General features: G+C 46.3%; 5 protein-coding genes and 2 long non-coding RNA genes across 15 annotated transcripts in view; 5 read left to right on the top strand and 2 right to left on the bottom strand.

The window, feature by feature from the left end:
* The first annotated feature begins 71410 nt into the window (after positions 1 to 71410).
* Positions 71411 to 175754, top strand: MPPED1 (metallophosphoesterase domain containing 1). 2 transcript variants are annotated; one of them, XM_072596362.1, is made up of 7 exons: positions 71411 to 71487; positions 100357 to 100650; positions 112310 to 112491; positions 134417 to 134642; positions 166930 to 167045; positions 174626 to 174739; positions 175364 to 175754. In XM_072596362.1, the coding sequence occupies exons 2-7, from the start codon at positions 100430 to 100432 to the stop codon at positions 175480 to 175482; spliced, it is 978 nt and encodes a 325-aa protein (XP_072452463.1). In that variant the 5' UTR covers positions 71411 to 71487; positions 100357 to 100429; the 3' UTR covers positions 175483 to 175754. The 2 variants fall into 2 exon arrangements, with proteins under 2 accessions (XP_072452463.1, XP_072452462.1); XM_072596361.1 differs by lacking the exon at positions 71411 to 71487 and adding an exon at positions 71991 to 72525.
* Positions 175755 to 194465: 18711 nt separating this feature from the next.
* Positions 194466 to 423683, bottom strand: EFCAB6 (EF-hand calcium binding domain 6). Of its 6 annotated transcripts, none has more exons than XM_072596357.1 (33): positions 423514 to 423683; positions 406243 to 406304; positions 371462 to 371610; positions 366909 to 367120; positions 361889 to 361977; positions 356586 to 356649; positions 331392 to 331528; positions 320116 to 320228; positions 314505 to 314591; positions 313366 to 313481; positions 308938 to 309086; positions 306126 to 306236; positions 304379 to 304487; positions 301633 to 301803; positions 299007 to 299072; positions 298194 to 298354; positions 296389 to 296547; positions 293549 to 293717; positions 283530 to 283644; positions 280560 to 280708; positions 276970 to 277202; positions 272736 to 272832; positions 264705 to 264823; positions 253783 to 253977; positions 242911 to 243066; positions 233208 to 233403; positions 225812 to 226003; positions 210361 to 210588; positions 203018 to 203254; positions 200755 to 200932; positions 199546 to 199730; positions 195864 to 196013; positions 194466 to 194693 (listed from the first exon to the last, which is right to left on the bottom strand). In XM_072596357.1, the coding sequence occupies exons 2-33, from the start codon at positions 406266 to 406268 to the stop codon at positions 194571 to 194573; spliced, it is 4641 nt and encodes a 1546-aa protein (XP_072452458.1). In that variant the 5' UTR covers positions 406269 to 406304; positions 423514 to 423683; the 3' UTR covers positions 194466 to 194570. The 6 variants fall into 6 exon arrangements, with proteins under 6 accessions (XP_072452458.1, XP_072452456.1, XP_072452455.1 ...); XM_072596355.1 differs by lacking the exon at positions 423514 to 423683 and adding an exon at positions 412683 to 412773; XM_072596354.1 differs by lacking the exon at positions 423514 to 423683 and adding an exon at positions 411710 to 411876.
* On the top strand, positions 284452 to 288952 carry LOC140496527 (uncharacterized). Of its 2 annotated transcripts, none has more exons than XR_011964288.1 (3): positions 284452 to 284666; positions 285241 to 285726; positions 287592 to 288952. It is a non-coding gene; the product is annotated as an uncharacterized lncRNA (long non-coding RNA). The 2 variants fall into 2 exon arrangements; XR_011964287.1 differs by having other exon boundaries at positions 284452 to 284611; positions 287592 to 288951.
* Positions 411709 to 430680, top strand: LOC140496526 (uncharacterized). Its single transcript, XR_011964286.1, has 3 exons — positions 411709 to 412111; positions 414739 to 414895; positions 425517 to 430680. It is a non-coding gene; the product is annotated as an uncharacterized lncRNA (long non-coding RNA).
* An 18288-nt stretch (positions 430681 to 448968) lies between these two features.
* TTLL12 (tubulin tyrosine ligase like 12) lies at positions 448969 to 488760 on the top strand. The gene is made up of 14 exons (XM_072596353.1): positions 448969 to 449239; positions 458769 to 458944; positions 462713 to 462911; positions 465370 to 465529; positions 468425 to 468558; positions 471899 to 471975; positions 478378 to 478494; positions 479112 to 479306; positions 481973 to 482084; positions 483091 to 483242; positions 483555 to 483636; positions 484608 to 484676; positions 485298 to 485442; positions 487254 to 488760. The coding sequence occupies exons 1-14, from the start codon at positions 449114 to 449116 to the stop codon at positions 487403 to 487405; spliced, it is 1896 nt and encodes a 631-aa protein (XP_072452454.1). The 5' UTR covers positions 448969 to 449113; the 3' UTR covers positions 487406 to 488760.
* Positions 488761 to 492422: 3662 nt separating this feature from the next.
* On the bottom strand, positions 492423 to 506895 carry TSPO (translocator protein). Of its 2 annotated transcripts, none has more exons than XM_072596352.1 (4): positions 506260 to 506895; positions 498755 to 498950; positions 494028 to 494166; positions 492423 to 492963 (listed from the first exon to the last, which is right to left on the bottom strand). In XM_072596352.1, the coding sequence occupies exons 2-4, from the start codon at positions 498934 to 498936 to the stop codon at positions 492778 to 492780; spliced, it is 507 nt and encodes a 168-aa protein (XP_072452453.1). In that variant the 5' UTR covers positions 498937 to 498950; positions 506260 to 506895; the 3' UTR covers positions 492423 to 492777. The 2 variants fall into 2 exon arrangements, with proteins under 2 accessions (XP_072452453.1, XP_072452452.1); XM_072596351.1 differs by having other exon boundaries at positions 505365 to 506333.
* A 2847-nt stretch (positions 506896 to 509742) lies between these two features.
* Positions 509743 to 512790, top strand: part of MCAT (malonyl-CoA-acyl carrier protein transacylase) — an 8462-nt gene continuing 5414 nt past the window's right edge. The window contains exons 1-2 of the mRNA XM_072596350.1: positions 509743 to 510227; positions 511818 to 511905. Coding sequence (XP_072452451.1) covers positions 509796 to 510227; positions 511818 to 511905 — 520 coding nt within the window. The 5' untranslated portion in view covers positions 509743 to 509795. The remainder of the gene's footprint in view (positions 510228 to 511817; positions 511906 to 512790) is intronic.

Genomic DNA, 512790 nt, shown 5'->3' with positions numbered 1-512790 from the left:
CCTTTTCTTTCACTATTCTGAGACAGGTGACCTCCCAAAGGAAATTTGGCCCCTTTCAGAAAGCCAACAGAGGGGAAAGAGAAAAGAGCAGGAGGAGGAGAGGAGGAGGAAAGAAGGAAAGTAGGAGGTAGAGAAGCAGCATAGGATTTATTTAGATCCCTGAAATCCTCGTTTGGATGGGCCCCTTCTACACCCAGGAACTTGAGAATGTTTCCTGGCTGGTGGCTTAACTAGCTCTAGAGATTCCTTCTAGCTCTGAGATTCAGGGACCCCTTGATTGAAATCAATGGCTTCTCTCAAAGAAAAAGCAGGAGGCTTTGAAGGGAGAAAGTTCAGTAAGCCCAAGATCTCCTTGGCAACCAGCATTGAGTCTTCCCCCACCCCACCCCCTTCTTCCTCCCAACCTCAGACTAAAGGAGGACTTTTCTCTTCAGCCTGCTCCAGACTCCCTGTTCTTCTGAGGACCCTCAGAGGGGCATTTTCCATTCCCACTAGTCCCCCTCCCCCTTCTGCCCCTCCTAAGCTTGGGAAGATGGTTCTTTACAAGAAAGGAGAGGCAAGTCGAGAATGCACGTAGGGCATTAAGTGAACCCCTGCTCGTGTCTGACTTGGTAAATTAACTTTATCTCACTCCCTGGGGTGGTGGGAAAGCAGGGGGTGCAGAGCTGGTGGAAGACAGAGCAATGGCTTGGAGTCAGGAGACCTGGGTTCAGAACAGTATTGGCAGGGGGACAAATTCCTTTCTCTGGGGGACTCTCCTCTTTGAGCCTTTATTTGTCCATAAAGAGGAGGGCAATAACATTTGCAATCCCTGCCTCACAGAGTGCTTGGGACATTGACTGGCTGTGCAGCCCTAAACAAGTCACAACCTCTGTGAACCTCGGTTTCTTCTGGGTCGTGGGGGGAGCAATAGCATCAGTCTCACAGAGCTGAGATTCAAATGAGATGATACTCATAAAATGCTTTGCATTCCTTAGTAGATTTTATAAATATCAACTCTCATCGTCATTAATAAAAACTCCATGGGAAAGAGAATGGGAGCCGGAGTGCTACAATGTCAGAGAAAACTCGAACAAAGGCTTCCGAGCCCCAGAGGTCAGAGCTCCCGCTCAATATTTCCCCTCCACACCCAGGATGCCCCGTGGACAACACCACCTGGGGTATTAAGGGAAGCTATCAGCTTTCATTTCATTGTCCCCACCAAGATCTCTTGACTGTGTTTCCAGGGCAAAAGACCTCGAATGCCCAGGAGAAAACAAATTGTCTCGTGATTCAGGTTACTGAGGAAAACCCATGCACTGGATGGAGACCCTTTCTAGATGCTGGGACTTACTTAAACAATGTCCTTTGATCCAATTGATTTCCTTCCTCAGGATCATTCATCATTGACCTTCTGCTGACATACGTTGCAGATGGCTCCCTCCTCCAGGGCCTTGGGAAGCTTGGTCACTAGGGCAGGCCTAGGGCATGGAGTCCAGATCCACACTGCATAAAATGAAGTGGGGGAGGGGCAGTGTTGACATCTACCCTTCATCTAAAGCCCTGTAGAAGGTCCACACTTAATGATAGTGTCCCCCCTCAAGGCTCCTTAAAATTTGAATAATCCAGCTTGGCAGTCCTCAGAACTAAAACAATCCTTTCTCTTCCCCCCTCACCCCCCAAGTACAGGAAGACTTGAATTCAAATTCTGCCCCCAGATACTTACTGTCTGTGCTACCTGGGCTAGTCACAACCTCTCAGAGCTTCTTTCCCCTCAAACTTAAAAGAAAGAGGGAGATAATGATACCCATCTTTACTGTCTCACTGGGCGGATGTCAAGTGCTTTGCCAACTTAAAAGTGCTGTAGAAATGCGAATTATGATTTTTGTAAGCATAGATTATAGTGGTAGAAGCCATACACAGACTGTGCCATCTCAGAACTGAAGCCTTCTCAGGATGGTGGGGCCCACCGATCTATCCCTCCTGCCTAAGTGTTTTGGGGAAGGACCATGTCCAACATTCTGTATCTCTAGCACCTAGCCTATGGATTGCACATACCAGACGTTCAGCCAAGCTTTGTTATTGCCACTGATAATGATTATGACAGGTATCAGACACATCTTCATAGGTGTTTCCATTGGAGTTTGGGATCCTGGCCAGAGGCATAAAAGGATGGCAGCCCGTGCCAAGCAGTCTATGGTTCCCCATTCATGTACAGGGGAACAGGAGGATAGATCATTGTGGACTCCCAGGTCACCAGGAGCTTATACTCTATCTGTAGGGCTGATAGATGGTGGAACGGGAAAGAGCCAAGAATGAATGGAAGGACCTGAGTTAGAGTCCCAGCTCTGTCACAAGCTGGAACCTGGAACAAATGGCCTCACCTCCAGCTTAGTTCCTTGTCTATAAATGAGGAATGAGAGGACAGTAATAGCATTTACCTCCTCAGGTTTTTGGTGGATCAAATGAAATAAAGAACCCAAAACTTTCAAGTGCTCTGAAAACAGAAAGGCATTAAAGGTTTTTATGGAGGGGAGCAACATGATATTGAGACTGTATAAGGAAGATGAACATAGCTGGGGAGGGTTGAGAGGAGGAGCCCAGAAGCAGGAGGCCCCTTGTTCTCCACATCTACGCCTTCTCAGGCACAGACAGTAAGGCTCTGGACTCTGGCAGTGTGTACCACAGGGAGGAGATAAAATTCTGGGCTGTAGGCCTAGATGAGACAAAGCTCTTGACTACCCAGGAACTCCCAGGCTAGTGGGGGCCCAAGACACTGACACAGTAGTGTTAGGTCAGACCATAGGGAAGGCTTGGGCAGAGTGGCTCAAGAACTGCCATGCCCACAGGATTGGTGAGGAAGGAGGGAAGAGGAGAAAGATGAGAAGAAGTATGACTGGGCAGAAATTCTTCCTAAGACAAGTCTTAATAAGGGTCTGCAAAGCAATTTACATCCACAATTACAACTAAACCTCCCAGAAACCTGGTAAAGTGGATGTTGTATTATTCTCATTTCATTTGTGAGGAAACTCAGTTCTTTTCCCCACCCAGCTATACTCCTTTGGATTTCTCCACCACCACCACCCCCTACACTCACCAACCTGCAAGATCTCATCAGGCCTGATGTTCACACCTCATCAATGCCCTCTGCCCCCTGATCACAGGCCAGAGCCAAGAGGCCAGAAGTTTCTTCCAGAACCTCCATTTAAAGAGGACACTGAGGACAGCAATTATTCATTTCTCATCTGGCTGCATTCCTTTGGAGTTCTTCCTCTGCCCCTGTGATGGTTACCTCCCCTCCCCACACCTTCCTTGTGTGTTTCCCCATTAGGTGGTAATCATCACTACCACCACCATTTATATAGTGCTTATTCTGTGCCAGATGCTGTGGGCTTTACAACCATCATCTCCTTTGGTCTTCAGAACAACCCTAAGAGAGAGGTGCTATTAGCCCCATTTTACAGATGAGGAAATGGAGACAAATAGAAATCACATAGCTAGTAAGTGTTTAAGGATATATTTGAACTCAGGTCTTCCTGACTACTGATCCTGTGCTCTATTCAGTGTACTGTCTAGCTCCCCAATTGTAAGCTCCTTTGTGGCTTTAAGTAAAGGAAAGTAAGGAAAGTAAATCCTTTATAGGGATTGCCTTTCTCTTTTTTTGTATTGTATCCCCAGGACTTAACAGTGTTTGGCACCTGATGGACATTTCATAAATCCTAACTGCCTGACTAGAGAATGGAAATGCTTGCTTAGGGTCACTCAGCTCTTAGGCCTAGAGCTATGATTTGAACCCAGGTTTTTCCAGACTCCAAATCCAACTCATCTCAGTATCACAGAATCATAGACTTAGAGCTGAGAGAGATTGACCTCAGGGGCCCTATAGTCCAACACCCCCATATTTCAAGTAGGACATTGAGGTCCAGGGAGGTCGTGCCTTGACCAAAGCAATACAGGTAGTAAATAGCAGAGAGGTGGGATTTGAACCCAGGACTTCTGACTCAAGAGCTGTTTTCAACAAGAATTATCCAGGTATCCTGTGCCCTGAACCCCCAGTTAGGTTCACAACACCAGCCTGGGGAAGAGCCTCCCTTCTCCCTCCAATTTCCATTTCCCCCCAGACCCCATTCTCTCTACGTTTTTTCCCAGGAGGAAGGGAGGAGACCTGACTAGTTTTGCTCTTCCTTCCTCTGGTGTGTGCCTTACCTGGAGACTTAGGGCTCCACCTAGTGAGTAGTTCTTTTCTCTGGAGGAGAAGAAGGAACTCCATGGAGAGATAGCTACTTAAGCCTGGCTTCTGCAGTATCTCATTCAACTCTTCTGACTCTAGCCCTGGCTTTATCTCTTGGTTTGGGGAGGAGGTGGGGAATGAAGGCCCTTTTAACTGTGTACTTAGAGGAGGGAAATGAAAATGTTTCAGAGAGAGAACATTAATTCTTCTCTTGCCATCTTCCTGAGGTTGGGGACAGGTGCCTTGAGCTTAGAGTCAGAAGGCCTGGAGACACTAAACCAGCTCTGGGACTTGCCTGAGATCACAATGTCCTCAGTCTTACCCATTATGTCCATTGAAACCCTCAGAAGAAGGCAGTTTCTCTCTCAGTGCTCTAGAGTAGGGGGTATCCAATTCAAAGAGGAATGGAGCCCACTAAATCATAGATAAGGATCTCTACAAGGTGCATATTGACTTAAAAAACTACATGTGTTTATATGTTTCTTTTAAAATCTTATAAGAATGACATTTTAATGGGGTTCATGTTTCACTGGTGGGGAGAGCATGGTGGGCTGCATGAAGCCATGAGCTGCCCCCCACTTTGGGCCCCTCAATCTATGTGAGTAGAGGGGCTGCCTCCCTGGTAGTTGCTTACACCATGGAAATCACAACTCTGGGACAGATAGTCAGTGATGTACCAGAGCTGTTGGAGGAGAGTACTTGCCAGAAGTGAGCTCTGATTTTAATCAGGTGGTCATCTTTAGTCTCTTCCAAAACTCTCCTCTGCTGCCTCATCATGGGGTCAGGGTTCCACTGGTCTCTAGAAGAGTCTGCTACTAGATCTCAAACCCTGGCAGGGCCCTCTTCGGTAGCAAGGGCCAGTTCTGCAGCCAGACTGTATCTGCCCTCAGGTCTGGCAGGCCCTTTCCTACTTCTGGAGGCAACCAGAGTTGGAGAAGACCTACAAATATTCTCTTACCTCTTAACACTCTAAACACAATATCCTTGTCCAGCAGCCACCAAATTATTGCTGAGGAAGCTAAACCACACTAGACTGGACACAGGAAGAGTTGCATTTTTGTCTTGGGTTCTTCAATACCTAGCACAGTTCCTGTACACAATAGGTACTTAATAAATGCTTGCGAGGGAAAGAGCACTAGATTGGTAATCTGATGACCTGGGTTCAGATATAGTCTCAGCTACTTACAAAGGCAAGTCATTTCCTTTTTCTGAAACTTTTTCTATCTATATAAAATGAGGAGTTGGATTAGGTAGCCCCTGAGCCCCCTTCCTGCTCTAAATCTAGGGTCCCTTGGGTCTTGTAGCCCTAGGACATTTTCATGATAAATGAAACTCATAACTGAGGTACAAAGAAGTACAGCTTGTAGGGTCTCCTTCAACAGGTGGCTACAGGAGTTGGTGGAGTTGGCTTCATCCCGAGCCCAAGAGCAATGCTCCTAATTTCATGGGATGTCCATTCATCTCACCTTGAAGTGTTCATAATAAGTGTGATCAAAGAGATCTCCATGAAGATGATTCCAACTTAGATGCCAACATTTGTCACAGAAGATGAAGTAGAGATATTATATGAAGAACTCAGTAACATCATCTAAACCAAGTTGATATCAGTCAACCAGCATGCATTTATGAGATGCCTTCCATGGGCCAGGCACCGTCCTAGGTGCTAGGGATAGAAAGACAAAAGGAAGACAGCCCCTGCCTCAAAGAGCTTACATTCTGAGGGAGACAACCTGGACACACAAATAGGTACAGACTCTATACAAACTACATACCTGGTCATTTCTGGAGGAGAAGCATTAATGGCCAGAAGAATCAGAGAAGTGCTCATGTAAGATGTGATGCTGGAGCTGAGCTTTGAAGGGAGGCTGTAATTCTAAGAGATGGAGGTCAAGAGAAGTTCCTTTTAGGTCCAAGGCACAGCTTGTGCAAAGGCATGAAGTTGGAAGATAGATTGTTGTGTGTGCAGACCAGCAAGAAGGCAATTCATCTAGATCATAGCATGAAGTATTGTCGTTGTTTGTCTTTCATTCTCAGAGAGGACAAATGGCATCAATGACTTGCAAGTGAATTGAATTTGAGTGAGTTTGGGCTGTGCAAAGTCATCAGTTTCACTCTCTCTTTCAGAGTCATCTGAGTCCAGTGGCAAGACGTGGGTCAGGACAACTGGTGATGGCCCCAGATGCATTGGGAGGCCCTAACCTTTGGAAGCTAAGGTCTTTCCTAGGTCCCACTTTGTCTGTGGCAAAACCAGTTCAATTGTGGAGGGTTTAAAATGCCAAACAGGAGTTCCTAGAGGTAATAGGAGCTTTCTGACTTTATTATTTATTCTTCAGTAGTCATATAGTCACTGGTGTCTTGAAGTGTGGAACCAGTTTACAGTTTCCTCTCTTACCCCCAACCCCTGCTCCTTGTGCCCAGGAGGGAGAAAGACTCCTTGAGCCCATGATGAAGTAAGTTTCTTGTGAAGGCTAAAAAGGGCCAGATTCTTAACCTCGTCTCAGAAAAAACTAGAAGATATTTTCCCACCAAGAGCAAAGGAGATGTTGGCCTTCTCTCATTACAGAGACCAAGCAGGAGGCTGACCCCTGTTGGGTTGAGGAGCAGGGTCACACAGAAATCTAGAGCTGCAAGGGTGTTTCGCTGAGCTAATCCCAGCTTAACAGAAGCCCAGAGAGCTCAAACCACTTGCCTAAGGTCACACAGGTGGTCAGTGTCCAAAGGATGACTTGAAGTCAGGTCCTGGGCTCCAAATCCAGCATTCTCTGGAGAACAGTATGGAGACAGACCAATGAGGAGCCAAGGCAGGGTGCAAACAGAGGCAGAAGAGCCCAGACCCACACTCAGCCCTTCACTGACATCCTTGGTGCTGGAACCTTCCAGGTGTTCCTTCCAGCTACAGAGGTCCATCTCTTTTTCTACTGGGATTGGAATTCTGGAGGAACTCCAAGTCCCAGGCTTCTTGAGGGTCAGAAAAAGTAGAAGGATGCTGTGTTCCTTTGGGAATGGAGCTTGAGACTGTTTTCATTGCTTCAATATTTATTCCTGTCTCTATGAAAGCTTTGCTGTGTAGGCGCTGTTCTTTGCCTCCTGGGTCTGTTAGCAAAGGGGACAGCTGGACGTGTAGGTCTGAGTTAACTTTGGAAGTTCTCGGTACTCAGACTGAGCATCCTGGGTGAGCAAGATAAGATGGAGAAGTTATAGTTCAAGGTCCCGTGGGTCTCTGTCCTACTCTGTACTGTTTCACAGAGGAGGGACCTATGAACTATACCTGGAGACTACAGTGAAGAGATGAGCACAGGAGAGCTTGGCAAAAAAAAAAAAAAAACCAAAACAACCCACAACCAATGTTGAGAAAAAATAGCTTGGGATTAAGAAATGAAAGAGGCAAAGGCTTGAAGATGACTCAGCAACCTCATGTTGGCATATTGTAAATATTTTCTACAAGAAGAGAGTGAGAGACACTGGACATTGTGAGCTTACAACAACAGCATTAAAAGATAAAAGTGTTGCTGTCTTTACTAGATGAGAAATGACTGGTCAGTGATGTGAGTCATTACAGAATCTTCTCTTTGTGTATAAGAATTGGTAAGCAAACCTTTAACTGCCCGCCATGTGCTGGATGCTGTAAAGGGTGTGTAGTAATCTCATGGGATAGTTAGAACATAGGCCAAAATGCATCTAAAATTAGATGGCATGAGATGAAAAAACACCACGTGCAATTACAATGCTCTGTTTCAACGAGCTATCGATGGCCCAAAGTAGGCAACAGACAAAAGGACAAACATGGATTTTACCACCATTTCTTAGAGAAATTCAACCAGCCCAGAGTAACCACAACAGCAAATCTGAAGAAGTTTAGAAATGACTTTCCTTCAGTAAAAACTTGATCTCTTTTCTAGAGTCATATAAAGAAACATGGCAGTCAAAGGCCGAGTCCAAGTCCCTGGCAGAACGTGCCAGAAAAGTTGATGAAAGATTAGCCTAGAGAACAGAAGATTTAGAAGGGACATGATGGTGTCTCTAGGTATTTGCAACCCTTCCGACAGAGGGTTCTTTTTAGCCCTAGAGCAGAACAAGGGACAATTGGGAATACTTAAAAAGAGGCAAAATTAGGCTACAATTTAAGGAGAAATCTCCCAATAGTTCAGGCAGGCCCAGTGTGGCATGGGCTGCCTCAGAGGGCTGTAGCTCCCCTTACTGGAGGTCCCCAGCCCACAGCCAGAGGACCACCAGACAGAACCGAATCTTGGTAGGTATGGTTATATGGCTTTCTATGGTCCCTTCCAACTTGGAGATTCTGGATGGTGATACCTAACTGAATCCTACCAAAAAGTGATAAAGCTTGAAAAAACAAGCCTGAAGAATGCTTCTCAAAATATAGACTTTCACCAGATGGTCCAGAGGGTGTTTGTAGATGAAAGGGGAAGAACAAACGGATAAGAAATGGACCAGATTGATCGACCTTTCTATAGTGGACTCTTCTCATCGTAACAATGGAACCACGCCATTTGTAGTCTTAATAGCTCAGTGCCTCTGCTCAGATGAGCACAAGTGGGAAGGACACTTGAGAAAATGAAGTCAGGAAGAGCAGCTGGACCTGAATATTTATAAACACAGGCAAGCACACGCACACGCACATACACATACACCATCTGTGTTGTGGCAACAAAATATTGAAGGCACTGAGGGATTGATTTTCAAGAATCTCATAAGGAAAGATTACTCAAGAATGATAACCCTTTCCCTAAGGTGACTGAGAAGACACCAGCACCTACCATATGTCTATTTTCTTATTTCAACAACAAAAAAAGTTCTACAAGAACTGCCCTGGAAGTCAGAGCATCCTTAATGAGCTCCATGGCCATTCCAAAGAGATTGGCCTCATAATGTCCATGAGAAAAGCCAAGTGGATGAGAAATTCACATTGCCCAGCATGTTATCATACACATTTGGATGGCCACTCCTTCAAACTGGTCTATCAGTTAACACAAATGGACAATGAACTGAACAGTAACAGAACAGAAGTTTGAATTGCCTTTGGGAAATCCCATGGGATTTTCAATAGTCCCCACCTACTTCCTGTAGTGACTGGGCATCATGAAGTACCAGTGACTGCCAAAGAGCCAGCATGCTCAGTTACCCAAAAGAAGATGGAAGATTGTACACTTAAGGGGTGAGAGAGAGGCTTATATTCTCCAAGGATGGCTTATGTGCAAGGTATCTTCCAGGACATAAATGATTGGACAATGGGGTCAGCTGGTCACACTGGATACCAGATTAAGTACTATCCTGGCATCCATGAAATGGGAGGAGATACTAAGGAAGGGGTCCAGTATGTTAGGTAAATCCTCTATGGAAGATTTGTGCAAAAACATGGATAAGCATCACATTGGATTATACATCTTTCCATTTTTTCCGTGTTGTATCTCCACTGCAGAAGTCTAGCACTTGAGTGGGTGCATAATAAATGTGTGTTAATTGATTAAGACAGTTGACAGGGCCCACCAGTGCTGACACTCTAGGTCCATCCAAGCAACATAGCATAGCTGTCTGGGTTAGAGTCTTTGTGCCCTTCCAGGACACAGGCCCAGGACGTTGTCCAAGCACTGCATCGCTGCAGGGCTCTGCTCCTGGTCTGCTCTTCATTATTTTTTTGTAGCAGAGCCGTAGTGACCTTTTCTAGCCCTTGTCCCTCCTCCTACAGTGTGTTCCCTCTGACACCACGTGGGCATCTGAGTGGCTCACAGCAGAGAGGATGGAGATCAAGCACCTGGAAAAGAGAGGCAGGTCAAGTCAATGTCAGGTGCCATTATCAAATATGATCCGGGAAGGATTGTGGGCCTTCTTATCTTTGAGATAAGACGTTCTGTATACATTGCCATTATCTAAGCAGAATAGGAATTCATCTGTCACTAAGGGCTTAGAAGTGACTTGTCTGCAGGTCCTGCAGCCCAAATGGGTCAGAAGTGATTCCCTTAGGCTCCACTGTGCCATTCAGTCTCTCACTCTGGGGGATATAAGTAAAAAATATGAGGCAAATGTCTAGTGCTCTAGAAATCCTCATCATAGATATCATTACAGCTTAATGGGCCTTAGAATGTGGGATGTCAGGGCTGGGAGGGGCCTTAGAACAGGGGATGTCAATTAGAATTAGAAAACAGAACATCAGAGCTGGGAAGAACTTCAGAGCTCATCTAGGCCAGTGGCTTCAAACTCAAATAGAAATGGGGGTCATGAATTTGTACATAAGGATCTTTGTGGTAGCATATAACTCTGATTTTTAAAAACAATGTTACCTCTTTTGTTAAATATTTTCCAATTAGAGTTTAATCTGGTCTAAACTGCACTGGCGGCAGCTCCCAAGTCTGTGTTTGATGCCTCTCACCTGGTCCAGCTCCATCATTTTTACATATTAGGAAACTAAGACCTGCCGAATACAAGGGAATGGCACCAGTGCCCCTGGTTAGCAACTGAGTTAGAGACAGAGTCATGGTCCAAGCCCCACCTCCTGCCTCCTGCCTCCTAGTTTAGGCTTCTCCCAAAGTGGCCTTGATGAATCCCCTACCACCACCCCCCTACTTTAATCCCACCTCTGGTAGATTAATGTGTCAACACAACTTGTATGTTTAACAGAAATCCCATGGTCTCTGCCATAGGCCTCTGTGGGTCTCTCAGGGTACCCAAAGATGTTACCAGCTCAGGTATTTTCAGAGGCATCAATCTTTCCATAATGTGACTTTGTCCTCCTTTGGCCTTTGGAGAATACATGGGGGGACACATTCTCTAAAAAATCACAGTTCCCAGTTATGTCTCCAGGGTTGCCACAGAGCCTTAGATTACCCAGGCAGTGCAGCATCCCTGGGCTGTGTCTGAGGAGGGAAGAGATGTGGTATGGAGGGGTGGGGATGGGGGAGCTGTGGGGAGGAGAGATTTAAAAGGCAGTCTGGGGAGGTAAAAGTCCCATCCATTGGGCCTGTGACCAATCTTACCCCTCAACAGGGTAGAATTTCTAGTTCAGCTATAAGAGAATTTCAAAATCCCCCTTGAGCACTTGGTCTGGGTTTCTCCTTTGCTCCCTCACACCTTACCCTGGATCATCTATCCATATGCCTATAGGGGTGTGTGTGTGTGTGTGTGTGTGTGTGTGTGTGTGTATGTGTATGTGTGTGTGTATACATAGACATACATATATACTTTTATAGAGAGAGATTTTAGATTATATATCATTTATATTACTTAAAGTTTATATATTATATGTAGATTATACATGTAACATGTGTGATATGTATTGCATTGCATACATATATGTATACCCATATATACACATCCATACATATATTTGAACATCTGCATACATGTATGTGTATGTGTGTATGCAATATCCTCCCTCTCTCCAGTAATCTTGTGCAATGTAAACTCCTTAAGGCCAGCACATTTCATTTTTGCCTTGTACCAAAGCACCTAGAGACCAGCAGCTCACCAGTACAAAGAAAGAGCCAGGCCTGAAGTCTGCAGGCCAGACTGATCCCTGCTGGCAGAGCAAGTCTGCGCATATCCCTTTAGTTCTCAGGAACTGAGGCTGATCTCTGAGGATCAGGGGGCAGTGATATGCACTGGAAGAGGTAATAACTGAGAATTCCCTCTATCCATGTGTTCTCAGCCCTAGCCCTATGTCCAACCTCTATCACAGTGTCTGGCTCATAGTAGTCATCTCATAAATGTTTGGTTGGTCTGCACAAAGTGTTTTCCCTACAACAACCTTGTGCCAGTGCCATTATCCTATTTCACAAGAGAGGAAACTGAGGCACCAAGAAGTTAGAAGACTGTGTCATGTAGGTAGTACATGCCCAAGTCCAACCATAAGCTCAGGTCTTAAGAAACCCTCCAGACACAGGCCAATATGAAGAAAATAACATGCCTTGAGCCACCTTAGAAATGAGCCAAAAACTGACCAAATGCATGCTTCACTGGTCTCCACGTTTACCATTTTCTGCAGGACACAGGGATGCACCTGAGACCAGAAGCTTCCCCAGGGGCATTTCCTCGGCCATGAGCAAGGGTTCACTTTTCTTGGGGAGCCTGCCAAGCACCATTTTCAGTTCTGAAATGTCAGTGTAGGAAATGGGACTAAGCAGACGGGGAATTGGGAGCTGCCTCCTGCTTACCAGGACTGAGCCTGGGAGGCAGGAGAACCAGGTTCAGTCCTAGTCCAGGAACTCTCTCCTTGATGGGTGACCTTGGACAGTTTCATCACTTGCTTAAGCCTCAGCTCCCTTGTCAGTTGAAGGGGATCAAAATTGGCCAAATTCCAACAATGCTTTCCATGACCAAAGAATCAGGTTCACAGAATTCAGCAAAAAAGACATGAATTTCAATGAATGGGGTTCTTTTCATCGAATATCAGAGCTGGAAGGCAGCTCATGGGGCACCTGAGCCTTTAGGTCTTGGGAGGACTGACCCGTGGAAGAAGAATCAGCCGTATTCTGCTTGGTCCCAGAGGACCAGGAGCCAGCAGGGAAAGGTGCAGAGACGGATTAGGGCTTGTGGTCAAGGGGGAGCCCTGGCCACAAGAGCTGCCCCCAAGTGACCTGGGCTCCCCTTCTTTGGAGGTCATCAGGCAGAAGCTGAACAGCCCCTTATGGGATGGTATGTAGAAGGGCTCCCGGGTCAGGTATGAGGAACACTAGAAGCCCTTGCAACTATGGAATTCTGAAAACTGTCCAGCATGCATCTGATCAATAGTACCTTCAGTGACAATACCAGATGGGTGAGCATCCAACCCCTGCTTCAAGACTTCCAGACTCATCACTGAGCCAAATCTGCCTCTCTTCAAGGAGCCCCCACTGCTGCTGGTTCTGCTTGCTGGGGCCAAGTGGAACAAGAATCCCTCTTCCCTGAGATAGCCCTTCAAAGACAACCATCTAGCCTTCTCTTCTCCAGATAAACACCCCCAGGTCCTTCAGTTGATCCCTTATCCATCCCCATCACCCTCACTTGGACATTCTTGGACACTTTGCCCTTTAGGGAAAAGATAACAGGCCAGTCCCCTCCCCTTCTTTGGCTGCCAGTCCTCTCTCAGTGTGGCCCAAGGTCCCTTCAACTTGTTCAGCTCTGTCATCACACTGCTGTTTCCCACTGAGACCCCCAGATTTTATTGGGTGAACTGTCATCCAATCACACTCTTCCATCCTGGACCTCAGCCCAAGCAGAGCACTTGGTGTTTTATCAACAAGTTCATATTCATTATCAGTCCCTTATCCAGGTGTTTCACAGACATCTCACTTGAGCCTCATTAAAACACCCTGCTCAGCTCATGCAGGTATTCTGAGCCCCATACTGTAAATGAGAAAAACGAGACTCTGAGAGATGAGTTGCCTTGGAAGGTCCCCCAACAGTTAAGGAGTAGCCCTTCCACTTAAACCTCAGGCATCCCTTCCATTTTCTCTTCCAATAACTGGCCTTTCTACTACATGCATGATGCCCCTACCCTGGTAGGACTAAGGCTAACTTTCCAACAACTCACTGGTACAGGAAGAAATTATTCCCTTTTTTACTTTATTAGAGCTGCCTGTGATTTCATCAATGTAGGACACTACCAGTGAGAAATCCCCTCTGCTAAGAGGGTCCTGGGGCAAAGAAAGGGTCAGTCTCACAGCCAAGATGAGTCAGAGGCAGGAGACTTGAACCCCGGTCTTCCAAAGTCAGCCTCTTATTCTTGGCACACTACAGCCTCTAATAACTCCACTTTTACACAGTGTTTTCCCATGAGATGAGTAGTGCAGGGATTATTTCCATTCCTCATTCTTTTCAGAAGTGGAAACTGAGACACAGAGGATGGTAGTTTCTCACCCAAGGCCAGACAAGTAGGAATCAGAGGAACCAACTCAAATCCTCTTCTCTTGATTCCTCTAGCTCTTTGGCCATTTGATTGCACTTTCTGGTCAGCAGAGACAGCATATGTTCTTTCCTTCCCGATTCTATTAGCAGGATGGGCTTCCTGAAGAGAGAATGGATGCTCCATCACTGAAGGTCTTTCTTCATGGCTAAACTGGCTATTTGCTTGTTGAGAATCCCAGAGGGGGAGTTTCTTTTCAGGTGGGTTGGATGAGAGGACCTCAGGAGCACTGGATTCAGAGACTGTGGGGACCTAGTGAGGTCTGTAGTAGAGCCTGCCCATGTAGAGAATGATCTTCCTAGGATCAGAGTCTGCTTTCTTTTATCTTTGAAATGTCTGACTGGACATGCACTTGCTCTCTCCTAGAAATCTCAGTTCTCTGAAGGCTCAGTGGTTGTCTTTGGATGCCCATCCTGACCACCCTTCTATCACTGTGCCTAACATAGTGCCTGGCATACAGGGCAAGTGGACTTATCCTTGTGAAATTGAATCACAGAGGGCTAGAATTCCTCTGAGCCAGCCCAACTCGAAAAGAAATCCACCTTGGAAGATACCATGGAGACGGCAGACCCCCAAGCGCAAAGCTGACTGGCACCTTGCTCTCCCGGCCTACAGAGGGAGAGCCCAGCTTCTATAAATACCCATCTTCCCTCGTGCCGAAGTACAACCCAACTGTTTGTTCTAGTTTTTCCTGAAACTAGGCCAAGCAATCGCCCGTACCAGCATCCCCAGCATGAATAGCAACGTTCCTATCATTACAGATGCCTGACAGGGCTCAGCTACTCAGAAGGAAATAAAAACAGGGTGGGAGGTAGGGAGAAGGAAAGAGAAGCAAGGAGGAGAAGAGAGGAGCTATTTACATATATCAGCACCCAGATTGGTACCCACTGAATTGGGCATACAGAGGAAAAATCAAGACCCTGAGATAACAAAGGGCTGAGGATCTCAGATTTAGGGTTCAAAGGGATCTCAGCAATCAGTCTCTGACCAGGAGTGGGGGCCCTGCAGCCTCAAGGACATATTTGGCCCTCTAGGTTCTCAAGTGTGGTCTTTTGAATGAATCCAATCCTAAAAGGATTTGTTCTGTTTGAAGTCTGGATTCAGTCAAAGGCAGCATCCAAGGACCTAGAATCTAGGCCAATCACTTGATCCTATTTTAAAGATGAGGAAACTGAGTCTTATAGGTTAAAGACTTGCCTAGTATCACAGAGATAGAAAGAAGAATCATGGGATCATGTGGAAAGAACTGGAGGGGACCCATTTAGTCTAAGCCTCTTCAGAGGAGGCATCCCAGACTCAGAGGCTTGGCTGAGGACAAATGGGCAGGAATTGACTGAGCTAAGATTTGAACCCAGGGTGTCTGAGAAGTTTTGGGCAGCACAGTAGAAAAAGCATCTCATTGGGAAGCAGAAGACCTTTGTTCTGGCCTCCCTTGGGCATGTGCCTTCACTTTGATGAGCATCCTCACCCTTATCTGTAAGATGGAAGGACTGGAATAAATGATCGATAAGGTCCCATCCAGCTTCCTATGGGCCAGAGCATTCACCCTTTGCCTCTCTGATCAAAGTTAATCAGTCAAAAGTGGAGCTTATTCCACCTCCACTTGGAATTTCCCCAAAGGGTCTGGCAGGCATTCTGAGAAAGGGTGGGGAAGAGTATTCCAGGGATAGACTGTGGGGACCGAGAAGGAAAATGGAGTTCAGGTCAATGAAATACTGCAGAGGGGCTGAAAGGATGCATGTGACACACCAGGCTTGAGGCTGGGGGATGGCTGGAGGGTGGAAAGGCTGAAGCTCTGGCATTTCTCCAGTCCAAGGTACATTCTGCAAGTCCTAGGGACAAGATGTGAATAATGTGCTTAGGACCCAGATCCCCAGGGCTGCGGATGACACCCTCACTGGTCAGTCCCTGGCTCCTTGGTGAAAATGGTAGTGTATTTGTTCCCAGAAGGAAAAGCAGCCCCCATGCAGTCAGCAATCCAATCCCTTGGTACTGTTACCCTTATTGGGAGTACTTGAACTCAGAGCCCAAATCCTTTCAGAGATGAGGACTTGGTGGGTCTCAGATCTTCCTGGAATGCCCTGGTGCTGAGTACAGGACCTGACTGGCACATAGCAGGCACTTTAGAAGTGCACCATATGTAATGAGAGCTATCTTGGTCTAGTAGTGCATTAGGCATCAGTGCACTGTCTTATCCACCTTGAAGAAAAGGAGCACTTTAAGGAAAACAACATCTTTAGCCTCCAGCACAGCGTTGGCTAGAGGTGCTTGATAGTGAGAACATGTTTGCTGCAGGGGGAGCAACATAGGACTGAGTGCGGACCTGGGGTCCAGTCCTTGATGTGGGCATGGGCAACTCCTTTCCCCTCCCAGGGTCTCCAGAGTGGACCCCATTTCTTTTTTTGGGAGGGATTTACAATACATTCTTATTAAGCACATTTTCACTTTAGTCATGTTGCACAGAAGAATTAAAATGAATGGGAGAAACCATGAGAAAAAAAAAACAAACCCAAAGAAAATGTAACACAGGAGAAAAGAGTCTGCTTCCTTCTGCATTCTGATTCCATAGATCTTGCTCTGAGTGTGGATAGTATTTTGCCTCAAGAGTCCTTTGAGGATGCTTTAGGTGCCTGCTTTGCTGTGAAGAGCTAAGTCTGTCCAAAACAGTCCTCGCACATTGTGGCTGTTACTGCGTATAATGTTCTTCTGGTGCTGCTCATTTCACTCAGCATCAGTCCATATAAGTCTTTATATGAGGTTTTTCTGAAGTCCAACTGTGCGTCATTTCTTATAACACAATAGCATTCCATTATATTCATATACCACAACTTATTCAGCTTTTCCCCAACTGAGGCATCCCCTTGATTTCCAGTTCTTAGCCACCATTTTTATGATCTCTTTGGGATACAGTCCTAGAAGCAATGTGTGTTCGTCCTTTGTTACTGAAAAAGACCATATCATCAGACAAATAATGACATGACTTGTACTTGACTTTGTTTTGAGTGAGGGAGGGCTATGCAGGTCACCAGCCTCACTTCTCCTCCAGAGCCATCTGAATCCAGTGACCAGATATTCATCAGGATGACTGGAGATGACCCAGGATGAGGCAGCAATTGGGGTTAAGTGACTTGCCCAAGGTCACACAGCTAGTGTGTCAAGTGTCTGAGGTGAGATTTGAACTCAGGTCCTCCTGACTCCTGCACTGGTGCTTTATCCACTGTACCACCGAACTGACCCCTAGAAGCAATATTGCTGAGTCAAAGAGTATGCACATGTTATAGCCCTTTGGGCATAGTTCCAAATTGCTCTCCAGAATGGTTGGATCAGCTCACAGCTCCACCAACTCTCCTGCATCTTCTCCAGCATTAATCATCTTCCTGTTTTGTCATGTTAGCCAATCTGGTATGTGTGATGTTGTACCTCAGAGTTGTATTGATTTGCATCTCTGATCAATAGTGGTTTGGAGCTTTAATTTCTTCCTCTGAAAACTGCCTGTTCATATCCTTTGACCATATATCAGTTGAGGAATGACTTGTATTCTTGTACATTTGACTCAGTTCTCCATACATTTTAGAAATGAGGCCCTCTTGCATTGACTTTGCATTGACTTTGTGCAAAAACTTTTTAATTTAATGTAATCAAAATGATCCATTTTGCATTTCATATTTTCTCTATCTCTTGTTTAGTGAGGACTCTATTTGTTAAAAGTTCAGGGATGATCCCAGTTTGGTGCCTGGCCTTGCTACTCACTGCTCTGGGCACCAAGTCCATTACTAAATCACTTGTTTCCTCCTCTGTAAAATGGGGATAATAATCCTCATGTTCCTTTCTTCTTGTGTGGTGCTCATGTTTCTTTTCCTCCATTTCTCTTTTCCTTCTTTGCATGATTGTTAGTGTTGCTATTAATACCAACATTTGTGTCATTGAATAAGTTGAAATGAACTCAATTCATTTCCTAAAAGGACCAAACAGAATAGCCCAAAGGGCCCTTGTTCACTGGCCACTGACTCAGCACCCATCACTGGGGCTCTGGACCAGTCTTTCCCCAACCCCCACCAGCCTTTCTCCCCAGTTCCCTTGTAAGAGTCACTTTTGAAGTTGATCAATGAAATATGTTTTACGTAAGAACTGGATTCCCTAAGGGGCTGCATCTTCCGAGGCCTGGGGCCTATCAAGCACCTCATTAGTCCCACATAATGAAAGAGTGGCAGGATTGGAGAGGTCTCACCGGGAAAATGGTGTGAAAATTAGGGTTGTCTGCTCACTGCTAAACAGAGGTCTACGGAGGCCTGGGGGGAGATTGTAGATCTCCCTCAGAAAACACTGAAGACAGAGCCTGCCTCCCTTTGTTGGGGGCTGGAGGCCCAAGGCCACTGGCCTGCCCAAGAGGCTTCTCTCCACCACCACTTTGTCAGGGCTCTGCCCAATGTCACAGCTCCTGAAGATACTAAACAGAAAATAGCCCTTCTCCCACTGCCTCCAGAAAACCATGACTGTGGCAGACTGCCTATGCCGGGCCCTGAGGCTTGACTCTTACCCAGGGCCCTATCAGCTTTGGCCTGAGAAAGCCAGCTTTGCACCCTGGCCTGCTCACAAGCACTCACCCTCATTATTGGCTTATGTATTCCCTCTCTCTCTCTCTCTCTCTCTCTCTCTCTCTCTCTCTCTCTCTCTCTCTCTCTCTCTCTCTCTCTCTCTCTCTCTCTCTCTCTCCCTCTTTCTCTCCCATTGTTTATTTAGTTGTGGTTTACTATTCTGTTTTTGGAGCCCCCAGGGCTCTAGATTCCATAAGGGCCTGGTGTCTGTGGTCTCAGCTTCTTCCAAGGAGTCCAACTCATCCAGAAAATAGCTTGGGGACTCTGGACGAGAGTAGCTTCCTGAAGTGTTATAGACCAAGTGTTATAGCCAGTGAAAAGCTGAATGGGAAATGGAGTCCAGTGCTGCACACAATAAGAGACTGCTGCAACTAAGAGAACACGGCGTGACAAATCTGGGAGAGAGCTTGGAACAGGGAAAGTCAGTGTGGAAGGACCTTAAAACAAGGCCATGTGAGATCTGAGAGGGGCCTTAGAACAGGGCCATGTGAGATCTGAGAGGGGCCTTAGAACAGGGCCATGTGAGATCTGAGAGGGGCATTAGAACAGGGGATGGCAGAACTGGAAAGCAGCCTTAGAACAGAGAAGTTCAATGTTGGGAAGGGCCTTAGAACAGGGCATGTGAGATCTGGAAGGGAACTTAGATTAGGGGATGGCAGAGCTTCAAGAGACTTTTAAAAAGCACACTGAATTGAAAGGCATGTTAAGAAACCATCTAGTCTCATCTTTTCATCTTGTAGATGTGCAATTTGAGGCCCAGAGAAACTCATCTAGACCTCATCTAGTCTAAGGGCAGATTTGACAGATGGGGAAACAAGGCCAAGATGGTTTGAATGCCTTGGAGTCAGTAGAAGCAGCGTTTGAAACCATTTCTCTGCCACCTGACTCACTGCTTCCCCCCTGCACCCTCTGAAACGATTTGCTGTCACTCACAGAGCCAGGATGGGGCAGAAGCAGGGCCTGAACCCAAGAGTCTTGACCCCCAGGCTAGCTGCCAGTCCCTTCTGTGCTGTCTCGGGACTTCAGGCTTTGTCATCTCCAGTGGGATGTGGGCTTTCTGAGGCCAGGATCACTGTCTACAGACTCAGAGCCTCTCAGCTTTCATTTCTTCCACGCACACACCGCCCCCCCACCCCCAGCACTGGCACAGTACCTGGCACATAGCAGGAACCTGAGGAATGTTTGTTGAATCATAGCGGACTGACTCTGAGGAGTGTAAAATCACGGGCTTATGGAAATTAATCTAAGAACTGCAGAGCCTAAAGGAAGGAATCTTTGAGACCACTCATGGCAACTTCTGCCTTTGACAGAAGAACTGAGGCTGGAATGGGGAAGTGACTAGCCCAGGGTCACATAGTCTAGCACCTTGGTGGCTCCTGCTAGGGGTCTGCTCTCCTGAAGGAAAATATTTGCCATCCAACTCTCTCCAATTAACTTGAATGCTTTTAGAGCTAAAACAAGGAAGAAAAGCCCTGACAAGATCAAAGCTCCAGACTTTTTTTCCCCTCATAAGTTCACGCTCACTGTGGAGTCCCCTGGGATCAGATCTCTGAGACCCTTTGTTCCTAGGAAAGAGCAAACAGTGAAACCTGGAACTTCACAGCGCCTTGGTCAGACTTCCAAGGTAAACAGCACCCACTGGACCCAAGGAAGGTGACCTGTTGGGGCTCTGGGTTTGGCGGGGATCAAAGGCCAAGCTGAAATGAGGGTGGGGCAAGCAAGACTCCCTCCAACAGTCCACATCCAGAGGGCACGAACAGCAATTACATTCTTTTAGCAATGCCAGAACCAAGCAACTGCTTAGAAAGAAGGAGTGGAACTAGGAACCTGCCACAGGATGAGGCTGGCTGGACCTCCTCCCAGCCCACCCACCTCATACAATGGAGAGCAAGGTTGTCCTATGTGGATCAGGCCCCCAGATTCCCAGGCCCAGCTGTTCAGAGGACCAAGCTCTTCTTCTTGTGACCTTGGGTAAATGACTTCCCCTTCAGGGCCTCAGTTTCCTCCTTTGCAGGGAGTTTGATTTATTTGATTAGCCTTAAATTCCCTTTCAGTCACACAGTGGAAAGAATGTTGGATTGGGAGTCAGAGGACCTGGGTTCTAATCCCAGCTTTGTTCTTTATTCCCCATTTGACCTTGCAACAAGTCTCTTCACCTCCCTGAGTCTCAGTTTTCTCACCAGACAATCTCACTGGTCCTTTCCAGCTCCACACTGATGCCCTCCTATGACCTTGGGAAAGAAAGTCACTCATCATGTCTTCATTAGTCTGACACTCCCCTAAGCTCTGGGCTCCCTCTCTCAGCCTGCATTTGCCCTGGCTGGTGGAATCCCCAAATCAAAGCCAGGCCACTGCTGCCCTTGGGACTCCAGGAGACTCCGAGGAGAAAGGGTGGTTATAGGTGTCTTCTTGTCCCTCTGATGATGCGCCCCCATGTACCAAATTCCCAATGCCAATGGACCAATCAGTTTTAGGGACGGATACTTCAATATCAACTTGCCCATTGATACCCTTTCAATATCATGGATAACCAATACACATCTCTTAGATTTTATAAAGGGATATTTACTGACAAGAGTCTGAAAGCCCCTTAAACTTGGAGCACAGTGTCTTCTACTCTTTCAATCTATGGGGATCCTGAGCTCAAGCTTCACATAATAAAACCTCCTTCACCAAGTTCACATCTAGGCATAGAAGCCTTAGGAGGAATAGGAATTGGAAATGTAGCCAGAGAGGCAACAGCGGCCCTGATAATGCCGGCAACCCCACTCTTGCTCAGGATGTCTTTCCCATTCTTTTCAGGGGCTCTGACCTCGTGCTCCTCTGACACAACCCAGGTGCACAGACCCAGCATCCTTTCTCCTTCCTAGACACTCCCCTGAGCCCTGCCTGCAGTGAGCACTGTAGGTCTGAAGATTAGTTCCCAGGGGATGAGCCGTTTGTGCTGAAGGAAAGGAATTCAGGGGACTCAGTTCCTCCCAGTGGATTCAGAGGTGGCCATGGGACAACCCCTGGGTCATAAAGAAACTCCTCTGGCCAGCTGCCCTGCTGAGGCCTGCCTCCCACCTCTCGAATATTGCCTGGCTCCTGTCTCCCAGCTCCCAGCCAAAGATAGGGGAGCACAGTCACTGATCAACCACTGATGGGACTCATTTCATCTTGAACTCTCCTCCTTCCTTATCTTTTCTCGAAGCTTGCATGCTTTTTATGCCCAGGGATCCATGTCGAAGGAAAGAAAGTGACCTTTCTCAGCTCACACAGTCATAAAGTCATGGAACAAAACTGGTGGTGTTTTCCTCCCCCTCTTCCTTAAGCTAACCAGGCAAGGAGTGAGCAGGAGTGGAGTCACCCTGCTCCATCCTTCCTAGATATCCACAGTGCTCTTGCTCAGAATCCACCAGGGGCCAGTTCAGTTCAGACTAGTTCAGTTTAAGAAGCATTTATGAAGTGGCTGGTACGGGTGGAGGAGGGGTGAGGGTAAGTACGTGTTAAGCCGTTGGTGCTGTGCTGGGTTCTGGTTAGAACATTAAAATTCCCTGTAAGCATCCAGCACACTTTAAGAGCTCCTCTTTCTTTTCCATTGAGGGCAACAATCAGTCAATCAATCAACTTTTGCTAAGTACCTGCTTTGTGTTAGGCACTATGCCAGCCTCTAGGGATTGAAAGTGAAATAGTGTCACTGGGGAAAAATAAAATACTAAATAAATACCCAAAAAAGTGAAATAGAGAGTTTGCATTCTACTTAGGAAGAGAACATGTACATATATAAGTGTAATCTTTCGTTTGGACTATTCCTTTAATGTGCAGTACCATACACAGGTGGAATTTCTTGTGGGTAGCTGCTACCTCAAGCAGATACTTACTTCTAGCACTATAGTCCATGAGCCCTCATCAGTGTCCTTGCCACTAAAGTTAACCAGCCAGGAAAATCAATTAGTTCTTAGGGAAGACACTTACTCAAATGGAACAGAAAAAACATTCTCCACATAAGGCTTCTCACAAGGGCTTATACCAGCTAACTGTTCACACTGGTCCAGTAACTCTGCTTCAAGACTACATAGCTAATGTGGGAGTGAGAAGGAGAGAAAAATTACTTCCCCTCCTTCTCTGCAAGAGTCTCTTTCACAAGGAACTAAGCATGCAATTTTTCTCATAGCAGAACTGCTGAAATTCACCCAAGGCTTAGCTGTCTATAGTCCCCAAGGATGATTATTTGTTCACATGTCTAGTCACCTTATTTCTCTTCTTGACTAGATCAAGGGTTTGCCCCTTGTGAGTGTGTCAGGACACAGAAACTTCTTTACACTTAAGTTTAATGCCTCATTATCACTTTTGGTCCAAGATCAACACTCCTACATACATAGATACATACAAAATAAATATGAGGTGATATTTTGAGGGAAAGCATTTGGAGTGACTAGGATCAGAAAAGTGCATGTGTACAATGGAATGGACCAGGCAGGATAGAAAGGGAGAGAAGGAAAAAACAACAAAATTGTTGGTTTGCCCCCCACTCCTGTTCCAAATTATCATGCCAAAATGTCATGTTTATTGTTCTTCCAAGAGTGCTTTCTGCTGAAGAGTCCATAGCATCATAGAGTTTTAGACTTTGAGATCTGTGTGGGAAATTGAAGCTTCCTGGGTTTCAGTTCCCTCTTCTATAAAGGAAGAGGGTTGGACTAAATAATACCTCCTAGGTCTCTACTCAAACATTCCAAGTTCTAAGGTCCCTCATAAATCTTGATTTCTAAACTTTAAGATCATTCACGACTCTGACATTTTCCATTCCAAAGTCCCTTTCAGCTCTGAAATTCCTAGCCCTACAATGTTATGTTCTGTGTTCTAAATGTCCTCCTAGCCCTAAGGATCTAAGGTTCTTTCTAGCTCTGACAATCCATATTCTAAGGTCCCTCCAAGCTCTGGCATTCTGGGCCCTAGAATGTCTTCCAGTTCTATGATCTGCATTCTCCCTGTTCCATTATTACCATCCTCTCCAACTCTATGGCTTTCTATTTGGTGTCCTAAGGGCATGTCTAACCTTAGCATAATCCTAATTATTACCATTCTCTGTGGCCCTAGAGTAGAATGAGACAGCAAATGCTTCTCTGCTCATGGACCAGTCGGGGTTTCCACGATACATGCCATTTTTAATGATTTTACATCTTGGTTGTTTTCATCTTTTTTTCAAAGGCAAAAAATCTGAAAAGAAATTTTCACAAGGGTTGCCAGTCCAGATGTGCATTCTTAAAACTTGTTTTGCTTGGCAAAACCTACCAACTTCTCATGGTCACTTGAGCTATATATTTCTTTTTGCCAGAATCGAGGTCAAAACAGAGCTCAGTTATGAAAAAAAATATATAATTTTACCAGTGGTCCTTAAAAAAGATTTACTGCTAGGGAGATTTCTCCTTAGGTCAGAAGTGGTCAAGGGAAGCATTAGCAGAGAAATATTTTGAAAGGGTTCCTGCAGTTTTCAGTGCAGAAATTAGCTATCCTGAAAAATCCAAAGAAGTCTGATCCCATGCACCCCTGAACTATCAAACACACCTGTATTGATCATACAGATTATTGGTTTTTATTGATCATGGCTTCTTGTTGCAGCTGCTAGATCCAGCAAATCTAAGATTTTGGTTGGAATGACTTCAGTTTGCATGAAATATTTTACCTTGGCACCAGAGAGGTGTTCATCTCATGCTATTTGGGTCCATGTGCTGGGGAAAAACATCACCCTGACTGCAGAGGTGAAGCTGTTATTAGAACTTGTGCAGAATCAAAACATTTCCAGCCTTACTACTGACCTTCATATGTCCCTAAATGCAGAGAGAATATAACATTACTGGAGAGGCTGTTTCATACTTCCACTTTGATTGTGCTTCAGGGTTTCTAAAGCACCTTCCTCACAATAGCCCTCCAGAAGAGGAGATTGAGGTTTGCCCCAGAAAAGTGATTTGCCCAGAGTCAGTGTTGAAACCAGAATCAGTCATTGAGTCTCTTCTCACTGAAATGCTAGGACTTCCCCCTGGAATGGATAACTCAGTGTCTGAGAATTTCCAGCTTTTAAAGATGAATTGGGGGCCATTCCTTTCATCAAAGGATTTCACCAAAGGATTCTTCCTTCTTCCCAAATGATTCCTGTAAATATCCAGGATTCTGAGTTCATTTGGAGGTCATTTGAGCTAGTTAATAGAATAGCTGGACAAGTGGAGATAGGGACTGAAGGAAAAGAGTCCCTGAGAGTTGAAGATCAGCTAGGACAAAAGCAAAGCTACAAAGAGAACAAAGAATATTGATGAGAATATAGGATTCAACTTTTCAGGACTGCCTCGATCCACCCTCCCCTCCATCTATCTGGTTCCCACCAGTTCCTCTGTTCATTCATTCATCCAACAATCCATCAGTCCACCCAGGCATCCATCCATCCTGCTACTATGCTTCTGTCCATCCATCCATCCATTCACTCATTCGCCTCTTCTATACAAATGTCTGTTCATCCAACCATCATAGAGAAGCAGTTACAAGGACCAAGGGAAAAGACTCACTTCCAGATGAAAACCAGCTAGATAAGAAAGTAAAGCTCTAACATAGGCAAAAGCTATCAGTTGAAAAATAGGGAAGTACAGGAATCAAAGCTGTGATTTCATTGACATTGAGGAAACACCATCTAAAAATGCGGATCAATGTAGTCTTGACAATTTAGGAACTTACAGAATTGCTTGGAACGTCAAGAGGTCAGGTGACTTGTCTAAGGTCACAAAGACTGCTTGTGTCAGAGGTGAGATCTTCCCAGATTTTCCTGGCTCTGAGGCCAGTCCTTTCTCCACTGTACCACCCTGCATCTGGACAACAACAACAAAAGATTCAGATTTTCAAGAATGCCTCCATCTATAAATCTGTTGATCCACTTCTCTATCTGTCCAACCAGCCATCCTCCAATCCATTTATCCATCCGTTGATTTTATCTACCTATCACTCTGTCTATGCATGCATACATTCATGCATGCATTCATTCATACACTCACCCTTCTATCCAAACATCCATCCATCATTAGTTCATAGTTTGTCCATTTTCTAAGCTGACAGCTTTTGTTTTTATATCACTAATATTTCTCAATGTATCCTCCCCCCTTGCCACCCAGAGAGTCAGTCAAAGAAAAAGAAAGATGGGGAAAAGCAGTTTAGCAAAACTTGCTAACTCTAACAATGTATGTCATGTTCTACATACACTGGAGGGGTGTTCTAGATCTTCCTTGGAATCTGGCTTGGTTGTTTCAATTGCACAGCATTCAGTTCTGACTTTTTGGCTGCATTTACCTTCATTTAGATTATTATAGCCACTGTGTATATTATTTGCTTATTTTATTTTGCATCAGTTTTTACGAATCTTTCCATTCTTCTCTAGAGTCTTCATATTTATCGTTTCTTATAGAGAAACATTTTATTGTATATATGTGTCGCAATTTATTTAGACCCTAAATGGATACCTACTTTATTTTCAGGCCTTTCCCACTACAAAAATTCTGCCATAAATATTTTACTAAACATTTATTTTTTATCTCTTTGCGGTGTATATCAGTTGTGGGATCTCTGGGTTCAAAGGGTGTGGATATTTTGGCCATTTTCTTAGCATGGTTCCAAATGGCTTTCCAGAATACTTGGATGAAGTCACAGCCCTATCAACAGGGGATTGTCCTCCAACACTGGCCATGCCCATCTTTTGTCATCTTTGTCACTCGGCTAAGTGCAAGGTGAAACCTTAGGCTTATTTTCACTAACTTTTCTCTTGCTACTAGTGATTTGGAGCGATTGTTCATGTGGTTGCTAATAGTCTGAAATTCTGATTTTGAGATCTGTTCATCTAGTCTTTTATTTTCGTACATCCTTTCATTTACGTAATAAACATTTACTGAACAATTGCTACATCTAGCATTGGGATAGGCCAAAGCAGTGCAAATGGGCTAGGCTGGGCTAGGTTAGTTGAGGCCAGTGCCCAGCACATAGTAGGTACTTCAAAATGCTTCATGATGAGTAGGACAGGATGGTAGAGTATAGAGTAGTATAGGGTAAGATAGGAGAGGACATGATATGAAAATGTAATAGCTCTAACAGTTTTCTCTAACAGTTAATAAGAGCTCTCCACATAAGAACCCTGTGAGGTCAGTCGTACAAGGATCGTTCTCATTTTACAGAAGAGAAAATTAAGACTCCAAAAGGTGACATGATTTGCTTAAGGTAGCATAACTTGTGTTAGGGACAACATTTGGATTGACTCTGGCCTCTAGGCTCACCTCTTTGAGCATCAGTTAATGGTCCTGCCAGTATTCATGGGCTGTGTCCCAGGTACCCAGGCCTGGACATCAGGGGCTCTTGGCATAAAGGTCCCAGCAGAGCAGCCTTTGAGGAGACTGGTTCACTTCTCTTGGATCTGCTTCCCTCCCACTACCCCTGCGCCCCCCCTCCCCCACAGAAGAATTTGCCTGAGCAGCCTACCATATCATCTCCTCTACACACCTCACATCAGCTCTGCTTAGCACAAATGGGAGGGATAGGAGATGTCCAGGACATCATATGCTGGACAGAAGACAAAGTTGGATATGTCCCTGGTGCCCAGAAAGTGTTTTATCCCCCCTTTGCCCCCGTGCCAGTGTGCCCCAGCATCAGGGGATGTCTACGTGTGCCTGTGTGTGTGTGTGTGCGTGTGTGTGTGTGTGCTCAGTTGTAGTACCCCCAGTGGGAGGAGGAGTATGCTTCTCTTTCAGTCTGAAAACCTGAACTCTCCAGCTCTGACTCTGATCCTAGGCAAGTCAATACCCTAAACTTCAGTTTTCTCATCTACAAAATGGGGATCCTAATACTTAAACCTAGTAGCTATTGTAGAATCATGGGTTTCAAAGCAGAGAGAAGCCTTGGAAGTGATCCAGTCCAAGGGCTCATTTTAACACCTTCATTCAGTGCCTCCACTCAGCAGAGCCAGACTCCTCCCCCATGCCCACCTCATGCTTTGCTCATTTGATTCTCTCTGCCAATGGCCCTTTCTGGCTTCATGGTACAGCCTATCTGCCACCTCCTCCAGGAAGACTAGGAACCACTTGAGGATAGGTACTATGTCTTTGGCATTCTTGTATCCTCAGCACCACGCAGGGCCCCTGAATGTTGCAGGAGCTAATTTATGTTTGTTGGACAAAATGTTACCTTCTCAAACTCTGACTCTCAGAAGGGACCATGATGTTCATCTTGTCCAATGCCCCACCCCCCCTCCAACTCCTGCAGTATTCCTGATAGGGACCACTCTCATCTGCTTGCATACATCCAGTGATGGAGAGAGCATTAGCTGACAAGGTCCCCTCTCTGTCATCAGGCAGTTCTAACTTTGAATGTTTTTTCTTCTATTAGTCTAAGGACCCAAAGTTCTGCCAAAAGTTGCTATCCCCTCACTTTCTCAAGGTCTCTCCTTTCCCCCCTGGCAGCGGCAGGCAGGAAGGAGGGGCTATGCTGGGTGAGTGTAAAGCTCCAGGACTCAGTGCCTACGAGTAAGGCCATTGGGGCTGGCGTTGTTTTTGGCAAGGGGGCAGGCCTCCTGCTCTGGGGATTGGGACGGAGTCCAGACAAAAGAAAAAAACGAAGGCCTCTGCCTCAGGGAGAGTCTGGCGGCAAAGCCAGCAAGGGCTCCTTGAGCCAGATGGCTTCCCAGGCCTGACCAAAGTCTGGGCCTCAGCTTCCTGTGGCCTCGTCCTTGATGGTTAACGAGCCCCAGCTGTGCCAACTGCAGCCCACTCGGAGGCCTAACCCTCCCCCCCAACACCCGGCCTGTCTGCTTGCCCTCACCTCCCCCTGCCCCTCACAGGGAAGCAAGAGGCCAGAGGAACCTCTGGCCTCCCCTCCCCCAGGATGCCATGCCCTGTGTCCTCCCCAGCCTGACTGGAGTGAGAATCAGGATCAGACTGATCCCAGACAGCAAGGCTAACTCCCTCATATTGCAGGTAGGGAAACTGAGGTCCACAAAGGACAGTGACCTGTCCAAGGTCACACAGGTAGAGAAGTTCCCATCCAGGTTGTGGGTTGAAGAATAGGTGTTGATTAGGAAAAGCTCTAGGTTTGGAGTCACAGACATCTAGGGTTCAGCTTCAGCTTTGAAGCTGACTTATTGTGTGAACATGGAAATCCTCCTCTCTAAACCTCATTTCTGCCATGTGTAAAATGGGGCCAATGTGATGCTCACCTCCTTCCCCCAAAAGATTCTATCACTGTGAGGATAAAAATATGATGAGTGAACAGGGAGGGAGGAGTCATAGGGAGGGGAGGGGTGGAAGGGAGAAAGAGGAAGAAAGCTATGGACCAGCAGCCACTGCAGCAGGCCTGACCATGAGCTTAGAAGAGGGACCTGGACACCCTTTGTGCGTTGCTGTTTAGGAGTAGGTGGTGCTAGTATGGCTCTACCTCCTTGGGTCTTGGTTTACCATTGGTCTAGATGGCCTCTGGGGTCCCTTCCAGCCTAGATCCCAGAGCCTATGACTGAACGTGGGAGTGAGGGAGATAGAGCCAAAGTTTAGAACTCAGAGTCTAGAGAGATGGAGGAGCTCTCAAGAAAGAAGGGATGGGTTTGGGAAGAAAGTGATCAGTTCCATCCTTTGAGGTGTTGATGGACCTTGAGAGGGAGATGTTAGATGAGCAGGTAGAAACATGAGCCTGGATCTCCAAAGAGATGCCCATGAAAGCCATAGGTAAGATCACCCCAATGGAGATGGGGAAAAGGGAGGGGGGAGAGAGGGAAAAGAAAAAGAGAGAGAGAAGAAAGAGAGTAAAGGAGAGGGAGAGAGAGAGAGAGGAGGGGAGACAGAGAGAGAAAGAGAAGAGAGAGAGAAGGAGATGGAGAAAGGGGGGGGAGGGAGAGAGGGAGGAGAGGAAGGACACTTCAGCTAAGAGCAGCAAAGCAAAGGAGAAAAGAGAAGCAGAGAGAGAAGGAAAGAGAAGGAGAGGGTGGTAGAGAAATGAAACCAGGAAAAAATCATTCCTTTGGAACCAAGAGAAGAGAGAGCAGCCAACAGTCTCAGATGCCAAAGAGAGGCCAAGGAGGAGGACTTAGAAGAGGTCACCAGGTGAGTGTCCTGGGTGGCCCTTGATGACCCCAGAGGGAGCTTTTTTGGGGGGATGGGGAAATGTGGGAACAAGCAATGAGGTGAGCTTGGGGGCCAGGGAACAGCAGGTGCTTACATGTGTCTAGTTAAGTCCATGCTCAGGGCTCTCTCAATCAAAATAAATAAATGAGTCCAGCCCTTTGTGCTAATTGCATTAACAGGCTCCAGCTCAACTGAACACAGCTCTCTTCCTTCAGCCCCTCCCTCCTCCCGCAGACTCCTCCCCCTGTGTCTGTGGACCCCTTGCTTGTCCTGTCTCCTCTGACCCGCTGGCCCATTGCTGGCCCTGTTGGTCCATTCTTCTCTTGTCTCCCATGTATCTCTTCCTCTCTCTTCCCAAGGCCACCTTCCAAGGCCCTGATTGCCACTCACCTGGACTATCAGAGTGGCCTCCTGAGGCTTCCTGCCTCTACTCTCCTCCCTCCCAGCCATTGCTCACATGCTGCTCGTGTTTTCTGATGCAGTGATTAGGTCATATCACTCCTCTACTCCAAAATCCATCTTTGGCTCTCTACTGCTTACTAAGCATGGCATTGAAGACCCTCCACAATTCAGCTGCTCCCTACTTTCCAGCTTGATCTCATATGACTCTCCCCCATACACCTTGCATCTAGCCAAACTGTCTCACCCTGTTCTCCCAGATCCCCCCATTCCTCCCGTTCCCCCTGATAAGATTCTCAGAGCATTCCCTCCAGGTGCTCAGGGACCTGAATTTGAACACCTCTGACTCAGACTCCCTCAGCTAATAAACTCTTCATCCCCTGCATATCATACACAGGTGTATACTTCATCACCAACCCTTAAAGGGCCACCTTCCAACCACTCACTCTACTGATTACCAGCATCAGGAGAACACCCTGATAAACCCACTTGGCCTGTGTGGGAATTCACTATTATGGGCAGCTCAAGGAAGCCATCTCTCTCTCAAATCAGAGATCCCAAGGTCTGATAATTGACCCACAGGATTGACCCCCTAAGGAAGGCAATCAGCATGGTGGAGCATCTGGGAACCATACAATGGGAAAACCAGTTGAAGGAACTGGAGAAGAAAAGACTCAGGGGAAGGGCCGCCATGTTGAAGAGGCCACACAAGGAGAGGCAGATTTGGGCTCTGAATAAGGAAATGCTTCCTAGCAGGGAAAGCTGGTCAAAAGTGAAGTAGGCTGCCATGGAGGTGGTGAGCTCCCTGCCACCTGGCTTTTCAAGTGGAGCCTGTGGGACCCTTTCTCCTGTAAAGGGATCATTTCTACTCTGCTATTCTGTGAGTCCATGAAAATATGAGGCTGTGAATCTCTGCTGAGAATAGAGGCCAGGTGCAGACGGATGGGACAGGTGACAGCAATGGCCCTAAATACATGTCCCAAGGGTCTTCATGTTGCTGGGGGTGGGGCTTCACTCAAGGGAGTGAGGCAGAGCCAACCACAACCAGGGAAGAGGGCCTCCTCATCAGAGCTGTCCCTTCGCAAGGCCTGAGTGACCCTGGGCAAGAACAGCCATACAGAGTGGGCAGGGGAGGGAGGCCAGGAGCCCTTTCATCCCTGAGCAATCCCACCGGTTCTTGTTTCTCAGACAACACTGAGGAGAAGGAGCCTCTGGAGAAAGAAATATTTAGGCGGCTGTGCCTTGGTAGGGCCAGTGTCCAGGGTGTTCCTGGGAAGGGATCTCAGAGGCCACACTCAATATTTCATCAGCTCCCTTGGGTGGTCAGATACACGGGCTCTGTGCCACAGCCAAAACTGGCACAGAGGCCTGTAGGCAGAGGAAAGCCAAGAACCCCAGAGGTCACCCAGTCCAGCCTCCTGCCTGGGCATGGATGCCATCCACAGCATCTCCAGGTGCTCATGGGAGCTGGGAGGGACTTAGAGGCAACTAAGTTCAAGTCGCCGCTGTTTTACAGATGAAGTCACTGAGGACCAGAGTAGTGACTTGCCCATGGTCAGCCAGGTAGTAAGCAGCAGAGCCATGATTCGAACCCAAATCCAGCACTCTTTTCATGATGCCCCTCTAGTGATGGGGAGCTCATTACTTCTCAAAGCAGACCATGTAGTTCTGGGATGGCTCTAACTGTGACCTGGGTCTTCCCTATAAGGAGCTGAAATCGGCCTCCTGGGGTCTACCAAGATTCTGGGGCATATGTAGAACAGAGATCAGCCTGGTTCTGTGTGCTCCCAGAGGGAAGAGCAGGGAGAAAAGGGGGACTGGAACTTCCCCAGTTTCTACTACTTCTTGGTGTCCCACTGGCCCTGAGGACCCACCCTCTTGGACTCTTCCTCAGTGAAAAGATCCATTTGAGCAAAATCATTTCTGAGATAGCCCCTGACTGATTATGTTAATAGTCCTGGTAGAAGGAAATGCCAAAACTGGGAGGGAGTTTAGAACAAGGAATAGTAGTGCTGGAAGGGAGCTTAGACTAGGGAATGACAGAGCTGGGAGGGAGCTTAGAACAGGGCTGGGAGGGGCTTTAGAACAAGGAATGGAAGGGCTAGGGTGGGGATTAGCAATCATTTAGTTCAGCCTCCTAATTTTACAGAGAAGGCAGGTACAGCTTAGTGAAGGGCAGTGACTTGTCCAAGGTCACACAATAATTTGGGGGTATATCCCACAAGTGAGCGGATCCCTGGACACCACAAACAGCACCCCCTTCCATTCACATTGCCTCTAACAGCTCTAGAGGGTTTCCCATGCCTTGCCTAATGCTACCCATGTATCAGATCCTCAGTCAATGCTGCTGATGGACAGTTTGCCCAGCTCCCAGCCCCCACTGGGTTTGAGCTCCCAGACACTGAAGAGGGTCTTGGGTCTGGTCTGTCCAGCGTCCCTCAGTCTTCCCCAGCTGGTGTCCTAGTGTTATAGCTGGACTGGCTCTTTGTGGATCTAGGAAATCAAAGACAAGGATCGCAGCCTCACAACACACCTGAGCTACAGGTGTCACTCTCTCCATTTCACAGATGAAGAAACTGAGACCCAGAGAGGCCCTCTACATGTCAGAGGCCCTGCACCAACATGCTTCTTTTACATTTCTAGATGGGCATTCACAATGAGATGTCATCTGGAGTCACCTTGGGCTGTCAAGCACTTTCCTCCAAAGTCATTCAATAACCAAGTCACCACCAGCTGGGCGACCTGGGTCAAGGCACCCACCTGCTGTGGCCTCAGTCTTCACCTCTGTAAAATGGGGGGTTGTGAGGGGTTGAACCAGACTTCTTCAAATCTCTTCCAGCGCTAATCCCTAGGACCTGAACTCTTATCTGATACTGCTCTTGTCTGGGCTAAAACGTGGGATAGGATCCTCTGACTAGAATGCTTGAGTTTTCAGGAGAATACTGCCCCCTCGTGGGGACCGCAGTCATGCACCTGGCGTCCTCTCCATTGCTGGACTCCCTATTTATCGGGTATTGTGTCAGGGCTTTGGACTGGGGGCTGGAGATCAAGAGACAGAAGCGAAGCCCCGCAGGAGTCAGATATACTTCCCACCCTCAATGAGCCTTGAGGTCGCCAGTGCAGACCCATAATTTTACATGGAAGGAACTTGGAGCTCAGCAACCATGGGGAAGAGGGGAAGGGACTTGGACAAGGTCACAGAGCTTCTGCTAATAGTAACTTGCACTTCAACAGCCCCTCAAAATTGTCCACGTAGTACTGCTAAGTGAGAAATATAAGTCTTAGCACCCCTAATCACTGAGGCTTAGACCGGTCATGACCCTCCTTGAACTTGGGTCTTCTGCCTCCAAATCTCCCTTGAAACAGAAAGGTGGAAATGAGCTCCCTGACCCACACTCTCATTTGATTCTTGGTGGTAAGCAGGTCAGGGATTATTATCCCCACTTTACACAGTGGAAAAACTGAGACCCAGCCTAGAAAAGTGAAGCCTCTATGGGTTGGGAGAGTAGGGAAGATGATTACTTTCTTCAAGGATCTGAAGCTGGTGTGTGTGTGATCAAGGTTTATTCTGCTCTGCCCCAAGCTATCCTAGGAACACAGAGAAGCAGATGTTGAGCTCCCTGGAAGAAAAACATTTCTTCACAATGAAAGGTGTACCAAGGTGAAATGACTGCCCTGAGAGATGGTGAGCTACCCGTCCCGGGAGGGGACTCTGCTTTGAGCAGAGGTTGGATGTCCTCTTGTCATGGGGGGAGTAGGGAATTCCTGGTCTCCAGTTGGGGCTGCACTCTAGACCTTTGAAGTCCCTTCATTCTGACATATTGTAACTGGGTTAGAATTGTAGGAACAGATCAAAGGCTGGAAACGACTCAGAAGCATCCAAGTCCAACTCCAGATGAGACTTAGAGGTCAGAGATCCGTAGATCTAGAGCTTGAAGGAACTCTTCCTTCCCTCCCTTCCCATCCTACAGATGGGGAAACTGAGGTCCAGAGAGGGGAAGGGATTTGCTGTAGATCATGAAGGGAGTAAGGGGCTGAGCTGGGATTCCAACCCAACCCCTCTGGTTTCACATGCCCTTCAGTGTGGTCGTAGGATCACACATCCAGAGCTTGAAGGGATTTCAGAGGCCTCATTTTACTGAGGAGGAAACTGAGGCCAGGGAAATTAAGGGGCCTATCCAAGGTCACAGAATTAGGAAACTTTGGAAATTAGGAAGCATTCAAAAGATGGCAAATGCAGATTAAACTTTCCCTCTGGGCCTGGGGTCTTCTCTCTTTGTTATCCCCAGGGATGTCCTCCCTGCCAGGAAGTCTCAGGAAGACCTGCCCTCTCCTCATGGCCTTTGCTTACACAAAGCACATCTTGCCAGGAAGAGCCCACAGCAAACACCACATCAATCTACCCAATGGAGTAACAGTTTTGGTGGCATTGCCCGCTTGGGCTCAGGAGCCCAACTGTCAGGTAAACACCCGCCTGGCGGCCAAGGCCTTTGGGAAGGGGCAAGCTACCAACTCTCCCACCTTGCACTTGTCTAGTGCTGTGAAGTCCTATACCACAGCCCTGAGAGAGGACTGGGGATGGAGGAGACGGGCCTGGGCTCAGCCAGGAGGACCTAGATTTCCACATGAAAACTGGGCAAACCTCTTCTTTGTGGGCCTCAGTTGCTTTCCTGTATGTTGAGGCAGGTCTCCTGACTCCCAGTCTGGAGTTCTTGCCACAGTACCCACCTGATACCTTGGAGTAAAATTGTCTTGTTCTTGTTAATTCTATGCTTTTGTATGTGATCCAGCAACAAAGCAAATATTCTTACCTGGATTTAAAATGCTGCTTGCTTTATTATTACAGACTTAGGCTGAGGGCAGAACCCTGTTGTGGGCATCAGGAGACCTGGATCCTGATCCTGTTCTGCCCTTGCTTCAATGACCTTCCCTTTCTGGGACTCCTATGTGCAAAGAAGGGGCTAGAGCAGGCTACCCTGGACCCTCTTAGCTCTGCAGTTCCTAAGATTCTGCTACCCCCAGCTCTGCCATGACATCCCCTGTTCTAAGGCCTCCTCTGGTCAGACATCCCCTATTCTAAGCTCTCTCCTACCTCTAAGATTCCCTGTTCTAAAGCCCCTTTCAGCTCTGATAATCCCTGTTCTAAACTCCCTCCCAGCTTTGCCATCCCCTGTTCTAAGGCCCTCCCAGTTCTGACATTCCATGTTCCAAGGCCCCTCCCAGCTCTGCCATTCCCTATTCCAAGGCCCTTCTCAATTCTGACATCCCCTATTCTAAGATCCCTCCTGGTCAGACATTTCCTATTCTAAGCTCCCTCTCAGCTCTGCCATCCCCTGTTCCAAGGGCCCTTAAAGACCTGTCTCCACACTGGGAAAGGTCTTTTGCCCTTTGTGTCTTGGGCCTTAGGCTGAGGCTAGTGGCAGTGGACGAGCAGGCCTGGCCTCTTTCCCTGTCAGGTTTTTGTCCTAATGTCTCTGGTTCTCTTCCTCCTGGACAAGCCCCAACCCACAATTCTGACATCCTCTGTTCTAAGCTCCCTCCAAACTTGACATTTTATGGTTCTTGGTTCAGGAGATAGTTTCCCCAGGTCTTAACCTTGTTTTCTGCCTGTTTTCCTGGTCAGCATATATGTGGTGCGCACCCCTCACACACTCACCTTTCAAAGCAGACAGAGACCAAGGAGGCCCAAGGAGATTTCCTCCGAAGACTTGCTGGGTCAGGATACTGGCCATCGGGCCATTCAGCCTAGCTGGATGGCTGCGCCTGGGGTAAGCTGTGCTTGTGTCCAACCGTCAGCAGGTGGCGGCCTTCCCCAGCACATGAAGCCAGGAGACCTCTCTATGGGGTGCTTGGTGAGGGGTGGGACGGGGAAGACTCAATTTTCCCTTCAGGAGAAGTGGGCAGCTAAGAAAGGTCTTTCCAGGGTCTTTAAGGAACTTTGAGGACTGTGCCTTGTCTGACTGGAGCAGGCACCCAGCTGTACCCCTTGTGCTCAGGGGGGAGTAAGCTTCTTTCCCCTGGTCCTGAGACCTGGGTGAGGGGCTACTTGGATGTGGCATCACACACACACACACACACACACACACACACACACTTCCCTTGCCTAATGCCATGATAGTCGCATTGTGGGTCATCTTAGTGATGACGTATGAGAGCATTACCCGTATAGTGCATGTAGCAGGGAGCTGTTGTGTGAGCATGTTGTATTGGGAATCTGTGTGAGGCATGGGGCTCTGCTGTTCTCCATGCTTGGAGAGTTCTCCTTCCCTCTTCCCTCTTCCCCACGGGATCTGCTTTCCTCCAAGACTCAGGTCACTCGACACCATCTTCTTGGGCTTTCCTTGTTCTCCTGCGCTGGTGCCTGCTGGTCCAAGGTAACTGTGGCTCTGATTTTTATGTTGAGCACTTCCACGCTGTCTCCCTCCTTGGATTGTAATCTTTGGTTGGGCAGAGACTATTCAGCTTGTCTTTGTAACCCCACTTGTGCAGTGCCTGATACAAAGTAAGAACTTGACAAGCGCTTGTTGAGGAGTGTTGTTGGCCCAGTGACTTAAGCGCTGGGTCCAGCGTCAGGAAGACCTGACTCATATGCTGCTTCAGATGCACTAGCTTTGTGACCCCAGGCAAGTCACTTGACTTCCCTCTGCCTCCATTTCCTCACCAGTAAAATAAAGATGGGGATAGCACATACCTCACAGAGGTGCAGTGAGGCTCAAATGAGATATTAACCGATGGACCCTTGCTCTCTCTGAGCCTTGGTTTCCTCCAAGAGCCTCTGACCTGATCTGTCTGCATTCCCACCAAATCCTCCTCAGCCAGCCTCCCTTTCCCTCCCTTACTCCCTGAGCTCCACCTGTGGATAAGAAAAAAGGCGTCTCAAGTACTAGCAACCACCCAGTCCTCCAAACAGCAGGGGACTCTGGGAAACTCCAGCTCAGGCAACCAGGAATCAGCAGAAATCCTGGCTGGGGAGCCAGCAGGCCCAGATCAGCCCACATATTGTCACTGAAGGCTATTATTATTATCACTAATATTAGCTGGGATGCCAAACAGCGTGGGAGGAGGCTGGGACTCAGCCAGACAGCCTCCGAGCCCAAGCAGTCTGTGCAGACGGGCACATGGAGGAAGGGAGCCGTGGCAATGCTGGAGTCCAGCTGCCTGGGCCCCAGAGTCCCTTAGTCCAATCTTCTCTGGTTCCCAGGCATCCAGAGGGAATCAAACACTCTCAAGTAGGGACAGAGACCTCCTGCGAGGAGGCCCTTCTAAATAGGGATCCTGGCTTTGAATCCATCAGCCTAAGAAGACCCTGCAAGCCTCAGGAGCCCAAGAACTAAAGGACACCCACTGAATAGCCAGGAAGGTGACAGTTTGGGGGTGCTGTTTCTAGAAGGGGCTTTGCTTGACCCCTCCACCAAGAGCTAGTGCTTTCTCTCCCCAACTCCCTGACCTTTATGGAGTAGACATTTATTTAGGAGAGGCCACATGCTGTTTTTGACACAACCTTGCTTAATGAACCTGGGCAAGTCACTTACTTAACTTCTCAGTGCTTTGGACTGCAGGAGTGCAGAAAAGGTGGCTCACTCTATCTGTAAGAGTGTTCTCACCTGGCTGTTCCTGGCATCCCTGGAATCATAGGTTCAGTCCCTGATGTCTTAGGCATCTATATCTGCATAGAACTAGATCTAGACCTAGCTAGAGACCTAAACAGATGTAAATGTCTACATATTTGTAAAGCTAGAGGCTATTTTTCTATCTCTAGATGGATAGATAGACCAAGGCCATCTTTTCTGTCTGAATGCCAGCTGCCTCATTCTTTGTCCTGAGTCCTCAAGGCTGCCTGACTTGGGAGACTCAGAATAGGGGCTTCTTTACTGATTAACTCGATGCCTAGAACTGAGGAGATCTGGGTTCCTCACCTTCCCTTGTCACTGACCTACAGTGTGAATTTAGGCAATTAGATTCACTCCTCAAGTCTTGAGATTTTTTCATCCTTGAAACAAGGGATATAGATGAGATTTCCTTCCTCAAAGTCCGAGCCTAGGTGAAAAAGGTGAAGTCAGTCAACTAAACCCTCCTGACAATGTCTGAAGGTCAGAAATGTCATCAGGCTGAGGGTTCTTGGTTCAGGAAAATGCTGAAGGCAGGAGATAGGATGAAGCACACTCCCACTGGACCCTCCCCAAGCCCCTAAATCCCTCAGAGACTTAGGAAGCGAAGCCACTAAGCCATAAGGCAAAGCTGTCTGGGAGCTGCTGTTCCTTCCCCAAAGGATCCTCACAGATATGGAGGAACCATCATCTCTGACATCCCCTGTTCCAGGTTTCCCTCCCAGCTGTGACATCCCCTGTTCTAAGGCCCCTTGGACACTCTTTGTGCTGAACTCCGTCAAGTTCTTATGTTCTTGTGCTCTCTGGTACTTTCTTTGAAGTCATAGGTTCATAGCATCTTAGATCCAACGTTGGGAGACACAGAGATCTGTGTTCCTGGGTCACAGAGCAAGTTTCTGACAAAGCCAGACTAGAAGCCAATCTTCCATCTCATGAGCCAGGGGTCTGTCCTCTACTAGTCCAATTCTTGATGATCAGGGTTGGGATCCTGGAGTTTCAGAGTTGTGAGTGACTTTGCTTATCACCTAATTTAGTGCCCCACCCCATCCCCATCCAAGGCATGGATAATTACTCACTCCCTGCTTCTACACCCTCAATTACAGGGAAATCCCTGTCTTGGGCGGGTTGTGGTCAGAGCCTGGAAGCCTGGACTGAGTAGCTTGTGTGCTTGGGGGGCCAGCAAAGGTCTGGAGGGGGTCTTGCCAAGTCTGCATTTGCTCTAGGACCAATCTATCATCTATGGACTGCTTCTTTCTGGGAGCTGATCTCCTTTTATCTTGTAATAAAAATATTGTGGAGACCGAAATGGACCAAGAATATCACTCTGCAGATGGACTTCCCATAAACATGATTTTAACTTTGCCTTCACTTTTCATAAGCACCAAGGGCATTTTTCCCTGTCTGGCTATCCATTTGCTGGTGAAGCTTGACTCCCTGATAACTGTCTACTTCACTCTCCATACAGGAAAGAGATTCAATCCGAAAAACCTATCGCTAATTTTAATGTTCGGATTCTGTAATTTCCTAGAGGGAAGTCGTGCAAATTGCATGTTATTTAACCCCCTATCAGTGGCAGGTGAGCTCCATGGTGGGCAATTAGAATGCTAACCTCATTCTTCTTTCAGTCCCTGACAGGGGCGTTAGGAAGAGAGAAGAAAGAAAAGAAAGAGAAAAAGAGTATGAGGAATGGAGGAAAGTGAGGGAGGGAAGGACAGAGGAAGGAGGAGAGAGAAAGAAAGAAAGGAGAGAAGAAAGAAAAAATAAAAAATGAGAAAAGAGAAGGAAGGGAGGAAGACAGGAGAAAGAGAAAGGAAGGAAGCAAGAAAGGAAAGAAACAGGAAAAGAAGAAAAAAGGGGAAAGGGAAAGGAGAGAAAGAAGGAAAGAAAAGGAGGAAGAAAGAAGGAACCTTATTAAGCAGTTCCTGGACCTCTAGAATTGGAAGATGCCATTTGCTTCAGGCCCCTGGCTTCAGCCAGTCAGGAGGAATGATCATCTTGCCTCTTTAAAAATGTTGTGTCTGCTTAACAAAACAAGGAAGAGAAATGAATAGGCTTCAGACTCTACTCCTTTCAGCGATTTTGGTTCCTGGAACATTTCTGGGACTTATCACTAAAGGGATGCTTTGGGCAATTAGAAAGGGAAACAGTGATCATAGCCAACTACCACACTTGGCCACATCAATTTCATTTCATTTCCTTTTTCAATGGGGGTTTCTGGCCTGGTAGATTGGGGGTCTGGCCTCCAATTGCAGGCAAAGGGCAGAAGAGGAACCAAGTAGGGGAAGTGCCTTGCTAATTCAACCCTGTTAAGTGATGGCAAACTTTGTGATATCCATTAACTATTTGTGGGAGGGACTGGACTGGAAACTCCTCGAGAAAAAGACAGTCTTAGAATTGTGCATAGATACTTAAAATGTTAGGGCTAGAAGGGCCCTTAGAAATCATCCTGGCATGCCTCACAGATCTGAACATGAGCCTGGGTATATATACTAAAAGCTCAATTTATCAATTATCGATCCGTTGATGAATGGATCCCTGCAGCAAGAGATATAGCCTCTTCCTCTGAGATGAACCCAGAGGAGAGTCGGTAATTCTCCTAGAAGTCTTAGAAAGTCTTCCTCTTTCTCAGGACTGAGGTCAGTCATCAGCTATTTGAAGTTTTGGATGCCTACCCTCGTAGCCGGGCCAGGGAAAGCATGCCACCCTGGGCTCTGCAAATCTTTTCCTATCAGGGATGGGTATGAATGCTGTCATCTGGAACACTAGCAGTCAGGGATGGAGGGTCATTGTCAGGTCTAAAAATTACTAGAGAAAGAGAATGAATAAAGAGAAAGAGGTAAAGAGAGGGCAGAGAGACAAGGATGAGGAGATGATAATAAATTCTGCCTCTTTGTTGGCAGAACTGGAATCAGAATACAGAATGGCAGAACTGAGAGGGAGCTTAGAACAGGAAATGTTTGAGACTGAGAGGAAGCTTAGAACATAGACAGAGTTATAAAGGGCCTTAGCACATTGCAATGTGGAATATAGAATGTGACACCCAAATAGAGCAAAGTCAGTCCAACTCATCATTTTTCAGATGGGAAAATGGAGGCTCTCAGGGGAGTCCCCCAACTCCTCTGAGGGGGGAGAACTCAAACTCAGGCCTCTCACCTCCCTATCCAAGGTTCTTTCTCACCCCTGTCCTCCTTTGATGTTTCTCAGTCTGGCTTCATCAGTCTACCCAGTGATCAGGCCATACTTACTGATTGATTAATTCCGTTTTCTCCCCTTTAATGAAAAGCTGGGCTTTGGTTATGGAAATTGTTTTTCTTCATGGAAGGGATTCAGAGTCCAGCTTCTCAGCTCCCCTTTGTCCTGAGAGTCCGTTATATCCCAACCTGGGCCCCTGGCTTTGAAATCCCCGTGTCTCCCACCCTCTCTCATTCTCACCCTCTCCCATCCTCTTTCTCTCTGTGTGTCTTAAAAGGGCCCAAGCTCCTTTCTCCTCCCCAGTCCCTTTCCAGGGGGGCCTCTTCTCTCAAGCCACCAGGCCCCTCCATGGGGTGAGGTCATTTGTGTGTCAACATGGTTGAGAATAATAAGAAATCTTTCTTTTTTGCCTGAGAAAGATTTGGGGAGGAGGGGAACAGCTCAGAGAGAAAAGAGGAGTGGGAGGGTAATTACCAAGGACCTTAGAGACTTGTTCAATGCTATCTCCTATGTACAAATTGCAGCCAATTAGAGAAGGCCCCTCCGGAAAGCCCACAAAAGTCCAGCGCTCGCACACCAGGTGGAAGCCAGAATGAGCCTGAATGTGCCTGGGATTGTGATAATCCCTTGTGTTCCTAAAGAGCCCTTTTAACTGGCCTCAGCTCCTTCCCTTCTCTTCCCTTGCTTAATCCTCATGTCAGCCCTGGGAAGTGGTTAGGGCAGGGGTGATTAACCAAGTGAGCCCACCAGAGACCCTCTTGCCCAGAGTCACCCAGTGAATTCCAGTGATTTGGGGGCAAAGCCCAGAACTAGAGCCCAGGTCAGGGCTGGCCCTAAGGCCATGGATCTGGTTCTAGGGCCAGAATTGACCTCTGACATCATCTAGTCTATTCCCTTCATTTTACAGAGGAAGATACTCATGTCAGTTAAGTGACTAGCCCAAAGTCACCCAGGGACCCACCCTCAGAGTTGGGATTTGGCATATACTCTTCCCATGATGCTACTTCTAAGCAGAAGCCTTGGATTCTAGGGCCAGGATTTGCTGCTAACTCTCTGTGTTTCACTGTGTGACCTTGAGCAAGTCACTTCCAGGGCCCCAGTTTCCACAATTGCAAAAAAAGAGGCTGTTGGACTGGACATTTTCTGAAGGCTCTTCCAGTCCCATGTCTATGATCCCATCATCCTGGCTTTGAAATTTACTTTGGACAAGTCACTCTGCAGACCTCAATTTCCTCATCTATAAAATAAACAGAATATCTTAGCTGTGTTTTCTAGCTATGAATAACAGAAGGCCTAGCCCTTTCTCTCCAGGCCCTTGTGGAGCCAGGCTTTGTACCTTTCAGGGACCCCAACTTATCCTTTTTTAAAAATGCATCTATTCTCTTCCCTCCCTCTCCCCTCTCTCTGGCCCCCTCCTCATTATAGGAGTGGTGCCCTGGTCCTTAATGACTTGCCTGCTGCTGAGCTGGAGTCTGCTGATCACAGAGCTGCCCACTGGGTTTGGGAGCCCACCCCAGGCCCAGCCTAATTGACAGCTTCATCAATTAAAGACTCAACTTGTCTGAGTTCTCAAGAGTTAAGACTCCCAATGAGTGTCTTGCTGCCATTAGCCAGGAAATGGGCTTTTGAAGTTTACCTGCCCTCAAAGAAAGCTACCCTTCCATCATCAGGGGTGGGGTGGAGAGGGTCAGGAATAATGAGAGACACAGAGAAAGGGGGAAACAAACCAAAAGATGAAGACGCACAGAGAAACAGAGACAGAGAGATAGAGAGACAGAAAGACTGACACATACATACCAAGAGAGAAAAAGAAATAAGAGTAGAGAAACGCAGATTGAGAGACAGAAATAGACACAGAGACAAAAAAATAACAAAATAAAAACAGAGAGGGACAAAGATAGGTGGAAATGCAGAGAAGGACTGAGACAGAGATCCAAAGATATAAAAGCAAATAGAGACAACGATAGGGGAGAGATGTGAGAGGTATCAAAGGGGTGAATTCAACAAGCCGCAGACATTGTACGGATTGCAACGGGAGACGAGAGACAGAAGATGAATCCAAGCTTGGCAGAGAGTCTGGCCCCACTCGCCTCTTTCTTTGAATCTCTCCACCTCAGTGTCTCCATCTTTCTCTATCTCTTTCCATCTCTGGGCTGCGTAGTGGAGAGAAAATTAGTAGTCAGGAACACCTGCATCTTACTAGCTGGATGACCGTCCACTAAGTCCCTCGGCCTTTCCCAGCCTCAGTTTCCTTCTCCATAAAATAGAGATAATTGTAGCATCTCCTTCACAGGCTTGTTGTGATTATCCACTGGGATAATGTACGTAAGGTTCTCTGAAAACCTGAAAGTGCTGTATGTCTTAGCTATTATTGGCATCATCTTCATTATTATCACCCCACAGTATGGCGATGCCTCCAGTGGAAATACGGAAGTTGGGACGAGGGATCTGCTGGGCATGGACCAATGAACCAAGTTGATGTGTTTGATGTGTGTTAGGGAGAGGCAAGGGTGACAAGGAGGTAGAAATGGTGATGTGTTCAGGTGCTGGTGCTCAGGGGAGAGACCAGGGCTGGAGATACGTGAGACATCTGAATAGATCTGTTCTCCCCACCCCTCCCCCCAGAGAAAACATAGAAAGGGAAGAGGAGCAGAAAGCAATCCCTGAGGAGGTGGAGGGGATACCAGCTTAGGGGGAAACAGACGGAGGAAGACTCAGCAGAGGATCCCCAGGGATACCAGAGAGGGAGGAGAAGCAGGAGAGAGTAACGGGGAGAAGGAAAGAAGATTTGAGAGGAGGGAGTAGCCAATAGGACTGGCTTGGGCACAGAGGAAGAAGAAGAGGAGGCCTGAGGAAGGTTGAGAGATCATGGACAACTCCAGGGAGAACAGCTTCAGTGGGGTGGGATTGAGGCCTGAGTGGGTGGGGAAGGAGTGGAAGAAGGAAGAAGCAATTTTTTTTTTTTCTGTGGGTTTAGATTTAAAAGAGAGATAGGAGATGATAGATGGAGGCGTTTTAGGATAAGGAAACCTGAGAACATCTGTAGGCAGCAGAGGAGTCCTGCTGCCGATAGAGGGGCAGAAAAGAGGCAAGTTCCCACCCCGGGGGGAAGGGAGTGGACTCGAGTGGATCTGTGGAGGGCTTAGTCTGAGCAAGGACACAGACCACCTAAGCAGCCCAGCAGATAGAATGCTGAGCCCAGAGTCAGCAAGACCTGAGTTCAAATCTGACATCGGATGCTTACTAGCTGTGTGACCTTGGGAAGTCATTCAGCCTCTGTTTGCCTCAATTTTCCCATTTGCAAAGTGGGAATCATGATAGCACTCAGACAGCTCTCATGGTTAGGAAGTATGTCCTGACATCAAGCCTAAATCTGTGTCTTTACATGTCCACCCCCTTTTCCCCCCAGTGTCATAGCTCCTGGTTTCACCCTCAGGGGCCAAGCAGAACCAGCCCAGGTGTCAGGCGTTGGGAGGGAGGTAAGATCTGGAAGAGAGCAGCCAGGCATCCTGGGGGCCCAGGGGAGATTAGATAACAAGGGTCTCCAATACATTCAGCTAGCATGAATGATTTAGAAGGTGTGACCAAGCAAATGAGACCACCAAATGTAAATAGGGGAATTGTAGGGTCTGGCAGGATATGAAAGTAGGGACAAGAGGGCAGGATGGAATCAGACAATGAAAGTTGTGGAGGGAGGAAACTGAGGCAGCAAGAGACAGGGTAGAGGGGAGGACTAGACCAAGGCAGACAGAAAGGGTGGCACCAAGGCTTAGGAGGGCTTAGAGGGACAAATGGAAGGACAAGAGACAGTGACCATGGAATTTCAAGGTGTGGAGGTAGAGCAGTTAGGAGATTGGTGTCTAAGACGTCATGGGGAACGTGAAGGCACTAGGCCTTCCTGAGGAAGGCCGGCAGAGAACCTCAGGCTATGGACCCGAGAGGCCTCTGTGTTTAAAGACTCAGCAATGGGCCTGTCTTTTTTCACTTTTGCTTCTGTATTTCCAGGGCCTGGCACAGAGCAGATGCTTAATGATGCTTGGTCGATACTTGGGTTGATTGATTAAATATGACTGTCCCTGAGTAGAAGAAATGCAATAGGGCTGGACAAGATGGCGGACCAAGTGCTGAGCTCATTGAGGAAAGAAGACGAGCGAGCTGAGGGTTAGTGGGTACTACCCACTCCCCCAGGATCTGTGCTAGGCAATAGAGTTAGATACAGTCTGAATGGGTGGCCTCTCAGGACCCTCCTAGCTAATAGATTCCGCTCTGCTTCCTGAGGCTTGCTTGGCCACCTCCCTCCCAGCCCCCATCCCTACTGTCACTGTCTTCCAATTTGGCAGCATCCCTTCCTACTTCTCCCCTTGGCCCCTGATCCTTTCTGCTCAGCTGTGAGCCACATGGCTCCTTGCTCCTCCCTGCTCCCCTCTCTTGCTCTGGCCAGTCCTTCCAAGGTCCTCAATCTGATCATGATAATAATGTGAATGGCAAGTCACATTTCTTCAGCTCTCTTGGGTTTCCAGGAAATTTTTCTCACTCTAGCCTCATGGGATGGGAGTGCCCCCATTTGGCAAATGAGGAAACTGAGGCTGGGAGAGAGAAACAGCAGGGTTCAGCCATGATTCCAGATCTTCTGACTCTACCAGCTCAGGCTTCCTGGGCAATCTCAGGAGAGTCCACTCTGGTTCTAGGATTTTTAGAGCTGGAAGAGACTTTAAAGCTTCTCCAAACCAAACTCCTCATTTTTTACACATGAGGAAACTGAGTCCTGGAAAGGCAAGGCCAGGCTTAGGGTGGAGTGGCCCAAAATAATTAGGAAGTAGCAGAATTGGGTTCAGACTGAAGACCCTTGATCTACATCCAGGGTTCTTCCCTGGAATGGAAGGAAAAACAATGGAAGGGAAAGATTGGGAGGCTCATGTGGGAGCCAAAGACTGGGATCCCATTGTATAGAACTCAATTCAGACCCCCTGAGGAAAAGGCCACATGCCTAATGGCCAGAATTCAAGGCCAAGGACCTTAGGGGCCACTGTCACCCCACTGGTCACTTAGCAGGGTGACACTCGGACCCTTGAAGACTCAGCCTCATGTCCTCCCCTGACTTGTGGAGTGACTTGACTTGGCAGTTTCCTCCTCTGGGTACCAGGATCCCTCAGACCCCTTCGGACGGACGCCAACACTCTATTATTACGTCTTCCTGTGTCTAAGTGGAGCCTGGATAATGGGTGTTGGTTAAATATTACATGTGAGAAGCAGTGGGGGTTCCTGTGGGGAGGGTGACGTAGTCATCGAGTGCCCACATGGCACATTTTATCCTGTAATAACACACAGATAAAGCAAGTCCTATGGCCCACACGCAACACGTGGCGGGAACAAATTGAGTCAATAAATCCTCCAGTTGGGAGAAAAGAGTGAGAAAGACAGACCTCTGACAGGCGAACAATGTCAGATCGGAGCGGGGATGCATCGGCCTCTTTGATGCATTGTTTCAGCAGTTCGGCCTCTGAGTAGAAGCCAACGTTCATCCCCTGTTTGCAACATAAACACTCCATCTCCTGGTGGGCGCCTGCTTGGGCAGGCCTGGCACTCATCACTCAAAGGAACCAAGGGGGGAGTTTCTTTTCATGCTCATGGCGGCAGGCTTGGGGGGGGGGGAGGATAATGGGTTTGACTGGTTTTTAAAGTGTGTGTCAGAGGAAGCCAAGTCATAGGTCATAGGGCTGAGATCAGGAGGAGCCTCACAGACCCAGAGCTGGGCAGGGACCAAGTCTGACCAGACCGAGGCCCAGATAGGGGCAATGACTTGGCCAACATCACAAAGGGGGCAAGTGGCGAAGATGGGGTTTTAATTCAGGTCCAGCCTGGAGAGTGATGAGCCTGAGCTCTTTCCAGCTTCCACCTTACCCTATACACCCATCCTCCCTGTCACCCTGGCTCGTTGCCAAGGACTGTTGCTTCTACCCTCCCCTCCCACCTGCACAATGGCAATAGAAATTCATTCTCCACTCAGCTCTCTCTGTGGTCACCTCCATCCCCAAGAACTTCCAGTGGCACCCTATCACCTGTGGGACCAAATATGAAGTCCTGTGTATGGCATTCCTGCCTCTCCAGACATCCTGGACTTCACTGCCCTTTGTGAATTCTATAACCTAGCTCCTTCCTAACCACTCCTTACGCAGGGGGAACCAGCAGTGGCTTTGGCCTGAGGGGCAGCATGGGGGCAGGGGACAGACTGGCTGAAGGAGTAGATGGACGCAGGGATCCCTTGATGGGAAGGAAGCGGGGCAATGCCACAGGAGGTGCAGCTGAGGAGATTCTGTCCCCCAAAGCTGAACCAAGATCTGGGGACAGCTCTGCCAATGGTCTGGGCACACCCAGCTAGGCTGCTGGGATCCAGGTACAGGCTTCAGTGCTCGGTGATGCTCCAGGTGTGATTTTGTCCTTTGCCTCTGGGTAGGCCCACAAGGCCACAACTAGCCTGCCAAGGAGGGAGTCCTTTCTCTTTCATCCTTCTGCTTCTGTTCCTCCTCTCTCACTTGGGACATGGTAGGTCCTCAAAAATAGAGGATGAAGCAGTTATAGCGAAGACCCCTGAACTGTAAGTGACACCATCTTGGCTTAGAGAATCCCAGCTCTGCAGCCTGGTGGCTGTATCACCTTGGACAAGTCACTTTAGCTCTCTGGGCCACAGCACCATCTTTAAATATCCCTATGTGAGCTGTTCTTTCCAACTCTGTGATCTTGGGTTTGTTGAGAGAGTTAATCTGGTGAAAGACTGAAGTCAGCAGCACAGAGTATTGATGAGCAGATGCACAGTCCAGGACCACTAATGGGAATGAAGGACAACTATTGACTGTTCTCTTGGGTTTGGGGTCCTGGGCTGTCCCATTGGGCTCTGAGAAGAGATGGCGGTCAAGGCAGCAGAGCTGGTTGGAGCTGCCTGTCTCTCCCTCAGGGGCCCCACTGCTTGCCTGCCCTGTGAGGGGCAGCTGGGACCCTGCCAAGAAATGCAAGAGATGAGGAATTAAGGAATACCTGGGGAGATTCCAACATAGTTTCATTTACATACAAGGTTCAGATGGTTTTGGTTCTTCCCAGTCTAACTCTCTGACCCTACGATTCCATGAGAGGCAGCAGAGGAACCTTGGAGCCAGTGAGATCTGAGTCCTGCCTCTAACACATACTGGCAGGGGGCCTGTGGGCTAGAGGCATCTCCCATTGTTCTTGGTCACTCTCTGAGGCTCTGAGCTGAAAGTGTTGATCTGTATTGGTAGAGGGCCTCTCTCCACTGGGAGTTTTCTAGACCAATAAAATCACCAGTCCTGCCAGTCCTTGGCCCTTTCCTCAAGAACCAAGGGGAAAGCATCACACTTGAAATGAATCAATGTTGTTTAACAATAAAAGTGCCAACAAGATCCTAAGTAATGAATCTGCTCATCGTGGGGTCAGCAATTAACCTGCATTCTAGGCAGAGGCAAAAACCTGCTGAACCATTGAGTCAGAAGACCAGACTTCATGGCTCAGCTTCATTGTTTATGAACTAGGACATTTTGGAAAAACTTCTGACCCTCCCTGAGTCTCAGTCTTCCTTAGTTTCCTAGAAGATGGGGAGGAGGGGGAACAATCCTTTCCTTGCCTATCCCAAGTGAGATTATTACCTCCTTGGGAAGTAAATGTTCTTATTATCCCCATTTTTAGAGTTGAGGAAACTGAGCAAATGGAGTTTAAATGATTTTCCCAGGGTTACATAACTAGTCAGGGTCTAAGATCAGGTTTGAACCAAGTTCTCCTGGCTCTAGGCACAGATTTCTATCCCGTAGATTATTGGCAGTTGCCTTAGTACTAGAGATCCAACTACTAGACTCTTTAAGCTTGATGGAGTAAGTGGGCTTGAGTCAGGAAGACCTAAATTCTAATCCAGCTTCAGACACTTACTGGCTAGGTAACACTGATCGAGTCACTCAACGCCTCAGCCTCAGTTTCCTGATCTGTAACTTGAGAACAGTAATACTAGCTACTTCACAGGGATGTTGTGATGATCAAGTGTAATAGAACAAGTTAAAACCATTGGAAACCTTCAGTCACAGTAAACACTGGGTTATTATTATCTGTGTTGCTGCAGGAGACCGTAGTTGTTTGGATGGAAGTTGACTCCCAGGACCTCTGAGGTACCTTCCCGATCCCCCATTCAGTGTTTCTAACTCATCAGTGTGTATGTGTGTGAGTGTGTGTGAGAGGATGTGTTCAAGCCTCTTTCTTCTAGTCAATCATAATTTTGCCAGAATAGCTCAGCTCCACTTTTCAGCAGCTCTCTCTGTGCTAGCCCCTTTGGCTTCTTTGTCTATAAGCCCTTCCTCATCCATTTGGATGAAGGCAGCCAATGAGGCTTACTGGGAGCTGTGTTATTATTAGCTGAGGACTGCTTATTCTGACACCGATTATTATCTTCAATTCTTATAAGAGAGAGCCTGCCTTATCCAGGGCCATGGGCAGTATGGGAGGTGCAGAGTGATGCCAAGCAGTGACTTCCCAGTGTGAGTCATACCCTCCTCTTTGGAAATGGATCCAGTGCAACTGACAAGGGAGCCATGTGACAGTTGCCCCCCAAGCAGTATGGGTCTTACTCCATCACAGACTTGGTCCAGAGCCCAGTAGATCAACTCAGGAACTATGAGCTTATGGGAAATTTGTCCTGCTGTCCCCCACCCCCACCCATGTGTCAAGGAGTGAGAGAAAAGAAGCATTCAGCATTGGAGGGGTGGTGTGGGTCGAGAAATCCTAGCCAGATGTTGGTGAATCAGTCACTCAATCATTTTTAAATTGCCTGCTACATGCCATGTATTGTACCAGGACAGAGAGAGTGTGAAAGAAGAGACTTGGAAGGAAGCTTTCGTAGTTGTTGTTCAGTCATTTCAGTGCATCTGACTCTTCATGGAAGTAGAGCTTGTTCACTGTAAAGACCCCAAAAGAAGAATGGAGAAGGAGGGCAGAAGAGTACCAGAATGATCACATGCTGGAGCAGGGATGATCTTGGGTAGGTCAAGGGGAATCTGGTAGTGACTCAGACTCGTTCCTAGAAGCCCAGTGTCCAAAACATGAATGATCTCAGTCCCAGGCTCCTCTGTAATGGTGGGGTCAGGCACAGGCGCCATATTTAATACATTAGAGAGCATCTGTGGGGGCAGACATGAGGGGAGGGACACTTAGGAACTGGGGGTATTTAGGCTAAAGAAAAGAAGGGAGCATGATGGCTGTCTTCAAGTGCCTAGAGTGTTCACGTGTGGAAAAGGAACCAGGATTATTATTCTTGGCCCAGAGAAAATCTCAAGCAACGGATTTAGGCTGGTTGTAAGGGAAAACTTCCTGCCAGTCAGACCCATCGGCAGTCTCCTGCTCCCAAACACACATGTACCAGCCTGAGACCAGCCTGCCCACCAGGGCAGCCATGGATGTGAAGGAGCAATGGGACCACAGCCAAGGGGAGACAGGGAGGAATGGGAGAAGGACTAGAAGCCATGCCCTGTGAAGAGAAGGTGAGGAGATGGGAGGCATGACAGATGGTACAGGGAAGTCCATTATGTTTGAGGCCTTTCTAACAATTACAGAGGCTCAATTATGGGATGGGCAGTTTTGATAGATAAGGGAGCTCCCCATCAGCAGCAGGGCACAAGCAGAGGTTTAGGGATCGATCACCTGTTGAAAATTTTGTCATGAAGATTCAATGCTGCAGTTAGAACAGGCGATCTCTAAGGATTCTTCTAAATGTAGCAACTAGGATTCTTTGAGTCAAAGCAAGATCTTAAGTTTCTGTGATTCTGCAAACCCAAGATCTTAAGATTTTGTAATTCTAAAGGTCCACAATTCAGTCTCTGAGACAGTGTTAGTTTTTGGTGTTATTAAAAATAATCATGAGAACTCACAGAGGATCATAGAGTTTCAGAGCTGAACTGGGAGGGACCTTAGATCCTCTCTTCTGCCTTCATTTTATGAATGTGGAAACAAACTCATGCCCAGAGAGGGAAGACCATGCAGAGGATGATAATAAGAAAGAGGAAGACAGCAGGTAGCATTTCTATGTCTCTTCAAAGTTTGCAAAGCTCATAACAAAGATACAACCCACAAGTGATAGGAGCATAGTGAGCACCCAGGTGATCCAGTCCTAGGCCTGTGTTCCTGCCCCTCAGCTCCACAGGGCCTTCCAGCCTCTTGGTAGACCATGTAGAGCTGTAACTGGCACCCCGCTAACAGTCTGGTCATGTAGAGAATCAGCAATAATTGGTATTTGGCTCTTCTGTTCCTTCAGAGCTGGGCAACAGGGACCTGTTTGGTGGTTGGTGAACAGCCAAGGTCAATGAACAATTACATGACATGGGACTCACCTGACACTGAACCATCCGTAATTGAATGTAGATTACCACCACTCTTGGCTGGCCTCCAGAGCCTGTTTGTTTATCTGCAGCAACGAGCAAGAGGGTCTGGAAACCCTTAAGGTTTGGACCCAAAGCATCCTGCTACCGAGGAGTTCCTCAGGTGGCAGAGCTGGTGACTGATCATAGAGAACTACAGAATATCAGGGCTGGGAGGGGCCTGAGAACATGGAACATCAGACCTGGGAGGGGCCTTAAAACTGGGAATGTCAGAGCTAGGAGGATCCTTACAACGTAGGGTTCAAAGTTTGGAGGTGGTCCAAACTGCAAGGATCTTAAAACAAAGAACCTAGAATACAGAATTTCCTAGAATGCAGGATGTCCACATTGGAAGGGCACTTGTTTCATGGATAGCCACAACTGTAAAAACTATCCCATCATCTCCTGGCTGATTTACTGGCAATGAACTGCTTTGTTCTTAGCTAGATTGATTTTTAGATGACAAACTTGGTATGTTGCCTGCATCATATTAGAGGAGATTTTTTCCCTTTTCTTGTCTTTAAAATATTTTTTTTACAAAATGCCTTTGGTTTTTGCACCAGTCATGTATCCCTCTTCTAGACTGAATACTCACTTATGAGAAATAAAATGATGTCTAATACAGTCATATGTCTAAGATGCAAGGACCTTTGATCTCACAGAGATATGGGAAATTTCTGTCCTAGTGGTACCCTACCTCTCTGCCATGGGGCAGGAGGGGAATTTCATTAGCCCTTTTCAGGAGACATTTTTTTGCCCCATTTCTTCAAGTTTCTCTCTCGTTTGGTACATGGATGCAAACATCACTTCATTTCTATTCAAATGGCTGCCATATCTACATACTCTCCCCAACCCCCCCCCCCCCATTGGAGCTGAGAGAGATAATAAAAGCATGAATGGACCAGGAAGGTAGAGGATGATGCCATTGCCCTTGGTACTTAGCTTCCATTGAAAACAACAACTGTTCCTTATCAACGAACACCTGGCAATCATTGCAGTTTCCCTTGAAAACATATGACTGGTAATAATGGTAATAAAAATGAACAAAAACAATCGAATAAACTCACAAAACAAGTGGCAAAATTTCCTTGTAATCCCTTAACCTTTAACAGGGCAAAACCCTAACGAATCAGCAAACTAACAAGCAGGCAGAATGGAAGGTCCTTGAGGGCGGAGACAGTTCCATTTTTGGTCTTTGTAGCCCACAGTTTGGTACAGAATAGGTTTTTGATGGATTCTTGTTGGTTGATTGAAATAAGATATTTTTGGTCTGAAATTCCTCTTCTTTGGACCCTGTATTCTTTTTTCCTTTCTTTTCTTCACACACAAGTTTGTCTGCACATGCATATATCGGCATGCATACAGGTCTTTCTGGTTCTGCCAATCTCCCTGTGCTTTACCTTCCATCTAGGTCTTTCCTTATTTCTTTTTGTGTTTCTTGGCGCCGTAATGTTCCATTATACTCATATACCAAAATTTATTCAGTCATTTTCCAATTGTTGAACTTAGAGGGTATTTCCAATTCTTATTATTATAAACAGAAGATCTGTGAATATTTCTATGATTTATTTCTTACCAGAAATAAGAAAATAATTTTCTCCAATGATTTGTTGCTATATTAGCTTTCATTTTTTAAAATGAATTTTTATTAATGCCTTTTGTCACAGTCATTTCCCAGATTGCACCCTCCCATATGACAAAGAAAAACAATTGAGCAAAAACATCTGATAGGAGACTTTGTCTGACAATGTGGACAGTATTTTGTGCCCTAATGATTATCTACTTCTCTGCCATGAGGGAGGAAGGATATTTCACTATCCCTTCTCTAGGAATTTTAATGTTTTTCCCCATTACTCCGTTCATGATCAGTCCATTTACATTCTTCGATCAGGGTGTGAATTGTTCTGCATCAGTTAATACAAACCTTGCTGTTTCTCTGAATTCCTCATATTCATATTTTCTTACGCCACAATAATATCCCATTACATTTATGTTACCAGAGTTTTTTTTCAGCCATCCTCAGGCTAAGGGCATCACTTAGTTTCTGGTTCATTGCTATGACAAGAAAGTTTAGGTATATATTGGGCCTGTTTCTTGGGACTTATGTCTAGCAGTGAGCTCGCTGGGCCAACGGATATGATTAATTTACACGCTTCTCTTGCATAACTTGAAACTGAAATCTAGAATGAGTTAAGGCCTTGACAGCACTACCAAGAACGTATCAGTGTTCCCATTTTTCCACAGTCTCCCAGCTATGACCATTCCTATGTTTTTCATCTTTGCCACTTTGCATGTTGTGAGGTGAAGTTTCAGAGTTGTTTTCATTTGTATTTCCCTTACTGTTCATGATTCAGAGCATGCTTTCGTATCATCATTTTTAGTTTACACTTCTTCTTTTGAAAACTCTTCACATCTTTTGACCATCTCTCTATTGGGGAATGATTCTTGGTATTGTATAACAGTGGCAATTCTGGTTATATTTTGTACATCAGACTTTTATCAGTGATATTTGGTGCCAATATTTTCCTTCACTACCTTTTCTCAGACTAACTCCATTGGTTCTATTGTGTAAAGAGCTTTTAAAATTTTTGTGTAGTCAAAACTGTCTGCCTTTGTTTTAGGATTTTCCTTGTCCTTTTTTAGTTAAACGCTTTCCTTCTTCCCATAGTTGTGAATGGTTCCTGATCTTGTTCTCTTGGTTCTTTACGTGTGACTTTTTATCGAGGACATTGTGGCATATGAGATAAGATAGTGGCCAAAATCTAAATTTCCGCTAAAACCTTCCAGTTTTGCTACAGTTCTTATCAACAAAAGAAGTTCTTTCTACAAATAATTCATATTCTTGAGTATATCAGATACTGTACTACTATTTTACTGTTTTTAAAACTACTTCTACGTCCTGACTATCTAGGTTTTTTCCAATGATATTTTTTTCTGCTTCTTTTTGTAAATCAGTACCAAATACTGGACTATCACTTTGTAATACTGGCTGAAATCTTATAATGTTATGATCCTTTTATCTATACTTTTTTCTCATGATTTTCCTGGAAATTCATTATTTTTTGTTCTTCCAAATGAATTTTGTTATTATCTAGTTCTTAAAAATATCCCTTCAGTAATTTAACTAGTATAATACTAAATATGTAAATTAATTTAGAGTATTAATATTTTTGTCATATCTTCACAACCTAAATTTGAGTACCTAATATCTCTCCAATTGTCTGCCTTTATTTCTATAAAGAGTGTTTTATACTTGTTTTGATATAAAACTTGCATGTCCCTTGGTCAAATAATTCCTTATACGCACTTATTAGTTGTTTTTACTCTAGCTTTTTTCATATTATTTTTTCCTGTTGGTAATATATAAAAAAATTCTAATGGTTTTGTGAATTTATTTTGTATTCTACAAACTTACTGTATCTATTGATCATAGCAATTACTTTCTTCACTGATTCTCTGGGGGTTTCTAAGCACAGAATCACACCATCTGCCAAAAGTAATAGTTTTACATCCTCTTTGCCAATGTTTGGTTTTGTTATTTTGTTGATTGCTTTAGCTAGCATTTTTAGAACTATATCAAATAATAGTGAGAAGCAGACACACCCTTGTTTTATTCCCTGTTCATACTGGAAAAGCTTCTAATGTTTTTCCATTGTAAACAATGCTAAATTTTCATTTTTAAAATATGTTTTTGTTGATATTTGATAATAGCTCTTTCATGTCTATGCATTTTAGTTTTTAAAAATATAAATGCCTGCTGTATTTTGTCAAAAGCCTTTCTGCATCTATTGAAATAACCATGAACTTTTTGTTGTTTTTCTTTTTTACACAATTGATTATACCATTTTTTTCTGAATGCTGATCCATCTTTGAATCTCTACTATGACTCCAACCTGTTAAATCGTAGTAAATTATTTTCTGACTTTATTTCTATAGTCTGCCTGAAATTTTATGTAAATTTTTTGCATCAAAATTCAGCAGTGAGATTCATCTATCCTTCTCTTCCTCTGTTTTGTCTCTCCCTTTTTTGAGTATCAGAGTTATAGTTGTTTCATAAAAGGTAAACATCTTTAGAGAGATTTTCTATTTTTGAGAAAAAAATTTCTAACATGGGTATTAATTACTCTTTACATTTTGGTAGACAGGAGGAAACTGAGTTCAGTTGGATTTACAAGTGACTTCTATACTTGTAAATTCATCTGAACTCAGTTTTTCCTTTTCTAGCAATTCATTTATAGCTCACTTAGATTCTTTTTCTGACAGAGGGTTAATGTTACTGTTTCCTTAGTTTGGGTGGTTTATATTTTTGTAGGTTCTTGTCAATTGCCCCTAAGTCCTCAGTCTTGCTCTTATATAATTGTATCTAGTAGGCTAATTCTGGTCATTCTTTTCATTTCCTCTCTGTTTATTATGTATTCACCTGTTATATTTTTTTATATTGATAATTTGATTTTACTCTTTTTTCTTGATCAGGTTGGCTAATGATTTGTTGGTTTTTTAAAGTTCTTTGAAAAATACTTCTGTTTATTTTATCAGTTCAATAGTCTTTTTTTTTATTTGGTTTTTGTTCTTGCTCAACTTCGTTTGCATGCCAGTATGGGAGCATCTTGAGAGAGAAGTGGGTTTAACATTTTTGGCCTTCATATAGCTCCTATAGCGTGGGGTTGGGCCTAATTCCACGATAGGATCAGGAGATTCATCAGGGGCTAAACAAAAATTCCAAGAAATTTCTTATACCTAAATCAAATACCTTTCTAAAATTAGAAGCACCATGGTAAAGTGGAAAGAACACTGGATTGGAGTCAGAGAATTTCCATTCAAATTCTAGCCCTATTACTTACTAATGATCTTAGGTAAGTCATTTAAGGTCTCTCAGCCTCAGTATCCTTATTTGTAGAATAAGGACAGGGGTGAATTACATAGTCTCTGAAATTTCTACCAGCCTTGATTATATGATCCCATGATCCTATGATCTTATGGCTTTGAATCAGCACCAGGCAGAGGCAGTCAAAGAACAGACTTACTCTTTGCCTGGGGGAATGGAGAGAATGTGATTAACTTTTGTTAACCACCACCCTTGCTAGGTGAGGTGGCTTAATATCTGTGAACCTGTACTTGTCAGGGAAAGGCTTCCTACTCACTACACCTTAGCAGATAAAAATTTGAGAGCCCATAAAATGGTTTTGAAGAGCTAAAGTACAGAAAATAGTAGCCAAGAGAAGCTTGTTGACCAAAGACATCTGGAGTAAATGCAATGATCAGTACAGCTATCATCCATACAGCAGAAATAATGTGCCAACCAGAAATCTGAAACATAACTACCAGCATCAGAGACCAGTGTGGTGACGTTAGTAGAAAGTATTAGCAATACCTGGGGGTGATTTCTTCTAACCTCATATGTGTCTTGGCTATACATGTTCTCTATAAACATGCCCTCAACATATGTGTCCTGCCCAGACACGCTCTTCATGGGTAGCTCTCCATAGATTTTTCCTGGCCATAAATGTTCCCTGGTCATTTATGTTCTATATGTGAATGCACCACACACACATACATGCACATTGTAATAACCTATGAGAGAATGCGTCCCATTTGTGCATGGAGTGATCTTTTCTTGTAACTTTTTTATATTCTTTGATTAAGTGCCTTTTGTATTGAAATAATACGTCCTTTGGCTAGCTAGTAAAAGTAAAATTGACATGGGGTAGGTCCTAAGATATCATTTTGAACAGGTATTGACCCAGAGAGTACCTTGAAACTCAGATGAATTTTCTGGGGTGTTCCATATTAGACAGGGTATCCTAGTTCAATATTGAAAAATAGTTTCATAAAATTATCATATTAAATTATATTTTGCTGTAAATTTGGGTTAGAGTTAAGGTTAGATAGAGAATCAAGGTTCTTTAATTGGATAAAGAGATTTTACTCATCTTCATCATTACTGCTTTCTGGTGTAGGGATATAAGCATTGGATTTAGAGCCATGGATCTGGAGTTTGAATCATAGAACTATAGGATCACAGACTTTGAGATGGAAGGGACATCAGAGACCATCTGGTCCAATCTCTTCTTTTGCAAATGAGGATATTAAGACCCAGAGAGGTTAAGTGATGAATCCAAAGTCACACAGGTAATTGGTAGAGGGACACTCCATTCCTTGACTCTAAATTAACTGCTTGTAGCCTTAGATAAGTCATTTCCCTTGGCCGTAATTCAGTTACCTTCTCACAAAAATGAAAAGATTGTCTAGATGCCTTTGCACTCTTAAATTCTATGATCCTAAGTCTTATTTCTAGCCCAAGATCAGTCTCTTTCTCACTTCCCGCATGTGGAGTTTGACGCCTTCACCCTCAGCATTTTCTCCATCTGGGCCCAGAGCAAATCTTACATTTATTTTCATCTTAAACCCCAGACCACAGTCTTTCATCTTCCTTTTGTAGAGTTTCAGTTGACCTGGTGTCAACTTTGAAATTAAGTCATCTGCATGCCCACCCAATAAATCCACCAGGAGCATCAAATTACAACAGAGTCCCCACTTGGTCCTTGAAACAGTGAGCATGGATTGAGCACTTGCTGTTTATATAATCTGAGCCATCCTCAGTTTGGGAGGAAGCACTGGGGGGCTAAGAGACTTGAGATGGAATCTGAGCTTGCCAGGTCAGCAGATGTTCATGCTGTTCATTTTTAGTGACACCCAGAACACAAGATCTCCAGGAAGAGCTGCAGAATCTCAGAGATGGAAGGACCTGGAGGCCAAATAGTCCAACTCACACTCCAGAATGAGTCCCCTCTACCTAAATCCCACAAAGTGATCCCTCAGCTTTGGAGTGACATCCTCTCGAAAGGGAGAAGTCTTCTAGAGAAGTCCATTCATTCCCCTTTTCATATTCTAACCATTAGGGAATTTGTCTTTACTCTGAGCCAAGATCTCTCTTTCTGCACCTTCTCTTTCTTGATTCTAGGTCTGCAAAGCAGGATTGAAACAGCTCAAAGGAATCACAGGATGTGCAAATTTAGAGTATCCACCCCAAATGTTCACATAGGTTATTTGTGCCCAATCTGCCTGATCAGACACAGTCAGACACACTGAAACTTGACTTTATCATAGTGACATCATTTTGGTCCTCTTCAAGAATGAAGGACAACAACCAACCAAGATCTGCCCTCTGGGACCTTTCAAATACTTGAGAGCAGCTCCCTCCCTAGTACATCTCCAGACCAAATGTCCCCATTTTCATCAACGCATGATTGTACGGAATTGCCTTAAGCCCTCTTATCATACCCATCACCAACTTGCAGAATCTTTCTTTCCTAAGCTCTGCTCCCCGAGGCTGAATATAAGCCTCCAACGCCGTCTGACCAAGGCTGGTGCCCCAGAGCTGTCATCCCCCTCCTCTGAACTCTCCACTTTTCTCAGTGCCACCCAAGATCCTGTGAGGTTTTGTACCAGCAATTGAATTATGTTGAGCTTGTGGCTTCTTTGAGGAGGGGGAAGGTAACCTCTGTTTTCTCTTCCCAGAAGAGAAAGATGATAAGACTTTGGGTCTCATCATCCAACCACCAAGAAGCCAAGAATGGCTGAAGACATTCTGCATCAAAAGGTTATGAAACATTGTTGCTCTGTAAGAAACTGTCTATGTATGGAATTAGAAAAAACATGTGAAGACTTGTATGAACTTGTATGAATTAAGAACTTGTATGAACACAGTGCACACAAATAATGGAAACAAGTAGGGACAGAAGACAACCAAGTTCAGATGAACTGTAATCCCAATATCTGTCCCAGAGATCTAAGGATGAAACTCTCCTCCTTTTTCACAGAGAACTGGAGTTTTATGGGTGTGTAATGTGCTACCCAATGCAGGACATGGTGGCTGTGGCCATCGGTTACCATGTTGTTACAAAGAAGGATTTAAATGTGTAGAGAGTGGCTTAAGGGAGAGTGGCTTAACTCATTGTAGTCTAAAAAAGACACCAACCAAAGAATAAAAGACTAGGAATGAGATACTCTCAAGAACAAAATTCTGATGCTTCACATGCATTTGATCTGCAAATAGGTATCTAATATGTATGTGACCACATGGGAGGGTCATCAACATACTTTTTAAAAGGCTGCAAGCAAACTATGCCAGGTAGATGAGGCATACATTAAAAAATAGCACAGTTCTGTTAAAAGAAATAACCTCAGAAAGGCTAAGACTCAGTGTAAGCCGAAGATGGTTCCGATCCAAAGACAACATGAGGGCTTTCTTTGCTAACTAGGTAAGGGGAAGGAGGAAGGAAGAGGGGATTCCTGTTAAAATTCTAGGACGGTTTATTTTATTCATCTTAATGGATTGCTTTATTTTTGTCTCCTGTCCCTTTCTAAATCTATCCCTCCTCTCTCTTCACCCCCGATCCAAACCACCTTCCCTTGTAACAAAGAGAATTCAACAAAACCAAGGAACACATTGATAGTGAGTGTTTGTGAACATTTAGGAAAAGGAGAAGTGTTCAAGCCAGCACAGGACAATCCTAAGGAGTCATGCAAGGCTAACCATATCCCCTTTTTTGGATATGGTTCATTGACTGGTAGAGCAGGGAAATGCCAAAATGTGCTGGATTTTCATTTCAGGAAGGTATTTGAGGAAGGGAGGGACATGGTGGTATTATGGAAAAAGGACTGTACTTAAGTAAGGAAAGACCCAGGTCTGAATCAGACAACCTCATTGGTGTGGCTGTAGGCAAAGAACTTAAACTCTTCATATCTCAGTTTCCTCATTTGCAAAATGGGACAATGACAGATTCACAGGGTTGAGTGAAAAGCAAATAATTACTATTTGCCTTAATATAATGATTAAAATATCATATCAATGTCAGATTGTTTTTCTCATTGGCATTGGCTTGTTCTTTTCATCTTTTTCAATGGAGAGATAGAAACAGCAGCCCTAGGGTCAGTTGCTACCTTTTGTAAGGTCACTGAAAGCCTCTTTGAAGCAATTCCTGTAGCAGACAAGATGATGTAAATAACTCAGACCTCCTCTTGTCCCCACATGGTTTTGATCTCTTCAATGGGGTCTCTGTACTTTGAAAGCTTATCATTTCATGTGCTCATCATCTCATTATTCTTAAATGTTTATAGACCAATGCTGTGTTCAATTGTGGGCAGAGTTTTCAGCTGTTTGAATGCTCTCCTCCCAGTACAAGATCCTAGAATCCTAGAGTGAGAACTGAAAGGGACCTCAGAGATCATCTCATCTAACTCCCTCGCTTTACATCTGAAGGAACTGAGGCAAAATGAGATTAAGTGATTTTCCTAAGATCACACAGCTACTAAGCATCATTTAGTTTATTGAATTCTCAAGTATAGTTTTGGGCCTATAGTTGTAATGTGGACCTTTATCATCTATTAGTTTATGAAGGTCATCAAGTGTCTGGAGTGTATAATTCTGGCTATCTTTTGGGGTATTCAGTAAGTGCTAAGTGTTAGCAAAATGTCACATAATATATTGCAGTTTTAACAACTTCTTTGCAGAGGCATATTAATCCATGAGTCAGATAATCTTACAGATAATCTTCCTATAATTTCAGGTGGCCGTGTCCTGAGGCCCAACTGACATCTTGACCCTTTCTGTTTCCATGAACAAATTGGTACGATACAGCAATTTGTTTGTATTCGTAGTCATTCTCATAATTGTTGGGTGGTGGTGGCAGTAATCAATAAATTAGCAGGCATTTGTTTAATGCCTTGTATCTGTCAGGTGCAGGGGATTCAAAGAATGAAATAATCCCTCTCTCCCAGAGCTTCCACTGTAGGGGCACAATATTCTTGAGCATGACAGAAAAGTACAGCTTAGTGGTAAATCTAGTTGGGAGAGGTTGAAACTGATTGGTTGATCCGACACTAAAGGCTGTGTCAGCTTGGAAGGAGGTCTGTAGTGGGGAGCCCCATGGATCTGCTTTTGGCCATGTGTTCTTCCTCATTTTTATCAATGACTGCCTGAATGTGTAAGTGGCATGTTGACCAAATTGTCAAATGATTCTAAGGTGGAAGAGACAGAAGGATGATTTGGGTAAAAGAATTGGGATCCCCAAAGATTTTGACAGGTTAAAAGAATGGGCTGAATAGAATAGGATAAAATCTATTTGGGATCAGTCCTACAGTGGGGTTCCAAAACTCAACTAGACAGCAGTTCCCTGGTGAGACAAGATAGGGTGAGGGCACTTCTAGGAAGTTTAATGCTACTAGCTCAATGTTTTAGCTCTTTGATATAACCTCCAAAAAACCTTGTGGAATCTTAGGCTATATTTACAGAAGGTAGAACAGGGTAGGGTAAAAAGTTTGGAATTAGGAGTGAAAGGACTGGCTTTCAAAATCCACCTCATCCACTTAACTACTTGAGTGACCTTAGATCCATCCCTTTACCTTTCTGGAACTCCACTTCCTTATCTATAAAATGAGAGGGGATGGATAAAATAGCCTCTAAGGTCCCTTTCAGCTCTGGTTCTATGGTCCTATGACTTACCACCTTTGTGATCCTGAGCAAGCCAAATCACTTCTCTGACACTTAGTTTTCTTGTCTGTAAAATGGGGGAATTGGACTAGATTGTCTCTAAGCTCCAAGTCAGCTCTAGCTTGGGAATGTATGCTTCTTAAGTCAGAAAAAAAGATGTTCTTAATGTTCTCTTCTCTGCCCCAACCAAATCTAAACAACTGTGTTTAGCTCTGGAAGCCATGTTTTAGGGGGAATGTTGACAAGCTGAAGAGTGTCCCAAGGAGGATAAGCAGTATAGGAATGAGGTTTGGAAATTACTCCCTGCAGGTACTGGTTAAAGGACCCGAGAATATTTAGCCTAACGAAGAGAAGTTTTAGGGAAACGTTATAATCTAATTAAATTTAGCAAGCAATTATTAAGTGTCATTGGGGCGCTGGGTTTACAAAGACAAAGGTAAACTTCTACCTGCCCTCCAGGAGTTTCTATTCTACTGGGAGGAGATAGAGATGTGTGTAGCATCCAGAAAGAAAGAGCAACACTCAGGAATCAGCGAAGACTTCCAGCAGAGTTGGTACTTGAGTTGAGCCTTGAATAAAGTGAGAAATTCTAGGAGGCAGAAATGAGTCTGAGGTGTGGAACTCATTTTGAAAGATAAAGAATTGTTCTTTACCAGAGAGAAAAACAAGGATCAATGGTTGGAAGTCAAAGGAAGATGAGTTTTGCTGCAGTGACTTTGCTTATGACTACAGTATCTAAAAGTAAATGGGGCTGCCTTGGGTCACTAGGAGTTCTTCATCACTGCAGGCTTTCAGTGGAGGCTGAATGAACATCTGTAAAGGGTTTTCTTGAGGCGATTCCTTGTTGTAGAAGTTGGACAAAATGTCCTCTGGCGTGCTGTCCAGTTCAGAGCTCCTGTGAGTGTGTTCTGCCAGTTTTGTTAAATCTGAAGAGAGTCACCAGCCCTTCTATCTCCTTCGAAATGACTTTCAATTTGTCACATATTTCATGCTTCTAACTTACTAGGTGCAGTACAGAGAAAATTGGCCATAATCTTGTTTTTAACTGTACACTTTTTTAAAAAAGGAAGGCACAAGGGGAGGACAGTGCTGAGTTACAGAAGGGTCCAGGGAGCCGTAGGTGAGGGATTGAGAGAGAGGAAGACATTCCTGCAACAACAATGGGCTGGTTTTGCTAGTGTTATTAAATAAAAAGCTAATCTAATATGTTTATTTTGCTTGGATTATGAGGAAGAAGAGTTAGACAAGTAGTTGATTGGATGTGGGAGTTTGGCAAATGGGGCAGTATAATGGGATACTTGAATAGATGGGGTAGTTGGGTAGAAGGATGGAGTTGGTGAAAAGGAATTATTTATTGGGCTGAACAATCTGTTGAATGGTATATGAGTTTATGGAAAGTCGGTGGGAGCAAATAACGATATAGTGTAGTTCAATGTTACAGTGGACTGGGGCAATTGGTTGGATGTGAAGGTTTGACGGAGAGTTGGATGGCCAGATGCAAGATGTTTGATGGGTAGTTTTGTTTATCAGACAGGAAAGGATCAATGGGGAGTTGGTTAGATTCAGGACATTTGACAATATGTTGGTTAGATAAGAGATATTTGATGAGGTGTCAAAAGTTTGAGATCAGTCAGTTAGTCAACAAACATTTATTAAGTCCCTACCATATGCCTGGCACTCTGCTAAGTACTAGGACACAAAAAGAGGCCAAAGACAATCCCTGCCTTCAAGGAGCTAGGGAGACAATGAGAGAACACATATGTATAAACAAGCTATGTACGAGAAGAAATAACAAGAAATAAGAGGTAAAGCATTCGGACTGGGGTTGGGAAAGGCTTTCTCTAGAAAATGAGATTTTAGTTGAGACCTGAAGGAGGCCAGGGAAGGCAACAGGTGGAGATGAAAAGGGAGAGCATTCCATACATGGCAGACAGCCAGAGAAAATGCCTGGAGCCCAGAGCAGGAATTTCTTGTTTGTGAAACAGCCTGGAGGTCATTATCACTGGACTGAAGAATACATTGTAGGGAATAAAGTATAGAAGACTGGAAAGGTAAAAGGAGGCTGGTTATGAAGGGAAATTGCCTGGATGGAGAGATTTGGTTGGGGGTTGGTTAGCTGGATAGAGCTGTTTGATGGGGAGTTGGTTGGATGAGGGAGTAGACTATGTTAATTTATGGGAAGGAGACATATATTCCATCTGAGGTATCATGGAAAGCTTTCTGGAGGACAGAGCATCCTGCCTGAGCCTTGAAAGATGGGTGCAAAGTTTTGCCCTTGGGAGAAAAGGCTATATCTTCTCTTTGGCTATTCTCTCCCAGAGTCACAGAACCAATCACCAAATAGGCAATCCATTAAACCAGCATGGAGAGGGGATGAGCCCTGACCCTAGAGCCAGGTTTGACTTGTTTGGTTTGCATTAATCCCATTTCATCCACTTCCTGGCTTTGGGGCAAAGGATCATAGGGGTAGAGGAAGTCAGCCTGAAGATTGACTTGGGTGCTATGACTCTCCTTTTGCTCTGGCTACCTTCCCAACTATAACTGGGCCTCAAGCTCCCATGTGTTTTTCAGCAGCTACTTGGCATCAGCCTATGGACTCAGTTCAACTGTTCCGCAGTGCAGGCCTTGGGTCAGGTCATTTATTTAAATTCAGAGTGTCCACAGACCCTCCTTCCACCCTTAGGGTAGCTGAATGGATAGTGAGAACAGTACCTCAGGCTTCTTTGAAGCCTACAAAATGCCTTCCCTACATCAGTTCTTACAAGAGTCAGGATGTTCACTTGGTGGAGTGAAATACTGAGCACAGAGAGGTAAAGTAAGGCAGACAGAAAGTGGACAACAGCTCTAGAACTCAAAACCATCTTCTAAGAATATGTCATTCCTACAACATTTTAAAATCCCCCTTCTAAGCTCTGACATCCTCCATTCAGTTTCCAAAGTGATTTTTCTCAGGTGTAGGCCTGACTGTGTTGCCTTCCTCTTCAATAAACTCTAGATATTCCCTAGACCTCCTTTCCAATCACTTTGCAGACTGGCCCCTTCCTACTTCTCTGGTCTTTTTCCACTTTACCCGTTCCCCCATACTCAGCCTAGTTACTGCTTTCCATGCAGAAGTGATCTTATTCCATCCCATATTTTCCAAGATTGCCCCCATATCATCCCCACATTTATTTATGTTTATATTATCTCTCTTATCCAATAGCTAGGTCCCTACTACCTGCAAACATGCCCATATCTCTCCAATCCTCAAAAATCCCTCACTTGATCCATCAGTCCTGATGATCATGTCCCATCTCTCCTTCCTGTTGTGGCTCAGCCCCTTGAGGAGGTCATTTGCAATAGACCCCTCTACTTCCTCTCATTTATTCTTTTTTTTCACTTTCTATGGTTTAGCTTCTGACTTCATCGTGCAACCAAAACTGGCCTTTACAGAATTACCAGTGATCTCTTGATGGCCAAATCTAATGAACTTTTCTAAATCCTCATCCTTCGTGACCTCTCCAAAGCTTTTCACCATCTCCTAAATGCTCTCTTTTCTCTAGGTTTTCACATTACTCTCTCCTCGTTCTCCTACCAATCTGACCACTCTTCTCAGTCTTCTATCTGGATTTTCTTCTGGGTCACACTCAATGACTATGGATATTCCTCATGGCTCTGTGCTGGACTCTCTTCTCTTTTTTCTCCCTCTCTCCTTCGTCTTCCTGTGTATGTCTCTCTGACATGTTTTCTTTGATCCAGAGGCACTGACCTCCTGGATGCTTCAAGTACAAGACCCTCCATCTCTTAGCTCCAAACATTTTCTAGGACTTTCAGACATGCATCTCTCTCTCTTCCTCTCTGACTCGCTGGCTTCCTTTAAGTCCCACCTTCTGCAGGAAGCAGTACTCAACTTCTGTGAATTCCAGTACCTTTCCCCTTTATCTTGCACATAACTTCCTCTGTATATATTTGTTTGCAAGCTGTCTGCTCCATTAAACCAAAAGTTCCTTGAAGGCAGTTGTTATCTTTTGTCTCTTTTTGTATCCCCAGCACTTAGCACAGTGACTGGTACATAGTAGGTGCTTACATGGTTTTTGATCCAATTGACTGTCCACGTGTCCACAGCATGTCAGTGGCAGAACCAGAAGGCCCTCGAGCCTCTTGACTGCCAGCTGGTGCTTCCCAGAGCCCATACATGTTTATTTTGTCCATGATGCTTTGTGTGATACTTCCATCAAACTCCATTAGTAACAGCATTCATTCTGTTAATAGGTTGTTGGTTTTTTTCCTAGGAGCAGCACGTCAGCTCCATTTGCCAGCTTGGCTGCTCTTTTCTGCGGGTTCTTTCCTGACATGTCTTGCAGCATCTCTTTCTCCTTCTCCCCCCTTTGTCATCATCATCATCATCATCACCAGATGTCCCACTCTGTTTTCTGACCTGGTCCCTCTGCTTTCTCCAGATGTACCTTGGATCAAGGGCCTAAGCCCAGGGCAGGGCACACAGCAGACCCTTCCCCAAAGCCCTGGCATTGTCCCCTCTGAGAAAGATAGCTGAGTCTATGGAGAGAGTGAGTCCCCAGCCCTCCGGCAGGCCTTCTCCTAACAGATCTCTGGACCATCTGTGAGTTTTCTCTGTGAACACCCTCAGAGCTATCATGCCCAGAAAACTGGCAGCCAGAAGAGGAAACAAACAGGCAGACCTGGGCAGCTTCAAGCTGCTCCCTTATTCTCTAGAAAGAGACAGACAGAGACAGAGAGACAGATAGAGACAGAGACAGAGGAGAGGGGGAGATAGACAGATATAGGAAGATGGAGGAGGGAGGGAGAAAACAGAAGGTAAGAGGAGAGGAGAGGCGAAAAGAGGAGAGGGGAAGGGAAGGGAGGGGAACCAAGAGGAGGGGAGAAAGGAAAAGAGAGAAGTCAGACATAATGAGCTGACTATCAGAGGCAGGTTGATGTGGGTAGAATGGGGCTCCCTCTGTTGGGGAGGGGGTGATAACAGAGATTTGAGTTCAACACAAGCAGTGTTATTGTCTCTAAAGAAACATAAGAACATCTTCCCAAGGGCATGGGAAGGTGTGTGATAGGCATAGGGGGGCTGTGATGAATTAAGAAGGTGAGTCAATATTGAGTTTTTTATCATAGAAATTTATCATGCGGGAACAGAAGGAGAAGATAGACTGGATACAAAGTGAGAGTGAGGGCCAATGTATGAAGAGTCCTTTGGAAGAAAGGCTACTTTATGGTAGCCCTTTGGAAGGAAGGCCCCCAGCTCAGTGGGGAGACCTCCTCTGGCACACCTTTGGGATGAAATGGATATTGGTGCCACAGGATGGGCAGGCATGGTTGGGGGGGGTGAGGATGCCCACATGGAGGAGAGCATGGATCTATTGGTCTTTTGGAGTTAGCTCTGACTTCCTGACCAGAAGAGCTATCCAGTAAGAGAAGGGAGGAGATACCAGAAGTGGGTCTCGTGATTTTGTCATGTTCCCAGAAGTTCACAGCCTCATAGACCTAGAAGGGCCATTTTACAGAGGAGGCCCAGGCAGGGGAAGGGATTTGTCTAAGGGCACATGTAGGATCCTCCATCTAGAACTGGGAGGGCCCTCAAAGGCCATCTAATTCACAGAAACCAAACCAACAACCCCATGGCTATAGGAACAGACATGGTGAAGGCCTTCCCTACAGGTGCACTCTCCATCCTTGACACTCTCCTTCCCAGGATTCCCCTCCCTTCCAAGTGCTCTTGCTCTTTTGAATCTCATTTTTGTACCACTGTGCCCAGAATAGATTTGGTGCTTAATAAATAATCTATTGAATGCATGGAATTTGGAGGCATGGAGGGCCCTAAGGAGGGAGGAGCCCAGAAAAACCCTTGCACTGGACCCAGCACTCCAGTCAAATCTTGAAGGAAGCTGGGATTAGTAGAAGTGAAGAGGAAACCCTCATCTCAAATGTCAGGGTCTCTGAGGGCCATGGGATGGTGATCCTACACTGTCACAGGCTCCAAGAGCCAGGCACTCACACAGACCAAAGCTTAGTGAGAAGGCATCCTCTCCTCATCACCCCTGACCAGTGAGTAGAGCAGGGAGTGATTTCTCTTGACATATGCTTGGCATAGTGCCTGGCACTTAAGAACCTCTCAATAAATGTTTGTTGAAGACATCCTGTTCTAGGTCCAGGTGCCTTCTAGAAGAAGGCCTTGCCTTTGTAAACAGCCCTAATGGTCCCATCCAGGGTGGGACTTTTTCTAGAGCCAGTAATTGGAGGGAACCATCATCCTCCTTCCAACTGCTTCCCTCTGGGAACATCTCTGTCCAGCCATCCTGATTTGAACAGATTGTGTCTCTATCCTTCTAAATTGTGATCCACCCTGTTCCGAACTTTCAGCCTCTCCCTGCCCTGAGTCCTCCTCGGGAAAAAGTGGGCTTTCAAGAAGGAATCCAGGCTGTGCTAGGCCCTGCCCAGCTAGAAGGCTCTGACCACAGCCTGGGGATGATGGACTGGGAGAACCAGCCCGGCTCTGCTCACACAGGGAGTGGGGTATGACTCCTTCAACCACAGTGACTCTTGAAGCAGAAGGGTTGCTATCTACATTTGGGGAGCAAATATCTACCTCGTTGAAATCTTGGATCCCAAAGGAGCAGAAGTATCCTCCCTTCCCCCAAGTCCTCCACTCCAACCAGACTGTTTTTCACTGCCAAACAGACATGCCCACTATGGTCCCCCCACTTCCCAATCCCCACTCCATGCCTCTTCTCAAGCTTATCTCTGTCACCCTGGTCTCCCTTGCTGCCCTATTCAATTGTCCCCATTCTCTGACACCTGATTCAAGCCCTTCTTTCTTCAGGAAGCCTGCCCTCATCACCTCTCCTCAGAACCTGCCTAGCACTCGGAGTCACATTTACCTCTGGGCTGTCTCATCTTCTTATAGATCTGTTGAGTTTGAGATGCCTTTGAAACATCCATTTTGAAAAGGCCAGACTCAAGAAACTCCGGTGGCTCTCTATTACCTCCCAGAGCAAATATAAAATTCTGTTTGGTGTTCAAAGTCCTCCCTAACTGGGCTCTTCCTCCCTTTCCAGTCTTCTTCCACCTCACCCCCTACTCTTGACCCTGGTGACTCCAGCCTCTGGGCTGCTCCTCCCACAAGGTGCTCCATTCCCAGGCTCTGAGCATTTTCTCTGGTGGTCCCCCAGACCCAGAATTCCTTCCACATCACCACCTTGTGTTACCCCTGGATTCCTTCAAATTCCAGCAACAATCCCACCTTGGAAAGGAAGCCTTTCCTGGTTCTACTTCGCTCTTGAGCCTTTCCTCTGGTGGTTATAGACAACTTTTCCTATCTCTAGTTCAGCTGAGTTTTTGTTGTGCATTTTCATGTTGTCTCCCCCACTAGACTCCTTGAAAGCAGGCCCAGAACTTAACCCGGTTCCTGGCACATAGTAGGTGCTTAATAAATGTTTCCTAACTGACTGATGTAGGGCTGGAACTCAGGAAGGTGACAGGCTGGATAAATGGGCCTAGGAGTCATTGGCATAGAGATAGATGCCCACGGAGCCCTCCCCAAGTGAGAGAGAAGAAGGGGAGAGGAGGAGAAGGCCCAGGATGAAGCCCTGGCAGCACTTAGAGTCAGTGCCCAGCAGCCCAGAGGGAGGAGTAGCCACAAAGGAGGCAGGGGCAAACAAGAGAGGCCAGACTCACCGGAACCCAGGGAGGATAGAGAATGAGGAGGACAAGGCCTGGAGTGTTGAAGGCTGTAGAGACAGCAAGAAGAGGCCATTGGATGGGGCCATTACCCAGAGCAGGAAGAGACCTCAGGGTCTGTTGCCCTCAGTCCTTTCATTTTACACAGCAAGAAACTGAGTCCCAGAGTCACAACAGGTAGGAGGTAGCTGGTGAGGACACCTTTTCAAGATGTGTCATAGAAGTGGGGCCTCATGGGAGGTCTGGAGAAAAACCGTAAACTAGAACAGTGGATGTCAGATCTGAAAAGGGTCTTATAAAAGGGGATTGTCAGAACTGGAAGGGACCTTAGAACAGGGGATGTCAGAGCTGGGAGGGTCCTGAGAACAGGGGATGTCAGAGCTGGGAGGGGCCTGAGAACAGGGGATGGCAGAGCTGGGAGGGCCTTACAGATACTCTAGGACAAAAGCCTTGCCCTGCCTTGCTTCCCTTTGTCTTCCCCTCAAGTGCCCACCATGCTGCTTTCATTAAAGACAAGGAGGTGCTAAGTGACTGTTTTTCTCTATGGTGTTTTCATGCTTGTGCCCCCACAGCTGGGACTGCCCCTTGAAGTCAGCTTTGCTTACCACTGCCAGTGTCCCAGGATATGATGGTAGTTGGGGGAGGGAGCCAGGGGAAGCTGGCCTAGGAAAGTCTGCAGTGCCCCTCCTTCCACTTTACCTTCCCAGCATTCTGGGAAGCCAGTGGCCCTCCTGCATAGGATGTGCTCAGTAAATATTTGTTGAATGAAAGTCAAATTGGCTGGAAATACTTAAGAGCTGGACAAGGGCCCAAAATGCTGAGTCCTGAGTCCTGAGCCCTGACCACTTGGTCAGGATAGCCATGGTACATGGGACCCTGACCAGTCACTCTACTCTCTGGGCCTTGGTTTCCCCATGTGCAAATTGAGAGGGTCTAGACTCAGGAATGGAGAAGGTCTGTGCCAACTCTCACAGTTGATGAACCTAAAGGACCCCATATGCACTGGAAAGAAGTGAGTTAGGGATCCAAGGAGGAGAGGGCTGCCAAGTGCCAGCTTCTCCCTCCTCAACTTTCGGGTGCAGCTTTGCTGGTCACTGAGGGGCAGGAAGCGGGAGGGAGGCTTTGCTTACTGTTCTCCCTTCGCTAAATCCCAGTGATGGGCAGCCTCCCTCAAACCCCAATAGCTTTGTTTCCCCAAAGTGGCCACAGATAGGGTACCTCTCCCTATCTCCTTTCCCAGCCCAGTGCTGGGAAATTCCAAAGGAAAGCTGAGCCCTACCCTTGTCCTAGACCCTAGGAGGCTAGGGGTCTTACAGCTGGTTTTTGACCCCCCTCCAGTCACCTCATTCCTAGATAGTGTTAGGGAAGCTGAGTCCACAGAGTTATAGATTTAAAATTGGAGGGGATTGCAAAGGTCATCTCATCCAAACCCCTAGGTTTACTGACAGGAAAACTGAGGCCCAGGGAGCAGGACTGGCTCAAGGTTCAGAGGTCAGGATAATGAAAGCTGGGATTCAAATTCAGGTCCTGGATTCTCAATGCTACACTCTTTCCAAAACCCCAGGAAAGGTACCCGGAGCCCCCTAAAGAAGTCTGGACAGGAGGGAAAAGACAGAGTTCTTGGCCAGCAGGTCTCTCACAGATCTTGGACCCTCTAGGGCCAAGGCGCCCCTCTCAGACACAGGGTTAGGGGAGATTTCTAGGGTCTCCATCTCTACCAGCTCGGCCTAGGCGGGAGAAAGATGGAGAGGGGGATAATGGGGGGGGCGGAATGCCAGCTTCGACCCCCGCCCAGGTGGGAGGGGTTGGGGAAAGGAGGAAGGGTGCGTGGGCTCTGGCCCCAACCTGAGGAGGCGCGGGAGCGGGCTCGGGGCCAACCGCTGGTCCCCAGGAGGTGAGTGAGCCCCCGGAGGGGGCCTGGCCTCCTCCTCCCCGCCGGCCTCCGGGATCCTCCCCCTGCCCCTCCCCCATGGCTGCTTTCTGACTGTCTGACCGACTATCTGTGTGTCTTTCCGCCCGCCTGCCCGTCTGCCTGCCTGGCTTTTTCCCCCCTTTTTCCGCAGCCGCGTTTCCTCCCCCCACCAACCCCATCTCACGCCTTCCACCTCCCTTCTCTCTTCTTCCCCTCCCCCTTCTCTTCTCCTCCTCCTCCCTCTCCCTCCCTCCTTTCCCCCACCCCCAGTCTGGAGGAGGTGCTGCGGGTCCGATCCCTGGATCCCGGAGCCCCCCTCCCCGGAGATCTCCCCGCCCGCAGGGCTGGAGGGCAGGCGGCCGAGCCGGGAAGGCTGCCCCTCTGGGCTTCTGCCTCTCCTTTGGAGTGACCCAGAGCTGCCAGCGTTGGGGGGGTGCGAGTCTGAACCGAGTCCTGGGGACCAGGTTGGGGGCCTGAGGGGGCAGAGTGTGCGGGGGAGCAGGAGATGGAGATGAAGAGAGAGAGACTGAGGGGGTGAGAGAATGGAAGGAATATACAGAGAAGGAGGGACAAGGGAGACACACGCGCGCACACGCACACACACACACGCACACACACACAGAAGCCGAGAGACCGAGCTTTCTAAAGGGAAGTCAGTCCACTATCCCACGGGCTGGCTACCTCTGACCTTTTCCGCAAAGAGGCAGCTGCAGGAGAGCCAGCCGAGAACCCTCCTCCTCCTCCTCTTCCTCCTCCTCCGTCCTCCCTCCTCCCCCTCCTTCCCATCTTCCTCTCTCCCTCCCCCCTTTTTCCTCCCCCTTCTTCCCCCTTCTCCCTCCTCCTCCCTCCTCCTTCCCCTTTATCTCCTGCCACCCCTCCCTCCTGTCCTTCCTCCCTCCCTCCTCCCCCGTCCCCAAAGCGCCTGCATCCATCCCCTCTCCGCTCCAGACTTGTTCCTCTTCCCCTGCCCTGCCTGATGCTCCGGGTGCTGGGGGCGTGCCAGTGGATGGGGGTCTCAAGGTAGGCTGACTTCTCCGAATGAATGAGCGTGCGTGCATGCGGGTGTGGAAAGGAGGGAGCACAGGCTAAGGGTCCCGGCTCCTTTTGCATTTTTCTAAATCTGTACCTGACTGTTCAGGCCCCTGCTTGCCCAGGTCAGGGAGGACTGTTCTCTACTTTGCCAGCAAAGTTACTTTTCTTTTTCCAGAGTTCTTAAGACCTCTCACTCCTCCCACCTTATTTCCTTTGGGCTTAGCCAGTGGGGTGTGTGTGTGTGTGTGTGTGTGTGTGTGTGTGTGTGTGTGTGTGTGTGTGTGTGTGTGTGTGTGTGTGTGTGTGTGTGTTTGGGGATGGAGATGCCCCTCAGCAGATGCTTCTCCCTTATCCTCTTTGGGGACTAGACATCAATGCCCAGGGCATTTCGAGGTCTACTAGTTGGCTTCCAGTGATCTGGAAAACTTTTCCCTTCTCCCAGGAGATCTCTAGAATTCATGCATCTTGAGGACTGGTTCTTGGCTCATGAATCCCAAGTAAGCTTTAATCATTCAGACAAATAGAACACAGATTTGATTTCTATTCTATCCCTGGTAGTCATGATGGGAACCCTCTCCTGTGGCAGCCCTGCGGCATGTCTGTTAACTTGTGAGTAGGGTTAAGGGGTCCTCCTCTCATGAGAAGGCTGAAGCTGCTTTCACATTCACTCTGCCCAGCAGCAGTGCCCCGGAGTTGAGAAGGCCCAAAAAGGGGACCCCCCCCCCCAGCCCTGGAGCCTCAGCCTCTGCCAAATAGGATTTCGGTGGCAATGGATGCCTCCCGCCACCACTTGGCTGGACTTCTCAGCCAACAGAGGGGGCTCCACTCTCTGCTCATTTCTAAGGCCCCTTCTTAATTGCTCCAAGCCCCAGCTTGTTAAGTTGTAAACAATTATGAAATTAAACCAGAGGAGGAGGAGGAAGAACAAAAGTAGGCTGAAGTGAATGGGCTGCACAGGGCACAAGCAGCTTGAGGAGATGAATAGGGGGTGAGCCTTGTTAGAAGGGATCTGCTGGGGCCCACGGGGCAATGCTGCTGCTGAGGCGGACCCTTAGCAGACTTCTGGGGGGCTGGCAGTACACAATAAAAGAAACCCAAACAAGTGTGCTGAGGAAGCATCCCAAGGCCTAGCTTGGCCAATAAACCGGTCACTTGCTCCCTGGGCAGAAACTTTGAAAAGTGGTCTTGGAGCTGTGTAGCCAAGGGAATGGCAGCAGAGAACAGGAGAGGTTCCTTGTAGTAGGGATTTGGAATGGCAGGCTTTGGGCCATTGTGTGATGGATAGGGTTTTTAAGAAGGTGGTAACAACGAGCTATTCTATAAAATGGCAGGATTGGAGGGAAGGTTATGGAGGATGGTCCACGCGTTATAAATTGTGCTTCATGATGCCCGACTCCCTGCAAATAGTCTTTGAATGCAGCAGCCACATACCACTTGGAAAGTCCTCTCCCAGAGTGATTCTGGGGAAACTGTTCCATGTAGGAGAGACACTGTTTATTGGCCGTACGTTAATCGCCTGATGTCTGTTCTCCAAGCAATGGATGATTCAGCATCAGTTTGCTGGGCTGACTGATGGGTTTGTCAGAGGTTCACTGTTGTTCTCTGGGTTTTTTTCATTGTTGTCAAGAATTGCCCAGGACCTGGATGGAATGGCAGCTTTGGGATGTGGGTGTGCTCGCCTCCCACATGCTTGCTGGTGATATGCACCATGATCCTGTGGTAAAAGAGTTCCATTTGGAGTGGGAGGATCTGAGTTCAGATTCCACTCTGCCCATTTACATCCTATATGACCTTGGTCAAGATATCCTCCTTCCTGAGACCTCGGTTCCCTTATATGTAGAATGAGAAGGGTGTTTGCACCCAGTGATCCTTAAAGTCCCTTCGAGGAATAAATCTATAACATGGGCATGCACATATAAGTGTCAAATATGCCAAAGCATCCAATTTGTCTGAAGTCACGGACACACCAACATCTGAAGGTCAGGCATGTTTCTGGAAGGAGATATACATGCCAACTCAAGTTTGTAGACATGTGCTTGACCAACCACAATTGTCTGAATCTTCACCAAGCCATTTACAGGTTACATCCATGGGCTTTTGTTGGAATTGAAACTGTTTAGGATTTACAGTGCTTTGCCTAGACAGTGAATGTTAAAAAGAATGCGAGTTTTAAAATTTCCTCTAATGTCCATGGGAGGTAGCTGACCTCCTCACTTGAAATGATTTACTGTGTTCTGAACTTGAAGCCCTATTGCCGGAAATGCTTAGTGTGAACAGTACCAGCTTCTCCTTGCTCTCCCTGGGCAGAGACACACTGCGCTGCTTCTGCTAAGGAGCACCAGGGAAGGGCATCTTTGGCGGTGACAACCTGAATTTCGGTAGAGGAGAGCAGGAATTCTCTTTGCAAAAGCCACCAGGAAGCCCAGTGGCTTTTATTCTCTCTCAAAGATTTCAGGTTCCTGATTTCAGAAATGGGAAATGATCATTAAGAGCAGGCAAAGAAAATTAATCAGTTCAGCAGCCCCAGATCATCCAAGTGAATATTCTGAAAACAAAATCCTAGGCAATTAGCGTGTCTGGGGTGATTCTTTCAAACTCTGGGTGGAGAGCTTTAAAGGGTGAGATTTCAGCTTTATCCTCAGATTGTCCCTGGCTTGTTCCAATGACAATGTGACATTTTCCACCCTGCTTCTGGCAGCCAGAAAAGAATCTTCATCTTCTTTCCTTCTTCCTCTTTATGGCTTTAGGAAATCCCATCCATTTAGCTAGGGAAGCATTTCTGTTTCTCAATGAGTGACTGACTATGTGCCCCTAGAATACACTGCTCAGAGGGACAGTTGCTCCAGGACTCTTTCTTTCTACCCTTCATCAAACAGATGGCAGCCCCCAAATCACTGGAGATGTCCCCTCTAGGGTCTGAAAGCACCATCCTCCAGCTGAAATGATGCTGGGTGCATTGTGAGCAGCAAAAGCCTAGGCTCCACTCTCTGTGTAGACTTGGCCCAAATCCCCTACAGTTGGGGCAGCCAGGAGGTGGGCACGGGGCAATTGAGCCTACTAATTAGAGCATCAGATAGGCATTTTCTCTTGGCTTCAAGCCAGGCAGAAATGTGAAGGGGATGACTGGCCTCTGACTCTGGGAATGGGGTGAGTAGGTAGTTAATTTGATCAATGTGCAAATTGTCAAGTTGGTTAGAAGAGGCCAGATCCAGTCTCAGAGTGCTTTATCAGAGGCTGTTAAAAAACATCACTTTATTTTGATTTTTATCAACATGACAGAGCTCAGTTACACTGAAGTCATTTCTAAAAATCATAGCATTGTGGAATGTCAGGGTTGGGAGAGACCTTAGACTAGAGGATGTTAACATGGACGGGCCTTAGAAAATGAGATTTCAAATCAGAGAGGGAACCTTCAAATATAGAATGTTCCATCTGGGAGGGACTTTAGAAGAGAACGTATCCAAGCTAGAGTATTAGACCTTGAACAGATGTTAGAACAAGGGACATTGAGCAGGAAGGAGCTTTAGAGTTCATCTAGTCTATTTCTGTCATTCTACAGAGAAGGAAACTGAGACCAGGAGAGATGGAGTGCTTGGGGGAGCAAAGGTTAGCATGTGGCAGTGCTGGGCCTGGAACCCAGGTGTCTCTGCTATCCAACCTGAACCCTTCCCACCTGACTTCACAGCCTCTCAGGCCAATTTATAAAACAGCTTGAAAAGAAAAAAAATTAACTTTTACTTCTCTCCTTTGATCTCTAAGAAAGAGAGTGATGAACTTGCTTATTGGGCTCAAGGTGGGAGTAGTGCGATTTTTTTGAATGATCCCTTATGAGATTTTACTTGGGACTGAACCCAGCAAATATGGTTACTGGAAGCATGCCATCCATCAAAGGTTGGCATTCTTTCCAAAGTCAAAAATGCAGCAGATCCTTTTAGCCTTGGCCAGCATCTGAGAATTCCCTTACCAAGGGGGTCTCATGGGGGCCTTGTCTTTGTTGGTGTGGGGATGCTGACGGAGGCCTCTGGAGTTTCCATAACACCTCAGATTATTCCAATATTTTGTAGAGATCTCTGCTGGTCCTGGAAATTCCAAACAGGCAGACCTTCTCCTCTCCTTGGTATGTTCAAAGAGTGTTGCTGACTGTAGACAGTAAAATATATTGGCTAGGATACCCGAGAGGGGAAGTTTCTTGCTTCTTTCTTCTTCTAAAGGGGGATCTTAAATGTGCAGACAGGGAAGCGCCCCCTCGGAGGCCAGCCTGCCCAGTTGTTCAGATGAGAGCACGCTCTGCCTTTGTAGGTTTGCCACGTGGCCACCGGAGCAGATCGAACACATTTTGGGGGCCTCAATATTCACTTCCACCTTTTTTTTCTTTTTGGCAAAGGACTGGAATGGCACTGTGCAAGTAGCCAAAGGCTGGCCTCCAACTTGGGTGTGGGAGCTGCCATCCCGCTTTGGTGACAGCTGCTGACCCCATTTTCACAGCTTCTTGGTGACTTTCCCTGGTTGTATTTTGCTTTTAATGCAACACATCTGTAGGGAAATGTTTGTACTTAGAGACATTTTTCCCTGCAATATATTAAAAATTAAAATGTTTCATAGACAATTACTTTTCACCTGGGTTTTTTATTTTTTATTTTTGTTTTTTACTATGAAAAATACTATTGATTGTCTAAATCAGCCGTCAAAGTCAGCTACTCCAAAGTGTTTGTGATCTCTGCCCACCACCCCCTTACCTCCTTTATCCTAATTTTATGCTGCCCCCCAGAACACCCCCAGAGAAACCCCTCTATTCTGGGTTTCAGCAGTCTACTTAAAGCCCAAAAGGGTTCCTTGACCAATGAGCTTTTGGACAAACTGGAATATAGAATTCCTAACAGCCTATATGGCCTGCTTTGAGTATGCCCCAAACTCCCATTAATATGGCTTGTGATTTAATACATTCATGCAAAGAGAGATGTTTCTCAGGCTAGCTCTCTTTATGCGTCTCTCTAATATCTCCATGTATGCACGTGCATGAGTATGTGTTTTAATATATCTAAGCAGACTAAGTGCACCCACAATTCATTCTGGAGAGGAATGGAGTGCGAATGTCTTATTTAAAAAAAATAGGATGCCGTCTCTAGCTGAGGACAAGCCATGTGTTCAGTATTATTTGTGTAATAGGCAAATCAGGACACAGCAAGGGTAATGATAATTTGTGGCTCCCAGCCCCAGTGGCTCCCATCTCTACACTGGAATGCTGATACTTTTATGTAACTTTCTTATCAAATGACAACATATAGAAAGAGCTTCACTACAGAAATACTGTTACTCTCATCAACATTGTTATTCCTCATGGGTTCTTTGATTTGTTGGACATATTATAGAGAGGCAAAGGCTCAAAAGGGGAAGGCAGCTCAGGTTAGCCTGGGGTCCCCAAGAGGAAAATAGAGGAACAAGGGAGAAGCTGGTATGGCCCAGAGGCTGTGATCACTAAGCAGGATGTTCATCATTCTGAAAGAAATGTACAGAATTGGAGAAATAGAGAGATTGAAACTTTGTTTTTTGCTTGTCAGCTTAGGGTGAGGTGGTCAGGGAATCAGAAAGGGTAATTTTAAGTCATGTGGGAATAATTCAAAATGTGTCTTACTAAAAGGTTTTTAAGTGGTAAATGCTTTGGAGGCAGTTGGGATCTTTTTTTTTTTTTATCCTTTTCCCTTTTTTTCTTTTTTAAGGAAGAGTTATCTAATTTCCATTGGGTTTGGGAATGCTTTCCCCTCCTGAGCTTGCTGACGGGGGTTCCTGCCTTGGGCACAATTATGGGTCCGGTCTCAGCTGCCAGAGTGGTGTGACCTTAGTTGAATCACTTCCCTACTCTGATTGTGGTATCCTAATTTACAAAAGCATCCAGGTGGAATATCAGCTTGTTAAGGTTCTTTCCAGCTCTCGTGAGTCAGTAGATGACTGGAGGCAGCATTGACTTCCCTGGAAAACTGCTAGAGGATGAGGAGGAGGAGGAGGAGGAGCAGGAGGAGGAGGAGGAGGAGGATGATACAGTAGCATGTAAAAGTTTGAAAAGCACTTTACACATTTGGCCCTCATGATGACCCCAGGTAGGGGTAGGAAATAGGTGCTCTTATTATCCTCATTTTACAAGTAGGGAGAGTGAGGTCAAGAGAGTCTAAGTGACTTGTCAGGGGTCACACAGCTAGTAGAGTATCTGAGGCAGAATTTGAACTCAGACCTTCCCCATTCCAGATCGATCATCCTGAGTACTGTGTCGCCTTGCTCCCTAAGACGAGGAGGCATTTGTACGGGGCTAGAAGATTTGCAAAGTGACTTTGCAGATACTGCTGCATTTGACAGAATGTCAGAGCTGGGAACTGGCAGCTTCCCTGTCCCTTCTCTGCCGGTCTCACTGACCCAGCAGCCCTGAGAGCAAGGCTGTGCAGAGCTTACCAGCCACATTCTATAGATGAGGAAACTGAGGCTCCAAGAGGGCAGTGACTTGCTCAAGGTCCCACAGCTAACCTTAGGCTCCGGCCCTCCCCCATCCTTTGGCAGGGCTTTCTCATTCCCTCCATCCCCATGGGTGGCATTTGTCTCTTGGGATCATTTCCACTAACGCTGATGAACCACAAGCTTTGACAACAGGGATTTCAAGGAGACATTCCCTCCACCTGGCACAGACTGCACACAGTCTGCAGCAGAGAGCTGGGGAAGCTGGGAGCTGGGAAAGGGTCCTGGAAAGAGAGCCTGGGGGAACATGCTGTGTGACCTTGGGCAAGTGCCTTGTCCTCTCTGGGCCTGGGTAAGACCAGGAGGCTGCAGGCACTCCACTGCCTCTGACACAAGTGGACGTCACAGATGGTGGCCAAGACTGAGTGTGGCCCAAGAGTTTAGTCCCTGCAGCCAACTCTTCAAAATTCAGCTCAACTCTGTCCTCTAGAATGGACATTGTCCACCCCATGGTCCCCACGCAACTAAGCCAGAGAAAAACAAACAGGAATAGGTTGGAGTGATTTAATTGATTTTCATGCACTTTTTAAAGTTTTACTGACAGTTCCTTGCTGATATCCCTCCCCCTCTACTTCATCAAGCTTTTGCTGGTGACAAAGTCAAGGTTTGAATGCCTAAGCCCTCCCCATCCCACCTCTGGAGTCCCACCTCTCCATGGAGGGGGGTCACTGGGCCTGCACAGTCCAGACTGATCACTGCTCTTCATCGGAATTCTGATGCCTTCAGTTTTGTTTTCATTTACACCATTGTCCTCCCTCCCTCTCTATTGTCCTCCTCAGCTTTCTTCCCTCCAACGTTATCCAAGTCTTCTGTGACGAAAATACATTCAAGTGACTTTTGAGATCTTGCCATGAATGAAGGAAAGACAGAAATGGTGGCTGTTGGGGGGAGAGGGTGGAGAGCCAGCCCCCACCAGCCTTTTCCCCTTGTCTGTGAAATCTCTGCAATCCGTTCCTTCGGCTGGCTTCGTCACATTCCCACAGATTGCAAATAAGTCGTCTCCCATGGCAAACCCAGACCTGAGCAAACAGCGTCTCCAGATAACTGCTCTGTATGGAAATAGCTTCTGCTTTTCTCTAGAAAACAGCCCGGCTTTGCTGCTCTGCGTTATGCATATGAAGCCTGGGAGTAGACTGCCAATACATATGTTTAGCATAGGGAACAGGAAGGAAGAAAAGGAAAGGATTTGGAGCCTGGGCTCCACCATTTACTGGACTCTTTGACGTGCCTCACACTTGGGCTGGGGGGCACGATGAATGAGCTTTTAAGGATGAGTGTTTAGCCACCCAGGGGGCTGTGTTCACAACCTTCCTCTTCCCTCCCTGGCCTCACTCCTCTTCTTTCATACAGGAAAGAGTGTCAGATTTAGACAGAGGAGGAAGTCTAGGTCCTGCCCCTGACTCCCTGGGGAACCCTCCAGGGACCAGTAACTTCACTGCTTTTCTCTGAGTTCTCTCATTTGTAACATAAGGGTCCTGGAGCAATCAGGTCTAGCTCCAGGTGGCTCAGGGTCCACTTCTCATACCTGCTGGCTATGTGGCCCTGAAAAGTCCCAGCCTCCCTGAGGGTAGAAGGTGCTGCCCTGCACAGAGAAAAGCATTTTTAAAAATGAAGGGCCTAGATGGAGAACTGGACATTAGTCCATCAACAAGGACTTATTAAGCTCCTGTTTGTGCCTGGCCCCAAAGAAGCTCACATCCTAAACAGATGGAAACCTGCAAACCACTGTACCCAGGCAGCCTGACTGGAAAGGCATCCTGGAGGGGTCAGGACAGGACAGAGATGGGAGCTGAGCTGAGTCTTGTGGGAGGAAGGGAGAAAGGAGAACATTTCAGGCCTGGAGGCTGTCCATCATCACATAGACAAATTGGGCCAATATCTTCATTAAGAGATTTGCAAACCAAAGAGATTGACTGACTCACCCGAAGTCACTCAGGTCAATAACAGCGCCAAGATCTGAAATGAGGTCTCCCAACTCAAAATTCCTATCTCCAGCCCACTGTACTTCAGTTCACCTGGATGAGCTCACCTACTCTGACCCTTCCAATTAACTAAGCAATATTAAAGGACTCCCATGTGTCAGGGGAAAGAGGGCATGGCAGAATGGGTAGAGAATTGGTCTTGGATTCAAGTATGGCTTCTGACATTGCTGGCTGTGTGACCCTGATCTAGTCGCTTAACCTCTAAGGGCCCCAGGTAGCTCTCTTGGACCATAAATGGAAGAAGGAGCTGATCTTCATTGTAGTTCTCCAGCAGAAACCCCCTACTCCAATGAAATCATAAGCCCAAGGTGGAGAAGAAAAGACAGACACTGTACTATGCACAGAGTTGAGAAAGACAAAGAAGAATCTGTCCCTGCCCTCAACAGGCTGAAATCCAAGCGAAGGAATCAACATGTACCAGATAAGTTTATAACAGCAACTAGTGGGGTGGAGAAGGGAGTCTTATAAGCGATGACATGTAGGAGTTTTAGCCCGAATGGTATTGGATCTAACATCCCTCCCAGTTCTCACATCCCTTGTTCTAAGTTCCCTTCCAGCTTATTCCACATTCCACAGCTATTCAAAAAAAAAGAAAAAGAAGGATTATTCCCTGAGTGCAAGCATCCAAAAAACTGGGACATCAAACAAATTTCACCTTGGTAATTGTCGGTTCAAATCTTCCATTTTGAGCCTTATTCTTCCTGACTCCTGATTCAGTGCTCCACACTGGCCTACTGACCTCTCTGTCCCATGCTCATGGTCTTTTCTCCAACCTGAGAACCCTGAAGAGCATCCTCACTGGCTCTCGGAGCTGGAGGAGAACTGGGCACTCACCAGGTCCAACCCATCCCAGAATCAGAGGCATGGTGGAGCCATCCACAGGAAGAGCTCTGGTTCCAGAGGCAGAGTCCTTGAGCTCACATGCTGCCTCTGATTCCTGTTCCACCTTGCCCCTCTGAGCCTCAGTTTCCTTATCTGTAACATGAGAGGGCTGGACTAGCTAGAAGGCGTCTGAGGGATCTTGATCTAGGCTACTATTCAATGACCTGGTGTGTTTCCTAATTATGCTGATTCATGTCAGAGATTCATCTGGGGCCCTTTGTTTGCTCTCCCTGTTGCTCTCAGGTACCCAGCATGATCACTGAGTTGAGTTGGGCTGAGTTCAGTGGAATGGGTTTATGTCCTGACTTCTTCATGGCCTGTTAGTTCTGGGGGGTCAAGGTTTGTGATTGTTCTAAACCTTGTACTTCCCCAGCACCGAACATAGGACTCGAGTAGGTGTCTGAGGCTGGATTTGAACTCAAGAAGATGAGAATTCCAGACTCCAGGCCTGGCACTCTATCCACCGTGGCACCCCCAGCTGCCCCCACATAATCCTAGATCCAGAGGTGGAGGCACCTCAAGGCCAATGAGTCCACCCCCTCATTTTACAGATGAGAAAACAAGCCCAGATGGGGAAGAGACTTGTCCAACATGACAGTCTTGATAAGCCAGCCTCTCTCTATGATACTTCGAGGTTTGTATAGAATATTTTACATAGGTGATCTCACTGATTCTCCCAATATGGGTGGTATGGATGGTTGTGGCATCATCGAACTGAGGTTAAGAGAGTGTAAGCAGCCTGCCCAGGGCCACCCAGGCTACCAGCGTTCTCTCCACTGAGCCACACTGCCTCTCCCCGGGATGAGTTGATCCCTCAGTTCCTGCACATTTGGACACTCCTGCCGCAGGAGTTTTCTTGATGGGCTAGCACAGCTTAGTAAACACTTGTTAAGGTGAATTGAATGTGCCTGGCTGATCACATCTTTCTTGCTTCAAGAAATGGCTCCTGTTACCAACCAACGAAAATTCGTGGCGTTCAAGGCTCTCCACAATCTGTCTCTAACCTCCTTTCCCCTATTTCAGCTCCATTCAATTCACGAGGCATTTATTAAGTAGCTTCGCTATGCCAAGGACTGTGTTTCCTCCCTCCCACCCCCATCCCATTCTTACCTTTCACTGCATTTTTGTGGGCAGGGATGCTGAGGGAACAGAGCCCTGAGGCATCCGCAGGCCCTCTGCCTCTCACTCCAGGACCCTTCCCCAGCTCCCAGCTTCTCCAGCTCTCCACTTCAGACTGTGTGGAGGGTGTGGCAGCTGACAAAATCCTCCTATGTCCTTGGAGTCTCTGCTGGTCTAGCTTGTAGGGGAACAAACCGCTCATGTGATAGACCACCTCCCGTGGGGATGGAGGAGTGGGAAAGCCCTGCCCTGGGATGGGAGGGCCGGGCCTAGCCTTGGCTGTGTGACCTTGAGCAAGTCATTGTTCTCTTGGAGCTGATAAGCCCTGCAGGGCCTTGCTCTTGGGGCTGCTGGGGAGGTGCAGGGTCAGGGAAGCTCATGGAATGTTGTGCTCCTAGGCGGCCAGGTGTAGCTGTGGGGAGTGCTGGACTGAGAGTCAGGAAGTGCTGGGTTCGAATCCAGGGATTCATGTCCCTTAGCCTCAGTTTTCTCTTCTGTAAAATGGAGATGATCTCAATACTTCAAAGGGATGTTGTGAGGATCAGATGAGATAACGTGGAAAATGTTGAGCAAACTTTCAAGTGCTTAATCAGTGCTAGCTATCATTACTATTAAAACTACTCTCTGTTCTCCTCCTGTCCTCTCCTGCCTCTAGGCTTTTGTCCGCACTCTCTCCTCTTTCTCTTCCATCAGAACCCTACTTTGTGAGGCCTTCTCTGATCTCCCAGCTTCATAAATCCCTCAGCCCATGTTGGACTCTTCTCCAGACTTATCACCTTAGAATTCGATGGCGGTTATTTTTCTATGACTCTTTCCCTCACCCCCCAACCATTAAAAAAATCGTCACTGATCAAGACATCGAAAAAGTCCAAACCCTGTAGGATGTGCACGCCTTGTGGACCTCCCAGCTCCGAAGAGGCAGGGGCAGCATCCTCTTGGGAGCTTGTTCTGGGCAATTTGCAATACTCAGTTTTGATTTGGGGGTGCCCAGGGCTCTTCTTTCCTTTGACGTTGTCTCTGTCATTATGGAGACTGGTTTCTTGGCACAGCCGACTTTGCCCCACATTGGTTCATGAAGATCTGGTCACATGTCTCCATCATCATACTCATCATTTCTCACACCACTACATTCATGCACCACCATTGGTTTATTCATTCTCCCAGCGACATGCACCACGACAATGCGGGATCCTACGGCAAGGATCACAAGGGTCTCCATGGCTGTCTTGTCCAGAGAAGGAAACTGAGGTCTACCCAAAGTCACAGAAGTAAATGCATGCTTTAGTAGGATCCGAACCCAGGCTCACTCACTCTGGAGCCAGTGGTGTTCTGCCTGTGCCTTCCTTCCCTTTCTTGTCCTTAGTGAGGACTTGCCCAGGGTATCCATTTAAGAAAAGTGGATATTGAATCTGCAGTCTGAAGACCTCAGTTAGTGACCTTGGCACACACCAGACACTTCTGGGGGCTCCTTTGTCACGTGAGAGGGTTGGGCTATAGTGGCTATCCTAAGCCATTTTTATGTCCTGATCCCCTCTGGACCCTGTTCAGAGGGATGTTTTAAATATACACGATTACAAAGAAAGCTAATTGATTGAAATGCAGTTATCAGTGGGTTATTAAGTTCTTGAACTCCTGGCTAAAAACACACTTGCTATATCATCTCTAAGGTCCATCTTGCCTTAGCTTTCTAGGTCATGCACACTATGTGAATTTAACATTTGTAGAGTTTAACTAAATCCTCATCCCAGATCAAATCCTTATATCCTATGTGATTTTAGGCCAGCAGCTCACTCTCCTTTTTTGAGCTTTAATACTCTCTTCTGTAAAGTATCAATAGTCAGATTAACCAGCCTTTATTAAGTACCTAGTATGTTCCAGGCACTGTGCTAAGTAATGGGCAGATAAAGGATGGAGAGAGTCTCCAGCATGCCCTTCATCCCAGGCTCAGTGGGAGTACCAGGCTTTAGAATGTTCAAGGGCCCAGACCTCATAGGTGAACTTCCTGTGGTATTTGCAGCCCATCTACCCCCTGACCAGAGGGAAGTCCCTGTGACAGCAGCTCTCTTTCAGGAATCCCTGGCCTCAAGCCACTGCTTGGTGAATGGATGGGCAGGAAGTAGGCTGCCTGTCCCATTCCAGCCCAGGAGCATCTGCCGTCTATACTGTCCAGCCCTGGCAGGGACAGAGTGTGCAAGTGGGCCAGGGTCTTTTAGATCAGCTCAGCTCTCTCTCAAAGTGTCTCTTGAGGGTCTGCTTTGTGCCCAGAACCCACTGGGGTGAGTCATTTGTGTTTCATTGGCCCCGCAGCCATTCTCGGGAAGTCTACAGACCCTGCTCAGAATACACAAGACTACAAAGAAAATTCAATTTGTCTATGGATTCCTGAACCTCAGATTAAGAACTCCATCCTGCCTCATGAAACCTCTAACTCTCAAGAAATGTCTGCTCTGAAGAGGAGAATGCGTTGCCCAAGAAGTACCCTGGCATGGTGGACTGAAGTCCTGCCTCAGACACCTACTGACTGGTTGGCCTTGGGCACATCCCAGGCAACTCGCAAAGGCTAGGGCTTCAAATCTTGCCTCTCTCACTTGCTATTTGGGTGCCCTTGATCACCTCCCTTAGCATCCCTGGGGTCCAAGGTCCCAGGTAAAATAGGAGTCTTGATGTCCAAGACCTTTGTAGTCCCTCCTCGTTCTGAATGTATCCTCACATGGTCTGGTATTCAAAGGTCACTGAAGTCATGGCCAACATCCATTTGTGGAAGAAGCCTCCTCCCACAATTCCATTTAGCTCCAGAGGTAGAAGGACCCTCCGAGCCCCTCACAGCAGAGGAGACTTAGGCTGAAGAGATTATAAGCATCCAGGATGGAATTCGAACTCTGCTCAGCTAACTCCAGAGACCAGCTGTACTTCCAACCTCCTTCCTGAGCTCTTAAGCTAGGCATTGTGTTGGGTGCTGGGGGTAGAGACAAAAGTGAAAGTAAAAGTTCTCACCCTCAAGGCATGAATTTAGAGGGAGTTGGGTCACCTGTCCAAACCCCTCCCCCCATTTTACAGATGAAGAAACAGAGGCCCAGAGCAGGGGAAGGGACTTACCCAAAGTCACAGAGGTGGTAATAGTAGTAATGGGGGTGGGGTGAGGGGTAGTTAGCGTTTCTATAGCAGTTCAAGGTTTATAAAAGTATTTTATATATTATCGCATTTGATGCTCATGAAAGCCCTGGATATGGGGGTGTTAATATCCCCATTTTATAGATGAGGACACTGAGCCTGGGAGAGGTTAAGTAACCTCAGTGTTACATGCAGGATTAGAATTAAGTTCCCTCCCCTCCTCATTCATAGTCCAGGACCTTATCCCATGTGCCAAATCTGACCCTCTGCTAAGGATGATGCAGAAGCCCCAAGGGAAACTTCCTAATGGGCTAGGACAGCCTAATCCATTTTTTAATTGAATTGAAAGTCCTGGACTGATTTAGTTCCTTCTACAACTCCCATTGCCAACCAAACAAGATTCATGGCATTCAAGGCCCTCCTCAATCGATCTCCAAACTCCCTTTCTGTATTTCAGTTTGATTCTATCAAGAGGTATTTATTAAGCACCTACTATATACCTAGCACAGAACCTTCCCCCCAATTCCTCCCCTTGGCATCATTTTCATTCCAGCCCAATTGGTCTATAATTTTAAGCTTCTGAAGTGAAAGAGATCCCAGAGGTCATCAGACATAAGCACAGCTCACATTTATGTGGCAAATTGTGCAGCATTTCCCATGCGTTATCTCACTTGATGAAGACCACAGATAACAAATATCATAGTCAGACTTTGAACCCACATCCTCTGATTAGAGCCAAGGAATGTGTCCGCTGGACCATGATCCCTTTCACCTTGACTGCCCCATTGTACAAGTAAGACCCAGAGAGAGAAAGGTCCCCCAGGGAGTCAGTGAGAGACCTGGGCCTGGGAAGGTCATCCCCTCAATTCTTGGCCAGGCCCATGTGCCTCCCATCGCATCCCTTTGCCTTTCATTGGCTCATGGGCTTCAGAGTAAAGACCCCTTTCCTTAGCACATGAGCCTAGAGTAACAAAACCAATCCAAGCTGGGCCTCAAACACAGGTCTCAATGCTTCCTCTGCTCTGGTGTGATTTGCAGGCTTATTTCACAGGTATCTTTCCCTATTAAAGAAAAGAAATAAAAAAGATGCTCCCATTCACACCCACACAAAACGGCTCAAGGTGAGGGAGGGGGGTGTTTAGAGGTCTGCCTGCTCAGCAGCATGCACAAACACTCTGGAGAGCCCAAATCAGTGTTTGGCATTATTGGCTCTACAAAAATTGGCATTTGGAGAAAGTCCCTCAGTGTGCATTTGAGCAGCCCTTAACAATAACCCTAAGAAAGCTGTGGTTTAATAGGCCCCTGTTTACTTGTTCTGGGGCCCTCTTACTGTCCCAGTGTATCCCCAATTGATCCCCAGAACTCCTAGTTCACAGGAACCATTCTCTACTTTTTGTATATCTTGGAGACCTGAACGTGGAGCAGTTGGATACTGAGAGAGAACAGGGCAGGCTAGGTGGGTAAGATGGGGCAATGGCTAGCAGTTGGCTTTCTCTCTCTGCAGGCACACAAAAGGAAGGAGCTCAGCATGTATGTCTCCCATATCATCTCCTCCAATAAAGACAGAGAGCTCATTAGCATTCCTTCTGCTCAGGAGAACCTTTTACTCAGAATCCCCTGGGAATTTGACTTCTGAAGGTAGAATCCAGTGAAGGAGCAAACATCTGTCTCCTTTGGGATGGTCAACCAGGGCCAACTAGCAGAGTTACATCTGGAAGGGTCCCCTCAGATGATTGAGGCCAATCTGCTCATTTTCCAATGAGGGGCTTCAGAGGACAAGCCACTTATACTACAGAGGGGGAAACTGAGGCCCAGAGATGAGTAGTCCTGGTAATGAATGACCAAGTTAAGTCCTTTGAGAATTGTGCCAGATTAATTTCCAAGTAAAAATCTGTTGGGAAAGATGTATTTTTTTCCATATGCTTGAGTCCTCCTCAGATGCCTCACACCCAGGGACCCCAAGTTCTGGCAGGAAAGTCAAACAGAAAGGCTTCAAGTACAGGTCCAGAACTACCCTGACTCTCTCAGAGAGACTCATCTAAGCAGCTTTCTGAGGATCTCTTCTGCCCCAGAGTTTTTCATATTCTCTTGGGAGAGCCTCACTTTTACCTTGCTGACTCTGGGAGACTCATCCAGTCAGAGGCCTTGGGGATTCAATTGATTGATCGGCATTTATCAAGCACCTACTCTGAGTGTCAGTTCTGAGAGGGCCCCACCCACCCAACCCATCAGCCTCTCACACTAGCTGCCATCACAGACTGGAACCAGGGACATCTTTGGACATCCCAGGTATGCATGTTTTCCAGACACAGCCCCGACTGTATGTACATACTTCCATCTGTCCCCACATCATTCACCACAATGACAGTACCTTTCCTCCTAAGAATCAAGATTTGTCCTTAGCCTTGGGTGACTGTGGATGTTTTGTAAAGAATAGTGACACGGATCTCAGCAGGAACGGGGCCAGTCACCTGCTCTTTGACTTGGTGGATGTGTGACCTTAGACAAATCACCTCATCTCTTTCCACCTCTATCACATGAGCAATAATGTTTTCAGCATCATAGTTGCTGATCCTAGTTACAGATGGAAGAACTCTTAGATTATGTAATCCAACCTTCTCTTTAAAACAATTATTAGTATCTTTTTGTTTTTATATCATATGCATTTCCTGATATACTCTCCCTTCCCCCTTCCAAAGAGTTACCTCATATCAGGCACTCCCAACATGGGACATAATTACCTTCTATTGAAATTAATCTGTCTAATGTCTTCCATGTAGACACATGATAAACTCTAGAAATTATTTCCTTTAATATTGAATAGGAGGAGCAAGGTTTACTGAAAACCAAAGAGTGCAAAAAAAGGTCTTCTAACAAAAAGTATCTAAAAGTGTTCAGCAAAGTTACCCACAATATCAAAAATGTCTGACGTTGCATGCAGTATTCTATACCCATAGTCTTCCACCTCTGCAAAGAAGCTGGGAGATGGTTCTCATCTTCCTTCTTTGAAGCCCAATTGAGTCATCATTTTGTAGCATTCAGTTTCAACTGTTTTCTTTCTGTTGTTTCTAGCTACACTGTTCTAATCATTGTGAATACTGTTTTCCTGGTTCTGACTGATTCACTCTGCATCAGCTCATAGAAGTCTTCTTATGATTCTCTACAGTCTTCAAATTAATAGTTTCTTACAGCACTGTAACGCACCGTAACATTCACAGGCCACAATCTGTCTAGTCACTTCTTATTCAATGGGCATCTACTTTGTTGACTGACTTATAGCAGAGATTATCTGATTACAGACATTTAAGCTAGAAGAGATGTCAGGGGTCATCTCTTTCAGTCCTTTTCATATTACATGAGGAAATGGGCTCAGAGGGTAGAATGACTTGCCCAAAGTGAGTGGGATTGGTCTGATGGTCTATTGAGAGGAAACATATGAAATATTGTAACTAAAGCATTCTAGAAAAGTGAACTCCAGTAATTATTTTTATTGTGACCTACCTTAATAATAAAAGCAGTTCCAACTTATCCAGCGCTTTCATCACAATGATAGTAGTGCCAGTATTATTATCCCCATTTGACGGATGAAAAAACAGAGTGTCAAGTTGGGAATTAAATTTAACAAATGCTTATGAAGTGTCTACCACTATGCAAGGCAGTGTTACATAGTAGACCGAATGAGTGATGGCCTTGTAGTCAGTAGACTTAGATTCAAATTCTGCCCCAGATCCTGGCTAGCTATGTGACCTTGGACCTCAGACAACTGAGGTCCAACTAGGCTCCAACTAGAACACTCTGGGCTTCCAAGTGTGCGATAATTGCATTTTTGCCACTGGTGATGGCTGTGGTCACATGGAATGCAGGCTGGTCTTTCTGCTAGGAGAGGAGGTGAATGGGCCCGAGGAGCCCCTCTTGACTGCTCAGTTATCAAGGAGGACTCAATGTTCCTTCAGAGAACAGGAAAAGTTTTCAAGGGAGAAACCAAGGAGAAGGAACTGAAGAGGTAGAAGGGAGGCCTAACCCAAGCTCACAGGAGGGAGGGTTCAAAGGGAAGGGAGGGGAAGAGAGTTCCTCCTTGTGACTGGAGAGGTGGAACTTCTGAGAACCAAGCTGCTAATACTCTCTGAGTGAAGGTCATGTGGAGTCATAGCTAATAAAAGTAACTAGTATTTTTATGATCATTTAAGTTTTACAAAGATATTTTACAATTATTATCTCATTTGATAGTCCCAACAACCTTAGGAGGTTGGTATTCTTATTATTTCTATTTAGTGAAGAGGAAACTGAGGCTGAAAGAGGCCATACTGCTAAGGAAGTGTCTGAGGCAGGATTTAAACTCAGGTCCTCCTGATTTCAAGTCTAGCACTCTGCCCACTGCACCAGTAGGCTGTGCAGAAGAAGACATTGGAAAGGGAACTGTGTGAGACTCCTCGGTGGCTTTCATAATAATAACTGATCTTTCTATAACACTCAAAGGATTGCAAAGGGCTTTACTTGAAGAGTCTCACTTGACCCTCCCCAAGACCTGTCAGATGGATCCTCAAATACTCCCATGGGCCTCTGCTCTCTGTTTCAGAAGTCTCCTTCATTCCGTCTAACCTGTGCCACTCACTTTCATGTCTTCCCATAAGTTCTCTAAAGGGTGTCCCTCTACATGTGCTGGGTACCTTCTTTGCTTTCTCTTCCTCTTCACATTGGTAGAGAGCCAGTGAAGAACTCCAGTTGTTTTACCTGTCATTCTTCCATTTCTCTGTATGACCAGCCCATTTTCTTCTATCATACAGCTGATTTCTTGAAGGAATCATTTTCTCCTATTCTTACTTGGAGATCCTCATTGGTTATGTGATATAGTCTATTCACACCTATCATGTACTTCTCCATTGCCATCCATGTGATATTCATTTTTATCCCCAGTTTCCTTATCAGGGAGCTGAGGCTCAGACAGATGAAGTGATTGGCTCAAGGTCAAATATCTGGTCAACGTCAGAGGTTTGATTTCACCCAGGTCACTTGTGACTTGTCCATGCTCTTTCCACCATACTACTTCATACATTCCTGAGTACAAAAGCCAGCTTGACCTAACCAACAACCAAAGATGTGATAGGCATGAAATGAGCAAGCATATGTAAAGTGCTTTGCAAAACTTATGGTTATAGTTATATAACTTGTAGAGTTATAGGTATGCTAGCAATGAGGAGGGTGTGCCTCCTGTGCCAGATATTGTGTCTGTGGTAGGGCTACAAAAAGAGTAATGAAACAATGCCTGCTCCCAGGGAACCAACATGGAGTTCTATTGTATCCCTAGAGTATGTATCTGGGAAGTGCCAGAGAACCTCCTGAGATATATCAAACGTGCATGGTGACCATCTGCTTCTGGAGTTATCATTGGCACCAGAAGGATCCCTGAGAGTGATGCTCAGGGTGATGGTGCCATGGGCAAGGTCTTTGGTCACAAGCCATGTTGTTGTTGTTGTGACCAGTAGCAGTCTGGGAAGAGAAAGGCAGATTTTGAAAATGAATATCTAGTTAAGAGGATGATGGTGATAGAAAGTGGCATATGGATTTCTGGATCCTGGCTTGAGATATTGGAATGATGGGCTCTTAACTAGGGATGGCATGCATCGCATAAGGGCTGGTGAAAATAGATTGCCAGGACTTTGTGGATCTGGTCAAGCCAACTCTTACCCCCTCCAAGTGTAGGAGGCAGGTAAAAAATGTTAACGGGTGTGTATAATGAGGAAGGTCCCAGAGAAAGTAACAGGTATGACCCAGAAAGAAGAGTGTCAATGGAGACAAAGAATAATCTTTGGGATAATCTATGTAGATAACCTGCATGGAGAGGAACAGTAATAAAACTCAAGACCTCAAATGTCTGCACACAAATGGATGGATGGATGGATGAAAAATAAAGCATGGGATCTGGAGTCAGGAAGATCTGAGTTTGGATCCTGCCTCAGACATCTAATATCTGCATGAACCTGGGCAGCATCAGTTTCCTCATCTGTAAAATCACGATGTAGCACCTACCTTCCAAGGTCACTGGGAGGATTAGAAGAGTTAACATATGTTACATGCCAGCTATGATGATGATGATGACGACGACGATGATGATGAAGAAGAATACGATGTCACTCCTATATGCCAGACATTGTGCATGATGCTAGGGAAGGATACAAAAATAGTTAATGAAACAATCCCTGCTCCCATGGAATTTTAATAGAGGAGACAAGGAGAAGGGGGAAGGGAGAGAAAAAGATGGAGAGAAGGGGGAAAGAAGGGGAAGGAGGGGAAATGGAGGAAGAGTTTGGGGAGACCAGGGAGTGTTTCATGTGCTTGAGCTGAGTGTTGAAGGCAGAAAGGAATTCTGCAAGACAAAGGTGAAGAGGAAGGGCATTCCAGACATGAGGAGATAGACAGCAGAAAGGCATGAAGATGGGAAAGGAGCTGTTCTGTCTGAGTGAGTCAGTTTGAGCGGGTCACAGAGTATGTGTGTGTTCGTCCTTCGCTGAAGAAGACCATGCCATCAGAGAAGTTATGACATGACTTGCATTTGACTTTGTTTTGAGTGAGGGAGGGCTGTGCAGGTCACCAGCCTCCCTTCTCCTCCACAACCATCTGAATCTAGTGATAAGATATTCATCAGCATGACTGGAGATGACCCAGGATGAGGCAATTGGGGTTAAGTGACTTGCCCAAGATCACACAGCTAGTGAGTGTCAAGTGTCTGAGGTGAGATTTGAACTCAGGTCCTCCTGACTCCTGCTCTGATGCTCTATCCACCTCACCACCTAGCTTCCCGCAGTCACAGAGTACAGATGGAGCAAGTGTAAAATGAGGCTGGAAAGTTGAGCTGGAGCCATGTTGTGAAGGGTTTGAAAAGCTCAACAAAGGAGTTCATATGTTTAGATGCCCCTGGAGTTTATTGATTGGTGGGGAGGGGTGACAGGATCAGCTCTGTGCTTATGGAGAATCCCTTTGGCTGTAGTGTGGAGGATGAACTGTAGTCAGAGAGACTGGAACTGGGGAAAACAATTAGAGGAGAGAGATGATGATGATGATAGTGATGGTGGTGGCCTGAACAAAGGAGGATGGTGACTGGGTGAGTGGAGAGAAGGAGTTACATGAGAAAGGTGGCAAAATCAGGCAATTGATTGGATTTGTGCAATGAGAGGAAATGAGCTGAAGGTAACACCAAGTTATGAACCCAGAGACTGGCAGAATGGTCACGCCCTTGACAGAAATGGAGAATTGGGGAAAAGGGGAGGGTTTGGGGAAAAAGAGAATGAGTTTGACTCACAACATGTGGAAGTGAGGAAGAAGTGCCGGAATCTTAATCCAAGGATACAATTCCGATCCTGTAGATAATGAGACTTGGTGATCTAGCACTTGTGACTACACTTTGGCTTATTGAAAAATAGCCGAGGAGACCAAAGGCAGGTCAGGAGTATTGTACAGGGCATCCCCAAAGTCTTGGGCTTACTATGACTTTTGGAACACTGTATATCATGAGACAGACGTCAGTGAGTAAATCCAGAAGGCTAATGGGAGTCAATGCAAGGAGACACTAAATTGGTTTTGTGTTGGGACTGACCACCTGTATAGAAGGAATTAATAAATGAGGAATTCCGGAAACAGATAACATATGTGGCATAAAAACAAGATATGGTGATATTGAACAGCCTCGATTCTTCAGCTGTCCTAGAGCTCTCTGCCCAAAGCAGGACAGTGCATAAATTCAGTCCACAACAGAAATGCCCAGGGTGCCAAAACTCAGTGTTTGGGCCTCAGAGGACTCGTTGGGGCTGACCATTCAACCAATTTAAGTCCTCCTAATGATTCTATTGTGTAGTCCCTCTCTTTCTTTTTTGACAAGAACAACACAAGAGTCTTTATTAAATGCTTTGCTAAAATCCAGCAAACATTCCCCCACTCTACCAGTCTGGTGTATGTTCGTCCTTCCTTGCTGAAGAAGGCCGCGCCATCAGAGAAATAATGACATGACTTGCACTTGACTTTGTTTTGAGTGAGGGAGGGCTGTGCAGGTCTGGTAACCGAAACAAGAAGAAAATGAGATTGGTCTGACATGAACTCATCTTGATGAAGCCAGCCATGCTGACTCTTAGAGGTTATTGCTTCTTTTTCTAAATTCTCGCAAACCATCCCTTTAATGATACATTCTAGAACTGTCCAAGAACTGAAGCCTATCCCATTTGCCTACAGTCTGAGGACTCTGCTCTCATCCCTTTGTTGGAATTGGGGCATTTGCCTCTCCCCAGTCCTGCAGCAGCACCTCCAGTATCCTCCATGAATTTTCAGAGATCACTACATCCACTGATTCTATCGGTGCTATGGGTCATAGATAGGCCTGATGCCTTGAACCCACTGAGAGCAGCTAGGTCCCTTCTATTATATCTCCTCATAATGAGAGCATCAGGTCATTGGTCAGCTCTTTAAGACTTTCCCATGCTGGCTTCCACCAATCGCCACTTCCCTTTCTAAATGCAGAAAACGTTGCTTTCAAAATTTTACTAGGAATTGAAGTCAGATACTCCCACCTATGCTTTGAAGAATCCTTCTGCTATCAGGGCAGTGTCTACCTGAATCTAGCCCTGTAGCAACTCCTTCCCCACTCCTTTCTGCCTAGGCAGGTAGTGATCTCTCTCTACCATTCGGCGCCTTGGGGCGCGACTAGGTCCCTGTGGAAGTCTCTTGTGGCTCAGAGATTCTGGGATGCTGTGATCCTCAGCTCTTGTTCTCCACAAGCATTGCTAATTCCAGTCTGTTCTGAGAATGGCGCCGTCCTCCTCTCCACAGCTTCAGCTGCGGAGAACCAAGCGTGCCGCACACCTCGGCATGGTGTCTGGCCCGTTGTCGGCGCTCCATAAATATTAAACGGACATTAAAAGAAGGCTCTGTGCTCCCATCTCCTTTAGTGTAAAATCACTGATGTTCCCAGGCAAGGCCCATTTCAAACCTACTTTATGTGAAATGCAGCATTTCCCATAAAAACGTTCCCCCAGGGACTGCTTCTCGCTTCTCTCGCTCTCTTTTTGAGGCTTAAATCCTGCGCAGAGAAATGTCCAGAGGATGGAATTCTGGGAGATAATTCCCAACTCTGGCCAGATCCCATTTTCTGCAGTCTCTCCCCCTCCCCACCAAGCTTCAGACAGCATGAACACAGTGCTGGCTGACTTAATGAAGATGCCTGTGTGATCACGGGAAATCACATACTTTTCTGAGCCTCAGTTTCCCCATCTGTCAAATGAAGGGATTCAACTCAATGAACTTCCTAAAGTGTATGTCTGAACATGTCACCCTCCTCCCATCATTCAATAAACTCCAGTGGCTTCCTGTCATCTCCAGGAGACAATATAAAATGCTCTGTTTGTCATTCGGAGCCGTTCATAACCAGCCCACTGCTCCCTCTCCAGTCTTCTGTCACCTTACTCTCCCAACACGTCCTCTTTGACCCAGTGTCATTAGCTTCTTGGATGTTCCATGGACAAGACCCTCCATCTTTGGGCTCTGGGCATTCTCTCTGGCCGTCCCCAATACCCAGGATGCTCTCCCTCCTCCACTCAGCCCACTGACTTCCCAGGTTTCCTCTAATCCCAACTAAAATCCTACCTTCTGCAGGAAGCCTTCCCCACTCCCCTGCTAATTATCTATTTATCCCTTTGATAGTTTGTATACATTTGTTTGCCCATTATCTCCCCCATTAGACTGTTTTGCCTCTTTTTGTATCCCCAGCCCTTAGAACAGTGATTAATAAATGTTTATTGAATGATATTCTGTGATTGGTGGTGCCAAATCCTGTGATTCTACAGTTCTGAGGTTCTGTCATCCTAAGATTTTAACACCAGATGATTCTGTCATTCAGAGATTCTGTCATTCTAAGGTTGTGACATTCTATGGTTCCAAGATTCTGTGACCCTATAATTCTGAGATTCCTTAATTTAATGATTCTGTGAGCGATAGTCACACAAACAACCCCCAATCTGTAATTGTCACAGCAAACATCATGGAGGGAGAACAGCACATTGTTCTCTCTGATTTCCTATGCTTTCTTCTCTGTGCACCTCCCAGGGACAGACGGGGCTGCTTGATTCATAAAAAATAAATTAAAAAAACTTGCAGGGCTGGTACCATTTCCCCCCTTAATTATGGGGCTCGTCAAGACTGCTTCTTGAAAACCTCTGCTGAGAGTGATTCCCCCACCTCTGTGGGAGCTTAGTTAACCTGTCTGCCTAAAAAGCTGATGCTCAAGAGCTGACTCTGGGCTTTTGTGAGTCCCCCAGCCTTTTGAAACTTCCACACCAGGCTCCTGGGCTGTCTGTGATGCTTCCTTGGCCGGCACACCCAGCTTGCCTTTCCTGCTGCCTTCTTGGTTTAGGTCCCACTTCTGCCCATATGGTACTCTTTTTTTCATCAACTGGCCATGGATAGTAAAAGCCATTCTTGCTCAGGTCACATTTAAAGAACAGTAGTAGATTTCTGTCCTCTCCCTTTGTCTCAGCCAAGCTCTCTCTGAGTTGAGTAGTGTGGCAAAGTTTCTAGAACTGGAGTCTGAGGACCTGGATTAGAATTCCTACCTTTATGACCTTGGGAAAGTCCCTTTCTGTCTCTCAGTTTCTGTCTTCTCATCTATAAAATGAAGGCCTCAGTTGTCTCTTCTAGCTCTCTGTCTGGAAGATCTCCTAAGATCTTCCAAATCTAGAGTCCTTTGAAGGATTACATTTTTCATACTTCTTACAGCCCCTCTGCTTTTTTGAGTCCCTGTTTTCTCCCATTTAAAATGGGAGTAATAACACTTGCTATTATATATCACATTTGAAATAATAACACCTAAGGGCCAGTGTGAGGGTGGCTAAAGCCAAGCTTATGTGGCCACTTGAGAACAGTAAACCTTAGTGGAAGGGAGCTGGAGAAAGAATCAGGAGGAACCTCATTATAAGTCGTGCAGCTGTCACACTGCCTATTCACCTCCTTGTGCCTTGGTTTCCTCATCTGGAAAATGGGGGGTTTGGAATAGATGGTCTCCAAGGTCCCTTTTAGGTCTAGAGCTATCATTCCTTCCCTCTGTCTTAGTTGCCTGATCCAGTGAGTCCAACAGCCAGCATTTACTAAGTTCCTATTATATGTAGCTAGGTGGTACAATGAATAGAAAACTGGGCCCAGAGTTAGGGAGACCCGAATTCAAATTCAGCCTTAGACATTTACCAGCTGTATGACCCTGGACAAGTCACTTAACCTTGTTTGCCTCAGTTTCCCCATTTTTAAAATGATCTGGAGAAGGAAATGGCAAACCACTCCAGTATCCCTGCCAAGAAAACCCCAAATGTAGTCATGAAGACTTGATCATGACTGAAACAACTGAACAACAAAAACAAATTATACCAAGAGATACAGCAAAACATTTTTCTGTCTGCAAGGAGCTTTCATTCAGTTATTCAGCAAGCATTATTTAGTGCCTTCTCTGTGCCAGCCCTTCCAGAATCACAGAGTTTGCACATTGGAAGAGACCTCAGTGGCTCTTCACAAATGGAATCCCTTCTTTAGTACTTCCCCTACAAGTCTTCTGAAAGACATTTTGCACCTGTGGATGGGGGAAGAACTGAAGGTCAAACAAAGTTCAAAGTTTAACTCAAGGGCGAGGATCACAGGAGATAATATGTATTATTTTGATTACATTAAATTTAAAAATCTTTACATGAACAAAACTAATGCAGCTAAAATGAGAAGGGAAGTGGTTGATTGGGATAAGTGGTCTCAGCTTCTGATTGAAGACTCCAAGGAGGAGAGCCTGCCATCCCCAGAGGCAGCCCTATTCCTCTCAGAGCTGCTGTAACTGGACCCAAAAGCAAGAAACAGAAACCCTTCCCCCCATCAAAAAAACATTTATTAGAGACCACGCTGGGAGCCAGCAATACAATGACAAAACCAAAATGATCCTGCCTTCAAGGAGCTTATATTCTGTACACATTACATGTACACAGATAAGTAAATGTAAAAAAAAAATACACAAAATGTAAAAAAAAATACACGGTGAGCAAAATGAGATAGTGATTATGATGTGCTTTAGATAATCCTGAAAGTACACTAACTTTTCTCCCTGCTATGTAAATATGTTATCCTAGTACCCAGCCAGGTCTGTGGTGCTCCCCATGCTTCTGTCCCTCCCAGGCAGTCCTTTTTCTCAGAACCCTTTGGGGTGGACCTTGTTTTCCTGGAGAGGTGGAATGAGCTGAGGCTTGTTGGGCTAACTGTCCATAGCCATGACTCATCCAAAAATGAGGGACTCTGTCCTGCTGGCATCTGCAAGATCCCCAGACTTTCCTTCAAAGTGATTCTAAGGGCAAAGAGAAAGAGAATGAGAGTCCTCAGAAACGGAGATTGCACAAAGTCAGTACCAAGGCACCGTTTCCACGTGGGCAGCGGCTAAATTTTTAAAGAAAGATTTTAAAGGAGGAAAAAAAACCCACCATGAAATACATTAATAATCCAGTTCTCCTCCAGTCATAATTAAAATGTTCTGCAGCCTCTAATTCTCCCCATTTTCCTAATCTAATTTGTTTTCTGTCGCTGTCGATTTTTCTTCCAAGTGCAAAAGAAATTTCCGCCCCCCCTCTTTCGAAAGCCTGAAACATGGCTGTCCAGGAATTGCTTCAATTCTGTTCTTTTCTCTTTGGTTAAATAGGGAGAAGATGAGCTTGGTGGTAGGACCTTAATGACCAAAAAGCTGTCCCTTTGGAAGGCAGATCTGGTTTTTGCTTTTGCAAGTTGCTATGAAAAGAAGAGGGCAGACGTGGTCACATTCACTGGTTGTAAGTGGGTGTGGGTGTCTGCTCATGGTAAAAAGGAGACCAGTGAAAAGGAGGAGTGCAAGGACTTAGCTCCAGGATTTCTAGGACTTTTCTTTAAATATGATGGAGTTCTGAAAAATGTCACTTTGAAATTTAACAAAAAAATTAGGAAGTCTCAACAGAAGATTCCCATTCGGAAGAAAGCTTTAAAATATTTTTTCTGATTCCCTCACTCTAAACATGCTTTTGAGGCATAGCATGGGAGATAGGAATTAAGAAATGAGTGTCTTGGAAATTATTTTAAGATGTTCATTTCTTTGTCCTTTCACAAAACCTACTCTATGTGATGCACTGAGCTAGGAACTAGAGACACAAAGGCCGGAAATTAAAAAAAAAATAAAAAGATGGCACTTAATATGGGGGTGAGCTTCCTTGCTCAAGTAATTTCCTTTCTATAGGCCCAGATTCTTCATCTGTAAGAAAAAGAGGTCAGTCTATGTGATCTTGAAGGTCCCACCCAATTCTGTTGTGTCATATTCTAAACTCCCTTCTCAGCCCTGACATCTCATGTTCTATACTCAAAGTTCTCTTTCATCTCTGACATTCTGTATCCTGTGTTTTAGGTTCCTCCCAGTTCTGACCTTCCCTATTCTAAAGTTCCTTGAAGTTCTAATACTCTATGATTCTATAGTAAAATATTGCATCCCCTCCCCCACTTCCAGGTAATTTTCTTTCCCTGCTCTCTCTGGGGGAAAGTGTACTAGCAGCACAGCTCAATGGGAAATCCTTTTCCAGATGCCTCTGCTCCTCAAACCTCTGTCTTCGGTCTGAATTGATCCTCCTGAAGGAATTTCAGATTTCATTGTCTTGATTCCTGCTCAGACACACTGTGTTTGTGTGCGCACGTAGGTGATGTATGGGGAGGTCAGGGGGTATCCATGGCCCAAATTTCATTTCTGGAAAGTAAAACTGAGTGGTTGGGTTGATCCAACATCAGTCCCAGCCTTGCCCTTAAGCCTGTGGGTTTCGAGGGTTACGTTTTTTTTTAAAGCTATGCCTTAAGCATTTAAACATGTCAAGTCAGGCGCTCCTTCATGGGGGCGTTCCCTCCCCCTCCCCTTCTCTCTTTACTAAAGTAAATTCATCAAACTGCTGAGTTAGAAAGATTTGTAATGAGTTCTTTGAGCAGAGAGGCAGGCTGGCTGTGTGTATGCATGAGTATGAGTGTGTGTGTGTGTGTGTGTGAGTATGTGTGTGAGAGTATGTTTGAGAATGTGTATGTGAGTGTGCATGTGAGTGAGTGTCTCCCCCCTCCCTCTTTTGCTTCCCAAATCTCTCTGACATTGAATAACTCAAGTGCAAGCAGATGCCCAGTCTCCTGATCTTGCTCTCCATCATGTCTCCAATCTGCTCCTCCCTAGGTTCTGAGAAGAGGCCAGCTCTGGGAACACCATCACTGCCACCCACGGGGGATGGCCTGGGCCCTGCCTGTCCATGTGGAGTGACCGGAGGCGGGATGACGGCCTGAAGGCGGCCGAAGCCCTCTCCCCACGCTGGCCAAGCATGGCATTCTCCCAGTCCCACATCATGGCAGCTCGGAGACACCAGCACAGCCGCCTCATCATCGAGGTGGATGAGTATAGTTCAAACCCCACGCAAGCCTTCACTTTCTACAACATTAATCAGGGACGCTTCCAGCCCCCACACGTGCAAATGTGAGTAGGGGAACCCTTCCTGGGCTGGTCCAGCACCACTGTCCTAGCCTTCTTGTGTGCTGCCTTCATACCTTCCTACCTGTCCAGGGTCATCTATGGTATCCCTTTACCACCAGCTCTGTTGCAGTGAGAACGCCAGTGTCTGTCCCCCCTCCCCACCCCACACCCTCTCATCTTCCAACCCCAAACCTTTGCCCAGGCTCCTGTCTATGGTAAATGTGTCCCACCCTCCTCAAGCTGAGTAGACATGAAATCCAGGGAGACTTTGGCCTCTAGGTGACCGTGGAGAGGTGCCTAGTGTTGTATCTAGAGTGCCAAACTTGGCACCAACACCAAAGCCCACCTCCAGCACCATGTGCCCATGGGCACATCACCATCAAAGCTCCAAGTTCTTCTCAAAGGACTGTGAGGGGCCACTTTTCAAAGTGGGAAGGAAAGATGATCCCATAATGGGGATTGTAGCTTCACAGGTCAAGTGCTAGGAGGGACCTCCACGTATAACCCCTTCCTTTTACAGAGAAGGAAACCAAGGCCCACTGGGGTTTGGTGATTTGCCCAGGGTCACACAGAGAATTCATGACAAAGGGGGATTCAAACCCAGATCCTCTAATTCTTGATTCAAAGCACCTTCCTCTAGATGTTGGGGTGGGGAGAAGTGTGTTTGTCAGATCTTCACTGGGCTAGATAGAGCCTCTGAGCCCTGAGATTCTGTAAAATCACTTCCTCTCCCTATTTTCTCATGTCTAAGATGGAGATAATAATTCCCTTAGGGGAGCTCAAGTCCATCCCCTCATTTTATAGATGAGGAAACTGAGGTCCAGGTGGGTAGAACAATAACTGTACCTGCTGCCTTGAATCAACAGAGAATACATCTAGGTTTTAGGGATAAGGAAATGTTCATTTAGGGAAAGAACTATTGTCATGGTGGGGAGACTCAAGAAAATGTAATCATACACTGGCTCTATTGAAGAGTTTGTGGGAATTTCTAAAAATTGACCATAATTTACTGACAAAGAATGGGTTCATTGTAGGTCACCCTCAAATTCAGTCTTATTCAAACATGGGGCTTTGAAGTGGTGGGGGAGGAAAGGGAGAAAGCAAAAGCTGTATCCTCAACAGCTGGAAACTTTCTTCCATATGATCCCAGAATGTTAGAGCTGGGGGAGGCCTTAGAACAGGGAATATCAGAGCTGGGGGGTGGGGTAGGAGTCTTAGAACAGAGAAGGTCAGAGCTGGGAGAGGCCTGAGAACAGGGAAGGTCAGAGGTGGGACAGGTCTGAGAACAGGGGATATCAGGGTGGGAAAGGAGATTAGAAAATAAACTATTAGAGCTGGGAGGAGGAGGGGAGGGCATAGAACATATCCTACTAGGACAGAGAATATAGAATTTCCTGGACTTCTATACTGGATGGGGCCAATTGTTGGCTGTGACTGGCTAGGATAATGAAGGTCACAGGTGTGTTAAGGTAGAACTATAAGTGATAGAATCAGTGTCTCTTAAGTCATTAAAAGATCATTAAAAGACCAGTTGATATTGAGGTGCATTTTATGTCCTAGAATTTCAGAATTTGGTGACCAGGTTGTATCTTGTCCAACCCTTCAGACTCCATTTAAGGAGACCCAGAAGAGGGCAGTGATTTCCTTCAGGTCACACAGTAAATTCCAGAATGCTAGTGGATGCTCACTGGACCACACTATGCTCCCTCAGCAGCAGTCACTTGTATACCTTATCATGCTATGCAAGTTATTGCATTTATGTATTAGCCCAACCTGGGCAGATGTTATTTACAATAACCAGGAAGTCTAACTGGGGGTGGTAAGTACAGGCTAATGTGCTAATCCAAAAAAAAAAAAAATTAAATTCAACCAACACTTTTTAAGTACCTGAACTGGGAAGATACAAAGGTGAAGGAGACTTAGTGCTTGCCCTCCTAGCAGAGGAAGTGATACAGGATACAAAATGGCACTCAGGTCTATATATTCAGTCTACTAACCATTTGTTAAGCGCCTACTAAGTACAGAGCACTGTTGCCATCCTAGGAAACATCAATTTGCTTAAGACACAGTCCTCACCCTTAGGAGTTCTAAGACACGTAAAAACTTTACCCCATCACACAACCTCAGAAAGGAGGGGAGGGGCCAACAGTGGGCTCTGGGAGATCCCAGGTCTTAATGGTGGCTACTGAGCAGGGCAATCCAGGAAGGCTCCCTGAAGGAAGGGACTTTTGAGTTAGGCTTTAACAAATGGGGAGGAATTCAGCAAATGTAGATCTGTAGATCTCAGGATGTTTTTGAGAAGTTAGAAATTGTTCCAATTTGACTGAAACATAGATTGTATGAAGGAGAGTAATCGATAAGACTGGAAATATAGAGGGATGCCAGACTGTGGCCTTGAATGTCAAGATAAAGAGAGTGAATGTTAGTCAGAGGGAAACCTGATGGTTTTTGAGTATGTGGCCATAAGGGGAGAATCGCATTGTCAATACCAGTCAATCAACAAGGATTAAGCACCCAGCCCTTCCCAGTCACTCTGCTAGGTACCAGGGACACAAAAAGCATCCATTCTGCCAACCAGATCTCTGCCTGGAGTAAACTCAATCCGGAAGAGCCACAAACAAGGCGTTCTGGGAGTCCTAAGAAGGTACTTGAAGTAAGGCACCTGAAGGTTTCCCAGAAGGGGTAGAGTTTGAGCTGAGCTGGGCATCATGTCAGCAGGTCAGGGGGATGAGAGAAGGGCAGCCCAGATGGAGCCCCACAGGGATGAGTGTCTAGAGCTTGGCATCTGATTGTGGGAGCACCTTCCTGTCTTTATCCTTCACCTCTAAGAAGCTCCTTCTAAGAGCTTCAAGCAAGGATTAGAGTGACATTTTAAGAAAGTTTCTCTGGAGAGGTGTACAGGATGGATTGAGTGGAGGAAACAGGCATTTATTAAGCACCTACTATGTGTTGGGCACCATGCTAAACACTTTGCAAATATCATCTCAATTGTTCCTCATAACAACCCTAGGAGGATGGTGCTTGTATTACTCCCATTTTACAGACGAGAAAAGCGATGCAGGCAGAGGTTGAGTGACTTGCCTAGGGTCACCCAGCTAGTAAGTGTCTGAGGTCAGATTAGAACTCAGGTCTTGCTGACTCCAGGCTCTATCCTCTGTTACTTGGCTTTGTAGATTTGCAAGAATCCTGGGGATAGGTAACAATCATAGGTGACATTCAGTTCAGTTCAACTGCACATTTATTTGATTGATTTCTATAACTTCTATGTCACCCTCATCTTCTAATATATACTCCTCCTCCCCCTCCCAAAGAGCTATGCTTTATAATAAAGGAGAAAAACAAAGGAACAAAGGTTAACTGACAACACGTTTGAAAAGGCTGGTGCTGTATACTGTGTTCCATACTCATAGTCCCTCACCTCTGCAAAGACCCAGGAAGAAGCAGCTTTGGGACAGAGCAAGGCTATAATTTCTAAGCATTCAGTTTTCCTGTTTTCTTGGTACAACAATCATTTATTGAGCTCCTACTGTGTGCTTGGCAATAAGAGGCAGTTATGATACGGGCTACGTGACCCTGAGCAAGTCACCTAACCCTATTTGCCTCAGTTTCCTCATCCATAAAATAAGCTGGAGAAGGAAATGGCAAACTGCTCTAATATCTAGAAAACCCCAAATGGGGTCCCGAAGAGTTGGACCCCACTGAAATGACTGAGATTTAAGGTTTGCAAAGCACTTTGGATGGTCTTCCATCCACTCTGTCTTGTAGGTACAGTTATTTGCACGTTGTCTCCCCCATTAGAACGGGAGGTGTTTTTGTACCCCCGCTGCTGAACACAGTGGCTGGCCTGTAGTAAACGTTTGGTAAAGATTGTTGACCAATTAATTGCACTCAGTTCAGTCTTGAAGTATTCCTCCCCGGTAGCTGCTTACAGGTATTATCATCCCCATTTTACAGACGAGGAAACTGAGGCACAAAGAGATGTCCTTACTTGTCCAAAGCCCCACAGCTAGTCATTGAGAGGGAGAAGACAGGAGCCCAGGTTTTCCATTTATTTATAACTCTTCCATGACTAAGCTGGTAACGGTGGGCCTGGGCATAGGCATGGAAGGGGGTGCTGAAAGCCAGAGCTGTTGGGGAGCTAGAATTGGCAGCATTTGGTGAAGCCTGGCTACGGGGGCGGAGCCAAAGGTACCGATGGGTTTTCGGGCCTGCGGGCCTGCCAGGATGGTCAGGCACCGGGACCGGCTCTGAATCGAGGAATGCGGTAGGGAATTTTCCAGGCCGGGCCATGGAGGGTCTCCGGTGGGACGTAGCTGAGAGCAGCGGGGGCTCCGCCGGGCCCCACGTGCCCCCTTTCATCAGCTCCACGCTCGCTCGCCCTTCAATGGGGGAAGCGCGTGTATTGTGGGATGTGGGGTTGCCATGGTAAGTCAGCTGTTTGGCAGCGAGGACGACATGTAAAATGTATGCTACTTGGGCACACGTGATTTATTGCCGGCGTGAGCTTTGTCTCGGGGGCGAGGGGGAGAAGGGGCCGTGTTTAATAAATCCACAACTTATTTTTAATAATGGCAGTGACAGCCAGGATGTGGACTACTCAGTTCGAGCCATACGATTAATGTGGCTACCCCTAGAGAGCCCTGCGAATAATGAGGGACTCCATCGCGGGGTAATGAATCTTCCTAACTAGGGCTGGAGGCGGAGGAGCCGCGGCTCCTTTAAGCATCAAGGGGAGGCTGAGGCCTGTCGGGGAAGGTCCTTCTAGCGCTGGGAGTGGGGAGGGGGAGTGCCTGGGGGGAGCGGCAGAAGAGACAGAAGCACTGATCACAGGTCTGAAGCTGGAAGGACTCAGCATCACTATCCCGGCCCGCTGATTACCGTAACCGGGTTGAGCAGATCCCTGGGCATCCATGTTCTCTTCAGAAAAATAAAGGGCTTAGGCCAGCCGGCCTCTGGACCTGGAATCCTGTGGTCCTCAGTCACCTAACTGCTCCGAGGTGCCCCACATTCCCCCTGTGTAAAATGAAGGGCTTGGACCAGCTGGCCTCTGAGCACCGTTGCTCTAGTTTCCTGTGAAGTGGTCTGACCCCCTCATTATACAGAAAAGAGATCTGAAACCCCCTAAGGGTCAAGCCAAGTCTTCTGACCCGTATCCAAGGGACAGCGAATGAGCACTGGGTGAGGACTGAGAGGGGGCGAGTGCTATGGAGGGGGGGGCTTCTTAAAGGATGGGGCACTTGAGCTCCGCCTCCCCAGCCCCCACCAGGAGAACTGCCCCCCCTGAGGGCAGGACTATTATTGTTAGCACTGTAGCAACTGTCAAATCCGATTAATTAATTTTAACTGAATCATAGGACCATTGGACCTTAGCGTTCATTCACTCCAAGAGATGGGGGCTTCAGTAGGGACCGGATCTGTGATTGCAGAGTTCTAAGAAACTCCCAGGTGAAGACACCCCTATCACCACTGCAGATCAGTGCTGTTTCTAGCACTTATTGTCCTAGAGACTCGTCTAGAGCAAGGGACTTGCTAAGGATCCCCCAGCCAGGCCTTGCGGGACCTGCCCCTGGCTCTCCTCTTCCTCTTCCTTTCCAGCATGCAGGGCAGAAAGAGTCTTCAGAAGCCTCCTTGTCCAATTCCCCCATTTTACAGAGGATGCCCAGAAAGGTTCAGTGACTGGCTCAGGGTCACACAGTAAGTAACAAAACGGGAATTTGAACTCAGGGCCTTCAAAGTCTAATTTCATCATTTTTCCCAATCATGCTATAAGTGGGGGATGGGAATGGACCTAGTGTAATAAAAAGAGGTCTGACTTTTTCAGGAGACCTGCCTTTTGTACGAATGACCCTGAGCAAGTTGCTTCAACTCTCTTTGACTCAGTTTTCCCGTTAGTAAAATGGGGATCATCAAAATGAGAGGGTGTTGGGAGAAAAGAGCTCTGTGAACCTTGAGATGCTGTCGAAATGCAAAATAGTGTGATGATTGTAGGGGGGTGGGATTTGGGACAGTGGAGGGGGTCATCCTTGTCCACACTGCAGTACTGTCTGTTGGAGTTATCAAGGTGCTGGGTGGGCAGCAACTTAGAAGCAAAGGGCATGGGGGATAGTCCTGTGGCACAGATAGAAATAAAGACATTTCAAAGGAGCAGTGGGCTTGGTGGGATCTTCTCAGGTGAGGAAACTCCATCTACTCATGGAGCTCATCACCTCACAGTCAGAGAATAACAGAACCCCAGATCTGAGGCAGAGACACCTGGTAGGCTCCTGCCAGGCCCCCTACTGAGCAGGAGCAGAAACTGGGGCCCAAGTGACTTAGTCATGGTCACATAGCAGTCGAGAGACAGAGCATGATCCAACCTCCTCCTCCCAGTCCTGCCCCCCCCTTCATCACTCAACCCTTTTCCTTCATTCAGGTCTTTTGGTGGGAGGAGGACAGAGATCCCTTGTGGTCCTCCTTCCTTCTTCTTCCTCCTTCCTTCTCTCTCCTCTTTCCTTCCCTCTTCTCCTTCCTTCCCTCTCCTCCCTGTTCCTCTCTGCACCTCTACTTGTCCCTCCTCCCCTCTTCTCCTTCCTCCTTGTCTGTCTTCCCTCAATTTCTGGGCCATGGCTCTTCTCAGCTCTCTTCCTATCTGTCCGCCCACCCTGTATCCATCTCCTCCCACCTCAGCAGATGAGGGTAGTGAAGTCCACCCTGAGCCCTCTTGTCTTCTCTCTACACACTCTCCTTCTTGGTAACTATCAGCTCACATGAAGTCAGTTGTCATCTCTATGGTGATGCTTCCCAAATCGGTAAATCCAACTTTCACGGCCAACCTCCCACAGACTCCTCCACCTGCATGCCCTGCAGATATATTACATTCCCAAACAGAACCAATTTCTGGTCCCTCAAAGACTCACCTTCTCCAAACATCCTTATTTCTATAGAAGACACCGACCACTCATTCACTCTCTCAACCAATCAGTCTACAAGTCTTTTGTGAGCACCTACTGTGTTGCTGCGCTGTCCATGGTGCTTCCCACTCACCCAGACTTTTCATTCTAACGGGAACAGGGAGACAGAGGCTCAGAACAACTTGCAGAAGCTGAATCTAAAACTTCAGCAGTGTGGGGCCCACAGCTGGTCCTGAGGCATGATCATGGAAATAAGGATGTTTGGATGAGAGGTGACTTTGCTAGGAACTCCCAGGTGAGGAAATGCCTCTCCCCATGCAGATTAGTACCATCTCTACAACTTAGAGCCTCAGTTTGCCTGAGATCACATGGACAGTCCACAGAGAGAAGACACTCTCTAGCCACTGAACCACACTGCCTCTAGGAGAAAATACAAGCAGCCTAGCCTGGCATTGTGTGCCCTCATGGCCTGGCTTTCTGCCAGCCTCACATCTCCTTCCTCGGCCTCACACTCTGTTCCAGCCAAACTGGTTCCCAGCTTGTCACCCCCTCACCTTCCCCACTATGCTTCACCAAAACCAGAATGTGCCCCCTCCGTTTTGCCCCCTTCCTTTCCTTCAGTTTAGGCACCACCTCCCCCAGGCAGCCTTCCCTGACTTCTCTATTCCATAGGTTTCCCTGGACCAGCTTGCCTCGATTGCCCACAGGTTTCCATAACTTTCGATCTGAATTTGCTCATCGGCCCACAGGCTGCATAATGGCCTTACCTGTAGAGCGTAAGTTTTCCAAGGGCATTTATGACTGTCTTTGTCCACAACATCTAGGCCAGAGCCTGGAATTTTTCTCATGTCATTGTCAGCAGTTCCTGGTGTGGACAGTCCCTCCACCAGTGTCACCAGTCTAACTGGTGGCAGAGAGACTGTGAAAGGGGACAGATGCCCTTTGAGTGGGTCTTTTAAATTATCAGTTAAGTTCTGTTACAGCCCAAACATTCTGTGACTCAAAGATTCCTGAGTCCCCAACTTCAGTATATAGAAAGCTCTGGAGAAAGGAAGGCAACAAGGGGCACCCTGGGGTTCAGATCATTAAAAAACAGCACAGCATGGGAAGGAAAAGGCATCAGTAAACTGATTTTAAGGAATAAAGAAAAGTCAAGGAATAGAAAGAGATGGAAGGAAGGAAGGACAGAAGGAAAGAAGGAAGAAAGAAGGGAAGGAAGGAAGGAGACTGGGAATAATAATAACCCCTGCCTTCCAAAATTGTCTTAAGGATCAAATGAGATCATATTTGTAAAGCACTTATGTAAATGTCAGCTGTCATTATCATTACCCATCTTCTATAGGAAGCCTTTCCTACCCATTACTAGTGCCATTCCTCTGAGGTTACTTTACATTTATACTATATATACCTTGGACATACCCAATTTACAGATGAGGAAACTGAGGCTGAGAATCTAAGGGACTTGCTCAGGGTGACACAGCCAGGAAGTTGTGAGTGTCTGAGATAGGCTAACTCCAAATCTGTCGTTCCATCTGCTAGTTTACTTAGCTGAGCTGAATCTTTTAAAGGAGCCATGAACCCAAGAGAGATGCTGGCAAACCTCCCCACCAATGACTTCTTCTGGTACCTAACAGTATGGTGGCTTCAGGTCCACAAGACCCTCCATGGGATCCTCCATGTTTGCCATCCCCATCTCACTCCCAGATCATTGGAGAAAGGCTCATCACTGCATCACTGAGGGCAGAGAATTTTTTCCATTATGCCAACCCTCAAAGTCTATCTGTTCATCTTAGTGGGGTTGTGATCTATGCCAGGATAAACATCTGCCTACACCAACAACCCTTGAAATGTGAGCAATCGATAAGCAAGGATTTATTCAACAGCTACTGTGTGCCAGGCTCTGAGCTGGGTGAATCAGCCCCTGTCCTCTGTTCCATCTGATGAGGCCTTTGGACAAGGCTTCAAACTAAAGCCTAACCAGAGGACGGTAGTCGGAATAATGGGAGAGTGTCTTCGGGGGAACTGATGGCCTTCTGGTGGCCCAGGCCCCCAACTTTGGAGCCTGGGAGAACCTTCAAGGTCATCTAATCCAACCCCCTCGTTTAGGTCCACAACTGCTAATGTCACACAGACAGGAGCAGAGCCACCCACATCCCTGACTTCAAATCTAGTTACAATATCCAAGTGGCCCCTATAGCAATTCCATTTCCAATTCCCACATGATGTCCAGTAATGGTTGCATGTAACCCTTCCAGAGCTAGAATGGGAAGAGCCCAGACTTGGCCTTCAAGAGGCCTCCATCCTAAGCCCAGCTCTCAATCTCTGGCATTGAACTATGTGACCTCAGACTAGTCATCTCTCTCTCTCTCTCTCTCTCTCTCTCTCTCTCTCTCTCTCTCTCTCTCTCTCTCTCTTTCACTCACTCTCACAAAATGGGCTCACTGAAGCAAAATGTCCAGGTTCCAAAAAAGAAGGGAGGATTTTTGTTTGCGTTTTTTAATTACAAACAGCTACAGGCATGTACAATAAAAGTGTATTTATTTTCCTTTTGGGATTATTAGGTTTGCATCGGAAGCTCTGAAGCCTCAGGGTATAAGTTAAAATAAGAGTACTCTTAATTAAAGTGCTGAGAAAAGAGCGACAACAATATTCTAGTATTGAGATGTGCAAGGGTATCAAACAGAGCATCCAGGACCTGCCCATGCTCTGTGCTTCAGCACCACTATTCTGTCTCTCCCTTCCATTGCCTCCCTGATGGTATAGAGCCTGAGCCAGGTGGCACAGAGGGAAAGGTCTGGTATTTGGAGTCTGCCTTGGGTTCAAATAATAGCTTTGGACATCCTAGCTGAATGACCTTAGGCACATCACTGGGCACACACTGTGGACTTCTGTTTCCTCCCCTGGAAAGTATGAGGCTTGGACCAGCTGGTTCTTGTGGCTCCAGGGCAAATAATCCACATCTCTGGTCTCCCAAGGCCATTGTAGGGATCCTGATCTCTAGAGCTGGAAAGACAATCTGGTCCAACCCTCTCATTATTCAGAAAAGGAAACTGAGGCTCAAATAGTTGAGGGACTTAGCCAAGATCCCGCAGGTAGTAAGCATCAGAAGTAGATGTCCTCTGACTCCACATCAAGCCTCTGTGTCTTGGTAGATGGAGGACTCTGGACACAGAGTCAGGAAGACCAAGGTTTGAATCCTGCTTCAGACTCTACCTAGCTGCATGACCCTGGGCAAGTCATTTCACTTCTGTCTCATCTGGAAAAAGAGGGAGATGGCCTGTGTGGCTGTGGAGGCCTCTTTCAGCTCTGGCTTGAGGCTCCCGTGCCCACGAGGGACGGCTGACTTGTCCTATTCAGAGTGAATATGGAGAGCATTTGACTTTTCTTGGCACACTGGCAGATTCTCCTTGGTGCCTCTCAATAATTTTCCCCCTAAGCCCTAATAATAGTGACCACCAGCATTTCCATGGTGTTTTAAGGCTTGCAGAGCACCTGAGGTGGATTTTCTCATTTGATCCTCCCACGAACCCCGCTGGCTATATGCCGTTAGTATCCTCATTTTACAGGTGAGGAAACTGAGGCCAAGAGAAGCGATATAGTGATTTGTCCAGAGTCATACAACTAACAAGGTGAGGGGGAAGATAGTTTAACTAAGAGTGAGGGAAACTGAGGTAGAGTCTCTGGCTGGCCATGCATATCCTGTGGGGTCTGAAGAAGTCCCCTCTTGTTCTAGCATCTGAAGGGCCTTCCAAACCACCCTCGCTGCTGAATCTAGGAGGAGTCTCTTTCCTCTGTCTCCCATCTGATGCCTCCTAACCAAGTGCCGCCTTGCTTCTCCATGGATGTCTGAACGTGAGGAAGCAGGAGGGTTCCTAAGCGCGGCTGTGACGGCTGCTGCCGCCTGGGAGACAGAGGGTGCGCGTGTTCCCAGTACATTAGCATGCTGAACCCGTGCCTCTCATAATGTGTTAATTAAATTTCTTCGAAGTATATTGTCTGAAAAAAAGTCTAATTAGAAAGATGTCTTTAAAAGTATTTATGTAACTGATATGATACCGAGTTGGATTTGCAGTATAATTAGATTGGAACAAAACTCCTCGAGTGATGTTCTCATGGAGAGACAGAAATGTCAGTCTTGAAGTGTTGGAAGATGGTCGAACCTTGGAAAGGGGACAGTTGTGTGAGGACAGGGAAGTGGGAACTAGTAGCTGGGTCCTGGGAGGCCATGCAATCCAACTATTACATAGAGGGAAACTGAGGCCTCAAAAAGTGGAGTGACAAAGGTGACCTCAGAATCAAGGGCAGTGGCAGAGACAGAATGGAGTCAAAGAAGAAAGTGAGGCCCAAGGTCACCCAAGTGACAAGTGTCAGACAGGATGCCCTGGTCCTGCCACTCACAATGCAAAGTCAAAGGAGCTGGGCTTGAATCCAGTCTGTCACACTTACTACCTGAATCTCTCTAGACCTCAGTTTCTCCATCTATAAAATGGGGTGACTTCTGAAGGTCCTTCCAGAGTTTGATCTATGAGCCTGATCCTATGAGTCTCTAAACAACTTTGCCATGTGCCTGTCCCTGTCTCTGAGTCTTAATATGCTTCTCAGTAATCTGAGAAGGCTGGACTGGGTGACCTCTCAGGTTCCTTCCAATTCCATCAGCCTCCCATTTTCTCTGGACAAACTGGGACCACTTCCCAGCATGGAGGTGTGAAAAAACCTGCTCCCTTCCTTCCACGGGGGATCCCATTGACCCATTTTGCCTTCTTCTCCCGCAGGGTGGATCCAGTCCCCCACGATGCCCCCAAGCCTCCAGGATACACTCGCTTTGTTTGTGTCTCTGACACCCACTCCAGGACGGACCCCATTCAGATGCCCTACGGAGACGTTCTAATCCATGCCGGGGACTTCACTGAGCTGGGGCTTCCCAGTGAAGTCAAGAAGTTCAACGAGTGGCTCGGTAAGTGTCCCATGGTGGAGCTGAGTGACAGGCGCATTTCCCAGTCCAGTTTCAGCCTCCACCAAAAGGAAAGAGTCCACCATCTCGTTTGGGAAGGGTCCTAAAGGGAGGGCCAAAAGTCCAGGGTTCCAAGTCTAGCTCTGTCACCTTGCTAAGTACTGGCCTCTTCTCAGTGTCAGTTTGCTCACTTAGAACTGGAGAGAATCATGCTCAGAAGCATCAAATCATAGACCCCTGGATGATGAGTGGTCATCCTGCCTCCTTTGGAATACCTTCAGCAATTGGGAGCTCACAGCTTGATGATGCAAGCCATTCCATTGTTAGTGAGCTCTAAGTGGCAGGAAAGCTTTCCTGGTATGGAACCAAAATCAGGGCCCACTGGGGACCTCAGGCTCCTCATCAAAGAATGGAGGAGGTATCCTAGAGGGTCTCCAACATTCCTTCCAGTTCTGATCTTATGACTGTCCTGTCCTGCTGCCCTCACAAGGATCTAGGGCCCTGTGAGACCCTGGTGTGTGAACTACTTTATTACTAGAAAAGTCTGTATAGACACAAAGCTTTGAGATCTGGCCAGAGGAGTGGAGATAATTGACAGCTAACTTCCTGTGGAGGCTGAAAGGGATCAAGAAAGAAGTCCTGAAAGTGTCAGCCTTTGGAACACACAGTAAGCCCCCTCAAGGCAGGAGCCACATCCTCAGCACCAAGCATGCTGCCTGGCACACAGGAGGCACTTGTATATGAATGTGTGCTGCTTGCTTAAGCTTTGCAGAGGACAGATGATAATGATGATGATTACTGTTGTTATAACTTAGGTGTATAGAGGCAGCTTCGTGGCACAGTGGAGAGAGCACCAGCCCTGCAGTCAGGAAGCCCTGAGTTCAAATCTGGCCTCAGATACTTACTGGCTGTGTGACCCTGGGAAAGTCACTTAACCTGGTTTGCTTCAGTTTCCTCATCTGTAGAATGAGCTAGAGAAGCAAAATGACAAATCATTCCAGCATTTCTGCCAAGAAACCCCTAAATGGGGTTAACAAGGGTTAGACATGACTGGAATGACCAAACACAGGCATATAATAACTCTATAATTTATCTCACTCTGTGTCAGGCACTGCACTAAGGGCTTTCTAAGTCCCATCTCATTTGAGCCCTGTAGCAACCCTGGGAGAAAGGTGCGATAATTATCCCCATTTCCCAGATGAGGGGTTACACAGTTAGTAAGTGTCTGAGGTCAGATTTGAATTCAGGTCTTCCTGACTCCAGGCCCAGCCCTCTGTGTACTGCTCTTCCTAGCTATTTCCAACTCTGTGAAGTGTCATTATGCCCATTTTACAGATGAGGAAAAAGAGACTAGAGAGGTGAAGTGACTTAGCCTGGGTAGTGGATGTCGGAGCCCAGATTCAAACTCGTGGTCTACTTATCTTCACTCAGCCATTTTTTGCCCTACAGCTGTGCAGATCCCCAACACCATCACAAACAAACATACACATAGCAAACATACATACATAGACCCACATATGTATGCATAGACATGCGTACACTCCCAGTAAGTGAATAACATCCCTTTCATTTTCATCTATCCATCCATCTATCCATCCATCTATCCATTCATCCTTTCATTCATCCATCTATTCCTCCATCCACCCATCCATTGACCCATCTATCCATCTATCCATCCACCCATACTTCTGTCCATCTGTCCACCCACTCATCCATCCATGCATTCATCATTCACCAGCCAAAGGCTTGTTATGCTCCATTGTGAAGTGGAAGCTTAGGAACTCTGCAGAGATAAAAATGAGAGGGAGGGAAGGAGGAAAGGAGGTGATGCCATTTCAGGAGGAAAGAGCAGTGTTAGCAAAGGCAGGGAGGTGGGAGACAGCAGAGGAGCTGTTGTCTCTGCATTTTCCTCCTACATTCAGCTCAAGCCCCTTCTCCATGAAGCTCTTCCTACTCACCCAGCTGCTGGACGCACCCCCCCCCCATCCCTGTCATTCTGTGTTTATCTCTGCACATGTTGTCTCTCCACCTTCAGAGTGGGCATTCCTACTGCTTCACACAGTACCTGCCTTATTTGAATATCTGTGATTGATCAATGACTGATGAGAACAGTTAGATCAGACTAGAAGCACACATTGAGGTCAGCTGGAGAGGGCCTTCAATGCCAGGTTAAAGAATCAGGACTTCATCTTGGAGGAACTGGGTAGTCATGGGAGACTCGTGAGCTGTGGAGCGACACAGGACGATTCCTTTGATGGTTAGCATAAGATATGTTGGATGGAGAAAAAGTGAGACGGGCCCCCCAGGAGGTAATTGTCACAGCCCAGGTGGGTGGGAATTGGGCCAGAGCTTGGAAATGGAAGAGATGGCTGCAGCAGCCCTCCTCATGACCGATCTACATAAAGGCCTTTTTGCACAGCAGGGACAAGCAATAAGAGATGAGGGAAAGCTCTCTGGGCCGGCTGGAACATTGTCTCTTTCCCCGGGGGGATGATGGCTTCCCAGGCAGAGGCTCAGCTGCACCACCAGGGATGGAGGCCAAATGGAGGGAAGCAGGGTGTGGGAGCTCCAGTCGTGGCCAAGGCAGAGCCGGTATATGTACCGTCTGTGAGCCCCACATGGTGGGGAGAGCTGCACTGCTATCTCTGGGCAGGCACGAGGTGATTTATAGAGCCTCCCACCATGGTTTGTGCTGGGGTGGGGGGGCTACTTGCCTTTAAAAAAGAAAAGACCACCGTGCATTGTAGGAAAATCTATTGGCATTGTTTCTAGAGATGCTAAAGCTGGCTTACATGGGGCTGCTCTGCCCGATTTGCCTGATATGGGAGGCTGGGTTTAGGTGTAGGGGCCAAAGCAAGCAGAGGAATCATAGCTAGAAAGGAGCCTGGAGTGGAGACTGTTAGAGCTGAGAGGTAACTTAGCACAGAGGATGTCAGAGCTGGGAGGGGCCTGAAAACAGGGGATGGCAGGACTGAGAGGGTCCTCAGAACAGAGGGTATCAGGGCTAGGGGATAGGCTGGGGTGCTAGCCCATCTTTTCTTTTATGGGTGAATAAACTGAGTCCCAGGACCATAAAGTCAAGGTGGTCACACAGGGAGTGAGCTCCCCCCAACCCCTACGGGTTTAGCTGCAGTTTAACTTCCTAGGAAGGAGCTGGAGAGCAACAGCCCAAAGCCGCAAGCCAGCAGCCTAGAGATGGAGACAGAACCAGAGAAATGTTTGGCTTTTTTCAGTCTTAACAAATATTTGCAATCAAGTCCTTACCCTATTTTTGGCAGGCTCTAACTAATAAATATTGATTTTTAACTGGAAATCCTAATAATGTGCTCTGTGAACACACAGTAATTCAAAAATGTGTTAAAATGTGTGTGAGGTTGGGGCATCATTCTCCATGGCCTGCTTGGAATTCCGTTTGCAACATAGACAAAATGTGGCTACATAGTAATGAGGCTGCTTTGTGAGGTTGTGAGCCCCCTGTCACTGGAAGTATTTAAGCAGAGGCCAAGTTGCCTTTTGGGGACCTGATAGAATAAACCCGGGCTTCATTAAACTTCTTTGCTCTCGATCCTAATGTTCGCATCTAGAAAAGGAGGGCTGTAGACTAAATCACCTTTAAGGCCATATTCACATGTGATGTTCTTTGTTGTGTGTTCTAAGGCCCCCTCCCAGCCCTGACCTTCCCTGTTCTAAGGGCTCTCTCATCCTTCTTGCATAGTATAGCTAAGGTTTTTGGACTGAATTATTTCTAACTCTAGTCCTCTAAGAGTCTTGGAGCAGAGACTCAGATGGAGAGATCTCAGTGGGTGCTTTAGTTTCTCATTTCACCCTAGGATCAGGAGGAAATGAGATGACAAAGCCCCCTGAGTTGGGAGCCTCTCAAGGTCTGGAGCTGTGCCTACTTCCCCTATGTCCATGCTCCTGTCTGTTCACTGGGGCAGAGCCTGTTGAGGCAACATCAGCAGCTGAGTAAAAATATCTGTATTTTTCATAAAAATCACTGTGAGGAGATTTATCACACAGCTTGGACTCATCTGAAATAGAATGCCAGGCCCTGGTACTATCTCCATTGGACAGAGTCGGTAACTGGGACCAGTTGGGTGAAATGGTTCACCTAAAGTCACACAAACCTTTGAAAGAATTGAGGCAAAGAAATAGCTTTACCATTATAGTGTGTATGTGTGTGTGCATGTGCACATGTATGTGTGTGCATGTGCACGTGTACATGTGCATGTGTGTTCACATGCGCATGTGGGGGTGAGCTGGACTGCCCATGCCAGCGGTCTGCACCAATTGGATTTCAGGAGGTAACCAAACCAGCCTCCTCATCTATACCTGGGCAAATGCTAGCTTCACGTTCCCAGCATGGGCTGAGACTGAACTCTCCCCAGTTAGGCAAACTTCTTACGCAGAAATCAGTGTCAGCCAAATCAGGGATCCCACAGCCTGCTTGGAGGCCCCTGAAATGGGTTCAGCTGGTTTCTGGTTATTGACCAAAGGTAAAGTGGTCAGATTAAAGAAAAAGGGAAAGTGTCACCAAACTATTAGGAGCAGAGAGACAGAGAATGTCAGACATGAAAGGGAGTTGAAAAGATGAAAAGTCAGTGAGCCAGTTAGTCGATAAACACTGATTAACATCTGCCATGTGTCAGATGCTAAGTTAAATACTTGGAGCAGCTTACTCACTGTGTGACCCTGGACAAGTCATGTAACCCTGATTGCCTTGCAAAAAATAAAATCAAAAGCAAATGAATGCTTGGGGCACAAAGAAAGGGAAAAGCCAGTCCCTCCTCTCCAGGAGCTCACAGACTAATGGGGGGAGACAACATGTAACCAGCTCTGTACAAACTAGACGCAGGGTAGATTGGAGATAGTTAAAGGAGGGAAGGCCTGGCATTGAGACAGTGGGGAGGGCTTCTTCCTGGAGAAGGTGGGATTTTGGAGGCCCTGGAAGGAAGCCAGGAGGTGAGGGTGAGGAGGGAGGGTATTCCAGATGTGCCCACTGGGCACTGAACTCTCCCAGCATCAGAGGACCCAGCAGCTCTTTCCAGACATGCTGATTCTCAGGGGAAAAGAGAAATAAAGTCCATTGTTTAAAGGGTTCCTCTCTAACAAAAATACTTTTGGGGAGGAGGGAGAAGGATTAGGCTATTTTTGTGCATCCCCACAGGGCAGACCCAATGTGGGGAAGGGCAGGAGAATCTATCCTAGTCTAAGGAAGAACTAGCTAACATTCAAAATGGATTAGGCTGCCTTGTTAAGTAGTGAGCTTCCCATCCCTGGAGGTATGGAAGCAGAGGGAGAGGGCCTTTTATTAGGAATGCTATAAAAAGGTTAGGGTCTAGACAAGACACCCTCTAGGTTCAGCACTAATGTTGAGATTCCAGAAGAAAAAATCACTGTACCCAGCACAGGGTCAACTACCAGGCATGATCACATACCCCTCACTGCCTTGTCTTTGTTGACCTAGGGATTAATCAACTGTATTTAATTTCCATATTAAATTTTTTATTTATTATTAATTAAATTATTCATTATATTTTAAAGGGAATGAGCCCAAGAAAAATCTATTTTTCAGCTTTCAAGGATCCATTCTTTTGTATTTGGGTTAGCCATTAAATTTTATACTAAAGATCAGTTTCTGTATTGACTTTTTTTCCTTACCCTGGCTGTCTTACCCAGATAGCAGAGATCAGAACCAGCAGCCACGGACAGCACTGGAGAAAGGCGGTTTTAGGTTTGATAGCAGGAAAAACTTCTCAGCCATATTACTTGTTCCCAGCTGGGGCCACCTTGAGAGAAGAGTTCTCTATCCTTGGAGGCATTCAAATAGATGCTGATGAGCGAATGTCAGAGATACTAGGGTGGAAGGGTGGGATTTCTCCCCTGGTAAGGACAGGGCCAGATGCTCTCTGAGTTGCTTTAACATTACTTACATATTTTCCCAACTGACTGATTTTCCCAATCAGTCATCACAGCCCCTAGGAGGTGACCTGGGCAAGGATCATTACCCAGGTTTTGGAGACAAGAACATGAAGACCCAGAGAGGTTAAATGATTTTCCTGAGATTACACTGTTAGTAAATTCAGACTCAGGATGAACTTGTAAAAGTTTTACGTTGACCTTGAAATGGAATTGTCATTGTTCAAACCCTCAGGGGCTCTTTCTGCTCAAGATTTCAGACCATCTTTAACCTAGCCCTGCACAGCCCAGCAAAACATGGCAGGCCTTCCTAGGGAGGTACGGGGTATACCCATGGGTGCTAGTCTCATGGAGCAGCCTCCAGCCTCTTCCAGGGATCCTCTGCTCTCCCTTAGAGAGGTCTCATTTGTCACTATCTCTTCCTCCTTCCAAAGCAGAAAATTCAACTTAGGACTCTCCTAACTGCAAGCCCTGTGTTCTTTATATGACCCAAAAGTGTCAATACAAAATGAACTTCAGGCTGTTCAGAGAGACTTGGATCTCAAATTAGAAGACCTGAGGTCTAGATTTGTCTCTGTTGCCAACCACCTCTGTGATCTGGAACGGTGGGGGAGTCAAGAAGATCTGTGCACAAACCTTACCTCTGACACTGACCAGCTGTGTGACCTTGGGCAAATCACCTCACTTGTCTGAGACTCAGCTTCTTAGTTTATATAATGAGTCTAATAATACCTGCGAAACCTACTTCACAGGGTTCTTTGGAGGCTCAGATGAGACCATGTGTCTAAAGGTTTCTGGTTGTAGAGCGCAGGTGACTTGTCTTGGTGGGGGAAGTGCTATACTGGAAATCACAGGTTTGAACCAAAATGAAAATGTGGGATGTCATCATCATCATTGGCACGACTACTGTGAATTTTCCATTTATGAACCTCAGTTTCCTTCCCTGTAAAACAAGAGGGATTAGCTTGGCTGGCTCCAATTCAACCAAGATTTACAAATCCTTGCCTGTGTGCAGAACTGGAGGACATAGAAAGTGGAGGCAGAACGTAGTCCCCACCCTCAAGGAACTTACTGTACATTCAGGCTGAGACCTGACAATGGCCATCCCGGTGTGTGTCAGTAACCCCCTCTGCCCTCTCTCTAACCCACCTCACCTTCACACACAGTCAGTTCCTTACAGGGGATAGCAGGCTGGACTTTGCGTGTCATTTCCCCACCCTGCCTGATGTATGAATGTGAGTGAGTTGACTCAATCACTACCAGTCTCTTCCCTGTTCATTAATCTTATTGAAAGCCTTTACAAAAATCTAGCAATGACCACCTACAGACTTACAAGAGTAGATTAAGATAATTAACAAAGAAATGCAGCAGGAGACTCCAGTAGATCCCAGATGGGGAGAATCCATTTTGGGGGACAGATACATCTTCTGACTTTCCATCTCAAAAAAGGACGACATTGTTGGGGTTTCTCAGTGAAGCATCTTCCTGGGTTTTCCTTGTGCCCAATCCATATCTCAAATAGAATCAGGAACTGGGAAGTCTGAGGTGCTTTATTTTTGCCCTAAGAATTGAAAGAAGAGGTTTCCCATTTTCATCTCCACACCCCCTACAAAGGCTAGCATTGGAGTCTCAGGATCACTGCCTACAAGGGTCCTATTGGATTATAGGGTCTTAGCTTTAGAAGTCATCTGACCCATTTGACAGATGAGGCAGCTGAGGTTCAACATCCAGCTAGGAAGTATCACAGTTGGGATGGAAAGTCAAGTCTTGCTGTCTCCACTTCAGAAAGTCAGCCCTTCATCCACACTGACATTCGGGTGGAAGGGGCAAGGCTTACCAGGCAAGTCAAGAATGACAGTGGAGTCCAGCAGGAGACAGGAACCATAAGCCAAAATCTGATGGATAAATTGCCCATTGAAGGATGTAAGAGGAGGCACACCAGAGGCATTCAGGGTGGGGAGAGATGAGTGGGAGCAGAGGAAGGAGGAGAAGTGGGCTTTGTGGAAAGAGCCCCCCATTTGCAATCAGAAGCCCTGAGGGCCAGAGCTAGCTCTGCTTCTCCCTACTCTGACCCTCTGCTTTGGAGTAGATAGTCTCTACCAGGACCTGCCAGGCAGAGGACAGGAAGGGAACTAAACAGGGAGGTGGGTTTCCATCCATCCATAACATTTAGTCCGTGACTACTCTGTGCTAAGCACTGGTGATACGGAGAGGCAAGTGCTTACATTCTAATGGGAACAAAGCATGAGCCCACTTAAATCGATCTCTGATCTACACAAAATGGACATACCAGCCAGTCGATCAGGGAGTCTTCATGGAAAAAGTGCTTCAGCCTTGAAGAAAATCAGGGATTCCGAGGTGAGGAATGTGGGTGATGGTGACAGAGCCCCAAATGTTCAGAATCACAACAAGTCATGTGTGACTAGATCACACCCTGCCTGGAGGGCCGGGACATGTGAGGAGGCTGGAAAGGTCTGAGGAGCTTTGAAAGTCAAACAGCAGGTTTTATGTTGGATCCTGGAAGGGAGACAGAGGAGCTAACATGGTCAGGCCTGTGCTTCAGGATAAAGACTTCGTCAGCTGAGTGGGTGATGGACTAGAGTGGGGAGACTCGAAGCAAGATCATTCACCAGAAGGCCAAAGCAATAGGTCAGGCACTTGGGAAGCCAGGCCTGCTGTAGGAGAGGTGCCTGTGGGGACAAGGCAGGAGAGCACCTGGAGAAAGGTGACTGGGAGGACAGTGGTTAACCCAGGAGGGTGGGGACTGATTTCACAGACAACCTAAGTGTTTGAGAGGCTGCCCTGTGAAAGGGCCCCAGAGGGGAGAACTCAGAGATTGTGAAGTGGTAGGGAAAAGACAAAGGGGCAGAGTGAGGTGGATGTTGTGCCAGGAAATGAGAGCTTCTAGGAGGGGGAAAGTCAGCATCTCCCCTCCCTCCCCAGCAGGGCATGGCTGGGCCTCATCATCCAGGGAGGGCCCTTCCAGCTCAGAGAGTCTGAGACTCTGGGGACAGAGAAGCCACCATTACAGGAGGATCTGAACTTTCCTGGATAATGAGGTGCCAATAGTCTTAGCAAAAGAGAGAGAGAGGGAAGATGGTGAGGGGAACTGGAGAGTTAGACATGCTAATTAACTTTGTCTTAGTGCACTAACATAAAATGACATCTATGACAATGGGAAAAGGGCCCAAATACTTCAGTTAAATACAGAAAGAAGTAAATCCTTAATTAAGTCGTTAAAGGGGGAAGGGGATGAGAAAATACCAACAATGAAATCCAAATTCAGGCCCTTTGGGGCTCCTCACTCACTACTTTCAGGGTCAGACCTGAGACCCAAAGGGGCTCTTTGGTAAAAACTCAGGGAATGATTGTGGCCCTGGATGAGACTGGAACGAGTTGAGAGTCCAGAGACCTGGGGTCTGCTTCTAGCTCCCCTCCCAAGTACTTATGTGGCCCTGGTCAAGTCATTTGTCCTCCTTTGAACTTATCATCCTCTGTAAATTTGGACTCAGTTCTGTTCTAAGGGCCCTCCCAACTCTGACATTCCCTGTTCTAAGCTCCCTTTCCACCCTCCGAGCCTTTCCTAGAATTGCAGCTTTTACCATAAGAAGACGTGTGGCATCTTGTCAGCTCTCTGCCACCCCAGTCAAGTTTTCCCCTATCTCATCACCCCACCTTTGCCTGAACACTCCCCTCACCCCCCTCTCCTCAAGTCCCCACCACCGCCACCACCCATTCCACTTTGAGACAGATCTTATTGTCCCCACATCATGCCTCCTACACAGCCAAGATCTGCCTTCATCCCCTTGGCCCCCCTTCATCCTGGGGCTGCTCTCAGGGGCCCAGAACAACTGGTCTCATTCCTCTTCCTTGGGATAATCCCTCAAATATTTGCAAGATGCACGCTCATGTTCCCCCAGGACTTCTTTTCTTTGGCCTGGATAGTCTTTGTTCTTGTATATCTTGTGCTCCAGGATCCTCATTCTCCTGGTCACTCTCCTCTGGACACTCTCCCACTTGTCAATGCCCTTCCTGAGCTGTGGTGCCCAGAACTGACCTCAGTTCATGATCTCAGAGTCATTGTCTGAACAGAGAAGAGAGTAGTGGGACCTTCCCCTCCCTCTGGCTGGATATACTTCCTCTATTAATGTGTCTCAGCTTTTCTGGGCTGTCATGTTAGACCAGTGATTCACGCAGAACATTCAGGCCACTGAGAATCTCTGGGGTCTTACTTTTCTCTTTACTTTTCTTCCCATCTTGTCCTTTTACAAGTTTTTTTTAACCCAAGAGTGATTTTTACACCCACTTTCTTGTTAGCTTTAGAGGCAATGTGAGAGAGTGGTCAGTCTCTTGTCTGCATCCTCTCTTAGAATCTGAAATGGATGGTAAGTTCCTCATCATGCTACATTCGAACAATGCTGGAATCTGCGTGAGTAATCCATCATCCATTTCTTCCAGTTGTCCTGGTGGCCTGTAGCACACTCTCTAGCTTGGGTCCTCATCCAAAAGTCTCTCATCACATTTGTGGATTAACTCCAGATAGGGGACTTTCTTCCCCAGATATGGTGCTACCTCACCACCCCTAGCAAACCTGTTCATTTCTGACTAAGTGCACTCTCACATGGTCAAGTTCCAGTCCTGAGCTTCATCCTGCCATGTCTCCTTGCTACCTGGGAGGCCACAGGCAGAACCTTCTCTCCAGATCTCTGAAAATTGTATTTCCTGTATTTCTGCTTGCCACCCCACATCTGGTGCTTCAGATCTAGGGTTTTATGGCCCAGTTAGTGACTTGTAAAAGCCAAGTAGATGCTTAGGAGAGCCAGCAATAGATTATGCAACTGAGGTTGGGTGTTTATTTTAAAAATTAATTTTCTGCATTTAAAGAGAAAACATTCTTCCCAGAGCCAAGTTTTGTTTTTGCAAAAGAATAGAAATTCAACGTGCAGGAATGGGACAGAAAGCAGAATTCAAAGTCCCAAACCTGCCATTTTGACCACTAGTAATTACAGTGTTTTTAAGTTAATGGACAAACCCCTGGGAACAGGGTGTTTAAGTACTAATTATCTATTTACAAAAGAATAGCTGGGGAAGGGGGAGAGGGATAGAAGAGGGAGAAATGAGACACACTGGACTGCCAGGGGATCTAAGACTAAAAAATTCCACCAGGCAGACGGAAATCCCATCTGAGAGTCAGCAGGCATTCAGCAAGTGCATGTTATGCTCCCAGCCCTGAGAATGGTACAAAGGTGGGGGAGACCCAGCCTCAGGCCTTGAGGAGTAATAGGACAGATAAGAAAAATGGACAGTCTTACAGTTCATCATCTATCAAGCACCTACTTGCACAGCCTGGCCTCACTTAAATCCAATTCATTTGCAAGTCATGACATCACCTTTCTGATGTGATTGGTCCCTCAGAACAAGGGACGAACAATGACCGTAGCAGTTACACTGCTAGGTGCTGGGGATGTGAGGACAAAAATGAAATGTCCTTGCCCTCAAAAAGCTTCCATTCTCATGTTGCCACCTTCTCCCGAGCCCTTTTCTGACCCTTCTAGTTAGCCCTCTCTCCCTCTAAGATGTCCTGTTATATTGTGTGAATTTACTTCTCTGTGCACATGCCACAGCCCTCCAGTAGAAGCCAAGTCTCTTCTGTTGTCCATCAGGCAATCGACCAACAAGCATTTATTAAGTGCCTACTGTATAGGTGCCAGGACCTGTGCTGGGTGCTGGAGATGCAAAGACAGAAATGAAACTTCCTGCCTTCCAAGAGCTTACTTTCACACCAGTACACCCAGGACAACTAGGTGGTGCAGTAGATAGAACTAGAGGCCTGGAGTTGGGAAGACCTGAGTTCAAATTCTCCATCAGGTATTTGTTAGTGGCTAGCACATTCTTCTGTCTGCCTTAGTTTCCTCTACTATAAAATGGGTATGATAATAACACCTCCTTCCCAGAGTTGTTGTGAGCCTCAAATGAAATAATTGTAAAGTGTTTGGCATGTAGTAAGTGCTGTATAAATGTTATAGTTTTATTATTATGCCATATTAAGGAGACATACAGATGAACACAGGTCCCTTCCATCTGCAGCTCTTTCTCTGGGTCCTTTTCTCTGGGTCCTATATTATATTGTCAGGGTTAATCGTTTGTACTGCCCTTCTTAAGGCCCTGTGAACAATGGGATAAGGATCTCAGTTTTCACAAGTATTTTTAAATTTCCCAAATCTCTGACCTAATGGCAAGAGCCCGAGGTTACATGGACCTTTCTGGCTCTGAGTCCTGGCTCTGGTGCAGTGGAAAGAGGCCTGACCTGGGAGACCCAGAGACCTGGCCCTGGTCCCAGCTTTGCCATGGCATCATTGGGCAGTTGATGTTGGACTGCCGTTTTATCTCCTCTTGTCGGCTTCCTCATTGGCCAAAGGAGGGCCCCCATAGGTGACCTTCAAGGAAGTGACTGAGTCTTATTTAAACTAATGAAAAGGAATCTTTGATAATAAGACTATTGGTCTGTAGTTCCCAAGAGGCCAGTAGTCCTGATGCCCACATGGGACTCCTCAGAACCCTGTTTGTAGCCACACTTTTGGACTGTAACTGTTTTTCCAAGAACACAGAATCTCCAAGAGTAAGAGCTGGAGAGGATCATTTAGATTGCCTTTTTCAGCCCTCCCATTTTACAGATAAGAGGGCTGAGGACCAGTGGTCATGTGATCTGTCTAGGGCCATGCAGCTCATGGAGACTGAGAATCAGGAAACAGGATTAGATCTTTGACTAGAGCTCTTCCAAGGTACTTTACTTCCTCTCACCTTCCTGGATACTGAGTGCAAGAATCTGGGGGTTCTTTATTTTCTTTCCCCAAAGAAAAAGTCACTTTAATTGTATAGACTATTTCTTTGATTTATTTTAAAGAGGAGAATAATTTCACACCTTTTGCAGTGTTGGAAATGTAAATAAAGATACCAGGACTTGTGAAGGGGCCGTCGTAGCTAATTCAGGTTTGCTCTGACAGCCGTGATGTCAGGAGGAGACGCCTCACTTGGCATAGCACACACTGGTTCTGGTAATATCTCGGCCCTTTTTATCCTGAAGCTCAGGCAAGACAGCACTTGGTTCCCCACATGAGAAGTAGGTCCATTCACTGGTTTTCTGTTGGGAACACATGAGAAAACATGGCAGGTAGGACACAGATTGGTCATCCACCTTCCTGGTGTCCCATGGCTGTCTTCACTTGGACCCTCTTCATTCGGCCCCTGTGGATGTATGTGTGTATAGAGTGGGGTTGAGGCTGACTTATAGAATCCTGCTTCCCCCCAGGCCTCTGCCAGCTGTCTCAGGGAGGCCCCCTTTTTTTTCTGCAGCTCAGGCAAGGCAGCAGTTGGTTTCCCTGCCTCACACCAATTACTAGCCACTAAGAAAAGATGGGAATTCAAACTGAGTTTCAGGGACTGGGCAGTGCTCCAGCCCTCCTCCATTGCCTGGTTGTGGGTAGATGTCATCCTGGGTTCTTGAATGCTACACCAATGGAGATACTGCGCTTTGCTGGATGCTACTCTCAGTTCATCGTAGACTGGCTGGACACTAGAGATCAAGAGACCAAAATGCTTTGGTCCCTGCCTCCAAGGGCTGACATTGGACTGGGATAAGGACACACTGGAGTAGGGAGATGGACTGAACTGGATGTCACTGGCATGAGGGACTCCCAGGGGAGGAAAGCGTCTCCAGCAGCACAGGCCAGTACCTTCAGTGCAACCTGGGGTATTGGAGAAATTGCCTAGAGCATCAGGAGGTTAAGTGATTTGCCCAGCAAGTTTCAGATATCTCTGCTGTGTGAAACAGCCAGGACTTCAGATCCTAAAGTTCATGGAGGAAAGTAAGATGTTAGAAAGGAAGGGACTTGACTCTACTAGGTTAGAAAGGCTTTGAGTGAAGCCTAGTTGTGGTGTTGGGGCCCAGAGAAACTCCTCCTTCTTGTCCTTCCTCCTTTCAGCTTTCCAAGTGATCTTACTATGCCTCTTTCTGGGCATGTTACTCCCCTACTCCAGAAACATCCAGTGGTTGCTCCCTATCACCTGCAGATCAGCACTTAGCACAGGGCCTGGAAAACAGTAGGCACTTAATAAATGCTTATTGGCTGTTGATTAAGTATAACATCCTCTATTTGATGTTCAAAGTCTTTTATAACCTCCCTAACACCTCCAGTAGATAGAGAGTTGGGTATAGAGCCAGAAAGACCTAACTTCAATTCCTGATTTTGATTCTTACTTGCTATATGACCCTGGGCAAGTCACTTTCATCCCTCCTTCCCTCCTCTTCTTCCTTGTCTTCTTATACCTTATGTCCCCCAACACACACACACACACACACACACACACACACACACACACACACACACATACACATATCCTCTTCCATACAGGGTTTCCTAGATTTTTCTCCAACTGGACCCTCCAGCAATTAAAGCTTAAAATGGCACCAAGACTTTTGGAATACCCTATCTGATGATGGGGTTGGATTTCATGGGGTCTCTGGTCCCACTCTTTCCAGTTCTTTCTCTCTGACTCTCCACAAGGAGAACATGGTCCTATGTCATGGGACTGACAGGCCCTTGGGGGTCAGATATTCCCTCCTCTTTCACCCCTGCCCCATGACCTTGCTCCTCCAGCCCCCAGCGCATACCCACAACTACATTCTGGCAGTTCACATGGCTGTTCATTTCCAATACATTTGATTTGCTTTAAAACAAACAAACAAAAATCAAGAAAATGTTTCAAAAACCAGAACATTTTGTTCTAACCATTTTCAAGTATTTTTTCCAATTTTTGGAACAAGACAAATGCTTATTTGGGGCAGAAGAGACAGCCAAAGTTTTGTGGGCTTAAAAAAAAACAGATTGGCATTAGCTGGATTGCACCTGTGGAAATATGTTTTGGAAACATTGGTTTATTAGCAAGCCAGCTCTCTGGCCGTCTAGTCATGACTTTGAGCCAGATCACAGAGTCTAAAGTCAAGTCCAAAGTTGACCATCATCTGGTGAATTAAACTGTGTGACCAGACTGCAGGACCACGGCCATCTGCTTTGACTCTCATCTTTGTCCTCATTCCACTGGACAGTCAACAAGCCTCCCCAAATCCTTCTTTTGTGACCCCAAGACTCAGGACTTTGAACGTCAAGCAGGAGTTGTGAGTGTGAGCTGCACTGAACTCCAGGTTCTATTTTTGGGGGTTCTAATTTGCAGGAGATTGGGGAGATATGGGAGGTTGAAGTGAGTGAGCTCTGAGAACCCTTGAGAATCTATAATTCTAAGCTCAAGAGTCTAAGATTCCAAGATTCTGCTTAATTCTAAGGTTCTGAATCCAAAGGTCTGAGATTCTAAGGCCTTTGTGCTGGGGCTCAGCCCACCTGATAACCTTGCTGGAAGGTAGGCACAAGCAAACCGTCCACCTGCCATAGTTTTAAGCTGCTTTTCATTGGAATGGGATGGATAACGCCAGCTGAATCGATGAGAATGTTTGTCTTCTCCTTAGTCCAGCATCCTGTCGCTGCTACTGAATGGCTAGAATTCTGGTGCCAAGTGCCCACCCTAGTTGTAGGTTGAGGGAATTAGAAAACTAGCACTCTAACCGTGATGAGCCCTATAAAGGCAGGGTAGGGACAGGGGCCAAGAGAGTCCAGCCTCTCCAAAGCTCTTTGTTCCATTTGTGATTCTCTTTTCCCCCATTCCCTAAATACTCAGCACCATCGCACCCCATTGTCTCCTCTCTCTTTGCCTTCCTCCTTCACTATACCAAATTCTGCCCTCATATAGCCTCCATTCACAAGCATTCTTACTCCTGGGGACTTCTTCATTGAATCAAGGTCATTCCCTTTTCTGACCTTCTTCTGCTGTTCTCTATGACATGGAGGATAGCCTGGGAAGGCAGGACCAAGGGAAGGCAATCTCTGGCAGGTGCTAGGTCATGAGACATCCTCTGTCACAGACTTTGCAAGGACAGAGACTTCCATCCCCAAAGAATGAGCCATCAAGGGATGAGTGTTTTTGGCCACAGCAGTTCACCAAAAGGTTCTCTTAGGGCCAAGAGAGGTTGGCATGCTCATCTGGAGAGGGAATGCTTATAATGATGGCATCTCAGCTCTTTGGAGAAGTGAAATCTTTAAACCTTACCATGAAGGAATGGTACCCTAATGGTCTCCCAGCACCTGAGGGCTGTCATGGGCAAGAGAGAGGAAGAGGGAATAGACTTGCTGTGGGAAACTGAGGAGAGAGGCCAGGGTTGCTCTATGGGGCTCCCAGGGGCTCTGTGAAGATGGAACAACAAAAAGGGGAGGTGCTTTGAAATTATTGACTCCCCCCATTTAAATGTCAGCCACTAACTGGAAGTCATTTCTCATTTTCTAGAAGAGCTGGGGTGGTCTGCCCCAGAAGAGATTAAGCTTATCAAATACCCTGTCTCTTGGTCTATGTTGTGGTAGACTCTAAGTGTGGGGGCCTCTTCTCCAGGTTCCAGTGGCAGACCATCTTGACATTTTTAGTCATCTCCCAAGGGGTCTTCTTTCCAAGTGTAATTCTGGATCCCATAGGGTGCAGTCCTGGCAAATGTGGAAATGTGCTTTTCCCAGACATCCGGCAAGTATTTAAGCAGTGAACGCGTCAAAGAGGTGCTAAAAATGCAATCAGTGGCAGTTGAGTTGGGCTGCGGCTGCCTCATCCTTCCCCCTCCTTCCTTCCCTCCCTCCCTCAGTGCTGTATTTGCAGAGAGTGGAATGAGAGAGAAAGGCATTAAGTGGGCATTGACTCCATCATCGCCGCATTTAGACAACACTAAAACCCCATCTAACTCAATATGGAGAGACGGAAACGGGGAGATGATGGGAGGAGCGGGCGCCCAGCTTGTTGAATGTAACAGATTAGGCTGTTTCAAGGCAACATTTTCATTTAAATGGGATGGGGAACTGGGAGTGATAAAGAATCATCACCTTTTAGAAGATGAAGCCAGGAAACTCGAGCATCATGTACTTGCAGCTCTGAGCCATGGCTCTGGAGACAGAAACTTTTGGATTCCCATTCTCATTCTGCTTACTCTGCCTGTCGGTCTTGGGACTGAACCTCCTGAGGCCTTGCAGTCCTCATTCTTTTCATCTGTAAAATGGGAGGATTGAGTTAGATAGCCCCTGAGGGCCTTTCCAATTCTAGATCTTGGCTCCTATGTTTTTTGGGGACTTACTTGCACTTGTCAAGGTCTGAAAGTTACATAGAAACTCCTAGAATCTCAGAACTGGGAGGGACCTCAGAGGCCATGGAGTCTGGCCTGAAACCTGAGCAGGACTCCCCTCTCCAATGGAAGTAGCAGGAGGTCATGCAGCCTCTGCCCGATGACCTCCGGTGAAGGGGAGCTCCCCCCTCCCTCCTCTGGGACAGCATCCACCTTTGGGAAGGTTTTCCCAAGGTCAGAACTAAATCTGTATCTTTGCAATATTGTCCCATGTTCCAAGCTCTGGGGTCAACCAGAACCAGTCAAGTGCCTCACCCCCCTCCCCACACACACACTGTTCCTTCCAGTACCTGAAGAGAATTCTCCATCTCCCCTGAATCTTCTCCCTATTGACACCCCCAGGTCCTTGACCTGATCTTCCCATAACATGGACACGTAGTGAATATTTTCAAATGTTGGACATTGGAACAGACTCCTGAATACTGATTGAGAGCAGCCACCATTTTGCCAACAGGGACTCCAGAGATCATTTGGAAGCCCCTACTGGCCTGTGCACCTGACAGGCAGCCTAGCCAAATGATACCAAGGCCGGGTGCTCACACACACACACACACACACGCACAAATACACACATGCACACACACATGCATACACACACATGCACAAATACACACATGCACACACATATGTACATACACAAATGCACAAATACACACATGTACATACACAAATGCGCACACACACATGATTCTCCAATTCCAGTTGCTACCGAAAGGGGAAGGAAGGGAGCGGGAGTCGATCCCCTTTCAGGCACAACACTTAGTAGCACAACAGTGACAGTTCTCTGCTTGCGTCAGAGTCAGCAGGTGTCATGATAACAAATGTAACTGTATCGTTAGAGTAATTTGCTAATTTGCTTAAGTTACACCCACAGACAGAAACATGACATAAATACATTAGTGCTAGCTCTGCCTGTAACCAGCTCTCACCGGCTTTTGGCTCATGGATCACACAAAGGAGAAAAAACATTTATGGAACAGAGAACAAATGGATAAACCCATGTCCTCCCCCTTTTCCCAAGCTTCTGCCCCCCGCTCTGACACAGCTGCCTGGTGATCATCGGACCTGGGCAGACTGGGCTTGGCACTGGGCAATGGTCAAAGCAGCCTTCGTGGGGCTGTGATCTACAAGGTTATTCAGAGCCATGCCAGTCTCTCCCTTCAGCATCCATGGGCTGGCCTACCCAACTTAGTAATCAATCATGTGCTGTTGGATATGGTTTACAATGCGTTTGTCTCCATGTTTCCTCTACTACTCACATATGCTATACTTTGGTAACATTGGACCACCTGTTGTATCTCATGCATGTCTAGTACTTACCCACTTTCAGGTCTTATCACAATACCTGGCACACAGTAGGTGCTTAACAAATGTTGATTGACTGATTCCCACCCACATACTTTTGTTCACACTGTTCCATTTGCTTGGAATGCCCTCCTCCTCCTCCTCCTCCACCTCATCTTTACCTGTTGAAATTCTCCCCCTCCTTCAAGCCCCAGCCCAAATGCCTCCTCTTACCATGATGCCCCAGCCAGAAATTTTTTCCCTTCCAAGCGGTTATAACTCTCTTCTGTTCTCCACTACTGCTGTCAGAGCTGGGCAGGCAGGGCAACTGAGTAACAGCCATTGCCTAACGAGGGCCCCAACCTCTCTCTCCTGCTCTGAAGTTGTTGGTAACTGGTTTAACATAGCACTGCCTTTCCTCAGATTTTTGGATGTGCATGAGCACATGGTACTCTGGTAGTCAGACATCACAGGACCCCAGCAGTGCACACATTCTTCTCCTCTCATCGTTAGATTTTGGACACTCTGAGAATAGGGTCTATAGATTAATGATTACTGTATGTGTCCCGGCCCTGAGCACAGAATTCCGCACATAATAGTCCTTTGGCTGATGAAGAGATTGACTGCGACTCCTCGGGGGCCCCAGGTAGGAATTTCATCCTGATGGTGCCCCAGAAATAGCGATGGGTGAGATTTTTTTAAAGCCCGTCCATTGCACTGCCACTGATCAGAAGCATCATTAGCGGTGAGAAGGTTTCATTGGTTATATCGGTACTAGATCATCACAAGTTTGCCTGATGCTGATGGAAATTTCAGTGAACCATTGATAGGGGAAGTGATCCATCAATAAAGCATTTATTAAGTACTTGCTGTGTGCCAGGCATTGGTCTGGGTCCTAGGATACAAGCAGAAAATGAACCAGCTCCAGGTGTCAAGTGGGGGGGGAGAGGGAAGGTCAGAGATGCGTAAAAATACATATAAAATGAACGTTTAGAAAGTAATGAATAGGGAAGCTTTAGTAACTTGGGAGCATTAGGAAAGACCTCTTGCAGAAGGTGGCATTTGACCTGGCATGTGCTGTGGAGAGTGTATGTGCATGCGTGTGTGTGTGTATGTGTGTGTTGGGACATAGCCACTGGCACACTGTCTCCCCTGTTGGCCTGCAAGCTCCTCGAGATCATGGGCTGCCTTCTCTGGATCCTCCGTGCATAGCCCAGTGCCATATACACAATAGGCACTTAATGATGCTTACTGACTAACTAATGATAATTATCAGTCATAAAAGAACTGAGGAGTGAAGAGCACAGCCAAAACTCCACAGGCGGGGAAAGTGTTCCTAAGCGTTCTCAGGCCCGTATCTGGGGTTAGGACACCAAAATCATTACGGTCACACTACATGAGAATAAACCTTCTCTGTGCCCTTTCTTAGAACTCACATGAGAGCTGTGCCAAATCGCTTCTTTCCCATCATGCCCATGGAAAGGAGCTCCCACCAAAAAGGGTCCATCTTCACAGGCCCCACTGACAATAAAGGAGAGAGCATTTCTGGAGGAGGAACAGATCGGTTTCTGTGGGACCGTATGCTCAATCAATAGAGATTTGGCTTCATAGTCAGGCAGATATGGGTTCAAGTCCTCCCACTAACCCATACTGACTGTGTGATCATGAGCAAGTCACTTCCTCTTTGGGATTCTGTTACCTCATGTATAAAATGGGAAGTTGTACTAGATGACCTCAAAGGAGTCCCTATGAGCTCTAGGGTTGGAGACCTGGGCAGCTACAGTGTGCCCACCTGTGCTAGGGGAAGGAGGGTCTCCCCTGCCCCCCATGCACATATACACACATACATGTATACGCAAATACATACACAATACACTCACACACATATACATGCACACACTCATACATACAATCACATATACACTCACACACGCACACACGCTCCTCACGTTTCTAGAAATGCAACTCACAGAATCTTAGAGTTGAAAGAAGCCTTGGCCAGAACATTTAGTCCAGGACTGCCTTCTATAACAACCCTGCCAAGTAGTTAGCCAGCAGTTGCTCAAAGCACCTGAAATGGCAGAGAGAGCTCACTCCCTCTGAAGAGAGAGGTATCGTGGTAGGGGAGTCAGGAGAGTTCTTGGTTCAAATCCTGGCTCCTAATGGTTATTACACATATGACTAGGGGCATATCACTTAACTGCCTATAATCCTCAATTTTCCCATCTGCAAAATGGGAATCATAGTCTTCATGTGGGTACCTTCAGGAGAGAAGCCACTGCCTTCACCTTGTGAAATGGCCCCCTTTGCCCCTGGGCACTTGTAAAAAAGTCTTCCCTTGTAGCCGAGTGCTTAATGATTGAGGAGATGAGACTGAGACTCAGAGAGGGAAAGGAACTTTCCCCAGATCACACAACAGACCTGAGATCCAGGTCAAGTTCCTGTGACTTCAAGTTCTAAGGTCTTTCTACTATAGGCACACCCAGCCTGAGGGTAAAGTAGAGACACCTGATTTTGCCATATAAGGAAAAAACCTCCCAACCTAGCGGGCTACCCACAAGGAGAGTCACTGGAAGTCTGTGCATGGAGATGGAAGGATTACTTGCCAGAGATGTTGCAGAAGGCTTCCTGCTCAAGGCTGAGCTGAACTAAATGACCTCTGAGCTCCTTTCTAACCCAGAGGTGCCATAGGTTACTAACAGCTCTTGTTGCTAGAACACTTTAGGGTATACAAAGCCCTTTCCTCAAAACCATGTGATAGACGTAGGGTATGTGTTCTTGTCCCCATTTTACAGATGTGGAAAGTAGAAGCTCCAAAAAGGGAAGTGACTTGTCCAAGTCACTCAGCTCTCAAATATCTCGGAGGACAAAGTAAAAGGAGAACTGTGGGTAATTTAAAAAAACATATCATGGAAATAAAAAACAAATTCTATTTGACTTTTGTCTGCATCATGTTTTCAGTATCAAGTGATATGTTTCTTAGAGACCACCTAGTCCAACCTCTCCATTGGGGAGGTCTTGGGAAAAGGCACACAGGTTCATAGATTTAAAACTAGAAGAGGCTGTGTTGTCCAGCACCCTCATTTTACAAAGCAGAAAACTGAGGACAAACTATTTGCCCAAGATCACAGATATATCAAGTAGAAATTCTGGGATTTGAACCCAGGCCCTATTACTTTTGGTGCATGACACTGTTTCTCCAATTTGTCTTTGGAGTAATTTTTGGCTTTGTCTCAGGTTAAAATCAGTTTCCATTCTCTGGGACCAGAGGAAACAGCATATTCACATGGTGGGCACTAGATGATAGCCAAGGGAAGTGTCCAAGCTTTCAAGGATACTTCACAAAGTAAATCACTGAGACCCATTGACCAAGCACCTTCTGTGCCAACATTTTCCTCTGGGTCCCCTGTCATGGCCACAGCCTGATTCTCAGGTTGATTGCTGTCTGTTTTCCCCCAGGAAGCCTGCCTTATGAGTACAAGATTGTGATTGCTGGGAACCACGAACTGACCTTTGACCAGGAGTTCATGGCCGACTTGATCAAGCAGGACTTTTACTATTTCCCTTCGGTGTCAAAGCTGAAGCCAGAGAATTATGAGAACGTGCAGTCCCTCCTGACCAACTGCATCTACCTCCAGGACTCGGAGGTGACCGTGCGGGGATTCCGGATCTATGGCTCCCCATGGTAAGCAGGTCCCTGCCTGGGCACCAGTTTGTTCTCTGTCCTTCACTGTTGTCCTTGTCAAACCACCATCGCCCTGTGGAAGGGAGCATAAGGGAATGAGCTTTGGGGGAGAATGGCACCTTTCCTGTCAGTGGGCATCGTGTGGCTCACACCCAATTATGAGCTAGGGAGCTGGGGAGAGAGGGCAGTGAGAGTGTGGCCATATCTGATAAGCTTGAGCCTAGTAAAGAAATCTGGGGAGAGAATAGAGTCACGCAAGGAGATTCCAGACCTCTGAGGAATAAGATAACAAGGATGTGTCTACTTTCTAAGGAAGTTCTCAAGTCCTCACGTACTCAGACATATTCAAGGACACCATCAGACACACACACACACACATGCACACACACATGCACGCACACACACGCACACATGTATGCACACATATGCATGTGTAGAATATGACATTTGTAGAGTGTCAGTCTGTTAGCCTTTAAAGACCTTCATGGAGGAAAGGCACCATCACGAACAGATGGTGAGAGAGGCCCCCAGGTGTCCATGATTAAACAGAGTTGGTAGGGGCTGAGCATCCCCAGGGCCAGGCCTTACCTGGAGTCCTGCTGTGTTCTGTTCTGGGGCCCCCATTTCAGAAGTGACACAGAGGACAGCCAGGGTGGGAAAGGACCTTAAAGATGGTATCATATAAGGAGTGGTTGAAAAAAGGGAAATTTATCAAGGAGAAAGGGAGTCTCGGATGATGCCCATGTTCATGGAGAAGAGTCAGCAGACAGGGAGATGGCACACAGCAAGGGGTTAAGAAACGCTTGTTGAACTCACTGATTCACCAGGTTCTTCTTGGCCACAACGGGCAGAACTGGATCCCGGTGGGGTGAGTCAGAATGGGGGCTCAGCAGGCTCCTGGGAGAGGGGGAGACCCCCCAAGCTGGCTCAGAGCTTACTTCTGGGAGGGGTTCTCCCTCTTCAAGCACTTGCCCCTCATTGGGCTGAGGGCAGACTCTGCCTGCCCCCTTACAGTAGCCTCGCTAGCCACATTAATGGACTCGCTATTCACATTAATGGACCACCCTTGCTGGTCTTGGATGCAGGATCGACGTTTGCTCTCTGATACAATTATTTATAGTGCACACAAATTATTAAGCTGGTTTACTGCAGAATGTCTGGAGGCTGGGATTTCAAACACCTTGAGCTAAGCCTGTTTTCCCCAGTGGGATTCTGCAGAAGCCTGGCCTTCTGTACCAGCCAAAGTGGGATTCCATGAGGATGTGTACCGTTTTCTCTAGAAAATTAGATTGTGTGTGCATCGAGCAACCTACAGCATGGTCTGTGGGGAGGGTCTGGGCTTCAAACTCTCACTGTCACTTCCTGGTTGGGTGACCCGGGGCAAGTCCTCTCTCTGGGCTGCCGTGATCTCCCCAATCCCTTCCAATTCTGGAGTGTGACTGTGGGAAAAGCCCTGCTCTATTCATCCTTCCTTCCCCATCAGATCCACAGCACTGGGAGTTCTTGACAAATAGAGTGTCAGGGCTGGGAGGGACCTCAGTACAGGGAATGTCAAAACCCTAGTGATTTCCCATTTCTCATTTATATGCACTCTAATTTCAGTCCAAGTGGACTCTTCTGTGCCCTTTGAATCCCCTTTCGGCCCCTCTGCCTCGGTACAGGCTCTTCCCTGGACCTGGAATGCATTCCCTCTTCACAAGCCTCTTAGAACCGTAAGTGAGTGTCCTTCAAAGCCCAGGTCCAGTGCCAGGGCATTGACCCTGATCCTCCTGCTGGTTAATCTCCCTTCCCTTCTGATTGTCTAGCACTGCCATAGTGCGCATAGTGTGTCTCCCACCCCCTCCCAGGAAAATATAAGTTTTTTGAGGGCAGGGGCTGTTTTGTGTTTGCCTCCCTAGCACGAAGCTTAGTATTTGGCACATAGTAGCAGCTTAATAAATGGGGACTGAATTGAGGTTGGCTGGATTCCCTGCCTTTTTAAGGCTTATGGTCCAGGAAAGTATTTTAAAAACCTAAAATAGAAACGAGAGCATGCAAGTTCCTAGCTGAGGCTCTGGGCAAGTTCCCCGCTTTGGCAGGCCCCACTTCTGCATCTGTAAAACTGGTCAGTTGAATGGATCTCTTTCAGCTGGAAGCCCATGGGAAGACTGAGAGGGAGATCAAGAGGCAGGGGCTAGGAGCAGAGCACTGAAGAGTGGGATGATTTCAGGAGGAGAAAGAAGGACATCTTGAAGTGGAGAAGGAGCAGAGGTGTGAAGGCAGAAAAAGTTCAGATTCTCTAGTAAAAAATAGGATTACAGATCATCCCAGGAGGGGGCCCCTGGGAGGGTCAATAAGCTTCCTTTCTGCCCTCCTGACTCCTGGAGGGTTAGTCATCAGTTGTGACCATAGTAACAGAGCCTCTTTGTTTTGGGAATGGCCTTGCAGCCATCAGGAGTGATGACTTGCTAGGGATGTCAGGGTAAATGGGCCCGTTTGTTATTTTCAGATTGATGGGAAGCCTATTGCCCTGAAAGTCACCATTAATGAGATGAAACATGGACACTAGTCAAGATGGGGATGTCAGAGTGGGAAGGATCATGTCACAGCCTTGGTGAAAGCCTCAGTAGTGGTTGAGTAATGTACTGACCAAGGGGACAGCCCTGATGCCGGGGTCAGATGGCTCCACATTAAGGCTTTCCCTGAAAAGCCTTGTTGCCTCTGTCTCCAACATTCTTCACTTATTCAGCATCCTTAGTTTCTGTTTCTTTTGCCTAGGGTCAGTTCCAGGGAGATAGAATATTAAAATCCTAGAATTTTGGGACTGGAAAAGACCCCTGAAGGCATCTCATCCAACCCTTTAACCAGAACAGGGACTCTCCTGCTACCATATACTCAGTAAAGGGTCATCTAGCAGCGCTGTGGAACTCACTACTTGTGTTCTGTTAGAAAGTTTTCCCTAGGTGATTCCCACCTCTCCCTCTCTGGACCTTCTCACCATTGCTCCTAGATTCTCCATCCTACTCTCTGAAACAATGTTTGAACACCTGCAGTGAAGGGGAGCTCGCTGTCAGAGAAAAAAGCTCCACAAAGTAGACTCTGTGGATAACTCAAGTACATTCCTGACCACAGGAATTCTCTGACCACAGAGAATTCAGCTTGATTCAACAAATGTTTCTTGAGAGCCTGACATTCAAGATCAAGAGAAAAGGAGGATGGTCTCCAGCCTGTTGTGTAGACTCCCTGAGGTGAACTTTGAGGATGCCATGGAAAATGGTCACATAGGTTGGGAAAGTGGATGGATTGCCATCTCCATCACTGAACAAAACAAAAAATAATGAGATCACAGATACTTTGGGCTATTTGAATATATGCAAAGTACAATGATAAGCATGAGGAATATACAAAAATATAGGACTGTGTCCCTGTCCTTAAGGGGTAGAATATAAAGGGGACACAGAAAAGTCTCATTGAGTTGACCTCTACTTCCATAACACCTCTCCCATCCATCAGGTCACTTCTCTGTGCCTCAGTATCCCCCTCTGTAAAATGTGCCTAAAACAGTGAACTAATTGGCCCCTGATGTCCCTTCCAGCTCCAAGTCTGTGATCCCGTGAAAGGAGACTTCATTACTGGAATGGAAGATGGCCGGAGTTAAGGCCTGGAAGGGGAACAGGTGAAGGTGCCCATCATTTGGGGCACAGTGGCAAATATTTCCATCCCATTTTAATACTTTCCCCAAAGCTCTGTGGGGAGAGCAGCAAACTGTCCCATCCCTGTCTTACACAGGAAGAAGCCAAGTCTCAGAGAAGCAAGGTGACCCTTGCCATGCTCCCACAGCTAGCAAATATCAGAGGTAGCATTTGAACCCAGGCCTTCTAATTCCAAGACTAGCATTCCAAAAGTATCCGAAGAGAAGTAGGATCTTAGGGTCATAGACTAAGACCTGGAAGAAGTCCAAGTCTTCCAAGTCCAATCCTCTCATTTTACAAATCAAGAAACTGAGGACCAGAGAGGAAGAGAGTTGCTAGTAGTTGGAGCAAAGCTGGAATTGTGGGCATCAATGGGCCTTGAATGTCAGGATGAGGAGTTTGTAGGATATACAAGTTTAGAATCCTAGGTTAGGGGAGGAAGATGATCTCATTCACACCCTTGTTTTGGAGCTGAGTTTCCACTACTAAAGCCCTGTTATCTCGAAGTGGGAGCCTCCAAGCCTGTCTTTTGGGCACGTGCCCAGACTGGGGGAGGGATGTGCAGCCATTAATGAGAGCCCAAGTCATGCACACCTCCAGGATGGGGCCAAGCCATCTGGTGTGGCAGTTGCTTGTGTCCCCATCCTTAAGGGCTTGTCTCTGGTTTAGATGAAAGACACCAGCTCACAGTGTCTGGTCCCAATTAGCCAGAGACTCTAGACATGCTGCCCCTTAGGGCCAAGAGGAAGCTAGGCACATGCAGGCTTGGAGCCCCTCCTTTGTACAGACCCCCCTCCTCTTTCTCTCATCAGGCTGACATCACTGCCCAGAGGCTGTCAAGGTATCTTGCCTCCAAAGCAGAACCCACTTACCCAGACGGATGGGTACCCAGTCCCTAAGATGCCAGAGATAATTAGGGAGGGATCTCCCTGGCAAAGTCAGCCTTGGGCCACTCCAGAGCACAGCATGCAGTGAGAGGCAATTAGTTTCCATTCTTTGGGCGTCCCCAAACTCTTCATTGCCAAGTTCAGCCCCTTCCAGGGAGATGTGGCAGTCTGCTTGCCCCCAGGCAGAAAAACCAGGCCTTTGTTAATGACTAGTGAAATCTTCCTTCATAGGCTGACTATAGGCCCTGGGTGAGATCTGGGTCTCTGCTTCTGCCAGCTCAAATGGAACTCTGCTCTCCAGATAGAGGATACAAACTCCCTCCCACCTCTGACATTTTCTGTCCCAGCTCTGACATTCCTTGTTCTAAGACCCTCTCCTAACCCTGACATTCCCTATCCTCAGGCCCCTCCCAGTTCTGACATTCCCAGTTCTAAGTTCTCTCCCAGCTCTGATATTCCATGTTCTAAGGCCCCTCCCAGCTCTGACTTTCCCTATTATAAGACCCCTCCCAGCTCTGACTTTCCCTATTCTAAGGTCCCTCCCAGCTCTGACATCTCCTGTTCTAAGGTCCCTCTGACATTTTCTGGTTCTAAGCAAAGGCAGAACAACCCCAAAAGTCAGTGGTTCTTGGGAGAATCTGACCTTTTATATTTAGAAGCAAAGGAGAAAGCAAATGTGTCCCGCCTCAGCCTAGCTGGAGTCCCAGCACCTTGGGCCTGTGTCTGCCTGGCAGTCAATGTCTTTCATTAGTCTGAACTATGACAAGGCTAAGAATAATGAGTCCAAGCACCTTTAACCACCCATTTCTCTCTCTTGGAACTTCCGCAGATCCTATACCCAGGCAGTCTTCCTCTTTCAAGAAGCCATGCACCCCTCACCCCTACTTCCCACCCCTGTCCTGGGCTGGAGACTAGACTTAGACACCAAAGGCTTGTTTGGCTTTGTGAACTGCGGTGAATCTCTGGGTTACAATTACATACTCCCAAATATCCTTGAGAACTTAGCCAAAAAAATGACTGAAACCATAGTATTGTCATGGACAAAGCTGACATTCTCATGTGCCCAGACTTAATAACATTGATCCATAAAAGTCTAAGAAGAACATTTGAATAGATGGCATCCTCCCTCTGTGCTTCATGGAGAACCAGTGGAAGAAATCAATGCCCCAGGGGAGCAGGGTGCCTGTCATCCCATCATCCTGATTGCAACTGGAGGAGTGGCGAAGTGCTCTCAATCAGCCTTGAGAAGATGAGCTTTCAGCCAGTCCTCCTGCCCATCTGTCCACCCAGGCAACCATCTGCAAGTCAGCCAACTATCACTTAGTAATCTTCTATGAAACATTAAAGATAGAATGGGTAGTAGGCAGGCAGCTTGTCCTGTGACATTTTCTAACTGAACTCCATTAAAAAGATGAGAAAAATGAGAAGGTAATATGAACAAGAATAAGAATGTTTCTCCAGTTCTTCAAGGCTATAGAAGCTCTTGTCCCCTGTGGCCAAGTGAGTCCTCAGAGGCTTGCCTAGGTTGCTGTCTCTTGGAGGTTTGGCTGACCCTCTGTTGTCCTCTCAGAAGCCCAGGTGACAAAGCCTCAAAGGGTGTGACTAGGTGTCCTCAACCAATGATTCCATGTAGCATCATTTTAGTTCTTCCAAAAGCTTTCACTACTGTGCATTGACTAAGGACTTTTGTATCTAGTTTACTACAGATAGTGCACTTTGATGGACTGATTGATTTTGCAGAATTGCCAAGTCAGCTAATGAAGGTGTCTTATGGTTTACTTATTTGAAGTGGAATGGAGTGATAGACAATCCAATAGACCACCACCCTTACATCTCCATCCCAAGCTGGAGAAGAATCAGAGAACTCATAAGATAGAAGGAGGGAAAGGTTTTGGGTCATGGAGTTCCCAACTCTTACTCAGTGGAAGGATCCCTTCTAGAGTATCCCTGCCAGGTAGACATCCAATGAGAAATTCAGTAAGCGTCTGTTAAGTACCTCCTCTATGCCAAGCACTGGTTAAGTGATGGGGATACAAAAAAAGGAACTTACATTCCACTAAGGCAGCTTAAGACATGTTCACATAAGTAATTATAAAGTAATACCAAGGAATTTGAATGGGGAGAGAGTGATATTTCTCTAGACTTGGATCCCGAGATTGACTGCTTTTTTATCTTTTAAAAAACAATCTTACTGATGCCTTTTTAAGAAAAGCATTACTTGTCCTCCTCCCCATTAAGATCATTCCTAGTAAGATATGAGTACAATTAGTCAAAACAAATCAACCCATTAACCCTGTATGAAGATGTATGCCCATTCTGCACCTGTGGTCCACCAGCTCTGCGCCTAGAGGCAGCAAGCATGCGTCACCATCAGTCCTCTGAAGTCACGGTTCCACATGTTCCTGATCGGAGTCCTGAAGTCTCTCGGCATTGGCTTCTTTTACATTGTTGCCATAGTGAGATGGGCATTTTTAAGCAGTTTCCCAGACAAGGCTAGGAAAGCTTCCTTTAGCAAGCATCTTGCCTGGCTAAGGAAAGATCCTTTGAAGCTTGAAATAGGCCATCAACCTACCAGCAGTGTCCTGGCATGATTTCATTAGTCTCCTCATTCTGACCCACAGAAGATGAGTCCCGTTTCTCCTGCTGGTCATTGTGCAGGCACCTACATTTCCCTGGGGATTTTGCCTAAAGTTGACATGTTGTACCTCATCTGGAGTCTATTTCTTGTTTCCTCTGGATGCTGCCCTGTCTTCAGAAATTTTTCTGCAAGCTGCAAGGGAGATAGTCTCTCCCACATCCCCTGGTAAGCCTTGGTAATGATCATCTTAAAAGGCTTCCAACAGGTTGATGAGGCTGGCTCTTGCCTGAAATATTTATTCCGTCTTGGACCTCTGGCTTTGGACCATGAGTCTGTACTTTTCTTCCATCCCCGAAGACCCACGTGGTCCCTAAAATAGTTGCTGAAAACTTTCTTGCCGAACAGATGACGAAGTCCTTGGTCCTTGGTTTTCCTAGTTGCTTGGAGAGCATCCCCCAAGGCACTTTAAATAATGACAGCCCTGGGGAATATTTGTGTAAGTAATCTTCCCAAATGGGCTCTTTCAGTAGGTTTCCAATTAGTGTCTGCCTTCCTCCTCTCCAATCACGAGGAGCTCAGCATGGTTCCTGAGCAGCTCACAGAGGTACCAGTTACTGCCTCCAGAGTGGTCCAGGGATGATGGCCCAGTACCCGCCTAGGGAATGAGTCTGAGTGGAGAAATAGGCCAAGCCAGTGGTCAATGGTTTGGGTCGACAATAAGAAAGTTCTAACAATCAATCAATCAATAAGCATTTAGTAAATGCCTATTGCGCCAGGCTCTGTGCTACAAAGAAAAAGCAGAACCAACCCTTCCCTCAAGGAACTTTGTCCTAAAGGGGTCATGAAGAGTTGGATATGACTGAACAACTTCAGCCTCCTCAGTTCTATTTTGCGGCAACTGGAGGTACCTGGAGTCAGGAAGACCTGAGCTCATATTTGATCCCAAACACTTAGTAGCTCTGGGAGCCAGAGCAAATCAATTGACCTCTGCCTGCCTCAGTTTCCTCAACTGTAAAATGGGGATAATAGCAGCACTTACCTCCCAGATTGTTATGAAGATGAAATACCGTAATATTTGTAAAGTGCTTTGCAAACCGTAAAACTGTATACAAATGCCAGATGTTATTATTATTATAAATTTAACCTTCTCAGATGATAAAGCTCAGACTCAGCTGTAGTAACAAAGACAGGACACTTTCTTCTCTACTGTCCAACCTTTCAATACTGGGCTTACTATTGTAAGCGCTCTGATCTTTCCCACTTTCTCTTTCCCTCCCTCTGTCTCTCTCTGTCTCTGTCTCTCCCTCTCTCTTTCACTTTGTTTTTTCTTTCCTTTTCCTCTCTTTCCTCTCTTTTTCCTGTTTCTCCCTTTCCTCTCCTCCATTCTCTTCTCCTTTTCTTCTCCCTGCCCTTTTCTCCCCTCCCCATTTTCCCCTCCTCATCCCTCCTTTCTTTGTTACTCTTCCCCCCCCCCCAGCTTCCTCTTTACTCTTTTCTTTCTTCTCTCTTTTTCCTCTCCAAAGTTCCCTACATCTTTCTGACTTTGGAACTCAAAATAGTTACTGAAGTAGTTTCCTTGCCCTCCCTCGAGGCCAGGCATCCTGAATGCCAGAGATTCACAGACCACCGTGGCTGGAAGACCAGTCCAAAGTTGCAGAATCTGAGGGCCACTTCACCCAGAGAGGAGAAGGGACTTGCCTCAAGTTGTACAAAAAGTTAGTAGCAGACCAGGGATGAGGACCTCAATGTCTTGTCTCCTGATATAGTGGGTATGTGTGCTGAGGGATCAGTAGGAAGAAGCCTTGGGAAGTAGGTGAAAGAACCTGATGCCATGGCCCCAAAATCAGTACTGAAATCCCATCTCCCACTTCCTAGCAGCTGTGAGACCACAAGTCCTTCAGCCTCTTCAGGCCTCAGTTTCCTCATCTGTAAAATGAGGCAATTGCACTCAAGGACCTCTGAGGAGCCTTCCAGCACAAGATCTGTGAGCCTAAGATCTCTTTTTCCTTTCATCATGCTTCTTTTTATAAAACCTGGTGGATTTCTGAGCCTCAGGCCCTCTCTCTGTCTTTCGGATCCTCCAGATTCTAGCTCCTGGGGGGGTTGGCCAACTCCTGGGGACCCCCTGGGAACCAGGTTTTCTGAACCTCTACATTTGAATACATCAAGCCTGTCTTACCTTATACTGCCTGCTTAAAGATTCATCAGTGCTTCCAGCAGAGGCCCTCCCTTTTTAAGTTAGGCTCATTGCTGGCGGGTTTGCCCATATAGGCCAGGCTCTGCAATAATTAGTGCCATGCGGCCCTGGAGGCTTCTCTGGGCCCTTCCAAGGCATCGAAGCATCTGAAATGCCTCTAACAAGATGCTGCCAAAGGATGATGTCCCCCACACCAGTGGGTCTTTGGGGTACCGCATTAAGCGCAGAGTGTAGAATGATCATGTATAATTCATGTCTTCTGGATTTCAGCTGGAGGTTTATTCCAGCCCCACCTCCACCCCAGTCATTTGGAGAAGAGGCAGGTGCGAGATGGTGGGACCGCCGAGACCCTCTGCAGTGTGACACTGAGCAAGTCACTTCTCTGATGAGCCTTGGGGACCACATATATACCTAACACCAGTGGGTTGGATCAGAACGTGGTAGCCTAGATCAAGAGCTAGAAGGGACTACAGAAACCACTTTACGGATGATGAAACTGAGGCTGAGGGAGAGGAAGGGACATACCGAGGTTCATCCAAATAGTCAGAACTTGAGGGGGAATTCAAATCCAAGTCACTGGCACACCACTGCCTGCCCTGACCTTTAGAGCTCCCCACAGGACATGTTTCCCCAAAACAACACTGATCAAGCAAATACTGAGTTTCTGGAACTGGGCCCTGGGGAATATGAAAACAAAACCAAAAAAATCCTCCTGCCCTCAGGAAGTGTGCATGTGTTCTGGATGAGTTACTACAGGCTGTCTACCCAAGAGATACCAGTGGTTTAGAGGGGGGAATATTAACAATGGGATGAATAAAGAAAAACCTGTAAGGGATGGCCTTGAGCTGAGACTTCAAAGGAGTGGGGCCTTCCAAGAAGCTGGGACAAACAAAGAAAGCAGCCACGTCATGGAGGGGCAGCTGAGGGGGTTGCAGCCTGCCAGGGAGGGTCTTTAAATGCCAAAGGAGGGCCTGTTTTACCCTAAGGGCAGAAGGGAGTCCCAGAACTTCTAGGGCAGGGGCATGACATGATCCAACCTAGGATCCAGGAAGGCCAACTTGACGGCTGCATGGCCATCCTTCCAGAGCTAGAGCCCTTACCTAAACCTCTAGACTTTTTTAAAAAACAATCTTTTTTTCAAGGCTTCTGGTCTCTGACTAAATTACACTGATGCTGCTGGTGATGAAAAAGGGAGACTGGGATTACCCAGCGCTCTTTGATGCTAACCCAGTTGATGAATAAACTGTTCCCTTCCTGAGGGGTCGAGCAGCCAGGATGGACCCTGGGATTAGAATTCTCCAGCCCTAGTTTGGAGGAAGCAACAACCAGAGAGAGTGTTGGCCTGGCTGCCCCATCTTCTCCAGCCCCAGTTTGGAGTAGGCTTCCTTGTGAACAGCAGTTATAATGATAGAATGTATGTAGCACTTTAGTTTCCCAAGAGCTTTCCAAATTTGATCTCATTCAATCCTTGTCATTGACGGTTAGGGTTAGAATTGGGGGTGCCACTGTTATTCCCATTTTACATATAATAAAACCCAGGCTCAGAGACAGTTGACTTCCCCAGAGAAGCCAGAAGGAACCACAGATGACATCAATTTCAGGTCAAGCTTGCAAAGAAGGCTCCTCTAAGGCCTTCCTGATGGTGACTCAGCCAGCCTCAATTTCATTTTTTTAAATGAAAATCTTCATGGAAGACATGTATTATTGGAGCCACAGCATGTTAGGATCTGCAGAGTTCCTGTTCTAGGGGACACAATCCAGGATATGATCACTTCTTGCAAATTAGGCTACTGGGGCCCAGGCAAGGCCACAACCAAACACAGCTGGTCTGGTCACACAATCCAGTCATGGGCCATGCCTTTCTGTCTTGTCACATGCCCCTGCTCCTTGATGGGATGAGGTGGAGAGTCCCATGGGTGGAGGGAGAGATAGAATGAGCTACGAGATCTTGCCCAGTGGCGAATCTGAGCTCAAGGGGTGAGACCAACCAAAGAGGAACGTGGATGATGGACCCAGAAAGAGCTCTGGGCTGGAGGTCCAAAGAGACCTGGGGCAGAATTCTAGGTGGCCTAAGACTGGTTCTTTTGCCCTTCAGCCTCAGTATTCCTCCAATCAGCATTGCCAGGTTCTGTGCTAGGCACATGGAGATGCAAAGACATTAATAAAACAGCTCCTGCCTTCAGGGTACTTCCCATGAAAACAGGAAAGATGCTGTGTACATAACAGACTAGACCAAATATTTCTAAGCTAGATATAAGGGGATGGGGTAAGGGGCAAGAAGGCTCTAGCAGGTGGGGAAAGCTCAGGAGACATGGGGTGGCAGGTGCCAGGGACCAGGAGGACTTTCAGGTGACAGATGAGATGAGAGAGGAAGAAATAAAATTAGTCAGCCCATTAAGAGGCACTTGGAGCCAGGGTGAGGCCAGGAGGAGCAGGTGGGCTGGACGGGGAGTGGGGGCAATAATCCATGAAAATCTGGTGTGCAGGGGGTTCTTTCTTCTCCCTATCTAATGCTAAGAACTAGAAATCAGTTCTTTTATGGCAAGCACACATGTGCATGCTCAAACACACACAAACACAAAGAAGGACACACACATACACACACACACATACACACACACATGGCACTTAAGGGGCGCCTATAATCTGGAATGCCCTCAACAAGTTTAAATGTAAAAATTCATTTCATTTCACAGAATCAGAAAACATTAAACCTAAGGACCTTAGAACAGGGGATGTCAGAGGGGGAGTGCTAAGTGTCATCACCTTATTTTATGGAGTGGGAAGCTGAAGCTCAGAACAGAGCCCCAACTTCCCCAGGTGTGAATGCCAACAGTGGGATATGAGTTGTCTTGAAGGAAGCCAGGCAAACCTCACTTCAACCCAACCTAGAATATCGAATGTTCTAAGGTTCCTGCCCCAACCTGATGTTCTATGTTCTAAGGTCTGCCCCTTATCAAAGCTGCTTCATTACCCTTCCTCCTCCCCACAGCAGTATTCTCAGCTGGACCCAGCAGGCCTTCTAAAGAAGAGACTATCAAAGGAAGCCAAGGGCTGGTGGTCCTTAGTGGGGGTCCAGGGACAAGTGTTCCTTCACTCTCTACAGGCCATGGTGCCTCTCTTAGGTATAATCCCAGTGCAACATCAATAAAGGCCCTTGGGATATTGAATTGGAGAGCACAGCTGTGCCCCCAGGAGACAAGGACCACCATAACTCAGTGCTGCCTATTTCACAACAAGTTTGAGGGGGTATATGGAATGGGAGGAGAGTGACATTCAGCTCCTTAATCAAGTTGAATCCAAGACTTCATTGGTGACCATAGTCAAACACTGCTTAGTGCCTAAGCTGTGAGTTGAGAGCAATCTTATCTGCCAGGATCAGGCAGAACACTCCCAGTTCCCTGCCTTTCTTCTTCTTCCCTATCCATCCCTCCCTTGTGAGGTAGGCAGACCAAAGATAACGCCCATTTTAGAGATGAGAACACCAAGACAACAAAAGGCATGAGAGTGTCTCACATGGCTGGTAATAATACCAACAGCAGCTTGACATTTGCCCTGGGAAGCTCTGGGAGTGGCCTGATTTAACAGCTCTTTGAGTGGCCTGGGAGCTCAGCCTGTCAGCAGTGATGCTGCAGTAGATGCAGCCAGAGGCACCCTGAGCTGCTGTCAAGAAAGGAGCCTGGACCTTCCATAGTAGAAGTCACAGGGGGGATTCCCTTTCAGCTTTGGCTGGGACCACCAACTTAGACCTTTCAACTCAGATTCCATGATGTAGACTTTAAGGCTTCCAGAACATTTCAGAGCAAAGAGCTCTGGTTTTGGGGTCAGCGGCTCTGGGTTCAAATGTTGCCCCCTCCTCCCCAATTACCGCCTGCGTGACCTTGGGCAACCTCTCTGAACCTCTCATCTGTCAAGGGAGGGGGTTCTTCACCTAACATTTGTGAACTTGGTTTCATAGAAAGATAGATAGATGGATAGATGGGTGGATGGATGGATGGATGGATGGATGGATGGATGGATGGATGGGATGGAGAGAGAGATGAATGGGTAGGTGGAGGGAAAGGAAAAGAAGGATATATTCTGATAACTATGTATCAATATAATTGGCTTCATTTGTGATCCCATGCATTGTATCTTATGCATTTAAAAACAGGATTCTGAAAGAGCTTCCCCAAGCTGGAGAGTGTCTCCGATACAAACAAGGTTAAAAGACATCTGGCCTAAATGGTTCCTGAGCCGCTTTCTAGCACAAGGCCTGGAATCTTAGGATCCAGTGGTCTCATCTGAGTTTCTCAATAAGCCTGTGAGGCAGATATGAAGGTGTGATTATCCTTGTTTACAGATGAGGAAATTGAGGCACAGAGAGATTGAATGTCTTGCTGAGGGTCATATGGCCAGTACATTTCTGAGGCAGGGTTTGAACCCTGATCGTCCTGCCTTCTTACATACTGCCAGTGGTGAGTCTCACCACCCATCAGAGGTCAAATTGAGACTGAAACACCTAAGTCCATGGTCGGTGTTTTGCACTCTGTCTCCTGATCCTTCAATTTGGACTCTTCCTATATTTCCCCTCCAGCATCAGAGAGTCCTTTTCTTCCTCCCCACCTGGGCACGAGCGCTCTGCATCTTCTCTGCTGTGCCAGCCAGATTCTGTCCCTGGGCAGGAGCGGGAAGTGATGAAAGTTTGATGAGAGCGACATGTTTAGACCGACGCTGCTGAAGGGGGGAGGGAGCTTCCAGGGGTTTGCAAAAGCCCCACTTGGAGTCCGATTCAGGTGGAAACTTGGCACCGGACGAGTTAGCTCGGAGCATCTTAAAGGGAGACAGAGCATCATCTTGGAGGAGAGGAGAGAGTCGGCTGTTACTCACTGCTAAGTGTTAAAAAGAAGTCTGTCTACAGACTGGATTCGTTTATTGGTTTGGGATGTGTTTTTGTCCCCATTTAACGGGAAACAGCTTTGATTTTTTTTTTAAACGTAATTGGCAGGCAGCTTGTCCATATGGTCTAATTACTTCTGGTATTTTGAAAGGGGAGCTGTAAACCTGCTGAGACATTAAACTTTGAAAAGTGGCTACTGGGCTCACCTTTCCCCAGGCTTTCCGTAGTGCGAACGCTGGGCCTCCGCCAGCTGGACATCGCTTTGGCGGCAGGACCAAGCTGCCAAAGGCTCCAGCGACGCCCAGGCGGAGGCGGGAGGGAGCCCTCGGTAGGGACCCTTCTCCCCCAATGCACACCGGAAGACTGTGAGCATTCGAGGGGCACCAAAAGCCGACCTGGCTGCTAGATCGTTCTTGTGCACTAATCGTCTGTGTGCGTGGCTGTGTTCCCTGGTGTAGGGGTAGGAAATGGGGAAACACAGGGAAGGTAGGATGTGTACAGACTGCTTTCCAAGGGCTTATCACATCATGAAATTGCAAAATGTCAGAACTGGGAAGGTCCTTAGAACAGGGAATGTCGGAGCTGAGAGGGGCCTGAGAACGTGCAGTATCTGTGCTGAGAGGGACTTTGGACCAGAGAATGCCACTGAGAGATAAAGCGAATCTTTCAAATAGAATATTAGCACTGAAAGAGACCTTAGAACCCAGAATATCAAATTTCAGTGCTAGAAAGAACTTTAGAAGAAAGTTATGTTAGTAACGGTTGAATCTTACAGCTAGAAAGAAAGAATTTTTTAATAGGTTTTTTTCCCTAATTACACGTCAAGACAATTTTTAGCATTCGTTTTTATTACTTCATAGTATTTTATTTTTCCCAATTACATGTAAAGATTGTTTTCAATATTCATTTGTATAAGATTTTGAGTTCCAAATTTTTCTCTCTCCCTCCCTTCCATCCTTCCTCCCTAAGGCAGCAAGCAATCTGATATGTTATACATGTACAATCATGTTAAACATATATCCACATGTTGTGAAAGAAGAATCAGAATAAAAGGGGAAAACCATGAGAAAGAAAAAAAAGATGAAAATAGTATGCTTCAATCTTTAGCATTCATTTTTATAAGATTTTGGGTTCCAAATTTTCCCCCTCCCTCCCTCTCTTCTGAAAATTGTAGGCAATTTGATAGGTTATACATGTGCTACCATTCAAAACCTGTTTCCATATTAGCCACAGCTGTGAAGGAAGAAACAGATCAAAGGGAGGAAAAAAATATGAAAAAGAATTAAGTGAGTGAGAAAAAATATGCTTTGATCTTCATTCAGAGTTCATCAGTTCTTTATCAATGTGGATAGTATTTTCCTTCCTGGGTCCTTTGTACTTGTCTTGGACCATTGTGTTGTTAAGAAGAGCTGAGTCATTCATAGTTGATCACACAGTGTTGCTAATACCGTGTACAATATTTTCCTGGTTCTGCTCATTTCACTTTACATCAGTTTGTAAAGTCTTCCCAGGTTTTTCTGAAATCTCCCTGTTCATCATTTCTTATTACACAATAATATTCCATCACAGTCATATGCCACAGCTTGTTCAGCCATTCGCCAATTTATGAGCATCCCCTCGATTTCCAATATTTTGCTACCATAACAAGAGCTGCTATAAATATTTTGGCACATATAGATTGTTTTCCCTTTTTTGTGATCTCAGATCTAGTAGTGATATTGTGGGATCAAAGGGTATGCACAGTTTGGTTGCCCTTTGGGCAGAGTTCCAAATTGTTCTCCAAAGTGTATTAGTGTCCCAAATTTCCCACATCCTCTCAAGATTTATAATTTTCTTTTTTCATCATATTATCCAGTCTGAAAGGTGTAAGGTGGTATCTCAGAGTTGTTTTAATTTGCATTTCTCTAATCAAAAGTTATTTAGAGCACCACTTCATATGCCTATAGATAGCTTTGAAAACTGCCAGTTCATATCCTTTGACCATTTATCAACTGGGGAATGACTTTTATTCTTATAAATTTGACTCAGTTTCCTATATATTGTAGAAATTAGGTCTTTATCAGAGACATTTGCTGTAAAAATTGTTTTCCAGCTTTCTGCTTTCCTTCTAATTTTGGTTGCACTGGTTTTGTTTGTACAAAAACTTTTTAATTTCATATGATCAAAATTATCTATTTTACATTTTGTAATGCTCTCTATCTCTTGTTTGGTCATAAATTCTTTTCTTCTCTATACATCTGTCAGGTAAACTATTCCTTGCTCTTCTAGTTTGCTTGTAGTGTCACCCTTTGTTTCTAAATCATGCACCTATTTTGACCTTGTCTTGGTATAGGGTGTGAGATGTTGGTGTATACCTAGTTTGCATCCTATTGTTTTCCAGTTTTCTCAGCAGCTTTTATTAAATAGTGAGTATCCCAAAGACTGGGGTCTTTGAGTTTATCAAATACTAAGTTACTATGGTCATTTGACTACTCAGTCTTGTGTACCTAATCTGTTCCACTGATCCACCACTATATTTCTTAGTACCAGATAGTTTTGTTGATTATTGCTTTATAATCTAGTTTAAGATCTAGTATTTCTAGGTCACCTTCCTTTGTACTGCTTTTTCCATTAATTCCCTTGATATTCTTGACATTTTGTTCTTCCAGATGAATTTTGTTAATTTTTTTTAGCTCTACCAAATAATTTTAGGTAGTTTGATTGGTATGACATTGAATAAGTAAATTAGTTTAGGCAGAATTGTCATTTTTATTATATTGGCTTGGCCTAACCATGAGCAAGTGATATTTTTCCAGTTGTTTAGATCTGACTTTATTTGTGTGAAAAGTGTTTTGTAATTGTGTTCATATAGTTCCTGGGTTTGTCTTGGCAAGTAGACTCTCAAGTATTTTATATTGGTTACAGTTACTTTAAATGGAATTTCTCTATCTCTTCCTGCTGGGATTTGTTGGTCATATAAAGAAATGCTGATGATTTATGTGGGTTTATCTTGTATCCTGCAACTTTGCTAAAGTTGTTAATTATTTCAAGTAGTTTTTTAGCTGATTCTCTAGGGTTTTCTAAGTATACCATCATATTATCTGCAAAGAGTGATAGTTTTGTTTCCTCATTGCCTGTTCTAATTCTTTTGATTTCTTTTTTTCCCTCTTCTTGCTATAGCTAATGTTTCTAGTACTATATTGAATAATAGTGGTGGTAAAAGGCATTCTTACTTCACCTCTAATCTTATTGGGAAGGCTTCTCGTTTATTCCCATTACAGATAATATTTGCTGATGGTTTCAGATAGATGCTATTTATCATGTTAAGGAACATTCTCTTTATTCCTATGCTCTCCAGTGTTTTTCAATAGGAATGAGTGCTGTATTTTGTCAAAAGCTTTTTCAGCATCTGTTGAGATAATCATACTTCTGTTGGCTTTGTTATTGATATGGTCAATTATGTTGATAGTTTTCCTAATATTGAACCAAACCTACATTCCCGGTATAAATCCCACCTACTCCTAGTGTATTTTTGCTCAAATTTTTTGCATCAATATTCATCAGGGAAAGTGGTCGATAATTTTCTTCCTCTGTTTTAGTTCATCCTGGTTTAAGTATCAGCACCATATTTGTGATATAAAAGGAGTTTGGTAGAATTCTTTCTTTGCCTATTTTTCCAGATAGTTTATATAGTATTGGAATTAATTGTTCTTGAAATGTTTGGTAGAATTCACTCGTGAACCCATCTGACCCTGGGGATTTTTTCTTAGGGAGGTCATTAATGGCTTGTTCAATTTCTTTTCCTAAGTTGGGGTTCTATTCCTGATCTGTTAGTCTGGGTCATTTATATTTTCATAAATATTTATTGATTTTGCTCAGATTGTCAGATTTATTGGCATATAATTGGGCAGAATATTTCCTAATGATTGCTTTTCATTTTTTACACTGGATATTTTGTTGTCTTTCTTTTTTAAATCAAATTAACCAATGGCTTATCTATCTTACTGGTTTTTATGTAAAACCAACTCCTAGATTTATTTACCAACTCAATAGCCTTTTACTTTCAATATTATTAATCTCACCTTTGATTTTCAGGATTTCCAATTTGGTGCTCAATTGGAGATGCTTAATTTGTTCTTTTTCTAGGTTTTTTTAGTTGCATGCCTAATTCATTGGTCTGTTCTTTTTCCATTTTGTTGATATAAGAATTTAGAGAAATAATGTTTCCCTTAAGTATTGCTTTGGTGAAGGAAAGAATTTTAGAACATTGAATGTTACCTACAAAAGGGACCTTTAGAATCCAAAGCATTGAAGATTAGAGATGGAAGCAGCCCTGGGAGAACTATTGGACAAGAACAACAAAGACTGAGAGTCTCACAGAAAACTTTTCAGTAACTTGCATTAAATGCCTGATGTTTACAATTCTGCCATCACCAAGTACCTGTCACTTTCCTCTTGGTACAGTCTGGGATCCTTCCTAGAAGAGAAGGGAATCAGGTGGAGGAGCTGGGCATGCTAAGCATGGGGATGTGGAGCCTGATGGGGGACAGGGGCTGTATGGAGGCTCTCTTCACATATTCAGGGTTGTCACCAAGGAAATTGGACATGTTTAGCTTCATCTCAGAGGACCAATTTAGACGTGACATAAAGGGAAAACTTGCTGATGATGTGAGCTGTCCCAAGGTGGGGTGGGCTGGGTTCTCCATCACTGGAGGTCTGCAGAAAAACTTTTGGTCTGGTGTAGGTGGGATTAGACAGTCTCTGAGATCCCTTCCAACTCTGAGAATCTGTGGTTCATTGATGAAATCTAAAATGTCAGAGCTGGGAGGGAGCTTAGAACAGGGACTATCAGAACAGAGAAGGTCAGAACTGGGAGGGACCTGAAAATATGGAATTAGATGAGACCCTACAACAGAAAATGTCAGGGCTGGAAGAGACTTCAGCCTATGAAACTCCAGAACTGAGGGAAAACTCAGAACATAAATTTGGGGAGGACTTAGAATATGAGACATGGAATATTAGAACCAACACTTTGATAGGTTCCTAAACTCACCTGTGTGGTCTTTCCAGACCACAACCTCTACCTTGTATGACTCTTTTCCATGACCTTCCACATCCTCCACTGATGACCCCTCAATGCAATAGAGACCCTATCATTTCTTTTTTGTTTTGTTTCATTAGATCCTTCAGGTCTCATCCATCCTCTTGGGGCAGAGAGTGATGATCTCTGTATGTCCTGGCATGGGAGGTGCCACCTCAGCTGGGCTCTGCAGGGCTGCCTTGCAGTCACATCCCTATCCACTGGGGAAATTACCTTGCATTGACCTGTGTGAGATAGATCATGGCCTCAGTCTTCGGAAAGGCTGTGGACAGATCTAGAGATTCATGAACCACTTATACTAAGTCCATGGCCTGCATGTTGTTAACCACTACATGGCCTACATGGTCCTTCCCAGCTCTAACAGCCTGTGAGTCTAGGAGAACCATGGTCCATCAGGCCACTCCCACACCTCAGAGATGCCTCTTCTTTGTTTACAGACCAGGACCAACTTCTAAAACAATGCCCTTTACCCTTCCAAACTAGAAGCCTTCCCAACACCATGTGGTTGTTACATCATCCTGGATCTGGTCCCCTTCCTGGCTTCCAGGTCTGAATCCTTATCAGAGATTCACACTAGGCCAAGCCTTACTGGCCACATTGACTTCCTGGTCCCTTCCTGGAACTTATTGACTCACATAACTGTTGCCCTTGGCTCTTCTAGCTTGTTGATTCCTAACATCCACTCCATGATCCTGAGCCTTTAGTATCCCTGGTCCCTCAGTGTTGGCCCCCTGGTTTCTGATATCCAGCACACATAAGTCACCATGAGGCTTCTCTCTTTTTGGGCCCCTGCCTCTGGCCCATCCTCCTTGCAGGCTTGCCTCTGGACCACAAGAGCATTTTCTGTACAAGGGACAAGGGCAGTTGAACAAAATAGCTTGACCTGTCTTCCCAGGACACAGAGGATGTTGGGCAGCCCAGGCTAAATGCATATAAAGTCTGTTCAGTACTTCCCTTTCCACAGCCTTGGGAGGCAGGGGCTTCAAGTATCCTTACACCTGTCTGACAGATGGGGAAACTGAGGCTCGAAGACATGGAGTTACTCACACACAGTCACACAGCCATAAATGTAGAGACAGGATTCAGACTCAAGGTTTCTGAGACTCTCCCCACATCCACAATCTCCAGATCTTCCCCTTGCTTTCTGAATGATTCTTACTCAGGGTCATAGCCTGAGAGCTGGGAAGGATATTAGAGAGTCATCCTGTCCTCTTCCCCTGACCCCCACCACTAATTGTACAGAGTCCAAGGGAAGTTAAAGGATGTGACCATCACACAAGTACTAAGTGGCAGCATCAGGATTTGAACCCAGAACCTCTGACTCCAAAACCAGGCCTTTTTTCCATTTGGCCATCTTACTTCATTAATCTATGGTTACATTAGTTTAGGGCTACCCTCCCCCAGCTGATAGTGCAAGCCCCTCTATACCTCAGTAGCTGATCTCATAGAATTGTCTCTCTGGGGCCAAACAAAACAGAGCTAATTTCTTTTCAGCAAGACAGTACCATAGCAGGTAGTGCACTGGACTTGGAGTCAGGAAGACTTGAGTTCAAATCCAGCCTAGACACTTCCTAGCTGTGTGACCTTGGGCAAGTCACTTCACCTCTATAAGCCTCAGTTTCCTCATCTGTAAAACGAAGATAATATTAGCACACACCTCCCGGGGTGATTATGAGGACCCAATGAGATGACATATGCAAAGCATTCTGGAAATCTTAAAGGACTATATAATTATTATTATAGACAGCTGCCATGTTCCTCCTGAGTCTCTAAGCCAAAGGTTCCCCAGTCCCTTCTTTTTCAAAAGCTGCCTCATCCTATTGGAAATGAACTTTAACATCCACTACCTGGGATTCATTCCTTTAACAAACACTTATTAAATACTTCCTGCATTTAGAGGACTGCACTCTGATTGAGGTTCAGTCTTTTCTGAGTCTTCTTCATCCTATTTGGTGTTTTCTTGGCAGAGATACTGGAGCAGTTTGTCGTTTCTTTCTCCAGCTCAGGCAACTGGGGCAAACAGGGTGAAGTGACTTGACCAGGGTCACACAGCTAGTAAGTATCTAAGGCTAGATTTGAACACAGGTCTTTCTGACTGCAGGCCTGGTGCTCTGTACAGTGAGCCGCCTAAGTGCTCACTCACTGACTTGTGAGATTCAAATATGACTAAGCTGTGACCCCTTGCTCATCACAAGCTGGGAAGGTAAAGAAGACCTGGACACATACATAATATGAATTAGAATATAAGTACATGAGAAAATACCCCCCCCAAAAAAGGAGAATGATGGGATATTAGAAAGAGCAAGACATCACTCCTGGCTGTAGGTGAGTTCATGAGTGAAGAGGACAGAGAAGGTTTCCCAGAGCAGGTGGCGTTTGACCTAGGTCTGGAACTAGGGGAAATTTGGAAGCAACAAAGTTGAAGAGGTTTTTCAGGCCTGATAAACTGTCTAAGCAAAACTTTTTAAAAACAACATTAAGGGGCGAAAAGGGGGAGAGGGGAGCGCTGTGTGGAGCCATCGCACATTCTAGTCACCAGACCATGGAAGGAAGGAGTAGGAACTCTGTGAGCTGACCCTCAACAGGTCTGTTGACACTGAAATGAGGAGGGCCCCGAGGCCCAGGCTGAGGAACATGGCCTTCCTCCTGTGGGCAATGGGGAGCTTCCGGAGCTAATGTAGAGAGCAGACCAAGGAGGAGAGACGAGAGACCAGGAGGAGGAAGTGATTTCCACAGTCCAAGAGTGACGGGACTCGCTAACTCAGGCTAATTAGTGGCCGCCTCTCCCCGGTCAGTTCTCACCGCTCATCTCCTTCAACACTCAACGCTGGGCCCAGAAATCTCAGCTAGTTCCCTCCTGCTTCCTCCCTCCTCCAGCCCCCACCAGTCTGCCTGCCTCCTTTCCATCCTTATCTTCCCTTTTTTCTTGTCGAGATAAAATTGATTTCATTATTTTTAAAGGGGAGGGGGAACAAAACCCCACAACGTTTTACACAAGATTAATGTTCAGAAGCGAATTGTTCACTTACGCCCCAACCGTGAGAGATGTATGAAGTCCCCAGCTCAACAAAAGATGAATGATTCTGCATGTCAGAAGAAAGGGGGAAAAATTAATTACTAATGACAAAGGACCCTGTTCTGTTGTTCCACTTCTCTCGCTTAGAAATTGCCGTGAGTGGATTGAGTGCATACTCGGGCAGGCTGGCAGGCAAAGAGGGTGCAAATACAGGAGGCCCTGGCATTATGGACAGGATATATTTATCCTGAGCAGCCAGGGACTCTGGCTCTGACCAGAGCAGACTTAAGTCTGTCCACTGCAGCAAGCATTTATTAAACACCTACTATGTGCCAGATGATGTCATCAGCTCTGGAGATAAAGAGGCAAAAGTGTAAGTCTCTACCCTCAGGAATCTTACAGTCTAATGTGGAGCCAACATGTACACACAAAGTAATGCTACTAAAATGCTACTGTTTATTAATGGCACATTTATTAATCCTGCTACATTTCTTAATGCTGCTACGCAAGCGCTGTGCTAGGTAGTACATTTCTGACCAGACTTAGGGCTTAAGATCATCCTGAGGAGGGAGGGTTCATGCTTGTTTAGGAAGAATCAGGCATCTCATGGAGAATGGAGACTGAATGGGACCTCAAAGGAGTTCTGTGGGCAGAGCCAAGAGAGGAAGACATCCCCAAGGAAGGGGAATGACGTGTGAATGAGCCAAGACAAGAGAAGGCCGACTAAGGCACCAGCTGGCCATGGCTTGGGTTGTGATGGGAGTAGAGCAAGAGGAACCAGGTAAGGCCTCCAGAAGGAGCCCTCACAAGTCAGTCTATCCATCTCTTTGAAGACATCAGCCTGGAAGTCAGTCCTGGGGGATAAACTCCAGGAAGTAAAGCTAAAAGGGCTGAAAGCTGAGACCTGAGATCTTGGTGTGATGTCAGACAAAGCACTTTCTTTGGCATTTTTAGGGTCAATACAAGACCACCACCCCCGTACCTCTGAGAGGCAGGATGGGGTAGCAGCTAGAGAAATGGTCTCAAAGTCTTGCCCTTGACACATTCTGATTGTGTGGCCCTGGGCAGGGGAACCCTCTGAGATGCCAAGTCACATAGCAGGTGCTGACCTGAAATGGTTGGCAATTCACTGGGTGTTCCTTAATGAAAAGATAATAAAATGACTAATATGGTACCCAAATAAAATAAAAGAAACGCTTCCTGGTCCCCCTGCCTTGTTTCTTAAGACTGAGGTTTCTTTTAATTGACTACTTGCATTGGCCGGAGCCCTTTCTGAATCCAAGCCAGAAGCTTCCCAGGCACTGACAGACTGAAGCATTGCAGCTGTGGGCAGCCCTTACATACATTCAGAGACCCTCCATTTTATAAAGGAAGGAAATTGAAACCCAGAGAGAGAGTGACTTGACCAGGGTCACACAAGTTCTGAGGGGCAAGGCTAGGGTGCATCTAGTCCAATCCTTCCATTATACAGAGAAGAAAACTGAGGCCCAGAGAGAAGCCATAAATTGCCTCACAAATCCTAGGCACAGAATCATGGGATTTAGAGGCATCAGCTCCAAAGGAGGAAACTGAAGCCCATCAAGTGAAAGGGACTTGCCCAAGGTCACACAGCCAAGGTGGAATTTGAACCCAGGTCCTTGGACTTCAGAGCCAATGCTCTTTCCACCATACCACACTGCCTCCCCCAAGCACATTATATGCTGTTTAAGTCACTCGAGAACAACCCCATCAATTGAGAGGGCCGTGTGCCCTGCCACTTAGAGAAAGGCATGGTCATAAAGAATGGGCTTGAGGATCTCTCTCTCTTCTCTGTGAGCATATATGCACATACATGTCACAGGAGGAGATAGAAAGCCAGGAAGCTGCCTGTGACTCAGTTTCCCCAGCCCCTGGGACTCGAGTCTTTACCCTATACCATGTAAACTATGTCCTAAGGCTTGGGGATGCTGCCTTCCACAGAAAGGACAGCGGGAGCCACAGCAAGAAGAGCTCTGATTTGTGGAAGGAGACCTCAGCTCACAGGATTTAGAACTGAAAGGGACCTTGCAGGCCAACTCGTCTAACCTTATTTTTCAGATGAGGAAACTGAAGCTCACAGAGAGAAAGGACTTGCCTAGGTCGTACAGTTTACTGAATATTTTCTCTGTCAATCTTTGAATTGCAGAAGATAGTATGAGAGAATGGACAGAAATGCTAGACCTGATTTCAGGAGACCTTGATCCAAACCCCAAGCCTAGCTCTGTGCCCCTCCCCCCACAAGTCAGTTAAGCTCTCGGAGTTTCAGTTTCCACATCTGGAAAATGGGGGTCCTTGCAACACCTATTTCTTTTAGGTAACATATGCAGAGTACGTTGTACACCTTAAATATAAGCTATTAAAATGATTCTTCTGAAGCCTTAAATGGGTGTGAAAGTTACTATTGTGATGCATTTGTGTGTTTATCTCTGTCCCAAATACGTATACAGTATGCATATCTGGATAATTCCTCTGTCTTGGTCTTTGTCACCATCTCTCCTCTCTGTCTGTCTGTTCTATCTCTTCCTTTCCCTGTCTTTATGATTGGGAGAGCAGGGAAATCAAGTCTCTCCACTTGTAGGAAGGTGAGGTCTAAGGGGTTCAAGAGCTTAATTAGACTATGCTTGAAGGTCCCCTCCACTGGTGGAAAAGCTGTTAAGGGGTTAACCTCGACGAGATTACATTGTATTCAGTGTTCTGTTAAAGTTTGAATTAATTTTTCCCATGGGTTTTTTCACATTCTAATTTTCGACTAAATGAGACATCTGTTTCAGAAAAGGAGAATTTGCCGGGGTTGCCATAGCAACTATCATTCTGGAAGAAAATTATTTCAATGGTTACTTTAGAACAGAACACTGAGAATTCAGTCCGTAAAGCTGCTTCCGACTGTCCGACCACCCTGCATCCTGTGGCCCCCAGCTCAGAGCCTTGACAGGGCCAGGGGTGGAGGGGGGACATCCTCGGGGCTCCCAGCTTCTGACAACTTCTCCATCACGTGCCAGTGTGGCCACATTTGATGGATGCTCCTCCTCCACTGGCAGTAAAAGCCTAGAATTCAGATCCTTCTTCCTCCCAGGGCCAAGATCTCAGTGGCATTTGTTAGTATGTGTGAGAGCTGACCCCCAGGGCACCCTTTACAGTTTAGGAAGTACTGTCCCTGGGAATCCACCTACAAGAGGCTTCATTTCCACCCCTCATAGATGGAACTGGACTAAATACTCTCACCAATTCTGTCCCACTTGGAAACCCCTCCATTCTAGGTGGGTTGTGCAGATGGAGAAACTAAGGCTCAGAGATGGGAAGTCACTTTCAGTCACATATCTGGTAAATGGACCAACAAGGATGTCACAAATCTCAGGGCCAGAGCCAGAAGGGCTATCAATGAGAGGTTTAAGGGAGATGACCCCTATCCAGCACTAAATCTGTGTACCCACGTTCCAACACAACCCTTTCATTTTATACAGGAGAAATCTGAGGCTGTCACACAAATAAGTGGCAGCCAGGTTTTCAACTGAGATCCTCTGATGCCAATTCCAGCATGCTTTCTAAAAAGCCACGTTCTCCTGACCTAAAGCCTAAGTCTTCTAATTCTCAAGCTTTGGGTTCCTTCTCTTCCTCCATAACATCTAGTTTACCTGGTCCCACTGGTAGGAGATGATTTTGAAATCCTTTCCCCTTCCCAGGATCCAGGTCTTTGCTCCTAGACCCATCTCAGGTGCCATTTTTAGAAGCTGGAGTTTAGTGGTTACATGGACCCTGGAATATGGAGGTGGCATGAAAATGATCCACTCTTTCCCACTCAGGCACCAAGGCTGTCACTGGCATGCCCAGGGTCCAGGGATCTAAGCAAACCCACCAAGTGATCACCAGTTTTCCTGGTTACTGGCTAAATTGCACAATCAGAACCCAGGGATTGTTTTCAAGCAGACTGAGGCTGCCAAAGTAATTTTTTCATTTTTTTCCTTTCCATGTGAAATTTTGATAGTTGATTTGTAATGATAATTTCATAGGAAGGGAGTTGAGGTTTGATAAAATCCCCCTACACTCCTCAAAATGGCTAGATTTCTAGGCTAATCACTGGGAAGAAGACACCTCTCACTCTCTCCTTCCTTTTCTCTTGCTCACTCCCCTGCTCCATGCTTCTTAGTTTGAAGCCCCATGTGGCCCCAGCACTGAATTCTTTCAGGGGTTCGGGTATTCCTTGGGAATGCCTCTTGCTTTGTGGCTGTACAAGGATGGATAGTCATGGGAGGCTCTGGAATGCTCAGTCTTTGCATTGATGTCTGACTCCCTGTGCACCACTGCAGCACCCTCTGGGCTCTGCCTTCTTTGGCCCCCTCCACTCCTCCAGGAGGCTAGATGAGCAGGAAATTGGAACTGAAGGAGGGAGAGAGAAACCCAGGAAAGGAGGGGACAGAGAAGCCGTGTGGTTTATTAAAACAGTGATATATTTGAAGTAAAAGGAGCTGGATTCAGGTGTCACAAAATTCTAAATCTTACTGTCTTTGTAAATGTAAGCAATCATAAGCATGGTACCCCAGAAAAAAACTCCTTCCCTGGAAGGAAAAAAGCTGGGGAAGTCCCACCTCTGATCATTAAAATCCATGTGACCTTGAGCAAATCATTTCAGCTCCTTGGGCCTCAGTTTCCTTATCTGTAAAATGAAGGAGCTAGCTTAGATGGATTCCAAGGTCTCTTCTATCACTACATCTATGATCCTAGGATCCTTCCTGGGCCTCAATTTACTCATCTGTGAAATGAATGTGCTGCACTCCATGATGCTTAAGATCCTTCCCAGCCCTGATATTCTGTGTTTCAAGGTTCTTTATATCTCTGACAATCCGTGTTCTAAGGTCTCTTCTAGCTCTGATCATCTGTGATTCCTGGTGCTGTTAATTTCAAGTCCCAGACTGGTCACTTTCCCAGGAAAACCCCCATTCTATCACAGCAGGCTCCTCATTAACCCTAGGCAAGAGCAGCCCTTCCTTGGGCATCATCCCTCATGGGGTGCCAGAAGCCTCCTCCATTCCTTCAGTTCGTTGGGATGAAATAAATTGTCTGAGATATTTTCAGTTTCTCTTTGAAAGAGAGAGAAAAACTCCTTCCCCTCCATCTTCACGGAGAATCTTAAAAATAACTTATTTCCATGCTGATGATGCCTTTTCCAGGCTTGTAAATATTTGATTAGATTTCTCCAATACGAATCCTGCTTTTTAGAAGGCTTCTCTAGTGTAGCTCGGTGCCTTTCTCCTCTCCCTGAGGGTTAGCAGGAAGCACTGGCTGCCCATTTCCAGCTGCCAGGGACAGCGAGAGACAGGATCCAACTCAAACAGCCTTTTATCGGCTGTCCCAGGATTTCCTGAGTACAGCCTAGGCAGGGAGAGTCAGAGGAGGAAACTGAGGCCCAGAGAGGGCAAACCTTCCAACCCAGTTTCTCCTTGTACCATCCCGCTGCCACGTCTCGTCACATCCTGGTCACATCACCTCCTGGGTTATCATATCCCAGAATGATGGAAATGTAGGAATGGGAGGACCTTCAAGGTGATCGAGTCCAACCTCCCCCTGACCAAGAGTACTTTCTTGGGGTTGTCAAAGAGGCATCATTGAAGTTTTATGGACCCTCATGACTTGATGTCTGATGAAGCAGAGAGGTCAACTCCCCAGAGACCACCAGGCCCTCTTCTGACTTCCTCTCATCTGGTGCATGGACCCCCAAAAGTCCCTTCCATGGACCTCAACCACAGTACGGGGGAGGGGGAAGGTCCCCATCTCCACACACAGTCAAGCCGTAAGGTTGCTAGAGTAGAGTTTCTTGTCAATCTCCTTCCTATGGAGCCCAGATTCCCTTTATAGCTCTGTGGTCAGTATAATTTACTATGATTATTTTTTTCTCTTTTTATAGAACCAGAGAACTGCAGAGTTAGAAGGGATCTCAGAGGGCATCTCATTCCCCCCTCTCTTCAAAGTGCAAATCGCCTCTTCAGTGTTCCCCACAAGGGGTTAGCCAGTGTCTACTAGAAGTCTGCTAGTGATGGGGAACTCACTACTCCAGGCAGCAACCCATTCCATGTTGGACAGCTCCAGTCATTAGAAAGTTCTTCCTGATACTGAACTAAAATCTGCTTTTGGAGAAAGTCTCCCTGTCTGGATACTTGGGTCTCCAGAGCCAAACTAATCTTCCCAGAGACCCCTTGGCATTCATTATAATCCTCACCATAACCCTTTGAGGGAGATAACAGAAATACAACTGTCCCCATTTTGCAGATGAAGAAACAAAGACTCCAAAATAATAGCAGGCATTTTACAGCACCTGGAATACATCCTGCGTTTGAGCCTTTTCACAACCCTATGAGAGTGACTCTATAGCTATTAATATCCCCATTTGACAGACGAAGGAAATGGAGGCTGAGAGAGGGTCAATGATTTGCCCAGGGTTATGCAGCGAATTAGTGCCAGAGACAGGATTTGAGTTCAGCCTTCCTGACTCCAGTCCAAACCACTTCCCTTCCCACCAGGATACTTCTCCCTCTTCTGAGTGTCCTCCTTTCATGTATCTGGAGATTCAGCTCCTCCAGGCTCATTTACTTAAATAGTCCTAATGTGCCTTTGGATCATCCATCATTCTAGTAGGGAGAATTTGTATCTCCTTCCTTTGCCAGGCCAGCTCTATCTTCAAAGAGATAGCCATCCATACTTGGATAGTAACTACACTCCCTACCAGCCAAGGGCCATGAAAGAAACAAATCTTCACAACTTGCCTTAGGCTCTCAGCCCCATGTTCAGACTCTACATCTTTGGACTCAGGCCCCTTCTTGCCCAGTGTGCCTCACTCTCCAATTCGAGCTCTTAGTCATCTTTACAAAGCCCCTTATCTAGGGACTCGCAGCTAGTAAGTATTGAAAGCATGATGTTCACTGGTCAGACTCATCTTGGGCTGCTTCCATGAGCACTGACTGAAAAACCCTCCTCCTAGACCTCAAGTCCAGGGAGTTCTTCTGCATCAAGATACCTGTTTGTAAGGGACTGGACCTCAGTGACCACTAACCCTGGAGAAGCCATGATGTAGAAGAAAGAGCAGTCCTAGAATTAGAGGCTGACTCTAAATTCCTGTTGTCTCCCTGTTTCCTCCATCCTTCCCTCTTCCACTACTTCTCCCAGCTTGAGTCCAATACTATAATGTGGGGGAAAGATCCTAGCCCCATGTCTTTGCCAAGAACTTGCCATGAGGCCTTTGGGCAAGTCACTGACTTGCCATTGAATCTGATCATTCTGACCTTATTCAGGGCCAGGCTGGATGAGATGAGGTCCAGGAGCCTCCCCAGATTCATAGAATGTCTTCCTCTCTTCTTCATTCCTTTCCATGGCCTCATATTCTGTGATCTCACAAAGTCCCCCACCTGAAAGGACAGGATTAGAGAGGAACAAGTGGGATGATATTCCATCGTACTCTTCAGGTTCAGTGTGTAAATCAGACTTGAGTGCTCTCCAGGGAGACATTCCTGAACCAGATAGTGGTTGAGTTCCAATTACAGCCCCAAGGCCTGTGATGAGGACCCCATTGAGCAATTTTCCATCAGCCAGAAGGAAGCAGAAAAAACCCAAGTTACTCGTGGAGCAGGTGACACCCTGAAGCTGGAGGAAGGGGTCTGCTCTGCATGAGCGTTGGCCCCCATTTGCAGCTGCCTTCTGCTTGCTGAGGGGCAGGCCCATTTAAAGACTTGAAAATAGTTCTAGGATCATAGATGCTGAGTTGGAGCAACTTTGAAGGTCAAGTTCTGTTCTCTTATTTTAAAGGTGAAGAATCTGAGGCACAGAGAGGTCCTATGATGAGATTTGAGGGGTCATTCAAGCCCAGGGCCCTCAGATTCCCCAGACTCCAAGGCTTTATCCATGGTACTATGCTGCCCTCCATCATTCTATCGATGCACATTCATTAAACACTTGGCGATTGGGAAGTGCTTGTTGTAACAGTCCTTTGAGGGTAAGAGGTCATTATTTCCATTTTATGAACGCAGAGAGAGCTTGGAGTCACACAGCCATTAGACAGAACTGTATTAATTGTAACAAAATAGAATGCAATACAATATGATGTAATGTAGTATCTGGTCCTGTGACCAAGACAGAAATGGAACCAAAGTCATGTGACTCCAAGTCCAGCATGCCTTCTTCCACCCTACCTCACCCACACACTGCTCTTCGTTGGGGTCCACCCTCCTTCTGCAGACACAGATTGTGATGCCCCTTGTCTCCATGCCTTGGTCAAACACCCAATAGTCGGCAAATGGCTTCCTACTTTATGGTGACTGATGTCTACCCTCAATTCTTCTCTCTCTCTGTCCTTCCCTCCCTCCTTCCCTCCCAATAAGAGTGAGACCTCAGAACATTGTATCTCAGTCAGTCTGTGCCATTCATACTAGGGATCAAGCCCTGCAGATACTGTGGGGCTGCAAAGAGACAGGGGAGAAACAAGTATATGAGAGGGTTAGAGGTGCCTGCAGTTCTGGGTAGTGTTTAGGAACGGCAAGAGGGAGCATCATGGCTGACGTTGTTCAGTTTAGGGATCCAGAGACTGCTTTAGGTTGGTGATTGATGGAGCGCCTAAGCTTTCACCTTTGCTTCTGTATTCTCAAAACTTTGCGCAGTGCTTGGCACATAGGAGACACAACCATCAAACATTTGTTAAGTATCTACTGTATGCTGGGCACTGCACTAGACCCTGGGAATATAAAGACAAGAATGACATAGTCCTTGCCCTCAGAGAGCTGACTTTCTTTTGAGGAGACACCACATGGACATATAAGTGCACACAGAATAGCTCCTAAGAACCTGGTGCTGGGACCAACAATGACAAATCTATGGCCATTGAGTTGGGCTAGGTTGAATTGAGTGCCATTGAGAGCCCTGGTTGTGAGCTGATGGTGAGGCTGGCAAGTGCTGAGCAGAGGGCTGCATTGGAGAACCACAGGGGAATGTGTTGGAGGAGTTAGTGAGTGTGATTTTGATGGTTATGCAAAAGAGGAGAGACCAAGAGCTTAACAGGGTGAGTGTGACTCTGGTGGGCCCTGGCTGTACATTGGGACCCAAGGAGAAAGTCTGAATTCAAGGATAATGACTAAGAATGATGTTGGTAACTGCTACTAAAGATTATGGAGATGAAATGAGATAATGTGCCTGAAACACTTGGCCAACTTTCCAGTCCAATGCAGAGGAACCTTTTTTGACTTGGACCTGCGATGTCATTGTGGTGGTGGAAGCTGGCACGCTCTCCTCTGAATCCTAGAATGCTGCCTAGAAATGTGAGAGGTCAAGGGCCAAAATCTCACAGCCAATATGGAGCAGGGAGAGGGGGTGGAGGGAGAGAGAAAGACAGAGAGACACAGAGAGAGACAGAGATAGAAGGAGACAGAGAGAGAAAGGAGAGACAGAGAAGACAGAGAGAAGGAGAGGGAGACAGAGCAAGAGAGAGAAATTGATTTGGATTTTTATATTATATATGATATACTGCATATGCATATATACACACATACATATGTGAGTACGTTTGTATTTTATACATAATCTACTGCATATGTATATATACATATGCATACGTGTGTGTGTGTGTGTGTATATATATATATATATATATATGTATATGTATATGTATGTATGTATATCCATTCTCTGGTGTCCTATTTCAAAAGCCTGCTTGCTCTGTGGGCTCCTGCCTCTCTTAAGTGTGAGCTGTGCTCTCTGCAAGATTTCCCCTTGTGATGAATAAAGACTCATGTGCAGGCCTTGCTGGTGTGCATACAAGTACAAGTGTACTTCCTTGAGTACGCTGACACACATGTTGCCTGCCCCTGTGCAAATGTATACTCTCAAATTCCAGTGATGCTCTGGGACCTGGTTCAGTGAAAGCCCAGATGCTGGTGTCCAGTAGTTCCGTCAGCTCACTCTAACCCTTCCCCTCCTCTTTTGGCAGGCAACCCTGGTTCTATGGCTGGGGCTTCAACCTACCCCGAGGACAGGCTCTGTTGGAGAAATGGAATCTGATCCCTGAAGGAATAGACATTCTTATAACGCATGGACCTCCCCTGGGTAAGACTCAACCAGCTTCAGCACTGAAGCCACAGAGAGTGCGCTGTGGCTCTTCTGAGGGTGATGGGAAAAGGGGCAGCTGGGGAAGTGAGGGAAGGCCTGTCAAATCATAGGATATTGAAGCTAAGAGGGGCTTAGACCATGCAATGTCAAACCTGGAGGTCTGCTTAGAACATAGAACATAAGAAGAGGAGAGGATCTTAGACCATGCAATGTCAGACCTTAACTTAGAACACAGAACATGAGAACAGTGGGAAAAGACCTTAGAACATGGAATGTCAGGCCTGGAAGGGGACTTCGAACATAGAATGTTAAGAATGGGAAACCTGGACATGCCTGTGTTGGATCCCTGTCCTAGATACTTTCACTCAGTGTGTATGTCTGTTTTTAATAAACCTCTTGTGACAGGGCCATGAATTTGGATCCCTCAGCAGCCCTGGTGGTTAGAGGGGACTCTGACCTCTGGGGAATTTACTCCGATTTTGTATGTTTGTTTTATCTTTAAAATCAGAAGGTGCTGACTGCTGCATTAGAGAACTTCTTTGCAGCTCCCCCCACCATGACAATCTGTGTGTTTTCCTCTTTCTGGGGCCCTCCTTCTCCCTTGTAAACCTTCCACGCTCCTTTCTCACCCCTCTTCTTCGAAGGGAGCAGCAGAGCACCCACTCAGGAGCCTCAAAACCAACTCTGGTGAAGTCACTGGCCCTCTGTGTGATGCCGGACAAGTTACTTGTCTTCTCTGGGTTTGGTGTTTTTCATCCGTAAGATGAGGGGACTGAGTTCAGAGGGTCTCCAGCTTTGACCCTCTGGATTCTGCAATTCTCCTTCCCCTCTCCTGCCTTAGAACTCAGGCTGCTGGTGGGTCTTGGCTTCCCCTACCTGCACCTACCCTTATCTCCCAATACCCCGCTCCCCAACTCCACTCTTTGTCTCTTTAGGCAAACTTCCAAAATCTCCCTGAGCTCCTCCCATGGAAGGCTCCCAAGCCACAATGATGCCAGCTCCTGCCCCTGCTCCCCAGGTCACCTCCCAGCAAGGGCCTCTAAGGAAGGGATTTACCAGGAAAAAGTAGCCCTGACTCTTCTCCCACCCCAGCCCTCCCTTTTCATTTGGGCTAGGACAGACTGAGTCCCACAGGTTAAGGAGGTATGCTTACTTACAGACACCATGGCAATCTGTGCTGTCACCATCTCTGACCTGGATCATGGAAATGGCCCCCTAATCGATCTGCATCCAGCCTCTCCCTTTGCGGCCCATCCCCACTCAGTGACCAAAGTGTAGCTGTGACCCCATCATTCCCCTCCTCAGTAACTACAGGGGATCCCCAGTGCCTCAGATCAAAGAATATTTTCTCTTAATCTCATCTTCATGTATGTTTTATACTATGAATAATTAATATTACACACAGACAATTTATAAATAAGTAAATATACTCATGCTGAGAGTGCAGTCACATGCATTCTTTGCTAATAGGGAAAAGTAATCTGAAAAGTTTGAACATTATTGATTCAGAAGGAGAAACTGAGGCCCACAGAGGGTCCTGTCTAAAGTCACATAGTCAATCAGTGTGCTGCTGGACCAGGAGTCCTGTTTGGTGTTCCTCCTGCCCTGGCACATACTTGGCAAGTGCCCGTGACTCTGGGGCTCAGACCTCTGGGCCCATCTCCTAATGCTCCCCAGTGGCTCTTCTCTGTGTCTCTCTCCCTTAACTGTGAGCAGGGCCACCTCCTTCAGCTCCTCCTTGGGCCTAAAAAGCCCTTCAGGGACCCAGTGATGTTCTGGGTGGGCACCCCTGAGGGTCCCTCCCCCCTGAGCCGCCCTAATGCCAGCATGAACCAGACCTGAACCTGCCTCTTCTATGGAACTGGATTCTGGCCTGCCAACTCAGGACCCCAGGGTGACCTCAACCAGATTTATTCTCTGTCCCTATTAAGTGACTTAAATTGAATTAAGAAGGAGGACTGGCCCTACCCCGAGTTCATAATGGTTTCTTCTCCTTAGCTACCCCTACCCTTACCCCTACCCCTCCTTCCCTCTCCCCTTCTCCTTCCTTCTCTATCTCTCTGTGTGTCTCTCTCACATATACACACACATATACATATACACACTTTTTAAAAAAAGTTCTCTTGATGCTTTGTTTGTTTTCTCTCACTATGGACACTTCCCCCAAACTCTTCTGTGGAATTCTCCTTAACGATGAAAAACAGTCAAGAAAACTCAACCAGCAGAGTTACTGTGTCCAACAATGTATGCAGGACTCCACACCCATAGCCTTCCACCTCTCTACTAAGATGGCAGAGGTGTGACATTGCCTTTCAGGGCAACCCTTTCTGTCTCCCATTCTCTCTCTCTCTCTCTCTCTCTCTCTCTCTCTCTCTCTCTCTCTCTCTCTCTCTCTCTCTCTCTCTCTCTCTCTCTCTCCCTCTCCTTCTCCCTCTCCCTGTGACTCTTAGAGTCACAGGACCTGAGTTCAAATCTTGACTCTGACTCTCCTGTGATCTTGGACGATGCACTTCAGCTTTATGGGCTTTAGTTTCCTCTTTTGTGAAATGAGTGGGTTAGGTTATCCATTGCTCATGATTCTGTTCTGTGGGCCCTCTCAGCTCTGCCATCTCCTGTTCTAAGCTCCCTCCCAGTTCTGCCATCCCCTATTCTAAGCTGTCTCCCAGCTCTGCCATCCCCTGTTCTAAGCTGTCTCCCAGCTCTGCCATCCCCTGTTCTAAGCTCCCTCCCAGCTCTGACATCCTCTGTTCTAAGACCCCTTTCAGCTATGACATCCCCTATTCTAAGCTGTCTCCCAGCTCTGCCATCCCCAATTCTAAGCTCCCTCCCAGCTCTGACAGCCCCAATTCTAAGACCTCTCCAAGTTCTGCCATCCTCTATTCTAAGGGCTCTCCCTGCTCCTGGGTTCTAGAATTCTCTGAATCATAGCCTATTTCCTGCCGTATTTCAGAGAACCAGGCAATATGCAACCTGGTAGGAGAAAAGTAGCCGTACTCTGGCTGTTGGCCTATTCACAGCCTGGGAGAAACAGAGAGGTTACTGGTTAATTGAATTTTCTAGTTCGTTAAGTCTTCTTCTCTCAGCTGTTCTTGCTAAAAATCCTTCAGAGATGCCTGGTTCCACTGTCCTTTCTGAAGAGCAGGACAACAAAAGTCTGTAGTGACAGGTTTTCTTATTTCCAGTTTGCTGAAGAGGAAATGGAGACTCAGACAAGTTAAGTGAGTAGGGTTAATCATATACCAGAGATGTAACCAAGGTGAGGTGACTGGAGTTATCCCAGGGCACCAACATTTATGAGGTGCGGACAGCACATCTTTCTTCAGGAGGAAAAAACAACTGAGTGATTAATTCCCAAGCATTTGGTCTGGGACTCTACCCAGGATTTCTTTGGTAGCATGAACTCCCAATGAGGAGCATCCCACCACTAATGTAGATTGGCCCCTGATATGTAAGTCTCTCCCATTTAGATCCATGCTCCACTCTGGACACCAAAAGTGATTTCACGTGCCATGTCACCTACCTCCTCAGTAAACCTCCATGGTTCCCTATTACCTTCCAGGTCAGAAAGGAGGCCCTCTATTAGGCCCTGAAAGCTCAGGATAACCTGGCCCCTTCCTACTTTTCTGGCCCCCTCCAGGTTCTCTAAGATCCATCTATATATCCCTGTTCAGTCTTCGTCAAACACCCTCTGGTCCATCTCAGCGTCTTTGCTCTGGCTGTGCCCCATGCCTGACATGCTCTCCCTCCTTCGCTCCCCCTTCTGGCTTCCTCCAAGACTCAGCTCAAATCTCACCATCCACAGAAGGCTGGTCCTCCCAGCTGCTAGGGTCCTGCCTTCCTTCTCTCTGTTCTGGTTATTTATGCAGCATCCCCCCATTAGAAAGTGAGCTCCTCAAGGGCAAGGCTTGGTTCTGCCTTTCTCTGCACACCAAGTACATAGTCCAGTGACTGGCACATTATTGTTCAGTCATTCCGTGGCGTCTGACTCTTCCTGACCCTGTGGACTTGTCCATGGGGTTTTCTGGCAAAGATACTGAAGTGGTTCACCATCTCCTTCTCCAGTGCATTCTTATTTTACAGAAGAGAAAACTGAGGCAAACAGGGCTAAGTGACTTGCCCAGAGCTACACAGCTAGCAAGTGTCTGGGGCTGGATCTGAACAGAGATCTTCCTGACTCCAGATCCCACACACTATCCACTACACCACCCAGCTGCCTCATAGCAAATGTTTAATAAATGCTTGTTTGTTTTTTCAGACTGACTGACTAAGGTGACTAGCCTTGGGTTGTTTCCTCTGTAAAAAGAGGGAATTGTACAAGAAGGGCTTCTAAGTTCCTTTCCAGTTCTTCATTTAGAATTTAACTTGTACTCTCTGGCAGTCATTGAACACTTGTAAGCCTCAGTTTCCCCATTGGTAAAATGATGGGGTTGGTGTAGAGGGCCCCTGAGCTCCTCCCAGGCTCTGAGGTCTCAAGGTGGATCCTCTGTCTCCCCCAGCACCTCATGCAGCCCCTATATTCCAGCTCAAAACCTTCTTACTAAGCAAGTTTTGGCTCTTTGCCAGAATGAGCCGCACGGCTGTTTTAAAGCCTGGAAATATTTTTTTCGGGTGGGCGAGCTTTGGGGGAACAGATGCTGCCCAAGAACGGGAGCAGTTGGTCTTACAAGTGAATTCCTGACTCACCCTCTCCCATCGTTTGTCATTAAGTGCTAGGTTAAACCAGCTCTGGAGCACAGAGATAAGAAGAATGCCAGGTGACATTTACGAGCACGTGGTGGTCTCCAAAGCACTTCACAGGTAGTAGTTCCCCTGGCAGGCCAGGCTGCCCATGAATACATGGTCATGGAAAGGAGCCAGCGAGGCTGGACTGTAGCCCCAAGTCTGACCCCTTTCTCACTTGGATGACCTTCTGCAAGACACCTGCCCCATCCTCAGCTTCCCAAACCCCAGCAATGGGAAGGTCATAACTTCACAGAAGGGGCCTGGAGGCCAACGACTAGCCTGTGCCTTCAAGAGAAGCCTGGCTGCAAGTGTTACTGCTGGGCCATCTTCACCTCTGAGTAAAGCTTCCAGGGTGAGCTCACTATTTCCAAGGCGATCCTTCCCCTAGGATAGCTCTGGAAACCTCTTCTTACCTGGAGCCCAAAGTGGCTTCTCTGAGACCTCCCCATTGCTCCTGCTTGGTTCTCAGGGGTCAGGTAGAACAAGGCAGAGCCATTCCCCTTTCCCCATGATGGCCTGTTGGACTCCTGAGGACTACCACCATGGGCCCCTCCTGGCTTCATACAGCTGTGGCAGGGAAGGTGCTTTTGAGATGCCCAGTGGCTGGAGGACTGGACTGGGAGTCAGAAAGAGACTCTGCATCTGCCTCTGGCACTTACTAGCTGTGTGTACATGAGAGGCCAGTGGGTTTCCCCACACTTAAAATAACTGAGCGGGATGCTTTTGGAGGCCCCTTTACAGCTGTCAGTGTGTCCCTTGGTTCAGTGGTCCTGTAGCAGAGCATCTGTTGGGATTACAGCCAGAAGGGACCTGGGTTTGAATTCTGACCCTGACAGTCTGAACCTCAGTTCCATCATCTGTAGAGTGGGGATTGTAGTAAGCGAGAGAGAGACAGAGATAGAGATAGAGAGGGAAAGAGATAGAGACAGAGAGAGAAACAGGGAAAGAGATAGACAGACTAGGACAAAGGCAGAGATAGACGGAGAGAGAAAGACAGTGAGAAAGAGGGGAGAAAGGGTGGAAGACAGAGAGACAGACAGACAGGGAGAGAAACAGAGAGATGGAGAGAGACAGAGAGGAAGAGACAGAAAGAGAAAAGAGTGAGGGATGAAGGAAGGAAGGCAGGCATAGGGGTACTCCAGAGTCTGCACAGCAGGCCTGTGCCCAACTCTCCTGCCCACGCAGATGCTATACCTTGTCACCGCCCTCTGCTCCCTGTCTTGGATCCAGCCCCTTCTCTCTTTGGTCACCTCCTCTACTCTCCCCATCACATCTCCCAGGTCAGAGGTGAGAACAGTGTCTCTAGTGTCTTCCTCCTCTGGTTCATCTTCCCTGGGGCTGGCACAGGAAGATTTTGAAGATTCAGGCCTGATCGCTTCACTTCCATGCTCTATACACTTCAGTGACTCCCTGTCACCCTTGGAAAAACCCCGACTCCTGGGCCCGGCATTCAAGGCCCTTCGAAACTGGCTTCCTGTTCCCTTCACATGACTGCTAAAGTGCAGGATTAGTCAGCCCCTAGCTCTAAATCAGCCTCCTGTGGCCCCTTCACAGTCGGACCCCCCGCTGTTCCCCATCCTCCACTTTCTGTCTCCTGCCTTCAAACAAGCCATCCCCTGTGCCTGGAATGCCCTCAATCAAGAAATCAGTGAGCATTTATCCAGTGCCTACTGTGTGCCAGGTGCTGTGCAGAGACATGGCCTTCTGGAGACAGGAAAGGGAAACCTCCCCTGCCCCCAAGGAGGTGCCTCATGGGATGTGCTGTCCATCCCTGTGTACTGCCAGCGGCACACTGGCCTTCATAAACACTTATTGGTTGATCATTTGATTGGAAAGAACAGTGGACTTGGGTTTAAGTCCTGGCAGACCCTTAGAACATGAAAAATCCATGAAAGGACCATGGGGCACAATGGATAGAGCCAGAGGACCTGAGTTCAAATCCTGATTCTGATGCTTCCTCTGTATGTGATCCTGCACCAGTCACTGAACTGGCCCACTGTAAAATGAAGGGAGTTGCTCTGGATGACATCTAAGATCTGTCCATCTCTAGCCTCAGTTTCCCCATCTATAAAATAGTATAGTTGGGCTTAATGGTTGCTGAGCTCCCTTCTAGCCCTAGATCTAAAATCCTCTGGCCCTAAACTGATGGTCCTAGGCTCCAGCAAGTTCATTCTGATTCAAGATGTCTGCCCTTTCTGATTCTGGGACCTTTGGGAGAACATCAAAGGTTCGGAGAAAAGCTGGAAGGTTCCTAGTCTGTAGCAAAGAGGTCAGGCACTGTAATGAGATGAGATTGCAGAAGGAAGATGGGGCCAGGGCATAAAGAGCTTTGAATGCCAGCCCAAGGAAGCCTGGCTTCACCCCAGAAGTGGTAGGAAGCCACAGAAGGTTGTTTGGGGAATATGTGGTCCGAGCTGGGCATTAGAAAGGCGATTCTTAGAGCCTGGGGGAGTGGGGGAGGCAGAACCTGGCCCAGGGTGGGGACTGTGGGAGGAGGAAGAGGAGGACAGGGGCAAAACTCCAGGATTCCAAGTGGCCTTTGAGGCCCCTGGCAGCGAATTTAAGGCAGCTACAGGCATTCGTCAGACAGCAACTAGCAACGATAGCTAGTATTTTAATAGTGCTTTTAAAGGTTTGCAAAGCGCTGTATTTATGTTGAAGCATTTGATCCCCATAACAAGCTTGTTATGTAGCGTTACTGTCCCCATTTTACAGATGGAAAAACCTGAGGCAGGCAGAGCTGAAGAGACCTGCCCAGGATCTCACGTCCAGTAAGTGTCTGGGGCTGGATGTGAAGCCCTGAGTCCTACCGCGGGTACCAGGTTCAACATCTAACATGCTTCCTGTTCTCTCAGGTTTTCTAGACTGGGTCCCCAAGAAGATGCAGAGGGTGGGATGCGTGGAGCTGCTGAATACGGTGCAGAGGCGAATACAGCCCCGGCTCCACGTCTTCGGACACATTCACGAAGGTCAGTGACCGCCGAGGTCTGGGTCAGCGCCAGCTCCCGTGGCTGGAAAGGGCAAGGTGGCCCAGACGGAGAGCCCCAGGCACAGAAGGAGTGGGATTGAGTCCTAGCTCTGCCTCTGGCCAATTCGCTCCTCTCTGGGCCTCAGTTTCTTCCTCTGAAAAATGTGAGTAATGTGAAAAATGTGAAAAAATCCATGCCTCGCTGAGAGTGATCCTTAACAGGTTTCAGAAATGCGAGTTAAGGTCGGTCACTAAAACCTGCTCCTCCGGGGCCTTTCCAGCCTGTGAGCACCATCCGCGATACAGAACGAGTCACACTCATCCTCTCATTCCGTCCTCACAGTGACCCCGTGGTGGCACATAGTGTTGCTATTGCCGTTCGACAGATGAGGAAACTGAGGCAGACACAGATTAAGTGACTTGTCCAAGGTAGCACAGTCAGGAAATGTCTGAGGCAGGATTTGAGCCCCCGGGAGTCTTTCTCACACTTCCGTACGGCAGAGTGCCAGGAACATAGTAGGCACCAGCCTGGATTTGATTTCCACAGCACTGACTTGTCATTCAGGGCCTCCCCCATCTTCCATCTGAAGAGCGCTTAACAGGTATGTGCTTCTTTCTCTCCTAGGTTACGGAGTCATGGCGGATGGGACAACTACATACGTGAATGCGTCAGTGTGCACTGTGAACTATCAGCCTGTTAACCCTCCCATAGTCATCGATTTGCCCACCCCCCGAAACTCCTGATCACTTCAGGGCCCCGGGTCATCTCCCCCACCTCCATTAGCAACTGTCTATGCCTGGCTAAAGACCGCAGACCCTGGCTCTCCCCAGGAGCTCGACCCGCTCCATCTCCCTTCTGCGTTATCCGGTCTGGGCGGGGGCACTCGGGTCCTGGAGGGAGCCACACACCCCCTGGGTCTGGGCCCGAAGGCAGCTGGAAGACTGAGGGACTGTGGTCCATTTCTCTGCGTGTATGTTCTATTTAATCTGTTAAAGGTCACCGCCTTGTGATGCCACGTACTGTTTCTATGTCTCATTTTTAAACAATTGGGGCTCCCTTGACACACATCTTCAGGTATCCCTTGGCCCTGGCCAGAGACTAGGCCAGAGACTAGCTGGACTAGGATGTCGCTGCCCATCAATGACCTTCGTTCGTGGTCGCCCTGAGAATTTCCTGACTGGGGACTAGGGGAGGCAGAACAGCTCCAGCGTAGACCCCTTCCCTCACAGTCTAATACGGGGATAAATGACTCTAGTCGACAACCTTATGGGATAAAGGGGTAAACGGTGGGATGGGAGGAAGATCTGATGGGGAAAGCCAACACAAGGAAAGGCAGACTGAGCACTGAGATTGTGGTCAGAAAGATTTGAGTTCAAGTCACTTGGTCTATAATGACTGAAGGTGTTGGATTCAATGAGTCCCTTCTAGCTCTCAATCTCTAATCCTATCATCACTCCTACTACCCGTCCAATCAAGAAAGGCCTGATTACCACATTGTGGATTCCTTGGCCCCATGCTAGCAGTTGGTGGTCTTTGGTTCTCATCCCAGACGAGCCCCTTAAGGACTGCATGACCTTGGGCAAGTCCCTCCCTCTGTGCCTGTTCTTCCTCATCCAGAAGGGGAATTTGGGGAGTGAACTGGATGAATTCCATGTCACTTTCTGGTCTGTGGAGCCCTGATCCTGTAGATGGGAGAACTTGAGGCTATCTGCAAGAAGCTGGCCTGGGGGCGTCTTAGAAGTCTCCCCCCATCCCAGGTTGCTAGAAACAATTGTTTGGCCCTTTTTTCCCCCCTCAGAGCTGGGGCCATTTTTCTGCAAAGCTGTAATCTGTATCTGTTATGAAAATATTAGAGCGAGCCCGTGCCATCCCTGAAGAGTGTTCAAACATTGAACGAGGAGCCTCCCCCTAGTAGGACACTGCCACACCATCTGGGCTGTTGTTCAGGTGCAGGAATGACCAGACCAGGCTCCCACAGCCAGAGCCTCCTGCTCAGGGCATGCCCCTTCTTCACCTGCTCAAGGCCATGAGAGGGAGCCCCCTCCTGTGCCCAGGCCTGAGCCATTTCCTCCAAGTCAGGGTGAAAACAGTTTTATTTGGGGAAATTTGCCATGTGGGTGTCCATACTGTGTGTCTGCTTGTAGAAACAGACAGCTTGGGAGCTGAGTCTGGAAGTGTTCATGGGCAATCAGATAGGCTTAAAACCTAGCCCACAAACACACATGCACCTCAGAGTACATCCCCAGAAACATCAATGAAATGGGTCTCCTGCCTCATGCCCTGTTTGGACAGGGCATGCTTCCTTTATTCCATTTCCTTTTCACTATTTAGATTCAAAACCCCACAATAACTTAGAACCTTGACTGGGTACCAACTGGCTGGAGGGCATGACCTGAGAATCTGAAGATGAGAATAAGACCCTGGTTGTTTCCATGTTACCATGAACAACGAACTTCCCCATGGGGTCTCTGTTTCCCTCTCTGATAAATGAGGAGGTTGGGTAAGATGCTGAGATCCTCACCCACTTTCAAATGCAATATTCTCACAATGTATGTGCTAGGGTATCTTCTCTTTCCAACATTCCATGTTCTAATGTCTTTTCATGCTTTAATGTTCTAGATTTTAAGACACTGCCCTAATATTTTATGTCCTGTGTTGTATGACCCTTCTACCTTTAACTTTCCATGTTCCAAGATCCCTCTGAACTCTGGAATTCTTTGTTCCAAAGCCCCTCCCAACTCTGACATTCCCTCTTGTAAGGCCCCTACCCACTCTGACATTCCATGTTCTCAGGCCCCTCCCAGCCCTGACATTCCCTCTTCTAAGGCCTCTCCCAGTGCCCACTTTCTCTGACCATGACCTGTCAGGCTAACAAGCAAATTCCACTTGATATAGAGGAAGTTTGTAGGAACAAGTAAAGGTCTCTGTTTGGGGTGAGTTTGGGGTTCATGTTGTGCCACAATTCAGGGCCTGAAGTCTCCAGGAATCCTCTTCTTTGGCCCAGTTCTCTTGAAAGAGGACAATGGTTTTCTTTCTTGGGCCTTGCATTGGCCCATTCTGCTGAACTAGTAACCCAATAGTTTTCAGGTGTCATTCCAAGGCTTAATTAATTACAAAGGGATCAGTGAGAGTGGGGCTTCACCTTAGCTCAGGACAAGGTCATGGGCAGAAGGTACCCCCAATCCTAGAAGTAGACTCCAAGGGAAAGAAGCCAGAAATGTTTACATTGAGCCTCTCAGTGCTTCAGATACTGAAACTATTAGACCAGGGGAGGGGGTGGGAGTGGGGAGGCGGGTCAAGAGGCAGTTTTATTAGCCTCTCCTACATTTGTATGTCAGTCATCAAATACTCTCTTTACAAAATCATTTTTCCTAAGGTGTGTTCAAAATATTGTGTATTTTTATGTGGAAAACGTTATGAACACAGCTGCTCCTTTAAAAGAAAATTCATTAAAAGGACTTGAGGTATGAACGATTAGAGAGCGCTCTTTAATCATTCTGGCAGAACTGGATTGTTCCTGTAATTTTTTTGTCAAGCATGTTAGACAAATAAAATCTTTCAAAGAGCAAATGGCCCCCATAGTGTATCCGCCATCCCCTCATGTCTCTGTGACTCTGCAACCAAGGGGAAATAAGTCCACCTTCCCTCCTTTCCTTCTTTTCCTCCCTCCCTTCTTCTCTTCCTTCCTTCCTCCCTTCCTTCCCTCCCTTCTCTCACTTCTTGCCACTCTCTCTCATTCTCTCTCTCTCTCTCTCTCTCTCTATATATATATATATATATATGTGTGTGTGTGTGTGTGTGTGTGTGTGTGTGTGTGTTTCTCCTCTCTCTCTCATTCTCTGTCTCTCATACTGTCTCTCTCATCCTCTCTCTTCCCCTCCCTCTTCCTTCCTCCCTCTCTTTCTTTTCTTCTTTCAAAAAATCATGGGACCTCAAAGCTTAAAGGGACCTTAGTAGACTTCTAACCCAATAGACAGTGAGTTCCCTGAAAGCAGGGGCTGGTTGGGGGTCTTTGCCTCTCTTTGCATCCCCAGATCTTAACTTAATATCTAGAACACACTAGGTGTTTAATAAGTGCCTGTTGACTTAATTGACCTCCTACCTGAACAGGCTGCTGGTGAGTAGCCTGCTCTCTGCAGGAGCATCTAATTCTCTTGAGCCAACCAGAAGGTCAGTCCCTTCTTTAAGCATTTGAAGAGAGCTCTCATGTTCCTCCAGACTTTTCTCTCCTAAACATCCCTAGTTCCTTAAACCAAGATCCATGCCTCCTCTCCTTCCTCCCTCCCTTCCTTCCTTCCCTTCTCCCTATCTTCTCTCCTTCCTTCCTGTCTTCCTGACTCTCCCACCCCCAAGCTCCTGCAGCCATCAATGCAGGCAAACCTCCCCCTGACAAGTCATCATGGAGCCATTGTTGAGAGTCCCAGTGATGGCCTCCTGAGGCAGCCAGTCCAGGGTGCTAGTGGGCAGCACCGATTCCCAAGAGTCTTTCCTTATACTGAGCCTGTCAGGCAGCAGCCTCTCTGTGGCTTTCCCACATTCCCTCATCTCTCTGGGATCATGCAGAACCAGGCTGATCTCTCCCATGTTACGGCACTTCAACTGTTCAAAGGCAGCAAGCACTGTACTCCCAGAGGCCCACTTCTTTTTGCCAGATTAAACATCCCTATTCCTTTCCTTCCTTGAATCCATCCATCCTTTCTTGCCCTTTCTTGCTGTCCCCTCCCATCTCCTCTCCTTTTATTCCCTATCTCTATTTCTCTCTCCCTCTTCCCCTTTCTCTGTCTCTCTCCCCCCTTTCTTTTCTCTGTCTCCTTCCCTCGCCTTTCTCTGCCCCCCTTCTCTCTGTCTCCCTCTCCTTTCCCTTTCTCTGCCTCTCTCTCTTGCTATGTCTCTATCTGTCTCTTTATTTTGAAAAAAATCAAGGAGCAGACAGTCCCCATGGATAGTGTATCTACCCGCCCCAAATTGCTTCTGTGACATTCAGCTTGGCTCTGAAATACATGTAAAATTATACTCCCCAGCTGTGCTCCCTTCCTTCCTTTCCTCTCTCCTCTCTTCTTCCTTCCTTCCCCCTTTATTTGTCTTTCTGTGTCAGCCTTTTTTCTTCTCTCTCCTCTTCCCTTTCTGTCCCTCCCCCCCTCTTCTCTTGGCTTTTTCCCTTGTTTTCTTGTCCTTCTTTTCTCTTTCTTGCTAAAGTGAGAAGCACCCATCCATTTCTGTGCAATACCATCAGCCCGCACCAGCTGCCAGGGAAGATTGCAGAGGGTGGTTGAGCGAAGGCTGGCTTGTCGTTGGGTTTTCCAGCCAAGTTCTGCCATTCCCAAAGATGTAAAATAAAATGTGAAAATCTCTGAAATCGCGGAAAGCCAGAGCTGGCCTCATTGTCACATTCACTCTAGGACAAGCCCTGGGAGGTCAGGGCACTTGACTCAGGAGGGCTTGTGAGATTGGGAAGGAGGGACTGGCAAGTGTCCCTTCTGATGAATGACAGAGATACTGGATCTCCAGAGAACATGCTCCATGGGTGGCAGCCCAGGCCCGACATGGGGTGGGCATGAATGGAGAGCAAGATGCTGGAAGGCCCATCAGGGCAGAGCAGGGCAGGGCAAGGTTAGCCCCCATTTGGAACTCTAGAAAGAAGCCGTTAGGGGTGGGTGGGTGAAGAGCTCAGTGGTCAGCTGCAGGTGAGAGTCTGTGCAGGTAAGCAGAGTATGGATCTTGGGAGATAGTAGGTGGACATCAATCAGGGCAGGCTAGCAAGGGAGCAAAGACTCAACCAAGGAGACAGATCTAGACTCCCAAGAGAGAGCTCTTAGGATTGCAGGACCCAGACCTGGAGACTCAGAGGACTACGACAAAGACCCAGGACTGAAGCTTAGGCGCACTGGAAGGAGGAAGGGAATTCAACAAGCTAATCCATACAATTACTAAGTGCCTACTATATTCCGGGCCCTAAGCTAAGTAGTCAGGACACCAGGATGAAAGCAAAGTAAGGCCTCAGGAAGCTTCCATTCTACTGGGGTATGACGTGCACAAAGACTAGTATAAGGTGATTTTACAAAAACTGCGAGGAATAGGGAAGGTCTATTGAAGGGAGCCCTAGGGCTGAATTTTGGAAAAAGTCAAGTATTCTGAAGGGGATGGAGGGAGGGAAGGGCATTTCAAGAATGAGCATAGCCTGTGCAAAGTCACTGAGGTGAGAAATGGGATGGCAAGATCATGAATATCTAACAAACCAGTTTGACAGAACATGGAGTGCAAGGAGGGACACAATGCACAGCAAAGGGCAAAGCATAGGTGGCAGAAATTGTGAAAGGTCTTCAATGACAGGCAATGGAAAGGATCAATAAGGGCCCAGTTATTGGGCTTGTGGCCCAAGAGGGGTCTCAGTCAGAGGGGCCAGTCTGAGGTCTGCTTGTGAGAACCAAGAGACAGAGCAGGACCAGAAGGTGACTTTGATATGGAACCCCAGGATCTGTGGCAACCCCACCCACCCAAGGCCTAGGGCAGGAGGCAAATGGGCTAAGCTGCCCTTCTAGAGCTCCTCTTGGAGGACTCAAGGCTTATATAAAGAACTTATAATAAGTAAGATTGAAGACTGATCAAAGCATGGAGGGGCCTTAGAACAGGGAAGGTCAGGACTGGGAGGGGCCTTAGAACACAAGGTGTCAGAACTGAGATGGATATCCTATCCCTTCCTTCTACATAGTGGTTTTCAAGGAGGGAGGACTTCCCATCAGCAATATAGATGTGTGTGTGTGTGTGTGTGTGTGTGTGTGCATGTGTGTGTCATAAAGAGAGAGAGAGGAGAGAGAGATGAGTTTAACTCATTTCTGCCCTTTCTAGTCTATGAAAGCTTTTCATGTCTCTCATCTTGTTGGATTCTCACAACTACTCTGAAAAATCAGTAGTGGAAAAATCATTATCCCTCCTTTACACATGAGGAAACTGAGGCTCCTAGGGAGAAGTGACCTGCCCAAGGTCACACATCTGGATGTGGCAGAACTTGGACTCAAAGGTGGGTCCTCCTCATCCTTCCTTCCCTCAGCACCCAGGTGCCCTCTGAGGGCAAGGCATTTCCTCTAGAATCACAGACCTTCAGAGTTAGGAGGATGCTTGGGTCTTATCTTGTCCAGCTGTTACAGCCCAGGAGTCCTCAACAGGATCCCCAGTATGAGATCTTGCAGCCTCAGTGCTTAGTTGATCAATGGATTAATAGAAATGTATTTATTAAGCATCATGTGCTGGGGATACAGAGACAGAAAGAAACATTCCTACCCTCAAACAACTTCCACTACAGCAGAGGAGACGACCAATCCCTATATATGTAGATATAAGATATATCCAATGAGGAAGGTAAGTAGACTTTAAGAGGAAAGCACCAGCGGGATGGGATGGGGGGGGGGACTGTAAAAAGGGGATACACAGTCTGTGCTGAGTCTTGAAGGAAACCAAAGATGCCAAGAGTCAGAGACGAGGAGGGAGGGCATTCCTGGCATCAGGGAGAGCCTGTACAAAGGCTCTAAGATGGTGGGGGATGAAGGTTGTGTGAAGCACCCAACAAAGTTCCTGTGACTGGACCGGAGAGAAATGTGGCATAAGGCTGGAGAGCAGGATGGGTCCAGTCATAAAGAGTTCTAAATGCCAGACTTGGTCCTGGATGTAATAGGGAGCCACAGGAGTGAGAGCCATGCCCATGACCGTTTTATAGGACTAAGGAACTTTACTGTGGTGGGAAGCCTCCACTTTGGAGATCTTTCATTGCTCAAAAGGATTTTTTCTCCTTTGTATCGAGCTAAAATTTGTCTCTGCAACTTTTTTCTGAAAAGTCTTGCTGGAGATAACACACACCTCTCTACACTAGATGTTATAGGAGAGAGAGTCGCTACTCCTGCCCATCACTCATGGTTTCCTAGTTTCCTAGTTCCTTTCGTTCTGTGTATGAGAGGGCTCAGGCAAGCTTCGCTCCTGTTGAGGAACTGAGCCTGGAGTCCACTGATGCCCTGAATCCCTGAACCATTCACTCTGCCCACACCAGATGAAGACATTCTGGGGTCTCTGAGGCCTCCATTCTGCTCTGGCAGCCAGGACTGAGCTGGCTTTTTCAGGAGACAGTGCTTTCAAATAAGGGAAATGTTAAAATATGTTTGCCGCGGATGGCAAAGTGATTTGTTCTCGGGGGGCAGCCAGGAAGAGTTCTAGATGACGAAGCCGTCTCTGCAGTCGGGTGTTTTTCCTGCTGGCTCACATCATGCCATCCGAGCTAAGAAAAATGTTCTTCCCTTAACCACCATGTCTTTTCACACTCTGACAGGCAATTAAGATGCAAATTAAAAATGGTAATTAGAAAAGTTTCGCATTTACTCCAATGCAGAAGATTAAAAAGATGGGAATTCAAAATAGGATCCAGGAAAGGCTGTGTGAGTCCTAAGGCAAAGAAAAAATTCCCCCATTCCCTCCACCCAACACACACACAAGCGCACGCACACACACAAACACACATACACTGAGTATGTGTGTGCATGTGAGTGTGTGTGTATGTGTGTGCATGTGTGTATGAGTGCATGTGTGTATGTGTGTGTGAGTGTATGTGGGCATGTGAGTGTGTGTGAGTGTGTGTGTGTGCTGGGTGGAGGGAATGGGGGAATTTTTTCTTTGCCTTAGGACTCACACAGCCTTTCCCATGTGCACACATACACACACACTCACACACACTCACATGCACACACATGCTTACACACATACATACACACACATACACACACTCACACACATACACACACTCACACACACATACACATACTCTCACACACATACACACACATGCACACACACACATACACACCCTTACATACACATACACACACACACACACTCACACACATTCACACACATACATACTCACACACACTCACACACACATTCACACACACACACACACACACATGCACAGACCATTCTTCAGTTGAAGCAAACAGTGGCTTCCTTTTCAGAGGAAGTATCTTTGGAGAAATTGTTTCTCAGGGAGATTTAGGGAACAGGAAAGATAAGTTCTAAGAGAAGAGGGAAGATTCTTAGCCTATGTTGCCAAGGAATAAACTGTTCCTGATCTCACGGCACAGAGTAGTCACTTGTCTTTTCATCTATAATGCACTGAAGACCTCTGGCAGCTCACAGCACAGCCCGAAATCAATCAATACACATCTGTTAAGTACTTACTACCTCAAAGACTTTGTGCTACAAGATAAAAATGAAGCAATGTCTGCCCTTAGGAATCTTCCATCCAAATGGTGAAGAAGACATGTACACATGAGTATGTACATACAGGATATACAGAAAATAGGTGGAGTTGCCCAGTGCTGGAGATTCTTCCAAAGAACACCCATAACACAAGGGAACAAAAACACAGGCACCCAGAGAAGGTGCCCCAGATAACTAGTTTCCCCAGGATTATGTTGCAGTGCCATAAAATATCCCTTGCTCTCCTCTTGTCGGCATTCAGCCCTGTAGACCAGACTAGAAATAGCAGTCCAGACGCCTGGGCTCTCACTGCTTTTAATAGTTGGCTGTAGGACCTCTCAGAGGGGAGAGAGACTGGTACCCTTGCCAGGATCATTGGCAACAGCTGATGCCCTTCTGTCCTTCAGATCGATACTGTCCTGCCTTCCTGACTGGTAACATAAGGCAGGATTCGGGGGCTGAATGCATTTGATAGAAAAGCCAGATGGCTCCTAGCGTGGGGCGTGGAAATCCTGTCAGAACTTAGCAGCCCCTCTAGTCAGACATCCTTCCCTCCTCCCCCAGGAACACTGAATTTGAAAAACAATAAATGAATTCTTCTGGGTCTCAGAAAAATGAAACATTATAGCAAGTATTGTGCCAACCATCCTAGTCCCTTCAATGTCTTCCCCTCCCCAGAACACCCCGAGGACCATCTCAGCCCCATCCCTCATCACCCTTTCATTCATTCAGGATGTGCTGGCAAAGTCTCTTGGAGACAATGATTTCCACAGTCATGCCTGGATGACTATCTCCTCGCTGCCTCCAACTGTTGCCCTGAGATACACTCCTTGACTAATCTTACAATTGTCCAGTTCTCATCAAGTCATTCCCTTGCCTGCTTCCTGCTTCCTATTATCTATAAGATCAATCCTCACCTCGTTATGATAGCATTCAAGGCTCTGCATATCAAAGCCTCCATTTCCAGTCTTATTCCTTACTCCCTTGTACCGTTGTGATTTATACAGTCAACTCCTGTGGCTGAAATACTGGAGCTGTTCTTCCTTAACACCCAGTTGAGGTGTCACCTCTTCTATGAAGCCTTCCCAGATTCCCCCGGAGGAAAGTGATCTCTCCCTCACCAAATTTTTCCCTAGCCATTTGGTCTGGATCTCTGTTTTGTCCCCATCAAACTCTACCCTCTACTTCACCTTGGCAGTATTCAGGTTATACGTTCCCTTGTAGACTACAAGGTCCCTGAGGGTCAGCATTGAGTTTCTTTTCATTTGTATCTTTGTTTCATCTTTTCCCTCAAAGGCAGTGTGAACAGTGCACTCACCTTAGGAAAGATCTACATTTATATCCTGCCTCAGACAAGCTAGCTGTGTGACCCTAGGAAAGGAACTTAATGGCTCTCAGCCTGTTTTCTCATCTGTAAAACAGGAATAATAAATGCGTCTACCTTACAGGGCAACTGTGAGGACCAAATGAGACAGCATATGAAAATGCTTGGTAAACCTTAAGGAGTTACAGATACGCTCCCCATTGTTATCATTCTAGCCCTGCACCAAGTATAGTGCTTTGGAAATAACTTGGGAGGAGAGGAGCTTGATTTTCTTCCTGTCATTTCTTCCATCTTCCTTTTGCTGATGTCAGTGAAGATAACGGCTCTAGAGCTGAAAGAGACCTCAGAGGCCATTTTACAGATGAGAAAACTGAGGCTCTGAAGAGATTAATAGACTTCCCCCAGATCACATTGGGAAAAGCATTACTTATTCTCTTTTTTCCTTTTTCCTGGGGGAGAGATGGCACCACAAGGCAAGGAAGAGAGGAGACAGACCCTTAAAAGCATCAAGGTAGGCATCAACCCAAGAGAGTTTTTTACAGTTATGTATTGGGGATAAGTATAAGCCCCAGGTCCACCCAACTCTAGGAGGACCACCTCACTGGCTGTTGTCCCTCTGACCTGTCCAGGGACAAGAATCTTCTAAGCAGTAATGAGAGACTCTCCCAAGCCCAGCTAATCCATTCTGATTTGGGACTAGCTCTGTTGGAGAGAGAGTTATCCTTTAACCTCAGCCCTGTTTGTGGAGCCAAAGGCAACCCATGCCTCATCCCCTCATGCCCATCCCAAGGGTGCTAGCACAGGTATCCAGGTGTCTATGACTCTCACCTCTAAGGGGCAGCTAGGTGGCGCAGCAGATAGAGCACCATGCAGGAGTCAGGAGAACCTGAGTTCAAATCTCACCTCAGACACTTGACACTCACTAGCTGTGTGACCTTGGGCAAGTCACTTAACCCCAATTGCTTCATCCTGGGTCATCTCCAGTCATCCTGATGAATATCTGGTCACTGGACACAGATGACTCTGGAGGAGAAGTGAGGCTGGTGACCTGCACAGCCCTCCCTCACTCATAACAAAGTCAAGTGCAAGTCATGTCATTATTTCTCTGATGGCATGGTCTTCTTCAGCAATGAAGGATGAACACACACCCTCACTTCTTACCTTTTTCCATTTACTGTTATTCTAGAAACAAGCATCTTCCTCACACTTCTGTCCCTCTGAATGAATGGATGAGTGACAAGTATTTTTTAAGGCCTTACTAATTCCAAAGCAATGTTCTAAGTACTGAGAATACAAACAGAACAGTCAGTCCTTGTTCTCAGGGGGTTCCAGTTCTAAGGAGGGAAGGTTTCAACTGCCAGTCAGCTGCAAAGGTTCCCTGGTCCTTAGGATGCAGCAGCAAAGCAAATATTAACATGTCTTCCTTAATGTTATTCACATGGATGAAAACATCATCAGTTTGTAACGTTTGAACCATTGGACGGAGCCTTTGGTGGCAAGAAAGGAAGAAATTCACCCATTGGAGGAAGGGGCCCCAGGAATGAGAAAAAAGGGTGAGAAGGCGTTTGGAGGAGAGGAGACCGCAGGGATGGAGGAATCTTCCAGGATAAGAAGGCTGCTGGGATAAGGTGAAATACAAAGAGGGAGGGGTAAATCTGGGAAAGAACAAAGGATTCTTAAGAGACAGGACTGCCTTGTTTTTATATTTGTATCTGCAGCATTGAACACCATTCCTGGCACATAGTAGGTGCTTAATAAATGAATCTTGTATACTCTATCTATATGTAATACAATCTATATATAGATTATAATATCATGTTTCTATAAATATATAAATGTTATATACATGTGTGTCCATATGTGTGTATATGGCAGCTGGGGCCAAGGAAAAGAGTTTAGGATAGGAGGTGGTCTTAGAAATGGGGAGGAAAGGGATGTTTGACGTATTTCCCATGGTACTTACTCATCCTCTCCAACACCCGTTGGGCCCTGAGAACCTAATCTTAAAGCAGTATTAAAAACCTCCTGAGTGCTCAATGGACTGAGCTTCTAAACACCTAATTCTATTCTCACAATTAACAGGAGTACTATGAGAAATAGGTGCTGCCTTTCCTCCATCACCCTCACTATCTGGCACTTACCTCTATTGCACATAGTAGGTGCTCAATGAATGTGTCCTAAATGAATGAATGGAAAATAAAATGCTTTCTCTGCCACAGAACTCCAGAACCCCTAGGAGAAACCATCTGGCTTCCATTTCCACCAGCTTCCACACCCTCATCCATTTCTCCATTTGAGACCAGGCTTCTGAAAATTCCACTGGCAACCAACTGAGGAAATCTATTTCCTTTCCTCTCTCATGACCCATTCATTCAGAAGCCATAAGAGACTCATAGATGATTTCTTGGAAGAGTCACTTAAGAGAACAGAAATAATCATATACAGAAGTCATCCTTCCTAAAAATGGGATGGGTGAAGCAGCAAGTCCTGACACTTAAGAGGGCATTGCACTGTTCACCTTGATGGTATATGAAGGGTCAAGTTAGTGGAAGGGTCCACTGTCCCTTCATCCTATGGTGGTGTAGACCCCATCTGGGGTTCTCTGTGGAGTTCTGGGGATCATATCTTAGGAAGCATATTGGGAAGGGACTTGGGTATCACATGGACTGTAGGGACACTGGGATACTGGAGGACTGGGGAAGAGGATAAAGATAGATAGGGATGGGCAACAAGGGAAATCCGACATGGCGGTCATATACCAGTGTAGATGACAAGGTATGGTCAGCATCTACAGCTCTCATGGTGGCTGGAGCGACTTAGGAAGGGGTGTTTGGTACAGAGAAACTGGGAGCCTGGGATAACATAGTGTCTTAGCCTTGAATCTTGTCACTGTGGTGGAAGGATACATAGATTGGGGGCCACAGTTTGGGTTTCCATCTGGGTTATCCTTCTTGCTGCTGCCAAGTCCATGTCTGCACAATGAATGCCAGTGTAGATAGCAAGTGAAGAAGATGCTATAACATGGTCTGGTTCAGCTTACCTGAGCCATAAAAGGTTGGCCACTGAGCACCTAGGATGCTGAATATGAAGCTGAAAGGGACCTTAAGAATCACATAATACAATACCTCCACCCATTTTACAGATGAAGAAACTGAGGCCCAGATTGAGTTCATAGGACTTAAAGTTGTGAGGGACCTTAGAGATCCTCTAGCCCAGGGGTCCTTAGCCTGGTATCCACAGATCCCCAAGGAATCCATGGATAGATTTCAGTGAATCTGGATGGAAAAAAATGCATCTTTACTTCAATCTACTTAGTTTCCTTTGTAATCATGTACATTTTTATTTTATGCCTTTTTATATTATTTTATTTTTCCTACTTAATAGTATTTTGTGCATTTTAAAAGCATGATTCTGAAAAGGGGTCCCAGGCAGCCTGTCCAGAGGGCCCAAGGTACACAAGATAAGATCCCTTGTTCTAGTCCAATGCTTTCCTTTTTCACAGGAGAAAACAGAGGCTTGAGACCACACAAAAAAATAAATGGCAAATTTATTGCTGGCAAATTTATTATGGCTGATGTCCAGTACCTTGACTCAGGGACAGGAGGAAAGGGGGAGATTTTTTCTTTGTTTCTGGGTTTTCAGGCCACTGGAAAGGGATGATAGCAGAACTGCTGTCTTGAATGCCAACAGATACCACACACTGTTCCCAAAGCCCCTCTGTGAAAAACAGGCAATGAGTTTTCAAATTGCTTTGTGCACTGTCCCCAACTCCCAAACTGTCCCCAGTGTCAGAACTGAAAAAGATCCACCCTGCCCATTTCACAGAAGGGAAAGCTGAGGCCCAAAGTGGGCAAGTCCCTTGTCCAAGGTCATTTAGGCCAGGAAATTACAGCCCTGGGCCTAGAATCCAGGCTCCTGAGTCTTCACTAGGATTTCATTCTCCTATACCATATTATCCCCATTTATTAAGGAGCATGTCAACATGACAACTATCAGAACTCGCTTGCTGGAAAGCAGCAGCAGTAGTAACAATAGTGGTAGTAACAGCAGCAGTTGTGGTAGCAATAGCACACTTACCCAGGGTCACACAGCTACTACCTGAGGCTGGATCTGAACTCAGGTCTTCCTTCCTGCAGGACTGGTACTCTCCACTGTGCCACCTAGCTAATGTCTATATGGGTTTGTATAGTGCTTACTATATGCTAAGGGCTTTACGGGACATCGTGAATATGCTTTGACAAATGTCTACCCACTACAATGGGGCCTTGCCTGGATCCACTGGGCTGGGGATAGTCCATTCCACAAGAAGATAGATGTTCAAAAAAGATGCCCAGGCCATATGGACCTCAGAAATAAGTCCATTTGCTGGCAATTTTGACCCAAAGGCCTGAGATGGCTCGAGAAGGAAAGCTTTGCATTGTGTTTTTGCCAAAACAGTGACCATATCTTGGATTTGTCTGCCCACATCGACCCACATAGCCCAAGGCAATCACTCCAGTCCAGAAGCAGTTGATCAGGGACACGAGGGAAAGGAGCTCCTGTAAGAAAGGGTTCAAAGAGCTGAGGATGTTTAGCCCAGAGAAGACTGAGGGGACAAGAAGACACATGGTCACTGTTTCCAAGAGTTCCAGGATCCTTAATGAGACAGAGGGCTTTTGAACAGAAATAGAAAGAATGGCTGCAAATTCCAACTTAATGTGAGTCCAGCAGCCACCTGTGGAGGTGAGGATGTGTCTCTGTCCCTGGAGGCGCCCCTTGCAGAGACGATATAAGAAAAGATTCTTATTCCATTTGAGAAAGAGTTCAGCTAGAAAACCGCTTTAGCTGTGAGACCCTGGGCAAGTCACTTCCCTCACTGAGTCTGTGTGAAATACAGATAATAACTGTAGCTTCTTGTTCCCAGGGTTGTTGAAAAGCAAGCAGTTGGCAGTCTTTTTTTTAACTCTATCTTGCTCATGCTGGAAATGCAGGGTGCCTGATTGGTTTAGCCCACTGCAACTCTGAACTCCAGAACTCAAGAGATCCCCGAGCCTCAGCCCCCCCACCCCAATGGCTGGGATTACAGGTATTTGACAATCTTTAAATACTATGGGAGTATCCATAAATGAAGGAGAATTTCCTAGGGGTGAGTAGGGCTGGCCTGGGTAGTTTCCCAAAATGAGGGCTGCAGGAGGAACTCACCAATTAGAGGAGGAACTGCAGGGTAGAGGAATCTTCCAGGATAAGAAGGCCTTGGAGGAAACCACGACCCTCCAGGGATTGTTAGGAGGAAAGAACGGGCACATCTACTTATTCATCAAACGTTCATTGAGAATCTAGTATATCCAAGATGTCCTGACCTCAAGGAGCTTCCAGTCTTTGTCCTTTACACAAACACAAGTGAGCATCCTATCACATGGAAAGCAAGGGGGACAAGGGGGAGATCCAGACATAGAGCACCAGCTGGAAAATTAGAAAAAGGGATAAAACTTTTATGGAGATTTGGGGAGGAGTGGACACAGAAGAAATTGTGCCTGGGTTGAACCTTGGATTCAAGGTAAATCAGAGTTCAATCAGTCAATCAACAGGCATTTATGTCAGGCACATGCTGGGAATAAGAAGACAAATAAAATAGTGCTGGCCTTCAAAGCTCTTCCAGGCTCTCTGGGGAGAAACTGAATATCTACATAATTACATGCAACAGAAATACAAGCTAATTTAGGGATGAGAAGGCACCAGCCTCAGGAAAGGTATCTTGCATCAGGAAATAGGGGATTCTAAGGAGGGAGGGTATGTCAGGCATGTGACACAGCCCGTGCAAAGGCCTGGAGATGGAAGATGGAGTGTCATATATGGGGAATAGCCAAAAAAAGAGTCCACTTTATCTGGAATGAGATGAGGGATTCTGTTACACGAAGATACCCTGAAGCAGGACAAGGAAGGTGCTTAAAGGATGGCAACATGGTCCTGGGTTTGGAGTCAGAAGACCTGAGTTCAAATCCTGCCTATGCCACTTACTGCCTCTATAACCCAGTTTCTTCATTTGTAAAATGGTGGGGAAGGGCAGAGTTGCAAAGGAGACTTCTGAAGTCCTTTCTAGCTCTAATTCAATGATCCCATGATCCTAAAATAGAATAACCAGAGTCTACCAAGACGGTGAAGGACCTTGGGGCCTTGCCATAAATTCTTTAGGTTTCAGCTTCTTTACCTGTAAAATATTGGGTTGTACCAGGTGACCTCTGAGATCCCTCCCAGCCCTCGATCTAGAGTACCCCGTGGACAGACTTCTGGACCTGGATTTGAAAGACCTGGGTTCAAAACCAGCCTTAGACACTAGCAAGTTGTATGACTTTGTGCAAGTCACCTTCTGTCTGCCTCAGTTTCCTTATCTGTAAACTTGCCTCCCAGCGTTGTCACGAGGATCAAATGAGATAATATTTGTACAAGCACTTTGCAAGGTGCTAGATTAATTCTCCTTGTCATTGTTTGGTTAGACCCTTCTGGGCTGATTTAAATTCAGTCCCAAACTACACAGCTCTACAAATAATCCCCTGTGTTCCACACACTTCAGAGATCCATTCTGTGTAAAGACCAGAGTCAGGTCTGTCTCCACAGGGCAGCCTGAAGCTTGGACCCAGAAGCCCCTGCTACATTGCACAGCTCTACGGTACCATCACACACTCTGTGGGTGGAAGCAAGCTTGTCTTCCACCGAAGGCATCTCATCTCCACCTCAGTAGGCAGCAAGGAGAGCAATGCTTTGCAAATGTCCAATTCTGCCTCTTGATATCCTGTCATTAGCCCAGCTAGGAGCCTCCAGGGGACTCAGCACAGCCTTTAGCAGGTAAGTCACTCCTCCACCTTGGTGTCAGCTCCAGCGAGTGAGTCATCCAGAAGATCTAGCAGTTAGGCACTCCTAAGCACCGCAGGATACTGGCAAAATGATGGAACTGGTTGATGCTGCTACCTCCAGAACGTCATCAGCTAACAGTGGGACAGGAGAAAAAGAGGTTCCTCGCCATTTACAAAGAACTTCCCTATGAGGTAGGCTGGGCAAGAATTATTGGGAGGGGATCAGACTGAGGGGAAATGACTTGGCCAAGGTCACACAGCTGAAACAACACTAGAGGTGGGATGTGAAGCCATGTTTTCTGACTCTAACACCAGTATGCTTTCTCTGGTTCCCAGTGAGGGTTTGATATCCAAATGACATCTCACCAGTCAGTTTATTAAGCACTATGTGCCAAACACTGAGCTAGGTACTAAGGATACAAATACAAGAAAAAACCCACAGGCCCTGCCCTCAAGGAACTTCGATTTTATCTGGGGGAAATTTTTATTATAAATATGATACAAAATATATACAAATTTTTTAAAACAATGGGAGGGGAGATGGGTGGCTGGGGAGATGAAGAAAGGCTTTGTGGAGAAAGTGGTACTGAGTCCCAAAAGAAAGTAGGAATTCCAAGAGACAGAGGCAAAGAGAACATGAATAACAGGCATGGGGCACAGTCAAGACAAAGGCTGGGAGATGGGCTGCCACTTTGGAGGAATAAAAAGATCAGTCTGGCTAGCGTCTGGGGTTCAGGGAGAGGAGTAATGAATAACAATTCTGGAAAGATTGAAGGGGACTGCCTTGTGAAGGATTTTAAATGCCAGGGTAGTTTCTAGGCAATGGGAAGCCACCAAAATTCAGTGAGCCAGGAAGTAGGCATATCACTTTGGCAGCTGGATGGATGTTGGAGGGTAAAGGAACTTGAAACAGGGAGACCAGAAGTTTTTTGAAGGAATCTAGGTAAGCGGCATTGAGGTCCTGGTTATATGTGGTGGTGGCTATACATGTAAAGAAAAGACTGGACAAAAGAGATGCTGAAGTAGAAACAAGAACTGGCAATCACGTCAATGTTGGGATGAGGGAAAGTGAACAGTGGAGAGTTGTGCCCAGGAGTCTGGAAGGACACAGGAATGCTTGGCAGAGGGAAGGGGGAAGGAGGAGGAGATGTAACTCCAGCTCTGGACAGGCTGAACTTGAACCAAGGCTCCAGTTCTCTGTCACTGGGGAGAGGCAGAAGCAAATGCTTCACTCATTTACAAAGTTCTTTTTCCTAAAGCCTGGAGACCAACTTTCAAAGAGATTTTGGTACTTCCTTTTTGCCATGACTTCCAAAAGTTGTTCTATGGCAAAGCAGGTGGTTTTCATTCTAAGCCCATTAAAATCAGGAATGAAAGATGAAGGTCTCAAAGTGGTGAGGGGTGTGAAAAGAGCAGGGACCAGGAACCTGGAGATCTTAGAAGCACAGATTTAGAGTGAGAAAAAACTTCAAAGGTCATCAAGTCCAACCCTCTTATCTTATAGAATGAGAAACTGAGGCTTTGCCCAAGGCCATAGTCCAAAGTGGGACCTAAGGCTTCCAATCCAGCACTCTTGGGATAGCACTGGGGAAATGGGTTCAGACCCCAGCTCTCTCCTTTACTGCTTGTTTGGCTCTGCACTCATCCCTTCCTTCTCCCAATATGAGCCTCAGTTTGCCGATCTGTAAATTGAAGATATCATCCCCAGCACCACCATGTATGGAGACTGTGCCTTGTGAGCCTCTTTCTATAGGTTTCAAAGATGCTCATTTGTTTTTCTCACTTCTGACCCCAATGTCAGAATGTCATATGTGAAAATCTGAAAAAAAATCAATTCTCTGTCCTGAGTGGGAGGGGGGATTGGGGAGAAAAGGGTGCAAGCCTTGACTGTTAGAATAGAAATATGGGCTTGGCTTCTGACTCTCATGACTCTGTGGGAACAGCCGGCAGGTTTCTGGTTTTCAGACATCCTTGAATATGGGGCAAGCAAAGATCTCTCCCTGACAAGCATAGGAGGAGACCATCCCAGCTCCACACCTGTAGCTGGAGGAACCTAGGAGAGGCCCCCTAGCATGGAAGATGAACCACTGGACTGAAGAGTCAGGAAGGTCCGAGTTCATCCCACCTCAGAGACTTCCTAGCAGTGTGACCCAGAGCCTGGGGGCTTTCTCCAGCTCACCATCGGCGAGCCTATGAATCTCATAGGATGAAGGGTTCTAGGCAGACAGCCATGGGCCCTGGGGGAGACTAAGGCTCCACGGCCATGAGCTTAGGGATCAAGTGAATGCGGCTCAATGTTGTGGGGGCGGGGGTGAAAGGACAAACAGGCACCTGGCTTTCATTAGTTTATTAGTTTCTTAGCATCTGCATCCATTCTCTGGCGGAGCCCACCGTCTCCTGTGCTAGCTGACACTTGCAGGTGAGCCCACTTCGTCACCTACTGAAGAAACGCTCGTAAGAAATCATTATAGGATATTTTTGAAGACAAAGTTCTATCGTAATATTCCAAAATATGAAAGAACTCCTCTTCAGACAGATTGATTCCATATTGCCGCAGAACCTAGAGAACAGGAGACCAGATTAGGGAAGCAGACGGGTGGGCGGGGGCAAGGAGCTGGGGACCCTGGGGCTGGCTGGGGAAGAGGCTTCGCTTAGTCTGCTGGGGTTGGAAGGAGGGAGGTTCCAGCTCCACAACGGAGCAGGCCGACAAAGCATGGATAGCACTCCATCATGGGCACCTGCATTACTGAAGTAATCTCTGAGGTCTTGCTGTGGCTGCAAAGGGCTGGTCAACCATAGAATGTCAGAACTGGGAGAGAGCTGAGAACAGGGGATGTCAGAGCTGGGAGGGAGCTGAGAACAGGGGATGTCAGAGCTGGGAGGGAGCTGAGAACAGGGGATGTCAGAGCTGGGAGGGAGCTGAGAAAAGGAAATGGCAGAGATAGGTGCGATCTTAGCTCTCCAGTAGCACAACCTTCTCATTTTACAATGGAATAAACTGAGGCTCTGAAATGGGAAATGAGCTGTCCAAGGTCACAAAGCAAGGCAGTAGCAGTCATATGAGGAAACTGAGGACCAGGGAGAAATGACTTTTGTAGAAACCTAGGCTCTCAAGGTAGAAAGGGCTTCATAGTCCATCTAGTACAAACCATATGGGGTCACTGAGGCACAGAGAAGGGAAATGACTAGCTTAAGGTCACTCAGGTCCTGGGACTCCCAAGCCTGCACCCTTGCTGCATGTGCCAATATGCCTGCCTCTTCCCTGTTTCTCCTTAGGATTTAATCGTCCCTTTCTAGAGACATTGAAAGAGATGCCATCATCATGTCCCTCGGGTGCTTAAATGTTGGGATTTTGTTACAGAAACACGGCAGTGACTGGGGGGGAGGGAGAAATGGGGGGTGGTTTGAAAAGACAATAACAAAACTGCTTAAAAGTCCCTTAGCATGAGATACTCTCGTCAGGAGGTACAGGAGCTGTCTGGCCCTTAGATTTAAATCGTTTCATTTTTCTGGGTACCCTAAGATATGAAATGACCCTGAGAAAGCCCTCAGGCCTTGGGTAAAGACATGGATAAGAATCACCCAGGCTGAGCAAGCATGGTGGAGCTGGGATCTGCCTTGGTGGAGGGACGGTGTCAGAGCAGACGGATGCCTCTGTGCAGGGAAGGGGCTTGTCAGATTTCTGTCCTCCTTTTCCTGAGCCCTTTCCCTGATTCAGGGCCCTGCTTACCTTCCGGAAGTCAGCTATGCTTAAGAGGCCAGTCCCAGATTCATCATAGCTTTTGAACGTGCGCCGCATGGGTCTCCAGCAGTGGAGGATTTTGGGCTGGATTCTCAGCAAAGCTGCATAAAAGGAGGCGCTCTGAGTTCCCGAACCTTTCTGGTGAAGGGAGACAGAAGGAAAGCAGGAGACTTAATCACGATCATTCACGTAGGGGCAGAGTCAGTCACAGAGCCTCAGGCCCTGAGGCAGCCTCCAAGACTTGCCTCTTGACCCTGTAATCCCCATCATTCAGGACTGCTGCCCACCCGGGGAGAAACCTTTCTTCTCCTCCTCTTCCCTGTTCTTGAATTCAGCTCTCCTCCGCCCCAGCTCTCCCCAGTCAATTCAATTCAACTAACATTTGTTCAGCACCAGTTATGTGCCAGACAAACGGATATTAGCCCAGCCCTGCTTATGTCCCATCTAGGGAAGCGATAGGTATAAACCCTCGATGCCCCAACAAGCGCATCTGAAGCACCTACTATGTGCCAGGTGTCCAAGTAAGTGCTGGGCACACAAAGGCAGAAGGTGATTACCTTCCATATCGAAGGAAACAACAGGAACGCAGTAAAGTACGTGTCAAGAAGCAGCTGAGTACCCTGTGGTTATCCACTGCCAAGTCCCAGCTAGCGAGTGGGAACACAAACAAAGGGAAAGAAACCCAGGCCCTGCTCTCAGGGGCTCACACAACTGCTGCTGCTTGAAGAGGACCTTGACATCTGATGTCCAGGAATGGATGCCTTGACCTGCAAATGACTTGGATGTGGCAGAACGAGGCAGACTCTTTTCTCTTGTGTTATGTTCTGTTTTGGTTTGGTTTTAATTCTTCTATGCAACATGACTAATGTGAAAATGTCTTTAATAAGAAAGTATGTGTAGAACCCATATAAGATTGCACGCCATCTCATGGAGGGAGGCAAGAGGGAGGAGGAGAAATCTAAGACTTATGAAAGTGACTGTTGACAACTGAAAGCAAATAAATTAATTTTAAAAATAACAAAAGATTTTAAATGACTTAGATGTGAGTGGGAGAGCGCTGTGCAAAGGCCATGGTTTCCCACTGGGTCTGGGTTATCTCCAGTCATCCTGATCTACCCCAATGGCTCACAAAAGCATGCAAAACCACACTCCCAGTTTGGACATGGGCCTGAGCCTGTGCTGGGAAGAGGTAGAGCTGAGGAGGGAGTGCATCTCAGGCATGAGAGATTCAGCAGGGGAGGAATAGAGAGAAGGTGGTGGCCAATGTGGTGAGACCAGAGGGTGGATGCGGAGACCATTGACCATCTCTGGGTTCCTCCCGATTGCCCACCATCTGGTTAGCATCTGCTTCAGCCCTGAGGCTGGCCATTGTCACTGCACAGGGCTGACTTTCCTGTTCTTTTGCTTACATTGTTGTAGTGCAGTCATCATGTCCAGGGTGTCCGTGGTTCTGTTTTCTTCACATGTATCCCTTCATAGGTCTTCCAGTGCTACTCTGAATTCATCGTCATTATCAATCACTACTGATATGCTACTATAGTCATGTGCCACAGTTCACTTGGCCTTCCCCAACCAATAAGCATCTATGTTGTTTCCATGTCTTTGCTATCACGAAAAGGTTGGTGTGAGTGTTTTGGTCTGTACGGAGTCCATCTTTTTTTTTACCCATTAACTTCTTTGGGATGCCAACAAATCAAATGATATAAACGTTTTAGTCACTTTCTTCACATAACTCCAAATTCCTTTCCAGACTGATTGAGTAAATTCACAGTTCCACCAACAATGCATAAGTACATCTATCTTCCCTCAAGTCCTCCAATGTTGACCATTCTCATCTTTTGTCATCCTTGAAAAATCTTTTTCAAGTGAGGTGATACCTCAGGGTTGTTTTGATTTATATTTCTCTTATTAATGATCTGGGACATTATTTCATATGGCTGTCAATAGTTTGCAATTCTTCAGAGGACTATTTGTCCACATCTTTTGACCACTTCTCTATTGGCTTTTTGTGCTCGGGAAGCTCCTTCCCTTGGGGAGACCCTGGCTGAGTCTCCCCTCACAGGGCACTACTGAGCACCTCCTGGGAAGGGGAGAGCCAGCCAGGGGTTGTAAAGGTCTCAAAGAGAGCTCGAGTTCCTACTGACCTTCAGAGTACCAATCCACTCCATAGACATCCATGAGCCTGGCAACTGGGGGGAAGAAGGGGAATCTGCCTCCCACAATTTCATGGCCCCACCCAGGGGAATTTTGAGAATATCAGTTCCTGGAACAAGTGGTCATTTCACCTTTCCGAAAAGAAGCATCAGCTCCCACCTGGGCATTAGGGCTAACAAGGCATCAGATATAGGACAGGACTGATTGAGCTCAACAGGGCACCCACATCAGCAACCTTATTTCCAACCCCTTTGCCTCAGGAAAACTCAGATTTCCCCTCCCCCTTCTAGTGGGTCCCACCTTTCCTCAGAATGTATCTGGTCCCTATGAGTCATTCCTGGGATGAGTCAGGGCGACTTCTCCTGCTTCTGCTCTGACCCTTCCTCCCTTTTGGGGTGGAGCAGAGGGTCCAGGCAGCTCTTTTCTCCAGGTCATCACCAGGTCTCCACTTTCCTTTTCCTCTTCTCTCTCCTCTAGGCTCTTAATGCCTTGCTTCTGACCCCCATGGCAGTTCCCTCTTGCCCTGGCCCCCAGAGAACTTCTGCAGACTCTCTCTCCTTCCACATCTCTCTGCGGCCCTCCACGGCCCCTCGGGCCTTAGGTCTCCTTGTAAAAGTCACATTAGCACATGGCTGGCTTCTTCCTTCCACCTCAACACAAAGACAAAGGCTTACCCTTCATGCTCACTATTGGGATGGAGGAGGAAGGGGTTCGCATGAATAAGGAAGGTTCACTGGCATGAAATGTTACTGTCAGGTGGCAGTAATACAACAGAAACCTTAGAATGGGACAGTCAGAGGTGGGAGGACCTGGGAACACAGTCAGTCAACAAGCATTCATGAAGCACCTACTATGTGTCAGGGACTGTGCCAAGGATAGAAAGAAATACAAACAGCTCTCCAGGAACCTGCCAGGATAAACTACAGATAATCCACAGAGGGAAGGCACTCTCCTGTCAGGGCAGGGAGGGACCTTAGAACTCAGAATGACAAGCCAGGAGGACTCTCAGAACAGAGAATCTCCTAGGAGGGAAGGCGGCAAAGAACAGCTCGACACTGAACTTAGAATGTTTGTGCTAGAGATCATCCAGCCCAGAGCAGCTGGCTGGCTCAGTGGATAGAGATCTGAGTTCAAATCAAGTCTCAGATCCTCACTCTGGGCAAGTCATTTAACCTCAGTCTGCCTCCATTTCACATCTGGAAACTGAGAACAGCACCCACCTCCCTCTGCGGTTGGGAGCATCAAATCAGGCAAACTAAAGCAATCTGCAAACGTCGAAGCGCTATGTGAGCGCTAGCTACCATTATCTCTCCCAACCCCTTCTGTTTTCAGATTAGACCAAGTCTCAAAGAGGACCGTGACTTGTAAGAGTTTGAGCTCAAGTCTCTGGGCTCCAAGTCCCAGGCATGGTCCATGCCAACACACACCAGGGTCAGCAGATGGCGGGAAGCCATCGAGAGGCATAGGTCCCTCACCTAGGCTGGCACGGAAGCCCAGGACGAGGGCACATACGCACCATCATGTAGACCTGCTGGATTTTCATCCTCTGCATCAGTGAGGTCTCCTTGGTTTTTAAGAGGAGAACGCAGCTCTGGAAGAAGTCGCAGTATGCAAACTTGCCATTGCTCTTCAGGTCGTACTTGGTGATGAGATGCTGGCACTCTTCCTTGCTGATCTCCAGATTGTACTTGTCCACCAGAGCTAGAGCACAAAGAGTGGAACTCAGTACACTGTCCGGCCACCAACAGCAGGGCACCCTGCTCCATAAAGAACCCTTTGAAACAGGCAGGGACCAGATAAGGGAGCTCAAGGAGAGATCATGACTGCAGAAAGGTCACACTGACAGGAAATGCCAGAGGTAGGATTCACATCCAGTTCTCTTCAAATTAGCTATAACTGACCCTGCCCAAGGGACTTTAGATCCCTAATGCATTTCCCCATAGCAGGCAGGGGAGTGGGGGGAAGGGGACAGATATCAACCTGGTTTTTACAGATCAGGACACTGAGGCTCAGACAGAGGACATGACTCTTAGCTTCTGAATCTAAGCAACCGACTCTCTCCACCCCTGAGCACCTGGCACCTTGACAGCTGTTCCCATAAAATATGTCTGTCAACAGAACAGCATTACAGGAGGTGCTTGGCTCCACAGGAACAAGATCCTAGATGGGACTACAGTGCAGGGGGAGCTGGAGCTTTGCTCAGCTCTCTGCAATCTAGCTGATGTAGGATAACTGGGATAATTAGTCAGATGATGGTACCACAGAGATTTGGGACATCACGGGGTTAGAAGGAGATACTCATTAGAAATAGAATAATATGCCTCAGCTTGTCATTTTCCTGCATTTCCTAGTTTCTATCAATAAGCATTTATTAAGCTCTTACTGGGTACCAAGCACTTGTCAGGTGCTCAGGCTACCTAGACAAGAATGAGACAGTCCTTACCCTCCGGGAGGGAAACTGCCCTCTCCTTGCCTTTGCTCCCAACTCAGTAAGAGGGGAAATGGCAGCAGAGAGCGCCCCCTTTCACAGACGAACAAGCCACGAGTCCAAAAGAGGTGCGATGCCCTGTGTTGAGGGCGCGACCCCTTCCTCGGACCCCCATCACGGGTCCCGGGGTCGCCTTTCTCCAACCTTAGTTTCCTCGTTTGTCTAAAGAGATTAGACCAGGTGGTGACTACAGCCCCCTCCCAGCTCTGTAACCAAAGGGGGAACATGAGCCAGCACCTTGAAATTCGGCCACGGTGATTTCTCCGCGTTTGTCCACGTCCTTCTCCTTACATTCTTTCAGCATTTCCTTCCAACAGCCCTGGATCTTCTTTCTCACCTTTGTTTCGATCATCTCGCAGTTCTGCAAGGGGGGGACCCAGGCCCGGGAAGCCGTGGAGCCAGCGGTAGGAGGAACCTGGAGGTGCGAACGAGGAGTGGTCAGAGAGATGGCAGGGGTGAGCCTGCCTCGGGAGAGAGGAAGGAGCAGGACGCCCTTCTTGGGGCCAAAGGGTCACCTGTCCCACACACCAGCCTTCCCCACAGCTTTGCCTTTCTGCTGCTTCGGATCTATACACCCCATACTGCTGTGATCTCGTCAGAATGGGAAGCACCACTCCCCCAGGGATCAGCAGCTGCCTCGAAGAGGTCGTGTGTGCGAGGAACCCTGGCTCTCTGAATCCAAAGCCCTGCCCCTCTCCCTATACCCCAGTGCCTGCTGATGCAGCACACATGGAGTAAGCACCAGCTGCGTACAAAGGACTATACTTTGTACCAGAGAACACACAAAGCTTCAGTACCACACACGCCCTGGCCTCATGGAACTCAGAGCCTAGGAGGGGAACAAAATACATCCACAGATCACTGACATGTCCAGTGGGGGATGGGATTGGAGCACATTCCAGGTCATACGTGCTCCAAGGGGCTCAAAGGCTTAGCCCCTTGCTAAAAGGCATGTGGGACCAGAGACCCCCAACTCCTGTTATATTGGGAGTGGGGAGGGGGGGCACGAATTGGTGTTGTCCTGACTAAGCCTGCCTTATTTTATAGCACCCCATATATTCAATAGGGCTCCATATCTGTTCCATAAATATGCCTCAAACTCTTCCACCTCCAAGCCTTTGCTTATGCTGTTCCCTTTGTCCCACGCTCTCAGACTCTCTCTCTCTCTCTCTCTCTCTCTCTCTCTCTCTCTCTCTCTCTCTCTCTCTCTCTCGTCACCCTTTGAATTAAAACTCCAGCTCCTCTAGGATCCTCCCCACCCCAATACTACAGAATTCTTCTCCCCCGCACCATGCCCTTCCTTTGCATTCTCCTCCGATGTGGACCTCAGACGCCCTCTCTGAACCTGTTGTTTTATCCCTCTCAGGCCTCAGAAGTTCTCTGCCCACAGTAGGAGCCTAATAAATGTTCATTGGATGGAATTGAATAATGGAACCGACTGTTTTCCCTGATAAGAAGCCATACACCAGAGGTGATCAGTGTTTAGACTCAATAGTCTTCACATACTATCCCTGTAATTCATTCACTTTTCCAACAGTTAACCATTATGAAATATCAAAGCAATTAGGAAACAGACATGACTGACTGGCAGCCAGGTGCATAGGCCATGTGCAGAGGCTGGAAAGAGTGGTCCCGGGGATGTCCCCAGACCCCACCCCTGGCAACCAAAGCCCACTTCCCTATAGACCCACAGCTGGAAGCAGGACAAGGGGTAAGTTCTTTCCAGAGCACTAGGCCAAGATACTGCTGGGACGGGGAAGGGCCACCACACACACCCCTGGCCTTCTTCTGGGGTCCATTCAATCTCTCCTTCTGTCTGACCCTGGGCCCTCACCACCATCCCAAACCAAAACATTCAACATTCATTTACTGAGTGTCTTGATGCAAGGCCATTACTGAGGTAGGGGATGGAGAAAGAGAGACCTCACACATCAGAGAGGTAGCAAGGGGCTTCCCATCAGAGCTGGGTCCTTAACCCTGCTTTCCTACTCTTCTTGCCCAAGGTGAGTCCCCATCTGTGCCTCAGTTTCTCCACCTTTAAAATGATGGAGCAGGGGAGCAGCCAGGTGGCACCATAGTGCACAGAGCACCAGCCCTGGAGTCAGGAGGACCTGAGTTCAAATTTGACCTCAGACACTTAACACTAGCTGTGTGACCATGGGCAAGTCACTTAACCTCATTGCCTCAATAAATAAATGAAGGAGTTGGATCAGATGATCTGTAAGGAACTTTTCTGCTCAAAATTTGGACTTCATGTCCTATGATCCCTTGTTTCTAGAATGTACTTAGTGCAATTAGGATTAAGGACATTTTATAGATGAGAAAACTGAGGGTCAGAGGTCTCCTATGTTACACAGCAGGGGGGTCATCGGAACCTCAGGTCGCTTTGCCTCCCACTGAGTGTCCCCCTCCCCCTATTACGTGTCTCTCCAGGAGGGTCCCCCCCAGAGCAGGGAAAGCACAAGGGATAATGGGAGGCCCTCAGCCACTGCCAGCTTACAGCTTCCTGAGTCTGGGGGCGTGGCGCGGACCCTGGGGCGGAGACGACTCCCGTCGGTGGCGGGGGTCCTGGCACCACCTCGGCCTCAGGGCTTATGCCCCCCGATCGCTGGGTTTTCACCGAATCCCCCGTGGCCAGGGGGCTCAGAGTCTTGTCCATGTTGAACTTGTTTAAAAATTCCTGGTACTTGAGTCTTCCTTCGCTGTTGAGAGGCAGCTCATTCCAAAGGCTCTCGAACTGGAGACAGAGGGAAAGGCGTGTTAGGTGGGTGGATGGGACACTCGAGACTCTCCCCAGGCTGGAACTTTGGGACCGCAGAGGAGCAGCGCTAATGGAGGTCTTGGGCCTGAGCCAGCCGACGACCCACCCCCCACTTCCAGCCAGCTTCAGGCCTGGAGGGGATGAGGAGAAAGTGAAGCAAGCGTTTATTCACATCCTCTGCAGGGCATTTTAAGGTGCACTGTCATTCACTGTGGTCAGTCACACAGGCCAACACTGGAGGAGGCAAAGCCAGCACACCTTTATCCCAGCCAAGGGCCTCTGGGTACACCCTTCTTTTTCCCGGGACACACCTACCTGCTGCCCCAGCATCAGCAGGGCCATGCACCTGGAGGGAAAAGAACAGTCTCCTAACAAAACCAATGGGGAGACAATGAGGAAATGGAAAGGCTTTGACGCCTTAACAGTCCATGAGTCATACCACCAGGAAACCAGGCAGGGGACTGGACGTAATAACCTCTCTGGTCCCATGCCACTCAGGATTCTTCTGTGATTGTCTCATTCAAAAAGCCCAGAATTCAGAGGCTTCGACGTCCTACCCCCTTGCCTCTGACCTCCCAGCAGAGAGTACCAGGTCCTATCTGCTCCATCTTCACAGCATCCCCCCATCATGGGTCACACAGCAGAGATTTAGAGCAGGAAAGAACCTGAGGCCCCATCCTCTCCATTTTCGTTACCTCCATCCTAAGACAGGCATACAAGATCGCTGGCCTAGGCTTTTACAACATAAACTTAACAAGTTTGCCCCACCTGCACCCTCTTCTTACCTCTAAACCACATTCAAGTCAAGTCAATAGTACTTATTCAGCACCTACTGTGTGCTAAGCATGGGGGATATGAAGAAATGCCAAATGGAAAATAAAGGATGTTCCCTGCCCTCAAGGAGCTCCCAGTCTAATGGAGGAGACAGCAAGCCAAGTGCAAACAGGACAGACTGGCTAGACTGGCAGAAAACCACAAAGGAAAGTCACCATAACTGAGGGGCATTGCCTTCCTGTGATTTTTGGCATATTTTTAGCTGGGACTTGCAGGAAGCCAGGGGAACTGGGAGGGGGAGATGAGGAGGGAGAGAATTCCGGCCTGGGAGACAGCCAGGGAGCCAAGCCCAGGGTTGGTTGGAGGAGCATAAAAAAGTCAGTATCATTGGATCAGAGTGAAAGTTTAAGAAGCAGTCAGGGCCAGGTTAAGGAGGGCTTTGTATGCCCAAATAAGATTTTATAGTTAAGTCATGGGAGCCCCTAGAGATAGTGAAGTAGGAGAGGGGGAGGTGATACAATCAGCCCTGCACTTCAGGAAAATCACTTGGGAGGTTGAATGGAGATGATCTGGAAGGGGCAGAGACTGGAGGCGGGCACACACAGCTACAACTATTGCAATAGTGCCAGAGGATATTCGGAAGATGCTGCACTCAACAGACCTCAGCACTTGGACAAGTGGGGTGAGAGACAGGAGGAATCCAGACTGACTCCTGGGTTGGGAGCCTGGAGCAAGTGGAGCATGACACCGCTGCTACAGCAGTAGGGAAGTTGAGGGTGGGAGGGGGGAGGGTGAAAGAAGAGGAGGTCTGCTTTGGACGAATTGGATTTAAGATGTCTGCTGGACATGCATCTGGAGATGACAGACTGAAGGTCAGCAGGGAAGCTGGAGGAGGATAAGTAAATTTGAGAATCATTAACATAGAGATGGTCATTAAATCCATGGTAACTAATGAAATCACCAAGTGAAGTGGTCTAGAGAGAAGAGGGCAGAGGGCACAGGATAGAGCCCTGACGGACACCTGTGGCTAGAGATGTGACCTGGAGGAGTGGTCAGAGAGGAAGGAGGAGAACCAGGTGAGGATGGGGGAGAGTGTCCTAGAAAGGAGAGAATATCAAGGAGGAAAGCGTGATCAAAAGCTGCACAGGGAAGCCAGGTTTCGATAATAACAAGTAGAAGGAAGGAGTGGGAGAGGAAAAGATTTCAGATGAAGCAGTTTGTTGCCTATGGAACACACATTGCACAGGACACAGTGGGAGGACTGGGCGGGGTTTGATTAGAACTTTAGGGTAACGGTGGGGTCTGGTTGGAACGTATGGAGGTATGGGGGACTGAGGAGGATTGAAATGAGGAATCAGGTAGTGGGGTGGGGTGGTGAATGGGGTTTGGATGATGATTTACCAGAGTTCAGAGTCAATGGGATATGATGGGTGTGACCAGGCATGAGAATGGGCATCCCTGGATGGAAGGTGCCAATCTTCCCAACAGAAGCTGGAGATCTGGTTGGAAGTAAGTGTAACATGAGATGACCACACAGAAGACCCACTTCACAAGTCCTCTTCCCCCCAAAGGCTGGGGATTAGGCAGAAGGCACAGCTGGAGATGGAAGTCTCGTTCCCCACCAACTTTCCTCTTCCTCTTCCCTCAAAGCACAGGTGCAACAGGAGATGAGAAGCTAGAGCCCAAGGAATGGTTGCTCCTCTTTGCACTGGAGATTACCCCATCCCAGCTGGGACACTGGACTGAAGCAGGAGGTGAAAGATGTCCAGCCAAGCCCCTTGCAGCCCTCCCTCAAGGCTACTCTGTGCCTGGAAGGAAATAGATGGTGCAAGGCTCTTGTCATCTGAGCTCTTCTCACCTGAGGAGGCTACAGCCAAATGTGGCAGACTCCCTGTGCAAAGGGGAGTTCTTCCAAAGACTCCTGGCCCAGCTCTAGATACGCTGTGCCCAGCAGCAGATGGATGGTGCATTGTGCTCGCCCTGTCTGAGCCTTCTCCCCTGAGGAGTCTGGCAGTGAGGCAGCCACAGGATGTGTTCAATTCCCTCTGCCAGGTCTAAACTCTGACGATTCTAAAAGTCAGTGTTGATGTTCTAAGGCTCTATGGTCTTATTAGCAGACTGGTTTTAAGATCCAAAGACATTCTGATTCTGATTTAATGATTCGACTGTTCTGGGGTGGACAGAAGGAAGGAAGGAAGAAAAGAAAGGAGGGAAGGAAGGAGGGAGCAAGCATTCAGTAAGCACCTACCGTGTGCCAGGTACCCTGCTAAATGCTTTACAATCACCGTCCATGCTATCCTCATAACAATCCCATGCGATAGATACTATTAGTATCCCCATTTTGCAGACTAGGAAACTGAGGCAGGCAGAGATGAAGTGACTTGCCCAGGGTCACACAGCTAGTAAGTATCCAAGGCCAGATTTGATCTCAGGTCTCCCTGCCTCCACGGCCAGGGTTCTGTGCACTGTGGCACCTCCTCACGGCCTCACTAGTCCAGGAAAGCCTGAATGAACCATTTGTCTTGTTGCTTGGACATTAGTCCTGAGCCCTTCTAGGCTGAGAGGCCCTGGATGAGAGGAGAGGAAAGGGAGCTGCTTCCAACATGATGTTCCCAGGGGCCTCAGGTATCAGCCCAGAGCAGTCCCCAAAGAATGGAGGGAGACAGAGCTTCCAATAGAGGAGCACCATCCTCCTGTCAATGAGATCCCCAACTCTGACACTCCTGGGCTTGGTGAGTACTCAGCAAAGAGAAGAAAGAAGAGCCCAGTCTGGGGGCTTGGTCAATGCCAGAGCCAGATTACCTGGGTGGCTGAGGAAGGGGGGAGTCTAAGAGGGCCCAGAAGATGGGAACATTGTGTAGAGAGCCACAAAGCACAAGGCGAAGAAACGTATACCTTAAGATCATATAAGGCCAGAGCTTGGAAGGGCCTTAAAACAGGGAAGGTCAGAGCCAGGAGGGCTCTTAGAACAAAGGAATGTCAGAGTTTGGAGGGGTCTTAGAATGTGGAAATGTCAACTGGGCACATGCCTGTCATCCCTACCAACAGAGGGGCTGAGGTTGGGGATGACCAGAGTTGCTCTAACAATAAAATGCCTCCAGGTGTCTGAGACAAGTTGGGCATCAATGTGGTGAAGGCCCAGGGGCACAGCCATGCCACACTGAAGGAGGAGAACCAACACGGTTCAGAAAAGTGGATCAGGGCCAGGACTGACCTGTGAGTGGCTGCTGCAGCCCAGGTGAGATAGGGAGGTCCCAGCATCCTCATCAAGAGGGTCAACATCACAGAGTAAACTTTAAGGCCTGCACTAGGGTTCCCAACCCAGGATGGGTAAGTTGAGGCAAGACCAAACCCTCTGGAAACTTTGGTTGAGCACAGTGTTCACATGGGAATCATGCGCACACACAAGGAATCTCCCTCTTGGGATGCTCATAACGCAGGAAGGGACCTGCGGGGCAGTTCTGTTCTGCCCCATTCAGCTGGATCCACATTCCATTTTCAGCACCCCATCCAAGGAAGGACAGCAGCGAAAGTGAGGATGATGACAGGGGAGGGGGCAGACGCTGAAGACTAGGTTCTGCAAAAAGTTGAGGCAAAAACACAACAGCCCAAGAAGCAGCCATCAGCACAGTCCAGCCAGGCCTTGGTATACAGTACTGGGCACAGCAGGGGGGGAGAGGGGGAAAGACTTACAGACAAGGTGATTGAAAGAAGCTCAAGATGAAGAGAATCCTTCTGAGTTTCAGAAGTGAAAGGAGTTTACCCATCAGCTCATCTACTGACAAGCATTTATTAAGTGACTGCTGTGTGCTGGGTGCTGGGCACACAAACACAGGGAGGGAAACACTTCCCCATTCTCCACGAGTTTACATTCCAGTGGAAAAAGACAAGGGGCCCCCTTTGTTGTCAATCCCTCAAGAATTCATAAGGCACTTGTTATACTTTACAAATGATGGAGATACAAGGCTGGGCAGACACAGTTCCTGGCCTCCATGAGTTTCCACCCTAATAGGATCTAAACAGCTGGATGCATACAAGCCACAAACAGAGAAGATGGATGGGGACCAGAGAGGGAAGGCACAAGAAGTGGGGGAGGGAGGGTTTGAAGTGACTCTTGTAGGAAGGCTGGGAGTGATGGACTGAGGGCAGGGATCGTGGGTTTTTGTGCCTGGCACATAGTAGACACTTAATACGTGCTTGTTGACTTGGTTGGAAGTCAGGGAAGCTCAAAAGCAGGATGAGGAAGGAGAATATTCAGGAGGTGGGACTCGGAGCATCCTGCTGAAGGGGAGGGGGAGATTCCTGTTCGGACACTGATTGGAGCATATGACCCCGGGCTCCATTCTGCCTGGCTACCTGGAAGCTCAGGTTCCATGTGGAGAAGGGGCTATCCTAGGTCACCTGGACATCACTAGGGCCAGGAGGCAGACTGTGGATCGGTCCCCTTTGCGTGTTGAATGGGCAGTCTCATAAGGCAGTAAGTTGTCATGCCTGGTATCTAAGTAGAGTCTCCTTGGCCATTTGTGAGGAATCTATTAGATCCTGTCCAGATCTAAATTCTACCATCCTCTTACCCTTAGCTTGAGAGGGTGTTCCCAAATCCTTCTTTGACTTTTCCCATGATGCTACACTGGTTCTGGGCATTGCCAGAGGCCTTCTGTGTGTTCAGGTCCTCTGCAGGGAAACCTGGCCTATGGGTCTCCTGGGTTTTACTTTTATGACTGCTACCAGTGGCCCAGGAGGAGCCCCTAGCAGAAGCAGGAGGGGGTCCATATTGACCCCTGCCTGGGACAGGTGAGCCAATCGAAGGAGTATGGAGATGGGAGGGGCTGAGGAGGTGACTAGACCAAACTGTGTTTCATAGAACAGGAAATTGAGACCCAGAAGAGTCCAGTCTAGTGAAACGTCTAGCCCAGTCTGGTCTAGTGAAAAGAGTCATGGGTCCAAAGGAATCCTGGATCTGGGAGGAGAGAGTTTCTCCCACTATCCATGACCTTGGAACTTGGGCAAAAGGCCTTGCCTCTCTGCACCTACCTTGATTTCCTCCTCTCTCAAATGAAGGGGTTGGATTCAGTGACCTCTGAGGTCCCTTCCAGCCTGAATGGGGGCTTAAGTTCTGGCTTTGTGTGACTTTATGGCACTCACTTACCTCCTCTCTCAGGTCTTCTCCTCTGTAGAACAAAGGGATCAGTCTGCATCAGCTCTCTGACCCCTTCTTCTCAGTTCCAAATCCCATCATCGGATGAACCTATGAGCTGAGTGGCCTTGGCAAAGTCCCTTCCTCTCTACAAGCCTCAGTGTCTTGAAAAATGGGGATGATCATATGTGCATTCCTTACCTCATAGGGTTGCGTGGGGGAAGGCTTGGAAATCCTAAATTACCACAGGAGGTGAATCATTAAAGAATTTTCCATTGGTGACCCAGACATTGAGCAAGTGGCCCCTGGATGATTCAAAGCCAGGGCACTTGCCTTCTGAGACAGAAATGAGAAGAAGGCTGACTATAATTAAGGAAAAGTCATAGCTTTAAAAAAAAATTAAATTTCATTTTGTCCTTTAAAGAAATGCAGTATTCAGAGTGTTAAGAAGATCCAACACTAGAGCCCCTAGAATGCCAGCAGCCCCTTGTATGCCCTGTGCCTCTGTTTTTACTCATGAGGTCCCTCAGCCTGGAAGGGAAGTCCTTGCTTTACCCCATCTCTCCAGCAGACCCAGATGCTGCTTCTTACAAGAAGCCTCCCAGGTTCCCCCAGTCAAAAAGGATCTTCCCTGTTTCTGATTTCCCTTGGGCCTCTGGCCCTCCCTCAGTGGGGGCTTTTACCCAATATTATGCATCTTCACGTGCATGTACACTGGGAGCTTCTTGAGGGCAGGCTCTGGGTCTTACCTCCTCTATCTCCAAGGCCATACATTTGTAAACATTTCTTAAGTTTGAGTTTGAACCCAATGTTGTGAGTATTTTTCAGTTCAGTTCAGATCTTCTAAATACATGTCATTTCACAGGAGGGCAAGGGTGAATGGGTGGGAGAATTCTGTCCCTCCCATAAGAGCAGCTGACATTTCTGTAACACCTAACGATCTGTAAAGTAATCTGATTCTCTCAGATTTTTTGACATCTTCTCCCCAACTTCCACCAGAAGCTATTAGCTCAGGTAGCAGACCCCAGACCATCAGGTAGTATTTACATGTGCTACCTATGCTCATAAGCTCTAGCTGGGCCGGGAGCCCTGCTCCCTCTCCCCCCACCTCTGTCCCCCAGGAGGCTCCCATGGACTGGCTGCTGCCCAGAGACATGGGTGCATGGCTTACTTGCTCATCATTCAGAATCTGGATGTGACGATTAAAGACGCTTCTGAAGTCTTCTCTGGATATTAAGTTTGATTTTAAACAATCAAGATCAGAAAATTCCTGGGCTATGTTCAGGTAACGAGTCGTCACAATATCCCGGATACGTGTCAGGATGTCTTTCAAGAACTGGTCCTTAGGAGATCTGGGCCCACAGGCCCTCTGCATTTTATCTGTCCACTCAGCAGCGGTCTAGACAAAGGAGAATCAATAATGGGTGCATTTAATAAAGAATTAATCTCAGCTTGGCTTTTGGCCAGGCCTGCCACCAGAAGGCCCCAGTGAAGCCACCTTTGGATTCTAACGGGCAGGGCCAACCTTTCCTGGAAGACCAGCCCAAGCAGGGATGAGAAAAGGGACCTCACCAGAGTCAGGACAAAGAGGGACATGAGGAATGAAGCCACCAAAGGAGGGAGTCCAGTGTGCAGAGTGTGCAAGGCCAGAGGAAGGAGGCTAGGGTTCAAATTCTGGCTTGGCCACACCAAGTTCACTGTGTGATCTTAGGCCAATTGCTTCACCCCTCTGAGCCTGTTTCCCTCACCTGTGAAATGGGGATAATAACAGCTGCACCCCAGCCCTCACCACTTCATAAACTGGACAAAGTGCCCCTTGAGGGCATATTCTTAACACACAGTAGCAGTCAGTCAGCCTAGCACTGACTCCAGACAGGGAGGGGCTCCAGAGGAGGGATTTCACTGGAATAGGAAATTCCTGGAGTGGAAACTCCCTCCACTGATGCAAATGAGCGCCTTGTCTGTAACTCCTAGTCTCAGATTGGTGCCTGGGACATTAAGGAGTTAAATGACACCCCTGACTATGGGTCAGAGACTGGGCTGGAACCCAGGTCTTCTCGGCTCCAAGGCAAGCCCTCAACAGCCACCAGGCTTCACTCTCTGATGTTATGAGTATTGTTATTGGTAGCAGAGTACCTGGAGACTGACAAGTCCTTAACAAATCACTTTATTGATCAATCTGTTACTGATTATAACAGTCATTACTACTTTTATTGTATTACAAAAGCAGTCAGTTTGTCTACTTGTGCAATCGTCCACGGCACATTAAATAGAAAAGAAAAGCAGTCAGATGGCCACTCGTCTCAGGACCACTTCTAGCTGAATGCTGTCAAAAAAAATGAAAATGAGATGATAGGAGCAATACCACTGTTGTAGTAGTATGTAGTAGTAGGCTGCCAAAATAGAACATTAATTCATAAACACTTGCATAGAAGTTACCATCCTCGACATGTGTGATCTCCAAACTACAGGAAACAAAAAGCTCTCGAAACCTAGAGAGGGAGGGGAAGAAAGCAGAACCATCCTCTTCTATCCTGCCTGCCCTCAGGGTCCTTGGGGATGGTCTCGGTGCTACAGCCCATCACTTTGATTCAGTCATTTGATTTACCTCCACAAGAATCTATCAGAGAGCAGGATGGTGACTTGTGCTGGGACCATTTCTATGTGAACTCCACCAAAGAAGAAGACAAAATCGTCGTCATCAAAATCATCGGATGAGGATGTTCCTGCCTCTCCAGCACCTTCACCCCAGAGCATCACCAGGCAGAGAACATCATGTTTGATGAATGCTTAGAACCATTTTCAGAGTCAAATGGCTGAACATTTGCCATCAGGAAAAATACAAATTGTGGACAGGGTTTCCGAAATTCCAGCAGCTATAAATGAGCACCCAAGAGAAACCACTGGCCTCATCATTGAGCACTCCAAGATTATGCTAGCAGGAATAGCGATGGATTTCATGCCATCTGTACAAATCCATCCTCATCACAGGACACTAGAAAGACCAGAACTGTCATACACCAGGGCCAGAAGAGAGCCTAGAGGCCACCAGATAGATCTTTGGCTCTGGATTCAGAAGACCAGGTTCAAAATCCCATCTATAATGCTAACAATCTGTGTCCATAAGATAAACCATTATAAAAAAAAAAAAATGTCCCTCAGCCTCAGTTTCCCCATCTGTAAAATGAGGGGTTGGATCAGATGGAAAGCTATGAGATGGAGGCCCAGTTCCCCTGATGCACACATGAGAATACAGTCCCGAGGGAGAAAGGTCACGGAGTCCACTATGACCAAGCTTTGTGAATCTTCATAGCCTCCTGCACTGCCCAAACTGAGGTCATCCTGACTAGAACCGCGGTCCCGCACCCCCAGCTGTGTGGGCTTTCTTACTTACTTTCTTACTTAGGGAAGTTCTTGGCAAATTTCAGCTCAACCCTCCCCTCCCTAAAGACCTTCAGAGGCTCCCTGTAGTCTTCAGCCTAAAATAAACTAGCAGCTCCTTAGCCTGGCACTCAAGGCCTCTGGACCAGAGCTTGGCTCCAGACTAGCTTTCCTATTTCACATGACTCTATGTTGAAGTCCCATTGGACTCCAGACTTAGCTGTGCTCCAACTTACCCTTTCCAACCATCATATATTTGTACCCAGCATCCTCCATCCTTGTAGGTGTGTGCTTAACATGCTTTGAAATTAAATTGAATTAAGAACTGAAACTCAAGGACTTTCTTATCTCACTTTTGAAGTTAAAAAGTTAATCACTGGCTCTCCAAAGACTACAGTACTATAGAAATGAGGATAGAATTGGCATCTGAGGACCTCGACTGTTGTGCCACCTACACACATGATCTCAGGAAAGTCACTTTATGGCAGTTTTCTCACCTATGAGAAAGAGTCTGAAACAAGATGATCCCTAAGGTCCCACCCTTCTCTGGCTCTAGGATCCTAACATGAGCCCCTGAGACTCATACTTTTCCCCTCTGTAAAATGGGGGTGGATCCTAACAGGCCCAGTAAATGGGCACTTCTGTTATGTTATTTCACATTTCATCAGGCTCTTGTTGGCCTTGGGAAGATTTCGCCTGAGTCAGATTTCTTGTAAGGGGAAATCAGCGCAAGACAAGGACCATGGGTCCTCCTTTCCATCTCCACCAGTCTGTCTCGCCATTGTCGAGCTCGGAGGGGGAGGCGACACCACCAACAGATGGCTGTTGGTCTGGCCCGATTATTTCTCTGTCACTTCTCCCAGGATCATTATATCTGAATGGAAAAAAATTATGCTTTTTCCCTGACTAGACGGAATGCTTCTCCTAATCAGAGAAGACACCACCATCTTCAGATGCAAATAACACTTTCCAATATTAACTACGCTTTACATAAAAAGTCCCCTCAGGATAGGAGCTACAGCTGTATTATTAAGAGAAGAAATATGAGGAGAGGAATTGAGTGTGCAGATGTGGGAGGCAGGTCTGCATTGTGGCTGGTGCTCGCTAGCTCAGGCACCAGCACCCAGAGCCTCCACACCCACCTCCAGTTGACAATGGGCCGGCAAGCAAGGGGGGGTGACATTTCTTAAAAGTTAAAATAAAATTATTAGCGGAATTGTTAGGATTGTAGATGAGATCTATTTATGTTTATTCACATTTTATATTTCTATTTTGAGGGGATTTCCCCCTCTTCATCCATTTTAGAAGAATTTATGGAATTCAATTCCAAGCAAGTTCACTGGACTCTGAGGTTTCCAATGATCAGTACAAACTGGGAAACACCTCAAGGAGCAAGAGACCTGGATTCTAATCCCACCCTTGTGAGATAGAACAGGTCACTTGCCCTCTGAGTCTGTTTCCTCCTCTGGGAAATAAGGCGGCAGGACCTATAGGCCAATGGGAATCCTTTCCGCGGTATTCTCTGCTTTATGGTTGTACCCAACATCTCATGCCCTCAGGTCTCTATATTCTGAGGCTCCTGACAACTCTCACATCACCTGCTCAAAGGAGCCTCTCTCTCTCTTAGTTCTGGCCAATCTCTACTCTAAGCATCCTCCCAGTTCTGGCATTCCCTGGTCTCAAGGCCCTCTCTGGTCGGACATTCCATGTTCTAAGCTCCCTCCCAGCTCTCATGCACCCTGTTTTAGGGCCCCTCCCAGCTCTGACATCCTCTGCTCTAAAATCCCTCTCAGCTCTGATAGTCCCTGTTCTGCTTCTCAGACCCCAAGATTATAAAGCTGGCAAAATCCATCGGAGGTCTGCCCCCCACTTCTCCAAGATGTGAAGTACTTCCTCAAATAGCCAAAGTTCCTTCTGGTCTGGGTCTGTCTCTCCACCACAGTAAGGGGTAGGTAAGCTGCTGTGATAAGCTGCCTGACTTCCACAACCACTCATCTTTTGTCTGGATTTTTCAGAAGGAAATGGTTCTCTCTGCCTATGCTTCTGCTTACAAAGGGGTTCCTGCTGTCCGAAGCTGAATCAGTTCTCAGAACTCAGGTCTGAGCCACACTTTGGTAGATGACCCACAAGGACCCAGCCATGAGCACCTATTTTAACTTTAGTTTGCTTTGATTCGGTTCCCTTCTGTGCTGGGTTTCACATAGTTTGCCCTGCTCCAGTATGGGCATGGAGGATGTCAAACAGCAGAAAGACCAGAGATGACACAGAACCGTGTTGTGGCAGCAATGTAAGGAACCTCAGAGGCCACTGAATGTCCTGGAAAGAAGGACCTGGGTTTGGATCTTGACTCAGTCACTCACAGCCTGTGTAATCCTGGATAAAACCCTTTTCTCTCTGCCTCTCCTTTCCCTCCCCTGTGAAATGAGCCATCCTCTAAGGTTTTTCCAACAGAACCCACACGGAGCAGGGTGAAGACCCCAAAGCATGGCCACAGCAGGAGGTAAACTGGTGTTTCCCTGACTGCTGCAGGCAGCAAAGCCCACACTGGGCCCATTACTGCTGGGGACCTGGGGCAAGGTCCCTGCCCCCTTAGAAGCTCCGAGGGCCCTCCAGCTTCAGGGTCCTAGATATGACTGTGAGCCTGGGGAGGTGGGGGCCAACTACCGGGAGCAACCTGCTGCATTATCAAGGCCTCTGCCCACGCTAGAGTTCTGGGATTAGTAACGTTTCCAGGAAATGAGTTCAACCATTAAAGGTTGCAATTTACTAATTAAGCTGCTTGATTCACTGACTGAATTTCAGCATTAGGATCACACACACACACACACACACACAGACACACACACACACAGACACACACATACACACAGACACACACACAAACACAAACACACACATGTATACACACACATACACACATATACACACACAGACACACACAGAGACACACACACATACAGACACACCAAGACACACACATACACACAGACACACACAGACACACACATACATACACAGACACACACAGACACACAAACACACACATACACGCAGACACACACACACAGACACACACACAGACACACACACAGACACACACATACACACACAGACACACAAACACACACACAGACACACACACATACAGACACACCAAGACACACACACATACACACAGACACACACAGACACACATATACACACAGACACACACATACAGACACATACACACACAGACACACACACACACACACACAAACACAAACACACACACATGTATACACACAGACACACATATACACACAGACACACATATACACACAGACACACACAGACACACACACAAACACACACACACAGACACACACACACAAACATGCACACATGTATACACACACAGACACACATATACACACAGACACACACAGACACACACATACAGACACATACACACACAGACACACAGACACACACACAAACACAAACACACACACATGTATACACACACAGACACACATATACACACAGACACACATATACACACACACATGCAGACACATACACACACAGACACACAGACACACACAAACACACATACACACACATGTATACACACAGACACACATATACACACACAGACACACACACATACAGACACATACACACACAGACACACAGACACACACACAGACACACACACACAGACACACACAGACACACACACACACACACACACATATACACACAGACACACACACATACAGACACACACACACACAAACACACGCACAAAGTTTTACATATAATACATTATATATATATAAAATATATTATATATATCCATTTTTATGTGTGTCTAAATCTCTATATAGACACGATACTGCGCCCCGCCCCAGTCCTGTCTGTGGGTGGGTGGGTGGGGAGCGGAGGAAACCTTTCACTTCCCAGAGACCAGGCCCCCAGCAGGTAGCAAGAATTCTAATTGGAATCACTCAGGAAAGAATCCTCCTTCTTCGTCCCGAAGAATGGGGTAATTGCTTCTAAGAATTGAAAATTTGCTTCATTTGATCAAATATTTTGATTAGCAAGCAAATTAATTGTACTGTATCTTCATTTGTATTTACCAGGAAGAAATGAGGATTTAAAGAAGCAACAGCAGTTTAAAAAAAGCTTTGTCATTAAAAAAAAAATAAAGATAAACCCTCCCTAAAATACAAATGAAAATAGTGGGCGTGCCACAAGGGGCCGGGCAATGGGGGCTTTACAAGAGCAAGACTGACGGAGAGTCCAGGCTCCCAGCCCCTCCATATCCAACCTGGAAAATGGGGACGAACAGACATCACTTCTAACATTCGTGCTGAAAAAGGCCCACTCTGAATCTGGTCTGTCCACCTCGAGGAGTGGTGAGGAAAGCGCTTGGGCAGTTCTAGCAGGAGGCCAGTCAGCCAACCTCTCAGCAAGTTTGCTAGTCCACAAGGATGGGCCGAGCTGCTATGTCATCCTTCCTTCAGCTGGGAGAAGAGTGCCAGTCCCCTTTCAGCAGCTGAGTCCAACCTTTGGTCAGTCAGAGGATCCAGCGTTAGAGCCGCCCATCACAGCCAGACCCTTCATTTTACAAGCAGAGAAACTGAGGCCCAGGGTCACTTGGCTATTAAGTGTCTGAGGTGGGATTTCCAAGTCCAGTACCTGATCCGCTCTGCAACACTGCCACTAATTACAGTTATTATCAAGTTATCATGAAGTTGAAGCAATATGGTAGGTGCATAGGAAATACTTAATAAATGAGTAAGAAATGTTCTCATTCAGTCATTCCCAATAATAATAAAGAATAAAAAGAAAGAGGGACATTAGTGGCAATGATCTCCACAGCACTGAAAATTGGCACAGTGACAGAGGGAAGATGTGATTTTACAAAAGAGGAAACTGGGGCAGGGAAAGGTGAAGTGGGACTTCCTGGTTACACAGAAAAGGAGGCAGAGTTAAGATTGAATCACTCCTCCCTCCAGGGCCTTTGCACTTGGACTCCGCTGCCTTCCACACCCCTTCTTCAAGAGACACAATCTAATCCACAGCCAAGATGGGAGTTGCGTCAGGGTGCCTGGCATACACGCTAGCTGCATGGCTTTGGACAAGTCATTTCATCCACTGTCTCAGTTTCCTTGTGAAGGTCAAATGAGATAATAACTGTGCGATGCTTAACACGATGCCTGGCACATAGTAAGAGCTTAATAAATGCTTGTTCACTCCCTTTTTCCCTACTCCTGGAGGAAAATCTCTAGAGGAAGCAGCACCTTATGCTCCCCAAGGGTGAGACTGCCCGCTCTCCACTATTCAAAAGACACAGAAAAACAGAGGTATCAGATGGCAGTCAGAATCCCCAATGTATTCATCAGCAGGCTAGATAGACATAGACTGGCTCCAATAAGATGAAATTTATTTGGGATAAATGTCAGCTTCTATACTTGGGTTCAAAAAATCAATTTCCCAAATAAAAGATGGGGGAAGCCTAGCTAGACCACAGATCCTAAAAGATCTGAGAGTTTTATGGGACTGGAATTTCAGTGACTCAACCACGGCAAGCCCCCGCTGTCCTGTTCTACTGAGAGAGTGTCCAGAGCAAGTGAGGTCATACAGGCTGCTGAGCCAGCCACTCAGGTCGCAGGTCACATCTGCAGTGCTGAGTTCAACTATTTTTATGAGAATAACATAAATACTAGAGCACATCTGGATAATGAAAACTCATGAGTATGGATGGAGGGAACTGGAGAAGAAAAAGAAGCCTCGAAGGAGGGGGGTGGGCAGGACAACAGCTTCCAGGGCTGTCGGGGAAGAGGGAGGAACAGAGATGGGGGGCGTGGCAGTTGCTGGAACAAATTTAGGCTTTAATGGAAGGAAGAACTTCCAGTGTGAGTGGTCTGACAGTGAAACTGACTCCCTGTGGAAGGGACACCCTCCCGCCCTCATCAGAGGACTTCATCGGAGGTTGGATGACCGCGTAGTGTGGGTCACGCTAGAGGACCACTGACATTAACTCCTTCTCATAGATTCTGAGTATGATTATCCCTTACTTACAAATGGGGAAATTAAAGCCCAAGAGTGTAAAGGGTCAGAAGTAAAGCAACTCTTATGAATAGATCACAATTTCACAACAGTAACAGACCCTAGAACTTAACAAGCCCAAGCTACTCATTTAACAGTGAGGAAAGAGGCCAGGAGAAGGGGAGGAATTTGAGGGGAGAATCAGGTCAAAAACCTGGCAGAACCCTCAACCTGGTGTGCTGGCAAACGTTTAACAACCAGCTTCCTATGCATGACATGCTTTTCAGTTCAATCTGCATTATGAACATCATGTATAGATGCCCACAAGACAATCAAGCCCCAGTCTGCGATGTCTTGACTTCCACAGGTGCATCCATGTGTGGGAGCTGGCTGCAGGACGTCCCTGCCTGCCTCAGCCCACCCAGTCCAACCTCCTTCATTTTATGGAGGAAGAAAGTAAGACCCAGGGAAGCCTTGCTAGTTAGAGGTCCTGCTCTGAATCTTCCTTCAAGAATCTATTGGGGGAGCAGGAAGGGAAGCAGCAGAGGAGGAAGAAGACATTTGGGGATCTTGAAACCAGTCCCATCCCATCAGGAGCATTTAGCCTCAGAAGAAAGGGAATGGAGGTCATCCCGGTGACTCCATCTAATTCACAACAGTCTCCAGGGCTGCCCCTCCAGAAAGGAAAACTTCCTCCACATCCTCTTTTATTTTCTTTAAAAATACATGGACAGCGTAAAAAGAAAAATAAATCTAAGGACCACCGTTGGCAACCCATGGAAAAAGATGGAGACAATATAAGATTACAAATATTTTGAGGTGGTTTATGGGATCTTCTTCAGTGGGAAAACTACATTCTAAATGCCCTCTCTTCATGGCAGGGAGAAGAGGGGGCCCAAACCCTGGAGCTGCAGCAATGGTATATTTGCCGGAGCTGTATTTTTTCTTTTAAAAAATCGGAGATGATGGCAGCCCCCTGGGGGCTGGATTGTGACATCATAAGGGCTTCATGTGGAATTGGGGTCCTGGGTTCAAATCCCAGCTTTTCCACCTTCTAACTCAAAGGGTAATTCAATCTACCTTTCCTGGGGTTTTGTTACTTCATCTGCCAAATGGGAGTGAGTGTGCATGGGGCCTCTTAAATTCCCAACCAGCTCTGACATTCTATGATCTATTTAATTACCCCAAGGACAGAATGCATGGTTTCATTCAAAAGCCTATTACTTGCATTGCAATAAAATTGAAAGAAAAGTAGAGAGGCTGGAGATGGGTTTCTGCTGAGTCGTGACTTTAAAAAACAAAAAGGAAAATAAAAGGATCCCTGGATTGAGGCTGGGGGCCTTACTTCGTTCTCCCACCACCCAAGAGTTAGCGGCTTGTTGTTTTGGTAGAACAGGGGGCTGGTAAATGGGGGTGACTCTTACTCAGCTAAACGATGCTCTGAGTCTCTGTCTCAGTGTCTCTTCCTCTTCTCCTTCTCTTTGTTTCTGTTTCCTTCCCTCCTTCTGTCTTTGTCTCTATGTCTGACTGTGTCTACTTCTCTCTGTTTCCCCCTCTCCCTCTTCTCTCTCCCCTTCCCTCCTCTTTTTTCTCTCCTTTCTGTCTCTGTCTTTGTCTCTTTCTCTCCTCATCTCTGTCTCCATGTTTCTCTCTCCCCACTTCCACCCTCCCTTTTTTCTCTCCCCTATTTCCCCTCTTTTTTCTCTCTCCTTCCTTCCATCTCTGTCATTGTCTCTGTCTCTCCCCATCTCTGTCTCTGTGTTTTTCTCTCCTCTTCCCCTTCTTTTTTCTCTCCTTCTCTTCTTCTGTCTCTGTCAGTGCCTCTGTCTCTCCCTGCCTCTTTCTCTCCCATCCCCACCCACATTTCCTAAGAAACAATTCAATTTACTTCTCTGTTGTACTGTAGGAAGAGATCTCCAAATCTGGAGGCAGCAATCCTGAGTTGGGGGCCATTTACCTACCACCTACATGAAGAATTCGACTCGGTCCTATTTAAAGGGAACTTATTCAGCTTTAGACTTTGTCTCAAAAGCTGTAGGGAGCTATTTCAGGCTCCTAAGTTAGGGGAACAACAAAGAGAGCTTGTCCTCAGGAAGTTTATCCTGGTGACAAGGGAAACAAAGGGGAAAATACATGAATGAGAGAGGAAGCATTTGTTCAGCACATGCTATGGGCCAAGAACTGTGCTAAGCTCTGGTTAGAAGCAGGTCAGGCCCTACCCTCACATGGAAGGCTTTGTCTGCAAGTCAGATGGTCAGGCCCCAGGAGGGCCCTCCAGGGGCCTAGGCAAAGGGGACCACACCGCTGACACAATGAAAACAGGAGGGGTGGGCTGCCCGTGTTGGAAGGAGGAAGGTCCCAGCCAAGAAAATGGCCCTCCTGTTGCCCAGGGAGCCAGGGAGAGGCCTCCAGCATGGTGGGAAGATTTTCTAAGGAGGATTTAGAATCCTAGAGCCATAGCCAGAGGTGGAGGGGATCCTAGAGGACCCCAGCCCAATTCCTTCATTTTCAGAGGGGAAACTGAGGCTCAAGAAAGAAAGTGACATGTCCAAGATCACACAGGTAGTAGCAGAGTCAGGATTCTTGATGTCAAAGTCAAAAGCATGAAAAAATGGAAGAAAATGTAAAGTATTTCATCAGAGAAGTAACTGACCTGCAGAGGCAATTTAAGAATTATTGGACTACCTGAAAACCATGCTTAATAAAAGAACCTGGGCATCAAATGTCAAGAAATCATAAAGGAAAACTGCCCTGATATCTTAGATCCACAAGGTAAAATAGAAATGGAAAGAATCCACCAATCACCTCCTGAAAGAGATTCCAAAATGAAAACTTTCAGTAATATTACAGTCAAATTCTAGCCTTCCCAAGTTAAGGAAGAAATATTGCAAGCAGCCAGAAACAAACAATTCAAATATCACAGAGCCACAGTCAGGATCACACAAGATGTAGTGGTTTTCACATTAAAGGAGCGAAGGGTTTGCAATATAATATTCTGGAAGACAAAGGAACTCGGATTACAACCAAAAATAACCTACCTAGCAAGACTGAGTATAATCCTTCAGGGGGAAAATTGACATTTAATGCAATAGAAGTCTTTCAAGCATTCCTGATGAAAAGACCAGACCTGAATAGAAAATTTGACATTCAAACACAAGACTAAAGATAAAGGTAAAAAGGTAAATATAAAAGAATAATCATAAGGGACTCAAAAGAATTAAACCATTTACATTCCTATATGGGAAGATGATCTATGTAACTCCTAAGTACTTTACCATTTTAGTATAGTTAGGAGGAGTCTATATAGAAAAAGAGTAGGGGTATGAGGAGATTACGTTGAAATGATCGTCAAATAAAAGGCAAGACGAGAAAGGGGGATGCACTAGGAGCAGAAGGAAGGGAGAAATAGAATCGGGGCAAATTTTCTCACATAAAAGAGATGCCCAAGAAAGATCTTGTACAGTGGAGAGGAAAATGGAGGAGAGGGTGACAGGCAATGCTTAAATCTCACTCTCATCAGAATTGGTTCAAAGAGAGAAGAATAGATAGATAGATAGATAGATAGATAGATAGATAGATAGATAGATAGATAGATAGATAGCTAGATAGATAGATAGATAGATAGATAGATAGATAGATAGATAGATAGATAGATGATAGATAGATAGATAGATAGATAGATAGATAGATAGATAGATAGATAGATAGATAGATAGATAGATAGATAGATAAATGGGTGGATGGGTGGATGGGCGAAAAGACAAATGGATAGACGGATAGACAAACAGACAGACAGACAGATAGACAGACAGAGAGATGATAGATAGATTCACAAACTCAGTTGGACATAGAAATCTATCTTATCCAATAGGAAAATAGGAGGGGAAAGAAACATAAAGGAGGAAGGAATGATAAAAGGGAGGCAGCGGTCAGAATTACAACAGATTTTTGAGGAGGGACTGGATAAAAAGAGAGGAGAAGAAAGAGAAGAAAATGGAATGGAGGAAAATGCAGTTAGTAATAATAGCTGGGGATGGGAGTGGGATGAGCTCCCCCATAAAATGGAAGCAGAGAGCAGTAATGGACCAGAAACCCAAATCCAAGTCCATGTTGTTTAGAAGAGACACACTTGAAACAGAAATACACACCCAGAGTTAAAATAAGAGGCTGGAGCAGAACCTAGTGCACTTCAGCTGAAGTAAGAAAGGCGGAGATAGCAATCATGATCTCAGATAAAGCAAAAGCAAAAAAATAAAAAACCTAATTAAAACAGATAACCAGGTAAGCTTCATTTTGTAAAAGGTACCATAGACAATGAAGTAATATAAAAAAATATACGAGTTTCTCTAACAAAGGCTTCATTTCTCATATAAAAAACTGAGTTGTATTTCTAAAAACAAGAGCCATTCCCAACTGATAAATGGTCAAAGGATATGAACAGGCAATTTTCAGAAGAAATCAAAGCTATTTTTAGTCATATAAAAGAGCTCTAAACCACCATTGATTAGAGAAATAAAAATTAAAACAACTCTGAGGAGGTACCATCTCACACCTATCAGAAATGACAAATGCTGGAGGGGATGGGGGAAAATTGATACACTAAAGCACTGTTGGTACAGTTGTATACTGATCCAACCAGTCTGGAGAACAATTTGGAACCATGCCCAAAGGACAATAAATCTGTGCATACCTTTTGCGTCGGAAATGCCGTGACTCGCTCTGTGTCTCAAAGAGATCAAAGGAAAAGGACTTGTATGCACAAAGATATTTTAGCAGCTTTTTCTGTGGTGGCAAAGAATTGGAACTTGAGAGATTGCCCAGCCTTTGGGGAATGGCTGACCAGGTTGTGATGGAACACCATTGTGCTACAAGAAATGACAGTGAGGGAGCTTGCAGAAAAAACGTGGCAAGACCTCTATGAACGGATGCAAAGTGAAGTGACAAGAACCGGGAGATCATTGTGCCCACTAATAGCAATGCTACCATGATGATCAATCGTGAAAGACTTGCCTGCTCTGATCAATACAATGATCCAAGAGAATTTCAAAGGACTCATGATGAAAAAATGTTCTCCACCACCAGAGACAGAACTGATAGATTCTCAGCGCAAACTGAAATATAATTTTCTCACTTTCTTTGTTTTTCTGACTTTTTTGCAATATGGTTGATTCAGAAATGTGTTTTGCATGACTTCACATGTTGCTAGCCTTCTCGGGGGGCGGGGGATGGGAGGGGGAGAACTGAGAAGTATTCGTGTTATGTAGAGAATCAAAAAGAAAATGCCAGGATAATGAATCTGGTTCAGCCACCCCTCTCCAACAGTCTCGCTTATTTGGAATTTATTACTAGGTGAGTGGACCAAGTGTATCTTCATCCCCGCTTTACACATGAGGAAGGCTTGAGGCCGGGAGCGAGGCAGCTGCTCACAGAAGTCACACAGAGGGTGGCTGGCAGAGCCCCCACATGGCGGCTGCACCCTGCTGGGGCCGACCACCAGCGTGAATCTCGGATAACTGCCTTTTAACTGTTTACCTTACCTCCTGTTTCCCAGTGGACAGATGGGAATGCAGTTGGCAATCCTGATGAGACCTTACCTGAGGATGCTTTTACCTCCTTTTCTTTTGCAGGTTCCCAAGCCAATGGTGCTTTCCATTTCCCCAATTTGTACATTATTCCCTGGCTACAAGTCAGTGATTTTGAGGGCCTCCCCCCTCCACTCTCACACAGAGCTGCCCTTGGGTTAGGTCACCATGTGACCATGGGTAGTACTGCAGCAGTCTGAGCCTGCCCTCACTAGAACTGCCAACAGCCCCCACTGGCCTGTTCTTCCTGACAATCCGCCTCCTCCTCAAACCTCACTCCTCCCCTAATGGCACTCTCCTGGTTCTCCTCTGATCCTTCACTGTGCCTTCTCTTTGACATCCCCATATGTGAAGGGCCCCTAAAGACTCTGTCTCTGACCTGCTTCTCCCCTCTCTCCATGTATCCTCTCTGCTCACACTCAGATAACATCCACATCTCCATCTCTGCCCTGACCCCTCATCCAGGTTTCAGACCTCCAACTCCCAACTGCCCACTGCTCATCTCTTCCTACATGTACCCCCAGTGAATGCTCTGAAGGCAGCCCTGAGGGCGAGGGCCAGTCAACCTCTCTGTCCATTCTCCAGATGGAGCCACGAGGTCCTTGTGGCAGTCCAGCACCTGTGATTTTGCAGGTCTCTTCCCATACAAGTCCTTGACATGAGGGCTCCTTTATGGAAGACACTGAAAAGGGGAATCACTTTGGCCTGTTGTAGAGTTGCCTGAGATTCAGAAAGATTCAGGGATTTGCCCAGGGGTCACCCTACCCCCAGTCCAGTACACTGTCTTCATGCCAGACACTTCTCTGAACGTCAGATCAGATCCTACCCTCCTTTTACAGAGGAAGAAACCAAGACCGAGAGAAATCATGTGATTTGACCTAGGATCACCAAGGCATCAAGTGCCAGAGCTGAAACCCAAATCCAGTTGTCCCCACCCCCCAACCTGTACTGCCTCCTAAATCAGAGGCCAATGGCTAATTTGGCTACTCTGACCAATCCAATGACCCAAGACAACCCCAAAGGATTCAGGATGAAAAATACTCTCTACCTCCAGAGAGAGAACTGAGGAACTCTGCATGCAGAAATATCAATTTCTCACTTTATTTTCCTTGCTTTTTTGGTAATATGGCTAACATGGAAATGTTTTACATTATTTTACATGTATAATTGATATCCTATTGCTTGCCTCCCCCGTAAGCTGGGGAGGGTTAGGAGAAAGAGAGAGGATTTGGAATTCAAAATTAAACAGGACAAGAATGGTAAAAATAAATAAATAATACTTTAAGACAATTGATGGCTAGCTCCTAATTGTTGGAACCCCAGATGTAACTATTGACAATCACATGGCCCTCTTTTAATGCAGATGCCAAATGAAGCAATAGAAATTCCAAGAGCCAGCTTATTCAGAGATGGGGAAATCCACTGAGACACCCTGATTAGAGATGTCTTGAAAAACCATCCCACCACCAACAGCATCCATTCACCTTCGAATGGTCCTCATGCAAGCAGGACCTGTGTTCACCGAGAATTCCCTGATTCTATTGGTCCATTCTCTCATATTTTAAATAATCATTAAAATTATTTTGACAAACATGGTGCCCATTTCATTGACATTCTTACCTCCTCAAAGAAACAGGGGAAGTTTCGGAGGAAAAATTTCCAATTTATGTGAGTGTTGAGATGAAGTCTTAATTTCTTCAGCACATACGTGTATTGAGAGTCTTTGAGCTTAAGGCATAAATCTTTTATGACCTGTGCAAAATCTGACGCTTTGATTATGCCCGTATCTTCTTTATCATATGCAGCAAATGCCTGGCAAAGAAAAAAGGATGCAGACCTGTCAGAGGCAGGCACAGATTTCAGAAATATTTCTCAACGTTGTTTCTAAGGGAGGACCGAGATGTGTAAAAATACACTGTAAAGTTAATCTGATGTCAGGATTTTTTAGAAATATTCATTTACTTATAAAAATAGCTCTCCTTAATTGATAAATGGTCGATGGATATGAACAGGTAGTTTTCAGAGGAAGAAATTAAAGCTATCTACAGTCATATGAAAAAATGCTCTAAATCACTATTGATTAGAGAAATGCAAATCAAACAACTCTGAGATACCACATCACACCCATCAGATTGGCTAACATGACAAAACAGAAAGATGATAAATGTTGGAGAAGATGTGAGAGAGCTGGAACACTAATTCATTGTAGGTGAAGCTGTGAGCTGATCCAACCACTCTGGAGAGTAATTTAGAACCATTCCCAAAGGCTAGAAAAATATGCATACTCTTTGACCCAGCAATATCACTTCTAGGACTGTATCCCAAAGAGATCATAAAAATGGGAAAGGGTCCCACACGTACAAAAATGTTTACAGCAGCTCTCTTTGTGGTGGCCAAGAATTGGAAATCAAGGGAATGCCCATCAGTTGGAGAACGGCTGAACAAGCTGTGGTATATGAATGTAATATAATACTAATGTGCTATAAGAAATGATGGACAGGCAGACTTCAGAAAAACCTGGAAAGATTTATATGATCTGATGCTGAGTGAAAGGAGCAGAGCCAGGAGAACATTCTACATAGTAATAGCCAGAGTGTGCGAGGACTGTTTGTCATAGGTTAAGTAGCAATACAAGGACCTAAAACATTCTGAAAGGACTCTTGAGGGAGAATGTCATCCACATCCAGAGAAAGAACTATGGAACTGGAATGCACAATGAAGCAGACTATTTCCTCTTGTGTTATGCTTTGTTTGGATTTGTTTTCTCTCATGGTTTCTCCCATTAGTTTTAATTCTTCTATGCAACATGCCTAATGTGAAAATGTGTTTAATAAGAATGTATGTGTAGAACCGTTATAAGATTGCAAGCCATCTTGGGGAAGGAGGGGAAAGGAAAGGGGAGAAAATTTAAGACTTATGGAAGTGATTGTTGAAAACTGAAAACAAACAAATAAATTAATTAAATTTTAAAAAATAAAAATAGCTCACAATTCTATAGTCCCAGAGTTTACAGAAGAGGAAGGTGACTTCACCAAGGTCACTTAGCCAGTGATTGTCAGAGAGGGGAGTTCAAACTTTGTGCCAAGTCTGGTGCTCTCTCCATTATGCCAGGCCTCCCAGCACACCCCAAATTGGAAGTCCCCAGAAATCGAAGTTCAGCAAAGGTTAACCAAGGTATATCTCTTTACTCCAGAGAAGGACAGCAGGTGTACTATCAAGCAACTTTCAAAATACTGGACCCATCTTGCCAAAAATCTTCTTTTTTATCAGCCTTCATGAAAACTCACACAGGGAGTGTGGTGTGCAGCAAACTACGAGCTAGACTCAAGAGGCAAGAGCCTGAGTTCCACTTCTAACACTGCCACAGGACTGTGGGTCAATGCTGACTTAGTTTCCCCGCTTGCAAAGTAGGAGTAATAAGACCATGCTCTATGAGGTGCCTGGGAGCTCCTCAGAAGCAAGGAACAGGCAAGGGTATTAACTGTCTTCAGTTAGAAGGCGAGTAAGTAAGCTGCGGGAACAGGGAAATCCAGTGAATTTCTTAAACACCTAAAAGAATTATGTCAAAACACAAGGGCTCTGGGATTCCTTTTTTCTTCTAGGTCAGGGATTCTTAACCTTTTTTGCATCATGGACCTTCACTGGTAAAGCCTCTGGGTCCCTTCTCAGAATCATGCTTTTAAATCCATAAAAAAGATTACAAATTAATTCTATTGAAATATAGCTACCAAAGTATGTTTAATAATCCAGCTCCTGGGCTCTGAGGGAAGAGTAGCTACTCTGGGTAATGGCTGAGGGAGCAGCATGGAGAGGGGGAAGGGGAAAGTCAGAGGCTGGCACTGGAGATGCCCTCAGGGAGGCAGCCTGGACATGAGATGCCCTTCTTGGGAAAGATGTACAGAGCCCCTTCCAGGTCTAAGAGACTAGTTACCTTGAGTAGTGTCTTCATACCAGTCAATGCCTTCAGTGATGCCCTGATACCAGTCAGTGCCTTGCACTGGCCACACAGGAAGCAAGACCCACCTTGAGCTTGCACCCAGATGGGTTGACCAACTCCAGAATTGCCTGGGACCCGATACCTTCAGAAATCTCAGGCTCAAGACTACCAGGTGCCTAAATTTGGACAGGCCATGGTAGACAAGTCCTTTACCTCTCTCAGGCTTGTTTTCTCTGCAGGGCCTGGGCCAGGCCAAGTTGAATGCTGGCCCTCTAAAAGTATCTCTCTGCAGAAAGAAATGGCAGTTAAGCTGCCCTGAGGATGTAGAATCCTAGTGAAGGGAAGCTTCCAATGCAGCCAGAGAATGGCCGCCCGGGACTTCCTCTTTGTACTCAGCCCTTCTGAGCACAGACAGGAGCATGAAAAGGGGCCCTAGAAAGCTGCCATGTTCTCCCATGGATGAAAGCTGTCCATCATGATGGGATCCTGGATCTAGAGCCAGCAAGGGATTTCTTTGTCTTCCAAATCAGCATCCTCTTTTCAAACCAACAATCACTTCTACCGTGTGTCAGGCTTGGTGCTGAATTCGAGGGACAGAAAAAGAGGCAGATACAATGTCAGTCCTAAGGGGACTTGGAGAAACCTTCCCCGATCCAATAGAAGAAGGTGAGATTTGAGCTGAGACTTGAAGGAAGACAAGGAAGGCAGTAGGTGGAGCATTCCAGGCATGGAGGACAGCCAGAGGAAATGTTCAGAGGTGGGAGATGAAGAATCTTGTTCATGGAACAGCAAGGAGGACAGCGTCACTGGATCAAAGAGTCTGTGGTGGGGAGGGAAGTGAAGAAGACTTGGAAAATTGGAAGGGTCCAGGTTAGGAAGGGTTATGAACACCAAACAGAGGACTTTAAATCTGACCTGGAGGAAGGCAATAGGGAGGCCACTGGGGTTTATTGGGGACAGAAGTGATAGGGTCAGACCTGTGCTTTAGAAAGATCACTTTGAGTTTTTACACAAACAAAAACCAATTCTGCCAAAATTAGAAAGAGAGCAGGAAACTGAAGAATAATTTTTACAGCAAGTTTCTTTGATAAAAGCCTCATTTCTCAAATATATAAGGGACTGAGTCAAATTTATAAAAACAAGAGTCATTCTCTAATTGACAAATGGTCAAAGGATATGAACAGCCAGTTTTTAGATGAAGTCAAAGCAGTCTACAGTCATATGAAAAAAATACCCAAAGTCACTACTGACTAAAGAAATGCACATTAAAACAACTCTGAGGTACCACTTTACACATCTATCAGACTGGTTAATATGACAGAAAAAGAAAATGATAATGTTGCAGGGTGTGTGGAGAAGAAGAAATACTAATGCACTATTGGTGGAGTTGTGAACTGATCCAAACATTCAGAGAGCAATTTGGAATTATGCCCACAGGGCTATAAAACTGCTCATTCCCTTTGATCCAGAAATACCACTACTAGGCCTGTATCCCAAAGAAATCAAAGAAAAAGAGAAAGGGATCGACATGTACAAAAATATTTTTTAACAGCCCTTTTTGTGGTGGCCAAGAATTGGAATTGACAGGATGCACATCATTTGAGGAATGGTACATGATGTGATAGCATACTACTGCGCTATAACAAATGACAAGCAAGCTTCCTTTCCAGGAAACCCTGTAAAGACTTATATGAACTGATGCAAAGTGAGCAGAACCAGAAGAACACTGTGTGAGGTGAGAACAATATTGTACAACGCATTCTATGATCCTGAGGGTGGAGACAAGATGGTGGAGTAGAAGGACACCTCTAGAAGCTCTCCTCCCACAGCACATAAAATACCTTAAAAAATGACTCTAAATAAATTCTAGAGCAGCAGAAGCCACAAAACAACAGAGTGAAAGAGATTTCCAGTCCAAGGCAGCCTGGAAGGCCAACCAGAAAGGTCTGTTGCACCAGGAGCAGAGCAGAGTGCAGCCTGGCCTTGGCCGCATCACGGCAAGGACAGGACTGGAGCATGAGTCAAGACGCCACTGGCAGCAGCTGCAGGTCCCAGATTCCTCAACTCACAAATGCCAAAGACAGCTTCAAAGGTCAGTGAAAAAACTTTCATCTGGGTGAGAAGGAAATGCAGCAGTCTAGTCTCAGTCCCAGGCAGGAGCAGTTTCCATTGTTGGAGTTCTGGCCTAAAGACCCTGGGGAAATTGAGCAGCTGATCTGCATCTCAGCCCTGAGTGGCGGACCTAGGGTGAGGAGGAGCACTAGTTGATGGAGCTGGAGGAGGCTTTGGAGAGGGAATTCTACTCTCAGAAAAGAGTGCTTATAGTTGCTCCCAGATCAGAACACAGGTCAGGAGAGAAGTAAACTCCTCTCCCTTGATTGTGCCACCTTGGAGGAATTGCAAACTTACAAGTCCCCAGAGTATACCCTCCTCTTGACAAAGAACTCAAAAGTCAAGTAACTGGCTGGGAAAATGCCCAAAAAAGGGAAGAAGAATAAGACAATAAAAAGTTACTTTCTTGGTGAGTAGGTATTTTCTTCCATTCTTTTGGACAGGGAAGAGCAATGCACACCATCAGAGGAAGACCTAAAAGTCAAGGCTTCTGTATCCCAAACATCCAAAATAAATATTCAATGGTCTCAGGCCATGGAAGAGCTCAAAAGGATTTTGAAAATCAAGTAAGAGGGGTGGAAGAAAAATTGGGAAGAGAAATGAGAGCAATGCAAGAAAATCATGAAAAGTGGGTCAATACCTTGCTAAAGGAGACCCAAAAGAATGCTGAAGAAATTAACACCTTTAAAAATAGACTAACTCAAATGGCAAAAGAGGTCCAAAAAACCAATGAGAAGAAGAAGGCTTTAAAAAGTAGAATTAACCAAATGGAAAAGGAGGTTCAAAAGCTCACTGAAGAAAATAGTTCTTTAAAAATTCGAATGGAGCAGATGGAAACTAATGACTTTATGAGAAACCAAGAAATTACAAAACAAAACCAAAAGAATGAAAAAATTAAGACAATATGAAATATCTCATTGGAAAAACAACTGACCTAGAAAACGGATTCAGGAGAGATAATTTAAAAATTATGGGACTACCTGAAAGACATGATAAAAAAAAAAGAGCCTAGACATCATCTTTCATGAAATTATCAATGAAAACTGCTCTGATATTCTAGAACTAGAAGGCAAAATAAATATTGAAAGAATTCACCAATCACCCCCTGAAAGAGATCAGAAAAATTCCTAGGAATATTGTGGCCAAATTTCAGAGTTCCCAGGTGAAGGAGAAAATATTGCAAGCAGCCAGAAAGAAACAATTCAAGTATTGTGAAAATACAATCAGGATAACACAGGATCTGGCAGCTTCTACATTAAGGTATCGAGGGGTTTGTAATATGATATTCCAAAAGTCAAAGGAACTAGGATTAAAACCAAGAATCACCTATCCAGTAAAACTGAGTATTCAAGGGAAAAAATGATCATTCAACGAAATATCAGCTGTGACTTAGCTCTTCTGATCAATCTAATGACCCAAGACAGTTCCAAAGGACCAATGATGAAAAGTGTTATCCACCTCCAGACAGAAAGAACCCTGGTCTCTAAATGCAGACTGAAGCAGATTTTTTTCACTTATTTAAATTTTCTTGTTTTTCTCTTTTTGTTTTTTGTTTTTTTTGCAAATCTATATAGAAATAAGTTTTGCATGATTTCATATATAATGGATAACATGCTTATTACCTAATGGGTGAGAAAAGGTCAGGAAGGAGGGAGAGAACTCAAAATTTTTTTAAAAAATGAATGTTAAAATGAGGTATAATCTTTTTTATTAAAGAATTTTTTAATTACTTTGAGATCTAAGTGGAGGATGGCTTGAGGAAACTAGGCCCAGAGAAGGAAAGTGACCATTTGCTCAAGGTCATACAGTAAAGCAGCAAAGCCAGAGACAGTACCAAGATCTTTTGACTCCAGGTTCTGTGATCTTTGGTTTTTGGAGAGACCAGAGAGGCAATAAATGGAATTGGATTTGGGATCCAATCAGGAATTAGACCAGGAGGAACAGGCAGAAGCATCTGGGCCCCCAGTGGCACCAGATCCTGTGAATCCCAGTGGGAGTGGGGATGCTGTGGGGCCACCTCCATCCAACACCATTGGGCATTTTCACCAAGGGATGGGATGTACTAAGAGTCAAAGTATCAGACTGACCAGGAATTCCTAGGACTCATCAAAATTGACCAGGTGAAAACCCTGAGCTCTTTGCATCTTCTTCCTGCTTGGTGCAGATTGTTTCAGTTCTGCCCTCCATCTCCCAGGGGCTCCCCAGATCTGCCCCTGGCCTCAGTCATGGCTGCCAGTTGCAGCCCCAGCAGAGAAAAGGCACCAGAGCCTCTTGTGGCCCAGAGAGAGGGAGGGCATTCCTGCCTCTGGCTCTCCTTCTGGGAAGGAGGGTGAGGGAAGTGCCCTCAACTGGAGCCCCATCCCCCTCACTAGGTCTGAGCCTCAATATCCTAACTTGTAAAATGACAGTAACAACTGCCTTTAGAAGGTGCTGCACGTTCATCATCTCACTGGATCTTCACAACAGCTCTGAGGGGTAAGTGCTGCTGTCACACCCATTTTAAGGAAGCAAGACTGAGACTACTAAAGACTGAAGTGGTCACAGGGCTAATAAGCATCTGAGGCAGGATTCAAACCCAGATCTTTGTAACGCCACAAAATTCAATACCCCATCCACTGCACCATGATTCTTTTCATTTAAAAAAATGAGGGATCATCCATGCTTATCTCCATCACCAAAGTGTTTCTGTCAGTCCTGCGTATACTTCCCAGCCTTGAGACACTGGGCATTCTACTGCTCCTTTCTGGAGTCCATTTTCTCCCCTGTCAAATGGGTACAATCTCCCTTTGCTCACCTACCTCACCAAGGAAGCAGCATTAGAAGCCACGGAGTGCCATGGATATGGGGATGGTGCCCAGGAGGAGCAGGGTGAGAGCTGGAGAGAGTGGGGTCACGGGGAGAGCCAGGGCAATGCCCTGGGAAACCCAGAAGCACTATTGGAAGTGGTGAGAAGGGCAGGGGCAGTACCTTGACGAAAGTACCGTAGTTGGCTAAGACTACTTCCTTCATCTTCTTCAGGACCTGGTCAGGAGGCAGGGTGGAAAAGACTACTGTCTGGCTCTCTTCCTTCTCCTTGGGGTGAGTCTTGGTCGGTTTTAAGTTATCAAAAGCTTTCAGGAATTCATGATAGCAGATGATATTGTCATTATAGGAGATCCCCCAGCTAAAGTGAGAAACACACAAAGAAGGGGTTTACTCAGTCAACACAAGCCTCTATTCACTAGACAACAGTTGTTGAGAGCTGGAGGGACATCTCCTCCAGGAAGCCCTCCTGCAAGATGGCGGTCAGCTATGAGCTTTCCAGACTCTTATCTCCCCACTCATTTCATTGGTAATTCATTTAGAGACTTAGACCATTCACACACACACACACACACACACACACACACACACACACACACACACACACACACACCCTACTCTTTTACCTAAAACTATGAGACATTTTGCCTGGAACAAGTGTTTTGCACCTGAGTTCTGTGAACTCAGTTTTTCAAACCTACTTTGGTAAATGTAACTCTGTCATTGGTTTCCTTTGTCCTGCTCTGCCTCTTCAAATGTGGTTCTGGGGAGGCTCAACTCAAAGCTTCCCCAGACCATCTGCTCCAGGGCACCATGATCTCCATTCTAGAAGAGGTTCCAGTCCCAGCTCCATCCCAACTGAGATCAGTGACTCAGAGGACAATGTCCCTATTTGATAGATGGGGAAACTAAGGCCCATAGGAGAGGAGGGGTCTGCCCAGTCTCCCACAGGTTAGGGACTGAGGCCAGATCCTCTAACTCTTAAGCCAACATCCTTTCCACCAGACTATCCAGTCTTCCCTAGCTGTGTAGCGTTGGGCAAGTCCTACACCACTCCTCTATGCCTCATTTCCTCCTCTGTAAACTGAGACAACATTGGTTCTCTTGGAATCCCAGGGTTTATGGCAGCCCTGTGATGGGGCTGTCTGGGCCGGGCAAGTGAGGAAGGGGGATGGATGGGGCTGAAAACAGGGAGGTAACACTGCAGTTAGAAGGGTGGAGTTAGGAGAGATCTTTGACACTTACTGTATAACCACAGGGAGGTCACTTTAGCACAGGGGCAGATCCTAAGTGTGGAATAAACACTTTATCATTCTTTTCATCCAATTACAGATGAAGAAACAGAAGAAACAGACAGCCAGAGAGAGACCTAAGTGACTTGTCCAAGGAGCTGGGAGCGTGAAGGGAGATGACGCACAGGGTGTGTTTTGCCAACCTTGACATCTCCCTCGATTCCAGCATCTGCTGCTGTGACTGACTGGCTTTGCGTAGCTGTTTTTCCTCCACCATGAGCCTTCCTCCCATCCCTTGCAACCAAGTGCTGAGCCCTACATACAGGCAGCACTAAATAAATGAGGCTGCCACTATACTGAATTAGGCTCATGGCAGCATCTGAACTCAGAGTCAGGGGCCCAGTTAGAAAGATTGGTTCTCCTTCTGACTAAGTGCTTGACTTGGGCCAAGCTTGGAATCCTCTAGGCTACAGTTTCTTTCTGTTAGAGAGGTAATGTGGCATGGTAAGAAGAGAACTGGCCTGGAAGTTGAGAAGACCTGGGTTCAAGTCTTACCTCTGACTTACACTGACTGGGTGACCCTGGGCAAGTCTCTAAGGGCCCGCAGTATCAAATTCAGAATAGGTCTGCACTGGTGGAGGGATAGCCTTCACTGGGAGTTACCAACACCAGTAAAATCATAAACCCAGTTCAATAAAGAAATGAAAAACAAAATGAAGGGATGAGAAGGGAAGGAGAGGAAAGACAGAGGGGGAAAGAAGAAAGGAAAAACAAAGAGAGGGAAGAGAAAAGAGGACAGAGAGAGGAGGAAGAGAGGAGAGACAGAGAGAGAAGGAAGAGAGGAGAGGAGAGAGAAGGAGAAAGAAACGGGATGAGAAGAGAGGATAGAAAGGGCAGAGAAGAGAGGAGAGGGAAGAGAGGAAGGGAGAAGGAAGGAGAAAAAGAGAGGGCAGAGAAGAGGAGAGAAGAATGAGAAAAAAGGAGAGGAGAAAAGAAGAGAGAGGAAAAACCAAGAGAATGAAGACAGACAGAGAGAGGGAAGAAAAAAGAGGACAGACAGAGAGAAGGGAAAGAAAGGAGAGGAGAAGAAAGGAGATGAGAGGAGAGAGAGGAAAGAGAGGAGAAAAAGAGAGGGAAGAGAAGAGAGGAAAGGAGAGACAGAGAGATGGAAGAGAAGAAAGGAGAGACAGAAGCGAAGAGGGAAGACAGGAAAAGAGAGAAGAAAGACAGAGAGGTGGAAGAGAGGAGAGGAGGGGAGGAGAGGAGAGAAAAGAGAAAATTATAGGATTGACTTAGAGAACCTTAAGGTCTCTAGTGACTCCCAAGTTCTCAGGATAATTCTCTAGTGGTGTGACTTGTATGGATTGGAGAAACAATAAACTAAGGATGCCCTCATAAGGAACTATTTCGCTAGTCCAGGAGAGAGGTAATGAGAGACTGAACTAGACCAGGGGCTGCTGGGACAAGGAAGGGACAGATTTAAGAGACACCTTGAAGGAAGATTGAATTGGCAAAGCTTAGTGACTGGTGAGAAGCCAAGTTAAAGTTCTTTTAAAAAGCTTTTCTTGCAGGCTTGAAACTGACGTTGCCAAACTTTGCTCTCAAAACCCTGGCAGAAAAAATACTCAAAAATATATTTTTACAACCAGAAGCTCGGCGGTTTAGAAGTTTCTCAAAAAAATAAAATAAAAAACTCGTTTGGTTGTGTGTCTAAATATAGAGAGAGGGAAATATGTGTGTCCATGCATAAATGTACTGTCATTTCTCCCCCAATTCTCTGAGAAGCCAGGTCCCATTTCAGGCCTAAATCTGTCATTTATCATATTTACAGCTAAAAGGGACCGTAGGGAGCCCACAGTCAGAGAGGTCAGAGCTGGAAGAGACCTTGGAAACCCAACTGATGAGAAACCTGGAGCCTGGGGAAGCTGAACAGCTTACTCATCAAGATTACCCACGAAGTAGATTGGCAGGATTCAAAACCTTGTCCTTTGACCCTGGATCCATGGTTTTTTCTTCCATCATACTACCTACCTTTCAGAGACTGAATTAGAAAGATTTTGTAGTAAGTCCTTTGAAGGCAGGCACTGTGTTCTGGTCCCTTTGTCTTCCCATTGCTTAGCCACAGTAGCCACTTAGAAAAGACTTGGTGGATGGATGAATGAATGAATGTGCACGCCTAAGCCTGTTCTCATTAGAGGTGAGTGAATTTGGAACAAGAACAGTTTCTATCCTGGTGCTGCCACCTCCTGGATGTCTGACCTTGGGCAAGTCTATTTCCCTCTCTGAGACTCAGTTCTCTCCTCTGCTCAATGGGAACAATCCTACCGATACAACTAACCTCTGGAGGAGTATTTGGACAATCAAAATGAGATAATAAACTTGGCATGATGTAACCTCCTACATGGGATATCATGCTGGATAGACAACATGATACAATGGAAATGTGGACTTTGGAGTCGGAGGAGATGGGTTCAATTTTTGACTCTGCTCTGGCTCACTAGCTGTGTGACCTTGGCAAGTCACTTCACCCCCTGGGCCTCAGTTTCCTCTTCTGTAAGATGAGGGAATTGGACTAGATGACCTCTGAGGTCCCTTCTAACCCTAGACTTAGAATTCTAGGATTTCCTAAGAATCATAATTTCAACAACATGGTAAAGACAGCCGACTGTGAAAGACTTAGGACCAACACAATGACCAACAATACTTACTAAGGACACTGGATGAAACTTGCTCTTCCGCTCCAGAGAGAGCTGGCTGAGGCGTCTCTCGAGACTCAGCCTCTTCTTTTTTGGCGCGTTCCCAAAGCCCAGATTCTATCATGCAGTCCCCAGCATGAGAGGCTTGAACAGCTTCCTCTCGCCTCCAGGGGAAAAGCACAAGCTCCTTTTTTAACATTTAAATCCCCTAGCCATCACCTCCAGTTGTTTCCAGCTGCTCCAGCCTTTCCAGGTTAATGGTAAATTGCTCACTCTCTCACTGTTATGTTGCAGTCACACTAAACCACTTTCTGATCTCCAGGTACAATATTCCATCTCCCATCTCCAGGCTTTTGCACAAATGTTTGCCGGACCTGGAATGCTCTCCCTCCTTACCTCTTCCACTTGTCACCCCCGGGTCCCCTACAAAAAGCTAGATTCAAGTGCCACCTCCTAGAAGAGGCCTCCTCTGATTACCAGGACACAGGTTCCAAACCTAACCTGGCTGTTGACAACAGCTGAGACCTTGATCTTTACTGCTCTCCCCCCCCCCCCATCCAATTTCTCACAAGTCTTGATTCTGCCTCCACAACTCATATCCCCATCTATCTACATGGTCATCACCACCACCACCACTCCATTTCTGGACTTCTTCATGCTCACTTGAACTAATGACTTATTTGAATAATAGATTACTTGGCTCCCAGTCTTTCACCTAATCCATCCGCCACATAGCTACTAAAGTGAGATTGAAAAGTACAGGACTCTCTGTGTTATAGAATCTGCTTCCCAGGGATGTTGTAAGGATTAAATTAGATAACATTTGTGAGAAAAAAAGTGCTTAGCATAGTGTCTGGCATACAGTAGGCATTATATTAATGCTTATTCCCTCTTCTTCTTTCCTACTCCACTATTCAATAAACCTCAGTGGCTCCCAAGTGCCACTAGGATAAAATACAAAGTCCTCTGCCTGATATTTAAAGGCCTGTCATCTACTTGACATTTGAACCTTATTGTGCTTTCCCCCAAATCAGATCTCCATCTCCCATCTCTGTTTTTGCACAGGCTGCCTGGAATGCTCTCCCTATTCACTCCAACCTCTTAATCCCTAGTACCTTTCACGGCTGGCCAGGTGCCCTTCCTAGTTAATGTTGTCTCCTTCCACCCTCAGTTACTGGGTACTTTGGGATCTAATTACCCATTCCACCCCTCCCTGGTAACTTTACCTCTGTGGTCTTCCTCTCCCTAGGACACCTCACCCAGCACCTGGTACTGAGTTGGTGCTTAGTAAATGCTCACTGATGGGTGAGGGAATGGAAAGGAGAAGAAGGCTATTGCTGAATGTCTGCTTCTCGGAGTAAACAACATAGACCTTTCCTTCCTATCTCCACAGCTGCAGAGCAGCCTCCTGTATTGCCAGGCTGGAGCTGGCTAGAACACCAGCAACAGGGCACCAAAGAATAATCAACAGTATTTCATCTGGAAGATAAACTGCCAAGTTGGTATTAAAATTTAGTAATAAAATCAAATGCATATGCTAATCGCCTCGGCATTATTGAGGGAAAAAGTCTATTTTGGACCCAGGAAAGAAGAATGAGTGGATAATTACAGATAGAGAGATGGTCTCATCAGGAGGGCTTTGAGAAAACAAATGTCGTCGTTGGAGAGACAGTTCCTTTTCAGGGTGGCAATTCACAAAAAAGTTGATCACTACATTGGAAGGTAGGCTGTGGAGGGTTCTGGGGGAGCTGATTGAAAAGCAGGCAGGTCTGGCTGTAGGGAAGCAGGGGATTTTTACACTCACTTAGGCCAGAGCTTGTCAGAACTGCCTTCCAGGAAAGGTCCCTGCATCCAGGGACTGCAGCAGACTCCTCGGTGGGCGGCAAATCCTCTCCCTGAGGAGGAAGCTCGCTTAAGGGAGAAGAGACGAAAACACACCCTTTAAGGACTAGGACAAGGAAAGAGAAACCTCTACAGACACATCCAGGCTGGTTCAAGGCAGTGCCTTAATGAGGAAAGTGTTAAGGATGGATGGTAGGAGTTAGGAGATTGACTTTGAATCCTCTGCTCTGACAGGCACTAACTGGTATGTCATAAAGGGACCTAAGAATGTAAGCCCTTGTTAGTATCAAAAATGTTCCAATGGGTTAATGATCTCCATGATGGGGTTTGGGGGGAGGGCTCTCTCCATCAGTGCAGATCACAGCCCATCCAGGATGCCCCTGCAGTAAGGCTCTTGCTCACCACAGAGGAGCTATCCAAAGTGCTGGTGGCCTGCTTCCATTCCCAGTGACACTGAGAAACCTCATTATTGGCATCTATCATAAAGGGATAATCGTTCTTGCTCGCCAAGGGTTACTCTGAGGAAAGGGTTCCATAAGCCTCAAAGAGCTGGCCCAGAGCAAGATGACACAATAGATGAAGGTGGCCAAAGGCAGGAAGATACAGAGGTCAAAGTCAGAGCCCTGAAAGAGCTGAAAATAACTTTGAAGGTCACTTGGTCCAACCCCAATCTAATGCTTATGACATTCCCTGCCCCGGAATATCCTAGATTCTCCTTCTCTGTCTATTTAGTAAACTAGTCCACCAACAAATATTTATTAAGCATCTACCATGGGGATACAAGTACCATACCTATTCACAAGTCTATTGAATTTCTAGCCATTTGTTAAAGCCCAGTTCCAAATTCCACCTCCTCTAGGAAGTCAATCATGAATTCCACTTTGTTCATGACCTTCCCCTCAGACCTCATATAGCACTTTACTCCCCTCATCCTCCAAAATAATGAAGAGAAAGAAAAGGAAAAGGGGAAAGAGGACAAGAAGGAGGAGGAGGAGGGAGAGGAGAAGGAAGATAGGAAAGGAGGAAAGGGAAGAGACATAGAAAGGGAGGATATAGAAAGATGCAGTCTGTTTAGCTCTATTGGGAGAAAAAGCAGCTCAAAAGGAAGAAGAGGACTCTTATTTGAGGTAGATAGATGGTGATAGCCGTCAATTAAGAGAAAGCTGAGTTTCTCACCTGTTACTTGGTTTTCTCTGCTGTGAAAAAAAATTACTAACAGGGAGCTGATTCCCAAGATAAGTGCAGAGACAATGATTAAGAGAGCCTTTAGCTGACCCTGGCAGATTCAAAATCCACAGGTCATGTGATTACCTTCTTAGGTCATGGAAGCACTGGCAGGTGAGATTTCTGAGCTGCTGAAAATCAAGGAAAACAGAAGAGAAGGGCAAGTGTGGTCAGGATTTTCAAAAAGAAAGAACAGAGTCTGCAGATGAGAGGTCAGAGAGTTTGACGACAATTCTTGGGGAAATTCTGGCAAGAGCATTAAAGAAATGTTTGGCATGTACCCAGAAAGGGATTTGGTGATTGAGAAGAGCCATGAAGATTATGCCATCAAAAAAGGGCAGACTGACTTCATTTAACAGGCTAGTTAAAACAGTAGAGAAAGGGAATGCTGTGGATAAAACGTAGCTCATAAAATTCTCGTAGACAAGATGGAGAAGCGTGGGTTAGATGCTAACATCAGCAAATGAATTCATAGTTCATTGGATGGTCAGACTCAAAAAGTAGTTGTTAATGGTTCACTATCAACATGATATTGGTAGGTCTCCAGAGGAGTGCCCCAGGGGTCTGTGCTTGGACCATGCATTGGCCAAAAACATGTCCATCAAATATGACAGTGCCTCAAAGAGGGGAGGAACACCTAATGCAGTGTATGAGGGAGACCTGGGATCTAAAATGACTGACTGAGTAGGGTACTGGGCAGGTTTCTATGAAGATGAAATTCAGTAGGGATCAATGTGAAGTCTGGAAATTGGATATAAAACATCCAATCTGATGAATGTAAGATGAAGGAGGCCTGGACAGATGCAGATTGTTCTGCAAAGGATCTGGGGGTGCTGGCAGACCCCCTCAATATCAGTGAGGTAGCAGCCACATAGCTGCTGCAATCCTCCTCTGAAGGGGTGGCTCCGTTCTAGCTGCCACCACTGAAGAAGGCTCTTGACAATCTGGAAAGTGTCCAGAGGAGGTAGCCAGAGCATGAAAGGTCCAGAGAAGAGGAGACTGGAGCGGGTAGGGGAGAAGCTAAGGGTAGAGACTGTGACCTCTGTTCAAGTGTTTGAAAGTGGTCAATGGCCTGGCCTGAGAGGGCAGGGGCAAGGGCTCAGCATCAATAATAATCATTCATAATTATTTGTAATTAGCTGTGCCCCACCTCCTGGGAGATCAGATGCCCGCTGGATGGCCTCCCCGGCCCCCTGGGATGTGGTGGTTCTGTCCTCTGTACACTCTCCTTAACAAGAGGAGGCCCAGTGGCCTCCGGCCAGGGCAAGGCCACTCCCCACAGAAGCCCCTGGAGCTTTTGGAAAGCTCTCCTGCTGACAGTTTCTTTTCTTTTTTTCTATCTCCTTGCAGACAAATAAATGCTGGTGGATTGCATCTACCCACTCATGGCTGCTGCTGGCTCTGTCCTCTGCTGCTAGGACCCATGTCCTACCCCCAGCCCTCATCCACTCCTTCCAGGCATTCTCTTCTCCAGTCCAAACAGACTCAAAGAGCCAGACCGGAAAGGGACTTCGGGGCCACCTCGTCCAACCCATCCATTTTACAGATGAGGAAACTAAGGCCCAGGAAGGGAAAGTAACTTGGCCAACGTTCCCAGGTCTGGCATCATCTTCCTACAACAGGGCCTCCAGTACCCTCACCATGAAGTCTTCCTCTTCTGAATGGGCTCTGCCTTTTGTTCTTCCCAAACTGGACAGAAGACTGAGCAGTCACCCATGCTTAGGCCTCTGCTCACTGCTGCCAGGCGCTACTGATGCTGCATGATGAGACAATTACTATACAGAGAGAGAGTGCTGGCCTTGAATCCAGAAAGACCTGGGATCGAATCCCACTTGAGACTTCCTGGATGTGTGGCCTTGGGTAAGTTATTTAAACTCTCTGGGTCTCCATTTCCTCATTTTTAAAATGAGAGGGTTGTACTTGATGAGGTTCCTTCCATAGTGCCTGGTACACAGTAGGCGCTTGACAAATGGTGGCTGACTCAGTGACTTCCTCTGCAGCTCTAGATCCAGATGCTTGCCCACCTGTTGTCTGTATTGAACCTGCTGGCACCAGCTTCCTGCTGGAACCTCCCCCAGGGCCTCACCTCCCCAGGTTCATGCCCACCCAGTCATCAAGGCCAGTCTGGACTTCTTCATCCAGTGTCTAGGGGATGCCACCTGCTCAGATCACCCATGTACAACCACTCCTAGGGGTCCATCCTGGCCAAACAGGTGAGCACACGCACACTTACCCATCAGTGACCCTACCATGGGAATGCTGCCATACCTCATGCCCGCATCTGTAATATAGAATGAACTGGGCCTGCCTCCTACCTAACTCTGAGTCCATGAGGGCAGGCACTATCTCTGACCTAAATCCTGTGCCCTCCCTTCCCCCACCACAAGACAAAGCTTTCTCTGCACAGTAGGTACTTTATATATGCAGTTTCTGACCTATTTATATTCTGGGGCTCCTTGGATTCTCCTTGTCATAAATCATAACCTCCATCTCCCAACCCAACTTGATACATCTCCTTGACATGATTTGTATTATTGACTTTGTAGAGGGTGCAGACCCTGAACCACAGTGGTGCTCAGAGACACAGTTCTGTCCTGCCATGCCAAGGGCAAGAAGGAAGCCTTGACTCTTCTGTCATCATCCCAGTGGACCTCTGACTACCTCCGCAAGCTGAGCAGAACATAGGGACCTGCCTGGCCCATTTCAGAGATGTTCCTTTCCTCATGGCCTCAGCAACCCTCAGAGACCTTCTACTAAGTTACAGAGGGGTCCTGATCAGCCTCAGCAGAGTGAGACTGGAGTGCCCTCAATGACTGTAGTGACTCATGAAGGAAAGGGGAGAGCCCTCTGTTACAAGGGACAAGCTAGACGGACCTTTTGAGCATTGTTATTATCTCCTCTTCTGTTATGTTTGGCTGATATTCTTGCAAGACTTTCTGCATCTCGTTCAAGGAGACAGAGGCATTTTTATGTCTATCCAATTTTGCAAAGGCCTGGCTGATGTCTTGGTAATGGTCCTTCAACTTGTCTCTGGAAAAAAAAAGCAAAGAAAGGGAGTATTTTCCTGTTAATTTGTACATGCTCCCTTGAATGAGTTCCTGCATCAAGGACGAACCATGGGCCCTCAGCGGGTGTGTGGTCAGGGGTCCTGGGCCAGGCTGTGACTCTGATGTTCACTGTTACCAGACCTGGGGGAAATCCCTTAACATTTCTGACCCTTAGTTGTCCCATCTGTTAAATGGCAATGGGCATGCTCGCCCTAGCAACTCCACAGGGGCATTAAGGAGATCACAAACTGCTGTATTATATAAGTGGGAGCTGGGGTGAGGGGGTGATGCTTGAGGGGAAAAACAAATCAAATCAATGAGCATGTATTAAGGGACAACCAAACAGCTAAGCACTGTGGGAGGGGAGAGAGGCAGAAAGACAAAACAATGGGAGCCTGTCCTCAGAGAGTTTCCATTCTGTCTAGAGGACACAGTGCATATGCAGAGAAGTAAAACAAATACCCAAAAAGGAAGCACAATGCAATTCAGGACAGGAGGAAGGACGCTGTAGAACTGAAGGGACTGTGAAGACCCCACCCCCAAATTAACTTGTATTTGTTGTGCATACTTTTTGTACGTACTTATACTGGGTGCCCCAAGAGTCTTCCACTGTGGATCACCACTGCACTCAGATATCTTATCTCTGTACATTGTTCCTCTAGTGGAATATACATTCCTTCAGGACAGGGACTGTTTTCTTTTGGCCTTTGCCTTCTTGACACATAGCACACAGCCTGGCTTATGGATTAGGTGGTAGGTTGTTGGGGCATCTGAGCTGCTGTGCTTTGTGGGAAGCAGAGAGAGCTTTGGTGGGACAGTCTGGGCAAAATCACATGCAGGAGGTGGAATGTTGTGTGGAAGGAAGAACAAACCAGCTTCCCTAGAGAGGAAAGTAAGGAGAAATCCATCTGAAAAGGCAGGTGAGAGGTGGACTGGTCATGAGATCAGATTTAGAGCCAGAATAGCATCTGAGAGGCCACCTAGTCCAACACCACCCTATTATGGATAAAGAAACGGAGGCACAGGCAAGTGAAGAGACTTACCCATGGTCACACAGCCAAGAACCACCCCAGGTAGGATCCTAGGTCTCATGCCTCCAAGTGCCAGTGCTCTCTCTCTCTGCCCTGCCACCAATTCCAGGGGCATCAGAGAGGGCCAGATAAAGCAGGATGGGGGGGAGGTCTGTGGGGGAGCAGATTAGGGAAAGCTCCTAGAAGGACAGGGAACTTCAGCAGGGTTTTGAAGGACAAGCAGGCTTTGGAGGAAATGGGGCTTTAAACTTGACATAATTTAAATTATGTGAGTAATGATGACATTAAGGATCTCACTCACCCTCCAGCCCTCCTGGGGCTTGGGAGTCTCTCATCATCCATGATTTCATGGTAAGTTGTAGGATGAGTTTAGCTCAATGCTCAAAGTCGGACATCGCTAGCAAATTTCACATCTTATTTTAAAATTATGACTTGTCCCAGATTCTCTTATAAATAAGCCTTAGGGGGAAAATAATTCAGTGCAAGGAAGGGCAGTGCAAACTTTTATATGTGCAAAAGGATATTAGTCACCATGAAGGTCTGGTCAACTTAGATACATACTCTTGCTTTGAGAATCCCAGAATCTCAGCATTGGAAATAGTTCATCCAGGCCAAACTTCTCCCTCAAGTCAGAATTCTACCTCCTGGATCCCTGACAAGAGGTCATCCAACCTCTGCTTGAACATGTGAGGAACTCATTACCCCTTAGGCAGCCAGACAGCTTTGATTGTCAGGAACTTCTTCATTTCATTATTGGCATTATCATTATTATCGATGATAACAGCTGGCACTGACATTGTGCCTAAGGCTTCTGAGGTGCCTCACAAACATTATCTTACCCACAGACAAGATCTGCCTCTGTCCCCTCTCTCTCCCACTGCTCCCGGTGCTGCCCTATATACTCAGGTAGGACAAGTCTAATCTCTGCATTCCCTGTATCAAAGTCTTCCAATGTTTCTCTCCATGCCTCCCCCAATAGATGTGCTCACTTGACTTTTCATTCCCCTCCTAGGCAGCCTGGGTGGTATCCTGGAAACAGCCTCATATATTAGAGCGTTCTTTGTTCGCCAAAGGACATTCAGCACCGTGGAAAGTGCCCTGACTGGGCAGTTGCCTCTCTGTGTGACCTTAGAAAAGTCAGTTACTTTGCCCGTGTGGGTCAGTTTCCCACCCATGAAATCCTTGCCATCTCTCTCACCCAGGGCTCTTTTGAAGATGGAAAGTTGTATGTATGAGTCCCTGCCATGGAGTCAAAATGGAGAAATGCCTTCAACATGCAAAGTCCATTTTCTTTCTTTTTAAAATATTTTTACCAATTTTTTCTTTTGAATTTTTAGTTTTTCAATTAATAAGAAGTTATTTTTCTATCCTTCCCACCACCCCTTCCCAAAAGAAGCCAAATAAAGCCCTTTATTTGACATGCATATTCAAGCCAAACAAAATTTCATGCTGGCCTCAGAATCCTGTCACATTAGTAACTAAATGTAGATTGTAACCCCAGACTGAGAGCTGACTCATAGTGCTAGATTTGTGATTAATTCTCCATGTAGCCCTGGTGAAGTCACTTCCCTTTTCAGAGCCTCATTTTACCTCTGTAAGGGGGTTACTCCAAATCTCCTTAGTTCTCTGAAAGCTACTAACAGAAGGAAGTATTTGAACTCATGTTTATCTCATATCTAGAGCTATAAGGAACCTCAGAGGGCATCTAGTGCACCCTCCTCATTGTAGAGATGAGGAAACTGTGACCCTGAGTGGGGCAGGGAAACAACTCACTGGCTGTTATTCCTTCCTTCCTTCCTTCCTTCCTTCCTTCCTTCCTTCCTTCCTTCCTTCTTTCCTTCCTTCCTTCCTTCCTTCATTCATTCATTCATTCATTCAACCAGGGGGCATGGAATTTGCTTTTTCTCATAATTGGGGTATGTGAGAAAAAGAGAATATAAACATAAACAGAGAGGAAAGTGAGCAGGGGAAACAGGCATTAGAATCTAAAATCCTTTCATTAAGGGCATTTATTCTATGAAGTTTGAATTCAGTCAAAGGGCTGCACTTGAGGACCTAGAGGCCCACATGTGTCCCCAAGGCCACATGCTCCCCACCCCTGCATTAGGTAAACCTGACTTTTATCTTAAATGGACAAAGGAAGACCAAACAGAGACGTACTCACAGAGAAATTTGGTGAAGACGACATCAAATGGAAAGGGAAAGAAATGTGAGTTGGGGTAGTTAAGGTTAATGCCAGAAAAACAACTGTTTTGCAAGCAAAATAAATTTCCTGACCCTGAAGGGGGAATAAAATGGGGGATGTGGGGCGGGTTGTTGTTCAGTTGTTTCAATTGTGACAAACTCTTTGTGACCCCATTTGGGGTTTTCTTGGCAAAGATACTGGAGTTGTTTGCCATTTCCTTCTCCAGCTCATTTTACAAATAGAGAAAACTGAAGCAGAGTTAAGTAACTTGCCTGAAGGTCACTCTGCTAATAAGTATCTGAGGCTGGAATCAAACTCATGAAGATGAGTCTTCCTTATTCCAAGCCCAGGGCTCTTTCCAGTACACCAACTAGCTGCCATTAATGGAACATTATTTCACCATAAGAAAGGACAAGAGGAAAATTCCACATAAATCATAAACATTCCTGCATATTACTAACAAAACAACAAGAAAAGCTAGAAAAACAACTTCCATTTCAAAATAACTACAGAAGGTATAAGATATTTGGGAGTATATCTACCAAGATATACCCAGAAACTTGAATGAAGACACAACTAAATAACTGAAGAAACATAATTGTTCAGGAGTACCTCAAGACAATATAATAAAAATAAGAATACTAGCCCAAAGTAATTTATTTATTCAGAATTGTACCAATCAATATACCAAAGAAAGAGCTTACAGAGCTAGAAAAAAAAATAAATTCATATGAAGGAACAAAAAGCTGAGAATCTCAAGGATAATAATGCAAAAAAAGTGAGAAGAAAGGGTGTCTGTCAGTGCCAGAAATCAGATTGTATACAAAACAGTAACCATAAAGTGCTTTGGTGCTGATTAAAAACAGAGAGGTTGATCAGTGTGACAGATTCGGCATATAGCATTAGCGTAATATTTTCTAAATCCATGATCCTAGTTCAGGTGTGGGGAACCTGCAGCCTCGAGACCACATGTGGCCCTCTAGGTCTTCATGTTCATCCCTTTGATTGAATTCAAACTTCACAGAACAAATCCCCTTCATAAAAGGATTTGTTCTGTAAAACTTGGACTCAGTCAAAAGGTCACACCCAAGGACCACATGTGGTTCTAAGGCCACAGGTTACTAGTTACTGGGGAAAAGACTCCCTATCTGAGAAAATCCTTCTGGGAAGCTGGATAGTAGGCTGGCAGAAAATGGACTTAGACCAACCCCTCACACCAAAATAAGCTCCAAATGGCTTTATGGTCATGTTATAAACAAATTGGATCTATGAATTGAGGAAGAGTTCTTGACTAAACAAGCAATAGAAGGGATCACCAAAAAAAAATGGACAACTTTAATTAGGTGGCACAGTGGATAGAGTGCCAGGCCTGAAGTCAGGAAGACCTGAGTTCAAATCCAGCTTCAGAAGCCTACTAGCTGTGTGGCTCTGAACAAGTCACTCAACCCTGTTTGCCTCAGTAAACTGGGGATGATAATAGCACCTACCTCCCAGAATTATTGTGAAGACCAAATAAGATAATAATTATAAAGTGCTTAGCATAGTTCTAGGTATACAATAAGCACTATATAAATGCTAGTATTACTATTACATAAAATTTTTAAAGTTTTGCACAATCAAATCTAATGTGATTACAATCAGAAGACAAATAAGTAATTGGGAGAAAATCTTTGCAGCAAAATTCTTTACTAAAAGTCTCATTACCAAAATGTAGAAGGAACTGATTCAAATGCATAAGATTAAGAGTCATTCCCTAATATATAAATGATCAAAGGATATGAATAGACAATTTTCAAAAGAAGAAACACAAGCTATCAGCAATCATATAAAAATGTTCAAAATCATTAATAATTAAAGCAACTCTGAGGTTCTACCTCACACACATCAGGTTAACAAAGATAGCAAAAGATGAAAGTCAGAGAGACTGTAGGAAAACAGACAGAATCCCACAAAACGGTAGAATTGTGAATTTTTTCAGCCACTCTGAAGAGCAGTTTATAACTAACTATGCCAAAAAGTTACTAATAGGTGCAAGCTCCTTAACCCAGTGATACGACTTCTAGGCCTACACCCTAAAGAAATCAACACAAGAAGAAAAAGACCCCCACATGTACAAAAATATTTATAGCAGCTCTCTTTGTGGCAACCCCAAATTGGAAACTATGGGGAGGAGGGGAGAGGGGAGGACCTGCTGCCTAATCCTCCTCTTGGGTGATGGCTAGACAAGTGATGCTATATGAATGGAAGGGAACATCACTGCACCATAAGAAAGGACAGACAGTTTCCGAGGAAGCTGGGAAGACTTCTATGAACTGATGCAAAGGGAACAAGGCAAGGAGAATAATTTCTATAACAATAACATTAATAGAAAAAACACCTTGGAACAAATTCTGATCCACAAAACGATGAGCCAGGCAACCAAAAGCCCAGAGGTGAAACACAGCACTGACCTCAAAGCAGAGAGGGGATGAACTCAGAATGCTGAAGGAGACATGCATTTTGTGGTCATGGTCAATATGTTGTTTTGCTGGATTAGACTGTATTAAGAGCTTTGGGTTTTTTTCCATTTTTTTAAAAATTCATTTGCTAGGGGAATAGTAATGAGAGGGATAGGGTCATAAAAGAAACACTTAAATCAGCATTTGCTGAGTACCAACTACATTTAAGACAACATGAAACACTTGGCAGCGGGAGAAGGAAAGCGAAGATGAAGAAGACCCAACCCTGTCTTCCAACTGCTTCCAGTCTAGTTGGAGAGATAAAGCGCATACAGATAAAATGCTATCCAGATGACTTCAAAACAAACCCATAAAAGGACATGGGATACATATATAGATATATAGATATACATATATCTACATATCATTTAAAAAGAGATGATTTCAGTGAATCCCGGACATTACGAACCGATGCTGCAACAATACAAGAACAACATTGTCAAAAACATCCACCAGAGAAAATGAAGATTAGGTGTGCCACGACAAGTCAAGCATATGGAGGAAGATCTATGGAGCAGACTGCTCCTCCCCCCAACCTAACAGGCGGTGACAGAAGCAAGGTATAAAGAAATGCAGAGCTTTGGACGCAGCCACTTTGGGGAACGAACTTTGCTTGACTTTGTCTCATTTTTCATTCAGATTGGGGAAGGAAGAGGAGAGGTTAGCCACAGCCATGCCAAAAAAGATGGGAGGGGCCTGAACAGAAAGATGTTCAGAGATGCAGAAACAAGCAGTCGTCTTCAAAGTGATGTGCAGAATTATATAGTTGGGGGTTTTTTTGAAAGGCAGGGGTCTGAAATGGAGATTTGTGGTTTCTTAGAAAATCTTTTTGTATTCTGCCATGAGTATGGAAATGCCCTTTTGTGTGTGTGTGTGTGTGTGTTAAGTTCAGAATTAAAAATTAAAATTGAGTAAAACAAATAGATGAACTTCACACACACACACACACACACACACACAACACATATACACACACTGGCCTAAAGAAGACACTGCAACCACTAAAGTGCCACGATCTCCTACGGGGGCTGTTTGTTCTGGGGCCATGCCCCCCCAACAGAAACCCGCACAGGTGTGTGTGCTCCAGGTACACTCTATCTCAGGCTGCACAAAGCTCTCTCTTTCCCACTACTATTATCTTCCACTTAATCTTTCAAAATGAAAGCAAACGACGGCAGAAAATCAAAACAATTCTGAGATACATATTTTTAGAAAATTGAGGCATTCAACGTTTCCTGGATGAAGCCATGGTTTCCAGGCAGTAATTATTCCTCTTGCAGAAGGAAATGTGTAAGCAGAGCAAGGGAGTGAGAAGTTTTAAGTCAGGAAGAAGTCACAATGCCAAGAATTTCTCATCTGTGACAAACATCCACAGCTCAGAAAATCCCAGGGCTGGAAGGTACCCCAGGTGTCATCTGGACCCCATCTCCCACCATGTCACAGCCTGAGATAGCACAAGATGTCACTTCTGCCAGATCCTCATTTTCCCCATCTGTAAAATGAGGAGGGTTGGGAGGTCCCCTCCAGTTCTGATCAAGTATGCTATGATCAGCTTGACCAGTTCCAGAGACACCCAACTCACCAGTTTCTACTCTTTCATTCATTCAACCACCATTTATTAAGAAAAATAGTTCCTACCCTAGACCATTAGCATCAACTAATGTTTAATTGTTTGATGGACTGTTGCTATCCAGAATCCTAGAATCATAGCTTTAGAAGTGGAAGAAATTCTAGAAGCCATAAAGTCCAATTCTCTCATTTTACAAATGAAGAAACCAAGGCAGACATAGGTTAAGTGACTGGCCCAGGGTCACCCAGCTAGAAAGCATGTGAAGTATAAGTTGTACTCAGGTCTTTCTGATTCCAAAGCCAGGACTCTTTCCTCTGGGCCACTGGTCCAGTCACCCAGATTTCATTCCATGCTGATATAAGAACAACATAGACACAGACAAATATAAAATATAGACAGGGTAAACATGAAGTCATTTTGGTGGGGAGAAGGAAGCAGGCTGAAAATGACAAAAATGTCATGGAGAAAGTGGTTATTGGTAAACTGAAATGTGCCTGGAAGGAAATTAAGGGCTTTGAACCTTAGAAAGTTCTTCCTTCTACTAAACTGGCCCCCCACTCCCATTGTTCCTAGTTCTTTGCCTTTGGGCCAAGCAAAATAAACTGCATCCTTCTTTCCCAGAGCAGACCCTCTGGGATCTGATCACATGTGATCACATCTCACCTCCAAGTTTTCACTAGGCCACACAAGCCTAGGTCCTTCGACTGATTCTAGAGTAGGATAGTTTCTTTTACATTCTGATAACCTCTTTTGAGGGTGGGATGCTCCAGATTTTGAATTGTTTTTAAATTTTGGTTTCTAAAATAAGGCCTAAATGTGGCCTGACCATGACCAGACACAGCTAATTGGGCCAAATCTAGCCATAGAGCTTATTCTCCCATTGTGGGAAAGAATATGGGGAAGGCACTGTCCCATCCACAACACAAAGTGGACCTTATTGCCAAGCAGACATCTAGGGCTTGGGAGCACTCTGAATTCTGCTGTCATGGTGTCAGGGCCAGGAGCTGTCCTGTCTCTGGATTTCTGTGCTAATAGTTTGGACAGTCCACTGTAGGGGATGCTGCTCATGCAGCCTGGAATCACCTCTATCTTGAGCCTGAATATACAATGAAGAATTGGGGACGGGGGTAGAGGCAGCTTGGAATCTAGCAGGAAGAGTCCTTGACTGGGAGTCAAAAAGCCTGGGTCAGATCCCCTAGGTGACTTCAGGCAACTCACTGCCCCTGTGGGAGTCCCCTCCTTCTCATCTGCAAAAATGAGGGAGTTAGCTGTTCCTTCCCACTTGAGATGCAATGATCCTCTCACTTACTAGTCTCGTTGATCATTTCTAACTCCAGGAGTCTGTGATTCCCTAAACCCAGGACAGCAGGTTCCAAAATGAAGGGGGAGGATCCAACTATTCTGGAGGGCAATTTGGAACTATGCCCAAAGGGATATAAAAATGTCCATACCCTTTGACCCAGCAATATCACTTCTAGGGCTGTATCCCAAAGAGATCACAAAAAATGGGAAAAGGTCCCACATGTACAAAAATATTTATAGCAGCCCTTTTAATGGTGGGCAAGAACTGGAAACCGAGGGGATGCCTATCCACTGGGGAATGACTGAACAAGGTGTGGTATATGAATGTAATGGAATACTATTGTGCTGTAAGAAATGATGAACAGGAAGACTTCAGAGAGGCCTGGAAAGATGTATATGAGCTGATGCTGAGCAAAAGGAGCAGAACCAGGAGAACTTTGTACACAGTAACAACCACAGTGTAGGACAACGAACTTCATTGCAATGCAAAAACTTAAAAAATTCCTAATGGTCTTTTAAGGCAAAATGCCTTCCACATCCAGAGAAAGAACTATGGAAATCAATCCCAGTATTACATTTTGGTTTGTTATATGATTTCTCTCATTCATTTTAATTCTTCTATACAACATGACTATGGTGAAAATGTATTTAATAGGAATGTATATGCAGAACCTATATAAAATTGTATGCCATCTGGGGAGGGAGTGGAGAGGGGGAGGAGGGGGCAGGGAAGGAAAAAAACTAGGTTGTATAGTAGTGATTGTGGAACACTGAAAATAAATACAAATAAATAAAAATTAAAAAAAAAGGAATGATGAACAGTCGAAATTCAGAAAATTCTGGAGAGATGTATATGAACTGACACTGAGTGAAATGAGCAGAACCAGGAGAACATTATACACAGTAACAGCCACAGAGTTTGAGGATTGTTTCTGAGAGAATAAGCCCTTCACAGCAATGCAAGGACCTAAAACATTCCTAAAGGACTCAAGGCAAAATGTCACCATATCCAGAGAAAGAACTATGGCACAAAGAATGAAGCAGACTGTTTTCTCTTGTGTTATGTTTCATTTTGGTTTGGTTTTTCTCATGGTTCCTCCCATTCATTTTAATTCTTCTATGCAACACGACTAATGTAAGAATGTGTTTAATAAGAATGTATGCACAGAAGTCATAGAAGATCGCATGCCGTTTTGGGGAGAGAGGGGAAAGGAAGGAGAAGAAAATTTAAGACTTATGGAAGTAATTGTTGAAAGCTGAAAAGAAATTAAATTTAAAAAAGAAAAAAATGAAGGAGAAGGACATATAGGGCCATTTTGGTCTAAAATTCAAGAGGGGAGGTTGGCTCAACAGGGATATATTCTCCAAAAAAAGATCTTATGACACAAATATAATTTATTCTGATGAGAGAGAAAAAAGGAGATGTCTAATGATACCACAGAATATGGAAACAAGGGTAGATTACAAAAGAGATGGATGTAACTAGAGATCTGAGACCTCTGGTGTTTGGGACCTCCCAGGATGATGTGGACAGCGCACAGAGCAGACTGACATCCCATGCTCACATATCAGTGGGCACATGGCCTTGGGAGATGACCAAGAGTGGGAGAAATTCACTAGGGGCTGAAGCCCACCTGTCCCAACACTACGAGCATTAGACGTGTGACAGGCAGGTGGTGCTGGTTTCTGGGGCTGCAGAAACAGACGAGGTCATGAATAGACCTGAGAGGAGAGCTCTGAGATCCCAGTGGGTTGGGGCCCCAGGGACCCTGGAGGATCACTCTTATGTTCCTGCGTGACCACACAGATGATATGACAAGATCCCAGAAATGTCTAGAACCCTGTCTAAGGTAGTTGTGGTGGGGGGGAGGACAGAAAGGACTTGAGGACTGCTTCGATATTGGGAAGGAGGGAGCAGTGAGGGACAGGTCAAGGTGCTGAGCTGAGGGTGCCTATAGGACCAGGGGGCACAGAGGAAGGGTGTGCTCGCTGGGTAAATAAGTGCTCTGGGATGAGCTGGGAGCATAGCAGGAACATGAGGCAGGTCATTCTTCACGAGAGGGTGCAGCATCTCCCATCCCCTTCCCCATTCACACTTAGCTCAGGCACTTACTTCAACGGCTTGGTCGCCTCTAGGTACTGCTGCAGTTCCCGGGTCTCCTCCAGTATCTGCTCGGGCTTTGTAAAGTGGCCCATGAAGTTGAAATGATCCACTGCATAAGGCCGATGGATAGAAGGAGAATACTCGATTCCCAATCTATTCAAAAATTCTTGGTAAGTAACATACCCTTTTTGATTGACGTCATATCTGTGAAAAGAAAACTTCTAGTCACTATCTAAAAGAAGTACAGAGAAATGCTTTACTAGCTTTGCCTCTTTGGGAGAGAGGCAGAACAGGGGATGGCAGAGCTGGGAGGGGCCTTAGAACAGGGGAGAACAGGGCTGGGAAGGGCTTTAGAGACCCTCTAGTCCATGGGTGCTTAACCTTTTTGTATATCATGAACCTCTCTAGTAGCCAGTCCATAGATTCCTCAGAATCATGTTTTAAAATGCTTAAATTAAAATATAAAAGATTACAAACAAAACCAATTATTTTGAAATAAATACATAATTTTCCCCATCCACATTCTGAAACCTGAGGGCCCCAGGTTAAGGACCCCTGGGCTAATCCAAAGCTCTCATTTTACAGCTGAAGACCAAGAAGAAAAATATAAAAGAAAGCATGTTAGCTGATGGAGCAGAGACTGGAACCCTGGCCTTCTACCCACTTGTCCTGTGCTCTGGTCACTTCTTACAGATGACACCCATACTCTCTGACTCTACCACCAGAGGATTAGCAGATATTAGCATTAGTACACAGTTTGTATCATAACTTGATCATTTCAGTAGATCAATTTTATTGAGCTGCCTGATGCTCACAAAGGATAAACTCCTTTCTAGTTGTCCCAGAGCTTAGAATGAGAGTCAAAGGCAGGATCTGAACCCAGGCCTTCTAGACTCTTTGTCCAGTCCTCTGCCTACTAGGCCAGGTCACAGTTGGTAGCTGGAGAGATGCTCTGACCTTTATGTGTGAGAAGTCCTCCAAAACTTCATCCTTTGATTCTATGGTTCCATTATCTCACCCAACATATGTGTAAGACAGAATTAAAAACCAGAGTAGTTCTTTCACCTAATAGATAATTTCTGAGTCTCTTCTATGAAGAAGATTCCAGGTTAGAGTGAGGACTTCTTCTGGCCAAAAAAACAAAACAAAAAAAAAAACAAAAAGAAAAAACAGGAAAAAAAAACCTTCCCCTTAATATTGAATAGCATCTGAACTCCCATAAACAAACAAGTGGACCTGGGTTAAAATTCCAGTTTAGACACAAGAAAGTCATTTACCACCTATGTGACCTCAGGGAAGGCCCAGGAGGCTTCTGGGCTTCATTTTTCCTCTCTACAAAATAAGGGAAGGTGCAACAGTGGGTAGAGTGCTGGACCTGGAGACAGGTAGACTCCTCTTCATGAGTTCAAATCCAGCCTCAGGCACTTACTAAACTGTGTGACACTGAGCAAGTCACTATACCCTGTTTGCTTCAGTTTCCTCATCTGTAAAATGAGCTGGGGAAGGAAATGGCAAACCACCTAGTATCTCTGCCAAGAAAACCCCCAATGGGATCAGGAAGAGTCAGATATGACTGAAATAACTCAACAACAAAAATGAAAAAGATAAGAGGATTCAACTAGATGCCCTCTGAGGTTCCTTCTCTCTGTCTATGATGAGCCTGCCAGTCATGAGCATATCACATCCCTTCTCTGGCTCTCAGTTGTCTGGTCTGTAAAATGAAAGAGATCTCAGATCCCTCCACCTCTAAATTATGCCATGCTTGTGATTTGGGTCGAGAACAGTAAGACTCCTTCTCTCTAGTTTCACAAAATGTGGAAGATAGACAGGAGAAAGTGATCTGCAGGACGCTGGCCAGGCTCCTATCTCATTTTCCACCATTGAATTTGTCTGCATTCTTTTCCATTGAAAACCACAGTTTCTAGAGTGTCTGATGTCCCGGTATTATTCCAACAGAATAGAATGGTTTCTATAAAATTTTCAAGGCAAATTGCCAATCTGCCTTTAAAAAAAAAAAAAAGGAAAAGTCTATTTTTGTGGAAAGACCTGGGACATAAGCCACAAAGCTCTTCATTTCACTTCAGGCCAGGCCAATGCGTTTACTAAAGGCAGCATCACCTGATTGACCTTCTGGGAGCAATGGGTGTGTCTGCTGACGTCCTGTTACTGCTGCCTCTCACCCTGGCACACATTCCCTGACCCAATGAGGTGTACAGTCACAGGACCCAGGCTGGATTCCAATTCTGCCACTCAGAAACCGGATGACCTTAGAGAAGCCATTTAACTCCATAAGTCTCAATGTCCTCTACTGTAAATGGGGCGTTGGGATTACACAACCTCTCAGCTACCCGAAGCTCTAGTCTGTGATGTTATGAAGCAGTCAGACAAGCATCTATTAAGCACCTACTGTGTACTAGGCACCATGCTGGAGGGGGATCCAAAGACCTAAATCAAACAGTCTGTCCTCAGGGAGTTGGATTCTATCAAGGTGAGCCCATAAGAACACATATAAATCTAAACCAAATACATTCAGAATAAATTCATGAGAATGTGGAGGAGAAGGTGCTAGCTTCAAATGAAGGTGGTCCTCCATCAAAGCCAGGTCGCCCTAGACACACTGGGGGCCAGTTCTCTGGTTTCTTCTGAATTATGTTGAATGGAGCCCACATGCCCCTGGACCCTGGACCCACGGGGACCCTGGATGTCCTTGGCTCAGGAGGTCTGAGTTCACCCCTCAGCTTTGCCCCTCACTTGCTCAGAGACAAACCCCAGAGGCTGGTGAAAAAGCTCACCAGCTCATCTAAGCATCCTAAGGTGTCCAACAGCTTGCTGCCTCCCTTCCCCAGCATGAATTGTCAAGGCCACAATGCTGTGGCCCAAGGAGGCTGGAACACTCCCGTGCCAGGTAAACTTTCAGGAATTTTATTTTCTCAGAGAAAAGGGAAAAGTCTGAAGGGTTCCTGGGCATTGTTACTAAAGGCAGAGAACTCCGGAAAATGGGAGTTAGGGATTTGTTTGTTTGTTTTTACTAATGATGGAATTAAACATTTGAGGAAAGAGCAGTTCAGTTCTCGTCTGTGCACAAAGCATCAGCCAAGTGAGCTGAGGATCTAAAGAGATGCCAGAGGTGCTCTCCATAGTCATTTTGGTTGTTAGAGCCCTCAAGACTCAGCATCCTTCTTCTCTGACAGTACCTCAACATGGCTTCCATGTACATGTAATTCCTCCCAGGGCATTGTAAGTTCCTTCAGGGCAAGCATTGACTTAGGTTTTGGGTTTTGTCCTCATATTCCCAGCATCTGGCACATAGTAGGTGCTTTTAGAATGTTTAGTGGATTGGATTGGACTGGACTGGGTCCCTGCTCTGCTTCACCAGCCTGAAGTGTTGACCATTCACCCCACAGAGCAAGGTCCCTACCTCCCCAATGGATTCTCATTTCTTTTTTATGGAAAATGGTTGGAATAAAACACTCATTAGACTAGACTCACTTTTAAAGAAAACTCTCAAAGCTTGGTCATTGTGCCAAGAGCCTAACTCCAACCTCAAGTCTACTTTTCCTGATGCTTGGATTAAATGAACATATTTTGTTTTGTTTGTTAATGACTCTTAATAAAATAATAAACGGTCTGTTCTTATCATCAGAGAAGAACAGCCCAGGCCAGAATAAGAGGGCCTCAATTCAGTGTCTACAGTCTCAGCATGGATCACATATATTGGGTGGAATGTGGGAAAGAAACCAAGTCACCTCTAAGTGTGATAGATGTGCCAGGCCAAGTGCCCATGTTGCCATGCTTCCCCCCTCCCTGGACCAAGACAGATGACTGTCTGAGTCAGTGACCCAGACAGCCTGGCTCTGGGGAGTGGCACATTCATGTTAATAAAGGGCCTGGGCAGGCCTTCCCAACTGCATGGGATGAAAAGTCCTGGCATCTCTGCCACCTCCTGAGCACCTGTGCAACCTGGGGTATCTCTCTGAGAGTTTCCTCTGTCAAATGGGCTGCTCAGGACTGATGATAGAATGCAGAAGCAGAAGGGAGCTTGGGAAATCCTTCCCCCCCCTTTGTGGGCCCAAGGAAAGCGCTCTGACTATGGACTCAGAGGCCTGAGTGGGGAGCCCAGCCGTCTCCCCTCCTCTGTGGGACCCTGTTGTTATTCTAGCCTTTTGGGCATGGTCCCACTTCGGGTTTCCTTGGCAAGACACTGGAGCATCTCTACCACCTCCTTCTCCACCCTGGGACCCCACCCCCTATTCCTTCTCTGGGCCCCAGTTTCTCATCTGTAAAATAGGGGGAGGGAAGAACCAACGGCTTCCAAGTTCCCTTCTGACTCCAAATCTATGACCTTTGAACGAGGAGTAAAGACAGAGGGGAAGAAAAGGTGCAAAAGGCAGATTAGGATTCCAGTTTGATGTCAGGAAAAAACTTCCTAATGACTGGAGTTGTCCCACAGCGTCCTGGGTGGCCTTGGAAGCCTTCAAGTCTTCCCACAAAGGCTGGACGGGGACTTCCCTGCTCAGGAGTGCCAGAGAGAGGATCCTGGGTCACATGGGGCATAGACCAGGTACCCTCTGGGTCCCTTCAGCTCTGAGGCTTGGTGATGGAGGCCATGACACATCTGGCATATTGCCCGATGCTTGGTCAGCTAGACAACAAGAGGGAACCAGACAGCCGGGTTCCATTCCCTTATAGCATGTGGTCCTGGAGGCCTCCTGGATCACTACAGAAGCTTAAGCCTTGTGCCTCCTGGAGAGACAGTTCTGAAAGGGCTGGCGTGGCTCTGCCAGTGGAACCCAAGCTGGGGCAGACCATGCTAAACTAAGAAGCCCCATGGGTGGCCTGAGGACCAGCCTTCCCTGTGGGAAAGGCTCAGCCTGAAAAGGCTGGTGACTGGGCAATGGCTTTGGGGGAGGCCATGGTTCCTCTGCAAAGACTGTCTGCTAAAACATGAGAGACCCATGCTGACGAAGTCGTGGCTTCTTAGAGTAATAACAGCTATTAGCATTTATGGAGCACGTACGGCTGCAGAAAACTTTACAGATACTATATCATCTGACACTCACAATGACCTTGACAGGGAGATGTTTTATTATCCCTTTCTACAGATAGGGGAACTGAGGCTTAAGTGACTGGCCACAGGGCACACAGCTCAGGGAATGGCACAGCCCAGACTCAGAACCATATAACAAAAGCTCCTTGGGGAGCTTTCAGGCTAGGGGGAAGACCAGGTACATTTCGTTCATTCAGCAAACTTTCATCAGGGTCCTTCCCTGCCAGGGGCACAATACTATGCCAGGCCCTGAGAGGGAACTAAAGGTCTATGGAACCCAGTGTGGCAAAGAAATGAAGAACATATGTGAAGACACCTTATGGGGACTAGAGCCAGGAGGCAGCTCAGAAATCATCTGGTCCAACTCTATCCTTTTACATAAGAGGAACCTGAAATCCACAAAGACATGCTCATAGTCACATGGACATTAAGGGAAGAACCAGGCTTCATCAGCCAGGGCTCTTTCCCTGACACCATGCTGACATCCACAAGTTGAGAGCTGAAACACAGAGAGAGGGGGCATCCCCTTTGTCAGCAGGAATCTCGGAAGGCTTCACAGAAGAGATGGTACAGAGCACACATGTGCCAACAGGCACCTTTGAAATTGAGCCTGTGGTGCTCTGGGTCCCCTTTCTGCTGCAGAGGCAACAGTCTGCCATCATTCCCTATTCTGAAACTTTCAGACAGTCCTAAACTTCCTCTCTTCCAAGCAGCCAGTTGGACTGTTGATTGTAATTAAAGGGGAGACAAATGAACAAGCAGTCTAATTTGGCCCATGGTTGGAACCAAAGAGGAGAAATAGAAAAAGGGGTGTGAAAGAATGTCACACTGCCTTGCTAAATTAGAACCACAACAGCCCACTTGTTCAGAAACGCAGCCAACATTTTAGCCTCAACTTGGAAAACTGGGAGGAAAAGTAAGAAAGTTCATGGACAGCCCAGAGAGCAGATACCTCAGGAGAGGCAGGGCAGGCAAGACCAGAGGCAAATGGCTTCCATACAAAACTCATGAATACAGTCAATGCTTATTGACTGAGTGATTCTTGGAGACTGCTTCTCTCTCAGAAGAACAATGAAGGGGAGCGGAGCCAAGATGGCAGAGTAGGCTCTCCGTACACAGCCCATAAAATATCTGTAGAGAGGGACTCTCAACAAATTCTGGAGCAGCAGAAGTGGAGAACAACAGAATGGAGGAGATTTCCAGACCAGGGTGACCTGAAAGGCCCATGGGAAATGTCTGTTGCGCCAGACGCAGAGTGGAGCCCAGCCCAGCCTTGGCTGCAAGACACCTCAGGAGCGGAATCTCCAGTAGCAGAATCCGCAGTCACAGCAGCAGTGGGTTTGCAGATCCCTCAACCCACAGGCACCAAAGGGCAGTGACAGGGTTTTTTCAACTGACCGAGAAGGGAGAAGGGCCTTCCCATAGCTCCAGCCTTAGGCAGCAGCCACGGAGGCCACATCAGGCAGGCAGCAGTTCCCACAGCAGCCCGCATCCATTGTTGGATCATAAAACCTCTGGGGGCACTGAGCAACCCATTCTTACTGCAGCCCTGTGTAGAGGCCCTGAGGAAGCAGATCTTTATCTCACACTGAATGGTGGCCCTGCCCCCACACAGCTTAACTGAATGTCAGCCCCTCAGTGCTGGCTTGGCAGAACTGGAGGCCAGGTGGCTGTGGAGAGGAAACTCTGCTAAGATTCTGGGCACAAAAATCTCCTCCTGCTCCCAGACCAGTGTACGCATTTGATTGTGCCACCTAGGAGGAACTGAGATCTTACGGATTCCCAGAGTATACCCTACTCTTGACAAAGGACCCAAAAGTCAAGTAACTGGTTGGGAAAATGCCCAAAAAAGGGGAAAAAAATAAGACCATGGAAGGTTACTTTCTTGGTGAACAGATATCTTCTCCCATCCTTTTGGATGAGAAAGAACAATGCTTACCATCAGGGAAAGACATAAAAGTCAAGGCTTCTGTATCACAAACATCCAAAATAAATACTCAAAGGTCTCAGGCCATGGAAGAGCTCAAAAAGGATTTTGAAAATCAAGTAAGAGAGGTGGAGGAAAAACTGGGAAGAGAAATGAGAGAGATGCAAGAAAAGCATGAAAAGCAGGTCAACATCTTGCTAAAGGAGACCCAAAAAAATGCTGAAGAAAATAATACCTTTCAAAATAGGCTAACTCAATTGGCAAAAGAGGTTCAAAAAGCCAATGAGGAGAAGAATGCTTTCAAAAGCAGAATTAGCCAAATGGAAAAGGAGATCCAAATGCTCACTGAAGAAAACAGTTCTTTCAAAATTAGAATGGAACAGATGGAGGCTAATGACTTTATGAGAAACCAAGAAATCACAAAACAAAACCAAAAGAATGAAAAAATGGAAGATAATGTGAAATATCTCATTGGAAAAACAACTGACCTGGAAAATAGATCCAGGAGAGACAATTTAAAAATTATGGGACTACCTGAAAGTCAGGATCAAAAAAAGAGCCTAGCCATCATCTTTCATGAAATTATCAAGGAGAACTGCCCTGATATTCTAGAATCAAAAAGCAAAATAAATATTGAAAGAATCCACTGATCACCTCCTGAAAGAGATCCAAAAAAAGAAACTCCTAGGAACACTGTGGCAAAATTCCAGAGTTCCTAGGTCAAGGAGAAAATATTGCAAGAAGCTGGAAAGAAACAATTTGAGTATTATGGAAATACAATCAGGATAACACAAGATCTAGCAGCTTCTACATTAAGAGATCAAAGGGCTTGGAGTATGATATTCCAGAAGTCAAAGGAACTAGGACTCAAACCAAGAATCACCTACCCAGCAAAACTGAATATAATACTTCAGGGGAAGAAAATGGTCTTTCAATGAAATAGAGGACTTTCAAGCATTTTTGATGAAAAGACCAGAGCTGAAAACAAAATTTGACTTTTAAACACAAGACTCAAGAGAAGCATGAAAAGGTAAACAGCAAAGAGAAGTCATAAAGGACTTACTAAAGTTGAACTGTTTACATTCCTACATGGAAAGACAATATTTGTAACTCTTGAAACTTTTTTCAGTATCTGGGTAGTTGGTGGGATTACACACACACACACACACACACACACACACACACACAGAGAGAGAGAGAGAGAGAGAGAGCGCACAGGGTGAATTGAATAGGATGGGATCATATCTTTAAAAAATGAAATTAAGGGGTGAGAGAGAAATATATTGGAAGAAGAAAAGGAGAAATGGAATGGGGCAAATTATCTCTCATACAAGAGGCAAGGAAAAGACTTTTCAGTGGAGGGAAAAAGGGGGGAGGTGAGAGAAAAAACATGAAACTTACTCTCATCACATTGGACTAAAGGAAGAAATAAAATGAACACTCATTTTGGTATGAAAACCTATCTTATAATACAGGAAAGTGAGGGAGAAGGGGATAAGCAGATGGTGGGGATGATGGAAGGGAGGGCAGTGGGAGGAGGGAACAATTAAAAGTCAACATTCTTGGGGAGGGACAGGGCCAAAAGAGAGAGCAGAAGAAATGGGGGGCAGGATAGGATGAAGGGAAATATAATTAGTCTTACACAACACGACTATTACAGAAGTCATTTGCAAAACTACATAGATATGGCCTATATTGAATTGCTTGCCTTCCCAAAGGGGATCGGTGGGGAGGGAGGGAGGAAGAGAAGTTGGAACTCAAAGTTTTAGGAACAACTGTTGAGTATTGTTCTTGCAATTAGGAAATAAGAAATACAGGTAACAGGGTATAGAAAGTTTTCTTGCCATACAGGACAAAAGAGAAGATTGGGATAAGGGAAGGGAGGGATGTTAGAAGGGAGGGCAGATTGGTGATAGGGGTAATTAGAATGCTCGGTGTTTTGGGGTGGGGGAGGGGAGAAATGGGGAGAAAATCTGGAACCCAAAATTCTGTGGAAATGAATGTTGAAAACTTAAATAAATAAATTTAAATTGAAAAAAAAAAAAGAACGATGAAGCCAGACCAGATCACTGAGGTTTCTTCTGGCTCCACCATTCTAACAAGGCACACTCAGGGTTACAAACCTCTTTCCTCCCAGCAACCCCCCAGGATGCCCTGGGAACTCAAAGCCTGTTATCTGATTTTACACATGAGGAAAAAGAGGCAAAGTAATGAAGGGGCTTAACCCAAGGTTTACTCAGACAGGAACTAAGTGTCTGAGTCAAGATGGCACCCAACTCCACATCCACAACACCATGTTGTTACTGTGGAAGAACCTTCCAACCTCTATCCTGATGGCCCCAGCTCAAAGATGCCCCTCAGTTCTGACATTCTGGCTTCTGTTGTGGGAGTTTTTATTTCCTTTCACTATTTGGGATTCGGGATCATTCTCCAGCCAATTTTGGTTAATATTAACCTCCTCTGGTAACATCTGTCCCTTGGAGTGTGAAAATTTAGTCTGTTGTGGTGAAAGCTTTAAATATTTCCCAGATAAGAAGCCACAGGAAGAATCTCAATTGTCCCTGACTCCAGGGGAAATTCTTGGAAAATCCTCACCCTCCATCCGCTTCTCAGTGGAGGTTCTAAATCCCATTTCCTCTGTAACTTGACTTAGTTTCCCTATAGAGTTTGCTGGATGAAGTCTATTCCCTAGGCAGTGTATGAGACCATGACTCTATTTAACTAAATTTGTTCCACTTTAATGATCTGGAAGGAAGAGGGGGTTGTGGCTTTCGCTTCTCTCCAGGGTTTATGGCCTAAAAAGAAGGTACAGGACTGCAGCAGGACAGAAAAGAATCACTCCTCTGTCACAAGGATAGAACTCTGCCCCTAAGGGGGCTGGGGATGGTCCCAATAGGGGGCGAGTCTTCTCTGCGGATTGAGCCAGTACTTGAGCATAATAAGAAAACCTAGGGTTTTACCTCTAATTTCTGTATCGTACTAAATATCTATTTGGCAACAGCTACCCACCAAAGAGCAAATATATCTCTTGTACCACAAGGCCTTTCAACTCTGGCATTCCCTGTTTTAAAGGAATAGACATTCTATCGTAACACTTCCAAAACTTATCTGAATATGAAGGAAATGTGGACTTGATAAATATTAATGGAGCCCATAAATTCTGGTCCTAGTTTGGGGACATAAATAGAATGTCAGAGTTCACAGGGAGCTTAAAACAGGGAATGACAGGGCTGGGAGGGAGCATATGACAGATAACATAACCTATCAGACAACAAGGAGATTTCAGAGAAATTCAGAAGATTTCGTATAATCCCAACTTCCTCATTTTATAGACAAAGTAGCTGAGGCAAGTTAGACCCTTGCTTCCTCCTACATAGGGAGACCAGAACCATACTGGGAGGTGGAGCACAAGTTTGCTGACTTCCTGGGTCAGTATTCTTGACTCTGTATCATTTTTCTTCAGGCAACTAACATTGATTGAGTCCCTTATATTGAGACTATGTCTACGTGAAAGAGATAAATGAACCATGGGAGGTTTCTCTGTAAGGACAGGATGCAAAATACATGTACTTGTGTGTGTGCCAAGAAGGGGTCCACCATCTGCATAAATGGAGGAAGCTTTTCTCAGCAAGAGAAGGGGGGAAGGGAGAGATGGGGAGAAAATTTGGAACTCATCTTATAGAAATGAATGCTAAAAACTAAAAATCAATTAATAAAAAAAGAAAAAGAATCAGACATGACTTGATGAATGTACAACAAGAAGTTTTTGATAAAAACAAAGTTCCATGGACCAGTGAAATCACCTGTTTGTCCCAGATCTATCTGGAACTATAACTACCTCTAGCTCCCTAGGTCCCCTGATGCTATGGAGGAAAAGCTAACGTTACTCACTCATTCACTATGGTGACAAGTTGCCTGAAACAGTTCATGAGAAGATTAACATGAGAATCTCCTTACCTCGCCCAGAGTTTTTCAAATTCTCTTGGTGTGATGGGAATGTCAAACCCATACAGAGAATTTCGTACATCCCTTCGACGTAGAATGCCATTGCCCTCGTTGTCAGTTTCTAGAAAATTCTGCAATGTGAGAAAAGGGGTTAAGTCAGAACTTAGAAGAACAGTGCAAGACAGAATTTCTTTTCAGAGAAATAAGAGATATAAAGGCATGCCGTGCAGAAAATGAAACTGTACCTACTTTCTTTGTCATTGTTGAGAGTAAAATTTAGGAACAAGTTAAAACATACTCATTGTCTTGAGGGAGAGGGGAAGGTCTTCTAACTCCAATATTCTAGGATTCTAAGAACCCAAGACTCTAAGACTCCATGATTCTGAGACCCCAAGATGCTGCTTCCATGATTCTAAGATTAAGGTATAATCTTCTCTGTGTTTAGTTTTCTTGGTACTGGACCCACTCATACTCAGCAACTTCTTTAAAAAAAATGCCAAGTGGTAAAGTCAAAACAAGTTGCTTTCATAGCCATTGGATGGAGGTGCAATTTCCGTAAACGGATGCCCCCCATTCAACATGCCTTTACCAATCTGACCATCCCAAGTCATCCATGGTCAAAACAGGCACATTCCTACTAAAGAACTGATGAAGTCAATAACCCAGGATTGAGCATAATCCCAGACGCTGGTAGTTCACTATCTCAATCAATCAATCAACATTTATTAATACCAGGCACTGTGCTAAGTTATGATGGTACAAAGAAAAGCAAAAATATTCCAATCATCTGTAGACTCAGAGAGGGGGTATGTCTCACCCAAGAGCACACAGCGAGTCAGTGCCCTGACTGAAACTAGAACCAGCTCCCCTGAACTCTGGGCTGGTGCTCCCTCCCCTCACCTGCTTCTTCCTCCTCACTGAGCCACCATTGGGAAAAGAGAGTCAAGGAGGACAGGTCAGTCTGACTCAGAGGTTTTATTGTTGTGCACAGATAATGCCCCCCCACCCAAAAAAGGCAGTGTGCTTTAATTGTTGCATGGGGTTACCAAGGTCAAAAAGGAAAAAAAATATTCTCAAATTATTCAAACTTCACTAAAATACACTAATTTTGCCCCTTGGTTTATCTGCAGCTGATAGCCCATCATCCTATTTCTCTGGCCCTTTCAGTTTTACAAAGCAATTTTCTCACAACCCTGTGAAGTGAGTAAGGCAAGAACTATTGAGAAGTCTTGAGGAGGAAGAGCTAAAGCTCCGGATTTGGAGTCAGGAGGGCTGGATTAAAATCTCATCTCAGGCACTAATTTACTGGGAGTCATTTTATCCTGGTTTCCTCATTTGCAAGAAGAGGCTAATGATACTTGCCTACCAACTCATGGAGCTGTTGCTGGAGCTGGGGGCCAGTTTAGAACAGCGAATGTTTTAAGGGTCTCATTTACTAATGGCTAAGGTAGGATCTGAACCTAAGTCATAGTGACTCCCAGCCCAGGGTCCAGTCCTCCACTGGACAATGCCTGTATCAGTGGGTGAGGGAGGAGGAAGAGAGAAGGGCCAATAGCTTTTCTGGACTGGGAGGCACAGACTGGGTGCTGGGAATTTGGACTGCACAAGTGGGCAGCATGGAACCTGGACCTCAGGCTGCAGGACCAAAGGACCACATCCAATGTGAGAGAGGGCCAGGCCTGGATCAAGCCACATCCAGACCTCAGCTCTGCAGAAAAGCATTCATTTCAAGCCAGAGCCTGGCCAGAATGGGGAAGGGACTGGAGACCAGGCCACACAGGAATCACTGGAAAGAACTAGGAGCACTTCACCTGGGGCAAAGAAGCCTTAGGGAGATCCCCACCCCACAGGAAGTGATGGCTGGCCCCCTGCCATATCAAAGCCCTCAGCCTACTCTCCACTTGATCACAGTGGCTGCTCCAAACTTTCACATCTCTTCCCAAAGCTCCCATGACATCCCCTCCCTGACACTGCCAAGGACTCACTGGAGGAATAGACACCTTTCCCTTCATCATCATCTCCCACTCACTCCTCTTCTCTCCCAGTCTCTGACAAGGAGCTCCCTTCTTCCCAAGGCCAACCCCTCTACCTGTTTCCTTGGTCCCATCTCTTCCCATCTTCTCTAGCCAATTTCCTCCTGAATGATCCCCCCACATCTCCTCTCCAAGGTCTCCTTATGCAGCAGCTGCCCAGGCTGCCTGACTGCCTAGGACCATGCCCAGGTCTCCTCCATCATTAGCCCCATCTTATCCACCAGCCTCCATCGTAGGTCTCTCCTGCCCTTCTCCACTAAACCCCTTGAAAAGCAGTTGAAAAGTAGTGTTTTCCCTCATTCTTCTCTCACCTTTCGAAGCCTTCTGCAGGCTGGCCCCTGGTGTCACATAAACAACTCAAGTTCTTGCCTTGGCCTCCTCTCAACTCTCTCTACCACCTACCCAATCCCTTCTTCCAGGTCTCCTCTGCTGAGCCTCCATGCTGACCTGCCCACTGACCAGGGACTTGGCCCCAAGATTCTCCTGGGCCCTTGTCTCTTCTCTGCTTTATACAACTTCATTTAGGGATCTCATCAGCTCCCACAGCCTCAATCATTGTCTCCAGTCAGATCTGTCTCTCTCCTGAGCTTACCAACTGCCCTCTGAACATCTCAAACATCTCTCAGACAACACAAACTCAGTGTGACCAAAAGAGAATTCAGTGACTCCCCTCCTGCCAACTTCTCTGTCCCTGGGAAGGACTCCCTACACTCCATTACCAGAGTCCTCTTTAACCTTTGTCTCAGGCCATAGAGCCGATCCCTTCCCAAATCCTGTCATCTTCTCTATATCATCTCTCACTTAGGTCCTCTCCTCTCCACTCCCCTAGCCACAGGGGGCTACCAAGGATCTCCAGGGTCAACAGAAGCCCCTGGGCATCGAGAGCTTTTCACATCTGGCCCTGTCCTGCTTTTCCAATCTCCCTTCCACAGACTCCAAGATCCTGCCAATCTGCTTCCCATCTCTCTGCCTTTTCTTAGTGCGTTTGGAACGTTCTCCCTCCTCACTTCCAGCTCCTAGAATCTCGGGCCCCCTTTAAGAGTCAGCTCAAACCTATCTTCTGCAGGCAACTTTTCCTGGTGCCTCCCTCTCCCGCATGGGTTGGTGTTTTCCCTTCTAAGATTACCTTCCATCTACTCTGTCCACTGCTTCTAACTTAGTGGGGTCATCTCTCCATTAGAAGGAGGGCTGCCTGAGGCCAGGGTCTACTTGGTTTGGGTCAGTAGGTTGTTTATATCCCTGGGCAGTGCTGAGCACATGAGGAGCTCTTCATTAATAAGCAAGGTGGTTGCCTGGCTATGATCACTTGTCTATGAGGAAGGAGATTCAGAAAAGAGGACTTGGAGCTCATTTCTGAGGGCAGAGCTCAGAACAATGAGAGAAATGGCATCTGCCTGAGCAACCTCACCATCAGAGCAATGTCAGGCAGCTGGTGAGTTCACTACTTGTCCCTGGCAGTAGCCAAGCCTCAACTGCCTGGTTCCTGGGGTATTCTGCAGAAGAGACTCACACATGAATCACAGGGCAGGGGAGGTGACCTCGAGGGCTACTTGATATCTCGCAGAGCAGACAAGTCTACAGATTCATTTTTCCAGGGTACTATAGGGTTGTGAGACACGGACCCCAATAGCCTCTGAAGAATGGAAAATAACTTCCAATTCTGTTTTCTTCCTACCGAACTACGCTGCCCTCCCTTCTACTTATAACATGAACCTTTCTGGACCAACCTGGGGGCTTAGCCGCTATTTATAATGTTGTTTCTATGGGGAAGTAAGTTCCAAGTTCTCAACAACCAACTTGCAAATTAATTTTTGGAACACGGCCCATCTGTAAGTTGGGGAGAACAGTCACTGTGTGAGCAACAAAGACTAAAATTACTTTGGCTTTATTCACTATCTTTAATAATAAGTCAGTGGTGCTTGGCTTGCCCAGATGTCCTGAGACTGGTTAAAGCCGCCAGCTTCCAGGAAGGCATCCCCTCAGTACATTAAGATAAGGAGCACAGACTCATGGAAAATAGAAGAATGGGATGGGTACTGAGTTAGAACTTAAAGAGGTCTGGGTTCAAATCCTGCCTTTGACACTTACTAGCTGGAGAACTGTGAGTCAATTCAATTCTCTGAAACTCAGTTTCCTCACCTGCAAAAGAAGGGGGGGGTTGGCCTCAGTGACCTCAAAGGTCCCTTCTGGCTCTAGCTGCCATGACGACTGTGCCCATTGTGAAGGCTTTGCCCAGGACATTTCACGACTAGGGTTCAGCTCCAGAAATCACAGAGACAAAAATGGAAATTGCCATCTGAGTCAAAATGGAGAATTTTCCATTTGGCTGGTAAATGCTCTGGAAGATTCACACTGAGGGCGTAGGAGCCAATCTCGGCTATTTCAACATCTAAATCCACAGAAACCGTTCCAAGTCTCAGCTCCAAGTGCCTCTCTCAGGTTCAGTTCAGAAGACACTCAGTTTGGGACCTCAAAGGTTCTTGTGACAGGAAGTAGGGAGTGAATAAGAGCAAGGTCTCTTACGATTTTTCATATGCTATATTCCATCTCCCACCCCTGCACCTTTGCACTGGCCATCCCGCATGCCTGCAATGCCCCCTGCCTTAATCTCCTTCTCATACAATCCTCTTCCTTTTCAACCCAGCTCCAGTAGCATCTTCTGCACAAAGCCCTTCTGCATCCCCCACCCCTCAGTTTCTAGCATACTCCCTCGCTTGTATCTATCTTATATATTGATATTTTATTGTCTTTTGTGTTATAGTAACGTATGCTGCATTATATTTGTAGATATAGTTACACTGTATACATTTACATATGTCCTTGTCATCTCCTTCCTTAGAACATAAACCCCTTCAGGGGAGGGAATTTTTAGAGCTTTGCACAGCCCCTGGCACCATGCTTGGCACACAACTAGCACTTAATTACGGCTCAATGCTTCCCTTCTCTTTCTAAAAGTCTACTACTGTGACTTTTTTTAACCTTATGCTGACTCCTTGAACACTCTAAGCCTCATAGACAAACTTGGTAACAAGCCATCACCAGGTAACTGATCAATGCTCTCCCTCTCCCTCCCCTATAGTCATTTTTTACTTACTCACGTTTCTCCTTTCCTCCTCCTCCCCTGCTCATCAACCTTCCCAAGAGAAGGGCTAGCGATGTCCCATTTATGTGCCTTTAACTGTGACCCAAAGGAACAGCTCCACCACAATCCCTCCAATTCCCTCTTCTCCAAGAAGAAAAGTGTTAAAAGGATGGAGGAGGGGCCACTGCTCTTGGAGCCCACAGGAATCCCAGAATGGGATTCAAGAATCAAACACAAGAAAAGGATCCTAGATCAGTCAAGGAGTCCAGACACTGCTCCAGAGCTCTAAATGATAGAGGCACCCTCCACAGGGCTGTCTACAGTACCTCAGGAAACACCACCAGGGCCAGGGAGCTCACTTTTCCACGACTCGGTCCATTCTCCCTCCCCACCCCCCCATTCTAAGAAGCACTTCCTTATTTTGAGAAATATAAAAACATAAATGACAGTAAAAATCAGGCCCCAGACAGTGGTTCAAGCCTAAGTCAAAGGCAGGGTCTGAATCAATGGAGAACCATCCAAGAGAGTCTTTGGGAGGCCCCTCCCCAGGACAGCAGCATGGGCAGGTCATAGGAGAGGTAGGCACGTGGTTTCACAGACATTCCTCAACAATATGGCCCCAACATCCATAGCTGGCAAAGGGACTTTCTATCTTTTAAATGAGACAGATCGAAGCATTGTCTTAACATAAGAGACACATACAGTGGAATGTCAAGGATTGTTTCATATTTGATTTTGTACCAACAGTGTTTCGTGCTCTTTTTTATTTTTCACTGGGGAGAAGGGCAGGTAGATAGGAAGCTCTAGGTTAGGAAAGTCCTTCCACCAACACAGATCAGCTGCTACTCTGCAACTTACAGGCTAAGAGCTCCTTACACATATTAGGAACTGAAATGCTTGTTGGATTGACATTATGGAAACATTTCTATATTAAGCACCTAATATTTGCATAATTATTCTAATTTAAATCTAGAGGATGCACTATGGTTTATCAAATATTTCCCCTCCAACAGCCAATCTTTCTAGACTAGTTTATTCCCCCCCACCCCCACTCCATGCACCTGACCTCCCAACCAAACTGGCCCAATTGCTGTTCCCCAAAGGAATCATTACTCTATTGCCTCCAGGTCTTTGCCCTGCTCAGAATGCTCTCCCTCCTCCTGTCCACCACTCAGAATCTCCAGCTCCCTTTAAAGTTCAATTTGAGGGCTACCTTTGACATGAGGCTTCTCCTGAGCCTTACCCTCCCCAAAATACTTTGTTTTCTTTGTATATGCAATAAGTTCAGAGGAATGAGCATCCCACCCACCCCCCAGCCTGGAGAGCAATTTGAGCCCATCTTTGAGCAGAACTGAGTCACAGCCCAAAGTTCTGAAAGAGACAGAGACTGAGAAGAAGGAGAGAGACCTTCATAGATGGGCGGCGGCAGCAGCAATGACGTTCACCTTCCCCAACCCTGCCCCTTCCCCACACATCCCTTAACAACCTGATCCAGAAAGAATTAAGGCAACAGGAGAAAGGAGAAAGGGACTGGGAAACAGTCATCACCCCACTCTAGGCACCCTGGGGAGTGGCCTTTGCCCCTCTAGACACACTCAAGGAAGACTCAGGCTGAAGCCACAGGATCTCCTGCCTCTTGGAGGCCTGAGGAAAGCTCCTAGGAAACTGTCCGAAGCTTTCCCCAATTTCCACTTCCAGGTCAGCACAGCTGACTCACTTGCTCCTTTGCTCAAATGTTGGCAGCGGCATCTCTATAGAGGTCATATCTGCAAAGCCCCTAGCACAGTCCCTAGGGCACAAATTAGGTGCCCAGTCAATGCTTATTCCCTTCTCTATCTTCCTCAGAACCTGAATTTCTCCTCAAACATTCAGACTTAGAAAGTAAAATTTGAGATTAAGGCAGCAAGCGAAAGTTCTGCCTCAATCCTGGGAAGTCTCGGGCCTGGGGGCTCTGAGCCATTCTGACTGTTCTTCTAACTCCCTGTTTAACATCAACTCCATAAAGCAGCTACAGATGGGACTACATGGACCATGGACCCTATACTAAAGAAAGAATTCTTTATTTAAAGAGGGTGGATGAAGTCTCCAAATTTACATCTCTCCAGAAAGGGAGCAGAGAGGAAAGGGTGGTGAGGACTTCTGGCCCAGCCAACTGCACCCTCCCACAGCCTCAATGCCCCAATGACCAGGATGACATACAAGTGTTTAACAGATTGCTTGGGGTACCCCAACCCTCGCAGAGAGTGCAGAGCTGCTTCTCATCTTTGTAGCCCCAGCACCCAGCAAAATTAAGACACTTAATAAATGCTTAATGAATAGAGACCTGCTGCTTAGACCACCTGCCTGATGGAGAGGTACGCAGAACAGTCAGCATCTGAGGTTGGCACTTCAAAGCACTTTAATCCAAGGTCTCATTAGATCCTCACAACAGTCTCATGAGGGGTGCTATCATTATGTCCATTTTACAGATGGGGAAACTGAGCAATAGAGAGATTAAGTGACTTGCCCACGGTCACAGTAGGTATCCAGGTTGGAATTTGAACCCAAATCTACTACTTTGTCCCCTGCCACATCCCTCTGGAGTAACACCGGGCCTCTCCATCCACACAACTCCTACGAAGAATCACCTTTCCTAGCATGGACTCACTGGAGACCTGAAGAACTTAATTTGTAAGACATTTTTACAACTGAAAACGTGTTCACACAATATGGTGTGGAAAGTTGCTGTCCTCTCTGAACCTGTGCCCCTGAAGAAACCTGGTGGGCAGGGAGAGCCCCCCGCCCCCATTGGAGCATGGAACTGAGACAACCTGGGCGTCATTGGCAGCAGAGCACTGTCAAGTTGGTGCAGCTCGGCACTGTGGAGCATCACCATCCCAGACATGCAAAGAGACTCTTTCCCTTTGGAGAACACATCCTGCTTCTTACCTTAGACAAGTCGAACCATCTGTTTTTTGCTTCTGAAGCAAGGTAGTTATGAGCCTGATCACAAGCTAGTTCTGAGTCTGTGCTCTTCGGCTTGGACCTTGGAAAGGAAAACAATAATAATAAATTGCCATGTTTTCCATGTAAGGGGACCGTGGATCTCCCATGGGCTGAGCCCCTCCTCCCATTGAGAACACCCTCCATGCAGTTATCAAAGACAGTTTTGAGCCTGTTATTTCACATCTGGTCTAACTTCATTCTTACAACACTGGCTTATTTCCCCAGCTGCATGTTAGGGAAGTCTTCCTAAATTTTCTCTGAGCTCGTTTATTTTCAGACGTTCGGCTCTCCTGTAGCCCCACAAAACAAATAGAATTCGTTTATTCTCTGAGAAAACCAACAATGACAATAACGGAATGTTCGATGCCTTAGGAGGAGACCTAAGGGCTTCACTCTTCTCCCTGAGCATGAGTCGCAGCCAGACCCTGAGGCTCTACGGCCACAGGCCCGCATCGGTCGGAGGATCTGGTGTGGAAGGCCTGTGTGGACACTGGCAGTGGCTGCCATACATCCTGGGAGGAGAATCCTGACTCTCTCTCGCCTTCCCTCTGGCAATGTCATGCCATCCTCTTGGCTGCACAGTGGAGGTGACACGTATTTCACTTCCTCTCAAGGGGAAAGCATGCCCAAGGGTAAGGGAAGGTTAGCTGGATTGGGAGTCAGACGACCTGGGTTCAAATACTGGCTCAGTTGTTTCCTACCTATGTGACCTTGGGCAAGTATGTCTCCAAACATCTCTGGACCCAGACTCCTCGTCCAAAAACTGAAATGGAATAGGTGACCTCCAGAGCTACCATGGGCCCTAAATCCTGCTCCAGGAGCACAGATCCCCCAGCCTCCTCCCGGGGTCGCCCAGCCAACCCTCCCTTGGCTGCCAATGCACGGTTAGGAAGACACCACTTCTCTATTCCAGGTCCTCCTGCCTTTGGGGTAAAAAGCCCTTCAAGGACCAACTTCACACCACTCCCCCTCTTTGGCTGTTTTCATGTTCCTCATATACAACTTTCCATCTCCAAGCCTTTGTCCAGGCTGTGCCCCCAGACTCAGCATGCCCACCTTTTTTTACCTTTTTCTCTAATAAGGCCTGTTTCCTGCAGAGCTCACCTCAAATCCCATCTTCTATAGGAGGCAGACTCTCATGAAGAATTTCCCACCCCTCAAAGCCCCCACGGTAGACACTAGTGAGTCTGTCACATACAGGTTCCCCTGATGCTGATAACCAGAGGAGCTGGAATTTCACTGTTGTGGATGCTAAGCCCCCACACCCAAGATAGGGACTTTGTGAGTGCAGTGGCTGAAAGAAAACAAAAAGATTGGCATCTGATTGGATACGTGGGTGAGGGAGAGTAGGGATTCAGGGATACTGCTGAGGTTCCAGACCTGGGAAATGCAGCTAGTCAGTGTCTGGGCATGATCTGAGTTCTGGGCATCCTGACCCCAAGCCTAGCACTCTCATTTCTGAAGTGACTTTGTTATGGTTGTTTACAAAGTGCTTCTCCTCCAAATAATCCTGTGAGGGAGGTAACTGGAAACCTCTGGACATTCCTACCACTCAGCAGTGAACCCTGGCTCTCCCTGGGCTCCCTCTTCCTTGAGACGGGGCTTGTACCCCTGCTGGTAGGTCTGAGAGTTCCCCAGAGGGGCTGCCACTTGGCTACAATGCACCCTCAAGGTTCTCGGGAAACCCCAAGGTGGGGAAAAGGAACCACACAACGGCCTGTGCTCCACTGGTACCACTAATTCTCAATCACCAAACATTCACTAACAGAAGGCAAAGGAACAATAATGCTATCCTCATGTAACAGTCCACCTATAAACCTGCATCACATACTCCTACCAAAGCAGGTAGGGTCCAGGGGCACCAAGCTGTGAGGCTTAATACTCCTAAGAGGAAGGAAATCCCCATGCCTGTGGTAACCCACAGCTCCGGGCTGAGGGCCTGGAGGACCCTGGCCTCTTTGGGAAAAGGTAGACCCCACATATCACTTCCTAGACAATGTAATGTTTCTTCTTGACATTTTCACTCTCCTGCTGAATAAAGCTACTTCCCCTTCCTTGTGGGTCACTGAAGCAGAGTTAGGGGTTTTAGTAAACAGAAACCTTAGTCCTGGAATATGCAGAGCTTCCTGGGTCCTCTTGGCTATGTTCTGAGACAGCATTATACTTTTTTCAGTGAAAAGCAGTTTCCTTAAGGCTGGGACCTGGAAAGCTCTTCAGGTCAGCTCTCTCAAACCACAGTAGACAGTAAAGAGCAACACAGGGAAACCCGTGAGGACTTCTCCATCAAGCTATCCATGGTGCTAGAAAGCAAAGCTACCTCTTTCCATTCAGCTCACCTTCTCTAATCTGCTCCCAGCATCAGAGCTTTCCTCCAGTCAGATCCACTCCCTGCCACCTAGGAGGCCGTCTGTCTCTCTCTCTCTCCTCAGTCAGTCTCAGTCCAGAGCAGTTTCTGGTGTCTTCTTTTGTTTCCATTTGCTTTCCATGTCTCTGTTGACTGCACAGCTATTGGTGTCTGATTTCTATATGCAGTCTCTAATGAAAGCATCTACCTTCCAGTTCCCTGGTTTTACATCTGACTTCCCCCTGGTCTCTTTTCAGAGATTGCTCATATACTAATTCACCTCTAATTGAGGTTGAGAAACTCAAAATCTTCATTTCTTTCAAATGTGGCATAAGCCACATAAGACTGTCTCAAAACCATCAGAAATTTCTATCATAGTTTCCCAGTTCCAACCACAAAATCCCCATAATAGTCATGTAAATTAGTCATGTAAGTTAAAGGTAATAACGCATTTGAGCCATATTTGCCTTCAGTTGGTATGGTTTGTCCCCCGAGGGGTTGTTTTCTCACCATCCTATGCTCAACATTGGGTTCTGGGGTAAAGGAGAAAAATGTCCAGCAGGAGGACTAAGGAGTGCTGAGGCTTCAGTTTTATACATCACTACTAACCTAGAAAAAGAGCATCAAATTCTTGCCCACCCTACAGTCACCATGCTTCTTGTATTTCTCTCCTCCTCTCCACTCACACTTCTACCACCCTAATTTATTCCCTTGCTACCTCTTACTTGGATGATTCCCAAAGCCAAATAACTCCAGTTTCCATGGCATCAGCGTTTCTCCCTCCATAACCCACCATTGAAATAGTTGTTAAAAGAATACAGGAAAAAACCAGATCAGCCCATGTCATCGCCCTGCTCAGAAATGGCTCCTCATCAACTATGGGCAAGTCTAAGCAAGCCCTCCCTTAGGACCCGGCATAGAAGGCCCTCCATGAGCTGGTGCCCACCCACCTTTGTGGCCCCATTGACTTTCTCTACATCGAAGCCTCCTTGGCCCGTTCTCTGCTGCCTCATTTGCCCCTTGACCTTCCAACAGATGGTCCTCCATTCCTGAATGTGCCCCCCATCACGTTTCTTCTCTTCCTTCCAGGCTCAGGTGCTAGCCCTCATCCTCTCCCTTCCCACCACGACCTCTGCAGCTCCTGCCAGCTGAGATCTTTTTCTCCCATGTTCCTCCATCTTCTTGTACCCCTAAGATTCCACAACTCACAGTCCCCCCACTAATATTGGCTATCCCTACTCTCCTGCCCCCAAACACACAGGGCACAGAAGGTCTTTTGTTCCCACTTTCACAGTTCTCCTCTGCCACCATCATTTCCCAACCACTCCTCTTTCTTTCAAGGTCCATCTATCTTGTCTGGAGTCTTGCTACTGCCATTTATGGGCCCTCTTTGGGTCACTCTCCCTCCTTCCCAGTAAGCTCTGGGCCTGGTTCACCATTTTCTTTTCCACCCTAACTCCCACGCCTTCAAAAGCCCCCACACCTTTCCATGGCTTCTGCCTCTATCCTCCTCCAGTTAAGCAAAGAAGTGGCCATATGGTCATACCTCAGGTCATGCTGAACTAGATTGGCCACAGATACTGGAATTCCTAATTAGAGCTCTGATTCTGTGTTCTAAGGCTCTAGTTGGGAATCTATATTCTAAGCTCCCTCCCAGCTCTGACCTTCCATGTTCTAAATGCCTTCTCACATACTTGCCCAATGGGACAGATTAGCAATTGCCTCTGTAAGGCAGACCCTTCTGTCCTTCTCTTTTTGTGACCATGGCTGGCATGTCCCATATGAACTGTGCTCCTAATATAAGAGCAGTTAGTCTTTCAACTATGAACTTACCTGATAAGCCTTTGTGGGGGGTCATCCTTCTTGAACTGTTTCTTCTCACACAAGTTACGAAACTCCCGGTAGTTTAGTGTTAAGCCTGGCTTCAGATTCATCAAATCAAGCAGATGCATAAATTCCTCCTCTTTCAGGGTGATCAACATGTGATGCAACATTGTTCTTAAGTCTGCCATGTTAATGAGGCCATCACGGTTTGTATCCGTCTTGTAAAAGGCAGAGTAGGCATCCTTTAAAAAAAATGTGGGGCCTCATGGGTTTTTGTTTTAATCAAGGTGGTCCTGTTATCAATAAAGTGACCAAAAGAATAGAGGGTTTGGAGAGACCTGGTTTCCAGTACTGATTTTTATATGCAGAAACAACTGAATTCAATAACTCAGTGTTCTAAAAGCCTGAGAACATGAATTCCTTGAGGAAGGAATCCCTATTTGATAAGAACTTCTGGAAAAATTAAGAGCAATTTGTCAGATATTAGGTTTAAACCTCCATATTATACCATATACTTGAATAAGCTCAACAAAGAGAACTGAATATTAAAAATCACACTATAAAAATCATATGAAAACTGGATCAGGTACTTTTAACAGCGAGGATGAGAATTACTAACCAGACAAGGGATGGAGGTCATCAGAAAAGACATAACTGATTGTTTGATTATATGAAATTGAACAGCTTTTACATGAGCAAAATTAATAAAGACAGGATAAGAAAGGAAATGGTCAACTAGGGGAAAAAATCTTTGCAACAAATATCTCTGGTGAGGGTTCTATATACAAGACATATAGAGAATTAACACAAATATATAAGACCAAAAGCCAGCCTCCACTGGATAAGTGGTCAAAGGATATGAATAAACAGTTCTCGAAAGCAGAATCAGAAACTATTGACAATCATTTGAAAGACTGTTTCAAATCACTAATGATATGAGAAATGCAAATCCATAGAGCTCTGAGGATTCATTTCACACCCAGAAAATTGAAAAGATGACAAAAAATGGGAACAGTTAATGTTAAAGGGGTGTGGGAAAATTGGCGCACCTAATACATTGTTGGAGAATTAGTGTGTGACCATTTTAGAAAACAATTTGGAATTGTGCTAAGAAAGTAACAAAATGTCAGTACCTTTTGGCCTATATATAAATGCCACACTCGACATGTTCTCCAAAGAGGTAAAATAAAACACAATTTTTTCCAATCTTAGACAAGTTATTTGGGACAAATAAAAATTTTTATGTAATGACAGCAATAATCATGTGTGCATGATTTTGCAAACAGTAGGCTAACTCAGAATATCTGACTGATGAAAGCAGACTAAAGAAGGCAGCCATGTTCTCTGATCTGAGTTAGTTCTCTGTCAGTCAAGGGCTGAATTCTCAGTCAAACTTCACATATTTCATTTCTCTTTTGTTTTTTAGTTCTGTGTGATTTAAAATGGATATTCCTCAGGTTTCTATGACAGTGACTATTAGAGCTATGACAGGGCTATTGATGAGGAAAAGTAGAGCCCACAATGCAATAGGATTGGTTCTGCCAAAGCACAAAGCCAAGAACTTGAGCAACCATTGCTGTGAAATAGCCTAAATAATTCTCAGAGAAACAAGCAAAGACATTCCAAGGGACTTGGAATCTGGATAGGATAACAATACTCTACCATGCATCAGAAGCTTCTTGACATTGGAAGAGCTATGAGAAGCACAAGAAGACAGAGTAGCTGCTATCCATTACTATAAAGACAAAATGCTTGTCATGGGCAAGTCAATACAAAGACTGGCGTCCTGAAGATTGGGAAAAGGTCCTTTTTACAATGAAAAACTTCTGCCAAAACTGTTGGCAAAAAAGTGTTGGTGAGACTGTAAGATTATTTGGGCTGTTCATCAAACACTAAAATATTCACTCCCAAAAAATATTTTTTGGGAATTTTTTAAGACCAGTGAACTCAGAAGTCTTGTCCCTGTTAAGGAAATAATGACCACTGATGTTCACAAGCTGAGAAAGAGAACTGCTCCTGGATAACAAAAATTGCCAACTGAAGATGAAATGCTACGACATTACTTTGCACCATTCCACATGTAACAGAAGATTAAGAGAAGTATGGAAAATCTTAAATGAACTGATGCAAAGTGAAGTGAACAGAACTGGTAACAAGCTAGGAGGCTAGCAGTTGAGGTAAAACTCCCTGAATGTACTATAAGAAACAATGAACAGATGACTGCAGAGAAGTATGGAAAATTTTTTATGAACTGATGCAAAACGAAGTGAGCAGAACTGAAAAACACACTCACAATGACTACAGCCATGTAAATGGAAAGAGAAACACACAGAGAAAAATTAAACCCAAGTGATGTGAAATTATAAAAATCAAACCTGATCCTAAAGAAGAATATAAGGGTGTTCTTCCCTCCCTTCTTTGTAGAGGTGGGGAACTACAGGTGTGGAATCAGCACACAGTGTCAGGCTCAGTCGATGTGTTGGTTTGTTTTTCCAAACTTTTTTCCCCTCTTTTTTGCTATATGAGACAAGGAGGTTGTCTATTGGGAAATGGAAGTGACATCCCAGTAAAGAATGCAATAAAACATGTTTCAAATAATGACCCTCCATTTCTGGAGCACTTGTAAGGTCTACAATGCATATTCTTCACTATAATTATGTGAGATGGAACCATGAGCGTAACATCTTTCTTCTGGAGAGGAGAAAACAGAACCTTCCAGAGGTGGCACATGGTCACCCAGCAACAAGGGGCAGATCCCACTGCTTCCTGGGATAATCCTAGGGGTCAGTCCTGAAGGAGAATCTGGGGCTGAAAAGACTAGTCTAAAGAAAGCTATGGAAAATGTAGGGGTGACTAGTTAAGCTAGTTAAGGTCACAAAACCAATCTCTCTTTTTCCTCTTTCCTACACACGTCCAGGGCGAACACTCCCTCCACCAATATAAATTGGCACAGGCCTGTAACCTCTAGTCTGAGGGGTCTGGGGTGGTAAGTGACATAGTCAGAGTCACATGGCCAGAATCCAGATCTCCCTTATCCCATGCTGCCTCTCGCCCATTAGAAGACAAGGAAGCAGTGTGGTGCAACGGTAGGTACCAGGAGACTTGGGGGCAAATCCTGCCTCCGCCTCTTAAATTCCTACGTAGTCCTATGTAGTCATCTTAGCTCTCTCATGGATTTGTCCTTGATTTGGGGGGAGGGAGGGTATCTGTAGAATTCTGTGTCCAGGGCAAGGACCCCAGCATCTCGAGACTGTATAAGAACCTGCCCAGAGCAGGAGCCTAAGGAATGCTTTTTGGAGTGACTTAAGAAAGCACTGCTCTAGGTCCCCAGGGAGGGGGCCCCTCTGCCCACTGCCCTCCTCTCTCCTCTGGAAATCTAATGGGGTGACAATGAAGGGAGGGGAGAGCTGTACTCCACAGATGGGGAAATAGATGAGGGTACTTCCCTAGTTGGTTCTTCTCCAAGGTGGGGCCCAGACGCTCAGCCTTCCCTGAAGAGTGGCAGTGGAACAGAGAGGAAAGGGGAAGCAGGAGACCCCCATGCAAACCTCAGCTGGGCCGAGCCTGAGGGAACATAGGCCTCACCCAGACTCTCTTACCCCATAGAATTCCTTGATCCTCTTGGGAAAGTTCTTCAGGCATTCTTCAGCAGATGTAAAATGACTCTCAAAACTACTCTTTGGAGTAACAGGTATCGGCACTGTTGGGGTCCCGGGGGGCTCTTGTCCAGTGGGCTTCCCATCTGAACCTATTCAATAAATCAGAAAAGGCCAAAGGTCATGAGGCCCCTGCTCCTTCTTTTGGGGTCCAGTCACCATAGTTGTTCTGATTGTATTGGAGACAAATCCCAGCCAATCCACTTGGTGGAAGGCACTGGCCCTCTCCCCCAGAAGGCCTTCCTCTGGTACCAAAGCTCTGCCTGATGCTCAGAGCTGAAGTGACAGCACCCTCCCTGCTGCCCCAGGGACATTTGTACATATTTCCTATTTATTTGTATTTACTCATCTGCTTTCATATGGTCTCCCTTCAGAGGAATATAAGCTTCTAGAGAGCAAAGGCTGCTTCCTCTTTGGCTTTGTATCCCCAATGCTTACAGTAGGTGCTTAATAAATACCTGTTGACCACTTCTTAGATGGTTTAGTTGTGGTCTTTACTCAAACCTAGAATATTTGAGCTGGCAGGAACCTTACATGGGAGGGGGCAATAAAATAAAATACAAGAAACACAAGAGGGGCCTGTCCCATTGAAAGAGTTACAACATATTTTTGAACCATCTGGGCTAGTCTAACTCCATTAAATAACACATGTGGGAAGTGAGCCCCAGGGAGGAAGCAACTTGCCCAGGGTCCTAGAGGTAGTGAGAGATCTAGTTAGAGGGTCACAAAAGATAAAGTGGGAAAGGCCTGACTCTGGGTTCCACCTCGAACACTAGCCTGGACAAGGCCCTCCCCAGGCCTTCTCCCATATCAAATGAGGGGCTAGTCTTCCGAGGCCTTTCCATTCCAGCCCCACCCAGTGATGCCACCACTCAGGCACCCTAACTCCTACATCAGGGCTTTCTCCATCATGCCATCCATAGTGCTCAAGGAAATAGATCTAGTAGCTAAAAGAGACTTCAGAGGTCATGGAGGCTAACCCTCTGATCCTACAGGCAAAGAAACTGGAAAATGCAGCACAGGCCTGGCAAGGAGAAGTGGAGCAAGGTGTCCACCAGCCTGGGACTTCATTACATTGGAAGAATAGGCAGAATGGTCAAGTCATGGATGCTGATAACAAGGACTCATTGAGGGTGACTGCAGGGCTCCACAGACCCCAGGTCACCTCCCTACATCAAGGCCCCATCACTTCCTGCCCACACAGCTGCTCTCCCTGGCTCCAGTGTCTCCCACCTCCAACCCTTCCTTGAGGCAGCTGTCAAAGCAATATTCCCAAGATGGGCTTTGGCCATGACATTGCTCAGCTCAAGGGGAGTGGCTCTTGATCCTCTAGGACAAGATATCACCTCCTGCCCACAAATCCTGAGGTATGTAGCACCTCCCCCCACCAGTGATGTGGTTTCGGGTTGTTTAGTTCCTCACTCCCATTCCCAAACTCCTCGTCCCAGCCCCCATACAGCACTCGTGGGTCCCAGAGCTCCATCACTCACTTCACAATGAAATTGGAAAACTCTTGAGCTAATATTGACACCATCTTTAGAGTAGGTCCCTAGAGCTCATCCCTCCATCTGGAATTCTGTGTGATGTTGGAGAAGAGCCCAAGAATGCCAGGGCAGAGGGAGAGCCCTGCATGTATTGTGGGCACACACAAGTGGCTGCTCATTGCTCTGGTACCCACTGTACTTGGGAGGAAAGCATCATCTGACTATCTCTAGGAAGAGGACTAGGCAAAGATGACTGAGGGATGGGGCCAACCATGGGCACCTCCCCTCTGTGATAAACTAAAGAGCAGAGGCAATATGGCATGGTGGGAAGTATAGAGCCAATCCCTTCCCCTCCCTCAGCCTCATCATGAGGGGCTCCAGTTCCGAGTTCTCACTCCTACACCCTCGGACAGTCCCTAAGCTCCTTTAAAGCTCTGACTCATGACATGCACCTCCTGGGCCTCAGTTTCCTTCTCTGTTGAGTGAGGGGCTTGGATCAGATGAGCTGTGAGGCCCCTCCCAGCTCCAGATCTCCCAGGCTATGAATAGCAAGTCTGGATTTAGGGAATTCTTTGAGTTTCTAAGACACTGAGAATTTAACATTTTGTCTTTACATTCTTACTCATCTTCATTTGGTTTAACTAGGTACAGATCTACCTCCTTGAAAAGAAAGTCAGGAGTTAGTAGGTGCCATCATCTCAATGGTTTGTTAAAAAATCCCAGTGTGGTTAGATTAAGTTAGTGAGAACCAGCCCCTCTGCCCAAGATGGGAGTACACTGTAGGAATACCCTAAACCAAAGACATCCTGCTGTGTGATGCTCTGTGCTCCGGGGGCCAGCCCAAATGCTGCCTTGCTGTTACATACACACACATGCACACACATGCACACACGTGCATACACATGTACACACATATGTACACATGAGCACGTGCACATGGTGTGTTCCTTCATCTCCAGAATTCATACCTTTGCACACAATGTCCCCACTTGCCTCCCCAGTAAAGCATTCAAAATTTTACCATTATGTACATGTGAAAATATCATGTCCCCCCAATAAAATATGAGCTACAAGGACAAGGCCAGTTTTCCTTTTTGCTCATCCTAATCAAAGGGCACAGCACCAGGCCAGTCACAACACAGGAGCTTGCCCAGCACTTGTGAGAGATTGAGTGATTGGGCACATTGGCCATCCATTTTCCCAAACTCCAGTTTAGCATCTGTGGCAACTCCAACCACGTCATTTGGCCAAGAATGCCAATGGTCCTCAACACTCTCATGTTACCATGCGCCCTTTGGGGAGGCTAGCACCGCAGGGCCGCTGCTGGACTGAGCTGCTCACAAGCTCAGAGTCTGTGGGACAAAGGGAACAGCCCAGCTGTCCATACAAGATTGGTTTCAGGTCATATTTGCATCCTAGGTTTAGCTACCTTCAAATCCAGATGCAAAATCAAGATAACTCAGTCCTTCATTTTTATATCCTATTTTTTTCACCAGCAGGCCAAACTGCTCATCATCCATAGGCATTCCGTTATCTTCCAGCACCTGGTAGAGAAGAAAAGGAGAAGGTTAAGTCGCTACCTCTACCGGGCGGCTCAGCTGGCACTTTGGAACGGGCACTGCTCACTGTTGGGAACAAGGACGACAAGATAGAGGTGAGGTGCTTGTCTTAGCCAGTGGTGTCCCCAGTGCGGGCTATGATTGACAGGGGACTGATTTCGCTTTTACACAAAGAATCCACAACTAAGTCAAGTATTCTTGGTAAGGCACATTGCTTCTTAGGAGAGAAAAAATGTGAGGCAGGAAACAAGCATTGGGCCAGGAGGCAGGAGAGCTAGCTGTGTGAGCTTAGCTGAGTCCCGTCCCCTCTGCAGACCCTGAGATCCTTATATGGGAAATTGTGGGGTCAGACAAGATGACCATGGAGGTCCCCACCAGCTCAGAAAGCCTACCACAACATGACAATTTTATTGTAACTCAGTCAAACACACGAACCAATCCTTGGCTCATTACAACATTGGCCAGTCTGGACTTTTCTCCTCACGACATCACCCAGTGGCCTCCAGGTCACTCTCAGTCTCCCCTCACAAACACAGCAAAGATCATGAGCACAAAATGGATTCTAACCTGCTTTCTGGCTCAAGACACTGGGGGCAGGGAGGCTGGTTTAAAAACAAGACCAAAAACAAAACTCTCCACTTCCTAGGTTTTGCAAATGTGACTGCAGTGTCTTGTGGCAGCACCCCCACCCCGAAAGCTGATTGGTTGGATTGGTCAAAGTAGGCAGTGATGTCACAACCCTCCATGCTAAATGGTCAGTTAGGCAGCTACCTTTCCTGGGTGCCCCGCCCACTGAGGGCAGGGGATGGGAAGCCAGACCCCAAGGCCCTCCTCTCCTAGAATTTATGATCCCAAAGGAGCGGACAGGGTGGGGGCTCAGGACAGAGCCACCCCAAAAGAAACACACAGATGCACACAGAGGACCACAAGGCGAACTATGGGCCAGATGGAGGTGAGAAGGGCAGCCTGCCGCAGGAAGTTGAGTCTTGCATTAGGTCTCAAGCAAGGTAACACTGGCCAAAAAGAAGTGGAGACGACATTCCAGGTGCCAGGAATGACAGGATTCTCTCAGAAAACTTTTGTACTGCCCTTAATCTCAGGAAGCTCATGGTTTGTGATATTAAGGAGAGGGGGAAAGAGGGAGGGAGAGAGATGGGATACATACAGAAATACAATTTAGATCATAATAAGTTCTTGGAGGAAACTTGGATTAATGGATAGAATCAAAAAGAACTGGATTCAAATTCTGGCTCTACTGCTAGCTATTTACTAGCTGTGTGACCCTTGGCAAGTCATTTCCCTTCTCTGAGCCCCACTTTCCTCATCTGTAAAATGAGACCCCCCCTGAGGTCCCTTCCAGCCCTAGATCTGTGACCCTACTATAAGAGTTGTTGTTGTGTTGTGTCTAACTCTTCATGACCTCATTTTAGTTATCTCGAAAAGATAGTGGAATGAGTTCACATTTCCTTCTCCAGCTCATTTTCCATATGAGGAAACTGAGGTAAACAAGTGACTTGTCCAGGATCATAGAGCCAGTAAGTATCTGAAGTCATGTTTGACTCCAGGTCTTCTTGACTCCAGGCCCAACGCTCTAACCACCCACCTGTCCCTATGATAAGGAAGATAATAAAGGCACAGGAGATGAGATGGGAACAAATTAGCCCCAAATAAGGGAAGGTGTAAAGGATCGACTAAAGGCCCACTGTATACAAGGCACTGGGAATACAAAGCTGAAAAGTGGGCTGTGTTCTCAAAAAGTTGACAAAGAGGGGATGGGCCATGATGAAGGGTGAATTGGGTACATCAACTGGGGAGATGTTGAAGGGAGGCACTTCAAGTTTGGCAGAAACAGGACCCCTCAAGGACAACAAAGAGCCTAGAACCAAGACCTTTCAGAAGGGAGAGGTGGCCAGCAGGGGCCGCAGGGTGAGGAGAGAACCCCCACTGGTCAGGCTGTCTGGAATTCCATCACCGGCTACTTCACCAGCTCAGGAGTTTTGTCTTTATGGAGAAAGAAAAGGCAAAGTCACCTCACGAAAGCATGCAGAAATCCGGAGCTGGGTCAAGGTAAACTGAGGGCAACTTGCAGATCTGGAATGGCCATGAATAAACCACCTAGGTCATAACAAGTGAGAGAAAGGTGGGGAGGAGGTGGGCCACAGTCAGACTCAAGTTCAATGACAATAACTAGTGTGTGATAAACTGGATTTGAGGAAGGCTGTTGTGGAATTGTTTCAGTCATGTCTGACTCTTCATGATCCCATTGGGGGTTTTCTTGACAGAGATCCTGGAGTGGTTTGCTCTTTCCTTCTACAGTTCATTTTACAGATCAGGAAACTGAGGCAAACAGTTAAGTGACTTGCCCAGGGTAACACAAGCTAGGAAGTGTCTGAGATTTGAACTCAGGTCTTCTGACTCCAAGCTCTGCACTCTACACTGGATGAAGGACTAGCTATTTACTATCAGTTTTGACCTTGAGCAGATCAGGTAATATTTCTGGGCCTCTGTTTCCTCACCTGTGAAAGGAGAGGGTCAGACTAGATGGCCTCTGTGTCTATGATGCCTTCCTTCTCGTATCTCCAAATCACTCCGTCTGGAGCATGTTCACTTCTAAGTGTTTGCGTGTCATCTCCCCATTAAGCTGTGAGCTCCTTGAGGATAAGGACTGTCCTTTGTCTTTCTTTGTATCTCTAGCCCTTAGCACATTGTCTGGCAAATAGTGGGTGCTTAATAAATGTTTACTGACTATGAAAGAAATCAGTCTTCATGTAGAAGGGGTTCAGAGCCCAACCTAAGGCAGTGGTCCCAGTTGTTGCATTAACAGTGACAAAGGAAAAGCCCCCAATGGTGATGGAGAGGAGAAATCACAGAGCTTGGTGCTGGATTACTGATGGGGACTAGGAAAAGGATTTGAAAATGAACCCAGCGTTCACTGGAGGGTCTTGGAGGACAGTGGGAAAATATGGAATCAAAGGGTCTGAGTTTGAATCCTGACTCAGTCACTTTCTACAATGTAAACTTAGGCAGGTCATTATTTTCTCTCCTTGCCTGTTTGCTTAACTGTAAAATGAGGAGAATAGACTAGAAGACCACTAAGGTTTTTTTTTAATTCAGTTCAACAAGCATTTATTAAGCACCTACCATATGTTTGAGACTCAAGGTGAGGATTCAGAAATTTAAATAAACATTCCCTGCCCTCAAGGAACTCACATTCTACCAAGATGAAACCTGGGATCTTAGCTCTAGGATTAGAAGGGACCTCAAGGGCTATCTAGCTGAACTTCCTCATTTTATACATGAGGAAACTGAGACCAAATGCAGGTTGAGTGACTTTTCAAAAGTCCCAGAAACAGTTTATATCAGAGATGGAATTTGAACCCAGTTCGTCCGGTTTCCCATTTAGTGCTCTTTCCATTGTAACACACTGCCTCCCAATGTACACAAGCTAGTATGTGTGCATGGTATCTACAAATTAAATGCAGTGATGGGGGGGCGGCGCAATCAGGACTGGCTTCTTGTAGGAGGGAGCATTTAAGCTGAATTTAAGTTGAGCACTGAAGGAAGCCAAAGGTTTCAAGAGGCAAAGGTGGGGAGGGAGACTTTCTAGGCATGTACAAAGTTGGGAGAATACAATGTTAGGGATGGGCAACAGTGAGTCAGCTAAGCAAGGGAATGTGTGAGAAAGCATGGCATGCACCATTAGCCTGGAAAGGGGGTTGGAGACAAATGTCAGACAGAGGAGTCTCCAACTCACAAGTCATGATCCCCCATGAGCCCTCTCTGGATCTCAGAATGGACTAGTCGTGTTCTCAGGTCGGGTTCAGCTTCAAATCTACAATCCTAAAATCTTTCTCTGGGCCCCTCACTTGTAAAATGGAAGTGAGGGGAAGGAAACTTCCAATCCATGATTCAAGCTACTACTCCTTTTCCAGGAAGGACCAGCACAGCCACTGCAAGTGAATTATCAGTCAAATACCCTGTAAGTTGGCCTCAGTCTTGAGATGGAGCTATTACTGCAGGCACATCCTAGGCCCCCAGTTATCAATCTACTGACAAGAGCTGGGAAATGGGTACGTGTTGGCAGCACCCGACCTCTGTTTACCACCACCGAATGCTGCTTGCCAATGTGGGCAAGTAGGTCCCAGCTCTAGAGGGGAACCTGGCCCATCCTGGGAGCAGAGCACTGACTCATGCTGAATACTCAGAATATGAAGCTGCAGCCTATAGCAGAATATCAGTCCCCACCCCCACCCCCACCCCCACCAACCAATGTGATCTTGGCAAGTAATTACATGTCGATTTTTTACTGGGAATTCTTCCTGCCCGGTTCTTTCATAAACACCCCCACAGAATGGAGACAAGAGATATTCTCCAGGATATTTCAGTACCTGGGGAAAAGGGGTACAGTTCTGAATGCTTCCAGAAGGCTGCCTAATAGCTTTGTAGGGCGCGATCATTGCAGACCACCAAACAGAAACAAGAGGAGAAAAGAAAGAAAAAGGCACAATTACAGGGAGAGAGACTAAACCCTTGACAAACATAAATGGCTCTCAGGTTCCTCAGTCTCCCCTTGCTCCACTGACATTTCTAAGATGAAAAGGACAGCCAATCAATAAGATATATCACAAGCCTTATAGAAGCAACTATAGTCAGAGCCTTGGAGGGGAGACTTCTAAGAAAACTTCTCAGACAACAGATATTAAAGAAAGTTGGGGCAGAAGACAGGATTTCTTGATGCACTCCTCCATCCCCTTGGTCTGTGCTGGGAGATGCCCTCCAAAGACAAAGATGTCTTTCTGCACCATAGCTCCTTCCCCAATTCCGTCCACTCCAGAAGCTTCCTGTTACCTCTAGGATCAAGTAGGAACCTGTACTGGGCATTCAAAGCCCTTCCTAACCTGGTCCCTTCCTCCCTTCCTCGCTAATGTACACTCTTTGATCCAGGGACACTGTTCTCCTGGCTGGTCCATCCATCATCAAGACCCTCCACCTTCGCTCTGGGCATTTTCTCTGGCTATTCCCCTCTGCCTGAAACATTCTCCCTTCTCATCTCCACCTCCTGGTTCCTTGACTTCCTTCACGTATCTGCTAAAATCCTTCTACAGGAAGCCTTTGTCAATGCCTCTTCATTCCAGCGCCTCCCCTCCTTTGGGTATCCCATTTCATTCGTTTGCACATCTTCTCTCCCTTTAGATTGTGAGCTCCCTGAGGGCAAGTTGACTTTTGCCTCCTTTTGTATCCCCAGAGCTTAGCAGAGTGCCTGGTACAACTGATCTTGGGCTGCCCTGGCGGAAGGGAGGAGACATATAGCTAGATTCCTACATTGGCTAGGGAGAGGGGAGGAAGCATCTGCCTACCCAGAGCTGCAAAAATATTCTCCAGGCTTATTTAAGATTTGTAAAACATCATCCTTGCTGCTGGTATTCAATGCTAATAGTTGGGCGGGGAGGGAACCATAGCAGGAAGAAGCAAGTCCCCCAATTGTGAAGATGTTTTCAGACTGAGTTGGTCCAGAGCAGGCCTGGAGGGGGAAGAGAGTGTTCAGGGGAAAGAGGAAAGACTGAACAGAGAAAAGTGGGGCGGGAGAGAGTAAGACTGAGCAGAAAATAAGGCGAGGGCAAGGGCAGAACTGGCTAAGGAGGCTAGAGCTGAGAATGGGCAATGGGGGGTCCAAGGGGCAGGGGAGAGTTCCCTTTCCAAGTGAAGGGGATCTCCAGGTAGTGGTAATAATAGGATTAGGGACCCACAGTCACACTCTGGATCTCATCAGCACCTACTGATCCATTTCTATGACCAAAAATCCTAAAATTTCTCTATCTGACCATAACTTCTATCATCCCATCTCTCCTTATGCCTTCGACACCTCCTCCCCATCCCCATCAGGACTTTCAGTCTGCATACCCCTCAGCACTCTGCCAGGACTTAACCCATGCTTCCGCTTTACTCTGATCCCTTTAGGAGGCATGAACGCCTCTCTGTTTAGGTCAAGAAGGGAAGAGTGACTGGCTCTGAACCAGTAGGTTAGACAGTCTCTGAGGACTTTAAAGAACAAGTCCTAAGTGAAGTTCAGTAGTTCACCTTCAATGATGCAAGACATTACAGAGAAAAGGAGGAGAGGAAAGCCCTGCAGGTGAGGGCAGAGCAATGGATTTACACACACACACACACACACACACACACACACGCTACACGGGCTTTGAAGGAGAGGTTCTTCACCAATAAAAGCAGTCACTGCACCTGGTGCACAGATGACATGACACAAATCAGGTCACCTGTGACTTCAGACACAATCCAGCCAAACACGGATTTGGAGAACCTGTCACCTGTATGAGAAAGCAACTTCAAGAGACAGAACCTCTGTGAACTGAGAGTGGAGCTGAGAAAATGGCAAGTGTGAGAACCCAGATAAACAAACCACCCAGGAGAGATGCTACACCCAACGAGAGCTTCATGAGGATTTCAAAAAGTGAGAAAGTACCTTTGTAGCAAAAGTCATGAAGTTACCTTTTCCACACACGCCTCCTCTCTGTGTTCCTCACTACTGTTATAGTTTAGGATCGTCTACTCTTACTACAGATGCTCATTCATTTGTGGGAAAGTGCATATAAGATTTACGGGAGGATTATTATGTCATTTGAGAAAATGCCTTTGCTAAGACCTACCTAGGTTTTACTGACTGATCGTTAATGTGAAGCACATCAGTGAGGGTTCATGATCTACAGGAGCAGGAGAAGCCACCCACAAGGCTTCCCCTAGAAACTGAGGTTAACAGTTGCCCTCTGGGGACCCAATGTGCAAATCTGAGTGAAAGTTGGGGGAGTCACTCAAAGGCTGTGTTAGAACTATAAAATGGGGACAACAATACCAGTAATACATATACCTCACAGAGCTGATGGGGGGATCAAATGAAATGACGTGTGTAAAGTGACTTTAAACTCCTGTGTGAATGTCAATTGTGATGATAATGATGATGGTAATGACCCGATTTGTCTGAGGTCACACCTGGAATCCATTGGATTTCAAGCTAGAGTTTTTAGAATTTTGTGGTATAGAAGTAAGGTAAGTTACTCAAGATCAAACAGGGGTCAAGAAGTAGAGGCAAGATGAAGCCTAGGTCTTCAGAGCCATATCTCAATGCTCTCTCACCATACACTACCTAGAGTAGGGTGACTGACTTACCCTGACCATAAAGCCTGGTTTAAATGGCCATCAGGACTGCCCTGTAGAATTGCTAGTATTCTAGACACATTTAGAAGCCGACAGCAACAAGGGAGCACTGGGAACTGTCTCTACTTGGAAAGTAAAGAGTCCTGGCACTGCATACTGTACAATATTCACCATGGGGCTGTTTACTTGATATATTCAGAAGAAAATGAGTGAATTCCTAAAAGCCTGGAAATACCCATATATAGAAATGACCCTCTAATAAACCCACGCAGGATTGAGCTGTAGGGAACAGGAAGGGGGAATGTGAGAGATTGGCCTAAAATTGGGTTAGGGCAAGCAGAGCTAGCTAGGATTTCATTTGAGCCAAGAACAATTGCCAAGGGATGAGGCTTCTGTTTGTGCCTATAGTTGTGAAAATGCAACATGGCTTAAAAATTCTAAAAGCCATAAACTTGAAATGTTAATATATTAAATATTTAATTTTTTAATTAAATTTAATAATTAAATATTAAATACATTAAGTTGTATTGAAATATATGAAAAATCTTTGTGTGTTTCAGATGAAAAAAGTTCTTAACTTACATAGGCTAAGACTCACATGGAGAATCCACTTTAAGGGTTACTCTGCAAGTACCAGTACTCCTGCCTTTAGAGATTTCCTTAAAGTTAAAAGCATAGCACTCCAGCTCATATCAACAGGAGTGGCTACCATAACACTTTCGGGTTTACAAAACATTTATGTGTGTTATGTCAATTGACCTTTCTAATAACTCTGGGAGTTAGAGGCTATCATTATACCCATTTTACAGATGGGAAAACCAAGGCAAACAGAGGTGAAGTGACTTGACTGGGATCATAGTGAAGCACTTTCTCCATCTGTAAAATGAGCTGATCCATCCTAGCTCTAAATCAATGAACTTATGACTTCTAAATTTCCAGAGTAAATTCATTTATCTCTAGCCTAAGTCATTTCTTCATACATGTTCAAAACCTTAATTGTGAAAATAAAGTATAGTGAGAAAAGAGTGGCTGACTGTTTTCTGTGCACCTGAAGAGCCCCATCAGCTAGCTGTGGTGACCTGAAGGGAGGAGGCCCACAGGCCCATGAAGACCAGGAGGGACAAGGGGAGACCTCTGCTGACCCTCACCTCAGAAACTCCCCAGCCTCTCTAGGGGCTTCCTGATCCTCCAGGGGCTTCCTTGTCTTCACTTTAAAAACAGATATCTATCTTACATATACTGACCTATGGAAATGTTTTTTTCCCCCAAAAAATCAAATCTCCTTGAGAACAGGATTTGTTTCATTTGGAGGTTTGTATCCCAATGCCCAATACAGTGTAGGACACATAGACATTTAATATTATCTCTCCTTCTCTCTTTCTCCTTTCCTCCCCCTCTTATTTACCTGGCCAAAACTTAGAACCATTCACATATATTTTTGCTTTTCATTCTATTTGTTGAATAGGGTTTTATGACCCACTCATGCAAAGAAGATGAGGGGAATGTTTCATATTTTCTCTCACTCTAGATCCTTTTCCCAAGGTCTTCATGGCAGAAATTTACTAATTCCTTCATCAGAGGCAATTAAGAAACTTTCCATGATCTCCTGATCTTCTTCTAACAGATTTCAATTTTTTGGCTTCCTAGAGAAGCCCATGTACAATTATTTACCCCTTCTATATCACAAAGGTTAGGGGCTCAGCACCCCTATGATCTGGAAACTCCACATAAAATTGCTTGGCCCTCCCTTCGTACCAGAGATGACGTCTGAATTTTTTCTTTTATTTATTACAGTACCTTATTGTAAAATTTGGGTCGATATTACATAATACTATACATATATTTTATGCATTTCTGAGTTTCTGAACTTTTTCTGTGTCATCTGGTAGCTTTCACATGTCATCTGTAACTTCCACAAAACTCTCAAAAGATTCCCATTGCATTGCTTATGCTGACCGGCAAAATATCAAAACTGGGACAAGGAAAATCAGGATGTGGGAAGGGACAAGTGTATTTCATTCATTCAACATTCATCGAGTACCTACTGCATGTTGGACATGATGTTCTAGACACGGGGGAGGGACCAGGGTTGGTTAAACACAGCCCCTCATTATAGTCAGGTGCAGTATTGGCCAGTCTGAAATGTATGCATTTTCCCAGACTATCCTGAGTCAATTATGTCTTTGGGAAAAGGTTGAAAATGAAGTGCTCTGGAGACAGCTCTGGTGACTTTTCTGTGTTATGCTCTCAGGCCCCTGATTTGGGGGACTTACACACGACCACTGGGTAGCAACAGGCCAGCCATGCTGGGGAAATCAAGAAACACACACAAACACATCATGGGTAAACACATACACATGAGCATCTATACATGCGTGCAGAAGTACACAACCACACACACGTGCAGAAGTACACAACCCCACACACATGTGTGCAGAAGTACACAACCACACACAAAACCACACACACGTGTGCAGAAGTACACAACCACACACAAAACCACACACACATGTGCAGAAGTACACAACCACACACACGTGCAGAAGTACACAATCACACACAAAACCACACACACGTGCAGAAGGACACAATGACACACATGTGCAGAAGTACATAATCACACACAAAACCACACACATGTGCAAAAGTACACAACCACACACAAAACCACACACACGTGCAAAAGTACACAACCACACACACACACCCCACATCTTCCTACCTTCCTAAATTCTTCCTTGCTGATTTTTTCCAGGGGATGCTTACTGTACTCGAGGAAGGTATCCCGGAAGCCAGCGTCCTGCAGCTGGATCCAGTTCTTGAGACTGTCGATCACTTCCTCCAGAGTCTTGTTTTTTATTGGCTCACTTTTGTAGTCATTGGACTTGCTCCTAAAAACACAGAGACCCACCCACAAGGTTTACAGAAGCACGCTGGCATGTTAATATTGGTGAATGGGGATGCCCAGAGGTGAACCACATGGCACCTTGATGGACCAGGGTCACCCAGTCAGTGTGAGCCTCTGTCCTCTCTAGCTGTTCAATGAGGGGATGGTCTAGATACCTCTGGGAAGTGAAGACACCCCATGGGTTGTGGTGGTCTTTAGGAAGGACAACGACTCTCCATTGGGCAAGGTATTAGAGAATACTCATTCACAATTAGCTGATCTACATGGCTGTCAAGGTCCTGGGTTGGCTCTGACGTTCTGTAAAAATGCTAGATCAAGCTAGATGGGGCTTAGGTGGTCCAGGCCCATGTGCAAGAGTCAACAGGCAAGCCTCTGGATTCCAGTGTATCTTGTCTTCATCTCTTTTGTACCAGTTGTTTGTACATTGTCTCCCCCATTAGAGTGTGAGGTCCCTGGGAGCAGGGACTGCCTTTTGCCTTTCTTGTGCTTAGCACAGGGCCTGGAATATAGCAGGTGCTCTATAAATGCTTAGCAACATGACCTAGGCCCTACACAACCCATCACTACTAAATCCTGGGTGGTGCAGTGCAGTGAGTTCTCTTGGAGGCAGGAAGACCCGAGTTCAAATCCTGCCTCAGACACTGGGTTGTACAACTTTGCCTGACTCATTTTCCTCTGTAAAATGACGACAATATAGCATCCACCTCCCGGAGTTGTTGTGAGGATCAAACATGATCAGACGCAAAGTGGTTGTCAGGATCCTTACCCCAGCACCATTGCGGGTGGAAGCAGGGAGACAGGCCCCGGGTTGTACAGGGTCCCAGATTCTCAGAGGCCACCTAATCCAATGCCCTCATTTTTACACGTGAGAAAACTGAGGCCCAGGGAGGTGGGGAGACAGAGCAACTTCTATTCATTGCTCACTTTACGGTCAGATAGGCACAGAGATTGGCAGGCGTCCCCGCTCACCCTGGGGCAAACGGTAAGATAACAATGATGATAAGAGCATTCAGGTTTGTGGAGAACTTGACACAAATTCCTCATTTGTTCCTCACAACAGCCTCCATAGGTGCTGTTATGGTCCTCATTTTACAGATGAGCAAACTGAGTCACAGAGAGGTTAAGTGACTTGCCCAGGGTCACAAAGCTAGCAGTAAGCTCCTTGAAAACCAGAAGGGTTTCATTTTTGTCTTGGTAGCCCATGAAGTGGAATGGAGCAAGGCCCTTTCCCCCTGGGCCCACTTTCCTCCTCCATCATCTGAGCAACCTGAATCTTTGAGGCCACCACCATCACTCCTGTCCCTGTCCTCCCTCTGCCCTAGAGGGACTTCTAACCTTTCTTTTCCAATCTGATCCATCTCCCCCATTTTGGAAGTGCTGTCACCCTGGCAGGAATACCTTCAGATTGTCAGCCTCCCATTAAGATAATCCATCATTACTTATCCTAGAACAACTTCCAAAGGAGGTTACGAAAAGAAAATCAAAAATCTCTTGTACATCTCTATGGATTTATTAAGACCCATGCACAAGGAAGTTAAAATCGTTCTTTTTCGTTAGCGCTCACTGGCATTTTTCAAAATGAAGAAGAGTCAGAATGTTCATCAGTTGGAATTTTTTAATAGATTCACTAAGTGTGTTTTATCTGGATATTATTTTAATAGCTTGATCACTTGTACTGGAAACTTTAAGTAAACAGTTTAACGGGAACTTTTCCTAAAGAAGACAAAAAGAAGAAGTCTGGGCCACTGGAAAGGTAAAGGGCAATACCATCTTGGCTTTGAATGATGGACTCATGACTGGAATTGGAAGGGACCTTAAGTCCGGTGACTTGGCGCCAAGCCCAACATGGATGTAGGAAACCCTCATCCAGCCAAGCCAGAGGACCCAGATTGCAAATCAAGAACACCTTGTTCAATTCTTGTCTCTTCTATTTACCGTGTGTGACCTTGAACCCATCCTCCCTTCTACATATGAGAGATTTTGAATAGATGGGCTCTAAAGTCCTTTCCAACTCTCTGAAATATGGAAGAACAATGTCCAATGGCTACGTGGGAGGTGTAACAGCGAAAAGTAAAATTAGAAGGACCAAGGCTCTACTCAATCAATCAATTAACAATCAATAAGCATTTATTAAGCATCTACTACAAAGCCAAGCACTGTGCTGAGTGTCAGGGATAAAAGACAGAAATGAAATAGCCCCTCCCCTCAAGGAGCTTATGTTGGATGGAGGACCCAGCACCATGCCAGGTACTGGGAATATAGGATAAAAAAGATGAAAGGTCCTGCCTTGGAGGAGCTTTCACTCTCAGGTCATTCCAAGGGCCATGTTGGAACTGCATGGTATCTCCTCAGCTCTCAGAAGGGAGCATTTACTTTGATTTTCTTTTCTTTTTTAGCAGAGATTTATTTTATGTTTTTAGCATTCATCTTTTTATTTTGAGTTCCAAATAGTCTCCTGCCCTTCAGTCACTCCCCCACCCATTGAGAAGGCAAGCAAGTTTGCTTTGTTTTTCTCAGGCTTTCCATAAATGGCATAATTTAATTACCCCCAAAAGATTCATAATATATGTACCACTAGTCTTATTTAACCCATAAAGCAGCCTAGTCAACAAATGAATATTTTTTTTACCCCCAGTCAAAGCTTGTCTCTGTACCTCTCAGAAAAATCATCTCTTCGACCAATTCCGTTTAGTGACTGGAAACTCTGTACAGTGACTGGAGACTCATAGATCGGGATGATGATTCCAAAACTGGCCAAAAGTTTCTTGTAAAGGATTCCTCCTGAAGTCGCATCCTGGAATTTATCACAGAGTCTGAATAAAAGAAAGAAACCATTAGAACTTTGAGGAGTGAAAGAAAAGCCTCACTCCAAAATCTTTGGCCTCTGTAAATATTCTAGAAAGATTGGGTGGTCCAAGTGGCCCCAGGGCAGATTGCCCTCGGGACTGCTGACATAGCCAAGTGCTTCCAAATCAGCTCAACCAGTGCTTTCCCCATCAGAAATATTTCAACTGACATGTTAAAAAGGTTTTTTTCATACATGCAGCTGACACAACACAGCAATAAACATGCATTAAACTCCAGCTATGTACAGGACCCTGTGCTGAAGGAGACAACAAATTTTGATAAGACCACAGTCCCTGCCCTCCCAGAGCTCACTGAGACAATGATACCTACATAGATAAGAAAGAACACTATCCCAGGATTAATGTAAAGAAGTGTGAAGCAAAGAGCTATGTGAGATCTGCAGGGGGAGAGTGTTTGCTGATGGGGGCTCTCCCTAAAGGAGGCTGGACTTTAAAGACTAACAGCCAAGGAGGGAGGGTGAGAGAGGTCATTCCAAGCATTGAGACAAGACTGAGCAAAGACACAGTGATGTCATCTCTGAATTGAGAAGGAGAATGCTTACTCTACCTCCTGTGGAGGGATTGGGGAGGAAAGTTTTGTGGTATGCACCAGGTGGCACCATCAACAGAGTCCTGGGCCTAGAGTCAAAAAGAACTGAATTCAAATCCTGCCTCAGATACTGACTAGCTATGTAGTCCTGGCAAGTCACTTAGACTGTCTATGCCTCAGTTTCCTAGGTTTCCTCTTTGTAAAATGGGTATAATAGTAACACCTAGCTCCTAGGGCTGTGAGGATTAAAGGAGGCCATAACTGTAAAGCATTTAGCACAGTCCTAGGCACATAAAACACAATCACCACTTTCTTGTTCCACATGTGTCTAAGTATAGATAAATATGTATGTATATGTGTATGAAATATGGATATGCACATACACACGTATATGTATTTATGTGGGAATTGGTGGGATGTGGTAGAAAAAGAGGGTATGGATTTGGAGTCAAGAGGACCCTGGTTCTTCACCCTTCTTCAGGCTGCCCTGCCCCCAGTCTAAGAGGAATTTATCTAAAGTCTGCATTTTTCTCAGCACTGAGCACGAGGTCCTTCACTCCAAGGGGACTGGAAGGAAGCAGGATTCTATCCCCCAGAAGGCTGCAGGTGAGTCTGTAGCAGGAGCAGACTCTGACAGTAGGACATTTAGAAACACCTGGTCCAAAGAATCACAAAATGAAAGGGCAAGAGCTAACCAATTAATTCAGTCTTTGTTGACCCCTGCTTGAGACAATTCAGTCAGGGACACACAGTTATACCAACTCCTTTTTTTAGCTGGCTGAGATTAGCAAAGTACTTTCCAAATGGGAGTTCTCATTACTGGAAACCAAGTTAGCATGCCCCTGGCCTTAATTAATTACCTAGAGCAAGATGCTGGCAACTCTGGCCCAAGGGCTAAATCCAGTTCGCTGCCTGTTGGCTAAGAACAGCCTTGCCCTAAAGTATGTTTTAGAGTCGACCAAAAAATGGTGGCAAGTTGGCTCGAGATTGGTTTTAAGCAGAGAGACTTGGGGGAATTCAGGAGATGAATGGCATGCATGGAATCAGAGGCCAGATGACTTACTTTGAGAGATGCTCATCAGACAGATAGCGGCAGAATGTCTGTAAGACTTTCTTTAAGTTATTTCTACTAATGAGTCCCGTGTCTCCGATGTCATAGGTCTTCAACAAGGTATAGAAGTCTTGCAAGTTTTTGGAGAGGGCATCCTGAAGGACTTCTTCCATCTAACACAAACATTAGGAATAGTTTTATTTCATGATCCTCTTTATGGGACAAATGAGGTAATGTCCACTGACTGAACATGAAGGCAGAGAAGGACCTGTAGCATACTGGGCTTTGTGTTGTAAAATGGGGTTCAAGTCCTGACTCTGACACTTGCCAAACACGTAGGCCCTGACAAGTCCCATCTCCTCTCTGGGCATGTGTTCTCCTCTGTGAAATGGGGATAATGCTCACATTTGCCTGGCCTGTGTCACAAGGTGCTGAGGAGGCATATGCTTTGTTCATTGTAAAGTTTGTGAGTGATGGTGATGCCTTCTGCTAGTCACCCTGCATCTCTAACAGTCATCCCACTAGGCACAAGCTTTGTCAGATGCTAGCAAGATGAGAAAGTTCTGAGTGCAAAGTGGGATGGACCAACTCCATATCTATCTGTCACCAGATGTGGAGAGGCTCCTCACCAAAGTGACAGCTACTTGAAGATGGCAGCTTTGGGTGGCCAGCAACTAACTTTCAAAGACTGCCTGCAGAGGCATGGAGTGGATGCACTTACTGATAAAATCTTGAACCCCTGAAGCACTAAGCCAGACTATCATAAGGTTGGTAGCAATGCTGCTGATCTTATTGATAACAAGAGAGGGAGGAAATGTTACTTACTGAGTCCCAAGCTAGAAATTGAGGTATCTTTTCATCTTTGAGTCCATTCAGTCTTTTCTTTCTAATCTAATGAAAGGAGAGAGGAGACAGCATATTGGCAAATTAAAACTGATTACATAATTTAAAAAACAAATGTCATGGTTTTCCCCAGTCTCCCCACATCATCCCCTGCATCTATCCATTGCCCAAATTTTGCCTGTGCCTAAAATAGTCTCCTTCCCACTATCACTTTTCCAATCCGCAGCCTTCCTAGAGGCTTCATGCAAGTATAAACCTATATTCAAAGTCTTTCTTAGTTCATTCAGTTGTTAGGGTTGTCTCCTAGATAAGCTTATCACACACAGAAATACACACAGACACACACATACATACACATGCATACCCACAACAGAATGGAAACTCCTGGTGAGGCCAGAGACTAGGGTTTTTTCCTTTGTATCTCTGATACCTAGCCCTACATGGGGCACACAGCAGTTTAATTAAATAGATGCTTGCTGAATGGGATTTATTCAGGATATCTATGGCTGCCTATAGCAGCTATTCAATAAAAATGGTTTGCTATGATATTGTCTCTTCCAAGGTGTCCAGCAATGAAACTGTCGCATCCATTAATGTCTTTGAACCTCTTCCAGGGATGAAGTCTGCTTTCTCAGTTCTAGTTAACACTGGGTCTCAAGACAGCCACAACACAAACGGGGTTGTCCCCCATCTCTCACCCTTTACAAAGCAAAATATTTGCCTGGATATGTGTTTCTGGATCACACACACCCCTCTAAAACTCCAAAACTCTAAATGGGCCCCAATATGGGTTGAGTTCAAACTTTTGGCCCAATAAAACAGCCCCCTTTAAAGCATGAAGTGTGTTCTGGGTGCTCCAGCAGACTTATTATTGGAAAGCAGAAGGGCAGCAGGGCCTCTGCTGAGTAATCCAGCCATTGCAGTTTCTTGGAGTCAGGAAAGGAAGGCAGATGCCAGCTATGGACAAGTCTGTTAGAGCCTCCATAAGGCCATCCAAGTCTATGGCCCTGAGAGGCTAACAGAGAACACCACTCAGTCAGGGTTTGGTTGTTGTCCTTCATCTTCAAAGAGGACCAGAATAACATCATGATAAAATGAAATTTCAGTGCATTCGACAGTGGCTGATATGAGCTCAGAATACTCCACCCCAAGTTGGGCACAAATAGTCCAACTGAATATTTGGGGTGGATACTCCAAATCTGCACATCCTACGTTTACTTTGTGCTGTCTCAATTCTGCTTTGCTCATAGAGCACAGTACCCTTTCTGAGGTGGGCACGCCATGCTGAACTGTCCTGTGCCAGTGTCTCCCATGCTGCACAGTCAGATCCAAAGTTCTTGAGAGAGACCTTGAGAGTGTCCTTGTATTGTTTCTTCTGACCACCATGTGATCACCTGCCCCATGTGAGTTCTCCATGAGAGTTCAAAGCATTTATGAAGCCCTACCTTTGAGGGCCTCACAGTCTGATGGGGGAGATGGCACTCAAGCAACTGTGTACAAACCAGATCTGGGCAGGAGAAACAGGGGTACTGTCAGAGGGAAAGCCCACCAGACCCTAACCAAGTTGGAAAAGTCCCTATCTAGAAAGGTGTCTGGCCAGGGAGAGCCCTGTCTCCATCTGGAGCTGAGAAAGACCTGAGTTTGCATCACCCCAGCTGGGTGACCCTGGGCAAATCCCTTAACCATCCTGTACCTCTATTTCCTCAAATATAGAGTGGAAATAATAATCCTTCCATCTCTTAGAAGGCTGTGAGGAAAGTGCTTTGTGAACCTGGAATCCCTGGAAATTTGGGATGAGCCAGTTGGTGAGTACTCCCAGCAAGTAACCTGCTGGCATCCGGTGGGGTGTCCATAGGGACAGCGCATTCAACGTCACCTGCGGCAGCCCCTTTCCCAAGCTCTCCATGCCCTCAGAACTGACCCTGCCAGTCTGCAGCGCCCACCCACCGCTCCCCCTCCGCCCCTGGGGCCAATTCTGTGCTGAAGCCAGGTCTGCTCTTCCCCAGGTAAATCCAACTCGAGTCAACAAACATTTATTCAGAACTTATTGTGTGCAAGTTGCTGCGCCCAAGTGCTGGGGGCACAAAAGCAAAAATCAGGCAGTCCCTGCCCTCGAGGAGTTCCCACTAGCGAGATGAAGCCCACAGAAGAGTAAATAAGGACCTAGCGGAGGGGAAAGGGAAGGCATTGACCGCACGTCCTCTGTCCCATCCATCTGACAGCGTTCCTCAGGCCTGGTGCCGGCGCTTTCCCTACTCCCGCTACTCGCTCCCAGCGCTGACCCTGGTCCTCCCAGTCCCGCTCTACCCAGAGCACTTAGACGGCCCACGATCTTCTGCTAGGAGAGAGTCCACACGCGAGTGCACACACACACACACACACACACACACACACACACACACACGCCGCGGAACCCTAGGACGAAGCTCCCCTCTGTCCAGCTCCCTACTGAGACGCCCGGGAGCCCAGGGACATTCAGGAACCTTCAATGAGCCGGGGACGGACGCCAAGCAATGCTCCAGCGCCCAGGTCGTTTCTCTTGCACCGGGAAGGCTGGGCGTTGGACGGCTGCTGCGCCCGGGGTACTCGGTGAGCTCGGCACACTCACCAGGGAGCTCTCCTCTTCCAGCAGGTACAAGAAGGTGAAGTAGTTGACGTAGCCAGAGCCTGTTGGGTCCAGGATCTGCAGGAGCTCTTTATACTCGACGTCGCTGATTTTCAAGAGGGCGCAGTTCAGGACGTGCCGCAACTCTTTCCCCAAGATCTTCCCGTCCTGTTTCTGACTCGGGCACCAGGGTGTGGAGGAGAAAAGGGAAACAGAGACCAGCATGAAGAAACATCACAGCTTTGGCTTGGCCTGCCGATGCCCCCGAGCAAGCAGAGGAGGAGGGACCCAGTGCCCCACCCCACCCTTGCAGGTGTTCTGTCGACTCACCTCTGTGAAATGGGTACAATAATGCGTGTAGGGCAAACTAAGGAGTTCTACTGGAAAATATGGTTCTAAGTAAACATGTAATACATTTGGGGAAAGAGGAGGCAGAAAGATCCAGGCTGGGCAAAGAACTGGAAGATATGTCAGAGGAAGGTCGGGGAAGGAACTGGCAATAATTAGTGGGGAAAAGACCTAGATAAAGGAGGAGAGTAATGACTGAGGGAACCAGGGAAAAGGGACCTCAGAGGTCATTGAGCTGGTGCACTGGAGAGCCTGGAGCCCGATCTGAGTTTCAATCCTGCCTCATTCGTAAAATGAGAGAACTGAGCCAGCTGGCCTCAGAAATCCCTAACAGCTCCTCAGTCTAATCAGCTCCCATGAGCCGCTCCGCCCTACCCGTTCTCGCCCTCACCCATAAGTGTACTCCATCCACATTTATGAATGCTGAAATTCCCTTAGCAAACGGGAATGTGTTCTCTTTCCCCGCCTCCTCCTAATGTCGTCTTCATCTTCACAGTGGCCTCTAATTCCTTCACCCCTCACCACCATCTCCTCTTTCTACCCTGGCTCCTGGTCCTCTTGACCCTTGGCATCCTCTTCTCTACCCTTGAATCCTTGGCCCTTGTCTTCTCCCCAAGTATACCTTGCCAAATCCAAACCTCCATCACCGCCCACCATCTGCCCACTTTGCCCCTTTTCACGTCCAGGATTGAGAAGGAGGAAATCACAAAACCAAGCTCTTCCCTGCTCCTCTCCGCCTTTTCCTCCACCCCACCCCCTTTCCTTTAATCCTCCTTCAGATTTCCCCCTTCATTTTTCTATGTATCTGTGGCACTTCCCCAGTGAATGTAACGCCCAAGAGGGCAGGGATTGCTTTGTTCAGGTCCTTGCATTCCTGGTACTTGGCAAGGTGCCTTGAACATAGGTGTTTCTTAATGTTTACTTTAATAGAAAGTGTTTTGTAACCAAAAATGCCCTATAAATGTCAGCTATTCATTCTTGTTATTATATTTCTTCTCCTTAATAAGGCCTAATTTATTTTAAAGGAGCAACTTAATTGCCCAGAAAGGTGTGTTCCATTCAGCATGCCCTTCTAAGGCCCAGCTAAGTAAATTTACTCTATATGTAAAACCTAACGAAGCTACCTGCCTTCAAGGCATCATGAAACACCCATCTTTGCAGACCCCTGGATCCTGGGCTCAGTCACCCATCCCACCCTGCCTCACCAGCTTTGAGAGCCCTCCTCCTCTTCCTTTAGTTCCTGGGTTCTAGGCTCAGCCATCCCACCTCCCTTTTCCTTTCATCTCTGGGGCCCTGTTCAGCTATCTCCTTCCATCCCAGGGTCTCCTCAAACTCATCTATTCTCCTCCTTCTCTTAGTGGCTGGAAAGGTTATGATGAGGTCGACCCAATGAAAAAGATTTTCTCCATTGGACAATACTGTCAGAGCTCACTCAAGTCGTGTTCAAAGAGTGCTCCCCTCCATTCCACAGGATTCTTTGAAGTTTTTCCAACCCCTGCTCACCAAGGCTTTAATCCACAAGTGAGCAGAGCAGACATGAACAGCAATAGTGTCAATGGTGGACGTCTCCATAGCACTTCTTCCCCAAGCTGAGTCTCAAAGGAGATCTCACAACAGCCCCCTGAGGTGCTGGAAGCACTGAAGGCTGGAGGCACTATTATTCCATTTCCCAAAACTGAGACTCGGGTAAGCTGACTTGCCCGTGGTCCCACAGCTAATGGACAAAGTAGAATTGGAACCAAAATCAACTTGACTTGCGGCCACGCACTCTACCCACTGTACCATGCTGCTGCTCAATACATTAATGGTGCCAAATGAACCAATTAATCCATGAGCATTGATTGGTGGCAGGGACCTTGATGGGGGCTTAATGTGTGTCATATCTTAATGTTCACAGAGCCAGCTCTCAGAACAGCCCCACCAGATCAGCAGGGCATGGATTATACTCATTTTACACCTACCAAAACTGAGACCCTGAGAGGCCAAAGGACCTGCCTAAGGTTATACAGCTAACAAACCACAGAGCTCACTGCTTCTTTTCCTTTTTTTTAACTTTTTTTAACTTTTCCTTTTTTTCCTTTTTTAACTAACCCCCAAGTCCTGTCTTTTAAAAAGAGACATCAAGGCAGAATAAAATGTAACCTTGAGGGATTCACTGAACCATTCTGGGCCTCATCTGTGAGAGGAGAGGGATGGACTGATCCTTCAAATGACTTTTGACTCTGGAATTCTGTGGCAGAGGATAATGAGAGTGGCTGTCTCCTGCACAGTCTCCCAGTTAGTGTGCTGCCCTGGGATGCCCCTCCTGGGTGAGGACAGGGCAGTTTCTGTCAGTCCCTCTGGGTGGCTGATGGAGCCCAGGGCCCCAAAGGTCCCAGTCTCAAAGTTACCCCAGTCTTACCGGGTTAATCATATGGAAAGCCTTCTTCAAGGCAGAGAAGTTGTCATCCACCTGTCTGCAAATCTTCATGATAATGTTCTCCTTGAAGATGGGCTCTGCTCCACCCATTCTGGGGAAGAACAAAAGTAAGGAAGGTGTTCCTCTCCCTGGCCAGCCTGGCGCAGCCCTACCCTAAGCTTTGAGACATCCTCAGGACCCTCCTCAGAGCTTGGCCAGTCACACAATCGCCAGGCATCTGCCAAGCTTGGGCCAGGAACCTGGCTTGCAAGGTTCCATTGCTCCCAGTGGCATCCCTTTCTGTCCCTGGTCCTCCATTCAGGCAGCTAGGGCCCATGCAGTATCGACTCATGACCGGACAGGATGTGGTCAGAAATGCCTCTAAGTCCCCTCCTCCATGTGCCACTGAACAAATGGGCACTGGGTGGAGGGATTCATTGCTGAAGGTCACACCCAGAGCAAGTGGAAGAGCTTTCCAGAAAGTAGCCCCAAACAGGGAGTGTGTCTTTATACATACAAACCTAGATACATACAAACATATAAACACGCAAACACATATGTGCATGTGTGTGTGCTTATGCAGTGACCATGTAATAGCCCGCATTTCTACAGCACTGTTGGGTTTGCAAAGCACTTTACAAACATTATCTCATATGATCCTCTGGACAGCCTTGAGAGGTTGGGGCATTTTTGTAGATGATGAAACGGAGGCAGGGAGAGATCAGGTGACTTGCCCAGGGTCACACCACTAGCAGAGATCTCAGGCTACATTTGAACTCAAGCCTTCCTGACTTCAGTGCTCTGTCCACTGTGCCCCTCCATGACCCATATATTACAATATTCACATGAGACTTTCTTCTAACATATGGGAGCCAACATTTTTCTACTTTGGGAACATAACTCTGAAATTAAAATAGAAAACAATCAGAGAATAGAATTCAGCTGATTGTCTTTCCAGGACAGCTCCTACTGGTCTTTTTATTTGGAGCACCTAGTTCAGTATTCATGGACCAGGTCTAGGGATGGGATGGCCCAGCTTATGTTAACTTATTCACTCACTAGCCCACCAGGAAAACTCAGTCACAGGGAGGAGCTCCAAAAGTGAGTGCCTAGAGCCCAGCACCTGAGGCAGAAAGATCTGAGTTCAAAAGACCCTGGGAAAGGTAATTCACTTCTCTCCTCATCTGTAAATAGCGGATATGCGGATTGAATCAGATAATGTTTGTAAAGTGCGTTACGACCTTTAATAATCTCTAGAAACGTCAGTTATTTATTGGCTTATTTATTATTATTATTATTATTCATTTTAAGTTGTGTGAGGTCCAGTTGCTCTGGAAAGCCTGGTGTGAAGGAAGGATTTCCAGTGGTGGATTAAGGAGCCCCATGCTGGGGTCCCAGCTCTATCATTATTGGGTAAGTGGCCTTGGAGGTCAAGTCACCTCATTTCCTTGTGCCTCAGTTTCCTCATCTGAAAAATGGACATAAAATTCCTTGCCCTCCCTACCTGCCTGGGTTCTTCTGAGAATCAGGTCAGAGGCCGTACATGAAGGCTTTGCAGTCATAAAGAGTTCTAAAAGTGGGAGCTATTTGCCCAGAATATTCCTACGTCTGTGTACACAATTAAAGGCCTTTCAGTGAAACCTCATCTGCCACCTTCAAATGTAATTCCACACACATATGGCTTACCTCAATATTCCACAGTGTTTTAATGAAATTCAGTTCATAAAAGGGAGCCCATTATACAACATACCTTTTCTTTTTCCTCAGGGGAATCATGGATCCATTGTCAACTAAGGCACAGTCCTGGCATTTTCTTAAAAATTGCTTCCAAGCAATTTTACCCGTGGTTTTAAATCCTAATCTGGGTCAAGTAAAATAGAAATGCTGTTTTAAACAGGTTTATCTCTTTCTATTCTAGGCCCCCAAATTCAGTGCTCAGGAAGGTGGCAGGGTGGCGGCAGCAGGCTGGGGGAGGTTTCCTCCAAGGTCCAAAAGAACAGAACAGAGACACAAGACTTCGAGGAAATGAAGTCCCAACAGAACGTGTGGCTTCTGGGGAGTGAGGAAAGAGAAGAAGGGGGATCACACGTTGCAAAGCCCTGACACGGAACTAGAGGCCTGGGAGCTGGAGGGAGCCTCCCACCCAACGTGTCCTGGGCTGGCCCACTCCGTCACTGCCCAAGTTCCCAGAAGATAGAGAACTCACTGCCTTCTCAGGAATGTCATGCCACTTAGGGAAAACACTCATCTTTGTGAGCTTTTCCTTAAGACACCAGCCTTACCCTCTTTAGCTTCCCACCGCTGTGCCTAGTTCTGTGCTCTGGGGCCAAGCAGAATTAGGCTAACCCCTTTTTACGGGCCAGGTCTGTAGCTATCTAAAGATGACTTTTTTGTCCCTTCTGGTCCTTTGCTCCCCTTCCTGCCCATGCCTCAGTTCAGTCTTTAAAATCCCCATTTATTTCAACAAGTCTTCCTAGAGCATGGACTTGAGACTTTTCCCCACTCTGTTACCTTCCTCCTAACGCTTTCCAGCTTATCAAACTCCATCCTACACTGTGGTAGAAGCACAAGACTCCAGATGAAAACTGAGCATTGGGGAAGAAGACATCATCGCCCCCTCACCCAGAATCAATACCCCTCTTAATTCTGCCCAAGACTGCAACAGGTTTTCTGGCTGCCATATCACACAATACAGTGAGCCTGTGGCTCACTAAGACTCTCAGAACTTTTTCAAACAAAACATGCCTTTCCTTTACTGTGCTTGTGCATTCCATAAGATCTGATGTATATTCCTACTGAATTTCATTTTTGGATCTTATCTCTGTCATACAGCATGTTGGTGCTTAGAATCATGCCTGGCCCATAGTAGGTGCTTAAGAAATGCTTATTCCCTTCCCCTTCCCTCCCCCTCACAAGGTCAGATTGTTGGTAGACCAGTGACCTTGATGGCCTGTACAAATGTGGGAAGAAGGTAAGTGGCAGTGATGAGGAGGCTGCTGGTCCCAGACACAACGCATTGCCATGGAGGTCTTTCCTTCTCTCAACTCCAGATACTACTCTGACTTCTGCTGGTCCATTAAAAACACTATCTCACCTGACAAGCTGGCAATAGATTCCTGTAGTGGAAGCATTTAGAGGCTGCCTCTCCCTATGAGGGGATTCATCAGGGGGTCATGTGTCAAGGAGAGCTGCACTGTGGCTTATGGGGAGGGGGACAGTCCAAGTCACCAATAGCCACTTCTACTACCAAGGCCTGCCAGGGGATGGCAGCTCTGCCTTCCAATAGTACAATGAGCAGCGGGTGGGGGCCCGAGATCTTCATTCAGACTGGGGCAGATCTCCTAATAAACAAAGTCGTCCTAAAGTGCAAGAGGTGAGCTCCTCACCAATTAAAAACAGCAAGAAGTAGATGCCCCTTGTCAGGAATGCCATTGTGGTGATGAATGTTGCTATTGCTGAGCTCCTGGTAGTGACTGAAGTGGGGACTTCTGTTCTGAGACAGGCTGGACTTAGAGCTCAGAGCTGGGAGGGGACTTGGAACAGGGGGTGTCAGAGCTGAGAGGGAACCTAGAACAGAGGATGTCAGGGCTGGGAGGGGCCTGAGAACAGGGGATGTCAGGGCTGGGAGGGGCCTGAGAACAGGGGATGTCAGGGCTGGGAGGGAACCTAGAACAGGGGATGTCAGGGCTGAGAGGGAACCTAGAACAGAGGATGTCAGGGCTGGGAGGGGCCTGAGAACAGGGGATGGCAGGGCTGGGAGGGAACCTAGAACAGAGGATGGCAGGGCTGGGAGGGGCCTGAGAACAGGGGATGTCAGGGCTGGGAGGGGCCTGAGAACAGGGAATGTCAGGGCTGGGAGGGGCCCAGAATAATGAATATCAGAGAAATGGGAGATAAAGCATCCCGAGCTTGGTTTGGGGCACTGTTCTCCAACGAGATGTGCTTTCTCCATTGAGGCAATAAGACTACATCTCAAAGAATGAAAGATCATGTTATTGTTCCCTAAAGGACAAAGGCCCACAAAGTAGATGCGATGCTCACCCATGGTGCATACCTAACTAAGTTAGGGGGAAAATCAGCCAAGATTCTAGAGCATGCACCGAGATGACAATTCAGCACTCGAGCTGCACATGAGTTGAGTAAGAACCCATTCGAACTTTGTGTTGTATTCTGAGAGATCTGGGAGAGGGAAGCTGCTCTTTGGGCTCTCCTTATGACATCTCACCCCATGTCCACGGACCATGTTCTACCTGGGCAACGTTGGAGCCCCCAACCAGGAGGCCCAAAGAGGTGGTTGTGTACCTGTGAGTGAGCGAGCTCACTGCCCCCATGAGGCTGAATCAGGGACCTCACCAATATATACACTCCCTCTCCTGCTGCAGAGTGCAACCCTTCCCTGTCTGCTCCTCCTGAGCAGATCTTTCCAGAGAGTACCTAGCCTGTGCTACTCTGTGGATGGCCATGCAGCCCTGGGAGGGCCACCTGCTTCCCAGTCTGTCTGGCCCATCTCCTTTCTCCAGGCACTTGATTAACATTGTAAAACGTTGCCCAGGAAAACTTACCTTTTCAGTAGCTGCAGAAAAATCCCTTTTGGTAATGGGAATATAAAGTTGTCAACAACAATCTTTAAATAATTCAAAGACACGTATCCTCGCTTGCTGGTGTCAAATGCACTGAGGGCTTTCTCAATATTCGCGGTGCACACACCAAACTGGAAAGGAGTCAAATTAGAGTGGTATGCTCAGAGGAGATGTGTTTGTGGAGAACCTCAGCTATCAATACACTTTATTTCTGCGAGAACTTTTCACATGCCCTCTTCTCCCCAAACTGATCAAAAAGGTTACCATCGCACACCCTGACCTTGGGATGTTTAATTAACGAGCTCACTACAAAGCCAGCCTGACTGTCCCTGCCACCCAAGTGACAAGGCAGACGGAAAACGGGACGTTAGGACACTGCTCTGTCTCACGTTTAAGGAGCTAAAAATACTGGGGAAACTGCCAGTTTGATGCATCTCCCTTAATATACTTCCAGGCCATCCCTACTGTGAACCCATGCCAGGCTGCTCTCCATTAAATCAGGTCAATCAAACAATAAGAGCCGGCAATGTCTTATTAAAAACAGTTTCTTCTTCTTTTTTTTTTTTTTTTACCACAAAGAAAACAACAAATGGAAAGGCTACTTAGACATGGCAATCATCAAGGATTTCTTTAATTATTTCTTTTTGTTCTCGTTATGTTATTTTTTTAATTAATGGGAAATAGCCCCCCCACACACAGACACACACACACACATACACACACACTCACACACACACACACACATACAACCTCCCTCTCTGTTTCTCACCTACCCCCCCAAAAAAATGGGAAAATGAGCTTTGCTTATGGGACTCCAAAATTTCAGTAAACTAGGTTAACTGCAGTATGGAAATGACACCCAAAATAATAGGAAGAAGGTTGTGCTTTTCCTGAGGATTTTCCTGCTGTTTATTGTTCAGCAGTAATGACAGTCTCCAGCTTTGCTTCCTGCCTGCCCCTCCCCCTCTGAATTGGCCAGATTCCACTCTGGCCCCATCTCCCCTAAGGACCACTGGAAGAAACAGCCACAAGGAGCAAGGCAGCCAGGTTTTGTGGGCTGGGCTCACTGACCAGAAGCAAAATGTACTTTAAGAATAAAGTCCTTCTCGGTCAGCAAGTAACCAAAGGAATAAGAGGCAGGCTCATTCTTCATGCATGAATGGGCATACATGGGCCACCATGGTAGATACAGATACAGAGATAGGAAGATAGAGGAAGACAGAGAGAACGACAAAGAAACCAAAACAGAAACAGAGAGAGAAGCTATCACCTGGTGGTCAGTGTTCCCCTGGCAAACTGCTTCCTTTGGTCAGGAAGGCTTGGGGATGGTAGGACACCCTAGACACCAGAAGACAGCTAAGGGGCTCCAAAGACCAGGACTTTGGGTCAAGAAAACAGGTTCAAATCCTGCCTTATGTACTTTCTAGATGTACAAGACTGAGCAGGTTACTCACCTATCTGAGCCTCAGTGTCTTCATCTGCGAAGGGGAGGTGATCACAGCACCTACCCCACAGACAGAATACAGAGAACCTCCCCTCCCTCCCTCCCCAAAGGTTCATCTACTCAGGGGACCTGCCAGGGCTGGTGTTCCCTTGGCAAGAGTCCAGAGTCACCTCTATGACACTGTAAGGCACCAGAAAGGGGATTCTGTGGAGCAGAATGCCGAGGGGATGGACTCTGGGGATGCTTCTGGACAACTCAGGCAGGCAGTCTTCTTATGATTCTACCCAACTGAACTAACACGCATTCAGTACATGGCATACACAGAGCCCTGTACTCAGCATCAAGGATGGGAATGGAAAACAATACAGTCTTTGCTCTCAAGGAACTTGCAATCTGTTGAGGGAAAGCGATGGGAGTGATGGGAGGAGGAGGTGAGGGCAAGGAATGGCACATGTATAAAATGTGTGTGAAATGGGGGAGTGTGAAGAGCAAAGGAGGAGAAGGCCAGACGGCTGCTCTTTGCAGAGAGGGACGACTTTCTTCATGCAGAAAGATGCCATGTGGGTCAAACAACAAGAATGATGAACAAGAGGCAAATAGATTCGATGCCACGAGACCATAAACAGCCAATTAGGAGACTGAAAGTTTTCTAGAAAGAGCCAATGGAAGTATGTCTGCTGAGACAAAGGTTAAAAACTGCTTTCTCAGACTCTGGACTCATCGTAGACTTATGCTTGCACTATGACAAGCAATAACATATTATAATGTAGATATGAACATAAAGGACTTTCCTTCACAAATGTGAAAGATGAGCCCAAACTGAAGCTGGGCTCAGAGATCTGTGGAGAGCACAGGCCCCAGGTAAAAGTTCTGAATCCCATTGCCAGTGGTGCAAGTTATCTAAGCACCCAGAGCAGTTTTCTTTCTTGATTCCTTTTAAAAAGGGTCAAGTTCCAGCTCTTTTGGAACTGGAAAATCACCTTCTGAAAACATGGCTACCTGTGCAATCTTACAGAAGTTGGGTCTCTTGTAAGAATCAATCAATGAAAACTTCTCAACGAAGTCTTTTCTCCTCACCCACTATTCTGGCCACTTGATCTGTGTGAAGAGGTGCAGGGGAAAGATTTCTGAACTTAGAATCAAGAGATCTGAGCTGCAATGCAGCAGCTCCACTAATTTCTGTAGACAAGCTGCCTCATCCTTGAGATTGTTTCTTCCTCTGCCAAATGGGAGATAGACTTCCATATGCCCCCCAAGGGTTGTGGTGAAAAAAAGCACTTTACAAACCATTAAGTGCTCTGCCCAGGGAGAAGTTCTTAATGAGCCCTGCCCTCACCCTCAAGGAGGGCTAACAAACCTGACACACATTCTCTCCAGCAAAGCCCAGGGAAAATCAGGCAGAAGGTTGAGTAACAATTCTGTCTTGTTCTTACACAGAGAGACAGAGAGAGACAGAGAGAGGGAGAGAGACAGAGAGAGAGAGAGAGAGAGAGAGAGAGAGAGAGAGAGACACACACAGACAGACAGACAGAGACAGAGAGAGAGAGACAGAGACAGAGAGAGAGACAGAGACAGAGACAGAGAGAGAGAGAGACAGAGAGACAGAGAGAGAGAGAGAGCTTTGTCTTTTTCTTCTATCTTATTGTTTTAGAGAATATGTTGGTGAAGAGATTCAATGTAACCGAGGCTGGCCCAGGACCAGAGCTCTGACCTGGGGGGAGGGAGGAGGGAGGGAGAAGAAGAGGGAGATGGAGTTACCTGGGCTGAGAGGCTGTGCTATTAATAAAGGTAGAAGAAGCTAATTCAACATTTAAAGACAAAGAGGATATCTTGAGCTAACAATTTTCAAAGATTCTTCCAAAGGCCTGTTTCTTGACCTACCAATAATAACTTTAAATTGCTGACATTATAATTTCTATTAAAATCTGCCTCAGTGGCCTTATTGTGGCTTGAAGTGACTTAGGGCTGTGAATTTTAGATGGGAAGAAGGGTTGATTGAGCAGTCCATTTGATAAAATTACAAGGCATGGACCTTTGTCAGGCAGGAGGCTGGACACGCACTCTGGCGGTTCTGAAATAAACGCCGTTTGCTGGAGTAGAAAACATTTAACTGAGGGGAGATCACTGCAGAAGAGTTGGTCAGATCAACTGAGGGTCCACATCCCTGACATATCATTTTATCTGTACGGTGAATTTGGGCTTGGAGAGGTTCAGCCGCAGTCCCACAGTCTCATAAACCAACTAGGAGTTGCTGGGGCTGTGTTATCTCAGACACCTCAGGACAAAGCCATGTCTGGGTCCATGAGAAGTGGATCAGGGGAATTCAATTGATCAGTCCAGACTACCATAGATTTATAGACCTTAGAAATTATCAACCCTAGAAGTCATCTATTCCAATCATTTTGTTTTGTGAGGAAATTGAAAATCAGAGGTTAAATGACTTGCCCAAGCTTACATAGAGTAAATGGAAGCTGTGTTCTTTGGGTGGAACTAACCAAGGGTGGGCTGTACTCACCCATAAAATGATTGGGGCCAAGTTTGTGTGTTTGGAGGAACTTGAAGCTTAGTCTGGAATGAATTATTGGGCAACAAGCAGGAGTGCTGTTTTCAGTCACTCATGGGGGGGAGGAAGAGGGGAAGGGGGGAGGGAGAGAAGGAGGGAGCAAGTTCCCATCTTGGAGAGTTCTCAAAGCTAAGCCAACAAATCCCAGCCGTGGTGACCTTCATGGATGTCAGAGCCATCAACCTGACTCAGCACTAGAAGACTGTCATTAAATCATAGGGGAAGGGGTTATTAAGCACTGACTGTGTGATGGGCACCACTTTTGAGAAGTTCTTACCTCCTTTGGTCCTCGCAACCACCCTGGGAGGTGAGTTCTTGGGAGGGTTGGGAATCCTCCCTAATGGAGGGCAAACCCACCAATGAAGCTGTGGAAGGAGTGAAGACTCCACAAGGAGCCACTCACCTCTCTGCAGAATGCTGCCTCAATTTCATCCATGGAAGAGTTTTCCCAACTGTCTCCAGATAGTGAAGAGAAGGAGAATACATATTTATTTTCTGGTTTCACCCTCCACGTACACTCTGTAAAGGAAGAAGAGCAAGAAGGAGAAATGGCATCTGTGAGTTACCAACCATTGTTGGTACAGGCACGCTTGTCTTTGCTTGCCTTTGCTTGCCTTTGCTTTCCTGGCTTTTGGTCCAGACTCAGGATTTCATTGGTTTGGTGAATCTCCATGTGGAGGCTCCACCCACCAATGGGGTCAGGAACTTCGAGCCTTAGACACCTCAGGAGGGACTGAGGAAGGACTGGAAAATGGTGTCTTTCTGACTCCCAAGTCAGCCCTCCATCTGCCAACAACACCAAAGTAAAAATACCGAGTGATTGACTCGAGTCTTCTCAGATAAGATTGCTTCTGGGAGTTCAACAAGCCTGAAACAGGACGAGGCCTGTGAAGAATCCCAAATGGCTTTACAGATTGACTTCCCAAAATGGCTCCGAGGAAATCACACTTCTGCCAGGCTCCAGCCCAAATAAGCCACTTAGAACATGATTTGGGTTGGAAGAAGAACAACTGTCGGAGACTGTCATTCCACTCTCACCATCCTAGGGGAGGCCCGGGAGTAGTGGCCTCCTGCCCCACTCCCAAGGCACACATTCGGGACAGGGCATAGTGCTCACACCAAGCCTTGAGCGCCTGCCTTTGGGGCACAGAATCAGAACAGATGACCTGGCTGTGAGAGAAGGAACCCAGGGATCTTGGGATCCTAGAGCTAAAGTTGGAAGGCACTTCTGGATCACCCAGTCTAATTTAATTCCCTCAGATTACAGAGGCAACATCTGAGGGCCTTGGTTCAACTGAATGTGTTATCAGGTGAACAGGTCTTTGAGACGTGAAACAGATTTAGCCAGCTCTGCCAGTAGCTTAACCACTGACAAAGCTGGAACATGAGGCTGGGGCTGACCAAGACACATACAATTCCCTGCCCTCAGACTCACACTATCAAGTGCCGGGATGCTATCCCACTGACCAACCTAGGGTTCCCCATCCAGAGTGACTCGCATCCACCCTGATTAGCCCCCAGGGGCCGAGGCAGGAAACTTACCCAAGAGGTCAGGACCCACTAAGCTTGGTGCCCAAGGGACTGTGTCAAGAGGGATGGGTTGGGTTGGAAGAGGAAGAGGGCCTTGAGCTGGAATGAGAAGGAACAGAAGCTGTGGGGCTAAGTCTGCGCCGCCGCCTCCATGCCAGGAATGCCCATAGAAGCCTGGTGCCACTGGAGCCAGGGAAGTGAGCAGCTATCTCTGCAGGTCCTTACATCACTGGCTTCTGAGACCAAGCAGAGAGGAGACAGGGAATAACTGGCCAATAACCTGTTCCTCCAGCCCCCATGCCCCCCAAACGAGTCTGGCTGGGCATTGTTCCTTCCCCATCAGGGCCCAGAGAACATATTCCTTCTGCAGAGGGAGAAAGAAGGGGGAGAGAGAATGATTCTATACCATTTTGTCTCCTGTGAGTGACTTTGCTATTTGATTTGTGGCTCCTACATGGTCTAAGAGTAAATAGGATCGAGTCTTATTTGCATAATTAGGATCATCCAAAATACCCCCCTCTCCCCCACTGAACCTAAGCTAGCTTAGAACCTCAAAGACATTTGGGCAGCCCTGGGATACAGCAATGCTCAGTCTAGAGGAGGCTGGACCTTTACTAATGGGTCTGGGGGAAAAAAGTGGGAAAAATTTCCTGGAGGGATTTATCTAGGCCATAGAGGACAAGTAGGAATTCAATAGGTAAAAATGGAGCAGGGCAAGGGGGTGGGGAAGAAGGAATGGAGGGGAATTCTAATTCTAGAACTTGACAAAACCAGAGTCAGAGAGGGCGAAATACGCAACGTACACAAGGGAAGTCTGAACTCAGGATGAGGAGTCGGACCTTTACAGAGCAGATAATAGGGAGTCACTGAAGGCTTTGGGGGAACAGTGTCATCAGACCTGTGCCTAAGGACTGCAGAGGGGGACTGATCAGAGGCCCCTCACCCACTCGATGAAATGATGGATAAAGAGAGCACAACGTGTTTTTCCTTGTCTCTGATGCCTGAGAGGAAGGACAGAGGAAGAAGGAAATAGTTCAGAACAGCCAAGGGAGTAGGAGAGTAACGGATGGACTGCCTTGGTGCAGGGAGTGCCCAGTTCAGATCAGATGTCACATGAAGGGTGATCTAGTTTATGCTATGAGCTACAGGTGCCACTGAAGGTTCTGAAGCAGGAAGTGGTGGGGTCAGACCGTAAATTTGGGAAGATGACTTTGGCAACTTGGTGGGAGATGAACTGGAGAGAGGAAAGTAGAAACAGGCAAACCAAGTAGAGGCTTTTGCCGCAGTGATGTCGTAAGCAAAATCATCCCAAGGGTTCTTAGAGATTAAACTGAGAGAGAGCAAACATGCAAAAAATGGAAAAGATCTGTCAAAATTTCTCTAACAAACAACTGTCTCAGTCAAAGACAGTGATGGCACCACATTTGGTTTCTCCTAGCCCAGACCAGGAGGATGAGGAAGAAAACAGGTCTAGTGGAGACTAGAGTAGTCCCAGTGCACACAGACAGAAGGCTTATGCTAGAGGGGAAGCAATGCTGGGGACAGTGAGGGGTCCGTCATCAAGATGCCTAGAAGTGGGGAGAACACAAAGCATTGGGGGGAAGATCTCAGACCTTATTGATATCACCTGACTGACCCATTAAAAAAACTTCTCTGACAGTTAGTGACGAGCTAGGCAGGAAAATCACAATTGTCAAAAAGAAACCAAAAAGGGCAGACTGGCATCTTGAAAAGCGACAAATGAACTGATTGTCATCACTGCCTTGCAGATTCTGTCTGATACTGCTGAAATGAACCCCGGGATGAAGACAAACGAGGACAACAGTGGGAGGGGACCCCATCCGGGGACCTGGAGGACTCTGGAGGGCCACACATGGAAGCATACACATGCCAAGAGGCCCTTCGGCCCAACCTGACCCCATCATCTCTCTTAACGTCACAGCCTTTCAGTCTGACACTGGTCCTAGGGATTTGTAGGTTTTGAGGTTACTTCCCTTCCAAGCACCACTTCTCACTTTTGACATTTTGGAGACAGGATTCGTATTTGGGTCCTGCCCTTCTTTAGTTGGTCTTATGTCTCAGGAATCTCTTTGAGTGGGGTTTCCTGATCGAGGCATCCCCTCCGGACTAAGCAAAAAAGCCTTATAGAATCCATTTAGGAATGTGTCCTGGGACACAACGTGGCAACACTTGACACTAAACTCTATCTCAGTAACAGCACCTTCCCACTGATGGAGGACCCAGTCAAAGAAATCTCACTCAGTCATAGAATGTTGGGTTGTAAACGTCCTAGAAACAAAGGTCAGAGCTGGGAGGGGAATCTTCGAACGCAGGATGGCCTCACTGGGAAGAGCTGGAACAGGGAATGTCAGTTGGGGAGACTTTGTACCTGGATTTTAAATAGTTCCACAGTCATTAATGGCATTTTTGTGGCAAGATCATCATGATTCATGCAAAAGAAATGTGCAAAAGATAGGGGGAACACCACATCAAAAAGACGTGTCCAGAAAAGAAGTGGATTTCTCATCAAGTGACAGACGGCCAGCCTGTGGGGAGTGTGGACATCCTCCCTCAGATGTTAAGAGGCCTGGAAGAAGGGCCTCAGCACACTGGGTGGACACCCTCAGCAGGCTCTGCAGGAGGACATGGACAAGAAGAAACAAGGATGAGACAGCATAGAAGGGTCGCAATCTGCATTGGTGGAGAGAGGGCATAGTCGATGAGATCACAAGTTCTTTCCCATTCCATTAGGGTGAAAATATGATGCAATATTTCATAAAGGCAGAATATGACGAGCACCAGTGCTTAATTCTAATAATAGCTTCCATCTTCACAGCACTTTACTGTTATAAATCACTCTACACACATTACCTCACAGGCTGCCCTGAGAAAACCACTGGGTGCATCTCAGAATCCTTCAGAACCATGAACAGGTGTAAGAATTCATGTTCTTGCTCCTTTGAATACTGACAACAGCCCCATGAGGCGCTGGGTTCAGATATTATTGAGACCAAGCTACCAAAGGGAGGGGGGAGAGGAAACACTCAAACAAGCATTGATTAAGTGCCTACTGTGTACCATGAACTGGGCTGAGCACTTTACTATCATGATCTCATTTGACCCTCACAACAACCCTGGGAGGTGGGTGTTGCTGTTATCCCTACTTTACAGAAGAGGAAACTGAGCAGGAAGCAGTGAAGTGACTTGCCCAGGTTCACACAGCTAGATTTAAACTCAAGTCTTCCTGACTCAGGCCCAACACTTAACCCCTGGCCAAAGCAGGCACCTGAGGCCAAGAAAGGCAGTGACCTGCTCAAGGTCACACTTGGAGCAGGAGGAGGCCGGACCTGATACCAGGGCTTCTTTCAGAAGGCTGCACTTCCTCTGCATCTGAGATCATTGTTTTTTTACTTGGCTTTGACTCGGAGTGCTGCTTTCTTGACAGAGCTCTTGATGGCTCCCACTCATCCTTGCTGTCCAACACCTGGCCCACATCACCAGAGGCAGATGTTTGGCTCACAGCTCAGCTACCCCACTGTGGGAGGAGGTCTGTGGTCTCCTGGAAGACACCCTGTAAAATGGGGAGGGGCTGCACAGATGGCCTCTGAAGTCCCTTCCAGCTCCTGTTCAGTGGTCAGTCTGGTCTGTTCAATCTCACAGCTGCTTAGCCCAGACCCTGCAGCTCCTCCAAACCCCAGCAGCCCCATTCCCTTTGGGGAGGCCAGAATCCACCCCCACCCCCACCCCCCCACCATATCTGCACGGTCCAGAGTTACAGATCTGGACATTGCTATTGCCCCTGGTGTCTCTGTGAATATCTCCTCAATTAGAGCATTGCCCCTTGAGGACAGGAGTTGAATCTCAGAACTTTATCGCTCCCCCACACTGCCTATCACAGCGCTGCCCACCCAGAAGGGGCTTGATTAGAGCTGATTCTGTCCAGGCCTCACCTACAGACTCTTGACAAACACAAGTCTGTTCCGGCTCTGCAGTCCTCATCAAATGGATGGGGAAGAGGAGAGAGGCTGTAATTCTTCATATTATTTTCTAGAAGAGATCTATCAATGTTCTCCACCATAACCGTGGGTGTTATGATGCTAATTACAAGCCCACACAGTCATTGACGCCACAGATGAAAAAAGAGAGGGATATGGCTGAAAAAGTGGTTTCAATCATCCTTTTTCCCTGATGATTTCAGCAGAAGAGGAAAAAAAAATCTTTTTCAATCTCAAAATGATTTTGGGTAGCGCCTTCCCAAAGGCTTTTTATAAGCGCCTTTCAATTCATCATCCTCAGGCAAACTTGTGGTCTCATGGGGGGAGCGGGCTCCTTCTAAGAGCAGCCACACATGTCCTCTTCATGCAGGATTCTCTTCTATATCTTGATATAAATCAGAGGATTGGAAAACTCAGAGCTCAGCAAAGCCTTAGAGACCATTAGGCTGATGCCCTCATTTTATAGAAGATGAGAGGAAGGAACTGTCCCAAGGTCACACAGTTAATTTGAGGCAGAGACAGAATTTGAACCCAGGCCTTCTGATGATAAATTCAGCATTCTGTCTACTCCACAATAACCATGTTCACCTGGCTCCCTAGAGAATCATCTACAGTGTGGCAAGTTCCTGGGTGGAGTTCTGGTGGCCCCTTCCTCCTTCCTCTGGCTACAGAATTAGCCCTTCTTAATTGCAAACCTGGCACTGGACCACAGAAATACACCTGGAAGGTGCTCCCAGGCACAGAAGGGAAATGTCCCCGAGGGATTCTGCCAGGAATGTCCTTCTCCTCTCTGACCACTGCTACCCATCCTGCTAGGGCCAGATCAGCATGGGATGGCTTGCTACACCCTCAATTATCTTGGCGGGGGGGGGGGCGGGGGGCATTGAATGCATCTTTGCCAGATGAATGAATGAATGAATGAATGAATGAATGAATGAAGTCCTTCATTGGCAGACGTCATGATGCTGGGCCAGGTTACAGTGTGCTCAGCTGAGGCTCATCTTGCCCTCTCTTCAGTCCAATGCCCGGGGCCAGCTGTGTGGGCAGTAGCTACTGCTGCCAGTTCTCACTCACTGTCACCACAGGACTTCATGAAGGTAAAGTGGTGACAGGCTTGACTAATACATGGCTTCCTGGTCACCATGGACATTGTCCAAATTGTTTGCGTGAGACCGTGAGTCCCTCCAGGGCAGGGACTGTCTTTTGCCTGTCTTTGTATCCCCAGTACTTAGCATGCTGCTTGGCACATGGTAGGTGCCAATATGTGCTTGTTGAGTTGACTTAACCAAGTCCTTGTACCCTTTCCGGTCCAAACTCTATCAGTCTTTACCTGGATATCTGTCCTACCTTTCTTTATTAAATGCCAGGTCCCTGAGAGCATGACCACATCTTACTTCTCTCAGTCCCATCCAGGACTTAGACCTCCCAACCTCCCTTTTCACCAGGGTAGGTGCCCCTTTCCAATGATACAGAAAGCCCACAGCCCACCACCCCACTACCCCTGAATTGACAACATGCTTCCCAGGGTGATTGTTTTGCTGTTGCCAGATGAGGGTGACTTGCTCTTGCCCAGGTCCTGCTTCCTTGGGCCTGGCCTCTCCTTGGGATTCTGAATGCCCAGCACTCACCTTTGTTGCTCGTACTGTACTTCTGGTTCAGGTTAATATTCATGGCCAGGTTCTTTAGGAATGCATTGTAGTCCAGGGAAGTGTCCTTCCCAAGGCTGTAGCGATTCCAGAGCCTGAAAAACAAGGGGTAGCCAGGTGGGAGGGGGGCCCAAGTGACTAAGAACTCCAAGCCAAGGCAGGAAAGAGCCTCCAAAAGAAGGGATGGAGACTACTGCGCACTACTGAAAGGTCAAGGAAGTCGAGGACTGAGAAAGGGCCATTGGGTTTGGCAAATGAGGTCCTGGGCAACTTCAGAGAGAACAGCTGCAGTTGAATGATGGGAAATGGAAGCCAGACCACAAGGGACTGAGTAAGGAATAGTGGAGAAGTGGAGTATAGGTGACTCTGGAAAAATTGGGCTCCACCTCTCTCTTCCTTTCAATAGAAAGTTTGGGGATGATGGGCATAAAACCTGGCATACACGGGCAGAAGTAGTCGTGTTGGCAGATTTACTTGTTTCTCTTTATTTGTGTTGTAGGGAGAGAGAGGAAAACATAGATAGCATAGAGAGAAGAGAGAGGAGGGAGGGGGGAAGAGAGAGAGAAAGGGAGAGAAAGGAAAGGAGAGAGGAAAGGGAGAGAGGGATGGGAGAGAGGAAAAGAGAAGGAGAGAAAAGGAGGGAAAGAGAGAGAGAAGGAGAGAGAGACAGAGACAGAGACAAATAGGGGGATGGGGAGAGAATGTATTTACTCAGCCCTTACCATGTGCCAAGCTTGGGCTCTGGAGTCAGAGAACCCGGGTTCAAATCCCACCTCTGACACTTACTACCATCAGACCTGCTTTCTCCCCTGTAAAGGGAGGAAGTTGGACCATAGGGTCTCTCAGGCTCCTCTCCCCTCCATCTACTATCTGATGAGCACAGGACTCATCATTTGTTAGTCTAGGACTCTTTCAACACTTCATATTTCTTCTGGAAACACAGTGGGAATAAACCACCCTGGTCTTTAAGCATCCACATTGTCACTTTACAAACAAAAGTGTTCTCCTGGCCTGAAGAGCCGCCATCTCCCTTGTTCCAGAGCTGACAGGGCACCGCTCTCCCAACAAGCCCAGGAGAGAGGTCTGGGACAGTGGCTGAGGGCTGCGGCTCAGCCAGGGACCAGATGTGCCCCGTCCATCCCGAAGGCAGAACGAGAGGCCACTGGGGGAAGCTGCCAAGAGGAAAATTGCCCTTGAGATCAGGAAAGCTCCCATCCCATAGCAGGGCAGGCTGCCTCCAGAGTGAGTGGGCTCCATCCTCCTTAGGGGTCTAGCAGCGAACGCTGGACAGAGCAGGCCAGGCCTGGACTCCATAGAGACCGAGGTCCCTTCCAACTCTCGTGTTCTATGGCTAACAATGATAATATAACAGCACTCATACTGTGCCTGAAGGTTGCAAAGCCCTTTATCAATCTTATCTGACTTGATCCTCACAGTGCCTTCAGAGGAAGGTGCTGTCATTATCTCCACTATACACATGGGGAAACTGAGGCAGGCAGCAGTCTAAGTCACACAGATAGGGATTGTCTGAGGCTGGATTTGAACTCGGGTCTTCCCGACTTCTGTCCACTAAGAACTGTTCTACATCTTTTACTCTTCTTGACATTTCACCGGATCCATGATCGTACCGAAGTCAAGACGTGCTCCAGTGACACAGCTCACAGGCAGCCCATCCACTGCGAGGCTCTTGTCCATGTGCCCCTCAGGCCTCCTTCAGAAGCATGGCCTACCTGATATGCTAGAACCTCTTCTCGTGTCTAGATACCAATAGTGTCCACTGGCTGCCCATTAGTTATTCCCACTCTCACTCCATCATCTTCATGCCTGGGTCTTCACTGGACACAGCCACCATGCAGCTCTTCATTGCCTTTGGGTGTCAGAGAGACATCCACACACCAAGGATGGCTGTCACCATCACAGAACAGCCAACCTGGAGTCCCCATAGGAGTCCTCCAAAGGCTCCACTTGGTAGATGGCAGGGGGCAGGCCCCCTCAGACAGCCATTGGCTTGTAGACTCAGAGCCAGGAAGACCTGAGTTCAAATTCTGTTGGGCTGTTTAGCGGGCAGGTCCCCTTACCCCTCAGTGCCTCAGTCACTAGGAAGGGAGATCAGGAGTTTCCTCAAGAGAGGCTCCTCAGACTGATGAAAATTATAGATCCAGTTTAAAGAAAACTGTTCAAGAGCATTTGGCCTAATAGCCATCAATAGGCATTTATTAAACCCCTAGTTTGTGCTAAGCACATAGAACTGGACACCTCCTGGGAGGCTCCCCCAGCAGGCCTAACCGCACAAACACGGAGCCAGAGCAAGGCAGGCTGGGCGGCCTTGATTGCTCAAGCTGCTCCCTAAAACAGCAGCCCTTCTCTTTTGAATGAATTGTTGTTGGTCTCTTACTTTTCACCACACTTACATATCCAAATGGATCCCTCTCTCCTCTTCCCAGAGAACTATCCCTTACCACAAAGTATAAAAAGGGAGGAGGGAATAAATCTTCAAAATTAACTAATATATCCAAAAAAAGTCTGACTTTGTGTGCTGTGTTACACACACACACACACACATACACACACACACACACACACCTCTGCAAAAACTAATGGGGATGTGAAAGGCCCAATTTTAACACTGCAATACTACTGAGGTGATGCAACACCATATGGCTGTAGATCACCAAGAACCACAAAGGCTTAGAGCTGAGGGTGACCCAAAGAGGAATGATTCTATCACTATGGGAACTGAATGCTGTATGGATGTGAAAGGCATCTCAGGAGTCTTGCAATTCCAGGTCCTCTGAGGTTCAGCAGAAGAGCACTCCTCTTCCTCCCACATCCCCAGCAGGGGGTCATTTGACCTCTGCCTGGACAGTTCCAATGTCAGAAAACTCTCTCCTCTCTTCTTTGTGTAGGATCCCTCAAAGTCTCCATACAATGAGGCCTCCATCAGATCTGAGAGCTCCCAATCTAGGGGTTTTGAGCCATCTTCCTTTTCTAGGAATGATCTGGATGGAATACTGAAGACCAAATGCCCAACCTAAAGGACTGGCTTTTCCAAGAGCAGCCAATGCAATCATCTCATTTTATGGATGGGGAAACAGAGTCAGGGGAAGTGACTCCTCCAAGGTTGCCCAGAGAGTGAGTGGCAGAGCTGGGGTCCGTGCCTCCTCTCTCACAGGTTTTCTTTCCAATGTCTTTCCTTATGAGCACAGATTGGTTTCCTCCTTGGTCATCATGGTGTGAAGAAAACTGGAAAAATCTAACTTTAAACCCACAGAGACTCAGGGATATTGTTAGGAAGAGATAAGTTTAATCATTTCAGGGATGAAGGCACAGAAAGTCGCCAAGCAATAAATATCTCTGCATGTGCTAAATGGATGCCTGGGCTCTTACCACCCCACCCCACCCCACCTCCACTCCAACCCTAGAGATCAGGAACTTTCTTTTTTGACCAGAGCCGAGCAGACCAAGACAGGAAGGAAAGGCTTGGGATAAAAAGAGGAGAGAATCAAGAGGCCAGCCCATGAGCTTTCCCAACTCAGTGCCTTTGCCTCCCCCCTTGTATCACCTGCTGAATACTGACCCATTCTTTAAAGCATCCTTTCTAATACCAAAGCTTCCTTTTGCAGGAAGCCTCCCTTGATCTCCTGGCAATCCCCAATGCATTTACTTACTATCATTGTATCAGCATCAAGTTAGGCCATAAGCTTTTTGTGTCTTAATAAAATTGTGCGCTTCCTCAAGAATCTAAGCCATGTTGTTCTGGCCAAGTATTTGGTGGATTTCACCCAATCTCTGTCATCTAGCCGGGGACAATGTGGTCCCATTATATTTTGACCAAGAGAAGAGGGAAGAGTGAAAAGAATCCCAAGTCCGATCTGTTCTCACAATTCTCAGCAATTCCCATTTTATGGAATCAGCCCACACGCATCTAATAAGCTTCTACTCTGGTGCTAGTCAGACACCAGGCTAGAAGCTGGAGGTGTCAAGACTAACCTGAATAGTTCTTGCCTTCAGGGAATGTGAGCTTCTATTGGGAAGACCCATGGGCCTTGATAGGTATACCAGGGTTTCCTCCAGTCACCCTGCAAGAGAGGAGGGGAAACCTAGAGAGGAAGTACCTTTCTGGGGCTTAGCTATGAGGAAGGGATAGAGAAGGATTCAAGACTATGTCTTCTTTCCATTACATGAGGCAATCTCTCACAAGTTTCATCATAATATATGTTGACATTTTTCCAATCTCCCCATTCCATTTTTATTACCCAGCTCAGTGCTTTGTTCAAGGGTTAATGGGATCATAGACATTAGAATTGGAAGGAATCTCAGAGTTTTCCTGGTCAAAACCCTTCATTTTACAAAAGAGGAAATGGAAGCCCAGAGAAGGGACTTGTCCAGAGTCGTGTAGCTAGCAATTCATAGATTCAAGATTCAGACTCAGAGATGCTCCATAAATGTTTGCTTAATTCTAATTTGAGGTTCACACAACAGGAAAAAAAAACAACGTAAGATTTGTGGAGGGGGGTGGAAGAGCAATGCCTTATTTTTTGAAAATTCAAAGAAAAATTTTCAGAAATAGAGAAGATACTCAAAGATAGTCATAATGGCTCTTCAAAATATCAGAGTAGCAATTTGAAAGCTACTGTAGCAAAAGAGGTTGTTATTATTTTAAAGAGGTCACCTCTTTATTCAAATCTGCCAAGTTGAAAGCTCAGGCTGCCACTCCCCGTCTTTTTTCTACATTTGCACCAAAATGGAAGCAACCTAAGTGTTCCCGTCACATCTTTATCTCCGTATGTGTTGGATTCTAAAATTACCTACATTTGTTGCTACTTTCTAAAAATGGAGTAATTATCACTTAAAATATTTGTTATTTTTCTGTTTTCTAAATCCCACCAATAGTCATGTCATTTATTCATTTAAACACCTACTTTATTTTCCCCCTCGAAAGGAGCATGACTATTGTTCTGTCCAGAAAAATAATTTTGAGAGGAGGAGAGCTACCAGATGGGAAAGTTGCATCAGCCTCCCTTTTCAAACGCAGCAAATGTTTATTCGATGTCACTGACTTTTCAAAATGATTGGTTGGCCAGGGAAACAAGAGGTACTACTCTACATACTAGGAGACTGACCAGTGCGGGGAGTGGGGCTCACCTGCTGCCTCCTCTGGGCTGGGAAGGGCTGGTGAGCCTTCCAGATGAGGAGACGCTGCCCCAGTTCAGAGCATGCACAGGTATTCTGGGGCTACTGCTTCCTGCCTATTTGCTGTGTGGCCTTTAAACAAGCTGCTGAGGTCCAACTGAGAATGTGGACAAAGGGCTTCCACAGTAGAGTTTAGCCTCTTTTCTCCCTGCTGGCAGCGCAGAGGAAGAGGGGAGAATGACCTCCTGTCCGCCCAGCCAGCCCATGAGCCAGTGGCCTCCTAGGAGAGCCTGTGCCCAGGATGAGGCTGTTCCTGTGACTTGCCTCTGTCCTTGGTATTGAGCCTGTGAGATCCCCAAAGGTGCGAAGGCCCACCCAAGCTCCAGTCTAGGAAGGAACCAGTCCAGCAGCGGGTCTCCCAAAACATCGTGCCCTGGGAGCTAGGGGGTCACCCTTGGACTCAGTGGGGCAGGTGCTTGGAGTGTTTGGGCCCACTCTTCCTAGGAACTGGGGTGTTAGAGAGGAAAGAGCTCTAAGTCTGGAAAGTGCATCTGTGTTTCTGTCCTTGCTACTGTCCTTTCAGTAAAAAACAAAGTCCATTGTAAAAGCCAATTAAATTTAATTACTTACAGATTATACTGAGGAGACACTACCTGGCATTGGGTGACTGTATGGGGGAACATACATCACAATGGGGTTCGAGCTGCCGGCATTAAAAGAACCCTGCTGCCCTTCATGTGAAATGGGACCCTGAGGGGGACATGTAGCAGCCAGGTGGCATCATAGTCCATAGAGCTCTGGCCTGGACTCAAGTAAGCCTGTGTTCAAATCCAATCTCAGACACTTTTCTAGCTGTATGACTCTAGGCAAGGCATTTCACCTCGGTCTGCCCCAGTTTCCTCAACTGTGAAATGGTAAAAATAACAGCACCTACCTCACAGAGTTGTGAGGATAAAATGGGATATTTGTAAAGTACATAGTGTAGTGCCTGGCACATAATAGGCACTTCATAAATGTTTGATTGATTGATTGTCGTTGTTGTAATGTAGCCAGCCATGATCTGGGCACCCCACCCAAACTGCTAGAGTATGTGTGGGTTGGGAGAGTCAGTCCAAAGCCTCACTACGATAGAAAGAGCCTTCAATGTCTGTTCAGAAGACATGAGTTCAAATCCACCCAAGTTCTACTGCTTACTACCTGAGTGACACTGGGCAAGTCACTTAAATTCACTGGGCCTTGATTAAATTTCTTTGGGGTAAAATGAGCAAGTTAGACTGTAAGTCCTCCAAGCTCTTTGTAACTCTAGTGCATATCATTCTACAAGCAACTCTACCCCCAGACTCAGTTTCCTATTTTTTAAAATGAAATCATTCAGTCTTATTATATCACCTCCCTCACAGGACAGTGGAAACAGCCCCAAATTTAAAGGCCCAGGACCCAAGTTCAAATCCCAGCTCTGCCACTTAACTATCAGTGTAACAATGGGTATGTTACTGAACCTCTCTGGGCCTCTGCTTCCTCACATGTAAAATGAAAGGGTTAGGTTGTTTTCAGTTGTCCTGAAAAAGACCTTGTGATTCCAGTAGACTAAAGCTCAGTAAGAGCCAATAAAACCTCAGTTTCTGATTAGCCTCCAGGCTGGTGACAGACTTTAAGTCTGTGCCATCTGAAGATCCACTGGAGAAAGTGGACCAGGGAGGGAAGGCTCAGGGAGACGAGAGTCATGGGTCAAATGTCTGAAGGGCCATTGTATAAACCTGACAAAACACATGGGGAGGGCCTAAGTGGCTTTTACTTTTTTAACAAGGTTATGGCGTATTTTAAAATGTAAAAGCCACTCTTCATTCAGGGCTATCCAAAAACAGCCTCTATTTCCCCCTCTGTGAAGTGGGAGCATTTATCCCCAGAGCCACGTCCCTCACAGGGTTGTGGCCGAGCTCAATGCTCTGCATCACTGAAGTCCTCTCCGTAGACAACTAAGGACCTACCATTTCTCCAGTAAAGACCACCGCCACCGAACTAACTCTCAGCACCACTGGGGTCTCACCAGAAAGTCCCAGGCACCCAGAGGTTGCCTGACTTATCCAGGAAACTAGGAAGAGTCAAAGAAGAGATTTGAACCCACTTCTTCCTGACTCTACACCTGAGACACCTTGCCTCTAGAAAAGTGACCTACAGCTGTTGTCACTCCAGTCCGCATTAACAGAGGGCCTGCCCACAGGCCCACACAAAACAGAAGGATTTCAATACATGCAATGACATGAACACTGCATTTGGAGGGATAGCATCGCACAGAATTAAAAGCTCCCTGAGAACAGGGATTGTGTTACGCTTTGTCACTGGAAGATGATACGTGCATATAATTATACAAAGGATAAATAAAAAGTAAACACAAAATAGTAAACCCCCGGTAGTGAGAGAGGGAGGGAGGGAGGACTCTAGCAACAGGCTTGGAGTGGAGGATCTGGGAGGGAGGGAGTGACAGAGGGGTTTCATGAGGCTGAGGGGAGCAGCGCTTAGGCCATGGCCAGTCTTCTGGCCTTCTTCATTCAGCCTAATGTACGTCAGCTTTCCTTTATCACACTGTTAACTCAGATTGAGATTGGAGCCACTCAAACCCTCAGATGTTTTTCAGAAAAAAACTAAGTTATAAACTAGATTGTCTTTGGACTGTGGCCTTCACTCTTGAGGGTATCACCTGTGGTCATGGTAGCTTGTCATGAAGATGCCTCCTATGACAGTGAATGCCATCATGGCTTAGCCACTACTGAATCCACAAGACACACTCTCTCTACTCAGATCCTTTCTGGCTGTACTCCAAACCCTGGATTCCAAGAGATACACTACACAGCTACAGAGCACACAAGAGCCCCAGGAACCTCTTAAAGACCACAACTCTTCCCATGCACTAATGACTACTGCTTGGGTCTGGTGACTCAACTAGTTCCAAATCCAAGTGGCTGTATTATTGTCTAGCCCATATCTCTCCATCAGGTGCACAGGGTTACCTTGGGAAATATCAAATGTTTTGCTGAAAGCTAGGTAAACTGTAGCCATAGATTCCCCCTGACCCGCCATCCATCTAATGACCCTGTCAAAAGAAGTATGAGGTAAATCTAGAATACCTGTTCTTCTTGAAGCCAGGATGACTTGTTGGAATTACTGCTTCCTTTTCTAAATGTTCACTAACCATCCTTTTACTAACACATTCTAGAATCCTTCCAGCAAAAAAATTCAAGCTGTAATATTCTATAATTTAACATTCCTCCTGCTCTGACATTGTGTTCTACATTTTAAGGTCCAATATTCCCAGCTCTGACATTCTTGGTTCAAAGGCCCTTCCATCTCTGACAGTCTCTCCCAACTCTCATATTCTACTTTCTAAGGCTCCTCCAAGTTCTGACTCTCTGTTGTGAATTCTCTTCCAATTCTTATGTTATATGTTATGCGTGTTCTAAGGTTCCTTTGAGTTCTGATATTCCATTTTTAAGTTTTCTCCCAGCCCTGACATTACATCCTCTGAGGTCCTTCCCAGTCCTGACACCCTGTATTCTAAGGTCCCCTTCCTAGAAGACATTCAGTGCTTCATGTCCCTCCCTCTTGTGCCTGTGACTGTTTCAAAGCCTTTTCCACCCCATCTTAGACCTCTTCTCTTCCAAGGCCCCTCTCAGCTCCTTGCCATTCAAAGTTTCATGCTCCAAGGTCCCTTTCAGTTCTGACATTCTGTGAGTCTATGAATGCTGACATTAATTGTGAAGTAATGATACAAAGAAAAGAATTCAAAATTCATGGTGTTTCTTGTTAAGTAACTAAAAAGACAACAAGCGGAATGTAAAGGCATCTCAGGAAGATAGTATTTTCTTAAGATTCAACAAGAAAAGCCTTAAATCAAATTAAGAAAGATTCTACTTTTGATGCTCTGTTTTTCTCACACTGGGAAAGCCAGTCCATTGTGCTAAGCTTCTGAAGTTGGATCAGACAAACGGCGTTGTTTTACAGCTTAAAAAACTCCAGTAAAAACAGATGATGTTCGTTATCATTCATTACTTAGGTATGTTGAAACATTAGTTATCAGCTGCCCAGGTCCAGGACCACTGTGCCAAGCACAAGGTTTATTGCCCACCCCACACCTGTGGTTGCTGGAGGGGAGTGGGTTTCAGCTCACCTCCCACCCCCACCCCGGGCATCACAAGAATAGGATTTAATTTGTTGTGTTTGCATCTTGTCCTGGACACTTTCCCAGCCCAAATGGATGCAAAAATTAAAATATCTACAACGAAGTCTTGTAAAGTGAGGAAGCCTGTTGAAGAATCCAGGAAGGCTGCATTTGTCAGGCCTTCATCCCAAAGACAGCCCACGTCCTCCCCCCACCAAACTGTCACCCACAGACACATCCAACAACTTCTGGTCACCTTTGGGGGGGGAAAAGAACCCCTTCCTCTCCCCACCCCACCCCCATTAGCCATGCTTCATCATTCAGATTGCTAGGGGCTAGCCAGTGAAATACCTCCAAGGTAAAAAAAAATCCTCAATTTACTGACTGAAGGAGAGATCAAAAGCCCTAGGCCCAGCACTCTCTGGGTCTGTGACCTATCAGGTTCTCTAAACCTTGTTCACAAGCTTTGAGAAAGTGATTTAATCTCTCTGTCTCTCTCCCTCTTTCTAACCCACCCTTTATTTTATAAATGTGGGAACTGAGGGTCAATCTGCTTTGTTTTTCTTACTGTTAACCCTTTGTTTTAGGAGAAGATTCTTTTGGGTGGGGAGGGGAGTCTCTGAGATATGATAGCAAGGTTTTAAAAAATAACTTTCAATAATATATTTCTAAAAAATGAGGGAAGGAGCCTAGATAAAGACTGGAGCTGGAAGGATCTTCAGAGGCCCATCTAGTCCAACCCTCTTGTTTGACAGATGAGAAGACTGAGGGCCAGGATTCTGGGATCTCTGGTCGAATAAAGAGGCAAATCCCTTTATTTTACAAATGAAGAAAGTGCGGGGTAGGAAACCCAAGGTCACACAGATAGCAAGTGTTAGAGGGGGCCAGAACCCAGATTCTCTAGTCTGAGAGCCAAGATGGCTTCCATCTTCCCACACCAAGATGTGGGCATCATCTCTGCTTAATGTACTTCTGGAAAATGAAGGTTTGCTAGAGACCACACACAGAGTCCTCAGAGTTCATCCAGCAACACAGAAGCCCCAACCTCCAAACACTTGGGATACTGCACTTCCATCATGCTTCTGCTGCTACTGGGCCAAGCAGGTTGTCCTCAGTGCCCCCTCCCCCATTGCAAGGGGCAGAAGAAAGACTGACGCCAGCTTCCAACCCTTGTTATTAATACAGATTTCAACGATGGGCTACGGATTTGGAAACAGCTTCAAACATCACAAGTCCAGACACATCAGCCTTTCTATGGGGAAACTGAGACCAGCCAAAAAGTTACTCGCTTGTGGTCATACAGGTGGTAAAAGTAACTGAGTCAGAATTCAAATGCAGGTATTCTGACTCCAAACCCAGTGTATGGTCTTCCATAGCATACTGCCACCAAGACGAGTTCTGTCTCCCTGCTCCTCCCTCACCCCCTTACAAAAAACCTCAATCAAAGAAAATTCGGGGAGCCTGACACATAGTAGGTGCTTGATAAATGCGTGCTGACTGATGGGTGCCTCGATCATGGGGAGCAGGAGGGTAGGGAGTCTGTTGGCTGACACTGAAAACACGAGCATTTTACATTCTCTTCTTAACCCTCGGCTTCATGGGAAGTCAACTGTGAACACAAAACACAGGGGACATACGGCAGGAAGCCAGACAGGAAAGGGGGGAGAAGATCGGTGATGGATTACTTAAATAAACGGGATTCGCTCAAATCTGTGAGCCAGATGACTCGCACCCGAGGGTACTTAAGGAATTGGCGGCCGCCACAGCAGAGACATGAGCGACCATTTCTGAGAATTCGTGGAGAGATGTGTGAGTCCCACACAAATGCCCGTGCAGCGTCTGCCTCTGGGGCTGCGAAGTCCTCTGGACTGACCGAGTCCACTCGCTCTCTGGGGCTGGCCCTGCAGAAGCCCCGCCCCCCACCACACTGGCCTTAGCTCAGCCTGCCCATGGCCACTGCCGCACTTACTTTTCAAATTCGTCGTCCCTCATCTTGAAGCAGTAGCTCTCCAGGACTTGTCTCAGCCCCTTGGGGTGAATCTGGCCAGAATGAGTGCAGTCAAAGAGCTTAAAGGCTTTGGTGATGCTTTTCACATTCTTGAAAATCTAAGGGTTAAACAAACGGTTTGGGAACATTTCAGAAACAAAACCAAAGAGGAGATCGCAAAGGCCAAGCTCTGCGAACAAAAGCAGAATCGGAAATGCGGCGGGTGTGGGTTATTATTGTTGTTAATATGTCTACTCCAGGCAGCTTCTGCCAAGGCAGAGGCTGCAAAGGGAGCCATCAGTGGCGAGGTAACGCTTTGCATTTATTGAATGTTTTCGAGGCAATTTTCTCGGTAAATGGTATTGGTGAGTTAAAAAAAAAAAACTCCCTTTGATGTAAAGCAACACGTTTCATCCACAATTCAGTCCCTTTTAGAGATACATGAAAAACCTTTCTTGCTAATTGAAACTTAAAAGTATTTCAATTTTCGTAAATAGCAAATTTTCACGGGCATGTGCATGTGCTAACAGCAGCCCATTTGTAGGCTGGGCAAAACAAGAGAATGATCGGAACCATTTCTGCTTCTGTGGTACCTGAGGGTTGACAAAGGACTTCCCACATGGGCTTTTATTTCGCTCTCCCAACAGCCCTCTGAGAGCCCAGTGTTTTACATAGGAAGGATAACCTCCAGGGTCAGCTCAGTTCTATAGGTAAGGACACCAAGGCTGGAAATAACAAGTCACATAGCTCAAGTTCTCAGAGCACCGGAGAGTCCGGGAGGGACGAGAGCCCAGGCAGCCTGCCCTACCACCATCCTAACATTCTTTCTACTGGAGGATCATAGGAACATAGGATTCAGACACCTGAGTGGTCATTAAAAGTCCAAATTTCCTCTTTTAACAGAGGAAGAAACTGAGGCATTGCCCAAGGCCCCATACTTATTAAATGTCTGAGATGGGAACAGACCTTGTGTCTTCTTTTCATGAAGGGGTTTTAAGATAAGTTGTTGAGGGGATTCATATACTGCAGTGAATTTATGTAGCATCTACCACATACAGTGCACTTTACTAGCTGCTGGGGAAGGTGTACACATGAATAATAATATGATAAATAGGACGCATGAGCATGGTGGATAGAGACGGTTATAGGGCAAGTTCTTGTGGGAATTCAGAGAGAGAGAGGAGAGAGAAGAAAGAAAGGAGAGACAGAGAGGAAAAAGAGAGAAGGAGAGAAAGACAGAGAGGAGAGAGAGAAGGGAAGAAGAGAGAGAGAGGAGAAAGAGAAGAGAGAGGAGAGAGAGAGGAGAGAGAGAAGAGAGAGAGGAGAAAGAGAGAGAGAAAGAGAGAGAGGAGAGAGAGAAGAAAGAGAGGAGAGAGAGGAGAAAGAGAGAGAAAGAGAGGAAAGGTAGAAAGAGAGAGGGGAGACAGAAGGAGAGAGAGGAGAGAGATACAGACAGACAGAGACAGACAGAGAGGAGAGAGAGACAGAGGAGAGACAGAGACAGATAGAGAGGAGAGAGAGAGAGAGAGGAAGGGAGAGAGACAGATAGGAAGGGAGAGAGAGATCAAAATGATAGATTGATGAATGGTGAATAGATAGGCAGGCAGATAACACTGGCATTTTGTAAGCATTTACAGTTTGCAAATCTCTTTCTATCATTTTTGAGCCTCACAAACAACCCTATGAAGTAGCATATGCTATAGGCATTATCCTCTCCATTTTAAACAAATTCCCACATTGACCATGTCCAAGAGACCCTGCATGTGTCCATATGCATCTTGATCCATCCTCTCTCTGTCAGGAGGTGAGTCCCCACCCCATCATCTATGCTCTGGAATTGTGGCTGGTCATTGGATTCATAAGAGTTAAGTGTCTATGAAATGGAATGGCACACAGTTGTGCTGTAAGAAATGATGAAAGGAGCAGCTTCAGAGACACCTAGGAAGACTTGTGTGAATTGATACAAAGTAAAGTGAGCAGAACCAGGACAATTCTGATCAGTGCAATGACCAACCACAACATCAGGGGATACATATTGAAGCAGGCTCCTCACCTCCTGGCAGAGGGATGATGGACTGAGGGTGCAGAATGGTACATACATTTTAGGACACAGTCAATATGGGAATTTGTCCACAGATAAGTTTATCCTCAGACGGAAGGGAATGACCTTGTGGATTCCACAGGAGTATTGCTTCAACAGCCCATAAAATACCCATGAAGAAAGACTCTCAACAAATTCTAGAGCAGCAGAAGCCATAGAACAACAGAGTGGAGAAGATTTCCAGCCCAGAATGACCTGAAAGGCTGACAGGAAAGGTCTGTTGCACCAGACTCGGAGCAGAGCCCAGCCCAGCCTTGCCTGGGGCACAGCACTGAGAAGAGGACCTTGGCAGGCCTTGGGGGCAGAATCTCCAGGGGCAGTAGCAGTGGGTTCACAGATCCTTCAACCCACAGGTGCCATAAGTCAGTGAAAGGGTTTTTTTCAGCTGGCAGAGAAGGGAGAAGGGGCTTCCCATAGCTCGGGCCTCAGGAAGTGGCAGAGGCCTCATTGGTCTGCAGCAGCTCCCACAGCAGCCTGCATCCATTGTTGGATTGTAAAACCCCTGGGGGAATTGAGCAGCTTATCTAAATCTCAGCCCCCAGTGCTGGCTTGGTGGAACTGGAGGCCAAGTAGCTGTGGAGAGGAAACTCTACTACTCGGATTCTGGGCACAAAAATTTCTGGTTGCTCCCAGACCAGTGTACACACTTGACAGTGCCACTTGGAGGAACTGAGATCTTACAGATCCCCAGATCATACCCTACTTTTGACAAAGGACCCTAAAGTCAAGTAACTGGTTGGGGAAACGCCCAAAAAGGGAAAAAAATAAGACTATAGAAGATTACTTTCTTGGTGAACTGTTATCTTCTCCCATCCTTTTGGATGAGAAAGAACAATGTTTACCATCAGGGAAAGACACAGAAGTCAAGGCTTCTGTATCACAAACATCCAAAATAAATATTCAATGGTCTCAGGCCATGGAAGAGCTCAAAAAGGATTTTGAAAATCAGATAAGAGAGGTGGAGGAAAAATTGGGAAGAGAAATGAAAGAGATACAAGAAAAGCATGAAAAGCAGGTCAATACCTTGCTAAAGGAGACCCAAAAAAATGCTGAAGTAAATAACACCTTGAAAAATAGGCTAACTCAAATGGCAAAAGAGGTTCAAAAAGCCAATGCTTTAAAAAATGAAAAATGCTTTAAAATGCAGAATTAGCCAAATGGAAAAGGAGGTTCAAAAGCTCACTGAAGAAAATAGTTCTTTCAAAATTCGAATGGAGCAGATGGAAGCTAATAACTTTATGAGAAACCAAGAAATCACAAAACAAAACCAAAAGAATGAAAAAATGGAAGATAATGTGAAATATCTCATTGGAAAAACAACTGACCTGGAAAATAGATCCAGGAGAGACAATTTAAAAATTATGGGACTACCTGAAAGCCATGACCAAAAAAAGAGCCTAGACGTCATCTTTCATGAAATTATCAAGGAAAACTGCCCTGATATTCTAGAATCAAAAGGCAAAATAAATATTGAAAGAATCCACTGATCACCTCCTGAAAGAGATCCAAAAAGAGAGACTCCCAGGAACATTGTAGCCAAATTCCAGAGTTACCAGGCCAAGGAGAAAATATTGCAAGCAGCTAGAAAGAAACAATTTGAGTATTGTGGAAATACAATCAGGATAACACAAGATCTAGCAGCTTCTACATTAAGAGATCAAAGGGCTTGGAATATGATATTCCAGAAGTCAAAGGAACTAGGACTAAAACCAAGAATCACCTACCCAGGAAAACTAAGTATAATACTTCAGGGAAAAAAGTGATCTTTCAATGAAATAGAGGACTTTCAAGTATTCTTGATGGAAAGACCAGAGCTGAAAAGAAAATTTGACTTTCAAACACAAGAATCAAGAGAAGCATGAAAAAGTAAACAGCAAAGAGAAGTCATAAGGGACTTTACTAAAGTTGAACTGTTTACATTCCTACATGGAAAGACAATATTTGTAACTCTTGAAACTTTTTTCAGTATCTGGGTAGTTGGTGGGATTATACACACACACACACACACACACACACACACACATATATATATATATATATATATATATATATATATATATATATATATATATATATATATATATAGAGAGAGAGAGAGAGAGAGAGAGAGAGAGAGAGAGAGAGAGAGAGAGAGAGAGAGAGGGCACAGGGTGAGTTGAATAGGAAGGGATCATATCGAAAAAAATGAAATTAAGGGGTGAGAGAGGAATATATTGGGAGGAGAAAGGGAGAAATGGAATGGGGCAAATTATCTCGCACAAAAGAGGCAAGAAAAAGACTTTTCAATGGAGGGAAAAAGGGGGGAGGTGAGAGGGAAAACGTGAAGCTTACTCTCATCACATTCAACTAAAGGAAGGAATAAAATACACACTCATTTTGGTATGAAAACCTATCTTACAATACAGTAAGGTGGGGGGAAGGGGATAAGCAGGGTAGGGGGGATGATGGAAGGGAAAGCAATGGAAGGAAGGAGCAATTAGAAGTCAACACTCTTGGGGAGGGACAAGATCAAAAGAGAGAATAGAAGAAATGGGGGGCAGGATAGGATGGAGGGAAATATGGTTAGTCCTACACAACATGACTATTATGGAAGTCATTTGCAAAACTACACATATGTAGCCTATATTGAATTGCTTGCCCTCCCAATGGGGATGGGTGGGCAGGGAGGAAGGAAGAGAAGTTGGAACTCAAAGTTTTAGGAACAACTGTTGAGTATTGTTCTTGCATACAACAAATAAGAAATACAGGTAATGGGGTATAGACATTTATCTTGCCCTACAGAACAAAAAAGTAGATGAGGATAAGGGAAGGGAGGGATGTTAGAAGGGAGGGCAGATTGGTGATAGGGGTAATTAGAATGATTGGCATTGTGGAGTGGGAGGAGGGGAGAGATGGGAAGAAAATTTGGAACTCAAAATTGTATGTAAATGAATGTTGAAAACTTAAAATAAATAAATAAATTTATGATAATAAAAAAAAAAGAGTATTGCTTCACCCCTCAACGTGTTGACCAGCCCTCAGTTTCCAGGATACCAGAGACTTGAGGGGCTAGCCTCACTTCTTTACTCCCAAGTCTGCTCTGTCCATATCCCTTCCCAGGAGCATGGGACCTGACAGAGCATCCACCCATCTCCAAGTCTCCTGGCTTGGCTCAGCCTGACAGCCTGGCAGCTGTAGATGGGAAGAGCCCAACAAAGGCTCAGCATTTGGCCCCTGGTGCCCAACACTAGGTCTAGGCAGATGAGATAGAATAAACAAGAAAAGAAACAGAAGAGGCCCCTCTACTCCCTGCCCACTGCACCTGGCCTTCTAAGCACTCACCATCTCAGAGAAGGAGAAAACAGAAGGAGGAGACAAAAACAGAAACCAGCTAGGCCCCTGCCCTCCAGGAACTTACATCCTAATGAGCAGGACAGAAGCTCTAAGCACAACAGAAGGAGATAAGAGTGGTGGAAACATCTGGACAAAGGGATCCAGAAAAGGTCAAAGATGAGGAGAACACAGAGCCTTGTACACCACAGGCTCTTAGCAAACCCTCATCCCATTGGATGGAGGAGTCAGGGACAGCTTCATGGACGCAAACAAGGATTCCAACCGGTAGAAAGAAGGAGGCAATTCTGTCTAGCTCTTCAAGCCAGCCAGAGCAAGCGTCCTGAGGAAGAGCTCAGTCAACAGTGAGCATTCATTGTGCTCCCAAAATTTGCAGAGAACTGTCCTACATGCTGGGCCAAAGTGACATGGGCCCTTCTCTCTGTGGACCACAAGCCCAGTAAGGGGATAAGACAACAGCACGGATAACCATAATATACAGAATTCTAAAGAGTGTTATAACAGTAGAAAATTACAATTCAAAACGTCCTACAAGTTCTTAGAGGAAAGATTGTTCCTGACAGGGAAAGAGGATGGAGATCAGAGAAGACTTCTCAGAGAAGGAAACACCAGAGTTGGACTTTAAGTGACAGGTAGGAATTGAGGAAACAGAGAAAGGGAGGCATTGTGTGTACACTGAACAGCCTAAGCAAAGATGTGGAGTTAAAAGATTTCAGTGCTAAGAAGAAATGCCAAGGATAAGGGCAGGGCTGAGGGGATAGATCTACTGGGGGAGAGAGGGATAGGCTGTGGCCCAGGATTGATGGGACAATGAGTAAAGAGAAGATATAGAATAATTCCCCTTTAATTTTGCTCATTTTCTCTTCCAGAGGGACGATAGGACAGAGGGGATAGAGAAATGAGTTCAAGAACTGCCCCAGATGCACATTGACGGTATGGCCTGGGTAAGTCACTTACTTTCTCAGGGCCTCAAGCAATTCTCAAAGGCTTGAAGTTGCAGAGAAGGTGCTGGCCTGCATTAATGAATGGCCTTTCTTCACCTGGGAGTTCCCTATGCCAATGGCATTACTGGTTCAGTCCCTATTCTTTTCTCTATTAAGGAGAATGTTCCTTGTAATTTTAATAACAGAACCAAAAAAGGGCTCAATGAATTAAACCCAAAGCAAATACAAAGATAGTAAGGAAACCACTAGTTACCATAAGTAAGCTCAGGCACAGACATACTACAACCTTGTGACACAAAAGAATTGCAATTGTGATAGCTGAGCCATGGTTCTTGACCTTTAGAAAACTGGAGAGAATGTGTTTTCTACATTCTAATGTGCAGAAAACATATTATTAAAGGGATACCTTGTGGTTATCCAGAAAAGGAAACAGTAACCACTGACATCAATCTCTGCTTAATCAAAAACATGCCATGGGGAAGTCCTGGGAAGAGGGTGGAGGGGGAGTTAACCTAGAGCACAGTTCCCCACCTGCCGCCTGCCACTACCCTCAAATATACTAAAAAAATGCTCCCAGATGAAACAAATATAGTATTGACATGGAGGAAAAGTAACTTAATGAAACTGCCAGAAGAAATTCTTACAGCTGAGAGAATGAGAGAGGGATTGGGGGGAGGGGAAAGGAGTGAGAGATAGGATAGATGATAGATAGATAGATAGATAGATAGATAGATAGATAGATAGATAGATAGATAGACAGATAGATAGATAGATTAGATAGGTAGGTAGATAGATAGACAGACTGACAGATAGATGATAGATAGATAGATAGATAGATAGATAGATAGATAGATAGATAGATAGAGACAAAGACAAATACTCTATAATGGGGACTTCATGGGAGAACAGAGGTCAGGCAGAACAGTGTGATGTGGTGATGGCCAAATAAGGTAGTGAGATGGATCTGATCAGAATAAAGCAAAGGTGACCCAACAGAGCCCAGGTTGGGTCCAGGAATTGAACCTACAGTTCCAGGGGTAAGTGATGGGAATTATCATCTTCATGCTGTTTTTCCCTAGAACAAACCCCCAAATCTGAAGTTTTACAAAGAATTGTGTTAGGTCATTTAGCAGAAGAAAATGAGACAGAAAAGGAGGGTGGCTCCAGCTCCCCAGGCTCTGGAACTCCCAGCATTCCACAGGGTCACACGAAATGACACTGGCACAGCTCTGGGAACCTTCAGAATGACTCAGGTCAATCAAAGAGTAAGGGAAAATGTCCCAGAGCTGAAGACCAAGATTGGCACTCTTCAGGAAGGACTCATCCCAACTGTAACTAGAGACGCTGGCCATGACAGTAGATTCAAAACTCAGTGAAAGTGGAACTGAGGCAGAGTGCCAAAAGGCAGAGGCAGAAGGAAAAGAGCACTGAGCAAAATCAAAAGAGAGATAGACAAAACAATAAATGTGAACAAAAAAGGGAACTTGAAAATAAGATGTAAAGTCATCCTCCAAGGATTATGGGACTGCCAGAAAAAAACAACATGAAAAAGAAAACTTGAATGCCACCATGCAAAAAACCATGCAGGATAGTTGTCCAGAAAGAATAGCATAAAATATTTGTGAAACAGCTAGGTGGTGTGGTGGATAGAGGAGTGGATCCAGGGTCAGGAAGACCTGAGTTCAAATCTGGACTCAGACATTACCTAGCTGTATGACCTTGGACAAAGTCTTTGTCTGCCTCGGTTTCCTCAATTGTAAAATGGGGATAATAATAGTGTCTACTTCCCAGGGTTGTTGTAAGGATAAAATCAGATAAACTTTGTAAAGTACTTGTAATATACATATGTATGTATATGTTATTATTGAAATAATAAAAATATAATACATTTTATAGAAGTGTAAAAAAATCATCACTAGTACTTTTTTTAGAGGTCAGCTAGAGCCAAATTATAGATAGTCTTCCTGAATGTCAGGCTAAGACACATGTAATTTCAACAATACAATTCAATCATTTATTAGATGTCTGTTACATGCCAGACAGTAATGATAGATAATATAGCAAAAGAACTAGAAAGCTGGAATTAGAGTCAGGAAGACCTGGGTTCAAACCCATGCTAACTATCTGCTATGACATATATTGGCTCTGTAAGCCTGGAGAAGTCACTTCACCTGTTAGTGATCTGGGTATCTCTTTAAAACTAAACTACATGTATCATTAATTAATCACCAAATATTTACTTGAGCACTTATCATGTGCCAAGCATAAGACAATCCTTGTCCGAAATGACTGCCACCTGATGGAGAAGACAATATGCAAACAGAGATACAAAGTAGGCAAGGTACAGGATAAATGGGAAATAACCAAAAGAGAGGAAGCACTGGGATGCAGAGGACTTGGGGAAGTTTTCCAAACTATTGTCCGAAGTTGCTCAGGTTGGCTGAGTAGAGAAGTTCCATGGTCAGATGTGTACTTGGGTAGCACTGTGGTGGGTGGACTAAAGGAAGGAAACCAATTAGAAGACTGCTGCAATTATCTGGGTGAGAGCTGACCAGGACCTGAACTCCCATGGTGCCTGTAGGAATGAAGAGGAGTCAGAAACAAGACAAGTGGGGCTTGGCCACTGATTGGCTATGTGGGGCAAAGGAAAAGGAGAAGGCCCAGATAACACCAAAGCTACACACCAGAAGGATGGGGGGGCCTTCACTAGACGCAGAGAAGTTTGGAAGAGGGAAAGGTTTAGGGAGAAAGACAATGAATGAGTTCTATTTTAGATAAGTCATGCTTGAAATGTCCAATTGGTGACCCAGGACTAAAGCTCTGGGGAAGGCCTGGGAGTCACCTCCATAGGTGATAGTTAAACCATTTGGAGGAAAAAAGTATAGAGATACCTTGCCTCCCTGCAATGGTGACAGGAGTCCTCACACAGGGACAGGGTAGGTGGGTTTCCTGTGCCCAGGAAATCACAGGATGGCCCCCTACTCTATCCCCCCCATCCCTGCCCAAGAAAAAAGAATGTGCCAAATACTATACTGGCTACTGAGTATACAAAGGACCTTAGATTCTAAAAGGGGAGACAGGATGGAAGGAGCCAGGAAAGGGTGTTGTGGCTAGAGAAGCCTCAGGGATCAGGAGTGGCACAGAGGCAAATCCATGAGCACACCCTTTCCAAATGCAACGGTGATGTTGACTGGATGACAGTTCCAAAAGCAAGAGGCAGAGTTTGGGGAGCAGAAGGGGACATGGTAGATGAACCAGCAGGGACAATATCAAGAAGATGGATGGAATAGACTCTCTTCCTCCAAAATGTAGCCCAAGTGCCATCTTCTACATGAAGTATTTCTTACCAGTGCCCTCCCTGTCTCCCTTGTATTTAGCTCCTTTGGATCTATATGTATTTGTTCCCTTTATATTTATTATATGTACGTATATATATATATATATGTATATATATATATATACACACACACACACACACACACATATATGCTTATCATCCCTCCCACAATGTAGCAAGTTCCTTGGGTGTAGATGGTTTTCATTCTTTATATTTATATGTCTGCTACATTGTAGGCATTTAATAAATGCTTGCTGACTTGGTTTGGTTGATGGATTAGCAGCCCAAAGGAAGTGTGGCCAGGGACCAGATAGATAGAATTGGTTATGTGTGTTTTGCTCCCTCACCCATCTAGCAGCTCAGCCCTAGGGCACAGTCTCCAAGGGTAGGTGGTCTGAAGGGTGTGGCAGGAAGGACTGAAGATCATAAAATAGTGAAGAGCCTTGAATCCTCATCAGATGAGCAGAGGCTGAAAGAATGGGGGCGGGGCTCAGGCAGCATGATAGCTGCTTTTGATTATCTGAAGGGTCCTCACTTGGATATTGGATTAGCCTTTGTCCCTGGGGGCAGAGCCAGGAGCAATAAAGGAAAGTTTCGGAGAAGTCTATTATGATGATCAAACTTCCTGACGCTTGGAGAGGTCCCAAAATAGAATGTGCTGCCTGGAGAGGTAGGAGTAGAACCCCCAAGTTCCCTTGTTGGGGCTCTTTGAGCACAGGCTGGATGACCATCCGTCAGGGATGGGAACTACAGGGAGCATTGCTTTGGGGTTGCACTATGTGGCACTGAGCTCTTCTCAACACCATCAGGTGCAACAATAACCGAGTAACTTTGGGGATTCCCTGATGGGTCCAACCAGACTAGAGGGAATGGGTCCTGGAATGGCCATTGTCCTCTATGACTCTGGCCCTTCCTAGCCCAAAGAGGTGGCTTCCTCTGCAAACTGCTTCCAATCTCGAGCAAAATGGAAGACCATATGCTGCACTGCTACCAATGCAGCCTATCTTGCTTTCCTATCTGCTAAATCCCTACACATTTAGAAGGATCAACCCCTCCCCCCCCAAACCCTCCCCCAAGGAATCATGAAGAAGGATCACTCTTACAATAAACGCATCAATGCTCATTTTCCTTATTATTCTACTTTTGGCGATTTTGTATAAAATCTTTAATTAAAGTTTTTCTTTGAAATTGTCATTATCAACCCAGAAGAAAGAGCGAGAAAAAAATGAGAGAAAAACACAGCTGTGCAGCGATGAAGCACTATTCAGGACTAAATGAACTGGAACCGAGTAAGCGTCGTGACGGTTATGTGGGGAGATCGGCCTCCGTATTCTCCGCAGCACAGTCTGACTTGTCACTTTATATTGATTCCATCTGTTTACACTCTACCAGCGCTGGCTTCCTACAGTGAACATTTCCTATTCACCAGCTGGTAGAGATGGGCCAAACCAGATCGGAAAAAATTAGACTGCATTCAGAACCCCATAAACACAAACTTGCAAACAGGGGACACGTGGGGGGAGGGAGACCACAGGGAACAAGAACCTCTAAAAAAGTTTCCCCAACCTCCACCCCTTTGAAAGGGGCTCTGTGTTTGGTGCCAACCCTCAGGCTGTCACCAAAAGGTCAAGGAAATGGACCCCCAAGTGATTTTTAAATTTTTGCCCTTGGACTTCAAATACTTCCAGAAAAGGAAATCCAGATATCACTGGAGCCATAGAATTATTGCCTTATCAATTCCATCTATACTCAGGACCTTCCACACTCACATCCCTTCCACCTCTTGCTCTGATCCATATTATGGCGTCAGGAAAGGGCCTGTCAATCAACAGTCCTTTAGACAGGGCACTTCGTCCCAGGCCTATAAATAGACTCATCAGACCAGAACTCCCCTTCCCTATTTGTGCTGTTTCCCCCTTGCCAGGATGGAAGCTTCTTGGATGCTAGGCAAAAGAGTTCCAGCTTCATTCTGTAGCTAGCAGAGACCATGGCAGGGTGTTAAACCAGGACAAAATCAGAAACGTGTACAGAAACAATCATAGAGCAGTTGGGGAAGGGGGAGCTGGGGTTTGGGGATGGGTGGTGGGCAGAGAATGAGACCTTTCAGTGGGTCATTGCACTCATGGGGATGAGCAGTAGCAAGGACCTGAACTCAGAGGCAACAGTAGGGATGGGAGAGAGAGGAGAGAGAGAGTTCCTCCCCAGACCTATCCCAGAAGCTTTTTCAGTCTTGGCAGACCCTGCCCAAGCTCTGAGCTTTCAAGGGCCTGGGGTCAGCTCCAAACTGTAACAGTGATGGTGGCAGCAGCCAGAACCACTGCTTCTCAGAGAGTCTCAGCCCTGGAAGGCGCTCAGAGGCAACCCAGCTGAAATCCAGCAGGAAGCCCGAATTCCATCTCAAATATCCCCCACTATCCCATAGCTCTCCTCTCCTTGGATGACTCTACACAAGTCACAGGACAGTCTACAAGCCCTTCCCATATGCTCTAGGGAGCCAAATGTACTCTTGCCAAAAAGACTATTTTATGGAGAACTCACATGGGGCAGGTGATCTCATGGTGGTCAGAAGAAACGATACAAGGACACTCTCAAGGTCTCTCTCAAGAACTTTGGATTTGATTGTGCAACATGGGAGACACTGGCACAGGACCGCCCAGCATGGTGTGCCCACCTCAGCAAGGGTGCTGTGCTCTTTGAGCAAAGCAGAATTGAGACAGCACAAAGTAAATGGAGGATGCACACATTCGGGACATCCACCCCAGATGTTCACACGGACTCTCTGTGCCCAGCCTGTGGTAGGGCATTCCCAGCTCCTATTCATCTGACCAGCCAATCAGACACACTATAATTTCAGTTTATTATGCTGATGTCCTTTTGGTCCTCTTCGAGGATGAAGGACAACAACCAACCAGGGAGCCAAAGAAAGGCAAAGACACAGACCCTGCCTTCAAGGAGCTCACCTTCGAAGGGGAGGGGGAGACAACCTGCTATGTACATCCAAGGCATCTATGGAACCAATGGATGGTAAATTCGAGGGAAGGCACCAGAGGGATAAAGTAAGAGCTGCAAAAGGCGAGGTTTGAGCTGAGTCTTGAAAGAACCCAAGCGACCCCCTCCATTTTCTGACAACCGTTACTAGGAAATTCCTCCTGATGTTGAGTCAAACTCTGCTTCCCTCTTTTTTTTCCATTAGTCCTAACTTGGTCACCTGGGCCTGAGCAAATTCCATCTAACCCTTCAAGCATCCTGCCTCACCCTCAAGCTTTTCTTCTTCAAAATCAGGAGTCCAGTATCTTTGAAAGGATACTCAGTCTCAGTCACCCTCCTCAGTCCTGCTCCAGATTGTCAGTCTGTCCTCAGTGTGTTGCCCAGAATTAGAAACATGGCTTGAGATGAGATCTGAGCAGAAGAGAAGACAGTGGGACTCTGCCCTCACTCTGCCAGTGGAGGGTGCCAGCCTGGGGTGACTTACCTGCACAGCTCTTCTGGTCTCACTAGAGTAATCAGAAAACTGCAGGATGAGCCTGCCTGTGTAGGAAGCTAACTCTGGGCTCCTACAGCCCAGAAGCCTTTGGAATGAAAGAGCATGGGACTGGGAGTCAGAGGCACATCATTCATCAATCAATAAATATTTATGAAGTACCTACTATGTGCCAGGCACTGTGTGAAACACTAGATCTGTGTTCACGTCCTGGCTTTGCTATTCATTTCCTGTGTGACCTCGGACAAGACTCTTCACTTTTCTAGTGGGTTTCTCATTTATAAAGTGAAGTAATTGGATCAAATGGCTTTTGACTTTCCTGCTCTCTCTAAATCTGTGATGCTGACGATCCTATTGAAGTCACTTTAACCTCTCTGGGCCTCAGTTTCCCCACCTATAAGAGATGACCTCTGAAGTCTTCAAGTTCTACACTTGGGGTCTTTGTGACCTTCAAAACACATTTTCCATTTGTTCGTGGTCATTAACAGCTGCAATGAAGAAAGGACTTCAAGCCTTGGGAGGCCAGGGGGAAGGTAAACAGCCACAGTGAACGAATTTGCTAAGTTTTCTCATTCCAGTCTTTGATAATGGCAGAGACATCTTTCACCCTCAATAGTCACCAGACTCCCATCCAAGAACATGGAAATAATGAATGACCTCATGTGCTTTATAAGGAGGTAACCTTGGCGGAAAATGGGAGAGTGCTGACAAGGTGAGAGGCCAAGAGCCTCTACAGATCTTCCATCTGCCCTGTCCCTGAATGAATGCTCTGTGGAGAGTCACAGGTGGCTTTCCCTCCTCTGAAGAATCTCCCAGAACATGGGATCCATCACCTGCTGAGAGGGCATTCCTAACATGGTCCAATGTCAGCTCAATGGCTTCCCTCCACTCCACAGCATAAACCACTCATTTAGATTATCTCTTTACAAGGGAATCAAGGACCCAAGGCCAGGATGAACCAGGTCATGTTTAAGTAGTCTAAACACGATACAAAAAGGCCCTCCATGAACAGAGGTTATTACTACCTTAGAGACCACACAGCTCACCCATCCCCAAACATGGCAATCAATAACAATAATAGGTGGCATTTCTACTGCCTTTTAAGACTTACAAAGCTCTCTATTTGAACCTGATAAAAATCCATTTTACAGATGAGGAAACTGGGGTGAAGTGACTTGTCCAGAGTCATACAGCTAGTGAGTGACTGAGGCTAGATTTGAACTCATCTTCTTAACACCAGACCCAGCAACCAACTAGATGAGCTTTCTGATTTTTTTTTTTAGTTGTAGCAAGAATTCATAATTTAAAAAAGTAAAAAATATTCAGAGAATAACAGGCAGGATCAGTGGGATAGAGGAGGTGTCACATGCAGTAAGTACGGCAGGAGCCTGAGAAAAGCCACCTTTCCTCTTGCACATCCTTTAATAAAAGGAGCAGATGAGATAGATCTCTGAGCTCCCTCCCAACCCTGACCTTCCCTGCTCTCAGGCCCCTCCCAGCTCTGACCTTCCCTGCTCTCAGGCCCCTCCCAGCTCTGACCTTGCCTGCTCTCAGGCCCCTCCCAGCCCTGACCTTCCCTGCTCTCAGGCCCCTCCCAGCTCTGACCTTCTATTACTCTGTACTTCACCAGGATTCTCCAAGCCACTTTGTAAAAAATAAGGCAATTTTCATAAATTGACTTGCTATACCATATAGCCATAATTTCTTCTAGTTGACCTATTTCTGTCAGTTTAATTGGGCAATCCCCGCATTCTGTTTCAAACAGATGGGAGACTGTGCTTATCCTTCCAGAATGACCAAAGGCCTTTCACAAGAAGTCTCTGAAGCAAAAGGGGCAAGATTAAGTACACCCATTTTACAGATGAAACAGCTCTGACCACCCTCCTGTTTGAAATGTATTCCGCCTCAAACAAGTATTTACAGTGGCTACTAGGTGCCCGGTTCTGTGACAGAAACTGGGGATGTGAACATAGTCCCTGCTCCCAAGCAGCTTTCTCCCCAGCCGGGCTCTTCTCTCCAGAACTCCCACCTCCACACCTTTACCCAGAGCCTCGTCTTCACAGCTCTCCCTCCCCTGCCCATCCCTTCTCATTACTGTTACTGAGCTCTCTGTATTAAGTGGGCACTTCAGCCTCTTTGATGGGCTTCAGCTCCAAGGACCTGCTAGGAGACTCAAGCCCAGCCTGGCACAGACGTACTCGCTCTTTCCCCCAGACCCGCCTCTCTTCCAAGGTGCTCGCAGTCAGTTAAGGTCACGGCCCTCAAGTGATTCTGGACTCCTGACTTGCCACCTCACACCTAGGGCCCAGATCTCGTTTCTGCCTCCACAATGCCTCTGGCCTCTTCCCCTTCTCTGCTCACAGAGCCCACCCCGTCCTCCCGGTCCTTGCTACTCTTCAGGAGGCCCTTCAGCCACCAACCTCCACCCAGCTGCCCAGGAGATTTTCCCTGCCCGGCTCTATAGTCGTCTTCCGGGCCTCCCTCCAAATAGCGGTTCTTCTGTTAGGCACTTATGGCTCAGCGCGGCCCGGTCTCCACCTCTCTTTCCAGCTGTATTTCACATTGTTCCCCTCCCCGCATCCCCCAGTCCAGTCAAACATCGTGTCTCCGCTATTCCTGCTATGCCATCCCTCCGAGTCCTCTTAGAACCTTTGCTTCTCGCTCTGCTTCAATGCCATTTTCTGTAAGAAGCCTTTTCTCTGCCATCACAGCATGGCCCAGTTATTGTCTACATGCTGTACTCTCTTGGACAGATTGGACGCTCCTTGAAGAAAACGACCGTCTTGCTTCTGCTTTCCATACTCTAGCATTTAACCTAGTCCCTAGTGTGTAGCTGGCGCTCACTGAGGATTTGTTCACTCCATCTGGCTATGAGGTGGCAGACTTCACTCTGGCCCTGGCCCTGGAGGCTATCCTTACCACCTATTGATTTGGGGGGCCTCCCCTGGCCTTGCACACCTAATAAAAGCCATGCCAGTGGTCCTCAGACACTCCCATAACAGGCTTAGTTCTACCCCTTTCACATGGCTGACTGGCAGGTCACTGCAGAAATCCCATGCCAGATCTAGGCTCTAGAGCCAGACCAGGATGTGGTCTCCCCACGACTGGGTCTCCCCAGACTTAGTTCAAAAGGCTCCTCTTCACATGTCCCATTCTCCAACCAAACCAGCTGTTTCCCAGATTCCATAGTCCATCTCCCACCTCCAGGCATTGGCACAAAGGATTAGTTAAACCTGAAATGGCCTCCCTTTCAGAATCTTCACCATTCTGCCAAGGGAGGCTTACATGCCTTCTTCTACCTATCTGTTCTCCTCAGAATGGTGTTCCTTCCCTCCTCAATTCTTTCTTCCAATTGCCTTGAATTAACTTACCCCCTCAAGAGAATGTGTAAGTTCCTTGAGACAGGGACCATTGAGTTTCTAAAAAACTCTTTGGTTCCCTAGTGCCTGGCTGAGTGTGGGGTACACAGATGTACTGTAGTGGATTGAAGATCTCCCTCCTCAGGGGTTCCCTTCATGGATGCAGATTGAAGTCCATCCTGGGCTGTGCAGGGTGTGCCACCATTGCCATTTCCTCCCAAAGTCCACTCCTGCATCTGCCCTGTGTCCTCCTGGGGTACAACGAAAGCACTCAATCCATGTCTGCTGACTCAAATCCTTCAGCGTGTCCCAGGCCACAGCCAAACTCCTTCAGGGCCTTTGTCTGTCTACTGTCTCCAACCTTCAATGTCCAGACCAGTAGTCTCTAGAGGGGCCGAGCACCTCTGAGAGGCCCTGGGGTGCTCCCAGGGCCACACAATCAACCCCCAGGGCACTGGGAAGGGAGTAAGCTATAAGAGAATGATTGACAAATCTCTGGGAAGATGCAAACCTACTCTGCTGACTTCACCAATAGCTCGAATTCCGTAACTGGTAGAGTGGGAGAAAACATGAGCATCAGATTGTAAAAGCACAGTCATCAAAGTACTTCCTCCATTTGGATCCATGCAGATTTCCTAGGCATCCTCCTTTTAGGACCACGTGTCACAGTAACCTGGATGAACTCTGGGCATATAAATATACACATGTGGGGGTGCTCAAAAATGTCTACCAATAGAGTGCGCAATCAGTCAATCAGCAAGCATTTATGAAGTGCTTATTAAGTGGTGCAGCAAGTAGAGCACTGGGCCTGGAGTCAGAAAAGACCCAAGTTCAAATTCAGCCTCAATCACTCATTGTATGACCCTGAACAAGTCACTTAACTTTGTCTGCCTCCATGGAGACAGTAATAGCATCTATCTCCCAAATAAAGTGCTTTGTAAACTCGAAGTGATCTACGTGCTAGTTATTATTACCATTCTTACAGTTGCCACCCTGTGGCAGGTGCCATGCGCCATGCTAGGCCCTAGGGACACATACAAAGGCAAAAAATGATACAAAATCTCAACTCTCAAGGTCAAAAGAGTTTAAAGGGCCCCAGTCAAAGCTCCTCCTTGGCCCTGAAGCACTGTGGTCTCTCTGTGTCATTTGACTTGCCATACATAGACAGATGCTTATGTCCAACTTTCGCTACAAGAGCTAAGGCCCCCTGACGACCAACACAGGCCAGGAGGCTGCTTCTTGGTGTCTCTCTCAGAACCTAGCCCAGGTTCCTGGACCTACTGGGCTCTTGAGAAGTATTTTTAACAGAAGAATAACTAAAGTGGGCACGCCTAAAGTAAGTGAAAATTCCTTTAACTGTTCCTAGACTCATCTTCTCTAGGCAGAAATGTACTCAGATCCATGCTCTCCTCCAACCCCTCTTGGCTCCTACCAGGTTACACACCTTCACAGTCAGTGCTCTCTCTGCCCTTCAGGCTGAAGTACAAGGCTTTCCCCCCCAGCCCCTCTGCCCTCATCTCCACCCACCTTTCAAGGCCCAGGTCCAGCAGCACTTCCTCCAGAAAGTCTTCCCTGGTACCAATCATCTTCTCTCCCTCTGCCCACCCCAAGCCTCCAGCAGCCATCTGGCAGGCCCTCCATGATGGCAGCTCCATCCTGATGCTAAGACAGAGAATACAAGATGATGTGCCACACCATGCAGCTGAAGGTACTGTACCCCAAGAGGTAGATGGGCTTCCCTAGCTGAGGTGCTGAGACCTCCTGCCTCCCTGCCCCCCTGCCCCCCATGCTCTCTGCCCTTCAGTAGCCACTTTCTTATGGGGTCACTGGAGATGATGCTGGAAGCGAGCTCAGAGGCTAGCTAGGTCAGGAGTTCTGAACCTAGGGTCCATGAACATGTTCTGTAAAATATCTGGAGATTCACTGTGATTGATTTCTGTCCTCCTCTGTGCCTTCTGTTATCTGTTTTTGAAAACAAGATTCTGAAATGGGGTCCATACATTTGCCAGACTCCCCACCACGATGGGTCATGACACACAAAAATAAATACAGTCCAGTCCAATCCCTTCACTTTACAGAAGAGGAAACTGAAACCTAGAGAGTTGAAGTGGGCAGGACACGCCCAAGGCCATAGAGATAACAAGCATGCCATGCCACCACCCTAGAGTCTGTGCACTAATGGATGTATCTCCTGCCACTGTTTGTTTCTCAAACAGTATCTATTAAGCACTTACTGTGTATGAGACACTGTGCTGTGCCTGGGATTATAAAGCTAAAAGAAAAAGAAAGAAAGACAAGCCTGCCCTCCGGAAGCCTACTGACTAATGGGAAAAGTCAATACACAAAATCGGATCTGAGAAATGTGGGGAGGGGAGGTGCCTATGCAGGGACTCAGCAGCTCTGTCTGGAGAATCAGGGTCCTTTGGAGATTAAACGTGCCATGGAAGCAACATCAAGGACGTCGTCAAAGAAATGGATGACCAGGAAAAAGGGGGTGGGGGCTGGTCATGTAGTGAGACGACAATGGGCCCCCTCCCTTGTATGCCATTGGCATCCACAAGACACAAAGAAGAATTAAGGAAGACTGGCAGAATGTTGGGCAGAGGGCTTGGAAGAGCCATGGTCTCTATCACTGGAGGGAATGCCAACATGGACGAGATCACAGATATGCTGGACCACCGGACTCACTGCTAGACTCTCAGCCCCCAGAGAGCAAGGAAGAAGCCTTGCTTATCTTTTTCCATCCCCAGTTCCAAGTATAGTGTCTTGCATGTCATAGACTCTTAGCAATGGCTCCCAAAGGAATGGTTCCTGTACTACTAATATGGGGTGGAAAGCGTTTGCTAAACAAGAAGATGCTCCCTTCTGAAGCCATCTCAAATTCCAAATGAGTGCTGCCCCAAAGAATAAGGTTTCATTACCACTTCCCTTCAAAAGCTTTAGAAAATTAATAACAGGGGGAAGCCAAAAGCAGGCCTTGGGGCGGAGGCATTTCCAGAACAATCTTTAAAAAAATAAAATGGCAACTGATTATTTTGTGATGTGAAACGTTCAACATCAAAATGGAAATGCTAGTCTTCCCTTTGCACACAGACAAACCGAATAAAAGCTGTGACATTATTAATCACCATATTCAGTTATGATTGATAGACTTCTCTGCAGCGAAGGCAGAAAACCTCGGGATGCAATCTGTCCTAACAGCTCTGCGATATGTTAATATTTCCCTCAGATGAGGGGTGGGGAGAGGGGAGCGATGTGTCCAAATACCTGCTGCAGTCAATTGCTACCGAGCGAGCCAACTAAGGGAGAGCTGATGAAAGCAGGATTAGGAGGGGATGCAGCTAAACCCAGAGCTTAGAGGGTTCCTCAATTGCCCCATTGTGAAACCAATGTCTGTTATGGAAACAAGAAGCATTCCACCACCTCTACAAAAGTTGTTAGCAGTCTAATCCTTCTACCTCTCAGCCAAGATTTAATTCTTGGAACTGCATGTCCAGGACATGATCTCAAAATGTCTTCTTTCAAGTGGTAAAAGAGCCCCAGGCTCTGGCGTCAGAAGACTTGAATTCAAATCCTGCCTCTGTGACTGTAAGTGGGTCATCAAACTTCCCCAAGTTTCAGTTCTCCCCCCTGTAAAATGAGAAGGTTGAGCCAGAGGAGTCTGTGAGGCTTTGTCCAGCCCTAGATCAAGGAGCCTAGGATTCTACCTCATGGGGTGGCACCATAGAAGGAGCTCTGGATGTGGAGTTGGGCTGAAGCTGAACTCTACCTTTTGTTAGTCACATGACCTTTAGTTAAATTCTGAGTCTTAGTTTTCCCCATCTGCAAAGTGGGGAGAATACTCACCTGTATAACTTGCAGGTGATCCTGAGGAAAGTCTTTTACAAACCTTAAAGTGATATAAAAATGTAAGTTGTCATCATTGTAATGATGATGATGATGATGCTTTAAGGTTTGCAAAGTGCTCTATAAATATTATTTCATTGGATCCTCACAAAAAACCTAGGAGGTAAGATCTGTTATTATTATCATTTTACAGTTGAGGAAACTAAGGCAGACAAGGGTTAGGTTACTTGTCCAAAGCCACACAACTAAGAAGTGTCTAGGGCTGGATTAGAACTCAAGTCTTCCTGACTGTAGATGCAGCATTTACAGAATGACATAATAGAACAAGAAAGGTTTACAAAGCACTAGAACCACATGAGTTCCTATTATTAAGTCTTTCAGGGAAAAAGAGCCAACAATGGCACAGGAAATGATAAGCTGTCATGTTTCAAGTCAAGAGGACCTGAATTCAAGTGCTGCTGCTAACCTTCACTAGTGCTACCCCCCACCCCAGAACTTCCAGCCACTCCCCAGGATTTGCCTCCAAAGCCTCCCTGACAGAGTCACAGCTCCTTCATGGGTCTCCTCAGTAGGATTGTAGATTTTGAGCAAGGAGGAACCTTAGAAATTATCTCAAGCTGATCATTTCACAGATGTGGAGACTGAGGCCCACAGCAGAGAGCATCAGACTGTGAGCTCTGTAAAAGTAGGAACTGTCTTTGGTCATTCTTCATAAGACAGTGCCTGACACACAGTTGGTACTTAAGAAATGCCTGCCCAAAGTCATCCAGGGAGTAAACAACTGAGTCAGGAGAGGGGCCCAGATCTGGTGACCCCAAGGCAAGTACATCTTCTGTTGAACCTGTATTCTGAGAGCAATTCAAAGGCAGATAGAGATGATGCCCAGCCAATGTCATGGAAAAAATCCAGAATCCATTCACCTGGTTTCCCCCTCATCTGGCCCAAGGGGACATGCACTTCCTCAGTCTTGTCGCTCTCTTTCATGTGTATCACCCGTGTTCTGCATTACTTCACATCTCTGGGAAGGCAACAGAGCTCTCTAGAAGGCAGGGACTCCATATCACTGAGCAAATCTCCTCCCAGAGCCAGTGCTCTGAGAGCCCATCTGGATGAGCCAGATGGATGCAGGGGCAAGTGTATCAGATGTGAAACCAAAATGACATGGTTCAAATCCTAACCTTGCCAGCTAACAACAATAACCTTGGACAACTCCCTTCTCCTTGCTGGGCTTCACTAACACCTCTGCAAAATAGCAGATCTGTAGTCAAGACCTGAGTTCAAATCTAATCTCAGACAGTCACTTCACTTCTATCTGCTTCAGCTTCTTCCACTATACAATGAAAATAATAAGCCCTTTTCACAGGGTTGTTGTCAAGATCTAATGAGATAATATGGATAAAGTGCTTGGCACATAGTAGGCCCTCTACATCCCCTTATTGACTCACATACAAGCTTGAAAACAAGTATCAGAGGCCTTGGGGGTGTCAATTTCCCTACTGAATGACACATTTTTAAGATCTGATATTCAGTCTTGAACGGGGGAAGGAGTTCTGGGATGCCTCAGCACACCAAGGCATTCTCACAGCAGTCAGGGTGGGGCTGGGGGTTTTCTTGGAAGGCAGCTGAAAATCAGGGCTTCCAAATGACCTCTGTGCTCTTCCGCTGATTTCTCTGACAGGTTCTAGCCCTACTAGGCTGATCAACTCAGCCTTGAGTCAGTATGTCAGTGTCATGGGATATTAACAGGCACCAACATGCACAGCAGGAAACAACAATTAGCCAACATGTGAATTGTAATTCAGTTAACATTTCTGTTCTCAAGGACAATCACTTGTTAGTTTAGGTGAAACATTAGGCCTTAATTAGAGACAGAGCTATTGGCAGGGTTGGGCTCCCTGGTGGAAGATGCAAGATGTGTGAAACTTCAACCTGCTTGTGGAGAAATCCAAACCCTGAGAAAGGCGAACCCTCTCACTTATAGCCAACAGGCTTGACAACAGAACGACAAACAGAATCTCAACAAATGGATGCTGCTTACTTTGCCCAGCCTCAGTCACTGGGCAGGGCATACTTTCTTATCAGGTATTTATTTTCTCTCCAGAGTAGGTGCTCCATTCACATCTGTTCATTTGACATTTTGCAAAGAAAGGGAGCCACAGCCCTAGGATTCCAGATCTAGAGCTGAAAGGAGCTTCCAAGGCAATGCCTTCATTTGATAGATGAGGAAACTGTGGCACAGAATGGGGAAAGTGACTTGGGACTGTAGGAGCACAGATTGAGGGTTGCAAGAGGCTTCTGAGTCCATTGAATCCAGTTGAGATACAGCAGGCAAGTGGCCACTTCCCCGTGGTCAATCACACAGGTAGTGTCAAAGGCGAGATCTGAGATCATGTGATCTGATCAAAAATTTGGAGCTTGAGGGGACCTTGGAAACCATGGAATCCAGTCCCCCATTGTGGAGAGGAGGAAACTGAGGCTGAGAGAGAGCAGGGAACTTGCCCCCAGAGACGTGGCGCATGTCTGTTCAGAGGAAGACATGGCCCCAGTCTTCCTGACTCCAAGCCCAAGACTCCCGCATTGCACCTCTGCCTCCAGAATCAGGGAGGTTGGCAAGGAGAGGCAGCATGACACAATAGCTAGAAGCAGGGCTAGGAATCAGGGAGATCAGGGTTCAAGTCCTCCTCTTGTGTCCCTGGGCAAGTCAAGTAACCTTGTTTTCTGACTTTGGAAGATAGTGCAGAGTACTCCCGAACTGACTCGTATAGGGGGTTTCCATCCTGGGAAACTCCCCACCCAGAGGAAATCCTAGATCTTGACAGAACTAATGGGATGCTCGGCATGGTCCCAGCCTCTAGGGGAGTCTAGGACTTAGCAGACTTCAAAGCTCATGCTAAACAGTGGGTGATTCCCACAAGCAATGGAGGCTCTCCATGATCTGACTAAGGTGGGTGGTGGCCCATTCCCCTGTCTTCACTTGTGACAAAGCCAGCTTGGAAAGGACCCAAGGTAGGAGATGTTTGCCTTCACATCAGGCAGCCTTCTGACAGACTGGAAAGAAGACAGCCACGAACACAGGTAGCTAACAACCTGGAGAGACTGTCTTGGGGCTCAGAGGGGCCCCCAAGTCACCCATCCCAACCCCTCATTCTGCAGAGGAGACAAGAAAGGACTTACCCAAGGTCACCCAGAGAGGCTGTTAGAGCCTGGTCTCCTGGCTCCCACCAGGGCTTCCTGGGGCTGTCAGATTAGTCAAGAATTCAGAAAAGTGAGTTAAATGGCTCAGGGTGGCCCAGAATTCTCCCCTACAACTGCTTGTTTAGGTGACCAGCAAGAGAAGTGCTTTCACATCTGAGGGCTTCAGGGCTGTTGTAGGTTTTTAAAAAAAAAACTTGAAAATCTCAGAAGAATTCAGCAGAGGAAAATCAATTAGGCACTGTTCAAATTGGCATTTTAAATGGAGCACTTTCAGTCACAGTCCCCACTTTCTTAATATAATTCACCCGCTTCATGGCTCAGAAAGAGGCTGATCCATCTTCACGTTCTAGCAGGGGGCAAACATCCAGCTACTCACATGGATGTTGACATCGTTAAGCTGGGCCAGAAACATTCTTTCAGCACCTTGTTTGCAGGGCTCATTCTTGGGTACTGGGGGAGGGGTGTAGCTCAAATAAAACCTAGCCCTGACCCCTCCCTGCCAAAGAAGGAGCCAACCCTGGAGCCAGTCATGAACAAGCTTAACCAATGAGTGCATTCTAAAATTACCAAGCCCTGGACATTTGAAGGTGGAATCCTGAAGCCTCCAAGAAGGAGGTAGCATTGAAATGGCCCTTTAAATGAAAGTATAAAGAGCTGTCCAGCTGAACCTGAGAAGCCCCACTGTGAGCTAAGGTGGGAGAGGCTGGGGTTTGCCTTCTTTCTGGATCACCTTGTATGCCGAGCATGAGTCTGAGCTTTACTCAGAAGATCAGGGAGCCAGGGAAGACTTTCAAGCAGAGGAGCAACACCTACAACCACTGTTGTTTCATTAAAAACTGCAAGGTATTCTGTTAAGCACTGGAGATAAAAAACATCAGCCCCCTGCCTTCTTGGAACTTCCCTCTATTGGCCAGAATGAACAGGTAACAAAGATCGTTCTGACAGTTATGTGAAGGATGATCCTAGCATGATAGGCTCACAGTCGGAGACACCTCTGAGTGCCATTTCCCCCAAACCCCTTATTTTAGAGTGAAGGAAACTGAACCCTAGAAATGTGAAAAGATTTGCTCAAGCTCATGCAGGCCTGGAGCCCCCTCCCTCTAGCCCCCAATCGAGTCCTCCTCCCACCGGACCATGCCTGATGCTAGGAGAAACTAAATCCCCAGTGCTTGGTGCCTGAGGACAGGGATCACCTTCCCACACTAAATGAGCATACAATGATGGGGTTGGAGATGCTGGCGATCTTAGCCCATGTGACACATGATGGGTATTGGGGGCTGCTCTGAGAAGCCAGTGGGGAACAGCCCTCCATCAGACACAGGGAGAGTTAATACAGAGTCATTAAGATTCTCAGTCTTCCCATTGTCATTCATCCCAATCAACACCACACGAGGCAAGAAATGCAGCCTAATATAGGTTTCAGATCAGATCAGGACAAAAATATCTCCTCAGTCGAGAAGACTCTGACGTGAGAACTGGTGACAACGCTCAGCTTGCTTCCTGGCATTTACCTCTGGTGGCTGTTACTTTGGGCCCGGACTGGAGGGGAAAGCAATTGAGAGAACATTCTAATATGGTGATACCTTTTCTCCTAACTGGCATTCAAGTTGACTCAATGATCTGGAGTTACACTGTTTCCCAGTCACTCTGAAAAAAAACAAAAAATTAAGGCAAGAAGATAAATGACACAAAATAAAGGAAGAACAGACAAAATGCTTGGAATGGGGTGACCCAGAAGACGCACTTGCATCTTATCATTGTCATCAAGTCTGGGCTCCCAAGAATCTTATGGTAAACCAAATAAAACCAAACTAAGACATAGACAAGTACAAGAATTAAAAAATAAGGGACCATTTCTATCTAAAGGCCATCAAATACAAGAATGACAAGAATGAGAATACCACCACCAACAACAGCATGTGTGTTTTTTGTATTGTGGTCATTTGTAACCCAGGAGACAATGAAAAGCCACCACCAGTGGGGACACCGACAGGTTGCAACAAGTCACCAACCATAACTCATCCACGCAAATAAGTGCAGGTGTGCAGGACCAGAAACCAAGGTGGGCCAGTCATGTAGCAAGAGGGATATATGGATGCCATGGACAGCCCAAGGGTTGCCCTGGTATCCACAAAACATTCAAAGACCCAAAGAAGGGTATCCAGGGTGTTGATTAAGCCTCTAGGGAGGATCTCTGGAAAGATATGCCTGGCATGCAGTGAGAAGCCTGGGAGAGAGTGGGATCAGTCGCAAAGGAATTCTCACACGAGTAAAAGGAGAGATTCCTCCATAACTCAGAGAAAGCTTCTCATGGCTGGGTCACATCCCTTTCATACACTGATACACTGTAAATTCCATGAGGACAGGCCTGTGAATTAGGTAACCATTGCAGTTTCCTCAGCTACTAACAGCAGAGGGGCCCTCCAACATCAGGCAATTTTTAAAAATTGCTTAATTGTTGAATTTGAATAGCGCCTTACAATTTATAAAGTTTTTATTCCCAATAGAGGTTCAGAGAAAGAGAAGAGATTGCAGGGCCAATAGGAGAGGCAGGATACAAATCCAGGGCTTCTGGCTTTATATCCAGCACTGAGAGAGATGCTGACTCTGGTATGGTTCAAGGGACATTTGTCCTGTTCTCAGGCTCAAGGCAGGCAGGGGTCATGAAAATGACCTGGAAACTCATCTCATACAATCTGCTCATTTTACAGACAGGGAACTGGGACCTAAGAAAGTAAAGTGACTTGCCCAAAGTCATCTAAGTAGTCAAGCGGTGGAAAGTCAAATTTGAACCCACGTCATCTAACTTCGAATCCAGACTCCTTGTTCCAGGCACTTTGAACTTGACTCTCTCCTGGGTGCTTCCATTGAGCAGAAACCTTGGACCATAAGGTCACAGTTGGAAGGGACCTGAGAATCATTTAACACAATCTCCTCAATTTGACAGATGAGGAAACTAAGTCCCATAGCAGTAAAAATGATGTGTCTCCTAGACTTAAGCACTATTATATCCTCCACATTGCCTTCATCAGTCATCAAGGGTCAATGAGTCAACAGAGCAGGGACAAAACTGCTTTGAAATGGATCATATGCTCCAGGGACCATGACAGCCCCATCAGGCATAGGAGATAGGTTGGGGAGATCACTGCCCTCAATTCACCCAAAGCTGGGCCCCAGAATAGTCCAGGCCCAGTTTAGTTTCAGCTGAAACAGAATATATGCAGTCTTTTCCAATAAAAGAGGGGTCTACCTCCATCTCTTTCACTTCAAAGGAAACGGGGTCAACAGGTCCTATCATAAAACCAAGAAAAGCTATTTTTTCACCTTGGTTTCTTTTCTCACCCTCTTTTTAGAACACAGCTCAGATGGTAGCTTCCATTTCTCCCCAAATGGAGTTTCTCATAAGAGCACTTAGATGTAAAGTTTGCAAAACAAACAGTAATCCCTTGGGATGAAATCAGAGATTAGGATGGGGCCCTTTAGAGCAAGAATCATCAGGCGCCCAGAAGCCCATGGTGAGTCACAGTCCATGAATGGGAAGAATGTTAGAGTCTGCTCTGGGGGGATTAGGGAATTGTTCTTGTACTAAGGTCACTGGAGTGTCTCTGTGGTAGGTTCACCTAGGAAAAGGAAGCTGAGTTGAGAAAGGAGATGTTCTTAAAATCAGCTTTTCATTTTTGTCATTGCTACTGGCTCCCATTGGAAAAGAGAATCATATGCATTTAAAAGGGCATAATTTGAATCCTGTTTCCTACTAAGAAAGAATTTCCTAGGTCACCTCTGAGAAGCAGAAAACAGAATCTGAAAGGGGGGAGCATGGCACCTTAAGAGAAGCATCAGGTCCAGGAATAGGGGACAGATGCATTCTGCCCTGATCCAACCCCTTTTAGAGAGCTGGGTTCAGTTCTGGGCATCACAGTCCAAGAAGGACTTTGATTCTTTGGAGATGTCCCAGAGAGGGCAGCCAGACTAGAGAAGGCCCCTTAGTTTACGCTAAATGAAGACCCCCTCAAAGACCCTTCCTGGGGATATTTATCTTGGAAAAGCAAAGACACAAGGAATTCTTTCCAAGGATTCTGTGGCAGCTGAGAACTCAGAATTAATCTAGCCTATTCTCCCCATTTTACATGTAAGGAAACTGAGTCCTAGAAAGAGTAAATAACTGACCAAGTCAAGCTGGGTCTCCAATCCAGACCCTCACCATCACAAGAAACAGGATCAGACTTGCTCTTGGCCCCAGGAGGGCCAAGAACTAGCATAATACATGTTGCAAAGGGGCTCAAGGTCAAAAGAAACTTCTAGAATCCTATCTTCTGATTGGCTGTAATGGACTGTCTTATGATCCCCTCTATCTCCAAGCAGATTCTGGGTGGCCCTTTGTCAGGTGTGTTACAGAAGGGCTCTTTGGATTAAAAGGGAAGGAACTTATTGGTCTCTGAAGTCCCCTTCAGCTCTGAGACTGTGATTCATTTCAGAGGAAAATGAAACCCATTCATGTAATGCCCGCCTGCACATTTATTTTTACACAAATTTATTTTGTTCTGCTCCATTTGTTAGCATACTGTAAACTACAAAGCCATGACCACCAAAGAGCATTGAATTTGAAGTCAGGGGACCTGGATTCAAATTTCATCTCTGTCACCTGTGTAATTCTGGGCAAATCATTTCCGCAGCATAAACCTTCGTTTCTTCATCCTCATTCATCTAGTGAGCTTTAGGGGTCTCTCCCATTTCTAGATCTCTATGATACCCTATCTGTCTGACCTTGGGCAAGTCACTTCCTTTCTCTGGACCTGAGTTTCCTCTACTGAAAAATAAGAAAATTGAATGAAACAATCTCTTTAGGTCCTTTCCAGAGTTAAATCCTATGTCCCTCGGAGCCTTTTCAAGAGGAAACAAAGAGCACATGGCACGTATACAAATTTAAGAATTTAAAATTTTGCCTTTTGTTGCCTTCTTTTAAGTCCAATTAATATGATGACTCCTCATTGCTAATATGCTTTCTGTTTACCTCACCCCTCTGACTCTGGAGCAGGGGTTCTTTCCTTTGTTTGTGTCTTGGACCCCTTGGGCAATCAGTCTGGAGAAGCCTATGGATGGAACCCTTCTCGAAGTCATGTTTGTAAACCATAAAATGAAATACAGAGGATTGCAAAGGAAACCAGGTAGAGGGAGATCTTGATGGCATTTCCCCATCCAAGTTCATGGATCCTCTGGACGCTAACCACAGGCTCCAGGGTAAGAGCTAGCGCAAGAGCTCTACATGCTACTTTTCAGAATGTTTTACTGCATTATTACAAATTACAGCTGAAACAGAATATATGCAGTCTTTTCCAATAAAAGAGGGGTCCATCTCCATCTCTTTCACTTCAAAGGAAACTCTCAATCCTGTAGAACTTGAAAGTTCAAAATCAACAAACATTTATTTAACACCCACCACAGAAGGTGTACCAGGCGCTGGACGTTATACTGGATGCTAAACAAATACAAGTACAAAAGCAAGACAGTGTCTACCCTTAAAAGTATTTCAAAGTGCTTTTTCCTGAAAACAATCCTGTGGGGCCAGGTCTGAAACCATCATTAGCCCCATTTCACAGACAAATAAATTGAGAAGGGATGTGACTTGCCTTCTGAAACACTGTTCCTCCCACCTCCATCTGCTGACCCTCCTCCTCTCCTCTACAGCAACCTCAAGTACCACCTTCTCCAGGAAGCCCTCCTTCATTGATCATGCACAACGGGGCTTCCCTTGACCTCTCATCATGCTCTGATTGATCTTACACCTCTTATCTCCCCGGCTGGATCTCAAGCTCTTTGAAGCCAGCCAACAAGTCTTCAGGATCTTCGTGATCTTTTCTTGGAAGGCTTTACCACCTTACCTGGCGTCCAGTGAAGGAGGCATTTGTTAAGCCTTTGTTGAGTGAATCATGACTAACAATGGATCCATCATTTTAATTAGTTCTGATTCTCTTAAAGGAATTTTAATGTCTCAGCTCGGGCTCCTGCCCGCAGGCCCTGGGCTTGGGAGGCATGAGAGTTCACCATATCACCATATCATTCACCAAACCCAGCCTGCAATGCCTTCATGCCATGCCCCCGCCACCTTGTCCCAGGTCCCCTTTGCACCTCTAACTCTGGGATCTGTCTTCCAATCAACACTAGCCATTATAAAGAGGCCCTGTAGATCAATTACTCATCCCTCCCTGGCTTCCCCTGCCCTGTATATATAGGCTGGCTATAGCTCCTCGAGGTCAGAGATGGCCTCATTTTTGCCTCTGCATTCCCGGCACATTTTTGGTGGGAGAGGGGGCACCAAACTTTGATTTCAGTGGCATAAGGAGTTCTGTAGGTGAGAACACCTTCTCTGAAACTTAGCATCCCAGAGACCTATCCAGGGAATTCAGAGGGGAAATGACTTGCTCAGGGTCATGTGGTCAGTCTGAGTCGGTTGACCTTCTGTCTACAACACCATGCTGCCCCTCACCTGGTACAGAACAAGCATTCCATAAATGCTCATGGACCTGGCCCTTCAGCAGAGAGTCTTTGTGAGATGCTGTGGCCAAGAGCTATCAAAAGCTGGTGGCCAATGCTCTGGGGCTGGACCTGTCCACACCCAGCTGGGCTGGTTCTGTGACAAGAGAGAACCAGTCCATCTCTGAGGCTGGCACTCACAGCCTTGCCAGTTGGTTAGCACCTGACGAGGTTTCAGAACCAGAGGGGGAGGCTATGACTCTTGGGCCTCTCTGGTCCAACTCCTAGAGCCTAGGGTTACTCCATGCCAATAAAAGGCAATCAAGAAGACCATCTACATCTGCCTCTGTCCCCGTATTTTCATAGGAGCCATAGGGTCAACACTGGATTCCATTGAAAACAAGCCATTCCTTACCTTTTTAGGAAGTTCACATTTGTGATCAGTCTGCCAAACCTGGCCAGGAACTCCAGGTAGGGCACTTCCCCATTGCTGGTAAGAGGTATCTACAATGCAAGACAAACAAGAGTAAAGCGGCTATGTCCAGAAGACAGGAACCCATGACTAGTCATCACCCTCTTGACTCTGCATAGTAGAATATTTATGGGATGGTTCACAACTATCCCCTCCAAGACTTAAGTAGACCAGACATCATCAGCAGTCCACACGTGAGAATTAGCCAATGAGAGGATACCAACACGCCTAGTTTCGGTACCGGAGGAAGCCAAGTACTTCTCCAAAATAATCCTAGGAATCAGCAGCTCCCAAGTGACTGAGGACCCAGCAGAATCTAGACCACAACCTCTGAGCACCTGGAGGACTATGTCCTCTAGCAAAACCAAAATGTGGAACAAAAAAAAAAAAAGATTCTGTCTTATCTATATTACAGTCACCAGTTTCTGAAGACAATAAACCCAATATAAATGTTTTGTATCCCATCCAATCATATCTATGAACTACAATTTCTGTTGCAGCAGAGAGGTTTACAAGTCCAAGCAATTAGCCCCCACTCCAACTGGATACAAATTTGGAAGCTATAGATCAGTCTGCTCAGCTCATTTCTGCCAGGGTCTTTTCACTAGCTCTGCTCCTGGGTCAGTCCTTCAATGTTTGTGTTTCTACCCGCTATCTAGCAGGAAGGGGCTAGATTCGAAGGTTCTGGCAACCACAGTATCTGGGAACCTTCCTAGAATCACAAAATCCAATTGGAAGAGGACTAGAGAGTCACCTGGTCTCATCTAGACCCTAAGCATGAGTCCCTACTACCCTATTCCTGCTCAGGGAGCACCAGACCCTGGCCTAGGCACAGTCTGTCTACCACCCTCCCCCTCAGCTTCATGCTGCTGGACAGCAGAAACAGTGAGTCCTCCTTCCTACTCTACCCTCTGCTTCTAATTCTGATCTGCAGAGCTCCCATCCTTCAGATGTGGAAGTCAGATCACGTCCCTCATGTCTTCTCTCTCCTAAATACCCCAGGTTCTTTCAACCACTCCTCCCAGGACATCGTTTCTCCTTTCCTCAATATGTGGTGGCCCCTCATATTCTGGACAATGAAACCAAGAATAGGTACAATCCCCATTAGTCACATTTGCTACTGCTCAGCATGCTTGATGACTCTGATGGACAAGAGAATGTCAACAGCACATCTCCCAGACTGAACAGGCTCCTCACAAATCCAGGCCCCCAAAGGAGACTCAGAATTTGTAGCCTTAGATTAATGTACACATGGACAGCACTGAGTTCTACTCAGGTCCTTCTAAAACTTACATCAGAGGAGATGCTTTGGGTTCAGGATCATGGAGGGAGAGAGAGAGGCCCTCCACCATCCCAAGGTGAGAGAGTGCAGTTAACCTGGACTGTGGTGTGCAGGGTGGGAGGGAATCAATCAATCAATGGTTACTAAGAACCTACTATGTGCCAGGCTGAGCCCTGGGGATACCCAAAAGAATAGCCCCCCCCCCCATTCTAATAACTAGGTATATAGGTATACACAAGATGTATAGAGAGTACACACAAAGTAACCTTAGAAGAGGGCAAAGGTTTCAGGAACAGGTGAGTTCAAATCTGACCTCAGACACTAGCTGAGTGACCCTGGGCAAGGCACTTACCTGCTGTCTGCCTCAGTTGCCTCATGGGGTTGCCATGAAAACCAAATGAGATAATATTTGTAAACTGCTTAGCACAGTGCTTCTACGCCAATTCCCTCCTCTTTTGAACAAGCATGTATTAAGTGCCTACTATGTGCCATTCTCCTTTACAAATATTCTCTCATCTGATCTTCACAAGAACCTTGTGAATTAGGTGCTATTATGACCCCTATTTTACCGTTGAGGTAACTGAGGCAGACAGAAGTTAAGTGACTCACCCAAGGTCACATAGTCTTCCTGACTCCAAGACCAGCGCTTTTTCCATCATCTCACCTAACAGAAGGCAAGGCTGCTTGTTCAAGCTCCGGAGACTGTTCTTGGTGAGAGCCAGTGCCTTCTTTCTACAACACCTCCCCACCCCTCCCACTCCCCCCACTTCCTGCCCCCACCTGCAACCCCAGTGCTGGTCTCCTCCCAGACCATGGGCACCAGATTTCCTGTTTTCTATACATACCAGAGTTGGAGAGAGGTGTGTATGTGTGTGTGTCTGTGTGTCTGTGTTTGTGTCTGTGTCTGTGTGTCTGGGGGGGGGGGGGGCAGGACTGGAAAGAGAAGGATTTCACTCTGTTTCCAGTGAATTCTAGCCCCCTCTCCAGCTCCCTGGCCTGACTCTGTGGCTCCAACCTGCCTCAAAGCCTCATCTCCCCAGCTCCCCTTCTTTGCATCGTTAGTTTCTTCCTTCTCCTTCCCCTTGATCCCCACACACACACCTTCAGGCCCTGCCCAGGCCTGGAATTCATTGCCCCCCTTCCCCTCCTCCTCTGCTTTCCTCTAAGCCTCACCTCCAGTCCCCTTCCACCAGCCTTTCTGATATCCAAAGGCTGGTGCCTCCCCCAACAATGACCTATTTTTTAAAAATTTGTCTCTATTTCTATGTGTATATGTTAGCAGTTAAGCTCCTTGAGGGCAGGGACCTGGCACAGTGCCATACACATAATAGATACTTAATAGGTTGCCAGGGTTCATCAGTATGTTGTATCTCCATCTCTCCCCAACCTGCTCCCCCCTATCTAATGATTGTAAGGTCTAGAAGGCATGGGCCTATGGGGGTGGCTTTTCCATCTTTGCATCCCCAGACCTAGCAGAGTGGCTAGGGTACAAAGGGTACATAATAAAAGCACACTAGCTCCCATTGTCCCAATCCACAGGCACAAGTCATCCTGGCCTAAGGCTCTGGAGGGCACGTGTGTATTTCCAGAAAACCCTTTGAGGCATCTATTGAAAGTCAGCCAATATGAGCTTATGGGGCTGGAACTCGGGTTGTCTCTACAGACAGGCAAAGTCTACTTTTTGGGGGGACATTTGCCAATTTTTGACACAGAAGCAGGAGCTCCTCTGCTCCAATCCTCCTTATCAAGACATGGAAGTATTCTGGCTCTCAAAGGCTCTGCCAGCAGAACCCAAGCTCTTCCTACCAAGCTAGGAAGGCTTTGAAGATGGCCTGGCCATGGACCACAAATGATTGGTTCTCAGGGAGCTGACCTCACTCCCCAGCTGGCCAGGGGACATATTTTTCAGTTGCTGAAATAATGAGCGGCTACTACAGTCTGAAGAAGCCCCAATCAGTACCAATGAAGAGATAACCAATACTAGAGAGGTCCAAAGTGCCCTTGGGAATCAGCCTGATTATTTGAGCTGCTGTTGAGACAGATGCTGGGCTTTCAGAGACAAGAGCTTTGAGGGCAGGTACCTGCTTGAGAAAAAGAAACCGCAAACACATCTGGAAGAGCGTGGGAAAAGCTTGGGGAGTCCCAGGACAGGGAAGTCAAGGCCACGGAGTCAAGAGCGGCGCTGACGTAGGCCAGAAATTCCTCATTGCTTATTTGTTTTCATAACAAATGACTCCGTAGCTTCAGAGCAGACAAAGTAACTAACAATAAGGCACGATATGCTAGTGGGTCTAGGGCCAGACAGCCTGAAGAGCCCAGTGGGAGAGCCCAGGGAGAGGGAGCAGGCCTGGCTTTCCAAACAATCACCCGAGACAGTGATAAACTGGAGGTGGCTCACAGGGGATGGCTGGGTCAACCAGGGAGCCAGAGGCCATGTCACGGGGAACAGCTGGAGGAGCTGGATATTCCCAGCCTGAAGATGAGGGGGTCAGGGAGGACTGAAAGGGCCCAGGGATTAGTCTGGCTCTTCATGACCCCAAAGGGAGGAATGAGAAAGATGGGGGCAAATGAGGATAGAGACTCTCGTATTCACTAGTCCCCACTCTGTCAGCTGCCTCAAGCACGAAGTAATGAGCTCCTGGTCCCTAGAAGTCTTCAAACAGCAGCTAGATAACCTTATGTCAGAGACTATGCAGAGCAGATTCCTGTTCAAGTGTGGGCTGGAGCAAAATGGCATCAGAGATGCCTTCGAAGCCTTGGAAAAACCCAACAGCCAAGGAAAGAATCTAGAATCCCAGGGGTGGGAGAGGCCTCCAAGGTCACCAGGTGCAAACCCTAGCTAAAACACCACTCTGCTATATCAACTGCAACCACTAAGTCTGTGTGCTTGTGTGCATGTGAGCATGTGTGCGTGTTTCCAGATCAAACTGCCCACCCAGTGCACATTCTTGTCATCACTTATTCAGTCATGTCTGACTTTCTGTGACCCCATTTGAGTTTTCTTGACAGAAACACTGGAATGGCTTGCCATTGCCTTCTCCAACTCATTTTACAGATGAGGAAACTGAGGCAAGCAGGGTGAAGGAAATGTCTGAGGCCAGATTTGAATTTAGATCTTCCTGACTCTAGGTCCAGCACTCTATCTACTGTGCCACCTAACTGCCCCCTTGGGATCACCATATTTACCCATATTTATTTATTTTTAATGTATTTGCCCAAATTGTAAGGTCCTTGAGGGCAGGCTCCACAAAGGCATTACTACATACACCAGTTGTATGATATGAGAGCTGGCTTTCTCCCAGAGCTTCCTCATAAGAAGTCATAGCTATTAAAGCTATAGAAAGTCCACAGAACAGAGAACATCAGAGGTAGGGGGAAGCTTAGAAGAGGGAATATCAGGGCTGGGAGAGGTCTTAGAACAGGGGATGTGAGAGCTGAGAGGGAGCTTAGAATAGGGGATGGCAGTCCTGGGAGTATCTTAGTCCAACCCCTTAATCTTACAAATGAGTAAAGGAGAGCCCTGAGGAGGAGCTCCCTTGCTCTGGGCATCCCAAGTCCTGGTGCATTGCTCTTGCCCCCTCCCCACTCCCCTGCCTCCCTCTGTTCCTCTGAAAGACAGTGAAGAATTGACCAGTTGCCTCAGGACAACCTACTGCCCTTCCCAACAATCACCATCCATACCTGAGACAGGACTTCATTAAACTGCTTTCTCGTGAGAGGCAGAAGGTAGACTTCAATTATTCTTCTCAGCTGATTCTTTGTCACCCTCAGGGTTTGCTCAGAATCAATTATGCTGAACGCTTTCTTTAAGTCTTCTTCTTTTTTGAGAATTTTTTGAAAGAAGATTCGATCGAGGTCCGCAAAGGACAAGATGGGGTTCACAAGGCATATGGCTGGAAAACAGAAGAACCTGTTTCATGGATGCATCAACAGCAGAGATAAGCCCTGAGAACTCAGCCAGGCCAGCTTGGTTCCTTTCTATAACAACTTTCTATAACAGTCCAAGACCTGGTGACAGCACATCTCACGGGATAGCCCAGACCCCAGACAGCACTGTGGAGGGAAGAGGGGAGAAGAATGGTCCCTTCCCTTGGGGAAAAGGCTTCAAGGCAGGGGAGGCCTCTACACTGACCCACATTACTAGCAATGGAAAGGTCTCTGGTGCTTTTCCTGCCCAACCAGAAGACCACAGACCTAGACCTGGAAGGGGATTTCCAGTCAGATCTAGGATTCTGAGTTTGGGACTTTTTCCCCCTACCCCCACCCCAGGAGATTCCAGTTCTAAGAGAATGAACAAAGCAGCCCAAAGGAAAGACATTCTTCTGACCCTCCCAGGAGAAGATGGCTTCGGGAAGGCAGGGACTCCTATCTCTAAATGCTTCTGCACACAGGAGGAGCTTTAATTCACAGATCTGACAGTAGGGGAGTTAGAGGAGAATCTAATTTAGGGTAAGTCACATCATTTTATCACTATGGACCACCATGGACCTGTTGAGAGGTAGAGGAGCACAGTAGCTGGTCTTTGGGAAAGACCAGCAGGGCGGCCACTGGGCACAAAATCAGAGAAGGGTTTTCTGCTTCAGAGGAAGGAGAATCTACACTGCCTGAAATGAATCAGACATTCCTGAGGATCCCAGTAAGTAAACAGTCTTTCCTTGGATATTTTCCCCCACTTGGAACCTTCCCTGCCATTCTCCAGGGCTCCCATCTGAGTCCACTCTCCTTGGTCGGAGCAGTGAATGCCCCAGATCATGGAGCAATGAAGCCAGTTTCACTAAAAGAAAAGGGAGGACACTCAGAGCCTGCACAAGCATGGACATCGCTTGACATCACTCCCATGTTGGGAATGAAAAATGCTGAGCAACAATGGTTCTTGGATTCTGAGTTAGAAGAGACCCTGCAACTGCTAGTGCACCCCGGCCCCACTTCCAGAGTACAGGTGAGGAAACTGAGGCCCACATAGATTAAGGGCTCATCTAGAATTCAGGCTCAAGTCTCTTATTAAAAGTCAGCAATCTCTGTGATGCTTCCACCTCATCCAACCTCCCATCTGGCTGGTGACTGAATGTCTTCTAAAGTGTTTCCAGCCTGGCACTGCCAGCCTCTGCTGGCTGCCCTACAACCAACCAACAATGACTAAGTGCCCACTATATGCAAGGTACAGTGCTAGGGGCTGGGGATACTGAGACAAAGGGAAATTTGCCCTGTCCTCATGGAAATTACATGCCACTAAGGGAAACATGTATGCACACAATCAACAGACAGGCATTTATTAAGCAACTCTTGTTTGCATGTCAGGGGCACTAGGTGCTGAGGATACAGAGACAAAAGATATTGTAGAAAGCTCTGACAGTCACTGTCACCCACAGTTCTAGTCTGGCCTTCTGAAGTCACCCAGAAAATCTGGCTCCCTCCTCCACATGACAGTCCATCAGCATCATGATCTTCCTGGTCTCATTTCCTCCAGGCTACCTGGCCAGTCCTTTCTCCCAGTCTTCCTCTGCCATGGTCTCCAGCTTGTCAACATATCTGCTCAAATATGGTGCCTGGCACCAGTCAATATTCCCTGAATGGAGACCAACCAAGGCAAGTTGGGTCAGAAAAGGTGCCCTGGGATAAATTTAACCAATGTACCCCCTTCAGCCACATATGTTTACATGCATGTACACATATGCACATACTCCATTTCAGTCTTAAAATGGGGAAGAGGAGAACATGTAAATTAAATACAGCAGGACATTATGCGGGTAAATACGGTATGTACTCACCGATGGCACAAATTAGTAACAAATGACTTAATTTTCTTTTGCCATGGAATTTCATTTATTTTACTACCTACCAGGGAGAGAGAGAAGGCAGGAAAAGAATGTTGGTGGGCTGGTAAATCTTCAGCTTTTACACACAAGGCCATAAATGATTTTGTGATTACAGTTTATTTATTAGCTCTGTCCATCACTTATTAAGCTCTGGGCAGATATAAAACATATTTTTACAAAAGTTCCATCTCCCCTAGAACACACACATGAGATAAAACTAGACAGAGATGGTGGGATTATTTGTGCCCCCCCCACCTCACCCTGAGATTTGTCATTGTGATTTCTCACTGAGTCACTGAACTCCTCTGGGTACAGCCATGACGCCACCTGGGATCCTAAATGGACTCGGGCATGGATGAAGCAGACATTAAATCAGTCCATCAAAAGGGGGTGCAAAGTGTGTTATGCTGGGAGTCAGAAATCCAGAGTCTGAGATATCTTCTTGCATTTTTAGATTTATGACTGCAAGTCAGTTCCCCCTCTCTCTCTAAGTTCTCTCTTAGTTCGTTTTTCTGTGAAAGGGGGATAATAACAATTATATTCCCAACCTTGGCAGGGCTGGTGTAAGGGCAGCATTTGGTAAGCCTCAGAGTGTTACATAAACATGAGCTATTCTTATTCCACTAGGTTAGAGAGAAGGGCATGGGGAGGGGGACAATAATGAATTTCATCTGAGACACGCTGAGTTTAAGATGCCAACAGGACATCCAGTTTGAAATGTCCAAGAGGAGGAGAGAACGGAGGTCAACAGAGGCTTGAGCTGAAGAAGGGGATATGAACATCATCTGCTTGGAGGCAGCGGTGAAGCTGCTGGGAGCTGATGAGGTCACTTGCCCCAGGCAGTTCTCCAAATCTCTGCACTGTAGATTGTTGTCCACCTGCAAAGGTGAAGGACAGCGTCCTCCCTGAAACCTCCTATGATCGTGAAATGACAAGTCCAAGCCAACGATGCTGACATCTCATCATCATCATCACCATCATCATCGTGAGGGTGAGCAAGCACTTTCAAGTGTGTGTATCTGTGCTGTTCTACATTGTATACGTTATATTGTATGAAATATTGTGTACTACATATTGTTTTGCACATATGGGTATTGTTGACTATATGTAATACTGTATATTGTGTATATTCTAACATATATAATATTATAACATATATAATAATAATATATATCATTGTATATGTGTGTTACTGTCTAACGTCTAAACAGTATTATTGTCAATTGTCCATGTACGAGTCTCTGTATGTATGTATATACACACAAATGTATGTGTGCATATCTGAAATTTTGAGAAATGACTTGGGTAGGGGAGAGTGTGTGAAGCAAATACAAAACTAACTAAGCTACATATCTTTAGCTTCAAATTCACAGGAGGGTGTTGATACAATGGGGGCTCATTTGTAAACTGGTGACAAATGGGCCTTCTCAGGAGTGTTGAGTGTCTTAGTTAATTCCATCTCTCAGTCCTGTCATAATGATAAGTGACACACGAACCCTCTGAGCCTGGGGTGATCAGGACGGGTGTAGAAGGTAGAGGAAAACAGCCACAGACAGTGAGGCACTGAAGTAAGAAGGGTATCACCAGAGGCCACACATTGAGGGACTAGAAAGATTTCATTCCCAGGCCTCCAATCCTTTTTCTTTCCCCAAGTTCCCAAAAGCTGAAAATTGCTTTTGAATGACTTGGCCCTGTTTCAGCCTCTAGGGGGACGGGCCTGAAGCCACCATCAATTAATTTATCTTTCTTTGAAAGTTAAACCACTTTTTTAAGGTATGGGAGTATACTTTGGGAAAGAAAAAAAATCCAATTAGCTCACTAGCACTGCTTGGGAGGGAGATGAAGCAAAGTCTCTGGCACTTGAGAAGAAGGTAGAAAAGGAGGAGAGTCAGGCACCAAGCACTGGATGAACCTCCAGCATCCATCAATTAAGTTGCCTGTGGTCTCCCTCTTTTCAGCAGAGTAAAGTCAGGTGTTAGTCTATAAGTACTTCTCCTCCTCCTCCTCCCTCACAGTGAACCAGCACAACATATAAAAGGAAAAGTTGTCCCAGAATATTCTGCTGTTGGTCTCAGGAAGGAAAAACATTCAGTTAGATTCAGTCACCCAAAGCGATGACTGGAGAGAACAAGGAAATTTCACTTCACTGCATCAATTAGGGCAACATTACAAGAGCCTATCTGTTCTATTCTGTAGAAAAATTGGAATCACAGAATATTAGCAAGGAAGGCACCCCTATCAAAAATCTCATCCAACTGTCCCATTTCCCAGATGAGGAAACCGAGCCTGAGACAGTAAAGTGGCTTGTCCAGGGCCACAGAACAAGCAAGTGAGAGATCAGAGGCTCAAACCTTATTGACTCTTTGGTAACATGACTTGAATACGGTTGCTTTTCTAAATACAGTCCTGGGTACTCACACGAAGATGATTTGATGAGATTTCTGCCAGCATTAGGAGTTGTGATACCAAGGGGTGAAGAATGAGGCCTTGAATCTGCTTTGATTCCAGCAGGCGAGGAATGCAAAGATCCCAGATCCACTGAATTCACAACTGTTCGTATTATCTCCCTGTGACAGAAAAGAAAACAACATCCCATGACTGGGGAGTCCCTAGGCCATGGTCCTGCCTCTCCTCCATGGAAACAGGAAGGTTCAGGGTACGGCCCACTCATAACCTGCCTGTCCAGTTTGTGGGGACCTTCATACACCAAGACTGGAGGCAGTCTCAACAGGCCCTCAGGAAAGGAGGAACTCAAAATAAACATTTAACTAAAATGCTGCTGAGTGATGAGACAGGAAAGACGTGGGAGTAGGTATGTCTAGGGGAGGGAGAAATTAAAAATCCCCCATAAAAGTGTATAGTAAGGTGAGAAGCCAAGATGGTGGATTAGAGGCAACCCAGCTGAATTCTCCCAATATTCCACCACAAATCAAATTTTGGAGCAGCAGAGCCAATGAAAGGTCAAGATGAGATGTTTTTCCAGCCTAAGAAGACTTAGGAGGATGGCAGGAGAAGTCTACAACACTGAGGAGGCCTGTCCAAAGCCCACACACAATGAGCTACAGCAGCCACTGCCACTGCAGAAACTTCAGGACCTCTCAGCTCAGGGATGGTTAGGGGCTCAGACAACTAGTGAGAAAGAAATCCTAGGGGACCCTTTGCAGGCACTAACTGGTAACTCTATTGCCCATACACAGATCTGGATCACAGTTCCAAGGCAATGAAGAGCACTGGTTGGGGGCGGGGGGAAGCAGCAGGGACCCTGGCTGCAGCTACAGGACCAAGAAGAATACTAGCACTTGTGGCTACAAGGGTGTAAGAGCCTTTCCTGGGTAAAAACCAGAGACCTGATCAGGAAAGCAGTGACCACACCCTCCCAGGATCACATCACCTTGGAAGCACCAAAAACCTGCAGACACTCAGACTAATTCTGAGAGGAGCAGCAGGAAAAAGCCTGAAGCTTTCTTCCACCACACTCCAAAGTGGGTAGAGCCCAAGTGTAACATAAAGTTTAAAGTCAAGAAATAGGCAGGAAAATGAGCAAACAACAACAACAAAAAAAACCTGACCACAAAAAGCTACTATGGGAGAGGGAATTATGGGAATATGGTGGAATAAGGCACAGTTATCTGGCTCTCCTACATTCCCCCTCCCCCCAAATAACATAAAATAATGCCTCAAAGTGAATCTTAGAGTGGCAGAAATAATAAAAAGTTGGGGTAAAGCAGTCATCCAGCCTAAGACAACTTGGGAGAACGTTAAGAGTTCTCTGACCTGCCAGGCCGGTGGTCTGGCTGGGAGTGAAGTGTGGAGAATCACCAACAGTAAGTTGGGGTAGCTGTGTCAGAGGCAGAGGATTTAGTAACTTTCATCCTAGGGCCATATGGTGGTGAGAAACTAATCAGGGAAAGATTGAAGGGTTGGCCTCTGTTGGCAATGGACATAGGACCCAAATACCTTGGCTGGATAAGGTCCCAGCCAATGGCTGCACACAAGTACTATGCCACAGAGAGAGGGGCCCTTCTGGTTATGGTCACTTGCAGGAGAGCAGAGTCCCTGGTTTTGGTTTCCAAGCAGAGGGGTAAACTGACAGCTGCAGCCACAGGAGAATAGAGATCAGTGGTACATTTCAAGGACCTAGAGGAGTGAAAGCATTTGGGGGGGGGGGGTCTTGTGGGAGGGAAGCTCAGGGGGAAGAAGAGGATGTGAGTTCATTCATAAATCAAAGTATGAGCTGGAAAAGCAGAGACCACACCTGGTCTTGGATTATAGCACATTAGAAGAACCAAGAAGTCAAAGGCCCTTGGACACAGCTCAGAAAACAATATCATGAAAAACCTTCCCCCATTCCCTGGGAGCAGAGTCCAGCCCTAACATAAAGTTAACAGCCAAGAAATGGAACATTTTTTTTAAATGAGTAAACAACATAAAAAGAACTCCATCATAGAGAGTAACTGTGTTGATTGAGAAGATCAGTCTTCAAACCCAAAAGACAATGAAGTCAAAACAACTTCAAAGAAAGCTTGAAAGAAAAATGTGAAATGGTCACCAAAACAGTTCTTAGATAAGCTTAAACAGGATTTTAAAAATCAAATAAGAGAGGTTAGGTAAAACTGAGGCAAAGAAATAAGAGTAATGCAAGAAAATCAAAACAATTACGAAAAGAAAGTTAACCAAACGGACAAAGAGATCCCAAACTTACTGAAGAAAATAACTCCTTAACAATTAGAATTGGGCAAGGGGAAGTCAATGACATCATGATAGAATCAAGAAATAATAAAACACAATCAAAGGAATAGAAAAATAGAAGATAACATAAAATATCTCATTGAGAAAATAACTGACCTAGAAAACCTGAAAGTCATGAGTCATCAAAAATCTAGACATTATATGTCAAGAAATTGTTAAAGATAATTACTCTGAAGTTTAAGAACTTAAAAATAGAAAATTGAAAAAATCTATCAATCACTTCCTAAAAGAGATCCCAAAATGAAAATTCACAGGAACATTATAGCTATGTTTCAAAGCTCCCAAGTAAAGGAGAAAATACTACAAGCAACTAGAAAGAAATGATCCAAATATTGCGGAACTATAATAAGGATAACACAATATTCAGGAGTTTCTATATTAAAATATCAAAAAGTGTGGAAAATAAGCAAAGGAGATGGGTTTAAACTAAGAATAACTCACCCAACAAAACTGAGTATCATCATGCAAGAGGAAAAAAATGGCTATTTAATGAATTAAAGGACTTTCAGACATTCCTGAGGGAAAAAAACTGAAATTTAAAACACAAGAATCAGGAGAAACATAAGAAGGTAAACATAAAAGATTAATCATAAGAAATTTAATAAGATTAAACTGTTTGCTTTCTTATATGGGAAAATGATATTTAAGAGTTACACTCTTAAGTATGTTTTCATTGGGGTAGTTCAAAAATGTATATACATAGATAGAAGGCTTAGATTTGAGTTGATTATGATAGAACAATCTTAAAAAATAATATTGGGTACAAAAAGGTAAAATGGAGCAAATTATCTCATAAAAAAGAGGTGCATATGGAAAAATTATTACAGTGGACAGCAGGAGGGAGTGGATGGTGGGTCATGCAGGAATTTTATTCTCATTAGAACTGGGTTAAAGAAGAAATAATATATACATCTAGTTGGGTATAAAAGTCATTTTAACTTACAGAGAAATAAGAGGGCAAGGAGAGAGGATAGTGGAGGGACTCTTAGAAGATCAAGAAACAGGAGGACAAGAAGATAAGATAAGGAAGGGCTCAAAAAATTGTATGAATTGTTGGTGCAGTGGTCTGCTTCTGATGAGGGAAAGCAGAGAGAGAAAGAGATGAAGAAGAAGACGAAGAAGAAGAAGAAGAAGAAGAAGAAGAAGAAGAAGAAGGACGAGGAGGAGGAGGAGGAGGGGAGGGGAAAGGAAGAAGGGAAGAGGAGGGAGAGGGGAGAAGGAAAGGGGAGGAGAGAAGAGGAGAGGAAAAATAGAGTGGGGGGAAATGGAATATCAGGAAATACACAACTAGTAGTTATAACTTTAAATGAAAATGAGATGAATTGGCCTACAAAATAGAAATGAATGGCAGAAAGGATAAAATATAAGAACCTAACAATATATTGTTCACAAAAAAACACAATAAAAAATGAGGGACACATGTAGAGTAAAAATGAAGGGATGGAGTAGAATTTTTTATGTTACAGTTGAAGTAAAAGAAAAAGCAAGGGCAGCAATCATGATTTCAGACAAAACAAAAATAGATCTACTTAAGAGAGATAAGCAGGAAAAGTACATTTTCCTAAAAGATATCCTAGACAACAAAGTAATATCAATACTAAATATATATATGCCAAATACTATAGCAGTCAAATATATAAAGGAAAAGGTAAATGAATTACAGGTGGAAATAAATAGCAAAACTATAAGAGTGGGAGACTTCAACCTTTCCCTCTCAGAATTAGATAAATCTAACAAAAAAAAATAAGAAAGAAATGAAGGAGATGAATAGAATCTTAGATAAGCTAGATATGATGCACATCTGAAGAGAACGCAATGGGAATAGAAATGAATATATCATTTTTCCAGTGGTAAATGGCACCTTTTCAAAAATTGACCATATGTTAAAGCATAAAAACCTTATAGGCAGAAATATATAATGCATGTTTTTAAGATCATAATGCAATAAAAATTACATTTAATTAAGAACTATAGAAACAGACTAAATTTAATTAAGTAAGTAACCTAATCTTAAAGAATGAGTGAGTCAAAGAACAAATCATGGAAACAATAAATAATTTTATTAAAGAGAATAACAATAATGTGACAACATACCAAAACTTATGCGGTGCAGCAAAATCAGTAATCAGAGGAAAATTTATATTATTCAATGTTCATGTCAATAAATTAGAGAAGGAGCAGATCAATGAACTGAATATGCAATTTTTAAAAACTAGAAAAAGAATAAAAGTACTCAATTAAATACCACATTGGAAATATTGAAAATTAAAGGTGAGATTAAAAAAAATAAATGTAAGAAAACCATTGAATTAGTAACTAAAACTAGGAGTTGAATTTATGGGGAAAAAAATAATAAAACAGATAAATCACTGGTTAATATGATTTTTAAAAGGAGAAAAGAAAACTAAATCACTATTGTCAAAAATGAAATGGTTGAATTCATCACTAGTGAAGATGAAATTAAAGAAATTATTGGGAATTATTTTGCCCACTTATATGCCAATAAATTTAACAATTTAAGTGAAATCAAAAAATACTTACCCAAAAAAATATAAACTGCTAAGATTAACAAAAGAAGAAATAGAATACCTAAATAGGCTCATTTTAGAAAAATAAATTGAACAGGCAATAAATGAGCTTCTTAAGAAAAAAAAGTGGCAGGATCAGATGGATTTACAAATGAATTACACCAAAGATTTAAAAATCAATTAATTCTAATGCTAAATAAATTATTTGGAATAATAGAAAAGGATTTCTACCAAACTCCTTCTATTAAACAAAGATGGTGCCTAAACCAGGAAGAGCAAAAACAGAGAAAGAAAATTCTAGACCAATTTCATTAATGAATATTGAAGGAAACATCCTAAATGAAATACTAGCCAGGAGACTACAGCAATATATCACAAAGAATATACACTGTGATCAAGTGGGATTTATACCAGGAATGCAGAGCTGGTTCAATATAAAGAAAATTATTAACATAACTGATTATGTCAATAACAAAATCAATAAAAATCTTATGATTATATGAATCAATATGACTTTTCCTGAAAATGATAAGAAGTATCTACCTTAAACTATCAGCAAACATTATCTGTAATGGAGATAAGCTAGAACCTTCTCAGTAAAATCAAGAGTGAAACAAGGATGCCCATTATCATCATTATTATTTAATATTATAATAGAAATGCTAGCAATGGCAATAAGAGAAGAAAGAGAAATTAAAGGAAACAGAATGGAAAATGAGGAAATTAAAACTTTCTTTTTGCAAATTCGGCTAAAAAATTAGTTGAAACAGTTACTTTAGCAAAGTAGCAGGATATAAAATAAACTCACACAAATCATCAACATTTCTATATATTACCAACAAAGACCTTCAAGAAGAGATGGTAAGAGATATTTCATTTAAAATAACCATGGATGATATAAAATACCTGGGAGTATATCTACCAAGACAAACCCAAGAACTATATGAACATAATTATAAAACACTTCTTATACAAATAAAATCAGATTTAAATAACTAGAGAATGAACTGGTGCAAAAGTGAAGTGAGAAGAACCAGGAGAACACTGTACATGGTAACAGCAATATTGCATGATTATCAACTATAAATGACTTAGATTCTCTGATTAAGACAACAATCCAAGATAACTATGAAGAATTTGTGATGAAAAAATGCTATTCACCTCTACAGAGAGAGATGATGGAGTCTATTTCAAAGCAAAAGGTTGTTTTTATCACTTTCCTTATTTTTCCTGGTTTTTTCCAGCATAGTAATATGAAAATGCTTTGCATGATTTCATGTTTAATATCACATTTCTTGTCTTCTCAACTGGCAGGAGAGGGATGGGATTGAGGGAGAGAATTTGGAACCCAAATTTTTTTAAAATACATGCTAAAAAGAAACAGAAGGGTAGACCAGTGGAATATGCAAGGGACTCAAGACACAGTAGTCAGTGAATATAGCAGTCTACTGCTTGATAAACCCAAGGTCCCCAGCTTCTGGGATAAGAACTCACTGTTTGACAAAAATTGCTGAGAAAACTGGATAACAGTGTGGCAGAAACTAGGCATAGACCAGTGCCTGACACTGTACACAAGAATAAAGTCCAAATGGGTACATGATCTAGGTATAAAAATTGACACTATAAACAAATTAGTGGAGCAAGAAATAGTGTATTTATCAGATTTATGGAGAAGGGAAGAATTTTTGACTAAACAAGAGATAGAAAGCATTATGAAGTGCAAAATGGATAATTTTGATTACATTAAACTGAAAAGTTTTTGTACAGCTGAACCCAATGCAACCAAGATTAGGAGGGAAGCAGAAAACCAGGAAAGAATTTTTACAACTAGGGTCTGTGATAAAGGCCTCATTTCTAAAATACAGAGAGAACTGAGTCAAATGTACAAGAATACAAGTCATTTTCCAATTGATAAATGGTCAAAGGATATGAACAGGCAGTTTTCAGAGGAAGAAATTACAGCTATCTACAGTCATATGAAAAATGCTCTAAATCACTATTGATTAGAGAGATGCAAATCCAAACAACTCTGAGGTACCACAACACACCTATCAGATTGGTTAACATGACAGAACAGGAAGATGATAAATGTTGGAGAAGATGTGGGAGAGTTGAAACACTAATTCATTGTTGGTGAAGCTGGGAGCTGATCCAGCCATTCTGGAGAACAATTTGGAACTATACCCAAAAGACTATAAAATGTGCATACCCTTTTACCCAGCAATACCACTTCTAGGACTGTATCCCCAAAAGATCATAAAAATGGAAAAGGGTCCCACAAGTACAAAAATATTTATAGCAGCACTCTTTGTGGTAGCCAAAAACTGGAAGTCAGGGGGATGTTCATCAATTGGGGAATGGCTGAATAAATTATGGTATATGAATGTAATGGAATAGTATTGTGCTATAAGAAATGATGAACAGGAAGACTTCAGAGAGGCCTGGAAAGACTTATATGATCTGATGCTGAGTGAAAGCAGCAGGACCAGGAGAACTTTGTGCACAGCAACAATCACAATGTGAGAGGATTTTTTCTGATAGACTTAGAACTTCATTGCAATGTAAGGACCTAATAAATTCCCAATGGTCTTTTAAGGCAAAATGTTTTCCACACCCAGAGAAAGAACTATGGAATTCAATCACTGAATGTAGCAGATCATCTTCTTTTGTATTATGTTTTGGTTTGTTACATGACCACTCCCATTCATTTTAATTCTTCTATGTAACATGACTATGGTGAAAATGTATTTAATAGGAATGAATGTGTAGAATCTATATAAAATTGTACACCATCTCGGGGAGGGAGAGGGGAAACGAAGGGGAGGGAGGGAAAAAATCTAAGTTATATGCTAGTGATTGTAGAACACTGAAAAGAAAAAAGAAAACCTCAAAAAAATAAAATAAATGCTAAAAATAAATAATACATTCATTTTCTAAAAAATAAATGAAGTTAATTTTTATTAAAATAAATAAATGGAGAAATATTCATTGTTCATGGGTGGACTGAACCAATATAATAAAAATAATAATTCTACTTAAACTAATCTACTTATTCAGTGCTATCCCAATTAAACTACCAAAAAATTATTTTGCTAAACTAGAAAAGCAACAAAATTCATTTGGAATAATAAAAGGTCAACAATACCAAAGGAATTAATTTTTTAAAATGTAAAGGAAAGAGGTCTAGCAGTACCAGATCTTGAATTGTATTATAAAGTAGTAATTATCAAAAACTATGTGGTACTGGCTAAGACACAGAATGGTGGATGAGTGTAATACATGGATGAGTATAAAATACATAGTAGTAAATGGTTATAGTAATCTTGTGTCTGATAAACTCATTATTTGTTAAAAATTGTCTAGAAAACTGGAAAGCAGCCTGACAGAAACTAGATGTAGACCAATATCTTACACCATTTTTAAAGATAAGGTCAAAATGGATGATACATGACCTAGACATAAAAGGTGATATAAGTATTTTAGAAGAATATATTACCTATCAAATTTATGGATAAAGAGAAGAATTTATGAATAAACAAGAGATAGAGAGCACATAAGATGTAAAATGGATAATTTTGCTTACATTAAGTTTTAAAAGCTTTGTACAATAAAATCAATGACTATGCCCAAAGGGCTATAAACCTGTATATACCCTTAGATCCAGCAATACCACTGATAGGTCTTTATCCCAAAGAGATCGTAAATATGGGAAAGGAGACGCATGTACAAAAATATTTATAGTGGCTGGTGTGTATAGAAATGTAACTTACCCAATATAAGGTGAATAAGAGAAGAGGGAACGAATGTTAAAAGGGAAGGCAAATTAAGGGAGGTAGTGGTTAGAAGCAAAATTCAGTTCTGAGGGACAACAAGATAAAAGGAGAGAAAGAAGAAAAAAGATAATGGGCTGGAGGGAAAAATTCACTTAGTAATCATAACTGTGAGTGTGAATGGGATGAGTTCACCCCTAAAATGGAAGCAGAGAGCAGAATGGATTAGAAATCAGAATCCAACAATATGCTGTTTGCAAGAGACACACTTGAAATGAGAAGAGTTATAACAAAGAATGGAGCAGAATCAAGAATGCTTCAGAAAAAAAAAAAAGACAGGGTAGCAAGCATGATCTCAGATAAAGCAAAAGCAAAAATAAACCTTATTAAAAGCAATAATCAGAGAAACCACATTTTGCTAAAAGTTATCATAGACAGTGAAGTAATATAAAAAAATTACAGCAAATTTCTCTGATAAATGTCTTATTACTCAAGTATACTGAGTATAGAACTGAGTCAAATTTCTAAAACTGAGAGTCATTCCCCAGTTGATAAATTGTCAAAGGATATGAACAGGCAGTTTTCTGAAGAAATCAAAGCTATCTCTAGTTACGTGAAGAAATGCTATAAATCATTATTGATTAGAAAAGTTCAAATTAAAACAACTCTGCAGTACCACCTCATACCTATTAATCATAAATGCTGAAGGGGATGAGGGAAAATAGGTACACAAATGCACTGTTAGTGGATTTATGAATTGGTCTAACCATTCTGTAAATCAATTTAGAACTATGCCCAAAGGACTATAAAACTTTGATCCAGCAATACCACTACCAGATCTGTATCCCCAAGGGATCAAAGAAGAAGGAAACAACCTATATGTTTAAAATATTTATAGCACGTCAAAGGAAATGAACAGGCAGTTTTCAGAAGAAGAAATTAAAGCTATGTATAGTCATTTGAAAAGATGTTCTGAAGATGGCGAAGTAGAAAGACGCACATACACATAGCTCCGAACCCGCAAACCACAGAACGGCAGAGGGGACTAACCCAGAGCGAATTCTGCACCCAGAGACCACGGAATATTGGAGCGAGGGAGATTTCTGTTCTGGAGAGACCTGCAAACCTCTCACGGGGGGTCCTTCGCGCCGTGGACTGGGCGCCAGGGCGGGTAGCAGAGAGCAACCATATCACGGCAGCGACACCGTGAGAAAAAGATCCGAGAGGGCTACGGGACGGGATCTCCAGCAGCCATGCGGGTCCCCCCACCCACAGAGGGACCAGCAAACCTCTCGCAAAAGGTCCGTCGCGCTGCAGACGCGGTGCCCAGCCCGGACCTGCAGCGGCGGCCCCGGCTCCTAGAGACACAGTTCTGAGAGGGCTCCGGAGGCGGGATCTTCAGCAGCGGCATGGGCCCCCCCACCAACAGGTGACTGACTGGGGTAGGTGAGAGAGTCTCTTTGGCGGGTTGAGAGGAGAGTGAGGTGCCCCCATGGCTCGGGCCCCCCGGGAGGTGGGGGCTGAGAGGCTGCTGTGGACGGGGGCTCCCCAAGCGAGCGGGAGCCTGGATCCATTGTGGAAGGTCTGTGCATAAACCCCCTGAGGGAATTGAGCCAGAAAGGTGGCCCTGCCCCTGACCTCAGCACCTGAGCTTAATTTAACACTGAATAACAGCCCTGCCCCCGCCAAAAATCCTAAGGCGGGAAGCAGCATTTGAATCTCAGTCCCCAAACGCTGGCTGGGAGGACCAGGAGGCGAGGTGGGTGTGAGAACATTCAGAGGTCAGGCCACTAGGTGGAGAAAATGCCAAGAAAAGGGAAAAGAAATAAAACTATTGAAGGGTACTTTATCGGAGAAAAAACACTTCCTCCCTTCCTTTCTGATGGGGAGGAACAAGGCTTGCCATCAGGCAAAGACACAGAAATCGAGGACTCTGTGTCCCAGCCCACCCAATGGGCTCGGGCCATGGAAGAGCTCAAGAGGAATTTTGAAAATCAAGTTAGAGAGGTGGAGGAAAGACTGGGAAGGGAAATGAGAGGGATAAGGGAGAAGCATGAAAAACAGATCAGCTCCTTGCTAAAGGAGAACCAAAAAAATCTTGAAGAAATTGGCACCTTGAGAACTAGCCTAACTCAGCTGGCAAAGGAGGTGCAAGGGGCCAATGAGGAGAAGAATGCTTTCAAAAGCAGAATTAACCAAATGGAAAAGGAAATTCAAAAGCTCACTGAAGAAAATAGATCTTTCAAATCTGGAATGGTACAGATGGACGCTTTGGACTTTTCGAGAAAGACAGATATCTCAGAACATACCGCGCAGATTCGAAAAATGGAAGATAATGTGAAATATCTTATTGGAAAAACAACTGACCTGGAAAATAGAATCAGGAGAGACAATGTAAAAATTCTGGGACTACCTGAAAACCATGATCAAAAGAAGAGCCTAGACATCATCTTCCATGAAATTATCAAGGAAAACTGCCCTGAGATTCTAGAACCAGAAGGCAAAATAAATATTCAAGGAATCCGCAGAACACCGCATGAAAGAGATCCAAAAAGAGAAACTCCTAGGAGCATTGTGGCCAAATTCCAGAATTCCCAGGTGAAAGAGAAAATATTGCAAGCAGCTAGAAAGAAACAATTCAAGTATTGTGGAAATACAATCAGGATAGTACAAGACCTGGCACCTTCTACATTGAGGGATAGAAGGGAATGGAATAGGATATTCCAGAAGTCAAAGGAACTAGGACTGAAGCCAAGAATCACCTACCCAGCAAAACTGAGTATAATACTTCAGGAGAAAAAATAGTCTTTCAATGAAATAGAAGACTTTCAAATTTTCCTGATGAAAAGACCAGAGCTGGAAAGAAAATTTGACTTTCTAACACAAGAATGAAGAGAACCGTGAAAAGGCGAACAACAAAGAGAAATCATAAGGGACTTACTAAAGTTGAACTGTTTACATTCCTACATGGAAAGACAATATTTATAACTCTTGAAACATTTCAGTATCTGGGCACTGGGTGGGAGTACACACACACACACATGCACACACGCACACATACATAGAGACAGAGTGCACAGAGTGAATTGAAGAGGATGGGCTCATATACTAAAAAAAAAAAATGAAATCAAGCAGTGAGAGAGAAATATTAGGAGGAGAAAGGGAGAAGTTATATGGGGCAAATTATCTCTCATAAAAGAGGCAAGCAAAAGACTTATTAGTGGTGGGATAAAGAGGGGAGGCAAGAGAAAAACATGAGGTCTACTCTCATCACATTCCACTAAAGGAAAGAATATAATGCACACTCATTTTGATAGGAAAACCTATCTCATAATACAGGAGAGTGGGGGACAGGGGCACAAGCAGGATGGGGGGGAGGATAGAGGGGAGGGCATGGGGAGGAGAATGCAATACGAGGTCGACACTCATGGGGAGGGAAAGGACCATAAGAAAATAGAAGTAATGGGGGACAGGACAGGATGGATGGAAATATAGTTAGGCCTATACAACACAACTAGTATGGAAATCATTTGCAAAACTAAACAGATATGGCCTATATTGAACTGCATGTCTTCCAAGGGGAAGGGGTAGAGAGGGAGGGAGCTAAAGAAGTCGGAACTCAAAGTGTTAGGACCAAATGTAATGTTCTTACCACTGGGTAACAAGAAATACAGGTTAAGGGGTCAAGAAAGCTATCCGGCCCTACAGGACAAAAGAGAAGACGGAGATAAGGGCAGGGAGGGAGGATAGAGGAGAGAGCAGATAGGTCACAGGGGCAATTAGAAAGCTTGGGTCTGGGGGGGGAGGGGAAAAAAGGGGAGAAAATTTGTAACCCAAAATTGTGTGAAAATAAATGTTAAAAGTTTAATAAAAAAAAAAAAAGAAAAAAAGAAAAAATGTTCTAAATCACTATTGATTACAGAGATGCAAATCAAAACAACTCTGAGATACCATATCACACCTATCAGATTGGCTAACATGACAAAACAGAAAGATGATAAATGTTGGAGAAGATGTGGGAGAATTGGAACACTAATTCATTGTTGGTGGAGCTGTGAGCTGATCCAGCCATTCTGGAGAGCAATTTAGAACTACGCTCAAAGGGCTACAAAATATAAATACCTTTGACCTGGCAATATTGTTTCTAGGACTGTATCCCCAAGAGATCATAAAATGGGAAAGGGTCCCACATGTACAAATATATTTATAGCAGCTCTCTTTATGGTGGCCAAAAACTGGAAATCAAGGGGATGCCCATCAATTGGGGAATGGCTGAATAAATTATGGTATATGAATGTAATGGAATACTATTGTGCTATAAGAAATGATGAACAGGAAGACTTCAGAGAAGCCTGGAAGGACTTATATGAACTGATGCTGAGTGAAAGGAGCAGAACCAGGAGAACTCTGTACACAACAATGACCACAGTGTGCGAGGAATTTCTCTGGTAGACTTAGAACTTCATTGCAATGCAAGGACTTAAAAAATTCCCAGTGGTCTCTTAAGGCAAAATGTCTTCCACATCCAGAGAAAGAACTATGGAATTCGATCGCAGAATGAAACAGACCATTTTCTTTTGCATTATGTTTTGGTGTGTTCTATGACTTCTCCTATTCATTTTAATTCTTCTATGCAACATGACTAAGGTGAAAATGTGCTTAATAGGAATGTATGTGTAGAACCTACATAAAATTGTATGCCATCTCAGGGAGGGAGTGGGGAGTTAGGGGTAAGGAGGGGGAGGGAGAGGAAAAAAATGTAAGATATATGGAAGTGATTGTAGAACACTGAAAACAAATGAAATAATAAAAACATATTTATAGCAGATCTTTTTGTGGTGGCAAAGAATCACTCATCAGTTGAAGAATGGCTAAACAACTTGCAACATATGAATGGATGGAGAATTGTGCTGTGAGAAATGATGAGGGGGTGATTTCAGAAAACCATGGGAAGATCTATATGAACTGATGCAAAGTGGAGTGAGAAGAACCAGGAGCTCATTGTGCACAGAAAAAGCAATGTTGTAACGGTGATCAGCTGCAAAAACTTGACTACTCTGATCAATGCAACAATCCAAGACAATTTCAAAGGACTCATGATGAAAAAGTACCTTCAGAGAGAGGACTGGGGACTCTGAGGGCAAATTGAAGTATAAATTTCTCATTTTCTTTATTTTTCTTGCTTTTAAAAAAAATATGGCTAATGTGGGAATATGTTTTACACCATTTCATATGTATAATTGATACCATATAGCTTGCCTTCTCAGTGGGTGGGAAGGAGGGAGAGAATTTAAAAAGAAAAGAATGTTAAGATAAATAAATAATAAAACTTTAAGTGCGTGGCAAGAAACTCTAAAACTGTGCATAAATAAGTAAATGATTTTGTACAGGGACAGTGTAAGTGAACGGGGCGAGCTGGGGGGACGCCACGACTCTTTTCCTCCAATGCGCAACCAAGACACTGAGTAAACGTGACTCTCACTGATGATGAGATCCTTTTCCATAAATACAGAGAAAAAGAGTCCATTCACACACATTACCTTCATTCAATTACATGAACATTTATTAAGGACCTACTATTTGTAAGGCATCTTGCTTGGAAAAAAATCATAAAATAAGACCCAGACCCTGCCTTTGGGGAGTCTACTACCTAATGGAGGGAAGGAAAGATATGTAGAAATAACTGTAATATAAGGCAAAACATAGGAAGTGCAATGGAGATGTCCAAAGGACCAGGGGAAATGTGGGGAAGGAAAGAGTTAGAGCTGGAGGGATCAGGGAGGCTTCAAGGAAGGGGGTGCCTCTAACTTGGGTCTAAAAGGGATGGAGGGATCTCAACAACAAGAGACTGAGATGGATTATAGAAGCCTAGAGATGAAAGGGGCATCATCAGAGGCCACCAAGTCCAACCCTTTCCTTTTACAGATGAGGGAATGGAAGCTCAGAGAAGTCACATGATATGCCCAAGGTCATGCAGAGATGCAATTAGATAGGCCAGAATTTGAACCCAAGGTTCCAATTCCAAATCCAATCCTCTATCCCTGTACCATGTTGTTCCATCCCAGACATGAAGGGCAAAAGGATGGAGATGGGAGAGAGCAGGACAAGAATAGGAGCTGATGAACAGTCCAGTTTCCAACCTGACAGTTGGAAGAATAACAGAACCCTCAACAGAAAGAGGGAAATTTGGCACCAGAAGAAGCAGCTGAGTTGAAAATGAAGCTGCTTACAATAGGAGAAGGAGGATGCAGGGCCCTCTCCCTTTGCCTCCACACTGTAGCATGCGAAGCAAAAGCAGGGTGTGTTGAGTTTGAAATTTTGAGTTGGTGCCAGATTAAGGAGGGTCTTGATGTCATGATACAGAGCTTGTGTTTTATTCAGAAAACAATGGGGAGTCACCGAAGGCTTTTGGGAAGGAGGCCAATATGATCAGAGCAACGGGTAAGGAAGATTACAAAGGTAGTGATGAGAAGAGTGAACTAGAGAAAAGAGAGCCTGGGGACATGGTGGCCAGTTAAATTGTTCCAACAGTCCAGGAATGCGGAAAACAAGGCCTGAGTCAGGGTCTTTGCAGGGTGGTGGGAGAGGAGGAAAGGGATGCAAGAGATGCTATGAACGAAAAATTGGCAGAACTTGGCAAGTGATTAGATGTTGGGATTGAGGTTAAGGAAGAATCAGTGACTCCAAGCCTGGGTGACTGCAATGCTAGCCACGTCATCAAGAGAGCTAGAGGGATGTGGAGAGATCTGGGGAGATGAGGAGTTTGGTTTGGGTCATGATGAATTTCAGGGGCCAGCGAACCATCCTTGCAGAGAGTACACCAGGCAGCTGGGAATATGGAGCAATACACCCAAGCCGAGGTTGATGCATCCATGTAGAAAGGATCATTGAAATCACGGGAGCGGATGAACTCACCAATGGAGAGAGAGGAAAGAGGGAAAGCTAAAGGGCCAGGACAGAATCTTGGAGAACACCCTGGCAAGTCACTTAACTTCCAGTTGTCTCCAGTAGTAGAAAAAATGGCATGACTTAGGTGCCCCAGTACTAAACCAAGACTGTGCAGAGAGGGAAGTTAAAGTCACAGTGGGGTTAAGGAACTAGGAGGATGGGGAGAAATTTTTAAAATGTGATGAAAGAAAAGATCAAGTTTGGGGGGAATAAGGGAGTGGGGAAGGAGGGCAATAAAAAGATAAAAGATCGTGGTTATAGGGGAATATGTCAGAGTTTATCTTGGAAGTGGGGTAGTTTCAAGTGATGTAGAGTTCACAGGAAGTCTATCAGGTGATCAGGCAAGGGAAGATTAACCCCATTTAACAGACAAGAAAGCTGAGGTCATGTGATTTGCTTAAGACTGTATAATTCTAGCTACAGAGCTAGGACTAGTTCTCCAATCCTGATTCCTAGATCAAGCATCAGATGCCTTTTGTTTCATGTATAATGTGGCTGAACACATTTACAATTCACAGCTTTTATTTAAGCATTTTGACATTACACTCAGTGCCCAACATGCCCTCCCCCACTGACAAAGAATTATAACAAATATAACAAAGAAAAACAAACAAAGAAAAAATTTAGCAAAATCAACCAACACAATCACAGTGTCTGACATTCACTAGGTGGGAGAGTTAGAAACAGACTCCCTATTTAACAATTGCTGAGAAAAATGGAAAGCTGTGTGTGTGTGTGTATTAACTTTATGTTTAGCCATGTGTCCATTTGGAGCTTACTGGAGTACATATATATTTGTCCAACTAAAGAGTCTGAATCCTATCTGATGGGGAAAGGGAACCGCCCCCACCCTATCCCCCGCCCCGCTGATGGTTCTGAGTCAATCGCTTAATCAACAAGCATTTGTGAAGCTCTCCCTGTGTGTCAAGCCCTGTACTGGCTGCTAAGACAAAAGGCAAAAATGAAATAAGCCCTGCCCTCAAGGAGCTTATCTGGTCAAGTCCGAAGGGCAGACAATAGAGACTCAGTGGCCAGAGGACTAGAGGTTCAGACACTGTACATCAGTGGTCCAAGCCCCTCGTTTTGTAGAGGAGGTGACTGCAGCCTTGGAGGAACGGGGACTAAGCCAAGGCCACCAGCACTGGGATGGGAGAACTGTGCTGCTGGAGAGTCAGTACCTGACCTGGGGGGGCCTGGGAGTAAGTCATTCACTTGCACTAGGTCTATTTCCTTATATGAAGTAAATCTCTGTTATCCTTGAAGTACTGTGCAAATTGGAAATTCCATTGTTATGGAGAACTCCTTCTAATGAGGCAAGTCAAGACCTGCATTGCTGCTGAGAGCTTTGAGCAGTCGGGAGGATATTGAGGGGTTGAGAGGGGGACCTGCCCAAGGTCCCCCAGCCAGGATGGGTCAGAGCCCAAGCCTTCCTGACGTGAAGGCAGCTCTCCTTCCTTTCCTCACAGATGGAGAAGATGAACCTCCAGCTCCCTTCCCAGCTCCAGCATCCCATATTCATTTCCTACAGAGCAGACTGTGAATATGTGTTCTGTTTATCTTTCTCTGCCAAGGTCAATCTCAAATGACTTAAACAAACAGTTTAGGGAAAAGAGCTCTCAGTTCAGAACTAGGAGAGCTAGGTTCTGCCCCCTCTCTCACCACCAACCACTCTGAGCCTCAGTTACCTAATCTGTAAAATGAGTGGGTCAGGCTAAACTTCTAGGATTCCTTCTAGGACTAAAATGTTATTTGATCCATGGGAAAGAGAGCCTGAAAGCCAAAGAACCTGGATTCAAAGCCCAGCTCTGCTATTTGTAATCTTGGGCAAGTCACTTTCCCTCTGTGAACCTCAGTTTCCCCATCTGTAAATTCCAACATTGTACTAAGTGATTGTACTAAGGTCCCTTCTGGTTCTAAAATCCTACAATCTGCAAACCTTGAAACACTATGTAAGTGCTGGTTATTATCATATGTTGTTATGACTATAAGATCTTCCCAGCTATGCATTGCTGGTTAAGATCACTTGAGTTTTTGCTTCACAATGAGTCTTTCAGTTGTGTGGGTTTCAGCTATAACCATACACCTTGTTGCAGCTATTGCTGATGCAAATATAACTGTTTTCTTTATTTTATCCATAAATTCTCTCCCTAATAGCAATAAGGCACGCCAGGGCTTTGGCCTCATGCCTTATTACACCACCTAAGGAGAGAGATAATCACCCAGAAATGTACTTCCTGGAGTGTGTTTTATTACTGGAATACAGAGTGTTACAATCCAGAGCACACTTAGTCAGAGATGGCAGAGATGAGAAAGGACGCTTTCAATGGGACCATCGGGAGCAGGAGGAGAAGGGGCAGGCAAACTGCTGGGTTGTCTCCAGTTTCAATTTCTACTAGTCCTGGGGTCATTAAAGGAACTGATCACAACTATTTATTGAGTTGAATTGAATTGAACCACATCTCAAGTTAGAAAATGAGTGTTCCAAAGGGATACGTCAGGTGACTCTCTCAAGATGGCACCACTCTGTGAATATTTGGTATAATCCTTCTGCCACGTCAGGAGTTTCTACCAACTGCTGCTACAAATACTGTTCCTAACTTACGTTGAAATGTTACCATGATTCTAAAGTGCCCTTTTTGAGCACAATTTATGCACACTTAGCATTCCCATAGCATCAGATTGTAAAACAGATGACTCATGGACACTCAGAAAGGGAAATGATGACTACTATGACCCAGCATGGGTTCACTAAGGGAAAATCATATCAGCAAGACTGCCCTTAGTAGAAGACTGGTACCATGAGAGAAGTAGGTGGTAGCCCAGCCACATTCTGCCTTGCTCCAACCTCACATGGAGCATTGTATGTCTTGTTCTGGCTAGACATGGACAAGTGAAGAAATGCAGACAAGCTGGACTGTACCCAAGAGAAGAAGACCTGGAAACTGACAGGCTCCCAAACCAAAGGATCCAAAATGTCATATGGGGATCACCAATGGAAAAAATTGAGGGTCCCCTCAGAGCCCTCTAAGGTCCCTTTTATCTTGAAATCAATGACCGTAGGCTCCAAGATGTAACCTTATAAACAAAATACTTGAGGGAGACCACTTCGGGAAGTATTTGTATTTGGGTCACCAGAACCTGGATTTGAGACCATCTCATGCATCTTCAGCCAACTTACCCCAGTAGAATTTTCAGCCATGAGAACCTACTTGGCCTTGATCATTGCTCTTTATTTCTTAATTAATTTATTTTATTCTAAACTTAAGAAACAGAACAAGCATTTCTATAACAAAGTGGGATGGAAAACAGGATTGCACCTGAAATGTGTGTCCACAGAGCGCTTCCTATTCCTTTCAAATACGCAACAAAGTTATCATGTGACTTTCTTTTTTTTCCTTCCCCCTAGCCCAACCTTTGAGATGACTAGTATTAGACACAAATCTGCATACATATATATAATATACACATACATATGCACACATGCATGCATACATGTACATACATATACACATATATGTCGGTTCTTTTTCTGGATTCAAACAGCTTCTTCATAAGATCTTTGAGGTTAATTTGGGTATTTATAATACTCAGAATGACTTGGTTTTGCTCAAAGTTGTTCTTAAAACAATACTGCTGTTACTGTATCCGTAGGTTCCCAAAGTGGGCAATACTGCCCCTGGGGGGCACTGGAATGATGGGGGGCAGTTGTAGCCTGGGGTGCAATTGTGGGGTTATTGAATAAAAATAAGGGGGCAGTGGAAGCATAAGGAAAGAAGAGAAGAACATTTTGAGAAACTGTTCATACGTGTTTCATCTCTTGTGTAACAGAACTAAAGTCTAAATGATTACATTATTTTCCACATAAACACACAAAATGCAAGTTGTAACCAATCAGTGGTCAAGTCCACCAACATCTCTTAACAAGCAAACGTTGGCAAGCAAGCGTGTCCTGCATTGTCAGGATGGCCAGCATGCATCAGTAGGATTATATGCATGTAATGACTTGTTTACAACATGATACCATACAGTTACATGACACAATGCCACATCATCAAAGTTGCAGTGCAGAAAAAAAACACAAATTTAAAATAAATTATTAAATTTAAGATGCTTCTTTTTTAAAAATATATTTTATTTTTTTAAATGAAAAGTTCCCCAAAAAATCATTAAAGAGTTAAAGAAAGTAGATTTCCAGGGGATGCTGAATAATTTTTAAAAGGGGGCAATAAGCCAAGTAAGTTTGGGAACCTCCACTGTATATAATGTTCTCTTGGTTCTGCCCATTTCACTCTTCATTATTTCATGGAGGTCTTTTCATGCTTTTCTAAAATCAGTGAGTTCATCATTTCTTACAGCAGAGTAATATTCCATCATAAAAATATAACAGAGTTTATTTAGCCATTCCCCTCTTAACAGGCATACCTGCAGTTTCCAGTTCTTTGCCACCACAGAGAGAGCTGCTATAAATTTTTTAGAACACATAGGTTATTTTCCAGACCTAGTAGTGGTATTGCTGGGTCAAAGCACATAAGCAGTTTAATAACTCTTTGATGCCCAAATTCGAAATCTCTCTCAAAAATGGTTGGATCACCTCACAGATACACCAACAATGAATTGAGGTCCTGAATTTTCCATATCCCCTCTAACATTTGTCAATTTCCTCTTCTATCATTTTAGCCAATCCGATGGGCGTAAAATGATATCTCAAGATTGTTTTAATTTGCACTTCTCTGATCAATAATGATTTCGAACATTTTTTCATATAACTAAATTGTTTTGATTTCTTCATTAGAAAACTGTATGTTCATATCCTTTAACTATTTATCAATTGAGGAATGACTCACATTCTTATAGGTTTGACAAAGTTTTTTACATTCTCCAGCTATGAGATCTTTGTCTGAGAAACTGTCTATAAATATTTTTCCCAGTTTTCTGCTTTCCTTCTGATCTTGACTATATTTGTTTTATTTGTATAAAAACTTTTTAAGTTAATGTAATCAAAATTATCCATTTTACATGCCACAACACTCTCTGTCTCCTGTTTGTTCATAAATTGTTCACCTATCCATAAGTCTGGTAGGTAATATGGTCCACGTTCTTCAAATTTCCTCGTAATATCTCCCTTTATATCTAAGTCATGTATCCATTTTGACCTTATCTTGGTAAATCAGGTAAGATATTGGTCTTTGCCCAATTTCTGCCAGACTGTTTTCCAGCTTTCCAAACAATTTTTACCAAATAATTAATTCTTATCCCCAAAACTTAAGTCTTTACACCTGTCAGACACTGGGTTTCTCAAAGATCTTTAAACCTGGTTTTCCCAAAACCTACCCATGCCTTGGATGAGTCCACCTTCCTCCTCCTCCTCATCTATCATCGGTTCTAAGGTGGTACAGTCACTTCCTCCCAAAGTTCTTTATTGGTCCCAATCAAGACCAAAACATTGGAGAGGGAGGGAGAACAAGGGGAAGAGGAAGGGAATAAGCATTTATATAGCACCCACTGTATGCCAGACACTATGCTAAGAACCTGACAAATATTATCTCATTTGAGATGAACAACAATTCCCTTTGTTTTGTATACCTCACAAAAGATATTATCTCCTTTTATCATATTTGGATCATTGTTTTTCAGTCTGGTTGGTTTCCTTTGTCATCCTCTATATTTTCTGTTCTGCATTTACCAGCATGATTCTGAGAAGAAGGCAAAGTCTCACCTGCCCAAAGGCTCCAGGACACAGATGAAGGGCCCTATCCAGCCTTGGTGGCAAGGTAATTGTGAAGCTCAAATGAGACAATAGATAGAAAGTAATTTGCAAACTTGACAACCTCATATAAATCTCTACACTCATCACTCCCATTTCTTGAGCTTGGATCCAAAAATTCAAATTCCATTTTCCTCCGCTATCTTCATATCCAGCTGTTCACTTTCCTCCTTTTTTCCCCTCTAACCCTTCAATGTGCAGCGGTGAGGGAGACACCACCTTAAGTGTTAGACTGGGGATATCCAACTTGAAAGACCGACCAACAATAGACAGACCAAGAACTATACATGGAGGGGAAAGGGGCACACCACTGCCCCCAAGTGGTAGCTGCCTACCAGGCTATAGGAGAGTGGGCATTCTCTTAATGACTGGTAGGGAGTGAAATGGGCCGATTTAAATGATGACCCAGAGCATTTGGAACAGAATGGCTACAGGCAATTAGTTAGCGTGGGTGTGTCCAAGGTAGTAGAGCTATGAGCCTCAGGACATAGGGTTAAGATTCTCTGATGATATGAGTCCATTTTGTGACTCCAGGGGCAGACTCTGGAGGGTGTGGAAATGGGGCAGGAGGGGATGCTGTGACAAGGTGGAGGGCAATACACCTTCCAGTGCTTAGAGCCCAGAATGGAATGCATTTTGGATCCCAAGGCTCATCCCCGAAGAATGGTGACAGTATTCTGGGACTTTAGAATAATGCTTCGGTTCACTGCATTCTAGGTTCCTTCTGGGGGGCTTCTCTGTCATTTTTTAAGTGAGGGTATGATCATGGGGCTACACAAGATTCAGGAGCTCTCTAATTTCATTCTAGACACACCCCCACAGAAGGGAACATGCATCTCCACCGATCCAATCCAATTGATAATGGTCACACCCATGCCTGTCAGCAGGAAGCTGCAGCCACCAGACATAGCCCCTTTGCCTGTGACCTGTTCCAAAAGCCCTCCTTCCTGGCAACATTTATTGAGTCTCATCTTTATTCCCTGTAACTCAGTGATCCTCATCCTCGGACATTGGGAGGGAATAAGGGGACATTGTCCAGCTCCACTTTGTGAGAACCTCAAATCTGTGATGTTGCTACAACAGTTGAGTGGCCCATCGTGTCCATCCTTCCAGCCTTCCAACATAGTCTGGAGTCTCCTTCTGCCTTTTCTGATTCTCTTTCTTCTTTATTTTACACTTAAAGCATTTCTGCCATTTTCCCCCTAGGAACACTTCATTTTCCTTCACTTCCCTGATAAGCCATGAAAAATTGTTAAATTTGCCAGAAAATAAAATACTTTAAGCCCAGAAGTTCAGTCTCCAAAAGTCCTGAATCTTATATTCAAGTTTAGTATCTATGGTTTAGAAAAGGAGAGGGGAAGAAAGCATATCTACACTGAAAGTCCCTGGCATATGAAAGGGTAGCAGATAATATACCTGCAAATGGGGCACTTAGGGAGTCCATGAATATTCATTGGAACAATCCATACAGTCCACATCCTACTCATTCATAGAGATCCTGCCTTTCCAAAGCAGGCTCTGTTGACAATGCCTAGGATCCCATTGTACACAGAAGGCATTCAGAGTGAGCCCATGATTCTGATAACTGCTTGATGAGTTCCAAGATGACCCAAATGGTGATGTACTATACATGGCCATCACTTTTAGTTAAGCATTCTTGTACATTCTGTTCCGCAGAAAATTAAATGAGGGAAAAACTGACCCATCTCAGCAGCCAGGGAAGTTTTGTTTCAATGGTATTCAGTCCCATATGCCTGGAACAGCCGCCCACCTTCCATCCGCCAAGCCTCCTCTCTCCCTTCATCCACAATTTTCCTCCAGTCCTACCTCCCAAACTTCCACTTAGAAATTACCTTTTCCTCGGAGATACACTTAAAAGAAACTGTGAGAGAAAACTGAAGATCAAACTCAAAATACCAAACAAACCTTTAAAAAGGAGTGTACATTTGCTTGGCTTTTTTTTTCATGTTGATTATACAGAAAGCCAGGAGGACCTGTGTGTCATACTGCCTTAGGATGAAACATGTAGGAGTATTAAGTTGCGCTTTCGGTTCAGTGCTTGTGATAGCGCAGATACTCAGTATATCTTAACTAATGACTCAAAGATATATTGTTGCTCCTGACTATTGGCACACCTTGCCAAATGCTGTTAATTGGTTCCACAAAATCACAACGTTGGGTAAGACAAGGGAATGGGGGTAGGGAGACTTTTTTCCATATCAACAGTGTTATTAATGGAATGGTCAGCAAATGGATGAGCAAGTGCTAAGTTGTATCCCAGCCAAGATTTCAATCTGCATTGTGGGAAGCCATGCATCTGACACATGGAGCTGGAGCAGGATTTCACAGTGTGATGGTTGGTCTGAGTTACTTTGATAATACTACAATCCAAGAACTCATCAATGTGGATCCTCTACCAGGTCAACCCCTGAAACCCATCCATGTCAACTCTTCTCCTTGTCTTCCCACACTGCTTTCACAAAGGCCCTACCCAATGATCACCAATGGCTTGGGGGAACTGTCCAGTTATCCTTCCCTCTTCCCACGTGGCTGGTCTACCTTCCAGTCAGGTCATACATAATTCTAGTGACATCCTTTACCTTCCTCCCTGGAGCAACTCTTGCCTAGTAACACGTGGCAGCCTTGCAACACCCACACTCTACAACTTCATTGTCTTGTGAACGACCCTCAACTTTCATTCTTGGGAAGTTGTGGCATTTTGTACTTCACAATCAAACAACATCCTCAGAAAAATACTGGGCAGGAGCTATGAGCAGGTCTAATCATTCCGAAAAACCAATTTGGAATTAACGACAATAATAGCATTTATGTAGCATTTACTGCATTCAGGGCATTATGCTGGATACTTTACTAATATTACCTCATTTGATCCTCACAACCAAGGTAAAGTGCTATTATTATCCTCATTTCACAGATGAGGAAACTGAGGCAGAGAGGTTAGGTGACTTGCCCAAATCAGAGGCCAGATTTAAAGTCAGGTCTTCTTGACTCCAGGCCCAGCATTCTATTCATTGGGCCAAATAGCTGCCCCCAATTATGCAAATAAAGTAACTAAAATGTCCATACCCTTTGACCCAGAGATTCCATATCTTTGGGCATCTATACCCAATGAGGTCATTGAGGCCCTATATACATACATCAAAAATGCATAGCAACACTTTTATGTGGTGACAGAGAACTGGCAGCAGAGGAGATGCCCATTGACTGGGGGATGACTAAACAAAGTGGGACACATGAATGCAATGGAATCTTACCGCGCTGTAAGAATGAGCCAATATGATGAAGGCAGAGAAGCATGGAAAGATCTCCATGAACTGAAGTCAACATGAAGTGAAGTCAACAGAGCCAAGACATCTATATGATACACATGGAAGGAACAACCACCACAAAACAATATTGGGAAACCTTAAAGAATAAGGCTGGTCTCCAAAAAGAGGCAACATCTCTCTCTCACATGCGCAGGGGCCACATGTGTGAACCTCACATGTAACATCAGATCTTTTTTCAATCTGTTGATCAGTTTTGCTAATTATTTTTTTCTTCTTTTCTCTTTCGTTTCTTTTTTTAATTATTATGAGGTGACTCTGATGGGGAAAGGGAGGGATGTAGGGAGAAATCTAGGCAATGTGGAAACAAGAGAGAGAAACAAAAATCTCTCTTACAAGATGGCCCTCTCAGGGAGAAGCTTGGGGCCTTCCAAAGCACTCCGCAAGTCTGCAAATGCCATTCAGCCCTCTCTCCTCCTGTTCAGTACTGGCCCAGTTCCTTATCCACTCAAATGTGCTGATGGACCAGCTAATGGGTTGTCAATCCATCCACCTGCCTATCACAGCCTGGACCAGAACCATCAGTTTGGGTTATAATGTAGACACTAGTATTCCACAGTATTATTTCAAAATGGAGCTGGTTGGACTCTGGAATCCAACTCTTTTAGTCTGTGAGCACTGTGGGGATTACAGAGTACAATACTAGACCTTATGGGATGACCACCAACAAAACTTAAAGACAAAAAAAAAGAAATGTGAGCCCTCAGAGAAATGCAGCATCCAAATGGGATTAAGGGGTTAACCCCTAGGCCCCTTCCTACCTTTCCAGGATCCTCATATTTTACACCCCTCCAGCCTTTAGGCCCTTGTCCTGACTCCAGCCCTTGGCATAATCTGTCCCCCTGGCCAGGAGTGTTCCTCCTCCTCATCTCCATCTCCTCCTTCCCTGGCTTCCTTCCTCCCCCCTCCCCACCCCCTTCCCTCTGAGATGACTTTACACTTGTCCTGTATAGATCTTGTATGCAGTTATTGGCATGTTGTTTGCCCTATTAGACTATAACTTCCATGAAAACAGGGACTGGGTTTTTTCCTTTCTTTGTCTCCTCAGCACTCAGCCCAGTGCCTGGTATACAGTAAGCACTTAATATATGCATGTTAGTTATCACTTTCCCAGAATGGAGTGATCGGCACTGGCAGTCGGTGAGTTCCCCATCACCCTAAATCTGCAAGAGAAAGCCAGGTGTTCATAGTGTAGTTACAGAAGGGATTATGACTGTCCTATAGGTGAGATTAAATAATGCTTGGTGAAACAAATCTGTTAACTGCTATTAAGAGTCCCTGCTATTAAGAGACAAAAAAAGAACCAGCCCCTTGCCCTCAGGGGCTTACCAAGGATCTCCAAAGGGGATGAGACCCAGACCAGTCAGAATCAAAGCCTGCCTCCAAGACCTCCTCTGAACAGCTCTTGCCCACCTCGCCTGTCTCAAGGATGGCTGTTTTCCAGTGAACAAGGTGGAAAGTTAGTCTCCTTCAGGCTCCTAGAACAAGGAATCTCTTCAGCATCCTTTTTCCCTTCTGTGCAAGTGCAAACGGGGGCTGGGATCTCAAAGGACAGCACCCACAGAGTTTTTCCATCTTTAAACTTGGTTAGAGGTGGAAATGTTGCTGCCACTGCTGCCACCTACTGTCTGTCCCCTTCCATGAGAGCGACTGTGCATCCTATCCTGGTGGATGCTGGAGAAAATCCTACTAGGCCCATGGCCTCACTCCACAGCCTGGAATTCCTGGTGTGCAGAGGCCTGCAGAGCCTATGGAACGAGGCCCTCCCAAGGGAAGTGTGAAGCCACCTTTATGGTCCTCCTTCGCACTACTCCCCACGTGTACTCTGTGCTCCAGCCACAGACTTGACTCATCTCCCTAGCTTGCTTCATACCAGTCTGCCTAAAATGTGGGCCCCACTCAGCAGGCCTCAGCTACTCCACTGAGGCCATCTTCCCAGGCTTCTTGCTCCAGGAAATCTCCCTCCATGCCTTCCCATCTGAGCAGTCACCTATTCCACATCATTGCTGCTACCTGTCAAGCTCAAAGCTGCTGTCTCCACCTTGTCCCTGATTTTAATTGCGTTTGTCTTGTTACTTTATAAGTGGTTCTCCTCTTCTCTTGGTACCAGTTCATACAACCAATTTCCCAGGTTTCTCTGAAATTGTCCTTTTTCCATTTCTTAAGGCACCACAGAATTCCATTACATGTACGTAAAAGACACTCTGACCAACCAGAACTCTGCTGATGAGACAGGCTTTCCACATGAAAACATGGCTTTCCATGGCCAATGTGGAAATTTGTTTGGTTTGACTATGCATGTTTGTCACAAATGTTTTGTTTTTCTTTCTTTTTGTCCAGTGGCAGGGTAAAGTACAAAAAAGAGAAAATAAATTAGTGTTAATTAAAAAGTAAAATAATTGCCAAAACATCACATCTATCTGATGGTCTTCCTTTCTACTCCATCTGTGACCATCATCAGTATCATCTACAGATAATCTGCAGATTTCTCTACAATCCAGCTACACGATTCTTCAGTCTTCTCCACTCCAAGGTCTGCCAACACAGGCACACCTTAGACATGCTGTCCCACAGAATGGCAGCACCTCCAGGATTCCAAACATTGAAATAGCGCTTTCCAACCATAACCTCTTATCGCAACCCTTCCACTATCAAGATTCAGATGTGGTCAATGTGGGAAGTGATTTTGTTTGACTAGGAATATTTGTGACAGAAGTTCTGCTTTTCCTCTTTTTAATTAGGAGAAGAAGGGACTTGAGAGGGACAGGGTTGGGTTTTTAGCAGCTGGGTTTTTAAAGAAAATAAAAAGAAGAAAAGGATAATGGAACATTTTTTTTTATGAAAAGAACAAAAAGAAGACCAGAAGGAAACTCAAACAGCATAGCTTTGAAAATTTGAAAATTACATGTTACTAAGTGCTTGAAAGGAAAAGCAAACTATGGAATAGAGATTTACAGTTTCAGGCACAGTCTTCTTTTTTCTTTTTAATTTCTAGATGGAAATCTTCATTTTATTTGATATTTGTTAAGTTCAGAATAAAAAAAATTTTAATTCAGAAAGAAATTTCCAGAAAAAATAGAGATTTATGCAATAACTTCAACTAGAACCATAGGGAGAAAAAAATAATTAGATGACCACTTTACTCTTAGAATGATTTTTTAAAGCCTTTAAAAAAGAACTGAAGAATGGATAAGGAGTGATATTAGAGTTTTTCATGAAAAACTCAAAATGAAGACTGATGGTTTAGAAGATAACTCAGAAAGTCTTAACAAAGCAGCAGACATCCTAAAACAGAGAACTACACCAAATACAATGACAGAATGACAGTCTCTAATTGTATCAAAAGAGTCAGTTCAGAGGAATATGAGAAATAAGCAAAAATAACCAAAAACAATTAATTAAGTTAGAAGACAGAACGCAAAGAAAAAGCACAAAAGTCATCGCTCTTCCTTAACACGATGAAGTAAAAATAAAAACAGATCAGGAAGCCATATTTTAATTACCCAAAAGTGTTGGAACCAGTGGACCAGGTGCAAATTTACAAGATCCACAGGATGCCAGCAGAGAGTAACCTCACATTGAACTGAAGCAAATAGCTAGGAGTAAGGCTCCAAAGCTTTCAGATCAAAGAGTAACTATTACAAGTGACCAGGAAAAGACAGCTCATATACCAAGGAACTCCAGCCATAATCACCCAGAACTAATCACCAACAAGGAGAAATGGGGGGAAAGGCTGAAATTTGATACACCAAAAGGCAAAGGGAAATAGATTCTACCAGAGCATAATTTAACCTGCAAACATTATATTAGGAGGAGGGAGAGAGAAAGAAGAATAGTCTTTTATCAGAATACTAAGTTCAAAGCATTCCTTTTGAGAAAGCCAGAGTTGAACTGAGCCCTTGGAATGCAAACAGAATACAAAAGAAACTTGAGAAAGTAAAAGGGCTAGGTGATGATTTAATGCTTAAATACTGATAGGAGAGCTGAGAATATTGTGCCTTATGAGTCCCACATTGTCCAAGAGTCATTGATGTGAGAGAAAAAAAAGATAAGCTCTCTGTGTTTTCAAGTAGAAATGCCCTAGCGAAGGAAGATGGAGGACAAAGGGCCTTTTTTTCCTTTACATTGGAGCACACCAAGTAAAGGTCATTCAGACACAGAGGTAGAGGTAAGAAGGAAAGGAGGAGGAGAGAATCATGTTCTCATCTGAGCTGGACTAGGAAGATGAAGGAGAGAGAAAGGTCTGCCTCAGTGAGTGACTTCAGAGAGGGGATGCCTCAACCAACACAAACTATAGATAGGGACCATCTTTTTCTATCAAAGCTGAGTACAAGACCCAGTGATTTGGGGATGGCCTGGGAAGGTGGGATGAAGGAAGAAGACAAGGATCAAATCATTCCAAGTACAACAAACTGCAGTTATAGCTAATGCTGGTTTCTTTCAGAAAGGGAAAGGGGAAAGGAAAGAGAAAGAAAGATAATAGAATTTGATGGAGAATAAAAACCAACAAAAATCAAAACCATCAATGTTAATGAGCCGAATTTGTCTAACAAATAGAAGAAGGTAAAGAACTGAATTAGAAAGCAAAACCCTAAATTTGGACATATTAAAGATATGTGTATTACATAAAGAGTCGTACAATTAAAATGAAAGGTTATAGAATTTATTATGCTTCAGTTGGATCTATATAAGTAGGAAGGACAGTCATGATGTCAGTCAAGACAACAGCAAAAATGGATATGGTCAAGAGAGACAAACAGAGAATTGACAATGTGCATAAGTATAATGTTTCCTATGTAATATTAACATATTTGATGCCTTCACCATATAAAATGAAACTCACCATATAAAATGAAACTATCAAAATTAAATATGTATGTACCTAATGGCATTGCAGCTAAGTACTTAAAAACGGAATTGCAAAAAGGTCTAGGTAATAAGACAATAATTACAGGTGATAGCCATATATCTCTTTCAGATTTAGACAACTCTAACACAAAGATAAGCAAAAAAAATAAACTAAGGACCTGAACAAAATGTTAGAAAATTTAATTTTGCAATTATTGAATGGAAACGTTAAGAAGCATATCAAATCACATAACACATTTACAAAAAATCAATTATATGGCAGAGCATAAAGAACTTGTAAATTCAGAAAGGCAGAAATATTAAAATACATCCTATATAGATCACAACACAATAAAATTGTAATTAATAAGGCTTCATATGCTAAAGTTGCAGAATTTAATGAAGGCTAAACAACATTATCTTCAGTAACAAGTGGGTCAAAGAACAAATCACAGAGACAATCAATAACTGGCCATAAGTAAGTGATTCTTTAAGCATTAGCTTCTCCAACTGAAAAATGGGGACAATTCCATGTAGCAGAGGTGTTGTGAGGCTCAAATGAGATAAGGAGCATGAAGTGTAAATTTTAAAGTGTTGCAAACACATCAGCACTTTTTTTCCCCATTAATGTATTTATACAAAATGTATAGTTGATATATATATCTATATATACACTAGTGGAAAAAAGCATTTGTATATGTTTATGTATGTATGTATTTGTGTGTGCACATGTGCGTGCATGGGACGTGTGTGTATTTAAGGGACCAGCTCTGTGGATTGTCCTTCCAATTGTATGCCTTCATCTGAACAATAAGATATATTTTATCCACATGATTTGATAACCTATAGGCTATTCCTCAAAACCTGCATTTTCTAATTTCCAATTACTTCCCTTATTTTCTGTCCCTCCCCTCTCCAATCCATCTTCCAAGGTGATTCCAAAATAATTTTAAGGTATAGGCATGACCACATTGCTCACTGCTCAAAAATTAGCCTAAAATACAAAAAAAAAAAAAAAAGGAAACAAGCATTTATTAAGCACCTGCTGTATGCTAAGTACTTTATAAATATGATTCCAATTTTCCTCACAACCACCTTGGGAGGCAGGTGCCTTCATTTTATAACTGGAGAAACTAAGTTAGGGGTGAAGACATTTGCCTACTGTCAAACCTCTAGTAAGCATCTGGGGCAGAATTTGAATTCAGATCCTGCTGATTCCAGGCAGGGAAACTCCAGGTCTCAGCCAGGCACTTAGAGACTTCCACAATTTGTGTCCAACCTTTCCTTTCTAGACAACAGGCAACAGTCTGTTATTCCCACTTTGTGCATTCTACATTCCAGCTTCCTAGCTGTCATTCTCAAAGCTGTCCTTCTCAAGCCTTTGTTGGTAAGCCTAGGCACTGGGGACAGAAGGGAGAACATGGCACCTCCACATCTATTAAGGTGCCAAAACTCCTGAGATCTTTTAGGTCTTCCTTGGTCTTTCTCAACATATCAGTGAAAAGAACTCACTAAATGACTTCACAGTCTTGCTCTAGGAGATAAGAAAACAATCAAAATATAAACTCTGAGGTGATTTTCACGTAGCCCACCTCTATTCTCTGATGAAGAGGAATGCACACAGGGGAAAAGTTCCTGCTGAATAAAATTAAATGCTTTGGTCCATGGACTTAAGAGAGACTCAGTAGCACTGGATTTGCTTTCTTCTCCCTCCCCAATCCCCTCTTTGGAGGAGAAACATGAGAAATAGGACACCGGGCTGAGTGAGGATGAGGGGCATGAGATTGGCATCGTGGATTGACTGAGTGATTGGAATGAGTGGGGGAGAGGAGAGGCAGCCAGCATGGCTGATGTTTGAGCCACAGATAGGGCCCTATAGCCCCAAGGAACATTAAGTTGTGTCTAGAGTATAATGCTTGTTGGAGCCTTTTCCCTTAGAGATAACTGACAAAAGAAGGTGAAACTTGTTTCTTCTTTCTCCCCACTCACCCCCCTTCCTCTGGTGGCAGATGTTGATTCCAAAGTTTTCCTGTTCTTTAAAGTTGTTTACATTTTCTGTTTAATTAGTTTGACTGCAGGCTTAGATAAAGTTTTGATTGATCATAACTGCTTATGTTTGTGTGTTTTATTATTTGTGAATAGGGAGTTGTAAAAAAGATAAAAAGACAATGAGACATGTTACACAGAGAGACAGGTATACAGAAAGACAGAAACAAATAGGCACACGAATTCTGTCTTTGAATTGTCAGGGGTAGTTGTGTAGAGAAGCTCTTCAACCCAGCTAGGGGCTCCTAAGCTATATGAAAGAGAATCTTATTGGTCTTTTTTAAATGAATTTCCAAAAGTGGAGTAAAAGATGAATCCAGGATTTTCCTTGAGTTGATAGCCAAGCAATAGTCATTGCTTTTGGGAGGAGGGGGATGGTATTATGCTGTAATGATCATGTGACCCATATCCCATCATTCTCCTCCATGAATACATGGAACAAAACTTCTGTATAAGTGGAGTAGAGGCACTAACTAGAGAGTAAGTCAGTCATGCCTGGTGAAAGGAGGAAGAGAGTGACTGGACAAGACCAGGGACTCCCATATTCTGAGAAATCCCTTCCCTTCTGTAATGGTCTTGCAGAACCTCAGCCCTCATGGACACAGTGACACTCAGCTCAGTAGTGAATATACCAATCTGGCATACAAGAACCATCAGGGGAATCATTAGCTTAACAATCCTTAACTATAATCCTAGAAACGTAAGGCAAACAATTATTCCTATAATGAAGATGGCCCTTGATTACTTCTCCAAGGCTCATGAGGACATATGTTCCTGAGGACCTTTCTAGGAGAGAGAAAAGGACAAGTGGACTGATAGAGATAGACAGACACAGGCAGGCAGGCAGACAAACTGAGAGGAGTTCCAGGGTTCACTCAGAGGAGATCCAAGACAGAAATTAAGGCAAGGAGGGATGGAACAGAGTTTGCCTTGACCACTGACAGGAAAGGGAAGTAAAGCAGGAACACAACCTCCAGACTCTTGTTCCCCTGTTTCCCTTGACAGGAAAGGACATAGGAAGAGTCAGAAAAATCTTCAGGTTCAGGTGGCCTTGGAGGGAGAAGGGAAGGGGAAGTGGAGGGAGAGAAGGAGCAGGGGGAAGAAAGGCAGACAGAAGGGGAAAGAGAAGATAGGATTGGGAGAGAAGGGAAAGAGGAGGAGAAGGAGAGGGAAGGAGGGAAGGGGATTGGGAGAGTAGGAGGAGGGGAAAGAGGGGGAAGGGAAATATGCCTGGGGAGAGTAGGAAAAGAGACAGGGTCAAGTCAGATTCCTGAAGTCCTGCCCCCTCCGTCTGGGTCAGACCAGGTCCCAAGTTAAGCCCTCTCAGCTCTACTTCTGCTGAGGTGAAGCATTGCCTATCCACACTGGAAACTCTACCAGAGGAAGAAAATCAGTTTGCAAAGAAGGCATCCAAGGCCCATTAAGTGACAGATCCAAGTCCCTTCTTGGATTCCCCAGGAAGCCAATTTCTCAGTTCCTGACCCAATAAGGAACATTACTCTACTCACAAGAAGAGAGGTGGAGGGGCAGGTGCGTCTGTTGCCCTTATCCTCCATTCAAACAACCAGAAGTTGTTAGCTCTGACTTTGCAAGGGAAGATTGGGGCTGGGAATACCTCATATCACATCCTCCATTGACGGGTGTATAATACCCACCATTGTGCCACCGTATTAGCAAATATGGGCCAAACTGAAGACACCCTGTAATATTCCCTCTCTTGTCTTCATACCTCTCGTCCCCCAGGCCTACAAGGCTCCCTTTCTCTTCACCTGTCCCCTCAAACGCCTGCTCTGGACTTCTAGTTCATCAGCATCCTAAACAACTTCTCTCTCCTAGTGCATTCCTTCCTTACCTTACCTTCATGCTCCACTCAAGTCCTACGGTCCTCCATCCCTCCTGCTCTCCCACTCCATTCTCCATGCTTTGATCTCTCTTTCCTTTCCTCATCATCTTGAAGAAAATCTGACCAATCCAAATGTCTCACACTCTGGTTTCCCTCAGTCCCTTGTCCTACCACCCCACCTCTTACCCAGGGATCACTCCCTGCCCAAAGAATCAAGAATTGTAGCATTAGAAGAACCTCAACGGTCTTCTTATCTAAGCCATAAATGAAAAAAATCTACAATTCATATCCAAATAGAACTCATCTCCCTCCCCTCCCCCCCCAAAAAAAAACCCAATTCCACATCTTTCTGTTGCTCCTTATTTCCCTTTTCTTGTGCTCCTACAACATTCCTTCTACTTGGAATGTCATCCCTTGATATCTCTGCCTGCTACAACCTTGCCCACCCTTGCCTGCTCAAGCTGGAGCATCCCTCCTTCATGGTGGTCCCTTTCTCTCATGGGTGAGTTCCTCCCAGAGCCTCTGTTTTGGGCATTGAGCTCAGGCTGGCCATCCTCCCAGATGGGTATCTGACTCACCAGAGTTAGATATATTCCTTTCCCCCTCTTTGATGCTTTATCTTCTGTCTTTAGAATGGAAGGTCCTAGAGAGCAGGAACTGTCTTTCTCTTTGCTTGTATTTGTAACCCCTGAGCTCACCCAGGCCTGGCATGTAGTAAATACTTAATAGTGCTTACTGCCTGACTGAAGCCCAAATGCCACCCACTCCAGGAAGTTTTCCCTGAGCTGAGGAGCTATAAATTAATCTCCCTCAGGCACTAAGTGCAATTCCTTCCCCTTCTTGTCACATATGCTGTTCTGCATTATATAGTTACTATATAAGAGGCACTGGATGCAAGGATGTCCTTAGAGTCAGAAGAACCTGGTCCAAGTTCTGCCTGACCCATATTAGCCAAGTGTCATGGTTAAATCACTTAACCTCTTAGTACCCCAGGCAAAGTTCTAAGATGATAAATTACAGATAAATTGCTGCCTGGACTGAGGTTACTTCCACATGTAGAGATCCTGACACAGGTAAAAGGTCCAGACCCCATTCCTCCAAATATTCTATATTTGTGGCATGTCTCTGACTGTAGCAGGAGCACCACTGGGTCATCCCATTATAGCCTTCAGTGCTGTGCACACAGTAGGTTCTTCATACTGTAAATGGTTGTACTGCATGATATGGCAGATGGATGAATGGATGAAGGAATATGAATGAATGTGTGAACGCACTACCTGTTTTCAAGGAAGACTGGAACAGGCATGTACAACCAGTCAGAAACATAAGGGCACAACAAGGCTCAGAAACACTTACCTTGCTTTCCGTTCCCCTCCTTTCATTTTCAAAAAGGTCTAATAATTCCAAATTTTAAAATTCTGAAAAGCAAAAGGAACAGAGCGAATTTAGTCTGGCATTCATGGCCTCTGAAAGAGAGCATGGTATAAAGAAGAGAAAGTCAGCCTTGGGGTCAAGGACACTTAGGCTCAAGTGCCACCTCTGAAACATACTGGCTGGTGACATAATCTCTCTGTGTCCCAGGCAGCACTCTAAAACTCTAAGTTAGAGAACAAATGCCAATGTGCATTGATGGAGAGTTTGTCCTCCTAGGAGAGCTCCGATGCTAATGAAGTCACAGGAACAGTCCCAATTCCCATCCTTCCCAAAACCTCCCTACACAGCTGCTGTCAGGGACCTGGGGCACTGTCTCCTATATCTACCCAAAGTTGCCCCTCTCTCTGATCCTTGACTGATGTGTCTCCCCACAAACCTCTGCTCCCCTCCCCAAGCTACACTCTTGGAACCCAAGCAAGCCTTCCTTTAAAGGCCAGCTTAAATGTCACCTCCTTCAGGGAAGCCTTCCCTGAGAGTTTTCCTCTCAGTAAAGTAATGACCCTTCCTTGGTCCCACTTGGCAGTTCTTTGGTCTGCCCTAGGCTCTTATTCTCTATGCTCTTGTCTGTTTCTGTCCATCTCTGTCTCTCTCTGTCTCTCCATCCCTCTCCCACCCATTCACACACACATACACACACACACACACTCACACACACATATGCATTCATACATATAGAAAATAAAACATATGCATATATATATATATATATATATATATATACACACTTATACACACATACAAATATACCTATGCAGGCTGTTTCAGCTATTAAAGCTTGAAACTGCATTTTGATTTTTGGAACAGCTCATACATATTCTAATCCAGATCTTTTGTCTGCCTGGGGCCCTGAGGGGTTAAGGGACCTGTCCAGGATAACACAGCCAGGATAGGTCAGAGATACAACTTACACTAGGTCTTTCTGACTCCAAGGCCAATTCTGCCTCTGTTCTGCCACTGCAGTTACCATACATTTTCGTTTGACAATTCAACAGAATTTATTATGTGCCTCCGATTATCTTCAAGGCTATGTCTCTCACACTGGAGACACACACACACACGCACGCACGCACACACGCACACCACACCACACTACACCACACCATCAGCATTCACTCAACAAACATTTTCCTAAGCATGTACTATGGGCAAAAAAGCACTGTTTACCCCAACATTTAGGTGGGACAAACGCTGCCTTCAAGGGGTTTGTCATCTGATTTATCACCTCTCCTTGAGGGCAGGGACCATTTGGGATTTATCTCTTTATCACCAGCATCTGGTACAGTGCCTGCTTAAGAAATGCCTGTTGATTGACTATTTGGCTGAGCAGTAAAATCATCTTTATAGCTGATCCAGACATGACTTGAGTGTATTAGTTACAAAAGAAGGTACTTTGGACCAGCCCAGGCAAGGACAATGGCCACAAACCAGGGACACAAAAGGCCTGAGATGAAAACAACCCCCCACCACCACGATTCCCATGCCTAACCTCAGTGAGCTCCAGTCAACATTCATACAGGAGTGTGAAGGGAAAGCTGGTGAGGGCAAAAGCCATGCCTTCCCCACCTCTGTGTCTCCTCCAGAGCCAAGCAGTGTATCCTGTCCCAGAGAAGGCACTCCATAAGGGCTGGATAAGCAAGCAGGTGCCTACTCATAGATCTTTCAGAAATGCTGACTTGCAGCTTCTAAAGGATGCTATTTCCATCAAACTATAGCAAAAGTTCCCACCCATCTCTACCTGGGCACCCAGAGAATACATAGATCAAAACACCAGAGTTAACATGTGCCCAGACCGATCCATAATAACACCACTAGCACAGTCAGAGGGCATCGGGCTCATCGGGAAATGTCTGTCACTTTACTAGGAAGGGGGAGGCTCCAAAGAAACACAAAAGTCTTTGGACAGGTGTTTCACTCTGACAACCTGAGAGAAGTCTCACGGTATCCCAGAACGTAGAGCTTGACCTGCTTCAAACTCTTCATTTTACAAATGGAGAAACTGTCCTGTGGAGAAGAAATCACTTTCCCAATACCATACAGTGAGTTCATGATAAAACCACATTTAGGAACTCAGTGCCCAAGCTTCTCAATCAATCACAAAATCAATAAGAATTGACTAAGCACCAGGCACAGTGCTAGGCACTAGGGACATAAGGCCAGGAGTGAGATCTCTAGTTGCTGTGGCCAAATGGAAGGACAAGAAGAGATGATACCCTAAAGGCATTGGAAAATGGGAGGGAGGAGAGGAGGGAACTCCCTTAGAATGACCTCAATTTCACTAAAGTAGGAGGGAAGGTCATCTTTGAAAAAAGATATATTCAAGGAGGAAAGAACCCAAGCATCAAATGGAAAGTCCAAAAGAGATAAAACGATGAACAGGGAGATAAAAACACAGGATAGTTATTTATAACACCAGCCGCCAGGCCAAGGGGCCCTTACCCTCCAGTGCTAGACCCCAAGGGTCCTGCCCCCCAGCCCATGATACCTTTCCCACAGTACCTATCTGTCTCCTTGAGTATTTTGATGCCCCTCAGATATTGTAATTTTTATTTCCGGAAGCTATGCTCTGAGGCTCCAAGAGACTTTCTGAGGATCTGCGTTCAGGCAGTGAGAACTTTGGAAGTATCACCAGCAGAGATTGCCCCTGAGAGGGCAGAAGAAATGAATAATATTTAGAGCAACAAACACCAGAAGAAGTGCTCACTCTTTGTGGCTTAATGATTCATAAACCTTTAGCATCATAGTTTAGAAGGGAAAGAGAACTTAGAACCTAGAACCATGGAACATTAAAGAAGAGATGGGTAGAAAACACAAGAAAGTTCTGAGTTGAACCAACACTAGAGAGAACGCTCTTTTGGAGTTAATGAATCATAGACTCTCAGAATCACAGGGTTTGGAGCAGAAAGAGAACTTAAAACCTAGAACCATGGAACCTGGAAGGGACCTGACAGAAGTTCAAGGTCCCCATTTTATAGAGGAGTAAACTGAGGTCCAGAGGGGAAAAGCCACCCTCAACATTGCCCAGTGAGTAAGTAGCAGAGTCAGAAGTGGAATCTACATCTACTGTCTCCAAACCCAGGGCTGTTTCAACCATTCCAAAAGTTAGAAGGAACCTCAGAGTTCTCCTAGTACAGTGCCTTAGCCTAGCACTTAAAAATGGACCTCTATAATCTGGATCCAACTTCTCTTTACAGTTTTGTCTTTATTCTCTACAGTTTAGTTAAAATGAACTTTGTCCACACACTCTTAGACTCCAGTCAAGTTGTTTCCCAAACTTGACATCAACATCTCCCACCTCTGGGCATTTGTACAACCCATCCCTCTCACCTGGAGTGAATAGAGAATGGTCTAATTTCATCTAAAATGTAGAGGACTAGCCTAGGAGTTAGGGAGTAAGGTGCTTACAAGGAAATCTCTTAATCCTCCCTAAGTCTTGGCTTCCCTACCTTTAAAATCAACTTGTCTACACTTCCTTCCACTGCCATCATTATGAGGAAAGTTCTTAGTAACCTTTAAAGGACTAGAGAAATAGGAGTTACATTAGTCACTCATATTTGGGAAGGGAAGTGGGGAGAGGAAGGGACATGGCCTCTGACCATATCAATGTAGGGAGTTCCCCTTTAGGTCAGCTAGGTGGTGCAGTGGATAAAGCACCAGTGCAGGAGTCAGGAGGACCTGAGTTCAAATCTCACCTCAGACACTTGACCTCACTAGCTGTATGACTTTGGGCAAGTCGCTTAACCCCATTTGCCTCATCCTGGGTCATCTCCAGTCATCCTGATGAATATCTGGTCACTGGATTCAGATGACTCTGGAGGAAAAGTGAGGCTGGTACCTGCACAGAACTCCCTCACTCAAAAACAAAGTTAAGTGCAAGTCATGTCATGATCTCTCTGATGGCATGATCTTCTTTGGCAACGAAGCATGAACACACACAGACAGGGAGTTCCTCTACCTATGTAGCTCAAAATGCAATCTCTAGTCTTAGAGAGGTGAAGTTACTAGTCCAGGATCACACAGCTAATGAATGTTAGAGACAGAACTTCAACCAGGTCTTCCTGACCATGGGGGAGTGAAATTATGTGGAGGGCATAGGGAGTAGAGTAGAGACTTAGAGAGAGGAAAAGTGGAGCAAGTCTCTCAGGTTAAGGGCCCTCTCTAACCACTGGGTCATGCTACTCTACCCCCCATTTATACCTTATCAAACCGAAAGGCTGTGAGAAAGCTATAGCATTTCAGTATTCATGCATCCCCTTGACCTTGGTGCCTAAAAGAGAAGCTCAATGGAGCTGGAGAGAAAAATGTTTCATTGGGTCTGCACAACATTCACAAATGACCTCAGCCTGTATGTAGCCCCATAACTGAGGATCGTGCATGCATGGATGTTGAATGCCTCGAAAATCCCATCTTTCTTCGTTGCACCACACAGATGTACTGAGGATCGTCGACCCATGTGTTGTATTTGGTACCAAGCCAATGCCAGCTGGGTCAGAACCCATGACACAAGAAAAAAGCCCGAGAGCTAGAGTCGGAGCCGGATTCCAATCCCAGCTTCACCACCATCAAGTCATATCCCAGAGTCTCAGTTTACTCAGCTGTAAAACGGGGGACAACAATCGCTGGATCCTGCCACACGCCTTGTGTGGCCGCGAGTAAAGAACTAGATATGCTGTAAAGCAACGTCCTTGTTAGGAGGGAAGCTACTAGACTGTGTCTCCCATTTTCAGTTTTCTCTCTGTGGATCTCGAGAGGCCCCTCTTCCTTCTTGCTGTGGATCGAGTCCTTTTGGAAAGCTTTGGCAGGCCCTGGGTAACGAGAGACGCGACCCGGCCCTTTAACACACCTGCAGCCCGGCTTTGTAGGCTTCAGCTCCACGGAGAGGTGGTCTGACTGACCATGGAACCATGAGTTCTCTGAAGATTTGAGAGAAACTGAACCTCTAGAAGAGACAACTTAAGTGAGAGAGACAGGGAAGCCTGCGTCCAGCTCTCTGGTTGGGTCAGATCCTTGATGTCCCAAGGCAGAACGAGGTACAGCGCGGAGGGAGCAGGATTCCAATGCCGCACAAGACCGACCTGACCATTGGAGCTCGCCCACAATAGGATAGGATGCCTTGGAATGTTCGGGCCTCTCCAGCCCTGCAATGTCTGCGGGGTGATCCCTGGGGCAGGGACCCTCGAAAGGGGCTCCCTCCCTTGGATCTTCTATCGCTAAGGTCTACTTGGAGATGCTGTTCCCACGCTCAATCCCTGGTCCCTAGAGGCACTGAGGACCCTGCGCTCGTTCCTCCCCGCTCCTCCTCCCTTCCCGGCCCCGCCCCCTGCTCTTTCATTCCCTCCCAGGCAGCAACCCCGCGCTGGCTTGGACCCCCCTACACCCTTCCCGCACGTACGCGCTTCACTCTGTTCCCGAGTGGGGCGGGGACGCTTCTTCGCGATCCCCCTTCGATAGACCAGCGCCACCTGCCCGAGCGTCCCGCGCTGCCCAGTCCCGACCTGTCCCAAGTTTTGTCCAGAGCGTCTCCCGCCTTGGAAGCAAGAAGCTCAGTCTCGAGACCAGGTTTCGCGTCCTGGCCGCCGTTGCCAAGGCGACCGGAACACTCGCCGATTGGTCCGGTCCGCCGGGGAGGGGGAGGGGCCTAACGCCACAGGCCAGGATTGGTCCCGGCGAGGTCCCGAGCCTAGAAGCACCACCTCCAACCGCCTCGGCGCGAGGAGGTCCAACGTCTGAGCGACATAAACGCCGACAAAGACGCCAACTGAAGCAGCGGAGGAAGGAGGACGAGGAGGAGGCTGTGAGTTCGGGGACGGGGCAGCCGGGGACCAAAGGGGAGGGATGGTGAGATCTTCCCCCACCGCTCCCATGGGTAGCGCCTCTCATGCAGTGATCGCTTCAGTCAATCGATCAGCATTTCTTAAGCACCTATGGTGTGTGCGCCCGAGAATACAAAAAGAGGCAGAGACAGTCCCTGCCTTCTGGGAGTGTAAAGTTAAGAGAGAGAAACCACGTGAAAACATCTATGTACAGACAAGATACAGGTGGGATGAATGTGAGAAGACACTCAACTCCCATGCATTGAGCTAGCATCTTTCTGCACATAATTCCCAAATCTACATATTCAGCCCGAGTTAACATCTCCCTCTACCTCTTGGTCATCCCCTACTCTGTGTCTCCTTAGCATCTCAAACTCCACATGTCCAAAACAAAATTCATTATCCTGTCCCCAATACTGTCCCCTCTTCCTAACTTGGCTGTTACTGTCAAGGTTACCACCATTCTCCCAGTCATCTAGGCTCACAACCTCCATTCCTGACTGTCTTCCCCACCTCTGTATCCAGTCTATTGTCAAATCCATCCATTTTTACCTTCACAACATCCCAAATGTACATTTCCAAGCCTAAGTGTTTTCCTGAGCTCTAGCCCCGCATCTCCACCTTCCTAGGAGACATCTCAAAATGGCTGTTCTGTAGCTGTCTCAGACTCATCATTCCAAAACAGAACTCATTATCTTTCCCCAAGAAATCCTTGCCTTTTTCTAATTTCCCTATTTCTTTTGAGGGGATCACTATCTTTCTGGTGACCTAAGCTTGGTCATCTTCATTCTCTCTCACTTTTTACATCAATCATATCTTTTCTCCTTCACTTCTTGCAAGACTCAATTCAAATACCACCCTTCTGCATGAAGCTTTCTTGATCACCCAGCTCCTAGTTCTTCAGTCCCAAAATATATATATCATATGTATAACACCAAGCACAAAATTTGATCATTTATTTAACATTTTTGAGCACCTATTATGTGCATGGTACTGAGCTAGGTACATAATTCCTACCCTCAAAAAGCTTAAGAATTCCTGGAGAAGAAGACAAAACAGGTCCTACCCCAATAAGCATCCTCCCCCTGGATCACCTTTCACCTGATCCAACCTCTCCCTTCTCTAATCCAGCTTCCACACAAGTCCGAGCACAACCCTCCCCTACTTGAGAAGTCCCTGTAGCTCCCCCTCACCTCACTCCTCAGGCTGACCTCACTAGTAGGAGGCCTGAGACAGTGGAAAGACCACGGGCCATAGTGCCAGAAGACCTGTGTTGTGCCCAGCCCTGGCTCTGTCTGTCTCTGAGCCTCATTTTCCCTCCACTAGGAAATGAGGGAGTTGGATTAGCTGACATCTAATGATCTTTCCAGATATAATTGATGATTCTCTGTTTCCAGACTTTTTTTCCATGCTTTTGCATGCCCTTAATTCTAGCCAAACTGGACCTGAATTCAATATTCCATCTCCCATCTCTGGGTCAATAGGAGAAGATGAATTTCTGACTAAGGAGATGAAGCCATTCCAGATTAACAAAGGCCCAGAGGCTAGGAAGCAGAGGTGTTCCAGGAATGGTCAACCATACATTTCAACTTTCTCATTTACATATGGAGGAAACTGAGACTCAGAGTCTAAGGGTGGCAAAACGTAGAGTCAGGAGGGCTTCCCGTGGGAACATGCTTTTGTTTTCACTCATTCCTGTCCACATAAGATCTTCCTGCTCCTGCTGGATGCCTACTAGTCCTTAAGAACCCAGCTCGCTGGTCTTCCATCAGTAAAAGCCTTCCCCTTCATGCCTCACTTAGCACTTTGCTGTGTGATACTATGTGGTCTGGGTTTGTGTCCCAGCCCCCACTGAACTCCAGGAGAATCAGACCAAACTCTCCTCCCGTGCCTAGCATAGCACTCTTTACACAGTAGGTGCCTAAGTGTCAAGGTCACCCCTCAAATAGGAACAGCATAATGGGGTCCCACTGGCCCTCCACTAGCTCTGACTCTGTGGTACAGTTGCCCCTGATGGGGCCTGATCCCCTATCCTTCCGTGTCCTGGTTTATTGTCTCAGTTTATTCCAGTTTTCGGTCTAGGATCCCATGGCCTTCCCTCTGATGCCACCCTTCACCCTCCGGAAAGCAGGAAGGTCAGTCGATAGATACTGATGAGGTGGCCACTACGTGCCAAGCTCTATGCTAGGCGCCAAGGAGACAAGGACAGAATGAAAACATCTCACCCCTCAAGGAACTTGTTTCCATTCCATTACTGCTGCAACCAGGTGCTTTAAGATGCCAGTACAACACTGGGCAGTATGGGTCCTCTGCTAAGCTGGGGTCACCCAATTAGCAGCCCCCTGCCTTTTCTGACCACTCCTTTCTTGAACAATGTATTTTGGCCTTTTGAGAAAGGCTGAACACAGTGTCAGATACATGTTGTTGTTCAGTCATCTCAGTCATGTCTGACCCTTCTTGACCCCATTTGGAGTGTTTTTGGCAAAGATACTGGGGTGGCTGGCCATGTCCTTCTCCAGTCAGGCATGTAATAGGCACTTAATAAACACTTGTTGACTGATTTCGTGTAGTATAGGAGATCATCATGTCTCGCCCCCTTATTTTACAGATAAAGAAAGCAAGGCTCTGACAGATTAAGTGACTCACCATGAGCAGCAGAGCTAGTCCTCAAGCCAAGGTTGGACTCCAAATGGCCTGCTGTTTGCACTCTGCCAGAGACTGGAATGGGAGAGAGCCTGGAGGCAGAGGCCAGCTAGAGACCAGAGGTAGGAAACCACCTCCAGATGACCCCATTGGGGAGCTTGTTAAGAGGCTCTTTCCTCACCTGTGACCTGTATGACCTTGGTCACTGCTCCTCCTGGGTAATATAAGAAGGCTGGAGTAGGCAACTGGGGAGGGGCAGGGGTCTGACTGGGATGCCTCCTTGGTCTCAAGGATGGTGGCAGACTCAAGGGAAAGGTTCTCTTGGCATCTAGGACTTCTTGGAAAGCGGCAGCTTTGCTCCCAAGACTTAAACCCCTGCAGCCCCAGATGCCCTGACACTGCCGACACAGGGAAAGGGTTTACTGGTTGATTATTTTTTTCTGCACAAGCTCAGCTCTTACACATTTAAAAAAAACCCAGCATGCTTTTCATGGCACCCAGATTCCCTTCCGCATTGGTGAGGAAATAGATTTAAGGGCTGAAGCTCTGGGGATTGAGTGCCAAGTGGCTGAGAGATCCAAGTGTGAGAAGCAAATTGTCATTTGATGCTCAAAATTGGCAGACACTGGGAGCCTCCAAGATGAGACCTGTGGGCCCAAACTGTGGGGCAGGGGTTTTCATGGTTAATTCCCTCATTGGCCCAACCTCTCAACAGTCCAGAGATAGATAGAAGGAGAAAGGTACACTTAATAGCCTCACCAAGATGCCATTTGTCCAAGGACAGTCGTAGCACTATAAAACTGATCAACCATCATTAAGTACCTTCTATGTGCTAATCATAATGCTAGGACTGGGGAGACAAGGACAAAAATGAAACTACCTTGTCCTCAGGGAGCTTCCAGTCTACTAGTGGGATGTAGCACAGTCACAGATAAGTAGACAGAAGATATGTACAAAATGAGTCACAATGATAGGGGCTAACCAGGACTGGGGGTACTTAGGAAGGCTTCTTAAGGAGGTGCCCCCCTTAGCTGAGCCTTGATGAACCTACATGGTACAGTGTACAGAGTGCCGGGCACAGAGGCAGGAAGACCTAAGTTCAAATCCAGCCTCAGTACTCACTACCTGGGTGACACTGGGCAAGTCACTTCACCTGTTTGCCTCAGTTTCCTCATCTGTAAAATGGGAATAATAACAGCACCTACTTTGCAGGGTTGTTGGGAAAACCAAATGAGATCATTTGTGTATAGCATTTAGCACAGTACTGGGCCCATAGTAAGCATTCTATAAATGTTAGCTTGTATTATTACTAGAGGTAAAGGTGAGCACTGAGGGCTGCTCAAGCCTGGAAATGGGCAAAGGCTGAGAGTCAAGAGGACAGGCCCAGTCATGAGGCCAGGGGCAGGAATGCAGGGGGAGCTGGACCCAGCCTGGCAAGGATGATGCACTCAAGACCCCAGGAGAACATCTAAAGACTAGCTCACTTCACCCATCAGATACCAGAAAGAGTCCTCTGAAAATGGTGGATGAAAGTAGAAGCAAATGGAGGGAGTTTTATGGTCCCTTCTTTCCACAAGAGAGAAGTGGAGCTTTGAATAACCTGCCTCCAAGGAGAGCCCAAGGTCACTAATCCAGAGCATCTGGGACTCCAGGCTGATTGCAGGCCAAGTCTGCCCCAAGAGAAGTTTGAATTTGGAACTCAGAAGACCTAGGTTCAAATGCTGACCTCTGCAGCCTGCATTTGGGGAGCAGAGACCTGGGGGAGAGCCTTGACTACTGAAGAGACCATCACTTGGACCCCTAAGTTGGTCCTCCTCTCATTGTCATTGGGAAAAAAGTTTGTGGGTAGAAAAGAGACCATGCCAAAGGGGGCGAGAGATGGGAGAGAGAATGCCAAGTAAAGCAGGGAAAAGAGACTTCAATGCAGAGGCCGGGACAGTGGGTGGCTGCTTGGCCCAAGAGTCCAATGGCAGAAGATCCCCCAACAGGGGCCCTGAAGCTCCAGGTGCCCCTTTCCTTTGCCTCCTTTACTTGCCTTTTTAATTTATTTTTATTTTCAGTTCCATATTCTCTCCCTCCATCCGTTGAGACAGTAAGAAATGCAACAACAAGAATGGCACATAAGCCACACAAAATTCTGTCCCTTTGCTTTAGGTTAAGATTTGACTTCTTCCATGACTCTGCTGAGCAGAGGAGTGCAGAGGTCTGTGAGTTTCATTTGAGTCTTCCAAAGAGAAAGGAAAAGAGACAGAGAGTTCTCCTTCTGGTTCCCCACATTCAGAACCTAAGAACCCCTAAGAACCTGGGGGCTTGGGAAGTAATTCAGAACGATGGGGCAAAGTGAGAAAACAAGTATTGGACAGTACACAACTGCCAATGAACATGGGAGCACTATTACCTCTGAGCAGCCATCACAAAGGGTGATGTCCTGGAGCCGCTCTCCTAGTCATTTGTAAAATGGATAAAAAGATGCACCCAATTACAAAGGAAGCCAATTATTTTGAAATGTAATGTCTTTTTTTTCCCCTCAAGTTCATGGAGCCCTTGAAATACATTTCTACTATGTGATTCCTGAGCTCCTTGGAGGGAAGGGGAGCCTGCAGTTCTGCTTCCTTAGGTCTCAGATGTTCCATGGACAGTCTTGGGTACCTCCCAACTTCTCCCAACCCTGGCTGGTAAGGCGCTCATGATCTGCTTGGGGAGAAGAGTGAACACAGAGGAAACAAAAGGAAGTGAGTCAAGGCTTAATAGAAGCAAATGCTAAGTGGTGAGAAAGAGGAGTGACCAAAAGGATGAGCAGAGTCCTTAGGGACATTTCCTGGGGGGTAGGACAGGATTTGGGCCTTGAAGGATGGGCAGAATCTGGGAAAAGACCTGAAAGCACGTGACAGAGGACTCCCTGGAGCAGTGATTCTGAAACTTTTTGGTCTCAGGACTCCTTGACATGCTTAAAAATTAGAGAGGACTCCTCCTTCCCCCAAGTTTTTGTTTATATGGGTTATATTTATAGATTACTAGATTGGAAGGATGCATTATGGGTTGCTCAGGGAGGACCATTCCCTCTGGTGGGAGGGCTGCTCATCCACCTTTGGTATTCACCTCATTCACCCAACTCTCACCTGTGGCTCCAAGAAGCTGGAGCATGTGCAGCGGCCACACCCTGGCAAATGGGCCAAACCAGGTGGAGGGTAGCCAACAAGCCTCAGATGTCTACCCCAAGCATGGGAATTCATTTTTTTAATGTAAAAGTTTTTCGCTCCCTCTAATCAACTGGACCTTTCCTTTTATAACTCATTTTGCCGATGAGGAAACTGAGACCAACAAGGTTAAGTAACTTGCCCAGGGTCACACAGCTAGTAAGTGTCTGATGCCAGATTTGAATTCAGATTTTCCTGACTTCAGAGCTGATGCTCTACCCATTCCACTGCCTAGCTTCCCTAAACCCTGACTGATGCTAGATTGAGCCAACAACAAAGTACACGAGTGGATTCAGTTCCATTAGCAGTAAAAGCCCAGGCCTGGGGCTGGGACCAGGGGAATGGGAACTACTCACAGCCCTTCAGGGAGTCAGCTTGGTTAGCACCTCCCTCTCTCTTCTTTCTAGAGACAGGATTTAGTTTTCTTAGCAGATAAGGATTGGGCCCTGACTGTTCATTGGTTCCACTGGTATGGGGCCTACTCTGGGAAGGAGACTCCCTTCGCCAATGCAGGATGGCACCCTCTCTGCAATGCATGTCCAGCATGGGTCAAGGTGGGCTTGACCCCAGGTTTTTCTCTTTACCCAGCTCTCCATCCACTACATAACACACTCTATTTTCTAAAAGGAAATTTAATTTGATGTTTCCCTTTCATTTCCCACTGCCTACACCCTCCCAGGGAGCCATTACTTATAATAATTTAAAAGAAGAAAAAAGTTTCACTAAATTAACCAACGTATCAAAAAAAAAAAAGCCTGATGTTAAATTCGCTGTTACAGACTCCTGTGCCTTCACTTCTCCAAGAGGTAGATGCGTCTGCCTTCTCCTAGATCTCGTGACTTTCCATTCTACTGAGATCATTTTCTTTGGTTTTTCTATGCGCCAATTACAACACTAAAATCACTGTGGACAGTTTCCAAGGTTGCACACATTTCATTTTGCATTGGCTTACGTCATTCCATGTTTCTCTACATTCATCATGTTCATCATTTCTTCCAGCTCAGCAAGGTTACACTGGCCTCCTGTGCCCAGACTGGTTTAGTTATTCCCCACTAGATGGACTTGTGCTGCTCTTAAAGAGAGAGAAGAAGCCTTTCTTTTTGTCACTGACCTCCTGGGAGGGCACGCCTAGGAGAGGAATCTCGGGTGTCTTAGTCACTTACTTTGCATAATTCCTGATTGCTTTTCAGAATTGTTGGACCACTTCTCAGTTCCACTAACAATGCATCAGGTGCCCATCTTTCCATAGCTTTTCCAACATTGTACAGTTCCATCTTTGGGCATCTTTGTTAATTTGCTGGGTAGGAGCTAAAAGGTTGTTTCTCTCATCAATAGAAACATTATTTCATATGGTTGTTAATAGTCCACAAATCGGTTTGAGCTCTTATCTGCTGTTATTTTTCTATTAATTATCTAGATCTCTTGGGTATCAGACCCGTATCAGAGATCACAAAGATGCTATTTTTCCCAACAGACTACACTTATTCTACTTGTATTCTTTTTTATTTTTTAATGTAAAAGTTTTTCAGTTCTCTGTAATCCAAAATCATCCATTTTGTTTGCTTTTCAGCAGAGGCTTGTGAGGTTTTGAAAATGGCCATACCCATGTCCATGCTTTGCCTTCTTTGCCACCCACTGTTCTAACTGGCTCTAAGACAGGACTTGTTAAGTTGGGGGCCACAGACCCCTCTGTATTTCAGGGCATCCATGAACTTGGATGGAAAAAAATGACATTTCATTTAAAAATAATTGTCATATAAATAAGTGATGAGGATCTCTGCTTAGGCAAAGGAACATGATCTTAAGCCCCAAGTAAAGAGCACTGGATCTGTCTGAGACAAAGAGGAATCAGGGAGAGAAAAGGGAAGGAGATCCCTGCCTGTGCCAGTAAATGGCATTGCCCCAAAGGGGACCTGGGCTCAAATCAGGTGCTGATTTGCTCCTTTGGTGCAAACTGAAGGAAGACTAAAGGGAGGCCATGTATTAGCATCCTAAAGTCTCTAAGGCCTGCATTGCCAGGACCAGTTAATGGGGAGGAGGGCAGAAGTCATATTGGACATACAGCCTCTACTGGACCTTTGGATTCTCTTCTTCAACCTGTGCTTACTGATCATAGACAGAGCTGTTGAGTGAATACTTAGAATAGGGAAGGCGAAGACTACCAGGAGCCTGAGAGCTCATCTTGTCCAGATGAGTAAACTGAGGCTTACATAGAAGAAATGGCGGAACCCAAGATGCAGACTGAGGTTTCCCATGCTCCTCCCTCTATGTGCCCTAGTCTTGTGACTGATTGAATAGCAGACTAAGTCAGTGCCTGCAGGCCTGTTTTCTGTTTGTCCTTTCTCTTCTCTCCTTTCTCTCTGACCTCTTTTCTCTCTTCTCTTTGTCTTCTCTTTTCTCTCCTTCCCTTTCTTAACCTCCTCTCATCATCTTTCTTCCCTTCTCTTTCTTTATCCCCTCTTAAACTCTGTCTACCTTCTCTTCTCTCTCTTCTCTCATGCTTCCTTTCCTTCTCTCTCTTCTCACTTTCCCTCATTCTTAATTTCTTCCTTCTATTTCCCAGTATAGGGAAGAAGTAGAGAAAATAAATGGGGTGGGGATAGGGAAGGTCTGAGATTTAACTTGGACCAAATGCCGAAGGAGTCAAGTCCAGACATGTCCTTGTCTGGTAGAAATTGGCCCAGGATTAAAAGATAAGTAGAATTGATCAGGCCCAATGATTCCCAGCCAGTCTGGTCACAGGAAAATGTCAGACCAACATGGGGAACAGCCCTCTCACTTCCCCAAGGAAACCCCAATCCTTGATCAGCCTCAGAGTGGATCTATAACAATCCTCTTAACTTCTTATGTTAAAAAAATGAAGCTAAGTGGGGAGTCACTAACACTCTAGGATCAAAGAAAATTTGGAATAGTGGGGCATGGCTAGTGACCAGCACATGGTTCCCAAAGCCGCACCACAACATTTCAGTTCAATAACATTGAGGACATCATGGGTAACATGCCAAACACTGTGCCAGGCACTGAAGACATGGAGACTCAAGTGAAACGGTCCCTGCCCTCAAGGAGCTTTCATTCTATGGGAAAAGTCCATAGGTACATCAAAGGCATTGATTAAGTGCCTACTGCGTGCCAAGGACTGGGAACACCCACAGACCATACAATTGAACAAATACCCAAGGTCAGAATGACAACTAAAGCAGAGAGACAAGAACAAACAATGCTTATACATCCAGGGAGAACTCTTCAGTTTGGTACAGTTGAGGCAAGGTCTGGAAGTCAAGCTGGTCAGTCAAGCCATCAGCAGACACCGTACATGTCCTGGTCCAACAGTGGAAGTCCTGATCCATCTACCCAAGCTGGGAAGGCTGGGAGACCGTACTTCCTAGCAGACCATCTTTCCACTGGCCAAGGATCACCCCAATGGAGTGTGGAAAGGCTCACTGCTGTCTGAAATGCCTGAAACCATCTCCTAAATAAAGCCTGGAGGGTCTGCACTCAACTTCATTGACATCTCCATGCAAGTGAAACCTGAAGTCCTTGAAACATGCGAGCTTTGATTCCTGGGTGCCCCTGAGCCTAGGGTAATGGATGGAAAGATTGATCTGCCAATAAATGTCCTTGTTGGTGGGAACTCAAAGTGATAACTTCTGAAAAAGCTTTCCATTGGGAAACAATCTGCATGGCATTCAATGGAATTACAAAGAAAAGCGAAAGCTGGTCCAACTGTGGAGCACTGGGATAACAGCCTATACTTTAAGCCTTCGGAGAAGAAGGAACCAAAGAAATCTGGAAACAATGCAGAGGAAAGGAGGAAGAAGCAACCCAGGGAAGAGAGGAGCCTTGAGGAACCACAGCCACAGAGGCTGAGCTGGGGCAAGGAGTCCAAGGAGGATGACCAGACAAGTGTCCTGATATTTCAGAGAGTTGGAAGTGACTTAAATGCAAATTGTCACCTAGCAATTGTAGTTGTTTGGTTTTCAATGTTTTCTCTAACAAAGTATTTGATATTCTTCAGAGGGTTCCTAGAAGCTACCATCTCTCAGTACTGGGCCTCTGCACTAACCTTTATGTCTCATAAACCTGAGCGTCAAGATAGGTAGCAGGGACAAAGCTACTATAGGTCTCTATCCAAGGTGCTCAGACCCCAGGGGTTTAGGGCAACAAGACAGAGGCTCAGTGGTTAACATCAAGGCCCAGGTCTGCCCTCTGGCCCCAGAGAAACCTTATCAGGCAACTCCTTCCAACCCCACCTGCACAGTCAAGGATTGTCCAGACTGTGAAGACAGGGAGAGACTCCCACTCAGTCCTCCGCCACTCAATGACCCAGTCCAAAGGACTCTGCAGATTCTGGATATTTGGTGGTATTTAGGGTTATGCCATCACCTCCATCTTGTCATCTGGAGACAACTGGCTATAGCAGAAATATGATCTAAGAAAAGCAAAGACAAGAGACTTTGGGCCATGTGTCTCCTCTTCTCCCTCCTCCAGTGGAGGTCACAGCTCTTGATGCGAAGGCAGGAGATAGTGGTTCAAGTCAGAATGGACTACTTGATCTCAGGAAGTGTGCCTTCCTTTCTCTGAGCTTCAGGCTTGTCATTCAAAAATAAAACCTGCACTACCTACCCTGGCAGGCTTGTGAGGGATGAGATGTACAAAAAGAGAAACTGAGCACACAGACATGTGAACTTCTATTGTAGCAGCATCCAGCCCAGAGGGATGTGATATGACGGAGTCATGATCTGGAGGGCAGGAAGGATTTCATTTGTGTATCCTCTGTACCTGGCAAGAGCCATAGGGACAGAGGAAGAGTCAGAGGCAAACAGGACAACTACTTGGAAAGTTACATGTTGGATTTATCCTGGACAAGGAGCACGCAATAGAGATGCAGAGTTTTGTGCACAGCCCTCTCCTGTGCATCCACCATGTGTGTGGATGACATTTTATTGGTGTTAGGGTCAGAAAAAAATACATGGGTTTTGAAGAGTCTCATGACTCTTGGACCTGTGATTTCTTTGATAAAGGGAACTCCCAGAGAAGGTAACTCCCTTTACAAATGAGATAGCTGGTAGCACTACAGTGGAAGTACTGGGCCTGGAGTCAGGAAGACCTGAGTACAAAGCCAGCCTCAGACATTTACTAGCTGTGGGATCCTGGGCAAGTCAGTCTGCCTCTGTTTCCTCACTTGTAAAATGGAGGTAATAATAGCAGCCAAGCATAATCCTGAGGCTCAAAGGAGGTAGTCTTTGTAAAAAGCACTTAGCACAGCCCCTGGCACATAATAGGAACTATGTGAACCCTTTTTCCCTTCCCTTCCTGCCCCTTCCCAATGCAGCTCAGTAGATTCTCTGCACCTCACAGTCTTTAAGAACTGCCTGAGGCCAAGACACAGACTGAGGTGCCCAGGATCAGAAAGCCTCAGGTATCAGAGGCAAGATTTGAACCCTGAGCCCCAGGCCAGCTCTCAGTCCCTCTGCCTATGCTACTTCTCATTTGCAGTTTAAAAACTGGAAACAAAATGTCCCAGAAAGCAGCCTGGCCCATACCTGATTGGTTGAAAGGGTGATCCCTGCATGGAGCAGGCAATGACTTTGTCCACTGGCTGTCCAAATAGCTTTTTTTTCCTTTAAGAAGGAGGAAAAGTACAACAGCTGAAGGAACACTTAGGCTTCCAACAAAATACCCAGAAATGAGCCCTTCAAGGGGCCCCCACCTGCTAGTGAGGTGGCACTCCTGCCCAACTATTCTATAAGACAATAGGCCAGGGTTCTGGGTTCTGATTCTCGCCACCAGACAACACTTAGGGCCCAGAACATGACTGTCCGCTTCTCTGCCCATCCTTCAGGCCATCTGGTTATCTGTACTTTTCTCTGAGATACTCGCATACCCCTTGGGTTCACCGGTCTAGCCAGATAGGGGCTATGACATGACCCTCCCTGGACCTCAGTTTTCCTTCTTTGTAAAATGGATTTGGAGTGGATGGCTTCAGAGGGCCCAGCTCTAGAGCTGCACTCCTACGAACTGAAGCCTGGTGATGCCAGTTAATACACAATAGGTACTTAGTAAATGTCGGTTTTCCTGAATGGAGACAGATCCCAAGCAAAGTCCAGGCTCCTCATGGATCCCTCTTCCTCCCTCGGCCGCTTTCCTTGCGTTACACTCCCATCTACTGGGCACAAGGTATCCTGTCTCCCTTAGCAGATCTGTCAGCCTCTGCCTTCCCGGGTCCTTCATTGACCCTGCTGCTGAGGTCTAGTAGAGAGCCCCTTCTGGGAGATGGAGCAGACATTCCCCAGGGCATGTGGTTAATCACAAAAGCCTCTGCCCTGCTGGTGTCTGATCTAGTGCTATACAAGTCTGTAAATCAGCCATAGATGATGTGAGCTCTCGCTTGAGCCCCACCAGGCCTCTGTCTCCTTCCCATCATCCAATAGGGTCACCTATGGCACTGCAGACGGTCCTAGGTGAGGTTGGTCTGCACATCAGAAATGACACAGATTTTCCCCGAAGCCTCTCATCCCCAGCATTGGCTTTGGGTCCCAGATCCAAGGGTCCCACCCTGTGGCAAACACACCTTCCATACAGATATGACCTCTGAGCCCGAGGAACTTGGTTCACCATCTACCTCTGACACAGGTCAGCCAAGCATGCTGGGCAAGTGCCCACCCTTCCTGTGCCCCAGGCCACTCTTTAATGCTATTGGTCGAGAGGTTGGTTTCCTCCTGTAGGCATTCCCCCAAACCCATGAAATCACAAGTCCAGAGATGTGATTGCTTTTGTCAGCTGTAGAGAGATGCTGGGATTGGTTCAATTGGTTCAATTGGCTTAATAGCGTTTGAATTCACAGTGGCTTTTGCATTTCATTAATGGTCACAGTTTATTAATAGTTCTATTCCAGTGGAGCTTTATGCTTTTTTTTACTGGAACTATGATTTCATTGGCATGGGGAAATCCTTCTACCAATGCAGGTGGCACCTGCTCTGGAGCTTGGAATCTCAGAGTTTAGCATGTGATTCAGAGTCACAGAACTCAGATGTGTCCAAGGTGGGACGAGAACACACCAGGCTTCCCTCCCTTACTCAGAGCAGCGAGCTGGCATGCAGCAAGCACCTAATACATGTTTGCTACCTTGGAGTCAGGGATAGGGGGAGGTTTGGCTATTTAAAGGGTGCCCTCATGCTGGAGTGGGTGGGCAGGCATCACCATCCAACAGAAACAGAAACAGCTGCTCCCATTCCCCAGAGCTGAAAAGCAAGGTTCTGGGCCTCACTGACCTATACTGGGGCTCCCAGTGAAAAGCTATTCAAAATACAACAAAATTATCAATGGGAGAGATGCCAAAGTGGGCATCCTGCTTGTCTATTACAGATTTTGTATCTGTAACACACCCCCCTGCCATGACAGCTGCGTGTTTCTGTAGAACTGATGTTTGTATGCCTAGATGAGAGACATCAAAGATAAAGGGGCTAGACAGCTGTTTCAAATTGTAGATAATCACACTCACTGCCTTCAATTACTTACTTAGCTTTTCCAATTGTTTTACACACAGGTCCAACATTTATCTAGCAAGTCATAAGGGAACAGCTAATGGAATTCCAGCCAGGCCAATATCTGGGTGCTGGGAGGCAGCTGGCTTATGGCTCAGTTTTTGTTGAAGGTAAAAGTTGGACTCAAGGTTGCTCTTTTCCCACTTGTCTGTCCAGTCCAGACCAGACTCCTCCTTCATGGATCCAACAAACATGGCAGCATTCCACAGCCCTTACACTTCCCAAACACAAGGAAGACAAAGCATCTGTAACCTGATGGCCTGATGCTCACTGGACCCTCGAGACGTGGATCCCAGATACCAGACTTGGCTGAACGGTTCACAAATAGAGTGGTTGATGGGCTTTCAAGCATGGCTTTCTCCCCCTGCTCAGGGGTCAGCAATAATGTTTCTGGACCATTCAGCACTATTCCTCCTTGGGACTGCTAGGACTTCTCTCCTTCCTGAGACTCAGAGAAGAAAACTCACCCAGAACCAGAGACCCAGCAGATCCTTCCCTGTTCCTGCCCCTGCCCTTTGCTGGAGGCTGAGAATTTCCAAAGGACCTCCATTTCCCAATTCCTCCTGCCCTGACTTTCTCTGTAGACCAACATCTGTAGCTCGAATCCACGTCAATTCAATTCAATTCAACAAGCATCTATTATGTGCCTGTTAGGTGCTAGGTATTCCACTTGACACTGAGGGTACAAACACAAAAAAATAGAATCGACTGTGTCTTCGATGAACTTTACTTCAACCTCTCTCTTTGAGGGAACATCCCCTGAATCTATAAGCCTCCAAAGGAGGGGGGACTACAACATAGCTGGACAGTTTCTTCTCTCCCTCCTCCTCCCCCTGTTCCCCATTTTATCTCTTCCCTCTCGTTCAGGTGGCACAGATGATTTTGCAGAGCTTTTTCCTCTCTCGTTGGGTTGATTTTCTTCCCTTTGGAGCATTTGTTCCCCTCTCCATTTTTCTCCCCTACCTTTTCCTCCTTTGATCCTGCCATAAACGAAGAGTATGACATGATCATGCCAGACACCAGCCTCACAGACTCCATACTTTTAGGGATCATGTCAGTAAATGGAAAGAAGGCCTGTATCCCATGGATTGAAATACCTACTCTGGAGTTGAAAGTGCATCCACTCCCTGTCTCTCCCCTCTCACCACCAGCCTCAATGGGTAGGGGAAAAGACATTCCCAATGGTCAGTTGGTTAAGATGCTGCTTTATACAGAAGCCACCCAATATTTGGACTTTAAAAATGACTGAAGAAAGTGTTATTTACAAAGGAGGGAAAAATCTACTAATGTTCTTCCCCTGAGGCAGAGGCCTGGCATCCCACTTATCACTGAGTGATGCAAGCTCAGGAAACTCAAGGTATGTTGTCAGCTTTCATGAAAAAGACTCCGGAACTTTTGAGGGTATTGATCCTAGGAAGACTCCCATGTAAGATATGGTTAAGAAATCTGATTTGGGTTAAGATGTCATAGATTTCACTGGTCATGCCCTTTCCCTTTTGCCCTTTATAGAACTAATGACTTTTGACCAAGAATATTATGAAACCATCAACTCTAGAGATAGTCTTTGGCAAGATACACCAAGATCTCTATATCTGTGGCCAGCCTATGGTCTTGGAGGGCTGCCTCAAGGATTTGCGAAGCTAATTGCCATTGGTGGCAGTATTTATGTGCCAAATAAGTCAACCAAAGTCATCACAAAAGTTGGACAGGTGAGAGGTTGCTCAATGCATACTGCAACCTGAGTGATGTAAAACACTGGGTAAAAAAACCAGAGGTCCAGGGGATCAGAGCTATCTGTACCCTGAGCCAGCCATTTGAGTGCACTAATGATGCCAGTTCATGCCAGGTCCTAATTTCACAGAACCAGGTCAGGAAATCAGGTGACAGACAGTACAAGGAAATTATATTTCCATAGCTGGCACTACTATGGAGTCCTGAAACCTGAAAAAGAAATCACAGCAGCCATAGAATTCTTGAAAACAGATGCTTGTTGACATCAGCGATCCCAATCCAACCGATCTGGGAACAAAAAACCAAATATCCATTTCCTATACCTCGGATACTACTGCATCTCACTGTGCAAGTGCTAGTAATAACATTAAAGACATCTAGAAGAAGATGGCAGAGTCCTGAGTTAGAAGAAAATGACTTTCTATGGGAAAGACTAATTAAGAGCAGTAACATGCTAATATATCCAGTTAGGAGAAATTTAAATTTCCGCTAATACAGACTCATATCAGAAACTGAATAAACAAACTCATACTGTATGCTGCTTTTGCAATTAGATCTTTTCATTTTTTCAATGAGAACAGTAATAAAGAGAAGGCATTAACCCTCTGTTTTACCTCTGCTCCCTGAGGATCATGACAATTCCATTTCTGGAGCAGCAGAGATTTTAGATACGCTGTGTAAATGTCTTTAAGGTCCTTTAGAGTCCTTAAGGCCAGAGGTTGTATCTGTCGTCCTGTCAGTATCCCCAGCGCTTAATTAGCCCATCTCTCTACACCTAGTGAGCATTTAATAAATGCTTTTTTGTTCATTCACTGAAGAAATGCTAATGCCATTTAGGAGCTATCCTGGGATCCAGATCGGGTAGGCTGCTGTTGTATTATGAATAGAGGTGGGTCTGTGCCTGTGTGTTTTCAGAGGAGACAACAGTTGAAATAAGCTTTAAGGTTATACACACACACTGAGGCAGAGAAACAGAATGGGAAATGTATTTGTTTCTTTTATTAGTATGGACTGTTTACAAGCTCTGCATAATAACGAGGCATTTTGTGTACTAGCCTCTCTTTCCCTTCTGCTCCAACCACAGATAAAGAAATGCACAGTTAATCTGACAGTCAGCTTGTTTTTTTAACTTTGAGCTTATGGGGCTCCCATGCTGGGTCTGATAGTTTATACTGTCTTGTCCTCTGCCCACTGAGCAAACTCCACTGAAAGCTTCTTGACTTTGGATAATATCCCTAAGTCCCCGGGCCTTGCTTTTCCCCTCACAGCAAGCATGATAAGAGCCCAGATGTCAGAGCCACTAGGATCACTCATCATTGCTCCAGGCTTGGAATTCTAACCCAGCTTCAGCTTTTGACACTGTATCTTCTGGACAAGGCTTCATTGAGGCATTTATCTAATAACACTGATTAGAAAGTATCAGAACAGCCCAGATCCTAAAATCTCTTCTGTACCCCAAACTGGGGGAGGGGGGGGGAACATGAACAGGATTGTTGTTTGTCCTTCATTTTCGAAGAGGATCATGGCATTAGGGAAATGATGACGTGACTTGCAGTTGACTTTTATTTGAGCGAGGGAGGGCTGTGCAGGTCACCAGCCTCCCTTTCTCCTTCTGAGCCACCTGGATCCAGTGAACAGAACAATTCATCAGGATTGACTGGAGATGGCCCAGGATGCCATGAGAGATCCTTGCCCTTTTAGGCCAAGGCCTTAACTTGCCAGAAGCTCCCAATCCCTGATGCACTTAGAGTACAGCTGGTGTCCATAGTACAAGGTAGAACCAAACTCTGGACACAGAAGAATGATGGATCATGGGCCTGAGAGGAGAAAGGAGCCTCAGAGACCATCTAACACTCCATTTTCATGTTTACAGTTAGAGAAGTAAGACCCAGATTGGAGAAGTATTTGTCTACAATCATCACATAGAAGGACGAGGTTTCAAAGCCAGGTCTTTTGCCACATTTCACCTCTGAAAGCTCTGGTCTCTTTGTTCTGATCAGGAGCATGGACAGCTCCTCTCCCTGCCTTCGGCTACTCTGCCTTCACCCAACACACACACACACACACACACACACACACACACACCCATACCCACACATACCCACACACACACACACACACACACACACACACACACACACACATTTTCACTTTACTCAAGGTTTGTCCAACTCAAATGGTGTCTCCTCCATGAAGCTTTCCCTGATCCTCCCCAACTCCCATCCCAGCCCTGGCTCAAAACAATCCCTTTCTCTGGGCATTTCTCATACATGGTACACAAAATGCCTCCCTACTATGCAGAGCCATAAGTTGTGCTTACTGTCTACAAAGAAATGTTTTAAGTTCTATATTCCCCACAGCCAGGCTATGGGGTGGTGATCAAGGGTTTTCTGCCATGACTTTTAAAGATAAAGCTTGCTGGGACCATTTACACGCCTCCTACCCCATGAAAACAACCACTTTTAAAATGAGGATTGGACTAAGTGGCTTTTGAAGGACCTTTCAACTTTTGAGCCAATGAACTGAACCTGCCCCGGAAATGAAGCATACTCACCTTTGGCTCCAGGGTCTGGCACATGCTAGGTGATAAATCATTGTTTGTTGATTGATCGGTTGGTTGATTCCAAGAATAATTAAGTTGGAAGTGCTGTGAAGTGGTCCAGCCATTGTAGAAAGCAATTGGAGATATGCCCCCAAAGTCTAATGACTTTGTCCTTTGTCCCAGTGGTCTCACTACTAGCCATATGCCCCTAAGAAATCAAATGTATATCAAAATGTGTTGAGCAGCTCTTTGGGGCTAATAAAGAACTGCAAGCAAAGAAAGTGCCTGTCAACTGAGGAACGACATGCGTGGAATGGGATACTATTGTAGGTAAGAAATTATACAAGAGGCACTTTTCAGAGAAACCTGAAAAGACTTGTAGGAACCAATTCTGAGTGAAATGAGTAGAACTAGGAGGACTATGTATACGTACAGTAACAACACTGTAATGGCAAATGCCTTTGAAAGCCTTAAGAACCCTGATCAATGCAGTCGCTGATGCTGATTCAAAACGATCAATAATGACAGCCGGTGATGGACCTGCAGGGGAGAATGAGACATCCGTTCTGGACATGGCCAATATGAGAATTTATTATGCTTGACTACGCTTATTTATTACAAGGTTTTTTTTTTCTTTTGCTCAATTGAGAGGTTGGGGGAACAAGAGGGAAGCTAACTATAGTGTTACCTGAAAAACAAAAAGAAAAGGGAGGTCATTGAGTTATTGAAAAGAATGCAACTAATCAATAAAGGGAACAAAGAGACATTTAGACAGCCTTGAAATTAGCATGGTGAATTATTTATATATATACATGCAAATTTTTTTAATTAAAATAGGAAACCATCAGCTGATAGGTGCACCCTCTAACACTCCAGCGGCCTCCTTGTGTCCTAGGTTCCCTGGCTCTGAATTTGTAAAAGCTGATTTGAGGGTACATTCCATGCTCCTTGCCCCAGTCACAAAAAGTGATAGCTAGGACTCTGTAATCTGGCTGAGTGCCTAGAACACAGAAGGCACAGTAAGGAAATGAATTGGATTACACTGAAGGAATGTATTCTTTACTCCTAGTTATTAAGGACTGTGTATAAGAGGGGAAACATCTGCCCCCAAGTCCTAGAGACTTTGGCTCCCCTTGGCAATGATGAAAAGAACACTTCTAGAGTTCCCCCTCACAAATTTTGGGCTGGAATTAACATGCATCATATAAGATCTGCACAGAGACCTCGAGGCATGACCCTTGTTGGCCCGATATTTCTGCTGCCACAAGCACCCTGTTGACCACAGCAAGTTCGCAGCAATATTCCCAAGCAGCTCCAATAGGGGTACGATTCATAGATCCTTTGGCCCAAGTCCCAGACTATATGAATGAAATCTTCTTAGAAGTCATGGGAGAGCTCTCAAATTGAAAACCAGTTTGCAGCCATTGAGGCCCAATGTGGAGAGGTGGATGACCTAGGAATTAGCTGTACTTTTAGCAAATACCCCAGAGAAGGAGCAGAATGCAAAAGCAGGGCCTGAATCCCCTTGAAATTTTCTCTTGGGTGAGAAGATCATGCTTAGAGAATGAGAAAGCCACCAGTGGGGCTCACTGTTCCAGAACCAAAAGAAGGATTCCTCACTGGGCAGGAAGTCTGGTATAAAAGTACTAATATCTATCAGCACTTCTCAGACTTCCAATCCAGAGTAGGATCAGGCCTCTCCTCCAAAAGGAATCCCTAAAAGGAAACAAAGGGATCTCCACATCTGGGCTATAGCTCCCTCGTCTCCTCATGGCATAAAAAGGGCCCAGTCACATGGAGTCTATGCCCTTTCAGATTTGGTGAGCTGCCAAAGACGACTCCACATCCTTTGCTGTACCCTGTACAAATCACCATATGGAGACAAGGAGACTATGTCTAGAGAAGCTAAGGCCACTATTCCCTGATTTCATCTGTTCCCTTACTGGCTACTGCCACTGAAGGTGTCAGCTTCATCCTTCCCCTTTGCAGGGCAACAGTGGAAAAGAAAGAAAATGATCGTTAAGAAGCCACATATGTCAATACTTCCAAAAGTGAAGCAGAAGAAAAATAGTCGCCTACTGTATGAGGCCATGACTACAACCAGATCAAACACCAACATGAATTTTGGGTTCCAGCACAAACTATGCAGGGTGACCTTTCACACCACAGATGATTGCCCCTCGCCTATTCAGGCTGGCCAGGGTATGACTGTGCTCTTCCCTCTATCACCACCAAAGCTGGGAATGACCTGGTGGTGTTGATAGGTCACTTATGGGGAGGGGGTGGGGGGAGATGATCTGATGCCTTAGAAGGGAGACACTGTCTCTGATAATGCAGGAGACATCTTTTCTGTAACTTGGAGTCTTAGAAAAGAGTCAGGGCACTGAGAGGTTTAAGTGGCTTGCGCAGCATCACACATCCAGTAGGTGTCAGAGGTGGAATGTGACCCAGACTCTTCCTGGCTTCTACTACCATCTTTCCATCCATCAGGAATCTGGCTCATGTACTGAGGTTGCTTAATCATTGACTATGGTGTCCAGAGTCTGGGAACAGCTCTCTGTGCTGAGCCTTGAACAGACCATATCTACGGCAAGCAAGTTTCTAGTTGGTGGTGACCCATTTTAGAAGACTGAAGTACCTCCAGAGAAAGGTGAGGAGGGTGGGGATGAAGGTAGAAGGAATGACTCAAAACCATGTCACAGGAGCACTGAGTGAGTGCAGGGTATGGAGAGATTTAACCTGAAGAAAAGAAAATTAGAACAGTCTTCAAATTTGTGAATCCCAGCCTAACTTTGCTCTTGAAGGTTCTTGACTTACATCCAAGGCCTGATAATGGGTCCTACCTATCTGGAAAAATGCAAGTCTAGCGCAGATGTGGATTTGTCATCAAAGAACCAACCTGGAGAAGGTCAAAGGGAAAATAACTCCATTCTCAGGTTGACCATGGGGTAGTGAAGTTTTCAACCAGAGTAACTCCTGAAGACCAAACCATGGAGGGGTCACCAACTACATCAGTGGGGGGGGGGGGGGGGGTGGTCTACAGTATTAATAGATGTCAAGTGGAAGGAGGATTAGATTTTTGCTTGACCCCAGAGGGCACAACCAGAACCCATGAATGGGAGACCAGAGAGAAGCAGATTTGGGCTCACCATCAGGAAAACTTTCTAACCATTAGAGCAGTCCCAAAGTGAAATAGGCCTGTTTCAGAACGTAGTGAAGTCCCCATCATAGCACAGGTTGAGTGATGTTGTAGGGCTGAACCAGATGGCCTCTGAAGTCCCTCCCACTTCTGCCATTCTATGCATTGGTGAGTTTGAGCATGACAGGCTTGCAAAAAAATCTAGAAATAGGGCTATCTAAGGCCCATCCTCAGAAATCAATAAAAATAAGCCTGTTGGTCATGAAATGTGACATCGTTACCCAGGGAGGAGATTAATGGTGACAGAAAAAATGGAAGAGCAGGAAGCACATGACCTACCCAGCATTATGGTAGATACAAGTTTATAGAGAGCCATTTCTCAACTGAAATGCTCTCTTTTCAACTACTCCTTTCCCATCAGTATCTCCAAGATCTAAGCTTCAGAGCTGCTGCATGCAGGCACCTTTACAGCCTCCAAGTCTGGCTGTCCTTTGACTTCTCAGTGACTCTGAGCAAAGTTTCTTCAAACAGTTCTCCTTGGACCAGCAGGACCCCAGGAAAAGTGGAAGGAACATATGCAACCTATAGCATATGAAACAAGAATGAAAAATGATTTCTCAGATAGTGAACATTGGGAAGACTCAGAGGAGAGGGGATTCAAGTATTGAGGGGCTGTCATGGGACAGAGCTGTTAGCCTTGTTCTGTTTAGCGCCAAAGGACAGATCGAGGAACAATTGGGCCTCTTGGCTGAGTCTCTTCAGCTGTGCTCTTGGCCGATCTCTTGGACTCCGTTGATGACTTATGGTGAGAAACAGTGCTGTTAGGGGAAAGGTCTTGCTCCCTCCTAATTGGGCCTAACATATTATGTCTGCATTTGGCAGGCTGTCACCAGGTTGGTCCAGAAGAATTAATTTTTTGGGCCACAGAAGCTCTCAAAGACTGTGTACTAAATTGTAGTGGGTCTGGAAGCTGGGCCAGGAGAGAGAGTGTCCTTGATAGAATCTTTGCAGGGACAAGCCTCAGGTCACAACAAGGTCTTATGGGGAAAGTGTTAGACTGGTAGTTGAGGGGAAAACTGCACTCAGCTCCCAGCTCTGATACTTTACTATTTCTATAGCCTTGTATAAGGTCATTTGGACATCTGGACATCTGAAAAATAAGGATAACAACACCTGTACGGAAGAGACAGGATGGTGTAGTAGGTAGAGAGCTAGCCTGAGCTCCTTGAGGGTGGGGACTGCCATTTGCCTCTTTTTGTACTTAGCCCAGTGCCTGACACATAGTAGGCACTGTTTATTGACTGATTGATTGATTGCCATGTGTCAGAACTGTTAACTTTGTTCTGTTTAGCCCCAAACGGGCTAAGAAGACCTGGGTTCAAGTCCTGCCTCCTACACATGCTGGCTAGGTGAGACTGGGTAAGTCACTGAGCCTCTTCTCCTGGGTTCTCTCTCCTCCCTGGGCTTTCATGACACTGTTCTCTTTCTTGGTGGATTTCTTCAAGCCTAAGCTCAAATCCCATCTTATGCAAGAGGCTCTTCTTCCCTCCCCACCTCCCGCTAGCTTCCCCTTGATGGACACTTCATGTCCCTTCTATGTACCTCTATCTCATCCCTATGTATTTTGTGTGTAACTCGTTCCCATGTTGCTCCCTTGGTGAGATCCTTCAGGTCAGGAACACTCTTTTTGCCTTCCTCTGTATCCCCAGAGCTTAACAGCGCCTGGCGCATAGTAGGTGCTTAGTAAATGCTTACTGATTGACTGACTTCATTTATTAAACACCTCTGTGTACCCCGCGCCACGAACCCACAAGGACAAACGCAAAACCGCCCTTGCCCTCCGGGAGCTTCCAGTCTGCTGGAGTTGTGGGGACTGCTGCCACCTTCTCCTGTGGAGGTGACCCCGGTTTCTCAGAGCCTGTGCAGTCGTTCCTCTCTGGTCTTCCCCAAGACAAAAGATGTCCCAGATTCCTCCCTCCAACACCAACCTTTCCCTTTAGGACTGTTCCCAGCTGTTCAGCTCTCCGCCAGCAGATGGCAGGAGCGACCTTCTTTGCAGATACTAAGGCCACTGGCTATCGGCATGAACCCCAAGCTGATTGTGCCACCATCAACCACGCCTTTAGACCTTTAAACCAAGTCCTTTAGACCAGGGTGCAGCAGCTTCACTCCCATCACCAGGAGTCTCTTCACGGGGCTGGAGGATAGACACGTCTTGTTCACAAATTCCAGTCCTGTAGTTACGCTGTGTCTTCATACAGGCAGATTGAGAGTATTACCATTGCGGCTGGATAGCTTAGCCCTGGTTGCGAGGACTGCGCCCTATGTGCCCGTACTTTTGAAAAGTGTATGTTATCTCCTACTCATAGTTAGGCATGTTGTCACAGCAGAGCATCATCTTCTCAGGTGATGTGCTGCATGTCCTCTCGATGTCCATTTATGTGTGACCTCAGCAGGACCATAAGTTGAAACCTGGGATGCCAGGAAAATGACTCGTTTTAAAGCACCGATGTTTGTGTTTAAATTGTATGCGTTGCAGCTTTCAAGCTTGCCTTATTTTTGCAAGGGACCACAAAACGTTTTAGCCCAAGTGAGGAACCTAAGTCTAGGTTGAAGTCCATTTGTATAACTCTCTCTGTTGGAGAAGGATTACTCAGGATTCCATGCCAGGGAGAAGCATGGCAGAAAAATTCTTGTTCTTCTGGCTTCCAGTCCCATCACCACCTTACCACCCTAGAGATTTCAAAGAATTTTCAACTCTCTCTCCTCTCTCTCTCCCTCTCTTTCTCTCTCTCTCCTCCCTCTTTCTCTCTCCTCTCTCTTTCTCTCTCTTTCCTCTCTCTCTCTCCTCTCTCTCTCCTCTCTTTCCCTCTCTCTCTCTTCTCTCTCCCCTCCCCTCTCTCTCTCCTCATCTCACTCTCAGTGTGAGAGTTCATTCATTCTGCGTATATTCTCATCTATACAATTTCTCTGATTTCTCTTTGCTGTTGCCTTACTTAAGAGGGTTTTTTGCCATTTGCTATGTGTAGTTTTTGTATAACTGGCAAATTTAGTTAGAAGAGAAAGTTTGCTATATTGCTTGACTTACTCTTTCCTCATTGAGGGATAGTCATCAAGAGCTCAGCTTGAACCCAAAAATTATTTACCCTAGATTAATAATATTTAGGGAGACAGGTATAATTCTAGTCTGGTACCCCTTCTTTGAGAAGAGCAGTGGTCAGCCTCAGGCCCCAACCTGCTTCCCTTCCTCGCAGGAATCAAAATCTCCCTTAAAGGCTAGGTAAAAAAGACTAAAGATTCATGCTTCCCCATGAGCCACATCTGGATAGACCCAGGCAGACCCATATAACCTAAATGGACAATCCATAGATTAAACCCTATACAAATACTACCGTTTACTCATTCATTCCTCCAAATAATCCAGTTCTGGTTCTCTGCTTCAGCAAACAGCGCTGCTATAACTATCTTTGTTTGAGTCCTTCCCCTCCGTCTTTGGCCTTTTTGGAGTCTGTGCTCCCTAGTGGCGTTGCTGGTCCATGATTTAGTGACCTTGGGGGTATAGGTCCAAGTTGTTTTCCAGAACGGTTAGAATAATTCACAACTCCACTAATGATGCATTGGTGTGCATGTCCTCCTGTAGCTTTTCCAACTGGCACTTGCAGTCAATACTCTGCACCCTTAGACAGACTTTGTCTCCGAGGGAAGGAGGAAGGTGCATTTTATCACTGTCCTTGGGGGCAGGGCTTGGTCGTTGTCATGTCACAACATTGTTTCAATCGTTTTCTGGTTGTCGTACTTTCTGTTTACATTGTCATTATCCTGTGTTTCCTGTTTCTGCTGTTTCCCCTGCGTCAGTTCATGCTGATCTTCCCATTTTTCTCCTCATTCTTTTTGTTCGTTGTCCCTTATGGCACCTTGTGCTCACTTTGGCAGCGCACAGACACAAAGCTGGCCCAGCAGTCCTGCATTACGTGTCACGTATCACAGTTTATTGGTACCTCGTACCCAGGACTTCTGCGGGGGGAGGGCCTCTCAGGACCTTTGTTTCCCACCACCACCCCCCCTTTTCAGCTTCCTTTTGTGTGTGGTGTCTCTGTCATCGGCACTTAAGCTTTGAGGGGCAGAGGTTGTCTTTCTTTCTGCTCGTGTCTGTACTCCCAGAGCTGGGCCATAGTAAGTAGTTGCTGACTGGTTAGGCGTTACCCAGTTGGTGGGCATCTTCTTTGCCACTACAAAAAGCACCGCTAAAACGATTTTGTTGGAGATGAGGCCTTTCTTTCTGTTTTTGACTTCTCAGCTTACTTGACCAGCAGTGGGATCTCTGGGTTAAAGGAACATGGACATTTGAGTCACTTTCTTAGGATAATTCCAAATTGTTTTCCAGAATTGTTAGGCCAGTTTGCAGCCCCACTTAAGCAGACCTGTCTTTCCCAGTCCCTCTACCCAGAGAGTCTCCTGGGGTTTGAAACAGCTCTCTCCACTCTTTTTGTTTTTCCTTCCAGGTCTTTGTCCTAGGCAGGGGGGGCAGATTGTGAGAATTTGGCAGGACTCCCAAAGCAATGAAGGAAGATGGGGTGGAGCAGCAGGCAACCATGACTCAGAGGGAGCCCTCATGCCTTTTACATAATCTGTACAGCCTTGGGCCAGATACTTCTCACCTCCCTGGGCCTCATTTTGTTCATCTGTAAAATGAAGGGATTAGAGCACATGTCCTCTAAGGTCCCTCCTGACTCTAGATTTCAGATCCTAGGACCCCATGATATACAGAGGGCAGGACCTTATCAATCATCCAGTCTCACATCACATCTGGGCTGTTCCCCACCTCCTAAGTGGCTCATCCTTGCAAGGACAGAGCCTGGATTAGGTGCACGGAGAAGCTCTCGGAAGTCAGAAGAAGGCAGAGCCAACAGAGCTCTGCCTCAAAGAAAGATTTCCAAGTTTTGGGAAATCGTAGGCATGTTAGAGCTGTCCGTGAAGTCCCATCACTAGCCAACAGCAATAATCCCTCTCGTTTGTAGATCGCTTGATTCTTTTTACTGATCTCCTTTGAGCCAAGTTGAACACTGCCTGGCTGTGTAATTGTAGATGTCACTCCCCCTCCCTGAGCCTCAGTTTCCTCACCTGTTAGAATGGGGCCCTTAGTGACTGCCCTTTCCCAAGATGTCCCAGTGCTTTGGGGAGAAGAGTCAGGGGATGGGAGTCTGAGTCCCTATTCTGCCACTATCTGCCGTTAGGTAAGTACCCCAACCTTCAGGGCCTCTGCCTCTCGGTCTGGAAAGTATCCCGCTTAAGGTGTAAGAAGCAGGGACAGTATGTGGCATTCTCCCAGACTAGCTGGGGTGAATTCAGTCCAGGCTGCCTATAAAGCAAATATAGGTATATAAAATCCTTTTTGCCCCAATGACTTTCATCAGAAAATTGGAGATATGTCCCTCTGGAAATAATTTTGGCCTCCAGCTAACATAAAGCCACACCTTAAAGTCCAACATGAACGAAACAACTGGGAAGTAACAAGAACTTGCCTAGATTTGGCCTTTCAAGGTTCTTTTTATTTTTTATAAAGTCCTTCCCTCCCTCAGTGACTTTTCATTTCACTAAGCCCTCAAAAGGCCGCCTGAGAAAACAGCGCTTTATAACTATGGCCTCATTTGGTCCCCAAGTACAGCCCTGTGGGGCAGGTGTTATTATTGTTCTCATTTTACAGGTGGGGAAACTGAGGCAGGCAGAGATGAAGTGACTTGAGTCAGGATTTGAACTCCAGGTCCAGTGCTCTGTACAGAGCGCCACTTGTGGCCTCAAGGATCACAGGAGCTTCTGTCAACCTAAGAGGACTCTGAAAAGGGGTGCTGACTAAACAGAGATCTGCAAGGGCCTTTAGGATTCCCCCTCATTTCAGAGAAAAGGAAAGAGGCCTGGAGAATAGACTGGAACACCTCTGCAGGCAGAGCCTGTTCTCCTTTTGGTGCTTCTATACCACTCTCCATCAGCTGATCACCTGAAATCTCATCAGGAAGAATGACTAAGACAGGGACACTACACCTTCTCAACACCCCTGAGGAAGCTACTAGGTGGCTCAGTGGAGCACACTGGGCCTGAAGTCAGGAGTACCTGAGCTCAAATTCAACTTGAGATACTTGTAGCTGTGTGACCCTGGGCAAGTCACTTTACTTCTGTTTGCCTCAATCCACTAGAAAAGGAAGGGGCAAAACCCTCCAGCTCCAGGATCTGCACCAAGAAAACCCCATGGACAGTACGGCCCACAAGGTCATGAAGAATCTGACATAAGTGAACATGCAAACATGTAGCACCTTTTCAACAGCCTCAGTGGCTTCTCCCCTCTGAATACAGAGCACTAAACTGCTCCCCAAACCTTTCTCTAGAGAAGGTTCCCAACCTTGCTGGTGAGTCCATTCTCAGGAGACATAGAACAAAGCCCCCCACCCCAACCACTTTCCAGCTTTCTCTCATTAGATTACATGTTCCTTAGGGCATCTTCTTTGCATCCCCAGTGTTTAGGAAAGTATCTGACACATAGTAGGTACTTCATAAATGCACCTGACACTTCAGTAAGCACATCATAAGTGGTGGTTGAAATGAGTTGGCCAAGGTCACATAGACAGAAAGTAGCAGATGGAGACCCTCCCCTCCAGCTTCATTTTCAATCTCTGCCTTCTCTTGTTTCCTTCCCTGCTGCCCACAAATTCTCCCAGATCTTCAGGGGATGGAGTGCAGTAGAGAGAAGACTGGAGGCAGGGAGGCCATTAGAAGGGAGATGCAATTCTCCAGGTGAGAGGGGATGGTCCTGTGAGGACAGAGAAGGGGACTGATGCAAGAGGGGATGTGAAGGCAGAACCAATCAAATATGGTGACTGCATAGATTGAGTAAGGGAGAATGTACACATGGATGGATAGATGGATGGATGAGCAACGGATGGATGGATGGATGGATGAACAATGGATCTCCATCTCCATTCCTGATATGGCTTTGGTGTGACAGTTTCAAGAACTTAGATAACTAGAACCTCCTTTTCTGGGCCTTCAGTGTGTGTGGCTGCCAAGAAAGTGGGGGCTGAAGCCCCTGCAGAGACCATTGCCATATCCACAAAGTTGCTCCTTGGATGATGGCTTTGGGGGCTAGCCAGGAGCAGGGCCAGTGGCCTGAGAGTGCTCTCCTCCATTAAAATGTGAGCTCCGTGGGGGCAGGGATTTGTTTTTGCCTTTCTTTGTTATCCCAAGCACTTAGAATATGGTAGGTACTTAATAAATGTTTGTTGATTGACTGATTGATTGCTACTGTTCCCAGGATAATGGCCCCTTTTCCTCACCCCCTCAGTGATTTCTGAAAGAGCTGGGCTAGAAGTGAGACTCTTTAGGATCAAATATAAATTCCTCTTCCTGATGCAACCTTCCTCTTCCTACCTTTCTAGGTATCATACACATGCCTCCCCCTCCATGAGTTCCATGATGCCTGTCAAACTAGTCTTCTCAATGTTCTTCACAATACTCCATCTCCCACCTCCATACTTTTGTCCCTACTGTCTACCATGCCTAAAACGCTTTCCCTCCTCACCTCTGCTTTTTGGAATAGTTGGTTTCCTTCAAAATTCAATTCAAATGCTACTTGAAGCCTTTCCTGATACCCACCCTCTCCTTCTCTCCACCCAAGTTGCTAGTACCGCCCTCTCAAAACTGCCTTGTATTCATTACATATAGAGATATGTGTGTATTGAGTGTATAATGTATATACTCATATAGACATCTTATGCGCTCCTTCAGAATATAAGTCTCTTGAGGTCAGGGACTGTTTTCACTTTTATCAGTATTTGCCTGGCATTTAACCAAGCACCTCACAAACAAAAGGGGCCATTTAGGAAGTGATCTCCTCCGATAACACAGCTGACAGGGAGATATCCAGTTGATTCGGATTAAGGGGCTCAGGGATCTTCCGATCCCTGGAGTGCTGGACGGTCTCTGGAATGAATTCACAGATTCAAACATTCTTTAAGTCAAGATGGTAAAAGTTTATTGTAACGCCAATATGGTGGGCAGAGCTCCTTAGGGAACTTGCAGCCTAACAGGAGTGATGCTAAAGCTTATATAGGAAAAGTAGTAGATTATCTGGCAGATATGCTAATTAGGTGATAACTTACAACCCTGGTCACTGGTATCTTTCATTACTGGAAACTAGGGGAAGGGCTTTCTCAGGGGTGTATGTTGGGTCTGTTATGTCTGTAGCAAGATAGCTCTGAGAGTTGATGTCTATAGATTGACCTCTGGATTGAATATGATAACTTTGGGAATCAACAAACACATGATAATTCGGTGGTTACAAGATAGTCCTGTTTTTACAAGAGAATTTCGTCAGAGATCAGGTTGTTCTTATGACAAGAAAAGATAGTTTGTCTTACTGGGGCCCAGTTGTGAGTTATTGCTAGGCACGGTATCCTTGGACTGGGAAGAAATCTATCAGGATTAGTGTTTTGAAGTAGGAAGAAATTTGATCTTGGACCTGGGGTCCAAGCACAAGCCTCTGCTCAAAGACCCGCTGGGGCAGAGAGAGAGCCCTCGGCCCAAGGCAGCCTGAGCCACTTTGGGAAAGCTCTCATCATTCAGAGTTCCTGGTGAAATCCAGCCTAAAGCTACCTGCCCTCTGTCCCTTCCCCCCTTTTTCCTGATTCTGTTCTCTGAAACCAAGCAGATCAAGGCTAATCCCTCTTGTAGAACTGCTATTTAAATCCTTGAAAATAGGGATCAAGCCCCCATGCCCACCCCAAGTCCTCTCTTCTGGAACTAAACATCCTGATTCCACCCACCAGCCTTGCCAGGTGTGGATTCCAGATTCTTCAGCCCTAGTGTTCCTCTGGATGACCTCCAGCCAATCAAGATCCTTCTGAACTACATCCTGTCCCCCATAACGTACCAGAAGATCTAATGGGGCAAAGGACAAAGGGACTGTCATCTCCTTATTCCTGAAATCTAGGTCTCTTCAACATAGCCCAAGATGGTGTTCAGTTCTTGGCTTTGCACTGAGGATTTGTGTCGACTGCAACCCTACCTTGAATCTTTGCCAGGTCAGTGCTCTCCCTAATCTGTGCTTATAGAGTTGATTTCTTTAACCCCATTGTAAGACTTAACATTTATCCTCATTTGATTTTGGCAGGCAGCCCTCTAGTACCCCAAAGAAAAACAGAGATCATTTTGTCTCTTAAATGACGGAGGGAGGATGGGCTTGCTTTGTTCCATGAACATTTTTTCCCCCTTAATGATTCTCTGTCCACATCCTTTTGTAAAAGTCATTTTTTCTCTATTTTGTATCTTTAAAAAAAAAAAGCCTACATATTTTTCCTAATTACATGGAAAAACTTTTTAACATTTTTTAAATTTTGAGATTTCTCCCTTCCTTCCTCCCTTTCCCCCCTCCTTTAGAAGTGTTCAAAGTGAGCCCGTTAAACAAGCCCCCAACAGTGAGAAACATGCTCACCTTAAATAAAGAACAATGCCTGTTGTGGAATCAGGAAAGTCTTTATTAATCTTTACTTCCATTCCCCCTGAATGGATGGATAGCCTTCCCAGTAAGGTTATAGGAAGACTACAACATGTGCAGGAAGATGGGGCTTCTTATCCTGTTTTCTGAACTTTGGATCTCCCGCAATAACGTCCCCTGGCCATGTGACTCCATGTTCTGCTCTCTGATAGGCCCTTCCTCACACACCTCTACCCTGTCCGTGCTAGGTCACAACCCTTATCACCTAGGAATGTGCACAACAGAACTTTCTTACTTCCCACAGAAGGCAAGCACCTTGTCATCAATTTATATTTTATATCTTGAAAACTGAGAATGGAGTCAACAAAGTATTAAGAAGGCCTATGCCATCCTGTAAACGTTTTAATTTTATCTTGATGATCCTTTAATATAAACTTTAGATTTTGTGAAGGCCAGAGTTTGAATTAAGAAGAGCCAGGACCTAATAGTCTCCTTTGTTATCTTAAGTAAACTCAGAGAATGCCTTTTGGTGTCAGTGAAGCAAATGGGGCTGACTTAGTAATTTCCTTAGAAGACTCTTTTCCTGGAATCTTAGTGATAAGGAAAAACACAGATGTCCTGGGTTGTAATTTCAACTTTGCCAACTTTGTTAAGGTACCCTTTCTTGTGTCAGCAACTTCAAGGACCTGTTTATGATAGCAGTGGTGGGATTTTCTCCTTATCGTATGTCAAGGAGACATGCTACAGAAAGGAAATTCACACAACTTGGGATTATAAAACCCAATGGACACTACTTTGTTACTTGTCTTACTAAATTTACAATTTGTTCAACTAGGAGAGTTCCTTTTCACAGTAAATGTATTTGACAGTCAATTTCTGTATGGAATCAGTCAGATAATTTCTGGCTCCATAATATTATGTAACTTTTACTTTATGGGAATGAATTATTTAATTAATGAAATCATAAAATATATACAGTTAGCCTGTTGCCTTTTCTTTAACCAAGTTTTCAGGTCAACAATCTTTACTTATCCTTCTCTCTGGGGAATAAAAGGAGGTTTCATATCATATGGATAAGGGTGTGTGTGTGTGTGTGTGTGTGTGTGTGTGTGTGTGTGTGTTCACCTGCACATCCATGCAGGGGAGGGGAGGGTTTGAGTGAAATTGAGGAGGGGAGGGAGGGCGTCTGATCTGGGAGGCAGAAAACAAATGCCTGGATCTTAATATTGGTTTTTTTCTACTTTGATTAAATGCTTTCCTAAAACATTGACAGAAGTGACTACATTACACACTGGGCAAAGGGGAAGGGCAAAGGGACCAGTGATCTGATTAGAAGAGATACCACCTGGAGATTCAGAGGACACACTTGAGAACCCAGTGGTATCCATGCAGGAATGAACCAAGAAACAGGGGCTTGGCCAGAGAGACCAACAGAAAGAGACAGCCTCCAAAGGCTGGTACTACCCTATATAATCAACTACACAAATTATCTATTTCAGGGGTGAGGCAGAGCCCCATTAAGCCTAGGGCTGCTCCTCCCCATGAAGGGGCCACCAGTGTGACTGAAGCCAGGAGAGCCAGTTGGTTTTGGGGTCCAGTGACCAGGTTCATCAGACACATTAAGTTACAACTTACAAACTGTTTCCCAAAAGGAAGGGAAAAGCCATGGGTGTAGCATTTGGTGATATTCTGTCCTAGGTCAGTGTCCTAGATATCCAAGGACTTCCAGGCTAAGATAAAGCTGCAGAAGTTCCCAAGACTCCAACAAGAAAGCTTTTATGAGGTTGAACTCAATTCTATCTTATCAGGTCTAGAAAATGCTTCTGATACCTTAGGGTATGGGCATGGGCCATAAAATGTGCACAGAGGTCCTTTGGTTTAAATGACCAACTGTTATTTATATATGTGTGTGTGCATGTACATATATGTGCATATGTATATATATGTACATATACATATAATTATATAATAGAACAATATATAATAATTCTACAATTAGTCATATTATATGGTCATATTACATTCCTCAAGTTCATGTATAAATGTGAGGCCCTGATAGAGGACTTCCTCAGCAGGTAGCAGAGACCAGGCCCCTCTGCAATGGATTCCTTTGCCTCCTCATGCTTCATTCTTCCTTCTCGAAGAGGACCAAGGAGATCACAAGGGTAGACTTGTGCATGAATGGATGTAAGTAGGGCAGCACTGAACAGAGTCCTCAGCCTCACTCTCCCCGCCACAGTCACCAAAGTCCAGATGCCTGGTGATGACCCGGGAACTAGGATGCAGTGGATGACCCTGGCCTGTCTAAGTTAAAGTCCTTCCCAGGCCTCAGTTTGTCATATTGTTGTTGTGGTGTTCGTCCTTCATTGTCGAAGAAGACCATGCCATCAGAGAAATGATGACATGACTTGCGCTTGACTTTGTTCTGAGTGAGGGAGGGCTGTGCAGGTCACCAGCCTCACTTCTCCTCCAGAGCCATCTGAATCCAGTGACCAGATCTTCATCAGGATGACTGAAGATGACCCAGGATGCAGTGGGAGACCTTGGCCCCTTTGGGCCAAGGCCTATTTAGTAGTCACTTGGGGTGAGGTAACACCCATTCAGTGTATAGGCCTGTTAAAGAAGTAGTCAGAGGATGACCCCTTTAATGAGGCAAAGAAAAATAACTAAATCAGGCTGGGAGGGAAAGAGCAACCCTTACTATTGATAATCACTCTTAAACCTTAAGGAGGCTTAATCACCCTTAAGGAGGGTCCAGAAAACACCCCTTAAGTGGAACTTGCCAAATGTAACTCTAGAAAAAGAAGCCTTTAAAAAAAGGTTTCTCCCCAACTGATAAATGGTCAAAGGATACAAACAGGCAGTTTTCAGAGGAAGAAATTAAAGCTATCTACAGTCATATGAAAAAATGCTCTAAATCACTATTGATTAGAGAGATGAAAATCAAAACAACTCTAAGATACCGCATCCCACTTATCAGATTGGCTAACATGACAAAACAGGAAGATGATAAATGTTGGAGGAGATGCGGGAGAGTTGGAACACTAATTCATTACTGGTGGAGCTGTGAGCTGATCCAACCATTCTGAAGAGCAATTTGGAACTAAGCCCAAAGGGCTACAAAAATGTGCATTCCTTTGATCCAGTAATACCATTTCTAGGACTGTATCCCCAAGAGATCACAAAAATGGGAAAGGGTCCCACATGTACAAAAATATTTATAGCAGCTCTCTTTGTGGTAGCCAAAAACTGGAAATCAAGGGGATGCCCATCCATTGGGGAATGGTGGAATGGCTGAACAAGTTGTGGTATATGAGTGTAATGGAGTACTATTGTGCTGTAAGAAATGACGTACAGGAAGACTTCAGAGAGGCCTGGAAGGACTTATATGATCTGATGTTGAGTAAAAGGAGCAGAACCAGGAGAACTTTGTACACAGCAACAACCACAGTGTGAGAGGAATTTTTCTGGTAGACTTGGAACTTCATTGCAATGCAAGGACTTAAAAAATTCCCAGTGGTCTCAAGGCAAAATGCCTTCCACATCCAGAGAAAGAACTATGGAATTCAATCGCAGAATGTAGCAGATCATCTTCTTTTGTATTAGGTTTTGATTTGTTTTATGATTTCTCCCATTCATTTTAATTCTTCTATGCAACATGACTAAGGTGCAAATGTATTTAATAGGAATGTACGTGTAGAACCCATATAAAATGATACATCGTATCAGGGAGGGAGAGGGGAGAGAGGGGGTAAAGGGGGAAGGAGTGAAAAAAATCTAAGTCGTAGGGAAGTGATTGTAGAACATTGGAAACAAACATAATAATAATAATAATGTACATCCAAAACAAAGATTTCTAAAGGAGTTCCAGAATCCCCTGGACCCGCTCATTGTGTTTCAGATGGAGCAGCTAGACTTCTCCCAGTCTAGGCTGGTGAAGGCCAGAGCCCTACAGTTTTGGCACTGGAGAGAGCAAAAGTCCCAGAGCTTTCTCATTCAATCAACAAGTCATTTATTCAGTGCCTCTACTTTGTCAGGCCTGATACCTGCCCTCAATGAGCTCACAATCTATTGGAAGAAGCAACATGTCCATAGAGAGATCTACAGGAAAGAAGGGGCTTGGGTGGGAGGAGGGAGCTGGCAGCTCCAGTGTCAGGGAGGGCCTCATGGAGGAGGTGGACCTTGAGCTGAGGATTCAGGAAAAGGAAGAATTTTAAGGGGTAGTGAGGGGAAAGCAGCACCCAAGCTAAGGGCTGTTGTTGGCACCACATTTACAAAAGGCCTTCTTCATAAGTGAGGCAGCTAGGTGCCTCAGTAAATACAGCACTAGGCCTGGAGTCAGGAAGATCTGAGTTCAAATCCAGCCTCAGACACTTAATGGCTGTGTGACCCTAGCAAGTCACTTAACTTCTGTTTGCCGTCATCTGCTGGAGAAGGACATAGTAAATCATTGCAGCGTCTTTGCCAAGAAAACCCCATGAACACGTGCGACGAAGAGTTGGACACGACTGAACAACAATGTCCACAAGTCAACCATGTTCTCAGAGGCTACAGATGTAGTTAAATGGGCAGTGTTGGAGGGGAACCAAGAGGGTGGAGCCTGAGCAGTTGCCAGTACCATGACCCCTTGCCATTGCCAGCGGGCTAGCCCCTGAAAATAGGGAGAGGAGGTGATGCGTGCCCTCAAATTCCTCATTCCCTTGTGTCTTGAGAGCTTTAGCAAAGCGTGGAATTCAACTTTGTGGCAGATGCTTTAATAATAAACACAAAATGGGCCCGCTTCCTGCCTCCCTTTTATCTACTCCACGACCCTGGGGAATCTGGGAAAGGGAGGACCAGAGGAAAGCTCTTTGCTTTGTAATTGCACTTAGGGAAGACACATTTCTACATAATAGTCCTATAAATCACATTTCTGCCTAACCCTGACTCATTATAAAATTGGAGGCCCACTGGAAGCAACGGAGGGGCCAAACCAGAAAAAAACCACCTTGTGGCAAATTAAATTAATTGTGACTCAAGAGCTAGGAAACACCTCCTGCGTGTGAGACCCTGGGAAAGACTCAAAGGATGGCCATCCCGGCCTTCAGGAGATGACCATCCGAGTGGCCCGGAGCCTAGGACAAGTACCCAGGCAGCCGAGAAGAGGGGCGGTGGGATGGGGTCAACGGCAGACCCCAAGGGCGCAAGCCTGGAGACGACTGAGGCCCAGAAGACACGGGCGAGTCCACTTGGGGGTCTCGGTCCTTAGCCCAGTACTGGGAAGCTCTGACCGTCCAGACAAGGTGGTGGACTCCTGAGGAGGCCCTGGTCCTCTCTCTCCGCAGGGGCCTCCATGGGCTCCACAAAAACCAGGAGAGCTCTGCAGGGACACCACACCCAGGTCTTGGACCCTCCTGAGTGGACAGCGGGCCAGCCTGGAGGCAGGAGGGGCCAGCCGGGTCATGGCCCGCTCAGCCTCAGCTTCCTCACTTGTGAAACACGGAGAATAATCCCGCCTCACCTCTGCCATGGTACAGCAGTGACCGTGGGCCGCCTGTCCGGTGCCCCACTGGTGTCCGGGGCCCCTAGGAGGTCCCCGCAGAGAGAAGGCAAGGAAGGAGGATGGGGGAGCAGGGGAACTCAGCGCCCAGCCGGGGAGGGGAGGCCACAGGGGGCACGGAGACTGGCCCGGGGCCCCACTGAGTCCGAGCTGTAAGGGGGACGTGGTCAGTGGGGCCCCATGGGCCGAGGGAGCCGGACCGGGCACGGACAGGCCGGGCTGGCCCCCAGGCGCAGCGGGGCCAAGGGCTACAAGCCCCCGCGGCCCGTTGAGGCCCAGCCCTCGGAGCCACCCGGAGCCGGGCCGCTAGGGGCTCCCTGAGGGCATGGGCGCTGAGTGAATGCTTATTGAACGGAACACTTCCTGGCACACAGTAGGTGCTTAATGTTTGCTGAATGAATAAGGACGTATACAGACTGTTTTGGGGGGGGCCTTTCTTTGTATTCCCAGACCAGAGCTGGGTGCCTGGCGTGTGATGAATAACGGAGTGAGCCAATGAGGGGTCAGCGCCCTCTTGCAGTGTGGGAGGAGCTTTCCTGCCGGGCCGCCCCCTCCCCCTCACCGTCCCCGGGCTCCCAAGACTCCAGGACTCAGAGGCCTAGCGTCCTGGGGGCGGCAAAAGGACAACTGAAAGAGCAGAAAGGCCGGGAAAGCGCTTGACTTCCAGAAGGAGGCGGGACCAAGGAGGAAGGGCTGGGGCGGAGGGGGCGGGGCGTGAGGGGGAAATGGGCGGAGCGAAGGGGACAGAGTGCGAGGCAGAGGCGCCGGGGCGGAGGGGGCGGAGTTGGGGAGGGTGGAGGGGCCGAGGGGGCGGGACGTGAGGCGGAAGCGCCGGGGCGGGGGGGGCGGAGTTGGGGAGGGTGGAGGGGCCGAGGGGGCGGGACGTGAGGCGGAAGCGCCGGGCGGAGGGGGCGGAGTAGGGGGGGGGGGTGGAGGGGCCGAGGGGCGGGGCGTGAGGCGGAAGCGCCGGGCGGAGGGGGCGGATTGGGGGGGGGGAGGGGGGGGGTGGAGGGGCCGAGGGGCGGGGCGTGAGGCGGAAGCGCCGGGGCGGAGGGGGCGGGGCGGGGCGGGAAGGAAGCCCGAGGTTTCTGGGGCGGGCGTGGAGGAGCGGGGCAGCCTGGCTGGGAGGCAGTGGTGGTGGCGGCGGCGGCGGCGGCGATAGCGATGGAGGGCGGCTGCGAGGCCAGCGAGGACTACGAGGCGTTCGTGGCGCTGCACGGGCCGGCGCTGCGGGCCTCTGCCATCCCCGAGCGCTACTGGGGCCGCCTCCTGCACAAGCTGCACTGCGAGGTGGGGGCGCCGAGGCGGGGGAGGGGAGCACGGGGTGGGGGGGTCCCATGGTGGGAGTATCGTGAGGATTCCCCGTTTGTGCACTAATTATGCACCTAGTGTGTGCCCCGGGGTCACCCTTCCCTCTGGTGTTCGCACACAGCAGGCGCTTAATAAGTGTTTGTGGGCCCCCTGGAGAGGGGCGGGTCTGGTTGGGCCCCAGTTTGGGCTAGCTTTGAGGGCAGGCCCACGCGGCCCCCACCCCGCTGGAGGCCCCGAGGCCCAGCCGGGGCGTTCTGGGCCCAGAGGCTGCCGGGGTTTGTGCCGCGGCCTTCTCCAGCTCACTTTACAGATGAGGAAACTGAGGCAGGCGGGGTTGGGTGACTTGCAAAGGGTCACACGGCTAGGAAGTGTCTTAGGCTGGATTCGAACTCAGGACTTGCTGCCTGCAGGCTGTAGCCACTGCACCACCAGAGCCCAAGGCATTCATTAATTCACTGACCAGCAGGAGTCCTCTAAGACCTCCTCGGGGGTGGGATACAGGAGGCCCAGGCTTTGGGGTAGGGATCCCAGGACTCCCACCAGTGTGAGGCTGGTCTGGCTCAGTCTGCCCCCCACCCCATGGCTGGTCCCCGATGGAAGAAACCTGGGCCAGAGGAGGATGGAGAGTCTGGCAACTTGGTCCTGGTGGTATGGGGAGGGTGAGCCAGACATCCCTTGTTCTCCAGGGGTTTGTGGGTGCTCTAGCCCTGGACATGTCCTTGAGTAATGAGGGCCCCCAGCATCTCCAAGGGCTCCCCTGGCCAACCCTGAACTCCAGGAGTCAGCCAGGTGGCTTTGCCCAAACAAACTGGAGCCCATGCTGGGCAGAGGGTCTCAGGGAGGAGAGGCTGGACCAGAACCGGCTGGAGATGGGCCAGCCCGAGGCATGGAGGTAAGCACTACCCAACAGAACTGGGGCTCTGAGGCATCAGCTCTCTAGGTGCAAGAGTTCTTGAGCAGAAGCTTTGGGTTCTGGAGTTTGCGCAACAAGCCTGGAGACTTGTTGACTGAGAGTGAAGTTGTGAGATTGGAGGGGAGGGAGACCATCCCCTTGGCTGAAAAGTCTTGCTTTGTTCCCGGGTCAAATGTCTCAGGACTGGAAAATTACTGTCATCCTGTCTTCACTTCCCCACTGCTTATGTATTAGCTTTCAGAAAATTTAAATTTGCCTGTGGATTGTAGCCACCTTCCCTTTCAGAAGCCCCGTGATGGCTTTTGTGTGATCTCACTGGAAACAATTAGCCTAAGAGGTAGTCCTGGCCAGGGCAGGCCCGGGCACCTGTGGCCCCTGGAAGACTCAGTCTGGTGACTGACAGGGGAGGCAGCTGTCAGAGTAGGCTAATAGGGAGAAGAAAGGACTTGGCCAACCCCTTCTCTTCCCCCGACTCCATTTTGTCTGAATCTGGGGGTGAGGAGTCAGTGGGCTTGGGAAGTTGGTAGGAGCTAAGTTTTGTGAAACAGATTCCTTCCGACATTCCTAGAACCTGGGAGATTTGCAAGGATGCTCTTTCTGACTCTCTACAATGTCCAACCCCCACAAATTTCTCAAATCCTCCTGCTCCGCCCCTCATTAGTAATGTGAACTAATGGTTTCCTCTTGCTTCTCCATTTCCTCATATCTAAAATGTGAGAATTGGACCAATGGATCTTTGGTGATCCCTTCCAGCCCTGAGGCATGTCTTTGATTTCATCCCTCTCCCTCTGGGCAACTCCAGGCTGGTCCCTTTGTGGACAGTGTCTCTACAGGCCCACACCTTCCCAGACCTGCTGAGTAAACAATGGCTTTGGAGCTGGGAGGAAGACATTTGCACACAGTAATGAAAAAGGACTTAGCTGCATAAAGAGATCTTTGGTTGGAACTTGTGGTCTTGTTGACCAAAAGGACGCTGACGGAAACACAGACTGTGAAATGAAAGCCAGATTTAACTTGGGCTACCTAAAGTTCCTTCGTGAATTCCCTACATTGTTCTCTGTCACTTAGGCCTGGACTCAGGAAGATCCGAGTACAAATCCTGCCTTAGACCCTAGCATGTCACCTCTGCCTGCCTCAGTTTCTTCACCTGTAATATGGGGATCATAGAAGCACCTACCTTGTAAAGTTGTTGTGAAGACCAAAGGAAATGATATTTGTGAAGTGCTTAGCACAGCACCGGGCAGGGACTGTAGAAGTGCTCACTCTCATTTAGACAAAAACCAAATGTGCAGAAATAGGGCCGGATGGAGGAAGAGGGGCAATGGGGAGGCCAGAAGGATCTCTGGTGAGCTTTTTAATAGCTGCTTCTTCTAGGGATGGGCAGCATATTTCAGAAGCCTCTTAAATCATACTGGAGCAGCGGGACCCTGGCCCTGGAATCTGTTTCTGTTTGTTTCTTTGTAGAGTGTTAACCATCGATAAAGTGGGGGTGACACTTGCTTATCGACTTCATTAAGTTGTGAGGAAAGTTTTTGGGAAACTCTTTTACAGTAGAAATGGCGAAAGTCAAGTAAAACTAAGCTTTACAGAACACTTTCCCCACAGCTAACTCCCTTGTGTAGGTTAGGTTGTGGAAAACAGGGCTGTCACATTCAAATAGAAGCTGGGAGCCACTGATCAGGACAGAAGGCCGTATACTGGCTTATTTTTAAAGGGCCATGTTCTCTTTGTTTTATTCTATTTATTATGTTCTGTATATGTATATACATATATATAAAAAACAAGTGTCCATATGTTATAAATCTTGTTATCTGGAATGTTTATTATATATTTAGACATTTTAATCTAGTTCAGGTATACTAGGGAGTGTTCTGGGGCATGTTCCCTCATAGTGCAAAGTATTATTTCCCCTCTTTTAACAGATGAGGAAACTGAGGTGCTATGCCTTACTTGTGGTTGTGGAGCCAGGAAGTGTTGGAGGCAGGTTGTTGGACCCTCCATCTAAGGCTCCTTGTACAGCTCCCCTTATACTGAGACTGGCTGCCCTCCCCAGGTTTAGCCCCATGTAGGGGAAGGAGATCTGGCCTGGAAGAGAGAGGTTTGATCATAGGAACTTGGACAAGGCTCTTGAATAGGATTCAAGCCCAGGGCTCCCATCTCAAAAGAGAGATCATCCACCTAAGTTATCTTCATGGATTTTTTCATCTCTAATTTACTATATAGTGTTTCATCTCCCCCCACTATCCAAACTAATTGCTGTAAAATGCCATTTGAAATTACAGATGAATTTTAGAAGATTAAAACTGCAAGGAACCTTTTGCTATTACAAATCTGCAGATTCAGCAATATCTTTGTTTATAAGGTCCTTGAGTGATGTTTCTCTCTTTGAAAGACTTGGTTCTCAGTCACTTTCTTGCCTTTAGAATTAGAGAATGTCAGAACTGGAAGGAGACATTCTTGAATTCCACCTTCCATCTTTCCTTTCCTGTTGAACTTCCTGAGCCCCCCTCAGCCCTGGTGGCTGATTTTTGCGTGGTCCATAGAGAGCAGAGCATGTAGAACAATGGCAGGTTCAGTGAACCTAGAATCCTTTTCCAAAACCCTCTCTAGAAGAATGTTATTATTAGGACTAATTATAATAATTGTCCTGATGACTCACTCCATCAGCAGCCTCATAACTGCTGGTGACTCTTGAGTAGCTAGTACTGACAACTTCAAGCAGCCAATCCTCAGAAGCCTTGTGGTTTACTGGAAAGTGTATTGGAATTGGAGTCAGGAGAGACCTGGATTCAAATCTCATTTCTAGCATGATTAGCTGTTTGGCCACAGGCAGAAATCATGTGATCTCACTGAACATCTGTCAGGTCAGGCTACTGATCACATCTACCTCACTCACAGGAGGCTCCTGTAAGGTGTTGTGATGGCTGTGGATCCTTTCAAGAAGGCAACTCTTTGGTCATGTTGGGGAGATGAGCAAGGTCTAAAGCTTTAAGGAGAGAATCCCTCACCAACAGGGCACTGCTTTTTCCACCTAAAGCAAAAAACTAAGTACCGTTTTCATGTAGTGATTTTAAAGAAATAGATACTTTGGGGCCCCAAGGCATCTTTATTTAGTTTAGAAAGCCTACGTGTAGCATCTAAATAGAAAAATTCTGTGCTCATAGATAACTTTACTTCACCGTTGTCAGGTTGCTCACTCTAAGACATTTGGAAAGTCCATTTATTTTACCTGGAGGAGAAAAGATGGCAACGTGGTCTTAATCTTCAGACATCTAAAGGGCTCTTGGAGGAGAGTCATGTGGAAGTTAGAAGGAGATAATTATTGGCTCATTATAGACTTTCCAAACTATTAGATTTATCCAGTACTGAGATAGAGTGCTTCATCAGGGAAACAGGCATGGTGCCTTCAGACCTTCAGCTAGATTATAAAACAATGTCATTGAAATGATGTTATTGTGGTTAAAAATATAAAAGTAAATCAAAGGAATGGGCTAGATCAAGAAAATCCAGAAGTAATAAAAAAAAAAAAAGTCGCCTAGTGTTTGATAGACCCAAGACCAAGAACATAGAGTATTTGGGGAAGACCTGCCTCTGACAGAAACTCCTAGGAAAACTAGAAAGCAGTTTGTCAGAAATTAGGGTTAGAAACCAAGATTTTACTCTCTATACCACAGTAAACTCCATCTGTAGTTGCATATACACACACACACACACACACACACACACACATAAAACTTGGCACATGCTTGTGTACGTGTATGAAATTACACGATTTAAAGAAATGAGAGAAAGAAGGCAGCGTCTTGCTCAGCTAATAAACACTCGCCACCTGTTCCTGGCACATGTGCCCCCCAGAGAGAGACAAAGGCCCAGTGGCCAGCGCAGTGTTTGTAACAGCACCCCAGGCCCAGGAAGCCCTGGCATGGGGCAGGCCTGCCTCCTAAATGGAATGAAACCTGTTTGTATGGTGAGGAATGATGAGAGTTCAGAGAACCAGGAGAAGATTGTTTGAACAGAGGCAGAGTCAAATAAGCAGCAGTAGAACAGCGTAGCCAGTGACCACGACAGTGTAAGTGTGAGCATCCTCAAAAAGAGATGGAACTCTTGAGTTGTTAAAAAGTAATAATTCCAGAGAACAGAAAATGAAACATGCCTTTGTCTGCTTACTCAGCGAGGGGGAGTTTGGAGAAGAATGTTGGCACCTATTTGTCTGAGTTGGACTCTGTTATGATAATAGCATTTCTATAATGCTTTATATTCTATAATGCTTAGGTTGCAAAGCACTTCACAGATACTACCCTGGAAAGTATGTACTGTTGTGATCCCCATTTTACAGTTGAGGAAACAGGCAGGAGGAGCTGAAATGCCTTGCCCCAGGATCACACAGCTTGGTAAATGTCTGAGGCAGAATTTGAACTCAGATTTTCCTGCCTCCAGGCCCAGTACTTAGTCTACTGCACCATTGGGCAACCTCTCTGTTGCTTTTGCTAAGCTGTTTTTATTTCTTATGGAGAGGGGTTTGATTCATGGATAGGGCAGTATCTCAGAATAATTTGACTTTAAAGACAAAAGGCAGCAGTAAAACATTTTTAAAATAACTTTTAAAAGGCTAGAGATCTCAGAAGAAGTTAGTGTTAGTTTAGTGTCCCAGAAGGTGTTCAATCTAGTGGAAGAAACCCTGGCATTAGGGGCAAGAGATGGGCTCCTATTTCTCCCAACCTCAGTTTCCAGGTCTGTAAAAATTTCCTCCCTGGAAACTAGATCTTAATATTAAATCATATTGAACTTGTAAATCTGCTAAAACCCCGAGATTGTTTTTAGCCAAACTGTTCTCTAACCATATCTTCCCATCTTGTACTGGAGAAGTTGATTTTTGGAATCCAGGCATTAGACTTTCCATTTGTTTCTGTTAAATTTCATTTCAGTAGACCCTGGGGTAGGGTTCCAAGCATCAAGATCTTTCAAGTTCTGTCATCCAGCATGCTAGCCTTCTCTTCTGGATTTGTGTGAAAAATTCAACCTATCCCTGCCTTTATCCAAATACTGATAAAATAGTAATCAATCAGCTAGTATTTAGGTAGCGACTGCTGTTTGCTAGGCACTGTGCTTAGAGCTGGGGATAGAAAAAAAGGGGAAAGACATTCCGAGGAGCTCACAGTCTACAAACGACTATGTACAAGTAGGAAAGAGACAGGCTGAAGTGGGAGGTCTCAAGACAGGCTCAGATACTAAGATTTAGGAGGCCTGGGAAAAGCCTCTCTCCAGGAGGTGGCACTCTGGCTGAAGCCAGGGAAGTTAAGAGGTGGAGATGGGGGGAGGGGGTGCCAGGCACGGGAAAACTAGGGAGATGGCGGGTCACGTATGAGGACAGCACCTTGGTGATTATTGAATGGACATGTCACAGTTAGACCCAAGATTTGGGAAGATTTATTTGATGTTTGAATGACAGACATCTGGTTGTGAGCCTGAGTACTGGGAGCACAGTGGTACCCTTGACAAAAACAAGGAAAGTAGGCTTTAAAAGTCAGTTATTTCTACTTGTCTGTAACTCATTTTCAAATAGTTTAGCACTGACACATGTTGAAATCCCATCTTTCCAACCCTGGGTATCCTTGTGACTAGCCTGCTCGGGACCTCAGTTTTCTGTAAATAAATAATCTTTTTTTTTTTTTTTTACAAATTTATTTATTTTAAGTTTTCAGCATTCATTTCCACAAAATTTTGAATTCCAGATTTTCTCCCCATCTCTCCCCTCCCCCCCAAACACTGTGCATTCAGATTGCCCATTCCACCAATGTGCCCTCCCTTCTAACACTCCTCCCTTCCCTTATCCCCATCTTCTCTCTTGTCCTGTAGGGCAAGATAAATTTTTATACCCCATTACCTGTATTTCTTATTTCCCAGCTATAGGCAAAAACAATTCTCAACATTTGTTCCTAAAACTTTGAATTCCAAATTCTCTTCCTTCCTCCCTCCCCACCCATCCCCACTGAGAAGGCAAGCAATTCAATATAGACTATATATGTGTAGTTTTGCAAATGACTTCCATAATAGTCATGCTGTGTAAGTCTAACCATATTTCCTTCCATCCTATCCTGCCCCTCATTTCTTCTATTCTCTCTTTTGACCTTGTCCCTCCCTAAGAGTGTTTACTTCTAATTGCTCCCTCCTCCCATTTGCCCTCCCTTCCATCATACTCCCCCACCCTGCTTATCCCCTTCTCCCCTACTTTCCTTTAGTGTAAGATAGATTTTCATGCCAAATTGAGTGTGCATGTTATTCCTTTCTTGAGCCAGATGTGATGATAGGAAGCATCACATTTTCCCTCTCATCTCCCCCCTTTTCCCCTCCATTGGAAAAGCTTTCTCTTGCCTCTTCTATGAGAGATAATTTGCCCCATTCCATTTCTCCTTTTCTCCTCCCAATATAGTCTTCTCTCACCCCTTAATTTTATTTTTATTCAACTCACCCTAAGCTCTGTGTGTGTGTGTGTGTGTGTATGTGTGTATAATCCCTGCAACTACCCAGATACTGAGAAAAGTTTCAAGAGTTAGAAATATTTTCTTTCCATGTAGGAATGTGTTTTGTGATTTTTAGGGGTTCGGATTCGTTCCTGTAAATAACACTCCCACACTGCTTTAAAAATGAAGGTAGTTTAATTATAGACTGTCTATATGAAATATTCCTTCAGAATGTAAACAGTTCAACTTTATTAAGTCCCTTGTGATTTCTCTTTCCTGTTTACCTTTTCATACTTCTCTTGATTCTTGTGTTTGAAAGTCAGATTTTCTATTCAGCTCTAAGTCTTTTCATCAAGAATGCTTGAAAGTCCTCTGTTTCATTGAATGACCATTTTTTCCTCTGAAGTATTATACTTAGTTTTGCTGGGTAGGTGATTCTTTGCTTTAGTCCTAGTTCCTTTGACTTCTGGAATATCCTATTCCACACCCTTTGATCTCTTAATGTAGAAGCTGCTAGATCTTATGTTATCCTGATTGTATTTCCACAATACTCGTATTGTTTCTTTCTGGCTGCTTGCAGTATTTTCTCCTTGACCTAGGAACTCTGGAATTTGGCTACAATATTCCTAGGAGTTTCTCTTTTTGCATCTCTTTTAAGAAGTGATCGGTGGATTCTTTCAATATTTATTTTGTCCCCTGGTTCTAGAATAGCAGGGCAGTTTTCCTTGATAATTTCATGAAGATGATGTCTAGGCTCCTTTTTTGATCATGGCTTTCAGGTAGTCCCATAATTTTTAAATTGTATCTCCTGGATCTGTTTTCCAGGTCAGTTGTTTTTCCAGTGAGACATTTCACATTATCTTCCCTTTTCCCATTCTTTTGGTTTTGTTTTGTAATTGCTTGGTTTCTCATAGAGTCAGCTTCCATCTGTTCCATTCTAATTTTGAAAGAACTATTTTCTTCAGTGAGCTTTTGAACCTCTTTTTCCATTTGGTTAATTCTGCTTCTTAAAGCATTCTTCTCCTCATTGGCTTTTTGAACCTCTTTTGCCAATGGAGTTAGCCTATTTTTAAAGGTGTTACTTTCTTCAGCATTTTTTGGGTCTCCTTGAGCAAGCTGTTGACTTGCTTTTCATGATTTTGTTGCATCTCTCTCATTTCTCTTCTCAGTTTTTCTTCCACCTCTCTTACTTGATTTTCAAAATCCTTTTTGAGCTCTTTCATGTCCTGGCACCATTGCATATTTATTTTGGATGTTTGGGATGCAGAAGCCTTGACTTTTATGTCTTCTCCTGATAGTAAACGTTGTTCTTTCTCATCTGAAAGGATGGGAGAAAATACCTGTTCACCAAGAAAGTAACCTTCTATAGTCCTATTTTTTTTCCCTTTTTTGAGCATTTTCCCAACCAGTTACTTGACTTTTGGGTCTTTTGTCAAGAGTAGGGTATTTTCTGGGGACCTGTAAGATCTCAGTTCCTCCAAGGTGGCACAATCAAGGGAGAGGAGTTTACTCCCTGGCCAGGCTCGAGGCTGAGGTTCAGATCAGCTGCTCAGTTCCCCCAGGGGCTTTATCTAACATTGGATGCTGATTGCTGCCTTCCAGGCCACTGTAGCCACCTTCTCAGAGGTGAAAAAGCCCTTTCACTGACCTTTGAAGCTGCCTTTGGCACCTGTGGGTTGAGGGATCTGTGAACTGGGCTGCTGCCGCCAGGGATTCCGCCCTTGAGGCCTGCTCCTGTCCTCCTTCTGGTGCCCTGCAGCCGAGGCTGAGCTGGGCTGCACCCTGTATCCCGTGCAAGTCTATCAGCCTTCCAGGTCACCCTGGGCTGGAAATCTCCTCCACTCCGTCGTTCTGTGGTTTCTGCTGCTATAGAACTTATTGAGTCTTTCTTTACAGGTAAATAAATAAATTTATGGGCTGTGGGGGAAGAGTTAGAGTGTGTGCATCTCTCTACTCACCATCTTGGCTCCACCCCATAAATAAATAATCTTGCTGGTGCCTTGGAGTTCTGATGGTCCTTGATCTGATTTCTCTTGTGTAAACCCAGTTGAATGACATCAGGGACATTCTGGTAGAACCTGTATGGCATCTTTGACTGTCATTCTCTTAACTGATCGAGAATTTCTGATTTCAGATATTTGATGCTGGGGAGATGTTTGGAATCATGCAAGTTGAGGAAGTGGAGGAAGACGAAGATGGTGATGACGAAATGCAAGAAGAATTGAAAAAGAAACCAAATCCAGGAAATGAACTCTGTTATAAAGTGATTGTGACCAATGAGAATGGGCTGCGAGCAGATGATCCCAATAGGTAGGTCTCCATTTCTACCTCAAAGCTGGAAAATGTCAGAGGCTTATGCACCAAACTGGGGCCACCCATTGCTTGGGAGGGTTTGAGGAATTGGAGTGAAACCCTAGTTCGTGTGAGCTTCATGTTAAACTTTTCTAGTGAGATCTGTGTCCAGTGTTAACAGCATATGGCTCCCACTGGGCCTGGGAAGGGGGGAGTAAAGATGAAAGACTCATTTGGGCATGAGCCATTGATAGTGAGTGAAGAACAGGTCCTGTTGACCTGAACCAAATAGAACTAGCATCTGTTGTTGGCATGGCCTGGTGAGAAGCTCAGTGGGTGGGGAATGCAAGAATGGGGGTCAGGGCTTCTTTGGTAATGGGATTGTTTCCTTTGGAGAAGACAGGAAAGCAGATGTAGGACATCTACAAAACAGACTTTGCTTAAGGGGAAGCACATTTCCATTGGGGGTAGCGAGCAGCTCATCTTAGTTACAGCACAATCACTTAAGTTGCCATGTTATCTCATTTGTGGAATGGCATTCTGGACAGATTGAAGAAGAGGATTTTGTGAAATTTTCCTACATCCTTTATTTACATAGCTAGCATTGTGCGGCCTCTGTCCTCAAAGTAACAAACTCCAGTAGTTCCCCCACTAATATTTCAGTAGAAAAATACCTTTTAAGAAAGCCACTTCTGTGGACATCACTGGGCTAGGGAATTAGAACCAGTAGCTGAGAGATCTCTTCCCTCTCTGGTGGCTGGGGCTGGAGTCTTGAGTCAGAGCTGGCTACCAGTCTTCTCTGACTCCAAGAGTCCTGAGCCCCATGACCAGGTTCCCACCTCTGGTGTCACCTTCGCTCCTCCCTCTTGGTCCTTTCCCCACCAGTTGTCTTGGAGCCCCTCCTGGCACTGGTCAGCCCCAGCCTAAGCCATGGCAGCAGCTCTTCATAGCCAACCTCCTCATCCCCCTTAGCCTTCCTATTCCTTGCCCTGGCAGAGTGGACAGACTGCTGGCCTCAGAGTCAGGGAGACTTGAGTTCAAATCTTGTCTCAGGTCATTTTACCTCCCCATAAGGCCCTTCTAATGCTCCACGCCTTTCTAAGCTAGACAGTTCGGAGAAGGTGCTGACCTTGACCTACCCTAGAATAGAAAGGTCCCTATCCCTAGAAGCCACTGCTCTGGTCACATGACACACAAACTTAAAGTCAAAGACTCATGAATCCAGCCTCTTCGTTCTACAGATGAGAAGAATCTGGGATCCAAAAGGTTAGGGGACTTGCCCAAGCTCACCCTGTCATCACACAGTAAAATGGGGCTTGGGACAGCTCAGTGGCACATTGGACAGAGCACAGGCTAGGGATCAGGAAGACTCATCTTCCCAAGTTCAAATCTGGCCTCAGACACTTACTAGCTGTGTGACCCTGGGCAAGTCACCTAATCCTCTTTGCCTCAGTTTCCTCATCTGTAAAATGAGCTGAAGCAGGAAATGGCAAAACCACTTCAGTATCTCTGCCAAGAAAGCTTCAGATGGGTGCACCATGAGTCAGACATGACTGAGAAGTTCCTGAAAGAGCTGAGATCGGAAGCCAGCCCCCTCTCCACTGTGCCTTATTCTCTTCTGGCTTGGGAACATGTAATGGAGAACATTGACAAGAGGCGGGTGAACTGCCTGGAGACAGCCAGAGGGACTGAAGAGTAAGAGGGAGGAGAAGGCCTCATCAGAGACTTGCAAGATTTGCTGTGTGAAAGAGGGGTCCATCTTGTGGGCAAAACAGGAGCACTTGGCACAAGCTCAGCAGGTAGTATTGGGAAGTCAAGGATTTCTTTTTCCTTTCTGGAGGTTGGGGGACCAGTCAGATAAGGCTGGGCTCGATTGTTTCTGTTGGAATGTGTGGAGTGAAGGAAGACACCAAGGTTGGGAGCATGGGGGAAGTTTAGAGGGCTCCTGAATTCTCAGAACTAGAAGGAACCTGAGAAATAGTCTAACCCCCATTTTAATTTTCAGATGACAAAACAGGCTCAAAGAGGGGGAAGTAACTTACCTAAGGTCATACCACCACATGGTGTCAGGCTGGGAATAGAAGCCTGTGTCTTAACTCCTGCTGTATTTTTCCTTCTATCGACTTTACCAGAAGACCCCTTAAGGCCACCCATAGAAAGTTTGCATAATAATGATAATGAGAATATATAAGTAAATATATACACAGAAAGTCGATGGAAAGTAACAGTGTCTGGAGGTGCCATGAAAAATCTCTTGGAGGTTTGAGCTGAGTTTTGAAGGAGCTCAGGGATTCTGAGAAGTAACTAGATAAGAGAGAGGGCATTCCAGGGGTGGAGAACAGGCAATGCAAAGGTGCAGGAGGTGGACAATAGGGCGTCACATGTCAGCTAGTGTTGATCAGAGTATTCAGAGTTAAATGTAAGAAGACTAGAATGGTTTGTAGATGGAAATGTGTGCAAGGCAAATTACAGGGCAGGTTCACTGGTGGAGGAGAGGTCTGCACACCTTAGGAGGATTAGGAACAGTGGAGTTGGTGCTTGAGTTGAGCTTTAAAAGAAACATGAACTACTAAGAGGGAAAGAAGGCAAGGAGGACAGAGTTCCAGGCCTGGAGTCAGCCCATACAGGAACTCTGAGAAAAGCAAGAAGTCCAGAACAAAGGAGAAATTATGAGTAAGAAGGCTGACCAAGTGGTGAAGGACTTTTGGTGCCAAACAGGAGTTTGTACTTGATTCTAGAGGTAAAAGGTGACCCCTGGAGTTTACTGAGAGAAGACTGACATAGTCAGGGTTGTGCTTTGGAACATCCCTATGGTATCTCTGTGGGTGATGGACTGAATAGACCAGAGAGGGTGAAGCATGGAGACCAAAGAGAAGGCCACTATGGCCTTCACCAGGATGGAATCAGTGGGGTAGAAATAGCAAGGTTTGGTGACCAATTGACCGTGTGGGGGGAAGGCCAGGGCGCTGTAGGGGGAGGATATCAGAAGCATGAAAGTGACCCTGGCCGCATTCCTCTGGCTGAGGCGGGGGAGGGAAAGAATGCCTTTGAAGGGAAGAAAAATCAAATGCACAGGGCAGCAGGGGCAGGGCCAGAGAAGAGGAATGAAGAAGAAAGCCACAAGAAAAAGAGGAAGGTGAGCCCAGATAAGTGGGGTGGATTGGGATTGCCTGCTCTGCCCATCAGATGGAGGATGGCTCTGCCCCCAGGTCGGCTTCCCCTGCGTGAGCGTCCAGTGTGTCTCATTTGAGTCCTTGCACTGCCTGTAGAATGGCCCTCACTGCCTCCTCACACTACTGCTCCCAGGGGCCTGAGAGGCTTCAGGCTTCATGCTCACCTTTTCAGCCTGCTTCTCTCCTCGTGCTTTGGAGTCATCCGTCTGTGGCTTGTGGCTACTCAGAATGGGGCTCTGCTCTCCCTCAGATCGCTGTGAATAGTGGGACAGGCATCAGCCCCTCAGGCTTATTAGGGGCCTAGATGGTGGTCCTGAGCCTTGAGAGGCATCTGGAGGGATGGTTGGTAGTTCTCTGTTGCCCTCACCCTATACCAACTGTGGTGCTTGGCCCTTCTCTGCTTTCCCTTGCCCCTCCCCTTTCCATCTTGGACTGTTCTCCTGTGGCCCTGTGTTTCCATATTTGGTGTCCCTCAGGGCACAGTGATGGTCAGTTTCATGGCCTTGGTGTTGCCATGACCTAGTCCAGAGACAGCCAGCCGGGAACCATGAGCTGCATGGGTTCAGCCTGACTGCATTGTGGCCTGATGATGGGTTTTTTGTTTGTTTTGAAGCATATTTCTTATTGACCATGCCTGGACGTATCGTGTAGAACACGCCCGCCAGCAGTTATTGCAGGTTCCAGGGCTGCTACACCGGATGGCCAACTTGATGGGAATTGAATTTCATGGGGAGATTCCAGATGACGGCTCTGTGGAGCTTGTTTTGGAAGAAATGTGGAAGTACAACCAGACTTACCAGCTCTCTCAAGGGGTAAGATGGAGGTTCAGATGTTCTTCATTATGGGCATGGTGGACCCTGAGGCCTAGCTGATTGTAAAGCTGAATACCCTATGTCTTGTCCCTGTCCATAAAGCACATCTTCCCTAAGACGGGAGCTAAGCCTCACCATCGCTCTTCCTAAAACAGTTGGGCCAGGCCATTGTTTGACAGCTCCCAAAGGAATCAGTCACTTTAGTATCCATAAGTTTGGGTTCATTCAGGCTTCAGACACTGATCAGAGGATATGAAAAGAGAAAGAAACTTAAGGGAAGCTGGATCTTGAGGAAAATTGTCCTCCATGAATCTGGGATTCCATCCATGCCTTTTTCCCCAGCTGAGAGATTGTGCCTCCATACCTTAGTTGATCCTTTTTTCCACTGTTTGTTCAGGCCACCCTCTGGTGCTAAGCTTCTTCTCCCTTGTCAGGGCTGCACCCTGAACAGTCCAAATGCCAGGCCTGTACCAAAGCCTTTCCAGTTGGATATAATGCCTTATACTCCAACTGCATCCCTTTCAGAAGCCCAGGACCCCCCTTGGCCATAGTGAGGTGGCAGAGAAAGGCTTTGAGGAAAGGTTTCACCACTAGGATGAAGGACCTAGATGGTACATGGCCCAGCTTTGTGCTTAAGCATCAGCAGACAGCAGCTGCAGAACACCTTTGGCTTTACAAGGCAGGGAGTTTTAGCCACCTGGTGTGACATCATCCTGTACTCAACTCTGTCAGAAATTGAGGCATTCTGGCCATCTGTCACCAGAATTCTCCATTGCTAGTGGTTAGAACTCTTGGTGTTCTTGGAAGTGTGCAGGCTGCTTCCGTGGACAAATGAGGGAAAGGCAGTGAGACCGTATGCATCTGAATGTTAGCAAATCTGTGGGACAACTTTTATTTATCCTGGAAGACTATAAAAGTGAAAAGGTCACCTCGGAAGGAGGAAAAGATTACTGTTATGCATGCAGTTTTCATAGGGAGAGAGCATCTAGAAACAAGGAGAAATGCTTCTCTAATGCTCAAAATTGGATTAGCATTCCTCAGACTTGACCCTGTGCAACTTTCCTGTCTCTAGTGGGCTTCTACCCTAGTCGGCAGCTGCCTCTCTCAGCCATCTTGCTGACTTCTCATCTGTACCCTTTGTCTTGGATTCTTCCATCTTTCCATGACAGATATGGAGGCACACAACTCTGGAGTGTGGCCCTATCAGAAAAGCAATAGAAATTGGGCTTAGGTTTGCCCCTCCCTCCAGGCCCTTCTAATATGAGCTGGGTTTAACCTATGGTAACAGTAGTGAAATGAACAGCCTCCATCCCCACATTTGAGGTGGGACCTAAAGTGTATGGAAATAGCCTAAGTGGGGCTGGGTTTGGGTTTGACTTCCCAGGTTGGATCTTCTAGCTCCAGGTCATTCTTTACAGAGGGTCCCTGGAATCATCTGTTGTCCATCTGGCTAGGGCAAGTTTCACTTTAAAAAGTGTGGAGCATAATAAGCCACTTTGTTGGGAACGTATATTTTAATGAACTTCCAAGTCAGTGCCATCTTGCTTCCCATGCCCCTTGGCCTCAGCCTAAAAGTTTAGTGGAATCTCCTGTGCTAGAATAGAAACAGCTTGAAGCCTGAAGCCCAGACTGAGGCTTGAATCCCACCTCCATCATGTATTAGCTCTGCAGCCTTGGACAAATCATTGACCCCTTTGAGCAACGCTGCTTTGTCCTGTAATCTGAAGATCAAACAACTGTCAAATCAGGATTGTTGTAAGAATCAGAGGAGATGGGAAATAGGACTGCACCAGTGATTTCCTTGGCAGAAGAAATTTCTAGATGACACAGCTCATCTTCCTGTGCAGGTCAGACCTTCTCTTGGGAGATTGTCTAGAGTCATGAGCAGTCAAGACTGGATGCCAGAATGGCTCTGCTTCTGACAGAGTGGAATATGGGAAAATGTCAGGCTGTAGGGCCAGCATTCACTTCACTTTTATAAAGCTGTAAATGATAAAATAGCGTTCTATGTGTCAGCTGTTACTGTTACAAAAGATCACCACCCTGACAGCTTTATGACATGGGGAAGGTAGCTGAGGTTTTGAAGGCTGTGCCAGCATGGTACATACCCTGGGTGGGTTTTGCCAATAACCCAACCTGACTGGGCTTTCAGGGCAGACTCTTGGTTAGGCTAGAATATTGGAAGAGTCCTGTGATTTTTTTTTGGTTGTTGTTGTAGTAACTCTGAAATGCCAGATTTTTTATTAGTTAAAGGATGAAGCCCACATCCGTGGAAGGTATTCCACCAGTGGAATGGAATGAGAAGTCCATGAAATAATGTAAAGTCCACACAGTTAAAAAAGTTAAACCCCCATAATACAAAAATGAGTACCCATAACTGTGAGCGTAAGCTAAAACATTGCTGTTTAGAAGCATGAGTCTTTATAATATGGCTTTTATATTCTCTCCCTCCACAAAGACTGCAGAAGAAAAGGTTCCTGTGTGGTATATCATGGATGAATTTGGATCTAGAATTCAGCACTCAGATGACCCAAGCTTTGCAACAGCACCCTTATTTTATATGCCTCAGCAGATTGCCTACACAGTTCTTTGGCCCCTGAGAGACCTTGAAACAGGTGGTAAGTCTGCTTTTCTTTATTTGAGTCAGTCCACAAATATCAGTGAAACACCTGCTATGTGTCAGGCACTGGGAATATACATACAAAAAAGGAAACAGTCCCTCTTCGCAGGGATACACACACATGCAGTTAATAATGCACATGTATACAAAACAGTTAAATCCAGGGTCATCTGGGCAGGAGGGCACCAGCATTTGGGGGATCAGGAAGGACTTCATACAGAGGATGATGCCTGAACAGTATTGTAAAGGAGACAGGCAAACAGAAAGAGGGCGGGCATTCCAGGCATGGAGGATGGCCAGTGCTAAGGCCCAGAAGCAGGAGAAGGGCTATTGTATGTGACAACCACAGAACAGGCTAGTGTGGCTGTGTCACCTAGCACAGGATGGGGAGTAATGAGGCTGGAAAAGGTAAGTGGGGGCAAGTGGTAGACTAAAAGCCAGACAGAGGATCTTGGGCTTTGTCCTGGGGGCAGTAGAGAGTCACATGATGTGGTCAGATCTGTGCAAAGCTTGGCCTGGAACAGTGAGAACCTGGAGGCAGGGACCCCAGGTAGTGACTGTTTTAGGTAAGAAGGGAAGCTGAGGGAATGAAGAGGAGGGGCTGATATGAAGGCACAGTGGGGGTTGGTGGCTGAATGGATATGTGGATGTGATGCCCAGATGGTGAACCTGGGAGTCTGGGGTATTTTCAGCAGGAGCATTTGGGAAGGGGCTGCTGGGTTTGTGGGGAAATAAAATGAGTTTCTTGAGTTTAAGATCATGTCTAAGGCTCCTGTTGGTCTAGGACTGAAGCATAAGGGAGAAGGTGTGGCTGACTGTCTAGACCTGAGAGTCCCCTGTACTGAGAATGTAGTTAGACTCTGGGAGCTGATGAGTCACTCTGATATACACAGGAGGGCCTGCTGTGCAGGCTCTTAGATCTGGTTTCCTAAAAGGAAAGTAACTTTTGAGGGGCCAACAATCTACTTTAATCAAACACATATACCACCAGAGAAAATACGAGCAGGCCATCAGACAGGGCTTCCAGCTGTATGACCATAGGCAATACATACATCGTTGCCAGAGAGAGAAGCTCCAACATCTGGGTTTTCAAACCCGGGGGACTTCTTAAAACATCTGCCCAGAGTCTCATTGTGGCACACGAACCTTCTTCCAAAAACTGAGCCCCAAAGCAAAACCTTGCCTCAGAGTATAGATACTATTTTCAGAGCCAAAGGGTATGACCCAGTACCTCATCAGCAATCAGTAAAAGGTGTAGACCCTCATACAAAGCAAGGCCCCAATCAAACCTCCCTCAATAGCCCCACGTGAGGCCCATCAATGGGTGGGGAAGATTTTTTATTCCCCATTACCATCATTGAGAGCGAGAGGACAGAGGCAAGGAGAGGGGAACCACCACAGGGCCAGGAGGGAGGAAGAAGATCAGTGTGCAAAACACAGCAGACACATGAGGAAGAATGAAGGCAGAGAAAAAACCATGAGTTTGGGCAGTCGAGATCTTTGAGAACAGAAAATGTAGGCAGCAAGTGTAGACAGGCCACTTTTCCTCAGGGAGTTTTGCTGAGAAAAGGGGAATGAGCATGATGGCCTGGGATGACAGAGTCAGGGAAGGTTTTCTAAAGATGGCAGCAGCCTTGGCAAGGAGAAGGGCTACCTCTTTGTCAGATCAGAGCAGAAGAAAAGACAATGGATGATGATGTTAAGAACTTTTTAAATAAAGAGAATGGTAGAAGAAGGAGCTAATGGTGCGAAGGATCCAGGGCTGAAGTTTGTCAGGAGAAGAGTGATGAGATGACCAGGGATCCCAGAAGTGAAGTGACTGACTGTTGGATTGTGCTTGAAGAGGAAAGAAAGTGAAATCAGGTGGGGAGAATGTCTTGGGAAAGTGTGGAAGGGTAAAAGGAATGGAGGTCTCACTAAGTGTAAAAGCCCAAGTAGAGTTGCAGAGCCTAGGGACGAGTGGCATGATGGGAAGATCTGGCATGCAACCATCTCTGTGTTTGGCTTCAGCGGGGTAGAGGAGTAGGCTCTGGGACATAAGGAGATTGAGGAAATGGGAAGTTGCAGGGTTTGTGAGGGAATCTTCATCAGGAGCTCTCTCAACCTTTTTTGTTTCCTGGCCCCTTTGGGACCATTCTGGTAAAACCTATGGACCCCTTCTCAGAATCGTGTTGTTAAATACATAGGATTATGAAGGAAAACAATGATATAGAAATAAAGGTGTAACTTTTTTCCCATCCAAGTTCATAGATCTCCAGTTTACCTACAGACTCCTTAGGATCTGGACCTCAAGAAAGAGCCTCTTATCTATATGAATATTAAAGTTCCCTAGTATAAATGAGGGCAGGAGGTAGGGAAGAGAGGATATTGGTGGACCAGGTGCTGACTTGAGAAAGGAGCTGGGCAGACTACAGCTGCCCTATTAACAACCAGGTAGATTCCAGAAAGCAAGGTTTCTGAGTAATGCAAGTAAAGGGAGATTCTGGAAGTGATGATGGGCATTAAGGAGTGCTCTGATGCCCCTCCAGCACCAGGGTATTGTGGAGAGAAGGTGTAGCCAGTGCCAAAGAGCAGAGTTGGCAGAGGCATCATCAGAAAGCTAACGAGTCAGAGAGGAGGAGAGATTGAGGGCCAGAGTGTGAGACAGCCATTCTTGCAGGCACAGCAGGAGGGATGGGTGTGGTTGGATTGACATCCGCACGGTGTCGAGTTGGCATGAGGAGAGGGCAGGGCAAGCTGTAGGACTGATGGTGACTGATGAGAACAGAGCTTCCTCTCCTTCCATCCCTTCCTTGCATGTGTAGCAGCTACCCAGAGCTTAGCCACCCTAGCAGGGAGAGGAGAGGTGCCTAGAGCCTCGCTACCATCTACTAAACCATGTACCTTGGCACAGAGGAGGTGACCCGAGACTTTGCCTATGGAGAAATGGACCAGCTAGTCCGGAAATGTGTGTTGTTGCCATGGGTTCCTGCAGACGTGTTGGACGTCAGCTGCTCTACCCCTGAGCCATCGGAGGAACACTACCAGGTATGATGGTGCTAAGGCACCTGAGCCGGGCATCGCTGCAGGCCACCTTGAATACTGTCCTTGCTCTTCAGACATTAGGAGGCCATCTCTCGTAGTCACACCTTTGTGCAGAAGCAGGTGCATAGCCCAAATGGCAGAACCAGGACCCTCGGAGATAAGGTTGGATTCAGTATCAGGAAAAACATCTCAACTCCCTCAGCTGTAGGTGCTCTGGGCCTCCCTGGACTTTGTAAAGGTGTTGTTCTTTGGAGGGACCCCATCTGGGTGCCTCCTTCAACCTCCCAGCCCTCTTGCCTTAGACTTCAGTATGTACAGAAGAGGCACCCCAGAATAGTGAAAGAGTACTGGACGTGAAGAAAGGAAGACCTTGGTTCAGATTCTACCTTTGTGACCTTAGGTCAGTTTGCTCACCTGTAAAATGGGAGTAATATCAGTGCTATCTGTCTCATGGGGTTATTGTGTGGCTCACATGAAATAATACAACCAAGGTGCTTTGCAAACATCTTAAACACTACAAATGTTATTGTTAGTCTGTTTCTCTTGTGGGGGTGGCCCCAATAAGCAACTCATGTTTCTGCCCCAGAAGGCAGGGTTCCTTTGCCTGATTTGCATCATGAGACCATAGAGGCTTGAGTTGGAAGAAGCCTTGGACACAAGTCTGTGCCAGGAGTTGTTCACCTTCTCTAGTACTCGGTCAGGCCAGGGAAGCTTGGGGACCCTGTTGGAGTAATGTTCTTAAATACGTAAAATAAACTGTAGGATTATAAAGGAAACGAAGTCTATGGAATACACTTGTCTAAATATTTTTAAAAACGAAGTTCACAGGCCCCAGACTAACCCCTGATCTCACCCAACTCCCTCCTCACACGGACAAAAAGGCTGACCTCTGCAAAGGTTAGGCAGCTTGTAGTAAAGATTACACAGCCAGATTCTAACCTGCATCCACCTGAACTCTGCAGTAAGTGTTCTTCCCACTGCCCCCCTCAAGAACCATGAGATGTCAGGGCTAGTCAGAGGAGTGCCAACTAAAGGTAACAGCACTTTATAAAGGGCTTTCTCCCAGCTGCCCTGTGACGTTTTGTGTAAGCAGGAGGCTAAGTGATGAAGCCTACAGTGGGCCAGCTGCTCTCATCAGTGTATGGAAGGCAGTGGGAATTGTAGCAGTAACAATAAGAGATCAAGGCCTTTAGTCTGCCTTCAGGAGAGCAGAAGAGGAATGCCCTTGAGCCCTTTGGCCGCCCCAGAACCCATTGGGAAGGCACAGCAATGTGGTGGATGGGCAGTCCCAACTCTGGTCACTTAACTTCCTAAGTGGACCCCTCATCCTAGATGGCTTCTAACATCATTCTGTGGTTCTGGCCTCCACATTCTGTGGCTGCCTTTTATGTCTTATGTCAAGAACCAATGAGTCTGTCCCTTCTCTCAAGGACCACCCTCACCTCACAGACTGACCTTCCCTCAGAAAAGAGTCTTCTGAACTGTGTGAGGCAGGGGAGCATTGGCTGGACCACTGATACCACTTCACCCCAACCACTTGGAGCGTGCTGTGTTCAGTCCCAGTCAGACCAAGAGCTATTGGGAAAAATCCCTGACTTGTGAGTACTGGAGAAGGACTCCAGGCTCTTCCTGACAGAGTTGAAATATATCCCTGCTGGGTATTTATCGTTTCAGAGTCCAGGGAGGTTGAGTATCATGTTTTCCAGCTAGAAGAGGTCCATGTTGGTGAAGGGGAAGCAAATAGTACATTATTGAACTCCATCTATATAGTTGGGAAAATTGGGGCCCAGCAAATGGCAGTGACCCTCCTGTGTTCCCAAGCTTGTAGAGTCTGAGTTTCAGCTTGGCCCTAGTTTTTATCCCTCCAGCTGAAGGACTGGGAGGGAGGAAAGGAAGAGAGGACCCAGAGCGCTGGAAAAAGAACCCAGGCCAATGGAGTCAAGTTATAGGGGCAGGTTCTCAGCTCCGTAGAAGGAGCTGACTGAAAGTGGCTCTGGGAGTGTTGCTGCTTGGGCTGTGACCAGAAGCGAATCAGAAGGAGATGAAATCGTTGATGGAGAGCTGGAATAAAGGGGGCTGCCTTCCTCCTTCTCCTCCCACCCCACCCTACCCCCCCCCCCCCCCATCTAGAGAGCTTACATGACTTTCCTTATGTCACCCAAGCAAGATAAATAGAAGAATTTGGATCTCAACCCAGGGCCTCTGGCTCCAAATCCAGAGCTTTTTGTACAAGAAGAATCCTTCTGAGGTCAGCTAGTTCAGTTCCTTCATTTTACAGGCACAGAATTTGGGCTTCAGGGATAAGAAGTGACTTTCCTAGGGTTACATGACAGTCACTGTTCTGCTCTGAGTCTTAGATTTGCCATCTTCAGATAGGAATCCTACCACTAACTCAGCTTTGAGCTTGCTGGGAAGAAAATGCCAGGATTCTCAAAGCTTTGGGTTAGCACATGTAGTGGGGTGGTCAGATGCCAGACTCTTGGCTCTTTCCAGACGCTGAGGATTAGGAGAAAGAAAACTGAAGCAAGGAGCTGAATGCTTGGATAGCTCTGTCTGAGTTGTTGGAGCCAAGTGGTCTGAAAAGCTTTTTACTTTTCGATTGTCCATCCCAGCACCTCTTGTGTGGCTCTCCATTTTACCTCACTCCACAGTTTGGTCTCTGCAGTATTCATCAGGAACCTGACAACCCAAGGGACCTGGACTGATGTTCTACCTTCATTCTGCATTCTTGTCTATAAAAAATAAGAACTCTGAGCTTGTTGGAGATTGAAGGGATCTGAGAAATTCTTTGGTCCTGCTTCCCTTTTTATAAATCCAGTGAATTTCTTATACGTCAAGTGCCTTCTTTGTTTGAAAGCACTTGCTTTAGGGTGGTGGTGGTGGTTACAGAGGAGAAAGCCTGTTTCCTGGGCCTGACTCCAGGCCTTATCCCAGAGAGGTTCAGTGATCTGCTCAAGGCATTGATCCAGTGGGTTTTGGAGTAGGAGCTTGGATCCATTTCTCCTCACCCCTGGTCATTCGCTCTTTTGGCCACAGCCAGGCTGTTTCCAAGATATCTGTCCCCTAATCAGTATAGGGATTTTTCTCTCAAAATGTTGTTTTTCTTTTTTTTTTTTTTTTTTTTTTACTTTTCCCAGTTGAATTTTCCATTGGTGTAGTCCCATGGTTTTCTCAGCATATAAGAATACAGGACTCTGGCCAGTGGAAGGTGTCAGAAAGCCAAAAGGGAATTCTAACACACCCTGATCATTTTGTGCACTGCTAGAGACTTGACCTGACATAAAAAGTTCTCATGCCTTTGTTCTCCTTCTGCTAAGAGCTTGTGTGTTCTGTTTCCTTCCAGGCCATTTTAGAAGAAAACAAGGAGAAGCTTCCTATTGGGATAAGTCCACCAGTTTATCCCAAAAGTCACGTATTCAGGTACGTAATTTCTTCCTCAAATTGCACAAGAAACCATTTCTCTCCCTTCATTTTTTCCTGACCTTGAAACCTTTCTGGTGGATCATCTGAGGGTGAGAGCAGCTCCTAAGAATTCCCAGGGAGATTTGGGACAGAGGAAACATGTGTTAAGTAGGCTGGAGTGAATGGTTTGCATCTGGGGTGAGCACGCCTTCCTCTGGGAATGTGTTCATTCCAAGGTCTCTGAACCACCTCAGGTCATGGACCTTTCTCAGAGTTGTTTTTTTAAATGCATGATAGAAACCAACTCTGTTGAAGTAGAATTATCTGAATTTTTTTTAATAAAGAGTTCTTGGACCCTAAGTGAAAGCAGCCATAGATGGGGTCAGAGACAGGGAATTCTGCATGTATTTCCACAGTGCCTTTGCCCTGGAAAAGCATCTGCTACAGGATGTCTGTTCTGTTAGGGCAGAGACTGAAACGTTCCCAGGGGAGATTCTTCCAAAATGAAGCAAGCCTCTTTTATGGCTCTGATTAACGTAAATTACACGGTATTGGGAGCATGAACATCAGCACTGGTCTGTTTGATCCCTTAAAAGAGGACGAGGCTGGAAAAGTGAGATCTTATCAACTGCCACCATCTCTGTGTGTGACCCTTGGGCAAGACCCCAGCACCTCATTCCCTTTTAGGAGAAACTTACCTAGACAAAAGTCACTCAGAAGATCGGGCCAGGCCCTGTGTTCAGTGCTGGGGATACAGAGAAAGGTGACAGACAGCTCACAGTGTGATGGGGGAGACAGCTGGGCAGTGACGGTGGCAGCCCTGGGTCCCCTCCTCCTTGGAGGATCTGGGAAGGGCTCTTCGAGGACACTCCTGGTATGAGAGGTTTGACTTCTGAGTCTGTCTTCATGTAGATGTCTCCCTTGGGGATCTTCCCTGGCATCGCTAGGAGCCCAAAGGAAGCACTCTGTTGGAGTTGTGTGTGGTAAGGGGCACATCCTGGTGTAGGAGCCAGCTTCTGGACCTGACCAGATACTTGGCATTGGCTCTGCAGGTTGCATCCTGAGACTGCCAACTCATTGGTCCAGGGCCCTTAAGAGCCTTCTGGTCCAGCTGCCCATGCCTCGCCCAAGTACTACAGCATCATTGCTACAGGCATCAACCTCTGCCTGAAGCTGAAACACTCCAACCCAAAGGGATTTCTGTGGATCCTCATTCAGGGAGCTGTTAGTGTACAGTAAATTGTCCCTTTGTTGTAGGCTCATTTAGTGTTTTAGGATTCAGGATTAAATAACACCTAGGCCTGTTAATTAGCCATAAGACGAGGCACAGCCTGGTTTCCTTTGTGTATCTAGCAGTGTGTTTGGGGCATGTAGTCTCCTAGGTTGAAATAAAAGACAGGAGTAATCACTCTGATTTTTAGCTGTTAACGGGTGGGAACTGATGAACTCCTTAGGCTCTGCATGTTGAGACAGGTTGGTTGTGAAATGCCTGGCAAAGATCAGGCAGAGCTGTCCAGGGCAGGGAATTAAGCTGACTGTGGAGCTAAAGGAGTGGGCTTGGGATGCCTACAAGGGGATGCACTCAGCTGGTCCAGGTATAAAGTCAAAGTATGGAGAGAAAAGAGAATAGGCATTAAGCCTCCTTGGCATTTTCTTGACCCCACCCCAAATGATGGAAACCAGCTTTCTTTGAGGGATGCTGTCAGTGCTTCCGAAGTTTCATTGCTATGGATGCTTACTCAGCCACAGTGATGCTGATCATAGCCTGTGCTCATGCATCTCTGGCTGTTGTTCCGCTTCCATTTCAACCCAAGAGAAGAACCCACAGTGTTTCCTGGTCTCCTGGCATTCTGTCAGCTGCCCACACTGGTCCCCTCACCTGCCCAGTCCCTACAAGGGGACTCTACTCTGAGGCTAAACCTCCTAGGGGTCTATAATGAACCAGCTCCCACCTCATCTCAGCCTCTGAAACCCTGCTGTCCTCCTTTATTCCCTTAACACACCCTGGATGTCCCACTCCAAAGCTTCCTGCTCCCTTTAATGATAGCAGTAGCTGCCATTTATGCAGCAGCTTTAGGTTTTCAAAGAATCTTATAAGTTTTGTCTCATTTTATCCTTACAACCATCCTGTGAGGTAGGCGCTATTACAATGTCTCCATTTTGCAGGTGGAGAAACTGAGGCAGACCAGGTCCTCCCTAGAATACTTGCTCTGTAGGTAACCAGCTTCTTAAATCTTTTCCTACTCCTCCGTCTTCTGGCTCCCTTCTGATGACGCAGCCTCTCCAACCTCCCCTTCTCACAATGGCTACGTTACTCATTTCCCCCTCCCGGCTCACTGGTTGAGATGGGTGTGTAGGAATCCTGCAGCTTCCTAGCTCTCCCTCTACCACCATTACTCGTCATTTCTCCCTGGAGGGTCCTTCAATCGGTATCTTCCACCTACTCCAGTTTTTGGGAGCTGTCCTCTCCTGACCTTTCTTCATTCAGTACTCAACTCAGAATCCTTCTTTCCCCCTGGGAACTTCAATGTACATATTGATGCTCCCTCAAACTCCCCAATCTCCCAGGCCCTCAAGCTAATCACTTCCAATGACCTGCTTCTCCACCCTCCTAAACCAGACCCACAGAGGCACCGTTGCCATGTTCATGAGCTCCATTCTGCGGAACAGAACTGAAGGAAAAACACAAGTCCACCACAAACATATGTCACCTTACCTTAAGTGGGCCCTGCCTCCTACATGGCCATCCTGCTCCACTGCCCTCATGTGGTCACTCTCTCACTGACCACCCAGGCTTTGCCAACCTCCCTATCCCACCTGTGGCCTTCCCTGCCCCTCTGCTCCTCCAGCAGACCCTCTCCCTTATCTTCAGTAAAACCAGTGGGGGGAAGGTTAAATGTGCTTCCCACCACTCCCCCATCTATGATGGGACAGTTCTGACAGGCTGGCACATACTTGTTCCATAATTAGTGGGCAAGACTCATGATGCCCCAGATGACAGTGTGACTGGTCTTGTTTGATTCTGTTTGTTGGCATTCACCTGGCAGTGTGGTGACTCTGGTCTGAAGGACTCAGCTGCTGTACCATGCAAGAAAGCAGCCTGTTTACATTGTCTTCCATTCGACTCCAAAGTCATCTTCTGTGCTTGTTTCACTGTGATGTGAGATCTCAGTTTCTCGAAACTGTTCACAAAGGCCCAGCCCTGACAGGTCCTAACAAGGTGGAAAAGCTTTGAGTTGTGGCCCTGCTGCCATGCCTGGGTATGCTGCATGCTGACATGCACTGCCCAAGCTAGCTGTGGTTGGAGAAGCTGTACCGGGGCTCTCAGTTGTCAGGTCTCCCACAAACAGGAAGATTCCTCGCAGCCAGGGGAATAATCATATGGAATTCTTGAAGCATTGAAAAAAGTAAAGGAAGGCAGCCAACTTGACAAGAGAGACCTGACACCATGTCTGCACTAAGATCAGTTGCAGGAAATGGGGAAGACTTAGAAAGACATGATTTTCCTCTCAAATACCAGAGGGGTTGGTACATGAGAAAACGAATAGACTTTGTCAGAACTGGGTTTGGGTCATGGAAGTTCAAAGGAGGCCAACCCATGCTGAGTACAGGGAGGCCTTCAGGGATAGGAAGCTTCCCATCACTGGAGATAAACAAATTGAATGTCAGGATAGTAGTGAATTAGGCCACAGGTTAGAGCAGATGTCCTCGAGTGCCCCTTGGACATCATGGTGCCCTGGGCCCTGGATGAGTCATTTCCAGACAAGCAGGCATCCGTCCTCTGAAAATGATCATTCAGGTTCACTGCCAGCTTCTCTCAGCATGGCACTGCTTCCTAGGTCTGGAAACAGCCCTCGAAGTTAAGCAACTTTATGGCAATTACCTAGCATCTAGATTCACACTAGAGTGCTGGTTTCTGGACTCCCAGTCCATTGCTTTGTCCATTTTAGCCCTGGTTCCATATAGCAAAGAGAGTGCCCAGTGTGGTGTTCACAGAAACCCAAGGCTATCCCCGCCCACAAGCTGCCTCCAGTGCCAGGGAAGTGAGTTTTAGAGGAGTGACTGGCTAGAGAACAACAAAGGCCTGCTGCCTGAGCCCCAGCAGATACAGCACCACATACAAAAACATTGGACTTGGAACTGGAGGCCTTGGTTCTTGCTGCTTATTGACTGTGGGGCCAGGGATCTCTGTGAGGCTTCACCATTCTGATCCTCCCCTGGCTCATGTGGAAAAGAGATGATAATGCTTGCATGGCCCTGTGAGCAAAGATAGCTTTGAGCAAATCTGGAAGGCCTCTAGAAATTAAGGCTCATTCTCATAAGAGGGAAGCCCACACAACCTCTGGGCAGGCCAGAACTCAGAGCTTCTGGACCCTTAGAGTCCCCACCAGCCAGGGGCTGGTCCTCTGACCTTCTGGGGTCAGAAACTTGATCTGATCACTGAACCAGTGGTGAGAAAGCCTTCCTGCTAGGGAAGCTTGGTACATCTTAAAGATGACGACTGTATTTGAGGCCTTTGCCAAGCCACCTGGCTTGTGTGCTTCACAGAGAATGAGGCATTGGATTCATGATTTCTGAGGTCCCTACTAGCTCTGAGTCCTGTGTTTTGGATCTAAAATTGAGCAGACTCGCAAAACTAAAAATGCATTTTTTATTCAAATGATCATATTTTTTTTAAAATATTGAGTTCCAAATTCTCCCCTTGAGAAGGCAAGCAGTTTGATGGAGATTATTTATGTGCAGTCATGCAAACATATCTACATTAGTCATGTTGGAAATGAAGATGCAGGCCAAAATAACCAAGAATAACAAAAATGTAAAAGTATGTTTGAGTCTGCATTCAGATCCATCAGTTCTCTCTCTGGAGGGGGATAGCATTTTTCATCATGAGACCTCAGAATTATCTCGGATCTTTGTCCTGATTAGAGTTGCTAAGTCGTTGTCAGTTCAATATCATGCAATGTTGTTATTACTGTGTATGATCTCCTGGTTCTGCTCCCTTCACTTTGCATCAGTTCATGGAGAGACTGCCTCCCTAGTGTCTGTCTTATATCCTAGTCTTCTTACTCTTAGTATCAGGGTGTCTGGGAAAGCAAATTGAGGGTTTTTAAGTTGTTTCTGGGAACATCTACCCAGAGTAGAGGGAGTTAGACAGTCTGATTTTGTGTTGGCTACAGAAATAAATTCATTGTCTCCAACCATGGTCTCCAAATTTTTTCGTCATGAACCATTATCAGTAAAAAAAATTTGTTCATGCACCCCCCACCCCAGCATATATGACTTTATTACTTAAAAATGATATGTGTGTACCACTATACTAATAATTATATGCATTGTAAAATTTAGAATAGACATTTTTAAAGAATGAGAGAGATGACATGTTTAATTCCAGAGTCATTAGTAGGCTTCCACCTTAGGATTAGGGTTAAAAGTGTGCTTTAGGGAAGTCCCTTTGGTAATTGTGTGAAGGATGCGTTGGAGTAGAGCGAATGGGGACAGAAAGATGAATAAAAAAATCGTCACAGTGATACAGGCAAAGCAGTGAGGTCTCAGGGTGGAACAGAGAGAAGGAACACACCAGAGATGTTACACAAGGAGAAATCACAAACTGTTGGCAGTGTGTCAGGGGAGTCAACATCCAGAAGGATGATGATGCCCTTGACAAAAACAAGACTGAAACAGGAGAGACATAATGTGAAGAGGTCTTCAGTGCAGACTGATACCTCCTGCAGTGGCATCATCTGTCCCACCCCCAGCAAAGAGGCGAAGCCAGACTCTCACTGGTCACTGCTCCCCAGCACATATGTGAGGCAACTGCTAGGTGGCTGGGGGGCAAAAATCACCTCCTGCTTGTGTGTGTCCTGGGAATGATGAGGTGATGACTGCCTCAGGCTGTGGTGAGGTCACCCTGGGGTCAGATGGTTGACAGCTGACATAGGAGGGGAGTGGGGTTGACTTCGAGAGCCATGAAACCATCCCCACTTGGAAGGCCATTGGCACATGGACCTCGATATTTTATTAACCACTTTGTGTGTGTTATCTCATTTAAGTTCATGATGTCCTTGTGGAAACCTGGGCTTGGGCTCTTTAAATAACAGAGGAGAAGACAGGCTGGATAAGGTGCCCATGGCAGCAGGGGGGCCATCATTGCCTCTCTTTCTGTTCCAAGACAGAATCCATCACTGTAGCACATTCCATAGCGAAGGGGAAGCCGACCACTGAGAAGAAAATGTCCACTTCTCTTCAAGTTTCGCCCGATTGCTGTCCCTCAGCTTGCAGTTGTCATTATAGTAGACTTCCTGTGCGTTTCACCATCTTTCGTGCCTGGCAGAGGCACCAAGCTGCCCTTCAGGGCCCCAGAATGTCTTCCAGCTCTTGGTGGGAAAGCTCCCCTGTGCTTGGCCTTTTGTTTCCTTCTAGGGTTTACACAGATCTCCAGCAGGTGCTCAACAACCTCAAGCATCCCCAGTTTCAGTTCACCACCCTGGAGGCCGAGGCAGACATCTTGTACAACTTCTCACATTTCAAAGACTACAGGTAAGGGCAGCTCCATGTCTCCCTCCTCGGACTCTTAGTGTATCAGTGTTTTCCCCCATCTGTACCCTGGTGGAGACCAGGTAGCCATCTGTAGCCAACCGCCCAGCATCCCGGGGGTCCCCCAGCTCTTTCCTAGGAGAAGGGAAACATATTAAACCATCTCTTTTGGGGAGCCACCACCAGGTGTGGGCATGCACGCACTGGGCTTGTGCCGAGTCTTGTTTCCATTCACATTGCTGCAGTTGAGTAGAATCGTTTCCCTGGCTGCACTTCTTAGTTCATCTGTTCACACCTGTTCAGGCACATCTGCATTTCTCTGAATTCTTCCCATTTGTCTTGTCTTACTGCATAGCAGATGTTTAGTCTCAGTATTGTGTAAGTGCTTCTGTGTTTCTCCAAGGTTTCAGTTTATTGCAAACAACATGAAGCTAGTTGTCACAAGACCTGGCCACAGGTCTCTGCTCTTGGGCTTCCCTTGGACTTGCCCTTCCCCAGTCTGAGCCTCCTATAAAACAGGAATCACAGGATTTTGAGTTGGATAGGGTATTGTAAAATCCAAATGACAGCATGGGTGTGAAGGTAACTTGTGTGTAAATGTGAGTTTTTACTATAACTAGGAAATTCAGCGAAGAAAGGCCTCACGTGATGCTCAATCAATTCCCTTGTGAGAACCTCCTGACAGTGAAGGACTGCCTTGCTTCCATCTCCAGACGGGCGGGGGGACCTGAAGGTCCTCAGTGGCTGCCCCGGACCTTCAACCTCCGGACAGAGCTGCCACAGTTCATCAGCTACTTCCAGCAACGAGAAAGGAGGTAAGTCATTTGTTAGTAGCGCAATCAAGGGCTTCCTACCCCTAAGCAGGCCTTGTTTTCTGCACAGGACAGGTCTCCACATCCTGCAGGTAACAGCAGGCTGGATACCCTGGAAACAAAATCAGAAGACCTGGCTACGAAGCCAGACTTCACTCCTTAGAAACCCTGTGACTCTGGGCAAGTGACCCTCAGTTTCCTCATCTGTAAAGTGAGCAGACTTCCCACCTGCTGACAACACATGGAAAGCCGGAAAGCCTTCTCCAGGTGTTTCAACTGCTGGGGGACCCCTGGTACTCAGGGCCTTGTGAGAGACATGCTTGGTGAGCCCTCAGGCCCTTTAGAAAGGCAAATGGTTCGTGGTGTCCTTGGCATTCTGCTCCCAGCTCACCAGGCGTCTGCTGTCTTCTTGCTGCCCATTTTGTGGAGGAAGAAGCTTAGCCCCTTAGAACAAGAAGACTCACCCCCAGCTCTGGGGGCTGCGTGTACCCAGCCAAGACTTCTCCCTCACTTCTTTCACTCGTTCATTCGTACCCTAGAACATGGAGCTTTACGAAGCATTTTTTTCATGACATCACTGTGGGGTGACCCTGTTATCCCTATTCTACAGGTGAGGAAGGTGAGCGCTAAGAGGAGCTGGAAAAGCTAGTAGGCAGCAAGTCCAGAACTCTGTCTGCTCTAGCACATTGCTTCTCCTCTGGGACAGCAGTTAAAGCACTGGACCTGCGGGCAGAAGTCCTGAGTTCAGATCCAGCTTTAGGTGCTTACTAGCTGTGTGACCCTGGGCAAGTCACTTCACCTTTGTCCACCTCAGTTTCCTCAACTGTAAACTGAGGATCATGATGGTACCTTCCTCCTGAGGTTATTGTGAGGACTAATGAGCTATTTGTACACCACTTAGCACAATGCCAGCACAGAGTAGATGCCTAATGGAGCCTTGTTCCCTTCTCCCTACTTTAAAAGGACCTCCACAAGCTCTTTGTGTATTTGTGTGTGTGTACAGAAAGGAAGCCTAGAAAACCAAGGCTAACAGTGAGCTGGAACAGCTGGATGGGATTAGTCAGGCAAGATTTCTGAGAGAGAAAGCTTCAGATACAGATCCTCCACCCCTGCATCCCAGGAATGTCCACCAGCTGTTCCTTGGTGTACCCTTTGGGGTCGAGCAAAACACATGCTTGAGCATCATGTGAAGAGCCTGGCAGTGGTAGAGAACTGCAGGCTCACTGTGAGTCTGTGAGAGGACACGGCAGCCAAAAAAATGAGTTTAGACGGTGTGAGATTGGCCAGATATATTGATCTAGAAAAGGTACTGTCCTGATCAGCCTGTGACAAGTGTGTGCAGAGGAAAACTGTACCAGGGTGGGAAAGAGCTAGCAGGGAATCACATGCTTTAACTTAAAGGAGACTTGGGGGCCCAGGATAGGTGCACATGCTGGAAAGGCTGTTTATTGTTTGCTGACTGGTTCTGCTTGGCCCGAGGGCTTAATATCAAACCAAGGGTGGACATTTTAGAAAGGTCTTCCTAACAGTGGGAGCTGTCTGGAAAAGGAAAGGGCTGCTTGGACAAGAACCAGGTTCCTCTGCTTTGGAGGCCTTTCCCCTCATTGGGAAAGCTGTAAAGGAGACTCCTTTCCCAGGGTTTGCTTGTACGTTTAGGCCTGTGCTAAGAGCCAGCAAGGGAAGCATCTAGTTTGTGGATCTGAAGCCTCTCCGACTGTGGTCAGGAAGCCCTGGGCCAGGCCCATAGCAGGAGCAAGAGGCAGACTGCTGTGGGGGCCCAGGAGATGAGCATATTGTGCTGCTGGCCACCTCAGGAGCAGCAGAGCAGAGCAGGGATATGTCACAAGACACATTGGGGGAACCAAGAATGGTCAGCCTTGGGGAAGATGCACCAACTGTCTCCACTGGTCTCAGGCCATGAGGTAGAAGAGGGATTGGACAGCTTCTGCTCAGCCCCTAAGAGCAGAACCACAGCCCCAGGGTGGAGGCCACAGGGAGTCACATTGGGCTGAATGTGAGAGAAAGCCAGTAATAAAGAGCTTTCCAGGGCGAAGTGCAAAGGAAATGAAATGTGAAGTGGGCCAGCCCAGAGTTGTCTATCCCTCTGCTGCTCGCTCCCCCAGTCCTCTCTGGGGATCCTACAGCTTCACATCAAGGAGGAGCCTGGCCTTGCGGCAAGAATCCTAAAGTAGAGACTGCTACTGCACCACATGATGAGTGGCCCCACTAGAACCAAAGCTGGAGGACATTTGCTGCAAACGTCAGAAGGGATTTCTGCTTGAGATCAGCATGGGAAGAAGAGTCCTCATTCTGAATTTCTGAGGTTCTTGTTACATGCTCCCAGGATGGGCTGGTGAGCAGAGGCTGAACCTGCCTTCTCCGAGTTAAGCTCGTAGGAAGTTTTTAGGAGTGAATTACATTTAGTCCAGCATGCACAAGTGCAAAGTGAGTGTGTCCCTCATCCCTTCCAAAGAGACCAGATCAGTTGCTTCTGCTAGCACATTTTAATCCAACAAAAAGGTATTAAAATCTCCATTCATCAAGGCCCAGCTGGGAATCCCTGGCTCTTCCCATAATTCAGGCTTCATTAAAATGAAGCCTAGGGTCATGTCAGGGGGTCTTTTGGGGCAGATGCCAAGCTATCTCATCAAGATTGTCTTTTTTCATAGGGGAGAAGACAATCATTGGATATGCAAACCATGGAACTTAGCTCGAAGCCTAGATACTCATGTCACTAACAGCCTCCACCACATCATCCGACTCCGAGAGAGTGCCCCAAAGGTGAGACAGTGCAGGGGCTGGCCAGACGTCCACTCCCACCACAGCACAACTGAGCGTACTTATTTAAACTTGAAAACTGAAGTGAAAATTGCCCTTTTTACATGTTTCAGAATGTTAAGGTGGCCTTTAAAGTCACTGCACACCTACTGATGGCTTTCAGCCTCCCCATCCTTGGAGGCACTTTTCTGACTCACTGGTGCACATATTAAGTTACATGTAACATGTAACCTTACCCAAAAGCTGGAAGTTCTCTATCCTTCCCAGCCCCACACTTGGCCCCTTTCATGGGAGGGGAGAAGGATTCATGGCCAAAGGACTCAGGTAAACCCAGCTCCACCACTTGGAAGGTGTGTGAGCCTGTCCAGAGAAGACAGCTCCATCTGACCCTACCAGACACTGGGCTAATGTGTACATCATGATTGGAAAGCATATTTTCAGAATTCAAGGTGATTATTGTGACCGTAGTGAAGCCAGTTATACAATTGCAAAACTCCCTAGTGAACAGTAGCATCTATTTCTTTGCCCCAAAGTGTGATCTGTGGCAATTCTCTGTTAGGCAAGTGGCCTAACTTCCATGGTCTGTTTCCTTATCTGTAAAATGAGGAGATTGGTCCAGAAGACCTCGGAGGTGCCTCTGGCTCTAAATCCATGCAGCCCATGAGGCAGGCCATGCAGGCACAATCAGCCCCTTGTAACAGGTGAGGAAGCTGAGACTCGAGAGACGGGCAAGACTGTTAATGTTGGAGCTCAAATTCAAACCCATCTCTCTATAAAGAAACCCAGTGCTCTTGCTACTACACAGAACAGACGGGTATTTTTTCCTATAGTGATTTTTTAAAATAGGTTTTCCTAATGATAGTGGTTTATGCCCACATTCGCATGCCAAAGCTTCTTTTGAACTAAACAAGTCATCCTGAGCAGTAACAGCCAGCCCTTGTAAGTCTGGGGCTTTTCATGGTCAGGCATGTCTGTTGTCCTTGCCCATTTTGCCCCTCATCTCCCTCAGGTGGTCTCCAAGTATATAGAGAGCCCCGTCTTATTCCACCGAGAAGATGTGGGAATGGTCAAGTTTGACATCCGCTACATTGTGCTGTTGCGCTCTGTCAGGCCCCTGAGACTCTACACCTATGACGTGTTCTGGTTACGATTCTCCAATCGGTAATCATGGGCAACTGGGGGAGGGTCTGGGGAGCCAGAGCTTAGCTTTGCTTTGAAGTGTTCAGAGATTTTGTTCTAATGGCCTGAATTACGGTGATTGTTTGTGAAAATGAAAACAGAAAACAAGCACACAAAATAGTTGATTTCTGATTGTACGTTGAAAGCAGTCAGTTTCCACAACACCCAGACCGGTTCTGAGTTTTTAACAGCTTAACAGCTTCAGCATCTTTCAAAACCTAAACCCCAAGGAAATATGCAGGGCTCAGCTTTTCTTCTTCCTTCCCTCTTTCCTTGTTCCTGTGTTTGTCCCAGGGCTTTTGCGCTCAATGATTTGGATGACTATGAAAAGCACTTTACTGTGATGAATTATAACCCAGATGTGCCTCTGAAGCAGGTGAGCAGTATGGAATGGGCCTGGGGAAGGAACTGGATTGTAAGTTCATTTGCAGATAGATTAGAAGAGCTGCCGATCCATATGTCCCAGAAACAGCAGACTGAGAGCTGAAAGGGGGTGGGCTAACAAAGTGCTCAGTTCACCAAACTCTTATCAGATGTCAGATGTCAGTGTACAGGCTGCTTGGCACTAATACAGAGTGTAGGTGATGAACACATAAGGGATGTACAGTAATGTGTAAGGCCTGGGGGATGAGTTATTATTGGTGTGGAAGATGAGGGCAACCTTCTCAGAGGATTGCAGTGAGACTTTGAGGAATGGGGAGAATTGACCAGGTAGAGGAGGGATGGCAGCCATGTGCCAGACAGGGCATACACAGTAGCCTAGATACGTGGAGGCGAGGAAGTACAGGCAGCCAGCAAGGAGTCCCATTTGATAGGGCAGTCTGGTACTAGATCTTACGGAGCCTAGAAACACTGGCAGAGAGGCTCAGTTTGCCTTGGTGGGTTGTAGGCCATGCCTGCAGGGCTTGGGCAGTCTTACATACGAGGAAGGTGTGTGCATGTGGCACAGGTGGGAAGGGATGGGTGGAGGCAGGAGACAGTGGAGGCAGGAAGCTGGGGTAGAGGCTGTGACTAAAGCTCAGGGGCTGAGGCTGATTGCAGGAGAGAAATACTGCAGGGCTTGGTTACCAGCTTATGGGCTGCAAGGAGGGAAGGCCCAGAAACACTCAAGAGTCCAGCAGACCCTGCACAGACATCCCATCCCCTGAGCACCTGGGCAGACTCAGAGACTGAAAGGTGACGGGGCTTCCTCCCCAAACCCCACAAGGCATGGCCCCCCACTTTGAGGGATGGCACAGAGAAGGCCCCCATCCTGGGGGGAAGAGTGAGGGGGATAATGGGTGGTGTTTTCTTGGGCCCCAGGACAAGCCTGAGAGTAGCAGCTTTCATGGACTTGTTCTGTTTCAGGTTCACTACAATGAATTCATTCCCCTGTTTGAAAAGCAGTACCCAGAATATCCATGGCAGAGTGTGCAGGTAGGTAAGCTGTAGTGTGGCTGCAGCAAGTAACTGCTGAACAGGTAAACATGGACAGGGGTAAGAAACGTCACACAAGTCCAACTGCTGAATGGGCCAGGGGCCCCACTGGGGTCGTTCTCCTTTTCTCTGGGTACTCTAGGGTCACAGGGCACCCTGTGACTCATGAAGTGCAGGGATCATTATCCCTATTTTGTTGATGAGGAAACTGAACTTCAGTGGGAGATGGAGGCGCCTGCCTCGGCTTCAGCCCCACCTCATGTCACACAGCCTCTCCTGGATGCCAGCTCATGACAGCAGGGCTGGGCCAGGTCTTGACGCAGGGCTGTGCATGTAGGCATTCACATCGAGGACGTTTCTCGGTCCTGAGACAACCACCACTTGTTGGGTTGCAGGCCTGCTGTCAGTGGCCCACACATTCTCCTGTAGGACTCCCAGGTGTCCCAGGAGCCCTGCCAAGGGAATGGAGCGGGGAGGGCAGTCCCAGCAGATCAGCAGTCTCAGACGTGCAGGCAGAGGCCTGGGAGAAGCTCCTGGAACCCTGGGGGTGCAGGCGTCATCCCACACTGGGCATGGGGGGAGAGCCTAGGATCTGCATCATTCTAGTCCTTCCCTACTCAGGCCGACATCTTCAAGGCCTTTGCCGAGCTTTTCCAGGCTGCCACCGCCAAGCCTGCGCCCCTGGGCGTCTGTGACTACCCCTCATCAAGAGCCATGTACGCCATCGACCTCATGCTGAAGTGGGAACACTCTCCTCCTCCTAACGGTAAGAGAACCCTCAACTTCTTCCCATGACAGTTCATGCTCCCCCCATCTAGCCCAGTACTCTGCTTTTCCTCTTGGCCCATGAACTTTGCTCCTTGGACCTCATGTAGCTTTGGTATTCAGAAGCTCCTCAAGGACTTCTCTGTGATCATTTGTATTGTGGTCCCTTGTGTTGGGTCATCTCCCCACTCTGGGGCATTGGCTTCATGAGGGCAGGACGTCTCTAGACTTGGCGCCAAGTTCTGCATATGGCAAGGACCTGTGGAGCTGAAACTTCCATCCTGAACCTGGAGAAGGCGGTTCAGCTGGAGCACTACCATGGCAGCTTCCCCCAAGGTCCAGCCATGCTCCTGCACCACCCTTGCTGCCACCCTCCTCCCATTGGGCTCTAGCCTCAAGGCCCAGAGAGCTCCTGAGGACAGGAGCTTGTTTTCTTTTAAGGGAAAGATGCTCATAAAACTCTAGGTCATGGGAGGTAAAAGGGGCTGCTCACTGAACCCACCCACCCACCCCCCAGCCTCTGATGGGCACAAAGGCCCAGATAGAGGAAGTGGGGAGAGGGAAGGACAGGGGGCAGGAAGGCAAAAGGAGTGGGGAGGAGGGCACTCCCTGGGTTGAAACAGCCAAGAACTATTGGAACCAGGCTCCGTGCTGAGGCTCCTGCCACTGCATCCAGCTTTCTCCTGTGCCATCCTTCGGCACTCACAGAAGCCCCTGAGCCCAGAAAATGTTGCCTATGTAGACACAGCCTGACATCACCCATTGGTTCTCTGAAAACATTGCATGAGGCCTGGGTATAATCAGACGTTCAGAAGGCATGGCATAGGCCTTTTTGCTAATGTGCTGTTGACTCGGCCTGGGCATGTGTTGTACAGGACATACCTGAATGATTCTTTATCTGTTTTTCAAATACTTGACAAAAGAGGAAGGAATTATCAAAAGGGCTGGTCTGTGCTTTGCCCATAAGATTAACCCTCAGGAGGTGCTCGTGATGATCCAGAACAGCCTGGTGTCCTCCTGAGCCCCAAGGACATTCTTTAGAGAACAAATTCAGTCTTGTTCTCGGCCCCTCAGCTTCACTCAAGCTGAGTAAACATCAACAAGTAATTGATTGCATGGAGGTGAGAAGAGAGGGCGTGCCAGACCTGGGATCTGGCCAGTGAGAGACATGACATATGAGGGGCAGAGGGAAGGCTGGCTGGACTGGATAAGCGCAGCAGAGGAAGCGGTATCCAAGGGATTCTGGGAGGCTGGGCTGGGCAGGAAGCAGAGGGTTTCCTAAACTTAGACGGAAATTTATGCTTGCTCCTGGAGGCAATGGGGAGCTGTATTGAGGGCAGCTTAGGGAGGAGAGACTAGAGGCACTTGCTGGTGGGACCTTCACTCCATTCGCTCTTACCCTTCTGTGGGGGTTCCAGGGGAGAGACTGTAGAGGAGGCCCAGAACAGCCCAGGCCGTACCCTTTAGGAGATAGGGATAAAGAGGATGAGTCAGCAGAGGAGACTAGGAAACGCCCTTCAGGACGTAGTGCTGTGTGTGGGTGTAGGTGTAAGACTGGGAGCAGTGGAGTCTGCAGACTGGGAGAGATGAATGACCAGAGAGATTGAGGTATAGGAGAAGGGCAGGTGGGGCAAGGGTCCTGAGCTGACAAGGGTGCCAACGCGGGGAGGAGGGATGGTGTGGGGAGGGACAGTCAAGAGACAGCTCATGGGGAGCGGGGGAGCTCGGGAAGAGGAGAGCCCTGGCTGGTTGAGGTTCTCTGGACATGGAAACCAGACAACCCCAGCAGGACCCCCTTGTATTTGACCCTAGGCAAAAAGGTCATGCAGCCCCAGATCCTTGAGGTCAACTTCAACCCCGACTGTGAGAGAGCCTGCAAGTACCACCCCACCTTCTTCAATGACATCTTCAGCGCCTTATTCCTGGATGAGACAAAGAACTGTCATGTGACCTGCATTGTCTAGAACCTGTGCTTGGGGGCGTCTCCCTCTGGCCTGGGAGCTGCTTGGGCCAGGGCTTCCCTTCAGATAGACTGTAGGGGCGGGGACGGACTCTGGGGTCTGAGATGCTGGGTGAAGATGGCAAGCAAGTGACTAACTGCCCTCTGGTCACTTTTGGCATCAAATTTGCTTGGTGGGCAGGACCCACGGTCCCATTTATTGATGGCACAGGCAGACCTGGATGTGCGTGTTCCTATGTTCTCTAACAGCATTCCCTCACTGCCAGCCAACATTCGAAGGCGCTTCCTTCCATGATTTCCATCCTTCCCAAGTGTAAAGCAAGTCATGGGAGCTTGTAAAGTTTTCTTGAATCGTGTCTTCTCCACACTTAGCAAGAAGGCAACCTTCACCAGCAGCCTCACTGTCACGTTCGGAATCCTCCAGTGAAGAGGCCTGAATATTTGCCAAAGAACCTTTTTGCTGGGGGGCTTTTTGGTCTGTGTAATTATAGCTCATCTTGTACGCGGTGATTCACAGTCACAAAGCACTTTCTTCACAGTTATCAGAAATTATTGGTAGGACTTGTGTCCCCATTTTACAGATGAGGCAGCTGATTTACAGGAGTGGAGGTGGCTTGTCACGTGTGACAGGGGCTCAGACCTCAGCTCAGATTGTTTTATCATCTTTTCAGGATTCAGGACTCCCCATATATACACAGCACACATGTGTATACTCACGTGTACATACACACAAACCACTGGCTCTACTTTGTCTTGTTCCAGTTGTCTAGATCTCAAGACTGAATAGCTCTGGATCTGCTTGGTCCCCATTGGTTTTCTCTTAGGCTTGAACACCTAAGTCATTTCCTTGAAAGTGATCCTGAAGAACTTGTATTTTTACTTCTATTTTTGTTTTTAGTCTGAGAAATTGAAATCCGTGCTGTGTTGTCAGTCAGAAAAGAGAATGGCCTGTTTTCCTGTTCAGTCTGTGGTAGAGAAATCAGTCAAGGTCCTGAGCCTGTCTCTGGAATCTACAAGCTGTGACTGGGAGCAGATCACTTGGGCTTCATCTGCTTGCTTGTCTACAATATGGGCTACATTTCATGGTAACTGTGAGGACAGTCAGATAAATGTGAAGACTGTTGCTGCAAATCACCGCACCAGTGGGAATGATTACTTTGCTCTCTCCGAGTTTCCAACCTGTGCCCTGAAGGCCACAGTTGCTGAAGGCTGGCTGTGGGTACCTTCCTCCTGTTAAGGTTTTCTGGGAGAGCAAGGATCATTGAATGTATTGGGCCCCTCCCCACTTTGATTTCCTGTCCTGGAGAGCTGTTCTTTACCATGGTTTGTAATCACAATAAAATCCTGCTTTCTATTTAATCTGTCCTTGTTAATCTCTTCCACAATCCCTGGGTGCTGACTAACTCACCATGGCCCTTTTGCAAATAAAAATTACAATGTTAGAAGCGTTCTAGAATCCCAGGTCAGCAGCAGTCAAGATATCATCCTGGAGTGCTCCATCCCAACTCTGTGGTGCAGATCGAAGCACAACCACACCTCACCATCCTCTGGGATACTTACCCAGTGCCTCCTGTAGTCTGGGTCACCTCCCAGGCTGGGCAGCAGGCAAACCGGCCAGCTAGCCCATGACTCCGCCTCCCCCTCAGCACATCAACCAGTCACTAAATGTCTGGTATGCCCAGGACAAGAAATGAAGTGCTCCCTCCCTACAAAGCACTTGCCTTCTAGCACAGAGAGCAAATAAAACCCAGTAGTCCAGTGCAGAGGAGTTTGGGGGTCAGGACATCAAGTATTCATGCAGGAGCAAGTCGGTGGTGAGAGAAGGGTTCTGTGAATGCAAGTGAGGAGGTGCAGGTGTGGAGGCACCCAGGTAGTGGTTGAGGGTCATGTGCACAGCAGAGAAAAGGACAAACATTGCATGGTGAGGCTAGACAACAAGGAGTATCCGGGTTGTGACAAGTTTCAAAAACTAAACAAGCCTTGTGTTGGATCTTGAGGGCGATTGGGAGCCACTGAAGTTTGTGGACTAGGAGTAATGAGTCAGATCTATACTTGACCAAAATCACTTTCACAGCTGTGTGGATGGTGACCTTGAGAGGTCAGAGCTTGGCACTTCTAGAAGGGGCCAAGAGAGCCACATAGGCCCTGTTTTTAGAGCTACTGGACAAACATTTATTAAGCACCCACTTGAATAGAGGCAGAGACACCTGTTAAGAGGTCACCATAGAAGGAAGCCAGACAGTCTTGACTCCCCAGACGCCCACAAAGCCCTTAGAAGAGCATCTGACCAAGTAAGGTTTGGAGATCTAAAGACAGATCATGGAGGGCCCTCTCTCCAACCTGCCTCCCCAAAAATGACCATGTCTGGAGCTGTGACAGAGAAGCCAGGTTCTGGGAGAAGAGCTGGGCCCTCCATGCTGTCACTAACCCAGGAGGGGACATTGATAGTGATAAGGGAAAGTGAGGAGGGGAGGGTGGGATGGGAAGGGGAAGAGGGGAACCTTGTTCATCGTTGGCCAAGGAATGAGTTCTGGTGAGTTACCAGTGTCCGTGGGGTTTGGAGACATTTCGGACAAGGGGACCAGTGAGCTGCCAGAACAGGCCAGACCAGGGAGGCACACCATGGCCAGGAGAGGGAGGACGCGATGGAATGGTGTTTCCTTCCCAGACCGGCCCCGAGGACAGGGAGCAAGATGGGGTACCATCTCTATCCAGCCTTGGTAGAATGGCGTAGGCTGGGAGAGGAGACCGATAATGTTTATCCTTGCCAGAAGTCAACTGGGAGACTGGAAGGGTGGGGCGACAATGATCTTACCTAAAAGGGATGCCCAAAGTTGGATTCCAAAGCCCTGGGCTTTAGATAAATGCGGTGGTGGGGAAAGTGCGCCTTAATCATTAAGGAAAGACTTCCTTTCGTTGTAAACAAATACACACAAATTAGTTTTCTGGAATGCATTTATTACACAGCTTTCTTTGGGTTTGGCCCAAGGCTTAGTCTTTTAAGGCTTCGTACTTGACGTGACTGTTCCGCTAAAAGGTTCCCGGAGTTTAGGAGTCTTCTCATTTAGGGAAAGTGACTCAGATCTCTGGGGTCCCATTTCCATCCTCCCAGTTCTTATGCCTTGAGACACCTGGAGCTCCTACCATCCCACATACCCACCAGGTCCTTCCCCTTTCTCAGGCTCATCAGTGACATCTCATCCAATCCTCAGGTACCCTGCCCAGCCTGCCCCTCATCTGATTCCCCAAAACGTGTCTCTTCCTCACGGTAACCTGCATTGTGATTCTACAATAGCTGAGTAGAAGCTCCTCGAGGTCATCTTTTTAAAAAAAGAAAGAGGTCTTGGAGCCCAGAAGACACATTACCATCGACTCTGCCACTGCACCCTAAGGACCAGGGCCCATTTCATGGGTACTGAAATGGGACTACCTCTGTTTTCTGTTCATGTGTTCAGCACTTAGCACAGTGCATGGCCTTAGTGAGTGCTTAATAAACGCTTCTTATTCACCCCTCTATAGCGGCTTACTTATCTGTCATCTTGGGTGAGGTATTCCCCTCTCTGACTACAGTCTCCTTGTCTACAAAATAGAGATATCGTGCCTTGTCTTGCCGCCCTCAGGTGACTTGCAGGGACTTGCATGAGGATCAAAGGAGGGCATGTTGAAAGGACTTCAGGGACTGAGACGCACTGGCCCTGTCAGGTTCTACAGAAGAAATGGAGGCCCAGGGAGGTCACTCAGTCAGGAGCCCTGGACTAGGAGTTATAACCACGGTAAATGGACCCTTGACCAAATGGACGATCTCTGCATCTAAAAACTTAGGATTCTAGAAGCAGAAATTGGACAAAAGTCCCATTTTAGCGACTGGATCATTGTTAGCCTGGCAGGAAAGCACCCTGAGGACCCATGCTTTTCCCTGAGTTGTTTTAACAACTCCTGTGTCTCAGTAAAAGTAAAAGCATCACAATCATCTAGTCTGCAATGGACACTAAGCTGAGAGGTCTCAATAACATTTTAGATTATGGAATTAGGATCTAAAGACAGGCCAAAGTTTTGGGCTGACTAATAAAATGAAAGTAGGATTAAATGTAAAGTCTTATACTTGGGTCCCCCAAAAGTCAATGTCAGCAGTCCAAGATGGGAAAGACATAATTACACAAAAGATTGGCAGTACCTAGTAGACCACAAGCTCAATATGAGTCTTGCCTTTAAAAAAAAATTATTTTAAACCAGCTGAAAAAAAAAAAAACCAATGAAATCCTAAGCCACAGGTAGAGAGTCATGATGTCCAGTAATACGAAAGTGACAGTCCCTTTGCTCTCTTCTGCTGCTAGATTGTGTTCATCCTGGGCACTGCCAATATCAAAGAAAGATACCAATAACCTGGGAGTGCCCAGAGGAGGGCAGCCAAGAAGGCTGAAGGCCTTGAGTTCATGACAGATGAAGATCAATTAGTTAAAGAAACTGGGCATGTGCATCGTAGAGAGGCAGGTGTCTTAGGGATGGGAGAGGGGATGGGGGGAGGGAGGGAATTTGGAACTTTTAAATTATTTTTAATTTTAAATAATAATAAACAACTGTCAAACAATATGAATAAAGTTTTTAGAATAAAAACAAATGTGATGTGAAAGTAGGAGCAGAATTAGCTTGGTTCTATTTGCAGAACGAGGAGCAGTGGGCAGAAACTGAGGAGAGGCTGACTAAGGCTGGGTGGCAGGAAATCATTCCCAGCAATTAGGCATGCCCCAAAGTGGGAGGTGCTACCTGTCAGGGAGGGGGTAGAATAGACTCCTCCTTGGAGATCTGCCAGCAAAGGCTGAACAACAACCAGTTGTTCAGAGGGGTGTTTCACAGGGGATTTCTTTGAGGTGTGGCTTGGACCATCCCACCCTCCAGATTCGGGAACTCTCAGGTCAGCATTCTTTATGCACACCTGCCCACCTCATGAACAGACTGTACATACTTAAGTGAGTTTGTGAAAGGACTTGGGATCTTCCCCATATCAAACATCTACATCACAATATAGTTAGAGAATTTTATTTGCATATAAAAGTCAGGGCCATGTGCTACTATAGTATGACCCTTTGGGTCGGACCAAGCTTGGCCTGGTTCTATTGCTGATCAATACAACTGGAGGTCTGGCTTATAGTGGAGGCGAGGGTCATTTAAAAAACTGAACTGGTCCCAGCCCAATTTTATATCTTGAGACATCAGTAGGGAATTTTAAAATAAGATGCCACCTTTGAGTGGCCCCCACGCACAGAGGGAATGTGACCTGCTTAAGGAGAAGGCTTCCAATGGAGAGCATCAAGTCAGCTTTAGCAACACCCTCATCTCGGTTCTGAGACCCATCTCCAAGAAGACCCCAGAGCTCCTTTATTCAGTATCAGGGCGACGCTTTCTGTCTTTGTTGTCCCGCCAGACACAATAATTCAGGGTTGTGGCCATCACCATCCAAGCCAGGTAAGGGTACATGAGGCGGGCAGCTGTCGGACTCACTGGGTACCAGGACACAGTGGTGGCCACTGCAGCCCCGCTGGTCAGGATGATCTCTACCAGGCCCTGCACAAGGATAAGAGGGAGGGAGTCACCGTCACAGCAACAAGGAGCCTGAGACACCAGCCCAGAAACTTAACGTATGGGGCAATTTCTAGGCAGAAGCTACTGGTCCTCTTAGCTCAGAGAGACTGCAGGTCAGGGCAGGGAAGCCTTGGACTCCAACCTGTGTGACCTTGGCCAAGTCATCTCTCTCAGCCTCTGTTGTCTTAGCTGTTAAATGGGGATAACAGAATTTGTACTTAGTATTTCACACACACACATGCACACACGCACGCATGCACGCACGCACTGCCAAACCTAGATAAAGCTATGATGGAGATAACAAGGAGGGGAACGTCCTTCAAAAAACCTCAAATCCCAAGTGCTGCAGTGGAGACTGCAGCTCCTGGAAGATGGTCCTAGTGAATTTCTGTGGCCACAAATCTCCATCCTCAGGTAGGCTTGTGGGAGGAAAGAAAATTCTGTTTTCCACATTCCTAGGTGATAAGGGTTGTGACCTAGCATGGACAGGTTAGAGGTCAGAAACTAATGCACAGGCTCAAGGAGCTGTGTGAGGATGGGCCTATCAGAGAGCAGAACATGGAGTCACATGGCCAGGGGACAGTGTTGTGGGAGATCCAAAGTTCAGAAAACAGTATAAGAAGCCCCATCTTCCTGCACATGTTGTAGTCTTCCTATAACCTTACTGGGAGGCTACCCATCCATTCAGGGAGAATGGATGTAAAGATTAATAAAGGCTTTCCTGATTTTGCAACAAGTATTGTACTTTGCTTAAGGTGAGCATGTTTCTCACTACTGGGGGCTTGTTAAACGAGCTCACTTCTAACAGGCTGATCCCCAGATGAGAGACACACAGGCTGACTCCAGACTTGGGTAAAAGCCTTTCCAGCTCCCAGCTATGAGGGTGCATCCGGAGATGGGAGAGCAGAGGATCTATTCTGTCATCATTCCCACCACCGTTTATTGTTTATCACTGCTTTCTCACTTAGTGTAACCAAAGGGAGAATCCCAACTTCTCCTGCTGTGCCCACTCCCTGAGCCAGCAAAAGTCCGGAATCCAAACTTACCCAGCCCATCTGGTGAGCACCAAAGAATAAGGGTGGCCAGGCCCAGTTGAGAGCCAGCTGCCCCGCATAGAGTCCGAGGGGCACCAGGGCCTTCTCCGTGAAGCCCCCTAGCTCCTTCCAAACCAGGTAGGAGCCATACCTAAAAGAGGTCACAGATCAGAAAGGAGGTGAGCTCCACGTGGAAGGCAAGGTACAAAGCCAATCCTAGAACATCCAGCTTCGAAGTCACATCCAATGTGACCCCGAACAGACATCACCTTTACAATATTCATGTCAGGTGCTTCTCCCTCCACCCCCTCCAAGACCACCCATCCCCCTTGCACAGCTGTCATTATTAGGAAGTTTGTCCTGACCCCCCCACCTAAATCTGTCTCCCTGTAACTTCCCCACCCTGAGGCTGGTCTCCTCTGGGGGGCCAAGCAGATCCAGGCTAAGCCTTCTCCCATACGACAGCCCTTCAAAGACCTGAAGGTAGCTCCTGCTCAGTTTGCTCTTCTCCACGCTAAACATCCCCAGACCCTTCAACAAATTCTTGTATGAGATGATTTTGAGGCTTTTTGTGGTCTGACTAGGGACTCCAAAGTCTGATATTCTCAAAACTGAGCACAACACTTCAGATGTGAACCGACTTGGAAGAGGCCAGTATGAACCTCACAAATCTGCAAAACATTATGTCATTGGACTGGAGGAAAGAATTGTCCAGGAGGTCTCTGGACTTGTAATTTAATCTATGTGAGAGGACTCCTGGTATGGACATTCCCTCCACTGATGCAGACGGCTCCTCATTGACAAGTTACAGTCTTGGAGGATGGACTGGCTCACTGAGAGGCTAAATGATGGGCCTTCAGTCACTTCTAGATAGCTGCCTGAGGCAGGACTTACACTCAGGTCTTCAGTCTCTATCTTTACTAAGCCTCTTTTCCTCCAGCCTGAGGTTAAATTCATTTTTGACTGCCCCAGCTCTCTTATATTAAGCTTGGAGGACACAAAGGCCTCCAAATCCTTTTCATGTGAGCTGCTGTCTAGTCCCTTTTTACTTGTGCAGTTGTTTTGATTGCATTTTTTTAAAATTTTATTGCCATGTTTTTTATATTAATAATTACATTTCCAAAGCACATCTAAAGTTTATAAAAGCCCAGAGAGACAGATGGTACCAGTATTATTAGAGGTAAGGAAACTGAGGCTCTACACTGGATGGTCACATAGCTAGATGGTAGGGATTGAAGCCTAAACCCAGGTCCCCTGGCTAAGTTCAGTGGCCTTCCTGCTACAAAGCCTCAGCTCTCCTTCTGCCTCTTTGATTACGTCAGTCAGCCATTTTGGAGGTGATCACAGGACCCCAGAGTCCTGGGTGGGAAGCTAGGAAAGACCTCAGAGACCACTCAGTCCAGGGCTTCTGGACTTTCTGGGTGTCCTGGACCCCCTCAGCAGGTGGTGTGGTGAAGCTGACGGACCTCTCTCACATTCAGGTTTTTAAATAATTGAAGGAAATGCTAAATATTAATTAGAGGTGAGTGGAAACAAAGCTGTATTTTTTTCCCACCTAAGGTCACAGACTACCTTAAAATGTCCCTGGACCCCAGATTAAGGACTCTGATCTAGTTCAGCTCCATCATTTTACAGATAATGAGAGCACAGCTCAGAGGGGTCAAGTAGGTAGTCAATGTCAAAAGTGGCATTGGATCTGGGTTAATCCCACAGATGGAGTGGTTCTAGCCCATCGACTCACATCCTTCCTGGTTCCCTTGTGGGTCACATCTGCCCTCCTCTAGAATGAGGGCTGCTGGGTCACAGAGTAAAGATTACTGGAATCAAATCTAGGCCCAAACCCCACTGTACCAACACCCCCAGTCCCTCAACCCTCATACAAACATTTCTCTTCCTAGGGGAATTTATTTCTCCTGTGGCCACTGGAGGGTGCTCAAGCCACAAGACAAAGCAACTGTTCCCATAAAACCCAGTTTCTGCTTCCAGGGAGTTCACCTTTCCCTGATTAGAAATTTAGAGTCACAAGAGACCACTGAAGGGGGTCTTTCTTAGGGACACAGGCAGCTGGGTGGGGCAGCTGTCGAAAAAAAAAAAAAACCTTAATTCAAATCCTGCTTTAGACACTAGCTATGTGATCCTGGGCAACTCACTGAATCAATCACCTTCAGCCTCGGTGTCCCCATCTGTGAAATGGGGATAATAAACAGCATCTAGCCCACAGGGTTTATTGTGAGAAACAAACAATCATGTGAGAAGAGTACATTAAATTGTTAAAAGTACCTTAAATTGTTCCATAAATGGTAGCTATTATGATTATGACAAGGCTTGGCCTGCAAATCCTAGAATCCTGGAGACCAGGAGTCTAATTCTCTAGATAGATATATTAGAATCACAGATCCAAGGAATTTCAGAGCTGGCAAGTAAATGAGAATGTAAAACAGTGTGAGGAGTGGGAGCAGAGAGCATCAGAGCTGGGAAGGACCTCAAAGGCCATCTGGTTCAACCTAGTGATTTTTTTGGTTTGGTTAGGGATTTTAGGCAATAGGGTGAAGTGACTTGCCCAGAGTCACACAGCTAGTAAGTGTCTGAGGCTGGATTTGAACTCAGGTCTTCCTGACTCTAGGCCCAGCTCTCTACCCACGGCACACCTAGCTGCTGAAGGTACCCAGTTGATTCTCGAAGAGTACCCTTTGTTCTCGAAGAGGTCCAAAATGACATCGCCATGATAAAGTGAAATTTCAGTGTGTCCAACTGTGGCTGATCAGACCAATACAAGCTCAGAATGCTCTACCACAGGTTGGGCACAGAGAGTCCAGGTGAATATTTGGGGTGGTTACTCCAAATCTGCACATCCTATGTTTACTTTGTGCTGTACCCAGTAGGTATTTAATAAATGCATGATCTCCACTACAGCAGGGGTCTCAGGACTGGGTGTGGGTGGTACTGTCTATGCCTCCCGACTTCCATTTCATTCTCAAGATAAGCCCACTACAGGAAACAGCCCTCATGCTGAATGACCCTGGATGCTCTTGGACCATTCTGAGCTCCAGGACCCAGGAGCTGAGAACATGCCTGAGGCAGCTGGAGTAGAAGCTAGAACCCTGGACCTGAAGTCAAGATGGCCTGAGTTCAAATCCTGCCACTCACACTTACTAGTTATGTGACCCTAGATATTTCACTTCTCTCAGCTCAGTTTCCTCATCTATAAAACAGGGATCACAAAAGTGGCCCTGAAAAGGGTCACCTCATCTAGCCCCTTTACTGACAGATAGGAAAACTGAGGCTCAGAGACAAACAGACTTGCCAAGGTCACATGGGTTAAGTCACTGAGCCTGGTTTTAAACCAAGCTCCCCTAACTCCAAAGGTAACACACTTTCCATGCTGCCTCTACTTAAGAAGCAAATTTTTCCAGTTCCATCCTTCCCCACCCAAGGATGACAAATGACAGCTACTGAAGGATGCTAGCATCCAGAGGTGAACACCCCAGGAGGAGAAGAACTGCTCAGGTCCATCAAGAACCCAGAAATTCCCAGTGTCCAGGCAAGGAGAGCCCTTGGAGGTCATTGAGTTCAACCCCCCCATTTCACTGATAGGGAAAACTGAGGCTACTTGTGCCCTCCCCCTCCAGTGGTTACTCTGAATCTCCTTTGTATCCATTTATATAGATGTTTTGTGTTCACATTATTATTCAGTTCTCAGTAAAGAACTGAATTCTCCCAAAAGAATGAGAGTAGCCGAGGTTTTGTTTTTGTCTTTGTAGCCTAAGCACTTAGCACATCATGTGGCATGTAATACGCACTTAATAAAGGCTTGATGGATGAATGAATAAATGAATGAATGAAAAGCAGGCCTCTCCCCTACAAATCCCCAGCAAAATGACAAGCAGCCTCCCTCTGAAGCCAGACAGTGATGAGGAACTCACTACCTTGCATTGCAGCCCCTCCCACTGTGGGATGGATTTGTGGGAGGAGATGATGGATGCCTTCCTGAAGGCCATCCCCATCCCCCCTGTCCTGGTGGCCTCCAAGGGGCAAGAGCCAAGGTGACAGCGTGCCCCAGGGGATGGCCCAGGGATGGATGGGTGCTTGGAGGGGCCCAGTACAACTCCCTGGTTCTACAGCAGAGAGAACAAGGTCCCAAGAGGTGGGAATTTGTCCAGATCACGTGGTAAGTAACACAGCTGTGAGTCAGACCAGATCTCTCGACTCCAAAGCCAGCGTTTTGGTTTTGTTGTTATTGGTTCATGTTTTTATCGATGCCTCTTTTTACATCACTGTCCCAATGACATCAATTCCTGACCCCCCCTTACCCTCACGCTGCCAAAGAGAATCCTCTCTGGTCAATAAAAAGCCCAGTCAAGTAAAGCCAACATGGGCCTCATTCCACACCTGCAATCCACCTCTTCTTTGCTGAGAGCCAAGACGCTGGCTTCATCAGCAAGGCTTCTGAAGGCCCAAATGACCACTGTATCCACAGTCTTACCATCCTACATGCCACTGTGATTTAATGTACAAAAGACTATAAAAATCAGTGCCATCCAATAACTGAATGGATTACTTTGTGAAGTACTGAGATCCCCATCACCAGAAGTATCCAAGTAAAGGCTGAATGACCACCTGTCAGGCGGTACCCTAGAGAAGATTTCTGTACTAGGTGAGAAGTGATTCCCTTCTAACTCAGAGTCTATGGTTCTAATTCTACTATTCATTTTTTATATTTAAATCCATGATGGACCTACCCCATAGCTGAATACAATGTCCCCCAGACAGGACCCAGTGTCCAGTAGGGTGGATGCCAAGAAGGCTTCTTCAGAGTTGCATACCACGTTGGAATCTCCTGCCTTGTGAACCGGGATCCCAGGATGCTACCAATATTCGGTAAAAGCGTGAAACCAACTGCAGGGACCCAAGGGGGCGCCATGTCTAGTACGCTCGCTGAAAGACAGACACAGGTGTTCCATTAGAGTTGGTTATAAGCTGGAGTCTAGAGCAGTATGGGCTGGGCTGGGTCAGGGTGGGTTGTGCTGGACTGGGCTGGGTTGGGCCAGGAGGCAAAAGGATTGGTTTTCATTCTGACCTTAACACTACTGCATTTGTCACCATCTCATCCTCATTATTGCTATCGTCACCCTTCATCTTTTTGGCTGGCAGTAGCCCTGGGACAAATCGCCATTCTGCCACTCCTCCTTTATATCCAGTGCCCTATGGACTATTGTAAAGGCATTTAAAAAAATTACTTTTTATCATTGAATAAAGGTATCATTCTCTGTGGGCTGACTGCAAACCGTTCCAGGGCACCCCCAGCAGCCAGCAGGATGATAAGGAAGTGCCTCATCTGTTATTTCATGGTTCCGATCTCCTTTGTTAGGTCTCTGTGTTTTGAAAGGTTTTTGTTCAACAAAACAAAGATTATGAGTATTTGGTACTAAAATAACACTGAGGTGCCACCTCAGACCTATCAGATTGGCCAATATGACAAAAAGGAAAATGACAAACGTTGGATGGGATGTAGGAAAATTGGGACCCTAATGCATTGTTGGTGGAGTTATAAACTGATCCAACCATTCTAGAGAACAGTTTGGCACTTATGCTATAAAACTGTGCATACCCTTTTTTCCACCAATACCACTGCTAGGTCTGTATCCGAAAGAGATCGTAAAAAAGGGAAAAAGACTCACATGTACAAAAATATTTATAGCAGCTCTTTTTGTGGTGGCAAAGAATTGAAAATTGAGGGGATGCCCATCAATGGGGGAATGGCTGAACAAGTACATGGTTATATATGATTATGATAGAATATTATTGTGCTATTAGAAATGACGACTTACATGAATTGATGCAAAGTGAAGTAAACAGAACCAGGAGAATGTTGTACACAGAAACAACAATACTGTGCAATAAAGAACTATGAATAACTTAGCTAGTCTCCTCAATATAATGATCCAAGACAAGCCCAAATAACCCATGGTACAATGTACTACCCAGAGAAAGAACTGATATTATCTGAATAGACTGAAGCATGCTATTTTTAATTTTCTTTCATTCTTGTACAAAACGACTAATATGGAAATGTTTTACATGATTGCACATGTATACTGATTTCTGATTGCTTACCATCTCAGGGAGGATGAAGGGCAATGGAGGGAGAGAGGGATAGAATTTGGAACTCAAAACTTTTTTTAAATGCTTTAAAAATTTGTTTTTAATATGCAATTTGGGGAAAATAAAATACTACATTTAAAAAATATGAGTATTTGGGATGGCCAAACCTATTAAAAAAAAAACACCTTATTATGTTGAAAGAATTGGGAGCAGGGGGCAACAGTGGATTCTGTGGTAATGGTCTGGTTCTAGCATAGTTGGTTGATTGAGTTCTCCATGATTTTTTGAGATCTGCATTTGTACTCTGGGGATTCACCCCCTGTCAGTCCATGAAGGTTATCGAGGTTCTGAGGTATGGTTTAAGTCTAGCTAGCACATCATATCCTAGGTATTCAGGAGGTGCTAAACTCTTAGACCCAGCAGCCATGTGTTGTACACTCTCTACCATTTTCCTGTTATCACCTACACTGATCACTAATTTGGGGATTCCCACGGAACCCTTGTTCAGTACTGGTGGCAGTAACCTGATCCTGAATTGCTACCCTAAACCCCTCAATTTCCGCACACAAATCTGCAGGACTTAGACACAATTTCTTGTGGACACAGCACTGGCTAAGTTCCTATGGATGTCACCCCTGGAGGATCTTTCGTTTCTGCTCTTAAATCTTTCTAGTTTCATTAGCTCAATCGGAGGAGACCACATTTGACAAACCCGATGGTATGTGCCTGTTGGTAGCTTTGATTGTTCATCAGTAAAGGAGCCACCATCTTATTCAAAAAATATTTCTGGAGAATTGTCTTTTTTTAACCTACATATCACATGCTCTAGAAATTTCTCTCCATTTTTTTTCTCCTTGTCTACATGGAAGTAGAAATCTTCTCAAGGTGCCTTAGGGTGATGGGCCAGAGATTTTGTTCCTGTGGCATGGAGTTTTGGTAGGAAAGGAGCAACAAGGAGGGAAACAGAGGCAGGTCCTACTGGAACAAGGGGGAGAATCACAGACCTGGCCCAGACCAAGTCATGACAACAACTGACGGGAAAATGTAAGGAGCTTCCTGCCCACCAGTCCCTATGCCATGGCTCTGCCTGGGCTGAGATGAGCCTGGGATGGTGGAAAGAGTACCACAGAGAGAATCAGGAGACATGGACTCCAATCCTGGTTCCCTCAGTGATTACTGCGTGACCTTAAATAATTCTGATCTCTTTGCTGGGTCTCAGTTTCCCCATCAGTAAAATGAATGACTTATCCTAGATGATCTCAAAGGTTTCTTCTAACTCTGACATCCCCATTTTACAGATGAGCAAACTGAGGCCCAGAAAAGCATAGTGACTCTCAGTGAGAGGTCATAAGGAGCTAGTGAGTGGTGCAGTAGACATCAGAGCTCAATTCAGAGAGTAAGAGGGAAGTTACCTAAACCCTAAGGCAGGGCCGTGACATGCAGCCCACTCCAAATTCAGGGCCATCTCTACTACACTGAGCCCTTCTTTTCAATTCAGGACATTACAGGAAGGCTAGCCCCTAGCCCCAACTCCCACCCCCCAAATTACTGTTCCCACCCCCAGGATCTGCTGAATCTTCCCTCAGCACTGTAGCACAGTGAACAGACCCAGGATGGAGGTGAGAAGCTTGGTCTAAGAAACCACCCTAACAGGGCTGGCACAGGGTCAGAATCAGAAGCCTTTGCCCCCAGCTCCTGGGCTTCCCCCACCAAAGGTCTGCACTTACCAGAGACTCAAAGAGTAGAAGTCCTGGCCAGGGTGGCCCCCTCCATGCTGGGACAGCGGGTGGGGTTTTTAGAACAAAATACACACCTGGCTGGCCCACACCCAGACCTTAAAGATCTAGTCCAACTTTATCATTGGATAGAGGAGGAAGCTGAGGCTGAGAAGGAAGGGACTTATCTAAGATCACATAGTAAGTTAGCAGCATAATCAGTCAGTTCTGAAAAACAAACAAGGAAATGTATCTTCCCTCCTCTTGGTAGAGAGGTGGGGCACTACAGGGGCAGAACACTACACATAATGTCAGACGATCACCATTGCTCGTTTTTGCTTCACTGTGATTGTTATATGGGACAGTTCGATGCAGTGGTGTGGATATCTGGAAACACTTGTGATGTTAGGACAAAAAGACAGCAATAAAATGTATTATAAAGAAATAGTGCAGGGTGGGGGTGTTGTGTGGGGAGGTTTATAACCATGATGGAAAGGCCACATGGCACATTGAGAAAGCCCTGAATTTTTGAGCTGAGAGACTTGGCTCTGGGATTTCCCAGCTGGGAAGTCACTCAGAAGATAGGAGCTGCAGTTTCCTCATCTGTAATATGGGTATACTAAGACTCACACTATTAACCTCACTAGGTTGCTGTGATCCAAGTGCTTTATAAAACATCAAGCTCTTTCAAATCTGAATTATGATTATTAACATGGCTGGGATGAGAACCTGGGCCCCCAACACCCAGTTAAATGCTATTCTCCCAGGCAGATGAGCAAGACCTTCCTCCAGCTCATGGGAGCTCTTCTCCCTATGCCTGGGCTCCTTTCTCTCTCTCTCTCTCTCTCTCTCTGTCTCTCTCTCTCTCTCTCTCTTCCCCTTCCCCTCCCCCCTCTCTCTCTTCCTCCTCCTCCCCTCTCTGCCCCCTCTCCTCTCCTCTCTTCTCTCTCTCTGACTTCCTCCATTCTCCTAAAGCCAAACACCTTGGCCTCCACTCCCTGTACCAATGGTTATAAAAGCTTCAGTTGATCCTCAGCTGCGTGGGCTTGTGCCAGCTGCCCTGGAGCCAGGGCTGGATGACTGTACATTTATTGGACTCCATAGCCTTCTTCCCCCCAGGAGCAACCTGGGTGGGGTTTCTGGGCACAGCAGGATTCCTGTTGTGAGGGTTTTCCCCTGGGGCCTCCCAGAGCCACCACTTCCCCGCTCTGCTGACTTGGGCAGCTGCTTTTCCTTTGGGAGCCTCGTCTGTAAAGTGGGGACCATCCCTACCCAACCCCCTTGTAAAGCGTCAGTGAGAGTCAAACAGACATATACTTATAGAGCGGAAAGGACAATGAGAAAGCAATCTATAATTATGAGCTCACTTTTATAAGCCTCTTGGAACCTCAGTTTCCTAATCTGTAAAATGAGAGATGATCCCTAGTATCTCTTCTCACTCTAAATCTATCAATCCCTCTGAGCCTCAGTTTTCTTATCTGTAAAAGGGGATCACCACCAGACTCCTCCAACACAGACAAACTTGAGATTCCTAGGTTATGAACAAGTTCTAGCTGGTCCTACTGTGCTAGAAAGTCCTCCAGGGTAGACCTGGCACTGAGCTGTGTCTATAGGTCGTCTCAGGACCAGACTAGCTACTCTCCCAGCAAAGGATCACAGCTTTGAAGACCTCCCCTTCCTCATGTTACAGGCAAGGAGTCCCAAAGAGGTTAAGTGATAGTGGAGGAGGAAAAAGAGGCACAGAGAGGGAAGGGAAATGACGTAGCTACTAAAGGTCAGAAGTGGGATTATAATGCAAGTCTTCCTGGCTCCCAAGTCTAGTGCCCTACACCTTCCTCTGGAGGCACTCAACCATTGTCAGTGATGCCAAGAACTGAACCCAATCCTCCATATGTTGTCTGACCAGGGCAGAGGGCAGGGCACTGGCCTTCCCTTCCTGACCCCCAGGCTCAGCTTTCTCTTCAAGTGCCTGGAATGGCATCTAATGTGATTCCGCATCAAAAGGAGACCCAGTGCTCCATGCAGGGATGCAAATGCCTTCTTAAGGTCCAAAAGTCTTTGGAAGTAGCAGAAAAGGGGCTAATGAAGGCCCGTGCCCACTTATACACTGGTGCTGTTCCAGTTTTTGAATATTTGCTTTCAGGTCCTGGAAAGGAAGGCAGTAAGCCGTGGCAGCAGAAGGCTCCAGTGGGCCCCAGTGATTATCATCACAGAAGCCCAGAATCTCAGAGGCTGTTCAGGCCAGCTCTGCCCCTGATGGCACCTGAGGATCCAGTCCCAAAATGCAGCCCCAGCTTTCTCAGCAAAGGACTTTGGGGGAAACTGTTCCTTCCCAGAAGACTGAGGGTTATCATTCACCATTCATCATTCATCACTGATGATTCTGTTAAACACCTTCTACTCCATACTAGGCTTGCGCCTGTGGCCTGAGACTGGAATACAATCCCTGCCCTCAAAAAGCTTCAATTCTACCAGGGAGAGACAATAATACACAGACAGATACAAAATATATAGCAAGTATACTCAAAGTAGATACAAAGTTAAGTACAAAGATTACAAAGTAGATACAAAGTATCCTTTGGGAAGGCAGGGCCTCTAGCCCCCAGAGAAATGGAAAGAGGTTAAGAGGTGCTCTGAATGGTCAGAATAGAAGCCAAATGAGGGCAGGGCCCATTTCTGTCTTTGGACTTAATAAGAGCCCTCCCTAGCTTCAATTCAATTCACTTGCATGTCATGGCATCACTTCCCTGATGTCATGGTTTTCTTGGAGAAGGAAGGACAAACAGCAGGCAATGTAATGCTGGAAGGCCAGAAGGAGGGCAAGCCAGGCAGGGATGGGGGACCAACCTCTGCCAAGGGAAGGAGACACAATGGAACCACTCAGGGCTCACATCTCCAGCCAGGTGTAAGCTCTTTTGGCTGTTCTGGGACGCTATTGGTTCATCTGAGCTTTTGGTCCACTGAAGCCTCCAACTCTTTTTCACCCCCCTGGTGAAGAGCTGGCTGTAAGTGCAGTGTTCAGTCCCACACTTGCACCCTAACTTTCTTTGTGCCGATTCTTGAGGGGCTTTTCTGGAGTGTGAGGAAAGAAGATGGATCCCCCGGGTGAGCGAGCAGAGGTCTGCTATGTGTTAACTTTTTCTGCCTTGACCCAATGTGTGGCCCTGGGCAAGCTACAACCTCTCTGAGCCTGTTTCCTTACCTGTAAAACAGGAGTAGGGGAGCCCCTGTCAGTCCTGACTTTTCCAGAAAGTTAACCAAGAGCAGTGGGTCCCGACCAGGTCATTAAAGAATCTGCTGATTCCTCAGGATAAGACATCTCCCTCCCCCAGCCTGGCTGGCCTCCACCCCTAAAGGCAAAGCCTGCCCAGCAGTCCCAGAATCAAGGAGACAGTACCTCTAATAAGAACTCAAAGGAATATCCAAGTGACCCCTGGGCAGAGAGGTCGGCCACCACCCCTTCCCATCCTCCTCTCCTCCAGGTAAGGGGATGGGGTCTTCCTCTTCACACTTCCAGCAGTAAAAAGTTTACCTTGGGCTGACAGCCAGGACATTCCCAGAGGCTCTGGTTCCAGTCTAACCACTTAGAAACCAAAGAAATCTCAGCCCTTTGGAACATCAGAAGGTATGTGGGCCAGTCTTAGTGGGTAATGATCCAGCTTCCGCTTGAAATCCTTCCATGGTCAGGGAACTCTACCTCCAGAGAGGGGTCTGTTCCACCGTGGGATACCTCCAAGTGGCAGGAACTTTTTGGCTGTCCATTGCTAAATAAGTCTATGACTGGTTAGGCAATCAATCCCCTTCCCCTCTCTGGGACTTGTTTGCCTCATCTCTAAATGAGGAAATTGGACTTCACGATCCCAAAGGTCCCTCCCAGCCCTGTTTCTGAACCTCTTCCTTTCACCCCATTGCATACTGTCTGACCCAGGAAGGGGGGGGGGGGGGTGAAGAGTGTGGAGGTTGGCTGGGCTGGCCTTACAGAAGGCCCCACAGCACCTCAAAGACTAGGGACATGCCACAGGGTGCGGCCCCAGCTCAAGCCTAAAAGCTTGCTGCTGTTTCTTCACTTGTAAACGAGATGAGGGGTGCGGAGGAGGGATCTTCAGTACGGAATGACAGACGGTCAGAGCTACGAAGGGGCTTGGAGCGCATTTAGTCCAATAGCCTTGTTTTGCAGACTGGAAAACAGGCCCGCTAAGGGTGCGTGCCTTGCCTCACGCGGCACGGAGAGTCAGCTAGGGCCAGAGACAGAAGGAAAACTCAAGGCTCAGACCTTCCAAACCCCGCCCCAACACCGCGAGGCCCTGCCCCAGGATAGCTGGATGAGAGCGGATCTACAGGGGCCGATCGGACCCCAGGGGAGAGCCCCGCTCAGCTCCGGGGGCTGGGAGAGGGCTGCAGGTAGCGTGGGGCCACCCCTCACTCACCTGGAGGCTCAGCAGGGACAGGGAATGGATGGAAGGTGCGCCCCAGAGCTGCCCAGACAGGAGACAGCCGAGGCGATGGCAGCTAATCCCGCCCCGCCCAGCTTGGGCCGGGCCAGGGGCCGCCCACTGGAAAAGGGCGGCGCCCAGCCCCCTACTACCCCTCGGGCACCACCTGACTTTCTGGGGAACCTTTGGCTAGTCTTTCAACTTATCGGAGCTTCAGTTTCTCCATCTGCGTTTTAGTTGGTCCAGACATGTGATTTCATCACGGAGGAAACTTCCTCCAAAAAGCCAAAGGCAGCTCCGACGGTCTGAGAGGCTGGAGGCACGAGAAAGAGGGGGTCCGGGAAGCGACTGGAAGCGCGTGCTTCCGAACTTGAGGCCAGTCAGCTCTACCCACTCTGCCTTGCCTAAAATGGCTCTGCCCTCCGGAGGGTTCTAGGGAAGAAAGCGCTTTGGGGACGCCAAAGCTTCGTCAACGTGAAATGATCGTCAATAAGTGAAAGACCCCGCTCTTCCGCAAGCCCTCGGTCCTCCGGCCTCTACTGCCACCTCCCTGGCTCTTTGCCGACTTCTCTAGTGCCCCCTTCTCCCCGCCCGCCCCCGGCTCTCGTGCCCTGCTGGGCTCCCCACCCCGCCCCGCCCCGCCCCGCCCCTCCTGGTCCCTCCCCTTCCTCCCCGCCCCTCCCGAGACCATTTTCCAGGGCTCTTCCTCCAGCCCCAAACCACAGGGCTCATCCACTCATGGCCTCCCAAATCTCCTCTCCTGCTGCGACCCCCTCTGGCCTCTGGCCAGCTGCAGGCGCACGTTTTGCCAATGGTTTCGATTTCATGATCCCATCATGCTCCCAAACCTTATGGTAACAACACTGTCATGGATTCTCAGAGATTTTCTGATCCAATCCCTACAAATCTCAGATAAAAGCCCTGAGGCCCTGGAAGGGTCTGTGATATCTTTGCCAAATTACCCCAAGTAATCAAGGGCAGCATGGAGAAGTGCTCCCATTTCCAGCCAAGGGAGGCTGTGCTGTAGCAGACAGGGCTCTAAACTAGGAGATTGGAAGTCCTGGGTACAAATTTGGGCTCTGACCCTCACTGGACATGTGACCTTGAGCAAGTCTGCCACACATGACCTTCATCTAAGACTTCACTAAAGGCTAAGTTAGAAAAATCATAGAACATTGAGTCCTTTCCTCCTAACAACCCTGATAGGATAAGGGTCATTGTTCCCATTTGACAGACTGGAAAACTGAAACTAACGGCTCAAGGTCCCCCAGTGGCTGAGTGGCAGAGTCTAGATTTAGGTTCATAGTATGTATGTAGAGCTATAAGGGATCTTGGGCAATTATACACTCCAACCCCCACACACACACTCATTTTGTAGATGAGAAAACTGAAGCCCAAAGAGGTTGTGACTTGGCACCCTAAGCTCACAGATGTAGAGCCCCAAGGGACCTCAGAGGCCACTGAGTTATTGATTATGCCACATCATTGCCCCACAATTTTCAGTGAAATCTCATGCTGCTAGGTAGTGCAAACGGCAAACAGCTCAACTGGCATTGAAGGCCCTCCCAGGCCTAGTTCCAACTTTCTGGTCTGATTTCTTATGATGAAATGGCACCCTTTACTTTCTGGGCAACATGGACTCACACACTGTTCTCGCTAACTGGGGGAACTATTACCAGGTACAACTGTGTGTTATCTCTGGTCTTCACACATTTGGGTCTGGGGGACACTCCTTCCTCATCCTTCTCATCCTTCATGATTCAGCTCAGCAGCCCAAGGAACTTTTCCTGATTCCACTCAGTTACTGAATCACAGGCTCACAGAGCCTATAGGATCTATATGCCCTATGGATCAGGTCAAAGGATCCTAGATCAAAAGCTAGGAGGGAAGGAAATTAGTCCAACTGCTTCATTTTACAACTGGAGAAACTGGGGCTTAGGGAGCTTAACTGACTTGCCGCCAGTGGTCACACACGCAACAAGCATGAGAGACAGTTTTTGAACACTGGTCCTGGAACTCCAGAGCCAGGGTGTTTTGCCCACTGCCATCATCATCCTCATCCTCATCTTCATCATTATCAGGGACAACATGTTTGCTAGCATGTCTACCATCTTGCCTTTGGGGAAATGCTGCCTGGATGGGGACACCAGAATAAAATCCTCAATTTCTCTGGTAATCCCAAGGACAGTCACAAGGAGGCACCAGAATGTCCACACACCTGTCCAGGGAAAAAACCGTCACCCTCATTTCCCAGAGCCTTCTTCAACTGATTTCTGTTAGCTAATGCAAGAATCATTCTACTCATTTGCGGAGTAGGGTGGTGAGGGGGCTCTAGACTTACCTGTGATTCCATCTGTTTAGGGACCTCCAAGTGAGAACTTTATCAATGCAGATGCACCTGCTTTTCAGTTTAAGACTAGCATTGCCAGCTTGGACACTGGGAGTTAAGTGAGGTCTCATAGCCAGGAGGACCCAAACACAGATCTTCCTGCCAGGGAAGTTGAACCCCTCTCTCTATTTCTTATCCTCATTTTACAGGTGAAGAAACTGAGGCTTAGAGAGGAGAAAGGACTTGTCCAGGGTCATACGACTAAGTAAATGTTGAGGGTCTGAGATGCCAAGTCCCAGCACTGGGAATATGTTGATTATTCTTTAAATAAGCATTCTTTGTGTAACAGAGGAGTTCTGGGGGGGGAAAGAGCCTGAAACAGAAATTCAGAAGAGCTGTAGGGTTACGTGGGTCAGACTCCAGCTCTGCTGCTTCCTGCCTATGTGAAAACCTTGAGCAAGTTGCTTCATTCTCTAGGCCTCCAGTTTTCCCAACTGTTGTTCTCCTTCATCCTTTGTTTTTGAAGAGACCCAATGACAGCTTGGGGGAAGTCATCCTCCCCAAATCCCCCCAATGTCTGGTGGGTGAGTTGGATGGAAGAGTTCATGGCAGAGTTGAGCAGTCACAGAGGTGCAGTGGCAGGATGGCTGGCGATGGCCCAGGAGGCAGTCTGACCAGGCTCTAAGGGCTCCGCAGCCACGCATTCAGGCGCCCTCGCAGCTGCTGGAACAAGCTGTTCTCATCTGCCCATTCTCACCAGGGGATGCTTGGGATAGACAGCCAGTTGAGGCCTGCGGATTCCCCTCAGCCTGATTTAGGCGGTCTGCCAAGAGGTTTTACCCACCAGGGTAAAAGGCTGACCCTCTCTGGACCTTTATTGTATTGCATTATATATCATTTATTATATATTATATTATTAACCTCCCACTAATGTAGGGAAGGGTGAGCTTGGTAAACCTTGTAGGGCCATAGAAATGGCGGCCATCACCTTTATGATTTTATTTGTAAAATTCGTCATATTATTATAGTTAAGAAGAGAAAAGAGAGGGAGAGGGTGCTGCAAAGAGCAGGAACTTTTCTCCCGGACTCCGGTTTCCGCGTACGAAGGCCGGACCGAGATGCGCGCGCACCCACGCGGCCTTCCGCGCAGGCGCGTCGGGCGGTTGCCAGACAACGGGCGCCGGCGGAGACGGCGTCAGTCATGGCGGCCCGGCTGTGGCTCGGCGCGGGGGCCGCAGGCGCGCTCCGGAGGCGCCTCTGGTCCTCGCGAGCCCGGGACCCCGCGGGGCCGCCGCCGCCGTCCGAGGTGGTGGATGTGGCGGCGCTGCTGAGGGACGCCACGGTGAGCGCGAGCCCGGAGCCCAGGCCTCGATCCCGCCCGGGTCCCGAGACCACCTCGGTGCTGCTCTTCCCGGGCCAGGGCAGCCAGGCCGTCGGCATGGGGCGCGCGCTCCTACGCTACCCGGGCGCGCGTACGCTGTACGAGGCCGCCGGGCGCATGCTAGGCTACGATCTGCTGGAACTGAGCTTGCGCGGGCCGCACGAGGAGCTGAAGCGCACGGCGCGCTGTCAGCCTGCGCTCTACGTGGTCTCGCTCGCCGCCCTGGAGGCGCTTCGGCACCAGCGGCCCCAGGTAAGCCCCGCCCCGCCCCGCCCCGCCCGCTGTTTACCCTCTTCTGTAGCTCAAACGAGGCCCGAGGTCCTCGCGTCCCAAGCTCCGCCAACTCTTAAGGCGTTGTGAATGGCAGAGGACTGAAGGGTCTGGAATCGGGAAATCACAAAGAGCAGACGTTCCAAATTCATTTTTTCTCCTTTTTCCCCACCGTCGGATTGGGGTTTTCCCCGGGGGCCTTATGTGCCCTCCGAGACTGTTGGCATTCATCCCAGAGCCCTGAGACCCCGTGCCCTCGCGGCCCTCGGACTGGGACCTCCCCGGGGTTCTTGGTAAAGATCTGGGTTGGTTCGGGGAAACTGAGTCGAGCGGGGCGGGGTCACACCCATTCCGTGCTCATGGACACCTCGGATGCTCCAGCCGCTTGTGTTCCCAGATTCTGTGGCTTCTCGGGCTCCGGTAGTGCGAACTAGGGAAGGGGTGATGCTGGGAGCCCCGGAATGTCAGGGAACAGGATTCACGCCCTCCAACCTTCTGGTCAAGGGGCAAGTTGTGATGCCAGTGGGAGCGGCAGGGTGCCCAGCTAGCCCGCGGCTTGAAGGGTCTGGGTGGGATTGAGGGGATTGATGTAGGTGACCTGGGCTCCTGACATGGGTGGCAAGATCCAGGCCCCATCACCCATCAGTGGAGGGGGATTTGGAAGAATTAGAAGCCTTGAGTCAGAAGGGTCACAGGTGCAGAAGCAGAAGGGAGCTTAGACCCCCGATTCCGAGTGTTCCATAGATTGAGATGGACTATAGATTAGCAAGGAGGAAGGAAGGAGGGATGATGTGCAGGGGCCTGTCAGGCGGTAGGAACTGATTAATTGGAGTTGGAAAGAATTGGGTAATATTGGGAAAGATTGACGGGGGTGGGAATAAAGGGAGAAGGTCCTTACTCTCAGACTCCCTGAGACTTACCACATTTCATGAATTCCCCACATGGCCACGGTGCTGACAGATTCACCATCTTGGTTTATCCATGGACCAGTGGGCAGTCAGCACCAAGCATTTGTTAAATGATTATTCTGTGCCAGGCATTGTGTTAATTGATTGTTGAGGCTACAAACAGAGACAGAAAGAGAGATAATCCCTGCCCTTGGCAAGCTTACATTCCAGTGGGAAAAAACAGCCCAGAATAGAAGCTGTGGAGGGGCATGGTGACAAGATCCTGAGAGTCCCAAGCAGAGCCAAGAGAGGAATGAAGCTGGCTGGTCTGCCTCTTCCTCAGAGTGGAGGTTCCAAGAGGACTTCAACAATGGGAGACACAGGCCACAGGGCACAGGGATGCTTCAGGGTGAGAAGGCTACAGGCACTGAGGAACACAATGTGTTTTTCCCACAACCCAAACCTGAGTTGTTGAAAATGTTACTTCTGTACTGGAGGAGTCAGCTTCCATTGTGGTGGGACCTTGACCATCGTGGAAGCCTGTCCTCCTCAGAGAAGCCTAGCATTCCCTGCTGCTCACAGAGGAGCACCAGGACACTGTGTTAAATTTGGCCTCCAGCTCGCCCTGATAATTTCAGGGCCCACTTTCAGGGCTTGACCTTGTGTTATGCATTTCTTGCCACAGGTTATTGAGAATTGTGTTGCTGCAGCTGGATTCAGCGTGGGAGAGTTTGCAGCCCTTGTGTTTTCTGGTGCCTTAGAATTTGAAGAAGGTACTGAGGACGTTGGTTGGATCCTGCCATGGGGATGTGGCAGGCTTTTGTGGCATTGTCTGAATGACTCTGGCTTACATGGCAGTTCTACCATGGGAGTCAGGGGGTAGTGACGTGGAATGGGTACAACACCAACCCTAGAAGAGCTGTGACTTGCTGTGACCCTTGCTGTGGAGCACATCCCTTCAGAGCTGTGACTTGCTGTGACCCTTGCTGTGGAGCACATCAGCCCAGCTTCGGTTTTCTGATCTATAAAATGGCCATTGTAGTGAGAGGCAGTGTGGTGCCAAGGGCTGACCTTGGAGCCAGGAAGGTCCAAGTTCTAACCTGCCCCTGATGTCCCCTGGTGTGGCGCCCTGGCTGCTCCAGTCAGTGCCCCTCCAAGATGGATAAAGTCATATGTCTGAACCAAAAAAGAAACCAGTCTGTGGAATACAAAGCCTGGAGGAGGCCCTTTGTTCTCCCTCCTGCCAGACCCTGTCTCAGCAAGTGCACAGGTTCAGTGGGCCCATGTTTTGTGTTTTGTGGGGTGGTTCACTCCCTAGCACATTTGACCTTTATGTACTTTCCTCCAGCCTAGCCCCACCTTCCCAGGTACTTCAGGTTCCTGCCACCCTGGGGGCTCCCCAAGCTCCCTCTGCCATTCTTCAAAGGTGTTCGGCGTTCCCTGCCCCAAACCTCACACAGCTCTCTTCTCCTAAGAATTTCCTCTTCCCTCTTGTTGCAGAATCGGTCACATGCCTTGATCAGCACTGCTGTGCCCCTCTGCTTTGTCGTCATCCATGTCACTTCCCCTGGGCATTCCCCAGGACTGCCCTGGGTGCTCTTCCCTTCTTCCCCTGCTCTCTGTTTCTTGGCTTCAGTGATTCTTGAGATCCCAGATTG

Source organism: Notamacropus eugenii, chromosome 3 (assembly GCF_028372415.1).
Source record: "Notamacropus eugenii isolate mMacEug1 chromosome 3, mMacEug1.pri_v2, whole genome shotgun sequence".
Classification (NCBI taxonomy): domain Eukaryota; kingdom Metazoa; phylum Chordata; class Mammalia; order Diprotodontia; family Macropodidae; genus Notamacropus; species Notamacropus eugenii.
Note: the sequence above shows the minus strand (reverse complement) of the source record. Positions and strands in the feature narration are given on the sequence as shown.

Coding starts and splice junctions, on each gene's coding strand:
- MPPED1 (XM_072596362.1), top strand. CDS start 100,430: ATGTGGAGTGACCGGAGGCGGGATGACGGCCTGAAGGCGGCCGAAGCC. Junction 134,643..166,929: donor CGGATCTATGGCTCCCCATG/GTAAGCAGGTCC, acceptor CTCTTTTGGCAG/GCAACCCTGGTTCTATGGCT. Junction 167,046..174,625: donor AACGCATGGACCTCCCCTGG/GTAAGACTCAAC, acceptor CTGTTCTCTCAG/GTTTTCTAGACTGGGTCCCC.
- EFCAB6 (XM_072596357.1), bottom strand. CDS start 406,268: ATGAAAGGAGGGGAACGGAAAGCAAG. Junction 264,824..272,735: donor GATGGTTCGACTTGTCTAAG/GTAAGAAGCAGG, acceptor CTCACATTGCAG/AATTTTCTAGAAACTGACAA. Junction 226,004..233,207: donor ACTACGGTACTTTCGTCAAG/GTACTGCCCCTG, acceptor TTTCTTTGCCAG/GCATTTGCTGCATATGATAA.
- TTLL12 (XM_072596353.1), top strand. CDS start 449,114: ATGGAGGGCGGCTGCGAGGCCAGCGAGGACTACGAGGCGTTCGTGGCG. Junction 479,307..481,972: donor TTCCAGCAACGAGAAAGGAG/GTAAGTCATTTG, acceptor CTTTTTTCATAG/GGGAGAAGACAATCATTGGA. Junction 484,677..485,297: donor ATCCATGGCAGAGTGTGCAG/GTAGGTAAGCTG, acceptor TTCCCTACTCAG/GCCGACATCTTCAAGGCCTT.
- TSPO (XM_072596351.1), bottom strand. CDS start 505,386: ATGTCCTGGCTGTCAGCCCAAG. Junction 494,167..498,754: donor ACATTGTATTCAGCTATGGG/GTAGGTCCATCA, acceptor GACCTCTTTTAG/GTATGGCTCCTACCTGGTTT. Junction 492,964..494,027: donor GTGCTCACCAGATGGGCTGG/GTAAGTTTGGAT, acceptor ATCCTTGTGCAG/GGCCTGGTAGAGATCATCCT.